The sequence below is a fragment of the Echeneis naucrates genome, chromosome 18 (assembly GCF_900963305.1).
Source record: "Echeneis naucrates chromosome 18, fEcheNa1.1, whole genome shotgun sequence".
Lineage (NCBI taxonomy): Eukaryota > Metazoa > Chordata > Actinopteri > Carangiformes > Echeneidae > Echeneis > Echeneis naucrates.
The window spans coordinates 11,992,662-12,569,377 of record NC_042528.1 but is presented as its reverse complement, the minus strand read 5'-3'; the positions used below and the strand labels follow the sequence as shown (position 1 = coordinate 12,569,377).

General features: G+C 40.1%; 9 protein-coding genes and 1 long non-coding RNA gene across 36 annotated transcripts in view; 6 read left to right on the top strand and 4 right to left on the bottom strand.

Moving 5' to 3' along the window:
* Positions 1–65,603, bottom strand: part of pde5ab (phosphodiesterase 5A, cGMP-specific, b) — a 75,861-nt gene extending 10,258 nt beyond the window's left edge. For 2 of the 7 annotated variants that reach the window (XM_029526136.1, XM_029526137.1), the window contains exons 1-16: positions 38,884–39,117; positions 33,824–34,355; positions 32,429–32,602; positions 26,201–26,290; positions 25,966–26,037; positions 25,495–25,584; positions 25,273–25,410; positions 17,906–17,973; positions 10,737–10,857; positions 10,550–10,634; positions 9,932–10,107; positions 7,062–7,121; positions 3,440–3,586; positions 1,299–1,424; positions 533–627; positions 323–410 (exon numbers count right to left, since the gene is read on the bottom strand). In XM_029526136.1, the coding sequence (XP_029381996.1) occupies positions 323–410; positions 533–627; positions 1,299–1,424; positions 3,440–3,586; positions 7,062–7,121; positions 9,932–10,107; positions 10,550–10,634; positions 10,737–10,857; positions 17,906–17,973; positions 25,273–25,410; positions 25,495–25,584; positions 25,966–26,037; positions 26,201–26,290; positions 32,429–32,602; positions 33,824–34,355; positions 38,884–38,981 (2,160 nt within the window). In that variant the 5' untranslated portion in view covers positions 38,982–39,117. Of the gene's footprint in view, positions 1–322; positions 411–532; positions 628–1,298; positions 1,425–3,439; positions 3,587–7,061; positions 7,122–9,931; positions 10,108–10,549; positions 10,635–10,736; positions 10,858–17,905; positions 17,974–25,272; positions 25,411–25,494; positions 25,585–25,965; positions 26,038–26,200; positions 26,291–32,428; positions 32,603–33,823; positions 34,356–38,883; positions 39,118–65,444 lie in introns of those variants that run through there. The other 5 variants (XM_029526142.1, XM_029526140.1, XM_029526139.1 and 2 more) reach the window with 5 other exon arrangements.
* Positions 65,604–72,447: 6,844 nt separating this feature from the next.
* zcchc4 (zinc finger, CCHC domain containing 4) lies at positions 72,448–86,858 on the bottom strand. Of its 2 annotated transcripts, none has more exons than XM_029526457.1 (13): positions 86,679–86,858; positions 85,563–85,681; positions 85,388–85,470; positions 82,608–82,880; positions 82,003–82,083; positions 77,570–77,642; positions 77,323–77,494; positions 75,958–76,058; positions 75,498–75,619; positions 75,026–75,101; positions 74,882–74,933; positions 74,614–74,761; positions 72,448–74,451 (listed from the first exon to the last, which is right to left on the bottom strand). In XM_029526457.1, the coding sequence occupies exons 1-13, from the start codon at positions 86,758–86,760 to the stop codon at positions 74,328–74,330; spliced, it is 1,506 nt and encodes a 501-aa protein (XP_029382317.1). In that variant the 5' UTR covers positions 86,761–86,858; the 3' UTR covers positions 72,448–74,327. The 2 variants fall into 2 exon arrangements, with proteins under 2 accessions (XP_029382317.1, XP_029382318.1); XM_029526458.1 differs by having other exon boundaries at positions 77,344–77,494.
* Positions 77,823–82,366, top strand: LOC115058906 (E3 ubiquitin-protein ligase TRIM62). Of its 2 annotated transcripts, none has more exons than XM_029526460.1 (7): positions 77,823–77,915; positions 78,285–78,512; positions 79,598–79,693; positions 79,827–80,060; positions 80,154–80,173; positions 80,278–80,408; positions 81,240–82,366. In XM_029526460.1, exons 2-7 carry the CDS (start codon positions 78,294–78,296, stop codon positions 81,836–81,838), a joined length of 1,299 nt encoding a protein of 432 aa, XP_029382320.1. In that variant the 5' UTR covers positions 77,823–77,915; positions 78,285–78,293; the 3' UTR covers positions 81,839–82,366. The 2 variants fall into 2 exon arrangements, with proteins under 2 accessions (XP_029382320.1, XP_029382319.1); XM_029526459.1 differs by lacking the exon at positions 77,823–77,915 and adding an exon at positions 77,979–78,193.
* A 1,428-nt stretch (positions 86,859–88,286) lies between the features above and the next one.
* Positions 88,287–169,411, top strand: ablim2 (actin binding LIM protein family, member 2). Of its 15 annotated transcripts, none has more exons than XR_003842157.1 (24): positions 88,287–88,575; positions 118,200–118,370; positions 133,389–133,572; positions 138,864–138,976; positions 139,267–139,393; positions 140,335–140,428; positions 145,915–146,002; positions 146,821–146,879; positions 147,584–147,625; positions 149,212–149,289; positions 149,431–149,574; positions 150,514–150,546; positions 151,645–151,762; positions 152,669–152,947; positions 156,236–156,343; positions 158,303–158,356; positions 161,101–161,138; positions 161,341–161,449; positions 161,557–161,615; positions 162,789–162,849; positions 163,961–163,968; positions 164,090–164,170; positions 166,668–167,024; positions 168,690–168,813. XR_003842157.1 is itself a non-coding variant. In XM_029526768.1 (23 exons), the coding sequence occupies exons 1-23, from the start codon at positions 110,351–110,353 to the stop codon at positions 168,801–168,803; spliced, it is 2,178 nt and encodes a 725-aa protein (XP_029382628.1). In that variant the 5' UTR covers positions 110,233–110,350; the 3' UTR covers positions 168,804–169,411. The 15 variants fall into 15 exon arrangements, 2 of the variants coding, with proteins under 2 accessions (XP_029382628.1, XP_029382629.1); XR_003842159.1 differs by lacking the exon at positions 88,287–88,575 and adding an exon at positions 110,233–110,366 and having other exon boundaries at positions 147,590–147,625; XR_003842158.1 differs by lacking the exon at positions 88,287–88,575 and adding an exon at positions 110,233–110,366 and having other exon boundaries at positions 147,587–147,625.
* A 6,428-nt stretch (positions 169,412–175,839) lies between these two features.
* LOC115059155 (uncharacterized) lies at positions 175,840–176,578 on the top strand. The gene is made up of 2 exons (XR_003842169.1): positions 175,840–176,258; positions 176,365–176,578. It is a non-coding gene; the product is annotated as an uncharacterized LOC115059155 (long non-coding RNA).
* A 21,814-nt stretch (positions 176,579–198,392) lies between these two features.
* On the top strand, positions 198,393–252,868 carry afap1 (actin filament associated protein 1). The gene is made up of 17 exons (XM_029526666.1): positions 198,393–198,622; positions 214,015–214,143; positions 214,824–214,906; positions 231,656–231,764; positions 231,881–232,092; positions 232,178–232,357; positions 239,720–239,806; positions 240,712–240,787; positions 245,241–245,393; positions 245,800–246,011; positions 246,439–246,584; positions 247,446–247,560; positions 250,361–250,490; positions 251,671–251,835; positions 251,919–252,109; positions 252,230–252,397; positions 252,558–252,868. The coding sequence occupies exons 1-17, from the start codon at positions 198,586–198,588 to the stop codon at positions 252,582–252,584; spliced, it is 2,220 nt and encodes a 739-aa protein (XP_029382526.1). The 5' UTR covers positions 198,393–198,585; the 3' UTR covers positions 252,585–252,868.
* Positions 252,869–256,639: 3,771 nt separating this feature from the next.
* On the bottom strand, positions 256,640–548,680 carry sorcs2 (sortilin-related VPS10 domain containing receptor 2). Of its 4 annotated transcripts, none has more exons than XM_029526352.1 (28): positions 548,278–548,680; positions 457,381–457,448; positions 403,104–403,203; positions 316,749–316,913; positions 312,581–312,654; positions 304,302–304,366; positions 300,844–300,962; positions 294,351–294,440; positions 289,304–289,483; positions 285,287–285,433; positions 281,115–281,217; positions 279,438–279,514; positions 279,258–279,349; positions 271,780–271,887; positions 267,144–267,264; positions 266,928–267,061; positions 265,791–265,910; positions 265,155–265,326; positions 264,867–265,053; positions 263,785–263,918; positions 262,363–262,486; positions 261,697–261,809; positions 261,429–261,551; positions 261,232–261,328; positions 261,078–261,119; positions 260,233–260,335; positions 259,671–259,864; positions 256,640–258,661 (listed from the first exon to the last, which is right to left on the bottom strand). In XM_029526352.1, the coding sequence occupies exons 1-28, from the start codon at positions 548,641–548,643 to the stop codon at positions 258,597–258,599; spliced, it is 3,483 nt and encodes a 1,160-aa protein (XP_029382212.1). In that variant the 5' UTR covers positions 548,644–548,680; the 3' UTR covers positions 256,640–258,596. The 4 variants fall into 4 exon arrangements, with proteins under 4 accessions (XP_029382212.1, XP_029382214.1, XP_029382213.1 ...); XM_029526354.1 differs by having other exon boundaries at positions 259,659–259,819; XM_029526353.1 differs by lacking the exon at positions 261,078–261,119 and having other exon boundaries at positions 259,659–259,864.
* A 12,942-nt stretch (positions 548,681–561,622) lies between these two features.
* Positions 561,623–565,965, top strand: grpel1 (GrpE-like 1, mitochondrial). The gene is made up of 4 exons (XM_029526691.1): positions 561,623–561,742; positions 563,280–563,427; positions 563,889–563,970; positions 564,164–565,965. Exons 1-4 carry the CDS (start codon positions 561,675–561,677, stop codon positions 564,508–564,510), a joined length of 645 nt encoding a protein of 214 aa, XP_029382551.1. The 5' UTR covers positions 561,623–561,674; the 3' UTR covers positions 564,511–565,965.
* A 3,215-nt stretch (positions 565,966–569,180) lies between these two features.
* On the bottom strand, positions 569,181–572,588 carry tada2b (transcriptional adaptor 2B). Of its 2 annotated transcripts, XM_029526690.1 has the most exons (4): positions 572,283–572,588; positions 570,763–571,219; positions 570,376–570,642; positions 569,181–570,276 (listed from the first exon to the last, which is right to left on the bottom strand). In XM_029526690.1, the coding sequence occupies exons 1-4, from the start codon at positions 572,550–572,552 to the stop codon at positions 570,008–570,010; spliced, it is 1,263 nt and encodes a 420-aa protein (XP_029382550.1). In that variant the 5' UTR covers positions 572,553–572,588; the 3' UTR covers positions 569,181–570,007. The 2 variants fall into 2 exon arrangements, with proteins under 2 accessions (XP_029382550.1, XP_029382549.1); XM_029526689.1 differs by having other exon boundaries at positions 569,181–571,219.
* A 173-nt stretch (positions 572,589–572,761) lies between these two features.
* Positions 572,762–576,501, top strand: cfap184 (cilia and flagella associated protein 184). Its single transcript, XM_029526743.1, has 3 exons — positions 572,762–573,581; positions 575,638–575,985; positions 576,081–576,501. The coding sequence occupies exons 1-3, from the start codon at positions 572,832–572,834 to the stop codon at positions 576,381–576,383; spliced, it is 1,401 nt and encodes a 466-aa protein (XP_029382603.1). The 5' UTR covers positions 572,762–572,831; the 3' UTR covers positions 576,384–576,501.
* Positions 576,502–576,716: the final 215 nt, after the last annotated feature.

The window sequence follows — 576,716 nt, the reverse complement described above, 5'->3', positions numbered from 1 at the left end:
TTGGAACGATAACATTTTGGCCAAAAACAAACAATTTCCTACAGTTTACAAGTAGAAACCTGCTAAATTAATTAAATTGTGATGTACAGGTAAGATTGGTGAAAAGTAATGTGGGACAAGTGTAAATCAGGAGTTTTTTAACTGTCTGATAATGCCGATAAACCTCATTGACCCTGAGCTCATCTATAGGGGCAAATAGGAGCATTTTATGTAAACATAGGGCAGCATGGTGGCAGAGTGGTTAGCGCTGTTGCCCCACAATAAGAAGGTCAAGGGTTTGGTTTCCAGGAATGTGTATGATTTAGTGGGTGGATCCACTTACAGAGCTGTTGAGGATCATGAGACACTGGTCGAAATGGTGGTGTTCCATGGTGGAGTGGCAGTAGAGCTGGGCCAGTGGATGGTCACTCCTGAACACCACACACAGTAAGTAAGAAACATACAGTGCAGATAGAGTTTGCTCCCACACGCACATATATAATGTAAAATACATACTTGGGACATATATATGACTCATACTCTGCTGCTCTACCTCTGTATGTAGGAGTTGTTGACTCCTCTGTGGTCTAGATCATGGCATAGAGTTGCAATCATCAGAGCCAGGACTTCCACATCACTCAAGTAATTCTGCCAGGAGATGGATGTGTGGATGAAGAGAGGGGAGAACAAGACGAGGATAGAACAAATGCGAAAAAAATACACACAGCAGCTGGTTTTCATATGACAATCTGTTGCGATGATAAAACTAGACAAAGGCCTCATGGCCATGTACACACAGTGCTGTTGTAGCTCATTGGCAGTGTGGGCGCTCGGTTAGGCATGCCTCTTGGAGTGGACCACGAAGCCATATGTGCATATTGTAAAGCAGCTTTTACACCATATCTGCTAATGTTTTATCTTCGCTGTGCTGAAAGTGTCTTCCCTTCACTTTCTTGCTCTCTTTCCCGACTGTGAATGGAAATGAATTGAAGTGTACTGCTAACTATCTGCTCCAGTAGCCAGCCTCTCGCTGTCTCTCTCACTATACACATAACCTGTGTATTCTGAGCTTTGCTACGTGTGTGACACTATCTAACTTCCAAATAATGCTGTTCTCCTGTCTGCTCAACAAGCCCCTGCCATCTTCAACAGGACAGTCATGTCCACAATAGACAGAATGATTTGCAAAGAGTTGCCCGAATCCTTCTAAAACCAAACCTGAAAAGATGCTGACCAAAAACATCTCTTTTAAAATTTGAGCCAAAATCATAAAAGTCAGTTGTCAGCTCATCAGCCTAACTGAAGATGGCTGCACTAACCTGTAAGCGTCCTGACTTGAGCAGAGCAAACATGCATTGAGCTGTGTTGAAGGCATGTCTCCAATTGTGATAGGCCACATTCTTCCTGTAGTTCTTCTTCACACTGAGAATCCACTGGCACAAACTCTGGAGGCAAAGTGCAGAAGGAGATTTATTCAGCTTTCTTTCAGTTTTCTTTTTCTTTTCCAGTTTCCTATCTGCACATCCAAAAAAATAAATACATAAATAAATAAAATAATAATCCACCAATTCCTGAGAAAACATTTTTAATATGTTATTGAGAGTACTCCTTGTGGTTCACCAGCTAGTCTATAACAACCTATACCTGTTGCTGAAGTCAGTTTCATTTTGGGCTGTAATTTCAAACAACAATGTACAAAAGGCTAAAAGGCTCCATCAAAGTGATAATATGTTAAACCACTAATTAACATAGATCTGAGTCCCAATATAAGACAAGTCTTGTACAGTACTGACAAGGAAATGTGCAGTTAATTGAATAACCACAAACTGACCTGGAGCCAATCAGTTCTTTCAGGCTCTGGTTCAGCCCAATTACATTACTGATCTACATTTTTTACAAGTGATTGGCTATTATTGCCCAATTTTCTACAGGTCCATTTTTGCCACAAAAACAGCCCTGACCCTGGAAGCCCAGACCTTCAAAGCTGAGCTGGAGTATGTGGACCAAGACGTTAGCAGTAGGTCTTTAAGTTCTAAAACTTGTGGAGCCTTCATGGATTAGACTTGTTTAGGTTGGTGTTACATGTCAGAGGAACATCCACATAATTTAAAGAACCTAGGTTTCCCAGCAGGACATTTTCCAGAGCATCACAGTGCCTCCCCCAGTCTTCTTCTTCTTCTTCATGTATTGAGGTAAGTGAGACTTTTCATTAGACCAGGCAAACTTCCTCCATTGCTCTGTAGTCCAAGTCTACCCCTTGCAGACACTTGAGACAATGGACAGAGGTCAGCATGGACACCCTGTAATTAGGAAACAAGTTGCTGCACAGTTAAACCCTCGGAGCCATGAAACTCCAAGGTAGTCAGTGTGTCTGTACTCTTTGTGAATGTCAAACTGACAAGCGCCACTGCTTGAGGGCACTAATCGCCTCTAATCAAAGCTTCTCTTCATGAGGCCTCCCTCCGCAGGCACTCCCAAGGTCAGCCACCAGCATACAAGGACCTCTTCACATGAAGAGTGCTGAGGATGTGAGCCAAACCCACCAGTAAACCAGGCTTTTATCATTTTCCATGACAGAAAGAAAGATAGTATTGAGGTCTAATGAGACCCCTGATAAGGAGATGACTTTACAGTATACAGTCATCAGCCTCTGACAGTTGAGGTGAATAACATGGATTATCTGTTACCATGGTAACTGTTATCATGGTAACCTGAAGTTGATGGTTAGATAGGAAAAATGGTCAAGTGAGAGCACAAGAGACACTTTGACGACCAAACTGTGATGACTGAGCAATAGCAACTGCAACACTGCAGCTCTGGGGGACGTTCCTGGAAACCCACAGTGGCAACTGGCAACAATACACATTGATGTTTGTGGAAAGTAAAGACTGGTTCATATCTGATCCAACAGAAAAGATCTCGTAACTCAAACTGCTAAAAAAGCTATTGCTGCTTCTGTGAGAAGACATGGGACTAGGATGCATCATAGAAGACAACAAGTCGGTGGATACGCTGTGATGCTTTGGAAAAAAATCTGCTGGAAAACCTTGTATTCCTTGTACAGAATCACACTTTAATTGCATAACAATGCTGGGTCGAGTAATGTTGGATGTGTTCTGATAAAAGGGAAAGTGAGAGAGATGATGAAGTTAAAACGTGGGCTTGAGGATAGAAAACAAAAGGAGTCCAATTCTGATGGATTAGAGGAACCGCTTGTGAGTGGACTGAACTTCGCCACATTGTCCAGGACATATTTACAAAAGTTATTACAGTCAGTATTCAGAGAAGATTGGCAAATAAGGGTGCTAGGAAAGGACTACAAAAAACAGATTTTTACCAAAAATAAGGTCTCGTCTGTTATCTTAAGAGTTAGTGGCGTCTGCCCAGGGTTTGTCACAAAATCACACTGTGGGCCAATGTGTTGGATGGTCAGATGAACCTGAGAAAGGTCTGCTCCTACCGTGTGCTTCATCTGGAAGTTCTGGACCAGGTTGAGGTCTACAAACATGCGGATGGTAGCCAATGTGGTTTGGGTGTCTGACAAGTCAAAGTCACTGAAGCTGAAGTCCAAGAGATGCAGCGACTGGGCTGATGGAACTGTGGCTATCTTCAGGACACACAAAACCAACAAATATAAAGAGAGGTCGCAGACTCAGTAACACATGAATGTTAAAGAATAACATCCACTTTATTTAGTAGGAGTAATTGCTGGTAATCACATAGTAAAGATACAAATGTTTCACTTTTTCTGACTTAATAACTCATGTGACATACCTCAATTGTATATAATTAAATCAGTTTTGTTCTAAAATGTGACAAATAAAATGCTTTGTGGTTTGCTGAAATATGTGATATTATTATATTATAGTATATTATTATGGGGGGCAACATGGTGGTAGTGGATGATCAGTGCCTCTGTGGATTTCCTCTTGGTATTCCGGTTTCCTCCCACAGTCCAAAGACATGCATGTTTGAGTTAACTGGTGATTCTAAATCGTCTGTAGGTCTGAGTGTGAGTGGGAGTGGTTGTTTGTCTCTGTATGTTGTCCTTGCAATGGACTGGCTAGCTGTCCAGGGTGTACCCCACCCTCACTCAGTTTAAGCTGGGATTGGCTCCAGCACCCTAAAGCTGGCAGGAGTGGCAGGAGATGAGTAAATGAATGAAGATTATTATGGCCTTTTTTTACAAATATCACAGCGAAGTAGATCCTCTCAACTCTTTCCTCCCCAATTACTGATTACCAACAAGAAATTCAATGAGTTGCAGGTACTAAAAAGTGGCTCACGAGTACTATAAGCACCTCCTTCATGAATAGACAGTTTGAGTCACACAGCATCTCACTGGGACTTTGGTTATACTGGTTAGTTAAACACTGATTTCATTTAGGTATGTGATATTGCATTGATTAAATGTAAGGGAGGCATAAGCCTTGGAGGTTTTATTTTATTATTTAGGTTGTACCTGCAAAAAAAAATTCTAACAAATTGTTTCTCAGTTTTCATCTGTCTCAGCAGTCAGGTAAACTTGTCACTGTGAACTACACAGCATTTTGTTTGATAATATTGGTTTTGAGATAATATTGTTGGGCCAGATTGATTGCGCTCTGTGCTGAATGTATGTAAGTGACTGAATTTCTGGGTAAAAAGCAATGTCCCAGTCATGGCACATTCCCTGCAAGATTTACCTAAATCACTTTAATCTGTTATACAATCATTGTTGTGTTTTTTTCTTTTTTTTCACACTGTTCTCGCAGCTGGTAAAATATACCATACTATAATGAATTTCTTGTGTATTTGCTGAAATTTTTTTTTTTTCTTCTATTGCAAATACCTTAAACTATGACTTGGGCAATCATGCTATGAGGCTGAAGATATGCTTCATTTGGGCAATATTATTCAGAAGCACAGTATCAATTTTCACTGGCATGCAGCTCAGAAGCTATATCTGTTTATGTAGCCAAATTAAACTAATCAGCTAATCAGACTTTAGGCATGTCTTAAAAACATAAAGACCTGGATGATCTGCAACTTTTTACTTTACTGAACTCAGACAAAACTGAAGTAATTGTACTTGGCCCTAAGCAACTTACAGAGAAGTATTATTTGATTATTATTTGGCATTAGTTTGGCCTCCAGCTTCACTTTTAGTAATCTTGAAATCATTTTTGATCAGGGCATTTCCAGTGTCCCTCATATAAAACAAGTCTCTAGAACAGCCTTCTTTCACCTAAGATCAGAAACATCCCATCTCAAAAAGATGCAGAAAAACTAGTCCATGTATTTGTCTAGACTAGACTACGGCAACTCATTACTCATCAGGATGTCCCAACAAATCTCTGAAAAGCCTTCTTTTCTCCCAGTAAAATTCTGAATAAAATATAAAACCCTTCTCCTAACATACAAAGCTCTTAATGGTCAAGCTCCATCATATCTCAGAGTGCTCATAGTTCCTTACTGTCCCAGGAAGTCACTTTACTCTCTGGATGTAGGTTCATTTATGATTGGTAGAGTGTGACGGCCCTGCCTATTTTATTATGGGTTTTCCTCTTTGGTGACGTAATTGTTTGTTTTTTCTCAAGGTAATCAGCTGATGTAATAAACTTGATCAGGGGCACCTGGGCCCGGTGCGCCAGAGAATAAAAGTGCCAGTTGCTGACAGCCAGTTCTTTTCCTCCTCGCCAGTGCCACTGCTTCAGGGTCCTGCTCAATGCCTGCTGTTGCAATAGTTATCATTACACACTACTTATCATTTCCTATTGTCACTTCTTCTACTAAATACCCAATTTCCCCTACTGCTAACATTTATAAGTGTGGATTTAGTTTTACCAGGCTTCGGTCATTATTTACATCTGTATGTTATGCTTGCATTTCCTATTTCTCTCTCACTGTCTGTCTCTCTCAGCCCAACCAGTCAAGGCAGATGGCTGCCCTCCCCGAGCCCGGTTCTGCCCGAAATGTCTGCCTCTTAGAGGAAGTTTTTCCTTGCCACTGTTGCAAAGTGCTTGCTCTTGGAGGAAAAAAGTGCTTTTGAATTAATTTATATAAATTAATAAGATAAATGTATTTCATTTTATTTGTGATTATTGTTATGGTTTGGACAATGACTAATGACCTGAGAGAGGGAAGTGATCCTGAAGCAGATTTTATCTAGATGAGAACAGTAAAAAAAAATAAATAAATAAAGATGGCATGGCAGCAATATGCTTCTGTAGACCCGGCACAAACACTCGAGGTTTAACTTTTTCTGTTTTAATTCGCAAATACATATACTAAATATGCAGTGAATGAAGTGACAACACTTTAAACCAAAACTGATTACTTCACTGTGATATAACACTGTTATGTAAACGCTTACTCAGATAGCAGGAAGAATACATTGTGACCATATTTTATACAGGTATACAAAAATCAACACCAAAATACACCCAGGCCTCTATGTCTACTTTGCATCAGGAACAATATTTTCTGAAACTTCAATTTTTTTTTTAAATTTGTTTTCTTCACACGCTGTCTAAAATTTTTGCTTTCTGAAATGTCTTCTGTTTTGCTGTTTAATATTTTTTTCTGAAGTATTGCACACAGTTTCTCAATATATCATTCATCAATTCATCCATGCCATTTAACCTTTAGTTAAGGTTTCATGTAGACAATATCAAATAGACACTGTTAGCCAATCCCAGCTGATAACGGGTGAAGTTGGGGTTCACAGGGTTGACATTCAGAGACAAATAAGGGTTAGGGCTTTAAATTCTGTAAATATGGATGCCCTATGTGAATCCAAGTCTAGTGTTGAAGGTGGTTATGTTAATTCAGTATAATAAGTGCTGACGCACTGAAATTGTGTGCATGAATGTGGAGGCATTCTGAGGAAACATCTAGAATTGCAATATTGGCACTTGCTGATTTGGCTGAGTGGTGTTGTGTTGCATGGCACTCTGCTTCCTCTGACCTTCAAGTACATCTGGCTGTTTGTGTTTGTACCTTTGTACCATTGGATGTTGTGCATATTATATAATTAATGTGTTGTTGGACATTAATGTGCATTTGTGTATTGTTGAATGAAAAAAAAAAAAGGAATTTACCACGGTTACCTGGAGTTCCCGGGATTCTTCTTCTGCAGCGGAAGCATGATATGACAGGACCTGGAACACACACCAGCAGATGAGATGATAGAAAGCCCGTGGGCCATATCAGGTTTTTTTTTTTTTTTTTTTTCGGTTAAATGGGGGCCTAAATTGAAGTACAATGAAACTGAGGTCAGGGGAATGTGTGAAGTAACGTTTAATTGATCAAACAAAGTAGTCTTTGATCAATCAAACAAATGACAAAGATCAAAGTGACAAATTACATTATTAATGCTATGAAACTGATTATATTTAGAAAATACACAAGATAGTGAATGTATGAAATGGACCATTTACTCTAGTTAAGGACTACAGGTCCTAAAATTTGCACTGCATATTTTCTAATGCAGAGAAAATAATGGTATATGGCTACAACTTTTCCTCACTATCGCGCCCTCCTACTAATGCTGTGTCAGAAAGAGTTATGCATAAATTTGCTAAGTACTCCCTGCACTTCAGGGTCTAACTTCACTGTTTTATGATCAAAGACTCAGAGATTCTGTTTCCCAACTTCAGTCTAAAAAGCAAATCTTGTCCCAGTTTCTTCAGAACTACTTTTTTGATTTTTTGATGTCTAGTGACAGGTGACAGCATCATTTGAGCAAAAACTGTATTTTCCAAGGATAGTGGCCCTCTACCACTTTACTGTGGAGGAGTGATGACAGCATAGTTAAGAACTGAAGAAAAGCTTTTTACAGTCTGTTTCTAAACATTCTAGCATGGTGTAAACTTTTCCTTTTCAGAAACGTTTCAACCTGCTCATCAGTCCTGCTCTGTACTGTGTAGGATCATTTTCATTCGTCCATTCATTCATTCATCTTCTACTGCTTATTCATTTCCAGGTCATGGGGGATGCTGGAGCCAAACCCAGCTCACGCAGGATGAGGGCAGGGTACACCCTGGAAAGGTCACCAGTCCATCACTGGGCCGACACACAGAAATGGACAGAGACGAACAACCACTTACACTCACACTCAGAACTATGGACAAATTAAAATCACCAATCAACCTAAACATGCAACATCTGGACACTGGGAGGAAACTGGAGTACCTGGAGGAAACCCATGCAAGCACAGGGAGAACATACAAACTCCACAAAGAAAAACCCCAGAGCTGGGAATGGAATCCACAAACTTCTTGCTCTAACCACTGTGTCACCATGGTGCCAGGCTCTGACCAATTAGAGGAGAACCTGCTTTTGCTGGGTGAGGTTGGTGTCAGTTGTAGCTGAAAGGAGGAATCACCTCTGACAACCTCATGCTGACAGCTTCTGCATGGACAAATCACAGTGTGCCGGTTTGTGTGTCAGGATTAAACCCATGCCACAAAATAGAGGACATTAAAAAAGATTGAGTGTGTGTGGGCTCACTTATAATGAATTTGTGCTGTCGAAAGTATCAAGAAGCAGCTTGAAAAGTCCGCCTGCCTTGCTTGATTGTCACTCGCACACCCACAAACAACATTATCAGAGATGCTCTCACACACATTGCAATTCTCTATACCACACACTCTCCCACGAAACTCAACAACCACATTTAAACACTTAATCCCACACTTCACTCTGACATTAATGTGAAAAACAATGCAACATTATCCCTGAAACCAAGTCAAGTGCCAGGATAAAATCTGGTTCACCCATATTATATATTTTACCTAATTTTATATACTTAACTATTGACCCGAATATAGCGTTTTATTAATTATCACTATAAATTCTGTCGGGTATAGATTCCATTATATTAATTAAAATCTTTTCATTTGGAAGATGCTCTAATCCAAAGAAATTTTTTTATGGAGGGCAATCAGTGCAGCTTCAGTGTAGAAGCCTTGTTGGTAGTACGAACTGCTGAACTGTGAACACACAGTTCCAGAATCGCCTCTGGTAAGTCCCTTTAGACCTGATGGCCAACTGGAGTCCAAATGAGGCTGGAAGTTTGGTTGACCATTTGTTTCGATGAGATGGTGATAATGATGGTTATTGTGGTAATTTACAGAAACCTTCAACTAGTTCTGAGGAGACATATGTGTGTTTAGGTAGAAATTATCAAATGAATGATATCATCTACCAAACACAGGCAGGAAACGTGTGTTATTGTTGAAGGAAGTGCATGAAGTCTGACTGCATGCAACTACATGCTTGACATTTCAAGGAGAAAACAAATATTCCCAACCAAGATACCATTTGGATGCAGTTAACAGCTAACAAATACAAGGCTTTCAGACCTCTCAGTTTGGGGTTTTAATATACAGAATCTAAAGAGACTTTTATTTAAAATTTAAAAATTTTAAAACATAGACTATAAAAATTAATTCTTTCATTATTACATTTATGAAGTTGAAGACTTAATTTTACCCTTGGGGCAAAGATGTGAGTTTCAGCAATGCAGTTATACATTTTTCCACCCAGCACACATATTGTCTAAATGGAAAATGTACTTATTGTTCCTGGAACAAGCTCTTGGATTGATTGATGTAAAACACATTTGTTTTAAACTGGTAAGTAAACAGCTGTGAATGCTAATGTTATCAATAGTTAAACAAATGTTGCATTGTACATATAGCAAAGTATAATATTAGCATTGTAAATAAATGTGGCGTCCTTATCTTCCATCATTCTTCAAAAATATTATTACCCAGAATTTTAACATTTTGGTTAAGGCTGATTTCATAACTTTTGCTAGTTTAAGCCTGCAATTATCAAAGCTAGCACAGGGCAGTTTGACCTTGCTTTGAAGTGAACTCAACAGTGTTTATTACCACAGACTGACCTGAAAGCACAAGGTAAAACACCCTTTTTCCAAAGTGTGTATGTGTGTGTGTTAGCATACCTCCAGAGTTACCTCCTGCTTTGCCATGGCTCTCTCCACAGTTTCGTACATCTGTGTATTTTGGATTCCGAGACCACAGAAGATGGCAAACGCCTCCAGGAACTGCTCATCATTCCTATTGAATGCCTTGACGCTGCCTGACTCTTCATCAATCTTGTTCACCAACTGACAAACCCCTACATGGACACAGAAAACACACGTTGCCAAGCCAATCATGGTCCCCTTTTCACGGGTGCCACAGAATCCATGCTAGAATTCACGTTATATAAATATTGGGCTATGTAGTACTTTAGCTGTACAAATCTGTACTGTCAAAAGTCAGTAAAAAGACTTGTACAGTGCTGATGGAAATCAAGTAATATCACACAATTCCTTAAACCTCATGAATCTCCTTCAAAAACATTGAGGAGCTTGAGGAGAAGAAGCGAAATAATATACAACACAGACAGTCCACTGCTGGGATGTTTACAGCTATGGCACATAAGAGACATTGCACTGTTTATCTTGACAACCCATGCTGGGTTTTTGCTTTTGAACAACAGATGTTTAGACGATCATGGAGGGATGAAAGAGGTTATATAAAACTCTTCAAAAGAGAGTGAGAGAGAGATATCCTACCTATGACTTTGTCCTTTTTGCCATTTCTGATGGGAGTGCAGAGCAAACTCTTTATCTGGTTGCTGACATGATCTGGGTTTTCACTCTGTGAAACAACAAATGAGTGGTAAGTGAATGCTAAGCAGTTACTGATGGAAAATAACAAATAAACCTGAGTTGGGAAAAGGAGAAACAGAAGAGTACTGACTATCCAAGGGAAGTGTTGGTCCTTGGTAACGTCTGCAATGTTGAGAGGCTGCATGGTGTTTTTAACATACTGAGCATACATGTAGTTAATCTGAGTGACATCATGAGGAGACCCTGAACACCTGAGGAGACACAAAAAACAGAAATTCTCAACCTAACTGTGCAGAATGACTCCGAACATTGCCCTGATCAACCCTTAAAACCCTGCAGAACGAGTGATGATTTGCCTTTTTAACATTTCAATGCGATGAAACAACAGTTTGAAGAGATTGAGTAAGTTTTTCATTCAGACATAGGGACTCACACTTGATATAAGACTTCTCCCCAAAAGACTTGACAGTTGAATTGGATTTTATTTTATTGGTAGCTAATTCTTCACCAAGGTCTGTTTTGTACAATTATGCAAAAAGTGTGGAAGTGATCTGCGCTAATTTTTGTAGAGGCACTGGTCATGGCTTGGGGGAAGAGCCTGTTAAATTTTAGGGCAGATCTGGATCAATTACTTCGACTTTTTTTAATGTGTTGGGCAAGAAGTGACAAATTAAGAGACAGGAAAATTCCTGGTGGACCAGCCTGGTTGTTGCATAGCATTTAGTAACTAAAGAGACACAGGTAAAAGACAATAAGGCCAAGGTGATTTTCCCGGTCTGCAGTGGACAGACATGCCAAAAGTGGTCCAAGGAAGGAAAACTGCTGGGAGACCCTCGGCCCTGCCATCAATCTCGATGTTGCTTTGACATGCATTATCAGCCTAAACCTGGTTCAGACAAAGTCCAGCCCTTCATGGTTACAGTATTTGCTAATGTCAGTGGCCTCTTTCAGCAGGATAATGTTCCCTATCACACTGCAAAAACAGTTCAGGAGGTTTGAGGAACAACAAGCAGTTCAAGTTGACTGGATCCAAATTCCCCTGATGTCATACCAATCCAGCATCTGTTGCATGAGCTGGATCAACAAGTCCCACCATGGAGGCCACCTCACAATTTCCAGGACTTAAAGGACCAGCTGGTAAAGTCAGTCCAGACAGCACAGTTTACCTTCAGAGGTCCAGAGGAGTCCAGGACTCGATTGGTAAAGGCTGTTTTGTTGGCTAAAGGCTGATACAAATGGGTTGGTGCTCATAATGTTATGGCTAATTGGTATAGAAGTGGAAAATATGACAGTCTCTGCTCTTTCTCGCACACATATACAAACCATCCCACCCCAGCCAAAGTAATTTTTGTCTTAACCTCAAATTATGTTTATATATCATTTTGCCTCATTCATCATGCACTATTACAGCTGACTTTGGTTGGAGTAAAGAAAACAAACAGGGTTATTAAGTACTGACAGATGTGAGCGATGGCCTCAGCTTTTAGACCTTAGACTGCAAGGTGGACTCTAACTGCCAGACTGCAGCTCTATCATTACCTATCAGGTGCTTTACTGCTTAGCGCTATTGGCGTGGAGGTTGTGGCAATAAGTAAAACAAAACACATGGAGAATTGGACTCCACTAGACATTTCAAGGTGGGGACACTAGGACCAAGGTTTCCCACTTTTGGTAAGTCCTGACCCCTAGAAACATCTTCCAGAAATGCAGATGTGGGAGATGTTCTGACTGATTTGCCTAGACCTATGGGACTTTTATCCTTTCCAAAGTCACATCCTCACACTTGATAGTACAGTACATACAGTATTGTACATACAGTATAAAAAGTGTTTCTTTATAATGAATTTTGACTGTTTTACATCTACTTTTCTGGTGTGGATCTAAGTGTGTGTGTGTGCATGCTTGGAGGTTTCAGTCTATCCAATTATAACAATGTGTTCTTTCTAGTCTGGCCTCAATTTACACACACACACATTCAAGGCAATGCTATGTGGTACTTACATTACCTCAAGTTTAATCAACCAAACCCACAATTCCTATGCCTCTCTCTATGATTGACTGAAATGTGGCCACAAAGAAGAAACAGCATCAATAAAGAACCATGACAGCGCATCACTGGCTTTCAATTCAGGATCACAATGAATCTCTAAATCTGGATTACTTATAGCACTATGTTAACTCCCCAAAATGCTCTGTCTGTGGTTCAGCAGTTGCTCAGCTCAACTGAATGTCCTGCTTTAGTAGAATAGAACCTTTGTCATTGCGAAGCCACAGCCTGGCGATAATGTCGCTATAAAAAGCTTCCTGTGGTTCCAGCTGGTCAAAGCTAACATCCTGCTGGGGCTCTTCGCCTCTTGCCCAGTTGGAGCTGCCCAGTTTTCCTGCATCGCAACCACACCGGAGGAAATCCAGCACATACACACAGTTTTATTTAAAGTGAATTATTAGGTCTAAATAGGGAAGAAAGCCATGAGAGAAGGCTGTAAAAAATGAGACGCAGCAGAAAATGAGACAAGATAAGACATCTGGTCTGTGTCTTCCTTGACAGTTGTGATCTTCACAACTGTTCGCTTTCCTCTTCTTTGCACAAGCTATAATTGCACACACAGATATAAGAAATTGAAAAAAAAAAAGGTCTCAGTTGTGTGTTGTTATGTTTGCAGAGATTTACACATCATAGCTGGTGATTAGCTGTTAATGACTACATATCCATTAGCTGTAGATATCTGGCTGCCATGCTGACAGCTTCCTTGTTTGAGACACAGGCCTTAGCTAGAACAAAAAGCATTCAGAACAGAACCATTAATCACTTCCACACAAAAAAACAAAACAAAACACAAAATACTACTGTAAGAAACCTTGGAGTAATTTTTGACCAGGACATGTCCTTTGTCCCTCACATAAAACAAGTTAGTCGGGCAGCTTTGTTCCACCTGAGAAACATTAGGAAAATCAGAAACATCCTTTCTCAGGATGATGCAGAAAAACTAGTCCTAGATGCAGAAAAACTAGGCTGGACTACTGTAACTCATTACTATCTGGATGTCCAAACAAATCTCTAAAAGGCCTTCAATTAATTCAGAACGCTGCTGCACGAATATTAACAGGAACAGGAAGAGATCATATCTCTCCCGTGTTAGCTGCTCTTCATTGGCTGCCAGTAAAATATAGAATAGAATTCAAAATCCTTCTTTTAATGTATAAAGCTCTTAATGGCCAAGCTCCATCATATCTCAGAGAGCTCATAGTTCCTTACTGTCCTAGCAGGCCACTCCGCTCTCTAGATGGAGGTTTACTTGTGGTTCCTAGAGTCTCCAAGAGTAAATCTGGAGGCAGATCGTTCAGTTATCAGGCTCCTCTTTAATGGAACCAACTTCCAGTATCGCTCCGGGGGGCAGACTCTTTAGTAATTTTCAAGACCAGGCTTAAAACGTTCCTGTATGACAGAGCTTATAGTTAAAAAGTTAAAGTCCTCTACTCTTTAGCTATGCTGCTATAGGCCTAGGCTGCTGGGGGAAGGACTGAGCTTCTCTCTCTCTCTCCCCCTCTCCCTCTTTCTCTCTCCCTCCCTCCTTGCATGCGCTGATAAGAACCATCCTTCTTAAAAAACACCCAGTTCTAAGCAATTATACTGCATTTACTAACCATGCTTTGCCAAAGTCTCTGTCTCTCCCAGTTCCTCTCCTCTCTCTCCTCCTCATCCTGCAGGTGGTGACTCATCGCCATCCCATGTTCCTGCAAAACCTGCTGGTCCCATATTTCATGAATTCTGCACTACAGCTCAACTCCATGAACTCCATGCAGCAACATGTTCCTGCCTCCCCCCCCCCCCCCTCCAATGTCTCTCTCTCTCTCTCTCTCTCCTCTCTCTCTCTCCCACTCTCAACCCAACCGGTCGAGGCAGATGGCCGCCCCCCCTGAGCCTGGTTCTGCTCGAGGTTTCTGCCTCTTAAAGGAAGTTTTTCCTTGCCACTGTTGGCAAGTGTTTGCTCATCGGGGGATCTGTTGTGTCTCTTTAAATAAATTTATAAAGAGTTTGGTCTAGACCTGCTCTATATGTAAAGTGCCTTGATGTAACTTTGTTATGATTTGGCGCTATACCAATAAATCTGATTTGATTTGATTTGCTTTGAAAATAGAGCAAGTTTTGAAAAGACTTTCCATTGTAAGTATTCATATATTTCGATTCTGTGATAATTTATTAACTTCATGTGAAGTGTTTTGTTTTAGCTGTATACATTTTTGGCCCACTCATCTAGAATGTATTTTTTTTAATCTGTTTGGATTTATTGACTGCAAAAACTTTGAAGCTGAACAGTAACTGCTCAGAATTCCATGGGCACCAAAGGTTTTCTTCTCTTTATCTATGAAAATCTACATCTGAATTTGATGCGGTTGTGTCCAATTGATGTGTTTTGAATGGGGACAAACTGTTTAGACTTTGGAAAATTGTTTAACATCTCCTTTTGAAAACAGGAACCTCAAATGTCAGACAGCTACATCTGCTTCACTAATAAAAGGAGGGTCACAATCTGTGTTCTCTATCAGGTATCAGGTTTCAGTGACTTTTTCTGCCAGGGTAAAGTGCAAAAGCAGAGCCGATAAAAGCTTACAGACAAAGCAATAGTCCAAATACTATACTATATAGATATCAGCATTAGCTGCATGCTTTAAGCTTTCTTAGCTTTTGAGCTGAAGGATAATGCAGTTCATACTTCATTACTGTCAACAAAAAGGACAGCTAGTGTGTCAGCACTTTTTTTTTTTTTTTAATTTCCACTGATGCTGGTGGCTCTCAGATAGATGTAGATGGCGTTACTTTCATCTGTGGATTTATACATATGTGGTGTATTCATGATTCATTCAGTTCATTCAGTTCTTCTAGATGCGCGGATGCAATTCTAAGTGTATGCTGACTATACACAGTGACCATCACTCAAGTAGTTGAAAAAGGTGAAAATATTTTAGCCTTTACAAGTACTGACACATACACAGAGTTTCGCCGGCTGAGATTTGGATTGAATTTTAGATGCTGTGTACAGTGAAGGCCAGGCCACCACAGAAAACAGGGGTGTTTCTATCTCATTGCATCTTAAATCTGATTACTATTCACATCTTCACTCTTCCAGGCTGGGGTTTATGCCAGGGAACTCTGCAGCTGTTGTCTCCTCCACTCCTTTGACACCTTCTGACACCATGACCCTCATGCTGCCATTGTACAGTATATTCTATTTTGCACGTTATACCCTTTAATACACTTCATGGTTTGTTTACCCCTTTGAGACTCCACCCCTGCACCCTGAGACAGATTTTTATACTCCTCTATTTGTATAATGCAGTATATTTGTGTCAAAATTTATTTCACCGATTCCCAAGAACACCTTTGATTGAACTGGACAGTTGGAATATCGTAGTCACTAGTTTTCCAGGGAGGAAAAACTGTTTAAAAGAAAGACGAAGCTCAAAGTGACAGACAGCCCTCCTTTGACCACAAAGTTCCCCCAAAAGGAGCACACATTGGAAACTGTGCATTGGTTGGAGAAGTTGTAAATTTGTCGTTCAGGTACTTTTTTGTGTTTTACATTTTGTTGATGAAGTTGACAAAAACACAAATACAATGCATGTCGAACTCTGCAGTGTTACTGGAGCCAATTCCAGCTGGTGTAGGGTGAGGATGAGGTCCACATACGGGCACTTTGGGGTCACCACTTAACCTAACATGCATGTATTTGGACTGGGGGATCAAGAGGGAGCCCACACAGGCACAGGACTCTACACAGAAAGGGGTTCAAATACAGTTCATCACACTGCTACCCACCTTTACACCAGTGTGCTGCCTTTAGAATGGTTCAGTGTAAATATTACGATTGCCAAGAACTTGTTTTACTGAGCAATAAACATGGGACCATTTCTTGAAGCAAAAAAGAATGGTCAGTAAAGGTTGATTACAATGAGCCAATGAAAGATGGTCAATGTTCATGCAGTGGTTGGTCTCCACAAATAAATCAGTTCACCTTCTGCTCCAAATATGGTTGCAAAAAAACAAGATGGTTATGGAAAAAAACAAACTGGAGGCTCTCACAAACTTGTGGGTGACTTTACGGTGGGTTTACATTTTAACTGTTCAACACAAATATTCAAATAAAGCCAAAGGAAACAGTACAGCGCTTTGCCCAGTCATGTTGGTGCTACCAGATTCTTTTACAAGTAGTTGTGGAAACTCACTGTGAATACCTCATCCATGCCCTCTTTTCCTCAAGCTTTTAGGATGAAACTCCTCAAACTCTTGAATAAAATTATAGAAGAACTGCAGTTAAGTAGTAAAAAAGTTATAGCAGGTTGACATTCTCTGTCATTTCCCAGAAGTGAGAAAAATGTTTAATGTTGTTCATGTTGTTCATAAGAATGAGATTTCAACATGTCATGACTTTCATTAGCGCATAGATTTTCTTACTATAAAGTGTTCATAAAAATTGTTTTATTACCCTTCTATAGATGGGAATACGTTTCACAGACAGCATAATTATGAATTTAAGAAGAGAAACCAGTTAGGGAAGAGGGAAGCAAAAGCAAAACAGAAGTGAAAATAAAGTTGCAAAACCACTCACACCCACACACAGGTAATAGGAAAATAAACAACTGTTCCACTAAACCACCATATCAGAAAAATAGCTTCCATATGCATTAAGAATGCATGTTCTCCTCAAAAAAACTTTGTCTGTGCATGAATGATAGTTAGCTTTTCATTGAAATGTCTCGGATCGGCTTCAAAAATGCAGGAAAGCCCATTTCATCGTGATAAAAAGGTTGTGATTGAAAGCTGTCAAATCGACCCCAATCACAGTGTATGAAGCCAAGGGAGACCAGCTAATGAGAAAAAGATCAGACATCTGGGAATATGGCGTGTGGAGGAGGTGGATTACCTCAAAAAGATCCTGGAGGGTTGCATTTCAGCTCAGCAGACTTACAGGCAGTGTATTGAGCCACTTTGCCTTGCCTATTCTCTTTAAGTTCAAAGTCGCTGACTAGGCACAATAAGGGCCTTCATTGATGGCAACAATTGCTTTATATCGCCCTATTTTTCTGTTTCTTCCTGCATGTGATGACAATGTATCCTTGTGTAACTGCCCATTACACCAACATCATCTAAAGGGCTGGGTCGGAGAGGAAAGGACTTGGTTGCAAATGCCATGAAACATTAGCGCTAATAACTGGTGGAAATAGCTGGAATACGCCCCAAGTTCAATCTGCAGGATTTTTTATTTAATAACAGGTTTCAGCTGAGGGTGAACGCCTTACCTTTTGGGAGTGTCTTGGACTTCACCCAACTCCCTGTATTCCATGTGAAAGACACTGGAGAAGGAGTTCTGCAAAAAGAATAAAGAGGGGTTTATTTGTTTGGGATATTAAGACAGACTTACGGTAGGACAGGAGGGGGGTTGCATGTGCTCAGTAATTGCCATTAGGAACATAAATACATTAATGGTATTGCTTCTGTCAAGCTCAATCACAGAAAAAAAGAGGACTTCCATGTTTTTTTTTTTTTTTTTTTTTGCAGTCCACAGTGTTTTTTGTTTTGTTTTGTTTTTTTTGGCCATATCAATTTCTTCATTCCCTTCAATTAGGGCCATTATGACTAAACCCAGTTAAGCGGTAAGACGCTGCATACTGTCCAAAAATGTGTCTCCCAGCATGAGGAAAGGAGTGTTGATCTATTACCTATCCAGTGTTGCCAGAAGGAGAGTTTATTTCAACATTCCAGTGCTCTTTTCTTCTTCCCTCCTTATATGGACTTGTTTTCTCTTAACCTGCACTCCCAAACCCTCGCAAAGGATCCTTTTTCCATTTTTAAGAGGTGGGGACAGGATGTTAGAAATAGACAAGGCTTCTTCGTTTTTAGACCCCCCCTCACCCCACCACCTTTGCTTGGTGGCTTCAGTCTACCATGATCTATCTAGATGAGGGCAATGAATCTTATATAAACAGAAAAAAAGGGGGCGGAAAGTTTTACATTTATTGGCATCTCTGGCAAAGGACGAGGTTTATAAGTGGATGACACACAAAAAATTGACTTTTCCATTACCTTTCGAGAAGGAGGCCTGAAGCTTAGTGACATTTAATATTCAGCTTAATATTCTGGACAGTTCACCAATCTATCGTAGGGCCAACATATGGAGAAAGATACCCATTCAGGCTTACACTCATACCTACAGGCAGATATGAGTCAATCAACCAACTTAAAGCTTGTGTCTTTGGACTATGGAATAAAGGCACAGTACCCAGACAGAACCCATGCCGGCATTGATAGGACACGCAGCACCGAACAGAAAGGTGACAGGTCTACCGCTTTCTCCAAAGAGTGAACAGGATGAGGCTGTGGACAGGTTTTTATTACATATTTTATGCTGTAGAATAAAATGTCTTGAGCTTTCTTAACCACATAATTTGTTACAGTAAGACAGGAAGACATAAAGACAGAACTTAAAGTGCAGATATGGGTATGACATGAACACTGTGTATACTCAAACACTGTGTTCACCAGACTCACAGCTTAATCCAGAATTACAGTCAGGGTTAAACATCACAGGAGAATAACTCTGTCTTTCTAGATGTAAGATCCTATAACATTTCTTTTACACACATATCCACATCCAAGCATGAACATTCACATACAACACCATGTCCAAATAGATACCACAATGTGCAGTAAAGTGTGTGAACCAACACAGGCCACCATCTTAAAAACTCTTGTGTTATTGTTGGTCCAGTAAGTAAAGACCATCAAAGCCATTTACTAGACTTCCTCCTTTCCAAGATAAAGGGTTACGCTCAAATCCACAGAGCGATGGGTCCAGCTTGAGAAGGTACAGACATTTAACACTGACAGGCCTATCACAAAGACAAGGCCAGTTAAAAAGAAACAATCTTCAAGTAAATGTTTAGCAAGGAAAGACAAAGCAGAGAAAGAAAAGCTGTGGGTTGAGGGTGGAGAGGTCAGGAGCTCCGCCTCTGAATGGCTTTCCTACCTGAACTCTGTGTTGTTTTTTTTTTTGCCTTAGTTGGAATCTCCCCACTCTCTGATTCCTTGGTCTATGCTAACATGTTTTAAGTGCGTGTCATGACCTCCCTCTTTGTGTGCATTCAGTCTGTGCTCATTCAAAAGTCTGTGGTTCTCCCCTTTCTGTATGCTGCTATGTAGCTTTTTTACCTGTTGTTGCTGTGCTGCCTGTGCTTTGGTCTTTTCAGGCCGGCAACAAGTATGCAGGGCTGCTTTTGCTCATTAAATTACCTTCACTGCTTGTCAGTGCATTTAGATACTGAGCAGGAAGGGGTATAAAATCAAAAGCAAGTCACTGTTACATTTTTTAATTTGTTGTTGCCTCAAAGCAAGATGTTACTGATTCAAAGTGGAGCATTATCATATGAAATTTACACATAATAAATTGAGTGTCATTGGTCATTTGTCTCAGTTGCCCAAACCCTAGAAAGACCAGTGGTGTGGAAATTGGTCTGGAAACCATAGGTGGGATAACACCAACACAGAGACAGACAGACAGACAGACAGACAGACAGACAGACAGACAGACAGACAGATAGATAGATAGATAGATAGATAGATAGATAGATAGATAGATAGATAGATAGATAGATAGATATCTTGTATGTATCTTGTATGCCATTCCCCTTCCAATTAAACCAGCCGTGCCAATGAAGACCTTGTTTTATCCTATTTATAGGGCATCCCATTGGATCCCAGACATAAGACACATGACAATGCCTTAATTTAGCCAATTCTTAAAATCAACTACTAAAAATAAAACTTAAAATCTGACTTCTCCTCTTCTCTTACAACCAGATTTTGTTACCAATGGCTGCAGAAAGTACTACAGCAGCTGCTGACTTCTCCAAACTACCTCAAAATGATATTCACTAATTTTTGAGGTGACAAGAAAAGAGACATTTTTATTTTATTTTGTTTTAGTTATCATGGCTTATTTTAATAAAGTAATAAAGTTCTCAGTGACAAAAACATTTTCATGTTGAAAGTAACACTGGTGAGCGGTTTAGAAAAGTATTGCGTGAAATAAAACTTTAAAATAACTGTGTACAATAAAACCTTTTAGAACATGAGCTCTGTTGTGTCTGACCTGACAATGAATATATTCTGAAAATAACAGTTGTTCAAAGTTGTTATGTAACTTTTATGAAAGCTGCTCTCAGAGCCTGTACAGAGTTTATAACAAGTCATCTTATAATAAATAAAGGTTGCATTAAACACCCTTGTTTTGTAACCTAATACAAACTACTTCAACAACTTTGCACTTCCCATCTAATTGACTCTGACCTTAACATGAGGATCGAGTGTGGATCAGCTATGTAGTTGATACTTTGTGGAACCGATATTTACAGTAACTTGACATTCAGTAGAGGCAGCCATCAACCCGGTGGAATGAATTCTTGGTTGGGTTAACTGCTGTGTTGTGAGCCAAGTTCAATCATGTGGGTAAATCAAGATTAAATGAAAATGAAATTAAATTAAATTAAATGAAAATTTTTGCTCCTTCCTGTGAAAAATAAATCCTCTATGTTTGCTTCTCTCCAAAAAAAAAGAATAAATAAATAAAATAAAATAAATAAATAAATCACTAAGTCTAGCAGAAGCCTGTCCCTGATCATGAAGAATAAAACTACATATTCTGCCCACCCAGAACAGACATCTGCTTCTAAATAGTGGCCATTTTAACCTTCACAGATGGTCCAAAATAAAGCAGTCTGGTCTGCACGTCACTCGGCTACCCAATGAGCTATACTGGCTACCAATGGTTGCTGCAACTATGTTCACTAGTGCTTTCATTTCATTCAGCCCGATGCTGCTGCTCAGCCTCTGAATGTCCTCTGGAATGAAAAATCTAAAATTCTTTTGTGTCATCATGCTTGCATATAACAAAATGTTTGTGGCCGTGTACAATCAACACAAGGTCAATGTCAAGACATTGGAGACAATGTCAGGACACAGAAAGCAATTTGAGTAACTGTAAATGTACAAACCTTGGAAATTAAAAGATACACTCATAATAAATTAGTTCCAAACTCTTTCCACCTTTACTATGACCTACAATGTTTGCAATTCAATTAATGTGACTCTGTCAAACCCCAAATTGGGTTCAGCTGTCACCTGACATTAAGTTAGTTGCATCTTACTGCCAGAGCCATGTTCCAGCAGAGAGTTTCAAAGGCGATTTTGCTGAATGGTATCAGTCAGGAGAAGGGGAACATTAAAGGCGCTGCAGGAATTTCTCACAAGTACTGGTTGTGTACTACATGTGACAACAATCCACAACATGGATTCCTCACATGTCTTGACCATTGGGCAAGGTGGTAAGACAGGAGCCTTTCTTCTAAAGGAACACATCCAAACCTTGTTAAATATGGTGAAATGTGTTCTGGTCTGATGAGCCAAATGTTGAACTTTTGGACCATGATTTTGAAAGATATGTATCCTGGCAATTTAACTGGCTGTGTAGACTTTTGATATCCATTCTGAAAGATATATTATGAAAAACATAATTTTTTGAGGAAATTTTCATAGTTATGGGTAGAATATGTGTCAAACTGTTCATATGTGTGTTCAAAAATGTGTCTGTGATTGTGTGTGCACATGTGATTTGACATGTGCTACTGTGTGCATGTGCAAGTTACATTTTCTCAGATAGCGCTGCACCAGGCCTGAAGTAAGCACATGGAGGAGGGGAACAGGGTTAGGGTTGGCTTTCAAACTGCAAAACCCTAAAATGCGACATATGTGAGCTCCTGTGAGAACAGAAGCCTCAGTAGTTCACTCTCTCTGTTCGCTGTTTGATTTCAGCTCAGCTTGTATTCATTTCAAAATGACAGTCAGAGGAAAAGTTTGAAGAAACAGACTACCTTAAACTTATTTTTTTCAGTTATGTCTTTCAACTCAAGAACATATACTTTTACTGGAGGGAGTTCTTTCTCCCTTTGTTTGATTTGCACACTTGCCATTACAATTATTTCAAAGCCTCATTATCACTTACTCCTCCCTCCCTCCTTTTCCCTCTCAGCTATTATTCCTTTACCTTCTTTAACAATGCAATATAAGTAGGTTAGTTGCTGTAATTAAGGTGAGTTTCAGTGCTCCTCATCTTCCCTGCAGCCAGAAAACCAGAGCTATTCAGTTGGACCTCTGTAAAAAAAAAAAATAAAAAATCAACAATTTCTTGTGTGCCGTGCACAAAGAGCAGTGGACATGTGTATGATTTATTCCACTGTTGTTAGCTATTATTGTACCATAGCATTTACACTCCCCATTATGTGCGTTTTCTGCTGATTTAGTTTTTGTTCTTTGTTTCAGTGGTATTGCCCTGTGTTTTATTTTTACGGGTTAGATGTCAACTGTGAATTATCACACAATAAGCTCCAACATGAAGGTGTACAGCAAAAGGCCCCTCCCACTAAAGCAGTCCCAAATTAAAAATATTTTCTCAGGGCCCTGCTCTGAGGCTGAAGCCACCATGAGCCACCGTGTCCACCATGAGCACAAAACACCCACAGACTTGGAAAACAAAGCAACCACAGTTGAGCCAACTCCCAGGGTCAGTATGAAGTGGTATGCACCTAAATCTGACAGACAAGGGAGGCTCCAACTTTCACATTTAGTGTAGACCACAACACTTATATCATTTATCTTTTGACATGTGCAGTCCATATAGAGGCTAACATCAATAAATCCAATCTCCTTTTGCCTGCATGTAACAAAACTCATGTCATGTTCTTTTTGGATTTGTGGTGTGAAATGATGTACTCCCACCCCACATACCGCTCAACGGCATGAGCATAGGGAAGGCAAACAGGATTTTTTTTTATATATACTGACCCAAAGGCTGTATGTAACAAGAGGCATATTTAGTTTTACAGTCAGGTTTGTTTGGACAGTGACACATTTTGCTTTTGACATCACCACAGCAGATTTGGAATGAAGCAGCAAAATAGCACAATAACTGTTCAGGAATAAAAAGTACTTATGTAGACTGCCCATTAACAGAGGATAAAAGTGACTGGAGAAAGAAATACAATTTTGAAGACAAGAATAATAACTAATATATGGAAGATTTTGTTCTTGCTCTCAGAGTTTGATTCTTTGAGGTGCTGCCAAAGTTGTACTGTAGTCTACTCCTGCCCTTAGGTTTGTTTTGAGCATATGCAGGTGACTTGCTTGGCTATTGAAAGATTCTTGTTCCAAACCTGGGAAGGGTTTGTGAAGGGTTTCCTGGCAGTCTAAAGTGGCCTTCCTGGTGGTTTGTACTTGATCCTCTTGGTTGTAGACTTTGACAGTAAATCCAGAGTATTCTTGATTGTGGTCAATTCTATCCCAATCTTTGATCATCCACTTTGTATGTCTCTCTTTGGGGTCTTTCAGGCTTTTGGTATTGATGTTGCTTGCAAATGCATTTTAGTGCATTTATACATCCTCAGTCCACTTGCTGAAAGGCAGTCCAGATGGCTTATCGGTCCATCACTTTATAACAGGGTAAGAGGACAAACTCCATTATAAACTGCTTGCCAGTCAATTGTCTAATGACTTCTTGCCTCAAGAAATTACGTTAAAGAGGAGGGTTGTTATGCTGTTACACCTGAAAGAAACTTAAATCACATAAATAAGATTTTGACTCTTGATTTCAAATCTGCTGTGGTGGTAAGATTTATAAGTGTGCAAGTGTGTTTTGACACATTAAGGTATTTGATCCAGTATGTGTTTAACTTTATGACTACAGTATATATTAAACCAGAACCATCAGAATCCAGGCCATATCAGGGGCAGAAGAAGCCACAGTCCTTCTGATATTTGGAATGAATGTTTGGAAGGAAATGCTGAAATGAGTTGGAGCACACCTACAGAGATATGGGAATACTACAACCGTACTCATTTATCAATCTCCCTCAGTGTATGACAGTTAATTTTCTTCCTTTTCCTTTTTGCTTGCTGTCTGTGCATCTGAAGTGTGAAGTGTGCTAGTATGTACTTTCCAGACATTGCAACGCCTGGAGGGCAACAAGCCAAAAAAAAATCCTACAGGGTTAACACAGTGCTGAGTGTATGTGTGTATGTGTGTGTGACAAACTGTACTTCCTTACTGTACAGAGAATGTATTTCTTCTCGCTGTCTTAAGTCTGCCTGACATGAAACATTTTGTTGAAAGCAGCTTTTTATTTCCCCCTGTTAAAATGTTTCACTTTTCAACCAGTGAAATAAAACAGCCCTCTATTATTTTCAGTTAATTGGGTTTTTTTTTAAACTATCAAAAATGTCCAAATGTGTTATTGTTGGCCCATTAGCTGAAGACTAGGGTCTGAGCGTGAACTATTAATGCTGTTGTTATTTTAATTGTGCATTTGACTTGCCCTCTCTGTCATGATCTGAGACGTTCTCCTGCTGAAAGAGCTTTCCTTCCTTGCCTGCGATCATCTTACTTAAGGAAGTTAAGGAGTTATTAATATTACTATAATACTTGAATATGATACCTAAAAACTGTTCTTGTTATTATCGTATCCAAGTATGGATGATGGCTGACCTGAATGCTTGTATGTTTCGTTCATGTTCCTTTCCATTCTCAAATACGTCTGTGTATATGCATGTGTGTACTAACCATTGAGTCTTCATCAGCAATGAAGACAGTACAGGCCTGAGCTTGCATGAAGGACAGAATGGTTCCTGCAATCTTCCTCAGTAAAACCTCCAGACACTGCTGTTCCTCAAAGATCAGACTGGCCAGATCCAACAGCACCTGCAGACACACAGAAGTGGACATTGTGTGCAGATTCGTGTCTCCATATACACAAGCCTTCAAAGCACAAACAATCACACCCACTTGATTGCGTCTATTTTCCAATTGGGACGTCTCATAGAGTTGAGCGTTGTGTAGGACAATGCCTGAAAAGGCCAAATAGGCCGAAAAGTCCTGTCAGGAAAGAATAGAACAACATCTGAGCACCAAGTGAGAACAGAGAGCAAGGGAAGACAAGAAATACAACTGGACTACTACATGGAAAAAAAGATAAATCAATTAAAAGGAGAGCAAACAGAGAAAGGAAGTGAGGACAGAAATATGATAAATTACATGAGGAAGGAAACAAAAGGTGGAGACGGACTGAGGTACAGGGGTGTGCAGTTTGACACAGGACAGGACAACTAAAGTTACGATTTGTACTAATATAGAACATGCCAGTAAGTCTGTCCAAAACTTGAAACAAGCACAACATACTCAATCTTGCCAAGACGTTTCTGAAATTGAAACATTAACAAAACAAGGTTCCTGTAAGTGACACTGAACTTTACTCACCTTTTCATCCTGTTCAGTGAAGGCACCATCCTCCCCACATTTCTTGTTGATAGCCTGAGCCACTCCAACGACCTGTGATGGTCAAAAGTGACGAAATGTACGCAGAGATTCTGAGTTCTGAGAAACTAAAAGGCCATCCTTCCTTGTGGGCCATCCTTCAATACCACTCAAGACCCATTCCTGAACCCTGTAGATCTTTTGGTCTTTTATGGTTTGAGAAGTGATGCTGTCTTACCTCGTCTCTGTGGTTTTTGATGGGCAGACAAAGGATGCTCTGAGTTTTGTAACCTGTGATCAAGTCAACTTCGGCATTGAACCTCGGGTCCTGCAGAAACAAAGCCCACACTCTAAGTCCCATCTCTTCAGCATTAAGAACAAATAGTATGACTATGCTGACAAACGTTTTAACATCTGATGTTTTCAGTGCTGTTCACTATTGGTGTGGTTTGCTGTTTCAGTTCAGAAGTAGGGGCCCGGACTTGGGTATATTGTAGGAACAGTTATTAATTCACACTCAGTGGCACCGTGATACATATGTGAGCAGTAATATGCACAAACGAACAAAAAGTTAACTCCACAGAATTGTAAATGCTTCTAAATATCACACTCTAAATATCACACTGTGTTTATTGCTCCATGATGGTTTGTGTTGTTTTTTTTCTCCTTAAATATGAGAATCAGCTTAGATTTGGATCAATCTGACCCTTTAACTGGAGCATTACTGCTTTTCCTATTTGTATCGATCCATTAATTCTCTTCCTCAGTCATTAAAAGTGGCGTCTCGACTCATGTCTCCAGATCTAAGACTCCTATTTGCTCCTGTAGGTGATGTCACAACCAGAGTGTTTCATTTAGAGGCCTCTCAGCTGCTTCCATATCCAAAGTCTCTGGGATATGTCTTGTATTTTTCTGATCTAAGAGAGTGGAGTTAGAGCATTTCAAGGCTTTGGAGCTGATTTTTCATGATTACTCAAAAGAATGAGCTGAACTCCTTATCAGATAAAGATAGAACCGTTTTAATCAGCCCAACAACAAACCAAGCACAGGGAAATTTCTGTGTTAAAGTTTTATTTGGTTAAAAGTGTTTTTCCATAGAAAATAAGGCAAAATACAGTGAACAGTCCTCACTGGGTGACAAATGTCACACACACAAAGCTGAGGCTCAGCTGATCATATGTAGACTTGCTAACATTTTTCAGGAAAAACACAGAAGACAGAAATAATTTATTTTAAATTGACATCATGTTCAGACAGCTACACTATGACATTATATAAGATTATATTCCATTTCTGCCAACAGAACTGTCAATCCTCCACACTGGTCCTTTAAGGACTGTTGGATGTACAGAGGTTTTGTTTATAGGGTTAATCTGCTGTTGCCAACTCTCCCACCCACCAGTTGACCTTTAAAACACTTAAACATGTTTCTCTCTGTCCATTACCATTCAACTCCAGCATAGACTGGGTCTATGTTCTTGTACAACCCTGGCTGGAGGAAGAACATGGCCACAACTTAAAAATTACACTCTAACAAAACATGTTTGATGAAGCAAAATGGTTCCATCACAGGGGTTTCAGTGCATCTTCCAGGGTTCTGTTTTATTTACCTCAATCACTATGACAAAACCTTGCCAGTTTGTCAGAATATGTATATCATAGTTTAACAAAAAGCCTCCCCAATTCTTTTCGATGCAGATTAACAACTTCAAAGTCATTCACTTTGATAGAATGATGATCTGATTAAATATCTGTTTACACCCCTTTTCAAAAGGTGAAGGACTGATTGCCAGGGGTTGTTGTCCTCAGCTCATAAAGATTCCTGAAACAGTAAACAGTCCTGAACAAATCTTAGATCAGATTACTCAGACTCCCAGACCACAAAATTGTGCCAGTTTAAGCTAGGTCAAAATTACGCATACCAGAACAAAAACACCATAATCAATTGGCTCAATGGGCAGAGACTGAGACATGCCTGTAGAAACAGAGTCTGGAAAATGCTTGGCCAAGTTCGGGTTGAGACCAGCATTGCCCAACTGGTGGCCACAACCAAGTGTCTACCCACCGTTAAGTACCCACTGTTTCCTGTACTGTAAATTTGAAGCCTCCATTTTGTCAATTGGACATCACAAGCTTGATTTTTTGAAACCATATTTGGTGGAGAAGGTGGATCTTGACTTGATGCATGACAGGTGGATCTGTACTCTATCTGGTCGGTTGTTGGCTAGAATGGCTTGTTTTGTGTATTCTCTGCCCCTAACATGTAGAAATGACTTATCTTTTACCAAATCTCACATAATTTTCTCAAAAGATGAGTCCTCTTGTTATTCTCACACATAGGAAAGCAATCATGAAGTCCAAAACCAGAAGTCTGCCTGATGTTACACATGCATTAGATTTACACAACATTCATAATTTTCACTTCATTTTAATCAAGTGAAAGCAATTTGGATTTAGTGAAAGACTAAAATATGGCACATGCTCTTCCTGGGACAGCAGTTGATCAGGAATAGACAAATAAATTATTAAAGCACAATGGTAGGTTGGACTGTTTTTAATTTTGGTTGGGAAGTACTTTATATCTATCTTAACAATTATCAACATATCTGATAAAGATTTGGAATTTTAAAGAGTAAACACTAAGGGAAGTGTTTTGGATTTTGAATGGTTTCTTGGTGCATTTGCATTGTAATAGTGGTGATGTGAAATTTATCAGAGGGTAGAATTTAAAAGGCTTTGGTCTGTGAGTGCTTGATGTTAGCTAATCATCCACAGCATGCTGTTGTCATGGCTCAAACTTAGGATCATTTAGATGTTGTCCTCCAAATGTACAGACTGTGTTTGGCTTTGTTTTTTTGTATGCCTTTGCTGATCTTCTGTAAAGTAAATCTCAATTTGACACAGTGGGGTAACCAGAATCCAGCCACACTAACCCTAACTCTAGTGGAAAATTCTGCAGTTTGTTATCTTTTAAAAAGTTAAGGAGTTGTAAAGTCCGATGACAGTGGCAATTCAGTTTTCTGTATCTTTCCATCCTGCATCGTTGATGGATTAACCATCCACTGCTGTGGTTTAACTGATCTCATAGGATGTTATGAAGTGGATGGTGCTATGACAAATAATTTAAGAATAACAACATAATCTAAAATAAATAACAACCAAAAATAATATAAAATGAAAGCCAAGTTTTTATGTGAATGTGCAATATAAAAATAAATTGCCCCAGTCTTTGAGAGACAAAATATGTTCCTTGCTCACTCTCAGACTGTACCTTAACATGTCAAAACATCACTGATCCACTATGAGTATCACCTAACATACATCAATTAAAGTAACACCTCTGGTGTTTCATGCCATTTAGTAATTTCTTGAAACAATGGACCCTTGACTTCAGACAGGAAAGACTGTTTCAAACTTTTCTTTATCCTGTAGCGAGCACAATCGTCTCACAGCAAGAAAGCTCTGGGTTCAAATTCAGGGCTGGGGGCTTCACTTTAGATGGTATGTCGTCCCTGTGCCTATATTGATTCCCCACACAGCCAATTCCTTCCTGAAACCACTATTCCTTCTAATCACCATCAGGGGCAACTCCACTAGTTGGAAAAAGAGGTCACATTGCTTTGAAGTATATGGGAAAATAGCTTTTCAAAATCTCAACTGTCACCTACTCCACAATCACAAAGTATCCTTTCATGACAGCAACTCTCAATTCACACCAAACAGACTGTACAAACACAATTGTATTGTTTTCTTATTTTAATTCAACACAGATTTGATGGCTTCTCCTGAAATCGAACAAATCTCAGCAAGATTTCTTTCCCTCATCATTGCATTTCTGACACAGCACAGAGGAGTCACTGATAAGGACTAAATGAGTCCAGCTCACAGTGGGCTGTACCAATGTAAACAAGCAGATGGGGGTTTGTTTGTAACTGCATTGCTGAAATCAGTGTGAGTCTGAGTGGACTAATGGACAGTTAAAGATCCAATCAGAGAGCTGGGGAGTCCCTTAGATGACGCAGATGGATTTCCTGGAAGCAGTATCAGGTTCTGCAGCAGCACACACGCACACGCACACACACACACACACACACACCCCCTGCAACATGCACAGTCAATTGTGCATTAAGAGCCAACGAGTGCACAGCATGGCATATGCTTTAACATGCACTAATATTGATTTCACACATATTTTAATGTGCATCTTATTTCTGCTGGTGTGCACACAAATATGTGCATAACTAGAACACACACAGACAAACTAGGTGAGCCATTAACACACTTGCAAAGAAAACAATGTGAGTTACCTGTAAACAAAAAATATATATTAACACACAGATATAAACAGACATATTCCTATGTTTCTTCATTCATTACACATGCATATGTGCTCACACACTCTAAAATAGACTTGAATCCTCAAGTGCAATCACTTAGGAGAATCTGGCGCACACACATGCACAAACAAAGCAAGCTTTTGCAGGTGGATTACCCTTTTTTCACTATCGGCCCCTCACATCCCCTCTCTCTCTCTCTCTCTCTCACACACACACACACACACACACACACACACACACACACACACACACACACACACACACACACACACACACACACACACACACACACACACACACACACACACAGCGTCACCATCATCTTGTGGTAGCAGGCAACCAGATGACAAAGCTATCAAAGGAGGAAGGTGCACAGCAGGAAATCACAGACACACAACTAAATGAAGCCAGGCGCTGGTGATGCTGGTTTCAAGAAAACAGGCCATTTCATAATCAGCCTTCAATTTTTTTGAAAGATAGAGAGAAGCAGAAGCAGGACCTAACCCTAATCTCTTTAATTAAAAACAAATGCTCTATTTTCTGTAAGCAAGGCACAGTCAAGAACTGCTCACCAGTGATTCCAAGCCTAGAAACATGCTGTCTATTAACTCACTACATTCAGATTAAAGCCCCTGTGCTCACTGTGAGTTTGACAAATTTGACTACTATGACAGAAAAGTGCCGTTAATCCAAACAAGGGTTATATTGTACAATGAGACACATTCAAGTGTCAAACCACTCTTGGAGGAGAAAATGAAGCTGCTCTGTAATCAATTGTAGTTGCAGGTCATCATTTCTGGAGTTGCACCCTAAGTTAATCTTCATGGCCTATTTTACTCCAAATGGGACCATCATTACAAAAACTAGTGTTGTTTTGTTTTGAAAAAGGACTTGGAATTAGAGGCTGAGAGTATAACCAAATTATAAAATGTTTACTAAGCTAATAAATCAAATAAGAAGTAGGATCTTTTTCCAATACACTTCAACACAATCTGACTCTTTTTTCCAACCAGTGGAGTTAGCCCTTGATGATAATTAGATAGAATGCGGGTTTAAGGGTCTTCAGTATTGACTTCACTTTTCAGAACCAGTCTACAGCCACTTAAAGTCTATGGACATATTTCACACATACACACAACTTAAACTAAGGACTGTCGGTCAAGGCACATGGATACCCTCACCCCCACCATCCCAGGTAGGTCATTGCTTGAGGGTTTTGTCTCTTAGAAGCAAGTTTTTCCATGCCATTGAGCTGCTCTTGTTGAGAATTTTTTGTTTCCTTTATCTAATTTCTATGGAAAATTCTATGGAATTTAAAATGCCTTGAGCTAACGTCTGTTGTGAATAAAAACAATTTTATTAACACTAGGCACTAATTTGATAGTGTCAGACATTTAAAGCCTAATAAAAGTGTAACTATTACTAGTTCTACATCTACTATATATAACACATTAACTGATAAATATTGTTTCTTCTATTTTCCTAACCTTAAATAACTTGATATAACTGATAACTGATGCAAACGATAAGATTGCTTGACTTCCTAGATTCAATTTCCAGTTTGACAAAGGCCTTTATATGTTCCCTTGTGATTCTTTTGGCAGAAACAAGTGGGAATGCAGACATCATTGTCAATGCTAACTTTTTCCTTTGTCTTGGTCCGTCAAGCCAGTACGCTTACCACCTGGTACATGGAGTACCTTTTTTTTTAACCTCTTATTTTGTTCAAACACCAAGACTGAAGCGCTCGGCCAAGACTTATAAATATCATTATTTAAATAAGTATTTATAAGTATTCATTTGAATTACAAACTTGCTTATTAGATATTGCAAAAGATAAATCTTATTATTACTGACAGATCGTGAAGTCAGGTTGGTTTGATCATTGATTAAATTGGGAGAGTGCTATTATGTTGAAACCTGGTCAATACACAGTCAATGCACTGGAACTGTCAGGACTCAAAGTGCCATCAGTGACTGCAGCTGTAGTGTGTGTGTACATACATATGTATGCATGCATACTGAAACTGGACAGTCCAGTCCTGTAAACAGCAAACCACTTTGTTAGTGGCTTCACCAGCATTTATACTGTTACTGGTGATATAAAGAACGGGGGGGGGGGGACTCACCTCGTATGCATTTTTGATATTAAGGACCTGGCCCGTAGCAGCTACATGGCCCACAATGCCCTTGTTCCACTCCAACCGGATGCAGCTATTGGAGGATTCTTCTAATGTGGATCCCTCCGCCACATCAAACAACCGACTAACTAAGAACTTTCTGTTGGAGCTGTCTTCACCTACCTGAGAGCATACACACACATGCACACAAACAGACACAAACACACACACACACACACACACACACACACACACATAAGTGATTGTGATTAGAGGGTTGAACTAACACAGGAAAATTATTAAACAGGTGCAGAGGAGAGGAGTAGGAAGAAAAATAATAGCAATAATAATTTTTTTGAAAGTAAATTAAAACTGCATTATCCAACATGTCATGATCAAATAACTGTGTGATGTAAACATGCTACTCATAATGACGAGACATGTTACTCAATTAAAAAATTTCTTGGAGCACTATTCGGCTTTTTAGCTTCTCCAGACTTTTTTAAGTTTGAAAGTCATACATCGTAAATGGATCCTACTATGCAGCACAGTGCTTAGTGCTGTTGCACCACAATAAGAAGGTTACGGGTTCGATTCTGTGCAGAGTTTGCATGTTGTCCCTATGTCTGTGTGGGTTTCCTCCGGGTACTCTAGTTTCCTCCCACCATCCAAAGACATCATGTTTAGGTGAACTGGTTATTCTAAATTGTCCGTAGGCCTGAGTGTGAGTGTGAGTGGATGTTGTCTGTCTGTTGGCTCTGTGATAGACTGGTGACCTGTCCAGGATGTACACTGCCCTCATCCAATGTAAGCTGGGATTGGCTCCAGCGTCCCCCACGACCCAGAAACAGTTAAGTGACAGAAGATGAATGAATGTATGGATGAATATATTAATTATACCACTTGTAATATTTACACTTACTGCAATAATTCATCAAATTTAACAATAAATCCAGTGACTTCTGCACTGTGGAGGTCATCACATAAGAATGATTAAGTCATAGAGAATTGCACTTTTAGCCTCTTTCAGCTCACTCTTTTGCTCTTGAAATTTTGGTTACTACAGCAGCTGGCTGACTATGAAACCAGAGAAATAAGCTTGTAAGTCATATGTATCCCCATTTGGGCTTAAATGCACGTTATGTATAAAACATTCAATCAAAAAAATAAAGCTAGAGACCAAAGGGTGTGGAGGTGAAAGAGAAATGCTCTCAATTATAAGCAGAAAACATCTGACGACACAGTTTCATTCTCTCTGCTACACTGGACATTAGCAATATATATAATAATATATATATACTGGAGAAACAATCTCACTTCCTCCTCCCCCTCTGACTCATTGTGACTCCAATTCATCACAATGTAACAGAATTGACCCCACAGCCCCTTCCCCTGCATTCCTACCAGGAACAGTGAGTAGCGGTCAGCAGCGATCAGCTCATTGATATGGAGGAAGATCTTGTGGCAGAGTGCTGTCACATCCAAATGACTTGACACATCCTTCACCAGCTCCAGCAGCCTGGTACAGCGGTCGGCCCCACTGCCACCACCTGCCTTGCTGCATTCCCCTCCATTGCCTCCACCCACAACGACACTTCCCTCACCCATCACTGGACCCCAGATAGGGACAGTTTCACGGTCAGCGTCACTCAGAAATGTCAAAGAGCCCTCAGAGTCTTTAACCACAATGGGTCTGAGTGGGCGGTCAAACTCAGAGGCAGAGATTTTACGAGTTGGGGTGCCGGGGGCTGGGCTAGAGACTGTGGCGGGAGAAGGGCTGCGGTTATCCAGGAGGCTGAGGGTGGCTGGGAGGATAGTGGAGGAAGGGCTGGGGTCCATATAGGACTGGTGAGACCGCTGTTGTGGAGGATTTTCTTTTGAGGCAGATGGCTGGATGGTGTGGACACGCTCAGCAAACCAGGCATTAACCATCTCCCTGTTCAAATGATAGAGAAACTATATCAGGCATATTGGAAGATACTCGATTGGAAAATCATATAATAACTGTAAGAAATGATGAGATCTGAGACAGACCATATTATTGACCCCTGTTAAACACTGACTTTCTATATTGTCTTATTTTGAGACATTAGATTCAATAGTATTGGAAAGTTTCATTTAATTCATTACAATCATTATATGCCGTATTTCAGTCCATTACTGATACAGTTGGAATTTACTGAATTGTATTTGGTCCTCCTAGGGGCAGGGGCTCACTATGTTAGAGGAATGCATGAACACTTACATCCAAAACTTACAAACATTAGCTAACAAAAGCCAACATAAGATAAACCAAGAGAGGTTTTTCCAGCAAAATCACTGAGGGAGTGTTTTTATTGCTTATGACTGTGTCATTCAATTTCACTTTGAGTTAAACCAGGATCAGGGAAATAAAATAACTAGTAATGAGATAAGGAAAAGTTCTTTGTGACAGTTTCAGAAAGGCAAATGAAAGAACTTCTTGGGAGATTGTTTTTGTAGTACTAATTTCAGCCACAAGAGGCTAAAGAGCACAATGATACCAATTTAAGTAGGACTATTAGAATTTGTGTTTTCCTCCACATGATATCCCTCTGACAGAGGTTTTCAGAAATAACGTGAGATAGTATAGAGCTACAAAGCCAAAAGAATGAGTGGGTCACAGTAGATTTATGGGCTAATCGTAGGACCCTCACACAGGTGAATGGTTTTTAAATTCTAACTTCATGATATCATGTACACCATGAATCACAGGCACACAAAATCAGCCTGGAGCTCAGCAAGTGTGTTGTCACCCATTGTGGCTGTTGCCATCTTGCTTTTTTTTTTATATCAGAAGAAACAAGATTTGGAGAAGGAGGTGGACTTGAAGAGGCACGAGGGTTGGATCTGACTTGAGCTGGCTAACTGCACAGGAATCCTGGACGTACTGGGCACAGTTGCTGCAGACATTGTTAGCCTCCATATTTTGAGATGAAGTTTATACCCAGGTGTTAAATATATTGCAGTCGTTAATTCCATAGTGTTTTTTTGTAACCTTAACAACATTAGAAAAGGTGATGCTCCTGGGCTATGAGCTAATTGTGTTGTGTAGCAACGTGTCTTTAAATAATTGACCGAGGGGGGCGACGTTCTGTAATTCTGCAGATTTAAGGCTATGTGACAACCAAATGAGCTTTAACAGCAACAACAGTCAATGTCGCTTGACTAACTATAACGTAATTAAGCAACCAAGTTAATATAGGAAAGGTATGCAAGTCCTGCATGATCATTTATGTTTACAGGTCGAATTAATTTCATTGTTGACAGCGGACATGTACACATAAACAAAACCACTTTACGCTTTATGATTTCTATATATTACAAAGCAGTGTGGAAAACAGTGTTTTCGCATGTGAACATCTAATCAGTGTTGTGTCTTTTTCAGTTCATTCTATGATGCCAGTTCATTTCACTAGCATGAGAGTTTCTGTTTCTGAGTCCATTAATGTCAAAATTCAGCAACAGTGAAATGTTCATGTGACAGTTAATTCACTGTTGAAGCTCATTGGGAAATTTTCATGGATTGTGTTAGCCTGACACATTGCCCCTGGAGTCTTTGTTATTACAGCATTTTGTGGCTATAACGTTAATTATTCGTATCACCTCTGTCCTTCCTGGCTCCCTACTCCTGCACCCTCACCTATTTGCTGTGTGTTAATTCATTTACCACCTTGTACTCAGCCTCAATGATGGACATAAAGTCTGACAGCTTTAAGACACCACAAGAACAAATAGTAAATACTTTAAAACATTGGATACTTCTCAGTCACGATGGTTAATATCACAGTAGTGTTCCAAAAGAATTACTGATATAGACACAGCTAATAAATGTTAACTATATCGCACACAATTACCTAACTGAGAACACAAGTTAGAAAGGGCACACCCTGCTTTATGGGGTATTTTCCTTTAAATGGGACCATCGTTTAAACATAACATAAACTCACTAGGAAAACATTTACTCATCTTATAAATCAAGTGAGAAGTAAAGACATTTTCCAAAAGGCTTCAATACAATCTCCTTTTTACAATCAATGGAGTTGGTTCCTGATGGACAAAATACAGATTTAGTGCTCTTCAGCACTGCATACATTAATAAATAATACATACATGCTAAAATTCCTTGTACACTACCTCTTGTACATCAATCAATGTGTGAGACTGATCACTTCACACATCCTTTTGACCATGTGTACAGTACAAGTTTTTTAGAGCGAGTCATGTTAGATGCAGTGAAGTGAAATTACTAAACAAAGAGGATACGGTGGATTTATGGAACACAAAACACAACTTCACATAGGTTGAATTCATTATCATTATAGGTTACAACCATTATCATTACAAACTTTGCTGTATACATAGCAGAAACTGCATGACAATGCCCAGACAAAATAATTGTGTTTGTGTGTTCAGTGTTTTGTTTAGCATAGTTAGTACTGTATGTGACACACTCAGATCCAATTCAAAATATTTGTTTTCATAGTTTTTGGTCACTGTGTAGCCCAATTCAAACATCTCTTTTCTTAACAATTGAAGGTCAAAATTGAAGGTCACGTTTGGATTCATTGTACTAATGTCTGCCAATGACCTAAGTCTGTAGTCCCTCCAACTCTCTGTGAAGTTACGTTTCACTTTTGTCATTCCTTTTCCAGCCGTGCCTCTTGAATGGCGGCACAAGCAGTGATTTTGTCAGCAAAATGTTGGTTAAACTGAGTGTCTTTATCCATTTATGGATCATTATAGGAATGGAAAAGAGGCTCAGTGTGTGAGATTTATCAAACAGGGTCAATCCTTTGCAGCTTTTATAGCTGATAAAAAGAATGTCTGCATATTTCAAATTTTGGGCATTCGCAAAGTCTCCCTCAAAAATCTATTCTGTGTTTTATGCCTCAGGCCCCTGATGTCTTCATGCTTCTCAGGGCTCTAAAAAAAAAATCCCTTAATTTCTTTTCCCCCACTTGCCCTACAGACCTCCTACAGAACATATTTGCTACATATTTGCACTGGAGATGATTAAAAGGAAAGGTATAGTCCTTGCTATAGTCCTTTCACGCTAGAGCAAATCTAATGTTTGTTTGTGTGTGTGTGTCAGACATGTGAACCATGCATACATACATCATCTTCTAAATTGGAGATTACAGAGTGGGTCTCTAATCAGCCAACACATTGTCTAATTAACCCCTACCTCCTAGTCACACACACATGCACCATTTCAAGCCTAGTCCTTATTGCTCTGGCTCCAGTCATGTGACTCATGGTGTTTTCACGCCAGTCAAAGGCTCTGTTCACCTGAGAGGAGGGCACAAACCTGAAGAACATGGTTGAAGGCTACAGGCCATGAAATTAATGGTGGTAACTTAGGCCAGGAGCCAGGCAAATAAAACTATCTGAGCCACAGAGAACGGGCTGTTATCTGACAGCATCGGAGCCAGTCAGGCAAAAGCTTCCTTCACTCCAGCTCCCATCGAGGGGGCTGCCTCCCTTCAGAGCTGACCATAATGTATCCATTTTTTTTTTTTTTGGCTTTGGCAGTAAGGTCAAAAACAGCAGGAGTGGAAAAAAGCACATCACTTTTTATATAGCTTTTAAGGAAAATATTCCAAGATGTACATTTTTGTTTGTTTTGTCACAGCCTGAAAAAACATCACAAAGTGAAGTTGCTAAGTGGTTAAGTGGTTAAATGGGTGGTTTGTCACTAAAACAAACAGACCTTGAGTGTCCTGATGAAGTGCCACCAGGCTGATGAAATGCCCAGATATGCCCGCTGCAAGAAGAAGAAGGGGAAAAAATTCCTCTGCGGCTGCTGCTGCTGGTGGTCGAGATAAACTGACTTACAATTAGTGTTTGCTTAACAAATGAAATGGCTAATTTGACTAGAAATGCTCTCAGAGCGCTAAAGTGAGGGGAGCTGCAGAAGACAGAGTAGTCTCATTTATGGCACTGGCACATATAACAGAGGCTTGTATAATTATCACCAGGGACCTTTTCAACAGAACGCTGAGAATTAAACAGCAGTAAAAGTTAATGTTTGAAGGGGCCCTCTGTGACTCTCAGAGCTGTTACTGATTGTCAATTGAATAAAACGGATCTGGTCTGTTGGGGTAAGTGAGAGCGCCACGAATGAACACAGATTGTCCACCTGAGCCTGGACCTTATACCTGACCCCTAACCCTTACCCACAATCCCCTGGGTTGCAGGGGATGTTTGTTGTCAGACAGGATGGGATCAGTGCAAGGTTCTGTGGACTTCCCGGGTTTAATGGAGAGATGAAGTGATAGGTGCAGGGGAAAAAAAGGAAGTGTCCGAGCTCACAGAGGCTAAGCTCCGGGTTTGGCTGGGGGCTGATTTGCTGAGGATCTCCCTGGAAACTACAGTCACTTCCAGCAGCAGGCAACACATAAACAGTCCCTCAATGCCCCCCTCCTCCTCCTTTCTGTCTTTACCTTGACGCCTTCCTGATAAAGTAGGAGTGGGTGAACTCTAGGTGGTCGTCCAGCCACGCTTCCATCCTCTCGCTTTCCGGGGAGCAGCGGTCCTCCATGGTGAGGAAGGGGGGATGAGAAAGAAGACGACGCGCTCAACCACCGTCTACATGGAGCCTGCACGAGGACAGTCCGGTACCGAGTAACGTGGAGAGAGAGAAAGAGATACGCTCGCGGACCCGGACGTTGCGCGCGGACCTTAAGCGCCGACTGTGCTCTTCCTACTTGGTGAAGCGACTAATGGCAGAGAGAGAGAGAGAGAGAGAGAGAGAGAGAGAGAGAGAGAGAGTACCCGCTCTCTCATAGGCCTACGATGAAAGACGCCACAAATATATTGAGTGTATACTTATAATTAAGTAAGTCTTAAATACATTTTAGACTCCTTAGACTCATGTAAAATGAAATCAACCCACTGATGAGATGAGGAAATAAATGCTGATAATGATTCTCAGTGTGGCTGAGCAAGGTTCGGACTAGATTGTGTTAATTTTTGCATGAAATGTGTTGAATAGTTTTGTGTTGCCAACGTTTACAAAGAAAAATCATGTGGAAGAAATTAAGTGTCGTGAATCTATTCCAGTCCCCAAAACGGAGAGACTAACATGACAGATAAATGTGTTCCCATGTGTTTGTTTCATTTAAGATTTATTTATTTATTTGTTTGTTTGTTTGTTTATTTATGAGTAGTAAGTTTTCACCATCAGAGTCAGCATTTGATTGTAGCTTTGAGTCCTCAAGCAACATCACCTTAGTTGGTGTAAGTGGCCCTTTTGACAACAACTAAATCTAATGTATCAGTACTGATACTGATTTGGATCTTTAAGATAGAGTTCATCACTGTTGTATAGAGATGAAAGATATAAAAATGCATTCCATTGAATTGAAAAAATGCAAGATATTATATAAGTAAAATAACCATGCTGAGTCTCCCAGTTGTTGGGAAGATGAGGAGGATGCTGCTTAAAAAGCAACATTTATTTAACGATAGATTAGTTTTGATCAAATATATACAGAAAATTCTTCAAACATTAGTATGAACTTGAAATAATGATCTGTGGGAGTTCATGAGAAAGTTGCCATAGGCTATAGAATTCAAATAAAAATGACCACAACCTGGACCAAACAGGTACTGACACTATCCATTTTGTGTTACAGAAAATTATAGTCATATCCAAGTTACACCAAAGTCTCAATATAAATATTCAAGAATGTAATGCAAACAACATATGTAGCAATGTAGTGAACATCCCTGGCCTGGTATCAGTCTCACACTATTAAAGAGTTCATGGTAAGGGCATTTAGAGTTTATGGCCTAAAGTGGCCTCACTCTTCCTGCCTTCCCACCGTCAGATTACCACATGGACAGGACAGAGGCAGACTGATAGACTCCTTTTTCTTGGCTTCTACATTATAGTCTCCGGGGATTAAACAATAACATTTTTTTTGCACATTTCCTTTTAGATATTTAGTTTTTACAATGTTGATTTGTTGTAGCTGCAGTAATGACTTCAACAGAAATGTCCAGATGACAAGGCAGCCTGTGAGAAATGGGTCAGAATCTTGCATCAAAGACCCTGAATATGTTGTAGACATCCAACATATAGATTTAATTCAATTCATTCAAAAGTACAAATTATGATTGGCATCTTGCAATGAAATTAAATGACAAAATTCAAAGAATTCCAATGTCAAGGCAAATTTTTCACAACTCAACCCAAAGCATACATTTATTCATCCTATTGACCTCAGCCCGTTTACTGTAATTAAGCTGCTCGAGCCAAATGCTACAATTCACAATGAACCTGTGAATCACATAGCTGAGAGACCAATATTGATGAGGTCTAATGGCTTCCAGCCTCTGTGTCTGCACTTGCTCTGCTGGTCTCCAGTGTCCTCCCATCTGGACACGTAGCCCGACCAGTGGTGTTACCTTACCAGCAGATGGTGGCTTTTCATCCCAGGGGTAACCCACTGGCAGCATCCCAACCCCCTCTAGAGCTTCAGTCCCTCCCATGGCACAGATAGCCAATCAGAAACAAGAGCTAATCCAGTCAGTCTCACAGTAGGACTGAGAAGGAGGGGGACATGAAAACATGCATTTTTTGCTCTTCTTATGGTCTGTCACCATTGTCTCTTCATGGTATACATTTCCTTGCTACTTACTCCGTTCATTCTGCTATACTTTTCCCAAATGAATGCTACTTCCACCCCTCACCTTAATATTATCATATTAAAATGCACAAAAAGAGGTGCACAACAAAATAACAACCTTTAAAAATGATACAAAACAATATGATAACAGAGTTGAGTTGTTTTGTTTTGTTTTGTTTTTTGTTTATGTTGGATTTGAAGAAAAGGCGGGTAAATTAGACATTTTTTGTGCAAAAGTTCATCAGAGCAAAGAGTCACAAAAATCCAACAACCAAAATTATGAAATAATTTGGCAGCCCAAGCAATTTTGGAGAAAACTGCAAAAACTTAAATACTATTGCCATACAGCCACCTGTACCTGCTGAGACAACAAAACCCAGACATAATGATGACTTAATCCCATTCTCTACGAAAAAGAGTTTGTCTTTTTTTTTTCTCTCTCTCTCTCTCTCTGTTTTACAATAAAAACCGCGATTTCACTGCTGCTGGATGAATTTATCTTCAATTTCTGTTCAGACTAATGCACACAACCCGCAGGAGAGGTATCTGCAGAGGCCACAGAGAGAGTACACAGCAAGGTAAACTGCTAGCCCTTTGCTCACAGTTGCTCAAAGTTGGTAGAGACTCCATGTTAGACACCTTGATCAATGACTGTGTCTTTTAAATTATAGTTACATTAAGTGAAAATCAGAGGTGTTTCATTTACATCAGTTCCAGTTGGAGTGGGGGCTGACAAATATCTGTGCCTACTGCAGGTCCCGTGTCCTGGGTCTGGGCTGGATGTTAGCAGGTTTTAGGCCAGTGGAAAGGCCTAAAACCTTTATCCACACGACAATGTTTTGTTATGCTTATACTGGGTAGCCACAGTAAAGAGACTTTTGGAAAGTCAAGGGTCTCATTGTAGTGTTGGCGAATTGATGAAGAATTATGAGCATTACTGACCTTGTTGCTTTTGCAAGCAGCTGTTTGCTCAGTTCAGTTATGCCTTTGCTGTTCCTCATCCATTGTATATTCTCTGTAACTGCACAATTGCAGAGTAGATAATTTGCTTGTTGTGCACTCTGGCACGTGCATGCCTAATATAATGTGAATGGTCAGGTGGTTTGTGTTTTCAGGTGTTGGTGTGCAAGGAGATTATCTCTGATATGAGATAGATACTTCCATTAAAAAAGAGTCCAGTCGGGGCCACTCAGGTGTTTCCTCATTACACTCTGGTAACATGCACAGTCCAAATGAAGTTCCTTAGGATATTTGACACCTAAAGCTCTTTTTGATCTATTTCAGTGCCATGCTGGTCACAACTTGTCTGAATTGCTAACTTTATCCCTTCACATCTATCTAAACAAAGAGAACAGCACTAATCTACAGCACAGTAGATCTATAAAAGTGCTACTGAGGTTGAATTCCAGCAGACACTATTGTCTGCTCTTATCTGCTCATCACTGTGGTCAATCAGAGCTGACGTAATTGAAAGGCTTTTTCTGACAGACTGACTGATGACAGTATTTCCATGGCGTGTGTATGTTTTTGAGTGGAAAGACACAGCATTTAGATACAAATTTATGTTCTGGAATTCAAATGTTATATTGTTTAAGGGTTCATGAAAACCTACAATGATTAAAACTTGAGTACTTGTGCCACTGTTCCATATTTAAAATCAAAATCCTGGCCTTTACAACTATATGGAAGACATAAAAATCATTACACATTCTGGCCTCAGTCTTACCAGAATTTACGACAATTTCATTTTCATTTTAATGGAAGCAGTATGACTGATTAAATCATGCATGATATGACGCAGGACATCTGCGTGATACACTCTCATAAAGTTCAACTTTGGTGAACTTTGACCATTAAGTCCAGACAGCCTCCCACCACAGTAAAATATTGTGCTAATGTGTTTTCTGATTTGACACAGGAAATAAAGTCATTTTCCTCTGCTCAAAAACCCAGCAAAACTGGCTAACATCCAGCTTTGAAAAATATAAAAGATACATTTGGCTACTGGCCTGGGTCAAGTTAAGTATAGAGAAGCATATCCAATAGCTCTGACTGACATTGACAAAGACACAAAACCTGTGTGAACAGAATTTTGCCACTTTTCCTGGTTTTACACCTTTCAGCACAAAGACCAGGTTGTTTGTTTAGCTGGTTGACATTACAGAAACATCAGTCACTACACAGACTATTTAAAAATTGACTTGGACTCTGAAAGGTTGAAAGGTTAAGCCAGTGTTGCAGAACCTTAGACTTGTATTCTATCTAATGGCCATCAGGGGGCAACTCCACTGTTTGTAAAAAGAAGTCAGTTTATATTTTAGTCTATGTGAAATTGATCATACTTATCATTTGATTAGCTAGCTCAGTAAACAATGAGGTTTTGGTCTCAGTCTCTCGTTTCAAGCCGACTTCAATACCACATGATGTTCATTTTTTAAATGATGTTCCAATTTAGAGGAAAATAGACCAGCATCGACAAAGTAACAGATTAGACAATAGACAAAGCAGAGAGCAGAATGAAGGCGGTGCTACTGTGTGATTGACAGACTGCCAAAAATACTGTTTGACAATCAGGTTAGAGGTAGAGAGCAGAGCAGGTCAGCGCAAAGAGGCAACATTATACAGTAAAACATTTTTAAAAGAGTTGCTAACTTGGGTGGAAATGGGGAATAACTATTGCTTTTGATTAAGCAGGATCATATTTTCTGTCGCCACAAGGTTGTTTTTGTGGAAATTTGCTGTTTTGGAGGACAGACTCAATTTTAAGGGGAATTAAAGGAGTAGAAATGCAATTTATGGCTTCCTTTTTCAATTTCTATTCCACCACAAATAAAACATGCCACAACTATCAATAGATACTGTATCTGCAAGCTTAAGAAATGGGCTGCTCTTATATAGTTTAATACAAACACAACTGAGAGCTTTACGCTGCAGTTCACATTCACCCATTCTCACACACATTTATACAGTTTGAGCTATACATAGCATTTCTCTAACACACATGCACACAAGTGTATAACCTGCTTTACCTCCTGAGCCACAGCTGTGTCCTGTTTCACACGGACCAGAAAGCTCAGCTGAGGCTATGTCCTGAAAACAACAATGCAGTGCATAGTTCCTACATTCTGCATGACGTTTATAGACTCTTGAAAATACCTAGTGTATTTACAGTGTTTTAACAGAGCCTCATGGTTTTGTGTGTCAGGTGGATCCTTGGTTGGGTCATTTGTTAGAAGTGTAAAAAGCATTTATTGCCCAGATTGCTGTGGATACATGATCTCCTTTCCCTGACCAACACTTAGCTGCATGAGACTGTATCACAAAAAAGTAAATGCTGATAAAACCATTGTAGCCAGACTGTGTCTGTCACTTCTTCATCACACAACACTTGTGTGTCTTTGCGTGGATGACAAAAGCATCAAGGTCCCTGCCATAAACCAGTCTGAAGAGACAATCAGACAATCAGACAGCACTCAAATACCACAACCAGTCAACACAATATACTGAAACGCATATAGTCAAACAAACAATTACTACACACACAAACTCATGTCCTCTAACAAAGGCTTGGAAGTTTGAATATTCTGTGTTTTATCCTGGACTGAGACTTCAGATATTGACTCTTGAATCTTCAAGATGTGTCTCTCCCAGTTTGGGGGTCACAGCCTGTAACGCTCCTATTACCACATGGACCACTTGGACTTTTACCTTCCACATCTGTTCCAGCTTCACTTTAATCCCCTGGTACATCCTATGCTCCATCTTTCCAGTGTTACTGTCAGCTAGGATTGCCTCATCTGCTGGGATGTCCCTGATGTAGTTGAACTATTCCTGTCTCTGACTTGTTAGCCAGCAGCCATTTTCAGTCTGGTACAGTGGCCCTGAGAGCTCAGCGCACTGAGCACTGCTCTGCTCGAAAAGGCCTCATTAGCCGTGATATAGGAAGGGGAGTTTTAAACAGGCTCAGAATTAAGTCCTGTCTTCTGGTTAGTCCATGTCAGCGCAATAATCTGCCTGGCTTCTATCAGCCCAAAAGGGCACATGTCATTCTGCTTCTCATTAAGCTACACTATCTACCCATTGCCATCCAAATCAAATTTAAGCCATTAACACACTTTAGAGTGACTTCTGGGTCTGTACCATCTACCCCCTGAATGTAATCTTGCAGCCTTTTGATCCCTCTCGGCCAACCTGTATGGAATCCAGTTCAGGTTGTTCTATTGTGGGGTTCACTGACGGCAGAACAAGCTCCTGAATTCTACCAGAGCATCCTTTTCAGGAGCACCTCAAATCCTATCACCTTTAAATACATGCACTAGACCATTCTTCAACAACATATTCCTGGATCTTTTTGTTTTGCTGATGCTGGAGGAGAAGCCTGTGAAGCACATTGCTCAAAACTCTCTCTTAGGGTTTAAACACATGCCTGTAAAGGCCACAGCATATGAGTCAAAGCATTTTAACACTCTTGTGACCCCTTAGTTCTCATGGATAATATTGCAATCCGGCTCTCCACTAATTTTTTAGGTTTTACCCTCCTTTTTTTCATTTGTAGGTACAAACATGATTTACATCCAATAAATCACTTTCCCATTACTTGAATGGACAAATGTTTGTCTTAGATTTTGGACTGAACAGTGTAGAACACAAACATTCACACATCCATTATAGTAGGTGTCATGTGTGCATGTCATTCAAACCACAAGATACTGCAAATCAAATGCATATACACATGTATTGTGCACGTTTGTGCATAAAGTGAAACAATAATGAGTCAAGGGTACTGCCTCCACACAAACAGGCGTGCACACACACATGAATCAGAGCACACACTTGCGCGCTCTCTCTTTCTCTGAAGTACGCATACACATAGCAGGTAGAAATGGGAGGTCAGGATTCATCTTTTTGGTCTTTACTGTGTCAGTGAACTTCGCCTTGAGGCCTTTCTGTCTGGTGCCGCTCAGTAAACAAGTCAAACAGGAAGGAAGTAAAAACCTGACCAGGACATCTGCCGTACTCGAACATGACTCAGTGCACTGCCAAAGGAATCTCTAAAAAAAATATTTATACTAATGTTGATAATGGTTGCTAATGAAATCAAAAGCTAAATAAATAAATAAAATCCAGACATCTTTCTTGGAATTCTTGGATTCAAGTTTTAGCCAAACGGAAAAAACTCTGATTACACTGTAACACAATACATAAGTTGGCCTTGGAAAAACAATATTGAGTTATGCAGATAAAAGTCCTTCAGTTTCAGCAACACCCTGGATCCTGACAACAGTGGTGTTTGTGAACAGACATGTTTAATGGCTTCCCTTCATCCAGCAAACGTTTGAGGAAACACAGACGTGTCTGCACAGTGTCAGAACGGAAAGGGGACAACAGGAATAAATCATGTAAGAGGAGAACAGGAGTCGTTCCCCTCCACCTCAAATCGAGGAGTTTTCAGTAAATTAATTTGGATGTCTCCGTAAACGCAAGCACGGCGTCGGGGGGAACACATTACATCATGTGTCCTTCAGACTTTGTTCTGTGCAAGTACAAACAAATTGTTTGCACCAGTCTACTCAGAAAACCCAACAAAAAGGCACTTTCCAGCTTGGCTGGAGGAAGACAATAAATAAATGTGTTCATGCAGAAACATTAATCATTGTCCCACTTCAGAATTATAGCTTGAGATCTTACAACCATGTTAGCTGTAGTGCCATATTTTCTATAGAACAGCATAGAGGATGTTCAGAGAGCAGACAATCTAGCAACTTTCACCCATAAATAATACTATTAATATTAATAAATACTTTTTTTTTGTGTATCTTCTGGTTTTCTGCCGTGTGGAAGCTCTGAGGTAAAAAGCAATCAGGCCAATGTTAAAAGCTGCTCTGAGCTTTTCTCTGTGTTAACTGCAAACAAAACATTAAAACTCAATGGTAGCAGACTATATTAGTTTATAAAAGATGAATTAGATCAATGAGACTTTAACAGAGTAAGGTCTCCAATGGCAGGAGAGCATTGAATAAAAACATTCAGCCTTGTGTCAAGCTAGTCTAAATAAAGTTTAACACAGTTTTTCAGTGATGCTACCATTGGTTGCCTCTCCACTGACTCAGAATAAATAGTGCATGATGACACAGCTGGCTGAGACATTATCCATTCACACAGCCTCTTAGCTGGTTAATGAACTTTATGCAGATGAGAGAGACTGAAAGACGTTTGCAAGAGAAAATATTCAACAGCATTAAGTACACCCCCCCCCCAATTACAGGTGCATGTCAACAAATTAGAATATCATCAAAAAGGAATGAGCTGCTATTGGACCTGATTATAGTTTGCAAATTACCTGATCAAAATATTGGCAAGCTTGACTTTTTTATCAAAGTCATTTCACACTTTATGGCAATAATGAGAACAGGAAAATGCTACACCCCAGTTTCAGGAACCTTGTTTGGGAAAAACAATTCCAAACTATTTCTTCAATGCATTATCAGAGTCATTTAACATTTTTTACAGAAATAAGACAAAATGAAGTAAAAAGCAAGAAAACAGATTAGAGATCATGAAACATAATATGCACAAAATGCACTTTATATGAATAAGGTTTGTCCATCTTGGGTGGTACTGTAGTATTGCTTAGTTCATTAGATTTGGCATACTTTTTTTTTATTTTTTTTTAAGCCTTGGTGCTGGCTAGAAATATGATGTGAAGAGTTTGTGAAAAAAAACAAAAAAAAACAAAAACAGTTTAAGTCATAAATAATACCTGTCTGAGTTCATGCCATAAATGTGGCACAAAATATGAGAATAACCAGTTGTGGGGGGGAAGGAAAAAAAAAAAAAAAAAAAAAAAAAAGGAGGAGGCAGGGACTCTGGAGTCCAAGATCAAGAATCAGGTAGTCAAGCACAACAGGAGGAGGGGGAGAGGAGAAGAAGGAGGGAAAAAAAAAAAAAAAAAAAAGCAGGCTCTCATTGACAGGTTTGATCTTCCAGACATGAAAGGTGGGATGAATCCTCATGGAGGGGGGCAGTCGAAGATGGACGGTGGCAGGATTGATGACCTTGGAGATGGAAAATGGGCCTACAAAGCGGGGAGCCAACTTCCTGGATTCCACTCTAAGAGGAAGGTCCCTTGTGGATAACCAGACACGTTGCCCTGGGGTGAAATGGGGTGCAGGACTGCGATGCCTGTTGGCAGACTGCTGATAACGGTCAGAGGAGCGGAGGAGGTTGGAGCGGGCCAGGTCCCAAGTGCGGTGACAGCGCTGGACAAATGCCTGAACTGAGGGAACGCTGGCTTCGTGTTGTAGGGTGTTGTGATCATATTCCACCCATAGGAGCTGCTTGGACCAGGAGGAGGGGTTACAGGGAGAGAGGCAGTGCAGGGCCGTCTCCTGATTCATGCGCTCAGCCTGGCAATTGGATTGGGGTGGAAGCCAGATGACAGAGTGACTGTGGCTCCCAGCAGCCTGCAAAACTCCAACCAAAAGAGGGAAGTAAATTGTGGCCCCCGGTCAGAAATCACATCACTGGGGAGTGCATGCAATCAAAACACATGATGCAACAAAACTTCAGCAGTCTCTTTGGCTGTGGGTAGTTTGGGCAATCAAATGAGTCGAACTGTCTTGGAAAAGCGATCAATGACAGTGAGTATGACTGTATTACCATCAAGGCCTGTGACAAAGTCTAGTGATATGTGAGACCAGGGGCGATGAGGAACTGGCAGAGGATGAAGAAGGCCTGAGGGGGCTTGGTGAGTGTTTTTATTCTAGGAGCAGACCTGGCAAGCAGCAACAAATTCCTTGGCATCCTTATCCATCGATGGCCACCAGAATCACTGTCGGAGAAGTGCCAGGGTGCGCCTAACCCCAGGGTGACAGGCCAGCCGAGAAGAGTGGCCCCTGGAGAACAGAAACTGGCAGGGACAAATAATCGATTATCTGGACAAGCACTGGGAGCAGGGGGTTCAGCATGGAAGCATTTTACCTTTTCTTCCACCTCCCAGGTTACTGCCCCAATGACATGTAGATGGGAGGATACCTTCAGAGTCAGATGGAGCATCCTCTGGCTGATATTTCCTAGACAGAGCGTTGGGCTTGGGGTTTTCAGAGCCTGGTCTGTATGAGGGGGAGAAATCAAAATGTTAAAGAGGGCCCACCTAGCTTGACGAAAATACAGCCGCTTGGCTGAGCAAATGTATTCCAGATTCTTGTGATCTGTCCAAACCACAAACAGCTGCTCTGCCCCCTCCAATCAGTGTCTCCATTCTTTTACAGCAAACTTCACAGCCAACAGCTCCCGGTTCCCAATGTCATAATTCTTCTCTGCTGGGGACAGCTTCCAGGAGAAAAAGGCACATGGGTGAACCTTCTGATCTTTAGCGGACCGCCCCAACACCAGTGTCTGACACAGCCACCTCTGGCGAGCAGGATCAGGGAATATGAGAATGGGAGCAGAGATGAAACGTGACTTCAACTCACCAAAGGCCTCTTCAGCTGTGGAGGACCAGAGGAAGGGCACTTTCAGGGAGGTGAGAGTGGTGAGGTGGGCTGCCACTGAACTGTAGTTTCTAATGACCCTTCTGTAGAAGTTTGCAAAACCCAGAAGGCATTGAAGTTCCTTACGTGTAGAAGGAGTGGGCCAGCAACTGCCTTGGTCTTGTCTGGATCCATTTGGGTCTTACCAGTGTTGATGATAAAAACCCAGAATGGAAACCTCTGAGACATGAAATTCACATTTCAACATTGAGCAGGTCCCGGAGAACATCATTGACCAATGCCTGGAAGACTTCAGGAGATGGCATGGCTAAATACTCATGGTGTCCACGAGGAGTATTGAATGCCGTCTTCCACTCAGTCCCTTCTCTTATTCTCACCAAATGGTAACCATTGTGGAAGTCAAATTTGGGAAGAAAAAAAAAAAAGGCACCTTGCAGCAGTTCAAAAGCCGAAGAGATTAAGGGGAGAGAGTGCCTGTTTTTCACAGTGACATTGTTAAGTCCCCTGTAGTCGATACAAGGTCGCAGAGTTTTGTCCTTACTCACAAAGAAGAACCCTGCTCCCGCAGGAGAAGATGACGGCCGAATGATTCTGGCAGCCAAGGAGTCATTGATGTATTTCTCCATAGCCTTGGTCTCTGGAGCAGATAGAGAGAAAAGTTGGCCTCTAGGAGGAGAAGCACCTGGCAGAAGACCGATTGCACAGTCGTATGGGTGATGGGGTGGCAAAGAGGTGGCTCTGGTCTTATTACAAACCTCCTTCAGTTCCAAATACTCCTTAGGAACTCCGGAAAGATCTGGAGACTCAGTGATAACAGGCAGACCAGGAGCAGGTGGGACCGCAGATCTCAAACACACAGCATGACAGTGACCATTGAAGTATGTTTCCCGAAACCCAGTCTATGTGTGGATTATGTCTTCTTAGCCATGGGTAACCCAGAATGACAGGTTGTTGGGGTGCGTGAAACAGGTGAAATGTGAGTGTTTCGCTGTGATTACCTGACATGGTTATTTGAAGAGGCACTGATTGATGAGTGACCCTGCAGAGGAGGCGGCCGTCTAGCGCAGTAGCAGAGATAGGCTCCCGGAGAGTCTCCCGACCAATACCCAGCTGAGAGGCAGGAGTCAAGTCCAAAAGGTTGGTGTCAGTGCCAGAGTCAATGATGACCGAGACCGTGTGATTACTCCCAGGACAAAACAGCTGAGCTTGAGTAAGAGGCTGAGAGGGCATTTCAAAGATCATAGTCCGACTCACCAGCACCCTCTGGATGACTGGTGAGCCCTGTCTTTTACTGGACAGGATGAGACAAAATGGCCATCCTGGCCACAATACACATATCTGTTCTCCTGCAGACGGCGCTGTCATTCAGCTGTGGAAAGCCGAGTCCGTCCCAGCTGCATAGGCTCCGAGGTGTCACACGGGATGCCAGAGACTGGCTCAGATGAGGGCCCTGGTGGATAGGCTGATGGTACCTGAGGTATGGCAGATAGAACCCTCTCTTCTCCGTTCCCGCAGATGGCTGTCAATGTGGATTGAGAGGGCAACCAATGCATCAAGATCAGCAGGAAGATCTCAGGCTGCCGATTCATCTTTGATGTTGTCTGAGATCCATTGTAGAAGGCATCAAAGAGCGATGCAGCGTTCCAATTACTCAGCTGCCTTGGTGCGGAATTCGATAGAATAATCAGACACGGACCTCCCTCTTTGCCTCAGGAGGAACAAACCTCGAGCAACCTCTCCGCCGGGCGTGACATGGTCAAAAATCTTTTGTAGCTCATCAGAGAACAACTTGACTGATGAGCAGATGAAGGATTGCTTCTCCCATTCTGCAGTTCCCCAGTCCTTTGCCCTGCCTGTGAGCAAGGAGACAATGTACGCCACCCGGGACCTCTCTGTGGGAAAAGCAGAAGGCTGTAGCTCGAATGATAGGGAGCACTGCACCAGAAATGTCCAACGGGAGCCAGGGGCACCAGAATAATGTTCTGGAAGTTGCAACCGTGCATCAGATGCTGGAGGGGTCTGGGAGCATGGTGGCAGTGCTGGTTCACGATCAGACAGGGAGAGCCTCTGGAGATGTTCCTGAATGGAACCCATATTCCTCTCGTGGTGTGTAGCCAGCTCCCGCAGACCACTTGACATGGAAGTAAGTTGCTCCTCATGGCACTTAAGGGCATTGGCTTGGGCCAACAACTTCTCTCGGAGTGTACCAGAGTTGGACAGGCAGACAGGGTCAAGAATCAGGTAGTCAGGCAGAACAGGAGAAAAAAAACCCCCCGCTGGATAGCTTGGCAGGAACACAAGACAATCTGGCAGAGGGCTCGGGAAAAGGGACTAGTATATATACTGAAGGCCAAATGGGAGGATGAGCCACAGGTGTGGAGATGGGCGGGGAAAACCAGGTGCAGTTAATGGGCAGATTGCCTGGGTAGAGAAGGGGGCAGGATCTGAAATCACAGGAGAGTTAGTGACATGAAAACAAAACCAAATGTAAACAAACTAAGAGTTGGAATTCCTGACACAAAAACATTCCTTCCTAACTGTTTCATGATCTAAATTGCATTAAGATTTATAGTGGTTTCGATAGTCGTAATGGAGCCCATAAGCCAGCAACGACAGGCTTTCAGTTGATACTTTCATCTGCATCTTTCAGGCAATAAAATGTACATAAGTCAAAAGAAATAGTGATGGAAAGTGTTTCAGTATGATTTGAAAATCTACCCCATTAAATATTTTATTGAAGCATTTTTTTCCCCCACTCTTTATCCGCAAAGAAAAATGTAGAAGATATTTTGGAAGGTGCTTTTTTTTTCCAGTTTTATCGTGCACTGAGGACTGCTGTCACTTATTAAAATCAAACATTTAGCTTAATCTTGCCTGGATGAGTCTCAGTCAGAGATCCCTCAGTAGTTACTCAGAGGTTATATTGGAGTCTACTCACTTGACTTAGTAGCTCAGCACATGTTTTCCTAGTCATTTTATGTTGTCAGTCAGTAGCTGGACATGATATTTATTTTAATGATGTCCCATTTTGCCAGAGCCGATGAGAGTGAACCCAGGTGCAAAAAGGGGAAGTGAGGCAGAGGTAGTGAGTCCAGTAGGGCAAGAGCTTTTTAATCCAAATGGAGGCAGGGGTCATACACAAAAGACTGGCAGGATCAGGCAGACAAAACAGGCAAGGAGTAGGCAAACAATTTCAAAATAAAAAAAAAAACAAAAAAACAGTCTGGTCATACACTGGGAGCAAGCAAACAACTGGGAATCAATTAGGGGACATGCTTACTGTGTGATTTAATCAGAAACAATCCAATCAGAATAGATGGCAGAGCATGTCAGATCCATCCCTCCCTCATCCTCAGATCCACTTTCTTCTCCAAATATGGTTTCTTCTGAGCTCAAAAAATCTAGATGTCGATGGCAAATTTACAAACTGGAAGCTTAAAACCACAGCTTGCAATCTGATGGGTGACTTCATGGTACTTATATGTATCTAGTAATACCAGGCAAACGAGTTATATTTGACATCATGAAATTCCTACATAAAAAAAGGATAATTTCACCCTAAGGGGAATAAAAAGGTGTGAACTGCATTGCACCACAGAGCATTCAATACGTTCATCAAAAATAGATAAAATAAATAAAAATGTCAAGCTCATGACAGCAACAGGAGAAGTCATGTGATCACAGAAGTCTGTAGGATTCAAACATTTTGGAGCTTTGCTTTGCCCCCCCCCCAAACACACACACACACACACACACACACACAAATTTCCAATATGGGTTTAATATTATAATATGAAATCAAACTTCTTGTCTCCTGGCTTCCTGTGGGCAAAGAATAAATGATTTCCAGAGAAACCATGTATGTGTGTGTGTGTCTGGCCAAAAAAGTTCAAAATAATCTACAGATAAAAGAAATGCTTTGTTATAAATGTACTATTTTGCTTCCACCTGCTTTTTGTGTTTGTCTATGTGTGAGAAATTGCCCTGTGGAAACACTGTACGGAGAAAAAAAAACTGCAAGTGGAAACACGCTCATTAAGACTGGTTGTGCGGGGGTGCGCATGAGTTGTGTGATGCCCCAGGGTTGTTCTAAAATGGTGTTTGGTTACTAAACTTCACACAAACACACACAGCATCCCATGATGCACTAGTGTCCACACAGGTCTGATCAGTACAAACTGTTCATCAACATGTTAAGTGGTCAATAATTACAATCCATAAATCGTGTTGAAAGAGAAACATTGTCAGAGGTGGTCCAAAGACAGTGAAATAACTACAACAACAATAATAATAATAATAATAATAATAATAATAATAATGATAAACACTATGTATGCAATTCGAGGATTCCTGTCTTTACACACCACAGCTGTATCGTCAGATGACAGTGCCAATTTAAAACATGCCATAATCTCCCCCACTTGATTATGAACTCCTGATTGGAAGCCTCGAGTTTTAACTGAAAACATGACTCCTGTCACAATTGCAGAATTTGCCAAACCTGCAGCTGCCAATGCTCTCTCTGTGTCTAATTGTGTTTGCACACAACCACCAGACTGAATTATTCCTGAAAATAGTTACACTGCTCCTTCTCTGCCTCAAGCCTACTGCAGATCTTCAACAGAGATTATAAATGACTGTTATATGCTGGTTTACTTGTTACTGCTGCCTCTTACAGGACTACATACTGTGCAACTTTAATTTCCACACGTTTGCCCCATAACTTTTCTCGCTAAAGCTCAGTGAAGCTTAGTCAAGGACCAGTTGCCTATCACACTTTGACTGATGGCAAGAGACAACCAAAGATACAGGACAATATGCTGCTGGTGCAACAAGTCCTATTAAATTGTACTAAAAGACATCCATTTTTAATTTTACATCGATAAAACAGTACTTGCCATAGAAGTGTCAACCCACTGTGACAGAGATTTTGAACTTTGTGGATTTGTGAGTTGCTGTTTTAAAGCAACCTGCTCATACGTTTTCCATCGCCATATTTCAAACCATAAGAAACTCTATGTGAGAAGTGTGGCCACTTTCTTATAGGCTGAAATACAATCTGACTTTTTTTTTTAAGTCAATGGATTCGCTAAAATGCTAAAATTAAAAAAGTTTTTTTTTTTTTTTTAAGTTATTTTTTCACATTTCCATTTCTAAGTCATTTTTTCAGCAATCCCTTTCCTGGCAGGGTCTTAATTTAAAGGCACTATATACTTAGCTAAACTCTGTCAGTGGAGGTAAAATGATATGTGCCTAACAGAAATGTGTCTCATAAACCACTGCAAATACATAGACCAGACAAAGAGCTGTCTTCATCAACTGCATTTGAAACATTTCATTTGAACAGGACCTCTTCACCCACAGGATGTTGCAGTAATAAAACACGAGGCTCACTCAATCACCGATGTACTTTATTCTACTTAAAGCAGGGCTGGACTGACATCACAGAGGCCTGTTCCTCTTTTATTGGAAAAAAAATGCTCTAAGGTGGCTTTGATTTTAACTCTGAGTTGTTGAGAAAGTCCACCCTTCTAAGAATTGTTTTGCAGATTATGGGGTGCTGACATGGGAGTTAACATGGTATGACCACTTACTGTTCGACTCAGCTGGTCAAGTAATCCTGTTTTAGGCCTTCAGGCCTTCTGTCCCTCTAAAAACCCCTGTGGGGCTGTCAGCACGACCTTCAGTGACACAGTCCTCGTTCCACATCATGAAGATGATGATCCATAAACTAATAAAGTTATTTTACTGTCCCATACTGTAAATGTTGTTTTAGAGGGTTTTCCATTCCCTTAAGTGTGAAATCTGTTTCCCACTTTAAAAGCTGTTAAGCTAAAATTATGTATTTAACTTGCAAAACTGCAAACACAGTGTTTTGTAACATTATATGTTACGCATACAACAAAAGCACACAGACAGTACAAACACACTCCACTAAATGGAGAGAAATGGTAAGAAAACAAGTGTTAAAGGAAGGGTCATATCTGAGATGGCTTGACTTTTAGTCACAAGTTACAGCCAAGCTGTATAAAACACATTGATCCTTTGAATCACAGGCTCTCAACAGAAGAAAAGACAGTAAGAGCCTGAAACCTCTAAACTGATTATCAATAATTCGATAGTCAGACTGGCACCAATATTTTACGGTAATTTCACTCCACCCTGAATAGGGGGAATGGAGGGAAAACATGGCAACCATCAACTGGCAGCATTGGCAGTCACACAATTGACAAATTATTTGGTAATAAAAGGAAATGGAGCACAGCTTGATTTACACTAATTTCTCTGTCTTTAACAATCCCTCATGGTAGTAAGTAAGAGTAGGCTCAAGTCCTAGCCCTATTATTGCATGGCAATAAGACATTTCCTGTTCACATTCCTCTGAACCCCCTCACTTAACAAAATTATGGGAAGTAGGGGTGTTTGCTAAATATACAAATGTTTTTTTCTTAGAAATACCATCCTCAATGTACACATACAGCATAATCATGCATCAAACTGTTGAGTTAGGATGTGTTCCAACTGAAGTCAGTGTGCTTTTGATTTGAGGTTTTCCCCATCCAGAGCAGAATCCAGACGTTCCATCTATGCACAGATTGTTAACTAACGTGAGGCTACACTATATGTGCTTATAGATCAAAGTTAATGCAAACAGCAGTTGGGAATCATTGGATAACAAAGTCAGCAGCATTGTGGGGAGTCTTATCTCCACACAAAATGGAATATCGCCACACCGTATCACATCACATCATTTCATTAACCATTAACACACTACTGTGTTGAGTGTGTTTACGTGTTTGAGTCTGTCAGTCTAGTTCCTAATGATAGTCTCAATGTCAAGGCAAGGTTTAAAATGACCCATCCAATCTGCCTTCAGTAAACATGAATTGTATCTATTAATAAGTGCTAAAACAAGCAGATAATCTATCGGGTCCCTCTGAGAGGAACTGGACTTCAGTCAGTACACAGAGAACAAGAACACACATCTAACAAGTCCGCCAGTAATGCTGCTCTTTCTTACTGCTGAAGAAGGTATTCATAATCATGTTGACTAGCATATTAGCACTATTATGTGCGAATGAAGCTTTTAAATCTGCATTTTACTGTGTTCAGATCCCATCAAGATTTTAGCTTTTCACTCATTAAATTAAATACTTTTTCCTCACCAATCTGACCTTTTCCAAATTCAGGGCCTTGACATTCTTAAAAATGTCCACCCCCAAGTGATGTGAAAGCCAAATCATATCACATGTCAATTCATCATCTGCCACCTTCCTTTGCTCTTCCTGTTGCTAAAAGGATTTTGACTCTCCAGTTTTTGCCATGGATGTGATCCATTAGCAGACAATCTGATTCTTAAGGCAAAAAAGTGCAAAACAGTGTGGTCCAGGAAAAAAAAGAGAAAGATATTTTTAAAGATAATTTTTCTTAAAAACACTCAAAAACAGAGAGAAGGTAAAAAAAAAAAAAGTTAGGATATCTCTTTATTGATCAACTTAGAAGGAATTTAGACTTGACATGGGCAGCACAAGGTGAGGGTGGAACAGGAAACAAAATAAGATTAAAAAGTGAATATAATAAATAACAGAAATGTACTGAAATGAAATGTTGGCGTCCTCTGCAATATAAAAAAAATTCTAATGTTTGGATAAGATGTGTAAATTCTTGAGATTTGTGGATTTTAGATATGCACATTTATTATATTTTACCAAAGTTTTACTGTTTCACAAATTATTTGTGACTCAATACAGGTGGAACCAACTGCTGGACCCCATGCTAAGGTGAAAGCTAATTTTGGAATATGTGCAAAAGCCAGACCAGGGCTGGTGTTCAAATTGCTGGCATGATATGCAGCTCTGACCTGAATATTGTTCAGGTAAGAAGCAATTGATCTGAGGAAAGCCATTCTGCTGCACTGAAGGAAACTGGACTGAGGTGGCAGCACAGTTAATGTGAAACCTGCTTATTCTATTGCATCCAAGTGGCGGAAGAGTATACTCCTGCAGCTAAATTAGTTAGATGACTTATTTTCTTTTGGGTACGTGCATTTGATAATATTTTAGGAAATGTAAACAATTTACAACAGCAGTTTAATGTTGGTAAAGTTATTACATTAAGGTTCTATTAACTCACAGAGCACTTTTAAGCCTCAATGGACACCTGAAAATTGAAGATCGACAGTAAATAACAGAAAAGTCTCCTGGAAATAAATTGCCGCAACCACATTTCAGTGGCATTTTATTAGGTGAAAATATACACCCATACACTCTTTTCCCTGGCCTGCTGTGCTCCATGCCTGTTCTGTTAACTGCATTAGCCTTTGTGTGGCAGCCAGCTGATGAATAGCCCACGGTAGGTGTTAAGTAACATGTTGGGGGAGACCAGGTCTTGGGCATCCATCATAATCATCATCACCTGGGGAGGTCTGTTCTGGTTGATGTTGAGTCGGTCATCTTTGCACTGTGGAGGCATAAGCAAGCAAGCAGAAACGAACCTGTTGGAGGTTTTATTCCAAAAGAATAGATGGCTTTGACTGACAAACTTATCAACCTCCTCAATAGCAATGCTTGAAATTAATGTTTTTCAAGGAGAAGGGAGGAAGACCCGTACCCAAACTGGTACCCAATTTAAAGGAATAAAATATTTTAAGACAGACATTTTCTGACATTTTCTTCAGTTCAACATGGGGATACATGTGTAGGATCCCAAAGTGAAGCAGTTATAGGAGCTAGCAGGAGGTTTGGAAACTTTCCCAAGACATTGTGCGATTGGATTTGATTGACTGGCACATCAGTAGTAGGCCAATTGACTGATTTTAAAATTGAAGATTCAACCTGGGACTTAAAAATTATTGCAATGGTGAAAAGTCTTAAACCTGCATTCTACTGAATGACCATCAGTAGATTTTAAAACCCTATAGAGATTGTAAAAAAAAAAAAAAAAAACACCTCAGCAAACATTTTCCTAATGAGTCCTAAAGAGTTTCCAGTCATCAATATAGCATGATACTATTTTTTATAATGGTCCTATTCAGGGGAAAATAGACAATAAAGCAGGGTATAAAAAAAACCCTAGAAAAAACAATGATGGCCATATTACAACCTGAAGGCTTCAAACAGCAGTTCACAGACACCAGACAGGTGACGTCATGGTGGGTGGGTGGAGGCCCTACTGTTCTTTCTTCCATAAAAACATTTCTACTGAAAAACTCTGCAAAACCTGAATGATGTGTTTTTCAAAACTTGCTTTCTGCAAAGTTTTAAATTTAGGGAGTAAAGTGTTTCTGTATAAGAAAATTAAAATGACAGTGATGGGATGCAGACTGGGGTCAGTTTGTCTTCCATCCACCCACCTTAACCTGCACCTGCTCAGGCTTACTGCACAGTTACCATGGCAGATTTTGAATCTAGACCACAGAGCCATCCTGTCTGAAAGCAGTTAAATCAGGGTCTTTGCTTGCACCAGCTGCATGTTTATGTATTTACACATATCTGCACCCTGAGCCATCAGATCATATGCTAACTTCAAAGCCAATCAGCAATTTCATAAAACAACAAAATTAGGATAGAAGGAAATACATTCTGCACTGAGTGGCTTAAAGTCTTGTGTAAGTTTCTTTTTTTCTTTTTGTGCTGTCTATGAATATTCTCATTCATCCAGGTCATTGTTCGCTCTCTCTCGTGAATGCTGGTTGGGGACATACCACATCACATCCAAAACTCGCTGGACTTTGTGAACAAAATCAAAGGCTTAAAAATAGATGAAACCGTGGTTTCATACGATGCAACCTCCTTATTCACCTGCATGCCGACCTTGGAGGCACTGTGAGGCATCACTTAGAACAAGACAACACTCCTCAAAACAGAACCAATCTCATACCAGACCAGGTCTGTCAGTTATTGGACCAATAATGCCTCAACACCACATATTTCCAGTTTAACAGCAGATTCTGCAGACAAAAGTACGGCTGTGCTATGGGCCCGCCGGTATCCCCCATTATGGCCAATTTATACATGGAAATGGTAGAGCACAAGGCCCTAAACTCATATATAGGAACACCTCTAAGCCATTGGTTTAGGTATGTGGATGACACTTGGGTGAAGATCAAAACCCAAGATTTATAACCCTTCACTGAACACATGAACTCAGTGGACAAAAACATCAAGTTCACTTGAGAAGATGTCAAAGACAACCACTTTTTGGATTGTGATGCTCACTTTGATGAGGGCAGAAGCCTCCACATTGGGGTATACAGGAAACCCACACACACACACACCAATACCTACTTTTTGACTCACACCATGCACTGGAACACAAACTAGGAGTTATCAGAACCTTGCAACACAGGGCTGATAATGTACCAACCTCTACTCAGGCCCAAGCAGAGGAACATAAACATCTGAAGGGAGCTCTGAAAATTTGTGGCTATCCGAGTTGAACATTTGGCAAGACAGCAGCATGCTCCAGAAAGAATAACAACATGGATGACGCTCTGAAAATGAAAGACAAACGCAAAAACATTGTCATTCCATACGTGTCTGGAGTCTCAGAGAAACTCAGGAGGATTTTCAACAAACATCAAATCCCTGTAAGTTTCAAACCCATTAACACTCAGGAAAAAATTAGTACATCTTAAGGACTAAGTACCACACAACCAAAAAGGCAACCTAGTATATGCTGTCCAATGCAGTGAAGAATGCAAGGACATATATGTTGGAGAGACTAAACCACCTTTACACAAACACAGGGCCCAACACAGAAGGGCAACCTTCTCAGGTCCAGTCTCAGCTGTCTATTCCCATCTAAAGGAAAAGGCACACTCCTTTGAAGACAGCAATGTCAAGATCCTAGACAGAAAGGACAGATGGTTTGAAAGAGAAGTAAAAGAAGCCATCTATGTGAAAGTGGAAAAACCATTCCTTAACAGGGAAGGGGGTCTACGACACCACCTATCTCCCATTTACAATGTTGCCCTTTCATCTGCACCCAGGAGAATTAACAACTTAACCTCAGACAACTCTCAAGTCCAGTTGCCCATGAATTTTGTGCTGACTTCTAAATTGCCTTGTTCTTTTTTACTTGCATGCACAGATAATTGATGGTAACACAGCCGAGGCTGATAGAGCAGTCAGTGCTGATGGTGACCAGTTGGGGTCAGTCACTTCACTGTCTGAGTTATAAAAGCTCTATGGTAGGACCTATTGCCATATAAGCAGATCTGGACTATCTACTTCACAGAACCAAACATTTATCACTTTTGATAAGCAACTGGCACCCATCATGACACGTGCACATCTTCATGTGTTTGTGCACAAAATGAAACTCTATATGGGGACAAATCCAAACAGGCTCACATAGCTTAGAATCCACAAATGGCCAACAATCAACAAGTTCCCTGAAAATAGTTTAAATTTAAATAAAAGGATAACGTATATTAGACTTATATTTGTCAGATGGACACAGACATGACAGACAGGAGTTTGTGGATTTGTAAGACACACTAATCAGGAGGGGTAATCAGGGGAGTAATCCCATTGGGATAGCATGTTAGGATGTATTTATTTATATTTTATTGGTATTTTGTAAGGCAGCGTAGCATTGCAATTAGGGCTGTTGCCTCAAAGCAAGAGGATTGTGGGTTCGATTCCCATGCCTGGGGCCTTTCTGTGTGGCGTTTGCATGTATCCCCCACACCAGTCTGGGTTTCCTCCCACTGTCCAAAGATGTGCACATCTAGGTTGACTGGTTACTGTAAATTCCCTGTAGGCGTGAAGAGTGTGAATAGTTGTTTGTCTCTGTGTATCTCTATAGGCTATGTTGGCCCTGCGAGATACTGGTGACCTGCCTGGGGTGTATCATGCCCTTGCTTGAAATGCCGGCTGGGTTCGGCTCCAGCACCTCCCATGACCCCAGTGGATAAGTGCTGTTTTATACACATTTATTCTGTAATTTTCTATATTATATTTCTGTGCTCCTTTTTCTTGGCTTTTACTTTATTTAAGGCCCTAGTTTAATTTTTTTTAAATGATTTAATCTTTATCAGTTTCTGCTGAAAATTTGAATTCATAATATTCACATTTCTTTAATTCCTGGTATTATTCTATTTGATTAATCACTATGTTTTAATATAGAGACTTTATTAGTCCACTCTGTAGAAATGGGGGTGAATTTGTGTGTAAGTGAGGGGGGAGAGAGAAAAAGTGAGTTGTATTGCTTTTACCTTGTAAAACATTCTATGTTATTGTGTTGGAGGAAAAGTGCTATATAAATAAAGGCTGATTGTAAAGCTCTCAACAAGATACACACACAGTCCTTTGGATTTCCTGATTACATTGACTATCCCACTCTGCAACTGACACAGGCAGCAAAGAGTGTATGATTTCCAGATTGTTATACCATTGTGGTCATAGAAATCTAATTTTATGATTTTAACAGTTTCACTTGAGGTTAATTTTAGTAAAATAGTCTTTGACATCACTATGATGTCAACACAAAATCATTGAGGTTTAGCTCATCCAGGAAGCACATCATTTTATTTTACTTTGCAGATGAAACGTTGCCGAGTGTTTAAAGTAGTCTGGATTGATTGAAATTTAAGTGGTGAAAGAGAGAACACAAGATGGCTTTTGTAGCACCAGTTCTGGCGATCAGTGACATACAGAGTCTAAATCATAAATCGTTTCCTCCAGATAACTCTGGTCATGGCTGCAATAAGTTAGAAAATCATTCACCTTCTTCCTGAAGCTCTAATTCTGCCTTTTCTCACCTGTTCACAGATTTATTGAATTAATTTCCCAGCTCACATAAACACAAGGAGGTGTCAGCTACCTGACGTCTCACCCCTGCAGCAGAAACGAGTCCTGGACTCTGCACATTAGCCAGATCTGTCCCACTGTATTATCTCCCGATAGGTGCCATATTCAACAGGGTCTGTTTCATGTCAGTCATATTTTAGACACTATGCTCTGTGCACTCTGCTTTAAATATCCCAGAGGTGTTAAAGTGCAAAACAGAACCAAGAAGATTGTATCTTTAAAAATGTATACTTTTTGAGAAGTTGCTAGTGAAGTCAGCCACATTTAGCAGAAATATACACAAACTTAAATGACGCATAGAAGAGCTTTTCAACATCTGGTCACCTCATTACATTCTCTCCTCTTTCTCTTTCCCTCGATCACTGCTTTTCTGTGTCAATTATCCCCTTTTTTATTTATTTATTTTTAACCAAATGCTGGAATCGTTTGCATCCTGAAATGGAAAGTGGGGGTGAACACAAGTGGAACTTGCCTGCATCACTGTGATGACCATAGGGAATAACTGACTCATGTAGCTTTAACAGAAAGGACTGCCGTCACACCAAAAGAAGTAAGGAAGTAGGTGGGTGTGGTTTGGGGCATTGGTGTGTGTGTGTGAGTGTATACTGATCCAAGCCCCTTACACATCTCCTTTCTTTTTTCATAACGCAACTGTCATTCTGAGGGTGATGAAAAGCACATGACATTTGCTTACATGTTCCAATTATAAAGTAATAACTTCCAAGCAGGTTTTGTAGGCGTAATCTAAATCTAGCCAAAGAGCGGTACCATTAATCAAATCGTTACACCCAAAAGTGTTTTTTTTTTATACAGCAACAGAAACAGAGAATATAACCCTGTATAAACACACAGGTCTGTCCACTGTGCTTATATCCAGTAAGGGGTAAAAAATTTAGCGCTGACTCAGTCGAAGCAGAAACAGAGAGACACATGTGGCCTAATGCCAGAGGGGACCTTTTATCAGCAACTAAGAATAAAATGTATTCAATTTTGGCCACAATGAAATTGGGAAAATAACATTTGTGATAAGTCCTTATCAAATGTTGTGTTAAAGCCACCTTTGATAACACTGAAATCATCTCTGAGTATTTTACTAAAATGTCCACGTGAACGCTGACTCAAGGCTAGGTAAAGTTTAAGGCCAAGATAAACTCTGTGACATTAATAAATAAGCATTAACATATTTCTGCCCCCGGTGTTATCCTGGCAGTGTGGAGAACTGTGAGAGTGCAGTTAAAGCTACACTTTCAGTTTTTATCACATTAAACATGAATGAAACAATTGTCACAACCTGACTGTCACCCAACCTAAGCCTAACCTAAGCTCTTCAGCCTGTGGTGTCATTGTCATTGTGTAATGAGAACAACAAGATAGGTTTTGAAATGTTGAAAGAAAAAATTCTGTTGCAAGATTAATTTGATAGACTTTATCTCAAAGGAATTACACTGAGGGTGGTTGAATTAATAACATTATTTCTTGACGCACACATTTGTTTCTGAGCATCAGTATCTGGCTGTTTATCTGCTGTTTGTTTCACTTGCAGCCCCAGATATTTCCAGGCTAGAAAACCCAAAAGCAATGAGCTGCAAGAAGCTACATATTAGATTAGATTAGATTTTCCTTTATTGTCCCACAATGGAGAAATGCATGTTGTTAAAGCAGCGAGAAACCAACAAACAGAGACACACAATAGCAAGTGGCGCTACCCATAGCAGCAGCACTTTTTTAAGTGACAAAGATGTGCAGAGACGGACATTTTAGTCATTGTTCATGAAAAAATATTGTTTTGTGCAAATTGAAGCTCTCATTCAACCTAAATTTAAGCAAAACTGTTCAAAAAATACCTGATTCAGCATCAGCTGCAAAGGCAGTTTCTACTTCACATCCTTCCAAACCCTTTAATCCTCCATCACGAGGACATCAAAGCTCAGAGCTAAAGCAGCCTGACATTCTACGTCCCATCCACCTCCCACATCATTTGAGAGGAATGCAACAGACATATGTGGTGGAAAAAAGCAAATGGGTCCCTCTAGATATTTCCACTGTTAAGGAGGTCAGAGGAGCAGAACCAGAGAAGACAGAGACCTTATATAGTCAGAACAAATTCTTGGTCAGGCTCAGGTACAACAACTGGAGATGCGGAGCTCCCCAGAGATCGCTGAAAAGCTACAGAACAGACTTCATGTTATTGAAAATTTGGAAAGACAGAGAGCACGAAAAAGGTCTTAAGAAGGTAAAACAGAAACCATCAGCATGGGCAAGGGGGGGGGGGGGACACCAATACAGAAAGAAAGAAAAACTAACCAGTCTACAATCCCGAATCTCCTCAGCTGACCCAACCAATTGTGGTCCACTCACGAAAAGCGGGGTCAAAGGTTAGGATTTCCTGGCTTTGGCTTCAAGCTACATCCCCCCAAATTCCTGGATGTGGTTCATATTCAGCCCACAAGTCCCACGACCTTGTTGGGACTAGTGCTGTGTAACGCTGGACTGTGGGATCTGCACTGCCTTTTCTTTTTTTTTTTTTTTTTTTAGTGATGGCATGTGTTTGTTTATGTTAGACTCAGTGGGCGGCAACATTGACACAAGAAAAATCACCCGAGAGGAGGGATTAGAGTCAAAGCGTGAGAGTTGACATTACTGTGTCTGAGACCCATTTAATGAAGCTATGCTACTGGAAGAAGACAAATAGTTTGGACACAAGTGGAGGAAGAACCAGACTGACATGGAACTTTGTGCCAAGACTTAAAATTTTCCTTTGAAACAGCAGTCTTTTTTTTTTTTTTACCCCTTACCCCTTCTCTTCACGTCTTACTGGAGGAATTATATTCAGATTTTTCCATTGTGTAGATAATTATAGCAATAAGTCAGATCAAATATAACATTGTCTGCTGAATCAAACATAACCTCTACCTCCTTCCTTTGGAAAAGTGCAAACTCTTGCCACTACATCACAGGAAGCACACACAGACACACACACACTCCAACACATTGGGAAACTGACAAAAAATGTTAGTTGTGGTCTGTCAGCAACAGTAACCCCCATCCTTGCACAACCACTCACCCCATGGCAGTGGAAAGAAGTCCCTCCGGCTCTCCTGCGACCTCAGCAGCTTCAGTACACACACTCGTGCACATTCAGTGATGGAGTCAGCCACGGGGGTTTCCTCCTTTGGTTTCGCTCTCCTGTTTTGCCCCCCGCCCTCCTTCTCCTGGCTTCAATACTATCCTTTTTTGGAACTGGAAAGGAAGGAGAAAAAAAAAGGGATTGTTATAAAGTGAGCAAAGGAAAATGAGAGGTAATCATAGTAATTGCTCCGTGTCCTTCACCAGGGACATTAACAGCCTCCAATGATCCACCCCCCCGACCCAACAATCCATCTTTCCCCTCCCTCTTTTCTCTCAGCCATGACAAGACGTTGACTTCTGGGTATCATTTTACTCTCATGGATTTGTCAAGGCTAATCATGACGTGGCAGTATATTGGTCAGACCTTAGGGATAGGTAGTCACTGCCCTAGCATCCCAGGTGACACTCTCAAATTGGATGACTAACCTGTAAATGAGTAGGACTCTGGTGGCTAAGTGCAAGAGCCAGGAAAACAAAACAGCTCAAATGGGAATAGTTATCTGACAGTTTCCCCAAGGTTTCCAGATAAATCAGATCTTTTAAACCACAGCCGTCCCAGTTCTGCTATTGTTCTGGCCCAGGCTATGTTTTGCATGTGCTGGCTATTTTTGAATTGTTCTTGCTTCCTTAGTTTACCTGTAGGGTTGCAGAGTGCTAGAGGTGGGACTGACCTACTTTCCTTTGAGGTGCAGAAAGCACACCTGGCTTCAATCAACTCATCATACTCACCTCAAAAGCCACCTCATACTTCACTTGAGTGCCAGATGTTTCTGTTTCATTAAGTAGAGCCACGGCACACTCTTTCTCAGAACCTTTTGCCATTGTTTCCTGTTTTTTTTAAGTGTTCCCTAACATCCATTTCGTTTTGTTTTTTTTTTTGTTTTTTTTTCCAGCTCTGAGTCTCCAAGCCTCCAGTTACTGTCTGCTGTGACTCCTCACCTGCAAAACCAAGTTGGCTCTTCTTTGTTTGTACTGTTTTTTTGTCAAAATAAATCTTTTGTGGAAACTTCCAACGGGGTCTCCTGCTTTTTGGGTTCACTAGCTCACCAGAAACAGAAACTTCTTGCCAACAATGGATCCAGCAGAAACCGAACACATGAGGCAAGTGCTCTCAAAACAAGGAGCTCTGGTTGGTCAGCATGAAACTGTCTTGAAGCAGGTCATAGATTGCTATGATAGCTGAGCTACTCAGCTGGCCCACCTCCCAGCCCCGGGAACCCTACATCCCCATTCCAGCCAGGTATGCTGGTGATTTACAATGTGCACAACTTCTACACCAGTGCTCTTAAGTATTTGACCAGCAACCAGTTATATATGCTACTGAAAAGGCTAAGATAGCATTCATTATGAGTCTGTTGTCTGGCCATGCTGCAGCTTGGGCCTTGGCAATCGCCAGCGAAAACCCTGATCTCTTTTGCAATTCTGGTAGTAGAAGGTAGGGAAGCAGAAAACCAGTTGCTCAACCTATATCAGGGCAGCCAGCCAGTTTCCCAGTATGTGTTGACTTTCCATATCCTAGCTGCAGAAAGTGGCTGGAATAGCTCTGTGCTCAAAGCCATTTCTTTTTTTTAAAGGAATATAAGGAGAAATAAAAGGTGAATTGGCAGAGTGGGATCAGCTTTCCTCCTTAAATGAACTTATTCAGCCAGCTATCTGACTGGATAATAGAATAATGGAGAGACGCAGGGAGAGACAGAGGCCCTGGTCATGCTGGGGCCACTCCCCTGGCATCTGCTTCTCCACCAACAGCGCTCGACTCCCCCTCCACTGACTTGGTTCCTCAATCCCAAGAAGAGACCATGCAGTTGGGAAGAGCCTGCCTAGCCCCCGCTGAGAGACAGCGGTGTCTTCATCACCAGCTCTGCATTTACTGTGCTCACACAGGACATTTCCTTATCATTGCCTGGAGGTGCAAAAAGGAAGGGCTCCACACCCACTTCTCTCCCAAGTGAAAGGTTTGTTGCACTGGTCACACCCAACTATTCCAGTTGGAGTGCTGGTGGATTCTGGTGCCGATGGTAATTTCCTTGCTCCATGGCTTTCCCCTAGTTGAACTCTCGGGCTCTAAATAGATATTGTCCACAGACGGCAGCCTACTAGAGACAGTCACACACAAGACCGAAGCCATTAAATTGACAGTTTTGGGGAATCACCATGAATTCATGTCATTTCATCCCCATTATCCTCCATTGCTCTCAGCCTCCTCTGATTAAAAACACACAGCCTTCACAAAGACTGGTCCACTACTTCCATTCGCAGTTGGAGTAACTACTGCCACGCACACTGCCTGCTCCACACATTTCCTGAAAAAAGACCTGCCACCCCAAATCCACCTGAAGAAATATACTTAAAAATGTTCCCAATGAATAATATGACCTATGGGAAGTTTTTAGTACTAACCTCCTCAACATCAACTGTATGACTGTGCCATAAACTTACTTCCAGGAGCTTCTCTCTTAAGACTTAAACACCAGACTGCATTTAGCATACACCTAGGTCTATTGGAGTATTTGGTTATGCCTTTTGGAATAACAAATGCACTAGCTGTATTCCAAACTCTCATAAATAAAATTCTGAGAACAGTTGTTGAATAGTTTTATTGTACTTGGATGATATTTAGATTTTTCTCAGGGACATACGAGGAACATGTCAAAAGTGCTCAAAATGTTGATGGAAAACTGACTCCTAGGGTACGTGGTGCAGAAGGGGCAGCTCAGACCAGGTAGGCAAAGGTGAATGCCGTGGAGGACCAGCTGGTCCCTTCCACTCGGAAGCAGCTGCTGAGGTTCCTAGAACTTCTATAGAATATTCATTAGGAACTACAGCCACATTGCTGCCCTTCTCACACAGTTAACCAGAGTCAAAAAACCTTTTGAGTAGGCACAAGCAGCTCAGGTGGCTGCCGTAAACTGAAAACCATGTTCATGAATGCTCCTGTCTTGATCCACCTAGATGCCAACCTCCAGTTTGTGGTGGCAGTGGATGCCTCAGAATCAGGGGTGGGGGGCTGTCCTCTCCCAGCACTCGCCTACGGACCAAAAGTTACACCCATGTGAAATTTTTCTCCAGAAATTATGATGGGGGAAATTGAGAGTTGCAGTAGTCATGGTCCTTCAAGAGTGGCGGAACTGGCTGGAGGGATCAGTTTACCCCTTTGGGCAAACCATCAAAATCTGTCGTACCTGCATTCAGCCTGCCATGCTTGGTGGGCTTTCTTCCATGGGAGAGTCAGCACAAGCCTGGGTCAGGAAACCGAAAACCTGACGCCCTCTCATGGCAATTTGCCCCTGCAGAGGAAGAAGGACCTATGGAGACTATGCTCTCCCCCTCCTGTGTGGTGGAAGCAGTTACACAGCAGGTGGAACAAAAGGTCCAAGAGGCCCTCCACAAACACCCGGCCCCAGAATGGATGTCCTCCTGATCGACTGTTCGTCCCTCCTGCTGTGAAATCTCCTGTTTTGCAGGCCGTCCATGGTTGTCAATACCAGGGAATTCATCACAGCTTGCTCTTTCTGTGCCTGGAACAAATCCTCTCACCTCTGTTGCTGTCTCCTGCCACTCTCCACCTACACCTCCAACTGAGCCATCTCTTCTTTGTCTGCCCTTTGTTTTTGTTTTTTTGCCAAGGGTAAATCTTGTGTGGAAACTCTCATTGGGGTCTCCTGCTTTTTGGGTAGTTCATCAGGTCATAACAGCATGGCCCGCTCATGAGCTCTTTCCCCTCACATCCACTGCTCCAGTCAAGTATCGACTCATACAAGTACCTTGGAGTCTACATCATCAGCGAACTAGACTTGACTCATAACACAGATGCCCTCTACAAAAAAGGACAGAGCAGGATGTTCTTCCTGAGGGGACTGAGGTCATTTGGTGTCTGTAGTAGGCTCTTCAAGGCTTTCTACTGGTTGCCAGCATGCTCTTCTTTGCTGTAGTGTGTTGGTGGGGCAGTGCTAAGACTGGTGAGGTCAACAGGCTGGAAAGCCAGCTTGGTGTTGGGTTTGAACTTGGACTCTTTAGAAACAGTGGTGGAAAGGAGGGTGAAGGACAGACTCTGTGCAATCCTGGACAATCCCTCTCACACTACAGCTGATGGGCAGCGCGTTTAGCCGACGGCTCATCCTATCATCGGTGCAGAACTGAACACTTCAGATGCTCCTTTATGCCCACCGCCATCAGACTGTACAAAAGCAGTTTGGACAACACAATGTTCTGACTTGAGTGACTGATCTCTATTTATTTTCTGGTCACTTTATCTGCAACTTCTATCACTTTGTTCTTGTAGCAGCTTTTATCTTATTGTTGTCTGTTTTATTTAATGTCTCTTGTCGCATGCCATGTCCTATTTAATTTCTTTGTTTGTCACTTGTTTGCATGCTTGTGCTACTTTGGCATTTGAATTTCCCCATGGCCATCAATAAAGTATTACACTTTAATACTTTGACTTTGTGGTATCACATGAGGAAAATCATACCAGTTGATCTTAACTTCACATGACTTAAAAGACAAACATCAGCCATAACATTGTTTATCTGTTACGATGGTGTCTTCCAGTGGGTGAATATATGAAGAAACAGGTGAACATTTAGTCCTGAAGCTGGTGGTAAAGTAGGAAAAATGGAGTGTGAGCATGAGACTTTGAGGACCAAACTGTTACATAACGACTGAGTCAGAGCATCTCTAACACTGCAGCTCTGTGGGATGGTCCTGGTCTGCAGTGGACACCTATTAGAAGTAGTCCAAGGAAGGAAAACCACTGGCCTACACGGTGAGAGATCAAGGCTTATTGATGGTTATGAGGACTCAAGAATGTGTGTTCTGATCTAACAGATCACGAGCTACTTCCGAAAGGCTACTGCTGAAAAAGTTCATGTGGTTCTAATAGAAAGCTATCAAAACACAGAGCATCATGGTTCATTAGACAAAGAGATGTGTACCTTCAAATCAATCAGGTTGTCCATGCTGTCCCCCATCCACCACCAAAAGACCCTACAGTGGACACTGTTGAGGCAGATGGCCGCCCCCCCGAGCCTGGTGCTACCCAAGGTTTCTGCCTCTTAAAGCAAGTTTTTCCTTGCCACTGAGTGGGTGCTTGCTCATCGGGGGATCTGTTGGCTCTCTTTAAATCTTTTTATAAAGAGCTTGGTCTAGACCTGCTCTATATGTAAAGTGCCTTGATGTAACTCTGTTATGATTTGGCACTATACAAATAAATCTGATTTGATTTGATTTGGCATGACACATGAGCATCAGAGCTGCATCATGGAACAACAGAAGAAGGTGGTCAGGTCTGATGGATCAAGTTTTCTTTATTTCATGTGAATGGATGTTTGTGTGTGTGTGTGTGTGTGTGTGTGTGTGCGTGTTATCTGGGGAGGACATTGGATCAGGATGCATTTTGGGAAGAGGAAAAGCTGGTGGAGACTGTGTAATGCTTTTGAGGTTTTGCCAGGAAAGTTTCAGTCCTTCACTCATGTTGATGTTAGTTTTTACACATAGCACAGACCTAAACCTGAGTCTGATCCATGGAGGCTCTACCCACAATCTGCAGCTACATCTGAGCTGATGGTCACAATGTCAAGACACTGTTTTGGTTTTGTATTTGCCACACGAATAAAAATACACAACTACTTCTGTACTGACACATACATAATCTTAATCACCCACTTTCTTTCATTCACCTTCATTTTGTATAATTTGGGTGGACCAGATTGAGCCTGGGAGGACCACAAGAGGTTTAACGTGATTGGTGGAGCTGTCATTTTTGGTAAGGGCAGAAACATTCAGGGTGATGTTTATCATCTTCATTGTCAGATGTATATTAATTTGATCTTGTCTTTCCTTTCTTTGAGAAGCTCTAATTTGTTTTGAAATGTGGACCTCAGTCCAGATTCAATGTTCGAACCAGAGTGAACATCTGGTTGTCTCGAACAAGCTTTCCTTTGCTCTCAATGTGGGGCAGAGGGAGACATTTCATCCGCCTCCTGAGCTGATGCCCTTGATGGATTTGTGAATATACGTCATTTTGCATGTGAGTATGTGACCAGATGGTTATGTCCTGCCAACAAATTGAATTGTACGCAGTTGGACTTTGATTTGTCTAAGAAGAGGTTTTGCCTCTTATCCAACGGGCTTCATCAGTTCATCAGTTCTCAACACATTGGTCTGACTAGTCCTTACTAGTTTGTTTCTGAGTTCTGCATCATGACCTGGATGAATGAGAATATACACAGACAGAGCAGATGGTCCTACAACCAGAAAAGAACATGAGGGTCTCTTGCTTTTGCAGAGTGCAGTCAGTGAAGAGAACCTCTTGCCGTCTTCTTCCAAGCTGTTCCACTCTTACAGGGTGCTCCATCTTCCTGCTCTGGGAGCTGTGTTGTGCTTTGCAGCCTGCTGTCCTGTGTCCTTGGCAACATCTTGTTTACCTCAAGTGGAGCTTTGCTAACTATGTACTTTGTTGGCGTTTCTATCTCACACACAATGACCCACAGAAGCTGACTCCGTTCTGCCCCCACCCACCTCTCTCTCTCACTACCTGTCCTTCATAACCCCAAAAAAAAATAAACCAACAATATTTCAACATCACCATGTCTTTGTTGATAAACTCCTGTCTTGGTAAATTCATTGCTTCTGAGTTCTGTAATTTAATTCCCAGACTTTACACTAACAAAAAAACCTGATGGTGGTCCTCATCCCACTCTTATTTATACAGAGGCCAAAGCACTTTGTGTTTTCCTGATAATGATTCACCATCAGCTTTTTGGATTCCTTTCCTTTGAACTCGTTCTATAGCTGATTAGGTATTCATTTTGAATTAACTTTTTCCTGACACAAACATAATGCGTGAATAGACTTGATTTATTTTTTTTGAAGCAAGAAGGTGCTGATGATCATTGTGTATGTCGTGCTCAAGACAAACAAAGACAGCAAAATACCAGTAACCACATAATTATTTTAATAAAAGTGCAAAATCAGTCAATATATACATCCACAGAGGGGTAAGTGGTCCTGTCTGGTTGTCGTCACCATTCAGACTAGGGAATCCACCACTGGAAGAAGCTGTGTGTTGACCTCTCTTTTTGTGACCACAATAACATATACATTGCATGATTCTAACAGGATGTACTGTATACCAATCCATCTACTTTATAAGACACTCACAGATTCACTGGAATTTATCAGACCCTCTGTGGGTGTGTACTGGACCTGTTACGCTAAGAGGAAGTTAATGTCTGGTTCACTGTAGACACAATTATTGTGAAATATCAACACAATCTTTCCTGACATGTTATCTCCAAGGGTAACAATAACCATTAAAAACTGGTCTTTTGGCACTGTCAGCTTCAAATAGTAGAAGACATCAGGAGTTTAACTTTAACAATACTGCCATCACATGGCCAAAACTGAAGTCACTTTGCAACACCATGAAAAAACGCTGCTTGCTGTTTTTAGCTCATATCTTTCAGTCAAGTCAGGATTTTGTATGTTAAAACCAAGAATCTGAACTGGAGAAGAACCAGCTTTGACACTGTTGAGACTCATGTTTGCCTGGGTTAAACCACACCCATATTCCAGCTTGGCCTTTAATTCATTTTAACTACACATCAGATTTATCTTGGCGGTTGTGGTACTGGAACAGTGACAACAATCTGACAGGCACATAAACAACACAAACACCTGCAAAGTAGTCAAAACTGTTCCTGCTACACACAAAAACACACATCCAGTGAAAACAATGCCAGCTGGTAAAACACCATAACTTAACCATGTTTCAGGAAGAAGTTGTCAAAGCAGCCAACACATCAATAGAACACTATGATCACTGAAACTGTATGGAAAAAGTTTTAGTTTTTCATTTAATTTAGGCAACATCCAACAGGCCCAGAGCAGAATGAGCATTCATTTAGAGCTTTGTTTATTGTTTGGAAGGATCGTTGTTTGCTCTTCTAAGCGATTCTCCAGCCCCTAAAGGATCGATTATGGTCACCGACTGTCTTCTTACTGCTTTTCTTCTTCTGAAGAACAATGAGTTTAAAGTCTATGTGTATGTTGGCTTCAACAACTTCATTAATCCATTATGTCTCACATGTGTTTTCAGCTTCTTTTACTGCTCTCAAGTGGCCAGAAATGTATTATTGCAGCTTTTATTGTAATTTTTTTTCTTGCAAGAGAATATAGAAAATACCAAAATTAGTAGGTACATCTGGGTTTTTAATAGCAAGTTAACTTGCTAATAAAACATATTGCCTCATTTTTCAGTGTCAGTTGAATTTGTCTGTTTGTTCAGACTGGGAGCTGTCATCATATATGTATTTACAGAGGAAAGGGAAAATAACTTTCTAGCTGTCCTGACAACATATAAAAATGGATCAGTCACATCTCATCTCTGGTTGATGCTCTAAAAAAGAGCTGGGGTTTGTATGTGATGCTTCAAATCAGCGCATTTAAGATATTTCTCATTCAGAGGAGGATGTCGCTGTGTTTCTGCTTTAACAGCAGAAATAGTGTACACAGGTGCACACAGGTGACAGCAGAGTGTACACAAGAGAAAACTAGCGTGTTCACCCAGGTGTTTTGTTAACCTCAATGCCCATTAGAGTTGGAGCCGATGAATATGGGTATTCACTTGACACTGAATCTGCATTGTGATTGTAGCCTTTTCCTCTGCAGACAGAAGCCAGTTATTAGTCAGTCTGAGCTTAGCTTTTTTGGTTTGGACAAGGGGGTTAGAGTATTGTTATATCCATTGTAGAGACAAGCCCAGTACAGATGAAAAAACAAAAAAGCAAATAGCTTCTGATTTCACAGCTGACAGCTGTCATGTTGACTGACCCCCTGCCTTCTTTGCTCTGCGTGCTGCTCCAGACTTCCTATTAGCTTTGGGCATGCAGGGCAGGTCATAGGATACATGTTTAACTCCACTCTTGGCTTTTGATCCACAACTAGGGGGGCAAAACACAAACACAGACACACACACACAGACACAGACACACACACAGACACAGAGACACACACACACAAAGCAGGTTACGACATGCAAATATTGCATGTTTAAATGAGTTATTGGCAGAAGTGGTTTAAATTTTAACTATTTTAAAACTCACCCTCTCATCCTACGTGAGTCTTTGAGATGGCAGCTTTTCTGTTTGTGCTGCAGGTTGCCACAGTTGTAACAGCCCTCACTTCTTTGTCCCTGGCCACATGGATGGTCTGGGAGGGCACAGTGACCACAGATTTGGCAGTGTTTCCATGCTTAGGAGGAAAAAAAAACAACAACAAAACATTCCACATTAAATAACATGTTAATACAAAAAAAATAAAAGTCTTGCCACACAGCTGTGGAATTTGCATCATATCTTTAAATTTACATACATGGTTTGACACATTTCTCACATGCTAAGCAGTGTTTCCATTCACGACCATCCTGGAGACACAAAGAAGAGTTGAATATATGGAAATTTAGAGCAGCAATTCAGAGAAGAGTAACAGAAAAAAGACAAATATTTGGTTTTATACCTTTGAAGGACAAGCATTGCATTTGCTACAGTGCTTGTTGGCAGACGAGACGTATCTCTGACACACAGCGCAGAACCTAATGAAGGAATCAAATTTTATTGAACATGTTTTGAGAAACAAAGTCAAACATAATAAATCATATGGCATAAAACAAGAAAAATAAAAATTATAATTATATGAAAAAAAGAAATCAAAACAAGCAAAACAGAATCAAGTAAAAAAAAAAATATTATTAGAGAACATAAATAGCATTTGTCATGTTCAAAAGGGTTGAGAAGAAGCAGAAAGGAAGATCATTGCAGTGTGAGGTCTTGTTTAATGGATAAAAAGTAAGAAAATCCCTCAAGGTGTGACTGAGATATGAAGTTAATAAAGGTAATACAATTTTTTTTGAGCTTACTTTGTCTTTGCACAAATTGCATCATGTCGCTCAGGATCCAGCTGAGCACTGCTGTAAGATGTGTGTTGGTACCTGTAGCCCTCCTCCTTGGGCAGGACAATGTCTCTGGGGCAGATGTTAGTGAACAGTCTGACAGGAGACTGCTTCCTGCCGGTCTTGCCATGTTTATACAGAGGATGGTTGTCATAGTCCACCTGGTTAGAAACAAAACCAAATATCGACTTTATTGTTTACAGTTCAAAATCCAAACCTGGCTTCTGGATTTCGTAGCCTCCAAATAAAGTGCAGTCTGGAGGCACTTATGACCGTCAATTTGTTTTTTAGATCCATGGTATGAGGTTTTAACATATTATGTATTAAGAATTACAACTTGAATCTCCTTATACAAAAGAGGACCTTCAGCCCAGTCCAGGAGGCTTCAGTAGTGAATGTGGATTGCACTCCCCTTCCCGTCCTCCATGATAAGCCATACTGCTAATGTGTATCAAAATAAACCAGCGAGTGTGACTGGATACTTCCTGAGATAGTATACCTGGTAGTCCAGCATAATGAGTGAGGGCAAGCACTCCAGGATCCGAGCCTCAAAGAAATAAGGGAAGATCCATATCATTGGCATGTCAGATGTACTGCTGCCTGCACACAAAAACATGTAGTAGAAGATTATATGGAGCACCATGGGATTTGAATTCAAATTCAAATCAACGAAAAGTTATAGGAATCACTTTTGTAGAGTAAAATAAGATTAGCCAATATGTTAGGGAGGGCTCTGAAAAGGCCATTAGGATCTGTCATAGAAACAACCCTGTCAGCTTGCTGAAATGGTCTGGCCTCAGTGCTAAGCTGACTCTCTTAGGAACAGGAGGCGTGTTTGCTAAGAAATTGTCCCTTCAGTAAGACTCTTCGATACTGTTGCCATGTCTATGTTTAATAGACAGATTGATTCTGCATTAGTGATTCGCAACCTTTTTCACCTTCATGATCCACTTGAAAATCTCTAAGATGTTAGTTTACATCCAACCCTGGAAGACAAAGGTAAATATTTATAGCAGTATTTAGCACAATAGCAGTCTTGCCTCACAGTGAGAAGGTTCTGGATTCTAACTGTGGGAACTTGGTGAAGTTTTCATGTTCTACTTGTGCACGTTCATTCCAGGTTTTCCACAATCAAAAGATATGCAGGTTTGGTTAGCTGGTGACTGTAGTGGGGTGTAGCCTGCCCCAAGAAAACCAGCACAGATAACGGATGGACGGTGATCAAATGTTTAAACTTGTTTGATAGTCAGGCTGGAGTGCACCATTTCTCATATTTCACAGAGGATGCATCAGGATGTGACTTGTATAGCCTTTGGACAGCTAAGCACCCCAGACATGCGAAGAACTTTAATAGATTTGCCCCAGGACCTTTATTATATCACTTCATTATGTTTTGATGTTTTTTAAACAAAACAGTCACAATCTGGATTATTAATATGTCTCACTGTCTAAACAGTGTCTGTTTGGAATTTGTTCTGGAATTTTCTGAGAGGAGAGCAGATATTATGTTCTTAGTGCACATTTTGTTTGAATGATAAACATTAAATTGAAAGCAGCAGGAAACTATCCATTTTGATTCTTCACTTTCTGTCATGGATGTGATCTTTTACTTTTGATGTTCCAGATAATTTCATCATAAAACATGAACTTTGTAAAACAGTTATATTTTCATTTTTTTAATTCCAACTTCATCAAAACTTTAGTGTTTTGGCCAAAAGTTAGGAACACCTGGTCTGCAGCATTTGTACTTTCAATGCTTTCCTTTTATTGCTTTTTTTTTTTTTAAGTGATTCTTATGTTCCCCCTGTTATGTCCCCTTCTTACTGAAAAGAATATGACAGCTATAGAAGGAATTAATCCTCACCATCACCACAGTGACACTGACCAGAGTTCTGCAGCTTCCCCCATGTCTGCGAGATGAGAGAGAAACTGTTGGCCAGAGGTTTCACCAGACCACCAAATGGAGGGTCTGCCACCATCACCACTTTCTCCCCGTCACTCTCACTGAGGAAGGACTGCAGGACAGCACTGGATGCCTGATAAGAGACGGAGCTTCATCATACAGGACTAGAAATTGACAAACATGGGAATGAGGTGCTTTGACATCCTACCTCTCCAACAAAGAAGTGATGGTTAAACATGTTGTAGTGGCAGAACTCATCCTGGCTGTAGAACTGTGCATATCTGAAACAGAGCATGATGAGAGTTTATGTTTTTCAGCATTTAATACTCATCTCTGCTGCACAACATGGTCTTATTTTCTGTTTCCTGAAAAAGAAGAGCAAGTCTGAACTTATCTGCATGTGCTTAAAGACGTCAAGTGTCTACTGGCAACGATAGCATGCCTGAATGAGAGCTGCAGGCTGAAGCTTGTCACACTGAACACACCCTTCTCTGCAGTCCCAGCTGAAACTTTCATACAGAAAGAACCAGGAGAGACGGACTACCAGAACTTGGGTAAGAACAGCTAAATAACAATGTTTACTCCAGTTTAAAAAGTATAATTTAGTGGGTATTTGACGTTATACAGTTATACAGACTGTAAATGTGGAAAATTTGAATACTAAACACAGGTGCATGTGTTTGTGCAAATAATTTTGCAGCATGGTGGTTTTAGTAAATATGTAAAGGAAGGGAGGTCATATCCTCCTCAGGTTTTGGACTGTCATGGACTCTCAATGAACAGGCATTCACTTCTTAGTAACCCAAGGAACTGGTTTCCTTTGCAAACCAAGGTAAAGAAAAAAAGGTAGAGAATGTGCTTCGGAGAGAGAATTTGGAAAACAATCAGCTGGATGTCGAACAACATCTGTTTGTTTCTCTCAGTCACCAGAAATGGCAGAAAGAGAGTCACAATCTGTTCATTATGGACGGTCAACAATAGCTCACTCAGTGCAGCGTGGTCTTGAGGCACCCTCTGCAGACGCCCCATGTACATTGCAGGAAGGACAGAGCTTCACGCTATTGGTTTCTAAGAGTGATGCGGTTGTTCAGCCATTCGCACGTTCTCCAAAACTACAGAAGAAGAAAGTTAAAGGTGGAGCACTCTCTCAGGTAAACAGGACCGTGCTGAAGCAACACAACATAGCAATGTGAATTATCTCATCTGCATAGGCTTCCCTGGAAATTTCATGGAAGGAAGGCATGAAGGAAGGCTAAATCAAAAAATATTATGTACTGACAGGGTAATGAATTGCAAAATTTGCTTTAAAGTAAACTTGATACTAAGCTTCTGCTGTGTTCTCTGTGGCTTGTAGTGATTCTTTGTTTTCTTCCCTTATGTCTATTAGTGTTTTTGGCTTAAGAAGGTTCTCAACTCAGTAAAATGACATGTGAGAGCCACGATAAAAGCTGGTCCCCATGATTAGGAAAAGAGCTTCACTGCTTCCTTCCTTATCTTCTTTATCGTGGGTAATAGTAGAACTTTTTTAATGAAAGGAAAGGAGAAAATCCAGTCCCACAATTCATTGCCAAAGCCGCATTTAAAGTGATGCACCATTTTAGTTTCACCACAGTAGAAACAGGGCTCCTGCATTATTTTATGACACAATTCCAAACTTAAGGAAATCACTCCTCCTCAGCTCCACCTTTTCCTCTCCTCACATTGCCTCTGGTTTCAATAACCCACGATGCCCACTGACAAATTACTAACTAGAGGCTTCCAAAAAGCTTATCATGTCAAAGTGTACTGACACTTGGTGGTTTCACCACACTGAGGAATGAATGAGAGCAGCTGAGGGAAGGTGGGCTGTGTCCATAATTGTTGCCTCTCGCTGTGTTTACAGTCTACACCTATTTGACACTTTTTGGAGTTGCCTTGCACTAGAGGGTTCAATTCAATACAAAAAACTTTATTTGTCCCCACAGGGCAATTTAAAATGGAAAAGCAGTAGCTTGAAACATACAAAACAATTTGCAGACATACAAAATAAGTTGCATTCCACAGGTTAAAAGTAAACCACATGAATGTCGGGAAAAAAAAAAAAAAAACAAAAACATCTTTGCTATTTAAAAAGGTCAAAGGGTTACTGCAGTTCAAACTATGACAAATGGTGTTGGAAGTTGCACTAGCACCTGGTTGCTTCTATAAGGTGAAACTCAAATTCGTGCTCAGTTAACTGTAGATCTGCTCTCTGCAGGAGCAGCTGTCCAAACATTTGGAGGAGCTACAGGCAGAGCGGTCTAGGACTGAAGCCCACATTCAGTCCCTGAAAAAACGCAATACAGATCTCTCTGTAAGTATTGATCCAGACCCACTTAGTAACTCAATATTTCATGAGACATCAGACCACACAAACAAGGTCCTCAAATATGCTCAAATAAGTCATAGTGCATGTAAACCTTTTCTCTCCATGGTCCTTTGGGAAGAGGAGCACAGAGAGGATGAAGCACCGCGTTTGTGAGCACTTTGAGAACATGCGAGCTATTCTGAAACAGGATGAACAGACCATACTGGATTCTCTGGAGCTGGACCTGAGACTGACTAGAACTAGACTAGACCAGGTTCTGAAGGACTGGAAACAGCATGAAGACCAGGTCACTAAGAACATTAGCAGCATTGAGAGAGCCCTGAGCAAGAACTCTGCAGCAGAAGATGGGAAGGTCTGATTCACATCTGGTAATTCCTCAGTTAAAAGACAACTTAAGTCTTTATCTCCCATTTTAATCAGCACTTCTGTTTGTGTCCCCTCTCAGAGTCAGTCTGAGAATCTCAGGTAAACTACTGCACTATTACATCATTGGGTTCCACATATAGAACTCCCTTGTGCAGCTCTGTCCGTTTCTCTCACTTTCTGCCTTCCTTTTATTCACATCACAGTCCAAAGAAGCCAGGTGCCTCTGAAAAGGAAATACGACTAAATGAAGAGAGATTTGAGAGACTACTTAAAACATTATACTCCATCTGCAAAAACCTGAGAGCCCAGCTGCAGAGGAAGACTCTACTATTAGGTACTGACACAATTATTTGTCCATCAGCTCAATTCTGACAGCAGAGTGTTGTGGTGTGTCAGGTGTGGTTCATTGGGGAACATGAGAATATAGTGTCCATGATCTCTGCAGAAGTGACGTTATAACAACCAGCTCTAATACTATGACCACCTGCCTTATTGTGTGGATCTCCTTTTTGCCACCAAAACAGCAAATGCTAGCAGCAGATAATTTAAGTTCTGCAAGTTGTGAGGTGGAGCATTTACACATCATGGTTTGGTTCTTAAAGTCGCTCTCATCCTCACACTTGACCGTTTTTCCTGCTTCAAGTCACTTCTGGACTAAATGTCCTGAGGTATCCACCCACTTAACGGTGCCATGATAACCTGATGAACATATGACCTGTCAGCGTTCATAATGCTATGGCTGATAGGTGTAGAAAGAATCAGAGTGAATATTTTGCCACATTTTACCAACTGCTATGAAGCCCTGAAAGGTTCTATTTTAGATAAGGATCTATCCTTGTAGTAGCTGGAGGCATCATGTATAAAATCTAATGGGATGGCACATGTGATGCTATAGAAATGTATTTTGTACATTTATTTTAACATTGGGTGCTAGTTATATTTCAAAAAGGTGGTGCAAAGTGATCTGTATTTTGGGTAGAAGTTCTATCTTATTGTATTGGATAGCGTTACCTTTCCTCTGGTCCCCTCAGACTATAATCTTTGAGTTATACTTGTTGACACCGTTATACTTGTGGCAACAAGCTTGATTGCAGATGTCAAGGTGTTTAAAATATCACTTGTCCATGGCAACGTTAAAATGTCATAGAGGACTCTCTAATTTCAGATTCCTTCCATGTGGTGATTGACAAACAGACATGCCATAGCCAGATCATTGTGACATCAGAAGGACGAGGCATGTCCTTCTCAGGCTCTGGCCACTCAGCTCCAGAGCACCCACTTCAGTTTGATAAAGTCTGCTGTGCTCTGGCTTCGTGCCCACTCACAGCGCCTCAGAGCTACTGGGAAGTTGATGTGCGATGCTGCTCTGCCTGGGCAGTGGGAGTGGCCTACGCCAGCCTGCAGAGGAAGGGGCGGGACAAGGGTGCCAAACTGGGCAGAAACAGGAACTCATGGTGCGTGGAGCTTCGAGATGGTAATCTGTCTGCCTGGCACAACGACCGACACGTGGTATGTCAGGGCGTTGGGCAAACTATGCTTGGAAAGGTGGGAGTCCTGGTCATGTTCAACAAAGGTCAGATAATATTTTATGATGCAGATAACATGGTTGTCCTGCAGAGGTTTTCAGCAGCCGTGATGCCGGTGTTTGACAGAGCTTATCATCAGTTAACTGAGCCCCTGTACCCCGCAATACGCTTCCTGAGACCCCCACAGAGCCAGCTTTGGCCGAACCACCTGGAGATTGGTTACCTCGACGTATTGTGATGGGCTTGGGTTGTTTCAGAACGCTAGAGTCATCAGAACATGCTCAACACTGATGTGGAGTCTGATGTCTTCTTTATGATAATGTGTGCAGTCTTTTCTTTCTCTATCTAACGTGAAGTCAGAGCAACTGTACAGTTCGGTATAGAAAGATGGCACAAACTAACCTAAAGTCAATGTCCAGCAGCAAACTTTTCACTGGTTCATGTTTCTTCTCCAGGTTTCGCAGCTTGATCAGCTCCTGGAGTCTAGAACAAAACACCGGGAGTCTTGAATAAAACTTGCTTTAAAACCTTTGGCTAATCGTGAACCTGTTCTGAGTAAGCATGTGACAACATGAAAATTATCCTGAGCAAAAATAATTTAGGTTCACAATATTATTCAGATTAAACTAAAATATGCTTTTAACTGCTAAGTTTGCAGTTGCTGGTCTGCTGGTTCCAGCTCTACCTGTTTGTATGATTTTCCTGGATATCTGAATACTTTTCATTTTAAAATTATTTGCTTCTGAAATAAATTTTTCTAAATTGTCACTGTCTCCACATGCAGCTACAAAGATGATTTAAAAAATGTATATTTTTTTCCCTCACATATCTCAGATTTAGCCAAAATATAGAGCCTAGAGAGGAAGGTCTCAATTCATGTCATATTGCTGGTAAGATGTTAATGACATTATAGGCAAACAGGTCTTTTCTCCTTGTGATCAGTCTCAATCATTGCTTAAACTGGCACTATAACATAACCATATTTTCAGCCTCAATAATCCCCTTACCTGGGTGTACCCACACACAGGACTTTCCTGTAACCCAAAGCAGCTAAGGTGTCCAGCAAAAAATGTGAGCTGCGTTCGGTGAAAAGGTACTGGGCATTCTTCTTCTTGTTGTCTAGTGGACACAGCAGCATGCTGGGCCTCCTCAGCTGGGCTGCGGTGATAGCTATGCATCTGTGAGGGTAGTGGGCCTCATTCTCTCCTGGCAGAAGCAAAATCTGACAGTCCTGACAGAACTTCTTCTCATCTAGTGGGAGGGAGGCAAATGTTCTGTACCTGAAGAACAAGTTAGGGGAAAGTTGGGGAAAAAATATATTAGGTTTCCCCATTTTATTTTGGAATAATTGATTTTGCCAAGTCATCTAAATCATGTTATTCATTATTCTTAAAAAATGTAATGCTTAAATTTTAAACTCTGGTAAATATTTAAGGTAAAACGAGCTTTAATCACAGACTAGTAGATCTCACCCATGGCATCTTCAGAATTTTTCACTGTAGCACCGCATGAGGCAGTAGTCATCTGTAGAAGTAGTGCCTAGTGATACTCATCTTTACAACCCAAAACCATTCAAGTCGAAAACAAGGTTTCTCAATAATTAATACTATGCATGTGGTAAAACGTCATAAAATTGAGACATAGTAGCTCATGGATGGTGGAACTTGAGTAAAACCTGGTTTGGTGACTCTGCTGTGGCCCTGGCAACAATATAGGCAAAAAAATAAAAATTTCTACAACTGAATCAAGCTAAAGGCAAAGGTAAAGATATTCAAGTAATTCATCATGCACAAATATGGCATTTAGAGAAAACACAAGAAACTTGTGCCACAAAAAATGGACCAGACTCAGTGATTACCTTCCTAGCAACAAACTTTGGCCCTGCTCTATGTGTCCTACAGATAATATCCAACTAGGCCAGTGAGCGGTGATAGATAGCTATCATGTCTTTGGGGTCATCAGGTGGGAACCTCCTTTTGTCTGTGTTTCGTCTAGTTAGGCCCACAACACCTCCAGGAGGCTAGACCGTGAACACTGGCGTCCCAGAGTCACCCCCTAATGCCAGCCATCACCACTCCTCACACAAAGACAACTATCTCAAACAGCACCACTGTCAACTACTCTAACCTCTCACCAACTGCACCAATGAAAGCGGGGTGGGGATACAGACCCTGGTTCGGGTAGGGGGCATGAAAGTATAGAGGGTGCAGGAGGTGGAGTGGAGGTGGTGTCAAAGAGGCTCAAACAGGCCACACCCTCCACTTAAATACACTTCCCCTTCCTGGATTTCTTCCTCTGCTTCTCCTTAAAGTCGGTCTATCTTAAGAACGCCCCCTGCTGGGCCCCCAGATACTATTGCTTCTTCTAACCCAAATCCACTGACTGGATCTTACTGCCTCATGTGACATTTCCTTCACTATTTTCCTCACCCTCTGTCCCCTTCCTCCTAACACCTTCAACAAAACAACAGCAGATCTTGTTACAAACCCTCTACATCCTACTTCCACAGGACAAATCCTAACCTTCCATTCTCGCTGCTCAGCATCCTTACCTAGACCTGCATACCTGAGCTTTTTCCTTTCATATGCTTCTTCAACTGAATCCTCCCACGGCATAGTCAGCTCTATGAAATATAATTTCTTTCTACTCCTAGACCACAAAATTATATCAGGCCTTAGCTTTGTGCAAGCTATTTCCTGGGGAACAACAAGCTTTCCTCCTAAATCTGCCTGCATCTCCCAGTCACTAGCATCCTCTAAGCTGCCTTGCTTCCTTATTATCTTTCCCTCCTTCCTGAACAAACTGTATTGCAACTCTCTTTGTCTTAGACCCTCCTAAAATTGCCTGCCTCCGTATATCCTCAATGCCTGCAGCTAAGCTTTTTAAAACCTGGTTATGTCGCCACATATATCGGCCTTGTGAGAGACTAACCTTAGAACCGGACAAGATGTGCTTTAGAGTTGCAGCACCTGAACACAACGAACATAACGGGTCTCCATTTACCGAGAGTCTTAGGTTCTGGGGAGTTGGCAATACATCATATGTTGACCCTCTCAAAAATCTAATACTACTTTCCTCCATACTCCACAGCTCTTTCCAACTAAGCTTTTTCTTCTCTACACCTTCCCAGTTCAACCACTGTCCCTGCTTAGCCTGAGCCACTGCCCTCGCACCCCTTAATATTTCCTCCTGTCTATGAACCTGCTCTACAACTAGCTTCCTCTTCTCTTTGGGACCTGCTCTACTCCACACCGGTTTGCCTGGGCCAAGCCCCAAGCCTCCCCGGCCTATCCGTACATTACCCACACTCTCTGTATGTCTAAGAGTTGCTTTTGCTTCCTGCACTGCTATTCTTGGATTCCATTTTCTCCCCTTGGTTTTCGTATGGGGTTGGGTTGGTTGGCATAGTATATTATTATTACTATATCAAGTCCAATATATCCAAAACTGACACTGCCAATTATATGTTAGTATCTCATTTGAATAGAAAACACGTGTGGAAAAACAAGAAGAACCTTTTCTATATAAACGATAGGCCTGAAGGTGGCTTTAACATTAAATGATTTACAGGTTTACGTATTATTCGATTCTATGTCTTTCATTTTGGACAATAGTACATGTTATAGCTTACATTCCAAAAGAGCAGTCTAACCCAGTTAGTAATGAGATCTACCTTGGAGCCCTCGGCTTATATGTACTACTTTGCAGCTCATGTACAGCTACATCCTGGACCAGGGCTGCCATAAACAAGCCACCTCCTCAGAAGAGTCCATGACAAACTTCTCACCTGGCACAGTACTCCTCCTGGGTAAATGCAGGTCTCTTTGACTGGTTCTTTGCTTCTCGTGCCAAAAGCCTGGCCTCTGACACCTGCAAAGCCAATAAGTTCAGACAAATAAGAGCTCATTTCAGTGAACAAGTATCAGACATAACCATACATAAGTGACATCCAGAGAGCCTACCTTGTCGTCTTCCCACTGGAAAAAACTGCAGTCTTTTCTGTCTCTACAGGCTGAGCAAGCATAAAACCTCTGGCCTTTCCCTCCTCCTTTGCTGACTTTTTCAAACAGTAAGGTTGGACCTGTCGAAACAGATGTGTCAGTATTTGGCTGTCTAGTGCAAAAACAGTAGGAAAACATTATTATTTCTTTAAATTCTAAAAGTAACAAACACATTTGTTGGCATTTTACAGCCAAGGTGCATTGTGCATTTAGAAAAGATTTAGCTTGAAGATGAGACACAAAACTGTCACAACAGTCTTGAAAATCAATACGATATTAACATTTTTTTTAATAGATGTAAGCCTTTTTTTGTCTAGTTTGGCCACACCGGAATGTTTAAAACACAATATTTAACTGCCTGACTCCGGGCCTTGGTGATGTTCTCACTTATATTTAGGGAATGCCCACATGCATGTGTGGTATCACTTGCCAGCTCATGTTGGGTCATACCATGAAGAATTAGGGAATCCTGCTAAATTGGGCCAAGCTGTTCTTTCATTCCATGACTACATATCCTATCTTGACTCAACTCCTCTGTTGGGACACCTTCACCCTGGACTCCCATCTCTCCAGAGATCCACACAGAAACCCTCTGGACTCTTTTAATCCTGAGTGAGGTGACGAGGAAAAGCACAGGATCCTTCACTCCACCAGTTCCTACCAGCACCACCTGCTTCCCTTCCATTCCTTCTCTGTCCTTTATTCCCCCGATATATTCACTGTGGTGTAGCACTGCCCTCCCTGCCACACAAAAGTCATTCCACTCAATAAAGATCGACTAGCCTCCAGGGAGGGCTGGTGATAGTCACACATAAACACTGATATAATAAATTATTTACCTACTAAAAGTGCATCAATCTCATATAATGTTGGCACTCTGTGGTGTTAAACTATCTGCACAAATGCAGAGCAAAAAAACAAACAAACAAGATTTGTTCATAATATTCATCCATCTTCATCCGCTTATTCGGGATCGGGTGACAGTGGGCATTAATCACAAACACAAATTTAAAGATATATAGGCGTTCTTTCCTGAGTCTGTTTTACCATGTCCCTGTCTGGACCATCTACACTCACCATGAGGGCAACACGGTGCCGTTTTACCGCCTTCTGGAAGAATGACGCGTATCCCTAAACTTTCTTGGTTAGCTCCGGCCATAACTATGTCTTTACTATCCCACAGTTAGTGAATGCTAATTTAAACTTTAAACTGGACACACGACAGTCCAGTCAGTCAATTCAACACACGACGCCATAGGGCTGTGAGTCGCACAGATGTGACGTCATTCATGTTTTGTCGCAGTAAAAACTCATCTTGGCACACAAACCATTACAAAGCCAGTGCTCCCCCATCAGTCGGTGATATATTTGGGAGTTACTTGCAACATGAATGTTATTTTTTAGTATTTTGGGAGCAACACATTATAATTAAAATGAATATTTTGTAAGTCAAATAAATCATGTTTATTACGTTTTTTTGTTTAGTAAATTTTTGACTTTGAGCGGCTTATTACTTAATTTATTTTATAACCTTATAATTTAACTTATTTTGTCATTTTTAACAGCCAAAGTTCATTATTACACTTGTGAATTGATCACAACAATACATTAATTTGAGTTGAACTTAAGTAAAAGTCTCTAGTGTTAAATAATAATACCGTGGGTATTGGCCGTCTGTTTTGGCTGCCTCTTTCTCATGGCAGTTTGCACTTAAGAGTCCTGTAGCCCCAAATCAGCAGCGCGTTTCTCATTAGGGTGGTAAGTTCATTCTTCATGACTACATTTCCCATGTATCACGCGCCAACAGCGGCCCGCGGATTCCGTTCAAGGGCGGCTTGTTGGATGCTGGAGCAAAGCAGAGATAAGAAGCCCTCTGATAGATGACATAAGACCAGAGCTTGGGGACATTTGCCTTCAAAATAAAAGCACATAGTTTATTTCCAAGCGTTTGGCATTAGTGTGTGGGCGTGCCTAATAAAATTCCAGTCAAAATGACTATGTTTTGTTCTTAAATACCTATTTCACTGCATTGATTTATTTAATATTTTTGTAATATTTATCAAACTCGGAGTCAGAGTTTGCAGGATAATAAATTATATAAATTAGCTGTTGCCAATGGACCGATGTTGTTTTGCCTAAAAAGTATTCCACTAAAATACAAAATAAAGACAGGCTTTGTATTTCGTGATGAATGCTCAGTAGCCTAACAGCTCCAGTCGGCCAGCAATGATGTTTCCATGTGCATTTGCCAATATGAAATATATTTTATTACAACTCCTTCGACTTTGATTATCAATCGCTAACTCCTAATCAACTACATTGTTTAAATTAACAATGCGTCGTTTATTCATATTATAAATTGTATCTTAACTGTTGGGAGGAAACTGATTCCTGTAGTGTATTTTTAAGATCTCAAATATAATTCCATATGAATGCCTATCCCATATGCTTTTAAACATGTTTAAACAGTCAATATTTTCTTAATCATGATTTTTTTTTTTTTTTTTTAATCTAAGTTGCCAGCCCAATGTAAAGCTTTTAATGAAACGACCCTGAGATGTTTCTGCTCCTTTTACAATGAACACGCCTTTAGGAAGACTCTTATTTTGAAACGTCTCATCGGAACCTCTCTAACTCTTCAGTGTAGCTTGTTTTGGCGTCTCCTCATAGTGTTCCCACACCCAATCTGCACTGTCTGCTGTGTGGAGAGGCAGCGCAGCCCTGCAGTGTATGCGGGACATTGTCTTGACAGTGCGGCTGTTTTCAGAACCTCTCTGCGGCCTCAGCAGCCAGGGACAGCCCGGATCTCTGCAACACTCCCCCTGCAGAGAAGCTCATTCACCCTGCTGGCTGCCACTGTGGTCTGTCCTGCGGCTGCTGGCATCATCTATGTACCTTCAATGTGGATAGTGGCTTATTTACTGTGTGTCATCTGTCAGGAGAAGACGTCTGACTGGTACCATGAGCAGCACTGGTAAGAGCGTTTCTTTTATAGTGGAAGCTTTATGTGCACATTCATGTTAATAGCATAAGGAGCAATCCCAATAATATCAATAAAATCCCCGTAGGGCTCCAATTTAACTGCAATGATCAGTAATGAGTCTGTGGTTGCTTTGTCCTAATATATACATTTTTTTTTCACCTGCTGTGGCGTCACTATAATATTCTGCTATGTGGAAACTATATACTAAACTCATCATCTTGAAAGTACCACCATATCAGCTGTCTTTGCATCCTTTAATTGAAACGAATTAGATAAGCCGTAGAGACCCCCACAGTGGGTTTGGTTGTTATTTTCATCATGTTGCTTTGCAGTCACTCCTGGTGTAAAGAGGCATGTGTGTTGTCTGCAGCAGGCCTGACTCGTGGCGGGCTGCTGTCACAACTAGCTTTGTCCCAGAGGAAAACTCAACATATGTAACAAGAGCCTATGTCCTGTCAAGTCCTGTGGCAACACTGAGCTGTTTGTTTTACATGTCAATAAATATATGTACTTAGTGCTACAGAGAATAAGTTCTGCAGCTCAGGCTGTCAGAGAATGGGGTGTGGTTGTAAATAAAACGTCATGGAGAGACTGATGCATAAGGATCTGATGAGAAATCGTAGTCAGTGAAATTCAAAGGTTTCAAAGTTGTGTTATTGCTAAAAAAAAAATCACTCGAAGCTGTGGTCATTCTTATCTATGACTCAACTTAACACTGATGTTACATGAGTTGACATTTAGCTAGGTAGCCCACAGGGACCTGCTGAAGGACCTTAGGGACATCCAAATCACAGCTTCTCACCATGGACTGCTGACCAGAAATGGCCCCAAGTCAGAAATTTATATTTTGTACAAGGTTATATAAAAAGATTGTTACTTCAACACACAATTTCAGCTTCAGCTGAGATATCTCAAAGCCTGAATACAAATCAAAATGGCAGCAAAGGCCCTTTCATCTTAATTTAATTTAATTTTCCAGTTAATAATAAGAAATACTTTCATACTATATTATAGACAATACATACTATACTTACTATTTCAATTATTAATTCATCTCTAAATTTGTGTATCATTTATGCAATTGCAAAGCCAACACGGTTAAGTTAGGTTTGTTGCGAACTAGCACAACGTTTTCTTGTATCACAGCCCATTCTGGGACACCAATGAGCTTTGGGCAAAAACACTGCTTCCAGTCTCAGTTTTGTGGTTTTGTGAGTCGTAACAGCTGCATTATTGTTTATCAATTTTTCAAAGTGGTACAAGTGGGCTAATGGAATTAAGCCACCATAAAAACTCAGCATTTTAAGTTCTTTAAAAATATCACTTAATATCAATATAAGACTAAGTTTTCATTTAGTTCGCTCAGATCAATAAACCAAACAAAATAGTGTTTGTGCTACAGTGTTTCTGTAATTTGCTAATTTGAAATTTTTTTAAATAGCTTTTGGTGGCGTTTTATGTTTCCTGACAGAACAACAAGCGGTTTTATAATAACCCCTAACATTGTGTGCATATAGCAACTGTGCAACAACACAGGAATATATCAGCACTAAAAAAATAAAGTAAATTGTACTGATGGCATGGCAATGGTACTGAGCCAAATTATAAATAAAGCTCATCAGTAGATGATCCATATGAGAGTACTGCAGTTTGTCAGAGAGTAAAGACACAGGAGAAATTCATCAGCAGACAACTGTGAACTGAGAGAGGAAACGAATAAAATTGCTTCGACGGAACTTAGTCTCCTTTTTTTGTGCCTTTAGCAGCCTTAGCTTCTCATCGTCACCATATCTCCAGTGTGAGCTGTCACCACTTCATGTTATTTCAGTCAGTAATTTGTAAATTGCATGTTGGACTTGGCTGTTCTCAGTTTGTGCATCCTCTGTATGTCATGTTAACACTTGTTAAAGGCAGTTTGGGAGGGAACTAGCTCCACTGTATGATACCACTGGACAGCCACAAGTGAGCTGGCTGTCTCTTTAGTTCATATGAACAGCCATTCAGTTAACATTATGCTGACAAAATCACACCATAGACATCTTGAGACTGTTAGTCCTGATCTTGGTATTTTCTTTGTCACCCAATGGGACTCAGATCAAATCAAATCAAATCAGATTTATTTGTATAGCGCCAAATCATAACAAAGTTACATCAAGGCACTTTACATATAGAGCAGGTCTAGACCAAACTCTTTTTTAACTCTTTTTCAAATTATTTAAAGAGACCCAACAGACCCAACAGATCCCCCGATGAACAAGCACTTGGCGACAGTGCCAAGGAAAAACTTCCTTTAACAGGCAGAAACCTTGAGCAGAACCAGGCTCAGGGAGGGCGGCGATCTGCCTCAATCGGTTGGGTTGAAAGTGGGAGAGAGAGAAAGAGAGAGAGAGTGAGATAGGCATTTGGGGGGGGGGTGTATCGGCAGGAACATGTTGCTGCATGAAGTTCATGGAGTTGTAGTACAGAATTCATGAAGATATGGGACCAGCAGGGGTTGCAGGAACATGGGATGGGTCATCACCTGCAGGATGAGGACCGGGAGAGAGAGGAGAGGAACTGGGAGAGACAGAGACTTTGGCAGAACATGCTTAGTAAATGCAGTATAAATGCGTAGAACTGGGTGAAACTGTGTTTTTTAAAAAGGATGGTTCTAATAAGCGCATGCAAGAGGGGAGGAAGGGAGAGCGAGTGAGAGGGAGGGAGAGAGGGTGACAGGGAGAGACAGACAGAGAGAGAGAGAGAGAAGCTCAGTCCTTCCCCAAGTAGCCTAGGCCTACAGCAGCATAGCTAAAGAGTAGAGGACTTTAACTTTTTAACTATAAGCTCTGTCATACAGGAAAGTTTTAAGCCTGGTCTTGAAAATTGCTAAAGAGTCCGCCCCACGGACTGATACTGGAAGTTGGTTCCATAGAAGAGGAGCCTGATAACTGAAAGAACTGCCTCCAGATTTAGTCTTGGAGACTCTAGGAACCACAGGTAAACCTCCATCTAGAGAGCGCAGTGGCCTACTAGGACAGTAAGGAACTATGAGCTCTCTGAGATACGATGGAGCTTGGCCATTAAGAGGTTTATATGTTAAAAGAAGGATTTTGAATTCTACTCTATATTTTACTGGCAGCCAATGAAGAGCAGCTAACACAGGAGAGCTATGATCTCTTCCTGTTCCTGTTAATATTCGTGCAGCAGCGTTCTGAATCAGCTGAAAGCCTTTTAGAGATTTGTTTGGACATCCAGATAGTAATGAGTTACAGTAGTCCAGCCTAGAAGTTACAAATGCATGGACTAGTTTTTCTGCATCATCCTGAGAAAGGATGTTTCTGATTTTCCTAATGTTTCTCAGGTGGAAGAAAGCTGCCCAACTAACTTGTTTTATGTGAGGAACAAAGGACATGTCCTGGTCAAAAATGACTCCAAGGTTTCTTACAGTGGAGCTGGAAGCCAAAGTGATGCTGTCCAGACTGATGAGATGATTAGATAGTATTTTTCTGAGGTGCTTAGGGCCGAGTACAGTAACGTCTGTTTTGTCAGAGTTGAGAAGTAAAAAATTTCCAGTCATCCAGACTTTTATGTCTTCAAGACATGTCTGCAGTCTGACTATCTGAGTGACTTCATTTGGCTTCATTGATAGGTACAGCTAAGTGTCGTCTGCATAGCAGTGGAAGTTGATGCTGTGTTTCCTGATAATGTTGCAAAGAGGAAGCAGATAAAGCGTAAAGGGGATTGGTCCAAGTACCGAACCCTGCGGGACTCCATGACTGACTACAGTACATGAGGAGGAGCTGTTGTTAACATGAACAAACTGACGTCTATCTGATAAGTAGGATTTGAACCACCTTAGTGCAGTTCCTTTAATTCCAATTTCATGTTCCAGTTTCTGTAGTAAAATATTATGATCTATGGTGTCGAATGCAGCACTAAGATCTAGAAGGAGAAGTATGGAGGCTGATCCATTGTCTGAAGCCATTAGAATGTCATTGGAGACTTTAACCAGCGCTTGTTCTGTGTCATAATGGGCTCTAAATCCTGACTGAAACTGTTCAAACAAACTGTTCCCATCCAGATGGTCGTGTAGTTGTTTTGCTACTGCTTTCTCGATGATTTTAGAAATAAATGGGAGGTTTGATATGGGTCTATAGTTTGCCAAAACATCTCGATCAAGATGAGGCATTTTAAGCTGGGGTTTGATGACCGCGGTCTTAAGTGCCTGAGGTACATGACCCAGAAATAAAGTCAGATTAATCAAATCTAGAATGAACGGCTCAGTTAAATAAAAGATCTCTTTAAAGAGGCTAGTTGGTACTGGGTCTAATAGACAGGTTGACGGTCTGGATGATGAAACTATAGAAGCTAGCTCTGAGAGATTCAGAGGTGAGAATGATCCCAGATGTTAAAGAGGCGTTGCAGCTGACTCAGGAGTTGCTGTATTCAGTAGGAGATTTTTATCTAATGTAGGCAAGAGCTGATAAATTGTTTCTCTGATCGTGAAAATTTTATCTGTATCTGTCACAGTTAAAACTGAAGCACCTCAGTTCTGATCATGCTATCTCAAAAAAAGGACCAAAACAATCTTTGAAGAGAAAACTGATATCTGTATTTTCAGGTGTGTTGTTCAGTGCCACATGAGTTTGACAGAGTATACATGGTTGCAGGTTTTTTGGAGCTGTGCTTAAATAAACTTCACAGAACAGGCTTGGCATGGTGGACACACCCTCTGAGACATAAAGTTGATCTGCAGGCCAGTCTGCATTCCTTCAATTACATAAAAAATATATCAATGCTCGCTGAATTGCTGAATGTGCATCCAAAGGCTTTGTGTTTCATAGGTATCTCCTCAGCAGATAAACATTGATTGACTCAGATGAGTCTAACATTGAGACAATGAGGGAAAACTTGATTAATGGTAAGGCAGAAAAAGCTTGAGTTGACCTCAGGATCCAAACCGAGCTTCTACTTGCACATGACACATATATTGTAGATATAAAGGACCATTTCTCAATAAATGTTATTTGAAAAACTGTCTTGATACTCACCCAATTCTAAATTTTAAATAACTGTTCAAGATTGGGAGCTTCTTCACATTCTTTCCAAGAATTTAATGAACAGATCCACTCCACTGTCATGTCTGTCTGTTCAAAGCTGAAATGGCATCAGGGTGTGGTTATTTAACATTTAACTCTATTGAAGGACATTTTTGGGGTTCATGAAGAGTATTTATACTCCAAAGCTAGCTGTTTCCATTGGCCTTCAGTCTTTATGCTCTGCTAGACTACCCATCTATTAACTCAATTTTTCTCTTGTCAACACATTCTATGAAATTATACCACAGTACATACCACAACACTACAACTAATGCTGTTTCTTTCTTGCTCTCTGCTGTCATAAGTTAGGAGTGTTGCACTGAAAGCCACGTACCTCCAGGGTGGTTATGTGCTGTCCTGCATGTCAAAGATGGCGATTTATATGTTTCCACCAGTGTTTGACAATGTGTTTGTACTGGAGACAATAGGGTGAGAAGAGAAAGGCCATACTGATGCCAACCAATCACGGGCTACATTAGTATATATAATGGGTCAGCAGTTAACTACTGGACAGGATGCAGGATCAGCAATGCATTATAAGTAATAGTTTCTTTTTAAAACCATAGCTGAAGATCATTTTAATTAGTCATTGCCCATCATTCCTATAATTTTGTAAACTCAATTGGCTGTTGCAAATATTTAATGTGAAATGATTAAAAAAATTCAAGTCATATTCATGTTCAGTGTGTTTCTGTGTTTGATAAAGATGTGAAAGGAAAGGTCAACTGATCTTTAAAGACTTATATGAGTAATTTCCAAGCTAGTTTTGATGGCCTCCAGTCTTTATGTAAGATAGGCTTACTCAGCACTGTCTTCACTCTGTACTTAACACACAAACATAATTACATCAGTAATGATAGCAATATTAGTAAATCTTCAAAATACAAACTATACAAGTCTTTATATTCTATTCAAAAGAGGGAGTGATGTATCTTGGTTACCATCACTCTATTTATAGAGAAACTTTCCCCAGTCGTTCTCAGTCATTTGTAACGCTATACAATCTTTGATGCCTTTTTTCCAGTGTGGATGTCATGAATGTAGAGATATACATCTTGTAATTGGCTGTATTGAACCAGTCCAGAACTCAGTCCATTATTAAAAGTCGATAATGATTGCTCACAGTGGATGGGTCTTAAAAAAAAAAAATAATATCATAATAATAATTGTATGTTATTATTGCATCCCAGTAAGCTGTCAGGGCAAGTTCGAGATCTTTACAAATGCTCACAGAAAGTAAACAGCAGGTATTTTGTTTCGTCAAGGTAGGAAATAAGGCAAGTGGTTTATTTGGAACATTAAATGTGTGTCCCAGTAAAGTAGGACTGAGTGACGGTAAACCAGCAAGACCAAGGATTGAACTGGCTTCAGGGCTACTTTTCTACTTTTAAGCTTGTTGTGCTGTGTATTTCACTTTATGTTGTGTTTTGCTGTCACTCCATCAGTATCAGCCTTCCTCGTTTTGCTGCTGCAGTCGTGCCTCAGCAGATCTGAATGAAATAACAGAGGACACAACTGTTGGACTGATCCAGACTGGAATTAGGCTGACACCACAGCTCTTCTTACTGGGATAAATGCTGGCTGACCTCACTGGTGCTAAGCCTCTGCATTGGGGTGTGCTTGCACAGACCCACACACACATACACACAGTGGTAATTAAAGCTGCTACATGGCGTGGCCTTGTGACATTTCCCAGCAGCCTGTTGCAATTTTACGTGGGTCTTTGATAAAGGCTGGGCTGGCATGCTGTTTATCCTATGTGACTCCATAGAGTTCACATCCTCATCGCTGGTATTTGTGGATTGAAAACAATAATATTCAACAGTCATGCAAACTTGCCATTACAGTGTGTAGAATATATAAGATTCTTATCCCTTTTCGCAAATGAAATCAGCATAAACTGCATAAACTCTATCATCAGTATTGTGCAAATTCATGTCTCACAACAGATGGAAGGTCAAAAGATGAATATGAATTATGTCATAACAGTAGTTTGCTGTCTGGGCAAACAGGGCAGCTAAATTAAAGAAAAGCAAGACTCAATTGGATGTGATATTTGTCCATGGATTCAATCTCATCATGCCCTTTCGTAGCCACATAGCAGGGTATTGTCTCTGGAAGCTTGCTTGGCTACCAGCCACTGTACCTATTGTTTCTGTCATTTTTGTGGGTGTGATTTTCCTGTTAGATTATTGAGGCTAATCTTTTACCAATGGTTAGTTATGGTTAGCTTGTCACGCTGACTAACCTTTTGCTTTTCTTAGGTCTGTTAGAAAAGACACGTGGAGCCTAAACCTGTGCATTAAGTACTGCTGCAAGAGGCAGCAGTAGCAAGTAAACATACAACGCACACAGATTTGTCAAGATCCACAGTAAGTTTAAGAGCGTTGAGACAAAATATTGAGACAGGAGTACAGCAGCTCCTTCCAGAAACAGCACAGCATTATATCTGTATTGTGTGTGCGCACACTTGAAGCTGTTTTCTATAACTCCCTAAGACTGAAGTTCTGTCCTGTCTCCTATGCTTCAGATACAATCCAGACAATCAGTCAGGAGAGGAAAACTACAGGATTCTGCATTGTCACTATGTCATTGTCAGTTTGTTGGTATGGTGGTATGATGGTGCATTTAGGACTGTTCCCTCGCAGCACAAAGCCTCTGGGTTTGAACTCTTGGCCCAGGTTCAGCCTGTCGGCCTAGGCTTCTCTCGAGGACTTGCGTGGTCTCCCTGTGCTGCGTGGGTTCCATCCAGCGTCCTCCCACATTCTACATGTGCGCATTAATTTTTACTGTTTTTAGATATAAGCCCTGATGATAGACTAGCAACATTTGCAGCTTGTGCCCCACCCTTACCCTATGTCAGTTGGGACTGGCTCCACCCCACCATTAAGCTGCATAACAAAGCAATGTAGATGATTGGACTGAGGGATACATTGAGATCACTGCTCACAAAAATATGACAATAACAATATGCTGACTCAGTCAGATGAGCTGTTGTGCAGTTAATATAGTGTCATGTATTTTACCAGGATAGTTATTTGCTATGACTTGTGGAAAAAATGATTCTGTTTCACTCAAAAGCAACAACAACAAAATAATTTATTAGCAGTCTAAAACTGCAACAAAAGATGTGATTTTTTTCCATAAGAAATTATAACCCCTTCCAGTTGCTTTCTTCTTATCATCCTGGGGATCATATTTTATTAATTCTTCCTGTCGTACTTCAGAGCTTCAGCTTTCAGCATGGAGCCCCTATTAAGTGAGTCATCTTAAGACTTTGGGCACTGTCCTCACCTGGCACTTAGAATATAAACTGATTAGCTAGCTGACAGGCAAGTGGTGTGAAAACAATTATTAAATCAGAGGAGTATTCTTTTTTTCCAGTTTGTGGGCAACAACTTGCTCTTAGAGTTAGGGTAAGAAATCTTCAGAATCTTGGGATGTAAAAGATTTGTTAGGGTTATCGGAGCAGAGCTTTGTTAGCACTGATGCCTCGTCAATTCTATGTTCAAACTCCAGCCTACTCAGTGAGTGTTTGCCACTCCCTTCCAGAGTCCAAAGACTTTGCACATTTGATTACCTGATGTCTTCAATTAGCCCCCTCCATGTGTTTAATGATGCTTATAGGGTTATTTTACTGTCATTGTTATTATAATATAATATATATTATGTATATAATATACATCACAACTAAGACTAAAAACTGTAGAAAAATCCCATTTTCAGAGTTCTATGAGGAACATGGTCTTCTCAGATGTTGACATTCCTGGTTAAAAGCTGTGTTTATGCAGCTGGGGTATGTTGACTGCATAACTGCAGGTGAGCTGACAACGCAGGAAAACCGTCCATGTGATTCTTTTTGGGATCAGATTGCAAGCATCTGTTGTGGTTTTCTTTCTGTCTATTGTCATGATTAACTTCATTATTTGCTGTAAGTCATGCATAATTGTCTGTAGGTTATTGTGTTCAGTTACTGTCAGTGTGAACGATGAAATAATATTATTTAATAATAATAATAATTCTTAAACCAATTTAACAAATGTTTGCAGATTTTATGGATTGACAATTTATTTCATTGTTATTTGTTTATTGCTTTCTTATAAATTGTATTTAGTTTAATTTGACAGATTTACCAATTCCAGATTCAAGTGTCCCATTGACACCAGGGACAAACTGAAATTAGAAATAGAAATATAAACGTTCGGAGGAGACAAATAAATATGTTGTGTCCTTGCTCCCATCTTTCATTATTTGGGAGTCTTGATTAGGACTTTTGTTTTATTTCATGTTTTATTTTGAAACTACTTCCCTTTTGAGCCTTATTAATTGACTTGCTTTCTTTCTCTTCAGTCTGTTTGTTCTTATCCTGTAGTTCTCCAGTTTCTCCAGTTTCTCTTTGTGTTTCCTGTTTGTCATGCTCTAGTGCTCCCAATTTTACTTTATTTTTTTACATTTTCCTTTTTTCCATCTAATTTTTTGTAAGCTTTTTTGGAAGTAATTTTTTTTGTTTCGTATCACTTTTTCCCCCTATCATTTGCCTTACCCATCCAATCATATGGCTGTAAGCATCTTGGCTACCTTTGCTGTTCCGTTGTAGAAAAGTGTGAGGATTCACATCTGTATATTGGCCTTGAATCAGCCCAAAAAGGCATACATCACTTGGTTATTCATTGGCCATTTTCCTATAGACTTTAGTACAAACCAATTTATTTTATTTATTTATTTTTTTTTTTACATCCGGTGGAGTTGCATCCTGATGGTCATTACATGGAATTCAGGTTTGAGACACCTGAGCATTGGCTTCCCTTTACAGACCCAGAGTCCCCCCTCATAAACATAAACAGCAGCCCCCCCAACAATGACAACTAACTATGGGTTGTGTTAATGTGCTCATACAAATGACCTCTAAGATTATGTTATGGAAGGAACTTATAATATATGAACAATAGCTTTAATGCCTCAAAAATATGTTGCTAGCTATTTTTGGTGACAGGAGGAAGCAGGATTTGTCGTCCTTTGTTGTTGAAATACATCATGGGAGTGTGTGCTGCTACCTTGAGATAACTGAACTTTAAACTGAGATCAAATTACTGCTGAGCAGTGAAAGGGAGAGAGACACAGATCAACAGGCATCTTTGAATTATTTATCACATCACTTTCTCTTTGGTGTGCGTATGCATGTGTGCAGAGGTGGGATTGCTGTTATTATAATGTGCCTCCAATTTATTTGTGGCCACTGTTGCCAATTTTTTTCCTTTCCTATGCTGCAGCTCTCTTCCTTTTCTACACTCAGTCCCCCAAAGTTTCACCTGCTCTCCAGTGAACAAACCTATTACCCAGATGAACACTCCAAACTCACGTTGCGTGTCATGTTTTCATCAAGGAGTTTCAAACTAGGAACCTGAATGTGGGTCAGACTAATGGTTTTCACTGCTGTTAATTCTCTGGAAAATACTGCAGGGAAACTGTTTTGAACAGTGATTTGCATCGTGTTGTGCTTCCTTGGGGATCACTAATCATAAACCCCAGCATCAGTGTAAGTGTGCAAACATTAAACATGTTTTGTCACTTAGTTAATGCTGTCAGAGTATGCAGAGGTTATTATTTGTTTTGTTTGGGTTTTCTTTAATATCTTTTGTGTTTTATTTTTCTAAATGGACTATAAAATAAATTATGCTTAAGATCTGGGCCAAATCATGATAAAATCACTCAGTGGCTTGATGTACAGGAGGATCACAGAATTGGATCACATTGGATATACTTGTGCCTACAGGTCTGCAGACTGAAATGGAAATATTTTCATAAGGGATGTAATAAACAGCAAACATTATTGTAGCCACCATAATTAGAAAATACTTAACTGTTACAAATGGAATATAAGATTAGCACAGATGTAGTCAAACCACAAATGTGTCATAAAAAGGGAGCACTTACTTGCTCTTTATCAAAAACAGGCAATATCAAATAGAAGGTTTAGTATCTAATAAAAATAAACAACATTTTAACCCACTCACAGAAACTACTTAACTGCTACAAATACAATCAACAGATGTAAACATGACATTAAGTGCAGCATCAATTCAAAATAATTAAACAAACCTTATTACAACCTGCAAAGCAATGCTTACACACTGTGATTTTTGTTTTTTGCTTTGTCATTTTTCCGTTGTCATCGTAAGTCCAAAATCATCCCGTACCGTGGACTTGTAAGAGGACGATGCCTCCCCAAACCTTGAGCAAACACTTGTTATGTTTGCTCAAGGTTTACTCTTGACTCTCTTTTCCAACATTCGCAGTGGTTGGCTCCTGGGAAATTCAGGAACTTCTGATTGGCTCTGAAGGCAGCACGAACGGAGCAGTGCTACTCTCCCTACTGTGTCTGCTCCAAGTGCATCTAATCGCACATCATATGCTGTACCAAGTTTTGAAAAAGTTTTGTGATGGGCTGAAACGTACCGAAATACTGTTGTTTGCCTTTGTGTATTGAAAGGTTCAATGAAGTATTGAATGTTGTTGCATCCCTAATTTTCATGCATCTCTAAAAATAGGTGTTTATAGTACACACATGGGGCCACGCATGAACCAGTCTATGTTTTCAACCTTTTTTTTACCAAGCCTGTTTTCAAATAATGCTCATTGTCTGTTGTATGTTATCATGGTTTTGGTTATTATTTTGGACTTGGCTAATATTTGAATACGGCCTCATGTGACAGCTACAAAACCCATATCTGAGAGTTCAAATGATAAATTGCAATCAGAGATGGGAAAAAGTGGAGGATGACAGTGATAAAGAAAAAAAAAAACGTCATAAAGTCATAAAGCCAGTTTATAATGATGTCTCAGTTGCATGATTTCAGTGACTCCCACTCTCTTCAAACAGCTGGCAGTGTGTGGATATGTGTGGCCTGTCTCTAATGTGTCTCAGTATGTCCAATCTGTAATCTGGAAGTGGTTGCATTTATAGTATCAATATTTCACATCCACCCTCACATTGAGACTCTAGTGAGCCTTCTAGGATGTGTGATTGATAATATTGAAAACAGTAGCAACAAATGTCCTGAGCCCTTACCGATCAACTCAGTCTACACATTTAGGTTACAAATGCACAAATAAAATTGTTTTGTTAATGCAAGGAAATCTGTCCTGACAGGACATGGCTGTGTAGCTCACTGTTTCCATTATAGAAAAAATATGCTAGACAAGGCAAGTTTATTATATAAACCATTTTATACAGCAATACACATGACACACATCTCTGCAAAGTGGCCATGCAAAAATAGCTTCAAGAAAATAATTGTTCACTGAAGCTATTCAATCGAACTCATAAATATTTTTTTAATATATGTATTGCCCCCTACCCGAACCAGGGTCTGTATCCCATCCCTACTTTTATCTCCACCTCTTCTATTTCTAAGCTAAGGCCTGAAATAATTTTGTGGTCTAAGAGTAGAAAGAAAGTATATTTCATAGAGCTGACTGTGCTGTGGCAGGATTCAGTTGAAGAAGCATATGAAAGGAAAAAGCTCAGGTATGCAGATCTAGGTAAGAATGCTGAGCAGCGAGGATGGAAGGTTAGGATTTGTTCAGTGGAAGTAGGATGTAGAGGGTTTGTAACAAGATCTGCTGTTGCTTTGTTGAAGGAGTTAGGAGAAAGTGAAGGAAATGTCACACTCTAGTGAGAAGCAGAGGAAGAAATCCAGGAAGGGGAAGTGTATTTAAGTGGAGGTTGTGGCCTGTTTGAGCCTCTTTGACACCATGCAGTTAGTCCAGGTGAGTTGGCCTGGGCTGGTGTGTTGGTTTTGTTTGCGTATAGGACTGTTCAGGTGAGTTTAGTTGCTGAATCTGCTAGTGTAGCTTGTATTGCCTCCACCTCTTGCACCCTCTATACTTTCATCCCCCCTACCCGAACCAGGGTCTGTATCCCATCGCTACTTTTATCTCCACCTCTTCTATTTCTCCCCCCTACCCGAACCAGGGTCTGTATCCCCACCCCACTTTCACTGGTGCAGTTGGTGAGAGGTTAGAGCAGTTGACAGTGGTGCTGATTGAGATAGTTGTCTTTGTGTGAGGAGTGGTGATGGCTGACATTAGGGGGTGACTCTGGGACACCAGTGTTCACGGTCTAGCCTCCTGGAGGGGTTGTGGGCCTAACTAGATGAAACACAGACGAAAGGAGGTTCCCACCTGATGACCCCAAAGACATGATAGTTATCACCACTCACTGGCCTAGTTGGATATTGTCTGTAGGACACATAGACCAGGGCGAAAGTCTGTTGCTAGGAAGGTAATCACTGAGTCTGGTCCATTTTTTGTCACACATGTTTCTTGTGTTTTCTTTAAATTCTCTCCCCTACCCGAACCAGGGTCTGTATCCCAGGTTGATGTGGTCACTGTCGGTATATGAGATTCCAATATGTGCTGCAGAGGAAATGGAAAGACTAGTAAGCTTTTACATTACGAAGTGGCTCAGTGTTCCGAGATGTTCCGAGATGTTTAAGCACAGCATACTTCAGCTCCCAGTATCTAGTCTAGTGGAGGAGTTTAAATGTACTAAGTTTAGGACAGAGCTCCTGTTATCTGGGAGTAAAGGTGTGGTAGTTAGTAAGGTGGTTCCAAACCCAACGTAGGGGAGAAAATGGAAGCAAAATGCCTAAGATTGGCTATCTTAGGCATACAGAGATTGTGGGCAATGTACAGATAGGCCGGGGAGGCTTGGGGATTGGCCCAGGCAAACTGGTGTGGCGTAGAGCAAGTCCCAAAGAAAAGAGGAAGCTAGTTGTGGAGCAGGTTCGTAGACAGGAGGAAATATTAAGGAAGGCAAGGGCAGTGGCTCAGACTAAGCAGGGACAGTGGTAGAACCGGGAAGGTGGAGAGAAGAAAAAGCTTAGTTGGAAAGAGCTGTGGAGTATGGAGGAAAGTAGTATTAGATTTTTGATAGGGGCAACATATGATGTATTGCCAACTCCCCAGAGCCTAAAACTCTGGGTAAATGGAGACCCGCTATGTTTGTTGTGTTCAGGTACAGCAACTCTAAAGCACATCTTGTCCGGTTTTAAAGTTAGTCTCTCACAAGGCCGATATATGTGGCGACATAACCAGGTTTTAAAAAGCTTAGCTGAGAGTTGCAATTCAGTTTGTTCAAGAAGGAGGGAAAGTTAATAAGATAACAAGGAGGCAAGGCAGCTTAGTGGATGCCAGTGACTGGGAGATGGAGGTAGATTTAGGAGGAAAGCTTGTTGTTCCCCAAGAAATAGTTTGTACAAAGCTAAGGCCTGATATAATTTTGTGGCCTAGGAGTAGAAAGAGAGTATATTTCATTGAGCTGACTGTGCCAAAGCTCAGGTATGCAGCTCTATGAAGGTTAGGATTTGTCCAGTGAATGTAGGATGTAGAGGGTTTGTAGCAAGATCTGCTGTTGCTTTGTTGAGGGAGTTAGGAGGAAGGGGACAGAGTGTGAGGAAAATAGACAAGGAATGTCAGATTAGGCAGTAAGATCCAGTCAGTGGATTTGGATTAGAAGAAGTAATAGTAGCTGGGGGCCCAGCAGGAGGTGCTCTTAAGATAGACAGACTCTAGGGAGAAGCAGAGGAAGAAATCCAGGAAGAGGAAGTGTATTTAAGTGGAGGGTGTGGTCTGTTTGAGCCTCTTTGAGACCAAGCGATTAGTCCAGGTGAGTTGGCCTGTATTGGTTTGATTATAGGACTGTCTAGGTACAGGTCTAGTGTAGCTTGTCCTCCACCTCCTGCACCCTCTATACTTTCATGCCCCCTACCCGAACCAGGGTCTGTATCCCCACCCCGCTTTCACTGGTGCAGTTGGTGAGAGGCCAGAGTAAATGACAGTAGTGCTGCTTGAGTTATGTCCGCTAATGAGGGTCCAAAATAAAATTAAATAAAATAAATAAATATTAGTCATGCAAGGCTTCAGATTAGAAAAAGCTCCAAGGTCATCACAGTATACTCCGTTTTTTTTTTTTTTTTTACATGTTTTTCACAGCCAGGTTAAGCCCAATCACACAAGTCCGTAAAATACCTCATACAAAACTAGTTGCCTTACAAAAAAGAGAAAGGAATTGTGTGTCCGAAAATGCGATCAGACTTGATTGTTTGATGTCAGCAAATAACAGCAGGCTAACATTAAGGGGATAGCTTGCAGCGCACCTCTCTTGCTTACCTGCTAGTTTAAACGGCTTCTCTGTGATTGTGATCCTGAGAAAAGTAGGAGTGAAATATGATGTTTCATAAGCACATATGCATCAAATCAAGCATGTAGAGGAGCAGCCTTCCTCAGGGACCAGGCCACTGTGCACATGAATTTATACAAGGCAAAGTTGATATGGCCTTTCAGTCAAGATTTAGTTAAATTTCTTGGCCAATTAAGATTAGAATTCTTTTGTTGTAATTGCACAACAGAACGCAACAAAATTACCTTACACTCTACAGTGGAACACAAATAATAAAGATCTTAATTGGCTAGGCAATATGAATATATCTCACTGTAGTTAGCATCCATTGTGTAGCAGCCACCATCTATTATCTCTAATTTTACTAAATTATAATAATTTTAAATTTGAATATAAAAAAAAAAGAAATAAATAGGAAAGAGGTTATGAATGGGAAGCTGCTAAAATAATACTGAAGATTTGGTCTGTGGTCTATAGGCTGCATTTTATGTTTAGATTGTATGTATAGCAAATAGCTACAGTATGTTGGCCTACTTGTTTCACACAGAAAATAATGAAAGATAAACAAAAGAAAAAAGAATAAAACAGCATTAGGACCAGCAAGTGGTGACATCATCAGTTGAAATGCCAATCATCAGTACTGTACTTCACTTTTTTTTTTTCCATTTCCATTTAAAAGGTCTCTTTTATATTTAATTGTAATTTAAATTTGCACATACTTTCCCACACCAACTCACCTACAGCCTGATCCTAAACTCAGAGAGAGCGAGAGGGAAGGAGTATGACCCACATCACAAGCTTCTGTGATCTCTCTTTGGGGGCTTTATGGGCTCGCTCTCATCCATTATCCACCTCTTCAGACCATGTCATCTGTACCTTTTGAAATAAAGCTTTTTATGATAGTCTGCCTCACTGTAATGCTGCAGGCCTGTCATGTTCCCCATCGTCTACCCATGAACTGACCTAGCGGTTACCGATTGGAGTCAGATCAGAGCAAGGTGTGATTGTTTTCAAGACTTGTGCATATTTGACATTACTGACAGTGACTATAGAGAATTGCTTTCTAAGATTATGGTGAAAAGGGCTTGAGGAAGTCAAGGACCTGGCCTTTAAGTGTCAACCATAGCAATTAAAGTCACCAATTAAACTAACGTGCATGTGTTTGGAATGTGGGAGGAAGCTGGAGAACGTGGACAGAACCCACACCGGGAGAACATGCAAACTTCGGAGCGAGAGGTCTGGGTTTAGAACCATGAACCATCTTCCTGCAAGTGCTACCCACTGCCTACCTTACCACCTCCATGTGTAAAATAAATTACAAAGAGTTTTGCTAGGCTAAGACCCACTGTTACTGTGTAACGTTAGTCAGGATACATCCCGGGGCGGCTAGTTCTAGCAGGTAATATAAGTGGCATTTGCTGGCAGCTTACTAGCAGGCTGGCTATTTGAGAGAACTAGAGACTTCCTTGATGATCTGATAAACAAACCATAGCATTCTAGCATTTCAGCAGAGTGAGATTCTCTGTAATTTAAAAAAAATCTGTGCCGCCAGGTCTGTTTTATGTACTGTGTATCACAGAAAACCCAAACATGCATTTCTTTGGACAGTGGGAGGAAACAAGAGTAGCCAGAGGAAATCCATGCAGGCACGGGGGAGAACATGCAAACTCCACGCAGAAAGGCCCCATGCCGGGTACCGAAACTGTGACCTCCTTGTTGTGGGGCGACAACATGCTGCCCAAGTTGTTTGTTTTGATAAACTTTTATCATGAACTGAAACATTTGGTGATTCACAATCGCTGATATAAAGCTTTAATTTTACAGTCTTACTTTTAAACATGTTATTAAAATTAACCACCCTTGTCTGAGTTCATGCCCCAGCATTGGTGCCCCTCAAATAGGAGCCCGACACGGGTTCCTATTGGTCGGCACTCCGGCGGCTGGGTTCTTATCGTATCCTCTGAAGTTAATTGATCCGTTGTGATTTTAATTAGCGACCCCGAGCTAAACCTGAAGATACCTGAACAACCTCCTATCCTACTTCATGGTACAAGCCAGCAGAAGACTGCCTGTGTTCTGGCATTCTCACAGCACCCCATGAATATATAATATTCTCACCTGGTTATCTCACTGTTTCATCAACTATCCATGTAATGTGCCCATGTTCTGACATTTCTCTCCTCCCATATGTCATGTCTACAGTCATTATTTGGTTTTTCATTCTTCTGCATCAATTCCCACAGAAACAAAAAACCTTGAAACCACCGGAGGTGGGATTTTATTATATTTGTCATTATAATTCTCATAAATTTCAGCATACGGCTGTAATATGTGTTGTGGTGTCATTATTGTGGTTCAGATGGAAACTGCAGCACTCTCTTTTGGTCCTGTTTTTGTTTAGTTTTCTTTTTATAGTTGGCAGCTCTGGTGCTGGATGATTTGCAATGCAGATACTGTGTATTTTTCTCTCACGGACAAACGCGCGCACACCAACACAGACTGCGCCTGTTGCTGAATCACATGGCCAAGCCCACCATGTGGGCTGTTCACTGAAAGCTTCCTGCTTTTTTCTGAGCGGTTCCTTCCTGGTTTATGTTCAAGTGAGGATCCCTCACAGCTTCACATGACAGGGCAAGAAACGAGAGATGAATAAAGGTTGTGTGAGGAAAAAAGATGTGGCATCAGAGATGAAATGAGGCCATACTCTGTGTTCAGTAGCACTGGGATGTGTCTCCACTCACTGGCAATCAGTTCAGCTTATACACACCCCTCTGGTACACCCTGCCAGTTATTTTTGGTATTTTTTTAATAACCTTCTCTTTGGGCTCCTGCTGAGCTGAGGGTGACACTGCATTTCAGTGAATAAGTTATACCACTGACCTTCAGTTGGAACTGAGATGGCAGAAATAGTCACCAAAGTCGGTAGTTCAGACATTTCATTCCAAATCTCCAGAAAACATCACAATGATGTTGGAGGAATACTCCTTAGATAATTTATGTAATTGAGATAGATCCTCTGAGAACTGTGAATGTCTTTATTCAAATTTGTGCCCGACTTCGTTCCTCTAGACCAGGGGTCGGCAACCTGTGGCTCTTCACCCTCATTGTAAAAAAAACACAAACATAAATAAATGGTATTTCTTAATTCATTTTTATTCATATTATTAGTTCATTTTGTTAGGCAGTTATCTTGGAGTTTCAGTTGATGCCATCTAATTTTAAAAGAACAATTTTTTTATTTCTAATTTGGCTTTTGTAGTGTGCGAACCCTGCATTCACTGGAGTAAGTAAGCCTGATCTAGAAATTGAACTGGCTGACATAGCGGATAAAGATATGTGGGTAAATAAGTTCAAATCACTGATGGCGGAGCTTGAAGAAATCGCCCGTCAGAAGGCTGTCCACACTAAAGAGCACAAATGGAGTGATATGGAAAAAAACTCCCACACCCTGACCCTGACAACTTGTTTTTGAAACATGGAGTGCCATTCCTGACACGTTCCTGACATGTATCTTAACATGAAAAATTATGCCTTTGGAGTCCTGTCCATCTTTGGCTCAACATACTTATGCGAGCAAGTTTTCTAAAACATGAACTTCATAAAGTCCAAATACCGCTCCCGCCTCACATGAGAGCCTCCAGTTCTGTATAAAGATTAAAGTCACATCTTACAGCCCCAACATAGGGAAGATCTGCAGCGAACTTCAGACACAGAAGTCACATTAAACAGGCAAGAACAATAGCATTTAAAAAGCTTTTTTTTTTTCCCAAAAAACGCAAACATTTCAGACTGATCAGATGATGTAGTTTTTTTGTATGTTCAGATGCTTAGTTGATTGCAGGCTGAGCAAAAAACCCAAAGAGGACCAGAAAACACTGACATGGGCTTGTCAAAGATGCTCCTAATTTTGTATTTATTTTTAAAGCTGCTAAGCTGCAGCTAAATGTTTTATTTATATTAAAGTGGGGTAGTTTTTATTTTACTTTTACACAAATATAGGAAGGACTTAAATAGGCCTACAGTTCACAGTTTAATTTATTTCAATGTCCGCCTGCAAAGGCACACTGCACTTTTGTTGTTATATTCAGTGGTTGTAACAGGTAAAATAAATAAAAGAAGAAAACTTTTAAAAGTTTACAAGCTCTGTTATTTTTTGGTTCCCGACAATTTTTTTTTTTTTTTGGTAGAAGAGGGGGCAAAATGGCTCTTTTGATAATAAAGGTTGCAGACCCCTGCTCTAGACGAGTGAAAACCTTCACTTGGTATGAATGAATGGTTACAGGGAGACCAAAGTCTTTGAAATTCACCCTCCATTCATTCTTTCATTATTTTGAAGATATATCATTCCAGATCAAAACTGTTAGGGTAACCCATGGATGAAACATCAATAGATCGCCATCATTATTTGAGAACTTAATTAGGGTTCATCCTCTTACTGGATAAAATATCCAGAATGTCCATTATTTCTCTACCAATTGTTTTGGTATTTCACTTTTACCTCCAAAGGGTAAGGACAGAGATGAAAAAGTTAAAGGTGAAAAGACCTTTGTTATTATATAGCAAGGTAGCCATATGTCGGCTGATCCACCAAGAGTGCTCCCTCATTACCAGTAGCATCATCTGGTTCAGTCATGTTCAGCAGGTTGGTGCTAAGCCTAATGAATCTGTCCAGTTACGTCACTGTAATGGAAGTATGCATTGTTTTATTGGGCCCTGATCATGGAGAGGGTCCAACACTATTAAAGTTACCCTACACCAGATGAATGAAGAATGATCTCATTGTTTCTCTGCACTGTACATACTTTGTTCATATCACACAACTATCTACTGTCCGCCTCCGTCAGAGAAATTTGTATGAGGGTTGCGCTTTTAATAAAAACGCACACCTATTCATTAGTGAATCATCCCGTACTACAAATAATTATCAAAGATGTTTCAGGTATCATAATGGGCATTTCTAAATTCTTAACAGAAAATCAAAGACAGGTACACCCTTAACAGGTTGCCAGTCCATCGCAGGGCCAACACACAAAGACTAACAGTAACTCACGCTCACACTCAGACCTACAGACAATTTTGAGTCACCAATTAACCCAAACATGAAGTCTTTGGATGTTGGGAGGAAACCTTCTTGTGGTGGGACAACAGTGCTAACCACTATGCTGCCATAATACTCATCATCATTCATCTTTCTTTAAAAAAAAACGTAATAGGTTCCGTGTTTTCCTCTCTACTGGAAAGTTGCACAACTCGTCTCTCTTATAGCTAAGTAAACATTTTATGAATGAGTTTTAGGTCTCAGTGTCCAGTTTGAAGTCCTCAATATACAGTGATTTTCATTTTTAAACGATGGCAGATGAAAATAACAATAAATCAAAGTGAGCAGTAGGAAGTGGCTATTGTGTGACCGACCAACTGCACCACCAAATCACGATAGAGTACAGATGAGGTCAGAGTCACTCATCACTTCTCCTCAGCTCTACCTTCTCCTCCAAATATGGTTTCTTCGGATGTGAAACAAACAATATGACAGTTAACCCCCTAATAGGTGACATCAGTCTGGGTTGCCATTTGATGTAAACTTTGGTTTGCTAGGCAGGGCCTTTTTGAAGATACATTTTGAGCCTTGGTTGCAGCACCACCATCAGGTCAACTCTCAGCTATCCTGGATGTGCATGCATTTCATTTCCAGTTTGTGGGCCAAGTTTCACATTTCTACTTAATCACAGACACATAATAAATAGCTGCAAACAGTAATCCTCAAGCTCTGATCCTTGTGGACTCAAAATCATGATGCAGCTGAATTGCAAAATATTAAATCGCTCATGAGCAGCTGAGCAAGGTTAAATTAATTCTCACATAGACTTGAATAAAATCTGACTCAGTTTTTATTACCAGAGGAGCCGTCCCCTAATGGTCATTGGTTAGAATGCAGGTTATGGTTTTTCACTGTTGGCTAAGTGTGTTGGTCTGTGGTTCTAAGTGTATGGAAATTTGGCATCTAACTTCAATTCAATTTGCTCATAAAAACAAAAAAAAAAACAAAACACCTAACTAGCAATTTCAATATAAATACATTTTTGGATTCTTACTTGATCATCATTAAATTAGAAGAGAATACTAAATCCTTCTGTTTGTTTATGACTGAGCTGTCAAAGTTGGGTTTCGTATGGCCCGGGAGGAGTATGACATGCTCACAGACAGATTTCAGCTGCACATGCTTCTATGTAAAACAGCGCTGCAATAAGTCAGAGAGATAGGGGAGAGAGCTGGAGTGGGAGAGAGCCACAGGGAGTCATATGACCTACAGCTCATTCCAAAGATAGTGAGGGACAGAGCACTCACTCTCTGCGCCAGTCTAATATTACACCAGAGTTGCACAGTGTACAGAGGATGTGTCACAACACCAGCGGACTCTGAAGAGATTTGTTTGGGATATCACCTGCACATATTAAAACTAAAGGACTAAACTGTATATAGCATCTGGGAAAACAGCATTGTGACAATGCCAGAGGAAAAAGGTAATAACAACCTTTAATGATATAATATGCTGTTTTCACTGCTGGTAATGATTTGCTAACCTTCAGCCAGTTTACTCCTATGTTAGGTTCACATGATTCTTTGAACATAGATATTTTTAATGATTTTGCAATTTTGAAATATGAAAATAATTTATAAGATCCAGATCATATGAGAGTGTTTGTGTTAACAGCATTGCCATGTTTGTATGTAAGTTCCACTTTACCTGCAGCTAAAACGTCCACCATTATATAACCATACTCAGTGTGTAACACCTTCTGCACTGCTGTACAAATGATAAAATGATAACGTTAACCCTCTGATAGCAGCCTTAATGCTTGTACTGCAGGTTGAAATGCAGACACGCCTGCAACATCCTTGGCAACAATACTGTTGTCTTGGTCCCTTGCCTGCATCTCTCGCAGTGGGAGCTGAGCCATTTGGGCTGCTTACAAAATGGGGTTTGGGCAGTTACAAAGAGGAAATCACTATGGCATTCCTATGGTGATTTACAGTGTGACTTAAGACTTAATGTTCTTTTAATTTTCAAGTCAATTCTTGGCCTGTAGGATATTGATGTGTTGATAGTTTAGAGTTAAACTGACTTGGGGTGAAAGGATGTCGTATATGATGAATGATACAGCATTTATAATTTAAATTTGATTTAATTCTATTTGTGAAATTACCTAAGAATTCCTGTAATTAGCAGCATTCCAGCTTCTATATACAGTTTAAATTGAATTGATGATTGTAATTAATATAAGATAATTAGTAATCATGGAATTAGCTGGAAATCTAGGAAAAGCATGAATAAATGAATGAATGAGTGAATAGAATCAAATTTGTTAAAAAGGGAATTAAGGCAAACAGTGTAATTTCTAAAATGTATAGTTTTTAATTATATTTATGTTTCCATTATTTTGTAATAAATAAAGAAAAGTGTGGACAGGAAAAAGAAAAAAACATTTGGACCTTGACAGGCTTCCCAAGTCTTTTAAGGGTGAGGGGGCAGCAAAGGGAGTCTGGCAAAGGGGGTCTTCCCATGTTAACAATCCCCACCCCCCTTCGTGAAGCTCCAGTGACCGCCTAGGACCAGGGCCTGCATTACTGTGGCTGCCAAAAAACTGGAGCTTTGGTGTAATATGAAAGATTATGAATTCATATGTCTGAGTTATTTATAACAATTTCAGCTGCCTTTAAAAAACACAATTTCCGAACATCCCTAAGCCATAGCAGGTTAAATGTAAAGAGTTTGACATTAAGAGGCTTTTGCATTAGCATGGCGTGACTGAGTCTTGTTTTCACCGAGGCTGAGCTGGTTGTGCTTAAATACGGTGGTTTAATTATGGCAATATGTAAGTGGAGATAATAAGTACGTAACTAATAGTAGAGTAAGAGTACTAAGAGTAAATGCACTTTCCAGAACTGAGACCTCCCAGTTGGTTGTAATAAAATGCCTTGTCATTGGTCCCTAAATATTTCCCCTTTTGTCAGTGTGTTGTCCTTGTTAAAGCCTGTGTTTGTGCAGTCGATGACCAAAAAGGTTTAGTTGGAGGATGTGCAGGTGGCATGCCCACTTGCAGGCCACGTGCTTCATACACTAACACACGAGCAGCATGCTGGCATTTTTGCAGCAACTCTGACTCTCAAACAGCTGACACAATATATGCAAACCCAGACACATGGACTCATTGTGGATAGCTGTGCTGTGGTTTTCTGCTGTATCATCCTGCCTGTTCTCCAGACAATTGATCCCTGCTTTCACCTTTACCTTGACTGGCAAATGTGAAGAGTATCATATGGACTTTCTTTAATGTTGCTACATAAACATGGAGCAGTGGTGTGAAGGTGCTTCTATTAGATTTGTCCACAACTCTCATATGGTATCCCCATACACTACATCCAAAATCCCCAAAGAAGGCATTGTCATACTCAAATGATATTTCTCAGACTTTCTCAATAGAAACACACCTTAACACATAAAGTGGCTTTACTTAGTTGCAATTCGACCATTTGGGCCAAAACCACACTAAGTATGTTATATACTGCAAGTTAGTCAGTGTAGAGTCCATTTGGTCTCATAATGCAGCAGATAGGAATAATTTGATATTTATGCTGATTGAACTTTACTGTGTTTTGAGGGAATGATGTGTTCCTGTAGCGACAATGTGAGATTTTATCTGTTGGCGGTGTTTCTCATCCACGTGGAGGAAATATTCCCTGACTCATCTGCCACAGTAATGGGACAAAGACTGTATTCATTCAAGACAACACACCAGTTGTCCTTTCCTTACTTCCTGACTCACTTTAGACCACTGATTTCATAATATGCCGGGAAGGTTACTTTCATTATGAACTCTAAGTATAGTAATTGTAGTTTTGGTCAGCAATATTTGACACAGGTTCCAGTGTCAGATTATGACCAGACGTGTCCTTGTCTTCATTTCTGTCAGGGCAGAGAGCACATGCTGTTCAGGTCAGGTTGCAGTTGCGATTGCATAGGTGGATATCAGGCATTTGAGGAGCACAGGAGAAAAATTTAAGTCACAGCTCATCTGTGTGTATATATGGTCATGTAGGTAAGGTCATCCATTGTGGCTGCCAGCTATTTCTCAGTTTTTAGCAGAGATTTGGGCCTATATGTTCAGTCTTTTTATTGCTGTATAACAACAGTGGGATAATGGGCTGAGTTTTCCGTAGTAATGCTGGACAGGAAACTCCCGGGCACTGAAGTAATGGGACTGTAAAGCTAAGATTAGGTGTCAACAAGCCTTTAAAATGCTTCACAACTGAAGGCTTGTAACTATTACAGGCTGAATGCAGGTAGTAATAGTGGCCTTACATTGTCTTTGATCAGCGTTTGAAATGTCTGATTGTGTTTTTACTATGCTTAACTATGCCAAATTGATATTTATTTTGTTGCCACTTCGGTTATATTTTTCAAACTATCTAGAGTGAATTGAAAGATTCTTATTTCTTGATTTAAGTTGTGAAAGGGAAAGTATTTTAAGTTTCTTCTGTGTCGAAACAATACTGGATTATAGAGCGACACAATGTGTGTTGCATAATATAATTCACCTGCTAAAAGAACCAACATAAAATTAATTCAACAAATTCAAATGGAATTTGTTGAATTAATTTTTATGTTTTAGATTTTCCTGTCATAGTATAGGATTTCTTTTTGTGGGATGTTGCTGGGTTTCTGTGTTTTAACTCCTATTGATTCGTAGCATTATTAACAATGCTTTACCATACTTTACCAGATTCTTTGCATTTACAACATCATAAACACCATTTATATTGAACCCTTATTTCAATACCCCAAACTCATGCAGTAGCCTGCTCACTTTTGTGTTCATGTGTTTACTCATCAGACAGCGAAAGTCCCTAAGGTCAACAACCTGGTTGCCGCAAAGAACTCCGGCTCTGGTAATGTGACCATTTTGATCTCCTGCCCACCCCTGCCACTTCTGCAGATGGTTCACACCAGGAATGTTGCAGAGCACCATGGGATCCCCTGGAGTTGATGGTGCACTCTATTTTTAGGAGGTGCTGGAGCATGGCTCCTTGAAAAGTCATTTGAGATAAAGTTGCTTGTGAGCGCCGCTGTGCACTGTAGTAGCCTGTTGTTTCTCCTACATGTAAATGTCCTTTAAAAGCCTTTACAGTCTGCAGCGGTATATGGAGGGAGAATGTTCTTCTCCACTGTTGATGTGAACTCGGCATTTGAGCGGGGGCGGCTTTGAAATGTCAGTCCCGCTTGAAATGTGCGCCTTCTAATTTATTGTTTGAAGTGTAAGTGGCAGCCAGACAACAGACACCAGAAAGACTGATTGATGATATGAACAGCTGGGCCCTGCAGAGGACAGGGCACTGGGGGAGAGGGCTCTACATACAGCTACACACTGAGCTGCCACTCTCTAGCTTGCATTGCAGAAGGAAAATACACAACTTGCTCATATCCAGATGAATTATTTTGGCTCCCTTTGCTTTTTTTTCTCTGAAACTGTTTACTTTTATGAGTGCATACTGAATGTGTAAAAGCACTGAGGTCCTCGACCTCTGACTTCATTACAAATAGTCGCTTGCAGCAGAAATTCATTGATGCAAATTATGCCTCTGACAAGAAGCAGTGCCCTTTAGTATCAACTCATGGTGTTAATGTTGATTTGCACTGGAAGCATTGGAATCTCATCACTGTTCACTGGCACCCTGAATGTCTGAACAACTTGGCCGGAAAGATCACCTTCTGTCTTCCCCTTCATCCCCACCCTCCCCTTTTATTTGCTGTTTAAAGAGGAAGTAAAGACACAAGATTCTTCTCAACAGGTGCAAGGGTGCAGCATTGGACCCTGGGTCAGATCAGAAATCAGAACGCCCTCAAGGGTCCCCCCGTGCCTACCAATCCTTCCTCCAGACACTCTCCGTTTTTTACTGTTGTTCTCTCCAGATGGTTGCAATGAAACATTTTTTTTTTTTTTTAATGAGGATTTAAGATTTTCCGGCTGTAAATTTTTCTCTTTATTGGTGCCCACATGTACACACAACATGGGTAACATCAATAAAACGCCACCTCTGACAGACAATAGAATATAAGTGACATTGGACAAAATCCTTGTTGCTGTTTCATTTCTGTTTGGGAGTTAGCACATTTCAATCAAGTCATTATCAGGACATATGGAAAAGGACAGCTCTGTGGATTCTACCATCTTCTTTTGTCATGTTTTCTTACATCAAGCATGTTCAGTGTCATCAAAATAAATTTTTTTTTATGAATAAAAGTCAGATTTCTCTGGAATAATGCGTAGATACATATAGTATAGTTTTCAGGAGATTTAGGAGGCTGTGTTTGTGTTGTACACACAGCCACTGACATACACAATATGCTTTGTCCCCCACTGTGCGTGAGAGATCCTTGTAAAAGTGGCTGAGGAATGTTTTGCTCCTGAAGGTGTCGAAGGTTTGGTAGCTGATTCTAGACTCCTGTTACGGATCTACAGCCGAGACGGGCAGACGTGGACATGTGTTGTTGTATCTTGTGGTGAAAAAAGAAAGGGAAACCTGTACATTGAGGTGTAACTGACTTTTGTGAAATTGCAGTTTGGTTTGAGGTAAAATGTTGGACCTCCACGGTCCAGAATGATCCCTCTGGGTTTTGTTTGTTTTTGTTAGAGCACAGGTTGTAAAGACTCGACAGAGGGACTTCTTGAAAATTCTTAGTATTACAGGTTGCTACATTGGTAAATTAGACAGAAATGGCATCTACTTTGGAATCTGTGGGGACATTTGTCAAGGTGTGGGGGTGAGGACAGAGGCGCAGAGTGGGGTCAGGGTAAAAAAATTAAATGTTTTTAATGAAAAACCTAGAAAACATCACTTTGGCTGTGGACATGGAACAAGGTGACGCAGACAACAACATCAACAAACGACGAACTGACAAGGACTAGAAAGAAAACAAGACCTAAATACACAGTGACTAGACAAGACACAGGCGAACCACATTAGGGCAGGGAAAGCAATCAACATGAGGGAAACAGAAGAAGAACAAAACTTTCAAAATAAAACAGAATGTGAACACAAACTGAAAACTCAATCCCTGACAACATTTTGTTTTTCTTTTTTAAATCTCCATACTTGGAGAAGCAAGTGGAGCTCAGGAAGAGGGAGGGTTCGATCTGACCTGCTCTGTCCTCTATCCGGCCACACTCCCAATGCATCCCTTTGCTTTATGGTCTATAAGGCCCTAAATGGGACCATAAGTTTAAAAAATTATATTATGTTGAAGCAGATTTTAAACTAGAAAATAAGTACTGAGTGAATAAATCAAGTAAGAAATAGTGCCATTTCCCCATAGAAAAAAAAAATCTTAACTTCACCCCGATGTTCATTCTATCTAATGACCATCAGGGGTGTCTTCACTTTCACAGATAGTTTATGCTTCCCTCTGCCTCCTGTCTTCAAGCTTGCAGATTTGATAAAGTGCCAACAAAAAAACTTTATCATTGTTTTTACAGAAACGCTGGAGTGTCCAGACTGAGCTGGAGAGCAAATGACTTACTTTGATTAAATAGCTAGTAACCATCCCATGTCCCTTCAGATTAAATGTTTTCCTTTCACTTTAGACATAGAAAAGTGTTTGACATTTCCTTCTGCATTATTAAGTGAAAAAAATAAATAAGTAAAAATAACAATGAAACATTGTACCACAGTCATTGGACATTCAGTGAAGTGAGCAAAGGTGAAATAAGGAAGGAGAGATACGTTGTTGGTAATTTTCCAAGAAGCTGCTCTGGTTGGTTCAAAGATTTCATCCCTGTGCTTTCTCAATCAATTCATTTGATGATGAACTCCCCTTTCTAAGCCCAATTGCTAGTAACCATGGAGGCCTGATGAAACCGGTCTGATGACACAAATGTTTCCTGAGAGCACAAAGGGCCTTTCATTCAGCTGATGTCCCAGTCTGAGCAAAAGGCCAATCGGTGTGTGAGCACTTTCCTCCAGGGTTATGATGAAAGGGGATAAGGGTAAGGTGCACCGAGGACTTTCTCGCGTTGTCTCTTTTACTTTTTATGTTGTCACAAGCACCTCGGGGCTGTTATTGTGCTCTGTTTTGTTCTTTTTCGTGTGGTCAACATTTTTCTTGGCACACTCCCTCCATCCTTCCTGGAAAGTGACCAGGATCAGACAAAGTTATGACAAAATTGAGCAATGCGTCCATTGTAGTCTTTCTATGCTTTCTAGTTTGTGTGCACAATTGTTAGGACTTCCTGCCTTATGGGGACCAAAAGATGGTGCTCACAGCATAAATCAGTAAAAAAAAGGCTAAGGGCAAGGTTAACATTTAGGGTTAGGACTGACAAATCACTGGGTAGTTCTCCAGGGGCCGGTATTAAAGCCAAAGGGTTACTGTGGTTATTTGTGATTTTGGCTTTTTCAGATTTGATCTGACAGGAGGATATTTTTGGAATAATGTCAAATTTTAAGGCTATAATGACATGACACTACAAAACAAGACAAATACATATTTATTAAAGTAAAATTCTGGATCTTGAAGCTTGAAAAGGGGACAAATGTACATTGACTGTATAAAGGGGTGACTTGATGCAGTTATTTTTAACTGTTCAGCAATAACATTATAACCATTATAACCACTATTTAACAATGTTTACCATGGTACCTGCCAGTGGGTGGATAAGCAGTAGTTGAACATTTAGTCCTGAAGATGATGTTGAAGCAGAAAAAATTGTCAGGTTTGAGGATGAGAGAGACTTTTAGGCCCAAACTGTGGTGTGTAGACTACAAGTCAGGGTGATTTTGACCCATAGCACTGACCTGAACCTGGTTCAGAGCAAGTCCAGTACTTCATGGAAACAGTGTTCTCTGATAGCAGCAACAGAATAATGTTCCCTGCCTGACTGCAAATATACAACAGCCAGATCTTTATGGCTAACCCAATATAAGGCAGGGGATCATAATATTATGGCTAATAGTTATATTCATGTGCCAAGCATATTAGGATTCATACAAATCTTCCTAATTTTCTCATAATATACTCGTATACACTTTAAATCTCTCAGATCAAATTGCTTTTTTAGTGCTGGAAAGGTTTCCATATCCTTTTGTCTTTTAGCCTTCATAGTATGTGGTCATACAAACCGGACACATGATGAGGGGAACAGAGTAAGAGGCTAACAAATGGATTTCACTCATGTATTTATATGGACATCTGTCATTTCTGTTCGTTGTCAAAATTTCTCCATACCCTATCCATTGTTCCTAATGTACCAGTCTAGATCTAAATCTGAAGTTGTTTCCTGCTCTCTCTCTGCCTGTAGTGTTTCAGCAGCAGGCGGTCCACAGCCCCCTGGAGCAGCAAAAGCAGAGGCAAAAGCAGAAACAGGCCGGAGGGGGGCCAATCCCCTGTCAGAACTGTGGGTTTCCCTGTAAAGGAGAGGCACTCCGGGTTCAGAACAAGCACTTCCACATCAAGTGTTTCGTCTGTAAAGGTATGTAACGTCCAAACCAAACAGCTGCTGTGCACTGTCCTGCAACTCTCTGGGGAGCAGAGACACACACTTGAGGTTAGGTAAGGATGAGTTGAACAGCTGCATGCATTGTGAACAAAAATAAGAATGAGGCTGCTATCTATTAGAGGTAAATAGCATGGGCATAACACGTTGGGAAAAAGATAGAAATTACCAGTTTATCTAGCAGAATGGTGCCAATGTGGATGTTTTTTGATTGGACATAAATATTATAAATATTGATTTGAATTCTGATTTTGAATTTTAAACGAGAAGGTACTAATATGTAGTTGACAGAAAATCATTTAAGTACATTTTGTGAAACAGATGTAGCCTGTAATGTAATGTAAACTGATGTAGCCCTTTTGAAGAATGAAAAGAATAAAACACTGAAATGGTCATAGGCCATAGGCAGATCCTTGTGAGTAAAAATGCTGCTTTTAATTTGCCAGTTGAAATTGTTGACCAGTAGCAAATTACCAGTAGTGTTCAGTAAGGGGGGACAGACTGGAAAGTGGGTTACTCAGTTTACAGCTACCCATTGCTTTTGGGAAGCTGTCAGCTTTTTAGCTTTGTCCCAAAAGCAAAAAAAAAAAAAAAAAAAAAAAAACAGACATGGTTTGCAGATGGAAGCCAATGCTGCCTGTGTAAACATAATATACATTTTAGGATTATTTCTGCATGAGCTTATTCCCACTCACCATAATATGACAGCATAGAAAGCAGTGCTTTCATGAAATCATGTAAACTGAGTTTCACAGATCATCTGAATAGATGCACTTACATGCTTCACCCAACCCTCCTAGAGTGGAAACTTTGTACTTAATTATTCCAGTTTGGTGGAAGTAAACAACCGGCTAAAGAACCAAACTCGACCATCAGCAGGGTCCACCCACCTCCTGAGCTGCTCAGTATTGCCATTCACAATATAAAATAGGAACATTACTGGCAACGACTCCAGTCAGGTTAGATTTGCACAGAATTAAGTTTATGGCAAAGTAAATTCTGTAACAGTTTTATTTATTGGTCTCAGGTCTTCTTGAATACATGAACATATTTAAATGATGGTCCCATTTGGAGGAAAATAAACCAAAAGCAGTGGATGAATAGGGGGCATAGCTAAAGGGTGATTGACAGACTGACCAATCTGGATGGAGAACAGAGCAGGTCAGATCCTCCCCTCACTCCTGCTCACCTCCACATTGTCCTCCAGATATGGATTCTTCTGGATTCAAAACATGAACTCAAGTCTTCCAAATGACAGTTCACAAATGGGTGATGCCACTGAAGATGTAGCATAGTATTATTTATCGGTGTCATTGAACATAAAAAAATTGGTTGAGAGTTGCTCTTTGCTTAGCACAAGAAGAAACTGTGAATTCCATGCACTTGTGGAATCAGTACTAAATCTCCAATCTTTTATAATGGTAATGTGAAATGGATACAATATGTTGAAATGATCAACATATTCTCATTATTGAACATTATTGATTCGATTTACAATTTTCAATGTACAGTCATCAGTTTTGAAGTAAGTCTAAATTTACTTAATCTACTGGCCAGAAAATCTTGGTGGAAAGGAGCGATTTAAGTTTTCAGCTCGGCATCAACCCAAATCTTATTGCTCTCCAAGAGCTCTCCCTGGCTGCATGAAGCCCTGATAATAAATAGGAACTTTAGCCCAATGTCAAGCTCTGGAGGATCTGTTCTTCTTATGTAAAGCTAAGGGCAGACTAGATGCTACACTGACTCAGAGCAATGAGCATCACCAATTGTATTGTATGGGGTGGAGCTTGTTAGCATGCAAATGGGGATAGCTCTGAAAGGCATTAGATGTGACACCATCACTGTGGCTCCTTCACACACTGCTTTCTGCTGATCTCTGGCCAAATCTAACAATGCTTTACACATAGCACCTTTAAGATATTTATATCAATTGACAGTTGAGCAATAAGATAAAATGAACTGAGAAAGTCCAATTTAATGGTTTCTACTTTACTGATCCCATAGATGTGGTGGGATTGTGGGATATATGCTGTGTGGTAGGAAGGGAAGGATTTGGTGTGTTTTGTGTTTCTGGGTGGGTGGTTGGAAGTGTCAGATACTTGAAATGTGAGTGTGTTCTGTGCATGGTTGTGGTTGGATGTGAGTATTGGACTTTTATTGGATGTGACTGTGTGTTGTAAGATTGTGTATACGCCTCTCCCAGCCTCGTCTCTTAAACACAAACCTTTTGTTTTTGTCAACAGATGCTCCCGTTGCTAGGCTAGTGGTGGCGGCCCTTCAGTGGCAGCTTCCTGGAGTTTATCGCTTTTAATCTTACACTGACCAGCAGATACCCTGTCTGTACATTTTACACGCCCCCCCCGATCCTCCGTTTTAAATCCATAAAGAGGAGAGTAAATTGACCACCACAATAAGCCTTTCCCGTTCTTCATATTTGTTCGTTATAAGGTTGGCATTTTTTAAATGTCACTAAGTCTCCACATAATTAGAAGCAGCCAAACCTCAGCTAATAATATATGTCACTCAATATGAAGTTCACTGTAAAGGGAGCAAGTAGCTCATAAGACAAGAAGGCTTTCTTTATTTTATTAATAAAAACACGACTGTAGAAAAGAAAACTTTACATCAGTAATGCAATACATTCTACCTGTCCTCACTCTGAGATCAGTAAAATGCAAGAATGATCCCAGAGGCCTTGTTTATACAAGCAGGTGACAGCTAGGCCTTTGAATGATACACTCTGAGTGGCTGTGACATCACTCACTGGAACCAAGAGTGTCTGATGTAGGGACAAGACTCGAGACAGCACTAGCGAAAGTGGAGAGTGAAAATCAAAAAAATAAACATATAGGCTGAGTTTATTGTAGTGACTGAATTTAGACAGAATTGACGTAAAATATTTAATGCATTAGAGACTTTGGAGCAGATTTTTCATGATTGCTCAGAAGAATGAGCAGAACTCACTCACTCACTCACTCATCTTCATCCACTTCATCTGTATCTGGGTCGCGGGGCTGCTGGAGCCAATCCCAGCGCACATCGGGCAAGGGGCGGGGTACACCCTGGACAGGTTGCCAGTCCATCGCAGGGCCAACACTCAAGGACATACACAGACAAACAACCACTCACACTCGCATTCACACCTACGGTCAATTTAGAATCGCCAGTTAACCTATACACGCATGTCTTTGGACGGTGGGAGGAAACCCACGCAGACACCATGCAAACTCCGCACAGAAAGGTCCCAGGTCGGGAACCAAACCCAAAACCTTCTTATAGTGGGGTGACAGTGCTAACCACTACGCTGCTGTGCTTCTTATGAGCAGAACTATGATAAGTTAAAGACAGAAATGTATCTATTCCAGGGAGTCTTATTGACTGACGAGTATAATTAGCTGAGGTTGTGCTGGTTTTGAATGTGTGGAGACTTGTTGACATTTTAAAAAATGGCAACTTCACAAAGACATGGAAAGCCTTAATGTGGGTCTCATTCAGAAGCTCCATTAATGCCATGCAAACACAACAGAGCTGTTCACTACACTCAGTTCACACAGACCATTCCTCTTCTCCAAGCATCAATAGCAAGAACTCCTTAATTAAATTTTCATCTAATTTGTCTTTTAAAGGGTGCCTTGGAGTTGGGTGAGGTAGTTTGCTGTTAAAACCTCTAGATATGAACTGGCAGGAATCTGAAAGCCTGGGATTAAAATAAAATAAACCATAGCAGATTGAATGGCGATCACAGGGCTTCTGCCTTTCAAACCTGAACATCAAGTAGCAAAGAAGACATCCAAGTTCAGCAACATACATCATTTACTTAGCTGCAAGGTTATTCATTTAGGGAACGCTCAATACACAATAAAAGCAGGTGGAAGACCACAATCACACTGTGCTGAGGGCTACTCCGCCTCTGACTACAAGGCTGTCAAGGCTGTCAAGGCTCAGCTTGCTATGTGTGATTAACACCCAGCCATGAGGAGGACAAGATTAATATGAGGTAATATTAGCCTCCTTAGTGTTGGCGTCATGTCAAGGTATCAGTGCCAGGTAAGGGTGAAAAGAAAATGAAGGATGGACACAATGCAGGTGACTGCAAACTGAGAATTAGTTAATAGCGACACCCCGTTCTGCACACCACTGACATACTAACTTTTCAATTCCTTCATTTAGTTGGTGTGTTTGTCTTAAATATAATTATAAAATGTCTATATTATATTATATATCTATATACAATATTAATGAATGCTACCTCTAAATGTTGCGTTACTGTGCGCCCCCCACCATCTCTTGCTCTCTCTCTCTCTCTCTCTCTCTCAACCGGTCGAGGCAGATGGCCGCCCCCCCTGAGCCTGGTTCTGCCTGAGGTTTCTGCCTATTAAAGGAAGTTTTTCTTTGCCACTGTCGCCAAGTGCTTGCTCATGGGGGGATCTGTTGGGTCTCTTTAAATAATTTTATTAAGAATTTAGTCTAGACCTACTCTATATTTAATGTGCCTTGATGTAACTTTGTTAGAATTTGTTGCTATATAAATAAATCTAAATTTGATTTGATTTGATTGTAGTTAGGTTCAAAATGTAAAAAAGAATCACCGTTTAGTAGCTATGGGACTTTGCATAATATCATTTGACTTTCATCAGCATATGGAGTTTGCAGAGCTGTTTAACCTACAGTTAGCCTGCTACTAAATTTATACTGAAAATGCAGGATAGTTTAAAGCAGCTGATTGTCATCAGCACTAATTGCTGTTTTCATGGGAGCTGTCATCGACACCAAGTTGTGTGGCGAGGAAGTGTTTTATTTAGATACCAAACTGTGCCTGTGTCTATATTCTCACATGCTTTAAAGACACTAAGACTCCAACAATAACATAAAGCTGTGGACTAGACTACATGGCAGCTCTCACTGTTATCGCTCATATGTTGTTGCTTTCATGAAAAGCCATCACATCATCCGTAAAGCATTTGAATACAGAGGGGAGCAGTCAAATGTGAAAATATGTGGTCACACCCTGGTGTCGGCAGGCCTGCTTGGAAAATGATAAATGCAGAGAGCCAAAGCTGCGATGTTGAAAGGCTCTTTATGTCAGACACACTCTCCTTTTTCACTCACACCACTCTCAAACAGAGGAGTGGCATCTTTTATTGCACTGAAACCAGTTATGTTCGTGCATTTGGTGTAGTCTGTGACGCCAGAATGCATCTGAAAGTCACATTCACATTACTTGGGGAAAAACGGTGAATATATACCTTAAACCATCTGCTGCCAGATCCATTTAATCACTTCCTGTACAGATTTTCTCCAATGACTCAGACTTTTAGCGAAAGAGAACCATCATATCTATGTAGTGTTGACAGAAATTTGCTTGTCAATGTGTTGTCAATTTGATAAAGTAATGGTACACTAACCTCTATTTTTTTGGGAAAAAAAATGAGAAAAAGAGAAATTGAGAGCAAAACCACATTTCACTTTATGTAGCAATATTCACCAGCTTGTTTGGAAGGAGTCACTACCATAGACTGATTTTGTAATGATATAAATGTAACACATGTAATACGAAATGATGTACAACAGGACAGTAGTAGTAGTAGTAGTTCACCAGCAGTTTCTGCATCACTGACATCGTCCCACATCCCCTCCTCTGTCTGACCTGAACCTGAAACTGAACATCAGATTGACCCATAACTATCAGCTAGCTACTTTTCACCATTAACAGAGAGGAGAGATAACAGAGGAAATGTCCTTTGTATCGCTAGTGCATGACAACAGAATTGATAGTCATCAAAGATTATTGCTACTGTTGGTTGCTACTTTGTAATGCTAAGAATATGTAAGTACAGTTTCCACATGCATGTGTCAAATTTGCTTGCAACATCATGAGTGACCTTGAGTCAGATGAAGACAATGAAAACTGCTTGAAAGCTGTGGAAGAAATGAGTAGCTGGACCTTGAGTTTAATCAACTACAGTTCCCCAGATCAAGATCAATGCACAGAACTGAGCTTTTGCCGGCCTACAGAGGGCTTGAATGGCTGTATAAACAGTCAGTCAACCTAAAGAACAATGTTTATTGTGTTGTGTGAAATTGCTATTGTTTTGTCCCGTCTTCCTTTGAGGGGTTGACTGATTTATGGGTTGCATTGTTTTTGTACACCCACCCAGCATGTGTGTGAGTGTGTTTTTGTCCTGGAAGTCAGCTCGATAAATAGATGCTGCTCTGGCCTCATGTTGAGGTCCTGATGGTGTTACACCTTAACAGCATATGGTTGTGATATTCTCAGCTGGGTGTTGGCTATTGGATTGTCTCCTTCTTGGAAACAAACTGAGTGGAACGAAACATGGGGGGGGTGTGCGTTTGTCAGTGCGATGACCTCACCCACCCAAACCCACGTGTGTGCAGTTGAAAACGTGCAAAAACACTTGAAAGAAGTTTATAGACCATCTTTTTCTCCACTTGCTTTTATCTAACTTTTAATAAACAGACAATATCATATCTACATATTGGCCAACTCCATACACACACACACAAATATTTATATTTATTTCCAGGAACACAGCCTGTATCGAGGGGATTTATGCAGCCCCATTTTGATTTTGATTTTCTTTATTTTTTTGTTTCTTTCAAGTGCAGTCCTATAACCACTCAAAACAATACCAGCAGGCTCTGAAGTGTGAATTCAAGGTCACTGAATAGACTCGCCACCTCAGACACATACATGGTTGGTGAGTCATTATATAACAGGTGCAGTCAGGATTGCACATTCATAGCAGATGTATATTTAACTCTGCACATACACTGTAAAATGTCCACAAGGAGGAAAGGCAAACATATAGCTAATGGATTGGTCACATTTGAATATTTAGCCAATTCATTATGACCTACAATTAATGTCACTCATCACCATAGGCTTAATTATTTGTTTAATTACAGTGTTTGGAAATTTTGATGAGATAAATCATTTTCTTTATGTTAAAGCTCTATTAAAGCAATGTATACATAAACATAAAGACACGTGAACATTGGAGGGAACTGCAGACCACAATTTCATTCATTATTAATTACAAATATTGATCAGTGAATATCAGAGTCAGATCAGAGTTATAGAATAGGTTAACCTAATCAGAGTGCCTTTTAATGTTAGATTTCAGCGCTTCTAATATTTTACCATTTTTGACACATACATTGGGTTTGCTATCAATATTGTAAAGTTAAATGTGTGACCAAAGACTAATGCCATGATTGGACCGAACCCAAATACACGACTCAAGAAACAAAGTTTCAAAATTAACAATCTTTTAATGAAAAGTACGAACTGAAAATCACTCACAAGGAGGGAAAAATGTCTAAAAACAAAATAATCAATAATCACTCACTAGGAGGAAAATTTCAAACTTAAAAAGAACAGAAAATCACTCACTGTGATGGAACATAAAACACTCTTTCGAGGAAAAGCTACTTGACTAAGAAAAACCAAAAGCAAGACAAGTATCAAAATAGCAAGAAGGTAAGGTAAGGTCCTGAATTATACAATACGGTGGCCAAGAAGGGCAAACCAACATTACAAGATCTGAAACACTTTTACAAAGCTTGAGACAAATTTACATTTTGGAAAACAAATTAACAAAACACAAAATATTTTTACAAAGGCCGCGACAAATTTACAAGTCCCAAAAAAAAATGACATTTCAGAAAACAAATTAACAAAACGTGAAACATTGTTTCAAACGCAGATACAAATTTACAAGTACTGAAACACACCGGAAAGGGAATGTCCCAACTTCTTCTTTGAGGTTTTAAGGCATCTGGCATCATGTTAGTTACTTTACTTCCACCTACTGGAACTAATTATATCTATTACTTAGATTCTCCTTAACAATTCTCTTCCTAAGAGAAATTCAAATAAATATCTCCGGCCTTGTCCTCACTCACCACACTCAAGAATACTTGAGACCTGTCCCTATCAGACCACCTTTTCCCATCCCTGTTATCATGTTCCATCTTTCCTGAACATATCTCCTACAATTAATAAGTGCGCATTCTGACATGAAGACAAAACCAACTGGCACAGGACAAAGGGAGACACGGACTATATATACACACAAGGTAAGACGATCAGACCAGAGGGGAAACACATAAGGGGAAAGGCCAAGTTACCCGAAACGAGAGGAGAGTAAGGTTTTAAAATAAAACAGGAAGTCACGGGGACAACAAGACAAAAAAATGTAACATAACTTAACAGCCTTTCTTGGACATGGCATCTAGTTCACTAAAGTTCATCTAAATGCACAAAGACTCCACTAGCAAAAAAGATGTCAGATAGTATTGACGTTTATGAGAAAATGGTCTCACTTCTCTTTTGATTTCACTTATTATTTTCCTAATGTGTTTTTTGTCTTAGTTTGTAGTTTCAAGTCTTCTTGAAAACGTGATGTTCATTCTTTAAACTGCTCTGCTTCTTCTGCTCCACCTTCTTCTGGCAACCACCAAAGCATCAGCTCATAAACCAGTGGGATGTTCAAATCAATGTTACCTTTACTTTTTTGTCTCTAAACCTTTTTTTTTGGCCAGAGTTAAAAGAGATGCATCATTTTCTATTTACAAATGCTGACCAGGCACTTTTCTTGTTTATGCATCCATTCAGGCATGTAACGTCCACTCTCGTTCAACATACTGAATACAAGAAAAACCAGAACAGACTGAGCAAGCAGATTTTGACACTTCATTCCTCTATGGCTAAACTCATTTTATGTAAGAAGCTTCACGGTGCTGTGAGATAAGCGAGGGATGGAAGTGATCAGCTGCCTCTGAAACAATCTGCTGAGCAGCCTTGGAAAATGTTGTCATCCTGATTCAACAGCAATGTAAACAATACCAAACTTGCAAATGACTTGTGTTTCTGATGTAATTATACGTGAAAAAAAGAATTCCGTCCTTGAACATTCTGTTCTCCTTTGCTGAGTCTCAGGACAAAATGACTAATTAGCTGAGTCATGATCTCATCTGCAGAGGCCCCACCTCATGTTGTTCTTGCCAGATGACCAAATCACTGCTTCAATGGGTTCATATTTTAGCTATGGATCGGAGTAGAGCCCATAAACATTGATACAGACATGAGAAATTCAAGACATTAGTCTTTATGGTAATGTAAACATTCAAGTTTATTCTACAATAAGTCTGTTGTGGAACATGTTTGCCTAATTTACTCAGCCTCTCCCTCTCTTTTTAACCTGATAGAGGGAAAGACAGATAGGAAAGATGAGCGCTACAAGACAGGCAGGCAGAAGAATACTTTCCATTAGCGATGTAGGACAGAATGAAGAGCATCCTCTGTCTTTTTTGTAGAAGAGTGTAATGCACTCAGACACATTCTGATCATGAGTGACTAGTTTTCCATGAATATCAACTCTGCTACAATATATACAATATATTACTCATCCTGCTATACTACAGTTGAAAATAGCAATACAAGTAGTTTGGTATTCTGTGATACAAGAGTTTCTGCTAGTGTGAGCTCTGTAAGTGGTGAATGGGCTATATCTGCCAGGCTTTTGACTTGAGCGTCACATGAATTTCCAGAGAAAGTTTTGCAAAATCTTCTTTGTTACTGTCAAAGCTCAAGTCATTTGAGCCTGTTACAAGTTCTGGTCAAGTATTGTATCAAATCAAATCAGATTCATTTGTATAGCGCCAAATCATAACAAAGTTACATCAAGGCACTTTACATATAGAGCAGGTCTAGACCAAACTCTTTATAGAATTAACTTAAAGAGACCCAACAGATCCCCCGATGACCAAGCACTTGCTTGAACAGTTGCAAGGAAAAACTTCCTTTAAGAGGCAGAAACCTCGAGCAGAACCAGGCTCAGGGGGGGCGGCCATCTGCCTCGACCGGTTGGGTTAAGAGCGCAAGAGAGAGAGAGAGAGAGAGAGAGAGAGTGAGAAAGGCATTGGGGGGAGGGGTGTAGGCAGGAACATGTTGCTGCATGAAGTTCATGGAGTTGAGCTGTAGTACAGAATTCATGAAACATGGGACCAGCAGGTGTTGCAGGAACATGGGGTGGCGATGAGTCACCACCTGCAGGATGAGGACAGGGAGAGAGAGGAGAGGAACTGGGAGAGCGGAATGGCATATTAGGACAGTAATGAACTATGAGCTCTCTGAGATACGATGGAGCTTGGCCATGAATAGCTTTATATGTTAAAAGAAGGATTTTGAATTCTACTCTATATTTTACTGGCAGCCAATGAAGAGCAGCTAACACGGGAGAGATATGATCTCTTTTCCTAGTTCCTGTTAATATTCGTGCAGCAGCGTTCTGAATTAACTGAAGGCCTTTTAGAGATTTGTTTGGACATTTGGACATAATGAGTGACAGTAGCCCAGCCTAGAAGTTACAAATGCATGGACTAGTTTTTCTGCATCATCCTGAGAAAGGATGTTTCTGATTTTCCTAATGTTTCTCAGGTGGAAGATAGCTGCCTGACTAACTTGTTTTATGTGAGGGACAAAGGACATGTCTTGGTCAAAAATGACTCCAAGGTTTCTTACAGTGGAGCTGGAAGCCAAAGTGATGCCGTCTAGACTGATGAGATTATTAGATAGTGTTTTTCTGAGGTGCTTAGGACCGAGTACAATAACCTTTGTTTTGTCAGAGTTGAGAAGTAAAAAAATTTCAGTCATCCAGACTTTTATGTCTTCAAGACATGTCTGCAGTCTGACTATCTGAGTGACTTCATTTGGCTTCATTGATAGGTACAGTTGAGTGTTGTCTACATAGCAGTGGAAGTTGATGCTGTCTTTCCTGATAATGTTGCCTAGAGGAAGCAGATAAAGCGTAAAGAGGATTGGTCCAAATACCGAACCCTGCGGGACTCCATGACTGACTACAGTACATAAGGAGGAGCTATTGTTAACATGAACAAACTGATGTCTATCTGATAAGTAGGATTTGAACCACCTTAGTGCAGTTCCTTTAATTAATTCTTAAGTGCCTGAAGTACATAATCCAGAAATAAAGTCAGATTAATCAAATCTAGAATGAACGGCTCAATTAAATAAAAGATCTCTTTAAAGAGGCTAGTTGGTACTGGGTCTAATAGACAGGTTGACGGTCTGGATGATGAAACTATAGAAGCTAGCTCTGAGAGATTCAGAGGTCAGAATTATTCCAGATGTAAAAGAGGCATCGCAGCTGATTCAGGAGTTGCTGTATTCAGTAGGGGATTTCTATCTAACGTAGGCAAGCGCTGATAAATTCTGTCTCTGATTGTGAGAATTTTATCTGTAAAAAATCATCACTGCTTAGAGCTAATGGCTCTCTGTCAGCCTGGCTACAGTGCTGATAAGAAACCTGGGGTTGTTCTTGTTTTCTTCTGAGTGCTGAGTAATATGAACTTCTAGCACTGCGGAGAGCTTTTTTATATGTTTTTAGGCTGTCTTTCCAGGCTCTGTGAGACTCTTCTGACTTACTGGAACGCCAGTTTCTTTCTAATTACCTCGATGTCTGCTTTAAGACACAAGATTTGGTAATTATACCAAGGAGTCAGCCTCCTCAGATTGAATACTTTCTTTTTGAGTGGGGCGGCATTGTCGAGATTTGAACGCAGTGTGGCCATAGTGCTAGTCACAAGGTCATCAACCTGCGGATGGGAGAAATCCTCATTTGAATTTAGATATGGCATTGTTGGGAATGATGACCGAATGTTCTCTTTAAATTTAGCCACAGCAGCTTCAGATAAACATCTTCTATAGCTGAATTTATTCCTCAATGCTGTGGAGCCCATTAAAGTAAACTCAAATGTAATAAGGTAATGGTCAGTCAGGAGACAGTTTTGGGGAAGAATTGTTAGCTTGTCAATTTCAATGCCATATGTTAGAACAAGATCAAGGATATGATTGTAGAAGTGAGTGGGTTCATTCACATGCTGGGAAAAGCCAATTGAGTCTAGTAGGGAAAGAAACCCAGAACTAAGGCTGTCGCTTTCTACATCCACATGTAGATTGAAATCTCCCAGTATAATGATTTTATATGTACTGAGTACTACCTCTGATATAAACTCAGAAAACTCTGATAGGAATTCTGAGTACAGACCAGGTGGACGGTATACTGTGACTAACAGAACTGGTTTTTCACCTTTCCAGTCTGAGTGGGAAAGACGAAGAGTGAGGCTTTCAAAAGACCTGCAGCCAGATTTTGGTCTCGGGTTGATTAGTAGGCTTGACTGAAATATTACAGCCACCCCCCCTCCTCGACCTGTGGTACGAGGGATATGAAAGTTAACATGAGTTGGGGGTGTAGCTTCATTAATGCTAACATACTCATCCTGCTGCAGCCACGTTTCAGGGCTAGCTAAAGTGCGGAGCCGTGATTCTAACTCATTAATTAATTTTCGCCTCCATTCCTACCATCATCCTACATCTATGACAAGAGATGCTATCATAAAAGGAGGCAGACGAATAACTACACGAGGCACACAGAATAGGGTTAGGTTTAGAGGAGAGGAGGAGGAGAAGGAGGAACATAGAGTGGAGACACTCTACTAGAGGACATTGCTAATCGGGTGCAGAACCGGTTATAATCTTTGGAGAAAGGGGAGATGTGGACATTTACACCTCGTGTTGGTGTGAAAATAATTTGCTGTCGGATTAATCGAGTGAATTAGGAAATAATAGCAGAAGAACAGTGGAAACAACACACGAGATGACAGCACAACCGCCAGTGACCGGAAATGACACAAGTATGTTTCAGGTAATTCGAGGGAAGCACAAACCTGTCAGTGTAAAGTCAAGTCGTCACTCATTGAAGTTAAGTTATTTCACATTGAAGGCACTTCCTTAATTGCTAACTGTTTTATTAACCTGTTGTCATGTTGTCCAACATGTGGGCCAAAGTTTTCACAAATGGATCAAGGGTTAGGTGGAAAGTTGGGTTGTTATGTAATTAAAAGATCACAGTGACATTTGCAAGTTCCAATTTTGTGTATTTGGAATTTAGATATTGTAAACCTTTCTTTTAAAGTACCTCTAATCCCTGTAGCTTTATCCCACATGAATTCCCACAGCAGATTATTGACTTTTACACTAGTGGCAATTAAACACAATGGCAATCCACACAACCATCACACATGTATTGTTGCCTAATGAAACGGCTTCACCTAACGAACAATAAGAATTAATCGGTGCATAAAACGTCTTAGTATCTCACCGTGTGTGCTTAGTTAATTAGGGGCTGAATCTCTTATACATCTTGAGCTACTCATAAATCCACCAAAATGGTTAGGTGACATGACTGTTGGAACACAATCAGATAAGAGCTATGTGTAATATCTCAGAAATCTTGGATGTTTGTCACCCTAAATTTCAATAGAATAATAATTTTAGTGATGAAAATAGTCTGTGAAATGGAAATAGCTCAACGGGCTGCACTTGTAACTGTGGCAACAACTGGGAAATCAGTTTTGAAGATCAAGTCTGATGTCACAACCTTGTTCACATTTTTATGTTCTCAATTTCACCGCTCCTGCATTTATTTGTTTTCTGCCTGGACACTGTAGCGACCACACGTAGAATGTGATGTTTCTTCATTTCTTCTCATATTCTTGTGAGCATGCCATGTGACCTCACACATGTTGCGAATGAGCTCATCCCTTTACACGACCCTCAAAGTGTGAGATGAGTTTGAACATTTACTGAGAAGTCCCAAGGCACGAGACCAACAAGTGCAAACATCTCATTTATCTTTCCAGTTGCTTTTTACACAGAGAAAAAAAGGAAGGGAAAAGAAAGGAGGGGTATTGTTTTTGCTAAAGGAATGGAAAAATGGAGTGAAGTTTCCCCTTAGGGGATGTGATGTCATACAGTTTCCATGGTTACTTTGTGTAATCACTGTGTGTTCATGAGAGGATATGGTGATTTGGAGTTCCTGCCACACATTGTTAAAGCTAGACAAATAGATACATTGCGCACACACACACACACACACACACACAGTTCTTAGTGGAATGTTATTGGCTCTTAAAGCAGGTGAAGGGGAGCCTGGTTCTTCTCATCCCAATGTCTCCTCTTTCTAGTCAATCTTTCTATTCTGTGAGATTATTTAATATTATTTCAGTACCAGCAAGAAAATAATTTAGGTATAGTCTCAATATCCATGATTTTAGACCCACTTTATTATGTAATAGTTCAATATTTTGGAAAATACACTTCAGTTTTTTGCCAAAAAGTTAAAAGCAAGATGGATTCAACTCTTCAATATGTCTGTTAAATTATTTTTACCAGTCTATACTGAAGTTGATTTTGCATAAAAATTCAGAGCAATTTATTCGAAAGCAGGCATGTTTGCAGACTATTTGCCTATGTGGCTTCAGTTTTGGCATAACAAAACAAACAATATTTCCCTCATTCCATGCCACAAAGTAAATAAGTAAATTTAAAAAAGTTTGGGCTACACAAAGGAAATAAAAATAGGAAAAGGGAACAAGGGTATGATATGATATATGATATAAGTGATATGACAAACCAGTGGGTGATGTCACAGTGCATTGACACTTTGTTGAATTTAGCTTTTTTATTCTGTAATAAATTTACTGTCATTATTTGTTGTATCAAGTTAAAATATGTGAGTTGTTTCAACACAGTTTTAAGGATATACGTGAATGTAATAGATACTTGTAACACAGATGTGTACACACATACTCTAACCAGCTGACTTTTCATTGAACAGCTGCTGGTTGTGCGTTGGTGCTGCACCAGGTAGTTTGGTTTCTTCCTGTTGAACTTAATCTTCTAAATTGAAGGAAAACTCTTTTGACTGAATATTGTAAATGCTCTGATAAGCCAACTAGCTTTATTTGGAATGGCAATGCTCCTTTTAAGATGGCAATAAAATGTGCTTGTTGCTTTTTGCTTTCTCTTTCTTCTGAAAAGTTCTCAAAAACTTTGCTCTTTCTCGTTTATCTTTCATCTTTCTGTACCCTTATACCTGTCCTACCTTTTAGTGTGTGGTTGTGAACTGGCCCAGGGAGGCTTCTTCGTGCGGCAGGGCGAATACATCTGTACTTTGGACTACCAGCGCCTCTATGGGACCCGTTGCTTCAGCTGCCAGGACTTCATTGAAGGGGAGGTGGTGTCTGCCTTAGGCAAGACTTACCACCCTCGCTGCTTCGTCTGTGCCTCCTGCAAGTAAGAAAAACGGGATCTACAACCATGATGAATTTACACAGAGATGGGGAGAGAATGTAAACATGTACTTAAGTATACTTATGTGGCAAAACTTTGAAGTAGCAGCAATGTTGCTCGGGCAGTGAATTCAAGTCAGGCTCTCTGCAGCCAATTACAAAATCACAGCATCTGGTAAGCACAGTAGATTTTAGAACCCACACAACCCCAGATAAAATGCTTATGTTCTTCTTTTACGGCAAGTTAAAACAATTAGATACACTCGACTGAACATCACATCATCCAGCTTCTCATTCTGAATGCAAATGTATGGCCAGTTCACTCAGCCACCACGCTATCATTGCCTGCCTCTGAGTTTTCAAACATTGAGACTTACCAGCTCTGCAGTCGCAGCAAGGATTACCAAGAACATCACCAGACAGGTGGAACATACCTCACTAATGGTGAATGTAGAATTCATAGTTTGAAGAGCCACTGTAAGTGTTTCAGAATATCCTGACAGTACAGAGCTGTTAGTCATGCAACGTTGCAGGTGTAATTGATTTGCTGAGATGTGCACACAGTCGCCAAGTAGTGAATTAGACTGATAGATTTACTTTAATGATCCCAAACTGGGAAAATATTAAGTATTCTTGATTAAAGTTGACTCTCGATTAATTTAAATCCTCAAATAATTAATCATAACTTCATCATTTGACTATTCTCAATAATAATGCCAAATTGAAATGCACTATCAGCAGAACATCTTGAGAGTACAAACATACAGTAATGACACAAAATTTTTGCCATTAAATACACCTTACTGAAGTGAGGTCTGCCAACTGGAGATAAACAGAGACCTTGATGTTGGCTGTGTTATGAATGGGCTGTATATTGGCTGGTACAGACGACTCAGGGACAGACAGGATGTTGGCTGGGTTTGGAGGTTCTAAAAAGCAGCATAAGAAAATTCAGCTGAAAGATTGGTGGAGACTGCAGGACATTCAGACTGGAGCCAAAAGATGTGGCTGGAGATTTGCCTGGGCAGCAGCAAAGGCAGCCAACTGGTGATCAGGGTGGTCTGGCTTTGAGTTTCCAAGGGCTGTCAGACAGCGGCCGTGCTGGTTGTTGACTGGAAATCAGGGGCTCATGCACTGGACCACCTACTTAATAAGAGCAAGTCAGATCGGAATCAGTCCTGATCAGACTCATAATGTAGATGCATTTATACAAAGCAAATTATAGGGAGGCACATTAGTAGCCTGTGAGGACACCTTGTTATAAGCATTGAGCATAACATATATTCAATGGATGCAAAGAATTCAGGTAAAGCAGTGGCCTGAAAGTGCATAGTAAAAGAATGATAACAATAGAATAGTAGTTAAAGAAGTGCTGTCCATATTAAGCTGTCAGAACTATGAGGAGAGGAGGCACTCGCAGAGTAGACAAGTCTTCAAGAGTCTCTTGAAGAAAGAGAGGAACGTTGCATTTGGTGAATAGTTCCACCTATGGATGGGCTGAAGTGATAGGCTAGAGCATAAAAGCTAACTCCCTGGCAAACCAAGGCTGCTGTTTTCCAAGGAAATTTAGTAATTTTAGGAAGCTTAATTCAAAATAAGTGTCCCTGGAAAGTCCAGTCATCACTCCAAAGTAATTTTATAGCAGATAGCTACACACCTTGTGTCCAGTTTCTGCCTCTTATAATCAGTTCTTTCCTTGCAACTGAGAGAAGATAGAGAACAGATTTGAAAAGTGGTTGTTGTGATTTGGTGCCACATAATTAAAAATTGTCTTAACTTGACAAATAAAAGCTTTATTCCGGGTCTCTGTTTGAAATGTTTATGCCATTTCAATGAAGTCAGGGACGCCATAGCCAAAAGCAGACTCTCAGAGGCATTCTGATGCAACAAAGTAATGACTGTGAAAAAACAGACTTATCGGTACATAAGCGGCCAATCTGAAAAAAATCAGAAAAAAAAGAAAAGAAAAGCCAAAGTCTCTGGGACCAAACCAAACATTAACCACAATGTGGTTTCAGGCTCAAAAATAATGGCAAACAAATACAAGCACAAAGCAGAAAAGGTAAAACATATAAGGAAAATTTAATAAAAAAGAAAGGCAAGAGTAAATGACAGGTGACACTAATGGATGTGGGGTACTCAAGCACAAAAGTTGGGAGCACATTTGTTGAAGCCAAAACAACCAACAGGTGCACAATATCAGAACAACAGAAATAAACTGAACACCAAGAATAAAATCAGACTACGGGGAAGATCATCACTGATACTCTTTCACAATTGAATAGAGTTTCTGTAAGGTTGAACTCACTTAGCCCCCATCTCTACTTTTCCTACTAATAAAGGCGCTCAAACTTGAATTTTGAGATGCAGGTATTTCACCAGGACTTTTTTAGACACATTATGAACAGCATGGCAAAATGTAGGTCTCACTTACAAGTAGGCTACATAATATATTTCTAAATATAGGAATACCCATGATGACATGTGACTGAGATTGTGTATGTGTGTGTGAGAATTATGAGCGTTGTTCCATAGGCCTAGAAAGGTAATAGCTCCCGCCATCAGGCAGGAATTTTAAGCTTGTGGTCTGCAAGGGCATCCATTCCTGTAGCTAGTGTTAAATGTCATGTGTGTGTGTTAGAGTGACAGGCAACGGTACACATCATTTCAATGAGTCTCCACACATATAACCTCTGACAATGTTAGAGGCTTGTGTTTGATCCCAACACTGAACCTGAGATCAGAATGTTCCAGTGCGGCATTTGAGGTTTGTAATGTGATCATGAAACTCTTCTTATTACAAATAGCACTTCTGTGGTCCAAACAGATAGGCTTATTGTGAGGAATATAAAAATAGAGCTCATAGAGAGCAAATGCTGTTTGAGATTTGACATCAGCCTCATCTCTCTGTCTCATACTCACAGCATTGCATTGATTACTAGCGGCTCAAATTGGAGTTCAAAAGAGTTTCAGAATGTTAAATGAAAGAGAAGCCTGACGAAGATGAGCAGAATGGGACTGAAGCCTGCTAGGTTCTACCTAGGAGGAGTCCCATTGGGGAACATAAGTGGAGAGTAAATTCATAATGTAAAGGGAAAAGTTTGTCTTAGGGAGCAGTCTTGATGTGTTGAATGGTGAGGTTGGAGGATGTCAGATCTATAGAAACTGGTGGTGACTTAAGCAAAGGGTATATTATATAAGCCTTTTCCATTTGATAAAATCGTACCTCTTGTTAAATTTATGGAGAATGTTAAATATGACCATGAGGACTGGCTCTGAATCCAGTGAAAACTGCCTTTTGACATTGTGTCTGGAATTTCTTCCTTTGATTGAGCCCCTCTGGTTGTCTCTGATAATAGAAGGAAAACCCCTTTTTCATAGGGCCAATAGTTTAGATGGGAACTAATTTAATCAGAAGAGAAATAGGTTTACGTCTGACCTGTCCTTGGGGCATTTCCCTTTTTTTTATTATGATTGAAGTAATATTAGCTTTGACAAATGAGGGAAAGATACCAGATATGAAAAAAATATATATATATTTCCAGGAAGGGATGTATAAGGATCTCATCTCAGGCCCTCAGGTTCCCTGACTTCCAACTATTAAAATAGCTCCTCTGTTGAAATGGTAAGCTCCAAGCATATTTTGGACCTCAGAGATAGTTGGAAATATTAGGCCCCCCAGAAATTTTTGATGTTCTGTGACAAAGCTAATGACTGGTTTGCTTCGTATAATTGCATGTTAATCTGGTGGAGAACCGTTACTAATATATTTGGCATCAAAATTATGTTGACCATTTTCAGCTGAAAGTTGAAAGTATGATTTCGAGATTTGTGTTAACTTCTATTAAGTGAAGTTAGTACTTGTTAGGCTGATCACTGTATTTATATATAAACGAATAGCACTCTTGGCTTCTACATTAGCCAGACACCTGAGGTGAGCTGTGAGGCTGAAGTAAGCCCCTGTTGTCACCTTTGTTCCCGAATAGAGAGGGGATTTCAGAACATTTAGAAGTAATGACAAGAAATATATTCAGTTCACTTGCCAGATAAGAAGTAAATGTCTTGTCCTTCAAATGTCTTTCTTTCTCCTTTTTCGTGACTCTTAGAGAAACAAAAAACAACTACAGCAAGGTCATACGTGTAAAATAATCGATCTGAAAGTGACATTTTTGCAGTCCACCAATTAAGGGACTAAAGGATTGAGTATCCTCTTCACAGTTACAAGTAAAAAAAAAAAAAAAAATTAACCAGACTATGACAAGAAAGCTGAGACATAAAAATAAATTTGAGAAAGACTCAATATGTCAACCTTGAAAAATAAACTGGTTGATTTTGAATAGCCTATAATCTCCCTCTGTGTATGTGTTCGTCCCACATTATCTGGCTGTCAGAGTGTGACATTCATTCATTCACTTATCTGCTTCCGGGTCGCCAGGGGTGCTGGAGCGGGGCACACACTAGATAGCTTGCCAGTCCACTGCTTGGCCAACATACAGAGACAGACAGAGACAAACAACCACTCACACTCACACTCAGACATACAAACAATTTAGAGTCACCAGTTAACCTAAACATGATGTCTTTGGACAGTGGCAGGAAACCGGAGTACCCGGAGGAAACCCATGCAGGCACGGCACGGGGAGAACATGCAAAATCTGCAGAGAAAGGACCGAGGCTGGGAACCGAACCCATGACCTTCTTCAACAACACTAAACACTATGGCACCATGTTGCCGCAGTTGTGACAGCATTTCTAATATCACATTATCAAGCTGTAGGAAACAGCATGTGACTGTCAGTCATCTTACTCTGCAAAGGAGCTATCGGTCTTTACATGAGCAGCAGCTTTGTTGAGATATCATCATTGTTTCATTATGTTTGCAGTGTCTCCTAAATGTCACAGTGGCCCTTTTTTTTTGGTTCGTAATACATGGCAGTATAATGATTTGTTTATTTTGGAGCAGCAACAGAAAGGTCTGAAACTTGTATGCTAAATGAGATACTTTTTCTATATATACAAGGCACCAACCCAATCGATCACTTGAATGTTGTAGCTTATGAACACCAAGACTTATAGACTTTAAACTTGCATCATGTTGCAGTGACACTTCCCTCATTCTCCTTCAAACAGCAGTCAAGCCACCATAAACAGTTTCATACAAATTTCAATTAAGTAAATTATGTCCCATGATTTTGTTTCAGAGCCGTAGAATAAATGTTTAAGTTTTTGAGTAAAAACAAACCTTTAGCGTGGACCCGATTGACCAAAGTTCTACCTATTTCTGTTTGTTTTCAGACAGCCATTCCCAGCCGGTGACCGAGTCACATTTAACGGAAAGGAGTGTATCTGCCAAAAGTGTACCCAGCCTTTGCCTGCCAACAGTCCTGCGCCCATACAGGCTGTCCACAGTCAGTACTCAGTGTTTATGTTTACGTCTATGCCCTGTCTTTTTTGAAAGCATCAATCACCCCACAAATAAACTTTTTCTGCTTTTGTATGCTGTTTGTTGCTGTAATTTTCTATTCCATCCCTTAAATTGGCACTTTCTTAAATTGCTTAAAATCATCCCCCTCTAACTTGTATTCCTCTTTTACTCAATCAAGTGCTATTGAGATTAGAAATGAGAGTTGATAAACTTTAGTACAATTTCTCATTAAATCCTTTGTCATTCCCCTTCATCTGTCTATACTCTGTGCAGATTGCTGCGGCTGTGGGAAGGAGTTTAAGAATGAACAGTCTCTCGTAGCACTGGACAAGCACTGGCACTTGGGATGCTTCAAGTGTAAAGTCTGCAACAAGGTGCTCAATGCCGAGTACATCAGCAAGTACGTTAGTTTTTGTTTGGAAATGAACACTAAACACCACCGCATATTTAATGTTGTTGCCACTAAATCATGTTCTCCAAATTTCTTTGATTATTATTACTGGATTACTATATTAATATGCCTAATGTTGAGTGTCTGCTGACATTTCCATTAATTGTCATTTTCCAAGTATGCAAAGATGACTGCTTACCGAATGGATAGGTTACTGGTGCCAAAGATACAATACCATCTTGACTATTGATTTAAATCTCTCATAATATTATTTTGTTTAAGTATTAATTATTGCCATTATTTTTATTCAATCTCACCTGTAAAGAAAAATGCTAAAAAGCAGGAAAAGGGTGTAGTTCCAGCCTCCATACACTACCTGCCACCCATAAAGTTTGGAAGTACAGTAGCTGATGGAGATTTATCAGCTACAGTGACAGGGATTGGTCTTGAGAGTTGAAACAACTAAGTGATGATGCGAGACTCAGAATCAGAATCAGAAATATTTTATTAATCCCAGGAGGGAAATACTGCAGTGTCAGTTAGTACAATGTTGATTTTGCTGTGAGATTTTTCCTGTAGAGTTAACAATTAAAGTTAAATCTTGAAATCAGACATTTATCTTGCATTTAGTGGTACTGTGCCTAAATTCTGAAATGCAAAGTGAGTATAGATAGCCAAATGTAGTCCAAAGATAAAATATATTAAATAGAGCATAAATAATATAATGAAAATAGATGGTTAAAATCTTATGAATAATCTGCTATATTTTGTTAGAATATATTAAAATTGCTCCCCAAAATAGTAAATCATGGCCCCAATCAGCAGCTATAGATTTATACTTTTATACTTTGTTAATATTTTTATTTATAGATGCTGCTGAGTGCTTTCAGTCACTGAGTTGTATGATGTAAAGTGTATCTAATGGTCTGTGTCCTTTGTTGTTTTATCAGGGAGGGGATCCCCTACTGTGAGATGGACTACCATGCCATGTTCGGCATCCAGTGTGAGAGCTGCAAGAAATATATCACTGGAAAAGTCCTAGAGGTAATGTTACTGCCGTCATTGGCTTCAGTGAAAGTACATAATCTAGAGTAGCTATAAGCATGTCTCTCAAACACATTTAGAACAGCTCATCCAGAGAGATAAGCAAGTGAGAGTATAATGTAGGTGAAAGAATAGAACAGTGAAAGTGTCATGGATAATATCCTGAAATGGGTGGGACTGTAAAAGTCTTTGACAGTACTGACCCCATTTCCCCAAAGGCATCATTAAAATTTCATCAGATGTTATGCATAGCTAATGCAACTACATGAGCAATGCTTCTGCAAATTTCGCTGCTAGCCACGCAGCCTACTCCACCCCAGCATCACAGAGCTTTGTACTTGCATTAGCGCTAAGACGTGACGTTTCGAACAAACAACTTAGGAACAATTTTCGAACAGCCATTCGGAGTGTAACTCGTTCATAAGTTGGTGAGTGTCTTCATTCATTCATTCATCTTCTAGCGCTTATCTGTTTCCGGGTTCCACGGGGTGCAATTTAGAGTGACCAATTAACTTAAATATGCATGTCTTTGGATGGTGGGAGGGCCCAGAGTACCTAGAGGAAAGCCACGCAAGCACAGGAAGGACATGGCACACTCCACACAGAAAGATCCCAGACCTGGGAAACGAACCCAAGCGGTCACCAGGAAAAGGTGAAGCTGAGGAGAAGTGATAGTTAGATCTGACCTGCTCCGTCTATTCTGATTGGTTGGTACACTCTGTCAAACACACAGTAGCCTCGTCCTAATGCATCCCCTGTTTCATGTCAGCTTCAGTTTACAGAACTGGATTCTATCTTTGCTTCAGTGTCTTTTGTTATCACTCAGCTGCAGAAGCTCCACAGAGGCACTTGAGTTTCTGATTGAGACCAGGATCTGTCCTGGTCTTGGGCCTGCTTGGCTATTCAGCACATCTATTTTCCTCCTCTTTCTTCGCTCAGGGCTAATGGCTTTGACCTCACTCTCAACTGCACACACGTTATCTGTCCTTGTTCCCTTTCCTCCCTCCTACAGGGACAGGTCATCCTTTCATTGTCACTCACTCTCAGGTACCAGTCTGCCTCTACAGTTCTGTCTGTGCCATAAAACAAAGCTGTTCTCAAAAACACAACTAGCTAGAGGAGAGATTACACAGTTCACCCATTTGAAGCATTGCTGGTCTTCAATGCTGTATATTTATTTCAATGCTGGGGGGGCAGTTAGGAAGATAAGGTGGTGTTTGAAAAAGCAGATACATCATCCCCAGGTTGTTGTCATTTAGCAATGTGTGTGTTTGACCTCAGTCAGTTTGTGTTCCTCTGAGCTGTATAGATAGAGATGAAGAGAAAGACATGAGAGTCGTGCTGCTGGCTACATCTTACACCCAATTGAGAATTCATTTTTATAATAGCCCGTTTTTAGTCCAGAGTTGATGAGATGTAGAAGTATATCAACTGTATGCTTCATCAAGTTCAGTCCATTTAAGGGTGATCAAAGTTTGGTCTGTGGACTCCCAATGGCCCACAAGCAAACCCTGGCCATCACTCAGCATGCTCAGGGATTGAGCTAATTTTCTCCATTCATCAACATCCTAGTAACTATCAAACACTGACAGGGAGCGGAAACAGTTCAGTGGGTTAGTTAAAGAGAATCAACTGAAACCTCCAACACAGTAGGAATTGTCTTGTCTTATGTCAATATTGTCGCAATAACTGAGAGTTGTAATTCATTCTGGCGTGTGGTGAAACAGGCAAGTGTTGAGTTTGATGCCACATGAGTCTCACTTGTTATTTTGAAGATTATGAGGACCACGCTACACGTTATATTCTAAATAGTGAGACCCCAGTCCTATTTGAATTACGTCCACTTTATTAGAGATGCAATACTAAATTACTTTGATAAGCCTTCAAACTGAAGCAAATAATGAAATAATAAATTAAACAGCCATAGTAATTAAGAATAAGAATGCAATCCTGGACTAAATTTGCTGCCTTGAAAGGAGCCAAAAAGTGTACATATGAGAAAACTGGAAGCTCATTCTCAATAAGCGATAACAGTTTGTCTACATGGTAGAATATGAAAGAGGGAGAGAGATTGATAGAGTTAGATGAGACAGAGTCCATAGGAGAGGCAGTCTGAAATGAGCACAGCAGAAAGTGGCAGAATGAAGCAGCCTGTTGTTCATCTGAGGAAAGTGACATGGGATACTATCCCACGGTGGAGAGAGGGATGAGGGAAGGAGGAGAGAAAGAAAGCTTATACATGGGAGGACTACCTCAGTACTATAGAACAAAATACAACAACCTTTCTCATTTTGCTTCTTTAATCAAACGACAGACTCTCACAGTCACTGTTTAATAAACACAGCAGGTTCTGGAGTCTCGGGAGCAACAGGAACATAAGAAATGAAATGAGATCCTGTTCCTATTCCTATTCCTGTATTCCCGTCTTTGTGTGTCTGGAAATGACATGATCGACATCCTTTTTCATTTGTGTTGGACTGTCAGGTGTGGGCTTGGCTCCACGGCTGACATTGATTGGGCCCAAAGTCAGCCAAACAGGACTAAAAGCACCTGGGTTTTGGTGATGTGTGTGCTGGCTGAGTGCTCCCAGAGGCAGGTTGTCCCTCACTTATGTTCTATTTTATTCCTTTTGTCCTTTTAAAAAGTAAACTTCCAGAGATATAAACCCCACTGTCTCGTAACATCAACCTCAAAAACATAACAGACAGCGGCTTGGCTTTTTGAAAGAACAAATATTGTCATGAGATGTTTGGGACGTTGGACTTTTTGGCACGGAAAAAGAGACAAATTCAAGACCACTGAGATATCATTCCATTCCTGTAACAAGCTTCTTTTTCATCCAGTAATAAGTGATAAAGATAGGAAGCTGATTCATTCAACAATGCTGGTAACTCGCTGGCCATTATTGTTCCGGGGCTACCGAAATTATTTTGTGACTTGTGTTTGTTTTTTATTAGCAAATGTGTAAGAAGAATTTAAAAGCTGTATATTAGTTTGTGTGTCCATTGTGTTAAGGCAGAGAAACAAACAATCCTCCATTAGGATGGGGTATAAACTCCTTGGTTGGACATTGAAGGATGTTGACAAAAGTTGAAACTTACTGAAGTCAGTCTTGAAATGTTAAAATCATCATTCGTTCTAATCATCAGTAATTTGGAAGACAGCGGGGTTTGTTCATAATACTCCTCAGAAAGTGACAGAGAAGGTTTTTACATTTATCCTGAAACAACTTTTCTCCCTTTTTCCAATTTCTATAACCAGGCCTAAAAAATTAATGGCAAGACCACTGTGGCTGGAGCCAGACCTTTAAGCATCACTGACTCTGTGTGTTTGTGTGATTTTCTCTGTAGGGTTAGGTTTAGGGTTAGGGTTAGGGTTAGTCTCTTCCGATCATCTACTTAGATCAAGTGCCTTGTTTGACTGTTGTTTGTAGAGATGAAACCAGAGGACGGGCAGAACATTAAGATACAAAACCATTTTCAGAAATCAGATTGTATGCTGCCAAATGAAAAAAACTCACCAGGTCTGTACAACTCTGCCAGGTTAAAACTTGGCTGCCGTAATTTCACAGCGCTCTTTACCATGGCTGTCTTGAAATCCCCAGAAGTATGCAGGAGTGTCAGCTTTGAAAGTAAACCATGGCTGAACAGCCAAGACCTAGTTCCCAAAAACATTCAGTCATGTACTCTTAATTTCATCCTACCTTCATCCCATTCTTTTCCTTGACTTATCGGTCCTGCAGGACAATGGAAATGATCATGTTCCTTTCCTTCGTCCTTGGAATCTGTCAGAGGAAGTAACAAACTCCTTTTTATGTTTGAATCTCAATCCAGCTCTGTCCTTCTAATAGTGTTTCTAAATCAACTTCCTTTCCTTCTCCTGTATTTTTATTGGTGGTTCAGTTAAAGTATGAGCTTTTGGCATGGTGTCTGTGCTACCTTCTCTTGCTGTTATACAAGAACCTGAGATCTTCCTGCTCATTTTTTCAACTCCATGTATCTGGTTGCTTCCTCTCTCCATCTGTTGTCCGTTTGGTCAAGATAACCATTAAACAGGGTGTTATCCAAGAAATACAGGGCTGATGTCCTATTTTCTGGCATTGGTCTTAAAGGACATAACAAAGAGAATGGACATCAGAAGGATTGTTTGTATTCAGACTGCTATTAAAACAGGAAGGAATACCTTTGGGAGGTGGAGATTCCCAGACATTGGATTACTTTTGCAAAGAGAGAAAAAGAATGATCTCATTGCAGAATATCCATCTTGAGTAGTTTAAATTATTATTGAGTCACTAAATCACACATTCTTTTAAAACAGATAATTCTGCTTTTCTAATTGTGTTTTTGTTGTCATGGCACCAAACAAGAATGTTTTTTGAATTATCTAACAGACTTTTAGACTTATCAAAATCAAGATGTTCTAGAAGAACAGCACTTTTTTGAACTAATGTTTTGCTAGTTTGAGGTGTCCATCAGCAAGGCACTGGTGCCAACAACTGTTCAGATAGTTGCACCAGTAGAAGAGGGCCAAGGTGTGGCTTTAGGTCTAATATTTTGCACTTGATGAACCAGAAGAAAACCTACCTAGTAATAATAAGACTAAAGCACTGGAGTTCCCAGCAGAAGAAAGCCCCAGCACCCCAATTGAAGCAGGAAAATTCTGTACTAGGCTGGGTCCTGAGTTAGGGCTAAGCTGAAAACAACTAAGTGGATCCCTGAAGAGCCTTTGATTCCAGTGACCTGCACTGTGACTGAAGTCCAAAAGCAATCATACTATGACAGGCATATTAATCCATGACACAACATCCACCTCCCTTCACACAGACTTTTGGATTCATCATGAGAGATAACACAAACACTCATTATCCTCTAAATGTCAAGTGTTGAAATGACAACAGCTTAACACACAGGTCATAGTAAGACACTGCAGATTCATTGGAAAACTTGTTCAGAAGTTTTGTGTTGAGTGTTTTAGTGTCAGTACTGATAGTAAAGTCAAGATAAACAGCTGCTCTAAGCTTTGTCTTTGTCATTTTTGTCATTATTGTATTCTGGTAATTCATTGGTATATACTTCTTTAAAAAAGTGGAACTGCCCTGCTCTTTATGAAAGACAAGGGCTCCACCCTATGGTTAATCACGAAAGGCCATTTGTTGCTTATGTCGTAGCTGATAACACTTTAATACAGGAATGGAAATTGAAACCCAAATGACAAATATCTTTACATTTTTAATGGCCAGCTGACTTTCTTAATAGACAACTTTAGACATGCAGAAAATAAGATATAGATAAGATATAAAGTAATACAGTTGAGTGTTATGGTTATTTTGTTTTTAGGGGCTTGACATTACTAAAAGTCAATTCTACTCAATAGTCAATACAGTATATTTCTACTTTTGAATAGGAAAAAGCCGGAATAAATGGCTTGATTGCCTCTTCAAAGAGTGGTTAAACCAACAATGTATCCTGTTCTTTCTTGCTCAACAGGCTGGAGAGAAGCATTACCACCCCACATGTGCCCGCTGTGCCCGCTGTGAGCAGATGTTTGCAGAGGGAGAGGAAATGTATCTGCAAGGTAAATGCAGTTTTGAGAGCTTCAGCATTCACTACAGTTCCAACTCTCCATGTAGGTACAGTGACTAGTGTCCTAAAACACATCACTGTCGATTCTTAGATGATGTGAAGCAGTGGAACCAACAGTCGAGTGATGACAGAATTTTTTTGCTTACTCTTCTCCCTTTATCATTACTCATATTTCAATCTCTCTGAAGCCCCAAAACCTGTCTTCAGTCTCCATTTCATCTCACTTTCCATTATCAGCAGAAACCCCGTGCATTAGGGTCCCTTTTTCCAGTAGCCTGGGTTAGCAGCTTGATGAATGACTCAGGCTCAAATGTGCCTTAGTCATACCAACACAGTCATGGAGATGTTATTTACTGCTGCTGCAGCACTAGCACATAGCAGCAGCTGGCACTCTGCTGGGCTGGCATCAACTCTCATTGCGCCACCTGGTTCAGTAGGGGATGTAGCTTTCTGTTATTATAACTAGTCAAATATTATATATATATATTATATTCTAGATAAGGAAATGCATTTTAGAGTCTAGACATTTAGAGGAAAGTGAAAATATTCTATTGGATTTTTCCAATGTTGACATCCGAATATAACTTTAATCAGGACAACTGCAGATGAATTTTTGTAATGAAGTTTAAAATGCAGTTTAACGTTTTATACAATTATATGATGATTATTTGCCATAAAAAAATGGTAATATGTTTTACCATGTTTAGCATCTGATTAATTAATTATGTACAGATGCTAACATTTGCCAATATTCATGAGACAATATGAATGGATGTGACGGTTACTTTGTCTCTGTCTCTGTGTCTTCAGGATCTTCCATTTGGCATCCTCCATGTAGACAAGCTGCCAAGCAGGAGGAGAAGAGTAAGGTGGGTGGAAAAGATCAGGAACCTCAGCTTTTCAAAAGAGACATGATGCTGGCATGAAGTATTAGAGCCAAAGCAGATCAGAGCGTCAAAACACCAAACACAATAAATAACAAGTACAGATCAGCTTTCTTATCCTATCCTATCTGAACACTTCATATTTATAATCATGTAATTTTACATCAGGAGAATAAATCTTCATATATCTCACTACAGTCTACCAAGCTAGAGGTTTAGAATATAAGGCTTGCTTCCATCCACAATAAATTCTACATCTTATACTCTTTACTAATATGTTTACAATTTTACATTAATAACAATATCAAAAATAAAATAAATACTAAAATCACACATTAGCCTTAAATATTATTATTGACTACAGACAGATTTTTTGTATGTATGTCTGTAATATCTGTATAATTTCACAGGTATCATAATTAACACTTGAGTAAGTCATTTTGAATATGATAATTATGAGAGTGCGTGTCTATTGATTTTCGCTTAAGCATCTACCCACCAAAATGTGTGTGCATGTCCCTGCTTAGAGCCACATTCTCAAAAAGGTCTCAAGGCCTGTCAGTAACTGCACATGACACATGAGAAGGGGTTCCATTCAGTTCAGGACTATATCATTTATCATTCTCCACTATCTTCCCATCCTCCATCCCCTATCCTCATGCCTCATCGCAATCCCCTCTCCTTCCCAGAAGCAGGTCCGGATACAGCTCAATGACATCTCTGAGCAACAGGTTGGTGCTCCTGTATGTCCCTGCACCCACACGGACCCCAATCAACCCTCCCCACACATGACCATGCATGGGTTTATCATTATTGACACTTGCTGCTGTATTTGGTCCATGCTGAAGAGCAGCCACCCACTGTGAAGACACTGATTGTTTCAGTGTCCAATATGTGATGCCCAGTGTGTGCATGTACAGAGACAGTTTGATGAGCAAGCAGATGATCGATGTGGCATTAACTGGATCTGCAAGATACATCATCAGTATCAGTCAATCTCAAAACTCATACAATTTGGACAGCCAGAGTGGATGACATGACTTGTTTAAAAATGAAGATCACACCATGATTGTAACCTGTATTTATTGTATGTTTACATTTGTTGTGAAGGGGAAGGTTTGCTCGTTTTCAATTTGTGTGATTTAACGTAACTGATGTTTGCCGTTGTCCATGCCTGATGCAGCTTCACTAATGGAGCCACAGAACTAAGTTTGTGTGTGCATTTTGGTGTGTATGGATGCAAAGCAAGTGCTATTGAACTAAATCCTATTGCTTGTAGTGAACAAAATGATAATAACAAGCAAACAATCACATTCTTCTTCATCCTTGTCAAAACACTGGTGCTCTCCTGCCGTTAGCTGTTAGGTTGAAGTTAAGAACTTATGTTCAAGATGAAATTTAAAAGTTAAAAGCTATGCTTTTCTATGCTAAAGTCAAATAAATTACTATGATTAAGTAATTTTTTGGCAACGCCCCTTCATTATCTGATAAGACAAGTATAGCATGACAGGAAATGACATGCAAGAACAAATCTGACAAGCTGGGAATCACACATGTACTTATCCACCCCAATCACTTGGCTATTGAGTCATACATAACTCTGCTTATTTTTCTGCATTTTACAGTTATTTCTGCTCTAGTCAGTTTTCACAGGCTAATGTAAAACAAGCAATTTCTGCTAAAAGGTTTTTAGAATCAAAAATCAAAACCAAAAACCAAAGATTGGAAGATTTGCATTGTGTCTGTCCCTACATGTCATTTGATTAATTAGCTCTGTTAATGTTTTCCTAATGAGTTTATGGTCCCAGTATCTAGTTTCAAGTTTCTTCAACACAACATAATGTTTATCCTAATAGACAAATCTTGGTATGATTTAGGGTATTGCCAATGTGTAACTGACAGACTCAAACTTAAAATCAGCATGGAGAAGAGAGCAGGTCAGACCCCCCCCCGCCCCCCCCCTTCTGTTCATTGTTTCTTCTGGTTTCATAAACGATGGCAACAGACAAATTACAGCCCAAAGGCTTCAAAACTGATTCGTACAGACTGTGAGTTGCTGCTTGGTTGTTGCACATGTTTGTTTATTTTTTTGTTTTTGTTATTGTGTTGATTTTTTTTGGTTGTTGTTTTTTGTTTTTCTTTCATTGGGTTCCTTAAAAAAAGCACAAAGTCAGTTTTGCTGAATTCTGTACTAAATTTTAGTTTACTCTTTTCAAGCATGAGCTTGAGTGGATGGTCCAATGTTCCTCCATCACCCCTTCCATGGAACAGTATCAAGTATGTTTACACAATAGTTGTGCGTGTATGTGTGTTTCAGGTGACCCGGACTTCATCTGAGAGCATCACTTCAGTCCCAGCCTCCAGCGCCTCTGGCTCTCCCAGCAGAGTTATCTATGTAAGGCTACACTAGCAGGGGGCACCAGCTGCAAACACGTCAGCTTTGGAGCCTGTGTGACATGGACCGTTTGATGCATTGATATAAATTCACCAAGGTTGTGAAATATTAGGAAATGAGGTGTTTGATTCTTGCCATCAGGCCAAATTGGGAGAGGAGATGCTGGACTACAAGGACCTGGCAGCTCTTCCAAAGACCAAGGCCATCTATAACATAGACAGGCCTGACATGCTGTCCTACTCCCCATATGTCAGCTACCCATCTGAGGAGAGGCACTACGGAGAGGTAGACCAGCTCCTTAACCCTCTTAGCTTTGGGCTTCCTGTTTACTCTTCTCTATGTTCTAATGTTGAAAATGAACAAAGTAGTGATTCTTGCACCACTACTTTATCAGTACAATATTACTGTATTTCTTTGAAAGCGGTAAAATTTGTATCGCAAACACTTTAAACCTGATTATCATTTGAAATATTATGCATTAAATTATATGCAGAGAATTAATTATCTGCATAGAAAATACTTTATCTCTGCAGGTGAAGCAGGTGAATCCTGAGCCATTTCAGTTGCCAGTTATTAGAAAAAAAAAGGATGTTGTTTAATTCAGGATCCTTGAAAAGTTCCACAGAATCCCAATCAAAAGCCATGTATTATCCATTTATAGTTATTAAAGTTATTTCTGATGGTTTAGGCAATTAAAATGTAATCTATTAGAACCTGAAAAATCTATAAATGCACAATTTAATATTTATCTTCATGCAACTTTTCTCACCTGTATATTATTTACCCTACTAAAGACTGTTTTTACGAACCAAAGATTTGCTTTTAATTTTGTGTTTTGCCTTTAATGACAGCGTTGCAATCTAAAATGCATCATTTTACAGTTGAATTACCACATATAAGGCGATTTAGCCCAGAGCTAATTAATCTAAATCTAAGCGAGGATCAATGGTTTTATAATATGCATACAAATGCCTCACAGTTTGCTGTAGTTTCCTTTTGTTGCCTTTTTTCCCATTTTTCCCTCCATCATTCATTCAATTTCAAACGCACTGAGCATGCAAATTGAATGGTATACTTTGGCGCTAACTCATTCATCTCATCTATCCATTAGAATTGCCCTCCTTTGGCATTGAATGATCACTCACATGGTCCTATGGTTAGCACATATAACCTCACATAAGAGTTCATCCTAATCATTTGCTTTCTCCCCATCTTCATTTGCAGTCCCACCAGCTGCTTTCTCCTACTCCCACTGAGGTAATAGAATTCCCGAAGTCTCACTGTGCATGTCACTCATCACTTTAAGTCACTTTAAGTGTAGTATTATGTACATCTATAAGGGAAACTAAAACATTTTAAGCGGTTTGATATGTGTCAACAGTCCAAGCAGTTGATATGTTCTACTACTTAAAGGATTTTAGACCATATTCCTCTGTTATATGAACACTGTACTTCTGGTTTTGTAGATGAGGGTTAATGCCACTAGATGTCGCACTAGTCCACCAACATCTCAGACTGAAACAAATGCTTTGGCAGTCACACCACACGAGGATGGAGATTGTGTTCATCTGAACACTGCATTTTGTCAGCTTGCCTGTGAACTGTGTCTGTGTATTTAAATATGGGGAAGTCCTCTGCCTTAGGGACCCAAACTCAAAAACATTGCACTTTCCCAGGCTGGTCAACGAAACAGAGAACAGAAATTATAAGACAGCAACATGCACAGGAGAGGTGTGACTTCCTTTTATGGTCACTTACAAATTATCCTTTCATTGAAAATAGTCGATGTGTTATTTTATATTTTAAACAGAGCCTTATAAAACATTACAAAAATGCAGGATAGCAACACTGTTAAATGAATGCACACTGATTTGGAAACATGAGCACACATACATGCTGTAACAAGCTAACACGTTTGTCAATATCTAAAGTGACTGATTTGAAGGTGACACCTTGCTCTCTATGTGTTTTAAATGATGTAACCATGCAGCCAGCTTGGTTGAGGGGTTCTTCATACAACATATAAGTAATGAATGGAACAAATCTGCTGCTGTTATTATCAATAGCTACTTCTGTGAGTTAATACATCTGCAGGGACACTAGGAATAGGAATCAAGGCATAAACGTATCCATACATCAATGAAAAATGGCCCCAAAAGAATTTTGTATGTAATTTTTGCGGCTCTTCAGTTTGAAGAAAATATGACACTGTGGTTTCATTCATGCTTTGTGCCATACAATGAATCAATTTTAGTAAGAATGAAAAAGAGACACATTCCTCTCTGAAACTGTAATAGGAGTGAGTCAGTATGTGTTTTTATAGAATGCACTGATTTATTCTACTATGATTTGCAGGGCAACGGTGAGAAGTCGCCTCATCAGAGAAGGCCCTCCAGCCCCAGCTCTAACAGTTCCCTGGGGGGGCATGGACGCTATACCCCATCCCGATCCCCACAGAATTACAGTCAAGCAGGTATCACCCTCATATAAACAAGTGATATGCATGCCACAAGGTACACAATGCTGTTGTCATGATTAAATGTGTACTATTCTAAAACACTGAAGGATTATATAAACCTTCATTGCACTGTCAAAACCCATTAGATGATCTCAAAGTAACTAAGCTTGGCTTTGTATTTGCTGGTAAAATTGTCATCTGCAAAAGCTGTTATCCCCCAAATCATCTGTTCTGTTTATCATAAATCTTACCTATTATTAGAACAATATGAAACACTTACAAGTGATTTTTTTCTCTAAAGATTATTTGAGATCAATAATTGTGTACTTTTGAAATATGCTGTTTCAAGCCCCTCAAAATGATTCTTCCTCCAATCCTCTAATCCACAGCCCTTATTTGTGGTGTTATTGACAAGTTTACCTATTTGTTGTTTCGTGTTAATTTATTTTCCAATGGTTATGATCTAAATGCTGTTTAAAAGCCACTGTGGCAGAAATAAAAACCAATATCAAATACTCTGCAATACATTAATACTAGCATTTATTAATAAATTGTATATATATGTCCACTAATTATTTATTAGTGGCATTAAAACTGTAAATATCTTTTTATATATTTTACAGGTGATGTGATTCTTACTAAAAGGTCAGTAAGGTCAGTCAAGTATTGAATAGGCACAGATATAAATTTGTAGCCTAAGTTTTAAAGTGAGGTATTGTGTTGAACCAAAAGCAGTCAAATTTAAATTTAAGAAGATTATAATTAACCTGTAGAATTGTAGAGTTTAGAATCCATGTTAAAATTTCCAAAACAGGTTACGTATAAGTGTCTTTCCTTTTTCCCTGAAAAGCCCTGACTATGTATACACTGTATTCACTGTTTCTTTCAAATTTTGTTTCTGTGATCTGATTGGACATCCAGGGCCAGAGTTAAACCGTGGTGATAAATTTGGCAGCCTGAACCGTGACTCCAGTTCTCTTCCTTTGCCCCCAGCCCTCACGGGTGGCATTAAGTACCCTATGACCACTGCCAGGGACTCATCCTCCTTCCCTGTTTACTTGTCTGGTGGGAGTGAAGGGAGTGGAGGTGGTGATGGCAAGCACTCCCCCACACCAGGTGGTAGTACTGGCTTGACTTTACACCTAAATCCCACCACCTTGGCTATGTTGAAGCAGTACAACTACATCCCATACTTCAGAGGTATTAAAGCATGACCAAGACCAAGACCTGGTTCAAAGGGCCTGTTGCTGGGATCATTGTTGCTGTATGTAAATTGAGGCACATAAAACTTCCAAACCTTTGAAAAACTACCAAAAGGCTAATAATTGGGTTATTTAATTTTTAAATCGGCCTCTTTAACATGCTCCCCATCCACAATGGATTTAGGAACAGCAACAAGATTCTGGTCTTTTCTGTATTTGACTGAGATGTCTCAGTTCGCAAGAATGGACTGCTGTGATACAACCAATGATTTCAATTGAATTGGCATGAGTTGTGGTTAAGCACCAAATTAACCGTGTGCTGTAAACTCTGGGTCTCTAGCTTCACCACAGACCCATTTATTATAATGGAAACCAGAACAGCTGACCTGACGTGCCCTGAATTTGGGTTTGTAACCACTGTTTGATCATTCATGAGGGTTTGTTTTCTGTAATCTTTGAACTAAAGCCAGGAAAATGCTAACTTTATGCATGAAAGTGAACATCCCTGAAATCAGCATGGCAGACCAGTGTTGTGCAAATCTCCCGTTAGCAGTAGAAAGCTTATCCAACTACTTCCCTTTGCTTCATCTTCTCCCCATCCCCCAATCTCCCTCATGCCCAGGGTTCAAACAGGACCCCCTCCACGACCCTAAACCTAGGACATCCCTGAATCTCAGTTTACCTCCTCCTAACGGTAAAAATATCAGTAGTCTTCATCTTCTCTGTGTCTCCCCCTTCCTTAGTGGAATGGTTAGAAGGCCTTGTCATGGCGTTGTCCAATATCATGTTGTCCGGGTTCATGGGAAGCGTCGTGGGATACATTCATAGGACCGCTTAGTTTTCTCACTCTGCTTGCCATGTTTACTTGTGTGTGTGGACGTGGTTGTCGTCATGCGTGGTCAACTTGATGTCGACCTGAGTATGAAATTGATTGGTTCGGCAGTATCTTTTGGATGAAGGCCAAGAGTGATTCCATTTGTGCTTGTGTGTTGAGATTGTTGACCTGATTGTTTGCCTGCATTTAACCACTGCTCTACCTTTTAATTTCTCCTTGTTCACCACCATGTGATTTTACCCCCTTAATGTTACTTGTTTTTGTTGTTGTCAGTAATAAATAGACTACGAGTTATGGGTTTGATGATAAGATTGATATTTTTCAAAACACAGATTTCAGAAAACACAGTGCCAGCTTAGCTTACAGAGAGAACACCAAGTCAGAGAGTTAAGGTAGGTCGGTAACAACCTTTCCTCTAGTTCTTCAAGGAGGACGTTGCTGACACTTTGACACAATTGCAATAATAGCAGGATTTATATTGTCCAATGTGTTGATCAACGGTGACAGGCTCTTGATGTAGAAAGACGATGCTGTTGAACAACATTGGCAACAGACATTTTTTGTGAATGGGTGAACAGATGTTCAGAATTTGGTAATATCAATATATTACAATTACAATTTCCAGAAAATGGGTTGCAGTACACAGTGGAACGCAACAGTGTTACAAGGTGGTTGTTCCTGATCTGAGACTGTTCAGATGTGGTGTCTATTGATGGAGATTTAATGAAAGTTGTTTAGTCAGTTAGTTTTATCTGATTTTGTGTGAATGATCCTAAACCCATCATTTATATCTTATATTTATACTCTGACTAATGAATAACCTCCAATTCTTGTCTTCTCAATTTAATACGTCCTCAGTCTCTTCCCATAGGCCCAGATCTTTGTGTGGAGGATTTGCACAACAAAATACAATGAGCTTTTAGAAAACATAATGACATCCATAGCCTGGAAAGGCTAGGACATTGTGTGTCATTGTGTATGTAAAAGACATCACTAAATCATCAACATCCCTTACATCCAAATTGCTGCCTGTAGTTCCTCTTTGTGAGGCTAAATGTGTGTGTTTAAGCAGCTAACACTCTCACTCCCTGTCTCTCTCTCTCTCTCTCCCACACACACACACACAGACACACACACACACACACACACACACACACACACACACGCACACACTCTTACTTGCGTTTCTTTGTCAAAGCTCTGGGTGTACAGTGTTAATTAGTGTTGGCTTAAAGAGTGTCAGTGACTCCATAACGTAGACTGACTTAACACAATGTGGTTGTGATTAATAATACACAACACACATGATTGAAGTTGAATGGAAAAATTGTCTCATACTTCTTGATCCCGTTGTATATAGAAAATCTTTGAAGAAAAAAAAAAGAAAAATTCAGCTCAGATATTTTCTACATTTTCTATAATCACTAGTAAAAAGTCACTCAGTCACACCAAGAGGTTTTGTGCTGCAAAGCAAAAACCACTGTACTGTTTGCATCCAGCTTATGGTGCTATGAGCTGTTATATAATTAAACCAAAGAGCTGTAGACAGCAATGGGAGTTACTCTCTGACATGTTTGTGTAGTCTAAATCCACACCGACTGTAGTAACTGACTAGATGCACAAAGAGCTCTGCCTTTTCCAACTGAATCGCTTCAGCAGTTTTTATTTAATACCCGAATGGCTTCAACTAAACATAAAGCCAGGCAAAATACTGGAAATACTAAAAGAAACTCATACCAGGAAACCTTTTGCAGAGAGATGGTCTCACACACAAATCTTTAACTTGGTGCTTTTGTTGACGGATCCGTTTCTCATTTACTGCTATAGTAGTGTGGATTATGTTGCCCTCATCAGATCATAAGGTCTGGATCTGGCTGGTTGACTGGGGAGGTACACCTGCAACATGGGTGACCTAAGAAAAAAAGAGAAACTGCTGATTTTGTCTTTCATTTGTTATTGAAAATTTCATAGTAACATTGCATTTAGATTTTTCGCCAGTATTTTAGACAATTCACAGGCCGATATTTATTTTTCATTCCAACCTTGGAATTGGAGACTCAAACGGCTCTGTTAAGGATGGGTGCTATCAGTCCTTGTAACTGTCATAGCTTTTAAGGTGCCGCTGCTTCACAATGAGAGAGACCGCAGGAGGTCATTTAAGGATGGTCACCTAAGATGCCCTCCAGTGGATATTTTTCATGATGTTCCAGACCTTAAATTTCCAGACAATGGCTTTGACATTCAGTTAATTTGGAATAAACTGTGTAGGTAACTGGGTCATTGCATCACCTTACTAATTGTATTAATCAAAGCTACATATTTGAGCTTTATCAAGATGCTCACCATAATGCTGCCTTTTTTGCCTCCTCCCTTTTGCCCTTTGTTTTCTCCAAATCCTTTCCCTTTTGCTTCTCATATGCAATACGTAACTACCTCCATCCACAACTGGAGGTAGTGAAAGTGGTCGAAGTACCCCCAGCTTATCCACCTACTCTGATGGCAAATCCCCTTCATCTACCTCTACATACGTGGCCGCTCCCCGACATTTCCACATACCAGGTAAGCCATAACCCCAGCGCTTAGCTTGCAACCCCACTATGAACTTGTCCTGCACCTTCACACATTCTATAGAGCAGAATGCCAATGGTGATACAAAGGGAATACAAGGTAAGGCACGAGCTCATTACAGTTTACCAAAACTGAATATCATTCCCTCACTGACCTCCTGTACTTGAAAGATTTAAGTCTGTTGCACACTACATGCCATGGCACTGCATCAACATTAACTAACATTAAACTGAGAAAAATATAGTTATACTATCGGCTTACAGGCAGGGTACAGGTAACGTTAATGTTACAGGTTTATCAGGTTACTATTACACTGGATGATAGATGATACAATGCTCATTAACACCAGAAGAGTCTTGAGACTTTTATTTTTTAGAGACTCGTGGCTTGACCAAGTCTTTTACTTTTCAGCGAATTGGAACTCTGCCCCAACGGGTACATGCAGATGAGTCTTATTAAACTATAAATCTACTAATAAGTCTACTCCATGTGATGGCCGAGCCATAAAAGCAAAAGGTTTCATCTGATGACATTATTACTGTGAAGTGCCTGTAATAGTTTACTTCTCTCTCAGTTTGCATAGGGAATAATTTGTAAGTAAATATTATTTAGCATCATTTTGTCATATTAATTTTATAGTTAAGTTTAATAAAGCAGCAGGAAACTGACTTAATTCCAGAACCAAAGGTTTTTTTATTATTATTTAATTTTACTTTACTTTAAGAACAATAAACAAATGAAACCTGCTGGGAAAGTCAAAACATTTCAATCATAGGTAAGCTTTACCTGTTGGACGTTTTAGGTTAACAGTGATTCCTGGTGGCTCTAGCATTAAAATTAGATATTGATCCTTGATCCTATAATTCTAAGTCTAACTGGTATGTATGACATTTGGGAGAAAAGCAGTTCCATCACATCTAAGATTTGACCAGTTAGCTTCTTGCATGAGGTCCAGCATCTTTACTTCACAGTGTAACAGCTGACTTACCGCTTTTAGCTTTTGAATTGCACCATTGGACTCTTTCATTCCCTCTGTCTTTACTGTCTGTTTGTATTGGAACAATTGCCTTTTTGATGCAACAAACATTTGGCATGATATGCATTGTGCATCAGTTAAATTAAATTAATTTCAGTTCAATTTTTCAACACAGTAAGACAGGATTTTATATTAACCTGTGGAGCCGCTTAAAGTCATTTGATTCACCATATTGTTCCCATTGACAACTACACTGTCAGTCACACAGAGGGTTAAGTGACCATAAGTTAAGTGGAAACAGCCAAAGATTATCTGCTTATTGTTTCAGACGCTGGCAGGCACTGAAACAACAAGAGAAAGTACTCACATGTGTTGTTTTTTGTGAGTCATGTTTCTGCTGTGGATTAATATATGACAGTTGTTACTAAGCGTCTAGGAGACCTGTCTGGATCCACTGACATAGAAATGGACTCGTTCAACCTCAGGGGAAAAAAAGCATACGGTCTGCATTATCCTTAGGCGCACTTCATCTAACAGAGCAGTTAATGCAGGCTTCAATTGGTTTTCCCTATTGTCTTTATAATATTAATTATTTGGATCAATTTTTATTTAAGGGTAAAGTTTTTTTAACCACTAATACCTATAGGCTGTTTGATGCCTGGGGCTGGTGGGTGGTTTCTGATATTTTTCTTTGAATGTCATTGACTTGCATCAAATAACATCCTCCAGTAATTAATTTGTATATTTCGACCTTGAAGCATTAATAATATTGGAAGTGGTGGTGTTTCTGATGTTAATAAAAGTGACAAATGTGTTGAATCAAGCTCTACTCCGCCTCCTCCCTCTCCCTAATGCTTCTTCAAAAAACTCATCCCTCAATAACTGCTAACTCATACTTCTTTTTCTCCATTTTCTCTTTCTTTCTCTCCTTCCCTCTCATGTTGGCTTCTTCTGCATCTATTCCCATTTTACAGAGACTATGGTCAAAGATAATATCTATAGAAAACCCCCCATCTACAAGCAGCATGGTACAGTCCACTTACTCTTTAACACTTCCTTCTCTGGTCTGGTCTCTGCACGATGTGTTGCATGTCACCTGTCATTTCTTATTCAACCTATTCTGTATTAATAAACAAACTAAATAGACGAATCCAAAGTTGGCCCTACAGTTGGACGGCGATGTTATGACCAAATGACCCAAATAACCATTCAAATTTGCAACCCAGAGGTTCTGAAGCAAAACATATTTAGATTTGCTTCCTGGTTTTTGCCAGCCAACTGTGTAGGTTTCCTTTTTAACTTTGGTCAGGACACATGGACAAAATAATATGGTCATATATTCTCAATCGCTCTTTTATCATTCACATGAGTCGTAACTGTCATTTTATTGATTTGAGCAACACAACACATCATTCTGGAGCCACATGATCATTACATTAAATCAACCCCACCCCCCAACCCCACATACACCACCACCACCTTTCCTATGCTTCTCTCACTGTGGCTATCAAAATAAAATCACTTAATCACTTTCTATAATCACTTACAAAAAAAATTTAATGAAGAAAATCCAGGATTTTGATGAATGGGCAACCTGATGTGTGGTCCACTGACAGGAAGTAGTCTGCCATCCTCTTGCCAGATTGTCTCAGATGAAAGCCTCCAATTTGATTTGCTTTCAATGATCATTAATTTTTTGTGCCATCTAAAGTCACCATCCTGCACAGAGCCTTACTGTAGCTTTAAAAATGAAAATAACAATCTGTGCACACACATGCAAACGGAGTGCGACATTTAATATAGCAGGAACTTAAAGATACCCAGTGACAATAGAAAACTTGTTGATCTGGGTACAGAAGTTACGTCTGTTAGAAACAAACTGTCCATAATAATACTAACAATGCAACTTCATTGGTGTTGATAATCCAGCTCATTTGGGACTCATGATAATTGGGAGCAGGGACCTTCGGGTGTTAATTTGCTTACCCTGTTCATGCATGTCTGCACTCATCCCACCAACTCATCCATTGGTTTTACTGGTGATACTGTGAATGTGTGTGCCCTTTGACTGGTCATGCTCATGAATCACTTTGTGTGGTAGCATTGCTGTTTTTACCAATCATTGATTCACTGTCAGTGTCCCTCCCCTAACCATTGTTTGTGTTTTTATGATGGTGAAGGGTTTTCAATACACATGTAGAGTGGGTCACTTAAAACACACTGACACAGGAGTCCAATGAGCTGTTTTCCCCAGTTTTATATGAGAAAATATGAATAATTGTTTAATATAGCCAATAAATGAACCTTGGAGTTGTGTAATATGCTTTTCATAATTTATGGGAATTTGACCAATGGCTTGTTATATCTAATACAATGTGATAGAAGTGGCCAAATTTCTTTGGATACCTTTGTCTAGTGTCCATGCTAAGGTTTTTAGCATGCAAGATGTTAAGTGATCATATGTGTTTAACATTGTTACACACTCAGTACATTGTGGATACAAATGACTAATTCATGCTGTGCAGACATATTTGTCCTCTATAATTATTACTGATAGGACTGATGTTGTTTTAACCTTGTGAGTCTTTGTGTCTTTGTCTGTGTGAGGGTGTATGTTGTCATCGCAGAATGTGGTCCTGGAGACACCTACTTTGGTGTGACCACAGACCCAATTTTAAGTACTTGTATTCAAGTACAAGGGAAGTATTTTTTTTTTTTTCGATTAAAGTAAATTACTTCAGTTGTTTTCAGAAATTAAAAAAGCAGTTTCTGTTAGTTTTCTCTAAGAGGTTGGAAAAAGAAAATTCTAAAAATTAATAATGGCCCTGGCTTAAAAAGACAAAAATGGCTATGAGATGGTTGAAAAGATGCATTTTGCAGAACAAACATCATGTGCCACAGCACCACTGTCTTAAAAGGTTAGAGTGGTGGTGGAGCTAAAAGAGAGAGAGAAATTTACCCTGACAGTTGCTGAAGGAACACACCAAAATAATAGTCAGAGCCATGGTCATTCAGTTTTATGTTGTTGTTGTTGTTTTTTTTTTCAATCTTCTTTTGGCTTTTTCCCTATTCGCGGTTTCCTGCGACTTGCATGATTGGTTTGGCTAGAGTTTTACGCTGGATGCCCTTGCAGATGCAACCCTCCCATTTATCCAGGCTTGGCACTGGCACAAGACTACCACTAGTGGGCGCCCTGTGGCTCCTCGTCCGTGAATTAAATCCCGTTCTCCTGCATACCAAGCGGGTATACTCACCACTATACTAACAAGGAATTCAGTTAATTTTTATGTATGTTTTTGGAAATTTTGGTTTCTTGTAGCAAAACAGTAAAAAAATCAGAGGACACAAAAACATATGGATTCACCCTCTAGGGGCAAATTATATTCACAGAAAATATAATGGGCATCTATTGTTCACTGAAGAGCCAGGGATAAAGTGATTCTTGCGGTCATCATCATGGGACCTTAAGTTCATACATCATAACTGTTGAAATGTTTTGCTCTGATGACTATTATGTAACCGTGTAGCGTAACCAGCATTGACACAACTGTTAGTGGCTGGTTTCATGTCCTACTGCACACTCACAGTGTATGAAGAGCGCCCTGTATTTAGAGAAAACACAAGAAACTTGTGTAAACTGTAGATAATGTCTGCTGCTGATGATGTCACAGCCCAGTAGCGATTGACACTAGTGTAAATATGATGTGGAGCTGAGAGCCAGGTGATCCAGCTCATGAACTGTGACATCCTGTAACATGTAACTGTTTTACAGCTTCTAGAACATCCTGGCAGGATGGGGAGGATAGCAAGGTGGGTGTGTGTGTCTGTGCATGTCTTTATTTGTATCACCATATCTGTCTCTTTTCAAGTCATTTACTTAAACCTAACAAGAACTGTACATCCATTTACTAATCCAATAACTCCTACTTTACCGCCATCCTTCACTTCTTTCCATCTTTCTGTCGGTCTCGCTCTCTCCTTCTCTCTTTGTCTCTGTCTTTTTTTTATGTAGAGGACCAGTTGGATGATCCTGAAGAGTGAGATTGAAGGACACATGGGCGGAGAAGACCTGGATCCCCGCAAATCCACTTGCAGTCTGCCCACCGACACGTCCCAGCCAAGTAAGTAGCAAACTGCAACACATGGTCGACGGGTGCAAGAAGAATCAACTCAAATTAATCCTGATCAGTGCATCAGGTATGAAAAGAGATCCTACTTTCCTCTTCAGATTTCCCCTACAATAAATCTGCATCATTGCCCGGCTATGGAAGGAACGGCATATACAAGGTGAGCTACCATATTTATGTGGTAACATATTATATAGTATGTCATAAAGAGAGAAAATAACCAGTTATTTAGTTTGTTCACACATTTATATTGTTTAAAAAAGTGGACATAAACTCTGGCTGTAAAGCAGAGCTGACACTGGAGAACTGCTTGTGAATAGAAGCTAGATTGCATTGTAGTCTATGTGAAAATGGTCCTCTCACCTGATTTATTAGCTCAGTGAACATTTCCCGGATGAGATTATGGTCTCAGTCTCTAGTTTCAAGCACTCTTGGCCAGAGTGTGCTTGATTTGTACTGGCTGCTATTGAGAAAATTTTGCATCTGACACCTTGACAGTAACTCTTATGAAATGGGGTGTGCATGAATCATACCATGCACACCAACTGATCAGCAGCTACCTACATATACACAGAACTATGAGGTGTGTTGGAAGGAGCGAATAGCTGCTACCTTTGAAGCTAAAGGGGAGTCCTGTTTCTTAGCTGAGCTTTCTGCTCACAAAGTTTTGTCAAAAGAACACACAAATCACACACCAACCTCCTATCTCTGACACTCAACACCAGAAACCTCAGAATAGTATTAAAATGAACTTCCTGGAGCTTTTGTAGAGATTTGGTATTATTGCAGAGTTTAGTCAGTGCCAATGTGGAATGTTTGAAAGGCAATCAATACCTCAAATGGCAATATGCCAACCTTGACCATGTAATTTCTCCTCATTGTCTCATTTGCATGATTATTACATTTTAGATAAATGGTAAATGAGCTGGAGTTACACAGAACTTCTACAGCTTTACAGACCACTCAAAGTGCCTCACATAGAAGCCACATTCACCCATTTACACACACATTCATACAGTACTTGCTCCTGCTACTATTATAGTACTTCTACCAAATATACATGGCAACACATACACTGATTAAGAAACAATTTCGGTAATTTTGGCAATTTAGGTTATCTTGCTCAAGAACACTTCAGCATGCAGATTGGGGGATCGACCCATCCTCCTCTTGCTGTAACTGATGGGAGAAGCTTCTTATCGGAAGCAGTTGGTTTGGTTTTAACATACTTGGTATTAAACTAAATGAATGTCAGCCTTATCAGTATCAGAACAATTCCTCAAGCTGACTTCCTTTTGGTTACCAGTGTCTGTGTATGTTTGTGTTTCTGTAGGCTGCTGAGATGGTGGAGGATGAACCGGACCCAGACTCCCAGAGCTGGGGAGGAATGAGGGGTGAGGCTGAACTTAGAGTTACTCTGTTGCTCTACTGATGTGAAAGCTTTCCAACTGTTGATAAGTCAGTCAGCTCAATTCCTAAAATGAATCCATTCATAGCATTATTATTTTGCATCTATTCAACCATTTTGGATTTGAGAAGATTAAGTGACAGTTTGGTTTTTAAGCTTTGTGTTTTTCATTTTGCGCACTGGCTTGGATTAACTTGGCGTAACTTTCCAAAAATAATGCAGTGATCTTCAGTGACTCTAAGAGGTCCTGTGTTCAAACAATTGAGCCTTGGCCCCTAAACCGCTGGTTATCAGATTGAATATTTTCATAGTTTTAGATTTATAGAGGAAGCACATAACGAAACTTTAAAGTTATATTTGTGGTTATTTGTTATGGGCTTGTGGGCTTGTGTGCGTGATTTAACTGTAGTTCTGTGATTTGACTTACTGAAACTATGTCTATAGTAACACTATACTAAATACTATGCAGCCATGTTCCCATTTATCAGTTTTGGGTTTTTGTTGGGTTTTTTGTTTGTTTGTTTGTTTTTTGCCTTTTAAATCAAATGACTGTATACACTATTTTTTATCCCAGTTGCTTATTGTCCTGGTTCTGTGGCCAACAATTTCGGACTGACAATTTATCCAAAATGTGCTTTTGTACAACCAAGCTCAAGGACATCTTCCTCTAGACATTAACAGCAACTTAGCGCTTAATGTGAAAAGACCCAAATCATATTTCCTCCAGATAATGGACGATTTATAATCCATGGCCAAACATACAGCCCTAGCTCTCTCACAGTGGCTGGAGGTAGCAGTGTGGATAGGTGATGCCATTTTTCCAGCTGCAGTGTTATTTCTGTGTTTACAAATGTGCGTTTGTGCAGTTCTGGCTGAATCTTAAGCAAAGAATGGGTTGGAAAGATACCAGCCTCGTTAGATCTTTGTGTGTGTGTGTGTGTCTTTGTTTAGAGCAGCCACTTATAATGTTTTAATGCCTTTGGAACCTAATCTTGTTTAGACGATTTGGTTCCAGGATTAGGCTCTAATATTGTAGTTTACTCATTGTTCTACTCAATTAATTCCCTATTTCTCTCTCTCTTTTTTTCCACTCTCAGAGTATAAGGTAAGAGTGTTTTAATAATTCACAAAGATACTTTAATGGTCTTGGCAGCTTAGCTTGAACATTTGGATTATAGATATATTCCCCAATAAATCTCTCTCATTGCTTACTTTGTATGTGCCAGGTCTACCCTTATGAAATGCTGGCAGTGACGCATAGAGTGAAAGTGAAGCTACCCAGAGACGTAGATCGTACGAGACTGGAGGTGAGCTGTAATCTTCTTCTCCCAACTGTGTCATTTCCTCTTTTCTGTCCACAGGTCATTAAAAACCCTGAGAGAAATGTCAGCTCAGGGCCTACAAGGTCTCGACTAATTCAATAAGCCATGTAGGATAGAACTGTTACACAATACTTAAAGAAGTGCCATTTCCAATTTTTGGAAAGATGGATAAATTTTTGCTTCTGCATTTTGAGTGTATACACTGTGTGGCCAAATAATTTGGAAAGGGGGGTGTTTTATGGTCTCTTGTGTGGATAATTGCATTAGAACAGAAACAAATAAATGTAAGAAGGACGACCCGTTAGACTGTATTTAAAAGCAGGCATGGCCTCCAGAAATCAGACTGGGCTTGAAGTCTATGTAAAAATGGCTATACGTCCCACTTGATTTATCACCTCAGTAGACTTTTTCCTGGTGAGTTTACAATATTAGTCTCTAGTTTCAAGTAATTTTTTAAAGTATGGTTTTAAATGTTTTAAGGAAAATACACCAGCTACCTCTCCCGAATATGGTGTCTTCTGACGGTTGAATTACTAAAGGCTTCAAAGTTCACAAAACAATGACCTTAAAGGGACTGCTATCTGCCCCATCCCCAGTGCGACTGATCATTAGACTTCAAATGTTTGAAGATTTTAATTCCACTGAAGGCAGATACAGTACTAAATTGTACCTATTTTTTTTTCCTGTGTAACAGATCCCCAATCCAGCATACTATGTAAAAAACTATGTAAAAAGAAAAGCTTTTCTCTATTGCCGTAGAATGATATGACTGACTTCCACCCGATCTATGAGCTGGAACACGGGGACAGCTAAAAACCCTAAAGAGTTGTAATATTAGGAGATTAATGCACCTGGTTTTGGAATGAGGTAACCTACCCTAACCCTAACCCTAACCATCAGCCACATGCGGATCTAATGTTCAGGGTCTACACACCTTTAACCACATGGTTTATTTTCAGAGTCTTGAGGGAAAAACATTGAGATGCTATATAAATTTAGTTTATTAAGAAATGTGAGGATAATTGGCTATTGTGTTGCTTGCTTTTGCATTGGTTCACAGCAAGCTTAACCCACAAGCATGTCCTGAAATAAAAAAATTAAGTATAATTGGACTTAATTTCCCGTAATTACTGATTTCCTACAGCTGTTTCTCTTATACTAGTCTTCACACACTCACACTCACAGATTCTGAACTCTCATTAACTTTGTGTAGTTAAAAACAGCAAATGTTGTAGTCACAAGAGTTAAACTTCAGTTGCAATATATCTTTCGACAGAAGAGGTCTAATGAGCCTTTTTTCCCAAAAAGACCGCCTTAAAAATATTTAAAACCTCAGTAACCTGAATATAACAATGCCCTGTGAGCCTCTGGGTTATGGGAATTTGTACACAACAGGAATCAGATTGCCAGTGCATATGTCATATGTTACTCAGTCAACATGCCCCTTTGTGGTTAGAAACACTAGAATGGAGACAGTCATTAGTGTGAATGTGTGCGTGTGTGTGTCAGAGAAAAGTATTCCATCCTCTCCATTACTCAGCACTACTCCTGATCCTTGACCCCAAAGTGCTGCTGGTTTACCAAATCTAATCAGCAGCAAAAACCAAATTAAGACCCGACCTCAGACAGGTACATCCCCTTCCCTGTGAGCTGCCATAATCATATTTGATATTTTTGACCTAGGGCTGGTAGTGTGTATGTGAGGAGCTGCACAAAAGTTAGTGGCCCAGTTATGAACAAAACAATTATTTTTGGAGACATTTTGTGTATTGTGTATTTTATGCATTTTGCGAGTTCGCATGCTGTTGTTAGTGATGTGGTGTTATTATTTTGGGTATCATTTTTGAGCTTTAGAATATTGACAAAACATTATGGGTACTTAAAAATGTTATTGTTGTTATTAAAAAACTTATATTCCTCATCCTAATTTGTTTATGTTTATTGTCTTCCTGCAGTTTATATAGTGGAACGTGGCCACTTCATGCAGCATTGGCAGATTCAGTTGTCCTGCATTACAATAGAAACCAGAGTATGTGACAGAGTATTTTCACTTACTTACTACCATACTTCAGATGGACACCAATGAATAAATAATTGATGGCACTGAAGTGTTACGGTTTAAGTCCAGGCTTTGGATTAAGTGGCATCCCATTAGTTTTTGATCTCTGTGCTCTGAAAGCTCAAATTTGTAAATCAGCAGTCACCCAAAAAACTCTTGATTTTTGAAACCAGAAAAAAACTATATTAGAAGAACTGTCCAAAGCTGTTGGACAGAGTTGAGGTCAGGACTCTGTGTAGCCCAGTCAAGTTCTTCCACACAGAGAAAACATTTTTCTTTTTGGACATGCATTTGGGCTGGACTTGGGGAACTGTCAAACATGAAAGGGCAAAACAAACCTTAATATATACCTGCTCTTTTTCTGTTTTCCTCTAAATGCATTTATTCAGTCATTATCAACCACTTTCCATTTCTGGGTCACAGGAGGTTGCTGGAGCCAATCCCACCCCACACTGGGCAAGGGCGGGGTACACCCTGGACAGCGAGCCAGTCTATCAAAGGGCCAACACACAGAGACAGACAAAGACCAACAACCACTCACACATAGCTAGGGGCAATGTAGAGTCAGCAATTAACCTAGACATGCATGTCTTTGGACGGTGGAAGGAAACAGGAGTACCCGGAGGAAACCCACGCAAGCACGGGGAGAACATACAAAGTCCACACAGAAAGGCCCCAGGCCCAGGAACCAAACCTGCTGTCAGGCAACAGCGCTAACCACTATGCCACCGGGCTGTCCTCCTCTAGATACGACCATCATTTAAGAAAATGTTAAATCAGGTTGGCTTGAACACTTGAAACTAGAGACCGGTGTTTACTGAGCTAATAAATCAAATGAGAAGTAGAACCATTTTCACGTAGACTTCAGTACAATCTGACATCAACTCTGGTTTCATTTTACAGCCCTTAATGTCGATGTCCCAATTTAGATATAGTCTTAGCCATTCTCCAATCAGTGATGTCACAGCAGGTATTTGTGACCCTTTGTGACATTTGTGTGTTATGATACAGCCTCACATGGGGTACCATTTATTCTGTGACTGTCGAATGAGACTGAGACCCCAGGACTTTGCTCCACAAAGAGACTACAAACTTTATAACCAAAAGTAATCAGGATACTATAAATGGGTGCAGGTTTGATTTTGTGGTGATTTTGCATATGCAGCAATGTGTGACATTAATAATAATGATGTAGAATGATTTGCTGTGTGAATTGAAATTAACTGATAATCATAAAAATGTTGTTTGATTCACATATAAGTCTGTTCATGAAACAGTTTAGATCTTTTGTCCTCAGCTGAATGCTTATCAGGCTTTTGACATGGTTGTAGGCCTCCCTTTGTGATCAGCACATGGTTGCTGATTCGCTTGGGTCCACAAGGGTCACATCTCAGTGGCTTCGCTGAAATGTGATGAAACTAACACTAATCCTAATTATTTTATTTAGAAGGCCGTGTTATCTGTGCTTTGACCATCGTGTTGTTATTCCTTCAGCTCTGAGGGTGGGAAATGAAAGGGATCTGCCTCACAATCCCGCCTCTGTTAGCTGGTATGGAAACCAGGTGATTGGCTGTCAGTCAGCAACCACCTGCCTCTAATTTATCATCACTATCATCACAAAGATGCACAAAGGCTGAGTTCAGTGCAGCCAAAGTTTTACAATGAAACAGTGTCCTTTTGTTCTGGGTCTAAATCAATACCATACATGTTTTTGATCCATAGTGCATTTCTGACATTTACAGGGGAGTTAGTGAGCATTTGCAGTGACAGCCAAAGCTGGGTTTTGGATAGCACTTCAGTTTGGAGGAACTTCTGAGGTTTGTGTGTTGAACTTGACTATGGAAAGCAATGTAATGTCTGCTAATGTGGTGAACACTAACATGATTTTCGGATTGGGGCATTTGTAGATGTGTCTAGTCAAACAGTATAAAGATGCTACTGAGTTGTACAGCAGGGACTGAAATAATGTCATTGGTTCAGGTAACCAGTAGAACATGTGGGTCATTCAGTATGAACACTGGGACAACCAGGGGTCGTTGTAAACGACCATCGGGTAAGATGTGGCAAGGGGCTTTGTATAGGAACATTCTCAACAAGGTCACAAGGGGTAAGACATTACTTTTACTTGGTGCTGGGTATTACTACGATGATTTTTTTTTTTTTTTTTTTTTTTTTTCTCCCCCAATCTGGGTTTGTCTTGGCAATTGTTAACAACAGAGATTGTCAACAGAAATGTCTAGGCAAAAAGAACTAGGCTTGGTTCTTTTATCCCCTGGCTGTTCTAATGTTAGGCTCAGTGAAAATTCAATGTTGGGTCACTATGAACTGACAGGTATTTTTATGAGTTTTACTCTAGCTCTCCATCTAATCTCTCTAAATTATGTGCACTGTCAGTCTTTTATACAAGGTGAACCTATTTGTGTCTCCTGTGTTTTGTTTCTCCAGAGACACTTATCTCCTGAGGACTTCCAGATGGTTTTTGGCATGACCCTGGAGCAGTTTGACCGCTTGGCCCTTTGGAAGAGGAATGACCTAAAGAAGAGGGCACATCTTTTTTAGACAGACAAAAAAAGCAGCAAGCAACATCTCAACAACTAACCCGTCCTGTCTTGAATCAAGCAGAAAAAAACCCCAACCTGTTTGAAATGTCTATATATGCACCGCCATGATATCCCCCGTGACTTTCCACCTGTACAATGCCATGCCGTCTGCCTGTGTTGCCACAGAGAGGTACTCCATGTGGGAACGTCTGAAGTTGAGGCAGCATCTGTAGCTTTTTGTATGCAATGTGGTCCGAATGTTTGAATGGCAACCTTACATAAGAGGACGAGGAGCTGCGTTTGCATGGCCTGTGTTGATACTCCTCGTCTTCCGTGTGGTTTCCTCCACCCACCCCAACTCTTTCGTACTCAGACCCTGGCAAAAATAACTTTCACCTGCTGGATTTTTGTTTTCAGTTTGCAAGGCTTGAACATCCTCTCATATCTAGCTGGTTCTACATGCACTGACTGTTACATTATCAAGCTATTTCTTTCTTTTTTTTACAATTAGAGGAGGCTGCTGACTGTTCAAGCATTTCAAAGACAAAAAGCAGGAAGAAGAAACACCTTCAGCTTCTCTAAGCTTGTATTTAAAAAAAAAAAAAAAAAAAAAAAACCTGCCATAAAGCTCATTATCATCACCTTTGGTTTTCTTTCATATTTGCAGTTAGAGAAGTCATGAAAGACTGGCTGCTACTTTTGACATGTGCTATGTTTGAAAACAGTTGCATATCTTACACAACCCTCTTGTAAATCAGCACCGACAGGGAGAGCCAGAACAGGAAGGGGGTGGGGAATGGAAGAAAAAACACAATACCGTTTCAGGGTATGCAAAGATAACGGATACACAGGATTTCCACAGTGACATGCACTCAGATTAAAAAAGAAAACAAGGAATAATGAAGGAAATTATTTTTCTAAGCTATTTTTGACTTCTCGAAAAGTTCGTTCACCAGACATCAGACGCAGCTGAGCGAAATCATGATTTTGTTAGAAGAAAAAAAAGGCTGCACTGACTTTAAGCTTCACAGACCTGCAGCAGTACTTAAGCCTAACAAGTGAGGTCTTGCTTAATTTAAAACTCATTACTATGACTGTGTTATATCTTCTCAGATAGAGGTCTAACTCTTTATGTGTTTGGTGTTTGAAAGCATTGTGTTCAGTAAAAGCTACACATAAGCTGATCAGTTTTGCTTGGTTTTCTGGACCACACATCAATTGTTCAACTCACCAATTAGCATACTCTAAAATGTATATAAACATATACTGGACATATCCCAGATATATCAGTCTGTATACAGTCCATGGTGTATAACTCTTCAGGCATGCATGAAGATGGGAAAATGAGGATTCTCCCTTCACCACAGATTAGAAATGTATGAAAACACAATCATCACTGTGTTTGAGTAACATTTTACTTTTTGGTTCATGTATGTCAAATGAAATGCCTGGGTTAGCTGCTTCCATTTGCTTGCGTTAGGTATTTAATTAATTAATGGTGGGGTTTTATTTTGAAATCTTAAGGGTGTAGTGTCAGATGAATAGCATCAACAAGAAGAAACCTTTTGGAGAGAGACATTCAATTTTAAGTTTAATCTGAGTGTAAAATAACATTTTTGCTCCTGTACGTAACACACTAACTGTTGTCATAAAGCGCCATGTCATCTTTCCAATAATCATGTGCTATTAAAGTGCTTTATCCAAAACTCAGAGGCCATATGGATTTGAGTGTTTGAATCTGACAGATGAATGACAAGTGCAGTCAGCAATATATAGACAGATCAGCCATTACATTATGACTACTGACAAATCGCTGATGGGTTAAAACAGGAAAAATAGTCAGGTGTGAGGATGAGAGAGATTTTGAGGACCAAACTGTGATGTGACGACTGAGTCAGAGCATCGCCAACACTGCAGCTCTGTGGGATCTCCTGGTCTGCAGTGGACAGGAAGGAAAACCACTGAAACACAGACAAGTTCAGGGGTCAAGGTATCCTTGATGTTCTTAGGGCGTGATGGCCATGTGGTCTGATCCAACAAAAGGTCTGCTGTAGTAAGAACTGCTAACGAAGTTCATGCTGGTTCTGTTACAAAGCTGTCAGAACATACAGAGCATCACAGTTTGTTGTGTATAGCGCTGTATAACTGCACTGTCCATGCTGTCCCCTGTCCACCACCAAAAGACCCTACAGTGGACAAATGAATACCAGAACTGAACTATGGTGCAATGGACGTGGCATGGCATGACATCATGTAGCTTGTCGGGTGCATGTGGGTATCCTAGCTGGGGAGGAAATGGCAGGATGCCTTATGGGAAGCAGACCAGCTGGTGGAGACAGTGGGATGCTTTGGACATTTTTTCTGCTGGGAAACTGCTGGGACCACACATCAATTGTTCATCAATTGTTCATTCATCCTAAACCTGCTTTAGACCAAGTCCAGGTTGTCATCGAAACAGTGTTCTTTGATGGCAGTGGCCTCTTTCAGTATGATAATGCTCCCTGCCTCACCACAACAATGGTTCAGGAGGTTTGAGGAACAACAACATGCTGACTTGGATCCATGTTGGATTCATGTTTCCTGGATCTCATTCCAGTTCAGCATCTGTGGGGTAAGCTGGACAACAAGTCGGTTCCATGGAGGCTCCACCTCACAATTTACAGGGCTGAAAGGACTTGCTGTAGTCTTGTTACTGATAGCAGAGCTCACTGTCAGAAGTCCAGAGCCCAGACCTTTAGGGTCGAGGCTGTTTTATGGTTAAGAGGAACCTACACAACATAATACAAGTGACCATAATGTAATGGCTGATTTGTGTAAATACCTGGAGACTTTCTAGCTTAATTTTTCTCACATTTGTCCATTGTGGAAAGATGAGCGTCCTCCATTTCAAGCCACATCACACCAATTCCTATATGCTCCAAACATTTAGATGAACTATTAAGACTTTGGGATTAAAAGATCAAAGTTGCTGTGACCTCATAGTGGCCTCTTGCATGTGATAACACAGATCACCTTGAAGTAATCTCTTCTAGTTGAGTACCAACATTAGCTTTGGCTCAAGGATGAACTGATGAGAATTTTGTGTTCAAAGGTCAAAAGCCACCGTGACATCACCTTCATGTGTTTGGCCTCATGAAAGCACCATTTTAGGGATGCCTTGAGCAAAATTCAGTGAAAAACTTTTTTTACACAAAGTCTGAATGATGAAGTGTTGATTTTGGTTAACTTTATCACCATTACAGCAATTATTCAACTCCATAACTCAGGAACAGGATAGACTGTGAGCACTTGTTTCCACAACACTGTGAGTCTTGTTTAATTCAAAGTACTGAGGTAAAGTCAGGGAAAGACTTGTTTTGCTTAAATACTGATTAAATCAACAGAAGCACAGAACATCTTTGCTCTTTCCCTGACTTTAACTCTGAACTTCATACAGTCTCTATCAGCCCTCAACTGCATCATGAAAACATGATGATTTGACCCCCAAACAGTAAATGGAGGAGTGTGGATTCAGTGGGCTCCATTCTCAGACTCAAGGTCAGTGCTCTGATTTGTTCATGCATCTCTTCCATTTGGCTCATGAGATTTCAGGGACTGGGATTTCAGCCCATCAGGACAGATAACATCAGTAGGATCTTTCATCTGTTCAGGCAAACAGGCCTCTGACTAAGAGAAAACAACAATGAAATGAATGATGGAAAGGTTAGTCAAGTATAGTTTTTTTATTTTCCTTGCATGTACCTGTATCAGTATTTCCCTTACATTTCCTTAATTTTTTCATTCAGGCATTCAGGGTCAAAAAACCCAACCTCAGTGTGTCTAAAGAAACCAGGTGGTTATCTGATAGAGCTGGATTTGTTTCCTTGTTGGTTTTATTGGAAATCTGAAAAGAAATATTTGATATCCATCATGTAGCTAATAAATATTAAATTGACTCTTGTGTGTTATTTTATTACATGGCCTTGTTTGATAATTACTAAAATAGTTATTAAATGGATAAAAAAATGCATCTGCGTCTGACATTGTGTCTGTTGTGGTATTTCCATTTTGATCTCAGTGAGTCCCTGTTTGCTCATATCTGCCTCTATAATGCTTTAATTAGAAAAAGTAAACATTGATAATAAGCATGCTGTCTAATTAAATTCCACCTCAATGTGCTGTAGGGGAGGGTTCTGCCATCACCATGGAAAAATTATGAATGGTGACAATGTAAAAAGTTCATATTCATGTTCACAAAAACACTTTTGCCACAGTGTGCAGAGCAAGTGCGAGCAAAAAGATATTGAGGGGGACCCGGTGATGACATCATGCTGAGAGGATCGAGACCAGATAGCTACCGGCAAAAACACCCACAAACTTAAGTTTTCAGTTTTATAATTGTAGCCATAGATAACTTATTGCATCGTGAGTGGTTGGTGAACATCTTTAACCAAGAAATGTCGCCAACCAAGACTACAAAAACACTGCTCCAGATCATAGAGGGATAATATTAGAATATTTAGTGTCAAAGAGGGGATCAAAGGAAGTAATGTGCTGCTTTTTTTCGAAACCTGGCTGCCCAAACGTCTGAACATGTAATCCAAGAAAGGCAGGATCTGGCTGGACAGATGCACATAGTTGTTATGAAGCTTCACTACCCAGCTGACATAATAAAGATAGTAACACTTTGGTGCGAAGCAGAAGCTTGAATACGAAGGGGCAAGGATCACTATCTTACAAGACATTCCGAAAAATGTCCTGCAGCAGTGGAGCTTTGACGCGGTGTGCCAAAAACTGATTTCCAGGAACACAAGGTTCAGGATGCAATATCCAGCGACACGCCGCTTCACCTACAACAACAAGAATATCTCTTTCGACATGGCTGAGGAGGCAATGGATGTGATTCCATGAGTACTGCTAACGAGTTACAGTGCATGCTGATCAGGGTGGTTCAACTCACAAGTGAACTTGATGTTGCATGAACAAAGTGGTTAACTTAGATGTGCTCTGTTAAGTTGACTCTTTACACCACCCCGCACGTACTTTACAATTTGGGCTACATACAACAAGATTTTACGATGTACTGACTACACATACGGTGACTTTCTATTGTGGGAGTTTGAGTCAGGAGTAAATGAGTGGCATGACGGCTGCATTTCACGGAGAGCGACTATGGACTGTGTGCGCTCACAAGGCATTTTGTTTGCTATAGACCATTTTCATGTGACTTCAGACAACTTCTGTTTGGAAGCGAAGCAGGGTATCGCTACATCCAGTTTGAGACTATTAAACTGAAGATGCGGGGATGTAAGACAGCACTCAATGGAACTCAGCTTATTTCTGAAGGTAAGACCGAGACTATAGTATTTCTCTTGTAGTGTTTATCATCTTCATTTCCCTTGGTATCGTTAGTGATCATTGCCGTTAGGTAGGTGCCTTGATGTGGGAAAGTAACGTAAAGATATGCAGGCTAACAAGTGGCAACTTCAGCTATAGACTTGATAATGCACTGCAGCCAGGCAGTATTGTATGCATGTGTGTGGATTACACCACCCAATATTTTATCAATTTACTGTCCATCTGAAGTCTGATGTTGATGTAATTAATTAATGCTGTTGAGGGATGGACACAAGGAGAACAGGGAGAGAAAAAAAAATGAATTACCCAAGAATAGTAATATTCCAGTTTAGTAAGGGCAATACTTAAAGACAGAATATGTAAAGATCTGGGCCAGTTTCTACTGGGGCTGCCACCTTTACCTAGAGTCATGGATATGAAGAGATCAAAACTACTGAACAAACTTTTATTTCTGGCTAAAAAATGCATACTATTTAATTGGGTCAGTGAGAAACCTTCCACCATAACGCAGTGGTACAAAGAAATTTTTAGAATCCTGATACAGGCCAAGTAAAAAGGAAATAACAATTTTTGGACACATGGTGGCCCCGAATAGATTACCTGCCTAAGGAGCTAAGTGTAACTATCCAGAGGGGAAAGGGTACATTGGATTAGGTCCAGAAACCTCGGGCAGAACCATGCTCAGGGAGGGTAGCCATCGACCAGTTGAAAGCCAGCACAGATTCCTCCCCCTGGACTGATACTGGGAGTTGGTTCCATAGAAGAGGAGCCTGATAGCTTAACGATCTGGCTCTTGATTTACTCTTGAGACTGGAGTAACCACAATCATTAAGAGATTATTAAGAACTTTGTATGTTAGGAGAAGGATTTTAAATTCTATTTTGAATTTCTTTTACAATTCTCTTTCTCTAGTTCCTGTTAATATTAATTACTTTATGTAAGGCAACTATATCTACACAGTACCAGTGAAAGGTTTGGACACACTTTTAAACCATTCAAATGATTCATCACTGTCACAGTTGCTCACAAACACATCTAGTGTGAACTCAAAAAGAGAAAGAAGTAAATGATAAGTGGTGACTTTCCTACAGCTCTTTTTGTTTATTCATTTATTGTGAGCATCTTAGAAAAAATTGTCTGTGAAATAAATCTAATTGTAATAGCGAGGTTGATAAGTCTTGATTAGTCTCAAAGGTGTGAAGGTGTGCAGAGAATGCTCTTCCCATCACCCAGCCTAGGATTGGCCACAGACAATGTCAGTCAGTGCTGCGGGCGGGGCGTAAGGGGGTGGGGAGCTGGGGTGAAAGACGCCTCTGCCCTGCCTCTATTGTCACCAGGCTGATTGGAGTGTTTTTTCTGAGCATGGAGCAGGAGAAAAAGGACAAAGGTAAGAGCTGCCAGTTTTCTGCTGCTTCTCTCCCTGAGCTCAGGTAGGAGGGAGAGAAGCAGCTGTTGCTTCCTTCACTTTTAATCTGATTATTATTTCAGGGATTACAAATAGATTCATGTTGTAAATAGATTCATGTTGCTTTTCCTCACAGAACGACATTAAATCACAATGTCAACACAGGGAATAATAATTACAATGGTTTATATTTAACTTTGTGCACCTCTACTCTGGCTATTGTGTTACTTTCAACGGTCTCACAATAAGTATCTTTGTTCTTCTTGTTTTTTTGTTTTTTATAGTTAATATTCTAATAACAACTACCCAACTGCATAGTTTTTAATGTGATATTTTATTGTCTTTAGAGAATTATTTTGATCATGAATGATTGATCATTTACCCATTATTATATTATTCTGATGCACTGTCACATGAGGCCACAGGACTCTGCACAAATTATTGTAAAACACAGCCGCTCCAGTGTGGTGAATGGGACTGGAAGGGGTACAAAGGGCCATGTGGCAGTGAAGGAGAAGACATGAGGAAGAGGAGGGAGAGAGGGGGTGTGATTCATTGGCAGAATGACAGATTGCTCCCCGACAGCCTGGAGGCTGCAGCTTGCTCTGAGCATCAGCAACCCTCCTTGGGGAACAGGGGAGGGAGGACATGGGAGACCAGCTGGGAGCCTGAATTACTAGACAGCTCCAGGCAGTCCTCCAGACAAGAGATCCTGAGCTCTTTATTCAGACTGTAAGGACAAAGACTGGAGAAATCATACATCACATATCTAAATGTGTTTATCAGTGAATTTATTTTGAGAGGGTTGATTTTAAGGATTGCCACATATTTGTTGCAGATCTGGTGATCCAGCAAACCCCCCACCCCCAGCCGTTCAGAATTTCATGCAACAGACTGTGGGTAGAGGAGGTGGATGCTCCAGCAGCTCAATGATGTGTGGACAAATCCATTAAACAAATACAATAGAGCAACCAGAAAAACAGAGCAGATTAGGAATAATTTGCCCTGGCACATTGATGTGATTACAAAAAAAAAAAAAAAAAAAAAAAAAATCCCCTACTACCAGGAAACATTTCTAATTTAATTTTCTTCAACTCGAAATTTGTTGTTTTTAAGTGTTGCCAAAAGTTTGTTAATTACAAACTTCAAACAAAACAAAAACTTTTTTTTTTACCAAAGTTTCCTGTGCATGGATGTGATGTGCTAAATGTGCATTTGTTATATGGAGGTAGATTTGTTTTAATATTGCTTGTGTGGACAGATCAATAATGCATGTGTAATCTGAAAATACAACCAACTACTTTCACAAAGATAGCAAATAATATGTAAATGTAAAATATGTAACATTATATTAATATATATTTATATTAAAGGAATCCGAAATTGTAAAAATTAAAGTAAAAATATTTTTGGATACATTCTGTTGATTTGGTGAGCTCCTCTTAACATTTGAAACTTTTGACCAGACAAGTACTGATCATTTTTTTATATTTGAAGGAAAAAAATCAATTGTCAATCTTTTTTGTTGGATTTGTATTTCAAGATTTTCCATGAATCCCATATGTTTTTTGTGGAATTTGTTCAAATCCATCAATTTCAAAATGATTCCACATCAAGACACAAAGACTCAATCTGCTCGCACAAATAATATACGCCCATACGCTTCCATATTTTTCCAACATTAGATTGTCTGCTGCTTGCCTGGTGTGTGTGTGGCAGATGTTGCAACATGCGATTTCAGTTAGAATAAAAGATTTTGTTTTAACTGAAAAAGAAAATGCAAATGACGATGCTATGTTCGTTAGATCTTGTAGCAAGATTGTGATCTGCAGGCCGGGACATATGAGTATAAAGTGTACTTCCCTATTTTTCAGACCAGCAGTCTGTGTGTGTTTGCTGCCGTGTCATGGATATAATTAGTAATATAACAATAATCAACCATGGGTTATGAGCGGTCTTACAGCAGTCAGGTGATTTCTGTTTCGTTCTGTTCTGTGTTCTGAGCTATTCCAGCCTTTTACCCTGTGTCTATGTATGTGTATAGGTTTGTTCTCAGTTGCTTGGATGACCAGGTCACCACAGCCAGTTGTAATGGTACAATGGACAATAGCAGGCAAACATACTGTAAACATCCGTTGGGCTTGTAGAGAGGACGGAGCTGTGGAGACACAGAGGAGAGAGGAACAGAGAACATTAAACCCTGAGGGGAGCACTTCTTTCCTTGGCTCCCCCTCAATGTCCAAATGTCCAAGTGTCTTTGGAAAAGATTGGTGTGCTACAATGTCTGTGATTAAAAAAGCTTTAAATTTGTATGTAAATGTCACTGGCAGTGTAAAGCACTTAAAATGGTTGATTAGAACCCAAACATGTTGTGATGTAGTTGATATTTAAAGCCTTTAAAAGCAAACCCAATTAAAGTTGAATAAAAAAGGATTTTAGGACCAAACCCAGGAGTATCTTCAGATATACATCATACATATACATTTTATTTCATTTTATCAGTAAATATATAATGTTCTAGTGCACTGTCATCTTCATCTATCTCCTTTGGCCAGGAGCCACATCCATAGCTCCTCTTGTTCATAAATGGATCGCAAGTTGACATCATTTCACACCAGCTTTAAAAAAGCACATTGATCACAAGTGGTCAGTTCTGTTTGGCTCTTGCTCCATTAACATGTGCGTATGTTTTATGTCTTTTAGTCAGTTCAACTACGACAGATGGGCCCACTGTCAGTGATGATATATATAGAGAGAGGGGTGAGGGATGTGCATAGGTTTTATCCATCTGAATGTGTTTTATTTTCCTCTCCAGCATTAGAATACCTATTCTCGTGTACCACTTTTTCTCACAGCATGCTGCAACAGCTCCCTCTGACTAAATTCTGTGCAATGAGGAGGCCAGGACAGATGTATGCGTTGCTTTTTTATGCAGTATTGCATTGTATTTATTACACAGTTTCTTTCTGGATTCATTCCACAGCTATATTTAGTTCATTATTGAATATTCATTAAAATAGCTCTCTACACTGCAGATATTTATATTTAATTGTCTTTGTTTTGTGATGTGACAACATAAAAAGGATAAACAACAGAATGTCAAGGAAACACAAAGGAAACACACACACAGTCAGTTGATTAGGAAGGAAGACAATAATTAGTGCGGCACATTTAGGTGAGGCAGACACAACACAACACATCACAACAGAGGGAAACAGGACGGGGAGAAAAATATTACAAAGAAAGCTCTTGCAAATAAAACAGGAAATGAACCAAGAATGAAGACAAGAACAGAAATAGCCCTGTCAGTACAAACCATGACACCAGTACTATAGATGAAGATGGTGCGTGAGGTTGTTGGCAGGGAGATGTTAAAAGAGTGCAGTGCGGCAAAAAGATGATGTGTGAGCTGTTTCGGTCGACTCTAAACTTGGTCTTCCTGCCTGTCGGTGCTTGTGTGGAGACAAAGACAAATGGCAAGGCAGCAAGTCAAGTCGGAACATGGCTGGCATTTGCGCTGCACAGCTAATGTGTTTGAACAGTTCATTCTCTGTCAACACAAATTCTGCTCACAGTTTTTCCCTTCCTTCAACACCTTAGGCGACGTTAGAGACGTTCAGACAGTGCATGGAGGATCAGGGGGTGAGATTCCTGGATCCTGCGGTCTTCTTGTCAGTGTCCTTAGACCAGATGCTGAAGGCATGATGCGAGTGTGTTGTGGGGAAGTGCTTGTGAGAGTTTGTGCTGTAACACGCCACAGTCAACTGAGCTCTCTTATTATCTACCATGTACTCAAGGCCAGATTAACCATTAGGCCCCAAAACGCCTAAAGGACCCTGGGCAGTGAAGGTACAAGCACTGTATCTGGTTTGGATGTCAGATTCTTAATGTGACCATGTCCTGTGGTGTCTCAGTAACAAATGATGACATCTCTTTAACACAGGAAAACTAAATAGTGAGATGATGTTCAGTCTGAGTTTTCCTCACCAGCAATGGATATTATTAGCACAGAGAGAAGCTCAGAGCAGCCTGTAACATCTGCCCAATCCCTTTTGGCCTCAGAGACTCCAGGCAATAAAACCAAGAGGTAAATAACTAGCGAAACATCTCTCTTTATTCAGAAGTCAAAGTTGGTTTTTTAACTAAAATTAAAGTGGAACCTCCTGGAAGAGCTGCATCTTCGTCTCAACAAATTGAAAGAGACGTGTCCACTTGTGTCCAACAAAACCTGCTGTGGTCCTCTAACACTGAAATTGACTTTCTTTAGGTAATGAAAATAGTTTATCTAAGTGGACTGTGTGTAGATTTCTATCCAAGCCCAGATAGCAAGATCTGTCCGGCCTACAACTGGACCACAAATTTGTGTTTCCTCTGGCCCTAATCTGTTGCTAATGTCGTCTGGCTATCAGACAATACCAGAGGACACTCTGGCTGTGGAAGGAGTGTATACTGAGACTGAGGTTTTAAAGTTTTGTATCTTGGTGAGGACAAAGACAAGGATCTGTTGTTTCTCTGTTACATGTTACAAACTCTGAAAAGCCTTTCCCCGTTGATGGTGTTGGATTTATATCATGTGTTCCCATTTTTCTTGCTATGTTTCATGCACAGCTGTTACTTAGCTTGGGTTTTCACACAGACACACACACATGGAGACTATATACAAACTCATTTACACAAATTATTGCTAATTTTTTTTTCAACTTTTAAACCAAGATTACTTGTATCTGGCCTTAAGGAACCTTTCAATTCAGGAATTCAATTTTCTATCTATCTATACTATATTGGTAGTACAGACAAATACTGTATTATGGTGGTATGATGGGACAGCATAAGTACTGCTGCCACACAGTAAGAAGATTCTGGGTTTGAACCCACTGACTTTTTTTGGTTATTTCCCCCAGATGTGAGTGTGAATGGTTGTCCTTGTGACAGGCTGCTGACCCACCCGTGGTGAACCCTGCGGCTAGCCACCACATAGCACTACACAGATAATCAGTGTAGAAAATGGATGGAAGTCAGAGAGTGCAAGCTTGTTTCACTGATAACTTAGGATGTCTGACTGAAAGCCTTCATCTGGCTGACAGGTATAGTTACACAGTATTAAGGTTATAAAAGGTCATAATGATGTGGCCTTTCAAAAACTAAGAAAGAATTCAACAGCAACTCTGTATCAGTTGGGTTATTTCCTGCTGAAAGGAAATGGGACAGAATCTGCCGTGTTGTTGTAGTCTGATCACAGATAAAAGCAGTTTATTAAAGGCTACAGGGGGAAAATAAATGAAAAAACACAATCCACAGAGAGGGCTGTCTAAGCCTAATAACACTCAGAGCCTGAGCTACACCCTCACAGAGACAAGAAAAATGCACTATGACACACAAGTCCAGCCAGGACACCCTGTATGCATTTGCATTCCTTCACACAAGAATGCAAGAGCAACGAGACAAACTAAGAGTGTCTTAAGGCTAAGGCTACTGAGTTGATCAAGACAGACTCATGCTTTGGTCAAAAAACCTTTCAGCTCACTATTTTACAAGAATTAAATGACACATGTTCTCGTACAGACATGGATTTAATTTGTCAAAATGGCCCACGGGCAGCAGGACTGTCCAAACAGGTTGTCTGGATTTTAGTGTGTTTGTGTGTAAATATGTGGGAGAGACACAGGTGTGTATCCACAGGTATTCATCTCCTCAGATTTCCCTTTCCTCAGATGTGTCTCCTCTCTCTTCATCCTTCTATTCACTTTTGACCTTTCTGTACAGATACACTCATTGACAGTAATGCATTGTTCAGCTCTCCAAAAACCTGCATGTGTGTGTGTGTCATATCCAAAAACTGTATCATCTCCTGTGCAACTAGTAGTCGTCCATAGCATCTCTATGTCTCTCTCCTTAGTAGACTCATGCACTTTTTTTCTCATGCACATGTGATGGGACAACTTCCAATTAAATGTTAGATGGGACAGTGATGGAGAGAGAGTGAGTGCAGATTAAAGAGGGAAGGCTAGATTAGAAACATTCCCTCACACAGAAAATGAGAGTGTATTTCAGTTTAAAGAGTATGTCAGTCATTCAAGACAGTGGTGTTTAAACTGCTTTTCACTTATTTAGGAAGGCGTACCTGTTTATCTGTAATAACACCTCAAGGTATCTGACGAGTGCTTTTCCTGTTCAGAGTGGGCTGTTCCCCCGTCACCGTCTTGGCACTGACTAGTCAATAAAATGCAAAAAAGATGTGAGGCTATTGAGTAGGGGTGTAACGGTACATGTATTCTCACCGAACAGTTTAGTACAGGACGTTCGGTATGTAACCACGTGTGTACTGAATGTGCCTGAAAATAGCACCATGCCAAAGCAAAGCAGAACTACTTGCTACTCCTAGTTGGGTGTCGGGACACAATCACAAAGCCCCATATGAGCGTTGTCAAGCCATCCTAGCAGCCTCGTTTAGCATGTAGCACAGACCAGCCTCATTGTGCTTGAGCTACCTAAGCCAATTTAAGTTAATTAATCCAACGACCCAGTCTAACGTTAGTAAAGATGAAGGCAACTTTCTTGTTTAAAAAGATCAATCCTTTATTCAGGGAATTGTGTTGTTTAATATTTTCACAGTTTTTAATTTTACAAGAAATTTAATGGTTTTTTTGCTTTTTGTTTTTTTTTTTTTTAGCATTTTTCCGACAGAAAATGTACCGAATTGTGATTTAAAAAGTGAGGTACATACCAAACCGTGACTTAAGCGTACCTTTACACCCTTACTATCTGTAAGGACGTTTATTTCTGTTGTAAAGATGGCAATCTAAACCATAGACATAGACTCTTGGTCTGAAATATGAAGGTAATGTGAAAGAGTTGTAAGCCTGCTGTCTATCTCATAATCATTGTATTGAAGTTTATGTTAAAATGGCCCGGAAAATGATCACACTCCTCTATTGATTTATTAGTTCTACAAACATTTACCTAATTATTTTATGGTCTTAATCTCTCTTCTCCTCCAAATTCTTCTGGTTTCAAAAACCAAGATGGCTGACAGACAAATTACAAACTGGAGGTTTCAAAAGGGCAGCTCACAAACCAATGGGTGATGTCACAAGGTTTTTTTTTTTTTTTTTTACCGTTGGAACCAGTCTCCAGGGTTCATTAAAGGAATAGCGTGTCTTAGCATGATTGTGATGAGCCAAAGGTAGTAGCTCATATCACGGTCTAAATAGTCTGATGGCAGTGGGCACAAAGGCTCTCCTGATGTTCTGTTCTGCAGCACGGCGATACATTGCCAGAATGATATGAAGTATTTCCTGCATCTTTGAGTGCACAGTCTTGCCATAACAGTCCTGAGTGAGTCCAGACTTGTCTGGATGTCTTGCAGAATGTCAAATGTGAGATATTTTGCAGCCAAAAATATATCAGAAATGAATTGATATTGAAGAAAAATCCAACATTCACGTAGCCTGCAGACTTTTCTGTTGAAAGAATTGGCAGTAGCAGTGAGCAGACACCAGGCAAGATAGGCAAGTGTATTCCTAGTTTAATATCGGCTGCCTGTTTGGGGGGAATCCTGCTTGTGCACTTTCACTTTGTGCACAACAGGATCTGTTTGCTCTGCAGGGAAGTGTTTTTTCTTGGTACCTAGCAAATCCTCTGTTTTAGAGGCAAACTGCCAAAGTGCAGCTGCACCTGGCTTTTAAAGGGAATCACTTTGGTTTAGTGCATGTTATGCCTAAAACACAGCAATGATTGATTACAGAGTACAACAAATACAACCATTTTGAACTATATACCTGGTGTTGCAACCATTTTTTTTGTATACCATTAAACTGGAAAACATAGATTTTTATCCACTGTGAATGTGCTTGTTTCAAGGTCTAGATGAAGCCCAAAGTGTCCTTTCCTTTTCTTTTCCTTTCTCTGCTTGAAACTTCTCATTTACTTTCAACTCCCTCCAGCCTCTCACAGCAGCACAGAGTTGCCATGTGTGTCTTTTTGGCAAATTTTGATAACGTTAATAATTGGGATGTTGAAGTTCTTTCCAACTCACTGTGTGTATGTGTGTCTCTTAGTTACTGTAAGTGGATATGTGTTTTGTTGGCAGGTCTTCTCCAGTCATTATTTATTCAAGGTCCAACACTGGATGTCAATTTTACACAAAGTTTCCATTCTGTTATTTTTTTTTAACCCACTACAGCCTCTTTCTCTTTCTCTCACTGCAAATGTCAGCTATTCTGGGCTCTGATGCCCCAAAGTATTCCCCGAATAATAAGTGAAACACATGCTTAAAGAAATTAACACATGAAAAAATTAAGAGGAAAAAAAAAATTGATGGTAATACCACAGCTGTTGAGGGCAGATTTGGTTTTCCCAGTGTGCACTTGGTGGTGGTGTTTTTTATTTTATTTTATTTTTACATATGTTTGAGGTTGCATTTCTTTGCAATGTATTTGTTGGTAGATTCAAAATGTTTATATATAGCTGTATGATTGGACGTTTGGGCGGGTTTGTGTGTGTGTGGGTGTATTCTGCCACACAAAGCCATCTATGCAGTGGAATTCTTGTGTAAATAGTAGCTCCACGTCTCTAACAAGAGGGTGAATGGAAAGCAGGGTTTTAACAAGGCTTCAGTCTTCTCCATCACACAGGATGTAGTCACATCATCTGGTTCACTTTCCTTCTGCACATACACCCACACACACACCCACAAAATAATGTGTAATGCTCTTGTGTGGACACGTAGACAGTTCATCCAGGAGGCCAGTAATCCAGTATCTACAATATGACAAATGCTTGGCAAAAAAAAAAAAAAAAAGCTTTTATTTGTTGCTTTTTATTTTGATAACCAAATTGTGAGAAAGGAGCAATCACCTTATCGTGGTGGAGAGGTTTGTCTGCCCCAATGAACTTGGGAGCTGTGTTGTTGGGAGCCATGTGCTCCTGGTTGGGTCTCTCAAGGTAAATTGGTTTCTGGCGAAGGACCAGACAAAGCATAGTTCAAAAGACCCCATGAAATATAGAGGATGGAGGAAGGTTACCATACCTAGAGGAGGCACGGGGTGCACGTCTGGAGCCATGCCCGGACAGAGGGCCAGTCAGCTAACACTGGTGGCAGGGTGTGTTACGGGGCTCGGTCAATGGGTCTTGACCAAAAGAACAAGGTTGTGAAGATAGGATGAGAAGCTCAGTTATCTTGGAGAGAGTTGGAACCGTTGCTCCTTCTGTGGAAAGGAGACAGTTGAGGTGGTTAGGGCATCTGATAAGGATGCCAGCAGGGTGTCTCCCCAGGGAGGTTCTCATGGCACGTCCAACTGGGAGGAGACCTCAGGGCAGGCCCAGGGCCAGGTGGAGAGATTATATCTCCTCACTGGCCTGAGAATGCCTCAGGATTCCCCAGTTAGAGTCAGCTAAGGTTTCAGGGGAAAAGGAAGTCTGGGCTCCTCGCTGAACCTGTTACCCCCTGACCCAAATTCGGATAAGTGGTTGAAGATGGATGGATGGATGAAAGTGTGAGGAAGGCAGGAAAGATGGTGTTGACATTTAGCAAGGGGTAAAAGGTAGGATCCAAAACCAGGCCACTTCGACCAAAACCAATTACTTTATTGATCATCTGTAAAAGTTGATGCAGGTTCCAGGGTCTGTCGAATGCCCATTAAAGGGGAAAAAAACATTTAGATTGCATTGAAGTCAATGGGAAAATTGCCTTACTTCTCGCTTGATTTGTGAGCTCAGTAAATGCTTTCCTAATGGGTTTATGGTCTTTCTAGTTTCTAGTTTCAAGTTCTCTTGGCCAGGGTGCATTTGATTTGTATTGGCTGCTCTTGTGAACATTTGGGGGCAGCCCACAACAAGAAGGTCATGGGTTCGGTTCCCAACCTGGGTCCTTTCTGTGCAGAGTTTGCATGTTGTCCTTGTGTCCTCCTCCGGGCACTCCAGTTTTCTCCCACCATCCAAAGACATGCATGTTTAGGTTAACTGGTGACTAAATTGTCTATAGGTCTGAGTGTGAATGTGAGTGGTTGTTGGTCTCTATTTGTCGCTGTGTGTTGGTCCTTTGATGGACTGGCGACCTGTCCAGGGTGCAGCCCGCCCTCACCTGGAACGTAGGCTGGGTTTGGCTGCAGCACCCCCCACGACCCGGAAACGTAAAAGCAGGATGGGAAAGATGGATGGATGGTGAACATTTGGCATCTGACACCTTAGAAGATGTGTTGTTTTGTTCCACTGTTCCCATCAATCAGCATTCAGTAGAGAGCAGGTCACACCTTTTTCTTTCTTTCCTCAGGTTTAAAAAAACCCCCAAACTTCCAAAATTGAGGCTTAGAAACAGCAGCTCACAAATGAATGGATGACCCCACCAGTTGAGCCTCCTGCAAAAGACATTTTTGTTAAAAGTATTTACATTTTATTTTTACTAAAGTGTTGCAGTGAAAACCCACAAAGTTTCTTCTAAATGGTCCACATAACAGTGTTACAACTAAGTCAGAGTTACAATACTCTCCTGATTGTGTTTATCACCAGTGGAGTTTCAAATACGGTGTTAGTATGAAATATGAAATATGGTGTTAGTTAAGAAGGTTAAATGCTTCAGTCTTATCACCATATCAGTGTTAGTGTGTTAGTGTTTCTTAAAGTTGCACTAATATTATATATTTGTATACTAACAAACCATGAGACTACCATATGAACTGTTTATGTTGCTAAGTAATGATCCCACAGAAATAATTAAGCTGTTCTTGTGGTGTTTGGAATGACAAGCCATGATACATCCTTCTCATTATGTGGGCTTTGTTTTTTTTTTTTTTAAAGCTGCTGCCTAGTGTGCCCTTCTTCTTCTGTCTTCTGTGTACTGGCTGCGCTATTTAGGCAGACATGTGAAACTCATTACTATTTTCTCATTACCTCATCATCTTCTCTCTAATACTCCCTCTTTGCCTCTCGTTAGGCTGTAAATCTGGGCCTAGCACTCAGGATTTACTGCACAATTTGTGTCTACAAAAATATGTGTTTTCCTTGGCGGTGTGTGTCTTCACCTCAAATTCTTGCCTGAGAGGAAAATAACAAAATCTTTTCAATTTTGTGGCTTGTTTTTTCAGTGCCGGCTGTTCAAATGGGGTTACCACAGATGGGAGTCACCTACTGAAAGTAACTTGGCAGGCTGTCTGAACAGAGACCTCACTTGTCATCTAGTTGTCGGAGAGTCTTCCTATCCCACTGCTTGAACAAGGAATCTGGTTCTGTGTTAATCACTTCAGGATTCCCCAAGGCCAGCAGTTGGTAGCCAAGGAGAGAGTCTGAAAGGGTGTAGTTATCCCCATATTTACATGATACCACCTCCTCAATGTAAGAGTATGTGAGGGTTTGAATTAGCCAGTAGTAATATGGTTTTAAATAAACAATGTACTTTTGTCGCATCCCCCATTGTGGATGTGTGGACGGTTTGTGAAGTTGTATGCCCCTGAGTGCACTTCCATGGGATGCCCATTTCCTCCTATCTTTCCACCTCTCCATTTGTTGCTATGCTTCAGAGAATTGAGTGACAACATAATGATCTGACGTATCTGTATGTGTAAGCGTCTTGGTTTACGTTCAGTTCCTCTATCATCCACATGCAGTTTCATATACTTTGTGTGCAGATGAGTTTATTCATCCCTTTACTGGCCGGAGGGATTTGCTGTTCACCTTTTTTATCAGGCCTCCAAAGTGATCTGGGAGCCCTGAAATACAACTCTTAATGCTAACCAGTTATATGGAACAATTTGATACAACTCTACACCATTCTGATTTAACACATTTGACTGTTAAGTTAATTTTTCTAGCCAAATGCTAACACATCTTAGCAGCACAGCAATAGCTCCCATATGCAGACACACTATTAAGTTGTAGGTGACACATAATTTGGAAACACTTTAAGCCCACCACACAATTACAATAGTTCTGGGTTGCATCTATGGAGCGAAAGAGAAAATAAAACATGAGTGATTATGTGCCCTGTGGAAGCAGCTGCACAGTTTCATCAGACACTTAACTGATGGAAAACAGTTGAAATTCATTCTGTGGAGACCCACCATGACCTCACCAATTGGTTTGTGGGCTGAGATTTTTAAGCCTCAAGTTTGTAATTTGGTTATCAGACTGTTTTGTTTTGTTTCTTTTCTTTTAACTAAACCATCTTTTGAGGACAGGGGGGAGCTGGGAAGGAGTGAGGCCTGGATCTGACCTGCTCTGTACACTATCCTGATTAAGTGGGACAATCATCCAGGAGCCACTCTCCCTAATGCATCCCCTGCTTTATGGTTTATTTTCCTGTAAACCTGGAGACCAGTAAATACAAAGCCACACCGTAAAGAACCCTGAACAAGAGCAGCAAGACAAATTCTGTGTTGTGACAAATGGCATCATGGACCTCAGTGGGAAACATGGAAAGTTGAACAAATGTCTCTGTCAAAAAATGTTTGTTGTTATTTTTATTTCATTGCTGCTTTTGCCTTGTTATTATGTAATAAAAGGTGAGCATTTTTTACTTGTCCTGATGAAGACCTCAATGGCTGGAACATGTTGGCGTGTTTTTATATGACTAGGTAGCCATGAAGTATTAAATAGCTTTTAAATTTACTATCCTGTGCTTCAGATCTTTTCAGTAACTTTGAACTTTAAGTTCATCTTGAGTCATCATTGCCTTAGTGACCTTAAAAGAGGCTCAAGCAGTGAGAGTGAGATTGTAGGAAAAACAAGATTTGAAAATAATCAAAATTGTCTGGACTAAGATTTAGGATGTGGACATCGTAACCCATAACCCATGTGAGAGGGAGACATGGTTTGTGTTACTAGAGTACCTCTACAATCAGACTCTTTATATGGTCCAGTTTTTCCCTTAAATGCAGAGACTTGTGGAGGTTTCAGTAACAAGAAGAATCACAACAGTTTAATCCATTTATCAGCTTGCGTTTCTCAGCTGAGCATGCTTGGTTTTCCTATCACGAATCAGATGGTCTCATTTTCTAGCTCTCTTTTCATGTTTTCAGAGTGTGGTATCTGTGTAGTTATTTACATTACTCGTATTACAGTGCAAAGAAAAGTGTATGAGATTTGATTTCAGCTTCAAACTGGTGTTTGTTTTTTCAGTATTGCTTTGCGGAGAGACAAACGGAAGCAGTAGCATTGTACAGAAAGAGGAAGAAGCTAAATCCCTGGAAGAGGTTAGTGCAGTTCCACTGAGGGTTCAGGATTGAGTTGAAAATTGACTGTCTTGCTTGATGGTCTTTGAAAAGGTGAAGTTGTACAGAACGGCCAAGCAGCATGATGGGCAACTGAGATTCTTTACATCATACTCTAAACACACACAATGACAGATACAGTGTGCACTGTAAATACAATGTGACAATAATATGGAGCAAGATGATGAAACATCCTCTGCTCTGCAACCTCTTTCAGCCCCACCTGCTCCACCCTGTCCCTCACTTTTGGGTGCAGTGGAAAAAGATGAAGTCATCCACACGATCACACCACATTTCAGAGCATATGGCTTTTATATTGCACTGATGTGATTCCTTGTATATGGCAAATACCTTTGCCTCCTTCTCCTGTTGTAAAAATTATCCTCAATGGGGTGAAGGTTTTCAGAGGTGAAATTTTCCTTATAAGCCACTTTTGATTAGAAATGTTGATTAGACGAAAAAAAAAAAACAAGCAGACTTATATCCTCATTTTGGCAGTTTTTTCACTTAAGATCAGTATGTAAGGCTCAACAACAGTTGCTAAATTTGATATTTTGTTGCAGTGCGTGTTCCTATGGAGCTCAAAGCTGTGCTCAGTCACGCAATCACTAACTGAGGCTTCTCACACAGAGATTCACATAATTTGTAGAAGCTCTGACTTAGGGATGAGGCAAGACAGATCAATTTTGGGCATCTAGCTGCTTTTCATCTTGGTCACTGCTGACCACTTTAAAGCTGCAGCAAAACAATGCAGGAACACACAGGAAAATAAAAAATAAAAATGCCCATATATTACTTTCAGTTGTTGTCATGGTGTTTCCAAACACAAAAACTTGGCCTTGGGGGGGCATACTTCTTCACTGAACCATCTGGCCTTTCAAAATTTTGTTTGTCTGTGTTTGCAGGTGCAGCTGCGTTTGGGTGAACCACATTAAACATGTATCATCAAGTGCAAAAGCAGCCTCATCATCCTGTTATGTATCCCCCTACGTTAAACCATTGAGTACACTGTTGCTCAAAGGAAGAAGCTGATGAAAATTGATGATTTTTGAGCCTTAGATTCTGCATAGCTGAGTGACTACTCAAGGCCAGCATCACAGTTCATACAAGTAAAATATGAGCACATAGCTTAAAACACAAAAAGCCCCAATGACGTATCGGTAGTCGGTTATCTGTGGGTTCATTAATGTGTACATGGGCTCCGATTACACCTACACAAACAAATTTTTGTTACATGTCTGTGAACAAAGACTCAATCAGTGTGTTGGCTCTGTTTAAATTTCCTGTCCAGTGACTGATCACAGCTGTCTTTATATAAACTCAGAGATTGCACACAGACGGACACACACAAACACACAGACAGCTGACTAAACCTAACACACTCCAATCCTCTCATTTTACAGTCTGTTTCCACTATTAGCTCGGGTGAAGTGCAACCAGTAACAGAAGTACAGAAGAAAGTTCCTCTCAGTCAAGACCCAAAAGATAAATATTAAGGGAGTTGCAGAGGATCAAAGGTCACTTTAAGTTGGTAGGAAGGGGTCAAAGGAAGTTCTGATTACTGTTTTGTGGAGGGAAGGCAAGTTTCTGAGCTACTTTGATCTGTTTAAAGTGGAGTTTAGTGTAGCAACGGGAAGATTTATTCTTGCCTTTGCTAAGCAATGCAAGTGTTTCTGGTAATTAGCTATGGGGAATGGAAGAAAGTGTATGATTTACAACTGCTTTAAATGGGCTTAGTTATGGAAGGAGGACTTTTGATTGAGTCATAAACACAAAACAGATACAAACAATTTCCTCACAGTTTTTCAGTCCATCAGTTTTGTTGTTATACTCACTCATCTTCATAATTGACCATCTTCTCCATCTGCACAAATTATCATGACACAGCTCACTCATATCTAACCCCAGTCAGTGTTGAAATGTCTCTGATTTAGCTGATATTGAATTGAATTAATTCAATTTATGATAATTATGATGATAGTCATGGAGGATTGATGGGCCTCCGGACATTAAAGCTCAGTGGGACACACTGTGACTACAGATGAATAATATCTTGATGTCAGCACCCCTTATACATTTCCTGTTAAGAAAGGTGAGTCTGCAGTGTCACTGTGAGAGAGAGTATGTGTAATAGCACCCTTTACACTGCCATCCAGTGATTTGAAGCCCAGTTGAGATTGATTTCCCTGCATCTCTGTGTTCTGTGTTTGGTTTCCAAGCATTTCTAACTGTAGCCTTCGGGTTGTTATGGAACTCACTTAATGTGAAACATCTGGACAATGTACTAATACTAACATGCAAATACATATTAAACTATATATAAAGAAATACACATATGTATCTGTTGTATCTTGTGCAAAGAAAGCCAGCTGCATCTTTTTATCCTGAAAGAGGAGAATCAGAATGAAGTTGTATTTCTTCCTCAATATGATCAGTGTGACAGAACAGTGTGTTTTAAAACATGCTCTATAAAGGTTGTGTACATTTGTGAGGTTAATTCCATCTGTTCTTTCTGTTTGTCCTTAGCCGTGCTCCTGCAAGAAATCAAATCCCCAAAGATGACTCATTCACCTCCATTTGTTTGCAAATCAAAATCCAAAGACGGATCCACAGTGCAGGACGGCCCAGTGATGTTATTCGATTTATGACCAACAGCCTTACTCAGTCTCACTGCTCTCATCAACCTTGTTTGCAGAGGCAGCGGATCCATTGTAGCACCCCCACCCCAGCACCAAACAGCAGGCAGACAAAGTTAGTGACTACCTGGTGAATATTACCCACTGCAGTCTCTCTAAGGAATGTGTGGAGAACAAGTTGAAAGGAGAGCGAGCATTGGACTCATTAGAAAGCTAACTGACCACACAAATGGGAAACAAAGTTCACTTTATGTGGCTTTGGCTCTATTCAAATACATTTTCAATTCAATTTGCATGTGGCTCATTGCCATCCACATTTGTTTCTGAAGCCTTTTCTCTTTCATCTTTGATTCTTGTAACCTCTCAGTTAACAGTCAGCAAAATGTCAAGTCCTAAATCCAAACCTGATGGTTGCCAGGTTGGGTGACAATGATGGCATATGCTCCTTTTGTAAGAAGCTCCTACCGCAACAGTTACTCTTTCCAAATTTTCTTTTCTTTTTCTTTTCAAATTTCCCATGTTGACTAGGTACGGTTGCCAGGTTTGGTTAACCTCACAACCACCTTGGGGAGGGTGGTACCAGAGAGGGTTACATTGTATGTTGTGGTGATTGCCAGGTTTGGGAGTAGAGTAAAGCCTGTGTAAAGAAACAATTGCTTCAAAAGTAAGCAGTTTTTTTGTGGCAGAGGAATATGTGTTTGAGAAGTGCTCAGGTTGTTTGCTGTTTTGGTAGAAATGCTTTGAATTCCAGCCTATTTCTGGGAGAGGGGAAACACAGTAGATCAAAAAATACTGCCTGGGGTATGCACAAAGTCATGCCTTTTCATCTCCGGTGCTCTCCTTTTCCCTCTTTGGTTTTCTATTTTTTAGCTTTTTTGCTTTATCCACCTTTTCCCATGGACGTCAACTCACTATTAGTGCCTGCTCGCTCTTCTACTTCAAAATTCTATGATGGAATCTTATGAGATAGGACGCCCTTCTCTAGCTTGTTAGTCCTCAAAAATGTTACATAACCTTAAAGAAACTATTTAGAAACACACAACAGCAGAAACATAAAGAAAATATGTGGTGCCCCTATGCATTGCATATAGTGCATATTACCTTTTGTGCCACTGGGGAGCAGGCAAAGGATGAGCCGAAGACAGGCGAATGGGTCTTAGCTGACAGAGCAGACAGAAGCCATGGATGCTGAATTAGAACTTGTGGTCAGGGATGAAAGGCAGGCGGGTATACAAGGGAGCGGATGTGAAGAGCAGGTTGGGAACAGGCAGGGTCGGTAACAGGAGATCCGGCAGGACTAGAACGCTGGAAAGTCTCGAAAAACAATCTGGCAAAGGCAGATGGGTGAGGCTCTTATGCGGGATTGGTTAGGGGGAATGAGCTTCAGCTGTGCAGCCGGTGAGGATAGAATCACCGCAGCTACAGCCTTTGAAAGATATGGCTCCTGAATTGAGCAGGCGTGTGACCACCTCCACCTCTGACGGGAGAGGGACTGCACCGTCTTTAGTGACTCTGTGACTCAGAAAGTAAATTGTGGAGAGGCCAAACTTGCACTTGGCAGGGTTGACAATTAGCCCATGTTGGCTAAGTTGTTCAAAAAGTGTTCAGAGTAGTGCCAGGTGTTGAGACTTAGACATGCTTGCAACCAGGATGTTGTCCAGATAAACAAAAAGAAAAGGCAAGTCCTGTACCACATGTCCATGAGGCTATGTTTTTAAGGCCGAAAGGCATGCGCAGAAACTCAAACAGACCAACTGGTGTGATCACTGCTGTTTTGGGAATGTTTGGTGGATGTACAGTCACCTGATGATATCCCCGGACAAGGTCCACCTTGTCCAACAAAAAAAATCCCCTTACCAGCCAGGTGTACTGAAAAATCCTGCACGTGTCATTGAGCCGCTGGCAGTTGCCACATGGACACCAACTGCTGCCAGGTTTGGGGAGTCACTCCATACAATTGTCACTTGGCACTTGGCATGGTAGAAACAAAAGCCAGATGATTGCTGGGGGTCCAAAGACCGCTGCTGGCGAGACGCGGTTGCAACAATGAATTTGGAGTCGTCTGAAGTCCCAGGAACGATGTGAGTGGGAAGAAAAGCGGCCACACAGTGCTGCTGACTCACCACAAAAAATTTGTCAGCTATTTCAGCCAGTCTTCAACAATCCGTGATCATGGTGTTGGCCAATGCAGCTCTTTCCTGCGTCTGAAAGTTCAAAAGTTTTCAAGAGATGGGCTTTGAGTGCTGCATACTTGCCTGTTTCCGGAGGATTTTTGAGGCAGCTCACCATTCTGGATGCTGTTGAACTCCCAGGAGCCGACACAACGTAATAGCATTATGTCGCGTCTGTGGTGATCTCTTGCAGGGCGACTTGCGCTTCAGTCTGCCGACCATGCTGACGCCGACGATTCCCAGAATTCAATTTGAGGGAAACAGCATTTGTGGACATGGCTGTGTCTCTGGACACATCCAGCAGACTAACTTAAGAAGCAAGGTGAATCATGAATGTCACTATGTATGTTCGCTACAATATCATTGTGAGGTTTGAAACATAATGTGTCTTTGAACCACATACATATAGCCAATATAGCAAAAAACACCCCAAAAGGGAAGGATGTTATTAAACCAAATTAAAATCATTGGTGCTTCATGACCAGCTTTGGTTACAGTGTGTGTGTCTCCTCAGTGTGCTGTCTGCAAAACATGACAGGTTGATGGCTGACCAGGGCAGGGAAGGGTCCAAGTAATTACCGTATATCTCAGTTTCTATTAAATTTAATCTCAGTCAGGGGGCCAAACACTGATGTCAGTGTTGACTTTTGTTCGGCAGAGCCAACTTCTATCCAGTCTGAGATTTCACTGAGATCACACACACATTACAGCATTCAAAAGTATGTGTGACTCCAGACTTAAATGAGAAATGTAGAGAGTGTAATCCAGCCATCGTTTCATTACTCATCATTTTAACACACACATGCTCACCACACAATCTCTCTCCATCATCGCATCTCGCCCTGATAAGAGTCTCCGGGTCTGAACTTAAAATCCTCCCACTGGAATTCTTCACTGCAATTAAGCTGCTTTAAGGTCATCATCATAAAACACCTCAAATCAATATTAAACTCAGTGCTGTGTCTAGCAGTGTTTTAATGGATATAAAATCTGGAGAGTTTGGGATTCATATTGGCAGCTATCTCTGATGGTAATGTTTGTGTGTGTGGTCCATTGTTCCTTATTGTAACAAACTCAAGGCTCTCTTATTGATAAGGGAATGCCAGCTTGCCATCTGATCCAGAAACTTTAAATGATGTCTCTAACCCTTAATGTGGTCTGACACCTTTCTATCAGAACCAGCATGAGCTTTTTCATTAGATTGAGCTATGATATCTTTTCTGTTGGATCAGACTACACAGGCCCCCCAAATACTTCAGTGTGCCTTGATCCAGACCAGGACCATCCCTCAGACCTGCAGTGTAGGAGTCAAAGTCTCTCACATCTTGACATTTGATCATTTGTCCTGCCTCCAAGATGCCATGACAACTTGATAATCAATGTTCTTTACTTCACCTGTTAGTGTACATAATGTTGTGGGTGGTCTGTGTATAAAAGGTGCAGTGCAAATTAATGGAATTGTGGCACTGTATCTCCTGGATGTGGACATTGCCATGTATTTTTGATCTCCTGGATCATCAATCACTCAAAACAACTGCTTAATCAGAGGTCAACAGAGGGAAAAGTAGCTTTTGGTTGTGTCATAGATTCCATAATTCTGAAATGATATGTACGCTAATGTTCCATTATTCCCAGGTTTGGTCAATTTCAGAGAAAAGGAAAACTATATATTCTTGGCCAAGGTCAGGGAAACAACATGGCCACTGGTTAAATCAATCAATATTCCTCTTCAATCGTACATTTTCCACTCTTCACACATGACTTTTAATTGATTTTCTGTCTCCTCCCTGTGTTTTCAGGGTAAGAACCAAATCATTCTGCCACGAGAATGAAATAAGAAAAAATAGACTGATTAATAATTAATATTCTCTTGTGGGACATTTACATGAGGATACATCTAGCTTATCCCTGCAGGGTTGGGCGGGGTTCAGGTCAAACCCTGGACAGGTCATGAGTCTAGAGACAACCACACAGGCATGAGCCTGTGGACAATCTGTAATCACCAGTTTAATTTCATGTCTTTGGATTGTGTGAGGACATTGAAGCAGATAACCCACATGGAGACAGGGAGAACATACCACACAATAGATCTTAGCCTGAATTCAGACCCAGGATGAGGCTGAAATGCCGAAAACTAGCTGGTTTTCTCAAATCAGTGGCTTTACTCGCCTCCAGGTATTGTGGGTAATGGTGGCCCTTTATATACAACATAGGAATTTGGCCTCTAAATTGTCTTTTGCACTTATTTCTTAACAAATGAAGCGTCCAAATGGAATACATGGTCCTTTAAATCAGTATTTCCAACATCAGCTGTTAAACATGGATTATTAACTTATAACCAAACCATTATAAAAATAAACACAAGTTTAATCAAAATACAGTTACTGCACATTATGGCGATTATCTTATAGGGAAATAAAACCTCAGCTATTATGTGGTTCTCCTTGAATGGGTGGATCTAAAAGGTGAGCCAGGTCATTATTCTTTCTTTCCACGCTGTTCCCTCTCTTGGTCTCATGTTCCTCACTGAAAAAAGTGCAGTCCTGGAGAAAAATAAAAGTGCAGTCTCTCTCCCTTTCCCTTTACCCTCCTATGTGTCTCTCTCCCTCTGCAATTTTCCTTTCCTGGTAGCAGATGGGACACTGAGACTCCGACTGGTTCTTGCTTTCCCCCTGGGAGGGAGGGGTGGGGGTTAGTGGCTTATGCTAATGGAGTATAATTGGGGAAGCTAGCCTCTTTCTTACTTTCTTTACATCTGTTTTTACTTGTCACTTTAACTTCTAAGTGTAATTTAAGCTTAGTTATAACCAGGCTGAAGGTACTGAGATTGAATTAATTTTGATAGACCAAAGCTACAACATCGCATTAGCTTATTAAAACACTCAATGGGCAGACCAGCACGATTAAAAGAACTTAATGGTAAGAAGGTCATGCAGGCCTATATTCCTGTAGCTGCACCTCTATGAAAATCCCCACAAACCTCGAGTGTTCATTTTCCTGGGAGTAAACTACTTCACACATTTTTTACTGTCATGCACTTTATCATGGGGTTACACATAATTTGCGGAGCACTGTATTAAATTAATTTCCCTTTTACCACAGTAAGTTGTGCTCAGTAAAGTAAAATGTTGATGTAGTCTTCTGAAAAATTGAATATATACAGATAAATCATTGGCTTTGACTGTCTATGCAGACAGAGGAGGGAAGATGTGACGAAGGCTGGAAATGTTGCCTTCAATTGCACTCCAGTAAAACTCTTGTGTGTTCATGCGGTTTGGCTGAAAAATAAAATGGACGTTAAAATATTAGGTTTATTATCTATAGCAGTGTTTCTCAACCTTTTTTCAGTGAAGTACGACCTGTAATTTTTTTTTTTTCAGCTGAGTACCCTCTAACTGTTTTTAAGGGCTTTTGAATTGATTGCTATTTTTAACATATATTTAAAAAAAATCAATTGTTTTGCTCTAGTACTAGTTTTGTTTTTATGTTAAAGTAAATATCGCTACCATTAATGTAATTAAAATTGACATAAAAAAAACCTTAGAGGGTTCATGACGGCATAGTGGTTAGCACTGTTGCCCCACAATAAGCTCATGGGTTCGGTTCCGAGGCCTGGGCCCTTTCTGTGCAGAGTTTGCATGTTCCCCCCATGCCTGCGTGGGGTTCCTCTTGGTACTCTGGTTTCCTGCCACCATCCAAAGACATGCATGTTTGGGTTAATTGGTGACTCTAGATTTTCTGTTGATCCAAGTGTGAGTGGTTGTTGGTCTCTGCCTGTCTCTGTGTGTTGGCCCTGCGATGCACTGGCACACTGTCCAGGGTATACCCTGCCCTCGCCCAGTGTGAGGTGGTATTGACTGCAGCACCCTCCACAACCCAGATGGATAAGCAGTTGAAGATCAATGAATAAATGAAAAACCACATTAGTTTTCCTTCTTTTGAAAAGGAGCCAAGGACTTGATACATAAACAATGAAAATATAAGATCTGCTGCCAAGCAGATAAATCTGTTTTTATATGGCACTGCATTATCCAGCCACCAATTGAATCGAAAACAACTGGACTTAGGTTTGTCAAAGATGTTTCACCTCATCAGTGGTTGACACTTTGGTCTGAGTAGTCCTCACTAGTCTGACAAACAGTGTAGTTGGACCCAGGTATTTAACCTCTGTGGGAGTATTCACAAAACTCCTTGTGACAATAGCCTGTTCGTGGAGTTTCACTGACCATGTGAGGCCTCCAGTGAACGGCCGTCATTAGGAGTCATGTGAGGCCACTGGTACTGCATTATAGTCTTCATGAAACCAAATTCTAATTAATTCAGGTAAATATAAATTTCCATCATATATATTATTTTGTCAGATATATGACAGTCATATGCTTAATGTGATAATTATCCCAGATTTCTGACATGGTATCTTTTACAATCTCAGATTGTTGATATAATGATATCGTGTGATTTTTAGAATGGTTTAGTCACCAATCAACCTAAACATGCACGTCTTTGGACGGTGGGAGGAAACCCACACAAGCACGGGGAGAACATGCAAACTCCTCACAGAAAGGCCCCAGGCCCAGGAATAGAACTTCGACCGCCTTATGTGGGTCAACAGCGCCAACCACTATTTTGCTGTTCAAAAATCATATATCATTATTTAAGAAAAAAAAAAGACCAACAAACCGACTTTTAACTGAAAACATTCCACTTCCTGGAGGAGTCTCTTATTTCCGACATTCTTTAAAGACAGAATATCCATGCAGGCAATTCTAAGGAGAGAGAGCGGGAGGAATAGAGAGACATTTAAAGAGGACGGAGAGGAAGGAGGTGGGGCAGGAGGAGGAGGAAGAGGAAGAAAGATCGGCAGAAAAAGTTTGAAGGAGAGGGAGGGACGTTGCAGTGGTCAGCTCGGCAGGAGCGGAATTGTCGGAGGTGGAACGCGGACACACAGTGCGTTTGTGCGGGGATTTTAGAGAGCAGTTCTGGGGAGCCGCTGGGCGCGCGCCTGCTACTGTGTGCGTCCTCGGGTGGATTAGATGTGGATCAGCTCACCATGAGGAGCGACCCCGTTTTGTTCACGACCAGTAGGGGTGAGTGGCTAAAACCTGTGCTGTTTTTCTCACAAAAACAACAACAAAAGCAAACAATCAAACAAAAAACACGCAATGTTCTGATTTTATGACAATTTCTTAAAATCACTGCATCCCTTCATAGCTTCACCCATGGGAGTTTGGTTTGCCTTTAGCAGCTTGCATACTTACCGGTGGCCGTTTGTTGGCGACATTTCCCCCTTGTTAGCTTATGTCAGTGAGTTTTTTTGTTGTTACAGTTTTTTTTTTAATCTAAAATACCCCCCTTTCATTTCCACATATTATAGTTATAAACATACGTGGAGTTTTTTTTATGTACGTGCTTGTCCAAAAGGAAACAGCTAACCAACGGTTTAGCAGGAAAATTCAATTTTAAGTGGAATCACTCCCAGCACGAGTGCACGCCAGCGCTTCACGCACGCGCTTGGAAAAAGCCAGCGGGGGAAATCGAACTGAAAAAAAGGAAAAAGCTTGGAAAGGAGTGTTTGGAAAAGGTACGCTCGTTTTTTGGACAGTATGGGAGAGGGATTGGCTGGGGGGACACTGTGGCGAGACGATTGGCTCTTGACAATGTTGTAAAGGTTGTGGACAGTGAGTTAGTGTCCATGTTGTGTGGACTCAACTAGTCTGCCAGCTGAGTGCAGTCTTACTTGCTACAATAACAACAATGACAAAATACAAAAACGCCCAGGAGTTAAGACCTTGAACCTATTGTGAGCTTTACATTCCATCTAGCACAAAAAATAATTCAAAAGAAACGTTTAGGCATGTGGGCTGCTGCCTTTCACAGAGGAATTTGGTGGAATGATCACAGGTTTAATATGAGATCTACGTGAACTTGCAAGACACACTCGGCAGAGTGAATCGAACTAACAGTAGAGGAGAGGCCTCTTTGCTGTCCCCTTAATCTGAAAATGAATGTTTTCTTTTCTGGTATTAAAGTTGTCATCATCTGTCCTATTCCTTGCTATACTGTTTCTCATGACCTCATACACTAACAATGCCTATGTGTGTATGCTCAATGATTCAGTGAACATAAAATATAAGAGATTTAGATTGCTGTAAATTATAGGTCAGAAATGACCCTCTGCTAGCTGTGCTCCTTCCTGTACAGCTTCTGCTGACCTGAAGGGTATAAAGATAGGGGTTCAGCTCTTACCAGAATAGTAAAAATACCCCAGTCAGTTTGACCATTTTCTTGATCTTTTGTTAGATTAAATGTTAAATGGATAATCCAAACTGGTTAATATGTCAAAGCTATTGTATATGGCCCCAGTAGCAACCCACCACAGTGTCACCCATTAGTTTGTGAACTGCTGTTTGGAAGCCTCAAGTTTGTAATTTTGATGCTTCCATCTTGTTTTGCCCTTCAATCACAAGGTAGATGCACACTAATGTATACCCTGCTTTATGATTTATTTTCCTCTAAATGGGACCATCATAAAAAAACATTATGTTGTATTGAAGAAAGAACATGATGCAAAGAGACAAAAACAAACAAAAACAAACGAAAACATTTACTGAAGTATTAAATCTAATGAGAAGTAGGGCCATTTTCACATTGAATTCAATTCAATTTGACTTCTTATTACAATTTGTTGAGCCACCCCCTTATGGCCATTCTGTAGAATGCAGGTTTAAGGATCTGTTAACGACCTTTTGTTTTCCTTTGTGGGGTCCTATTCTCCTAAAAGTTATTGAAAACTTTGCTATTCATGCACTCAGCTTATTTTCTATCATTTTAAAATGCCAGTGCTCAGTCACAAATTACTGTGTTCAGGTCATCATTGGGGTAACAACACACTGCAACCAGAGGTCGCCTAACATGATCCGGGAATGACAGCACAAATGCTCCATATCTCCAATTTCCCTTGCTTGTAGCAGTCCTACAATAACAGGGCCCCTTCTAGCAGCTGCTGGGTATCAGGTAGCCCAGCGGTGCTTCCCTGCCCAGCACTTGGTGAAGTTCTGACAGACATCCATTGTTTAGAGAGGGTGTAAGCTTGACTTAGCAGGACATAAGAATGTAGGAGATCATGTTTTGGTTCTGGATTTAGAGGAGGGTTTAACTAGTGTGAGTTGAAGACATACAAATTTAGGGTATGGCTGAGATAGTAAATTCCAGTAAATTTGCTCTGTCTCCAAACTTATTTGTTTAACCAGTGTTCTTCAAGTAATGAGGATAGAGCAATGCAGGGGAAAAAACGTTTTTTTAGTATTTCTTTATTATTTTCTTTGTTCTATTAGTGATGGTAGATACTCTGCAATGTAATGTAAGGCAACAAACCCTCATCTTACTCACTGTAAATTACTGCTGAAGTAACCACCCCCAACCCTGTGCCACCCAATTTTGGTATTAATGGTTACCATGGTGTTTTAACAAGCAGATAATCACAACATGCATTGGAGTCTGAACGTCCCAATGAAAGAAAAGCAAGGTGTTAAATCATTTATTGTTTCTTAATTTATTTTTTCAAGCTATTTATGTAGTTAATCTAACAAAAACCTTATATTGATGGGCTGAGCCTCTACTTGACCTAATTTTGTGGCCCACTTGGTCCTGCTTTGGAGTTTTGAATTGATGTCCCTCTTCACCTCTCCACTTTGTACAAACCCCAGTTTTCTCCCATTGACAATTGAGGTTTAAATGCTTTCATCTGTCAGATGTGATCCCCTCCTTTTTGATGGCAGGGAGAAGACAGATCCCAGCAGTGGAGAAGAGAGATGGGGAGAAATTAGTTTGCAATCTCTCCCCCCAGAGCTGGCCTGTCAGTAAACTGCCATGCGCGAACAGAGACTTTAATTTCGAGCAGACTAATCATAGCCTGTCCAGCCTTCTCCCTGTGTCAATATCCATCTGGAAGAACACAGGGAGAAGGATGGGGATATCGGGCCAAACGAGAGCTCAGAAGGCCTTGAGTTGTGCCAAATAGCAAAGAATCATGAGGCAGAATCTGGCAACGGGCCTACTGATTTAACACCAACAACTTAAAATGAACCTTTGGGCTTCTGCCTATAAATAAAGCAAAGTAATGAAATGTTTGTTTTTATTTTTAGTTTTGGCATTGATGGTTGTCTTTGAAATTTGAGTCTATTAGGAGGGGATCATTTCTGATCAGCCTCACCTGGCCTGCAGCGGGCCTGTTAGCTTGTTATGTTGTTTTTCTTGGACAAAGCTCTTTTAGGATTGAAAGAGCAGAGAGGTGTTAACAGCATGGCTAGTTTAGCAGACATGATTAAAAGTTGATCTGCCTGAGTTTTCATGTGTGTCATGAGTGAATGGGTGCATGGTGGTCTGTTCCTGTGAGTTGGATGTAAATGGTGACAAACTGTACTGTATGTGAATCTAAACACAAGATCCTCATCCTTTGAAGATCCTTAAAAAGCTCATTCCCATGAGTGTTATATGCGAACACAGACAAGTTCTATATGGATTGGTTTGATACAGAAAGTAAGCCTGAAATGGACTAACCCTCCTCTAAATGCTCACTCACCAGAATCATATTTATCTTGTTTTTATTGACACCACACAGTGACTTCAAAAACTTACAAAAAAAAGAAGAAAGAAAGGAAGAAACACACATACACTAAAACCCATGCACAAAAGAAAAAAACACACACAAAAAACTGTTCTGCAATCTCTGAACTTTTTTGGTCATAAATTTACTACCTGCTCTGTGGTTTTCTGTGTTGACGTCATCAGAAATATTTCCATGTGTATGTTGCAAGCCCCTATTACTATGAATACAAATGAACACATTAATATCTAAATGAGATCTATTGACAATTTTACCTTACAAGAGACATTTAGTTTATGACTGTCTTATAAACTGTGAAGGTTTCACATGGAGAGTTTACACATTTGTTAGTATCTGGAATTTTACCCTCACCCTGTTTTTTGATTAAGTTTGGGAAAGCGTGTTTGTACGAAACATAAAAATACTTGGTTTCATATTCCTCTTATTGTAGGATCACACTAGTATCCATGTTTCTTTTCAGTGTGTCTTGGTTTATTCACATCTCAGCCACTGTGTGGATATGGTGTCTTGGTTTTCTTTTATGGGACTGTAGTACTAAAACACAACCAATATGCACTGAAAACCCTCTCACAACTATGTTTGTTAGTGCTGTTTGTGAAAACACATCTTTGTCTTTATATATAAACAAGAACTAATATAGTTCTACCAAAGGTGCGTCTAAAGCCTGTCCGTCATGGTAAATGCCCCCGCTCCTCCTCTTTTCTTATATCTTTAAATTGCTGTCAGCACTGTCCTATACTTCATCTTTTAACACCCCCCTCACATCCTTGGATCAGGGTTTTGCAGATGTCTATTTGTGGTTGGCGAAACATCTGCTTGTACAGTGAACCACCTGTACTGTTTGATAGCAATCAGTCCCGCTCTGTGATGTTCCCTTGGCATGTCCAATGGAACGAAGAAAACACACAGACCTCATAATTACAGACTTGCAAAAAGCAGAGAGAGCAAGGCAGCTTGTCTTTCATTATAAACTAATGCAGCTTTGCTTTTCCTCAGATCTGTACATAACTCTCCCTCTCTTTTGGTGTTCATCCAAGTTGAGGTTTTTACAAGCCCTTTTATGAAACATTTATGACTGGTGATATTGCAAGACTTTCACAGCTTTTCACTAGTAGTGCAGGACACGTACAAGCACATAATCTTGGCTTAAGAAGCAGTAATTGTCATTGTCACTACTACTTCTTCTTTAAAACAATTGACAATCAACATTTATCCTTATCATCACTTTCGTCGTCGTCACGTCTTTCCTCCATAGAGACAAAGTGCATTTAAGCCCCGCGCACACTGGAGGGGAACTCAATCAAGAGCTCTCCATTGACTTTGTATTGTGTAAATGTCTCTTGTCACTCTCCGTGTGCCAGCAAACACAAACAAATGCCCAAAAGTTGCTACGTGGTAGGGTGATCTACTAACAGGGTAAAGAACCCTGTTAGTGCCTTTTTATAAGCTGCTGAACAGAAAAAATTATACAGGCAGTAAGATGGGAGGCGCCGTCATCAGCTACACATCAGCCTTGAAGACCAGGCAATCTTCCCACTGCTAAAACCAAACACATCTGCCTCCTCTTTCTTCCTGTGCATATGTGACGTCAGCGTGTTTTGCTAAGTAAAAATTAAACGATTCCCAGAGGCAGGAAAAAATCCTTAATCATTTGTTGTAATCAGTGTTTATAGCCATCTAATCGGACTTCTGTTCTTGTCCCAGTATACTTGCACGGGAATGAAATTGATTTATTTGTTGAAATAATTTCACCGCCACTACGATACTCATAAGCGATATGCTTGTGGGTAATGGGCCACTACTGATTGACCTATGACATCGCAGACCAAAACAGAGGTGGAAAGAAAAAAAGACTTTTGCTGCAGATTTTTGTCTGACCTCCAACGTTTATGTTTGTGTTTTAAATACAGTTCGACTTCCGGGTCATAACTTGGGGCGAAACTTAAGCACATGCGCAAATCAACACCTCCAGCTCCAGTCCCACTGTCCATATACATGCAGCAGTAGATTGACTTTCAATTGCATTATCTGGATGTGTTAGTCCGACTATTATAAATTTGATTTCTGTTGAGCTAACATGTTTACATGTACTTTAAAAGTCCACTTTTTGTTGGACTAACGCAGTGATTCGGTTTTTTTAGGTGTCGTGAACGTGCTGAGTGTGTTGAAGTCATATCTTTACAACTGGAACAAACATTCACAAAAATGTAGAGCTTAATGGTCAAACGTCAAGATTATGGTGACCCCACATAATATAGTTTTGGCCCTATGAATGCATTTACCCAGTACTGGTACTGTGAATGCAGTACTTTTTTGAAATTTGAAACAATTGTTGACCTCTTAGTGTGACCTCACAAAACATCATTCTTCGCCATTATACAAGACTTCGCACTTAGCACAGCATATGATATTCACTCCACTTCCGAGGCTGTAATACTCATCAGTCATTGTGCAGTGCTGATTATTACACTTATGAAATGTCTTGTACTATAGAAAAAACACCACATGGACATGTTAACAAGGCCATCATTTGTGTTGGAAGGAAGCTTTAACATCCACCGTTTTACTGTAATACCTTCTCAATAGGAGAATATAATTGGCCGGTTACTGGTTGGCTCATCATGTGGTTCAGGTTTCTGCAGCATCTATTTGCTACATAATATTACCTCCATCAGTGAAGTACAGTGGGCGCCACGACTTGAAAATGGAATGTCTGCATGTCCTCTTATATCAATTTCTTCACTCAGTATAGCTCGGAGTAGCAGATGTTTGACCTGGCATAGCCTATGATGGAGAACAGAATGGTTGTGCTTTAGATGCACCTTTTTTAAAAACGCTCTGTAGATTTACTATGATATTGCTTCCCTCTAATTAAATGTCTAAATAACTGTCAAAACAGGTTATTGAGTAAAAGTTTGACCTTATTTGTCATGTGAATGTCAAACCAACCAGACTGGGCTGATTTTATTTTTTGGCTTTTAAACCCTCTAACTCCCAGTCCCCCCCACCTTTCTGCTTTTAGTTGGGATAGTTTGATATAACCTTTTATAAAATGGCCCCCAGGAAACTCAGCGGCAAATCCTGCTGGGACCCCATTATTCATATATTGGTGCACTGTCAAAGAAAGACATATTTCTGAGTCTTTTCAGCAGTGTTTTGTGGCAGATCCTGAACGCTTGTCAAAGGTCCAGACCAACCGCATTGTCAAAGTTTTTTTTTAAGACGCTGTTGCTAACAAGGCATGGGCACCTGAAACAAATGCATACGTACACAGAATGTGGCACTATCTGTCAGTGTGCTGTCATCTGTTACAGCTGAATTCTTGGAAGAGAGCATAAAGCTCCCCTCCTTCTAACCTAGCTAAGCATTTTTCTACAATTTAGCCACAGGGTCTCAAGTTCTCTGTTAGACCTAAACATGACCCTGTCCCTTTGTACAAACACACTTGCACACACACAGACAGACAAACACCGCACCCAGGAAAACCCCCTTTGTTCTGAGCTCCGGGAAGTGTGAATACCTCAAAGTAAAAACATCCCTCTGACATGTCTAGGTGTTTTTAGAAGGTTGTATTTGTCTGAAAGTGTCTATGTGTGGGGACAGGGGATTAATGGTTCTTTTGGAAACAACTACTATCATTCGTCATACAAACCAACTGTTGATACAGCAAATGGGGTTAGAGGTAAATACAATGATGAGAATAATTTTAATGGAGGCAGAATTTAAAGTATATACATTTGTTCATATTTAAAACCTGATCATAATGGGTTTACAGATATAAACACTTTAAACTACTTTGGTAAGCTCCTACTGGAATATGTTGAGTTTACATGTCCAAAATGTGTAATCAATGGTTTTACATATAAGTAAAAGAGAACTAGAATGAGGGATAAAGGGTGAAGAAAAAAGTTTGTTGAAGAAGGGGTGTGGGTGGTTTGTTTGCACAATGAAGTGTTTTTCTGCTCACCCTCAGGCCATGTTTAAGGGTGGTCCTTCTTGCTTTGGTGATCTGTAGAACTTGCTTTGGGTTTTTAATGGCACACACATACACACACGCATACACACACACAGGTTTAGCTTTGTGACCACCCTAGTGGAGATTAAATATTGCTCAGGTTGCACAAAGCTCCATGAAACAGTAAGTGGTGCGGTAAACGGCCCTCATTGTAATATAAAAACAGGCATGGTATGCATGACCCAGGAGAAGTGTGTGTGTTGTGCTGCAGTGAGGATGTCTGCGCTGCATTCACTGCAATATACATTTCTAGTTGTCTGGAGATTTCTTGTTTAATTTTCAATGAAGTTGTGGTTGCTTTAATATTTCTGGATGGATCAGCTGTTGCAGACAAAGATGTAAATCAACACTGTGGAGAGTTTTATGGCAATATAGAATTTTTATAGGATGTTTTTATTAATGTAGCCTATTTGATTTGCTAGATTAGCCAAGATTAGCCAGGAAAAAATAACAAATATATCCAATTTCCCAACTTACTTCATATCTATAACTATGTAAGTAACAAATGCATTTGATTATTTTTGTAACTAAATAATCTGACAATTGCTATCTCAAGTGATAAAGTAATCAAAAAAATCTGACTTACAAGATTGTGTACATATAATACAGTTTCAAATAGTTCCACTTGAGAAGCTAAAATTGGCAAACATTTTTAATTTTCTTGTGACAGATATTGCAATTAATTGTTTAAGCTTTCTTCTTACACTGATAGATTACTGCAGCTCATATTCCTTGCCTGTGTAATGTTGCTGGATTCTCATACTTCATTACCAAAAGTATGTGGACCCCTGGAAACAGGAATATGGACTCTCGTATCATGGGCATTAATCTGCTGCTGGATCTCTGCAGGGATTAGCTCCTATCCTGCCACAAGAGTATTTGGTGAGCTCCAACACTGATGTGGGATGATAAGACCTGGCACATATGAGAGTGAGGTCATCCAAAAAGTGTTGGATGCAGTTAAAGTCAGGGCTGTGTGCAAGCTATCACACACCAAACTAGGGAAAAGCAGTTGTCGATAGAGCGTGCAGAAAGGCACCATGTTGAAATTTGAGTTGAAGGTGTTGTGCTGGTTTCCTTGCCAAAACTGTAGTGAAGGATATGGTAATATGGCCATTAGCCTGAAAATAGACTGATAATTTACTTTCGTCACAAACTACCAAAGAAGGATGAAATTACACATAAAGAATGTGCTCTTTTGAGTAAATGTACCAATTTAATGTGATGTGTGGCTAGAAATTGTGTTCCAGCTTTTGCAGGCATCGGAGAAGCCATTAGAGCATTGTCATCATGTTGCAAGACATTAAAACACAAAGGAACAATGCTGCTGTTGCCTGATTCTTGACGCACAAACCTCTCTGACAGCAGAACGTTGCTGTAATTGGCTGGAAGCCTCGCTGACAAACATTAAATGCTGTTCTTTTTTATTAAGACCCTCAGATCTTATCTTTCCTATGGTTGCCTTTACCAAATGAGACACAATTTATTTGATCACTCTCGCAGCTTAATTTCTTTTATGTATGGAAACCATATGCTATAGTTTTCAATTTAGGAGCCCCCCCCATCTTCATCTTCCTCCTACCTGTATAAACAAGTATCAGAATTATTTCATTGAACTAACACAAAATACATCATGTTCAGTATACTGGGAAATATAAAGTTCAGCTCTTTGGCAATTTTCTAAAGATCCAGTAACATTGTTAAGTTTTTGAGTTCATTAGTAATGCTGTTGGGGCTAATTTGATCATGGTAGAGGATGACAGTTGAGTAGTTGGTCCTACAGTGTGCCACAGGATGCATTGTATTCACATTGCTGAAGGAATGTGGCCCAGACAATGTGGTCTGAGTTATCACACTCACCTTTGGTTCATACTCGGCTGATCTTAGAGCTGACCACATTCAATTTGATTACCTGAGCAAATGTTAATGCAGTCCTAAACAGGGTCTCTCTCCCTTTCTCACTTATCATAAACCCAGCTAGTCATGTGACGATCTGCACTAACTTGTGTAGCACCTTAATGCCTTGAAGCGTATGCATACTACTTCATTTTAGTTCGAGCTGAACTACTGACTATGCTACGCTGGTATGCCCTGATCAATTGTAACACTATGACCAAGTTCATAACAGTGATATTTGATAACCATGGCACCTGCCAGTGGGTGGGCTATATTAAGTTGAGGCAGATGGCCACAGCAGATTCGATTTGATTTGAAGTAGCAAGTGACCATTTAGTCCTGAAGTCCACAAATTGTCAAGTGTGAGGAGGTGAGAGACTTTGACAAAAAATAAACTGATCTGTAGGGAACTGAGTCAGCTAACCTCCAACACAGGAGCTCTTTTGGATGCTCCTGGTCTGCATTGGACAGCAAGGACTTGCCAAAAGTAATGGGCACATGAGCATTAGAGCTGGACCACAGAGCAGTGGAAGAAGCTGGCCTGGTCTGATGAATCATGTTTTCCTTTCCATCATGTGGATGGCTGGGTGCGTGTGCAACGCTTTGACCAGGAAGACATGGCATTGAACGTATGATGGGAAGAAGGCAAGCTGGTGGAGTTTGTGTGATGGTTTGGGTAGTGTTTGGATCCAACTTCCAGGACTTAAAGGATCTGCTGCTAACATTTTGGTGCCAGATATCACAGCACACCTTCAGAGCTTTAGTGAACTCCAGACCTTGACGCGTAAGGACTGTTTGGCAGCCAATATGGGCCTTAATGTCTATTAGACAGGTGGTCAAAATATTATGATCAGTGCATGTTTGTAGTTTTTGTATTAACTGTACAACCTGTGTTTGGATTTAGTCCATTTGAGTAACTTGGCTGTCAGATTCTGTAATACCTCTTCGACTGTAATGTTTGTATTCTGTCAGATCACAAATGGGGTGGTAGTAGCATTTTTGGACTAACTCTTTCTAGCTCTCCTGTAAGAAAATCATGTTATGTGAGGAATGCATGAAAGTGGTTGAGTATCCAGCCTCAGGGCTGTTGCCCAGTCTTCAAGCTAACTATGCAGCTATGAATTGTAGCTGTGCTGGAAAACATACATGAATGTTTCTGGGAGGATTCATTGTCAAAACACTGAGATACTCTGATCAAAAGCTTTCCTTCACCACTCACCTGCTGTTGATGCAGGAGTGAGTTAAGATCAAAGGTGCTGGTCGAACTATAAGATACAATGGGTCTGTTGCATCACTGCAAACATCTGGCAGTAAGTAGGGTGTAGTCAAGACTGAAAAATTAAATTGGTTTATTAAAGGGGTTTTCAAGTCTTGAATCTACTTTTAATAAGGAATAAGCCTCAACTCATGTTTGATTAGCTTTAACCATTTTTTAAATAAAGAACATTTGAGTGTTTTACTCACAAGTAAGATTAAAAGTGTTTATTTTGTCTCACAACTATTCAGCATAACTCAACATGCTACACACCCACTATAATGGCCCTGCTCATAAAGACAAAGCCTCGCAACTACTCAGTGCTGTGTCAACTGTCAAGCTCTATTTCCTGGGATGGAGAGAGGGAGCACTGCCACACATTGACACACAGCTTAGCTTAAACACACAATGTTCATCTGAAGGAGCTGCCAATGAGACTGAATGTACACGAAAACACCCACTCAGTTGGTATGTTTTCATCTGAATTATAGCTGGAGTGCTACTGTGGGAGGTCGATATGTATGGAAATGGGTCCAGTTTCAAGTGTATCCATTTAATGTACATGTACACTGTACGTACATGTCTCAGGAGTCAAGTCAGTCAGACAAAAAGAAGAAAAATATGGATTCCACTGGTTCAGTAATTTATGCTCAGTTGTTACCATAAAAATAACAAGTGTTCTAAAATGGCATTGTATAACCTCCATAGTATTGTGGTCAGTTGTTGGCCGCCAACGATGTCTGAGGTTTTCTCCTTGGCCATGAGTTGAAGAAGTTTGGGAAATGCTGTCTCCCAATAGAGTATTGCAGAATTGCTTTATGATGACACCATTTACTGGCCTCTCCCTACATCCTTTGTTTCCAAAAATGAAGAGGTAAAAATGGAAGAAATTAAGAAATGGGAGAGAGGAGGAAGAGGAGCAGCTTGGTTTAGAAGAAGAGCCAACATGAGGTCTAGACTAATGATCAGTGTACAGGTAGAGACAGGGTGAGACATATTGAACCAACAGAGAAGAAAAAGTACTACTTGAAAACAAAATGGTCAAAATTGCAACTTATTTGACCATGGCAGAGGATGCAGTTTGAGTAGTTGGGCCTTCAGTGTGACCCAGGATGCATTTGCATTCGCATTACTAAAAAACTTGGCCCACATTTGGCCCAGACGTTGTGGTCTGAGTGATCCAATTCTGTCTAAACTTGTTACCGGGCCAATACAGTTCATGCTTGAAAAGTTGCGCAACAGCAAGAAACACAAAACCAGCAGTGACCGAGGCATCACCCCAAACACCAAGCCCCTCCCTCTTTTTTTAAAGCAGAATTGTTGCACCACAGGAGAATGAAAGGTGTGGTCACAAACTATTTGCAAAAAAAAAAATAAAATAAAATTATATGAAAACTGAAAATTTAATTTCAGTCGTTTCAGCCAGTAATAGAAATTTGGGTTAAGAGTTCACATCTATGCATCATCTATAAAACTAAAGGATCAAAATGAGCAGTCAGTTAGCAACAGGAAGTTAGTACAGAGGAGGACTAGAGATAAGTTGTGAATAATTATTATTCAAAGACAAATGAGCTTGGAGGGTAATTTTTTTTTTTTTTTTTTTTTAGTCACTATTTCATTTGAGGTCAGATGTGGGACATCAACATTGTTTAGAAATCACCGGTATATTGTATAAAAAATTGTGTTAGATCATTAATTAATTTTCCAGAAATATTAAATTATTTATTCATATATCTTCCAGTGAATATTGCCCAATGTGATCACATGTTGAAACGCTTGAGTTACATCAAATCAGGTTGAGAGAGATGCTTGTTATTGGGTAGCTCTGAGTTATGCTTCTGAACTCAATCTGCTTTCCACATCACAACAAACTCTCAGATATGAACATGTGAAGGTGTATAAAGATTAAAAACAACACACACACACATACCTCAGCTTCTACCTCTATACTGTCTTTGGATTCTGTTTTATTTTGCTCTGTTGGAGTTGGCTGCGGTGTGTCTTTCCCCTCACACCTATAACTCTCCTCTGATATGTCTGTCAGATGGGTTGCCAGGTCTGTCCCAGCAGAACTCTTAGTCTCCTGAGTTTCTACCCTAAAATGAAGCATTGCTGAATACAGTGATTGACAGAAAGCTCTCATTCCACTGCCTGGCTGTCTGTTACCTGTTATGTAACTCTTTGGTATGTAATGCTTTGGATCATTTGATAACTATGTTGTTCAAAAGTATTTCTAACTGTAATAATGACATTGTAATCAAGTACAATAAGGATCATCCACCTTGCCAAACTAGTTTGATGAGGGACTTTTCTCTTCATGAAAAGAAATTCCCTTTTTTGCTTAGAAAATCAAATCAAATCGGATGTATTTATATAGCGCCAAATCATAACATAGTTACATAGTTACATCAAGGCACTTTACATATAGAGCAGGTCTAGACCAAACTCTTTATAAAATGATTTAAAGAGACCCAACAGATCCACCCCCCCACCCCCCCCCCATTAGCAAGTACTTGGAGACAGTGACAAGGAAAAACTACCTTTTAAGAGGCAGACAACTTGGGCAGAACCAGGCTCGGGGGGCGGTCATCTGCCTCGACCAGTTGGGTTGAGAGAGGAAGAGAGTGACACATACCGAGGGGCAAAGTTGGGTAGAGTAGGGAGAGATGAGAGCAGAAGGAGGAGATATTCAAAACAGGTGCAGACAGAAACATATGATGCAGCATGAAGTTCATAGAAATTATGTTGGATGGAGTTCATGAAGATATGGGAGCAGCAGGCATTGCAGGAACATGGGATAGTGATGATTCCAAAGTAAGCCATATTAATGCCATCAAGACTGATTAGATGATCAGATAGGGTTTCTCTGAGGTGCTTAGGGCCAAGTAGAATAACTAATGTTTTTCTGAATTAAGAAGTATAGAATAATGGAGGCTGGCTTTTATCTCTGCAGTCTGACTATCTGACTAACTTCATTGGCTTCCTTGATAAACACAGCTGAGTGTCATCTGTGTAGCAGTGAAAATTGATGCTGTGTTTCCTGTTAATGTTGCCTAAAGGAAGCAGATGTAGAGTGAAGAGGATTGGTCCAAGTACCGAGCCCTATGGAACTCTATATTTGGCTTTAGTGCGTGAGGAAGAGGTATTGTTAACATGAACAAACTGATGTCTTTCTGATAAATAGGATTTGAACCACCTTAGTGCACTTCCTTTAATCCCAATTTCATGTTCCAGTCTCTGTAATAAAATATTATGATCTATGCTGTCGAATGCAGCACTAAGATCTAACAGGAGAAGTATGGAGGCTGATCCGTTGTCTGCAGCCATTAGAATATCGTTGGAAACTTTAACCAGTGCTGTTTCTGTGCTGTGATGAACTCTAAATCCTGAATGAAACTCTCCGAGCAAGCCATTCCTATGCAGATGTTATTGGTTTGCTACTGCTTTTTCAGTGATTTTAGAAATGAAGGGTAGGTTTGATATGGGTCTATAATGGGCCAACACATCTGGATAAAGATTTGGTTTTTTAAGTTGAGTTTTGATGACTGCGGTCTTAAAAGTCTGAGGTGCATAACCCAAAGATAACATCAAATTAATCAAGTCTAGGATGAATGGCTCAATTAAGTTAAAAAGCTTGCAGTTGATTCAGGAGCAGCTGAATTCAGTTGAAGATTACTGTCTAATGTAGGTAAGATGATGAATTCTTTCTCTGATTGTTACAATTGTATCGGTAAAAAAGCCCATAAAATCATTGCTGTTGAGAGCTGAGGGTTCAATTGTGCTATGACCCTGTCAGTGCTGAAGAGAAACCTGGGGTTGTTCTTGATGAGCTTCTAGCACCACTGAGAGTTTTTTTTTTTTTAAGTTAAGTTTTTAAGCTTTCTTTCAAGGCTCAGTGAAACTTTGAGTTACTGGAACACCAATTTATTTCTAATTTCCGTGACTGCTTTTAGGTACGAATGAGAATTATACCACGGAGCCAGCCTCCTCTGTTTTATTACTTTCTTTTTGAGAGGGCAGCAACATTTGAACACAGTGTAGCTAATCACAAGGTCATCAACCTTTGTGTGGGGAAAAAGCATCACTTGAATTTAGACAAGACATTGCTGCAAATGATTGAATGTTCTCTTTAAATTTAGCCACAGCATCTTTAGATAAACACCTTCTATAGCTGAATTTATTCCTCAGTGCTGTGCAGTCAATTAAAGTAAACTCAAATGCAATGAGGTAATGGTTCGGTCAAAAGAGAGTTTTGAGGAAAGAATGTTAACTTGTCAATTTCAATGCCTTATGTTACAACAAGATCAAGGATATGATTGAAGCAGTGCGTTGGTTCATTCACATGCTGTGAAAAGCTAATTGAGTCTAGTAAGGAAAGAAACACAGAACTAAGGCACTTAAGATCACTTTCTACATCTACATGAATATTGAAGTCTCCCAGTATCGTGATTTCATCTGTACTAAGTACTAACTCTGATATAAACTCAGAAAAGTCTGATATAGTGTAACTAACAGAATTGGTAAAAATGGGTAAGAAGTAGTGACAGTTTTTCTGTACAATGCGTGATTGTTACCTGCATTTACCTATATGAGACAAAACCGTCTGACCTATTCACAACCTGTCTGATCATCTAGCTGCTCTTGCCCCTTGCATACTTGAATATTCATGACTGTGTTTGTTCTACAGCTATGGAGGAGCTGGTGTGTGAGCTTCGTCTATTCCTGGACCTGCTGGACAGGGAGTACCTGAGCGCCGGAGTCCGGGAGAAGAAGATGCACCTCTCCAACATCCTCCACAGAGTCCTCTCTGACAAAGGTGAGATTACAGTTTGAGCTGAAAAGCTGGAAGGAAAATGTAAGTAGAGGGAGGCCTCTGCCATTAGAGAGGAAAAGAAAAAAAAAATGAATTGGTTGTGACTGAACTCTTGAGGAAATCTGCCAAAAAAAGTAAATATCACATAGAGAGATCACACAGGAGAGAGCAGCAAGCCACAAGACAATCTATCAAAGTTAGATATTGATATTATCATCAAGACTGCCCCACAGAATTCTATTGAAAAATAAAAGCATCCTTTTTGTTTTTGTCCTTTTACTTGCAAAGGTCTGGAATTCATTCACGGGTGTCTGCAAAGGTTCTCAAATTCTTGGCGCTGTCTTACTGTAACAGTCCTACAAATCTTCTCAGACTACTTCCCTGATTAATTAGTACAATATAATGTCCACTAGCTAAATTACCTCACAAAGATAAAAACTAAAGTTTGATATGGAAACTATGGAAACTTAGGAAACTAATTTGGTTTACATTGGACACAAAAAATTCAAGAGATAAGTTTAAGAAAATTTAGTAGCAATGGAGTTGGAATTAGTCTTTTTGGGGTTAGAAGGATGCATTTGTTTATGAAATATAGCCCACAATGTATTTCAATGCAGAAAGGTAAATATGAATATGTATAGAAAACAAATTTCCCTGATTTTCTGTCACCTTCTCCTCCCCAGAACCTTCATTCAAGTCAGATATTCATAGTGGACTACCGGCTCCACCTCAGATGCCCCTCCCTGAGATTCCTCATCCCTGGCTGGTAAGACAATTGATCGATCATTTACCTTATTAGGAACTATCCTTATCTTCCATATGCAAATATATACTTTCCTTTAAAGGGCCAAAGCTAGAAAAGTGGTCTCAAACTTTTGGCAGTGAACGCTGACAAGACCTACAGCAAGAGACAGTTTAGAAAAAAATTGTGGTTGACAAACTTGTTGTTGTCACTTACAGGTGATATGGCTCTGGATGTGTTTTGTTTTGTTTTTTTTTTTTTTTTTTTGTATAATACATTCACATAGCTTTGCAGACTCTTAAGAGAATCTGTGTCACAACTCAGTATTGATTTCAATAAAAAAATCATCAAAGAATATGTTGAAATAACATTTTTTATGTGTGGGGGTCTGTTTTTGTGCACGTAAGCAAGTGATAAGGGGGGTTAAATGACGATTGTACATGTGTAAAGAGACCCAGCATGAAGAATAAAATGCAAGTGTTTGAGACGCTGGTGTGCACGCAGATGCTTTTGATGGAAAGCAGGTGGTTAAGATGGCTTGCAAAGCCCTCACAACATATCAATGCCACAATGCCTTGTTTTACATTTTTACACACACACACCCTCAGGCACAAGGCCTTACAGTGCAGTTTGTAATTAGAACCAGGTGACAGCCTCAGCTTCCTTCACTGACCCCAATGTGTCTAGAAATCACAACCCAAGTTTTCTCAGAAAACTAGATGGGAGGAAGACTGAGCAGGTCTCCAGCCTTTTCTTGCAGTCTAACCAGCTTTTGAGATGTTTAAAACCAAAATGCAACAGCTGTAAGCCCAGCCCTGTTAGTTAGCTGGAAACTATTTAACCCTTCTACACCAAAGAGTCCTACTGTCCACCTGGAGTTTTTGCTTATTTTAACCATAAACATGCCAGAAAATGTCACTAAGTGCTTTTGCTAATTTTTCCAAAACACTTAGAACCTTCGATATACGACATATACGATATATGCCGGAATAATCTATTAACATTTAACAACGAAGGAGCGGATCTGGCAATTTCCAGCAACAGTACGAGTGGAATTACTGTAATGAAGAACTGGGAGAAACAGGGATTTTGGAGAAGCATGGTTATCAATATCAGTTGTCAGTCAGTGCATGCATGGGGGAAGAAGAGCGAGAGAGGGAGGTGCTCAGTCATTCCCCCAGAAGTCTGGGCCTATAGCAGCATAGCTAAAGACTAAATGAACTTTAACATTTTAACTATAAGCTCTGTCATACAGAAAGGTTTTCAGCTTGGTCCTGAAAATTGCTAAAGAGTCTGCCCCCTGTACCAATACTTGAAGGTGGTTCCATAGAAGAGGAGCCTGATAACTGAAAGATCTGCCTGCTGATTTATTCTTGGAGACTCCAGGAACCACAAGTAAACTTCTATCTGGAGAGCGGAGTGGTCTACTAGGACAGTAAGGAACTATGAGCTCTCTGAGATATGATGGAGCTTGGCCATTAAGAGCTATATACGTTAACAGAAGGATTTTAAATTCTATTCTGAATTTTTCCAGCAGCCAATGAAGAGCAGCTAACACTAGTTCCTGTTAATACCCACACAGCAGCATTCTGAATCAACTGAAGGCCTTTCAGATATTTGTTTGGACATCCAGATAGTAATGAGTTACAGTAGTCAACCCTATAGGGAACAAATGTATGGACTAGTTTTTCTGCATCCTCTTGAGAGAGGATGTTTCTGATTTTCTTTTCTACCAGTTTGCTGTCTCTCTGCTCTGAAATTACCATTAATCACATTTCCACATTGACCGCTGAATAAGTTGACAATCTCCCTCCAGTTAACAGGCTAGAGAGTAGAAGAAATGAAAACATGGTCCAGTGCAGAGGAGACCCCCCATGTTGTGCCAAGTTTTAATGGATCAAATGCAGTTGCAGAATATTTTAGAAAGTGCCACTTGTGAGTTCATTTTGCTGAATATGTACAATAAATAGAAAGGAGAGAGGTCTGTGAAAGAATGGGAGAGTACAGAGGAGGAAGAGATGGTCTTGGCCACGGTCTGTCTGTGACTCGTCAAGGCTCAGAGCTGAGCCAAACCTGTGTGCTCTGTAAGACTGAGAGCCTGTGGCTTTAGAAGCTACATCAGTACTCTGTCAACCCCAAAGACTGTGGCAGCCATTTTGATTACTCACGTTTAAATAAGGAATAAACTTTAGAGAAGCTTAGCAGATTTACAGTTGGTTATAATTGTTTAATTTAAAGGCTTGTCTGTCAACTATAAAGGGGTACCTCTGTGATGAGTTTACTCACAATGTGCAGTTGTTCGTTGCATTCTGTCATGGGCACCCTGCACCCTGGAGTTGTAGTCTCACCAGCTGACATTGGTTGCGGGCTGACAGATCACCAGTCAAGCATACAGCTGACATTGAGAATAAAAAGCAGTAAACATAAAGAGGACATGCAAGGTCTGAAAAGCTGAAATCAGGCAACTCCCCTACACAGCTCTATCTTTATTTTACATAGTTTTAATAGGTCTATGTAACTTTGAGCTTTTGAGCTTTTACACACTGCTGTGTAAGCAAAGCACTATTAGAAGTTGTGCTATGACCACATGGTAAAAATACTAACTGGAGTAGTGGTTAAATCAACTTTTAGTATAATGGCTTCTTTGAGTAAGAAACAACCTGATAGGATAGAAAGGCACAATGGTTGTCCATATTTGATTGGGACTAGCCCTTCAGCCCAGAAGCACTAATCATTTACTGATATGTCATCTATATCTGCTGACTATATAACAGAAGATAACAGAATATTTGTTCATCAAGATACTATTGGGACGCAAATTGGATTATGATTCCTCACAAAAAGCACATTCCTGGTTTTGTTGCCTAGTTGTAATCCACCTCTATCATTTGGAAGTTACCTACAGCTTGCATGTCCCAAACCCTTTCCTTAACTTTAGCTTTACATGTCTTCAACTGAAAATTTGATGATTTATGTTATTACTTTGTTTTTGTCCACATAATGAAGACACATTCTTATGTATAGATGTAGGTCCTTAAAACACAAATAACACCTAGACCACACACACAGTGTCACCAGAGACCCACCAGGATATCCCCAATCAGATATGCAGCCATTGGGTTTCAATTGTTCATAAAGCTGAAACCAGTCTGCTTTGAGCTACCCTATTGCTTTTACATTAATTGTGTGTGTGTGTGTGTGTGTGAGAGATAAAGATTTTTCTAAAAACTAAAAGAACTAAGCATAACTATTTTAAAACACACCTAGTATAACCACAGTTTTTCATACAGTTATAATATATAGGAATCTGTCTTTGAAGTTCACTGTAAAGAGTTCAACATAAAAAAGGTTTCAGTTTAAACTTGATTTTTAGGCTGAGATATACCTTTAAAACCAGGCTTAAGCACAAGGTATAGCCCTTTTATCAACTAAATCACAGTTTCTGTGAATTGAATACCAGATTGACTGGATTTTGATCATATTTCAATTAATTACTGTAGTGTACTGTAGTGTACATTACTGTATGTAAATGCATGTATTTGCCACACAGACTTTAGAGCATGATAAATTATTGCCTTTGAATTACTAGTTTGACGATTTTAATGATACAAACCAGAAAAATTGAGCAAATCATAACATTTTAGGCTGGGATGAGGAAATATTTGGCAAATTGTTTCAGCGCTAATGCTAATGCTAATGCAACATAACAGTTTAATTCAGTATGTCAGTAACATCATCAGTTGCATCCTGAGGGCTGTGTGAGCTTGACTTTGAGCAGAATGTGGACCAGTCCTCTTATTGAGTCACAAATGATTTCCATCTGTGTTGATGTTGGAGAGCAATGCCAACCCCCTCACCTCCTCTGTTGCCCCTTTCCTCGTCTTCCCCCACTTTGTATTCCCCCAAAACAGGCATTCCCTCGTTCCAAAAGCTAACATCTAACACAACCATAGACTTGTGTTGCATCACTGAAAATTCACAGCATGGGTCACCTTTGTCTGCTTTCAGTTTTTCTCTTCCAGCTCAGAAGTGTATGGAAATGCTCATGTGGACATGCTGTGTACACACAAGCCATGTTGTGCTATTCTTCTCAGTCTGGCTCCCATTTGGAATTCATTTCCTCCCTTTCTCATTTTGAAAGGGAGGAAATACTTTGTAAGTACTTTGTACTTTAAAAAAATACACACGTTTTTGCAAAAATACAGCTAAAACTGTATACAGTTTTCAAATTTACTTATCTATTCCCTTATCTACTTTTAGGTTGGAAAGTATAGTTGATTCACCATTAAATCAGTGCCATCTGTATAGCTTTAGACCAACAGTTTTGTATCTGAAATATATCCAGGCCCATGGGATCTTTTCAAACGAAAAATTTCCAGCCTGAAGGGGAAACACATTGTTGTAAATAAATGTCTGTACTCTTGTTTCCAGTTATGAATTATATGTGTTGCAAGAAATCTATTGTGATCAAAGAATTTGAGCTGAATCAGTCCTGCTGTCGTGTGTCTTTAGAAATTATTTGCCGCTGGGGAATTTGTCATAGTGTGTGCTTTGGTCTCCATCTGAATAATTTTTTAGATTTGACTCAGCAGGGTTCCTGTACTTGGCAGTTTGGTCAACCACAGCATAGCAATAACATCAGCAGCATTGTGCCATTGACTTGGTTGATATGGTTTAACAGATAATATTGAAAGGCGTCACACTTAACCAAACAAGTAACAGTTGGACAGCTGAGACTTAATCAGTAGTTGCAGTAATGGGGACACATGGTTAATGCTGCAGGACAGAACTGGTGCTGCCCAATTTCACTGACACTCTTTGGAAAAGTCCCCGTTGAAAATCATGGAAAACCTATTTCACAACTTTTTTGGAAGGCTTTCTACCTTGCTAGGGCATTTTTCCTGACATGTGATGTGATCAAAGTGACTAATAACACACTTAAGGAAATTCTAAGCTATTTCTGTCATTGCCATATTCTGCCCACCACTGCATCATTTAATTAGAAATGTCCATTCATTCCTTCTGTTTATGAATCATCATTGACCATGCAATGACCATGATGTAACATGAATACTTAAGGTTTGGGGAAAAAAAAAAAAAAAAAAAAAAGTTATGAATAGAACTATGGTTCTATGAATCCCGAATGACCACCAGAGGCGGTGCTTTCAGCACTGGATATTCCCCTTCACGCATGCGCCGTTCGAGTATGTATACCAACAATGTCACCTGTGACCTCTAGGTGACTTGGAGGCGACCATATCTTCTGGTGTCACCTGAGGATCGTTTCCTACAGAATCTTCTCACGAGTACACAAGGAGATATGCCCGATATGCATGGGAGATGACGTCGACAATCCAGTGGGACAAGCGCTGTTTGGAGACAGCGCAACCCCTGTTAGGGCCAACATAATAGAGAAAAAGCTGGTCAGATCTCCTAATGCATGTGGTGGCTGCAATGTAAGCGCTCAGGGCCCACACTGGGCACAATAGTTCAGGTTTGTCCCCTCCATCTCCTGGAGGAGGGTTGTACTGCGCAAGCCGAATAGGCTGGTTGAGGTGAGTGCGGGACAGCACCTTTGAAAGGAATGTTGTGTTCACCCACAGAGTGACCCCTGAGCCATCTAAATTCCACCTTAAGCATGAGTCACTGACTGACAAGGCGTGCAGCTCACTGACACGCTTTGCAGAGGAAATGGCCAGGAGCTTGTGCCAAGGGCTCAATTGGTGGCCTGCGTAGTGCAGCCAGCTCTAGTGGATGATCCCATGGTGGAGTTTGTGACCCTTGGAGGATTCAATCTCGGAGCCCCCTTCAAGAAGAGGGACACCAGACTGTGGCTCCCTACTGTGCTGTTGTCAACCCTTACATGTCGACAGGATATTGCTTCCACGTACACTTAGCGTTGAAGGACACCGACCCTCATCCAGGAGGAACTGGAGGAAGTCAAGGACAGTTGGCACAGAGCAACACACAGGGTTCTCATCACGACTCGTACACCAGTGGGAAAACAGTCTCCAGCTATTCTCATACGAAGATTAGTGGACAGGGCTCTTTCGTTCATTATGGTGTGGTGTGACAAGCTTAATAGCGGCTCTGGCCCTCCAGAGACGTCATGGATCGGGGTGCCAGATTTGCCCTGCCAGTTGGGACAGGAGATCCCTTTGTCGGGAAGGCGTCACAGCGCATGCTTGCCCCTTAGGTGTGGAAGGAAGTGCTTGAGAATTAGGTGAACTGCCCGCAGCTCCAACACATTGATGTGTGCACCTCAGTCTCCCATGGGCTGCCCTGCTCTGCTACACTGCACCCCATCCTGAGGGGCAGGCATCTATGGTGAGAATCTCCCTGCAAGACAGAACGCAGCCCATAGGGACACCCCTGAGCATGTAGGCCCTGTCCCTCCACAGGGTCAAGGCGAGGACAGCCTGCCGTGATACCCTGAGCTTCCTGCACCTCAAGCCCGGGGGAACCACAGCTGAAATAGACGTTAGTTTGCCCAAGAGGCAAAGGAATGTAACATAGGTCCCCTGGTGGCCCGCCTGGAATAGGGTAAGAAGGGGCAGGATGTCCCCCCCACCAGGTCAACGGTCTGGCTGTCATTGTGACACTGTTCAGTGTCTCCCCCATTGAAAGATCTGGTCTGTAATGGCACCAGGCAACTCTTCCCCAAATTCACCCTGAGTACGAGGCGGGCCATGTGGGACAGGAGACGCGCTGCATCCTGGAATGCCTAGGCCGAGACGGCGCACAGATAAGCCAGTCGTCCAAGTACGGAAGGATTTTCATGCCCTGAGACTGGAGGGGCACAAGTGCTGTGGCCACACACCTCGGGAACAGCAGCAGCACCCTGAACTCCCAGTGGTGGCCTTGATAGGCAAAGCAAAGGAGCTGCCGATGTTGTTGAGCGATGGGGACATGGAAGTAAGCGTCCTTGAGGTCGATGGACGTGAACCATTCTCCATGTGCTACAGTTCGAAGGGCATCTGTTGTGTTCAGCATGTGGAAGGGTGTGACCTTCATAAATGTTGAGTTGTTTAGTTTAGAGGTCTCATATCGGGCGAAAGCCACCAGTCTTTTTTGTCACAAGGAAATAGGTTGAGTAGAACCCTTTGGGTTCCACAGCCTCGATGGCGCCTTTGGCCGGGAGGGCCATAACTCCTGGTCCAGTGCCAGAGCCTTCGCCGTGTCGCTGATGGAGGTCATTCTGACTCGGCCGGATGTGGGGAGCTGGCGGTGGAATTGAAGTTTGTACCCGTGGGTCAAGGTGGCAACCACCCACGGGTCTGAAGCATGAGCAGCCCACTGCGGGAGCTGCTGATGCGAGAAATACCTGACTGCCGGCCCCAAGGCCTCAGTGTCTGCCCCCCTGGCCCCTAGGAGCCCTAGAGGGGACAGAAGCAGAGTCTGGGGCACAAAGTTGTCTGGAGGGCAGGTGGGTGGACTCTCGAAACTCCCTGACCGGTCTGCCAGGCCAAATAGCTCCCCCGGTTCCACAGGGAGGCTGCGCAGGGTTCTTCCAGCTGCCTCTGTCAAGTTTGAACGCCAAACCTGGCGACAAGCTTGAACCAGAATGGACATCATTCATCCAATCTCTCTGGACATAAGGCAGAACACCTCCGGTGAGACATTACACAAGGTGTCGGAATCAGCAGTCACATTGCCCTCCAGCAGTGAAGCTGAGAGGGCCAACATGAGATGTGACATGGAGTTCCCCATTTGACCAGCACTTTCTCCAGCCTGCTCAGACCCTGATCAGATGCTCGGGAACCCCCCTCCCTTGTCTCTTCCCCGTAATCATGAAAGTGGGTAGCTGAAGCCGCTAGGGAGAGCGTATCCTCCTCAGGTATAAGCACTGGCATTGGAGGAGAGGGTGCTACCTTGACTTCCAAGGCAGCGTCAGGCTGGCGAGCTGCAAACATGGACCTCATATGGGCCAACTCAGCACACAGCTGCTCCACTTTACACGAAAGGCTCCGCCTTCTTCCTGGGGGGTGTGGCTGCCGCCGCCACTGCTCGACACTTGGAGCGTCTCAAACAGTCTGGAGGTGGCTGGCCTGATTGGGGAGGTCATGCCCATGTTCTGGATGTTCCACTTCTGCCAGTCTTGCAGCCCTCACCGCCTGAGGTCAGTAGCTGGAGTTCATGCAGGGATTGTTGGAAAGTGCATCCTGCAGGTGCTGAAGGGAGGAAGCGCATATGCTTCCTATACCAGCAGAAGCCCAAACACAAAAATTAATCAGCAGCACAAGCTGATACAAAAAGAAAAGAAGCCACTGTAGCCCCTACCCAATCAGGATTCTCAAGTTTAATTAACAGATTAACTTAACTAATCGGAGCGCTGATGCTACAATTAACATGCATGACAGGGAATATTCAGAGCTTAAAGCACCACCTCTGGCGGTCAGCAGGGATGAAACAGCACTTCAGTGCAAAATGTGACTGGGTTCTATGACTGTTCCACAAGGGAGGGCTTACATTACCAGGCCTATCCTAGCCTCTCTCCATTAGCCCTCAATCCTTTTTAGGATTAATCATTATCTAAAGACAAGCTTTATATATATATATATATATATATATATATATATATATATATATATATAATTGTATCCTTGGCTGTTTAAACCTTTGAATATTTTCCATGTTGAACCTGTTGCCAGTGGATGTCTATCAAAGGGCATTTGGGGCTGCCTGGATTTATATGGCCAATGTTCATTTCAAGCAACGGAAAGACTCTGGTGTAACTCTGGGTCATGAGGATCACAGAATCTGTGTGATTTTTCAAGCAACAAGTATTGTAAGCAAACATTATCCCAAACATGTCTTTGCTGTAGTGGCTTAGTTTGCTTGCTGGATTAACCCCCTCCACTAAAAGACCAGGATGAGGATTTACTCCTATTTGTACAGTTGTGGTCAAAAGTTTACATACACTTGTAAAGAACATAATATCATGGCTCTCTTGAGTTTCCTGTTATTTCTACAACTTTGATTTTTCTCTGATAGAGTGATTGGAACAGATACTTCTTTGTCACTGTATATGTGTACCTTCACTGTAAGGAGCATTTTCTATGGGTTACAATAGTGGAACATGTATTAATAACTAAAATGAAAGCTAATTGCTACCCTTTGGTTCATGATAAAATCAGCATGTTTCTACTTACAATTTTATGCTACTTTCAAATTCCTGCCTGTAACTGAACATGTTAAATGTAAGTGTGTGTGTGTGTGTGTGTTGTGTTTATGTTGTTGTACAGCATATGCTTAAACTAGTTACATTCCTGACATGGACCTCCTCTGTAGCTCAGGGAAAATAGGCCTACTCCACCCTTCTTTTCCAAAGCCGTGGACAACCAGCTCTTGCCGGCTTCCACCGGCCCACATTTGCACCTCATTGTGAGGTGAGAAGAGAAATGTAGGAAACACCCAACCAATTTCACTCTCCAGTTTGTTTTTTCACCTCAGCCAAATAGCTGGTATGTCTGCCAGTAACGGCACTCTGATGAATGCACCTGTTCAGCAAAATATATACTTATCGGCCAACGGGAGGAAAGGGAAGTCAAAAAGTTGTGAGAAAGGCTTTCTTTTGTCTGCAGTAACACTAGCCTGGGCGGTGCATGTATAAACAGAGGTGGAACACTAATATGTTTATTGCGGCGCTTGGCAGATCCTAAACTTGGCACAGTCCTTCGGCTCTGTAGAAGAGATTTAGTATCACACTCTAGTATGTTACTTTGTAGTCTTGTTTCTTCTCACAGTGGATTTCTGTATTTGAATGCAGAGAAATATTTCTGCGTGTGTTTAAATGGGGGGCACTTATGAAAAACGTGTTTGTTGGCTAATCAGCTGACACACAAGGAGGCTTTCAGCATTGGTGCAGAAGAGCTACCACTGTAACAACCACTTAAATGAATGCTTTGGTTTGTTATCACAACATTCCAACAGATTACACAGATTCATACTTACTAAATGTTGATGTTTATGAACAGATAATGTAAGAAACATACAGTTTACTTAGACTCTGTTCCAAATATAAAGCTTGTTTCCACCAAATTGAGCTGTTCTCAGCATATATAGTGTAAAAATGGATAAGCCCTTTTCATAAAAGCCTTTTGACAAATTTTCCACTGCCAACAACTCTCTGTTCAGACTAACTCACAGCTGTGTCATGCATAAAGACCCAGGCAAGCCACGTGTAATTGGCCTATGGTCCAACTTTACAATGAGACAAATTTGACAAAGAATTTATAATTGGTTCAAAAATAGGTTATGACACAGTTGTTGTACATTGATACAGGCCCATTTTTGCAAGACCAGATTAATGCCCATTGATCAGAAATTTTACCAACGAGTTACTAAAATTTAGAACTGATAGAAGGAGCTTTATCACAAAATATTGAACATTTGTTATGATGTTAAATGATAAGTGATTAATGAATGGAAAGCTCAGTATACAACAGGCCAGAGATGCCAGAACAATGAAGTGGAGTTCAGTGAGTATGGGAAGGTTAACAACTGCGTTCTAGCTGGAGTACCAACCAGAAAAAACATGGCTGGTGACAATATGTCACAATCAACAGTTATTACCAAGGCAAGGGTAAATCTGGTCATCTGATGTGATAATTTGATACCAAATAAACTTTGACCATTAACATATTGAGTGTGGTTAATTGTCAAGCTACCAGGCTCAGTCAAACTGAGTACTCACCGTCACTTGGAGATATTATAGGCCCATTGTTTCAGGCAAAACCAAGACCTGTAGCTATTTAACTGTCCTCTCTCAACTTGTTGTCTCAGGGTTATCCTGGGACAAAGGCAGGATATACTGGGTCGACCTATATTATGGGTTAATGGCCCTCCTGCCTTTTGCTCTTGGTGCTTTCATCTTTGCCTGCAGTCTGGCTTCAATTTATAACTCATTGCTTTAGCTTGACTTCATGCTTAAGCTTCGAAGAATGCATGGGGGGGAAGGAGTTTGTGTGTGGATATCTGTCCACATTTTGTCCCATCTGTCCTTGCTGTATAGCTACAGTTTTGACAAGGCTCACACTCCCTCATCCTGCTTGATGAATTGGCATTTTTGGAGGTATTCTAATATAACAGCAACTGATTTAAAATATTTTGTCCGTCCTCGATATATCTGACAGAAAACTAGACTGAAAACACATGTGCTTGAATAAACATAAGTGGCAGTAGCTTGGAAATGTGATGAGCAGCTGGGACTAGCTGCAAAACTTTGTTAAAGAAAAGGGAAAAAGTTCACAGCCGTCCACCCTCCCCTAAATAACTACCGTTCATGTGACCTTAAACGAAACATTTAACTTGCAGTTGTACAAGGATGCGACCAGAGGCCTACAGTAGAAGATTGTGGTTTCACTGTGCGGCTCCCAGATGTGAATGTGTATAAATGTGAAACAGGGTGGTGCTGGACAAGAGCAGAGGCTTCAGCAAAACCCTCCTCAGGATAAATTCAGTTTAAGTACCCTTCGGCAATAATCCTTGCCTTTGGGGAATTGAAGGTCTGGACAATATTAGATTTTGAATAGCTGCATGTCCTTGTAACAGAAGTAGTTGCTGTGCAGTTACAGTCTGAATCAACATTTCACTGCATATACACAACATTTCTGTAAAGGTACCACATCTATGATGTGGTATGCCCAGGACATGTTTTATATTGAATTAGCCTGCTAACTGGCTAACTCTGCTCCATCCAGTCTGTGGTACTAAATGCTGTGTTAATCAACGTAGCATCTAGTTTGGCCGTCCAGAGTTTGAAGGTGGGCTGCAACTCCTGACTAGCACTGGAGCTTTCTGCCCCTGACTGTTTTTAGCCCTTGATGCAGAGCTTGCACCTTTTCTGAAATACCTCTTGCCAACCAGAATCAGTGGGTATATATCCTGCCTCCTGTGGCTTACACATTATACCTTAAAACAAAGAACTGAAAATATACTGGTACAATAAACAATTGAATACAAACACTAAAAGCTTGTATTCCAGAAAATAGATTGAGCAATTTTTACTGTAATGCCCAGGTCCCATGAGCTTTTGTCTTTGTTTGTAATGGAGACAAAACCAGTCATAAATTCAAGCTGTAGCTAATTAAGAACTCTGCTGCAAATAAAAAAAAAAAATAAATTTCCCAATATTGACCCAGGATTAAAAGTAAACTGATTTTAAATAGTATGAAATATAAGCATTAGTTGAATTTTACCAATAGTCCATTTATTCACATAGATACTGTTTAACTTCTCTTCAAAATACCAGATATTTGTCTGTGTTCGTGATTGAATTGGGTTAGGGTTCGGGTTAGGGTTAGGGTTTCATATTCTTTCAAGCCACAGGAGTTTTCCACCTGCCAGTCATCAACCAATGTCTATAATGGAAATGAACAAGCCGTTTTTTTTTTTTTTTTCCCCCAGGACCTTGTATTCCCAAAATAACATTTCTGACTTCTCTGACAAAGTCATTGGTTACAAGTCAAACAGGTTTCATTTTATAATATTCTCTGTAAAATATAATTGAAAAACCCATTGCAATTGGCATCAGATGGAAACATGTTATTCTTATACATTAGATTATTTGCTAAAAATGATGGTAAGTACAGTTTTCCCTTCCAAAATCCCAAGTTAAGGGAGAGTCTTTCCCGCGTCCACTCACTTTATCCATTCTGCACTGTAGCAGAAACATTTATTCAGGTCCAGTCCTCCTACGCAGGACAAAAATGGATGCTTGGCATGAAAGTTTGGATCTGAGTTTCAGGGCAGCCAGAGAAGCAGACAACCCTCTCGTTCCAAATATCCAAACCAAGGTCAAGACATTTAACATTTACCACCACGTAATTACACATTATGACTGTGGAATTCTGACATGTCTGATCTGCATCCAAGCACATGACTGTTTGTACTGCTCTGCTCATGGTTGCTGCAGGGTTTTCTCTAGAAATGTACTGAGCATTTGGACCATGACAGCACAGGAAAATTACCTTGAAACTCTTATAGTACTTTGAGTGTATGAGTTTTAATTTGAGGGTGAATTTTTCTTAACTTCCAAACATGATAAGACCTTTCCTTTCAAGGGACCAACAGTAGATGAAACGCATAGTAAAGGGCCAATTAAAGAATAAGCCAAACAGAATTTTAGGTCCTGGGCTGCTGGTCTATTTCTGAAAACACCATATTTTCAACAAAAAAAAATCTCAAATCATCTTTAAAACTTTATGGCTTGAGTTGACTAGCCTTAGAAGTGGTTTAGAAAACACATTCATACAGGAGTATGCTTGTTAGAATCATGATCATGATGACAAAAATAAACCCAGGATGAAGCTGAGTCTTTTGTGTCAGCACAAGATATAAAAGTCTGTGAGTTAGTGCCTACAGTTACAAAGCTTAAATTAAATTAAAACAAAAACTGAAAATCTTACCTCACAGCTTTTGACTGTGGCTTTTTTCTTCCTGTATTTTCAGAGTAGACTCAATCTGACTCGTGTGCTACAGCCAGCCTGTTATTTGATAAATGGAAATAAAGGGAACATTAGAATAATATTTGTAAGCATTGCTATATGCATTAAGCTATAACATTAGAGTTACGAGTAGATCCTAAGTCAACAGCTTGAATGTGTGATACTGTCCATGGTAACCCGATTATCATTGCTATTTGCTCTACCTGTCAATGGTCATAATTTTATAGCAGGTTGGTATACAAGGTCACTTCATAGCAAACCGAACCAGGGTCTGTATCCCCACCCCGCTTTCACTGGTGCAATTGGTGAGAGGTTAGAGTAGTTGATAGTGGTGCTGCTTGAGATAGTTGTCTTTGTGTTTGTGCCTCTTTGACACCATGCGGTTAGCCCAGGTGAGTTGGCCTGTGTTGGTGTGTTGGGTTTGTTTGAGTATAGGGCTGTTCAGGTGAGTTTAGTTGCTGAATCTGCTAGTGTAGCTTGTATTGTCTCCACCTCCTGCACCCTCTATACTTTCATGCCCCCTACCCAAACCAGGGTCTGTATCCCATCCCTACTTTTATCTCCACCTCTTCTATTTCTCCCACCTACTCGAACCATGGTCTGTATCCCCACCCCGCTTTCACTGGTGCAGTTGGTGAGAGGTTAGCGTAGTTGACAGTGGTGCTGTTCGAGATAGTTGTCTTTGTGTGAGGAGTGGTAATGGCTGGCATTAGGGGGTGACTCTAGTCTCCTGGAGGTGTTGTGGGCCTAACTAGACAAAACACAGACGAGAGGAGGTTCCCACCTGATGACCCCAAAGACATGATAGTTATCACCACTCACTGGCCTAGTTGGATATTATCTGTAGGGCGCACAGAGCAGGGTGAAAGTTTGTTGCTAGGAAGGTAATCACTGAGTCTGGTCTATTTTTTTGTCGCACAAGTTTCTTGTGTTTTCTCTAAAAAATCTCAATGTTCTTAAAAGGTTTTCTATTGAAAATGATTTGGATGCAAGATATGAAACTTCAGACTTCAGACTCAAGTCCAGTTTCACTTCCGTTCTTCAAACCTGATAGCTTTGTCGTGGCCAAGAGCATTTGTTCTTTTCAGTTCCCTGCCTTTCATTCCTTCTGTGTTTGTCTCCTGGGGATGTTTTTTCTTTTAGGGCTGGTTTAGGGAGGAGAGCGCTAGCAGTGCTGGATCTCAGTGGGCGCATATCCCTGCCAAGAAATGAGTCAATCGACCTGCTGTTTCCTCCAAAGGAGATGTGATAAGGTTTTTGCTTGAGGCTTGGCCCAGCACTTGATTTCCAGATGAAAGAGAGAAACAGAGAGGATGAAGGGGAAGGGGAGGAGAGGCAATGTATTGGCTAAGAGAACAGACAAAAGAGGGAAAAACAAGTAAACAAAGACAAAGAACAGTTTCAATGAGACTCAATTTTAAATAAAGTTCTCTCTCTTTATTGCAAGAAACATAAGAACAGGGAGAATAAATTACTACAGTCTTCAAATTCATTAGTTTGGGCAACAGCATATGGAAAATAAATATGTTGCAGTTATTTGATTTGGAAAAACAGCAGAAAAATACATATAAATTCATCAGACTGGTTCAGAAAATCCTTTGTCTCCACAGCCATCAGACTGTATAGCTGCTCAGTTAAAAGCAGTGGCTCATGGACTAGACTATATCCATACCCATACCTCTATCTCCGTCCATATGACTATCAATATATCATATCAATATCAATCCCTGTGTATCTATCTATTCAGGGTGCTTAAAAATGGCTTGTTAGTTTGTTTATTATTTTTTTTGCAGTATTCTTTTGTGTCCATTGACTGGTAATAAATAGTATCATAAGTAAGGTATCACATGTTGGGGTTGTAAATGGGGGGACAATGAACACTTGTTTTGTACATCAGTGAGGTCTGGTTTTGAGCTGAGCAAAAACGGTAATAAAAAAAGTTATTGCAGCCCATCTTCATAAAAATGTGTAACAAGTGTGCTAAGTTTAAATTCGGCAGTCTTGTGATTCTCCAATGAGCTTGTTTTGATAAAATTCAATAGCATCCTTTTATCAAAGCTGTCATAATTATGAAAAACTATTATTGACTGTTGCACTGTCGACTGTCATGGCACAGTGACACTTATTTTCTCCACTTTGAAGTTAGCCATTGAGGCTGTGTGTCAGGGAACACCCTTTTATAAATGTTCCACGTTGCTACAACAATGGACACTAACATCACTGCAGTGCCAGTGTCCGATGAGCTTCTTCTCTTTAAATCTGACCCATCAGTGGAAAATGTGTCTTCCTACAAGTGAATGAATCACAAACAAAACAACAGCAAGGTTTTCCAACTGTAAATAGAAGTATGTAGTCATCTTTCATGTCTGTTCTTATAATGTCTTTAAAAAAAATTATAAATTTTTAGGTTTTCTGGCATTGGACTGTAGTCTATGTAGGCCACAAAGTAAAAGAAATATTCATTCTATTAGTGCATGGTCTACTCCACTGATCACTTTTAAGCAATTATTTAAAAAGATCATTTTTGTCAATTATTATTTCTAACCATTATAGAACAGCTATTTGGATTCCCAGTGACATCAGGTGACGCAATGTCTCCCTGCAAACAAACCATATGAAAAACACAAACTACCCTCACCGCAATCCTGTTTCACAGCACACATTTTGCAATGTTACAATAGGAAAACGGGAAACATAAATAATAAAATGAATGTCTGAATGGTTTTCAGCTGCTTTAGTTTAAAGATGCAGCTTTGGTTCACGTTGCCAGTGCCTTGGGACATATGGACAGATTAAGTTAAATTGATCGTGTGGGTCAATTACCATGAGGTTGAGACCACAGCTTGAGGGCCTGAAAAAAAATACTGGTGTTATTTAAAATAACTTTTTTTTGTTGTTAAGAAAACTGCCTCAATGATAGATCCCCAAACTCACACATACCAATCATATAAATGGAAGATGCTATGATGGTTGAAAAACTAATTTGTGTATATTTTTAGATGCTACTGCCCTTTGATATTTGTTTGTCCTTTAACTAATATAACACATATGACAACTTGCTATTTGTAACCTTAATCAAACCTATTGGCTTTAGGATTTGTTCTTTTAAAAAAAAGTAAAAGTAGTTGCGTGACAGTCAGTGACAGCAATTGGTGTGTCTGCTAAAGTGATAATAATCATGGTTGTTCAGATTGCAGTTGACTTATAAGCGCTGAAATGAGTGAAGGTTATGTCTTCATTGAAAGCTGCTAAAATATCCTGTAATGATTCAGTAATTGTTAATCAACTTAACACTAATCAATGAAAATTTGTGTTCTCTTTATAGCCTCCAAACAATGTCCCCCCTCCACTGCCGAGTTCCTCTTTACCGGAGGGCTACTATGAGGAAGCTGTTCCTTTAAGCCCTGGAAAAGCTCCTGAATACATCACCTCTAGTGAGTGATAGGTTATTTACACAAAATTCAGCTTTTTTCTGCTTAAATCTCCCTGTTCATTTGCTTTGAATTGATAAGCATACAAACTGTATTTTGTATATGCACCCCACTTTTAGACTATGACTCGGATGCCATGAGCAGCTCGTATGAGTCATACGATGAGGAAGAGGAGGATGGTAAAGGCCAGAAAATGCATCATCAGTGGCCATCTGAAGAGGCATCAATGGATCTGGTGAAGGATGCCCGGATCTGTGCATTCCTGTTGCGCAAGAAACGCTTTGGCCAGTGGACCAAACTCCTCTGTGTCATAAAAGATAACAAACTTTTGGTAAGGGAGACATATTAACACGTGATGTGAAATCGCACAGAATCACATTTCTCAGGCGTAACCTTCCCATTCTCTCTTCTTTCAGTGTTACAAGTCCTCCAAAGATCACACCCCCCAAATGGAGCTCACCCTGTCTGGCTGTAGCATTACTCACATCCCCAAAGATGGCAAGAAGAAGAAGCATGAACTGAAGATCGCCCACCAGGGGGCAGATGCTTTGGTATTGGCTGTGCAGAGCAAAGAACAAGCTGAGGAATGGTTGAAGGTAAAAAAAATGACCTGCAGAAACACTGGTTTGCTGTATATTTCTATGTTTTTATCAATTTTATTGCTCTGAACTAAATATAACAGTGCTCAAATATTTCATCAAGACAATTCACTCCTTGGTCTTTTGTGGGCCTTTCTGCCTTACCACTTCATCTTCATCTGCAAATAGTTGTTTCAGTTGCTCAACGGATGCTGGCGAAGACCATGCAATTGCCAAAAGCTACCAAAAGTTACCAAAAGCTCTGGAGAAAATAGTTGGCTTTGTCAAGTGGTCAATGAAAAATCAATTCAACCCATGAAAGACAAAGTGTGTTGTCACTTTAAATTGTTTCACACAGGTAATATTGCAATGATTAGATAATAATAATACATATATAAGTATAACATCCATCCATCGACTATCTACAATATAGTGCCTGTCCGTTCAGGGTCACAGGTGAGCTACAACCAATTGCAGCACACATAGGACTAGAGTGTTGTGTGCCCTGTATGCCAGGGCTGACATATACATGAAAACAATGAGCTGGTTATTACTGAGAAATATAGTGACAGTAATGTATGTGATGATGTGATGTTATAGAGTAAATTAGGTCAGGCTATTCATATATATATATATATATATATATATATATATATATATATATAGTAATGTAGTATGAGGGAAGATACTGATGTCTGCCTGTCCTGCACTTTCTCCTCATCTTCTTTATGCTCTCAGAGCTTTCCCTCTGACAAAACAAATCCATCCTCTCAAGAGACAAACAGGCCACTTTTGTTAGCCTTGTGCTAGCACCTCAGGCCTCTTTCTATTTCAATTGCAGAAGGAAGGATAGGCCTCATCTGGTCTTTGGAAAATGGCATTATAGGACACCCCCTTCCTTGCCTTTTTCCTCACCTCTGCTCTCCTCTCTCTTAAGAAAATCCTGGAATGTTTGTCCTGAACTAGGTATTGTGTGCTGTTTTTAAAATTCCTCCTGGCTCATTTGTGCAGTGGTATTTTTGTAATGATTCATACCTCCAGCTCTTGCCAACTTTTTTTCTCCTAGCTCCAGTTTTACCAACATGCTTTTGGAGATGGTGCCATGTGTTTTTTTATTTTTTATTTATTTATTTATTTATTTATTTATTTATTTATTTATTTTCAATTTCATTCTCACCAAAGGTCTTGTTTAAGGATGAAGTGCAGGGCGATTTTTGTGTTGAAGACCACTGATTGAAAATACAGACTTAGTATGTGCAGCCTTTACTGTTGTTTCTTAGAGATTTCATCTATTTAGTGCCTACAGCTGTCAGGAAACAAACATCAAAACAATTTGTATTTTTCTTCACAATCTAATTTCTCTTTCCGAACTGTAATTAGCCATTGTTTATTGATTGGCCGGAGCAGGTACGGTCGTCTGTGATGTGTGGGTCTGAGTTGAGGTATCTGTATGCATTTGCAACCAGACCCCTGAAAATACACAAACCTCTGTAACACCCAAACAATGGTAATGATTGCAGTTTTGCTTTGAGTGTAATATGAGTCATATGTTTGCAAATTGAAAACATATTGAACTGATAATGTTACAGCAATGTGGTTTTTTTCACCCTCCCAATCAATCATGTTTTTGTTTGCTCAATCAATGCTGATGTAGTTCGTCACTCTGCCACACTCCACAGTCCTCTGCAAAACACTTCTGGTCTTTAAGTCAATGTGCTTTGTTTGTGTCATTAGCAGCAAAGAGACACAGGATGCCTCCAACCTCAGGGTTTGATGTTCGTGTTAAACAAGAAAGATGACCATGGCTTTGTGTGTTTGTTTCAATGTATCGCTAGGAGCACTGGGTGTTCATTTTTTGTTTCCTGACTGCTTTTCCTCCAGCAGCCATTCTTGAATTTCATTTGCCAGATCTAGATAATGGAAATATGATTTTTACAGTGTTTCCCACCCTTGTTAAATCAGCTGGAAAAATGAAAGGAAAAGAATAAAATGAAGTAGAACGGAGGCTGAAGAGAAATCTAGGAGAGTACCTGAGAGGTTCCAAAGCCCACTAGTTACAGTAATGATTCCCCCAGACATTGTCTGCTAACGACCTGTTTATGGAGGACATGTCCATATTCTGCTCCGACCTCCTTGTGAAATACCTTTCTTCTTGTTGTTTTTCTTTATTATTATTATTATTATTATATGCTTTTTTGTATTATTTCCCTCGTCCTCATTTTACTACTGTTTTCTTTCAACACCTCTCTTATAGACCAGTGTCAAATGTTTTTAGACCAAGGACTTTGCCACTAAAATAAAACTAATGGACTGCCTAACTCTTAGACATCCGCTAAAACATCAGGCCTACATCCTCAATAATGTTGAAGTCAAGTTGAAAGTAAGCGTGAACAGAAACAGGATTTGTAGCTGTGAAATCCAGGGAGGGGGCAACACGGTGGCATAGTCGTTAGCGCTTTTGCCTCACGCCAAGAAGGTAGTGGGATTGATTCCCAGGCCTGGGGCTTTTCTCTGTGGAGCTTTCATGTTCTCCCCGTGCTTGCGGGCATTTCCTCCAGAAACTCAGCTTTCCTTCCACTTTCTATGCCTGTCTAGGTTAATTGGTGACTCTAAATTGTCCATAGATCTGAGTGTGAGTGTGACTGTTAGTAGTTATTTGCCTCTGTCTGTCTCTTTGCGTTGGCACTGGGATGGACCTGTCCAGGGTGTACCCCACCCTTGCCCACTGTGAGCTGGGATTGGCTTCAGCACCCCCTGCAACCCAAAACAGATAAGCAGTAGATGATAAATGAATGCATGAATAAATGAAATCCATGGCTTGTCTCAGTCATCAAATCAAAATCAAATCAGATTTATCAAATCAAATCAGATTTATTTGTATAGCACCAAATCATAACAAAGTTACATCAAGGCACTTTACATTTTGAGCAGGTCTAGACCAAACTCTTTATAAATTTATTTAAAGAGACCCAACAGATCCCCCGATGAACAAGCACTTGGCAACAGTGGCAAGGAAAAACTTCCTTTAAGAGGCAGAAACCTCGAGCAGAACCAGGCTCAGGGGGGGCGGCCATCTGCCTCGACCGGTTGGGTTGAGAGAGAGGTTGAGAGAGAGGTTGAGAGAGAGGTTGAGAGAGAGAGAGAGAGAGAGAGAGAGAGAGAGAGAGAGAGAGAGAGAGAGAGAGAGAGAGAGAGAAGCTCAGTCCTTCCCCCAGCAGCCTAGGCCTATAGCAGCATACCTAAAGAGTAGAGGACTTTTTAACTGTACGCTCTGTCATACAGGAAAGTTTTAAGCCTGGTCTTGAAAGTTACTAAAGAGTCCGCCCCCCGGACCGATGCTGGGAGTTGGTTCCATAGAAGAGGAGCCTGATAACTGAAAGATCTGCCTCCAGATTTACTCTTGGAGACTCTAGGAACCACAGGTAAACCTCCATCTAGAGAGCGGAGTGGCCTGCTAGGACAGTAAGGAACTATGAGCTCTCTGAGATACGATGGAGCTTGGCCATTAAGAGCTTTATACGTTAAAAGAAGGATTTTGAATTCTGCTCTATATTTTACTGGCAGCCAATGAAGAGTAGCTAACACGGGAGAGATATGATCTCTTTTCCTAGTTCCTGTTAATATTCGTGCAGCAGCGTTCTGAATTAACTGAAGGCCTTTTAGAGATTTGTTTGGACATCCAGATAGTAATGAGTTACAGTCCAGCCTAGAAGTTACAAATGCATGGACTAGTTTTTCTGCATCATCCTGAGAAAGGATGTTTCTGATTTTCCTAATGTTTCTAAGGTGGAAGAAAGCTGCCCGACTAACTTGTTTTATGTGAGGGACAAAGGACATGTCTTGGTCAAAAATTACTCCAAGGTTTCTTACAGTGGAGCTGGAAGCCAAAGTAATGCCGTCCAAACTGATGAGATGATTATATAGTATTTTTCTGAGGTGCTTAGGACCGAGTACAATAACTTCTGTTTTGTCAGAGTTGAGAAGTAAAAAATTTCCGGTCATCGAGACTTTTATGTCTTCAAGACATGCCTGCAGTCTGACTATCTGACTGACTTCATTTGGCTTCATTGATAGGTACAGCTGAGTATCGTCTGCGTAGCAGTGGAAATTGATGCTGTGTTTCCTGATAATGTTGCCTAGAGGAAGCAGATAAAGCGTAAAGAGAATTGGTCCAAGTACCGAACCCTGCGGGACTCCATGACTCACTACAGTACATGAGGAGGAGCTGTTGTTTACATGAACAAACTGATGTCTATCTGATAAGTAGGATTTGAACCACTTTAGTGCAGTTCCTTTAATTCCAATTTCATGTTCCAGTCTCTGTAGTAAAATATTATGATCTATGGTGTTGAATGCAGCACTAAGATCTAGAAGGAGAAGTATGGAGGCTGATCCATTGTCTGAAGCCATAAGAATGTCATTGGAGACTTTAACCAGCGTTGTTTCTGTGCTATGATGGGCTCTAAATCCTGACTGAAACTCTTCAAACAAACTGTTCCCATCCAGATGCTCGTGTAGTTGTTTTGCTACAGCTTTCTCAATGATTTTAGAAATAAATGGAAGGTTCGATATGGGTCTATAGTTTGCCAAAACATCTGGATCAAGATTAGGCTTTTTAAGCTGGGGTTTGATGACCGCAGTCTTAAGTGCCTGAGGTACATAACCCAGAAATAAAGTCAGATTAACCAAATCTAGAATGAACGGCTCATGGTGGTGAAATTGGACTATTACTTCCTGTTGCATCTTCTCTGATCTGAGTGTTTGATAGTCAACAGGTTCTTGATAACTGGAGACAGTTGATAACAATACGTTATCACCTGGTCACACAAAGTCCAGCAACACTGGAAAACACTCAATTATGTCAGCTTATTTGAATGTATGTATGAGTTGTTTCAACATTGAAAACAACATGTATCCCTAGACTAGAAACACTACATTAAACATTTTAACAAATTTACTTACAGACCACCTGGGGTGGTTTGTGGACCGCTGGCAGACCACGGACCACACTTTGAGAAATGCTTCAGTAGACCAACATATAAGTACCAGCATGCCACTCGTTATTCAGGGCAGACTTGTGGGCTCACTGTAAAATTCCAGTAACTGGTGGTGGCCTTGTGGTGAAGGTGCTGACCAAGAACCGCAATGTTCTTGGTTTATGTGCGGCCAGGAAACTTTGTCAAGAACTCCCCTTAGTTGATTGCACAAATTGCACAAAAGCAACACAAAAAATATTTACAGCATTTAAAAAAATCCAGAAAGGCAGTGACTAAAAATACATTTCCTGACTCTTTAGTTTTCCTTTGAAAAAGATTCTAAATAATGTGGCTATTCTGCACTCAGCAGCATGAACCACATAAATGAAAGGAACAAATAAAAATAAAGCTTATACAGTTTTAAAAGATAATGCCACAGCTTTTGTGCTTCACAGGCTTACTGTATATTAAGGGCAGTAAAGGGAAAATGGGTTAAGGCTGTGTTGGATGGAGGATGAATTTGATCATTTTCATGGAAATGTGTAAAATTGCCTCAAAATCCTCTCTAATGAGGACTATGATGATTGAATTTTAATGAATATTATTATCCTTTCTTACTTTTTTCATTATTGTCCCAGATTGTCATTATGGGATAAAAAGGGGGCCACACAGCGGCTCACCTGATAGAGCGCCTACTGACTGTGGCTGCCAAGATTCACATCCAGCCCATTTCTCTCTTTGCAACTGTAATAACAAAACCATAAAAAGCAATCCATTGTCAATACAGCTTATGCATTAGCAGCTGAGGTGTACTTGAGCCAATCCCAGTTGATATACAGGGATTGTAATACTCCAGTGATATGTCATCGGTCCATTGCAGGGCCAACGCAGCATTCATTCTTGTGCCTACAAGATTTACCCTAAAGTTCTTTAGAGCCATCCATCAACCTAACATGCATGTGTTTGGAGTGTGGGAGGTAGTAACAGGAAACGGAACCAAAAGCAAAGGTTAGGGTTTAACCTAGAACCTGCTTGCTGTGAGGTAACAGTGCCAACCATTGTTACACCATGCTGCCCAGTCCTTTGGCAATTTCGTTTGAGAATTCTAAGTTACCACACGCTCCGCACATCTCTACCAATTTGGACCATATCATCAGACTTAGTTCTCCTGTCGGGTAATGCAGTGGACAGTGATACACGTCATATTGCTGTCTGTCCCACTCTCTGGCCTCTAAGCTGTTCTCTGAGCCAAACCCATGGAGCCACAGTCTGTCATTTTTCCTGTGAAACCGAATTATGTCCTTTCCAAGCCAAAACCAATGAGCTGAAGAGCTCTACACTACCAGAGATGGTTCAGAATGCTTGCAGAGGAATAAGTTGTGCATGTGAGTGTGTACGTGTGCCATACTGCATTAGCTGGCTTGCGTACACAGTGGTTTGCCTGAAAACTCATTTCCCTCTGCTGCTGCTCATCTGCACACACCCCTGTCACCGCCACATGCTTAGGACTGCCAGATCTGATGGTGCGTTGCCAGTTCTGAAGTCCAACAAGGTCATGGCAATACACACTGGCGGTCTGTCCAGAGCCCTGCATTTCTCATTGATCCCTGCTGGACCTTATTGCATAAGGATTCCTTGGATGTAGTAAATCTCTGTGGTGTCTAATGTGTGTAGCAGATGCCCCAACCCTCAACCATCTCCTACCACACGTGCATGTATGTGCTCTACCTCCTGGAGTTACTTTGAGTTACTTCACCACATGGGCTGTATTTCCTTATGATCCCTTGGCTGCCATTCAGTAATGTGATGGAATATGAGGGAGGAGGCTGTGCAGCATACATGTGGCCTACATTACCCCAGGCATGCTGTCTAGGCTGAAGGAATGAGCTGCTTAATTATGTGGCAATGGTGTGAGGAAATATTTCAGAATTTTTAAATGAGGGATCCACCCGTCTGTTAAGATCATAGTGGAGACATAAGACTCTGCTCACCCAGTTGGTAACAGTGAGGGCTGGGTGATTGATCAACATTTTCAGCAAATTTCACTCACCAACTAAAATCATCTATGCATGATTTTATACAAGTTCATCTATGCGTGAAGGGCAGAGCCCAAGTCAACCCCCTGTGGCATCACCCATTGGTCTGTGAGCTTCCCTTAAGAAGCCTCCAGTTTTTAATTTAACTGTCACCATCTTGGTCTTTTGAAACCAGAAAAAGCCATGTTTGAAGGAGACTTTGAGGTGGAGCTAAGGGTTGAATATGTTCATTCAGTAATGTGAATTGCAGTATGTTATGTTAAATAAGGTAAATTTCAAATTTACACACACACACAGAGGATTGTTGAGTGTCAGCAATCTACTGAACAGCAACTTTGCTGACCGCTGCATGTTCTTTTATCTTACAGGTGATGAGAGAGGTTTGTGTCAATGGGAGTGTGGACCTGGATGGAGCAGTATCTGGATCGCCTGTGCATAAACCTGAACTGGAAAAGGTAAACCCTCCCCAGCATTACTGTACTCATCTGTCCTCATCTTTGGAAATTATGGTAAGAAGGAAAATTATATCCAGAAATGATGTCACTCTGATTCTGCTTTACCACACTACTTTGTCAGTTTAAGTTAATAATCATTCCAGTTGTTTTAAATTGGCACATGATTTTTGTCAAATTAGCCTAATCTCAGTGTGTTGGTATGCACCCCAGATAATATATGGTATGCACTATGCTTTGCACATTAAAAAAAACTTTTTTACTTAATGTTTCCAGATTCTGTCCTCATGTGCAAAAGAGCACACATTTGAATGTGGTTTTGTAACTGTCACTAAGTGTGTGTGTGTGTGTGTGTGTTATAGTGTACTTGTGTGTATGCATGTGTGCTGAAAAGTGCTCCTGCATGTACAAAACTGCTGCCATCAGACCTTATCGAGAATGCACTCTTAAAAAATTTTGCCCCAGGGCCTGTTTAATACTGGGTTTCAGTCCTCATCCCTATAAATGGCCCAACCGAAGAAAGTAAAATAGAACTTAACACTGGAAGAATACTGTACCCAGTACTTATGTGTGTTTGCCTGTATGCATGTGCATTTAGCGGTGGAAAATGAGCTACATCAGAAGCTCTTTAATGACAAACTGTTCCCAACTTGGCACATCAAACACACGCCTGGCCTAATTATTCATCTGAAACTTGATGCAGATGCTCATTTACAATGTAGCAATATGATTAGACAGCTGGGTTTGTGTGTGTGTGTATGTGGAGGGTGGGGGGTTGTTCTTCTTTGTTTGTTTTATTTATCTATTTTTTGTTTGTTTGTTTGATTGTTTTTCAAAAAAAGTACAGTTTTAAAGAATTTGTACCTTCTTGTGCATCTTTTTCTTTTGCATGATCTTCCTGCTCGCAGAAAGCATCATGTGACAGGCCAAGCTCCGACGGTGAGGCAACTCACGAGAACGGACACAGTGACTACAAAGAACAAGGTGAGGCTCCACAGAAATGTTTTTTTTTTTTTTTTTTTTTTGTGGAAATAAACATTGGGTTCTAACAGAAGTGATTCATTCACTTAATGAGAAACTTTCCTTTTCTGGTTCATTTGGAATAAACAGAAGATGAACTAGGTAGTTAAAATGAACAATAACCACCACATTGCCTCATTCCTATTGACTGATTTACCAAAATTAAATGGGCTCAATCCTTTATTTTTGTATTCTGTGAAAAGTTGGTCTGAGTTTATTCTAGTGACAGAATAGTCACTATAGACAGCAAGATGTGGACAATAAGATATTTAGAACATTAGAGGCGTTGGAGCTTATTTTAATAATTTCTGTTCAAAAGAATGAGCAGTAATATTAAGAATAATTTTTTTTTCTGCTTTTATGAGCTATTATCTTCTATTACAGTGAACCAATGTCATGTTAAGCATTGATAAAATAAAAAATATATTTCATGTACAGTATTTATAACAGGGTTAGGGTTAGGGTTAGGGTTAGCCATCGATAAATCCATGGCTGAATTTCTTTGTTGGCTTCATCATAGTGTTTGTCTCTCAATGTTCCTGTTTCATTCTCACTGTTGCTATTAAAAGTATACTTAATTGATAGTAAAAATACTGACATACAACTCTTAAAAATTTATTTTTTCTCTGTCGATTTATTTCTGGAAGAACAATATCGCTTACAATTTTTCTCTAATTACAAATTGATAAAATTAAATTTAATTGCTCTGCCCTTCTTTGATGTTTTCGCGGTTCTTCTCTCCCTTTTCCCGCTCCCCCTCAGGATTGTTTAATCAGCTTTTTGTGATGTTTCAACATCTGTGAATGGTTAGCTTTTAGAGATTGAAATCCCCATCAACACTGCTCTCATGAAGGACCAGTGTTGTATTGCTAAAGCAAGTTACATTAAATTAGGGGTACATTATCAATACTGTTGTTTCTTGGATACAGTTGAAAAGAGACATTATAACTGCCTTTCTTTAATCTGTCTCAAAATTCAGAGCACTATCTGTACAAGCGCGGAACAGACCAGTCACCGTAACAAAGAAATATGGGTGAAATAGTCTCTGATTATTTACCATGTGTTTACTCAGCAGGCAAAAATCCTCAGGGAGAGACATTTCATTTTAATCATCAGCCCATTTATTTGGATTATCAACTAAAATGTAAAAGGTTTTTCTTTTCTCCAGCATTTAGTTTAAAACAGATTTCCCACCAGCAGTTAATTTAAAATCTCTAAGCAAGTTTGGTTTTTATGGAGTCAGCACACAGCTATGATTCAGAGCTGTGGTTGAGTAAGTTAAGTTTATGTGTCATTGCTGTGAAACTATGGGGAGTTGAGGAATAAAAACCTGCACTGACCTCCTGTATGAGGTTAATGTAGCCATATAAAATGCTGCACAGTCACCCATTGGTCACATGAGCGAAAAAAATACAGGCATGGCGACGAGCGACAAGTGGAAGCGAGTGGGCCACATATCGCCTGGTGGGTGGGGAGAAAATGGAAAAAATTGAGAAAAAGCTTTCTATTTTATGCAAATCTTGGGCGACAAAACCATGAGATTGTTTTTAAGAATAGTAATCTGAGTGAAGAAGGTGTGGAGATCGTGCAGCTTCAGAAAAGAGTTCAACATGGTGGACAATGTTGACTCGACACAGGACTTATGGTTATATCTAACGACTTTAGTTTTTTGCTGATATTTCCTTCAAAATCTAGCGAGAAATAAATATGTCTAAACCATAAAACCTCATTGTTATGGCAGGATGTTTTTTGTAACATCAATTTTTTCGAGTTAACACCGTGGGTGAACACAGGCTCGTATGAGCGTCACCATGCAACATGTTCACCAAAAACAAATCAGTCTTTACTTTCATTTCACTTTTTCAACAGCAAATGGGATTGATGAACAGGTTTTTTTTATTATTATTATTATTATTATTATTCATAATTTTTGAGATCCTCCAAGTGGTGGGATACATTAGATCGTGGCACTTTCTAAAATAAAAAAAAAAATAATAAAAAAAAAAACAATACGCACAGTCACACCACTGTAATGTCCACCTGGCGAAAATCGCCCAGTGATCAAATTGCCTTGTCACCATGCATGTGAGCATAAATTCACCTTTCTGGTCCTTGGTATCTCAGATGTGCAAGGTGGTTGACCTTCTGACCTTCACAATGTACATGCAGTAAGGTGAGGAAACAAAATCAAAAGCTCCTTTAAGTAAGAAGACAGCATTTATAGCTGATGCTGTTTTGGGCCTTATTTGAAGACATGTTTACGGATGCTTGCCTGTTTTCATCTACTTGAAAACAGGCAATACCCGTTATATTACACCAAAATCCCCAAAGCTACACTCAGAAAAAGAGTTACAAAAACACAAAAACACAGGTTTACAAATGCTGAAACTTGTAGCAGAACAACAACCAGGGGGAGAGCTGGAAAAAGTTTATCAATTTGTGTACCAGTCAACACCTTTTTTTTTTTTCCTACAATCTTTGTGTGTGTGTGTGTGTGTGTATCTTTCTGTGTCGACTTCATTCCATGCAATTGTGTTTCCAGCATCTGAACATGAAGGTTAACTTGCCTGGTGGTCGAACAAGCATCAATTAGCTTTTCTTAGAAAGTTTAAAACCCTGGGTAGGCGGCACAGTGGTAATAGTAGCAAGCACTGTCGTTCCACAGTAAGTTTGCATGCCTTCCCTGGTTCTGTATGTTTCCTCCGGGTACTCCAATTCTTTGCACTTAGACATGCATGTCTTAAGACTGCATGTCTACATTGAATGGCGACTCTAAAGTGCCCATAGTGTGAGTTTGAATGTATCTCTGTATGTCTACATATGTCGGCCATGCCTGCACCCGCTGCATTTCTGACGGATAAATGATTGAAAATGAAATTAAATTAATGAAAATCCTGGGCATACACACAAGTTTTTCTGGAAAAAGGGTATCAGATGCTCAGCTACTTATCCTTGCTCATCATATCTTAGCTGGGCAGCTGTTAATAGGATGACAACACTAATGTCACTTGCATCATGTCATTAACTTTCCCAGAGGTCTTGATTTTACTTCACCCATCGCTCAGTCCTGGAATTCTCTTTTTTGGCTTAACTGACCACATTCTTTCCACGGCTGGTAACAAAAAGAGCTGATTTACTGGAATCAAATTCACCTGATCAGATTTTTCCCCTGAAGGGAACATAATAAGGGTTCCTTCTTTTTAAGAATTGTTTTTACATCTGTTTGTCTGCTTTCCACCTCAGACCTGCATTGCATGTGGCACGTGTTTGTATACTTTTTGTATTACAAGAGAAACCGCTTGACTGAAGCCAAGCATAGACAGATTCCTATTTAATTAAGGCAGTCGCCATGGTTGTTGTCACATCATATCTGTGAGGAAAACAGTAGCTCTTGACCGCCAAAAAGAATGCAACGCAAACAGTTTCTGTCATTAATGTATCAGTTTTGGTGACCATTGTTTTCTTCAGCTCGGCTTAGACAATATCTGTGTGAAAGCCAACTGTGGTGATTATAAGCAGTGTTTTATTACATGTGCATGTGTGTGTCTTGAATTGTTCCAGACGCTCAGTGCTAGCCATCTCGGCATGATGACATTACTGAAGGGGAATGCTTTATATTTTCCTCCCCCAGTGTTTCTCCACTGTCTCTTCAGTGTTTGTATTGTGCAGTTTTTGTGACTTTTTCACATATTTTATTTCCTACTTCCTCCTTCATTATAGGTTTATTCATTTTCTTTCTTTCCTTTAATTCAAAGTACCCTACAAACCACAAAGTCTAAACAAGTTAGCAAAGCAGAAGTGGTATTTTCTCATTTAAACAAATGGACATATGCTCTTCTTCTAGCAGAACCACAATCCCTCTCTTTAGGATAGGGGAATAGAAGAGCAATAAATCAACATTCCATCTGCAATAGCCATTGCAGATGGAATGTTGATTTTTTATTTTTTATTTTTTATTTTTTTTCAAAATGTTTTCAATTTAATTTTCAAAAATTATGTTTTTTGTTGTTTTGTATCAAACAAACATTGCCCTTTTATCTCTGGAGGTTATGGTATTTAGGCCAGGGTACCTCTGTAGCACCGCAACACCAATGGAGCAAACACTGCTAACAAAACAAATTCCAGCACTTGGCCATATTGCCCTTTCATTATTGATTAATAGTGCAGCCCTCAATATCTATCAATGTAGGCCAGCTGAAATTGGTCCAGTCAGAGCAATGAAGATACTGGGATTGGAGCCAGTCGTAATTTCCTGACTGAAAGCTTCTGAATTGACAACGGACTGATTAAACAAAGTTCTTGCTCTTAGTCATTTACTGTCGAAACTAGACTTTTTTCAAGGTCCCTCTAAAAGGGAACACATTTTCCCTTCATTTAAGCCTGAATTGAATTTGAGTTCTGTTTCTTTCTGGCACAGGAAAAGGGAAAAAGAGCTCAAAGTCGGACCACAAGACAGGGACAGTGGGGAAAGGTGCTGGGAAGAAGATCACAAAGATCATCGGGCTTGGTAAGAAGAAGCCATCCACAGATGAGCAGACCTCGTCAGCAGAAGAAGACGTACCCACATGTGGTAAGAAAGACGTCAAAGTTAATAGTGAGCTGGATTATATTCATTGTCATCATGAAAAAACAGAATCAGCTCTACATCATACAGTTTACTTCAAAGGCTATTTTTGTAATAATTACCTTGAACCTTGCAGTCTGTGCTGCAGTGTGCTTCACTGCTATGGTTTGCAAAAATAAATGATAGCTGATGAATCTTGTCAGATACGCATGAAATAAGAATCTACAAGAACAACACATTTGAATTCTAAGTTATGTATTAACGCAACATAATTCCAATCAGATGATTGAAGGCATATTTAATGAAAAATAAATGGTAATTATCAGCAGCTGATTGTTGAATCACTAATATAATGATAACAGTTTGAAAGTCAGTCAGTTTTTTTGGTGACTGTTTATGCTTTCATTGACAGGTTACTTGAATGTGCTATCCAATAACCGCTGGCGGGAGCGCTGGTGTCGCCTGAAAGACAACCAACTGCTCCTTCATAAAGACCGGGATGACCTGAAGAGTCACATTGCCTCTCTGCCTCTTCGGGGCTGTGAGGTGAGCCCCGGCCTTGACCACAAACACCCCTTTGCCTTCCGTCTGCTTCGCAACAGCCAAGAGGTGGCTGTACTGGAGGTAAGATTTTCATCAGGAATGCAGAGAGTGTTCAATGTTAAGAGGAAACATGTATCCCAGTGTCCGAAACTATATTAAAGTGCAGTTAAACTACTACTAGCAAACCCTTCTTGTCATGTTTTCTGTCTTACTCCTCTTAATCTCTTGATTCTAAAGCATGTGTACAAGCAACCTCCATTTACCATTTGTTTTGAATCTTTCCACTCATGTTGTCATCACACATATTACATACATTTTCTTCCATTTCCCCTGTAAAACCAGATCATAAGTGAACTTTTGGATTATGAAATGCAAGATGTAGCCTTTTCATACAATAATTCAGAGGAGCCACAAATTAAAATTAATTTGCACTTTTTAAAAATAATTAAAGTTATTGCTTGAAAATGGTTTCATATTGCTGTACATTCTTTTAATCCTTGTCCTATAGGCCTCCTCATCTGAGGCAATGGGTCGCTGGTTGGGTGTTTTATTGGCTGAGACTGGCTACACCACGGACCCAGCGACCCTTCACTATGACTACATTGATGTCGAGACCACTGCCAACGTCATCCAGCTGGCCAAGCAATCTTTCTGGTGAGGGACTCTCATTTTGTGTGTTTTTTTTATTTTTTTATTTACTTATGTTTATCGTTTCTTTCAGACTGTAAGATGGTCAGATCAAGCCATGAAGCATTTAACTAAAAGAAGTATTTTTTTTTAAGCACGGTTTAGTTTATCAAAAACAGAATTCATTCAACTGTGTCCACTAGTGTATAACCAGGCTGATTATAGATAAGCTTGCTGCCAACCAAATCAAAAATGTAAGGAAAATAATTGGACAGTTCTGCTATTGCTAAGTGTTCAGAACTTTCTACATTTACATCAGAACAAATGTGTTCTTGATCAGTAATGAAAATCTTTGACAACACATTAATACACACACACCTAATGTTCTCCTGCATGCTTGTAAAGAGGGGTGAGAAATATTTTGTTGTTTGCAATCTACAACCTCACCACTAGAGGCCACCAAATTCAACACACTTCCATTATAGTTTTTTATGTTCTAATTTGCTTACCGACAGTCAGGCCTTATGTCCTTTGTGACATAACAACATTATCAATGCAATGTTGTTTTATTTCCGGTTGAAGTTGAAGAAATAATTAGTAAGCAGATTCAGTGAAAGGAAAATTAATATTTTGTATCAAAACACAGAACTGCAACAGGAAACGGAGAGCGAGCCACTCCAGAAAACATCATAGCATAAGAAAGTCAACTTCAATTCTGAAATCAAATGAAAGTCTCAGTGCTTGAGTTGAGTAAAACACTGGAGCTCTACACTAAGAGAGCTGTAAAGTGGCCCACTGTGGCACCAGTGTGCCCTCCCTGCTCCACCAGCAGGTGATTAAGATCCTGTTGATTCTTATTTCATGGGTGTTTGTGTGTTTTTCTCACAGTTTCACCAGTAAGCGTGCTGTCTCCCCTAACCCATACCTGGACAACCCAGTCAACGGCTATGCCTGTCCCACTGGAATGGCACTTCACTACGACGATGTGCCCATAAATGGAACAGTAAGAACATGCCTGTTAAGTGGGGATGGATGTACAAAGACTGAGCTAAAGGAGTTTAACAAACAGTTTTTAGTTTTTTGTTGAATTCCATTTTGACTTGGTTGCTAACTGCTTTTTACTAACCAGACTTAATGAATGAGGTGTATTTAGCCACTTTTTTAAAGCTTTAATTATATCCCGAGCATCATCAGTAGATCAAGGTTGTGCAGTGTGTTTTAAATTAAGCTTTTTTTCGCAGAATTTAAAGCAGTAGTTTTCAAATGTTTCAGTTCAAGGCTATTAAAATTAAACTCACAGAACTCCCAAAAATCCAAAAAAGCACAAGGGCTTATTATTCACTATTGTTTTGGTAAAAAATGCATCAAAACATACTGTGAATTTTTTTTTCCTTGTTGGATAGATCAGTGATTAAGCAGAGAATGCAGGACTAGAAAAGCAACGCAGTCCACCAAAGAAACTGGGAATCAAACCAGGGTCTGAATATAATAAGAGGTTTAACTGATTCATTCAGCTGTCTACTCATTCTTGTGGGATGCACGGTCTATGCCTCTGCAGGATAGGTAGTCACGCTTTTAATGTGCTATCATACTTGACACAAATGCAGTATTTAACATGATATTTTAACTAATTTAGTCACTTGTGCAACCATTGGTTGTCCACAGACCGCACTTAAAAAATTTTTATTTAAAGGAATGTGAAAGTTCCAGAAACTTCACCACCAACTGATGTTTTTAAAGTGATCACTCCCTTTCTTTCCTTTCACTTTATTTTTCTAGAGTATGTGACCTACAGAGAGTAATAACTTCAGTTCTTGTTGAAAGCTGTAAAACCTATAGCTTTATATGTCATGGTATATTCAGTAATGCTGAACTGCCTCAACAAACTTAAGTTACAGGACCTGGAGTATAATACTGCATTAGTTGTAGTAGCGGGAATAGTAGTGTTGAGCACTCAGTAAATCAATCTGCAATGGGGTCAAACATTTGGATCCCACTGTGTATGGCCATGGAAATCAAGTACATCTTTAATCTATATATGTGTCTAAGCTGTGTAGTGTTTCTTTCCTGTTGTTTGTTGCTTTCCTTCTCTTTTCGCCTCACTTGCATGCTTTCTTGGTCTAACACAAGGACCTGCAGGCTCTGTACTCCAGTCCCACGGGAGGTGGTCAACTGAAAGACGAGTGGCCTTATGAGAATGCTGAACTCTATGAGAACATGCCATCAGCAAAGCTGGCCACAGCTCGCAACTGCCCCAAGCCTTCTTCTGTTTCCTTTTCCTCCACCTCTAGGAGCAACTACAAAACCCCTGTTTCTAAAATCTCTTCTAAATTCCTCTCTGCTGATACTAAAACTAAAGACACCACTCAGGTGACTAACAAACTGCTTCTTTACTCTTTAACTCTGTAACCTTTTTCTATTGGACTGTAGGATATTCACAGTGTATTCTCAACTCTCAATAATTAACAAAATCGGTTTCTTGTTTCTTTTTGATTTAACCTAAAAAAAAATTGTTAAAAAAAGTTGAAAGCTTACCTTTTCAGTGGAAATAAACTTCTCTAAATCACTCCAGAAGCTAATGTAGCTGTGTGTACAGGACATTATTTACATGGGTGTCCACCGTAGCAACTTTCTATTTATTTGTTCTACTATTGCAAATATGCCAAAAAATGATTGAATGCAGATTTAAAATAGTAAAATTTTGCATGTGTGTTTGTTTTCTTCAGGTATTCGATGCTAACCCTTCTCCAAAATTATAAGTCAAACAAAAGATGTCTTTTAACAATGCAAATTGTATTTCCTCAGCTGGTCTGAATAGCTGTAGGATTAACAACTGAACTCTGTTAAGCCAGAAAAAGGCTGTTCCGTGTGTAGTTTCCGCTATTATTCTAGAGACAGTATTTATTTTACTACTTAAATATGAATGTCTTTGTTTTATTTTCAACATGAAAGAAATTGTGATATGATGAAGGTCTCGAAAATCTGCAATTCACCTAAAAAGCTTAAAAAACTGCACATCACTCACATATAATGTCATGTGTAGTCTAGTTTGTGAACAGCTGTTTTGAAGCCTCCAATTTGTATTTTGGCCATATCCAGATTTTATTATATTTGGAAAAGCTGGATCTGAGAAGGAGTGAGGGGTGGCTCTGATCTGCTATGACAGTTGACAGTTGTCAAACCCAACAGTTCCCACCACGAGTAAGCTTTTTGCAGCAGTGGTTAGGAAACCTCTGACAGAATTGAGATTTGCCTAGATGGCTTGGTTGCTAAGAGGAGAATAATGTGGGAGTGAGATGAAAGTGGGTGCATAAGAGACGGGATAGAGACCAAGCAGCTGTTAAAAATCATACTTTCGAAGCTTCTTCAACTCTGACTGACTGACCTACGTTTCAATCTCTGTGAAATTGTTGTCAAATCCAGTGATTTGAATGGCCACCTTGACATCTGGTTCGACTACATCCAAGGTTACTTGGAGTTAATGCAATATAATTACTATTACATTTTAAATCTAAAGAAGCTAATCTATTCATATATTGTCTCTTTAAGTTTCACTTTATTTTATATAGATATGTCATCTTTTTGCCTTTTTATTTCTATTGGTTTTATTATGAGAGGAACAGTAACAGACAGGAAATGGCAAAAGATTTATTTCATGGGTGCACAAATATGGCTAAATTGTCTATCCAATTTTTGGCATTATTAGAGTATGTAATGTATGTTGTTTATATGCAACAATAATTTATCTGATTTGTTGAAAAGTTAATATGAAGTGTCCCTTCTTCTTGTTGAATTCGAAGCAGCTGAAGGGAAAGAAGGGCACTGTCATCAATGGGATGTCATCAAAACAAAAAGCAGAGCAAAAGAACCAGTCCAAAAAGAATGGCGTCAATGGGACAAATGGAACAGCTTCCCTGAAACGCAACAACTCCAGTAAGTAAGAAAAAAAAGAATAGATGCAACTCCAAATGATGGTACTACAGTACTGATATCAGCGTCCATCAGTATAAACTAGGACAAGCAGCAGGCTTTTCTGTAATAACCTAAGACTGTCTCACAGTAGCAAACCTTTTTCAGTTGTTGTGCTGAGCAGCAGACAGTGTGTCTGGCTCCCAGGTCCCAGCTTTGCCACCACTGATTGCTTTCTATCAAAGCTCCACTCCACAGCAATTTGGAAAATGCAGGCTGTCCAAAGTACAGCTGGTTTAAGTAGGGGGGAGTAAATAAATTTAAAACCCAAACCTATCCTCCCCTAGAGACGACGTTTGACGTATGTGGGCCAGACTCGAGCCTCCTGCCAGGATTGGGGTAGCACTCAAACAGATGCAATAGGAGCAGGGCCCATCTCATGGTTGTGTTAATCCTTGTGGTGCAGAATAGTACTTTTTTGTCCAATGAGTGAATTAGCACAGTTGTAACCGACTATGTAGTTTGTCTTTCCTCCAAATGTCGGAATGGAAATACCAAATATGTGTCATGTTGGATTTGGATTATGCCACACAATTCTCATATTTCCAATGTCAAATGAGGGTATAGAATTTGAAAACGTCAGCGGTGGTTTGATTGAAGCAAAAATCACAGGAATACAAAAATACACACTATGTTGGATCGTTTTCCTCAGTGTATTTTCCAGTAAGGGAAGGCATGGTGTACTTTTGTGGGTTCAGTTTAAGTGTCTGTGCAGTTCATGCCTCTACGGTTTCCTAATGGGAAATAATCCATAATCATGCAAATATTTTTTAAAGCTATTCTACAATAGTTTTAAGCACAGCCTAAATTTTGCCTACTGTCCATACATGGCCCAGCCATATCCTCAGATTTTCAACCTAGTCTTGATGTGATGAAATTGTTTCCTTAGGTTCCCTATGTATCTATTTATGCATGTTTTTCCATCTTTCTCTCATGGACGGATATCTACAGAAGGACGCCTTCATGGACATATTTCAAATGAATTGGTTATCCTTTTGGGCTCAGACATACTGGTTAAATAATTTGCTATTGATTTGGATTATCAATCAATTTAGGTTTATGATTATCTCATAAACAACATTGATTTTACTTTTTTTTTTTTTTTTTTTTTTTTTTTTTGCCAATTGCCATTTTTGTTATGCAGATGTAGAGCAGTGCAAGTATGGGAAGAACCGTGTGGAGGCAGATGCTAAACGTCTGCAGGCCAAGGAGGAAGAACTGATGAAGAAGAAGCAGGAAATCAGGAACCACTTGACCCAGCTGAAAAAGGAAAGGACAGACCTGCGCACTGCTGTGGAGGCTGCAACAGGTAAAAGAAAGAGTCTTCAATTTAGATATATGCGAGTCATTGAGCAGATTTCTGAAGATAAATTCCCTGCTCTTTGTCTGTAGGCAAACGCTCTCACGGCTCCCTGTCAGAGCGATTGAAGAAGGTGGAGGAGGACTGCCGGCAGAAGGAGCAGGAGAGAGTAAATCTGGAGCTCGAGCTGACAGAGGTGAAGGAGAGCCTGAAGAAGGCCCTGAGTGGAGGGGTCACCCTGGGCCTGACCATTGAACCAAAATCTGGCTGCTCTGCCCTCCAGGTCAGAACTCCTGATCGTGCTTCATTTGTGGCTCATTAGATATTTCAACAGCAGCTCAAAATCCAAATCTTGCTTCTTAATTTGTTCTCATTATTTCCTTTTGTGTATGTGTGTGTGCAGTCGCCGTCAATGTTGAGACGGACACAGGAGTCTTCTCCCTTCTCCAGCTGCGACACCAGTGACACAGAGTCCTGCTCACTGCCAGTCAACAGTGCCTCGCTGCTCCGCCGACAGCAGGGTGGTCAGAAGGCCTCACCTGTTCGTGGTCATGTCCTCAGAAAGGCCAAGGTCAAAGCGCTAGGGTTTTCTTTACATTTTTTTACAATTGCCCCTTGCAGCTCATTAAAAATGTCAAATCCGGTGTTGAAAAATACTAGATATTTCTTAGCCTGAAAATCAAATAGATGGAGAGGAGGACACAAACTAATTGTTTCACTTTGTTTTGCAGGAATGGGAGCAGAAGAATGGCACATAAACCGCTCAACCCCTCACATCAATTTCACTTTTAATACCTTTTTTTGTTCTTTTTAAGAAATTGTCTATATATTTATTTATAGCTGTTCACACCGACAAAGAGCTCGGAGGACAACACAATCATATTCACATGAACCAAAACACGTGGCTGGTTTTAGTGCGCTGTAAGTACCACAGTGTACAGACATAGCAACCGGTTTTAACTCTTAAAGGCTACATGGACAGGATTGTGCGTCAAGTGTTGTCCACTGTGCCTTCTTTTTTTTTTTTTTTTTTTAAAGCAAACAGCTTTTTTTTTCACTCAAGATCATCCAGTAGTTTGTGTCTAAAAAAAAAAAAAAAAAAAAAAAAATCAAAGTCAAGACCAAGTATTTATTTGTAAATGTTTAAAGGAAATACTAGCTTCCCTTTGTTTATTTATGTTGATATATTTAAAGGCTTTTTGTAGAATTTGGTAAATTAATGGTTTCTTCATGATGTCAGCATTGGAACACAAAGTGCACAAAATTCATTACAACACACACTAGCTGAGGAACAATGCAGCTCTTGGGTAAGGGTTATTTCAACAAGCAGTTATTTTATTTAAAACACACTAAAATAACAGAAGGTTGATCTGAATGGTTTGGACACATGTTCAAACAAATACCGTATCTTTCATTAAATCACAGTTAAGATGCCATAATAGAGGAGACAGCATAAAAGGCATTAAAAGCAGTGTAAGTTTATACAAGGTAACAAAGGACTAAAATACAATTATCATTGCTCACAGCAACAACAGCTGTAGCTTTTGATACAGACTTTCTGTGACATTTGAGATGTCAATGTTTGTTAGAAGCTGCCTAAATAGAGAATGGCTAACATGACACCAAGGTGAGATGAATGAAACGAAAACCATTTCTGACAGTAATGTATCAAGCATCATTAGCAAAATAAAATAAAATACAGGATGCCCAGTTAAAGTCCTTTTGCCTCCAACAGAATAAAACAGCTCAGTCTTTTGAAATTAGATCAGACAGCAACATTCTTGTTTAGCAAAGTTGCTTCAACCTGTGTTGAATTCTGTTTAAAGCCCCGAGGCCAAATACACACTAAATATTCCACCATTTTTTTTAATGGATTTGACCTGAACTTGGTTGATATGTTCCTGAAGTTGAACAAGATGTCCTCAGTGAGGATCTCGTCGCTGAGTTTGAGGGGCGTGTCTCTGGTATTTGCGATGCCTCCTGTGAGTCAAGCTCGAAAAGCTTTTCGCTTGGGCTCTTTGCCCAAACATACACAGACATAAGATATCTGATTGGACTACCAGTTAATGAATTATAGCCAATTTGCTGCTAATACAGGTTGCGCATTAATATGTTTATAGTAATAACAGTAGACTCGATGCATAAATCAGAAGAATTTTCCAGCTTAAGTGTTTTCCCTTACCTGGTCATCATAATCAGAAATTCCTGGCTGACCATGTGTTGGTGCCACTTTAACCAGCCTGAATAAACCTTCGGCAGGATTATGGATCTCTATCACTGTGGAGTCTGTAGCTGGACCCTGACTCTGTGTGTATTAGCAGGTCAGGCTCACCCTTAGATTTGGAAAGACCTTCAACAAACATGACTGACAGTCCTTCATCTAAGAGCCACAGTCCTGTTTCTGTAATCGCACCACTGCTCTACTGTAGCGCTGTGTCTGACTGTCTGTGTGCTTTTATATATGTGTGTGTGTGTGTGTGTGTGTGTGTGTGTGTGTGTGTGTGTGTGTGTACATCTTTGTGAGGAGGAGCCTGGATTTTGTGCCAGGGTCACAGTGGATGTGCGTCGTGGCTGTTGTTTCTGATCTGCTGTGGGAAAACACACTGGTTGCATGTCTGCTGCTGCAACTCTGTCTCTTTACAGAGTTCAGTTTTAGCTAAATGTTCCACTTTAGTTTCAAGCCATTACTGACAGGAAAGGTTTCTGTCTCACATGCAACTGTCAGAATGCTTCTTTTCTTCATTGGCATCAATAGGTACTTTAGTCTATTTTGCTGTTACATGAGCACCATGTATTAAAGAGACAGGTGAGATCCCAAATCTCGAGCTCATCCCTATCAAACAGCTGTTCCACCCAAGCTGACATGGCACAGCTATGCATCTGCCACACACACGGCACACAAATCACGTCTCTGCTTGTAAAGTGAAGCCAACGTTTAAGTGCCTTAATACTTTCTTAATATATTCTGTCTCACAGCCATCGGGGGGCAGCTCCACTGGTTGTGGAAAGAAGTCAGATTGTGTTGAAGTCTATGGGAAAAGTGTGCTATTTCTCTCTTGATTTATTAGCTCAGTGAATGTTTTCCCAATGAGTTCTTGCTCTGTCTCTAGTTTCAAGTTACAACGAACCTATTTAGAGGAAAATAGGCCACAAAGCACAAGAAGTGTCAGGGGGCGTGGCTACCTTGTGATTGACCGACTGTAGCAAAAACTGTGACCTGCTGTGTAGATCAGATCAGATCCTTTGCCTCCAAATATAATTTCTGGTTTCAAATGACGAATTAGAGGCTTCAAAGGGCAGCTCCCAAACCAGTGGGTGACGTCAATGTGGGTCAACACGAACCCGCTAACACTGAGATGAAAACAATTATGTTCCACAGCACATGCAACACATCCATTGAGCCTCAGGCCTGAAAGTGAGGACAATTAATCTGGTCCTGACAGTTAAGACTTTGGTTTGGGTTTGTCATTTAAATGTGATGATTGAAGTTTGGGTAAACGGCTGGAAAGCAGACTATTTATTATCATCCACTGAGCATCCTTATAAAGATTGAAGTACACGTGCTTGTATGTGTGTGCGCGTGTGTGCGCGTGTGCGCTCTCAATGTCTGCAAGGCACATCCAAAACCATCAACAATACACTGACTAAAACAGGGACAGTTGCTGTAAAACTTGTATTGCTGTTCTTCTAAATCAACCAGACTGTGACATCCATTTTTCAGACTGATTCAAACACATACACATCACTTGCCACATTTTAATGGTGCTTTTTTGATCAGTACTTAGATTCCACTGCTTTGCAGCCATGTAGATGGACAGAATTAGCGTTTGCATGCTTTGGAAATCAGCTACAAACAGTTCCAACTGCTTGTATATATGTTCTGTCCCATTCCTGCTCTCAGAAGAATGCCCCACTGGTCTGCAGACTGCATGTTAGCATGAGGACAGGGGAGTTATATCTACAAGTATTTAGTTCCTTATGATTCCCTGTCAGATCAGCAAGGCATGTAAACTGAGCAGGAGGTCTGACATCAGTAAATGTGAACCTACTGCACATTTAGTAGCTTGGCTTTGTGGTGGGGGGGCTTACAGAGTCATGCATCAGTGTTTGTTTTTGCACCTTATACATTTTATATACATATGTATATCTCTGACAGTCTCCAACTTGGTGACAGACAACCTTGTATATAAATGAATAAACTCCCCTGACAAACATCTCTCTGTCTTTATTTCTGGGCCTGTTTTAAATTCTGCTGAGTTACGTTAAAAAGCTAATTAACATTTCAGTCTGGTAGGTCGTTCTTAATTGTGTTTTTTTTTTTTCTCATATAGACAGTTATATGTTTTCTACCAGTGAACTAGTGATGAGATGAGGCATGGGTGCATGCAGCTGTTAAGCACATTTATTTTTAAAGTGTAATTCAATGAAAGAAAAAGCTGCTCAGTCCCTTTTTTGGATACTCCTCTCAACTAAAGTGGGGAGAAGCTGGTCTGAAATTGCTGCGTTGACAGAATAATCAGAAAGTCAGACATGCACAATAACATTAGCAGAATATTTTGAGGCTTGCTGATTAAGGCTAGCTGATTTTTCATTATTACTGCTCAGAAGAAGCAAAACTGATCAGCTCTAAAAAAACAGACACTTGGAACTTTATGTTGAAGTTGTTTTAGTTATTCTATTACAGTAACAGTCATTACTGAGTAACATAAATTTGATGATCACTAATATGTGGCAAATTGAAGAAAAAAAAAGTGGCTACATTTGTTGCCACCTGAAAGTATGAAAATCAATCAAAAAAAAACAACAACACACGTACAAGTTAGGAGTGATTTATTCCAGGATGCAGGTTGAGTGTGCTGCGTTCCTGATAAGGACACACAATTATTTTGATCCCCAAATCAATAGAATCAATAGATAAAAAAAACTGCAGAAAGAGGAAACAAATCAAACAAAAACCCTGTGTGGTCAAAATTACATAGTCGGTCCCATCATCTGTGAAACGCCCTTACTAATATATTGTAGTATAATTCCCAATCTCCCCTTTCCTAAAGAGGACATGAATACAATAACAATACACCACTAGAAAATTAAGAACAAGTTGAACATGAGCAGAATATGTACAAAAGGTGAATTAAAGTGTAAATCAGAACAAGTGGACGTGATCCACTGCATCAGATACATGACAAACCAATGAAAGGTGAAGTATGTGTGGACTTCAGGTTAGAAGTGGACGTGTGTAAAGGCCTTGGAGTCTACGGACTTGTTCAGTACATGTTGAGAGCACTGCTTCCAATGCAATCCAACAAAGCAACAGACACTCACCAGTGTTTCTACGTACTAGGGAAAAAAGGTGTATCAAAAATATCCATATACATAGTTGTCACTTAGCTTGTGAGCATGAAACTATTTCAGTTATTGAAGAGCATAAAATTAGCAGGAAATGTTGCAGAGGAAACATGAAACAAATTAAACTCAGTGAAAACTCAGTGTATATCAGTAGCTATGATAAAGCACTCACACACATGTCAAAGGGAGCATGTCCAAAGTGGAGACTGTTCATATTTACACATTTACATACAACAAACCAAACCTTTAAAGGAGACATGATTCCACCATGGACTATGCCTAATATAGGCTGATACAGTAAAATATATCAACTACACCTTCCCTCCATGACAGCGACCTTTTGTCTCCAGGGGAACGAAGTCTGACCCAGTGTGTGGGAAGGAGGATGCAGAAGGGGTGGACTGTTATTAGAAATAAATAAAGTCATGTCACTGAGCAGATTAACTCCTGCTGCTTGAGGCACCACGGGACAGACAATGTGCTCCTACCAGAGGTGGCGTTGATTCTCAAACATCACACACCCAACTTGTGTGAGTGAGAAGATGTGTAGAGATGGGTTTTGCCATGTGTGTTTGCTGATGAAAGCTTTGTGAATATACAGTATAGTGAACTCTCCAGTACCCGCGTACCTGGATTTTGAAGAAAGTGCAACATCGCCCTCTCTTCATATGCAAAATATCAAGGGTTTATCTTTTTTCTACATTCCATCGGGGAAAGATTATTATTGCCTTTGAAGAGAGTGTGTTGAGTAAATATGGGAAGCACAGAGCGAATACAATAAAATGGGGGAGGGGGGGTAAACATTAAATTTAATCATCTTAGCCCACCAGTCTTTGACAACTAACTACTTTCGGTAACTGTGGCCTCTTGGTTCAACCCTCTTTGAGTGTGAAAATTACTGTAAACCAGTGCGGTGCGTCATGCTTGCTGATTTTAAGTGTTTACAAGTGTTCAAGACATAGTACATAAAGATTTTATTAATTGTTTTTTCCTCGAAACACAAATGAGTGTCCTTAGTGTAATCTCCATCCTCACCAGGAGTCAGTGCAGGCCAAAGAGGGTTGTGGCGTCTTGAGGTGGGGGAGGGTGGTTCGCATAGAAGTAAAACACATTAGGTAAAGTGGAGCGCCTCCCCATCCCGTAGCAGCTGAGTGGGAGCGACGTAAAAAAAAAAAAAAAAGTACAGATGAGGGAGGCATCCATCCATCAGCCTCAGCCCCTCCAAGGGAAAAAGATAAAGCCCCCACAAAAATCTCATCAAAGCTGGAGCTGAAGGGAAGCTGAGGAGCAGAGGTGAAGTATCCGAGAAGAAGGAAAAGTAAAGGAAGAGAGGAGCAAGAAGGAGGAAGGCAAAGTGGAGTCCCTGTGCTCGTTAGCCAGCTCGGCTAGGCCAGGCTAGTTGGTTAGCGTGGCCATGGCAGCCATCAGCTGGTTAGATAACTGTGTAGGTCTCTGGAGTTGATGCTCAGGACCACACCTGAATGGTTGCCTGGTGACAAGAGGGAAGAAGACAGAGGGCAGAGGCAAATGAATGAAATGGTTGGTTGAAAATGTACCATTTAATTAAAAAAAAAAAAGATAGTAATTGTTTGCCCCCACAAAAGGTGTTCTGTCCTCAAAGTGACTTTTCCAAAGTGCAGTCAAAAACTCCACAGGGTAACTTCATTGCAAAAGAAAATAAATCCATGCAAACAATAGTCTTTCTATGTTGGTCACTTCCACTTATGTTGTAGCTAATTGTCAAAAATAAAATCATTCTCTAAAGCTGGTATCGTTTTATCTTGGCTTTCCCATCTTTTTTTCCATTGAAATTAACTGCACATTGCATTTTGGAGTCACTGGTCAGTTTATGCATATCATTAAATCATGATGTATTTGAGACCCATTAAACAATCAGCTATAGCTAATCTGCATGTACAAATCAGTAATTGGATTGATCAACTTAAAATAAAGCAGATTTCCAGTCAACACTCAGGGAAAACAAATCCTGCCAGGGTCCAATAATGCTGGAGGGGTTGGTGACTAATACGTCATGACATCACAAAGTAATAGAAGTCCTGATGGCTGGTTTTAAGGCTCAGTTTCCAAATGCAGGCAGTCAGCAATGTTCTGTGGCCCTTTGATTCATCCATAAAATTCATTTGGAAACATGACCTGAGCTGTTATCAAACACCACATGGACCGCACACTTTCGATTCTATGGGACCTTTAACGTTAACATAAGACGACCTGAAAACTACATACTGTATATATAATAACAGTACAACACATTATTAATGTGAAATGGTTTGTAATAACTTTTTATTTAAAGACCAAAATTCAAAATGAATGTCAAAGCTACTATTCTCTTTAAGCACCACTGAGAAGGATGAAAAAGGGGAAGTCCTCCAGTACCTTGGTGTGTGTTAGCTGCTGGTGTTAGTGGCTTGGTTTTTAGTAGCAGTGGTTAGTGGTAGTCCTTATAAGGGAACAGAAGGTGGGACTACCTCCTGCGTTACCTAGGGTCTGCGAGTCCAAGTCATCGTCAATGAACTCCTCGCCTTGGATGATGTGTTGGGTGTCCTCGCTGTGATTGACAGGGCTGGTCATCTCCTGCTCCTTCTCATTGTGCATCTGGGCGTAGACATTGCGATTGCCTGGAAGCTTCCTAAAAAAGAGCGGGGGATAGGCATCCTCAGTCCTCATCCAAGGACTGTGGGATTTGTTGTTCTCATAAGATGGGCCTGAAATTTTGCACTGCACATTTCAATTCAAGTGACTTTTGGTGAATGTTTGTGTTTGGGACATGATTCTGGTTATTGTGCTGGTTATTGTTGTGAAAAGAACGAATGCAGTTACCAAAGATGTCTCAAACTATAAATCAATAAGCAATTTTCATACATGGTGTTATAGGTGTCCAATACGTTATACCTGATTAAATGTAGAAGACATACTGTATGTAACCTATGAGAGTTTGTGTGTTTAAACATCCTTAGATATGGTTGCTGTAGACTGCAATGTTTGACCCAGTCTTACCTGCCTGTCAGGACTGACATGCAGCAGCTCTGTAATGTGTCTCACCTTTTAAACTTGAAGAGGATGAAGGAGCCAGTGGCGATGATGCTGATTAGGAAAATGATGCCTAAAGCCCAAACACCAGGACCTTCAGCTGCTCTGTGGTAACCTAGAGGATTCCCACATAGACATATACCATTTTATACAACCAAAAAGCATTATCTGACCAGCCATTTTTGAAATGTAAGAAATCAAGACAAACTCTTCAGGAACTAATATAGAATGGAAGTAGAAAGAAGAGCGCAAACCGATCAAAGTCAACTCAGTTAAATGGAAATTATTTATATATAATTTGAATTATGAATATTTGGAATGAAAGATAGAATACATTGAATTAAAGTCTGAATATATGGAGCGAAGTTTGAGCATCGTTTTGCCTCTAATAGTGGCCGAGGTCTTTCCTTTTCTCAACTTCAGAGATTAGAAGGAGGCCCTTATTTACCATTTTTCTCTTTACACCAGATATTATAGTAAAAGTAGCTACTGTCCATGGCCATTAATGGCACTACTTCTTTTTTTTTTTGTTTGTTTGTTTGTTTTTTTCCAGGGAGGAAAAAAGGAGGCGCTTATTGGAGAGAGGTTTTTGTATGTGCAAATTGCCGATGCAACTGGCTATTAAAGAGACTCTCTATTAGAATGAAGGCCTCTATTAAAGGAAATACTGTACTCTAACTTCATTCCATACATTCATGCTTGCAGTCAATATATTCAGGCTTCTTTCCATCAGGACAGGCTGACACCGGATCAGTGGTTGAGTTGTTAGGGTACCAGGAAAAGGAAACAGCAAAGAAACCAAAGAGGCTTGTGTTTCTTCAAACAGAAAGCTGCAGGTGTATGATTCATGAACGCACCGGTCTCTGCTGCTGCAGCTGTTGAGTCATTAGCAATTTGACCTAGTCGTTGAAAATAAATCAATAACATGCAATTATAATTAAAAAAAAACAAACAAACAAACAACAATTTTAGTTTTAAAAGCAGACTGGGTGGGTGGTATGCTGACTTTACCTCCATTTGGGTCAGCCAGCATCACCAGCACCTGTAGGCCTCGCACCATGAAGGTGACGTTGTTGTCGTTGAAGGCCTGCATGATGCTTTGGATATGCTGAGGAGGAGAAGATATGAAAATACCTTTGATAAGTAAAACATAAGTAGAAGATGAGATCACATCTGGTGAATGTCATTTACCGGTTATGGTTTTGTACCTTGTCTACAAACTGGCTTTTCTTGTCTGGTTTGCTGTCCATTGGGAGAATGTACAGGTCTGCAGTTGTGGGGAGGCCCGGCTTCACCACCGTAACCAGGGACTCCTGAGGGACACCTGTGACCTGAGGTCAGATGGATATAGTTCAGTTAAAGCTTAAAGCTGCCCAATATATATATATATATATTTGTAAAAAAAAAAAAAAAAACTACCTTAAATCTGCATCCTATCAATGACCATCAGGGGGTGACTCTGTGAAAGTGTGTTACCTTAGCAAGTATGTTGGTGACAACATGGCCAATGTCCTCTCTCCAGTCTGGGATGTTGGGGTTGAAGTGGTCCAGGTTCCCGCTGAAGCTCAGAGGAATGACCTTAAAGTTATCTGGATTTGATAAAACAACTATCAGACTTATTCTCTAAAAAAGAAATAGAATGAAAATAAGGTAATAATAAATAAGGTAACTATTACACACGGTGTTTAAGATTGAACAGCCTGACAAAAGAGGACTTATATATATGTTCATTTACAAATTTAAGTTAGAATTGACAGCATTCATTTAGTTGAAGAATAAGCTGTAAATTAACATTGCTGCTTCACAGCAAAAAGGTTGGGGGTCTTTCTGTGTGCATGTTCTCCCTGTGCGTGCATGGGTTTCCTCCCACTGTCCAAAGACATCCATGTTCAGGTTAATTGGTGACTAAATTGTCAGCAGGTCTGAGTGTGACTGTGAGTGGTTGTCTGTCTCCGTGTGTTGGCCCTGCAATGGACTGGTGACCTGTCCAGGGTGTACACCGCCCTCACCCAGTGTGAGCTGGGATTGGCTCCAGCAACCCCTCGCGAAACAGATAAGCGGTAGAAGATGAGTGAGTGAGTGAAGCTGTGAATTTAGATGCACCTCCACCATGGCATCAATAAAAAAATGTCATTGTGTTACCGTAGACCCGGACTGTGCTGGTATCCTGCACCATGGATCGGCCATTGGAAGCCTGGACAGTCACTGTAATCTCCCCTGTCTCAGGGAACCGAGTGAGGAGGCTGTTGTGCAGAGTCAGTGTGGGCTGCGTGACAGATAGTGGGTAAAGTTGATTCAAATAACTTTCAAAGATCACTTAGTGCTTCACATCACAAAAAGCACAACACAGCAACAACCTTCTCAGAATTGCCACCTTAACATGGTGGAAGGGTTTGTTTGTCCTGCGGAAGGGACAGGTGAGCCATTAGTCATTGGGGGTTTTAGAGCCATTCTAAAACCCTGATTGATTGAGGCAACATGAAAGCTGAGGAGCTGGACCTTGAATAAGGTCTAGATGAAGGCACCACTATCTACAGACAGATAAGCAGAGGCAATACAATTAAAAGCAGCAAGTATTCAAAATACCCCAAATCCTGTCGAAGTGATAAATTGTGCAAGAACACCTCAGGCTTTGTAAAAGGTTCAAGGGACAGCCTGCAGTTTTTGCAGCAGATATAAGAGCCTAATAAGGGAAAAAAAGCCAGCAGTATTTGGGCTGTTTGGCCATACAAAGCTCTAAAGTGTTTGCTTCAAATACTTCAGATTTTCATTTTTGCGATGTTACTCAAAAAGGAACGTGTACAATGGCTAACAAGATTATCCAGTGACAGGTACCAGTGGAGGATCACGCCTGAATCTTTAAGATTATGTTGAACACAACTGCTCCAGGGCTGTATTCCCTGCCTGATGCTTAAGGTTCCACTTTCAGGAGCAATAAGAGCTCCTGTCTTCTTCACATTCAGCTGGAGGCAGTTGTCAAGAGTTGTAGTCATCGTCCAAACCTTAGTGATGTCCACACATTCATGGATTGCGCTACATGGCCCTGCCCACCACAGTTAACTTAGAGGAGATTGTAGAACCCTGTTTTCTTCTATTTATTCTGTTGGTTTGTACATGGAGGTCCTTGTCATCTTGTTGTCAATTTCTTTATGTTTGAATTTAGATTAGTCTTTTTCTTTGGATAAGTTTAAGGAAGATGCTTTTGGTGTCAACAGCTAATGGCACACCAGGCTCTGCTCTAAATATTTGCTGTGGTATTAACAGGACCATCATAAGTACAGCTGCATCATCAGCATAGAAAAGATAAGCGATGCTGCTATGACAGGTAATTATCTTCCGTATGAACAAATCTTTTTAAACTGCCATCTTCATTTGAAGAATATTTCTACACTAAGATGAAAAGCAAAGCTGCGCAGTGCCAAGTTACCGGGCTTCACCGGGCTATTTGATTGGATCAAATAATACAGCTAATACAGGTATGAATACAGGTATAATAATACAGGTATGAATATGGTCCTAAATTTTGAATCTACTTGGAGGATTTGAAGTTGTTGTTTCCTTTACCCGGAGGTTGTTTCCTATCCACCAGTAGAGGACAGTCAGGTTGGCCTCTTGGGGAAGAACAACGGCCGTCAGATTGACCTCATTGTTTCTGCCAGCAATGGGAACAACCTCCAGGTGCACTTCCTGCAGAGGAGCTACAAAAGAAAAAAAGGTGATTAGAGCAAGTGGAAGTGATTAATGGATTATTAGTAACTCTAAATGAACTTGAAATTAAAAGAAAAATGTTATCTATGAACTTCGCAACCCAGAAACAGAAAAACTGCAGAAGATGGATGGACTTCATCTATGAAATCATACAAATGTGATGTGCAAGGGCAAAGAGGGATTTCTTACAAGAGTGTTTCTTCTAAGTTGAAACTTCTACAGTGAAACAAGTGCAGCCAACTTTAACGTTGCACAGATAGTTTTATCGAACTGACAATATAAAATCATACCTCCAGTGATTTAGAATTCACAGACTTGCTTTGTGTGACAAAATTTCAAGTGGCATGATATGTGGGAGGAAATTATTTGTGCCTGGGAAGTGAAAAGTTCTCTTACCAACAGGGTGAGTTGAAAGAAATGCCACCTGCCATTATTTTTTTGGTCATGCTAATGAAAGAGGTGTAGGTCATGCTGGAAGGTTGTCGTTTGTTAAGAATCTTTTTGGGAATAAAAGTTTCACTTCCCCCAAAAATAGAAAGATTCCAGATCACAGTCTGTATATATTAGTGGACATAAACTCTTTTGATATGTAAAGTATCTAATGACCATCAGAGGGAAGTTCAGGTTGTATTCAAGTCTATGGGAAAACTGTCCTACTTTTCACTTGATACATCAGCTAAGTAAACGTTTTCCCACTGAGTTTATAGTCTCAGTCTCTAGTCTTCTTATTGTATTTTTAAAATGATGGTACCATTTAGGGAAAAATAAACCATATAGGAGGGGTTAGGTTTAGATGAATTAGAGGGTGTGGCTACTGTGGAATTGACAGACTGTACAACCCAATCAGGTTAGAGTACAGAGCAAGTCAGATCAAGCCCTCACTCCTCCTCCTTAGCTCCCTTTTCTCCTCCAAATATGGTTTCACATCTGAATCTGACCTGTGACTTGGATGTACATGGTGGCTTCGTCATGGCCCGCCATGTTCTCTGCCTTCACTGTGACCTTGTAAACTCCTGGGTTTTCATAACGATGTTGGATGGGTTCATCTGTCACTGTTAGGTTCTGATAAATAGCCCGGACTCCGTCACCCAGATCCACCTGGTACTTGGTGCTGCTGGTGTCCCCCTGGTGAAAAAAAAAAAAAAAAGAAAAGAAAAGAAAAATGAAATGAACAATGACATCAAACTAAGCAAAGAAGTAAGAACCCAAAGGAAAAGAGCTCTCACCTGTTCCTGATGAACAATGAATGTGATGTCATCACCCGGCGCTACAGCCAACATCTGCCCTTTAATGCTGACCTGTAGTCCTCTAGGGGGAAGCAGGGGACAGTTGTGCTGCTTGGAACTCTGCTGCTTGTTTAATCCTCCTTCACATGAATTAGATATCACCTTCCTGTAGCTGAAAAACAGAAGGACAGTGATATTGAGTGTTGGTGTATTTGTCTTTACCAGAGTGGATCAATTTAGGAATTTTTTCTGAATAGGTTTAGGGCAAAATAGTGTCATGGCGGTTAGCGCTGTTGTCCCACAACAAGAAGGTCAAGGGTTTGGTTCCTGAGCCTGGGTCCTTTCTGTGTGGAATTTGCATGTTCTCCCTGTGCTTGCATGGGTTTCTTCCCAGTACTCCGGTTTCCTTCCACCGTCCAAAGACATCATGTTTAGATTAGTTGGTGATTCTAAATTGTCTGTAGGTCTGACTGTGAGTGGGATTGGTTTTGGTCTCTGTCTGTCTCTGTGTGTTGGCCCTGTCATGGACTGGTGACCTGTCCAGGGTGTACTCCACCCTCACGCAATGTGAGCTGGGAGTGTGTGTATGCGTGTCAGCAAGTTTGCGTGTGTGTGTGTGCGTTGACTGGTGCAGACCCAGTTGAGGACTCGTAGGTCTGTCTCAGATGACAGTCCTCAGGTGGTGAGTCTGGATCGTGCCAGAAGTCGGCGAAGCAGTGATCAACCTCTGTTTTGGACCGCTCAAATCCATAGTCACTGTACATAGACACACAACACACACACACCAGAGCCAAACATACAATATGACAATGATTAAAACAGACACAACAGACTTTTTTTGTCAAGAGAGACTATTATTATGGTACACCTCATGTCGTTAATTAGACCTGTTCATATAAGGTTTCAAAATGGTTTGAACAGATCCTCACTTCAATTCACTAGCGCCCTCACTGCTTTAGAGCTGATTTAAAAGATTCTAGTGATCACTCTAAGTATTTCAGTACCTGGCTCCAAAATATTTTTGCCCTGTGCAAGCCAGCACGCAGCTTGGTATCCACAGGTAGAGTATTGTGGTCCTTCTTAAATCAAGGCTAAAATCAATAAGGTCATTAGGGCTGCTCGACCTATGGAATGCCTGAGGAGTGTAGGCTAACTCATCCACTTCTTTTGAATCCCTCCTTAAAACTCATCTTCATAGTGTACAAATTATATGCTTTTAAATGATTTTACCCTTTTACCTTCCGTACTACCCTTTAATGGCCTTTACTCTACTTGCATGTGTGTGTCTGCTCACTGTAATTACAGTACAGGCCAAAAGTTTGGACACACTTTCCTATTCATTTGAATGAGAAGGTGTTTCCAAACTTTTGGTCTGTACTGTATATTGCAGTATACTGTTTGTCTTCCTTCTGTAACACCATCTTATTTCTGTTCTGCTCTGATTCCGTTTGTCAAATCACTTTGTAAACTGCTTCTTTAAAATGTGCATACATAAATGCAGTTATCAAAACTCAATAATCTACAGAGATTCAAAACTAATGCATTACTAATAGCCAATCTGATTGGATATCAATGTGTATTTGATCTATTTTAATCAAATTTCGTATAATTGTTTACTGCATATTTCCTTCAGGTTCCAAATACATAACTGTTTCACGTATGATTGCATGTTTACTCTTCTAAATCATCTTTTATTTTCTGCTTCTGATTCTGGGCCAGGAAAATGAAAACAGATTATTGTTTCAAGATTTTCCAGAATTCTTTTGAGCTCACCAAGTGAAGTCTTTCTCTGCGCAATGACAGGGTTTGGTGTTGAGGGAAGACGTGTAGCTCTTTCCTTTGATGCAGAACGCTGTGTCCTTTCTCTTCCTGAAACTCCGCTCCTGGCCCATAATGCACTTCTCTCCCTGAGAGTAGACAGTAAGATGTTAGAATTCATTCTCAAATATAAGCAGGAAAGCAGCGTGTGCGTGTGTGTTTATACATTACCCTGAGGTCTGTGAACTGCCAGGAATCATAATCAGACTCAGTGCACTGATGGGGGAATGACTGCCTGAAGTCCACTTTGACCAGCTCCCAGTCTGACCTGTAGCTGATGTGGCCAAACACTCTAGAAAGACAAACAAAAAGGGACACAATTTAATATCATAATCCTTCACATGCAGCTGGTTCATTTTAAAGGTATATTTGGACAAAAAATGAATTAAAATTGGCGGCTGTGTTTATTTTCTACCTGGCAGTCAATGCCAGGTGTAAATAACATCACATGTACATATTTTCTATTTCCAAATTTTTATCTTTAATATGGTAGAATGCTTAGTAATAGTCATTAAAATCATTCATAACTCCATTCAATTGGTTTCCCCATGTCCCCACAGAAAATAGCATAAAAGCAGTAAAGCTTTAATCCAGTTTTTCCTCAATGATCAGTGCAATTTTAATCCACACCTTTGAGTTATTAAAAATGCAGACAACAATAATTTTACACAGTAAGTAAATACCCTATTCTAAATTCCAAATCAAAGTCCATAATTTTGTTTGTCATATTCTTTTAATCCACCAACTGCTTTAGCATATAGCTGGTTTACGCTGACATCCAAATCATGATGGCTTGTATATTATGTAGTCATGCCAACCTCTGCCATGCAGAAAATCTTTACCAGACTGTCTGGCTGCATTAGATATGGACTGCAACGCCTCTGGGAGCACAGATAAACCCTTCATAAGGTAATGAAACCTGAACAAATCTCCCTGAGAGCTTTGGTTAACGCTCCTCTCCACTAGATGGTGATATTTTACAGTGCATTGTGGGTAATGCACACCATCCCCAGTCAGAACTGTGTTTTCTTTGTCCTGTGTTAGTCACAGAATTATTGGAGCAGACTGACAACTCTGATATGCTGCTTTTCCGGCGGTGGCCTGTGTTAAGCTTGTTGACCTACACATGGTGGAAAAGTCTGACTGTTGTTTCACTTTCTCACCCTCACTGATGTTCATCTGCAGCTCTGTGTTCATTACAGTTGTATTTATTCCGATTAGTTGCTGCTCATTAAAAGCTGCTTTCACACATGTTGCATATGCAATATTTTCCTCTTGGTCTTTGTTCCATAATGAACTGTAGCTCCTTTGTGTTTTTTAGCGGCATATTACCAGATTATTTTCAATTAAAGGTCTGCTTTTTTGTGATGTAACAAAGTTAAGGGCATCCTGATTGCAGCTCTTCAATATGGGCTGTGTGGCCTTTATTGTGGAAGATCTGTTTTGTAAAAAAAGAAAAGAAAATGGAAAATGGCTGTCTCACTTCATACAATGTGGGAACAATGTGGGAATCAAATAACCAGCTATCCCTCTGACCTTACGTTATCTACATAGATACAGATATTTTTGGCTTTGTGTGCAAATAAAATAGTGAATAAAATTTTCTTGTTTGAATTTTCTCTTGGGTACAAACAAAATTAATGCAGGATCCAGTTTGCCTATTTTACTCCACAGGTTGAAAGTTCTTGTTTGAATATTCCCTTAATCCGGTAAGATTTCAAAATCAGCTAATTTACTGTAAATAAAATAGATTTTATGGCACACATATAGGGCATAAGAAAAAATAACAAGATCTAACAGGCCATAGTTTATGTGAAATTAGGAAACAACATGAAATATATTTTCTTCATTCAGCAGTATATAAACACAGTTATACTGCAGAGACCATAAGATACATCTTATTATTGTGTAAATAGAAACCGGCTGTAATTTAATACGATCCAAGAAAACTCTTGTTTAGACAGTATAACACTAACCTCTTTGAATATAATGGTATATTCAAACAGGACTCTTTATATTATTAGACAAGACAATTGTGTTTACAAGGTCATAGTCCAATGGAGGAAAAAAATATGACGTCACATCAAGATTAAAACATGCTCCAGTTAGAGGCTATTCCGATTATGCTGTATAAAATACAATAACAATTCTGTGATAGCATCATTATACAATCACAAACTGTACTTAGAGGAAGGTAAAGCCATATTTTATCGGTTAAATGTCATTTGGCCTTTATTTTACATAGTCTGACTATCTTTCTGGTTATTTGTTGCTTATTAGATTTAAAAATCCTAAAGTCAAAGTAGATCTGGTCACATCTGGGAGTTTCTCTTTAAGCTATGGAAAAGCCTGGCACAGGGCAATCTTTCCATTGTTGACGCTTATTAAACTCTGTTAAGTCTCATTAAGTCTTATCAGATACTATTAAAATCTTTATAGACATTCTTAGAAGGCAATTGCAAAACATTACAAATGAAATGAACTATAAACCAAATCCAAAACCAACTTTATTTCCCGCTGTTGGACAACATTAGACTCATTAGATTCATATTAGACTGTTATCACTTATTAGAAATTTAGAGGTACACAAAATGTACCCCAGATACAATTATTGCCTTCTTTTGCTAGTATTTATCTTGCAGAACTTTGGCAGCAAATGCACCCTATGAACACTCCCTCTTGCCAACTAGAAGCTTGTTGCACCTGCTGGCAGTTTATACCACTCTTCCACTGCTCCACTGCTGTTTTCAAGACCTGAATTTGAAAGGCTTTTCTTAATAGAAATGGTAGATTTCAACTCTCTCAAAAGGTTTAACGAGAGGCCTGGAACCTTCCCCCTTGACTCAAATGGATTTTTGGCATGGGTTCTGACATGGGGCAAAACGTTTAGCTTTAAAAATTTTTTGAATGTCATTATCTTTTTCATACATTCAATGACTAGAATCAGCCTAAGAGTGGTCTTTCATGACCTCCAGCCTTGGAGCCTGCAGTGTGCAGAGCACAGTATGGGCTGAGACCACTATTCCAGATCGTTCCTGAGCAGACTTCATTCACTCAGTTTTATTTGGCTATAAAATACTCTTCAATAAATTCAATACGTCCAATATCAGGGGCAGCAAAGAAGCCTCAGAGTATCACAAAAACTCTCCTTCTTAATGTAGGAAGGATATTCTTTCATTACAACCATAGCGGAAGTTTTTGCTTGTATGTATTGTTGTTTGTACAGTGTCAGGAACTTGTAAACAGATATGATTATTGTCTATTTTTGCTGGGAACCCTGCGTATCATATGTATAACAATAATAACAGATGTCGATTCCTCAGATCATACGGCGCCACTGCTTTGGCTTGAATTGTGTCTTTGATACTGAAGGTGACATGAAAAGCAATATGTTCCACAGTCATTGGGCACTGACAGGTTTGTTTGTTTTTTTTTTTTACTCACTGTTTTCTTTAAGTCCTGCCAAGTCCTGGCAGCATCTTAAGAGTTTATTACAAGAGTTTGTAACTGTTTGCAACGTTACAAACTGTCGCAATGAAGAGTTCCGGATCTTTGGTGATTGTTTTGTAGATTTTGTTTTTAGATGTCCTCGTGTAGCTTTCTTGACTTTATAAAAACTCAAAACAGGAACAATCAGACTCATTGGTTAATTGAGATTAAGTGAACAGTGCAAAGTAGCCAACTATATTTGTTTGAGATTACTTTTTTAACATTATTTTTCAGGCCAGCTCTTATGACAGGGAAAATGGAGAAGAAATGCATGAGATGACGTGCAGTAAGTGGTTTGACTGGTCAGGAGTTGCGCCATGGACTTTCTGCTCAAAGCGCCCATATAATAAATGTTCCGACCAAGTATATCACAACCTTGCTTGTGATTTTTTATTCAAATTTCAATATCAATTTCATGCTATTATTTGTAACTATCAATCATATTATGTTTAATTTTTTGTTTCAATATATACAAACTTTTTGCCTTTCAATAACTTTGGCTATTTGATTAAATATGATGGTTACATCAAATTGTAGACCTGTGTGTTTGTCTCACTCAGTGTGTCTGAAGGCAGATAACGGTGAGTTGTCAAGTGTGCACTATGTGTTTATTAGCAAGACTATCTCTTTGCCCTTCTCAGAGGATTACGCCAGGAAACTCTCTTTACCGCTGGGCTGAGATCTGATAACTCAGACATTGGGAAGACAGAGGCAGAACCCTTAAAAGATATGAACTCCTAAACTCCTAAAGCTGACCTCAAATTTGGGTCTGAAGCTGATGATAGCGGAGATTTTGATCTGGGCAGAGGTCTGTGCTTATAGCCGAGCTGACAGTCCTCGAAAGCTCCTCATCGCACACCAGAACAACTCATCTCTTAGCAGTCAAGGTAATAACTACTTTTGGTCTAGTCTGCTATTACATAATTAAAATAAATCTTGATGCTGAGTTCTAATAAAGGAACCTACATTGGACGACCGTGCTGAGCCCGTAAAGAGCCTCAGACTGAAACAGCAGCAGAAAGGATAACAGAGAAGCTCCTCTTCCATCAACTTCTGCTGATATCACAATAAAATCCCCAGGTGTCGAACAGAGAGGAATTGGCTTTCCAGAAAATTTGGAATAAGTCAGGCTGACTTTAATGCCTTGAAATTGTGCCTCGGTCGAGATGAAAGGGGCTTGCTATGACGGGAGCTTCTTTAATGAAGTGTACATGACTGCTGGTCTGCTGAAGTTCTGATATTTTGGGGGGATAATCACAGTTTTCAGACCATTGAAAAAAATATTTCTCATTTCTCCTTAAATTAAAATTTTGCTCACGTCATGACCAGGGTCTCATCTCCTGGTTCACTCAGGAGTCCATCCACAAAGACAGATGTGCTGGTAAAGTTGTGAACTGTCCACGTCCGTCCTTCATCGATGCTAAACCTGCAAACAAAGAAGAGGTAGAATGAACAATACCCAAGTCGAATTTTAAAATTTTAAAATTAAAAATTTTAAATGGCTGTTACAAATAATACACTCATGGGACTTTTAACATTTACTGGATGAAATCTGAATATTCGTTATTATTTTCTTGTCTGTCACTATCTGGGATATTTAGCATGTGCCACTTACTTGTTAATTACTTGCAGTGTCACTGCATTTACCAGTTATGCTAATGTCTTTCATCTTCAGCGGCCTCAAGCGTCTTTCATAAAGATGATTCAAATACCATCACAAAACAGTGGTTAGCAACATTTTAGCACAGTTTGAGCCCTGAGCCTGTTGCTTTTGGTCTAGTTTGCATGTTCGCCCTGTGTCTGTGTGGGTCCCCTCGAGGTTCCCTAACACATTAACATTCAGTCAAAAGGTGAAACTGCCAAGAGGCTTGCATGTGACAATAAATGAGTGTCTACTTCAACATTCTAGGGTGCATCCTAGGCCAGCAGCTGGGATATGTTGTGTTCCCACTGCGCATTTGCGAAGGACATATATGTTCGGGGTGAGGAAGTGCTGTGTCAGTCATTGTTATAGCAATGTTGAAGTTGAAGTAAAGCCTTGAAAACATACAGTTGTCATCGAGGTTATTGACCTAAGATGGTAGCAGAGGATGGCCACTGGTAATTATAAAGTTCCGCCAGCGTTTGACGAGAAGAAATCTCACGGAAGCTGAGGTTGAAATCTGGAGACCGGTTACTGACTTGGATAAGAAGAAGCAGGCCTTGGCAGTTGCCTTGTCGCTAATGGGAAGAGCGAGGGACAGCGTGCTAGAGATAGTCGCAGGTTCGGATTTGAACAAAGATGATGGAATGACTACACTTCTGATAAAACTGGACTGTGTGTTTTTGAAATAAGAAAAAGACCGGCAATATGAGGCGTACACGGAGTTTGACCGGATAACGAAAGACAGTGGCATTTCGATGGGGGACTACATTGTCGAGTTTGAACGGAGTTACAACAGAATTTGCCAGTTTAAAATTCTTATTATTCTTCTGGATGTGGTGTTAGCGTTCAAACTGCTGGACACTGCGGGACATAATGTCAAAGACAAACAGTTGGCGCTTACCGCTTGTCCAAGCCTCACGTTTGACAACATGAAGGCCGCCTTGAAGAGGATACTTCGCCACAGAGGGGTGCTGAATCTGATACACTGCAGGTGAGCAGAGATGCTGCTGACGCAAAGTTTACCGGCAGGAGAGAAAGCAGGTCAAATCTGCATGAAACAACTGTTTAAGGTACCAATCTACTTGACAGATACGGTAGGAGAACGAGATGTGCAATCTGCCAAAGGTAGATAGGTATCACTGAGCAAAAGACTGCCCCCACAAAAATGAACATGCTAAACTAACAGAAGATGAAAGACAAATAGAGGTTGAAGAATGCAACATTACGTTATTGTCTAAAGACACATTGTCTGACTCAGAGATTTTCATGGTAGAGTCTTTTGGATCTGCTGTGATTGACACAGCTTGCACCAGAACAGTGTGTGGCGAAGGGTCGCTTGATCATTATGTCAGTCAGCTGACACTGGATGAATTACTGAAAAAGAAGGATATAAGGAGTCCAAGACCGTTCAAGTTTGGCAATGGGAAAATTGTCCATTCCACATAGAAAGTGAAAATCCCAGCTGTGATAGCACAGACTAGATGTCAAATTGAGACAGAGGTGGTCCCAGCCGATATCCCTTTGCTTTTAAGCAAAACTTTACTGAAAAGAGTGGGTGCAGTTCTGGACATTGAGAATGAAAAAGCCATAATGTTCATGCAACCTGTGAAACTTGACTTGACATTGTCAGGACATTATTGTGTGAACTTGAGGAATGACAGTACACCAGATAGAAGAGGCATCCAAAATGAAGAAGACATCCTCATTGTGACAGCAAATATGAAAAAACAAGAAAAACCAAAAATCCATGTCCAAGCATGTCCAAACTGCCTGTGCAGTTTGGACATGCTTCAGTTGACAGACTGCAAAAACTACTGACTTGCTCAGGTAATGAGTGCACCACAATACTGAAGGATATTGTAAAGAACTGTGAGATATGCATCAGTTACAGTAAACCAAAGCAAAAGTCAGCAGTAAGTTTGCCCATGGCCTCAACCTACAATGAAACTGTAGCTATGGACTTACATGAGCTAGAGCCAGGAGTGTGGTATCTACATGCCATTGACCATTTCACAAGATTCAGTGCAGTGCGCATTATCACCACCAAGAAACCCTAAGGAGATAGTGAAGCACTTTATCCACTGCTGGATAAGTGTTCATGGTCCTCCCTGCAGACTGTTCACTGACAATGGGGGTGAAGCCAACAATGAGGATATGAGGGACTTAGCTGAAAACTTTAATATTGAAGTGGAAACGACTGGAGCTTATAGTGCATGGAGCAACGGTGTCTTAGAAAAGCATAATCTCTCTTTATTTAAACTCTCATGGAAATCCTGTTGAAAGTGAAGAGAGAAAACGGATGTGACTGAAAGTCAGACCTAGACTGGGCCCTGATGTCAAAAAACTCTATGCACAATGTGCATGGCTACAGTCCCTACCAGCTGGTGTTCGGGAAGAACCCAAATCTGCCATCAGCTCTCACTGATAAGCTGCCAGCTCTAGAAGGGACTAGCATGGCTACTTGGATAGCCCAGCACATCTCAGCATTGCATGCTACAAGGAGAGCATTCACAGAAGCAGAATGCTCTGAGAGGATCCGTAGAGCCCTTCGTAAACAACTGCGACCCACTGATGACCGATATGAAACGGGGTAAGAACGGGTGGATTCTACAGAGTGGAAAGGTCCAGGTTTCGTCATCGGCCAAGATGGTTGGTGATATTTGTTCGCCACGGGGGCACTTATGTTCGTGCACATCAATCCAGACTTCGAAAGTGTCATGATTTGTCCTCCAGACGTACCTGCCTCCAGTAGTTTTCCACTCACCACTCTCCTGCTCACCCAATCTGCCAGCCACAGCCACCTCATCAGTCATTCCATTCACCTGTTCACTCAGCTGCAGCTCCTCAGCAATCAAGCCAGGTTAAAAGCTCCACTCTCCTCCATACACGCTGCCAGATTGTTCTTTGTACCCTTGCAAGACTTTCCAGCGTTCTTCCTTCGTCTGCTCTCCTGGTTCCGACCCTGCCTGCTCCTGACCTACCCGCCTTGTCTCTGTCCTGGTAAACAGTCCTTCTGTTTGTGACGACAAATCTGCCTTGCCCCTTTCCTGGTTTTTTGTCTGCCTGCTCACGGGGCTGCTCTAAGTCCTCCACCGCCAGTGCTGCAGTGTGTGCTTTCTCCTGGTCTCTCCACTGATCATCGCTGGGACAGTATCCTCGTGAGTGTTTCCTGTGTCAACTTACCTGCTGGTTCTTCGGTCCTCTGCCTGGTTCCGACCTGCCTCCGCCGGGTACTGCTGTCTCATCAACAGCTTCATTCTGGGTCCTCAGACCCCCCCCCCACCCCAAGCCCCTCAAGGACTGCCATTTCCCTTTTTGAACTGAACTGTGCTTATTTACCTGCTTCTACTGACAAGTCATTACCAATCTACCTGGTCTTGTTGGTACTGCTTTTGGGTCCAAACCTCACCCACTACAGAAAGGTTTATTGCATGCAAGGTATGCTGAGAAAAACAGATAATCAGTTGATGGGAACTGTAAATGTCACATTACTAGAAACTGGACTCTGAACACTGAAAATGAAAGTGAGGAAGAGGCACCCTCAAATGATGAAGAGGCTGAGGATAACAATGAACGTCAACACACTCAAATACTGCTTGTGAAGGACTTAAGCTGAAAACTGGACAGGTAGTTACATACAGACTGTGGAAGTGGCCAAGCACACACTGGAAAATCTTCAGCTGGGCAGGAAAGCCACTGGAACATACAAAAACTGGTACAATATACAGTACACAGAACCTGAGGAAACTGCTTGCACAACAGGACCAGTGGACTTAGGGCAAGCAGACAATCTCCAAATGGGTCCATCTAAGCGTGCTGAGTTATGTGCAGATTGCCATAAAGAGGACGTACTGATTGTCAATGATGCTTTCGTGCATGCCAAACATGCTGAACTCAACAACTGGCAACAGAACTGTGTGTTTTGAAGAGGTTAAAGATGAAGGTCAGAAATACAGTATATCTTTACAAGGTGGGTGTGCACACTCAAGGAGACACCAGATGGTGTCGTACCTAAAGCCAGACTAGTCGCAAGAGGCTTTGAGGAAATGAATACTGAGGCGCTCTCAAAAGACTCAACTGCGTGTGCCTCAGAGGCTCTGAAAATGATCATGGCTGTCATATGTCAAAAGAAATGGCAGCTGAACTCATGGACATTAAAGCAGCCTTTTTGCAAGGGAGAGAGTCAACGCGAAATGTCTATATTTGACCTTCCCAAGAAGCTCAGAGCAAAGGAACTGTGTCACTTTGAGGTTTTAGTACTTGGGAAAAGACAGCTCCCTAAAGCTGGTGGTGCTCAGTGACTCATCCACGGGAAATCTTTCTGATGGAGGGACTCAAGGTGGGCATCTAATCATGCTTATGGGAGAAGATGGAAGAATCTCACCTATATGCTGGCAGTCAAAGAGGATCTAGAGAGTGGTTCGAAGCACTTAAGCAGAAAGAGACTTTGGCACTTGGAGATGGCCTTGGCAGTGCAGTCTTCTTAGCTACACTCTACTCAGAGCTCACCGTGAGAGTGTGAGTGAACTCTTTTTGATGCTGTCAAATCCACTAAATCAGTCACAGAGAAAAGACTCACACTCGAAATCAACAGTATCAAGGAGCTCATCAGATCTGGGACTATTCAGCAGATCATGTGGTCAGCAACTAAGGAGCAGCTCGCTGACGGCTTGACCAAAAAGGGGACGTCTGGACTCTTTCTGCTGAAAGCTCTCAGTGATGGTGTCTAGCAGCTTAAAAGCTAAATGGACTAAACAAAGACTTTTTGTTTACTGTTCCACTCTAGTTATTAAAGCCTAAACTGTAATACTGGCTATGTGTTAAGGCAAGTAAAGGGTGGGGGGGAAATGCCATGCATTTTCAGCCTACTAAGTGGTTGGCGACTTGTTTGAGAGATGATATGAAACAATTTGAGTGTTTGTCCATTCATGAGCTGTTACAACCCTTTAAATTTTAGACGCTTTGTTGTCAAGAGCCTGTGAAAACAAAGTACAATTTGCAGATAATCCTATCCCTCCAAGGGAATATGGTGTAATTATTTTGAAAAAGGTAAGAAGTCTCTTACAGTTTTGGAGATTTTTTTTTTTTTTTTGACTATGACGATGGTCTAAATGTGGAGAATTTAACTTCAAGAAACACTCAAGATCTCGAGAGACCTTTCCTAACAGAGACTAGCAGTGCCTGTCCTCTGAAGCTCCAGCCCTGTCCTTCATCTATCTGTTTACTGCTGGGATTTCTGTCCTTTTTTTTTTTTTTCTTCATCATCACTGCTTCTCTTTGTGGGAGATTATTCAGATCACAAAGACTCATTAAAAAACTTTCATTGCAACCAGCATTACAGGGACTTCTTATGATCAGCACTGATGTCTGGATTTAATTTGATTGTGAGGCACAAAGTTCAGATTACATTTTATTTGACTCAAATTGACTCTTAATAATGGAAGATGTCTACAAACATTTCTTTACAGAGAAAGATAAACATGACGTGTTGCATTAAGAGACACTCAGTAACTTCTGTGTCCAAAGACCTTATTTTTCTGATCTGTTAACAAATCAGATCTTAACTTTTTTTTTTTTTTCCCAGTTAAAAACACCAGAAAAATATCAGTTATTGGTCCTTAAAGGCCCTGATTATCAATGATGTGTTTTATTAATACACATTTCTTTATTCCGACACAAGAAATATAATCAATTTATCATGAAGAGGGCAGTAAGCCGGCATAGTTTTCAGCTCAGCTGACCCAAGAAGGGTGTGGGTTTGGTTCCTGGGCCTGGGGCCCTTCCATGCCCTTGCATGTTCTCCCCATGCCTGTGTGGGTTTCCGCCGGGTACTCCGGTTTCCTCCCACCATCCAAAGACATCATATTTGGGTTAATTGGCTGTAGGTCTGAGTGTGAGTGTGAATGGTTGTTTGTCTCTGTGTGTTGGCCCTGTGATGGACTGGCAACCTGGTCAGGGTGCACCCCACCCTCGCCCAGTGTGACCTGGGATTGGCTCCACCACTCCCCACAGCTCCGAAATGGATAAGTGGTAGAAGATGAATAGATGAATGAATTCATCATGACGAGCCATACCAGGTTTTAGGGACATGCCACAAAGTGCAGGGTCTAGGACTACAGTTTCCACCACCCCAGTTACAGTAGTGTTACAACTCAAAAAGAAAAGAAAAAAAAACCTAAACACTAGATGATTTTTTTTTATGGATCTGTTGGAAAACAGTTTGACTTGCAACCCATAATTTATCCCTTTCTAAAACAGTGTGCGGTGTAACACAATGTCAATGTAATGATTAAGTTGCAGTTTTCAATAGAGTGGAAGCCAGAGAATTTGAGCAGCATTTCAACGCGTAATGAACACAATAAATTGATGGGCAAAACACTGCAATGACGTTGCTGTTTCATTATTAGTTTTGTGGCTTCACAACACATTTTTGTTCTTCACAGCTGAAATGTTTTGCTCTAGCACACAACACTGTTGACAGATTTTTGGAGGCCAGATTTCTCAGAACCTGATGATGTGATACATTGCAGTGATTTTGTGTAATGAAGTGGTAGAAATCTGACTTTATGAAAATCATCTTTTCTTACACTTCTGAATGTTTTACCAGCTCTCTCTGGCTCATTGCAAGATGTTTTCCACAGACCTGCTGGAGCCTTTGGCATTATTGATTCAGCTGAGGCATGAGGGAGGGAAAATGTGAAGGACTGAAAGGTCAAGTTTTGATTTAGGTCTCTGATAAATGTTTTTGTGAGTCCTTCCTTATCTGTGAATTCTCATTATTTCATCGTCATTTATTAAGGTCGATGAGATAGTATCTTGCTGAGCTTGAAAATGTCAGCATGAGGGTTCTGGAGCAGGGGGAGGGGGCCGATCTTAAATGATTTTGACGGGTACAGGGGACAGGGGTGCACTAACTCATCTTTTCTGTGAAAATGGATCAGTTTACCTAATGGGTCAGTTCCTTATTTTAGTGAATCAACACATTAACTTGTAGCTTTTTCATTTATTTGTCCTCTTTAGCATTATTTGAATCCTATAAATGGTCATTCCAGAATAATCTTATTAACCTGAATGATAATCAACTGGTTGAATTAACAATTTTTGTGAAAAATGCTTTCTCTGTATTCAAGGCAACATAAAACTTGTCTTACTTGAGGATCTTGAGAGGAATAGATGTGTCCTTGATGGCAACAATGACCCCACCGTGGTCCAGGTACAGGATGTGATGCTCTTCTTCAAAAACCTTCAGAGAAGATATAAACAGATTGGAGGTGACAAGGAAATTATGTTTTTAATTTAAAAAAAAAGGACACAAGAAGGACATGGTGTACCTGTCTCCATGTCTTCCCACAGTCAGAAGTGATGTACATCTCTTCTTTATACTCTACTAGCTTAGAGCCAAGGTTACCTGAAAGACAGATGGACATTTTATCAGGTGGATCACATGATATGTGTGTGAATAGGAGACTCAAAGAGAAAGTAGAGTACAGTTGTTTCTTTCCAGCTTCCAGGTATTGTATCTCGGAGTAAGAAATTAACAGCTTAGTTTGAACAAGTTAGATTCCAAGGTGTCTGGCCTTATCTTTCATGCAGGATCTCAGATGGAGCGGCCAGACACCCCACTGTAAATGCTCGTCAGTGGAGGGATTCTTTTTTACACCAATATTTTCCAGCTCCTTCAAGGGGATCCTGAGGTTATCCCAGGCCAGAATCACAATCTCTCCAGAGTGTTCTGGGTCTTTCCCAAGGCCCCCTCTTAGTTGCCATGCCTGGAAGATTGAAGGCAGATTGAGGCATCCAAACCAGATCTGAACTTGTATTGGATGTCTGAACTACTTACGTCCTTACCTCAGGCTCTGAAAAGCTGAGTGAAGACCAGAGGTTGCGCTAGAACATTGTCATTTTGATGGACAAGTTAAAAAATAATTTTTCTGTCATTTTAATTTTCGTTTTTTAATTATAATAGTATTATTATAATATTAATTATAATAATATAAATTATTATAATAAAAAAAAGACCCCACAGTGACATCAGTGGCCACTAAAAACACCAAGTGTGGCCATATGCATAAATGAATGCATATGAACAAACTTGGCAAGAAAGATGATGATTTTAACTCAATTCACCTGCCTCCTGTTGCACATGGAGTGAAACAGGGTGCCCGCGTGTGCGTAATCCAATTCGTCAAGTGAGGTTGCTGCAGAGGCGATTGTCATTCAATTTTGTACCTTTGATATTGTTATTAAGTAATTGCAACACGTTAAAATGACAGATGACCTTCAGATTTGTCTGTCAAATTTTTTTTTTTTTTTAATTCTGTCAATGACGGAGAATTCTTTTAACGCAACCCTGGATTGTGTAAATCTTTCAGTCACTTTCCAAAACTCATAACTACAGATGAGGGTGAATCGAAGATTGAATGACAAATAAAGAGTTTTGCCATCTGATGCAACTACTTCTCACCACAAAAGACAAGTACAATGCTGCTTTACTACTCATGTTACTTTGGCTAGTGGAGAAAAGATACCTAGACTCCTTTACATGGGGCAGAAATTTCATTCCAGCTTCTTCACACTCCACTGCAAGCTGGAGATCCAGCACACTCCTTCCTTCCAAGCTGTGCCTTCTAATCCTGTGCATAAAAATCTTGGCAGAGGCTGACACCCACCAGGAGCATTTTTGACTTTCTGCCAAAAATGCTACACTCAATGCTTGTTAGCCTCTTAGCTTGTTAGTCAGTGAATACAACTCAGACTGTGAAGATATGAATATTAAGAAAATGTACAACTCTAATTCTTCTTAGTGTTAATTGTTTCGCATTTTAATTTGAATACTTAAATCATCTACAGTATCTTCCCTATTTCCTGCTGCTGTCATGATACAGCTTTGCGTATATTGTGCAGAAATACACAGATACACTCAAAAAGTCAATTAGAAATACTTGTACTTAGAAGTTTGCACCTGTTATATGGTCCAAAAAAGTAAGAAATTTACAGTCTGTACACACCTGCACCCATGATGAGACCTGGAGCAGAGTCTTTGGTGTGGACAGTCCCAGAGACATAGGGGTTGTCCGCCCATCGCAGGTGCAAGTGAAGGTGACAGTTTGGCTGCAGAAGGGAGGCATGCTTGGTTAAATGAGAATACTAACATATATTTGAAGATTTTCTCATACAGATACTTCCCAATCCTGAAATGATACATCTCAGCATGGAGGTCTGTGCTTTTGATCACATTCAGTGCAGTGAAACAAACTGAAGAAAGCGCAGTCATCTCCATCTGGTAGCTGTCAGTCAGTGCAGGTAAGAACACTGACCTTTTGAAATTTATAATTTCATTCCATTTTCACCCTTGCCTGATTTTTCCAGTTTTAAAATAGATGTCTCATCTTATGATTTTGGTTGCATTGACATGTTTGGATCACACTTTATTTTACAGTAGACTAGTAAGATATTAAATGCTGGACTTGGCATCAAATTATACACATGCATAAATAAATAACATAATTATGCTCTATTTAGACTTCATTTGCTATGCTGTAATGAAAAACCAACTATAATGACATAATACCTATTAAAGCACTTTAATGCCATATCACATCAGGCATATGATCTACATATTTTCACTTTAATACAGCAGGTAAAATATGTACCTCACAATTTTTTCAGTAAATATATTTCCAAAAGTGCCACTGATATGAAATTTTCACCAAATGTCGGTACCAAACCATGCATCCCCCACATGCAAGGAAAGCAAAAAAGTATTGAACACATCAACAAATGGGGGTGCAAAAAGGCACCGCTATTTCTTCCAAGACACCAGCTGAAATCTATCAGTAATAAAAAAGCAATCCTGTGCCTTGTCAGTGCAAATTGATATCAGCTGGTTCAGTCCCAGCTGATGGCCTATAAAAAAGGTGTCTCATTGCCAAGGTGTCACAAGAAACATCTCATGATGGGTAAAAGCAAAGAACTCTCTCAAGATGCTCACGATGTTATTGTTGCAAAACATACTGATGGCATCAGTTGCAAAAGAATTTATAAACTTCTGATTGTTCCAGTGAGCACTGTTGGGGCCATAATCCGTGGAAACATTTCACCATAAACTGGCCGCGACCAGGTGCTCTTTGCAAGATTTCTGACAGAGGAGAGTTGTCAAAGAGCCACTTGTGGAGTGCTCCAGAAAGACCTGGAATTAGCATGTGCAATTGTTTCAAAGAAAACAATAAGTAATGCACTCAGCCATGGCCTTTATGCTGTGAAAAAGTATTTGTCCCCTTACCAATAATTTTACCCTTATCTTTGCACCTTTGTCACTCTTAGGCATTTTAGATCAAGCTAACTTAAATACAAGTTTAAGAAAATTCAAGTAAATACAAAACGTAGTTTTAAGTGCCGATTTTATTTATTAAGGGAAAAAAAAGCCATCTGAACCTACATGGCCCATGTGAAAAAGTAACGGCCCCCAAAACCTAATAATTGGTTGAACCATCCTTAGCAGCAACAACTGCAGTGAAGCGTTTGCAATAACTGGCAATGAGTCTATCACATCACTTTGGAGGAATTTTGGCCCAATCTTCTTTGCAGAATTGTTTTAAATTAGCCACATTGAAGGGTTTCTGAGCATGAACCGCCTTTTTAAGGTCATGCCACAGCATCTCAATTGGGTTCAGGTCTGGACTAGGCCACTCCAAAACCCTCATTTTGTCAGCAGTGGCTTTCGCCTCGGAACTCTGCCATGCATGCCATTTTTGCCTAGTCTCTTTCTTATGGTTGAGTCATGGATCAGGCCTGCAGTTGTTTAAATGTTGTTCTGGGTTCCTTTGTGACCTTTTGGATCAGTCGTTGCTGTGCTCTTGGGGTAATTTTTGTAGGCTGGCCACTCCTGGGAAGGTTCACCATTGTGCTATGCTTTCTCCATTTGTGGATAATGGCTCTCACTGTGGTTCACTAGAGTCCCAAAGATTTAGAAATGACTCTGCTCCTGAGTTTCTTTGGATCACAGCATGATGTCTTAGGTTCAATATGGCCTACTTCACCTTGTCAGACAGGTGGAAGGTGATCTCTTGATGTGAGAGATCTGGCAGCAATCAGGTGTCGGTGTGGCTATGAAATTGAACTCAGCTTTCCACAATAATGATTAATCACAGTTATCTCATCATATAACAAGGGGGGCAATTACGTTTTCACACATGATCATGTAGGTTTGGATAGAATTTTTCTCTTAACAAATAAAATCATCACAGAAAAATTTGGGTTATCTTTGTTTAATATTTAAATTAGTTTGATGATCTGAAACAGTTGAGTGTGACACACATGCAAAAAAGTAAGAAATCAGGAAGGGGGCAAATACTTTTTCACAGCACTGTCAGCAAGACAATTATCCCAAACACACAGCCAAGAAAACTCTCATTTGGTTTCAAAGAAAGAAAATAAAGCTGCTAGAATGGCCCAGCCAATCACCTGACTTGAATCCAATAGAAAATATATGTTTATATAAGATATAAGATTTAAAGATTTTTATTTGTAGAAGAAAATCACACCTGAGCAATGCATGCAACTAATTTCTCTATCCAGCAGGTGTCTTGAATTATTATTACCAACAAAGGCTTTTGTATGAAGTATTAAATAAATTTAAGTAAGTGGGGTTAAATACTTTTTCCCTGTGTCATTACATTTTATTACAGAATTTAATTTATCGAAGGTATGATTTCTTCTTCTCTCGTGTGGGTTGCATGAGTTGTTACAGACAATCAATGGACAGGTAAAATTGATTATTTTACCTGCTGTATATATGCACCGTACATATGCACTTCCCATTGCAAGGCTTCGTGTTAAACTCTGAAAATTTGAGGATTGCAATCTGAAAATTTGAGTCGTCCATAGTGACCCTTCGCACACGAGCTTGGGTGGATGTACTGCATTTATAATACATCTGTCGTGGTTTTAGCTTCACTGTTCAAGGTTTGAGTTTCACAGTTTTGAGTTCTGTCTAGTGTGTTCAGTCTGTGTCACTTTCTGTTTTATTTTGAAGTCTGGGTTCTGTTGAGTTGCCCATTGCTTTACTTCCTGGTTGTTCTCTCCTGTTGATTGCGTTCCCTGCCCTAATGTGGTTCACCTCTGTCTTGTATAGTCATTGTATTTAAGTCCTGTCTTCTGGTTAGTCCATGTCAGATCCTTGTGTCATGCCACTGGTGATGTTGTCTCTCTGTCTCGCTGCCTGTCTGCCTGTCCCTTGGCCAGCGTCTTTCTGTGCCCCATGTTCACTTTTTGTCTCTTGGTTATGTTCACGGTCCCTCAGCGTATGTCGTTATGTTTGGTCTGCCTGCCTGCCTCTTATTTTGCAGTTTTTGGTTCTTTTTCTATTTCTATTTCTAAAGTACTATCTTCACCTCTACACCCAGTCTGGCTTGGGTCCTCTTTTTATGACCACCCTCAACAACACCTTGACAGAAGGATCTGACCTGTATGGACCCAGCAGAGCAATGCTTTTTGAACAGAAGGTCTCAGACTTTGAAACTGCAGTAAATGGCCTCATTTCCTCTCCCCCTCACCAGCAACCACAATATATGGACCAGATCACAAACCAACAGCAATATTTCAAGGAAACGCCATGGCTGAGCCATTTTGTCCCACACTTGGATGTCATATACAAAAGACTCAATAATTTTCTCCAGCACACTTTCCACCAACCTGTTTTCAAGCATGCCAAATCTGGCCCTGAAAGAAACCCGTCTTCTCCCCGACCCCTGAGACTCGGGTTTGTGGGTCTCCAGCCCCTCTACCCGGAGCCCACCCCAGCCCACAACCCTTTTTGGGAAACCCGTTTGGCCGGGGGGGGTCCGCTGTCCCTTGGCCAGTGTCTCTCTGCCTGTGTCTCTCTGTGCCACTTGTTCATGGTCCCTCAGCGTATGTAGTTATTTTTGTTCGGCCTGCCTGCCTCTCCATTATTTTGTAGTTTTTGGTTGTTTTTCTATTTCTATTTCTAAAGTCCTATCTTCACCTCTACACCCAGTTTGGCTCCTGCATTTGGGTCCTCTTTTTACCACCACCCTCAACAACACCGTGACAACATCATTCTCTGTTGGTGGTATTACATTAATAACATATTTTGTAATCTACTGTGACGAAACACAATTAGCACGAATAAAATAAACTGCTTCAGTGGGTCAGCACTTACTGCTTTGCAGCTAATCGGTTTGCCATTCATGTCGGTGGTAGGCGGATTCAAGGGGTCCCAGTCTCGACCTTTGTTATAGGTGATGAGTGTCGTCACTTTGCCATCAATCTTCTGATTGGCCAGGAAGACACCTTTGATTCCACGTACCTGTGGAAGGAAGTGGATTAACAACTGCCAGAGTTAACCGTACAAAACATTATCTCACTAGCTTTTGTCAAGAAGAGAAGAACAGTTACCACATAACATGTAATGGCTGTGTGTATGTGGGGAGGCAAATACAACTGGCAAAGGTTATTTGCCTTGCTTCTTGAGGTAACCTATTGCTTACTGCTCATACAACACAAGTGTGATCCAGTGTGTAAGATTAAACAAATCAGACCAACTTTTTTACTCCTCTTCTGTCAGTATCAGAGAATTGATTGATATTTCCTGTTGCAAATGTAATGTAATACAAATAATTATGATGATTCAATAAATTGGATAAAAAGTTTGTCTAATCAAAACTCTCATGTTGTTAAATCCATCAATGGTCTGAGCATAAAAACAGTTCAAGGCAGGACTCCAGGCAGTTAACAGATATTTCCGAAGGTTGGGGCATAGCTGATGGCTGTTTGTATAACTGTGGCATCACAAAGGCTCAGCTTGTGAATATAGGTTGATTGTAGTTCTCTATGGACTGACATCTAATAATAATAATTATGATGATGATGATAATAATAACAACAAAAACATGAATTATAATATTATATTATTATAATAATAATATTGATAATGACATCAACATTTCTCCCCAGGGATTAATACAGTATCTCTGATTCTGATACCGATTATAATAATGTAGCGCCGAGACCTGCTTTAATCAAAATAAAATGACCCCTTCTTGATTTCTTTGCCTTTCACTCTGTCACATTAAAGGACATATGGTCACAACTTGTCCCTGCTGAGTTACAGTTTTAAATAACAGCCGGAGGTGTTTTGTTGAACATGAAGATGCGCATGAAACATGAAAATAGTGCAGATTTTCTGCAAAGTGATGCTTTCAAACAAAGTATTTTCTGTCTCAAAGAAACCTTTTTCATATTGGAGCTGCTATTATCCTTAGCCTCCCCACCCAAGCAGGAGCTGTGTCTTCAAATCTAGATTTAGCTAAGAATCGATGTGGAGAAGCTGGGTCTTCACTGAATCCAAACATAAAACTGACAGTCACCAGACAGTCATCAGAACAGAAGAAAACGCACCCTTTTCATTTTCAGCAGTGGTTGAAACCTGATTACCCATGGAGCATTACATTACAGAAAGGTGTTGACACCAAGTGTGTGGGGTTGCAAAAGTTGCATTCACTGAAATGCATACTGGAACATGAAACATGAAAACATGAAACATTAAACAGAGAGATGGTATTGAAGTCAACACAGACAGCCATTTAAACAGAGCCAGGCAGCATGTCAGACATGTCTCCATCCTCAGACTCCCCAAGCTCCATTTGCTATCTATTATACAGCACTGGTGTTTATGGATAGCTATTTAAATCAAAGTCTGCGTGTACTCTCTCTGGATTTATAACTCCTCTCCTTTCTGTCTCTACTTTGTGTTCAGTGGTTTATCTTTTCTCTTCACTCCCTGCTCACTTTGGCCCAAGCCTTTATCCTTCCCCGACATGCTGGTTGTTTTTCTATCTTCATCCACAGCATGCAGTCAGAGTGCAGCCCCGAGTGATGTAAGAGGAAGAGGAAATGTGCTCTGTGGTCAGGGCCTGTTCTGTAAGGTCCGTCCCCTTTCCTCTTCTTCTACTCGTTTGATCTTCCCTGTGGCAGCTTATCTAGAGCCAGTGTGTTTGTTCAGGAATCTGATTAGGATGGTTCCCAGAGGTAGAGGTAAGCATGACATTTCCGAATATGAGGAGAGAGGGACTTGCTGCAGGGTATTACATACATAATGCTATCTAGTTTGGATATGCCCCTGGATTTTCCATACAGGATCAAGGACCCCCTTATGTAACCCTGATACAAATTACACATACTATCAACCAACTATGTAGTGCCATTATTACGACAATGTTTGGATGGCCAAAGATAAAGTAGCCTGTCCGCTGATCAGTATAAAACATTCCATTCATATCAGTAAGCACACTAGCAAGAAACATTTTCAAACGTAAACAAAAAAAAAAAGAAACCAAAACCATGACCTAATGAACTTTTTTTTCAACATATATTACTTTATACCTAGTTATGATATTATTATTATTACAGTGTCTCACAACTTCCTTAATTTTGATGCAGTTTCACAAAAAAAATTATCCTTAACATCTTCATCCTTTTTGCTCCTCATGGTGCTGCATTCTCTGGTGTGCAGACAACAATGAAGGAGAGAATTCTTTGTGTGTGTATATGTATATGTATGAGGTCATTATTCAAGTTCATTCATTCAAAGCAAAAAAGAAGCATGAAGATCCTCCCCTGTTTGCGTTGTGGTGTCTATGCTGTCAGTGGAAGGGTGGGGGACAAGCACATTTGTTCTAATTTTGAGAGATCTCCTGTGAGCCCTCCTCAAAAGCAAGCATATTAAAAAATCCAGAAGGTTCCACAGAAGGAGCTCACATTTAACCAATTAATTACACTGGCAGAAGATGAATGTAATTGAGAACTAAGTTCATTCACTGTACAGTGTATATACATAGTAGTTTGATACACTGTGTGTATGGAGGACCAAAAGGACAAAGGACACTTAAATGTGTCATTCATTACAATAGGAAATAAATCCATTTCATTTAATGTAAATATATATAATTATTTCGCTATTTAATTAATTATTTCATGGTCCTGTTGCAGTGTTTCATGAATTAATTTTATCTCATCCATCTCACTTATCTCACCCAAACTCACCCATCAAAGTCAGTGGGTGGTGTTAACGCAAATCGAGTCTAATCGATTGCTTTAGAATGAAGCCTTTCCCTTGAAGCCCTTGAAGTCTTTCAATGCATTGCAGCTACACCTAGTCTAACATTTTTAAGAATATGACCACGATGTATAATGTTCGTCCTACCTGGGATTATTTCTCTATAACAATTGGCTCATTCTATATTATACACTGTGGCCGTATTATTACCTGGAACACGCACACCTCTTGCATTCAGATGACCACGCATTAGCTTGTAGCCAGTGTTAGAATGTCATTTGTGGACATCAGCTTACAACACGAACCAACTCCTCATCACTGACAGCTGAATACAGGTCTGTCTTTCTGCACAAAAAAAAAACCTCAAACATTAACGAGTAATGTTATACTAGGCGTAATATCTGGACAAGACCAGCAATTCATAAGCTGAAAACTCATAAATTTTGTGAAAATACCTCAGACCGCTTTATTGCATGCGCCTCCTGACAGTCGTCATTGACACTCCGAACAAGCTGGTTTACCAGGAAGAAGTCGGCGCTCCAAAACTGCAGTTGGTATGTTAAATGCCAAACATCCTGGTCCTTCTGTGTGTTGTTGTGTCTGAGCCCTGGTGCCAGCGAATCGGTGGAGTACTTTCTTTAAATTTGTGGTCAATATCTTGGTCGGAAAGTGCAGAAATAATGCCAACAACGTCAATAAATTCCTCTGCTTTACACACTACATGCTCTGGATCAGCAGGTCCCACTTCCACATACTCTGCAAGATCTAAAATGTCTCTCACCAACTCCACAGAAAGTTGAAGCACATCCTCTGTAGCTGCCAAATTTTGAAAGATTCAAGGCTTTGCTTCAATCCAAAGCAATTGACTAGACTCGATTTGCGTTAGCCCCACCCATTGACTTTGACGGGTGAGTTTGACAGATAAAATTAATTCATGACGCACTGAAACAAGACCATGAAATAATATCATAAATAGTGAAATAATTAGATATATTTTTACATTAAATGCACTGGTAATGAATTAATGAAACATTTGTAAAATGTATTTATGTATTTCATTCTGTCCTTTTTGGTCCTCCATATATGTAAGGTTGATAGTTCAACGTCTCAATCCTATCTCACCTCCAGGATGTCAATGAGGACATTCTCCTCGGGCTGCTTGGTGCTGCGAACATTTTCCAGGACAATGGAGTAGTAGACCCCCTGGGGGTCTGACTGGTAAAGGTTGTATGTATCTGATTGGTACCACTCCTGAAGGGCAAGGAAGACCTGGTTCTCATCTGTACTCACTATCTGAACATCCTGTGGGCACAGATGGAGGGAGAAACAGAGTTAGACAGGAAAAATCTAAAATTAACAAGACATTATTATTAAAAGTATTAATACATATCTCTAAAATTAATAAAAGTTCTTATCTGGGGCACGAACAGAAAAAGGCAATGTGGTCTCTTGGAACCACAGACTGCCATTATAAGTCAAGGTCAAGGTTTGTTAATTAAACTAATGCTGAAGAGCCTTCAGCTTTCATTCTGTCTTTTTACCATCGGGGGCGACTTCACTGGTTTCAAAAAGTAGTCAGATTGTATTTATGCAATGTATTTATGCATTGGGGTGTGGCTAGTGTGTGATTGACATGGCAGAGTAGAGAGCAGCTCTCAGTTGAATTATATTCATGCAGGATTATTTTGAAGATCAGTTATGACAAATGCCATAATACATCAACATTGTCAGATTTTATTTCAACATATGGACATATGGAAAGTCTGGCTCAAAGACAAAAAAAAGAAAAACTTCTGGTTGTCAGTTAATATTGAACAGATGAGCCAGGCTTGGGCATACGTTGGGGCTGAAGTTTCATTTAGCTATCTGGGTCACTTTTGTCATTTCTCATATTCCTGATGGAAGCTTATACAGCTACAGAGCCCACTTCCCAAGCTTGTCACAAATAGATCTTACTCCATCTTTACCCAGACTTGGCCAGAATGGTGTGAGGAACACCTTCTCCTTTAATTAAAAAAGATGGACAACATGTGATGCCAGATTTCCCCTGGCAGTCATCTGTGCTATAACAGCCTCTTCAGTGTGCTTGCCCTCTCTCAGCAGTATTGAGCTCATTTCCTTTCACACTCAACAGATCCCATTAATCATATTAAAATCCTCAACATGCCCCTTGGACATTTTTCACAGTGAATTCTATGATACTGTGATACAGTTGGCCCACACATTTGACTTTTCAGAAGTTGACTGGCTTGTGGTTACATTGAGCTTCCTAAAGATTAATCCTCTTCGTAATTACTGTATAACCTTAAAATCAAAATGTCCTTATTTTCTAAAATGGCATTGCAAAGTGCTAATAATTCAGGTGTCAAGAGCCTTAAACTGATTGGGAACATTTTTATGAACTGATGAAGCTAAACATCTTTGATGCCAATTATAATTTTTTCGAGTTTGGTAGATTCTGCAAACACAGAGCTCAAACTGACCCTCTCAACCTTACAGTGATGCAGCTTGACAGCTGAAAACTTCTGAATTACATTGGGCAGGAAAGGTGTGTTAACCTTTTGGAAAAATGTGGACCTGTGCACAGAGGCTTATAAAATGTGTTAAAGCTAATTTCTCAAATGAGTAGAATTGTTTGTGTTTTTAATGAACACCCCAACGGAAGTGATATCTTGACTGTCCTTTGGCACCAATAACCTGTAACCTCCTCCTCACCTCGCTGATCTGGCCTGCACAACATTCTGGGGGAAGATAGGAAGTTTCCTACTAAACTCCCTGTGGTCACAAATATGCTTTCAGTGTCTGTTATGATTAGGGCTCTGCTGGATTAAGTTCTGAGGCTCTTCAGGTTTTCTGTATTTGAAGACAATGTGTAACAGATTAATTTTAATCCTTCAGTTAAGGGTGTTTTAGATTAGTCACCTACCTTCTACTGAATGACAATATCCTAAAAAGACATTGATGAAAGCAAAGCTAAGTCCCAAATCATGGTGCTGGACAATTCAACTTCAGTTTAAAATCTTCAAAATTCAGCAAGGCATTGTTTGGAGCACAGCGGCTCCCTCTGTGGCATCCATGACAAGACACCCTGTTACTCTTGCTATATTACTCTTGCTCTGCTATATTACTCTTACTCTTGCTATACAAAAGCAAACTTGCTTTTGTTATAGCTGCAGCGATACAAAACCACATCACATCAGATGACCAGATTAATTCTATATAAGCACACTATCATACCTTGGTGGTAGAAGTCCTCCATATAATCACATGTTGAGTTGATATGTGCTGTCAGATTGTTACAAACAGATGAGCATTAACTTGGAAACGCTTTTTTGCTAGTTGGTATCTTCTTAGGGACAGCACTCCAGCTAGAAGGCAAGGGGGTTCCTTTATTTTGTGAACTCCTCACTACATTATTATGACATCCCTTCGTGTTTCTGATTTCAGGAGGAGATTTGACTGGTAGGAAGTGTGATTGAAAAGAAGTCACAAGAACTGTTGACTGGCGGCATTGTTAATTCTAATACACTTTTGATTTATTATTTATGATTTATAAAGTGTGAACATTCAAATTAATTATCTGATTCTAAACCATATATTAAACCTTTGTAAGGATATCCTTATGTAAAGTGACACCAAAGTTTCTCTTTCTTTCAAGAACCACTGCTGCATTGCCCTTGAGCATCCTATCTGACCAAATGTTGGTTTAACAGAAAGGTGATTGCATCCTGAGAAACAATATGAAAGGATAGAAACAAAGCAAAAAGGGATAGTTATTACATGTGATTTCACAGCCCAGTAAACTGTACCCATGTTTGTACCTGTAAGTGTGCATGTGGTTAATCCATAACTTAGGTTGGGTCTTTCAGGACTGAGCCAAGCTGCTTTCTCTGATGGTTTCTGCATTTTTCATCCCTCAACCTTTCAATTATTCACAGTGGAAAAAACATGGAAACCCTCCCCTCTCTCTCTCATCCTCACACTTTCTCTTCAACACCCTGCTTTCTGTTTCTAACCCCATCTCTTAGATTCCTCCTCCCCTCCTCCCCCTAAAAGCTGAAAAGTGTGACCTATCTGCTCACCCATGTAAGAGGACACATGTAGACAGAGAAGGAGACCAGAGAGAGAGCAAGTAGGGCATCCTTTTAATAAGCACCCACACCTTCATAAACAAGCTGATTTATCCAGCACTTTACTGCCACACATAATCAATTGATCCCCATCAACTGTAATTGTTCAAAGCAGAACGTGTGTGTGTGAGCATTTATCGGTGTGTTTGTGTGCGAATTCAGTCCCTTTCACCTTCACTGAATACTGAGCTGAGGCAGCCAAACAATCGAGGCAGAAGATCTAAGTGGTGGTCTGGAGTCAAGATACAATTCCCATCAGCGTGTGCGTATGTGTGTGTGAAGATCCTATACACTTGGTACACTCCTTTGACTGCTGTGTCAGTGGCAGTGATTGTCTTAAAAGTTTTCTTTATTTAGTTTAAAGCAGAAAAATACACTAGACATCTCTGTGGACTCAGCACCGTTCAATCTCTCTCAGTGACAAACAGCCCAGTGCCAGACACTGACAGGAGACGTTGCCAGCGTGTAGCTGAGCCTGTCAGTGACACCGGATACCACTGAATCAATGTGCAGTTGTGAATATTTAATGCACATCAACATGTAGCAGGCCAGGCATTAATTGGAGCACAGATGCTGTATGGACATCTAACATGAAATGGAAAATGATACAATCAATATTTTGGCAGTGTTCATCAGCTTCAAGTCAAGATCTTATCAGCTTTCATCTTAACACAACACCCAGGTGAAAGTTTTACCTATTCTCTTGCTGTTCTCCTGTTAAATTGGAAACATCACAGCAACACCTTCTTCTGAGAGCAAAGTAAAGCTTGAGGATAACTTTAAAAACACACAATGACTGTATCCCTCTGTCTGTGCGTGTGCTCTGATGATGCTGTGCCTTACAGCTGTGTGTCTACTAAGATTGAACGGAAAGAAAAACTAAAGACGGGGTCAACCAGCTTTTAGAAGCTCTCAAAACTAACTAGCCATTTTGTATGAATCCTCACACTGAGCAGAAATGTCTAAATATGAATAAATAAATAAATAAAACAATAATAATAACAATAAAAAAAAAAATCAAATGTCCGCGAACATTATCTGCATTACCTGAAGTATTTGAAGGGTGTTTATAAAAGCCGGGCAGAAAAGGCCTACAGATTATAACTAGATTATTTAAATTTTTCTGTTATTTTGTTTTTTATTTTCTTGCTACAAATAGGTTTGACTTGCTATCCTAAATCCTTTACTCTCAACTCAGAAAACTTGAATCCTTGTATCGGCAACTGCACACATTTTGCCACTTCCAAAACTATAAGACGGAGAGTGGATGAACACTGGAAATGTTCTGATCCCTTTCAGAGAAAATAGACAGCTTAAACAGACTGGCCACCTGCTGTTAGACTAACTGCCACACGGAGCTTCAGCACAAGGGAGTTGGCTGCAGCCACGAAACAGGTTTATCAAAACACAATCACCATTTGAAGCGTCTCACATGAAGGCTTTGACAATTATTGGAGCACCAGACACAACAGATCCATTACAGTATATCCAGTCAGAATGGCGACCCTTCCTTCCCTGGTTGTATATGTGTGTGCCCTGCTTGGGATGCTCGGGATAAAGCAGCATGCAGCAACAAAACCAAAATAGGGTCTGGGCTTTGCATCCTTTTAGCTGAGTTTAGAAGATTAGAAGATTATTTGTTCACTGAATCCTCTTTTTACAGCCAGTATGAATAAAAGGAACTCTGACAGTGCACAGTAACTCTTCTCTCAGTTTTGATATCCAATACAAATTATAGGTTCAAGTTTTTAAATGATTCTTTTAATACAACAACAACCCGTTTTTTTGTTTTTTTTCTAGTAACACCTGTTTGTGTGCTTTTGGATGTCAAATGAGGAACTGAACTAGGTGGTGTTTTCTTCTTGAAACAAGAAACACATTCATGTTTTCAATGTTTTGGGGAATACACCTATCATTGTTTTAAAACCCCAAACAGTTTAGTTTGTCAACCAAGTGTGTCGCTTTTAGCTTAATGTATTTTACATGTTCTTTATTTGGAAGAAGTAGAGTGATTTGCAAAAACAAGAGTCAAACTTTACCTTTGGGAGGGCATATTTGGGAAACTTCATTTGGACAAACTCGTTGCGTCGATAGGACACGTAGTGCTTGGTACGATTCCCTGTGGTGACCTGGCATAAAGACAGAAAATAAACCTCAGATCATATCTGCATAAATCTGCATGAAGACCCCAAACGTCCCTAAGTCGCAAAACGGAGCTTTTAGAGTATCAACCAAGGCCAAAATAAAAAAACAAAACACCTTTTACACTTGGAGTCTATTTCAAGCTTTATATATAGTGTGAAGGTAAGAGAGATAAGCTATGAGAGATCTGTTTTCATCAGTTCACATGTGGTCAGCTATTAACGCACAGTGGTTAATAGCTGACTCTTCCTTCTCTACTTCTATGTGTATGTGCTGTTAAATGCAGGTGATGACAGTCGACTTACAGTTGTGAGTCCTCAGTCTGAACAGAAAATAAAAAAAAATCTGAAAATTTTATAAGCCAGTTTATCAGCACTAATACAACAGGGTATACCTGCTAATGATGGTGAAAGGAGGATATAAAATGTATTTGTGGTTTTAAGAAGAATGGAGTCATACAGATATTTAGTAGCGAGACCATCTCAGCTGCATGAATCTGCATAAATCTGCATGAGGACCCCAAATGTCCCCAAGTCCCAATAAGTCTTTGTCTTTTAGTAGTTTGGTTGGTGTTCTGTGTTCTGGGGACTCTTCAAAATCACAACTTGAAAATTTCAGTTATGAAAATAAAGGTAGAATTCACAGATGGGTGTGGTCAAACTCGAGACCTTAGCGCAGGATGGAACATGTTGACAGGTGTGGACGTGCCACAAGACAGTCTTAAGTTTTTCTTAGTTTGCAGACAGAGGAGAAAATTCTTGTGACAGGATGAGCCAGTCAACACATCAATCACTGTGCAATCATTGGAGGAAGGAGCAGAGTTCACCATCTGTTTTTGGTGCCTCACATTGTGCTGGAAGTTAAATGCAATGAAACCTCCCCCCTGCACAGACCTTGGCATGCGGCGCACATAACTGTGGCCTGTGGCTAAAGGGCTGAATAATGCTGGGCCCCCTGCTGAGGTAGCTGATCAGCGTGCTTAAGAGATGTTCAGCCGGAATACCTAAACAGCTCAGGCTACATTTTAGTAGAGGAGGTTGGGAGGAAGAAGATGACAATGACTGACAGAGACTTAAATGGGAGCTGATTGAATCACATCCTGAGTGAATACTTTGTATTCAGTGCTTGCTTTTTATTATGTGACTACTGTGGATTGCACATCACTGCACAGTGATGAAAAAGTGATTTATTGTATTTATTTATTCATTTTTTGAGTCGTAAAAACTTTTGGCTTGTCTGAGCTAAATGCAACCCCCTTTCCCTCCCTCCTGATGCCTCACCTTCTTTCTATCAGGTTTGGCCCTTCTTGGTTTCAGGCTCATGTGTAATGATATTCGATGGATCTAATTTATCAATGAAAATTGATTTAAGTCTGATTTAAGTTTGGCACCCTGTATATTAGATTGGGCTGTAACTGAATGCATTCTGAGATAAAACTAGAAAAAGGTTTATTGTGTTCTCATTAAAATCACATCTCTGCCTCCCCTCAGTCACTTATTCATAACCTCATAAACAGAACACTGAAGCTGCACAGCTCTGTCCACAGCTTTGTGATTGTTTTCTATATATATATATATATATATATATATATATATATATATATACTGTATATATATATATTTTTTTTTTTTAAACAATCCTGCTCTTGCTCCTTGGACTTCTCACTGCACTTAAACTACCTCTTTTGAGGTCATGAAGTCGATACTAGCAGCGAGTGTCAGTAGAAAAGCCCATCCACATTATGGGCATGAACATCTGGTCAGTCTGATCTGGTCAGAGTCTGGAGGGAAGCTGACTCTTTGTTAATCATTTCATTCATTGATGGTCCATGTAATGAATATTGACAAAATATGACCACAATAAGAACATATGATTTGGTTGTTATGTTTGTCACGTCTAGAGCTCTTTGTGTCATGAGCAGGAAATAATCAAATTCTTCAGATTTCTGATAAAACAACCTTAATCATACCTAAATCATAAAAAACAGGCATCACCACCACTTCCTTCACTATTCAGATATGATCAACTACAGCACAGATGAAACAGTACACATTTTCTTTTTTATGCAATAAGAGGAAATTGCTGAGAAATTCCCACAAGAAGCAAGAAACTGTCCAGCTGGTTGGGGGGTTATGGGTAGGGGTGGAGGATGAGGTAGGGGGAAGGGTTAGGCATTAGAAAGGAGAGAGGATGTGTGAGAGAAGAGAGAGAGGAGGGAGAGAGATGTTTTTATGTGGTGCAAAATCCTCTAGTGAAGACCAGGACTGTGCAGGAGAGAGGCCCACATACAGCCCAGCAGTCTGAGGTCAGTAGAAAAGCAGCCTTCAGGCTTGTCTGTGCTCATATCAACCCGCCCCCACCTGATTTTTCATTTGCTTGGATTTTCAGACCATTTCAGAATGAGGCCTTCCGTTTTGGCATCTCCTCCCAGGCTTCTTCTTTGGTCTTGAATGGGTCTATTCTGAGCGGATCTTTTAATTGAGCTTCTTGCAGAGTGATGGTCTTTCTCTGAAGTTCTACCTTCATATCACAGGCCTCTCCTCTTAGCTCTGGCTGTTGCAGGTCTTTCTGCTGGGCTTGGCCCCTGTGAGTTCTGTACCAGTGGTATTTTGATGGGTCCTTCTTCTCCTTGGCAGGAGTTATCAGGCTCCTGGGCTGCTGCAGCAGCTGTGCTTGCAGCTTCTGCAGATAGAGGCTGATCTTTTCCACTTCCTCAGTCTGAGCAGATGGGGTCTTGTCACTAGTGCAGGGGTCAAGCTGGATGGCATTTTTCCACAGAGAAATTTGTTCCTGTTGTAGTTTCCCACTGAGGTCCAAGTTGTGGTTTCTGTTTGTAGAGGCAGTGAAACTACTGACTGAAGAAAATGCTCACCTCTCTTAGAACTACAAAGTTCCATAGCTTTGATTTTAGAATACCAGGTCACATTGTGTTGTCACAACATTCTCTTCTGATTTTCTCCCTAACTTGTTTTCAGAGTTGTACATTGAAGATTACGATGCTACATTCACCACACTGAAATGGTTTCTGGTAGTCAAGGTCACACATATAACGTGTAAGTGTACAGTGTCAAATGTAAAATATGGACTAAAGACAAAAAAAAAAACTAAAGGTGAAAAAAAATGTTCTTTGATTTTCTGCTTTCAAGTTTTTCTTAGATCTGAGATATGTCTGTATCTCAATGTAGTAACTTTATACTCTCAGTTCAGAGTATAAAGAGTAAAATTCATTCTTCGCATTGTCCTGAACAATAATTATTTTCCTCTTGTGTGTTATCTGAGCAGCGGGGTTTATCAGTGTAACAGGCAAAAAGCTGCAGTCCCAGTTATGCCTGTAAACACACCACTTCAAATAGATGCACTGACGGATGCAACACAATATGTGAAATTGCTGAATGAAAGTAAATAATATGAGAGCTGGGGGTGTTGCCTTAAGAAACCTACAGAAAATTTTATGGTTTAGCTCAATAGTATTAATTTAAATTAAAGTATAATACAACTTTTTGAAGACATAACTAAAATTGATTCTGACCTATCTGTCATATGTTCAATTCCTCACAAAGCTTTATTTTTTTTATGTTGTGCTGAGAACCTGCAAAAATGTTTAGTCCTGCAGATTTTCACTGCGAAAGTGAAGGCTTTATCAGCTATTTTGAGATTTCATCTTCCTTTGTGTGTTGTAAAACCCTCAATTTCAAGGAGCAGGCTGGCTTTTTGAAAAGCAGAAATAAATGTGTGAACTGGCACAAATTTATCTCCATAAGCAACAAAATGCACCCTCAAGCCTTCTCTCTCTGAATACGTAAACAACAAACTGAACTGAGCTTTCATATTTTGTGTTTAAAGTTATATTCAACTTTTTCACATTTATATTGTCTTGCCAAATGTTTCAACAACTCAGATCTATTAATGGTCCATTTCATTTGCTCACATGTCAATGAAATCACATCCCATATGCCCAAAATTCACTTCTGCCCACTTGATCAATTTCAACCACATACTCACATACATACTAAGTGAGACATTTTACTCATCAGATGTCTGGATCTTAAGTTATCAGAGTAAAAAGCTAAAAATCCATGACAATCACTGGTTTTCAAGGCATTTTTACTGCTCTTAATCCACCAATCCTTTGGATCATAAATTGTCTGAGAAACAATTCAAACAGAGTTTAGCAGCAGTCCCAGGTCATAACCCATCCTTGATGTTGTATGTTCATTAAATTAGATAGCATTACATATGGCAGGTGCTTTTCCCAGTGACTTAGAGACGTCACTAAGCTTCAGTGATAATGTCAAGGGTGAGAAGAGGTAAGGGAGTACACAGAAAATGAGGCTGAGTCTCAAGACATTATTAAAGATAGGTAGCGATTATCCACTCTGTTAGCCTTTGGGAGCTTGCTTGAGCACAGTCAAGGCCAGAAAAGGGGCTGGAGAGAGTAAAAGTGTAAGACTTCATGGTCGATTTCAAGTAAACAGGTGCAGAGCCAGAAAATCTGGATAGATGTGGCAGAATTCAGCTCGAAGACTGAATGAGGGAGGTGGTACCGACCAGGTGACAAAGAAGAAAGAGATGTAAAGAGAGGTGTACTGTTAACCAGAAGATGCTACTTACAGCTGAGAGGTTCAGCTCATGGTCACTACCTTTTCAATGAAGGGGCATAGATACCTCCTGGGATGGTTTGTGGGGGCAGTTGAGGAATGACTAAGGTGTTGATGGTGGAAAATAACTGCAGAGTCTCCCTGCTAGTGCAAATCCTACCTTTGTAAAAAAAAAAAAAGAAAGGTGGATGGGATGAAAAGAAGGGTTGGAGTGACTGACAGCGGGTTAGGGTTAGGTCAACAGTGTAACCAGCACCGCACCATTTTTGAAATTGGTACACAACTTTATGGCCATTGTTGGCACAAGATGGAGGATGGAGTTATGAGGTCAGAGTTGTGCAAATAGTCTGTGAGATCACTGGGGGAATGAAGAGAAAGTGCTAATAGAAGGTGCAGCTGAGGAGAGCAGTGAGGAAATGTGGGTGGGAGAAATGTTGAAACCAGAGCATGGAGTTCAGATCAGCTGCGCGGATGAAAAAGTGGTCTGAGTATGACTAAGTATGACTGTGGCCACATTTGGGTGAGAACGAGGTCAAGTACTCCACCATCTTTCTGCATGGTGGTGGGCTACAGATACGTTTCAAGTCAAAGAAGTGCATCCGGGATGGAAAAGTTGCATAACAGTGTGTCTCGTACCACATAGTCAACAACCAGATGATCTTGTGGATGAGATGGATATTTTTGGAATAATTTGGCTCCAGGTAAAAAAAAAAGGCTGACACTGAAGGAATCCAAACTGACAGAAGACAGCAACTCCCCGATCCCACAAACTCATACTGACAAGAAAATATCACACATGAAGTTTCTAAATTTAGAAGTTGTGGATTATAAAACTGCCAAAGAGGAGGAGATTATGCGTCCGACCTCTGGAGTCTGTGAGAGATGTCCAGCTTTCTGAAGTATGTGGCTCATATGGGTTTACTTTTGACACATGCATAATTGCACTATGCGATCAGATAAGTGCTGTAGAAGTCAACTGTTGCCCTTGGGGGTCCTCTATGACTGTTTTAACTTCACTGCAGTAGAGAGCTGAGAGGCTTCTGCAGCTGCTGCAATAAAGATGCGGCATCAGCAGAAACATTTTGAAATAAACACATTTTCCAGAATGAAATGTCCAAATGCTGCGAGGCACAAAGTACTACGATGGCACATGCACGAAATTGTCACACAGTATATTGGGTTGTCAACTTAAGTGGAATTGTTACATATATTTATGGTTTACAGTTTGAGATGAATTCATTGAATCCTGGGAGGCACAGTATAGTGGTTTGAAACCTGTGCAGAGCCTGCATGCATGTTCGGACTGGCCCTGACCCCCAGATTGACCAGCTCCCTCCCACAGCAAAAAGATATGCACTTTATTAAAATGTCCCCCCCAGAACCCTCCATGGGTCAGTAATTATGCCCATAAAATAAGGTGAAGTAACTCACTATTGTAAATTTACATTCTGGCTCTAAAAATTCAGTTGTTTGCTTGGCAGACCTCGGAAAGAGTGAACATACAATCATTTTAGTCCTTCAAACTGAAGTGCGACTGTCAGCCTCAGCTCTCACACAACATTAACAAACCAAAGTCCTGCAGCAATCAGTTCTTTAAATTGGCCTTTGGATGTCCTCTGCCATGAAATCTAATGGCTTGGAAAAGAAAACATCTAAATTTACTTAGGCATATTACAGACCCTTAAAATAGTGCAATTACAGTAGTTGAATTTATTCACAATTCATCTTACAAGATGTGAGGACATTAATTAGTGCCTTTTCAACAAGTTACCACTTAATTTTCCACGTTTACCTTGACAAAAATGTAGTCATCTTGCACCAACAATGAGTTGTAGTCAATTTTGCCAAGGAATTGAGCTGTCACCATTTTGTCTGAACAGTTTTGGATGAGACAGGTGACATACAGGTAACCTAGAGAGACAAAAACAGCACATAAGGGGTTAAAAATGTTGATAAAGGTGAAAGAATAAATGCATGAAAAAAAAATGCATTTGCATAGGTTTATATAGTGAAAACTGTAATAAATATGGTATAGAATATCATCAAATGTACCATGAAGACTTTAGGGAATATATATATATAATTTACATACATTTTGTCATATAAATATGAAATTTTACTTATTTCACTTTTTTCATGAGTCCGAATAGGAATCGTATAATATAGTTGCTTTTATCTTGGAAAATAGACTAAAGGCTGTTGTGAAGCTCTGCCCAGCAACTCTCTGGGCACCAGTGACTTCCACCCTCCTTCTCTTCTCACCCAGAACTGACAGCAGAAGAAATGGTCTCCCTAAACAAACTCACCAATGCACACAATTTTACCTTACCTTACCTGCATACACTCAATCCTGAATTTGACTGTTAACGTATATTAACATATGCAACATAAAAAATTTCTAAGCTCATTTATATTCAATATACAAAACTGACAGTTATAAATCTTTCTATTAATCTAATTATATGCAGATATAACAAAGCCTGTCTCTGAGGCTTTTAATAATTTATGCTTTTGTCTGAGTGAGCCAAAGGATTTGGGGTTTGGCTCCTACTTATTAGACTCGATTGAGCACAACATTAGGGAGATAACTGTTTACTAAAGGGGCTCACTTCAGGGAACCTTCCTACTGTTTTTAAAAAGAATCTGTTTGACAACATAGTTTCTCTTTGGAATAATAGCACCAGAGAACACAATGGCATGACATGACATCACTTCTTTTTCTCATCTTGGTATTTGTTCAAGAGGCATCTGATCTAACAAATGGCCTGGCTGATTAATTTAAAAGCCTAAACGCTCAATCAAAGCTGCATACAGAGGGGAACCCATTAAAGCACTATTAGATTGAACTAAGTGTTCTTGCCTATGGCACAGGCACATCTTTGTGAGATTCTCTTGTTTTCAGACACCTGCAAACATACACATTTCATGCAGCCATGCAGCAACAGGTCAAGGAAAACTGTGATTAACTGTGTTTTGTTAATAAAGAACAGCAAATAATATATTTTGACTGCAGGGCAACCATCACTTAACTTGATAGTGCTAAGAAATCTGGAAAGTGTTTACTTTGTGTGTTTGTTTTCACAGGTATGTCCATTTACGTCTCTCCCTCGCCAGTAAAAAGTGACAATGTTTGCATGCTTGTGTGTTTCCTGCTCATCAACCTCCCTAATGACACAGACACACAAACACACTCCGTGCCAGCCTCTCCGTATAAATGATTCATCGACCACCTCCATTTCTCTGGAGCCCTGTCTCTCTAATCAGCTGGTGATCCTGGGTGCAAAGCCCTCCCGTCGCCCAAAACACAGCATTATCATGGCTCATCTCCTCTGCAGAGTCTTCTTCATCTTTATGTCCTTTGCAAAATGCCACCATTTAACCTTGGTCATGCCCTGTGATGGCAGGGCACAAGGTGAACAGATTGCTTTGGCATGCCTGATTGCTCCAGCCCCTCCTGAGTAACTATCTATCTGGGCAAAGAAGCAAGGAGAAGACAAGGGAGGTGATTTGGAGAGAAGAGGCAATGTGGGGGGCATGTGGCCCTGTCTAGCCCCAGGAAGAGGTCTCAAGCTTGGGCAACTAGCCCAGGCAGACAGTTTCTCTGATTGACCCTCCACAAACACAGACAGCCTTGTTTGGGCTGACTACTTTCACACTGCAGGCAGTATGTTTCTGTGTGAGAGTCTCCTTAAGACAGGGGCCAGAAAATAAGTTTGGCCTCTGGTCAGTTTTTTAAAATACACCATCATCAAAAGCTTATTTGTACTGATTGTATTTATACAAATGCTAAAAGAATTGACTTTGATGAGTTGCAAATTTTGGCCCATAGTCACGTATAGGTGGGGGTGATCTCGCAAAAAATTATATGAAAACATATTCTCATCAAAGCCCCGACTGGAGCATGATTTGTATATTTGAATCACCTTGACATTTCTTTGGTTTCTCTGTTTGTTGCTACTTGTCACCCACAATGCTGCCTTCAGACTTTTGATTTAAATGTAAGTAACTGTTACCAAATTGGCTTCCACTTTCTGTGCCTGCAGGTGGGTCTCACTGCAATGTGACTAGTGGGCCATTGTGGTCCACAGCTGGCACCAGTGGTACTTGTTTCACTCAAATGGAGAAATCATACATGGGAGCAGCACCCAAACCTCTTAAGTGAGGTATTTTAGTGTGGTACAGTTGTTTGCCTGTCTGATACATGATACTATCTTCCCATCCTACATGTTCACGGAAATACTGAAACAAGCCAAAGTTAGACGATAAACAGAAAAGTCTTCTTGTATTAGCTCCTCTACTTCAGTTTGTTTCTAATGATAAGTTCAAGAATCTCAAAAAAATAAGGAGATTCACTAAAGGTTTACTCTGTCCCTCAAGGTCATAACACAGAGTGACACCAATTTCTGATGGTTAAGTAAAGACTACCATAAACCTGTAGCGAGTCCATAAACCACCCACAATGTACCTGTTTCCACCCTGTGGATGTTTACATGGCCCCTCACACGCCTCAACACCCCCGCCTGCCAGGGCATCTGCTCGAGTGAGTCACAGCCAGCTGTGCTGTCCATTAATAGGACTGCTACTAATGGACCACTGCACGTTCTCAATCTTTTAGGTTATGGACATTTCAAGTTAATGAACTCATTTAGATGATCAAGTTATTAAGCTCTGGACAAACAGCAGATGGGTTACTGTTCTATGTGTTTTGCTACTACATACTGTTAAAAAGGAGTTGAAATGCTATATTTTGAAGCTAATTGCAATTAATAATTCAGTCATAGTGACATATTATGGGTTTGAATGCAGCATAATCATTTGATATCGCACGTGGTCATCAGGCTGGTATTTCTGTTTGTCGACCAAGCATGGGAACTCAGGTTTGTTAAGAGTGGAAGATGGCGGTTGAGTTAAAGTCCAGAACATACATGCATTACAACGACAAATTGACAAACAAACACAATCCAAAATACACTCACAATTTTTATTTTTTACTATGCCTGCTTGCCGGTCAGCTGTTGCTGCCCCTGTGACCACTCACTCCCCTAATAAATCTCCAATGACTCCACACACACAAACATCACTTCCCAATCCTTTTCTGGTACCTCTATTGGTTACTAAAAAGGGTTATTATTGTCTGAAAATCTGGTCTATCTTTAATAAGTCTTTACTAAGTCACACTAATGTACTTTATAAAATGTGTGACTGAGCCGGACAGCATCATGAGATAAATCAGCAGAAACATTGCAGTACCTCCACTCGTATCTTGCATTTCCATATGCACCAGGTCGGGGTCCACATCTACACCAGATACAGACCTGGAAGATAGAAGATGAACGCGTTAATCAATCATGTTTACAACTCACATAAAATGAAATCTAACTTTTAAAGAAGAATCTAACAAGAAATGTAGATCTTGATGCAAGAATATCATTAGCCTTTGTGGTTAAAAAGGTATGGAGTTCAGCATTACAGACAGGTAATAAGTGATTTGCTAATGCTAACCACACTTATCAAAAGGTCTGATGATTATTCGTTGCAACACTCATCTGTTGGTGTGTGAAAGCGAGAAAAATCGAAAAAGCTCTACTCAGAAATTTTATTTACTGTTGATGGGGGTTATTGATAGTCAGAGATCCCAAAAGTAGCTCAAAAGTATTGTAATAATATTTGAGTGATTCAAAAGTAACTTTTGAGACTGGATCAATATTGACGATTCCTTCACCTTAGGCTGGTGCTGTGTTAAAATTTAACTTCATGATTGCCATTAAAATTTTAGTTAATAATACATATTTAATATTGATATATGTTTTAAATATGTTGTACATTTCCAAAAATAAACTGGTTATGACACACAGAAGAATTATTTAATTATTGACATTAACCCTTCAGAGATGCATAGCCTCGCAACTTCTGACTCTTTTGCCTAGGACTGGGCATTTGGGCATCATGTACAACTTGACAGGAAGTACATGGATTAAAATAATATCATTACAGTCACATGAAAAATTTTCATCCCAATATATGAGAAATGCCATATTTAAAACTGAATCATTTCTTAAATGCACAGTGAATGAATCATAGATCACAACATCCAGGTTTTGTTCCATACCCTTTGGTTCTTTCTGGAGGGTGCACTCAGACATACTCAACTCCAATTACTTAAGAGACGCCAAACTGGTTAACTGAGCTGTACACTCCAATCTCTGCTCTTTGAATTGTAAACTAACTAGTTCATCTGATTAGGATTGTCTACTGCAGTCTGTGAAATTTCCTCAGCTCAATAAAGACAGAATGGAGATTTAAAAACACATTACTCCGCCTATAAAGAAACTTTACAAGCAATTAGCAACCCCTGGAGGGATGGCGGCAAAGGAAGGAAAGCTGGGTTGTAGGAAATGCAGAAGGATTTAGTACTGAAGCTGCAGGACACTTCAGTTTACTTCACTCCCTCTGTGTGATTTTTTTCAACTAACCCATGACAATAAACAACTTTTCAAAATTGATTATTTAGAAATACCTTATGTTATAAATTACATGATGTTGCCTTATATTTAAATTTCGCAACTTATCCTTTCATAGCAGGCAGTGCAGCGGCATGGAAGTTTGGGCTGTTGCCTCACAGCAAGAAGGTTGTGTGTTCCCCTCACACTCACAATTTAAAGTCATGGACAATTTAGTGTCACCAAGCAACCTAAACATGCATGCTTTTGGACAGTAGGAGGAAACTGAAGTACCTGGAGGATGCCCACGCAAGCACACCTAACAGTCTCAGAAAATGATCTTGCAGGAAGATGCAGCCACTGCTTTAAGGTTTTGCTAGCACTGTGCTTGACAGGTGTGTGTCTTTGCTCTGACAGAAGGAATAAGGGTGAAACTTAGCAGGTGAATGCCGATCAGAGTTTTTATCGATAAATATCTGCTTTGAGACATTTGACCCAGGGTTTGAAGGGTCTTGGTTTTTTTTAAATTACAGACAATGGTCCAATGTTAGAGGGCCTTTTCAGGTTTTTTGACCAGTGGGAAAGGGAGTATTTTGACATGCCAAATGTTTAAGTGGCTTCTACTCACTGCTGTTAGTATAGCGACACAGTGGCTCTGAAACTCTTGAATTTAGATTATCCTGTTTGTGACATGATGATTAATAGCAAAACACAAGAAAAGATTATTTTTATGTAAATTGTTCAGATATGCAAGCTCTGTATTCATGAAAAACTTGCACCTTTTGAATGGGCTCAAGTGTTTGTACATAAACAAAGAGTTGGCAGTTAAGTAAGGGGAAAGAAAGAAAGGACTGGGAAAGTATCCTGATAACTAAAACGCCCTGTGCTTCCTGTTGAAGTGTCCTTGACTAAGGCTTTGGACCTCAGCCGTTTCATTAAGTGCAGGATTTCTCCATATAAAAGTATTGCCTGCACACTGGAAATGCAAATGTCTGAGAAGAAACCACATCCGCACCCACAACATGTCGTTCAACTCACATTTTGGTCAATTAGAGCCTCATCAAAGCCTGACTGTGTGGAATTTTCTTTTACTGTGGCCAGCGCAGTAAAAGAAGTCAGAAAGACATGGGAAATTAAAAGAACGACAGACTGTTAAAGGGAGATAGTGGTTTTGATAGATAAAAATGTGAAAATGGCTTTTGAGGAATTAAGAGAGAAAGTGCAATGTGTTCCAAAACATCCTTTCTGGAATTCAGTTTCATCCCAGAACTGGTTTTGCCATTCAGATATGCTTTTATCTAAGGCATTTCATTTTTAATCACCAACTCACAAAACAGCTGCTTCTGTTGTCAGTCGTTGGCCAGTTCAATTTCAAAACTGCTCAGGCTTTATTCACAAAAAAAAAACAAAAAACTTACAAGCAAAAAACAACAGCTCAGGATCAAAGAAACAAGGTCCACTAGAACAGATTTGGCCAGTGTTTTGAAGTGATTTATATGCTATGGCCTCCAGACCCTTGCTCTCTTGTTGCTTTTATGGCTGGTAGGCCACATAGACGACTAAGACCAGTGCCAGCGACCAGATTCCTTCTTTCCTCTAACCACACACCTTTAAAGCCCATGTATGCACATAAACACACTTTTATGTTTTATTTTTTAACTGACAGCTTTTTCAGAGCTGGTTGTAACTTAATACTGACTACCTTAGTGTTTGCTTCAGGGAGTTCTACCTGAGCCAAATAAAACAAAACAGTGTGTGGTTCAGCTCAAGAGAAGCAAGGATCACATGTACCTTAGAAAATAATCATGCAATGACCCACTTTGGTTGATACAGATCTAGCCAGAAAACTCAGGCAAAACAGCTGACCTGATGATCCAATGGGCTGCTAGATGCGTGTTCAACTCCTGACAACCTGGAAAAGTTACAATTGGCTTTCTCACTGATGATTCTTGCCTCAAATATGGGTATGAAGAGATAACCTTCACCCTTTTAGAAAATAAAGAAAAAATATCTTTCATAGTTTTTTCATGCCTTGGTGTTTTTCCTCAAGTTACCATTATCTCCACATATTCAGAATCCTCACAACCTAAGCTAATTATACATGTCACTCAATACAGACCATTCGCTGTAACAAACAAGAAAAAGAAAAAAAAAATAAATAAATAAAAAAATACACATTTAAACGCTCTAAAATAGGGGTCTCCAAACTACTGTAGTGGCCCACTTAACGATCCCACACAATCCCTTTAAACGTGACCTATTTTTTAACAGGCACAGCGCCAGATTTTTCTTTTTCTCCCAGTGCTAAGGGCGAGCTTGACCAATAACTGGGGATGCTAAGAAAATAATAAATTTTCGTGATTTCAGTTATTTTATAAAGAGCTCTAATTTTTTCAATAAAAGTAACGGATTCAATGTCACATCAAATGTATCACAACCAGCCTATGAGCGCAACGTCAGGAAAAAACTCACCCCTTATTTTATAGGAGGACGATGCGTCTGTTGTTATACTTAAGTGCACGAGTCTATAATCTTTTTTTTTTCTTGATCACAAAACAATCCATTGCAAAGGACTGTAGGCTAGCTAGCCTTAGTCTAATGCGTGAGTATGAACAAAAAGACCCACTCCCAGACACACTCACACAGGTTATAGGGTAGGCTACACCGTGGGTTTACAAGTGTAGCAAAAACATGCAAGCAGGGTTTGTATTGGAGGTACCGTGGTAAACACGTGAAGACTTTCTATTTTTATTTTTTTTTGGCAAACCAACAGGTGGTGCCAAGGCCAAGCAAAGGGCAGCTGCAACAAATGATCATTATAATCTCCACAATAATCTTGGCTGTTGGCCCATATCGTTTCCTGTTGTAGACTCACCCTGACCCCCACCACAGACAGGAAAGTTGATGTGGCCTCCACCGAAAAAAGTTTGGGGACCCCTGCTCTAAAACATCACACAAAACTAACCCAACACAAAAGTTCCACATGTGTTTTGGTTGTTTTAGAGGTGATTAGAAGTTTCTAATTTTATCTGATTAGGAGTGCTGCTCAATCTTTTTGAGCAGTAATGATGAAAAATCAGCTCAAAAGGCTCTGAGGCTCCATGAAAAAATATAGGATTGATACCAGAGACTTTGGATATTCAAGTGTAACACATCTGGTGTATGTTTTATCAATGCCAGTTACATAAAGGCAATTTTGTCCGTGGAAAGCATATCTGTTACCGAGTTCCATGTTTGTTTGTTTTTTTTTTTTTGTCTGCTCAATACCTTAAGCTATGTTTAGCAATGTCTTAGTCAGCGTTGGTGTTGGACTACAATATCCACTAGATATGCAAGAATATTCAATATTTTATTGAACCGTTCAATATATCCTGTTCAGTTAAATACACAAAGGTAAATAACAACATTTTGGTACGTTTCAACCCATCACAAAACTTTATCAAAACTGAAAAAGAGAGTGGAGAGTAAACGTGCAAACATGGTGAGTGAACGGGAAATTTGAAGGGCGCCATCCTATTTCAACACTGCGGTGTGGGATAATTTTGGATTTAGTGTTAACTACGATGACAACGGAAAAATGACAGTCAACATACAAAGCACGGTGTGCAAGCATTCCTTTGCTTTGTACTTCTTGTACTTCTTTTGTCTGACCTCCTATGTTTGTTTACATTTGGAATCACCATATTACCCTCCCTTAATAACTCACACCAACAACGGATATCTTGAATTTAACCGATTAGGTTTTGTTCACTTTCCTATTTTTGTTGACCCTCAGTTATAACAATAAGCTTCCCAGTGTTTTTTTCATTTATAGTAGTACAATTTGCATTTTGTTAAAGGACATTTGACCTCATTCTGTCATGGTTTTGGTTCTATGTTGGGGTTTGAGTTTTTTGTCATGTTTTGAGTTCTGTGTGGTGTCTAGTGTTTGGTCTGTGTCACTTCCTGTTTTATTTTGAAGTCCTGGTTCTGTCGTGTTCCCCGCTACTTTACTTCCTGGTTGTTATCCACTGTTAATTGCGTTCCCTGCCCTAATGTGCCCTGTGTCTTGACTAGTCACCGTGTATTTAAGTCTTGTTTTCTGTTTAGTCTGCGTGAGATCCTTGTCTTTTGTCACTTGGTCGCTTGTTCCTTTTATTCTTGGTGGTGTTTTCGCCTGCCTTCCCTCCTTCCTGACTTCTGCCTGTGTCTCTGCCCGTGTCTCTGCCCGTGTCTTTGCCCATGTCTCTCTGCCTGTTGTTCCTGTCTGCTGTCTAAGCCTTTTGTCTGTGCTTGTCTACCTGTTGTCCCTCCGTCTCGGTTATTTTGTAGTTTTGGTTTTGTTAATTAAAGTCCTATCTTCACGCCTACTTGGTTCTCTGGCTCCTGCGTTTGGGTCTTCATCCACAAAACAACACCATCCCTGACACATTCACCGTTTGGGCACAAACAAAACTACAAACAAACAAAAAGTGAGATCTCATATAGAGATAGCAAGGTGAGTATGAATCACTCTCAACCTGAGTTTGTGAACTGTTGGTGTTTGAGTACACTCTGATGGGATGAATAGGGAAGATGAGTATGGAAGATGATGGGGGGCAGTGATGATCATTGAGCAATGATGGAAGGGGACACGGAGATTGGGAACCAGAAGGCAGCGGGATGGAGGACATTTTAGCAGCTCAATCCAGTCTGTAGATCAAGCTCAACACATTTTGTGCAGCCTGGTTGTCACTAATAGTCCACTTTGTGTGTCTCTTTTTTTTAACCCTCCTCAATGATGCACAACCACACAATATCCCCACATATGTAATAACATTTTGACACACACATTTATGCGTCAACTCAACATAATTTACACAGCTTAATGAAATTAGCTTACTAAAAACAGAGCCGAAACAGAGCAACTTTATAAAACAGCGATTGTTTCTGCTCCAGCAAATAAACTAGCCAACCATTAGCTTAACATCTCATCTCTCCATTACACAGTATTCAAACATTTCAAATAAACATACATTTTGTAATATAATCAGGTTATGAGTTTACCCCGTTTTTTTTTGTTTGTTTGTTTGTTTGTTTTTTACATAATAAAGCCACAATTCTCCACGTTTCCTTTTGCTTTTGTGACATGGTAAGTAATTAAGGTCTTCAATTCTTCAATTCCATTTACGTGACTGGTAAATGTGACTGGTCGGCAGCAGCATGGCAGTCGAGCAACTTCTCTTCCAACTGTCAACAAAACTCTTCTGACAAAGCTTTTCTGCTTTACTCAAAGTTGAACGCTTGCTTTACTTTTCTAAACACGAGCTTCGTACTGATGCCGCTAATATTATGATTGAGAAAAAATTCACCAGTAAGAAATTACCAGCAATCGGTATCAGTAATCAGAATTGAATATTTTGTGAAAGCAATTGGTATAATATTGAATCTTAAAAGTGTGGTGTCGCCCATCACAACTGGTTACACAAGCAGCTGAGAGCTAGGCCTCTGGATGAGACACTCTGATTGGCTGCACATCATTCACTGGAGCCAATTGGAGTGTCCAATGTAGCAACATGGGTCTATATGCCGATTTAAAAGCACCGTAGAGCTCTCATATTGGGTTTCCTTTTGCTTTTGTGACATGGTAAGTAATTAAGGTCTTCAATTCTTCCTAAACCCTCTTCATTTCTTCAGCTCTTTTTAACAGCACATTGTGTGATTTGTGTTACTGTTGGTATAAATCACAGGTGTCTCAGTGTGTGCACCAGCTCATTTACTACCACCAATGAATGGAAACAGAAAGGAGCTTGCAATGTGAACCTCACAAAAAAAACTGTGGGAACTTAATTGTCATAAAATGTAGCATGTTGGGCATTATGTTACAACAGATACAAACTAAGTCGAGAGGGAAAGAAGATGTTGAAAAACAGGAGATTAAGAGCAGGCTGGAACATGACACAAGATGAAAAAGAGAGTGAAGAGAAGGAGTATTGGAGAAGATGGTTTTCAAGCTGTGAAATATTGCATTTGTGCGGTAAAGTCATATACTTCCAGCTGCTGTCGGAACTTTTGTGCCTCTGCAACAACAAAACTATGATGAGACTAGACTATAAAAAGGTCTGCTACATAAATTCCAGTGCTTACATTCAGAATTCAATTCAAAGTCCTAGATTAAGAAAAAACTTTTTTATTATGGCAAACATAAAATTGCTTTATTTGCATTTTCGCTATCATCATTGACATCATTTTATTCTAGCTTTTAACGCAACAAGAGCAAATGTCTGACAAAGCTTAATAAGTAGTTTTGTCATGGTTTTCTGCATTCTACATTCTATAGACGAAAATGTACATAAATGTAAAAATCATCGCACTAATCTAGGAACAGAATTTAAACTATTACAGTACTATATACAGTAAATGTTTGAAATAGGGTTTATTTATTTGCTTTCAAATGACCAGATACATTTTTCAATTGTATTAAAATGGTTAAGCGTTAAATGGGATTTTAGCCAGATATGACTGTCTGTCTGTCTGTTTCTCTGCTTCTCTAAAAACACCTCTACACTGTCCAGACAGTCCACCAGTGCGCAACTCCACTGGTTGTAAAATAAGTCAAATTGTACTGAAGTCTATTTGATAATGTTCCTACTAAGATTTGATTCATTAGTTCAGAAAATGTTTTCTTAATGAGTTCATGGTCTCAGTGTGTAATTTCATGTCTTGAATACAACATGATGGCCTAATGATGATCCCATTTAGAGGAAAACTGACCATAAAGCAGGGGATAAATTAGTGCTTGGATACTGTCTGATTGACAGATTGACACTCTTTTTTCACATACATAATAGCATGAAAGCTGGCAATTTTACTGTAACAGTATTAAGATTCCTACAGTTAATGTGGGTCTTTTGTTTACAATCAAATGCAGCATATAACATTACAGTTATATATATACAGTTATACATCAAACTGCATTAAACTGTAATAAACTGTAATGTCCAACCGAATCATCTTTATAAGATGAAGGATAAATCCTCTTCCTTATAACATTACAAAGAGAGACTCCAAACATTGAACTAAAGTCCAGAAGTTTTGCTGTTTAATAATGAGAAATAAAGTTTAACTGACCAGAAGATTCTGTCCTTGGTCACACGCTCCTGAAGCAAAGTCCACTTGCGGCCCAGGTCTGTAGAGGCAAAGAGCTGGATACAAGAAGTGCACAATTAGAGATTCAGATAAAGTCTAAATAATTATATTCTGAACAATGGAAGAAAACTTAGTCTATTAGACAAAACACCTGGTGAGGCCATTTTCTTGCAATATCTTTGTAATGAGAAGTTGTTATTTCATTTTTCAGCTATTCCTCAAAAAACATGTTTCTGATATCATTCCATTAAAATTTTTTGGTACCTTTTATACCTAAAGAAATTGGAATTGTTTTATTGTTATCACAAGCTTCCATAAGTGGGTCAAAAGTGAGCTGCAAGCATTTCCTTTCGAGTCTGATGGGAACCTGTGATTCTTATTAATTGTGTGGACCATGTCAGAAGTGTCAACCATTTTACACAGCACGAATCTGAAATATCTGCCAATCTCTGAAATTCTTGGTCCTCAGATGATGAGGAACAAGAATTTCATCCAGTTGGAATTGTCTGTCATCCTCTGAAGAGGACATCCAACAGAATGAAAGCTCGCAAGGGCCCTTATTGGAGCGAGTTACCTCCCACCCAGAGCACAAAACCAAGCCATACTGAGAAGTTAAGCACCACAACAAACTGTGGATGAAAACAGCAGAGAGAAAACCATGAACCAGATGGTTGGCGCCTACGCCTTCAAACCATACTTGACCTCACCACCCTGAATGCCTACATCTTTTTTTTTTTACCACCCTGAATTCAACATACAGCTCTTCTTTAAACAGCTCTCAAAGGAGCTTGTCACACCACAAATGAGCTATGGACTAAAAGTTGCCCACAAATCCAAGCCCTGATCATTGACACAATGGAAAGGTGTGGGGTGACACAAGCCACAACCCAGACACAGGAAAGAAGCACAGAAGAGCAACTGGCAGCAATAGGTGTGTGAAGTGCAATCCAATCCAGTGCAATGATCAAAGCCAAAAACAAGTAGTTTGTCGCAACGGCATACAGTGTGAAGACAAGAAAACAAAACATGGACATTCACCCAAAGAACACAAAAGAAAAAACAACTGTCAATGACTGTTACACACAAGCACGCATGTACATGTACAAAATGGATGTTGAGATTTTTCTATTGCCTTTCTATGTAATATTTGTTTTTTCAATTCAAAATCTTCTAAATCTGTTACTAAGTGAAAAATTAACATGTTTCAAATAATTATTGTGTGGACCAAAATATAATACAATTGATTATTCTTAAACAAAATGAAATAAAAACATATTGATCCTTTTACAGGTTATTTTTGACCCAATTATTGGAAGAGTGTATTGTCCAATCACGCCTGCATCTAAGGGTTAATAACATCTGTTTGTGTGTGTTTGTTTGTAGTGCATTTGCTGTTGTAATGCATTTATTGATTCCCTCACATGAAGGTAGGTTTACATCTACTGTACGACATAAACTCGTTTTACGAAAACATGGCAGTATAGTATAGTATAGCAAGAGTTTGCATTAGAAGAATCATTAACACTGTCAGCCTCTGCCAGTTACCAGCTAACAAAAAGCGTAAAAAAGAGAGAGTGGCTGCCTACACTATCTATTGATTTTGGTCACAGGATCCATATTTGAGTTTGGGTCTGACACAGGATTAAATTTGTGGCTGAGTCTCTCCTATCTTGATTTCCACTGCTTGCTAAGCTAGAGTTTGAATTAACATGATTAACTAACACTGTGTCAGCCACAGCCAGTTACAGGCTACCAACCAAGACTCCTGAGTCTGAGCCACACTAAAGCTCAGAAATGTGGCCAAGCATTGATACACTCAGTTTGTTTTGGGTTTCTTTTTTTACATTATTGTAAATGAAAACAATTCAATTCAATTTGCTCTATTAAAACTATCCAAAGTGTAAGGTCTGGGGTGGGGCACAAATGGATTTAGAGCATGGCTTTATTACTGTTGGCATTTTAAAAAATGGTCACTTACACTTCATGCAGTGAGTAAGCAAGAACAAAGTGTTGCTTATTCATTTGAGTATTTTCAGGTAAACATACAATAAACCAAAGTGCCATCTCCTATTCACTTTAAAAGGCTGGTGTGCTTGTTCTTTGGCAGATTCCTGTCATGCAGTCATGTTGGATTGACTAAATTAGTCATTTTGCATCAAGTTAGTCAGATATTGTGACTGATCAATGAGCCTGGACCAGACACATGTACACATCTGCTCTGAGGATCCAGAGTGAAAGGAAGGACTGAGACAGTCTGAGTTTTGCACAGTTCTACAGAGAGGTAACTTCATAAATCACAGCATTAGGTAACTGATAAGAAGGGTGAATAAAGCTTTGGTTTATTATGAGAGTGGACACATTTTGTTGATGAATGGGAAAGACTGTGCAGTTTTACCAGGTAGTAAGAAAGAAAGCTTCCCTGTAGCACATCAAGAGAATGTACAAGAGACATCTAAGATCCATGGTAACACTGTGCCCCTGACAGCAGCTCCACCAGCACTCCGTCACTTCGGCTGTAGGTTTTTCTCACATATAGAAACAGCCAGTGGACTATCAGAGCACCTCTACCACTTATCAAGGTGAGATATTCCAATAAATATGTCCCACCGAGTAGTTTGATAGCCAGTGGCTAATAACCTTTAACATCAAAGACACTTTTACTGGAAAAATTTGTATATTTGGACCTTTTGAAACAAAAGCATTTATTCAATAGTGAAGTATAAGCTGCAACTGAGGAGCTTAGTAATCAGTTGGCAACTTTATTGAAAAATAAAAGCAGCTTCGGACAGTCTTTATGTTAGCTATTAATTTGCAATAGCATTTGTACTTCTGGTTGTTGCTGTTGACTTCCATAGAACAAGCGACAACATGTTGGTGTAAGGAAGAATGCTCCCTCCTCTATGACACCCCCGACCTCAAAAGTCAGGGCTGTACTCTTAGGTACAGGTCAGGTACAAACTCTCTCACTGACTTCAGAGCAGGTTAGTCAAAGTTCATTCGGTGTTTAAACAAGGAGGTCGGTTTGATGCTAGCAAAGACACATCTTGCATTTAAAGTTGAATGTCTTTATATGTTGCGTATATTTAATATATATAATATGATATAATATAACATATACATATGTTATATTGGTATCCTTGGTACTGGCAGTGGCGTCCTTGTTCCTTGAGACTGACTGCGCGGGTTTCTCGGTGCGGCACCAGGTGGTCAACTCAATTGGTAAACATTGGGGCCTATAAGTTCTCTGTGTTTATGTGAAGAAACTCTTTCTTCCTTCTGCAGGTAATAGCTGAGAGGTCGCTGGGTTGCAAGATGCTGACTGTCATGGATCTGGAAACGTGTTGAGGTGAACACGGTGGGGTCTCGCCTCATCCAACAAGGGTGAAACTCCAAAGGGGAATAAACATGTGTATAGGTCACTTTCATCGGTGATCTGGCTGGTTGTAAAGGCAAAACTTCTCCTGAGCAAGAATACCAGAAAGCGGAAAAAATAAGTTCCCGGCTGTATTTAAAGTTGGAGTAACGTCACGGCCCTGTTATCTCGACTCCCTGTGTTGTAGATACGTCTTTGCCAATCAGAGACGAGAGCCTGCCACCTTCAGGTGAGTTCACATCCAGGTGTGAACTGCAAGGGATGAAGGGAAATGTTGTCTGCGGATGGATTCTTTTGTTCCCAGAGAACAAAGGGACAGCGGTGACGTCATGGTCAGTCCTCACTGTTTGCACGTAGGCCTTTCTTTGTCTGACCTCGTCGTGGAGGCCCAACAGTGCTATTGAAATAAACCGTCCATAAGACTATGACAGTTTATAGACTTTTATCGCTTGACATAATGCACATAAGGCAGTTGAGAGCAAGTTGACAGTTTTCCATTGTAATGAGGACACATTGTTAACAATTAATTGTAGTGTTTCATTTTAGTGTCCTGAGAAGGTGGGGTAAGAGTGTTTGGGTGAACTGTTCTGTTCACTTGTTTAATGATGAATCAGACATTAAGTTTTCTCAGAGGTTCTTTTTCTGTTGCTGTGTGTGAAAATTTAAATTTAATGCACTGCCTGTGGAGACATCTTAGCCTGTGCTGCTTCTTGTTCATTATTTCAGCTCCAGACTGAGTGTTTTATTGTGATGTCACTTCAGTGCTTTGATACCTACCATGCCCTCTTTGCAGTAGGCGAGGAGCTTGTCTTCTTCCTTGGGGTGGAAGATGAGCATGTGTGGCGTGAATTTGATGGGCTGTCGCTGGAAGGACGAACCTTCGTCTGTGCTGATAAATAGCATTTGATCTCGTTCATTTATGGACGAACCCACCAGGATCACCTGTGAGAAAGACAGGCAGCACAGAGAGAACAGGAAAATAAGGTCAGGGCATAGCAAGGTTGTCAGTCAGCAGTCTGTGAAACACACATATACCCAGCATTCTCCTCATATCAATACTTGTGTGCTTTGCATTCAGACCAATTCACTCTTTCAAAATTTCTAGTCTTCCTAAAAGCATTTAAATAAATTTTCATAAAAATTCATAAACCTATCCTCCATAATGTGCAAACGTAAAAAACAAACGCAAATATATTACAAAAGAGAAGCTATAATATCTCATTTACAAAAGTGTCATATCAAGGTCCTCCAATTCCTCTCGATCTCATTTGAGATTCAAGATTCTCCTTGATCAGAGTCAACCTAACATAAATTCAAACAATTCAAACATAATTTGGAAAGACAGATCTTTCTCTATAAGGTTTCACAGAGGACAATTAATATCAGAGACTTGGCCTGCAGATCTCAGAGTCACAACTGTGTGAAAACAGATCTGTCAGAGGGTACCAGCAAATGTCCTACTGCATTTAAAGGTTCCCAAGAGCCAGGATGCCAAGGACAGTAGAACAGAGGACCCAAATGCAAGAAACAAACCAGTTGGTAAGGGTTTTGACCAAAAATGTATTAATAAGATGCAGAAATTAATAACATCTAGTCAGATGTTTAAACAAATAAAGTCCAAAACAACAAACAGAATTCTGCATTGGAAGATGCGTTGAACAACCAGGCACAGATGCATAAACTGTGGAGATTCATGATAGTGTGGACGTACAAAACCAGAAACATGGACACACATTATTTCTATCAGTTACAAAAGTTTCCAAATGACTTATTGATATATGTCATTCACAGAGCCTCTTTTCCACTCCTGTAATTAACCAAAAATGTATGAGGATGAGTCATCCCACATATACGCATGTTATCACACACAAAAATAAGTACAATGACTGTTGGTCAGATTACAAACTGAGATCATCTGTAAACTTTAGTTCATTAACTCAACTCAAAGTTCACTTTTAGTCTGAACTTCATTTGCCAGGACCAGAGACACCTTCATATGGTACAGATGCTCCAAGGGGTATAAATACTTGCTGTTTGATATGCCATATGTTTGTTTTTAATGTTTTGATACATTTGTAAAAATTCTGCCCTCTTTTGATGAGGGGATGAATGAATTTCAGCACAAGGCTACATCAAAATGTGAAACAGTGAAGGTGATACTTCTGAATGTGTTGTATTATGATTGCCCTGCTGGTTGTGAAAACGCATGCACGTTTATTCACAGTCATTTTACTGGCCTTAAAAACTTGGCAATGCTGTATTTATTGATTATCCATTCAGATTAATATAACTCATAAAGTACAGGTATTAAACACTGAGCACACGAGAGGCTGCCAGCCCACCAATCACTATCACACCACAGCCTTGCCGGAGTATTGATTAGAACATCATGATAGGTGGGAATTGGCTGAATTATTGTTTCTAGCTGTTGTTTATCTCGCCATGGCATTGTCTGCTGCTGGTCAAGACAGGAAGTTAGTTTAATAACTGTAGAAAACTGTTTTTCCTGTCAGTTATCAAGGTTTTAGGTGAATTGATGGAGAAAAGCAAAGAAATGACAAGTGTATAAAAGGGCAGTGCTGCTTTTGATAATCATTTAAAACATTACTAATAAGAAATGGTTTCTTTTTGATAATTTATTGCCTCATTTTGAATATGCTTCCTCTCTTACTCCGAAAGGAACCACAAATATTCACTTATCTGGAAAACACAAAAGTACTTACATCTTAATACCAATAAATAAATACCAATACATTTTTAAGATAACTGGTCATCTGTTTCGTGCTTTATCTTTGACTCCTCAAGTATAAGCCACTGATTGGCCTTAAGACATCAGACAGACAAAAGTTGTTGTTTCTTTTTGTCTCACAGGTGATATATTATTGCTATACCAATATTTTTTGTTAATGTAATTTTTCACTTAAACTTTATGTACTTTAGTGTTTGGGATGCATGACCAGGAGATGCAAACCAGGGAAATAGTTGGGTCCCTAAATAGGGAATAGAGCCTGATAGCTCCTGACAGTGATGCATTTAGAATGAGAAACCCCTTATGATGACTCTCTCTCAGTCAAACTCAACCCTGACCACACAGGAAGTAAACATCTGCACACAGTTTTCTGATCATGACTCGTATTAGGCAGCGCGAGTGGAGTTTCTCACATCTTGTCAGCTGGACTATGTGAGGTGTGTTTGTGTTTATTTCCGAACACACTTTCCCAAGCAACAGAGTGAATTAAAGGTCCAATGTTTGTTTGGCTCACAGAGCAAAGCCAACAATGACCGAGGAGGGAAATGTTTGTACTGCTGTAGTATTGTGTACTTTTATTTATTTTATGAATCTGGATTAACCGTTACTGTGTTTGTACAGGGCGCTTTTATACTCTTTTCAAATTCATCTTCTACTGCTTTATCTGTTTCCGGGTCGTAGGGGATCCTGGAGCCAATCCCAGCTCACATTGGGGGTACACCCTGGACAGGTCACCAGTCCATCACAGGGCCAACACACAGAGATAGACAGAGACCAATAACCACTCACACTTAGACCTAAAGACAAAAAAACAGAGTCACCAATCAACCCAACATGATGTCTTTGAATGGTGCCCACAAAGGCACAGGGAGAACATGCAAGCTCCACACAGAAAGGCCCCAGGCTGGGAACCAAACGTATTGTGACGCTCACCACTATGCCGCCGTGCCACCCAAATTAAATTTATTCACATAGCCCCAGATCATAACAAAATTGCATCAAGGCATTCTACACATAGAACAGGTCTAGACCAAACTCTTTATGCACTCACAGACACACACACAGGAGGATAGTCTCTTAAACACAGTTGTTCACCACCCCCACAGACCCTAAAACAGTCACAATGAGGCCATGGAGGTTAAATTCAGTCAAACTACTGTAAAAGTATTACCAAGTATACAGGATTTTCCTTTTAATGGAACACTTTGGTCAAGTTGCATTATGGGGAAGTGAGGACCTCTCTACTTGTGTTGTCTCACCTTTGGCTATTCTCTTTTTGATTGGTCTCCCTTTAATCTCCAGTTTCCCAACACACTGCAACGATTTCTCTAGCAGTGCTTTTAGCTATTTCATTTATTAGTTTTAGTTATATAATATTAGAAGTGCAGTTTCTATTGATTTAAAAGTTAAAACTTTTTGATGGTTTTAATGGACAGATTCTCCAACTTTTGGGGGTTTTGGGACCCTTCAGGCAAGACAATGACTATTTCAAACTCCATGTTGCAGGTTGTGCCTTTGAGCAGTGACATTTCAATCACGGTAATGTTCTCATTTTATTGGTTTTAGCATGAAGAAGTAAAACAGCAGCAATTACCAAGAAAAGAACAAAGACAAGGGAAAACAATTAGAAATCATTTCTATTTTATTTTTTTCAGCAGAAATTATTCTCTCAATTATTTGAGCCTGATTTACATTTTGCAGCCTTCAAGTTTATGGTGCCCATTTCCAGGAATGCCCTGACTCACATACTGATGCACTTGGAGCTTCTTTGGAACTACTATGACTGACCAACAGGTGGCACCCTTATCAAACTGTAAGTATGCCATCATAGAGATGCGGAGACTGAGCTTGAGTCACACACAGAAAAGTCTGAAAACTTTTTATTTAAGCAACTAGATTTGGGGGAGGACAGACACACTAGAATTCCTCTACTGCAGTGGGAGATATGGTCCACCACAATCAAAAGACTTTTCATGCATTCTGCCCCATAACGATTTCCTCCTCCATGTAATAAGTCAAGCTTTGGGAAAGCACATCGCTACTATTATGTGCTAGATAAAAGCAGGCTCCAAACTTCCTGTGTCTCCTCTGGAGACTTATAATGTAATCTGCAAAAGGCTTAAACATCAGTTTCCAGGATCTGTGTGTCGTTTTTGTTAATCTTTTGATCACAGTTAGTCTGACAAAGACAACCGATTGAAGATATATAAAGCACAATATGTCGATAAACATCACACAGTATCATCTCTATAATCTATTATAAAACCACAGAGTCTGCTTAGCATCTCAGAGCAGCATGTGGTGGGGTGCTGCTACTGGAGCATGAATATCATCACGGTCTAGAGGATGGGAAGACATCATAGACGTGATCTCTGTGTTGCATGTCACAAGTTTGAATGGTTTGACAGAGGATGCATATTCGCCATCAACTTGCTTCTCTGAACTCACCCAAAGTTGTCCCAGGTCAGAAACTTCCCTTCTTATATAGGCAGTATTCCAAAATTCATCATTAGAGATCCTTCACACACTGTTCATTCTAAATTACAACAATGACTAAAACTGATGTTATGCTCTTTTAAAAGCTGAACTCAAAGCAAACATGGATGACATGTCCTGTGAGGTATTAGATACAGGTAGGTAAGAGGTCTGAGTGCTTTTTCTCACACCTTGGCCATGGTTCAAATACATTAGCTGGAGGTGTCCTCATGCATTATACATATTAGCCTCCACTCCAGCTGCAGCATTTGTACGACAGCTGAAGCGACCGTCAAACATGCTCAGACTCAGACAAATTCCTACATGCTGGCTCGACTTCAGAGAAAAACACACACACTCAGCAGGGGAGCAACTTTTACATCTGTCCCAAAATGCAAAAGATGTTTAAAAATGTTGCATGCCAATATGACCAAAGACAAGACATTTTTTTTTTTTTTAAGTCTTAAATTTTATTTAAAAAATGTTTCTGGCACCGCTGCTGATGAAAGTTTTGGGGCTTTTTAGGCTAGGTGTTTTGTGTGGTATGCTCACTAAATTAGATAAAATAGAGGGGAAAAACTGAGACAGAGGCAGAGAATGTTCATACATTCATTCATTCAACTTCTACCGTTTATTAATTTCTGGGTCATGGGGTGGTGCTCGAGCCAATCCCAGCTCACACTGGCCAAGGGCAGGGTATACCCTGGATAGGTTGCCATTCCATTGCAGGGCAGGCTGAGAATGTCTGTGTGGCAATGTGAGTAGATACAGTGATTTGTGTGTGTGTGTGTGTGTGTGTGTGTGTGTAGTATTGTCTGTTCCACTTTCAGCCTCCCAAACCTCCCAAAGCACAGAGATTGTGGCTGCTGACAAATACTTGCATCCACTCTCCTCTCTTTTTGCTTTTATCCACATCTCTAAAGTAACTCCTCTTTGTCACTGTCAAATATATCATTTTTAGTATTTATTTTTTCACTGTCTAAAACCAAGTCGTAACCCACCATGGTGCCCCCTGCTGCGTGCAAGCTATTTTATTAAAACCACAAGGTTGAGAAGGTGTAGCTGAGGAGGAGGGAGGGTTGCATCTGCCCTCCTCTGTACTCTATCTTGATTGTGCAGTCCAGTCTGTCAATCAAACAGGAGCCACATGCCAATGCATCATCTGCTTTATGGTCCATTTAATGGAACCATTATTTAAAAAAGTAACATCATGGTGTATTAAAGAACAACTGTAACTATAGACTAAGACCATAAACTCATTAGGGAAACCTCTTTTGATGTAACTAATCACTAATCACATTGACTTCAAAACAATTTAACTTCCTTTTACAACCGGTTGAGTTGCCCTCCGATTGTAATTCAACAGAATGTAGGTTTGGCTTCATTGGCCTGGAGGAGTCAGTATTACCTTTTACAGACAATCAGATGTTTTCCAGGTAACATGACCATAAACAGAGAAGAATACAGAGTGGGAATATAAGAAACAGTCCTGCAAGTCTTGGGAATGGACTTTTTAGACTTAGACAATTCCACAATATTTATATTTAACCTCTGAAACAAAAGAGTTTTTGTTTCAGAGGTTCAGCTATTAATAGCTTATGGCCGATGTATAAACCATTTACAAATGATTAATTAATCAGAGAATAAGTGATACCATATGTGGCCGTAACGGTTAATATTTGTTCTACTAAAATTGAAACAAGAACCCTTTTCCAGTTGATTAAAGCCCCATTAATGTCTGACTTTTGCTCTCCTTCACGTTCTCTTCCTTGATCTATTTCCCACTACATGTTTTCTTTTTTCCGACCAATGTTCTTAATTGCTTCAGCTGTTTTTTCTCTCTCTGTCACTCTTTTGTTGATGGCTCTCTTCATCTTCATTGCTCCTCCAATATCTGTTCCAATTCTCTCTGGTTCTCCCTCTAGCTGTGGATGATAGACAGCAGCTCTGAGTTCTCCATTAGAGGACGCAGAGAATGATCAAAGCTTCAGGAAGTGCTCTCCCTTTTTAATTACATTTCTTTTAAGTAAAAAAAAGGAAGAGAGTGAGAGGGAGGAGAGGAGGAGAAGAACCTCTGAGCAATTATTCTAGACTTAATTATATAAAGGAAATATATATATATATATATATATACATACATACATACATACATACATACATACACACACACACAGCTGAGGGTGTGTGTGAGAGAGAAGGAGCTACACCTGAAAGATTGCCATTCAGTTGTCAACTGCCCACCCACACGTGTAGATACACATACAAATACACACGAATGCACAGTGTCACACTTTCTCTGGCACAGGCAACATTCATCTCCATGACAACTCCATGTTCTGGCAAGAGGAAACTATATTATGATGCCAGAGTAACACCAAGTTGCATGAATTGAAACTGAGTCCCTGCATCATATGAAGTATCTATGTCAATCTGTAACTTCATAAATTGCCACTGACTGGAATTAACACAGTTGGTAAGTTCATTGCAATATAAGTTCTGGTACAGTCATTTCAACAAGCATCCCATATTCAAATGCCTTTTCTGCACAAGCAATGTCAACAACTGACTACAAACATCTTAAATACGCCTCCACATGGAAATGGAGATCATCATGAAGCCACCACATTCTTTATGAGGGACATTTAAAAAAATAGTCACAAGCTCAATGTTTCATATGTAGTCGAATCTGGTCATGTGTGGTCCTTTTGTGCTGCAGTAAGACTCCAGTCTGTGTTAGGATTACTCAAGTGGATCCAAGCAGACTGTGTTACTTCTGATCACATGGTCTTAAGCATCACAGGAGATTGACAGCAAAAAAGGAAATCACAAGAAGTGCAATGTGTGAGTTTTTGTTTTCAGTCAACAAACAATGTTGTTGTCTGTGTGTGTGTGTGTGTGTGTGTGTGTGTGTGTGCATGTGTGGGCAAATCATTCTGCACAGCTTTGTAATTAACCTTTTAGTCATTTGAAGTTTTAAGTTGCAGTTTCAACTGGCCATTTGTGGCCCAGACCACCTCAAAAGTGTCTTCCTTGAATCTTGGGTGCCTTCACACCTGTCCTTACGGCTGTCCACTTCCCCTGAGAGGGATATATATAACAGATCTGAAACTGAAGTTGGAGAGGTTAATTCACACTTTTGGAGCCAGACCGGGACCAGGATTGTACTTGTAAACCTTTTGCTATCAGGCTTTCACCTCAAGTGGAATGAGCAGGTCAATGAAATTGGCTGTGAACCTCCACTTGTATGTGAAATGAATTTATTATATCTGATGAAACAGCTTCTTGATGGAGTGAAAACACAGTCGGAAACACAGCGGAATGAATCCTAAGCTCGAATAAAACCAGATGCACAAAAACACTGCACACAAAAGTAGTATCATTTTAAATGCGGTGGTTTGACAGCCTCACCATAACGTGCATTTTTGGAGACTTTTATTTATTTTTCAATTTGCAATTTCTTGTCTTACAAGAACCAAGTAAAGAAAAACCCCTGACTCTTTGGCATCATAGTGAACATGAGCATGAGAAAGAATCCTGCTCATTCTTCTGGTCTATTGTTAATGGTTGATGAAGCATGGATTCATCATTGTGCTTATTTCTTTAATTGGTGGGGCCGTGTTGAATTCAATTTTTTACTACTTTGTTCTACATTTCCTCTCATTCAGACTGTTTTCATCATAGATATCTAAATTAATTCTAGGATAACACCTACACAGAGATTTTTGAGTAACCTTTGACAGCTGTCTTGCTCTTCATATTCATAATATCCACACTGACTAAACTGAACTACATTTTCTTGCCATGGGAGTTGACAATCTTGCTTCACGGTGACCCTGCTTAACCACTGAGATCATTCACTGTTTTTTTATTTAACTGACAAGAACTTCACAAAGTCAACAGCAGATTTAACACTACAGCAGAAATAATTCCACTCCCTATCTTCAATAGCTGTAATCACCCGGGAATACTGCAAGTGCGGAGATAAGATTGAATTAGGGGATCTTATTTCCAAATTGTGCCTCTGTTTCAACTCCAATATTAAAATTTCTTTCTGATCATCTTTTTAGAGGGCATGTTAAGTCAATCATGGCTGACGGACAACTTCAGAGCTGGACATTTCAGGCAGGTTTAGTTAGTAAAACTGTACATCACTCCAGCTCACTGGTGCATGCCACACTGAATATAGGAAAGGGCCTCGTACAAATAAGTCCATCTATCACTTCGAATTCAATACAACAACCAATGCAAATTTGGGAGAGGTAGAAGAAGGGTGTATGATGCCGATTCAGCCTTTGACTGCCAATATCCAAGTCAATTTGTCAGTATCTGCACTGCTAAAGTTAAACAGTTAACCATGGTAAACCACAGAGTGCATCAAAATGGAGAGTAAAACATCTGCACACACAAATTATAATTTACTCTAAATTCATAAAATCTCTTTTCATTGTTTAACACAGGACTGATCCTCTCAGCCCTGCCTCACTGTCACACTTTCCCTCACTATCTCAAACAGATTGAACAACAGACCCATCAGTCATAGACTGACTGGTCATTGGCAGCACCAGGAGAAATTTTGCCGCACTGGTGAGCCTGCCGACTCTTAAAAATCCATACAGCCTTTACCACCCCCTGTCAATCTCTTTTACATCGCTCATTTGGGGTGTGTACTGTATGTGAATTGTCATCAACTAAATAATATGCAATCTACCCCACAAAGTTGGTGAGGTGTTGTGAGTTTGACACAAAAAGAAGCAATAGAGCTATTCATATGGCTAGCTATATGACAATAATATTCCACATGGAGGGGCTCTGAACTAGCCCTATTTGTGTTGTATTTCCATTGTCATTTACCATATATCAGAGATATTCACAAGTGTTGTGTTGGAAGTCCAAGTCCAAGAGACTTGGTCAAGTCAAAGTAAAAGTCTCATGTCTCTTCTGGTTGTGCTATCATCTATCATCCATAGTAATGGTAACCTGATGAACCTGTAACATTAACGTTACTTGGTCAACAATAAACCTGTACCCTGCCTGTAAGCTGATAGTAGAACTGTATTTTTCTCTATTTAACGTAGCCAGTAGATGATATCAGCCAAATGTAAATTTACCCGTCCATTTTCTAAGACATGTCAATGCCACACAATGCAAAGAAGTGTGACAACCAAACTAATACTCACTCATCTTTTCAAATATTCAGTTACAAAGCTAGTAGCAAACTAAGTTAGTGTTCCATAGCCGATGCTAAGCTAAACATGTTTACTAACCGTTCTTATGCGCTAATGTGAGTTACTGTAAGTTACCGATCCAGGTGAGTTTTCAGGTGCCTGATAAAATTTGAAGTAGTTGATCCAGTGTCCTTAATTTGCAGTCTGCGCTTGATGTCATCTTTTTTGAAGTTTTTATGACCAAACGTAATTACAACGGGTAACATTATAGTAGCAGCTGCAGGTGTACCAGTCACCATAGTTACCGTCATCTGAGGTACGAGTGCTTAAGGTGTTCATGAGTCCCAAAACACGAGTCCGAGTCAAGTCTGAAGTCTCTGAATTGTGCGACTTCAGTGTGAACCGAATCCGAGTCGCACTTAAGTTTGTGAGGGCAGGGGAAGGCATCCAAAAAACAAGCAACTTAAAGTAACTGGTGCTGGGCGTGGATAGAAGGGAGGGCGGAGACGGAAAGCCTTTTGGTTTTTTATTTCCCATTTTGTATTTAGAATAAGAATTAAATAGTTAACTATTAAAAAATTCAGGAACATTCATGGAAAAATTCAGGCCTTGCTTTTGACAAGTTTGAAAGTACACAACATACATCCTAGCTTCAAATTCAATCACAGCTGAACCTGCTAGTTAGCAAAATAGATCTGAAATGGGCTCAAACAAAAACACAGGGTGGATAACGATCTTAATTGCTATGAAGAGGTTTGATACAGTCTGCGTGGGAACAAAAACACATTAGCTCAATCATTTCACAACAGTGTTGTGGGGAACTTGCGTGGTGGAGATAATTGATTCAAACAGATATGGAGTATTTAATTGCCTGGGTAACAGTGTTTTGGGTAATTTGACAAGAAGTGGGTTTTTTAATAAGGAAAAAAGAAGATTTCTCAGCAGTGTGAAGGGTTTTTATTTTTTTTATTTTTTTTTTCTTGGGGATATATTAGAAGCGCTGTGGATTATGCTAGTTGATAGGTCATATACTGACTTTTCATGGCCTCATGCCTCAGTTATTTTACTGCCATTTTCTAAAAAGGTATTTCCTTTTAATCTTTTTTTCTCTCCCCTTACTACCACAACTTTTTCCACTGTTTTATGGTTAGGAAATACAATAATAATAATAATTAAAAAAAATTCCTTTCATATATTGAAATACATGACCACTAAAACTTTAAGATTACCCCCACTATCTAAGAATTTTGACAAAATACTAAACGTGCATTTGCCCAAATGTGCATACACTGTGCATACATTTTATTTATTAACTACAACATTTATCATTTTTATGTACAAATATGGACAATGTAAATACAACAGACATATTACACTGTTAAAATATTTAGTCTAACATGACTTTCCCACATAAAGAGTTGGGAAATTTACCAAAAACTAAGGGTTCTGATCAACTTTTCCACTATTGCTTATAGCAGATTGACAACTGCAGTGTCCTATCAAGACGGTTATTAGAATAAACACCAAAGAGACTCAGCCAGACGTTTCAGTCTCGGTCAGACTCGAACTTGGAAGTTCTTCACATTTATTTTGTACTAAATTCAGCGATTCAGACTTATCAGAGAGTGCAGTTGTTTTGTTTATGTTGTTTTTAGCTTGCAACTTGCAGTGACAGTAATACTCAATGTGCTAATGATAACTTTATAATATAATAAGTTACATAACTTGTACAAATCACTGGCTCAATGTGGAATGAATGGAGTACTGACAGCCCATCAGCCTTTAGGCATATATGTTTCTTATTCTCTTTTCAAGTAAGGTAAGGTCTGTAACTGGTGGTGCTCAATCTGTTTAAGAGCGCAATTATTATTATTTTTTTCTCAACTTCCAACTTCTGAAAATACGTTCCACTTGCTCTCTACCTCATCCTATTGGACAATTTTTTCTAATATCTTGAACAGGCTGAAACATGGAATGGGATTTGTGAAAGGGTCAGAGGAAAAAAATTGTTTGACATACCATAGTTGAACTCTAACAAGCTGAGAAGAACAACATATTTAAGTCAGGTTATTCCAACTCCTTTAAAAGGTTGGATATGGAAACCTGCTCAACTTTCAAAACATGCCTGTTTTTTGTTTGATTTTGACTTTGGGTCTCAATGAGGGCCAAAAACCAAACTTTTACGCTCTCTCCAGAGTGAATAAATCTGAAACTGGACTTATTTCTTTTTTTTGTGTGTGTGTATGAGAAGATTAAATATTTTGAGAACAGATCCAACACTGGATGACTACAATCTTTTACCCTATGGGTAAAAGGACAGGAATGTAATAAATCTATTATAACATGTTATCTAAAAATCCAGATGTCGATTAAGACAGATTGCAGACAGAAACCGGACTGCACAAACAGCCTGGGGGAGTTAAGAGAGGCATTGTTGTTCTGCCTTGATTCTGGCAATGGAAATTGCCATAACTGGAAATGAAATTGAAGGCTGCTAAATAATGTGGTAAGTGAGCTTTATGGGTGTCTTCATGGCAGTATTTTTTGTTTCTTTGTTTTATGCTAGACTGCAGTGTGTAGTATTTGGCAAATGACAATACATTACTTCGCCAGAAAAGGAGCTGTCTGGACTTGTGCAACTTTATGACGTCACAACAAAAAAATCTTTCTCTGAGTGTTTACCTGTTATGTTTTTATTTGAACTTCTCAGATAATTTAATCCTATCATCATTTTTAATTGGATCTGAGAGGAGCTTTAAAACTGAATTGAGGTCGTTCTTGGTATTTAAAAAGTAAAATATGGGATACTTTTAGTGCTTTTAGTGAACTTGTGTTTTGTTGGCATTATATTTCTGTTATCAGTAAAGATAAAATTAAATATACTACACTAAAGCTGCAGTAACACCAGCAGATCAGCTAAGTCTGACCTGCTATAAGCTACCCTGATAAAGTGTCTGCTGCTGTTGTTGTGGCTCTGATACAAACTGCTGCCGTTTGCAAGAAATGTGCATTTGTATTCATGCTCCTTGCAATAATGAGTCAGACCGCTGTTTGCATGCTGAAGTGATAACCTGTGAAATACATAGTTCCACATTCCCAGGCTGTAACTCATAAATAAAGCAAATAGGAGGAATCAGGGCACTCTGAAATTTTCTCACAATCCTTGGTTGGTTAACAAACAAAAAAGAAACTTTTGAGCTGCAATAATGTTTTATTTATCATTACACGAGTCTGTTTCGGAGGCTGTAGTTAGATTTGTGTACTTGCTTTGTCAACATTAGATTTACATATACTCACCTGTTGGCTTTTATCAAAACTGAGTTACAATGAGGGACATGAGTACCAATTGAGTGCAGAAGAAAGACTTGGTGTGACAACATCTATTAAATAAGTGCAAAACGCAAAAAAAAAATCCTGCTTAGACATGTTTGGGTTTTAGAATAGGAGGTTCTCTCCAAAAAGATGAGTTTAAGAGCTTTTTGAAGACCAAACAGGGCATTCCTGCTCTGATAGGAATTAGGAGCTGGTTCCACCACAGATCAGTAGACCCAGAAGTCACACTGAAGGTAAACACACATGACTTGAACTTGATTTGGGGGATCAATGGTAGCCACTGGTGGTAAATGAATAACTGAGCAACTGCAGCATACTAGACAATCTGTAAAGTTTCACTGAGCACAAAGGCAGTCCAAGCAGAAGAGCATTGCAGTTGTTAAGGTGAGAAATAACCAAAGCCTGGTCGGAGCACAAGGTAGTCTGATTTTCCGAATGCTGCATAGAGCAAAGGAACATGACTGAGACACATACAGAACATGATCAGACAAATAATTGGTCATCAAAAGCACGATTGTGAAATCCGTCCATCCATGCATCTTCTACCTCTTTCTCGTTTGTCGCAGGGGTTGCTGGAGCCAATCCCCGCTCACTGTGGGTGAGAGCGTGGTACACCCCGGACAGGTAACCAGTCCATCAAAGGGCCAACACTCAGAGATAGACGGAGACCAACAACCACTCACACAAAGATACAGAAAATTTAGAGTCACCAGTAACCCCAACATGGTGTCTTTGGGTGGTGGGAGGAAACCAGAGTAGGCCCCAGGCCGGGAGCCAGACCTGCAAACTTCTTACTGTGGGGCAAGCGATTGTGAAATGAATAACATAAATCTCAGAAGGTGAGGGGAATGTTAAAAATGCTGGTAAACACATGGGAGGAGAGAAAGGAAAGTGACAGGGGACAGGATGGGAGGTAGAAGTGACCTTTCTGCTCTCTAAAACACTCCCTGAAATGGATCTCACATTTTCTCAGTGCATCAGTTCAGGTTTTTTGAAGTGGCTTTTCAGTGCCATCTGTTTTTATTGACCCTTCATCCTTGAGTTAGAGATCACCCCCCCCCCCCCCCCCACACACACACACACACACACACACACACACACACCCACACTTCTATTTCTCTGTCTTTGACAGGAGGAATAATGCAATGGCTGTAGCTACAGAGGAGACATTGAGACATTTGACCAAGACCCCCACTGAGAGAAAAAGGTGGAAACTCTCTGTGCGACATCCATTGTATTCACCTACAATTTCCCCAGTGGGGCTGTTTCTACATCTTACTTAAGCTCCTCTATTGGGAATTTGTTTGTGTCTCATGCTCGCAGTCTCATTAAAACTCAGTTGGTTAATGGCTATACAGAGACTAATTTAAGCTCCCACTACACTGTCCAGTCCAGCACTGCAGTTCACGGTTTTTAAACAAAAAAACATTTTTATCCTCAGAGGGCATTGTCAAGTCCGCACACAATGAGTGAACTGAAGGGACTGGCTACACCCACCAATTTAGAAATATGTACAGTAAGACTACATATCAAGAAGTATTCTTTTAGATATTCTATTCTATTCTATATTCTATTCTAGATAGCTTCTACTTTTTTTTTGATTGAGGTCATAAACTGTAATGAACACAAACTCTGGTTCTGTGAAGCCAATGTTGAAGAGTCTTTAATCTGCACTCTATCAGGAGCTGACTTGACTGGTTTTAAAAAGGTCAGGTTAGTATTGGATTCTATGGGAAGATGCACCTACTACTCACTAATTTTTATTATTGACTTTAACACACAGTATATATGTTTCTTTTCTTATACATACCTAGTTTATTAGTTTGATTGACCATTTCAGCATTTTTTTAATCATTATTTGTGATAGCAATACCATAACTGGTGGAGGCAAGACAAAATCTACCCTTGTGTGACTGTTGATCAACCATGATGGTCCAATTCATCTGTAAAAGTGAACCAAATGTATTAATATACATCTAATAGCATTATAAAATATCTCTAGAAAAGAGTTTTGTGCCATCGTTTCATCCTACAGCTGTAGCGTTAGTTTGTTCTTTTCCTCCCTCACTCACACAAGGCAACAGATCTCTATGCCAGCACTGCACATCTGAAGTGAAGCCATTGCTGAAGTAACTTCAACTTCCATTTTACTTATCTATCAGGTTAAGAATCAGGGTGTTGCTACTGTGTGATTGACAGACTATTATTGACAAATATAAATGCTACATGATACTGTAATAATTTCTAAAATAGTGTTCTTGCAGCTTTGTCAAGAGTTTGTTTCCCTGTGCTGTTTCAGCATCATGATGTCTCCTTGAAAAAAATCAGCATCATATATATTGGAGGAATTTGACAAACCTGCACAGAGCACTGGCCTCTAGTCCACCCAATACTTTTGGGAAGAAATCTTGCACCTTGCACCAGACCTTATCATTAAATGCTCTGGGTTTGAATGAAGGCTCAGCAGATGGGTTGAGAAAAAAACAAAAAAAAAAACAAAATGAAAAACAAAACTGCAAAATGAGTGGTCATATCTATCCATGGACCTGTCATATGTATATGTTTGACTCCTCTCAAATTAATGCAAACCAGGCTTAATCTATGTTGATATTTCAGCATAGACATTTAAGCACTTTCCCAATATTTTTTTTTTTCTTTCACTCTCATTCAGAGAGAAATAGTCTCTTTGAACAGGAAGACATCCCGAGGCAGGATAAGAGACAGAGAACTGCACCAACAAAAGCCTAAATGAACCAGAATGCAAATTGCCCACCAGCCATGTCACACCAGTAAAAGGAGAATAACAAGTTCAGCCAAGAAAGGTCTTGGCAATTTGAAACCTATGTCATAAAATTTAAAAGCTCCATATGGTGTTAAGGTAGATGTCCATGTCTTCTGTGGTTATAAAACCGGCTTAATTTATACCGTGAAAGTATAAGTGAGGCAAAGTGTGGAGTCACTGAGTCAACAGAGAAACTGTGGGAGTCTTAAAACCAGCTGATGTCACAACGAAGCATTGCATTAACATTGGCTCATTTGGCAGACCCTTTTATCCTAATGAACTTATGATGGGGATATCAGTTAGGAGAGTGAGAGAGAGTGTTCAGTGCAGGAGAGGCCTTACTATAAGTATTAAGAACAGCATCTATTAGATACATGCAGGAAATCACATAAAAAAGGGCATCAAAACCTCTCGTCAGACATGTTAGGCTTTTAGGAGAGGAGGCTCCTTCTGAGGAGAAGAGTTTTTTGCAATATCTTGAAGATAGAGGGACGATCCTGCTCTGATATGATTCGGGTGCTGGTTCAACCATCAGGGAACCATGGACCAGTACAGTCTGGATTGATAGCTTTGTTTGTAGAGATGGAACAACGCACACAGTTGCTGAGAAGTCCCCCTTAAGGCAAACATTGGTGAACGTGACTGAGATGACTATGAGTTGCCATTGTACAGTAAGTCATTGAACGTACATAACACTCTGGTTTCCTAAAAACTTGGCTTAGTTAAGGGACAAAAAGGTTTGATATTAATATTTTGTTGAAACAGTCACATTCCTCACTTCAGTACTGCATACCCTGACCCCCTCCAAAATTACAGGATTTGAGCATTCATCTAAAATCTATTATATTTAATCATTTGCTCACTCAGCCTATTAGACGAAAGGTAGAGAGCCTAAGGGCTAACTTTATATATATATATATACATATTGTTTTGGTCCAAAGTATTTTTTCTCATGTTCTGAGCACATGGCTATTGCATTAACATGTTTTTTTTTGTCTGCCTGCAGGAACATAAAGACAGAAGAAGCCTGACCCAGGGCCCTCAAAGGGACAGGGAATGGGGAGACGTTATCACACCTACACATTCACAGACAGACACACACATAGAGTCACATAACCCATTTAAACACCCACAAGTCTAAAAGCCTCACTATAATAAATTGTACAACATGAAAAAAAAAAACAAAGCTGCTGTTTTAGCTGACTTCCTGAATAAAAGAGACAATAGATGGTCCTTTGTGTAACGCCGCATATCCAGGCGTGGGCTGTTGCACAGCTCAAATATAGGGGGGGATAAATTCTTAGCTTGTGCATGGGCAGGAAACATGCAGTGGTGCATCCAGTTTTAACCACTGATATTGGTGTGCAACTGATGTTTCCCACACCCTCAAATGTGACTAATACGGTATGGCTCACATGGAAAGACTGTGAGGCTGTCATTGGAATATATTTAAGTATGTCAGGAAATCCATGAATAAACACATTCCTCACAAATAACCAGTTTAATTAAATTATTAAATTTGATATAAATTATAATTTATAATATATATATAAATTTATATATATATAAATTTGATTCTTCATTAAATGACATTATACATATATTAAAAAAATCATACATACTCATAATCACATACAGGGAGGTGTAAGGAATCTCAGGTATACACTTATTTTGCAGGGAAAAAAATTGGGATTACACAGGTGAATTTTTTTCTGCCAGTAATTCGATTTAGGATTTGGCAAATGGAAAATAGAACAGGAAAAACCATTATCATCTCTAAGTTTTATGCTAAAATTCTAAAGAATTGTGAGTATTATGAAATCACTACTTCTGTAAATTTGAGGGTTAAAAGATTCATCAGTAAAGGCTCTTACTTTTATTCCCATGGAGACATCATTTTTCAATTTTTTTTCCCTTGATGGTAAGTCAGGTCTAGGTTCTAAATCAATATAGTAAAGGTGTCAAAGGTCTCAGCCCACAGAGAAATTTTTACAGTTTGTATCCAGAAACTGAAACTTAAAACTAGCTATCAGGATTCCAGGAAATTTGTGATGTCACAACAAAGTAGCCACTCCATATGCACATACCCAGCCCACCTGGACTCACCATCCAACCTTGCAGGATTTGGTTTTCCTTAGAGAATATATCTCAAATCACATATTTTTATTGGATTGTTCAAAAAACAGTCAGCCAATCAAAACTGGAGCTCAGGTTCCCTCATCTGCTTCATTCACCAACTATCGCTCCAGAAAGACCTTGAATATTTTACTTTTACATATAAAAAATTAAAATAAAATAGCGGATAAATGTTGCAAACTCTTAATCCTCAAAGGTTTAACGTCAACTAAGGGGAAAATTGGCAGCACCAACTGTTTATCTAAGCAGACCAAGGGATATTTGCATAATACAAGCAGATGCAGCGGAATTGACATTAATTTGCTTTTTTATTTTTTTCATATTTTTGGATTAGTTTGAGTCTTAAAGCAAAGACAATGGGAGCTATCTTGGAGGCTGATGTTAAATATGACCTATTGAAAAACTAGATTTCTCCTTTCATTACCCAGAATTCTTCATATGTACTGAATGTGATTGCAGATATCAGATATACTGTGTATTGCAATGGGGACTTATTGAACTGTTAACATGGCCAATAGCCACCGTAGTGTCATTCTAAACAGAAAGAATTCATTTGTGAATGGTTTTATCTACTCTGTTTGAAAAGAGTTCATGACGCATGAGCCAGTGGTGATGAATAGATTGTTAAACTCTGTACAAGCCCAGCAACTGTTGTGAGTGCATGTTGTCTCAGTAAGGTCTTAAGGATGGTGTGTGTACTGTGTGTACTGTACTGGTAAAACTTGACTGTAACAGAAAGAGACTGCGGCAGCTTGTCCCAGGGAATGTTTGTGACAAGCTGCCAGCTCTTGGACTTTTGGCAAGCGCTTTTTTTATTCTTCTACTTGCACCTGCTCACACGGATTTGCATTAGTATGTCTTAAAACCTGTTGGACTGATACTGCTCCAGTTACCAGGGAGTCACAAAATGAAATGCAACCCAATATTCTTTAATTTATTTCGAAGCCAATGCGAACCCTACAATAGCAGTCAGTTAATAAGAGAAAGTGCTTTTTACAGCGTTGGGTTGGAGGTGAATCCACTCTCAATCGCTCCCATTTTTTATGTCAAACCCAATAAAGGTGTTGTAAGTTTCTCAGAGATTATACCGTTTATAAAATACAACCCTCTCAGAATTTTGACAATTCATTCTCCATTTTAAATCATTTACAACTGTCCTTAGAAATACTCGCAAGCTTGATTAGTGTTACTCCATAAGCTGAAATGTTGTAAACAGTCATTAAATTAAGCACAACTTCATCCTAGATCTACTTTAGGCTTGATTTGGAACATTCCAATAGAATCGTGGCAAGTATACCCTTTTTATCATTCAAACAAGTCCTATAGATACCAAGCTCAGCATACGATTTGAAGCATTTTCTTTTCCTTGTGATGCATTTTTCACGATTAGCTGACAGGTTAGTTAAATATTACTTACTTAAATGTTGTGCACTATACAAAGCGTGAATTCCATGACTTTGATCAGGCATCAGGTCTATATTCAATATTAATAAAGTGAAAGTATTAAAGGTGTCCTTCCAGAGATAAATGCTCACAGACTCAACTGAGCTGGCAGAACTTCTGCACCTTTGTGATGCCATAACAAAGTAGCCCCCGCCCCCACCTACCCTAACCCTAACCAGCGAATATGGACAAAACATCCAAAGTAGCAGGATATGGTGTCTCTGTGTGAACCCTAACTACGTTCAGACTACAATTTGGCTTTTGATTATTAAAGCTATGAGTGAGCCCTGCGATGGACTGGCGACCTGTCCAGGGTGTACAACGCCCCTCGCCCAATGTGAGCTGGGATTGGCTCCAGCAGCCCCGCAACCCGAATATGGATAAAGCGGATGAAGATGAGTGAGTGAGTGAGTGAGCCATGAGTAACTCTTTCATATATGAAGTTGTATTTCATTAGCTTTGCATTGGCATCAGACATCTGCAAACTATTAGCAATCTTTCTAGATTGTGCCATACAGCCACAAGATGCTGAAGACTTAGCTTCAGGTGACATCTGACTACCTACATAAGTCACCAAGATTAAATGAGAGTTATTCACTTGTGGGATATACCTTGTGACTTGTGTCTCTTTAGCACAGTGTATGTGTTGCTGGGTTCCTGTTTGTGGGAGTCTCTTTTGTTTATCCTTCCAGGCATTTCTTAAGTCAGAGCAAAGCAGAATAAATTAGTTGTGGGATGTGGGAGAAGGGTTGCAGTCAATCAATGTAATTGTCAAAAACTTGTTTTTCTTGTTGTTTGTTCCTTGTGCAGCCTCTTCATTCTGCCCTTTTCTGTCATTTCCACCTGACTTCTCTTCATTTCTTTTCTCCTCTATTATTTTCTTTTCCTTCTCTAATTTCCCCATATAAGCCTAGCTTCAAACCATCTTCTTTTCTTTTGAACTGTCTCTTTTTTCCTGTCCCATCTCCTCTTCTCTCCAACTGTCCACCCCCTCTATGTCTCTGTCTTTATCTTGCTCATTCTTATATGTTCCTCATTCTTTCTCCTCTTTTTAATTTCTTCCCTTTCTCCCTAACCTCTCTCTTCATTAATTTTCCCTCTTTTATCCTTTGGCACGCTTCTCTCCTTTTCGCTCTTCTGTTCAGATTTCTTCCTTTCCCTTTCTTTCCAATCTTTTCTTTACACATTTTCCTCTTCTATCATATTCCCCTTTTCTTTTGTCCTCACCACCTTGTCTTTCCTTCTTTCCGATCTCATCTCTGCTCTCTCTCCCAGCACTCACTCTTCCCAACGTTTCTAAGGGAAGCCTTTCAAATTACCTTAGTGGGATCCATAAAGGGACTGGGGATATGTGATCGGGCTAATTATAATTAAATGAACTCATCATTAAACAGTCATTATGGCAGATTGGCCTTCCTGCCCTCACTTAAAGTGGCATCTGACAGCCCGGCATCAACAGTCTGTTGCTGATTTAAACAGGGCGCAGACACAGAAGGCAACTTGCTCATCAACATTTTCACAAATTTTTACCCTGTATAGGCCAAACAGAGTCACAGACGAGGCAGTTTCCTTGGCGACACATGTTGCAATTACCTACCTGGAAGAGTGCAATAAATTTAGAAGAATTCTCTTCATTGATTATAGCTCAACACTAACATATACAGAGTGTTAGTCTAAGCACTATCTCCAGCTGCAGATAGTTCTTATGTAGACATGTTCTCAATCATCAATATCCACACTCCCTGCACTCCCTGCAGAACTTCACCAAAGGTTTGTCACAGGTTTTTATGCTTGGCCTCGTCCTCTACTCTTTGTTTACTCCACCAAGCTCATCATTAAGCTTGCCAATCCATGCCAGTGCTGGGACATCTCATCCACATGGATGATGCTGAAGTTGAAAGGGTGGACCTTTTTCTCTTTGCCTATCACATATCTGGTCAAGGAAGTTTGCCTGCAACTCTATTTTCTGAGGACTTTAGCCATCAAGAGTTTGTTCATGGGCACACCCTGCAGTGAAAATCTAATAATAGAACTGATCTGTCCACTGCCACAAATCACTACAATGAACTGTGGAAAGTGTGCAGCCCATCATTGCCAGCACACTACAGGCCATTCAGTATATGACCCAGCAGCAGAGCCTGTAGACTACAGCTACCCATCATGCATTCTGTTTTTCTTAGTTCCTGTCTGCCAGATTTTTCCCATCAGGGCATCAATCTTCTCAACACACCTTTCTTACCTGCTAAGAAAGGCTGCTACATATTACATGTCCAATACAGTTGTATGAACTTTTATTAATAAATCCTCAAAAGTTATAATAAGTTGGCATAGGAAATCTGTGGCTTTAGGAAATATTTTATTTAGAGTAAACACAAGAAACGTGACAAAAAATGGACCAGACTGTCTTAAGGGTCATCAGGTGGGAACCTCCTTTCACCGGTTTTTCGTCTAGTTAGGCTCAAGACACCTCCAGGACGCTAGACAGTGAACACTGGCTACCCAGAGTCACCCCCCTAATGCCAGCCATTGCCGCTCCTCACACAAGACAACTCTCTTAGACAACACTACCGTCAGCTACTCTGATCTCTCACCAACTGCACCAGTGAAAGCAGGGTGGGGATATAGACCCTCGTTCGGGTAGGGGAGAGAAATAGAAGAGGTGGAAGACAAGCTACACTAGTAGATTCAGCAACCAAACTCACCTGAACAGTCCTATAATCAAACCAAATCAAACTAAAACAGGCCAACTCACCTGGCCTAAACGCATGGTCTCAAAGAGGCTCAAACAGGCCACACCCTCCACTTAAATACACTTCCTCTTCTTGGATTTCTTCCTCTGCTCCTCCCTATAGCCTGTCTATCTTAACAGTAGAATAAAAACATCATAGCGAGAAACAAAGTGGTAATTGTGCTGATGAGTTATCACTATAAAATTTTACGTTGTAATGAGCGTGTCGGCAAATTCAGGGTTTGTATTGATAGCAAAATGCACCAAGAAAAACTACAAACAGCATACATATATATAAAAACAACAAAAATAATAATAACAGTAAAATGCTCCTGAAGTTCAGTAATAAAATTAATTCGATTCTATGATTACGGATGCCAAATATAAAAACATTGTAAAGGTGACCAATAGGCCAACAGTATGAAAAAAGATGGATTTTTTTTTTTTTTTTTACCATTGCCGTCCGTGTTTGCGATCCAACCAATGAGGACAGTCTTTCCCAGTTCGACCACGGAACCAGTGCCCCTCTTCATTTGCTGACATGGAGAATCCTATAAGCTGCTAATAGACACCGAGGAGGATTTCACAGAAATGGTAACAGGGTAATGATCGTGATTATACTGTTTTTTGTTTTTTTGTTTATTTCCTATGTCCAGAGTCTATCTCTACTCAGTTGTGCATCTTGCATGTTTAATAAATAGGTATAATAATAATATATATAATAATAATAATAGGGAAAATTAATTATGAGTTCATTATGAATTATATCAACAGCTTATTGTGAGCACAACCACACATATTATATTAACCTACAAAGCCCAAAAGCCTCTTTCATGTACTGTAATCGGCAAACAAATGATTTCAAATAGGCTCACTAGCTCATTCACTCATCTCATTTCCTTCTCATATAAATATTCTTCTGCAACCACATAAAGTTTAGTAAACCAAATAAATCTGTGTAATCAAGTAAATTCAATTTGCTAAGAAGCCGAGGGAAGTAAAATGGAGCAATGTTGTTGTTATATCTATTTTTTTTGGTTTCTTATACATTTTTGTTTAAATTATACAATTTTGAGTAAAGCGGTGTAAGTGTGTAAATTAATTTGCTTACATGAATGAAGAAACCGTGCACACAGTAATGAATACGAGGGTGGTGGAATGGAAAAAGGAAAAGGATTTGCTTGCATGCATCAAAGTGAATGCACAGATTAAGTTGCATTTGTATACAGCTGCATCCAATCACCTCAGTGAACTAAATCGTGGCCTAAATATATATTCTTTCTCTTTCTCTCTCCCCTCTGTCACCTTTCTTTGTCCCACTCTGCCTCCTCCACTTCCTCTCTCAGTGAGATCTTGATTGCAGATTAATAGATGTTTGAATAAAGTCACCAGTGCCCTTAGCCCCCACATTTGAAAGTATGCAGGTATGAAATTATATCTGTATCAGGGTCGCAGAGCTTGCCAAATCCTGACTGCATGAGTACATCAAGGAAGGAACTCACAGTCAGGCACAATAATGAAATCAGATGAGAATCACAGAAGTAGCAATGGGTAACTTTGTGGGTGTGGCCGAAGGGGTGCCTGGGTGTGGTATGGGTGACTGTAATCTCATTGGCCACCCTAAGCAACTCCCCACCATGGGGAATATGACAGATTGCTGTGCTTGTCAATATTAATTATGTAGAAGTAAATAGTTTTCTTCACAAAATCTAACATATAACAGCTTTAATGTTGGCCACTGTAATTATATTTATTGTTACACACATAACAATTTAGGGATTTCTACAGAATTTGACAAGTTCCAAATTGTAGTTATGGGACATTTAATGTCATCACTTGACCAAGAATCCACGTGTTATAACTCTTTTATATCTCTCTCAAACACAAGTTCTTCTGTCCTGAAGGAGGTGGACACTAAGACTTCTTTTCTCTCTTGATACATAATAGCTTCTCTTTTGAATTGGTATTCTACAAATAAAAATGGACTCAAATTGAAATTCTGTTTCGTAACAATACAATTGGATCTTCACGTCGCTGTGTCACATGTTGAATTTCTAACAGAATTTCTTTTTATCTATATTAAGTGTTAAGTCTTTTGACTTAGCTGTCTTAATTTCTCCTCTCATCTGCCTATATCAACCACCTCCTCCTGTTCTTCTCCTGTTCTCGCTCCTTCAGCTCAACTATTCAGCACATCTGTTCTGATCCCACAGTCAAGACCATGCGGGGTTATCATTAAGCCAGACATGATAGTCAGTCCCACAACACACCTACTCTGGCCTCCTAATCTACTGTTACTGATGTTTTGGGGTTATAAATAAACAGCAAACAGTAGGAGGCAGTTGTAGAGGCGTCTGCCTGGGCTCAAACAAACACTCCGCCATTCCTATGTGCTGATAGACAAGTCAAGACCTTGTTGGATACTTAAAAGCTCTGGGGACTAAAGAACATTTGCATAAACACACATGCTGACTAACCATTGCCTACCATTGCTGAGTAAAAACCACACATGCATGCACAAAATACACATGTACAAAAGAAATGATAGTGATCACAGCAGGCATCCCACAGAGATTTTCCAACATGTGCATCAAAAATAGCAGTGGGCTCCTCCCTCCTTTGATTGCTGGGATTGCTCTAATGACAGCCTTTCTCTCCATAATTCCCTCCACTATTTTAAAACCCCAATCACCAAACCCCATTACCCCTTGTGTTGGGCAAAATGATTATCATAACTAGTTCATTAGCTCAAAATAGCCTGAATGCGGGCACCGAGGGGCTTTCAGGTTGTGTCAGGGCATCTGCTAGGTGAATCCCTTTGGGTTATATTAGGGGCCTGCTGCTGAGTGAGAAGGGAAGGAACACATCTCCAGCAGCTGAAAAATCCAAAGGCATACAGGACTTGGGGGAGTGCTTAAATGAGTGCTCACTGAATCCATAAAATTCTGATAAAGATAAAGAGACTTTGTTTAGGCTGCAAAAGTCTTTATGGGCATAGTAATGTATTAATTATGAATGAAGAAATATAATAATTATGCATTTGAGTAAACAAAGAAAGTAAAGTCAGTGCCTTAAATGAGCCTCAGTATATGGAAGTCCAAGGATACCATTATTAAAAAAAAGTTATTATAATGAAATCAGTCAACAAATTGAAATGTAATTTTCCTTTAAAGACTGGAACAACTTGTATTCAGAAGTTGAAGTGGTTAAATGGGGCCCCCTCAAATTTTACGTTAAATTATCAAACAACTTTAATAATATCCAAGATCAAAAATGTAAGTAAAAACAATATTCTCTTTGCATTATACTGTTCAGCAAACAGTAGCTACGCTCCAATTCACACACACATTCATGGTCTATTTTTGTATAAATGAGACCATCCACTTTTATTTACAGCCTATGATTGAGATGATAGGAAAGCCAAGTGGGGACATAATATTAAACTTTGATTCGTTATTCAATTTTTATAATCCCAGAGAGACAATTAATGCGCAGCCAGTATGCCACATAAAGCTATTCTTTGCCATAACAACATACAGATTAATACATAAAAAAAATTAAATCTAAGTAAATTAAAAAGTGCAATTGCAGCAGGGATAAAATAATTCTGAAGTCTGTTAGTTTTTTATCACATTGACATAAAAATAGCATTATGTCGCTCTGTTTGTTTAATATATTAATTAATATGCCATCCTTGTGTGCTATACTTTAAGTTTGATATAGATAGTGAACATGCAAATTGATTACAAAAGACACCTCTGTTTCGTTTTAATATTGGTATTTTAATCAAATGTAATAAAATAGAAGATAAAAGACAGGATGGAAATAACAGAGAATATGTGACATAAAATGAAATAAGGAGCTAAGCTAAATAAAAATAAACATCACCGAACTGTAACATTCAATTGAGGCCACCTGAAATCTTTGGTGTTTCAAGTATTTAGTTCTGACACACAGCAGGCACACACTGAATACTGCACAACAGCCATTAGAAAGCCAGACTGGATGTTAAGATTTGAATTTACTTTACAACCATTGTATTGTCACTCTTTTATCACGAGCAGCGAGGGTTGGAGTGGGTGACAGCTCTGTCACAGAGCCAGAAACAGGGAAATTAAACTAGTGATGTGATGACAAGAGGAAATACAGCTGATAACAGCGTCTGCAGCAGGGGTCTGCCCTGAGTCTGCACATGTACATCTTTTTATTGATCGCACTCCCTCCAGGTTCTACAGCTTCTTCCCACCTTGTCTCTCAGACAAGGTGAGCGGTGATTTTTTGACTCTAAAAAGCCTCAGTGGGATCATGAATGGGTGTTTATCGCCCACTGATAGGTTGGTGGCCTGTCTATGGCAATAGAAAAAGGATCAATATAGTAATTTTGACCAGGAGCAGGGTGAGAGAAGACATTACACCTGCTTTAGAGTCCCAACATCGATGACCTATCAGTTAATGCATTGGCTGACATTCCTTTTTTTGTTTCTGCATTTGTCCTCATAGTTTAACAATACAGCTCCTGTTACTCGCTATTAAAGCCCCCTCATTGTCTTCCACATGGTCCCAAATACACCGTATATGAACCAGCCCTATTTAGGCCCTTAGATGCAAGTTTTATTTTCCATCTTCTACTGCTTTTCTCTTTCCATGTCACAGACTGGAGCCAATCCCAGCCAACGTTCCAGGTGAGGGGCGGGGTACACCCTGGACAGGTCGCCAGTCCATCACAGTGCCAAACACACAAAGACAGACAGAGATCAACAACCACTGACACTCACATTCAGACAATTTAGAGTCACCAGTTAACCTGAACATGCATGCCTTTGGACGGTGGGAGGAAACATGCAAACACACAGAAAGGCCCCAGGCCGGGAACCTAACCTGCGACCTTCTTATGATAGCGGGTTGGGGTTACAGTTACCGTGCTAACCGTGCTGCCAAGTTTTATTTTATTGTATTTTATATATACATATATATATATATTTAATATATATTTTATATATTATATTGCGTCTGTGAGGCAAATTGAACTGTACTAACTGGTGTGAAAAGTGCATGCACACAACACACGAATAAAACTTTGATTGATTGATTGATTTTATTTGATGGATAACTTCAATTTATACAAATATTGAAATTAGGGCTAGGTATATTTGGTAAGAGAAATAACAGGATGTGGATTCACACAGGTACCTCAGAAAGAGAATCAGCAGTTGCAGCTGATTCCATGCTTGTGCATTAGTTGTTGAGTGTGCATCTGTGAAGGTGTAATTCATTCACACATGTGTTCACTAAGATTGTATTCCTCACACACTATATAATTTAGTGTACATCTGCATCTAAAATATATTAACACATCTATCATCTTCTCTGGATAGAAAAAAAAGTGTTACACATAATTCTTTACAATAATTAATAGTTACTAACAGTACTAACAATAATCTATAGTTAGCACGTATATATGCTTGGTTGTAATAAAGTGGAGAAAATCTAGTTTTACCATTCAAGTCACTCACTGCCATTATCAGGTTTGTTCTTTTGTTTTGTGTTTTTATAAACAAAAACGTGCAAAACTAATAACAATCTGCCTCTAACTTAAATCTGCCTGGTGGACACATAAATAAATTATTTGACTTATTGGATAGTGGTAAACACTGAAGAAAAGTTATCTGATCCGCCAACCCTGCATCCTACAGTAGAACTACCACTAAACATAACTAATGAAACACAGGTAAGGAAATGGGCCAATAAAAAGGAATAAAATAAAATGTAGCAGCCATTCAGAGCAAGAGCCTGTTTGAATAAAAAGGTTTGCAGCTGCTTCACAGAGATTTCAAGGGAGTCCAGGGATTGCAATGATGACCAAGGTACATTCCATAAATTGGGTGCCACAGCTTACTGTAGAAAACACAATCATCTCAGGCTAGCGGATAGTAAAAAAAAAAAAAAAAAAAAAAAAATCTAGGAAACCAGTGCAAAGAGGATTGAAACTTGTTATTTCTAATAAAAATGTCCATCTTGAATATTTCAAAGAAGTTTGTTTGACCCTGGCAGGAGATGGATCAGCTTGGAAAGTGATCAATAGTTAAATGGCAGAAGGTCAATTACAGACCCAGAGTTTAGATACTAGTAGCTGGTGGTAACGAAGAATGGATCTTCAGAATGAAAACATATTGATGAGAGGCGAAATTGTGAACGGCTTCCACAGTGGAGGTGGTGAATTTTAATAGTGTTGATAGCAGAGAGAAAACATCTAGAAAAGTTGGCAGCTTACAAGTTCCAGTGTTTATATCCAGGTTGTGATTGAATGTAGACATGAAAGAGCTGGTAGATATTACAAATAGAAAGAAACAGTGCTTGTGATTTAGAACGTCTGCGCCGTTGTTGCAGGGATCATTATCCTCCTGAAAGAGGCCACTGCCAATTTCAAATCAAATCAAATCAGATTTATTTGTATAGCGCCAAATCATAGCAAATTTACATCAAGGCACTTTACATATAGAGCAAGTCTAGACCAAACTATTAGAATATACTGTTTCCATGAAGACCTGGATTTGGTTTGAACCAGGCTTAGATCAGTGCTGCTTGTCAAAGTAACATCCACATAAACGAAAAGCCCAGCAGCAAGTGGATGGACAGACAGGTGCAGGTGCAAACTGCTCTGTTCACAAACTTAAACTGTTCCCAGCAAATCATTGTCCAAAGCATCACACTATCTCCACTAGTTGGTCTTCTTCCCATTATGCTTCCTGGCGCTATTTTTTCCGCATGTAAGAGAACCACATGGACCCAGCCACCTGTGTTCTGACAGCTTTGTATCAGAACCAGCATGAACTACAGCAGATCTTCTGTTGCATCAGACCACGTCTTCACTCCTCACGACCATCAACAAGTTTTGACCCCTGACCCTGCCTGTGTTTCGATGGTTTCCCTTCGTTGGACCACTTCTGGTAGGTCCTTCCTGTCCACTGCACACCAGGACCATCCCACAGATTTGCAATGTTGGAGATGCTCTGATTCAGTGCTCACATCACAGTTTGGTCCTCAAAGTCTCTTTGATCCTAACTCTTGACCATTTTTCCTGTTTAAGCATCAATTTCAGGACTAAATGCCCAAAGTCTCCACCCACTGACATGTACCATGATAGCACGATAACAGAACATAACCCTAACCCTAACCCTAACCTCTCAATGGGCATAATGTTATGGCTGATCCATGTATGCCAGCCAACTGAAATATAAAATATTCGTATTGTAAAATTGTCTGCTTTTTGCTAACATTACCAGAAAGACCCTTCAAAAGTCAAGTAATGGTACATACAGTGAAGCAACTGCTGTGGTGAGCATTAGTATTCTCTCAAACATGCACCAGGCAAAATGCATAACTAAGGTGTTGATTGTGGGGGCTATAAATAAACATCCCAACAATCTCCATAGGGATTAGCCTCATGTGCAGCGATGTAGCACCAGTGATATGTTTCCTTAATTGTCCCCTTAAATTAAACATGCATCAATTTATCTTCAAATCTCATTAATCTCATAATCCTACCTCTCTGTTGCTCTCTGTTGCATTTTATCAATGATGAAACGCAGTCCCCCACAAAAGAAAACAAACAAAAAAACAAAACAGCAAGTTTCCATCTTTCCACTGAACCTTGTTTCAACTTGTATTCATTCCAAATCGTAGCTGATCACAAGTTTGCACACATTTTTGCCATTAGGGGAGGTAATTTATTAGTCAATTAGGAATGATGAAAACACACAGGTCCGGAGTCAGTGAGTATTACCTCTGTGCAATTATGAAATTCATCACTCTTACTGTGCAGATGAGAGGACATGTTTCCTCACATAAGCTATAGATACGATGATGGAGGCTCATGGAGGGCAATCAAAACGACAACTACAGCCATTAATTCCTTTTCTCTTAGCTCCTAGATGTGATAAATATTCAGTTTTCATCACCCCAAGGACTTCTTGCTGTTACTGGGGCTATGTGGGAAGATGGAGGACTGGGGAAATAAAAAACTTTTTGTGCTCCATTTTCTGTAAAATCATTTTGATAGGTTTCTGTCAAAGGACAAGGTCCTGGGCCAGTACCTGCATAATGACCATGGGCTGTGCTTTGAAGATGTGTGGGAACTCAGTCCGAATCTTTAAAGACTCTTCAAAATTTGAGGTCAGGTCCTGGGAAGGATGATCAACAGCAAACCTAAAGGCCATACTGAACCTGCGCCTCTGCAACAAATGAAACCCAAGACAAGCATTTTGAAAGGACCTGCCCTTGAACTGCAAAAAAATGTTAATAATCTCTTTTAAAATACCAGCATGTGGGCAACTGCCAAATGGTCCCCTTTATCAGCTTCTATTTTTCTATAATGTGAAATGCAAAGTTAGCTTACCGGTGCTCAAAACAACAAAGGATTTTAAGCCTGACAAATTACACAGTTAAATAGTAGCTTGTTGGCATTGCTCATTGGCAGCGATCTACTGCTTTCGACTGAATCTCAACAGTTTGGCTATTTCTAATGGGGATGTGACGCCTGAGTAATTTTCCAGAGAAGTGACAAGGACTTGCATCAGTGTCATTCCTTATACTGATATGGTATAATGTCACCAATCCACACAAAACACAAACAAACTAACAAACAAACAAAAAACCCTCACATGCTTCTGTATCTCTGCCTGTACCTAGCACAAGGGCAGTACTAATTGGAATCAAAAAGAAAAGGTCAGCAGATTGATGCTTTCAAACTCTATCTGGTGATATTGAAGTCAAACATCAGGAACAACCTTTTACTCCTAATGCAGAAAGCAGTGAGCCAATTGCTTGTGTCCTCCAAAGCGCCTAAGACCTAAAACCCAAGCCCTCACAGACAACAATGGCATCTTCTGATAACTGATTGAGAGAGAGAAGTTTACAAGGATTCAAAATGCTAAACAATACATCAAAGTATTTAGGCGATGCAAACTTGTTGCGTACTATGATGAGATTAGGTGTTGATTCTGGATTTTTCATTTACTTCATTCAGTGTGGTTGTAAGAGAAATATGGCATTGGCTTGATATGATGAAAGCAGATTTTAAATTTGGTCCACATTGGACTAACAACTATGCACAGTTATCCCTCTGAATAACCAGTGAACTCTGGGTTTATGATACAAATAATTCAAACTATATTTTGGTTGTAACATTGTGTTTAGTTTTGTTGGTTTTGTGAAGATTTTCTTAATTTGTTCTTTTTGTTTGCCTAAATCTCACCTTTGTTTCGGGGGCAACAGTAATCTTAGCCAAGAAAGTTTTAATGTTTGGATGCCTCTTCTATCATGACTGGGTTTGTTCGAGGTCTTTTTCCATAAGGAAGGAAAATTAACACACTAATTTAGGAAGACATGATTCAAGATCTTGACATAGTGATTTGATATTTCAATCCCCATAAATGAATGGGAATGTGCCCCAAAATCTGTTGGGGAAGAACTCTGGGATCGGACTAGTATCCCTGCTGTAGTCAGGATGACCTCATTCTTTGTCAGTATCAACTTGGAAAAGTTACATTTTGTGACACTGGAATCCTAAATTGCAAGAAGAAACCCATTCACACCTTCAAAACTGCCATGATCCAAAATGCCAACAATTCTGGACTCTGTATTTGGAACCCTAACCCTAGCATCAGATGCTGAAAAGATACAAAATACAATATTTCTTGTGAGTTCGTACCTAAAGAGCATGGAGTCTGGGGAGAGGACATGTGAAAAAGGCACAGAGAAAACAGTCATTACTTGAAGGTCAACCTGTGTGGAATCACACTATAAAACAAATCTGTCAGTTTAACACCACAAGTGTCACGACAGTTCACAGAAATGAAAAGCAGCAAGTGGATGGACAGAGAGGTGCTGAAGGGCCCCACTTGAGCGCAATGAGCCCTGCGTTTCCAGTCCCTTGTCTCAATCATTAGCCATCACTCCCATTTCTGAAAAGTTGATGAAGCAGCAATCTCGGGTCCATCACACCCGCTGCATTAAACCACATGTCCTTCACAGGCAGCAATAGCCCATGATTTCACTGTGTATTTAGACTAATAGCTTAACTGATGAGAGTGCAGAGGCCTGAGATATGAGCAAGGATATCCTCTTAATTTTTGTGATTTTTCATCTTCACACAGCTCATAGTTCGAAGCATCCAGGAGCCATAGGGGAAGAATCACTACTTTTCATCACAGTAAGTGCCTCAGCTCATGATATGAGATGAAATGAGATGAGATGCAAAAGTGAGAAGTGAAAGAATGACTGAATGATTGACTCTATGAATGCTTTAGCTTCCCCATTTATTTGGTGACAGCTTCTTTGTCACAGAGGGATAATGTGACAAGTCAGACTTCAGGGATAAATTCCTAAAGAGGTGAGACTCAAACGAAGAGAAGTGGGAAAGGGAGAGTCACTGACAGAGGGATATTTTTCAATAAAAAAGGAAGGGGGTGGATTGTCTGGCATCTTTTATCTAGAAAGAATGAGAGTTATTACTGTGAGCTCAGACGAGCAGAACCAACAATGTTTCATCCACATGCAAAATGAAGTGGAAACATCATGTCTCATTTAGAAATCTGTAAATAGCTTTACAGCAAAGGCTCCCAGGAAAAGGTGACTTTAAATCAAACATGAAGATTATGTCACATAATAAACAGCATGAAATATGGCTTGAGATCCATAGAAGGAGACTGTGGTGGATATTTGGATAGTTGTACCTTCGAAGTGTCAGTCACATCTAACAGTCGGATCTCTTACTTTGTGGTTTCAAGGGCAATTAAAAGTTACCTCTTTTATCATTCGTATCCCCTCTGGGCGAAAGCAAACGCAGGCAACACTTTTCTACGCACAGGCACAGTTCCATGTAGACTGACTGGCAGCAGAATCGCCCCTTTTACTCTTCATCATTTACATACCCAGCAGATGATTGAATGGTCTCAGTTGGTATTCCCTTATTCCTTCTTTTCTTCCATCCCTCCCTCCATGAACCGGAGGCGAATGAACCTACTAAGACACTAACACCTACACACCTACACACACACATGCTACTCTGTGAATGCTTGCACGCACTATATGCTGAAATGATGTACAGGTAATGTTCCAGTGGGATAAGTATTGCCCTAAAATCCCAACATTCACTTGTTTTTCTTTTTTTCACAATTTCTGACGGATGCGGAATTTCATGGTGTTAACCGTCCAAATTTGTCCATAAAATTAAGAGCAGGGAAAGCAACATCAGCAGTCAGAGGATCAGCAACTCAGTCAGGAAAAAAAAAACAACAGTCAAACTGTCAATTTGTTAACAACCTTTAGGATTATCCAGACATCAAATCAGTGAAACTCAAGAGGTCCTGGTGTTGATGTGTGCTCATACACTGTTTCACTGGCTGGAGCTCCATTAACCAATCAGTGCTTAGCAAGCCGGAGGAATATTGTAGACACAAGCGTGTAAAGGTTAAATATTTATATAAATACAGAATATGAAATTGTCATTTTGACTACTACACAACACAGTTCACTGCTTCTAAAATAAGTCAAATTAGGTAATTTGTCAGAAAGAGGCAGTGACAAAAAAAAAATGTTAAACACTTTGTTTTTACAAGATATTAGTAAAAATGTCAACTGATGTGAGAAGATAGAGTTCATATGCAGTCTATTGCATGTATTCTCTGTTCACCGTGGCTTTCATGTACTGGAAGTTGTCAGCCGTCTGGATATAAACACTGCGAAGCAGCAGTATGAGTAACAGAGTACTGATTTCACATGTTTTATTTGAGCTATTGCTGTTTGTGGGATATGAAAAACAGTTATAGTGTTTCACTTCGATTCTGAACTTTGGCTTTCCTCTCATCTCCAAACAAACATCAGCCTTTCACATTGTATTCTCTTAATTGTGTACTGCCACACTGGTGCCCGCAGGATCTTTCAGTCCTCTTTCTTGCCTTTCTTCAGTAGTGTCACCTGGTTGGCCCATCTTCCAAGAAGCCCAGTTTTGAGACAGATCAGATCAGTCAAGGGGAAAGCCACCACTTCCATACCCACCTTTTTTCCTTCAGCTCCTTTATAACAGAACTCTCCGTCCTTGCTGCATCACAACCAGAGCAGAACACGAAGGTGAACTACCATCATTGTCCTTAAACAGTCTGCTACACTCCAAAAGAGATATCAAATCCTCGTTGAGGTAAGTGGTCATCACTATTCCCTTAAGTGCCAATTTGTTTCAGACATAGAGTGGTGCTTTACTGCAGTTTGCCCACACAAGGAGGAGATATCCCTTTCTCGGCTCCAATCCTCAATTGTTGCTTTCTCAAACGCTTTAAAGAAACAAAGTAAGATTGCTCTGAGTGGTCAAGGTTTTTGTGGGTGAACTCTTTGCATATGCTCTCACTTCTGAGTTCAAGCACCATACACTGTGACACTTTGTCTCGAAGAAATAGCAGGTGGGCTCAATTCAATAGCAGCCTTTTATAAAGCCACGTCTACCCCTTGTTGGGGTAAGTATTCATCAATAGCAGGATGCTAACAACCTAGCATGACTGGGTACAAAGCTTTGAAGCATGTAGGACTGTGGGATGGCATTAGGAAAAAATGGAAGGACTTTGTTAGTTGCACTGGTCTGCATGTTGAATGGTCTTTAATAATGAAACTGTCCTCATCAGCACTGTACGTAGTCTGCTATAGCACTTTAAAAACTCAATAGTTTCCTGACTAAAACTAAGAGCTGGGCAACACACTGAAAGTCAAAACCTGGTATCTCAGTAGTGCATACTATAAAGCTGAGCTCATAATAAAGCTGGTCTCATTTACACATTTTCGAACTTTAGCTATCAGGCAACATAGCCAGTTTGTATGGTTTGTAGGGTATTTAACAATTTTTCTTCGACCTTTAGCAACAATGCCATGTAATGAATATAATGCATTTGTTATAAAGGAGGTAAGGGTCCAAAAAGTGGAAGAGCCATCGCACTTTCTGCACCTTCAATGCAACCATGACACCAAAGATTCTAAAGCTGCGGCCTACTCCCACTCTGTACATGATCCAGTAATAATCAAAATAATTTTATTTATAGAGCACTGTTCGAGACAAGCAAGAAAGTGCTTTCTAGATGAAAACAAACAAACAAGCAGCATACAATAACAAAGAAAAATAATCCCATGTAAGCCCTCCATCCCCTTTAAACAAACAATATTAAATCAAACATTCCATAATGTAGTTACATATAAAACACAATTAAGAGCAAACCATACACGATAGACACTAAAACCATAAAACTTAACTGTAGGCCGTTTTGTAAAAGCGTGTTTTAAGAAAGCTCTTAAAAGTTGTGATGGAGTCTGTGGACCTCATGCAGAGAGGGAGGCTGTTCCATTATTGGGGATCTATCACTGAAAAAGCAAAGTTGCCCTTTGTTTTCTGTCTGGTGTAAGTGACTGTTAAAAGGTTTTGCTCCACTGATCTCAAGGGTCTAGCTGGAGAGTACCTAGTTAAAAGTTGCTAAATCTAAAATTTTTTGATCTAAAATCTAAAATCTCCTTGGCTATAACTGCAAGACCTAATCTCTCTTTTTACTGTGAGTTCAGGAAGACTGAGTCTAAAATGGACAAAAGCTGAAGGGTAATTTAATGGTTAACTACACCAGCTTTCTCTTTGAATATCTAAAAACTTTGTATTAAACTGAGCAGCAGCTAAACAGCAAACCAGGCAGTAGTTAGCATTTTATTTTGGTACTGTTACCTGAAAACAACCATAAAATATGAAACACTATCTAAATTGAAGACTGAGGGTGTCTTGCTGGTATGTGTGCCCAGGAGAGTTAGTTCAGTTCAGTGATTGCATTGTGCATTGCAATGTGAAAAATCAGCTCTATTATATGGAGAAGTTTTAAATTGAACCCTGCAATATCAGTTTTTGATATAAGATAATAATATTTGACGACCTTTGGGACTGAACACTCAAAGTTGAGAATAAACTGTTGGAATAAACAAGATTTCTATCAGTTGACTCATAAAATGGTTGTTTTAGCTGATGTAACACATGAACCATGTTTGGCCCAGACAAGGTTCATCTAAAGTTCACCATCAGTTGACGTCACCTCCTTCCACCTCGCTTCACTTTCATCATTCCCACTATCACTCCACTTCCCTGCTCCAAAAAAGCTCTCTCAAGGTGCCTCATTGGTGATACAATATTAAACAGAACACAGTCACCACTTGTCCTCAAAAGCCATAAAGAAAAAGTTGAACACTTGCCCTTTTGATATGTTCTGTATGCCACTCAACTGAGTTGTTCTATGAGGCAGAGAAAGAAAGAAAATATATTTTCCTCCAAGCCTATGGCTTATCTAGCAGCTCAAATATCATCTGAAAAACATTGTTTCCTTCAAATAACTGAATCAAAATGCCATAAATTGAAAATTTTTTTTGACTGGGCTAGTCTCACAACATAAAAAGTCAGTCATACAACAGAATTGCCAAGCTTTGGTCATCTCTCTTTTTGTTTTTTGAATTTTTTTTTTTTTTTTCATTGTGTACCTGAGCAAGATTTTTCAGTAGTTATTAGTTTGTTATTGCCCTCTTCTACGCACATACACTAAATTGTGTAACCATCCAGAAAATGAAAGGTCCCAACTGCATGATCGCATTCTCCTCAAGATGAAGCAGAGGAAAATTGAGAAAGCGAAAGTACAATATTTCACCTGAGCACACCAGCAAAACGTGTTCTATGTAGTCAGAAAGCGAGAAAACGCAGTAACATGGGTTGGAGAGGCGTTTGGCTCATGCGCAGGCATGAAGAATGTGTATGACCAAAAAACATCTCATTAATTTCTGGCCTGCCAGGTCGGAGGTCCAATAATTTTCCTTTGTATGAGGTATACTAGAGCTTTGTAAATGGGGTCCTGCTGGTGAGTGAGGTGTTTGTCGTGTTTGTTGTTATTTGCTGAATTTAAATAGAAAGATTTATATTATCTTTGGAAATTACTATTTATGATGCTTCAAACCATGTATTTATCATGTATTTATCATGGAAGGAAGTAAGAAAACAGAGCACAGTCTGTTTCCGTGTAAAATCTGTGACCAAAGATCCTGAGTCTTCCATATATATCAGGAAAACATATTTACATATTTTTTTTAAATCAGATTTCCAAAAATTTTTTTTTTGAAGATCAGAGTTTTTATCTACCAGGTAGATGAAGACTGAGAGCCAGACCTTCTTATTCAAAATTGGCGTGTGACCTCTTGAAAATTCCCTCTCAAAAATTCCCATAAACACACTCCTTGTGGAAAGCCTTCCCAGAGGAGTTGAAGCTGTTGTAGCTGCAAAGGGTGGACCGACATCATAATAAACCCTATGGATTAAGAATGGGATGCGAGTCAAGGCAGGTGAGTGAATACTTTTGGCAATACAGTGTAGATTGTAAATAATTGTATGAACCTTCAAAATATTAGTTAATAGTCTCCTTCAATACTAATCATCTGTATCATCTCTGAAAAATCAGTTGGTGAACTCCCTGTAATAAAAGCCATGCCCTGTGAAACCACTGGTTGCATTGAGAGGAAATGTATCTCTCATTGCTAAAAGATGTTGATGAAACATAACAACAGCATGCCCAGGGGTCCAATGTGAAATTGATCAAATAAACATTATTATTGTATGCTGAGATATCACCATTCAATTTTCTTCTTTGCCCCACAGTCTGGCACCCACAGCGAAACCAAGGCGCTTTGTAGGTTTAAAAACAAAACCGAGCTTGCCATCAACTGAAAGCTTATGTGCCTTTATTTGAAAGAGAAAACAAAAAGAAAAGAGCTGCATGTACAACCAAATTAGGCTCAGCAGTTTGTCCTTTCAAAGGGAGATTGAATAAATTGGCAAGACCAATAGAGGAATGCCATCATTGTATTTCCCTGAGAAGTCCAACTTCATGTAGTAAGAACTTCAAGAAACTAAGTTCCGTCACTCATCTTTGACCCTTAATTAAATCCTGGCTGGTTTCATCTTCTTTCAGAGGACCTTCATAAATATTATATTGCTCTTTAAAGTACCACACCTCAATCAATTCACAGGGAAAATACCTGTTTCAGATGAAATGTAGAAGAAGAAGAAGAGAGAAAAGCTTAAGCTTAATTTGCTGATGAGACCATAGTTTCATCGCCACTAATAAAACACTTCAAAAAGAGAGCATCCCATTGTGCGAGTCAGATTGTGCAGAGTGAAGTGGAGGGAGACATGATGAGTGTAATCAGTATTCCACAGCAGCAGGCACCAATATGTTACACATCCACTAAATGAAACCAAGCATAGAACAGTAAAATATATATGTGCTGCTTTGTTGATAGCTCTGTGATGCTTTGACCTGTTTCTCTTGAAGGACACCAAAGAGAGTTGCCTCAAGGCACTGAGGCCAGATTGGAAAGAAGGCAAATCTGAAGATAACAAGAAGAAACTGTTTTTAAAAAAAGAATGAAACTAATAACACGTCACAGATCTGATGAAAATTACAATATTTTATGGTTGTGCCAAAATTACCCATCGAAAGGCCAAAATGCATGATTACGAGTCCTGACAGCTTGTTTTTAAAGCAAGTGTAATTTTATAAGAGCCTTCCAGTCAAACCCAATTACCCTCAGACTGTCCATCCGTCAATCAGTCCCAGTGATAGTGGCCAACTGGGGGTGGAGTTAATTTTCACAAACAACTTATCAGTCAATCAGAAAGTTGGTCCATCAATCAGCTGCCCAGTCGCTCAGTCTGTCAGTCAGGAAATCACAGGCACATGAGACAGGGCTATCTAACATATGATGTCCTTAGCGTGGGATGATAATATAACGTCTGAAGCTTTTTTCACCTCTGAATGTAATTGAGTAGAAATGGCACACAACCTTATGTGAACGAAAAAGATTGTTTTCATTTTCAGGTTGATATAAGAAAGTAGATTTCCCTTAGAACTGTCCCAGAGTATATTTTCTGAGTATCTGTTGTTTTCCTTTTGACATTACATTACGTAGTTATGCTTTGTTACATTTTGCTGTTATGCTATGCTATGTTAAGGTGTAGCCTATTATCTTATGTTACGCCATGCTATGACACGTTTTATTATGTAATGCAATACTATTTTATTCTATTGAACATTATGCTAATTTATGCTGGTGACAATGTCAGCAAGTGGAATCAGGAGACAGTAAGTTTTATTCCAGGATATGACTGAATAAGACAGGTGACCCCAGTTTACGTCCATCCTCCAAAGAGAAATACACTCCCACCAGGCATTTCTAGATGAATGGCTGATTTTTGACTTCTGCTTAACCCACTGTTATAAGCATTTACAGCTGCAATTGCTACATAGTGACACAACATTTTTTGAATGGCACTTAACTGCTCCTCTGTTTAGGGTAATGGCTCAGTGGGCATGGAAAACACTTTAAAGAAAGTGTGACATAGTTTATTTATGTGGCCATATTTTCACGAAATGGGTCAAACCCACAACTTCAGCTTCATGTGTATTTGGCCTTGACTTGTTAAAGACTTCTCTTGACTTAATGTTCTCTAAAGTTTTCAGTCTAATTTAAACACTGCTGCAGAAAAAGTCTTTTCTGTTCATAAATCAAAACTTTCCCTGACAAATGCGCAATGAATCTATTGAGGCAACAAGCAGTTCATTAAAGGAAAGCATCACTCCTTGGTTTATGTCGCTTTGAAGCCTTTAGTCTGCAAATTGGCTGCCACCATCTGTGTTTTTTTTTTTTTTATGACAAGAAGCCGTATTTGGAGGAAAGGGGGCTGGGGGCTGAGCATTAAGAGGTGGCTCTCTTCGATTGCGTGTCACAGTCTGCCAATCACACAATAGAAACTCTGTTGCATACCCTGCTCTGTGTTCCCTGAATGACTGAATGATCATTTACATCATGTTGTACTGAACAAGATTTGAATTTATAGACTGAGATCATAAACCCATGAGGAAAATACTGAGTTAAAGAAGTAGGGACATTTTCCCATTGACTTCAATCCAATCTAGCCCCCCAGCCCCTTAACCTCATTAGGTAGAACACAGGCTTAAGGTTCTTCAGCACTGGCTTCCCTTTACAGACCTAATACCCATGTCCACATTTACAGTCTATGGATCATTGGTGCTGAAAACATTAAATATATGTTCTTATGGATGAAAGAAAACTTGATGCTTCCAATTTTTTGATTTGCTTTTGAAACCTGTGTGAAATGAATTTGCATGTCTCAGTGAAATATTTATTTTAAGTGACAACTCAAAGGGTTAGTTGGCAAAACGCTGCCCGTGAGGAGCCAACTGTGTTAGAAGCAGTCAGTGATAAAAGCACCCAGAGCGCTTCACCATTTTCTCTCTGCTCTTTTTTTAAGGGGTCCGTACAGTTTTCTCAAAAGGCATATTTGTTCCACCAAGTCATGCTTCATAACTGTTTTCGAATTGCTGCCCTCCTGTAGAGCAGTTAAGACTCAGTGAGTGGATGACCGATGAAAAACAGACTGCTCTCATCTTGTATTTTAAAGGTTCCATGTTTTAGACTTTCCCAGTCTTTTAGCCATAGTTTTGATGTGAATAGACACACACACATATACACAAATTGAGAATGTTCTTCTTGGCTGACTGTAATCTCAAATAAAAATAGGGCAGATTTCAAGCAAACTCGGATAGGGGGACATTTACACTGGCTGAAAGAGGAGACTACTTTGTAGTGATAATACAAAGTGACAAAAGTGCAGACAGCTTGATTAAGGTGAAGGAATACAGTCTGAGCATTTCTCTTAGCTCTTTGATAATTTCACAGTATTAATATAGAACCGCACCTGCTTCCTTAGGGAAAAAGCCTCTCTTTATGGGACCTTTAAAAGTGATGTTCTATCCAATGCCTGACCAGCACACAAAAACACCTGATGCTTTCTAATAGCAATATGGAACCTTGGCGGCAAAAGTACTCATATTCTGTACTTAAGTAGAGATACATGTGTAAGAAAATACTCTAGTAAAAGTAGAAGTACTGATTCAACTCAATGAATCAAGAAAGTACAGGCTCTGCAATGTACTTTCAAAGTAAAAATGATTTTTTGCAATTAATGAAACACAATACATCTTTTGATAATTTCTGCTCCAGTACAAGTTCTCAGTTCTCCCTCTACTGTCCCCTCACTCACTCGACCTGCGGTTACCTGTCACATTCTCTTCTCCCTCTTTCCCTCTCTAGTTCATCACGTCTTTTACATCTGCTTTTACGTCATGTCGTCTGTGGAGTTTTAAAAAAAAAAAAGTAACGAGCCTGTTTTTACAATGTAAGGAGTAGAAAGTATATTACATTTACATATTTTTGTAAAGAAATATAGGGAGTAAAAGTAAAAAGTTGTCATAAAAATACATACTCAAGTAAAGTACAGATACCTAAAAAATCTACTGAAGTACAGTAACGAAGTATTTGTACTTCGTTACTTGTCGCCTCTGTATTCAGCCAATATAGCAGCAGCATTTTTCTTGAGACATGGGCATTGCAAGCTTCAGTTACTCTGATCAAGTACGTCATGTCAAAAAATCCAATCCATGAAAAGCTAAAAAGCTCTGCTGAGAAACACTGTAGAGTCAGGTGACATTTCTGCAGCTAAAAATCACATCCAATTATTTCATTCAATTTTAATACGGAAATATTGATGAGTGCAGCTGTAAATTCAATTTTAAAATGCTCCACCTTGACTTATAAAGGAGTAAATTACATCATAAAATCGGTCGTTCCACTTCAGCGAGGGAGCACTTCCTCCACTGGTGTACTCATTCACACTGCTGACATCTCTTCTCATTCCTTTCCTTGTTGTTATTGCAGCATGAGCTCATTAGATTATTAAGAAGAGGTACAAATTCGCATGAACACAGAGAAGCAGCGGTGACGACACAGTTCCACACTGCTCAGAATAAGCGGTTATATTTTGGTTTGTAAACTGCTGCATGCCTTCAGGCAGGAGGCAGTGTGCCTGGAGATTGGGTATAATTGGGAAGCGGTGACCTTTTCCACCAGAGGAAACACGCACATACAAGCTGTAAAAGGCACATGAAGGGTCAGAGTCAGGTTCCGTTGAGCAGGGGCAAACACTGACTACTGCAGTATTGTGATTCAACAAAGAATATTAATTAAGAGGACAGTTACTGCTGTGTGGTTAATTTACGATTCATGCTAAGAAGCACAAAGGCCAAATATCCCCACTATCACTCTCTAACTGCAACAGCTCCTACGATTATGTCTTTACATCTGACAGCACTTCTCCTTGTGTCATTGAATGTAATGAACAAAGAAGGCAGTGGCTAGTTAAATTGCTGGAATAAATAAGTAAAGTGGGTCATATTGCAGTTATTTTTGCAGCTATTGTGATCGCAACATGACATGCATGGTTTTCAACTGAAATAATCATTCTCTGCATTTAATTTTCACAGGAAAAAATAAGATGTGGAAACCTGTACAATCTGTACCTAAGATGTGTTTCTGTATGCTCATACAGGATTTATAGACTGCAGCACCTATGTATTAACAATGTATTAACAATTATCCTTCCAATACTTGCAATTGATTATTTACTCCTAGTTTGGAACCAATTCATTAGGTTGACATGGTACATTAATTTTCACTGGACAACCCTTGTGAAGACGGGTGTCACAGAATTTGAAAGATGTGGACATGGGGACAGTATAACATCAAAGTATTCCATCTTAAACGTTAGTGTAGTTGGCATCCCAATTTTGAGGTCACTGTGTATATTTAGCATATCATTATCGTATCAGATGTAAATTTATTCACACTGTTAGCAAAAATATTTGTGTTAAAAATGAATGGAAAACTTGTTTATTCTAAAAAGAACTGAAGAAAATACACAACACATACAACTAGTCTTCTTTGTTTATGGTAAGTATATAGTCCTATCTTTCATTTTGACAGTTATATAATGTGCTACTTTATATAAACTGCAGTAACATGACAATTGTAATAGCCTCTTTCCCATTTGGCCTTTAGTTTTTGCCTTAGTCATTGGGAAGAGGAAGTATTCAAAACTCATTTATACTCTTTCTGTCTCTCTCTCTCTCTCACACATACACACACACACACACACACACACACACATAACGTTTACATATTCATAATCGGAAAGCAAAGCATTGTAATCATGCATTGTTTGCCAATGATGTTTACAACACTGCAGACATCAGACATCATTATGGTCTAAATACTGTGAATTAAATTAAGCAAATGTGGTCGTGGCACAAAATGTATTTACAAATGAATGGTAGAGGAAGCAAAAGAACTGCATGTCTTTAGTTAGTGGGGGACTGAGCCCGTACCAGAAGTAAACATCTGCTCATGGACATTTGTTGAGTCATTGGCACAAATGCTGGATTTAAAAAAATATACAAATAATAATGAACACGAAGGTGGATCTGCATATTCATTTTGAAAGTTTTGCTTTGTACTAATACATTCTCATGTTATTACGGGCCAGATATTTTATTATTTCCTGTATGGAAATGCCTAGTGTTTTCCCTTTTTCCCCAGGGTCCTCTCTGGAGCTCAAGTTACAATAGATCAGTGAGCCAGTCAGAATACAGTCTCAGAGCTTCTCCTCTGATTTACTGACAGCTCCTGAACACTCAAGAGAAAGTTTGGATGGTGGGTTGGTCCTGACCTAACTGAGAACAGGGCTATGTTGTGACATCACAAAATCTTTGAAGTCCTAATGGTTGGTTTTTTGGGGCTCAGTCTCTGAACACTGTGGACTGAGGAAGTGGCCTGATAGCTGAATGGGTGGGATGCTTAATACATGTGTGAAAATGATTCACGCCAGTTTTAACAATCTGAACTGACTCTACTGTATGTTTCTTTTACCCCTTTCCTGCCAAGGCATGAATCAGCAAACTAAAGAAAGCATGGAAATCCCACTTATTCTAATATGGGACCTTTAATGCCAGTGTGTGTAACCATCTCATTATGAATGCAAAAACATTGTTTATTAGCAGTAAGTTGGAAAGCAGTCATATAGTTGGGGAAGTTTGTCATCATTTGGTGTTATACATGGCTGAAGCAAAAGTCCTAGAAGTATCAATTAAAGCAGGGCTTTAGCAGAGTAGACGATGGTATGGCACACAGTAAAAAGCATTTTATTCCTGATATTTCTATGGCTTGGCAGCTATTTATTGGTCTCCCAAACCATCTATCAAATTATTCAGCTGTGCTGATTGGCCTGCCAGCCAGCAAAAGAGACCAAAAATCAATTTGAAGCTAGGATCTTCAGTTGCATTTGATTAAGTGTTTCCCTCTCCTGGAAGTAAAAAGCCTCGCTGTCATTATAATGCAAACTTAAACCTCTCTCGTCCTCACCAAACACACTCCTCTCACCCATCCCCTCTTCGTCCCTCCATCCTTTTGCAGTAGCTGCTTCTTTTTCTTTATAACTGCCTTTTTCTTCAACTCACCTACCTTCACCTTTCTCAGTTTCTGACATTGACTTGGTGAAAAAAAGCCAGCTTGACTGGTGCCTGTCAAGTCAGCGGAGGCTGGGTTCTACTTTTTATATGTCAGTAAATAAAAGAAAGGTGAGGATGAACATTAGAGGACAGAAGAGCTACTCTGCCCTGCTTCCCATGAGTCTCCCTGCTGGCAAAGAGAAACATTATGACAGCAACAGCCAGAGGTTAAAGCACCAATTAGCTACAGTTAATGAAGCCTCATTAGCCTTTACCCCTCTTTTTTCTCTCTCAGTCTTTAGATTTCACTTCCTTCCTTTACACTATCCTGCTGTTGATAATCAGAAATAACCCTTTCTGACCTCAAAGTAATAGATCAGTATTCAGGCATTTAAAATTGATTGGTCATGAGTGGCAATAATAGAAAATGACTAATATATAGTGTGTAAATAAAAGACGTAATTTATCTGACAACCTAGACAAGCCTGATTCTAGACTTCTTTGAAGCATTGAAAATGGCCTACATGGAAATCCCACTTCTTCTAATATAGGACCTTTAATACCAGTGTGTCTAGTCATAACTTCTTCCCACTGCCCAACCTCAAATAACCTAGTGAAGACTTACCTAAAGTGAAGTTGGTCACTTACAATTAGGCTTCAATACTTATTCCAGGGATACTTTTTACTTTAAGCTGTCGACTGTAGCTAAGTTAAAATAATTTGCTTTCATCCAATATATTTTCTCTGTGAGTGAGATCCTTCAGTGTAATTACTGTTGGTCCATTTTGAATGTGACAATTGGGAGAGCACTTTCTGTTCATCTGTGTCAGTAATTGGAAGTCAAAAACATTTTTTGCAGTGACAATTATGCGACTTCTCTGTCCTGAAAACGTGAAGGTGTGAACATTGTGTGATACCACCTAGACTCCCGTTTGTTTTTTGGCCCCTGTCATAATTTATTGATTTCTTTTTTTTTTTTTTTCAAAACCTGAAGAAACCATTTTCGGAGGAGAAGGAGGATCCGACCTACTCTGTTCTCTGATTGTGTGGTACAGTCTGTAAATCACATAGTAGCCACAACCCCTTATGCAGACCCTGCTTTATGGTCTATTTTCCTCTAAAGGTGATCATAATCAAAAATCATTAACATCATGTTGTATTGATTCATTCCACAGTCCAAAGACATGCACGTCTAGGTTGATTGGTGACTCTAAACTGTAAGTGTGACTGCAAATGGTCATTTGCCCCTGAATGTCGGCCCTGTAAAAGACTGGCGACCTTACTAGAGTGAACCCCACCCTCACCCAGAATGTTAGCTGGGATTGATTGCAGCACCTCCTGTGACCCAGACAAATAACAGTTGAAAATAAATACATGAATGAATGTTGTATTGAAGACTATAAACGGAGACAATCAACTCATAAGGAAAACACTTACTGAGCTAATAAATCATGTGACAAGCAGGGCCTTTTACACATTTACTTCAATACTATCTGACTTTTATTTTTTTACAATCGGGGTCATTAGATAGACTTCTGGTTTAATGCTCATTAGCTTTGACCTCGCTTTACAGCCCCAGACACTATGTCAAGTTTTATAGAGTCACTGATATAGGAATCCATCATATTAAACATTATGATGATACAAAATTATGCAATATGAACTTCTTTTAATGTCTTGTGACTGAATCCAGACCGAGGACATTCTCTACATCGCCCACTGCTCAGGCTATTCGCAACCTTTTAAGAGTTTCTTTAAAATATTGGCAGGAGTGTTTTACTATGGAAGTAACTTTTCAAACATTTATCATGTTCAGAAAAGCCAATAGGATAATGAATCAAGATCCTCTTTAGGGCAAGGAGTAATGGGAAATACCCGAGGCACAAGGCTACAGATTGGCTCAACAATGGTCTCATTTATTTGAGTTAATTGTACTAATTCATCAGAGTTAACTTACCCATTATGTGTTTATGTGTGTAAATGATTGCCCCCTCATGGAATGTGGGCAACACTGGAAGAAATTAAGCATTCTTGATACCTACAGTAATTACTTCCTATTTGATTTGTATTGCTCTCCAGTTACCGCAGTTCTTGTTCTATCTCTTGGTTTGGCAGTGTATCAAATTCGGTGAAGCACTGACTGAAAGTGACACAGACAGTAAGGAAAGAAAAATGCTCAACAGTAAAGATAAGGTGGATTAGACAGAAGAATATTGGCTTATAACATTACAGGTCAAGCTTGCTGAAAAGTTAAGTACATTTCCTCTAATGTGAGCTCATTAAAGGTAAAGTGAGTTTAACTCCAGGTAGTTGAATCTGCCCTATAGCTTCGACGGGGGCTCTGCAGGGACATGGGGGGCAAGATGAGCCACAGGGGCCCAAAACGAGATAATAGATTGAACTATTATGTCCAGGCTCATCTTCGTACATACTTGCAACTTACACTCACACTATCCTGCATACACATAAATCAACATCATTAATGGACCCCCTACTAGGCCTTCCCAAGCAAGGGAAGCCCAAGAGCAGCAAGCAGTAAAGAGCACACATCAATTAATATGCACTGAGAAATGTAAGATGATGTGAGGACCAGAACTGTATTATTCATATAAAAGCAAAGAAGATTCATGATCTGTAACATGAACATGATTCAAAGAACTCCTGCTAGAAAACATATCCTATGTGCGTATGGTACATCGCAACTGAATGGATTGAAGGCTTTGCATCGCTCAAAGTGGGCTGCATACATAACAGTGTGTTATTAGTCTGTGTCTGTGTGGGTTTCCTCCAGCTACTCCGGTTTCCTACCACTGTCCAAAGATATGCATCTAACTGGTAGGTCTGAATGTGAGCGTGAGTGGCTGTTGAGTCTCTGTTTGTCTTTATGTGTTGGACTGGTGACCTGTCCAGGAGTACTCTGCCTCTTGGCTGGAACGTTGGCTGGGATTGGCTCCACGACCCAGAAACGGAAAAGGGGTAGAAGATGAATGGATGGACAGATGGAGACGAACCCATGATGGTCATTAGGCTTCACTTTGCAGAACCAGAGTCTATGTCCATGGCATGACAGTCCACAGTTCACTGTTGTTAAAAGCCTCATGGGTGAATAAGGACAAAGATGGTTTAAAAAAACAAATAAAAACGCAGTTGATGCGTTATCTTGTCTACAAGGTCCATTTGTGAGGTGTAAGAAGCAGTGAATTGGGTAATGCACTAGAGATGAGTACAGAAGGAGTGCTCCCTGTCTCATCAATCACAGCAGAATGATTGATCAGACAAAAAAATAAAAAAGACACATTTTAACTTGCAGACATTCTGTCTCTGTTCTCTGGTGTAGTAATTGAAAAAGGGGGCATCTGGGATCTGTTGTAGTAGTTGATGTGCTGTTCGCTCTGATTACATGCCATGCTGTTGGGTTTCCCCACTTTACTGCCTTTAGTGATCAGACAACAAAAGCAGTAATTAAGTGACTGAAAACATGAATACTGCTTGTTGTTTGAAAAGGTTTGCCAACCATGAAATGAGCCCCAAAGAAGCTATCAGCACTTCCATGTCTTTTTGGTGCTGCTGATAAAATATTGATTGAGTTGATTCTGTATATGCTTTTTGTGTCTATGAGCTGGTGCAGAAGGAGCGCCTTGTGTCATGTGTGCCAATCCTGTCATATAAATGATGTTATCATAGTGGGATAAACAAAGGTTAAAGATGCACAGATGCAACTTCTTTTCCAGCAAAGCAAATAAATTCCCAGACACATATAGAAGGGGAAATTTACACACCCAAGGTGTGCATTGGTGGGAGATGTTGCAATGTTACATGGGGCAGGGATTGATTCTGGACAGACATAACACATTTATTTTTTAGTAAGAGGTCCTGTACAGCTCTTAGCTTAAAACTGTGCATTAAAGCTGCACTATTTCCTTCAAAGAAGTGTGTGTGAATCACAACACTCACGAATCCCTGTCCAGTTCTTTTGAATCTTAGATTTGGCACAAATGTTGACTTTTGTGGTCACTGTGACCTCACAAAACAAGCTTTTGGCCATAACACTTATTTTCATGCACTCATTCTTAGATGAATGATGAAATTAAGATGACATGATAACAACAAAGTAACATAATATTATGTGAAAGCACTCATCACCATGTTATTCATCACCATGATTCAGGAAGGACAGATTGAGACCATATTTACTGCAGGTTGGCTGGTTGGCAAAAAAGAGCAGGGTGGTCATTTTAGTTTTCTTAAGGTAAAGTTGGCCAATTATTTTGATTGTCAAAGGTCAAAGTTGACGGGGGCATAATAATTTTCTGCAAAAACATTTCAGGCCACAGTTTTACACTCTAAGTCAGGAAAAAGAGATTTTGATCAACATATCCTGCAACTTGGCTGGTTGGAAAAAGCAAACAACCGCAAGGTCATTTTTATGATTTAAAGTACAAGATGCAGGTCATCAAAGACCAGAACATGTTTTTGCCTCCTCAGTGTGAATTTTTAAGACAGCCTCAAGGGCATTTCTTTCTGTTATTGTCGGAGACATGCTCACAAGTAATTTCATTAAAGCTGGCAAAAAACATTCACTTAGACTGAAAAATTAAATGATCAATATTTGCTAGTCGCAGTATTGGGTTTGTCAAAACTAATGTATGACACAATCTATCTCAAATATCTATAAGTACAAAATGATATCATATCCAACTGGGCAAATTTTATGTGACATCATAATATTATATAACTCAGGAAGGCGAGACTGTGATCATATGTTTTGTAACTTGGCTGCTTGGAGGAGGGAAAATTCCGATTTTAGACACTCTCAGAGGTAACAAAGAGACAGTCACAGTGATTGAAAACAATTATTGTTTAAAAGCTCTCTATTTTGAAAACGCATTAGCAAAGAATTTACACTATGAAATAATTTAAATTACACAAAAGTGCAGTTGAGTTGTGATGCTTTGACCAGTGAAAAAGTGATTAGCAAAGGGAATCTGCATTCTGCGTGCCAATGCCTGAATATATATAATTTGAAGTTAAAGCACTGCAACATGTTAGTCTGGGTTAGTAAAAACGAACCAACTTGTAGATAATCAATACTGACAAGTAATGACCCATCACATTCTGACTGAGCGGGGCGGTATAAAACCTACTTCTCCAACCCTGCTGATCGACACTTGACATTAATAAACTGAATTTTGTAGAAAATCCACTTACTGATTGGTTGTATTCTCCATTTTGTATCGAACTGTCATGTAAAGACTCACATTTTCTCACAAATATATTTGACTTCAGAGTTAAATTATTCATGTTCGTAGTTAGAATATTTGGCTTTTCACTCCTGTGCTGATAAAATTCTGTACAAATGATTCACAGTACGCAGTTCTAACTAGGAGTAATAATAATAATAAAATAATAAAAATAATAATGTAAAACAAACTAGTGCTTCAAAAGGAATTAACGCATTTAAAGTCAGTTCTAAAATAATTAATGATGATTAAAAAAAGTAAAGTTTTCTCAGATCTGGTCTGTAGCAGCAAGCAGGGCATTGTTGTGTTTAATCAGTTATTTTGGGGGGGATTTTTAAAATCAAGAAGGTGAGGCAATTAAAAGCAATATAAAATCTCTGAGCGGTGATTGCTCCGAAATATAGATTTGTGTGGCTGCCAGGGAGCAGCAGTGTCTGAGTTGTGAGGTGGAGAGGATCAGAGGGCTGTCTTGCTTTGCTCTGTTGTTAGGCTGCCAGTCATCCTCATGGTGCTCATTCATCTCCATTCAATATGCTGTCACCGTTCTATCCTTGTTCACACAGCATATCTCTGAGCTCATTACGCCTCCAACACACACACACGCAGGAACCACAAGGCCCAGACGCACCGATGCATTAAAAAAAAGTGTACTTTTGTTTCATTATTCATTTTTTTTTATTAATTCATAGCATCAATAAAACATGGCGATAGGTCTGGAGACTGATGGAGCGATACGGAATCAAATGAGGATCATCCAACTGGGTTTGAAGGAGATCACACCTCACACAAATTGCCTGGTGTTTTGTTCACACCACCTGGGTTAGCATAGCACAAGATCATGATAAGCAAAGCGAATCAGAGAATATCTTTCATATGGTGATTTTACACATTGGTAGCAAAGTCTCATTCTAATTGGCAAGTCTGCAGATATCGATTATTCAAAAATTCACAGTAAATGGTATAGTACAACTATACTACAGTATAGTTGAAATAATTCTACATGGTTTCTCCATGAAAGTAATCAACGAGACATTCTTTGTCAGACTGAGAGAGTGAACCAAGCCAAAAAGAGGCATTCAATCTATTAAATGATAAATCCAAAAAAGTAACATGTCATCCCTGATTAGTTTTCCAATATAAAATTATGTTCAACTGCCTCATATTGTTTAGTAGCCTTTTGCTGCCAAATCAGTTTTGACCTGTTGAAGCCTGGATTCTATGAGATGTCTCAATGGGAGCTGCGGCATCTGAACTAGATTTTAGCAGGAGATCCTCCTGGAAATTGTGACGTGAATCCTTCTTTGATCAGCTGTATTGGTCCAGATCACACCACACAAGCCAACCTTCAATGAACCATGACTTCTGGCCCTGTCTCTGGTTAAGTGGTTTTCCTTCCTGGGACCACTTCTGGTAGCTCCTTCCTGTCCACTGCAGACCAGGAACATCCTGCAGAGCTTCAGTGCTCAAGGTGCTCTGACTCAGTCGTATAAACGTCATAGTTTGGTCTTCAAATTCTCTCTCATCCTCACACTTGACCATTTTTTCTGCTTCAACATCAGCTTCAGGACTAAATGTTCACCAGTTGCCTGATATATCCAGCCACTGACAGCTACCATGGTAACCATATAATAAATGTTATACATTTTTCCTGTTAGAGCTCATAAAAATCATAAAAATTATTCCATATGTAGATGGTTGGATGATTTAAGGCAAGCGTGCAAAGACATTATCCTGTTTACAAATGTCTCTCCTGCTAGGAGGAAGGTGTCAAATCCACATTGCTACTGCAGCATGCCATCAAATTTGCAAAATGACAGTTCTCATTTTGCACTTTGTGCCATCTCAACTGATGCTTGACATATATATACGTATATTGGAATATATTATTGTATAATTGATATTACACATTTATAAAAAATAATTATAAGCTTTTATGGGATTTTGATGATACAAAAAAAAAGCTGTCAGGTAACAGATGCTGACTATAATACTTTAAAGTGAGACTGTAACATCCAACTGAAAAAATGATAAAAGACACAGTTGCTCAGATCTGTAGATTTCAACAAATGGTCTGGTTTGATTAAAAGTGTAGTTCAAATAATGGCCTGCTTGTACAACTGACATTAAAAGTAAATTTTGACTGATTGTACTAAGGTTATATTACATTCTAGCAGGTCACAAATTTTAAATGGATTCATCATAAGCCAACCTTTTAAAGATCTCCTATTTAAAAAAAATTGTCTTTGATTAAGTACACTGGGCAGTCACCTATTTTTGCCATGCCCCAAACCCTGACCTGTGGTTCCTAAAGCTTGAGAGAAAAGCCTGAAAGAGAAGATGTCAAACTACACTGAGATGACTACATTCCCTACATTCCCTCTGCCATCCATACCTTCTCTACTTGCCCCTCACTGTAACAGTTGTGAGGGACAAACCTGAGACTGGTCCTGAGAAAGCACCTGGCCCATATGGTGTGCGTCCCAAGCAGGCATCAGGACCTTGTTGCCCCACTATGTGAACCTCTCCGGAGGATCATCAATCTGAGTCTATGGAAGGGAAACATATTTTACTGTATCAGCATCAAAAATAGAATGCCTAGCTGAACTAAAAAACTACAGAACACTGCAGAGGCTCTCGCTTTACACATCATGAAAATTCCGGAGCTACACCTACTGAGAGTCAAGGTCAAAGACACACTCTGCAGTTTGCATACAAAGAACACATTGGAGTGGATGTTGCTGTCTTCTACATGCTCCACTGTGCCCTTTCTTGTCTGGAAGAGCGTGGCACTTATGTGAGGATTTTGTTCTTTGATTTTTCAAGTGCATTCAACACTATCCGACCAATTATCACCAGAGACAAGCTCATAGGGATGAGAGAAGACCCCTCACTTGTTTCCTGGGTCACAGACTACCTAACAGAAAGGCCACAGTTTGTCTGGTAGGGAAACTATGTCTCTGGGACAGTAATGTGCAGCATTGGGGCTAAAAAAAGGACTGTTCTGTCTCCATTTCAGTTCACACTGTAGAGAGCAAACTTCAATTACAACTTGTCCCATCCAGGAACACTTGGAATGATATTGCTATTGTGGTGTGTATCAGGCATGGACAGGAATCTAAATATGGGGATCTGATGGATGAAAAGATACAGAAAATCATTAATTCCCACTGCCTGCCAGACTACTACTCATTTAACTATTAGAAGATCAAATCAAATTTATTTATAACCCTAACCCACCAAATCATAACAGAGCTACAGCTAGACCAAAGTCTTTATGGAGTTGCTAAGACAGACCCACCAAATTTCTACTTGAGCAAACACTTTTCAACAAAAGTAAGGGAAAAGTTCCTTTAAGAGGCAGAAACCTCAGGCAGAAGCAGGCTCAGGGTCAGGCTCAGGCTCAGTTATCGGCCTCGACTGGTTGGGTAGAGAGAGAAACAGTGAATAAGACAAAAACATCAGAATTTCCCTGTGGGGATTACTAAAGTATTTCTGATTCTGATTCTGATAATCTAATAAATTGTTATAAAACTGAAAATGAAGCATCCAACTGGATATGATTTTGCTAAAGTGAGCACATCATAGAATAGAACTAAAGGACATATGACTTGTGACAAAATACTAAAATTGTGAAGAAACAGTAGTGTCTTAATTGAGCAGATTGAGTGGGAAATACTCTAATTGCCATTGTGTTGTGTGTCCAAAGTCTCAAACTGTAACCCTACAGCTGGTTATACAATGTGCATTTAGTCATCAGGCAGTGAGACAGTCATGGCCTCCACAAAATAACATCCAGTCTCAGCTCCACTGTGTATTAAAACTGTGGTAGGCAGTATTTGAAAATGTGGCCGCCTGCCTACAGCTCTCCCCTTACAGGAATACATACACTTCAAATACACAATTGCAGCCGTGAGCCTTTGGCTACAGTTCCCAGATTGCTGAGGCATTAGCGACAGTCAACACAGCTGTAGCTTCAGTGTAGTGTGGAGTTACTGAATAACTAGTAGGTTAGCACTATACACTTTCCAAGTTGCTTGCATAACAGCTGTAACGCAAACTATTACCCTGTTAAAACAAACCACAATCATACAAAAGACGCATGAACACACTTGCAGAGATACAGTATATCATCTTTATCTTTCTCTGTCAACCCCACACTCTCAAATTGAGACTGTCCCACTGTTTATCATCTGATTCAATTAAAGAATCTCCAGGACGGCATTTTAAATAGCCACAAAACAAATGAGGTGAGGTTCAGACAGTGACATTTAAATGAGAGTAATGAGCCTGCTTGTCATCACCGCTGCTCTGCTAGCCACAGACTACCAGCCACTACTCTTTCTCTTCCACGCTCTGCATTTATTCTATCAGTTGTCTTCTTTTTCTGCCATTTTCTCTCCTCCCATCGCTTCCCAGAACAAATACATTTGTGCAGGCAAAATGCACTCGCCACACCTTCCCTCCTCAGCCATGATGCTCATTCTTCTTTCATCACATTGTTTTGTCACCTCTCAAGCCTGGCAAAGGAAATTGATTGTGTTCTGTCTGGTTTGTAGCTGGTTGTAGCCTCTGAGACTCAGGATCCTAAACAGTTCCTCAAACATAAGGTATGGATCACTGGCTCATATAAGAATAAAATAAGAAATTGGACTTTTAATCTTTATCAGAAAAGGCATGTAGCTGTCAAAAACAAAAATTAGCAACAGTGAAAAGTGATAAAAGACACTTCTGCTTTAGTTGTTGTTTGTTATTTGTGCTGAAAAGAGACAAAACTTAAGCCAACCACAGAAATTTGGCCATCCAATCCCAGATGGTTAATTAAACCAAATAATTCTTGGACATGACCACATTCTTATTTACATCCACTTCACAATTATGTTATCAAAAGGTTATACCATGCAGTGTTCTTCACTAATGATCACTTTTAAAACCTGATTTGATCCTTACAACCTCAAAGGTCTCATTGAGTGACCAAGAAGGGTAGAGAAATTCAGACGTATTTTTTTCAATAGCCAATCAGCTCTCACCTTAAGCCTATGTGCTGGCAGAGCACCATGGGATCTCATTAGCTGCCGTTGGGCGGCCATAGCCGCTGTACACACCCTTAAAATACCGTAAAATTCACCAGTCAGATATGAAATGTGATGAAACAATGAAACACACTCCAGCAGAAGTAAACACTGATGAAGAGGGGTGGCGGTTATGCTGATGGTCTCTTCCGAAGACGCGCCGTGTGCATGAGGAGGCGTTCATCAGTCAACTGATTCTGGTTAATTGGACTGTCTGGCTCTGCCTCACTTCACTTCTACACCCTCATTCACCTTTAACCAGGATCAGAAATCCCTTGTGTTCAGCAATACAACTACTTTCATTTATAGAAATATTAAATGCTCCTCATATCTGACTTTGTCATGTGCGCCCATTTATACTAGGATTTAAAATATATTGTATATATGACATATTAAATCCAGCACCCCCGCGACCTGGAAAAGGAGAAACGGTAGAGGATGACCTGTATTGACATTATATTACATATCAATTTTCTTAGTTTCATATTCTCTTTGCTTACTTTGTTTGACTGTTTTAGGAATTTGTTCTCTTTAATTCCTCTGCAGAAAGTTGTTCTTAATGATATGAGTAGTTGACAGTAGCGCTGTTTGAGAGAGTTGTGTGAGGAGTGGCGATGGCTGGCATTAGGGGGGTGACTCTGGGACGCCAGTGTTCCCTGTCTAGCCTGAAAGGAGGTTCCTACCTGATGACCCCAAAGACATGCTAGCTATCACTGCTCACTGGCCTAGTTAAATATTATCTGTAGGGTACATAGGGAAGGGTGAAAGTTTGTTGTTAGGGAGTTAGACACTGAGTCTGGTCCATCTTTGTCGCACAAGTTTTCTGTGTTTACTCTAAATTCTAAACTAGCATAGCTAGTATCTGCTGTGAATAGGGCAGCTGGCAACAAGGGAAAGACCATGTGACAGCTTGGATAGACAGCTGACAGGAGGCAAAAACCCCAAAGGTGCTGCTGTGGGCTAGCAATCCATAGTAGCAGTGGCAAGGTTTAGCAGCCTTGTCACAACCAGCACGAGCTTCAAGTCAGATAAGGAAAATACCCCAAGGGTCAGCGAGAGCAGGGGTGGAAGATGACTCACAGGCAGACTACATGGTAACACTGGACACTGGAACGGATAAGACTACAAGTTGGATATGAAGGATAGGGGTAAATGGTAGATTAGTGGGAAAGAAGCTCCAGGTTTGCCCTTGTGGTTGGCAGAAAATTAAAAAAGTAAAAAATTAGAGGCCTTAGAGTGTATCAGGGAAGAAATAGATGTGAAGGGCAGTGTAGCTGCATTGATCAGGACTTTTTAAGAAGTCAATTGAGTAAGTCGGATGAAATCCAGCGACAGGTAGAAAACCATAGTTCAAAGGATATCAACAACACAGCCACAGAGGTAGAGGAGGAGGTTATAAGAAGGGATGCAGCTGATACTGAGGTGAAGAGACCAGTCAGAGAGAGAAATATGGAGCAGAAAGCTAGAGTTAAATGGCCTAGGGCAAATAGTAGAAAAGAATGGGAGACAGTCAACAGGGTCAATAATTCTGAGCAGATTAGGAGGAAAAGCAAGTGATAGATTAGAGAAGATGGGAGATATAATTTACTCCTATGGCATAGAAAGATTTGGGGTGCAAGATAGAAAGAGGGTTGAAAGAGTACAGGTAGCTAAGTCTAGAAAGAGAAAAGAGAAATGGAAAAATTAGTTAAAGAAAGAAGACAATTGAGAAAGCAGTGGAAAAGAGCTAGAGGGACAGAGTGGAAAAGAGGGAGGGAATTAATGTGTTGCAAGAGCTGTTGAGAAGTAGGCTAGCAGTACTCAGAAGGGCCGAATATCTTAGGAAAAAGAGTAAAAAGAAAGAATATGTAAGGACAGTTCTTTACAGGGACCCATTCAAGTTTGTTAAATGATTGTTTAACCAGGAAAAGGGAGGGCAGCTTAAAGCAACAAGATAGAAGCAGAAGAGTATCTGAGGAATACATATTCAGATTCTGACCAGAATAGAGTAATAGGGCTTCCATCTGACATGCCACCATTAGGGGAGACAGATCAGGAAATAGATGCTAGACCACCTAGGTGAAAGGAGGTTGAGGAGGTAGTCAAATCAAATCAAATCAAATCAGATTTATTTGTATAGCGCCAAATCATAACAAAGTTACATCAAGGCACTTTACATATAGAGCAGGTCTAAACCAATCTCTTTATAAATTTATTTAAAGAGACCCAACAGATCCCCCGATGAGCAAGCACTTGACAACAGTGGCAAGGAAAAACTTCCTTTAAGAGGCAGAAACCTCGAGCAGAACCAGGCTCAGGGGGGGCGGCCATCTGCCTCGACCGGTTGGGTTGAGAGTGGGAGAGAGAGAGAGAGAGAGAGATAGAGAGAATGACATAGGCATTGGAGGGGGGTGTAGGCAGGAACATGTTGCTGCATGAAGTTCATGGAGTTGAGCTGTAGTACAGAATTCATGAAATATGGGACCAGCAGGTGCTGCAGGAACATGGGATGGCGATGAGTCACCACCTGCAGGATGTGGACAGGGAGAGAGAGGAGAGGAACTGGGAGAGACAGAGACTTTGGCAGAACATGGTCATAGTCAGGCGTGGGAAGGCTTCTTTGGCCCCAGGGCCAAATGGAGTCCCCTACCGAATTTATAAAAGCACAAAATTTTTGTGGAGGCAATTAAGAATAGTTTGGAAGAAACAGTCTCAGGTATGCAGATCTAGGTAAGGATGGAAGGTTAGGATTTGTCCAGTGGAAGTAGGATGTAGAGGGTTTGTAGCCAGATTTGTTGTTGCTTTGTTGAGGGAGTTAGGAGGAAGGGGACAGAGTGTGAGGAAAATAGTCAAGGAAAGGTCGGATGAGGCAGTAAGATCCAGTCTGTGGATTTGGATTAGAAGAACTAATAGTAGCTGGGAGCCCAGCGCGGGGAGCTCTTAAGATAGACAGACTCTAGGGAGAAGCAGAGGAAGAAATCCAGGAAGAGGAAGTGTATTTAAGTGGAGGATGTGGCCTGTTTGAGCCTCTATGAGACCATGCGGTTAGTCCAGGTGAGCTGGCCTGTAGCCATTTGATTTGGTTTGATTATAGGACTGTTCAGGTGACTTTGTTTGCTGAATCTGCTAGTGGAGCTTGTCCTCCAACTCCTACACCCTCTATACTTTCATGCCCACTACCCGAACCAGGGTCTGTATCCCCACCCCACTTTCACTGGTGCAGTTGGTGAGAGGTCAGAGTAGTTGACGGCAGTGCTGTTTGAGATAGTTGTCTTTGTGTGAGGAGCGGCGATGGCTGGCAATAGGGGGGTGACTCTGAGATGCCAGTCTTCAATGTCTAGCCTCCTGGAGGTGTCGTGGGCCTAACTAGACGAAACACCAGTGAAAGGAGGTTCCTACCTGATGACCCCAATCACATGTTAGCTATCACTGCTCACTGGCCTAGTTAGATATTGTCTGTAGGGCACATAGGCAGGGCAAAGTTTGTTGTAGGGGAGTTAATCACTGAGTGTGGTCCATTTTTATTTATTTATTTATTTTTTGGTCATTCAAGTTTCTTTTGTTTACTCTAAATATAAAACTCTTGTTTTTTGTTTTTTTTGTTTTTTTTTTCCCTTTCCCACATATGAAGTAAAAAAAACATGTCTTTGTTTATGTTGTTTTTTACCTTGTAACTGACAGCAGACAAAGTTTTAGTGGTGATGCAAGGTTATTTCATGACCATGAACAGATTCAGGCGGCCGGTTGGTTTAGGGTGATGACTTATCTCAGTCTTAAAATGTCTTGTATGATATAAAAAAATCATATGGACATTAACAAGGTTAAAAACCTGAGTTTCATTGGATGCACCTTTAAATCAAATAGGCTATTTTCAACCCCTGTGAAAAATTTGAATATGAAGACATTTATTACACTGTCAGAAAGCCAGAACACTTGGGAGGGAGCCAACATGCAAAGTTTTATTTCTGCCTCAAGCTCAAGTAACATTGGAATATAAAACACAATTTTTTTATTAAACTAACACATTAGCTTTTTGCCTTCAGTTAGTTATTCATTAATAATCAATTAATTACAATCCCAGCTCACATTGGGCAAAGTTAGGGTACACCCTGGACAAGTCATCAGTCCAAGCATGCCTTTCCCCTCACCTTGGACACTCAGACCATCTTTTCCTGTTCCTTACAGCCTACAAGCTCCTCATCTGCAGGTCTAAGCCACAGTACAATGCCATGCAGCGCTGGACTGAGGAGGCCATACTCTCCCTGCAGGACTGCTTTGAGGACACCACATGGGGACTCTTTGAGGAACTAGACATTGAGCTCCACACCTCCTACGTATGTCAATTTCTGCATGGACAATGTCATGACAAAGAAACAGCTCAAAGCATTTCCCAATCAAAAACCCTGGTTCAACACCCACATCAGAGCACTACTCCAGGTCAAAAGACAGGGAGGCCTACAGGGGGGCCAGAGTGGACCTGAACAGAGGCATCAAAACAAAATACAAAGAGCAGATAGAGGCCAAATTCAGGAAAAACACCCCCCCTCCACGTGGAAAGGCATCCAGAACATCACAGACTATGCCACCCCCCCCCCAGCAGACAGCAGGACAGCAGACAGGTATAGGACACATAGCTGACACCTTCAGAGCACAACCAGCCCCCCACCATCCAACAACACAGCTGTAGTCATGTGCCCATCAACTTGCTGCTGTATTCACTACCATCTTCAACCGCTCACTGCAGCAAGCCACAGTCCCCACCTGCTTGAAAACCGCCCAAATAATCCCTGTGCCCAAATCCTCTGCCATCACAGGGCTGAATGATTACCAGCCTGTGGGCATGACACTGGTAATCATGAAATGTATGGAAAGACTGGTGTTGCAACATGTCAAGGCCCACATCCCACCTGGCTTTGACCAACATCTGTTTGCCTACAGGTCCAACAGCTCCACATCTCCATTGCCCTCTACCCTGTCCTCAGCCACATTGAGAGCCCAAAGACATACATCAGGATGCTGTTAGTTGACTTCAGCTCAGCATTTAATTCCACCAGCCCCCACTGACTGATCAACAAACTGTAGACACTGCAACTTGGAACCTCCCTTTGTCTGTGGATCAAGGACTTCCTGACTAACAGACCCCAGCATGTCAGGATGGGCACCTCCACATCCTCCACCAGCATCCTCAACGCTGGTGTTCCCCAGGGCTGTGTCCTTAGTCCAGTTCTGTACACACTGTACAGCCATGACTGCGTCGCCACCCAAGGATCCAACACCCTCATCAAATTTGCTGAGGACACAACCATTGTTGGACTGATCAGCAATGATGATAAGGCACCATACATGAATGAGGTCCAAGCACTGGTGGCCTGGTGCAGCAACAACCACCTCAACACCAAGAAGATGAACAAAATTATCGACTTCAGGAAAACAAGGACCACACTGCATTCAGTCCTGAGTATCAATGGGGAAGAAATTGAACAGGTCAGAAACTTCAAGTTTCTCAGCCTGCAGATCTCAGAGAACCTGGGCTGGACTGTGAACACCACACACATTATTAAAAAGGCCCAGCAGCGTCTCCTCTTCCTGAGAATGCAAAGGAGGAACAAACTCATTCCAACTCTGCTCAAAAACTTCTACCGCTGCACAATAGTGTCCTGACCTAAGGGTGCACTGTGTAGTATGCCAGTTGCACTGCATTTGAGAAGAAACAACTGCAGTGGATCATTGGCTTCCCTCTTCCACGCCTGGAGAAGATCCACTCCAACCGTCTCCTCCGAAGAGCCAAAAAGATGACCCCCGCTCACCCAGGACACTCATCATTCTCCAGCCTCCCCTCTGGCAGGCTCAGAGTTCTGAGAACCCACACCAACTGGCTGAAGAACAGCTTCTTCCCCATGACTGTGAAGAGACTGCTACAGGACTCATGACACCAGTCCGACACACACACACACACACCACCTCCACCTCCACTTCCCAGCCTAACGGACAACTGCAATAAACATATTTGCACAGACTAGGCACATAACCTTATGTAAAACACTTAATTTAATTGCACTTTTTGTTGCCGTTTTAAATTACTCTGATTGCATTTTGAATGTGACATGTAGCTGCTATCCAAGGGATGCTGCCAAGCGAAATTTCGTTGTGTTCTGTACAATGACAATAAAGCTTCTTAATATTAATCATCACAGGGCCAACAAACAGAGACAGAAAGAGACCAACAACCACTGACACAGACAATTTAGAGTCCTAACCTGAACATGCATGTCTTTGGATGGTGGGAGGAAACCCACACAGACACGGGGAGCAAATTCAAACTCCACACAGAAAGGCCCCAGACGAGGAACAGAACCCGCAACCCTTTTATTGTGGGGTGACAGCGCTAAGTACTATGCTGCTGTACTGCCCTCACAAGGTGTCAGACTCTGTTTTCGTTGTCTTGTACACTTCCTGCTTTATTTTGAAAATCTTGTGTTCCATGTTGTTGTTTGCCATTTACTTCCCCTCTTTGATCTTTTTCCCGCCATGAGTTGATTCCTAATTTGTTTCACCTGTGTTGGTTCCTGTGTATTTAAACCCCGCCCCATTCCCCATGTCTCTGCCAGATTGTCTTTGTTACATCCTGTGTGCTAAACACTCTCGCATACCCAGTTGTTTGCTCCCAGTGTATGACTGGACTGTTTTTTGATGTTTGATTTTCCTGCCTACTCCTTGCCTGTTTTGTCTGCCTGATCCTGCCAGCCTTTTTGTGTATGACCCCTGCCTCCATTTCGATTAAAAGCTCTTGCCCTACTGGACTCACTACCTCTGCCTCGCTTCCCCTTTTTGCACCTGGGTTCACTCTCATCAGCTCTGACACAAGGGTCACTATTCCTTACGATTAACAATTGATCATCAGTGATTATAACTTAGAATGTTTTCATTCCCTCTTGCTCCTCCTCTTGCTCCCCTCTTCTTTAGGAACACTTCCAGAACATCTTTCAGAAGATTGGAGGAAAAGCTAAGGACCTTCTTCTGAATCTGAGTCAATTTAAATTGTTCAGTCTAATTAGTGTGTGTGTTGATTTCATCCAAGGAATCTTAGATTTTCAGAATCAAATGCTATTAACTTTTTGGCAGCCTGCCCCATAAGCTTTTACCGAAGGACTTGAACTGTCTTATATTCTGATTCATTGGAGTCAAGGCCATCCAGAACAGAAATGAAACCCAAGTTTTGGTCCTTATCAATCATAGCAAATCTGCATTTGTCACCTTAGATTTCTACACTGCTTACTTGCCTGTTCTGGCATCATTTCAAACACTTTTGGCTCTTTTCTTATGTGATGAATTTGATTTCTGCCTGCATAGCTGTTTGTGTAACGTCTCCAAAAAGCGAGAAAACCAAGAACTAACCTTGATGACTGATTTTGTGGAACTGGATGTATTGCCTGATTTTTATTTATTTATTTTTTGTTTTAAGACAGCTAATATTCTGTTCCTCACTTTGGTGCAGCTTTCAATCACATGCCAGATGAGCTCAGGTATCACATTTTAAGTGTCCCATATTGCATTTATATTTACAATCCTTTATAACTCTTTAGTGTATAGAGAGTAGATGTCCTGTTTTTAAATTAGCAATGTGGAAATGTCAGCATTCTCAATCCACAGAAAAATGCATCGTATGTATTAAAAAACTGGGCCATAAAACAAGCTGTCATTCTTCTGTAACACTGTGACGCTTACTCAAGATCTTTTATATTTTTATGCAGTCAATAAGAAAATCCATGTTGTTCCAAGAGGTCCAGCAACAGTGTAAAACTACACAGAGATGGTTTTTGCTATTTAAAACTACAAATCTTCTACTGGATAGACACTTTCTTTGAAACACAGGAATTATTGAAAATATTGGGCCATTAAATGTCACAGAATGACATAATAGGTCAGTGTGAAGAAAGCCAACTAAATGCAATCAAAGTAGGAGAACAAAAAAGGTAAAATCAGATAAATCACACTCAGAAAAAGTCCAGTCATTGAGCACAGCCCATGGTGTTAAATATGGATCCCACAGAATGAGCAGAGCAAGATGGACAGAGTAGTGCATATCGAGAACGGCAGAGTGGGTTATGGAGGGAGCACACGGGGTGCAGCAGGTGTGAGAGAAGCTTAGCAGAGCCAGGCGACTTGGTTTGTCCCATTGATTTCAGCTCAATGTTAAATTGGGCCATTTTTCACACCATCCCTCAGCAGCACTTGCCTTTTAATTCCCATTCAGCTGAGCTGCTCACACCACATTTTTCCAATCACATATACACACACATTGATTTAATATGAATGTGTAGGGAGCATGACACAAATACACGAGTGACTGTTGAGAGAGGCTCAGCCCTAAACACAGACCGGATGCTAATTTAAGAGGATCCTCTACCCAACAGCAATAGGATTGTACAATTTATATCTGACCTTCGTCAGTACTGGCTGTGGTTTTAAAGGTTGTACCATGGGCTGTTACAATGAACTGAGACCTAATTTGAAAGTGTATTCCCCTAGCTGCTTGCTTTCATAAGTGGAGCCATGGGTAGGCCTTTGTTGTCTCGATGACAGCTGTGCTGCTCTGACACAATTAGTCATTAAATGCAGCCACTAGTTCATCCATCCATCCAGCTTCTACCATTTTTCCATTTCCAGGTCATGGGGGGTGCTGGAGCCAATCCCAGCTCACATTGGGTGAGAGCAGGATACACCATGGACAGGTCACCAGTCCATCACAGCACCAACACACAAAGACAGAAACAACCACTCACACTCACACTCAGACCTACGGACAGTTAACCCAGACATGCATGTTTTTGGATGGTGGGAGGAAACCCATGCAGCTATGAGGATGACATGCAAACTCCACGCTCGTGAACCGAACCCGCAACCTTCTTATTGTGGGGGGGACATCACTAACCTCTACACTGCCATGCTACCACTAGTCCTTTTTTAAAAATGTTTTAAATAAATTATTGGGATTCTTTACACAGATTTTTTTTTTCTTTCACGACAGTTGGATAAGTCCAGCCCAGTGTAGCTTTGATTGCTATGACTCTGTCTTTGCTGGTTATTGAAGGGGTTCAGTAAACATCGCCTCAGCTGCAGTCCTGCTAGTAACTCTTCAAAGCAGATTGAAAACTGCTTCAAGTTTGTTCAAGTAGTGGTGGCCTCAAAACAAACTGTCTCCCTGTTCAAACAGGCTATTTTAACATTTGGTTAAAGCATTTTTCTTTCCTCTGAAATGAATTCAATAAAAAGGTGGATATCAAGCATCGCCTTGCTGACGTTATTTACCTTCAATCAGCATAAAAAAGAAAGTGAAATGAAACCGGCAGTTTGGCAATCTGATGTATGAGATAAGAATGTGAAAAATAATGAAATAACGGCTATTTGAGTTTAAACCAAAGGAAGAACCTTGAGACACACAGAGATATGACTGTCATACAGATGATTTGACGGGAACTGTTAATATTCACTGCTGCGCTGAGATTGTTAATCATTTCACATGCGAGGTGAAAACTTTTGGCCAGTAGGTCTGAAGAGTGTCTGATGAAACAAAACTGACTTAATAAGACCATTTTAGTGAAGTGAGGCAGTGAGTGCATTTGAACTTTGAATTTGAAATTCCCCGAGATGTTTTCTTTGCTCAATAGTTTAGCATCGTGAGATCTTCTTGTAAAGCTTTGTTTATGCCATCATATAGGATTAGAGCTGAGGCATATTTTCAAGAGGGTGTATATGCTAAAACCTTCATCAGTAGAGGAGCATAAATCTCCAGAATCCAATTATTCCATTCTGTTTGTGCAATTTAGTAAGATCATGCAGACCACTAATTAACTATACATTCTTTGGATTATTTTTATTTCTTAAGCCCGTTTCTTTTCTTGCTGCTGTGTATCAAACTAAAGTAAGCCTTCTGGCCTCAAAATGTAGCGATCCATTCAAATCAATGATTCTTTCAGTTGGAGAAAGTGTTGTTACTGGAGCCTTCCTTTCATTCTCTCTGTCTCTGAGTGAGACTAAACAAACGGGGAAAGGACATTCTGACACAGCATAAATGTGTTTTGAGACGCGTGAAAACAGTTGAAAAGCTGAAGGACAGTTTTGAATGGTTTTGTTTAGTTTATTTCATATAAGAAATTTAAGTACATTTTTCCACATGGTTGCTTTGAAATTATGTCTTCTTTGATGAAGTTTTTCGTTTCCTTTTACAAATGCATTTGGCATGTGACGAAACTTAGACTTGATGAGTTTTCACATCTTAATTTGAGTCTACTAAGACTTTGACAATACTGACTTTTATGTGAATTGGGAGAATTATGGAGTCCAAAATGGGGCCAGAATATCTGCCAAATTAAGAGTAAGACCAATTGAGATTTCCCTTTCATATTAATTCCAGCAGCCCTATACCTTTGCACCCATTCAATGTGTCACCAAGAATACAACACCATCTATTTTGTAGGGAAAAGCAAATGTAACTTGTTGGATTTGTTTGACCAACCATTAGAAAATCAGGGCAGCAATGGTTTGCCCTCACTTCATTTGTTTGTTCTAGCAGACTGGGCAGGCCTTATGCACTGCTGGTTCCTATAAAACCTTGTTTGTTTCTTGAGGTGTGTGCAGGCGTCTATCAATAGAATTGCATTGTTTTGAGCCTTTAAAGTCTGGGTATTTAGTGTCACCCAGGGGTAAATTACATCATTAGGAAAAAGCTCTCAAGTTTAGTCAAGTCTAACAAATTTAGCTAAAGTGAAGACCTCCCAGAGAAAATCACAGAAAAAGCAGTGTCTCAGCTCTTCAAGTCCAAAAGCGTCTGTGCAATTTAACCTTTATCTGGCCTTTCTCACAACTTAATTCTTACAGACACAACAATTCTTAGTGAAATCAAACTTGAGAATTTATACAGTGTTGACTGATCTGTCCTTCTCCCTGCTTCAGAGTCACTCCCTCTGTCAGCCTGTCATCTGCATCAAGTGTCTCTTTACACTTAGACTGACCCGAGCTGTCAGTGGAGGTGACTTTACATCATCACCTCTGCATCACTCTACTTGCCTCCTTCCACTCTTGAGCCCTCTCCCTGTAATTCTGATTTTAAAGGCCCAGGAGTGGCACTAAGACTTAACAGCAGTCCAAGGCAAAGTGACAGTTTGGTGTCACTGCCAGGCATAAAGTTTGTTTGAGAAACTGTTGTATGTGAAGGTGGTTACCGGTGGGTTGAGTGTGAACATAATGGATGACTGGCTTCAGGTGCAGCCCGCAAGCTGTCGAGCTGTTCAGCTCAAACCCTGCCTTGTGTGTTGTCCTGGATTAGATTCAAAAGTTAAGGCATTTTTGTGTCTGTGTGGTTTAAAGCTACCATTTCAAGTTTTTCCTCTTGCTTCCTTTGCCCATCACATTACACTATTGCTCTTACTTACTGTTCACAAAATGTGCAACAACAAGTGATGGCAGGGCTAATTTCTTTCAGGCAGCTACAAAATTGAAACCCAAAACAGAAGAAAATTGGACATGACAAGGGGTACAGATCTTAATAAAGGTCAGGATATAACTTCAGCTACAGGATAATTTTTTTTTTATCAGCAAATGCATCTAATCTGAGACATCTGTAGATTGAAGATATTTAATTGCACAAAAATATGAGATCAACAAAGCATGGACATTTTATCTGAGTTTGGGGTTTCAGACTCTCAGGAAGATTTTCAGTGTTAGATTGATTGAACACAATATGAAATTTGGACTCCTCAGATTCCAAAATTAATGAGCTTGAAGGTTGCAAAGTTTTGCCCTGGGAACTGGCATACGTTTTGAGGAGTCAGGATGTCCTCATCTATTGGAATTTAACAGCACTTCCCAGGTGACGCTGGCCCATTCTGCTGTTTCTCTCTTTTGCATCAACAAATGAGGACATGACCTCACATGGACATGGACTTGTTATAGTATGTTGACTGGCCGAGCATAAGGTATCAAGCCCCTAAGGCAGGGGATGGTTTCTACTGGAAAAAAACAAAATAAAAACAAAACAAGATGGTGACAGTGAAATTATAATATCAAAACAGTGGTTCTTAAACCAATGGGTGACAGTGGGCTGCCCTCCCCTTGTTCCCAGTGGATGTGTTGATGTACATTAGGAATATGTTTGCAATCACAGCTCATAGTTGCTAAAAAAGGGCTGACTTGGTATCAAAGAAGAATTATTTACTTCTCTAATTTGTTGTAAAGAGGAGAGTTTGATACAGCATCACCAGTTTTGTATGTATAAAAGGAGTTATTGTGGAATTGGGGGTCATTTTTGCTCCACCTTGAAACTGATGGTAGAGTTCGGCATCAGAGGCGCCAAAACCATGGTTACTGGAGCTTGAAACCTACACCTACATGCTGTTGGAAGTGCAGTTAGATACAAATTTACATTGATTTGGTAACAAACTGAAAAAGTTACAGTGGTTATTTCACTGTCGGGCCCCTCCCTCAACATGTGAAAAACATTCAAAGCATGATGCATGGCCCATTTATTTAGAAATGCATAAAGAAAGCAACTGCTATGATGCATGCATTTGACTTTTCCAAATCTGTACAGCAACAAGTCATGTTGGCTGTGGTCTTTACACAAGGTTTTTGTTGGTTGTGGGGACGTGAGAAACAAATGTTTAGAGCATCCACCTGCAGAAGCATAAATCAGCACCGATCGCGGGAGCAGGACAGACGTCTATGGTGTTGTTACACATCACAGCTCTTATTGTTGATGCTGCATCAAAACAATTTTGGGTGCAGAATGCCAGCTTGTTTGGTTCAGTGAAGACAAGCAAAGGCAAAACAGAAGAGGCGTTTTCTTAACCATGAAATAGCCGGATTGCTGCAGAGGGGCTTCAGGGTGTTCGCTTGCGTGTCTGGTCCTAATTATATCTAGTTTTGCTGTTTCACCCCGAAAAAAAAACATAACTTGACTCAGAATGTGATAAAATGAAAAGGGTTCCTTTTTCTTTCTTGGACACAGATAGCTGAGGACTAACAAGGGACATGCAGAGAGGAGGACCGCAACACAAACACAAACACAAAAAGAGGAAAACAAGATTGAAGGGAGAAAGGGAGCAGGTGACAGACAGAATGGAGGAAAGAGATAAAAAAAAGGGAGTACAGTAAACAGAGAGCATATCGGGACAATGAAAGTAGACAAGAGAGATAAGGACAGAAATTAAAGAATTGTGCTTTCGGCATTAATGCAAATTTCTGTCCTTACATTTATTCATAGTGAACAACAATGCAGCTCTTTTGCAGGAGGCCACAGGGCCTGTTGTGATTGTGCCCCCTCGCTGCGATCAAAGTGAACACATAAAAAATCTAACTTTTTGTGTACTGTTTTTGCTGTTAATGCTGTTTTGAATCCAGAACCTTGGAACATCTCATCCTATTCATACTGGTGATTCATTGTTGTACTGTCCCCGGTGCTAAAACAGGAATACCAGCATGGATGCTACAGCTGGTACATCGTGCATTTTACATTCAGAGGGAGAAAAGGACTTGAAAAACAGGATAGTCTTTGCTAAGCAGATGGCACCAAATGTAGCAGAGTTTGTAGATACAGTCTGCTCCATGGTTTGGAAAGCGACAGACCTGTTTGGTCTGCAGGGATACACATGCACATGGCGATAGTCATAGGCAGGCAAGGCTTAAGTATGTGTGTGTTTCAACTTCACAATATCTGGCAGTGCAGTGCCTATCGGAATTGGGGCTGAATAGTCATGTTTCCTGTGAAAAACAAGCCTGTAGTTTCTTTGTGCAGCAGGTAACTTTGACTCATGGTTAGGTTTGGTTGCTAGGCAACATCTAACGGTGGTTGTAAGAAAGATTTCTTGTTTCTACAGTGGTGGCCAAAAGTTTTGGGAATGACACAAATATTGATTTTCCCAAAGTTAGCTGCTTCAGCTTTTCTAATGGCAATTTGCACATACTCCAGAATGTTATGAGGAGTGATCAGCTCAACTGCAATTAATTGCAAAGTCCCTCTTTGCCTTGAAAATGAACTTTATCCCCAAAAAAAGCCATTTCCACTGCATTTCAGCCCTACCACGAAAGGACCACCTAACATCCTTTCGATGATTCCTCCATTAACACAGGTGTGGGTGTTGATGAGGACAAGGCTGGAGATCAATCTGCCATGACTGAGTTAGAATAACAGACTGAACACCTGAAAAGGAGGATGGTGCTTGACATCATTGTTCCTCTTCTGTTAACCATGGTTACCTGCGAGGAAACACGTGCAGTCATCATTGCATTGCATTGCATTTCACTGCACAAAAAGGGCCTAACAGGAAAATTTATAGCAGCTAGTAAGATAGTCAATCATCTATCGGATTATCAAGAGCTTCAGGGAGAGAGGCTAAATTGTTGCCAAACAGGCTCCAGGATGCCCAAGAAAGTCCAGCAAGCGCCAGGACCATCTCTTAAAGTTGTTTCAGCTGCGGGATCAGGCCACCACCAGTGCAGAGCTTGCTCAGGAATGCAGCAGGCAGGTGTGAGTGCATCTGCACGAACAGTGAGACTTTTGGAGGAAGGCCTGGTGTCAAGAAGGGCATTAAAGAAGCCACTTCTCTCCAGAAAAAACATCAGGGACAGACTGATATTCTGCAAAAGGTACAGGGATTGGACTGCTGAGGACTGGGGTAAAGTAATTTTCTGTGATGAATCCCCTTTCCGATTGTTTGGGGCATCTGGAAAAAAGCTTGTCCGGAGAAAACGAGGTGAGCGCTACCATCAGTCCTTTCTCATGCCAACAGTAAAACATCCTGAGACCATTCATGTGTGGGGTTGCTTCTTATTTAAGGGAGTGGGCTCTCTCACAATCTTGCCTAAAAACACAGCCATGAATAAAGAATGGCACCAGAACGTCCTCCAAGAGCCGTTTGGTGATGAACAATGTCTTTTCTAGCATGAAGGAGCACCTTGCCATAAAGCAAAAGTAATAACTAAATGGCTTGGAGAATAAAACATAAAGATTTTGGGTCCATGGCCAGGAAACTCCCCAGATCTTAATTCCATTGAGAACTTGTGGTCAATCCTCAAGAGGCGGGTGGACCAACAAAACACCACAAATTCTGACAAACTCCAAGCATTGAAGAATGGACCGTCATCAGTCAGGATTTGGTCCAGATGTTGATTGACAGTATGCCAGGGAGAATTGCAGAGGTCTTGAAAAAGAAGGGTCAATTCAGTGTAATTGCCAATAATAGCTTTTGATACTTATGAAATGCTTGTAATTATATGTCAGTATACCATAGAACTATCTGACAAAAACACCTAAAAACCGTGAAGCAGCAGACCCTGTGAAAATGGAATATTGTGTCATTCTCAAACTTTTGGCCACAACTGTATTATCTATGACCCTTTGACACCTGCTGTTGTTACTTTCTACGCCTGATAACAAAACCATGACAACACAAATCATCATCTTTGCTGAAACCATTATTAGAGTAACCTTGATATTTAAAGTAAGTACTTTATTGTCAGTAATTTATGTGCGTTTATTGTCGTATAACTCACCCATTAAAGTTCATTAAGACATGAAGTTCTGTAAAGTGATTCTAAACAGCATGGGACAGAAGTCTTGGCTTCACACACCAATCTTGCAACTGCTCACTCTGAGAGCAGATTTTTGAGACCACATGAATACTGAATGGATGTTGAACAATATCCGCAACTACTGTGTCAAAATCCCATAAAAAATGTTTACATATTCTCATGCATTTCTTATATTTGAATTACAGTGACTATAGCCTGCCTTGTCTGGTCTCTTTATTCAACTATAATATTGCAGTTTTATGAATGTGATTGTAAACAACACTGCTTTAAGGATTGTTTCCACCAAATTAGAAAATAATGTATCATGTTATTCAGTAGTGCAGGAAGTTTTGGCGTTTGGTTTGCAGTTACAACCATCACTCCACTATTGAGAGTGAATATCATTTAGTTCCTTCCTGCATTAACCCAATTTCACAGGTGTAATGGAAAAAAAAAAGATCCCGTAAGTCATTACAGAGACAATTTCTTAAAAACAATGACTTAACTTCTCATTAAAGATGAAAGTGTCACATAGGCCTATGAAAACGTTGACGTTTCCTATTATTTTCTGATGGTAAGTCACATAATGAGATGATTATAATGCACTAATTTTAAAGTCTCATCAACTTGAGAAAGTTTATCATATGTTTTTCCGTCATATTGGCAGAAATTTACAGGCACTAGAAATTCGCAGACATCACAGAGATTTAGTGCAAGAATGTATGTCCGATGAAGTCTGATAAGTGGCCTCAGGTCTCTTGTAATGAGAGAACACAGTTTCAGAATCTTTCTTTTACTTCTATTTCCTTTTTAAAGTTAAATAAAATTTCCCATGCTAAGTGAAAACTCCTCTTCTATAGTGGATGCCATAATTGAACCATAATGCACTTTGTCATTCCCCTCATCCTCTCCCATCCTGCGAGAACATTTTAGACATAGCCACAAAGGAAGTAACTGACAAAACTGCAGTGAATATGAAACATGCTATGAATCAATGCAGTGGGAAAATTTGGTACTTGCAAAGCTCTGATTCTGCAGTAAAAGTGTTTTGAGAGGGTGTGTTTATTTTTATTTATATTTTTTTGTTGTTTTTTTTAAAAATCAAGCTCAGGATGGATGGAAAAAAATATACTGGGAAATCTATTCCAAGAATTCTTCAGCTGTACATGACAAGCTTTAATGACAATCTTTGTTTGTGCCAACATTACAAACACAACTTTTCCCACTTTTGACATTGAAATGCTGCTGGAAAATAAAGTAACATTTGTTTGGCACTCTGCAACGTAGCGAGGCAGGTTTTCAGTCATCCGTCACCTCTTTGACTGAAAACAGACTGACAGATTGGCTTGGAAGGTGACTGCTCGTATTTTGGGCTGTCAGTGTTACATTTTCATCTAATGTCTCCTGCTGAAAAAACCACTTGGGACAGATGAGAAGGAAACTTGACTTTGAACCCTGTATCCAATGTGTGCTTTGTCGATTTTATTTTCTTAGACAAAACCTCTCACAAACAAAAAGAGGGGAATTAACAAAACAAACCAAATTAAAAAACAAATAAAAAAAAAAAAAACCAACAAAAAACAAGTTGGAGCAGGATTTATTTTCTTAATGAGTTTATGGTCTGGGTCTCTACCTTCAGGTTTCCTGCAATACAAAAGTTTTAAATTATCTAAAATCACAACAAAAAAACAACAACAGTCAAACACCATTCTAATTTGACAACAGATATCCAAACAACTAAGGCACCTGGTCCTTATTTACAATGCCTTTAACAGTTAATCAAGCATTCCAACCTTCTCTTACAGATGGAAGTTTGATCAGTGGAAGGAAATGGGACTGTGTAGGCGGGGGATCTTTACTTTCATAGACAGATTTCTTTAGGTTTGTCCAGGTCAGATATTTCGTTAAAACACATCTCCACAACTTTGAAAAACGCTGAGCCAGGTCAATTAGATCATTGTTTCAGTAATAGTACATCAAATAAACATGCAATTTCTTTCTTATATGATGTATCGCAAGCTCAAAAATAAGTACAGAGCCAATTGAAAAAAATTGGGAAGGAGCTGGTGTTGGAGATATTGGGAAACATCTGGGAGTGGGCTTTACAATTTGTTAGTGTGCTCTTAATGCAAGACAGCATTTAATACGTGAAACAGAGCAAAATTTACAAAGCTTTGTCACCTATTGATGATAAATGCAACAATGCAGAGGCCAACTTGCTGCATAGCTTTGTATTGTGTGCAAAATTACAACACTTCTTGTTGGAGATTTTTATTTTTTTCCCCAAGATTTTGAAAGTCTGAATAGAGTCTGCTACAATAAGTAGAGTCTGTTTTTGGCTGACTGTACCAGAAACAACCACCTGCCAGAGAAAACACAGAGCAGGTCAGATCAATACCTCATTCCTTTTCGTTGTTGTTTTTTTTTTTTTTTTTTTGTCTGGTTAAAAGAAATGGTGATGAGGATATTACAAACTGGCACAATTTTGTTTGCAATATTTCTATTGCTATAATAAAAACAATAGCTATAAAATAAAATTTATTTAAATGTAAATTATTGTTATGAAATTATTGTTGTTATTATTATTATTATTATTATTTGAGGAAATAAGTGGACGCATCAAAAATTAACATAATAAAAAAAATTTTGAATTTCATTTATATGACTCTGAAGAATGAGGATCAATTGCCAGCTGTCTGTATGAGTCACATATGAAACTAGATACCAGATGTTTCCTTTTCTTCTGAGATCTCCTGTACTACCAGGGAGCCATATCTTATTCCTTGCTTGCTTGGGTGTCATAGCAAGTACAGCTGGCAAATTTATCAATTTATATTCAGCACCGTTTGCAGTCAAAAGAAGAGGGGTCGTGAAGAAAAAGATCAATTTTCCACTTTTAGATCTTGACTTTAATCACTTTTTATCTCCCCCTCTCCGTCACTCTTGCTCCTTCTTTCACCCTCAGTTTCTTTGCTCCTTTTCCTTTCGTCCCTTGCTTTCGAACTGGGAAAAGTGAAAAACTGAGAAAGAGCAGCTGCAAAATGGCAAGAGGGGGCAGGAACGAGAGCTTATGAATTACAAAATTGCCTTGAAAGAGCATGAATGAGAGAGTGTGTTGGAATGAGAGAAAGATAACAGAATAATCATTGTGTGTGCGACAATTCTTCTAACAATACCCAATTTTCAGAGCATGACGCATTTCTGGATTTTTTAAAGTTCGGTGTGGAGTCCAATATACAAAGATGACAACCCTTTGTGAGAAAATGTACAGTATATGCTGTGCATGATTACACTATCCAAGACCTGCCTCATGTTCAATGAACTCATATTGTGCTGAGTTAGTTCACGTTCATTGCTGACAGTTTTTGACTGGGTTCACAGTCCCAAAAGATGAACTAAATCATTTCATTTCAATTCTTGGAGCGATGCTTCAAGTTACTTATTTCAGTAGAAGCTGCTCCTGCCCATCCACCCCAGCTTCAAATCATTGCCACTTCCCAAACTAACTGACTATATAAAACAAAAACACTTAACTGTAACTTCTGATGATTGTATGCAGAATTCATCTTCATTAGTTGCAGAGCAATAAATGTGCTCAGTTAATAGCACTAAAGTTGTGTGTCTTTTTTGTTTCTCTAATGTAGCCGAACACTATAATGTTCCACAATGGTATGTATTTGCTTAATAATCAGTCTCATGACACCAGATTAAAATTATAACATTATGTATGCTTTGACATCTGCTGGTTTCAGAAGGCTCACTTTGTGTTGTCTCGTCATTAGTATAACGTTTCCTTGGTGGCTATACATTTATTTTGCACAATATCCTGAATATCCTGGTACAAAGCTATTGGGACAGCGCTTGCCACAGTTGCTGCTAAGAAGCTGACATGAACACAGGATGAGTCCGTTCCTCATAGCGAGCACACCAGCTGCAGAGCGGGACATCCTGCTATACAAAGAATCTTCCCGATGTGATGTTAGCTATAACAAGCATTGAGAGAATTTTTTTCTATTTTTGATAGAAACTAAGCTAAATGGGACAATTTCACATTGTCAGACATGCAAATGTAACACTTGTGGAATGTGTCCACCAACCAATTTGCATTAGCTATCCCAAACATCTTTCCCATTCAAAGCTACACACACTTTGAAATGAATTTAAAGGCAGGCTTCCTCTTCCTTTGCCTTTTAATCCTTACATTGCTGTCCACATGTTTCTTATTTACCATCCCAGCCTCCAACTGTTCGTTGTCCCTCATCTCCCATGCTCTCTTCCTCTTTCAAATGGTTTTGAAACCCAATTTTGTCTTTACAGCACAGACTAAACAAGAAGCAAGCTGTGTGTTTGAGGTGTATTGGACTAAAATCACCGACAGCATCTTTAAATTTCAGCATGTTATTTGACTTCAAACTTCCCCAGTTCTCAATCCTGAAATGAACAGACAATGTGTCTCCAACGCTATTTCCAGGAAGTAGATGCGACCAGCCAAAAATACACATTTGCTTCCTCTCTCAGAATATATAAAAGATATGTCAGTCTTGCTCTGAAATATATATGTATATATGTATAAATTACATAAAAAATCTAACAAATGTAGTTAAGAGGTAATGCACCTGCCTCGGGACAAGGGACTCATTAACTGCTGCACAGTATATGTACAGCATTTCTGAACTTTACCTCAACACATTTCCCTTTGAAGTTTGTGGATTTATTCAATGTTCCCTATGAAGTACTGTTTGAACTGAAGTGCCAAGAATAATCCCCGGAGACAGCTACGAGTTGGACTGTGAGTAGTCACGCACACACACACACACACACACAAAATACTCGCTAACCATGGTAGATATTTAATCAAATTTATACTTATAACACAAATGCACATACTATCATTAAGAACATTATCTGCAGTTAATGCATTATGTGACACACACACACGCAAACACACAATTGAATTAGTTAATGCAAGTCAGTTTTTTAGATTTTATCTACTCATTTATCACTTCTTCACTCTCACTCACTGTGAGCACACACACATATTCATACTTGTGAGGACACTTGTTACAATAGTAAGCTCTTTACCAGAACTCTTACCTCATAATGGCATTTAAAGGTGTAGGGGAAAAAAGGCTGACCAAAAGTGGTACGTGGCAGAGTAATCACAGGATTATAACATTGTTTCCTTCTCTACCTCCATCAGAACTCATCCCTTCATACTTTCTGAACACTCATTGTTCATTAATACACAGTCAAAGCTGAAGGTCTATCAATTTCCAAACAGTGAAAGAAAGAGAAGGAAGAAGAGTTGTGGGGGCGTGGCAGCGCATAAATAACATTTATTATGGGGCTAATATTTATGATGGAGAGGGAGTACAGGACAGATGTCTCTGTATGGGAGATGGAGATGGAGAATATGAAATGGCTCAAAAGCAAAGAAAGTGGTAGCAAGAAAAAATTTAAATAAAGACTAACACGGCCTCCAGTTTCAACTTAAAGAGACTAGGAAAAAGAAGAGATAAATAATGCAATAATAATTTCTATAATCTCCAATATACCTAATCTCTAATTTGTTTAATATTGTATAAATTAGGTTTAGGAAAAAAAAGAGAGAAAGTTGAGTGGACAATCCCAGGCGGCATAGTGATTAGCGCTGTTGCCCCACAGTAAGAAGGTCGCAGGTTTGCTTCCCAGGGCCTTTCTGTATGGAGTTTGCATGTTGCTTGTGCGGGTATCCTCCAACTGTCCAAAGATGTCACGTTTGGATTCATTGGTGACTCTAAATTGTCCATAGGTCTGAGTGTGAGTGGTTGCTGGTCTCTGTCTGTCTTTGTGTGTTGGCCCTGTGATGGACTGGGGACCTGTCCAGGGTGTACCCCGCCCTCGCCCAGAACATTGGCTGGGATTGACTCCAGCACCCCCACGACCCAGAACTGGATAAGCGGTTGAAGCTGAATAGACCTTCTCAGCCCTGGTTCTCCACTGATGGGGGGGGCATTAAGAGTTATAAATGTTCATTAAACTGACAGACTTCAGGAATTGTGATCTCTCCCATGCCTTGTTATTTGGAACAAAACTCGTGGAGTCTAATGCAATCTAATAACTAAACCTACAATATGTTTGATTTAAACCCACCTCCACCCCCCTCACAGCAGGATGACTTCATTTAATTGTCTATTCTTAGGTGGATGGGCATATTAGAAATAATCCATCTGCCCAATGCAGTTGATTTTTGTACTATTTGTGCTACTAATCTATTTTCTGTTTAAATGTCAGTTGTGAAATTTAAAACTAGGGATTTACTTTTACTTATTACTTGAAAATGAAATTGGAGTCTTGAGACATTTCTGCTGTTTCTGAATAGTTTGGACTTTGCCTTAATATTACATGTTTATACAATGTTTACCATGAAAAGGTTTGGTAACTTTTCTCCTCCAGCACAGGACCTAACACATATTAACACATTAGATTCAAAAACATACAAAATACCATATTTTATATGGTAAAATATGTATTATAGGTATAGATATTATAAAGCGAAGCACAGTATTTACAAAAAGTGGCGGAGGTAAGCATACTGCGTACTGTTCTCTGATTGGTTTATCGTTGCCAGCGATAGCAAATGCCTGAAGTTAGTGCGACGTTGGAACAACATTGTAAAACATTTGATTATAATTGGATTATGACATGGATTTGAAAATTGGGTTTACGTTGAAAACGTTGGCTTGACGTCTAATTATAGTAAGGTAACACTAACTAAATGTTGAATGGTGGTTGGTTGCCGAGCACTACATAATTAGTTATCTAATGTTGTCGTTGCAACCCATATCCAATCAAGGACCAACGTTAATAAAACGTCCCTGTGTCAGTTGGGAATGCTCAGACAATCTATCAAGCAGAGTGGCTTTGTCACTTACCAAAGTCGCACTAAAACATTTTGACAGATTTTTGAGCGCAGTGTACCACGTAAAATTGGTTCAAGGTCAGTAAGCACAACAAGAAATACATAAGGTGCACTGGATTATAAGGCAAATTGCCAATTTTTTAGAAAATTTAAGGATTTTAAGTGCACCTTAGAGTGCGAAAAATACGGTACATGAAAATCACATTTGGAAAATTTGTTTTCAGTTTTATAGTTTTTTATATTAATAAACATGCTCATTTAAGCTACTTTTTTCTCCTCTCCAAACAATTAAAGCACACAGTAAGACAAAGAGCTACATGGCCTTGCATTTGAGTAACAAAAAAAGGTTGCATTTCCATTTGTCTTTTTGTCGCGCTCACCAGCTTAAGCACTTTGCAGCTCTACCAAAAGATATTTAACCTGCAGTGCACAGTCAGACTATTTTTCATAATTAATAAAAGGACAACAAGTGATGAAGAAATGCATGAGTTGTTATATATATCCTGCGACCCAAAAACTGATAAGTGGTTTAGGATGAATGAATGAATGAATATACATACACAGGGCCGTGAGGGATCTGCTCTTCAGCTGTTTATAAATGGGAAGTGCATCTGTTATTTAAGATCAGTAATCTCATTTTTTGGGTTCTGCTTTGAAACTGCAATGTGTAAATGTGTAAATCTTCAATCATAAATCACAGACAACGTTGAAATATGTATTCCTAGAAGAACATGCGCCAGATGTGTTGAGGATTTTGCAGCTGGTTTTCATGTCTAGACCCTGTCACTCCATATGTGTTTAGTGCAAAAAATAAATAAATAAAATAACTGTGTTTGTAATTATTGTATTATTGTAATTATATTTAGGGGCATATATGTAATTACTGATGCAAATGAACGGAAGATGGGTAATTGTGGTCTGGATTAATCGAATCTGAATTTGAACTAAACCATTCATTGTGTCAAATCACTGCAGGCGTGGATGTGTGTCCACACTAATTTGTTAACCCGGGATTAGAGACAGCAACAGCAACTGTGCTTTGTTAGTGTTTGATATGATTTGACATATGATATAGTGATGATATGATATTTTTGCATTTGTCCTCATAGTTTAAGATAAATATTTTATTATTTCAGGGAAGGTTGGTGACCATCACCAACTTTCCCTGGAAGCTTGTTTGTTGGTCTTTACTGAGTGGAATGACCTCTGTGTGGCAGGGAGGGCAGTGCTACACCTCAGTGAATATCAGGGGGTAATAAAGGACAGAGAAGGTGTGGAGGGGACGCAGGGGGTGCTGGTAGGAACTGGTGCAGTGAAGCATCCTGTGCTTTTCTTGCCACCTCACTCAGGATTAAGAGAGTCCCGAGGGTTTCTGTGTAGATCTTTGGAGAGATCCAGGTAGGTGAAGGTGTCCCAAGAGAGTCAAAGATAGGGCACATCGTGATGGAATAAGAGAGCAGCTCAGCCCATTTTAGGCAGGATTCATCAATTCTTCATGATGTGACCCAACACAAGCTGACAAGTGAAACCACACATGCATGTGGGCATTCCCTAAATATGAGTGAGCCCACCACCAGGGCCCAGAGTCAGGTCAGTGGCCCCGGCTCCCCATGCCCACCACCCCATATGCAGGAGTGCATGACATACAGACATACTGAAATAACCATCTCATTCACACCAATGTTGAACTTTGGAGAGTGGCAGGAAGCTGGAGTAGCTGGGAGGAACCCACATAGGTAGAGCTGCTCACAGCGTGAACCCATGCACCACCACTATCAATATCAATATCAAAGCAATATTATAATAATATAAAAAAAAAAAAAAAAAAAATATATATATATATATATATATATATATATAAATAATATTAAATCAGAGTATTTAGTTTGAGTACTTATGTTCTACCAGCTCAGGATCTAAAATCAGATCATTTCTATCTGTTATTTACTCATGCTCACCTCCCCTCTCGATCTTTATCTTTTTCCATTTTATTGCTGACCTTTAAAGCATTAAATGGCTGTGCCAACAGTTACAGCTCAGAACTCCTGACTTGTTAAGTGCCAAACCAAGAACTTGCATCTGGCGGAGGAGGCCTGTAGGTCATGCCGAGATCAAGGCTTGTAACTAAGGATGACAGGATCTTTGCTTTTAGAGCCCCAACACTCTGGATCTCCTTCACAACGCAAATCAGACGCTCTCTCTTTTTATCCTCCTTCAAATCTCTGGTGAAAATGCATTTCTACATTTTAGCCCTTGGTAAAATCTACGTTTTAATGATATTGTTTTATCCCTAATTATAGTCATACATATTTATTGTCTCTTTTACCCGCTGTTAGACTTTTATCTGGTTTTCCTTTTTCTTGTACAACACTTTGTAACTTTGTAAAGTTAAGTGCTATATAAATAACATGATCGTTATTATTATTATCAAGAAGTGACCCTATAATGGGCCAAGTGATCATCACATTCATTTATAGAAAATATGTTTAACTGAATTGTATACAATCTAACATGTTTCTTTAGCTATTAGTTGATCTGTTGTGACAAGTTAAGTGGCAGATTTCATGACACACTATTCGACATTAACAACTGAAAAACACAAATTTTCATCCTGCTTTTGCTTCACACTTTCTTCAAACAAATTAAGTGCCAAAGCACAACATTTACATCCTTTTAAAAGCAGAAGGGTGACAGACTGTTTGGAGCAACGTTTCCCTCCATTGTGAGCAAATAGACAGCAATGTGAGTTGGTACCTCTAGCTCAATGCTTATTGATCTGAATTGTTGAATCCAAGTCAGGTCAATCATTTAAACCAGGCATGTGAAGAGCCGAGAGCAGCAGAGTTGATCCCTGTGAGGCCTCTATCATGGCACAGGAGAGCAAAAACAAGAATCCAGCTGGACAGATCACATGGGTCAACAGCTGTGACCAATTCTAGGTCAATGGTGACCACAGCTAGAATCTGGATTGGCTTGTAATATGATTTACTGCGCTCTGCAGGGACCTGTAGCAGTAGCAGTGCAGAGATAACATGCTTTGTTAGAGTCTGCCGTGACAACGTAGCTATAGCTTCTGTTTATAAAGGCTGGTTGATGTTGAATAAACAATAAATATCTATGGATAGATTAACCTAATCAATACGCTGTTCCATCTACCATATTTGGCAAGTGGTGAACTTAGCCGATCTTCCGCCTGATCCAAAAATTGGAAAACAGGAGGGGTGCATGCAGAGCTGAGACTTTTGCCACATACCAGTTTGTGACAAGGCAATCACTCTTATAGACATGCCCTCAATGAAGCCTTCATTGACTTTAGATGGATGATTTGCATAAAAATTCATCAGTCTCCACAGGGAGAAATCAGCTATGGAGACCAAAATGCTTTTAGTTCCACCTTACACAAGTTGGATGTTTAATTATAGGATCTGTTGGGATCAACTCACTTTTGGATGACCATGCAAAGAACTGCGGTTCCTGGCATTCTATGCTGGTTTCATTTTCCAGTTGGATGTGGCTGCTTCGAGCATGGCAGCGTAGTGGTTAGCGTAGTTGCCCCACAACAAGAAGGTTGCCTCTTTGGTTCCTGGCCTGGGGCCTTTCTGTGCAGAGTTTGCATGTTGTCCCTGTGTCTGCATGGGTTTCTTCCGGGTACTCCGATTTCCTCCCACCATCCGAAAACATGCATGTTTAGGTCAACTGGTGACTCTAAATTGTCCGTAGGTCTGAATGCGAGTGTGTGGTTGTTCATCTCTGTTTGTCTTTGTGTGTCGGCCCTGTGATGAACTGGCGACCTGCCCAGGGTGAACCCCGTCCTCACCCAGAACATTGGCTGGGATTGGCTTGGCCACAGCACCCCCCACGACACAGGAACAGAAATGTGGTAGAAGATGGATGGATGGATGTTGCCAACAGTTCCTGCACCAGAGTGAAGAGAAGTTGCAGCAGTTCACTTCTGGCGGCAGTCCAAGCAGTGACCAATTATAGCTGGAAACAGGGCGCGCAGGTGAGTTTCACACCTAGGTAGGAAAGGGTGAAGGATTCTGGGAAATTGAGATTAATGGCCCTATTTTCTCAATGGAATCAGTGGTGTCTTCCACCATCTTGAATAGGCTGATGCCCTGGATATTATCATCGGGCTGCTTTTAACATTAACTCCATTCATAATTACTTTCAAGGCTCACTCTTTGGTGATAGCACTGGACAAAGAAAGCGCATCTGTCTTAAAGAAAATTATTCAGTTACCATTACAGTATTTTATCTTTGAATGGAAAGCAGGGATACAGTTGATAGCCATTAAGACATCATAGACAGACAAGCAGAGAGATATTTCACTGTCAGTCATACAGAAGAATAGGATGGTCTTTCTGAAATTTCAAAAATTGTTTCTCATCACAGGGATATCATAATGTGACCATATTTGAATATCTTGCCTTTCTCTTTGAATCTCCTTTGAAATGTCAATCACAGAGGCACTGAAAGTGCATCTGTAGCATCTATTCTCTCCATGGTTCCTCTTCCTTAATTGATTTCACTCATGTCTGTTTACTCATCTTGCGTCTTTTTCTTTTCACTGTGTCCTTTTTTTCATTCATTTTCTACTTTGCTTTAATCTTTACCTTTCCTAGAGGCATTTTCGTAACTATTATTTGATTTAAGGAGACATTGGCCTGTAGCATTTGATTTATTTACATTTCCTTCCACATTTGTATGTAATCAACAGGCTGTATTGGAAACCTTCTTGTCAGGGAAACTGACATTTTACAGCAGTTAAGCTCAAGTCTAAGCAAATGTGAAAGCCATACATGGTGGTGACAGATGGCTCTACGTCAAGTCTTGTCTTGGACCACTTTCCATGTACAGGATGGTTCGCCCCTCTTTTGCTGATATGGACTTAGTTGAGCTATTAAAACCATGATCTCTGGGATGTGATAAAATTTTCACCTTACTATCACCTTACTATTGCAACCTATTCCTTTGCTGATATTCCCACCTTCAGCTAGATTCATGTCTAGACTGATAAAGATTTGAAATGTTTGCAAGAGCCCTAAAAGACCAGTTAAGAAGAAGGCAGATGCCTGAAAGTGGTTTATGAAGTCTTTATCTCTAATTTTGGCTCCTCTACTAAATGAATATTGGTGGTTGGTATCGCTTTGCCTGCAGTAGTATGTAAATATATAAACAACCATCCATCTTCTACTACTTTTTCTGTTTATTGGTTGTGGGGTGCTGGAGCCAATCCCAGCCAACGTTCTGTGCGAGTGGACAGGTCGCCAGTTCACCACGGGGCCAATAAACAGAGACAAACAGAGACAAAAAACCACTCACACTCACACTCAGACCTATAGACAATTTTGAGTCACCAGTTAACCAAAACATGCATGTCTTTAGATGGTGGGAGGAAAACGGAGTACCTGGAGGAAACCCAAGCAGACATGGGGAGAACATGCAAACTCCACACAGAAAGGACCCAGGCCAGGAACTGAACCCAAATATATAAATATATATTGGCCCTGTCAGAACTGTGCTCACTTATTAAGTGAATATTGTGATATATAATTTTTTCAGCTTCAAAATCCCCCCTGGCTGGGGCTTGTACTCCAATGAAAGTTTGATAATTTTTTCCAATGCTTTCTCTCTTCTCAGTTTTGTCTTACATTATCTTATGAAGTGAGATTTATTTTTAATTCATGAAAGCGCTTTAAGTGCTACTTTAATGTTGTAAAAGGTCCCAGTCCACAGAGAAATAAGAATTTGTACTAACGCTATAACAAGTCTGTATATGAACTAAAGGAATTATAAATAAAGAACTGCTTCCATGAAGACCTGTTACCTTCTGCTGTTGAGGGAAATAAAGGCTCTATCCAATTTTTGAGGCAGAGGCTGTGCACAGTGGGGAAGATATATTCTGTTGTTTCAAACTTTATTTTTGATAGCTAAAGTAAATATAGAGGAAATCACAATGCAGTCGTCTTTAATTCATGTGCTCAGTGATTTTGTCAGGTTCTAGATCAGGAGGGCCTGAATAACATGCAGCTTGAGATGACTTTGTCAACTGTGAATAAATGAGAGCTGCTCCAGAGGGGTCCCCGAGTAAAAATATAGGACTGAAAATGAGTATAGGTCTCATTTAACACTCCACTCCAAGAAAGCAGACTTGTGCAAACACTTTCCCCACTGACAGCCCTCTGGAGACAACTGCTGAAGGAGAGCATGTCGAAACCTCTACTTTCAAAGTTTACTTGTTACTTTATCGGTGTTGAAGTGTGTCAAGCGTCCTTGAGAGTCCTCTGCTACTAAGGGTCTCGAGTGGATCTTTAATGGAGCTCTCAATGAAACAATGGAGGGAGACAAAGAGAGGATGACATTGTCTCCATCTGAAGACTCCCCTCTCTCTAATTGTCTCTAGTGCTATTGATTACCCGAGGCCCCCTCGCACCTGTTCTGTGTGATCTCTTCACACTGCGTGTAATCCCCTCACAGAGCTCGCACACCCACTTGTCTCCCGCTTTTAGATGTGATTTACACTATTGATCAAAGTGTGCTTACACGTGCCTGTGTTTGTATACGTGCAGAAGCGTGATCACTCGTGATTTGAAAAGAAGGAAACAAACACAGCAACATGCTGATATGCAGTTGGATCAAAGCGTTGACATGGCCTCATTGTTTCTATCACACCAATTCCACCAGGCCAAGGGGTATCATAACACACAGTTTCAACCTGCTGCCCTCCCTTTCTGTCTGTCTTTCTGTCATTAGAAATTAGAATGACTCCATTTCCTGCACTCATGCTGTCTGGCCCTCTACTGTTCTATGTGGGTTTGTGCACTGAAGCAGAGAAAGAGAAAAGCGATATTATCCAATCTCCCTCTATTGCTTGATCGATTTAAAGAAGCCTAAACCCTGGTGATATTGGCTGCCAATTAGACAGGTCGCCACAGTTCGCAACTCACCTTTACCTCAGCTTAAGTCAGCCATGATACCTTCAGGCTCTCACCTCAGCTTACCTGCACGGGCTGACAGCTCTGTGGGAGGGTCAGGGCTGGGTCAAGCAGGAAAGTTGGCTAGTGCCAGTAAAGGAATGAGCTGAAGGATCTCAGGTGCCTGACGTCATGGATGATACTCCTCATGTACATATGCCAAATCAATTAGGCTTCATTTGCTGGTTTGTGAACCACCATTTTGAAGCCTTGAGTTTGTAATTTGTCACCAGCTTGGTTTTTTAAAATAAAAGTAAGGGAAGGATCTGACCTGCTGTGCACTCTATCGTGATTTGTGTGGTATAGTCTGTCAATCACACAGTAGCCACACACTAATTGATATCCTGCATTATGATGTATTTTGCTCTAAATGGGACCATTATTTTAAACATTAACGTCATGTTGAATTGAAGAAAACATTGAAGCTATAAACTAATTTGCAAAACATTTCCTGAGACAATAAATCAATTAGGGACATTTTCTCATAGAATTCAATACAATCTGACTTCCTTTTACAACCAGTGGAGTTGTCTCAGTCCGCTGCCTAGTCCCTAAGTTGCCTGTGAAGAACAGGAACTTGGTGGAACTGGCCAAAGATTGTTATATACCAAATTTTTAATTTTTTTTTTTTTTTTTTTGCAAAGCTGAAGTCTTATGTTGAGTTATGTTGAGTTCACAAGCCCAAGTGAGACGAGTGTCTCGAATGGATGTGCAGTGTGTCCTATCATTTGTTGCAGGCCACCTGATCTGAGTCATTGATATGACACATTCAGAAACATAGCCTGCTGTATGGATATGCATAATAATAGGAGAGGGATGACATTCAGCTCATCACACTTCCTTAATGTTAATGCTAGGGATGTCACAAGAGCCGATACTTCAGCCAAACGTCAGTGCAGAAATTCTGTAAAATTGGATGGCACTTGTATTTCTCCCATGGATTCTGTAGATACTGGAGAGATGAGACAGGCTGGGGCAAATTTAATGGCCCTACTAATGTCCTTGTCTAACAAAAGACCATGACTTGTGTATTGCCATAAACTGGCTCACTGAGTGGAACAAGTCCATGCAAAGCTGCGCAAAAGACAATCATCATTTAAAAGTAAGACAAATGAGGGGCAATGGGGTGTGCAAGTTTATACATGAAGGAAGTCGATGGGTGACTGACATGTATGCTGCAGAGCTTTCACTGTGTTAAAAGTTACACTGATTGCTGTTCAGTCAGTACAAGTTTAAAGCTAACTTTTAAAATTAATATTTTCACCCCATGCATCTGTCAGAGTGGCCGTCAGTTTAAAGTATCACTGTTGACTCAGTATAGGGAGATGTGTGTGCGTGTAGGTGCGTAGATCAACACAAGCTCCTGCTTTAATGAATTTTGTTTGAGCAGCCTCTGTTGCTGCTACAAACAACCTCAGTTTTGTTTAAAAAAGGAAGAAAGAGCATAAAAATCAGTCAAGCACGAAGGTGAGAGGTTAAAATAAAAGTTTTCCACAGACATTTGATTTAGACTCGCCCACCAAAACCCATCTGAAGACAAACCTGCAGGCAAGAGTCTTTTACAGTGCAGAAGGATCAACATAGTAAACAGAAGATACATAATCATGATGGTTTGTGTATGAATGTACAGTAAATGACACATGCCGTAAACCTGTGTACAACCAGTAATATTAATCCTGCACTGTCTTTTGATACATCAATGTAATAGACTTGCTGTCAGTTTAAAATGTTGTTAGAACAGACCTGTGCTGTGTGTGGACGCCACAATAAGCAACTGTTCACTCAAAATGAGGCCGTCTCCCCTGCACCACGCTCCAGTTGCCAGGCACAGATGTTGTCACAAGCAATAATTCGACAAACAGCAGGTAGTCCTCAGTTTAAGCAGATCGCATTCACAAATCACACATCTTTAAAACGATATCTCATAATTTCAACCCAGCCGGTCTGTGTAAATATTCATTTAGACCTCCAGCTCACACTCTCAACACACTTAGGTCGAGCTTTTCAGTTTCTACTGATATTGCAGTTTCAGGCGAGAAAGAAAATCACCTGCAGTCTTTATAGCGGATTTACAGACAGCACTATTATTTCAATAATCTGTTCATCCTCATACCTTTTTCTTGTTAGTTGGGCAGATATAGAAACTGGTCACTACAATGGTCGTCCCTGGCATCAGATTGAGCTTGGTGTAGGTGGTGCCATAGTCAGTAGATCTGAAAGACAGACAGAAACAACCCCAAGTGGCATTCAGTCAGGACACTTTGAAAGCAGGAAGATTCTCTGAGCCAATTAAAAAAAAAAAATGGTTTTATCAATCACAACATCAACAGGGAGAGACAAGACTGCCTAGAAAAAAGCAAGTTGATCCAAAGATGTCAGATCACTAATTTGTTGTTTTTTTAATTGTTTTGTTTTGTTTTTTATAAACTAAAGGCATTTACAAATGGATGATTAAATGGATGCCTGTAAAGATTTAACTTTTGGCTGTCTCCCGGCTAAAACTGAAGCCGAGGCTGAAGCTGTCCAGTAAAAAACACAGGACATTAATATAATCCATGGTCAGGTTTAGTTGCTAGGCGACATCTTTGGTAGTAGTAGTTAAGGCAAGAGTAAAAGTGTGGTGTTGTGCTTTATGAAGCAGCAAAATCCAGGAGGAGGTTACAGTGGATGGATGGGACAACAAGACACTGGGATTAAATACATAAGAGCAGTGTTTGATTCAACATTCTGCGCTGTTTTCATGACAGTTTGACAGTTAACCATGTTATTACAACAAAGATCACACAACCTAGCTATTTCAACCCAAATCAGCATCTATTCCTGAACTTACATATGTCATGACTGTTATGAGGGAGAATGACATATGTTTACTATTGTAACTATGACAAGCAAGACCAGCATATCTGCTGCTGTCAGGAAACCATTTTAGGAGACAATTCTTGTTTTATAATTGTTTTTAAACTATATTTATCTTTATTGCAGCTTCAATTAGAGAGAGAAACATGAACGAAGAGAGAGATGGGCTGTCATACAGCAAAGGGCATCAGGTCGGTTCAGTTCTACCAGGTGAGAGTCTGGAACGGCTTTGTAAGAGGCAATTCTATAAATGAGGCCAAATAATTTTTTTATATACATTTCAGCACACTCTGTGTATCCTGAAAGAAGAGCATTTCCACAGAGAACCTTAACACTGGCAAAGGGAGGTGAAACGTCCCAAAAGCCCAGGAAGGGGCAACCTGAAAGTATTATACCATACCTTATTAACTTTCTTCATCATATTACCGCTTTGTGTTCTAAGCTCAGTGACAAATCAGAAATGTCTGGACAACCTTGATTGCCACACTGCAGCAAAAAGAGCCCTGGGCCAGCAATTAAGTGATGGCCAGTCCTGAAAGCTGGCAGGTTTAAGAGTAGGACTGGAGTGCTGTGTGTGTTTCAGATTGATAGCGAGCTGCTGGATTGTTTCCCCAGTCCGATTTAGTCACAGCAGCTGAGCAGAGTGAAGGTGATTGTTTATGACAGGTTTTGAAAAACAGCGCAAGTTTCCTCTCACTGAAGGCTGGAGTAAGATGATCGCTTATGTATAGTTAATTTCTCGAAATTCCTGTCAGGAGCACCTGGCCGAAAGATGACTCCAGGTAACACTCCCCTCAGAAAAACAATGCAAGTGAGGGTGATTAAAATAGCAAATACTGATATGACACATTAAGAAACAAAATTTTCCGGAGACATATGCAGAGGTTAAAGAATGCAAATGTAATACACTGCATGTTTGCATTTTTTAAAATGTTTTTCACTCACTGTTTTCAATGTGGTGCCTAGCAGCTTTCTGGGGATAAATTTAGAGTGATTCAAAGCACACAGGAAAAGAAATGCTGCAGCATTTAGCAGAGGGCTGAAGGTTCAACAGGAGGGAGCCAGGAAGGAGAGGTCTTGATGAAATATAATGATGAGCTAGCACGTCAGCCTGGTTAAGGATGAGAGGATTTACTCCTTCGCACAGTGGGAGATCTACTACTAATGGACACACACCCAAAGAGACACATACACACGCCTGAAGCCCTGCCAAGCCATTCAGCAATCAGCTCTCCCAGAGTGCTCCGATGCAGCTGGAGAAAATGGAGTGGCATAGCAGGGGTGAGCTATTTCTCCACAGTGAGCTGGCAAGTGTTTTCATCTTCCTCACTGGCCCCTGTGCAACGTTTAACCCAGGATCACTTGGAGGACATGTACAGATCTCGCACTGATGGTCGCGTTAGCGGGCAGAGCTCAGCGCTTATCTCAAAAAAACTGACTTGCGGATAAAGTGAAGGTCTGCTAGGCCTGCTGGGTAGAGGCCCACTGAGAGCCTGGATCATCAGGATGTTAGCCCAAAACACACACAGAGCTGTTCCATATCTGGAACTGGGAATCTGAAATGTTGAATTGGAAAGCATTTTATATATATATATATATATATATATATATATATATATATAATGCTTAATATCCTCTTACTAATTGTCTTAATATATTTATACAAAAGTGTCATGTATCATTGACATTGGAGTTTATATAATAAATGTATGTCAATTATACATCTATGCTATATCTCATTATACTGTACAGTACAGTGACTTTCCAAGCTGTATTTTAGGTGTTTGTGTTATGACTCCCTACCTTTTAGCCAGCAGTGGGAGCCAGTGCTTTCAGTATATGAAAGATTCAAAACTGTGGTTATGTCAAGTTATAACATGTAGCATGAGACCCGTATTAAAATTATAAATGCATGGTGTCGTGGCCAATTCCAAAGATCTCTCTGTGTGGAGTTTGCATGTTATTGTCATCACTGTGCGAATTCTCTCCAGATACACCAGCTTGCAAAAGACATGCATGTCAAGTTAAATGGTGACTGTCTGTGATAGACTGGTGACCCAGCTGACATTGGGCAAGACTGAACCCTGCCCTTGCTCAGTATCAGCTGGGATTGGCTCCAGCCTCCCTGCATTCTGCTTGAATAAGGAGTATGGACAGTGGGCAGATGGATATATGCAATGATGCGCCACACCGTGTTCTTTTTTCTTAAATTGCATGAAATTAATTCATTAGTGCTGCTGCAGACAGGCCGGAGGCATTATGCTTTCAGATCTGCATACTCACAAACACAATATTACAGAAATTGCTTGTGGAAATTTCTTCAAATTTGGCATAAGCATTGTGCTTAATCAGGCAAAATTTTGTGCTGACATTTTATATCCTAATCGTCAAAGGTCGACTTCAGTGTGATATCACAAAGTTCACCAAAAACACCAAACATCGTCACGTATACCAATATTCATGTTCATTTAGACCTGATGAGGAGGGGACTGATGAAGATCAGTCCAATATTCGCTCTGGTTTCAGCTGTACACCAGGGAAATATCTGGCTTGTTAGCAGCTAAATGCTTGAGTCATTAAAGCTGCCAACTTTTTCTGTCTGTTTCCTTGGTGCTTAGCAGGACAGTGTGCAGCTGGTTTATCAGAGCCTTTAAGATAAAAACAGCTGCCTACCTGATGGTGGCATCAAGGTTAATCAGAGTAGGATACTAAGGACTAGATTAAAAAAAACGAACTTACAGTTTGTGGAAATTTTCTCCAGTTAGCCACGAGTTTGCACTTTCTTTTATTTATTTATTTATTTATTTTGTTCCTTCTGTTAATGCAGCTTCTACTTCCAGAGGTGCAACAAGTGAAATGGTAAAATTCAGTAGTTGATGTTGAAATGATTTTAGTTCTGCTAAAACAAATATCACTTGGGCTTTTTTTCTATTAGATAGTCATAGTTTCTCATTTCCAGAACGATCGGGATTGGATGAGGTAGGAGTGGGCATTTTGCCCAAGAGCACATCTCAACATATAGACGCTGATTATACTCATCTCATGCCCCTATCGCTCTATCATCTGGCTTCCTCTGTTACCATTAAGGCTCCTTCTTTTTGCCCATCTGGTGTTTAACGACCCAAGGTGTCCACCGATGTAATGATTAAAAAGACATTTGCAAGCTTTTGTGAATTATTCAAACGAACAAATTATATCAGAGAGATGACATTTTCTCTTCCTGTGGGTGATGGGACTTCAAACAAAAATTCTCTTCTGAAATTTCCATGAAGGGGCTGTGTCCTGTTATTTGTGCAAACCTAACGGTTGAAATTTTACAAAATGCCATGTGACTAGCAGAGTATCAGCATCTATGAGACAGGATTTTGTGAGTTCCTCATGTGAAAATCATTATAAAAGGGCAGCTGAATAATGTAGCGCAAGGGAAAGGAGTCAGGGAGGCAAGGGAAAATTGTTATGCCACTAATAAGGCTAATTTGGGGTTTGGGTGGGAGGGGTTATCGAAAGTCAGTTGCCCCAGAGCCTTATATGGCAAGAACAATAATGTTGAGTTAATAGAAGGGTTCCATCCAGACCTTTGCATTAATAGACTTGTACGCTGATATTGAGGATTAATGAGGAATAATTACTTTGAAACAGAGAAGCATATTAGATGGAAGATGGCAGAACACAAGGAGGAAGAGTCCGTTTGCAATGGTAGTAAAGGGACATATGAGCAAAAATTGGGAGGATAGATTCTACCGATCTTGGAGATGGAGATGTATTTGTACCTTATATCTCCCACTGATGTCCAATTCCAAGAACAGTACAGTCCATCATTAAAAAAGACATATTTGAGGAGGGATGGGACAAGGTACAATACTACCATGCATTTCATTTGAAGATACTCTAAATAAGTCAATTGCAATGAATTTCCATCTTTGAGATAGTCATGAATTTGGATAATCAATGTTATCCAACCATCTGTGAAATGAAATTCTTGCATAGCACAGTTAGAGAAAATGAAAACAAAAAGATGGTTTGGTTCATGCCACTCACTAGTTAATTTGAACTCTTTAGTGGATAGACCTTTTTCCAATTAGGCTTTATTTCTCACCCACAGGAATTCTCCTTTAACAATATAAAGATGAAATTTTTTATATCGTATTTAAGATTGTTTGATGTCCAGCCATTGCTCTGTGACACTGTAGTTTGGCCATATCCTTTTCAGTTTATTTTTTAAAACCAGAAGAATCGAAATGTAGATGAGATGGTGCAACTGATGAGGGGTAAGGTGAAGATCTAATCCCTCTCTGCTGTGCGGTTTATCAATCACACAGTGGCCATGCCTTAATCCCTAAACTTTCAACAACACATTGTTGTGTTGAAGAAGGATTGAAACTAGAGACTGACACCATAAACTCTTTGGGAAAAGGCAGAGTGAGATAGAAAATCAAGTGAGAACTAGGCACATTTTTACATAGACTTCAATACAATCTGACTTTTTTTTAACACTAGAAAACCCAGGGTTTTCTTACCTCTGCTGCAATGCCCTGAGGACAGCTAAAAGGCTGCTGTCTTAAATTTTACAACTCAACAGCCTACAATTAGCCACCTTTCTTTTGCAAATTACATCGGAATGTGGTGGACCACCATTAGCACCAGAATGGTCAGATCAGAGGGAAGGGTATGCTTGAATACAGCCTGGAAGCTTCAAACATCTACTGAGAGTTTCTGGTGTTGGGCTGTAGGACTGTAGGGCAATTATAGCTGTAAATATCTGTGATATGATCAGAAATACTATTTCTTATATAGTCCATATTCAAGTGGCCTTGTGCAAAACTGCCATTGAGTTTTTAGTTTAAGTTTTTATTTGATAGTATTTTTATTTTTGAATATGGTTTTATTTTATTTATTTTGAAGTGTTTTATTGCCATACTCTTTTTATATGCTTGATAGAACTATGTTTATGTATATATGAATGGTATGTGTATGTTGTATGTTGTTGTGTTAAATATACATACTTTTTTATAACCATGCAGCACTTTGTGCAACTTACCTGCTTCCATAAATTTAGGTTCACACATGACAAGTGCATACATCTACATTCCTGGTGCCAACAAAAGACCTAACTTTGAAGGTATGTGTCTTCAAAACAAAAATCCAGTATTATTACAAAGTCTGACCCTATGAAAATCTGAATGCAAGAGTGTTGTGCAGCGCCTTTCAAGCATGCAAAGTTGACACGGGATGCTTTGAGCAGCCTAAATAAAGTTTAATTTGTTGACCTTTATTGCTGACAAACAGAAATCCTGGTGAAAACAACAAAATGAGAAAATAGATAACTAAAAAGTACAGACTGATGGAAAATGTACACTCGAGGACAGAATTATTAGCCCCACAATGAATTTTTTTTTTTTTTTTAAAGTACCTTCCAAATACTGTTAAAGAGAACAATGAATTTTTTAATACAGCTTTCCCAAAGATACTGCTTTTATTTTGGTGCTTCCATTATTTTACTTTGCACACACAAACAAAATTATTTCACCAAAACCAAAAACTACCAGGATCAACATTATTAGCCCCTCTGATGGTAATAGGCAATCATGTATCCTTTTAGCTGGATAACAGCCTACAATTTTTTGTTATAGTTTTCCACAAGTCTCAAAAACATCTCCTGAACAATCCCAGCCCATTCTTCTTGAGGTTTTCTTCCAAATTTTTCATATATCCATCTTTCTTCAGTATTCCTTCTACCTTGACAAGATTCCGAGTTCCAACGCACTGAAGCATCCCCACAGCATAATACTCCCTCCACCATGTTTCACTGTAGGGTACCATATTGTTTGGGTTGTATGCCTCTCCCTTCTTTTTCCAAACATAAGCAGTGTCTTGATGGCCAAAGAGCTCCAGTTATGTTAAAAATGCATTGCTCTCTTTAACAGCACTTGGGAAATATTTAATAAAAAAATAACATTTTCATGGTGGGCCTACTACTTTTGTCCTCAAGTGTAAAAGCAGGCCTACTGGGTCTATGTGGTGGAACGGTGGGCGTGGTTGTGAACGATGACTATACTAGGGACCTCATTTACAGAACAATGGTAACAAGCTGGGTTGTTCACACTTGAGTTAGGATATTAGTTCCAGACTAATCCTGCCATTTGGCTGCCCTTTGCTGGGCTGTGGTAGTTCTAGTGTTAAAACCTCCTGGTGGTTTAGTTTAGTTATATAGTTTATGGCTTTGTACTAACCACAGCGGCACAGGTTTGAAATCAAGCGCTAATCCCCTCAGCCTAATTATACTAATTTCTAATATATTTTTGAGCCATTTTAAACATTCAAAGAACATTTTCATTACTTTATTATTGTTATTATCTATATCGCTATTCAATAATAATTAAGATTGTAATTATTGTCACTCAGGATACATGAAGGTTTCACCTCATTCGATGCTCAGTACAGACATTATGGAATGAATCTTTCAATTCAGAGGGTAGAACCCAGGCGCTTGGCCTCAAGCATCACAATCATGATATCATGAATACAAAAGACTATATTGCGAGTAAAGTCAAGCAGTTTTCAGTTTTGGTTGGTGTGTATTTTGCAGGTGATCTATTAACAATGACTTGAGGCTCAACAACAGGTGCAAATACAGTGAAGGTAGTGCAACTTAAACAAGGCTTTTGCATGTGTTAACGGCTTCTGCCCCGGAGACTTTGGAGCACTACCAGCACAGACACTAAAGGAAATTCAATTCAGTGGTATTAGAAGTCTTGGTGGAAGAGTGAAATAAACATGTGGATCAGACATGTGGATCAAAAGTGTGACCTATTCTTGGGACTGGCTCCAAATCAGCCTTTAACCAATCCAAGAGCTCAAAAATTGCATCACTGGATTGGTGATTTGTTTTTATTGCAATTTTTCTTCTGTTCACATTTACAACAGCCATTTGGGAGATATTTTCTTTGCAGGCTCAATAACAGTCGCCTTAATTGCCTTCATATTTGATAAATCGCAATGAATGTGCTACTTAATGTTTTTGCATTTTCACCCACTGGGTGAGATATTTCAGAAATAAGGTATTGATTTCCATGGCTACGCTGACGATACACAAATGTACATACCCATAAAACCAAATGACACCTCTCAAATCACAAATTTAGAAACACTGTGAGAAATTCAAAAAAAGAGATTAACCTAAGTTTCCTGCTGCTGAATGCAGATAAAACAGAGCTGTCGGTTGTAGGACCAGCAAATCGTAGTCACCAGTGGGAGAGCATCAATTAACATTGATGGGTGTACTATTTCAGGAAGTCAAACTCTGAAAAGCCAAGGAGTAATTTTTGATCCCCATCTTCAGTTATCAGTTATCAGGCTTCTCTTCTATTGAACCACCTTCCAGTATCGGTCTCTCTCTCCCCCCAAGCCTGGTTCTGCCCAAGGTTTCTGCCTCTTAAAGGTAGTTTTTCCTTGTCACTGTCTCCAAGTGCTCATGGGGGGATCTGCTGGGTCTCTTTTTTCTAATTTTATAGAGTATGGCCTAGACCTGCTTTATATGTAAAGTGCCTTGATGTAATTTTGTTATGATTTGGCGCTATATAAATAAATCTGATTTGATTTGATTTGATCTTACTTTTCACTCACATATTAAGGCCATCACCAAGTCAGCATTTTTTTTCCTCCGGAATATTGCCAAGATCTGTCCCATTTTATCAGAATGTGATGCTGAAACTCTTATCCATTCTTTCATATCTGTCAGTATTGTCATATTCTGTCATATTCTATCAGTCTGGATTACTGTCCTTTTTACTGGTCTAACTAAATCTGCTGCTAGAGGTCTCCAGCTCGCTCAGAATGCTGCAGCTAGAGTACTGACTAAAAATGTACAAATATAACACCCATTCTGGCCTCTCTCCACTTGCTACCCATACAAACTAGAGCTGATTTCAAGGTACTCCTTTTAACTTTCAAAGCCCCGCACGGACTTGCTCCATGTGATGCAGCGGCCCCATCACTGACTCCCCTACCTTTCTCATGAAATGATTTGCGCAGCTCTCCATTCCCCCACTTTCCCCGCTGTTTAGTAGCGCAGTCAAGGGTGCACACTTGATTCTCTACTTTTCTTTTATGCATACATGAACACTGACTTACCGGACACAGGTGTGTGGAGGTTCGCCTTGTGTCTCCCGGTTCATCATCTAAACCGGAGCGCACTTCTTTCCGGTATAAATGTTTGAGCGGTGCTCGTTTCTTTGGTCATGTGACTCACGTAGCTGTGATTTTTTTTCTCCAACCTGTTACTTTTCTACACGTGTCTGCTTTTGGGTTTAAAGTAAATATTTATGAGTATGTAATTAATTCCTGTTTATTATTTTTATGCATTCTAGGAGGTTTAATGCTTTATTTTAAGAAAGGCTATATGTATTGAATTTTTCTCTGTATTATTATGCCTGGGGGGAGTGGTTTTAGGTTTACAAGGAGCATATTATTTAATTTAATACTATTTAATATTTAATTTGTGTTTACTGTATTTTTTACTCTCTGTATGTTTGTCCCATGCCCCTATTTTAATCGTACAGTGTTTTGAGACAATCTTACACGGTGATTCTATGCTTTAAATGAAGTTTGATTGTTTGAGTGTTCCTCCTCCCTGTATTTTATGAATTCAGGTAAAAATCCCCCTTGTTGCAAATTTATTAAGGCAGGGGTGCTAATTCGACAGCATGCACTATTTAGCTCATTTGAATGATGCAATCCTTAGCGTGCACCTTTAGCAGAGCAGTCTCAAAGTTTGTGTGACAATGTCAATTTCATTTCTTTCTTTTCACCAACAAGCAGTTAATACCTTGGACCCAGAGTCTTCAGCAAGTTGCAACAGATGCAAGTGACTAGTTAAATGCCACACAGTTGAAATAAAAAAGGAAGAACATAAAGCACTAGAGCATTTGAGAAGAGTGGATCACCCAAGGACAGAAAAATGAAACAAGGACACAAGAGTGGATGTGTTGAGACAGACACAGCGGTTGAAATTGTATTTTCCTTGATGCGCTTGAGAAAACAGAGAAATGTGGAAACACCTTAAGGCAGCGACAGGTGCTGATTCAGATTTAATGTCCTAATAAGTCTGGGTTGCTTGCAGTGCCAGACATCTCAGGGAAGACAAATCGAGAGCGTCAGCCAATGTGTGATGAGACAGAATACAAACTATAGAGAAGAGGGAAATAAGAGGGGATGTGACGAGACTAATTTCAAATGAATTTAGGAAAAAAAGAGCTGAGGAGTATGGACATGTTAGTGGGTGATATGTTATGACTAACAGATTGTGCAGAGACCTTTGGAGAGGCAAGTGCTTGTAGTCAAAAAGGTGCACATGAAACAAGATAAATCACCAAAATAATTAACACCATAACCTGCACAATTATAGCAACCTATTTAATCAAACTGAACTTGAAAAACAAATAGCATCACATCACGTCATTGATTATCCCTTTAAAAAGCGTAGCACCAGTTTTACTAATACATGTACAAAACTGGAATTAACTGTTCTCTAAACTTTTCTCAGAAATGTTCAAGGCCCACACATTTGAGATTCTCTTCTGTTAATTATTTGCACTGCATTAATTCATTGCAGAGCCAAGACATAGAGACAGACAATCAATTTAGAGTCGCCCATTAACCCAAACATAATGTCTTTTGATGGGCAGAGGAAACTCACACAAGCACAAGAACATACAAACTCCACCCAGAAAGGCCCCACGCTAGGAACTGAACCCACAACATTCTTCTTGTGAGGCAAAAGCACTAACCACTATGCCGCCATGATTTGTACTGCAGTATTTGAAAAATTTCGGTTGTCAGTATGACAAGGTTAATGTTCAGCTTGTGGGCAATGTATCCATATTGAGCAAGGCAGAAAACATTACTTACTTAAACGTTTAATTTGCACAGCCTACAAAAGTGAAACCACATAGTTACCTGAGGGTAAAGTATTGAAAGCAGATGCCCATTTTACATTAATTTTACATTATTACTGCAGAGACAAATGTTGTCATTCTTCAGAAACTGAGCCTTAAAACCAGCTGTCAGGACCTCTGTCACTTCTGCCCCTTAGTCACACCCCCACCTCAATCCACCAGACAACTACTCAATCTCTCACTAAACATTACTTGGCTCCTTTAATTAAAACTCCAGGGAGAGAAACGCCACTGAGATGTATTTGTAATGTAAAACCACAACTAGATCTTACAGACATGACAAATAAACAGAAAAGTTTAAAACACAGGATTCCTGCAAACACCAAGGCAGACAGATGCTGACAGACAGACAGACAGACAGCTAGACTCTTGGATTTGATGAGGCTCATCAGTGACTGGCTGACATACAGATGCCCTCGGCAGTCCAACTAGCAATTGGGAAGCAGGAAGGAAGAGCAAAAGTGTCCTCCCACAAGACAGATGATTGAGCCATATCCGCCTGCAGAGAATGTGTCAAGAGTTTTCAATCATCTGTGCAACATGCAGCAATGCTGTAGCGACAAAGTTGGGGAAATCTGCAATTTATTACAACACCACCTCTCTGCTGACAAGAGTGATGAAGCGGGAGGCAAACTTGTCTTTTTGCCAGAGTATCACTCACTGTGGTTATTAGCTGCATCTAGAGGAATGTGTGCCAAATTTTATCCAGAGTGGGTTAAGGATCATGTCGTATGCGATCATAACAATCTGAGCATTCCCATCTTTCTTGATGAAAGTGCAGGGAATTGGCAGAGAGATGGAAGCTTTTGATTTATCCTAGAAAAGGTAATTGCTGTGACTAATGTTAAAATTACTGCAGGAAGAGGGCCACCATTAACGTTAAAGCTAATTTATAGTAGTTAAAAGCAAGGTGTTATAAATACCACCTGACAGATTGCGCTTCCAACAAGTGCAATAAAATTTTATGCTTTAAAACGGTAAATGTGAGAAATAAAGTTTCAGGGCACAGCTCTTTGATGCTGAGACAGTGAACCTATGACGATCCATGATCCAGGAAAAGGAAGGTATACTCTCCAGTCTGCTCTACACATGGACAAGTCTTCAATTCTGACCTCTCTAACTCGTATCATTCTTGAAAAATGACCATTCTTCACTGCAGCTGCTTTGCACAGCACAGACCCAACAGCTCTATATCATCAATCTGTGCATTTTTCCTGCCTTTTTTTTTTTTTTTTTTTTAACAGTGCAATAGTTATGGAAGATAGAGCCCAGGGAGTCTCAGCTGCTCCCTGTGAAAAGGCTTTATGACCATCTGCTATGGTCTGATTGTATCAAAGCCTGCCTGTATTGACTTCAGAATGCACCACAGAGTAATATAGCAGGCCTTCCACTGATTGACCACAACAGGAGACTCTCAAGGCAACTTCATCAAAATATTGTTTTGATCGGAAATCCCTGTGGAAATGTTTACTTACTACTACAATCCCTGTGCCATCTTTTCGAGACACTTGTGTGCTCTAAAGTGGTCCGGGTCTGACTGTGTCTAAGGCAGGAAAAGAGAATTTAACACCAAGCCCCGTAGTGAGAGTGCTCCTAGGCTGGAGTCCCTCCAGAAAGTGACAACTAAAAGGATAACTGCTGAAGTTCCCTTGGACTAGGGATGACAGTAGCAGAAGTGTCAACTGCACTGGGCACAACTCTTGAAAGCACAAACGCTGTCAAAGTCTCTGAGAGAAATGTGTCATGGCTGACAGGCTCAACACAACTACAGACCAAAGAGAGAAAACCTGTGGACACTTTCCATTTTCAACCATCATCTAATCTTTGGATCTGACAGATCTGAAGCTTGTCCACAGGTGCACAAAGGGACATAGCTGTTTTTGTACCAGCTCCATGTATTTCTGGTCTCCTTCCGGAAACCTCTGCGGGAAGGTGTCCAGATCACGTCCCACTGGCTCTTTAGAAGGAAACTGAATCCAGCCATTTATACACTAAAACTTCTTTCACTGGTTTTTATTTTTCAAACAGTGAGATACCAGCTGATGTAAAGAAAACAGAGCTTTGTCTATAATTTGTGTGAATTGATATTTAAAAAGTACTACGTGTAACTTCTGCCGCTATGGACCTCTCTACAAAAGACAGCACTGGCTAGCACGATGATGAACCATTGAAGTTGATGTTTTTACTGTCAGATTCTCCCGGTTTGTTGTCCTTCAGTGTTGGTCATTCAGTGACCCAGTGATAATGGCTATCAATAGCACATTTAAAGTCAGTTTTAGCTAGACACAGAATGTCAGGGCAGGGCTGGGAGCTGAGACAGACAGACACTGCTGATACCGTGATTCTGATATTGAGATTTTTCAGAGATTTTTACCTGCAGCCAAATTAGCCACAGGGGCCTCTTCGTAACATATGGACCAGGGTGATTAAAGCCAGTAGAAATACAGAATAAAACAGTATCCCATTAATAATCAGTAACTCGCCGACACAATGTATCTGTGGGAATGTGTTGCCAAACATGCATTTGCTTAATTTTTTTTTCTCTGATAACATCTCTCAGGTGGATACTCCCACATTTAGATATCAGATTAGAATGTCATCCTGAAAGAAAGAAAATGGCGACCTGATCCTGCTAAGCATCCCAATTTATTTTTCATCAGAATGTTTTTGTCTCTTTACACCTTGATAATAATAACTTCTTATGATGGTCTGTAGATACAGACAACTTATAACTCGTGATGCTGGGCAAGAGGAGTGATAAGGTTTTTCTCTGATAACTTCTAGATGTCAGAATAAGTGAATCATGTATGTGACGCATGCTCTGAGAGGATAGGATGTTATTGACAGGGGACCAATATCTATTAACAACTGAGTCTACTAATTTTTAGACATTTTAATGCAGGAAAATTACCACTTTACCATGAGCATTACCCCTCCTCTCCCTCTCTCATTCCTCACTTCCTGCACCACAATAAAGCACAATCTGGATTTTTAGTCCTACCTCGGCACTTTGCACCACTTTATCAAAGTGCCAAGGGCCCTTGACAGCATCAACAAGTGCAATGCAGTAGGGGGGACTGTGAAGATAATGGGCTGCACTGTCCGGGATTTTAAAGAAACTGTTCTACGGAGAATCCGTTTGGAGACAGATTTGCTCGTCTTGCACTCCCTCATACTGTATGATGGGGGCAAATTACGTAATTTGCATGTGAATAATAATACCAGAAAGCAGAGGGTGGAGAATGTAGGCTACATTCTGTTCATCTTAGTCACTGATGCCTCAGCAGCAATTGGTAAATTACAGGCAAGCAAGCACCTTCTGCACTTCTGCAAGTAGTCTGAGCAGGCAGTTAGCCAGGATACAGTGATTCATGCTCGGTGAGGGGACTTCACAACAGTGGATAGTCTCTTAAAGTGCACCAAACTGCTGGAGCATGCTTATCAGGAGTGAAACTGCCATTTGAGAAGCTGTTTATGGAAGTCTCCTGATAGTCCACTGTTGCATTTATTTTTCCTCTTTGTACCAGTAAATGACATCTTTTTATACGTCCACAGAAAGGAAGAAAAAGTGTGTCTAAAGGTATTGAATTTCATCTCTTTCAGACCTTCAGAAAGTATTCAAAAGGGAAGCTTTTACAGGGCCAATTGCTGTATTTTACTGCTGACCTCTTCTGTCTGTTGAGTCACTGGCCGCATCTTGTCTAATTAATTTTTATTTGTTGTTTTTTAATGAGATCAAGTGGATGTAAAAAAAAAAAAAAAAAAAAAAAAAAAAGATGATTTCTTTCTTTGCCAGTGTTTACCATCAGTCTGCTCCCGTCAGCACAGGCTGCACTCATACATGGTCAAAGTTTTTCTCCCCTTGAATGTCCTCAACTTCCCACCAATAAATTATTCCATTTAGAGCAGGGGTGAAGCTCTGGGCATTTGCAGTTTTTTCCAATTAGAGCTCAGTGCTTCAAAATACAAGTCTCACATGCTTGTATTCAGCATTCTTTTAGCATTTCTCTTCAGAAAGATGAATGTTTTGTTGATATAACACTCACAAAAAGGGAGAATGTGCTCTTATGAAAACATACCAGGAGAATTAATTTCATTCCATCAACAAATTCCCTGTGAGCATAATTACCAAAACAACTACAATCCTTGAGGAGAATTCAATCTTCCTGCACATGTCAGAGATTACTGCCTCCGCTACTGCCAGCCAGAGCAGCTGCAGTTCACACACGTTTGTCCGGACTGTAACATATGTCACTGGCCTCCCCCTGGCTCCTGCCCCACACCGCTGTTAATGGTCTACATACCCCATAACGATAAGAACACCAATACTAACAGCAATCAATCAGCCAATCAATATGTAAACTGTCCAACTATCAAGTTTCAAAGTTATCTCTCTCTGCTGTCATTGTAGCATTGTAATAACCCCCCTCCAGGTTTTCATTCCCTCAAGTATGGATGACAGACTATCTCCTATCAAACTGTCCAAACAGAAATGTCCCTCTCATGAAGACAGTCCTCAAGCAGCACTGGAGTCCAGTTTCCCAGGGAGAGGGACCAATAGCTATACTTCCTGCAGGCACAGTGTGCGGTACGCTGGCTGCTGCTTAGTGATCTTGCAGTTTATTGGTTGGTGACCAGTATTTCAAAAGGAAAGGGCTACTGTGGTAAAAATTTTAACATACACTTTTGAGTTACTGGTAAAGGCTTCGCAATCCATCTTATCCCAAGATTCATTGCAAGCCAGCATTGAAATTAATATGGCAATAAAAACAGATGGAGAGCTTGAGGATTACACTGTTAAAACAGCAAAAACAGCTGGTGCTGCAAAACAAAAATCCTCTACAGACCAGACCACCTTATTTCATTTTGTACTCTGTGGTCTATGACGGCTATAAATGATATCCTCCAAAGAATGCAGCCCCTGAACTGCAACAAAGCTCTAGTTTTGTTTTTCACTGTATTGGTTTAACACAGTGAAAAGAAAGGGTAATCTTTACTTTATCCCTCTGTAGCGCGGTAGACCTACTTCTCCCTTTTGATGTTTACTCCGACTAAACTTACTAAACTCCTAACACAATTGCAGCGAAGGGTATGTGGACAGAATAATCTCACTTGCAAAAATCCATCAGTGTGTCTCATAATTCCCGACTCCTGTCATTGAACCATGGTTTCAAATTTAGATTATGATGAAAAATCAGGTTACTCTCGCAGCTTATCGTTAAATGTATTTTGAATCCACTGACTGAAATGTGAGCTGAGTAAAGAAGTGGCAATAATAGCAATCAATTTCATGACAAGTCCACTTAGCGGCGCCACTTATCTTTCTCCCTCTGTCCTCCTCTTTCTCCTGAGATTAAACACTTCTTACAAGCTTCTCATAGGTTATTCCTCCTCTAATGTAGTTAAGCTATGACTCACCCACTTCTGGTGGCTAGATTTGGCTCAGCGGACACAACCACATCCTTATGCATCCACTTATTTTCTGTAGCACCCACTTCTTGCACCCATGTCCCAGCTGAATAGAAGGAGGAAGGAGAGTAAATGGGGTTATTTATCTAGATGACATGCCCATCAGTGCCCATGGGGAGATGGTGCCTGAACATACTATCTTCAAGCTGCCGTATTTGCGTTCTGTTGTATCTGTGGGGTTTGATTTCTGGTGTTTTACACGTGAAGTCAGCGAGTGGAGCTAATCTTCCTACTGAAGTTGGCTGTGAATCCCTAAACAGTAGACGGTGTTGGCAGTCAGAGCGGCAGATCCTCTCCACTCTCCTCTCTGTTTCACTCAGTCCATTCAACAAATGATCCCATCATCACCCTCCACGGCATTGTTTTGTTTCTCCATAACCATGCTGGAGAGTGGCGGCACAACAGAGGAGGTACAAAGACAAAAGAATGCTCGAACGCTTAATTGCTTTTACTGGAAAAGATGCTTCTCTCTTTTTTTCCTTAGGCATTTGGAAAATGCTCATCACTTTTATTCCAAAAAGCTAATTACTGATCATGCATGGATGATTAAAAGGGAGAAAAACATTCATATATTAAAAGGTATAACCCCCAAATTCAGGCAATTAGATGAATATAGAGAAAGACTGGTGTTTCACCGTTCTCCCTTTTAGCCTCTCTCCACCATTAAGTGTAATCTGAGACCATCTTACCAACATCAAAGTCATATGACTTCTTTATAACTATAAGCTACATTTGGTTGCTGGGCAACATTAGCAAAAATAACAAAAGCAAAGGGTAACGTGTGGTGACGTAGTATACAAGTACACAAAGAAATAAAGTCCTCATCAAGGTGAGGTTGTGATGGAAGAATGTGACATAGATGAGCACAGTTTGATTCCCTCTGTACTTGATAAGTACAATTTGGCTACTGATAGTCATCCATCAATTGTCACGGGATTGTCTTTAAAAGAGAATGTGATATGGACACAACCATTCAGAAAAAATGTAAATGATAAGTACAACAGCTGCAAATTATGCTTTCGCTCATCACAAAACAAAGTAAATCACAAGATGTGTACAAACAGGCCTCAAATCCTTATCAAAACATATATCACTGACATGTCACTGTCTTTCTTATGCGTATATCTAGCTTTAACTTGGGAAACACTGCTTCTCTGGCTTGACCGCATCTGCATGAGAAATAAATAAGTGTTATGTCTTTCCAACTTGAATAAGAAATAGTCTTAGTATATTGTGGAAGACAGCCTTTCAGATTTCTCCCAGGATAACAGATTTCAATTAGAACTACCTGGTGTGAACCTGACGTCCCCTTCGGGGTCCTGACTTCAAAGGCCAACAGGCTAGTCCCAGTTGCTAATCATGGCCACATGCTGGGAGCGTTCTCTCTGAATGCCAACGGGCATCTCACAGCAGTCAACAGGATGACAAACGCTGGCGATGCCGTGCTGGCAATGATCAAGAGCACATTTCAAGTCAATAACATGAAGGACATGCAAAAGTTGCCTTTGATGTGCTGAATGCTTGTGCTGAGCGTAGAACTTATTACCATGACCCTTCACTGATTAGCTGAATGAGCAGCCACACTTTGCAGGCTGAATTCACCAATGAGAAGATCAGTGAGATTTTATTTTGCATGAATGCAGAGAGCAGCTAACACGTGTAGGTATTTTTACTATGCGTGTTTACAGAAAATTTGGTTTGGAAGAGAATTAGTTTAATTTAACCACTGAGCAGTCTTTGGATATTTTCTGAATACATTTGATTGTTTCTTGGTGTACTATGTTAAAAAAGCTCAGTTTAATCAAATGCCAAAACTAAATAGGAGCAGACAAACAAACAAACATACAGAAGACACGAAATCAGATTTTCAAATGTTTGCATTCATCCATCCTCAATCTAGCATTAAACAAGTTCTCATTGTTGTGTTTTAGTTGAGCGTTCCAGTTACAACACTAAGCAGACTATATCAGGGTAAAAGGGGAAATAAACCGGAAGAGGCTTAAAATCCTTTTTTCCACCTTCTGTCTATATACAATATATAAACCCAACCAGACAGCAATTCATATCATTACAGTGTGATAGGTTTCTAAAGAGAACAAAAAGTTGACACTGAGAAAAAAAATATATAAATATCTTATAATTAGTTTTTCAAATATTTTAAAAAATAGGTCTCTTTGTCTCTGACTGTCTCCCCATCCCTAGTTGGCCCCTCCCCCATCTCCCCAGGGGTAATCAGCCTGTAGCGTGGAGGCTGCAGATTCTGCAGGTTATTGTCTCACTCTTTATATGACAAGATAAAGTTTGAAGTGCTACTCTGAGGCATCCCATTTTTTGCATTTTTGACTTGGTCCATCAACATCAGACAAAAGCAGAAAAAAACTGATTTTTTCAAATGAAATCTTTTGATGGAATTTAACAGCAATATAATCAAACGTGAAACAGCCATTTGACTTGCCACATCTGATTGGAGTTATTATTAAATGTAGTTCTGTTACCGTCCACGATGTGGAATCAGGGGACAGGGGAAAGTAAGAAAACCTTTCCCTGAGAAATAGAGAGATCAGAAGGAAGAACAACGTGCAAAAGAAAAAGAGAAAAAATTGTGAACTAACTAAACTAACTAAAGGAACTAGGTTCAAAAGAAATTGACAGCCAGGTTTTTAATAGTAACAAACACACCGTGCTGTGTACTGAATGCCCCCTCTCTACATTTATACCACCCCAATTGGTGAGTAGGAGTGGCTGGATGCACCTAAACTGCTGGTGTGGGGAGGGCACCCAATGCACATGGGCGAGAGAGCAATGACGCAATCTAGCAGCAGGGCTGCACCACCTCTATGCCTATACCCCTCTCACTCTTTGTCTCCTTTGACCTTTTTTTTTTAATCTAGGCATTTTGACCTTTGACCCCAAAAAAGGAGATGTCTGACAGGATCATCAGCCCCAACATGCTGCACATTTTCAAAGGTGAAACCTCATGGGAGGCAGCCCCATGTCAATGTCAGGAAACCTGAAGACAAACCAATTTGTCAGAGTAACTGACTCTGACAAGAGCCAGGAACTAATCAGCCACAACTGATTGCTGTTGGTTTGACCATCGATACGTCTGAAGTTAGAGACGTTGGGTAAATTCAGTCAAACAGTTAAAATCTCAAATTTGATCATGCTCTGCAGAAAACTGTAATTTCTAAAAAGTTGGATTTTTTTCAATTGCTGGAAATACAGTGGCCCTGTGAGCTCAGCACACTCCAACTTTGCTTTCTCATCAAAATTTGAAGCAACAAAATACACAGCAAATACTTCCAACACAAGAGGAGGGTTCCTAGGCAACGCAGAAAAATTGATGCTCATAGCTGGGAGACACTTTCATGTCTGGCTCAATTCTCTTAACCCTGCTGATATGCATGCATTCTATCTAATGACCATTAGGGGGCAAGTTCACGGGTTGTAAAAAGAAGTCATAATTCGATTGAGGTCTATGTGAAAATGGACCCTACTTCTCATGGAATTTATTAGTTCAGGAAACATTCTCTTTGTTTATGGTTTATGATCTCAATATTTAGTTTCAAGTGTTCAATACATTTCTAATTTTTGAATGATGGCCTGACAGGGAAAAAGAGAAAGATGCAATTTGGGTGTGGCTACATGGCTACCTTCCTGGCAATCAGCTTAGAGCACAAAGCAGGACAGATTCACCCCTCAGTCCTCCTCGACTCCACATTCTCCTCCAAATCTGGTTAATTCTATTTTTAAAAATCCAAAATGGCTGACAGCCAAAATACAAACTCACATAAACTGTGGGTATAAGAAGGGGCAGAGCAGAATGTTATTTCTGAGGAGCCTTGCTTCTTTAAATATCTGCTCCAACCTCATCTACATGTTCTACCAGTCCTTTTGCATCCAGTGTGCTGTATTATGCTATAGTGTTTGGGGAGGCAGCGCCAAAAGGAGAGATACACAGAGGCTGAACAAGCTGATCCAGAGAGCAGGCTCTCTTGTCGGTCTGAGCTTGGACTCTGTGGACACAGTGGTTGAGCAGAAGACCATGTCAAGGCTCAGGGCGATCCTGGTGAACACCAGCCACCCTGTATACAATGTCTTCTCACAAGCAGAGGAGCTCCTGCAGTGACAGACTACTGTCACAGAGCTCCTCCACAGAAAGACTAAGGTCATTGTTTATACCTCATGCAATTAGACTATACAATGTCTTTATTGGGATGGGAGGGTGGTCATGATGTTGGAGGGGAATGATCTATCTATCTATCTATCTGGAGGCTTTGAAGTGCAGTGGTGCTCCCTGGAAAAACTCGTACACCTGTGTTTGTCAACACATGCACTGTCAAATTGATGAACACATTTTCCAGATTTGTTTGTTTTGTGAGACTTTTCCTAAGTTGCACATCTTTTAGCTTTTAGGGTAACTGTAGAAGTTAAACAATTAAACAACAACAGTTAAACTGGAGACTGGAACCCTTCATACTACAGTCATAAGGGTGCAAAATGGAAAATGGAAAATGCAAAATGCATGCAAAATGGAACCTTTTCTCCTAGACGCTTGCTGGTGTTGTTTTAACACAAAGCTATTGGTATTGTCTTTCCATGAGATCAAATATGTTGGTTTCCAAATAGGAAGAACTCTACTAAATGAGCAACTCTACATGTTAAAAAAAGGAAGAAAAATTAAGACAACAAGCCTCCAGTTGCGGGAGCAGAGCAGAGCAGAGAATTAGACAATTACATAAAGAGCCCAACTCACCGTGCAGCCTTCACTGACAGATAGAGAGCAAGGCAGACACTGGGTTCAGTAAGTGGGCTGATAACACAGTGAGAGGTAGGCACTGTCCCAGGGGGCTGAGTGAGCACACTGCAGTGCTTCACATCTCCTAATCATCTGTCACCCCCGACGACACACACACATATGGTGTGTACAGTGCATTGGCTCAGTGAGATTTAGCTGTTGAAAATCACTTTGTGATTGTTGCGATTTTATCAGGTTCATCTGAAGCCAACTTCCATCTACAACCTGTAAATAGACTTTGCTGCAAAACTGAGGCAATAAAAGCTAACATGGATATGAGGGACATCCAACATTTAAAGGAGTAAAGTGCAACTCATCTCTGAGATGTCTAAATGCCACACTGCAATGAAAGTGTTTACAGGCCTATATAAAGCAGCCTTAACTCATAGGCTAATCTTTATTGCAGCCATTGCCTTCAGTAACAGATTGTGAGGTAGAGAGAGTGCTATCCACTAACCCGACTATTAATATCACCAGCAAGCTGAACGAGGAAGGAGGTGCCATTAAAACATTGCTTGAAGGATTTGACCCAAAGCTTGAAGGAGCACTGAAATTGATATTTTATACATGTGTGGAAAAGCAGTGCAGCAGAAAGTCCTTGCAGTGGAGTGAGGCTGTTGTGGTATGTCAACATGTCACACACCGTGTGGGAAGCAAAGGGAAAGTGTTATACCATTGACTTTATTTTGACATACACCTGATATAAGGGCAGCACGGTGGCATAGTGGTTAGCGCTGTCACCCCACAACAGGAAGGTTCAGGACTCAGTTCCTGGCCTGGGGCCTTTCTGTGTGGAGTTTGCATGTTCTCCCGTGGTTAAATGGGTTTCCTCCCACTGTGCAAAGACATGCATGTTTGGGTTAATTGGTGACTATAAATTGTCCATAGGGCTGAGTGCGAGTGGTTGTTGATCTCTGTCTGTCTCTGTGTGTTGTCCCTGTGATGGACTGGTAACCTGTCCAGGATGTACCCCACGCTCACCCAGTGCTGTTTAAGACTTTTTAAGATTTTCTCTCCCAACACTTAATATCCTAGCCTATATTTAGCTAGATGAAGCATAAATCTGGTATATAGTCAGGCTCTTTGCAGGTCCATGATCGTTGTTTGACTGTTCCACAGTCAGAGAAATCCTGGTAGGTTGCCAGTCGGTGTGTCAAAAATTCAAAAGAAATTTTATTTGCTCTCTTGTTCGTGGCCCTTAGAGTATGCTTTGTGGACATTTTTTTTTTTTTCTGGGTGCACCTGAAGGCAATTATCTCTGGTCAGATAACAAAGTTTACTATGTCCTATTGTATTGAAGCTCCAGCAAAAGATCAGTGAGCCAATCAGAAGAAGGCTTGAGGCTCTGCATCTCTCTTCTGATTGGACTGTTCTGATGATGATTCAATAAAATTCCCTCCAAATAAGGAAATAGAAAATTTCAGGAAAACAGTCACAAAAGCAAAAACCTGCAAAATTACATGGTGATACCTTGTGGGTGTAGCTTGTGTTGTTTCATGCGACAACAAGGCTCAGTTTCTGAATACAGGCTGTGGGCATTTCTCTGACGGAGACCTTTGAGATCTATTAATTAATATTCATTAAAGGAATGTAGACCTGATTTATAATCAGAGAATGCAAGGAGCTCAACCTTTCATGCTTTACCCACAGGTGACAATGTTGTACAACTTTAACTTGTGCAATTTAATCTGTGCAGTTGCAAACATTCATACTTTGTACATTCAATTGATTGACAAACCATCACACAACCGGAATTTAACTGCAGTTGCTGCTATAGAAATAAACACACACAAGGACACACAAGTTGAACTTAATTGGCTGACTGACAGTATAGTGTGTGTATGTATGTCACACATACACAGTGGTGCTGTAATACCCGACTGAACTTTGCAAGAGATTCTACCTCAGACCAAAAGCACTGATGGAATTCACTTAACCTTCCTTCTCACTTTTACCTCCTCAGTCCCTCTACACTACTTTCTCTGCTTCACTGACGCTCTGTGGGACCTGTTTTCCACCCTGCTCAGTGAAGATCCTCTCACCTTGATTATACTTTTATCTTGTGTCTTGAAGTTTTCAATCTCATCTTCTGCTTGCCAATATAGTTTGACATGCAGCAGCTCTACTTAACCTCTTCATGTAGCTGTCTGATTTTTTTTTTTTTTTTTTTTTTTTTAAACCGCTCTCAAGATGCATGAATCTTCTCCTATCAACTGATGCCACTTTTGATTTTGTGCCAACAACTCTCTTATCTTATTACTTCACACAGCAAAAAGCTTCCTGTTGGCACATTTAGGCCTTATATTTCTACTCATCCAATAAGGCGGCAAGTATGTTTTTATATGCAATTATACAAATGAGATGGCCACATTCATTTGGATCTGTTCCGCCAAAGAGTGGCAAATACTGGCATGTTTGAATCCAAATGTCCTCTCTGCGAACATTTCTTGCAGATATAACTTTGCAAGGTGATAAAAGTGGGGACATTGACCCACCTTGAAAGGATTTGCATGTGATCAGAGTCAAGATGTTTGCTATTTGCAGAGTCAAAATGGTGGCAGCAGTGGTGCAGCTCAGCACCATGGACAGCTCCACAATGAGCTTTAACTGATCAAAGGGGAAAAAAGCCTGCTGTGACCAGCCTCCAGAGGGAAATCAGACAGAGGAGACCTGAAACTTTTTGCTGCTTTTCCGTGTCTCGGAGAGTGCTGGAGCCAATCCCAGCTCACACTGAGCAAGCACCCTGGACAGATCACCAGTCCATCACAGGGCCAACACACAGAGACAAACAGCCACTCACACTCAGACCTACTGACAATTTAGAGTCACCAGTTAACCTAGACATGCATATCTCTGGACGGTGAGAGGAAACCGGAGTGCCCAGAGGAAACCCACACAGGCATGGGGAGAACATGCAAACTCCACAGAGAAAGGCCCCAGGCCAGGAATCGAACCTGCGATCTCCTTATTGTGGGGTGACAGCGCTAACCATTGCACCGCCGACATGAAACTACACTGAAGTTATTTTTTCTTCTTAAAACCACAAGTGCATCCTCAAGCAAGCATCCAAGAGTGAAATACGGGAGCTTCAAATTAAACTAGCGCCATTTGATTTCAGCATTTAATTTCTTTAAATTCCTATAACCCTATTGTGCAAAAAAAATTTACTTTCATTCATCCAAGATATATAAAATGGACAACAGCTGTGCCTGAATCTTGCAACACAGAACAAATGTTTGCATATATGAGTCATCGTCAGTCATGAGTCATCCATCCATTACCTATTCTACGCATCCGCACAGGGTGACGGGGTGGAGTAGACACTGGGCAGGTTGCCAGTTAATCCAGCTGACAAATAGAATCAAATAGAATCATACAGTGATTTATGCAGACCCAGGGGTAGTTAGGGTCACCAATTAACCTCATGTGAGAATAAGCAGAGTCAACATGGAAAATGTTTTAGCACCTAGATCACGCTTGGTGTGATGCAACAGTGCAAACCACTATGTCACTGTGACACCCATCTGTATGTTCAGAATTTTCTAAATCAATTTTCACATGAAATAACCCTTTGACCTAAAATTACTAGGTATGTTTAAAAAGAATGAATTGAACTGTTGTGTATATGTGATAACACACTCAGGACTAATTTTCTAACTTTGATACATCCATATTTAAAGTTAATAACAGACTATGACAAGCAAATATGCACTGACACTAACAGGGCTAAGGGACTAGTCAGCAAATGGTGGCCTGTTTGCCAATTTTGGCAATTACGCCACCAGCAGTAACATTTGGCCTATGTGATTATGGTGATAAACAATTTTTAACAGAGTGACAATTCAACATGTAGCTTTTATGTCCAAATAGAGAATGTACTCTCACCGGAAGATAGATGCTTATTATACTTTTATCTGTGTTGGGAGTGAACAAGATTAACAGACCATCACAGATTCTTTCTTTTTTTTTTTTTCAATTCGTGAATTATTGAGAGGTTTATTCTGGAAAAAAAGAAGCTTCTTTTGTTGTCTTGGCAGGCCTCCAAAAATAGCAGACAGAATGCAGTTGAAAAAAAAAAATAAAGCAAATATATTCAGCAAACATCTAATAATCCACAACGCAGCAACGGTAACAAACCAAATTCTTGCAACATTTTTATCAATTAAATCGATATCTCCTGGCCGCTGAAAGGGCAAAAAAATGGAACTGAGACCAAACTTGTTGTTTTGTTATTGTGTTTGGCTCAAGGGCACTTAGAGTTAATGAATCCTTTTCTAGCCTGTTTTACCCAGACATGATCTGTCCATCGAACACATCAAACAAGGCTGTCGGGGCACTAAACACTTCAAATGCACTGAGTCACATTCCATCACTAAGCATTCTGAATTAGGGATTTTGGAGGAAATGTAAGCGTGTGATGTTGCTGTAAATGTGTCTTCACCACAGCACAAGTGAGATTTCAGCAATAGCTACTAATTGCCATTGTCAGATTATGGCATTCACTCCTTCCTGACAACCAGCAGATTTAATTGCTCCATTAGCTCCAACGAAAATATCTAAAAAAAATTTAAAGTAATTTGGCTCTACCCAAAGTGTGTTAGCATGAGGTTTCACACTCTTAAAGGTCATGTTTTTGTGATGAAGCTGCAGTTCAGTCTTTCATGTGTGCCTCTCATTCCACTCCAAAAAAATTGAAAAATATCAGATTTTCAAGCTACTACTCAACTATTTCAGGTCGTCGCCAGAGGTCAATATTTTGCATCCTCTAAAGCTTGTCAGCACTACTTTCTTTCAGAATCACCTCTAGGGTTTTTGACCAGCTTCCTCCTTCTACAGTTTTTGGCTTTGGAGGACTGGTCTGCAGAGACAAGATAAAAAATTCATGATCCCTGGGGAAGGAGTGGATTGAGCAACAGATACAAAAATGAAAATCACATACAGTGGAGGGAGAATTCACATCAGAGTCAACTCTTTGATGGGACTTTGATGATAAATTTGAACCAATAATACTCCTGCAATAAGAAATTGGCTTTAGTTCAATATGATTTACACAAATGCACACACATATAGAAGACACATTGAAAGAACGAAGATTGACGAAAGAAAGAGTAAGCAGTTATACTACGCCTTTTCATATCAATGGAGAGTGTAAGAAAATTTTCAAAGTTTTCTCAGTCTCTCAAAAAAAAAAAACAAAAAAAACAATGCATTTCCAGAAAATATTCAATGATGATGAAATGAAATATATACAGTGTCACATGGCCTGAGCTGTTTACTTCTGCTGCACCAAAACTCCCAAACCAAAAGATGGTGAAGCCTTGTTTTCCTTGGCTTTTGTCAGCAATCAGCTTTGATGCGAGCACAACACATGCGTGAACCTGTTAACTTTACATGCTTTAATGTGTAAAGACGCCTCAGCTACACAATCCTCTAAGAGTGAGGAGTGTTAAACTTTAGTAGCACCACCCAGAAATGAGACCTAGCAGATCTGTTAATGTGTTTGCACAGCAGCGAGTGACTGACCTGCATCTATGTATGTGCGTGTCTCTGTGCAAACATGTAATGACACTGCTCCTCACAGTTGTATGTCCTCAGTCTGACCAGAAAGACAAATGCAAATGAGAGTGAAAAGGAGTCAAAAGGCTTTAAATAGTAGGTTTATTCAGGTATATCTCCTAACTTTTGTTGTAAAAATGCTATAAAGCTGTAATGCTACAAGGCTCTTTGGTATACACCATGTTCATTGTCAGTTTTGCTTACAGAGCAAATGTTTTTAAGATGGGTTGTATCACCATAACATCAGCACACTATTTTCACCCTCGCTCCTTAAAGGAGCACTCATTTGTGGTTGCTTGTCAGGAAAACGATGAAAAGATTTGAACAAAAGATGACGGCAGTTTCTTCCCTTCCCTTCATCCATCGCATTTCAGCTAACCTTTCTGACAAATCGCACAAATAAACACAAGATCAAATGAATTTAGATCTCAGATAAACATCTGCACCAACTATTGGTACAGCTGAAACTGAGGAGCAGTTGCGAGAAGTGGATAATGCTCTGAATAATACCCATGTGTTCAACTAAGAGGTTTTGATAGGTATTTATCACTTAATGTCCTCCTGGGGAACCATCCTTCATCTCAAACATGCTCTTAAGTTGTTTCCACCTTTCCTGCAACAGTTCAGTGCATCAGAGGGCTCAGACCTATGTCTTATTTTCATGCCTCTGATGGAAGGATTTTAATTTCAGTATCTAAGCTGTGATGTACTAACAGTCTGACTCTGCCCCTGAACTTTGCTTTAGCTGCCTCGCACTGCTCCCTGCTGACTGTCTGCTGGATTTTAAAGATAACTCCTACAAAATCTGACCTCAGGTCACCCACAGGTACTCATGTATACACACGGAGTCCTGTCCAAACTTACACACAGACCCACACGCTCACATTGTACTGTATTTGCAGGGACATGACATTTAGTGAATGCTAGACCTAAACCTAACCTAAATATTGTTCTGGATGTAAACAGGAAAGACTTCACCCTCAAACTCGTATGGTCCAGCATTTCAGTTTGTCGGGCTCTAAAAGAATAGCCGGCTCCTTTCGGACCCCACTGACACAATAAAACAAGACCACAGACAGATTTAGACACTCTTTCTTTCTGTCTGAATGCCCTTTCCGTCGCTCTGCCTCTCTTGGTTAGTGCTGAAGAGGCTTTTTGTAGCCTTCAAATAAGAAGCCTTTCATATTGCCACTGACAGAGAGTACCCATGAGGGAGTCTGCCTGGTTCAGGCTCAGCACAAGGTGAGAAGACCCTGAGCCAACAGGCTCGGGGTGTCTGACTGGATTAGGCTCAGGCTGAAAGTGTTGCTCGAGGAGGTTTGTGAGACGTGAATGCACAGCAGGGAATGACAAAGCAACAACATGGGATGGGCAAGATGTCACAGCAGGGGCAGACTGGCATGATGGCACGAGTCTGATGGGAGAGCAGCAGTGAGGTGGAGTGTAATTGTAATTGGAGTGGACAGTAATTTTGGAAAGCGGTTTAAGGGAACTACAGGCACACGTATGGATACTTTTGTGGAAGAATATTTGCTTCTTTACTGTGATGGCAATGTCTGACAGTCATTTCACCTCTTTGCCCCATTATATTGCTGAAGAAATTATCTCTGCAACTAATTTTCACAGTGTTTGCTGTGTTTTCCTGGCATTCAGGAGCTTTGTAAATGTTTTTGGTGTCAACCTTACCCTTTTACTGGTCACCAGTAAAAGGTCAGATTTTTTAGGAAATATTTCAGGTTTCGACTTCCTTGATTTACTTGTTTGTTACTGTGTCTAAAAACCTCAAGTGGCTTGAAATGTTTTTGTTTGCTAGATCTTGCTGTGTGCTGTTCAATGTTTCCTGAGAAGCCACCTGCTGGTGGCCAAAACTCTATTTCAGGTAATGTTTTAGTTAATTCTACAACTTCGTGTTAAAATAAGGAAATTCATCCCTTCAGACAGTAAGCCATGGAGGCTTTCCGTTTGTTCTCATTCCTTTGTGTTTTTCTGCGCAAAGTTGTTTCCACATATTCAGAATCACCACAATCTAAACTAATTACATATCTCACCCAATGACAATGATTTTCATTGTATTAGGAGAAGGAAGTAAAAACAAACAAAAAAAAAAAGCTAATTAAATTTGTAAATATTTTACATGTAAAAAAGCTGTAAAGTATAATAACTGAATAATTAATCAACACAAAAAGGTTCCAACTGTGTTTGGGTTGTTCTAGAGCTGAGTTTCTATATTCTTCTGAGCAGTGATTAAAATAGCTTATCCTCCATGTATCTCTGTCTTTCTTCTGTCAATACAATAAACTCAGACCAACTTTGAAATAAAAATTCTTCAAAAAAAACCCAAAAAAGACAGGATTGATCCCAGAGACCAGCTACAAGCTGCTACAATCAGCTGACAGCTACGCCTGTGAATGAGACACACTGGTTGGATGTGACATCACTCACTGGAGCCAATTGGAGTGTCTGAGGTAGAGATGAGATGTGACTGTAGGCCAGGGGTCGGAGCTGCATGCAGCTCTTCCATCCCTCCATAAACAATGGTTAGTTACTTAAAAAAAAACGTTTTACATTACTTTTTTTTATTTTGGTGATCAAAATACAGAGAAACAATATCAATATCAAAATATGCATCCCACCTTGTTGCCTGTTGCCAACAAGCTGGTAACTTATTTTGAGTTCTCAAGTAAGATAACCATGGACATATCTGATATGTATCAGATCTGACACACATGATATTTTCTGAGGAAAATAGAACCTAGCTCTTTTATTTCATAAATGCAAAAAATAAAGTTCTTACATACATAGTGTAGCATACCTTAAATTAAATTATCTTCATTATAGCAGTCAAAAAGGCTTTGTAGCTCCAGGTGGGTTTTATTTGGTGGGAATTGCAATCAAACGGCTCTTTTAATGCTGAAGGTTGCCGACCTCGTGTTGTAGGCGTTACTGTCAAAGACTGAGGATGAGAATCAGTGGATAAAAACTTAAGAGGAAAGGCAACAACATTCCAGTTAAAACATCAGACTGATTAAAATCTGAAGTACCTTCCTTCACAAGTGTGAATGAACTTCAGAATTGAATATAAGTCAGCTAGGACAAATCATTTCAAGTGCAATAACACTGCAAAGATGAGGTGACTTTTGGAAGCAGAAACATTTAATGGGGTTAGAGAGTGGCATAATGAGCGTGACGCAGCATTTCCCTTTTGGAAATGAACTGGTTGGCATACAGACAAATTGATCAAAAGGTGGGCCAGCAGCTTCTCAATGGCAAAAAACAGCTCTGCTCAGCCTTGTGCCAGCACCTTTTCAAATCATCCAGTGGGGTTTGGCAACATTGTGATACCACATAGAAGTAGAGGTGGGCAAACACTTTCAATGAATCTTGGGCCTTTTCGTTAATTTCTCTCTGCTTTTCTGCTTACTTCCCACTAATAAACATTCCACTCACTCACTCACGCTCACTCATTTTCTACCACTTATCAGTTTCCGGGTCGACGACTTCCCAGCCAATGCTCTGTGCGAAGGCGGGGTACACCATGGATAGGTTGCCAGTTTAATGCAGGGCCACCACATAGAGGCAGACAAAGTGAACAATCACCGTCACTCACATTCAGACTTATGGGGAATTTAGAGTCACTACTTAAACATGCATGAACAGCTTGGCCTACTACTGGACAGCTGGGAAAATTCGCATGAAAGGGCTGATGCTTCGACTCTCAATATGTGCCCATGGATGGGGTGAAAATGGGTATCTATTGATATCGACATGGAGGAACACAACCTTCAACTAAACCTCTAAGACTGAACTCTTAGTCATCTCTGCCAGCTAAAGCGCAGCGCAGGTTGTATTAAGCCCATCTAAAACTCCCCAGGCATGTCTTGACCTGACGTGAGCTCACTGTGGGAATTGTAAGCTGAATTAGTGACTTTATTTTACCATCACACAGGTGTTGGCCATGGTCACAACCTTGCCTGTTTCCCATGATTACACATAAACAAAATCTAGATAACATCAAAAAACAGAACCTGCCCTGAATCCAAACATCATTTCTAAATAGTACTGTACCAAACTTGGCCTGAACCCAAATCCCACAGTCTCTCCATCGCAACGTGGAAATAAAGAGATCCTTTTAACATGCATCCAACCAAGGAATGTTGTCTTGTATTTCAAAATGGGGATCCAGCTATTCCTCTCTCAACTCAAATTTATTTGTGTAGCACCAAATCATAACAAAGTTACATCAAAGCACTTTCCACATAGAGCGGGTCGAGACCAAACTCTTTGTGGAGTTGTTAAAGAGTCCCAACATATCTCTCCAAGAGCAAGCACTTGGCGACGGTGGGAAGGAAAAACGTTTAACTTCCTCAGGTAGAACCAGGCTCAGGGCGCGGCCATCTGCCTCGACTGGTTGGGTTGAGAGAGGGAAAGATAGGGGCACACAGAGGCAGTGGCAAAGAGATTAGGGGGTGACAGAGAACAAGAAAAGGAGGAGAGAAGCTGCCATGGAAAATACAAACAAAACATACAGTGATTGCATCCCAGTAGTTCTAAATGTGCACTAGTAAATATTAGCAGTAGGGGAGAAGAAGAGGTTACAATGAGAAGTGAGTAGTAGTGTGTAATGATAACTAAAGGTAACTCTAGCAGCAGCAGGTACTGAGCAGGAACATGGAGCAGAGATGATTCAGTGCCTGTAGGATGGGGGACAGGAAGAGAGAGGACAGGAGGGACAAAACACAGACTACAGGAAGAAACAAAGTCACAGACATGTAAAGTTGTGATTTATATGCGTGGGGGAGAGACTCCCAGGAGTCTAGGCTTATAGCTGCAAAACTAAAGGAAAAAGAGCTATTCATTCATTCATTCATCTTCCACTGCTTATCCATTTCTGGGATAAGCAGGGGTGCTGGAGCCAATCCCAGCTCATACTGGGCGAGGGCGGGGTACTCAGTGGACAGGTCGCTAGTCCATCACAGGGCCAACACACAAATCAAATCTAATCAAATCCGATTTATTTGTATAGTGCCAAATCATAACAAAGTTACATCAAGGCACTTTATGTATAGCGCCAGTCTAGACCAAACTCTTTAGAAAATGACTTAAAGAGACCCAACAGATCCCCTCATGAGCACACACTTGGTGACAGTGGCAAAGAAAAACTTCCTTTATGGTAGGGACAGTAGGGAACTGTCAAAACATATAAAGCACAAAGAGACAGACAGAGACAAACAACCACTTGCACTCGCTCTCAGGCCTACGGACAATTTGGAGTCACCAGTTAACCTTAACATGATGTCTTTGGACAGTGGAAGGAAACCGGAGTACCCAGAGGAAACAAACACATGCATGGGGAAAACATGCAAACTCCACACAGAAGGGCCCCAGGCTGTGTACTGAACCCACATGATTTTGTTGTGGGGCAACAGCACTACTATGCTGCCATACTGCCCAGAAAAAGAGTAATTGAACAGTAATTAAACCTAAACCGATTTACACTTGGAGACTCAAGGAACCACAAGTAAACCTCCATCGAGAGAGCGGAGTGGTCTACTAGGACAGTAAGGAACTACGAGCAGTCTGAGATATGATGGAGCTTGGCCATTAAGAGCTTTATATGTTAACAGAAGGATTTTAAATTCTATTCTGAATTTAAGTGAATTAAAGTGATTGCTTTCTCTAGTTCCTGTTAATATTCATGCTGCAGCATTCTGAATCAACTGAAGGCTTTTGAGAGAATTGTTGGGAGATCCTGATAGTAATGAGTTACTATCTTCTTCTACTACTTCTATTAATCAAACATGATTTGTACGTAACAGGTAATAGGTAACATCACAGAGGGTTGACACTCGACTGTAAATCATTCTTGGTAAAAGTAAAAAAATCTTCCAAATTAGTAGAAATAAATGTAAATGGCATAATATTCACAATCATCTTTTTAGTCCTAGATGAGATTTAGGCTAGTAATAAAACTAATGGATTTCTGTAACACCCATGCCAATAGGGATTTAATATTAACACCTGATTTTGTGAACATGGATTTCACATGAATCACAACTAGATGAATTTGAGCAGTATGTCGTCGCCTGCATTTACATCTTGGATCTTCCATATCTTTAGCACCAGCGTGTCTGTGTCTCACTATCTTCCAACACGACTCACTATGCTCCCACTCCTCTCTCTGCTTGTTAGTTAGTTAGTCAGTTTCATTTAATGTCTGCAATGTGGAAATTTGTCTTTGATCTCACATCACAACAGGTAACAGTAAACAACAAACAGCAGCAACAACAGCACCTACACACGGCTATCTTCGTGGAAAAAATGCAGGACAACAGTTGCAAGTACATTAAAATAACAGACCTAACAAGACAAGGTATCATTTAATGCATTAATGGCAGTGGGAATGAAGGAATTTTTAAAGATGTTACGGCTAGCTTTTGGTACTTTGTACCGTCCACCAGAGGGAAGTAGTTCGAACTCCCTGCTAAGTTGATGAGAGGGGTCATTTGCAATTTTGACAGCTTTTTTCTGAATTACTTCATTGTAGATACAACTCAATTGTTTCTGTCTCTTCCCAATGATTTTTGAGGCAAGGTTCACTATTCGCTGCAGCTTTTGTTTTTCCTTTTACATTCAGATCATCATACCACATTGCCATGTTAAAGGTCAATAGTCCCTCTATCAGGTTCTTATAGACTGTTTCCATGATATGCTTGCTCACTCCAAAGGAATTGAGCTTGCATAGTAAGCGGAGGTGTTGATTACTGGTTTTAAATATCTGGTCAGTATTTTCACTGAAATTAAGTTTATTGGATGTGTATTCCTTTATTTCTTGTCACTTAATGCTTCTCCCCGACCTCTTCTCCTCACCTGCACTCACATGTATCCATGTTTAAAAGTAATCTGAGGGACTGTGTCTTGGTCAGATGCCAAACAAAGTGGAGAATATTGAGAAGGATTTGCAGGCCAAGGTGTAGCCCTGAAGGATTAATGGACTACAGATGCGACCAAGACAACACACAAACCTGAACTCTTGCAATGACATGGAGGTGGGATACTGACGGTTAATGCCCTCTAATAATGAGATTGTGCCATTTTGGATTTCAAGCTAAGGTCCCAAATTACCTTTTAACCCCTTCAAGCAGCTATAATGACAAGAAACGCTTCCAAATTAAAAAGTGTTGATGTTGTCTTTTAATTTGGGCATGTGAATAACAATATAGACAAAGACTGCAATTGTCTTGCATGATACATTAGATTAAAAAAAAGTGGAGGCTGACAGAAAAAAAAAAACACCCCAGAAATTGGTCTGTTAGGTCACATGGGACCAAATTTAAAAGGATTTCAAGCATGTTAAAGAGCAGACAAGAGGTTGCTGCTGACTGTGGAGAGGTTCATTATTGCAGAGGAAAATGCCAGGGGCAGCAATAGAAAACACAGAGAGGCAACATTTGTCATAGTTTGTCATAGTCAGCTCAGCTGACAATTTTTTGGGAAACATTCTTCAAAGACATATGACATTTTGATCAGAAAGAAGTATTCATATTAGCAACAAAAACACCCAACCCAACACTGGTTATAGTTTTCATGCCTGTTTTCTTTACAGCACCTAACAGTCATGTCACACTGCACAGCTGTAAATCAGTACAGCAAGGTCGGGAGTTAAACCATTGAAGGTTACTGAAGCAAAAACCTGATTTCCAGTGGGGTTTAAATTACCCTTACATTAAGTTCAGCTTTCTATTTCCAATTCTCTTCCTTACTCTCTCTATCCATCTGTCACTCTATGCATGGCGCTTCTCTCTCATTTCTTTATGGCGAGTGGGAGTTATTGTAAAAGCAGCTACATTCAAAATCTGACATCTTTCAACTATGATGTGAATTGGCTTGTGCTGACAAATGGAAAGAGCGAAGAGATGAAGAGGTTTCAAATAAAGAGGAAGCCGCGACAACGGAGTATCCTTGGTCTCAATACCATTTCATTGAATGAGTCTATAAAAGTGGGCACAGGTTTTGAGTTTGTGAAGTGAAGCCACTGCTGAAGTGTCCATAACACCCCCCACCCACCCCTATTTTCGTCAACGACCATCAGGGGGTGAATCCACTCACTGAAAAACAAACAAAACAACACACACACAATGTATTGTTATATTGAAGTTTCTTGTCCTAGTATAATTTTGTTATTCCTACTATGTGCAATAATTCAATAGTTTACTGGTTAATAATACTCCCTGAGTGTTTACTACTACTGTTATGTCTAATATATATATAGATTTCTGTCAGTGTATATCTATAGAGTATTGCATTTTGATATGAATTTCTTATATGGTCCAAAAGACAGTGAAGTTCACCTTAGTTCAGAAGTTTCTTTTCTTAAAAAAAAAAAAAAAAAAAAAAGTTTCAAAAAGAAAAACCCCATTAAAATATTAAACTGCAATTTGACACAAAATTTTTGTGATGATTGGACAAACTCAATGATTTACAGTCTAATTTGCACCAAGCACATGTTGGGAACTAGTGTATTACATTTTGCAAAGACTCAAACATTAAAATGAAAATCATCCTGTGAATTCTGTAATTATTCTAGTAAAAATTCTGGCCTAATCATGATTCATCATTTCAGGTTTCTAGCTCGTTCCAGATCACTGCAGAAAAGATTTTCTAATAATAAAACATTACAAAAACAATAAAGCCCTGATACTTTAAAGCTAAGGATTGGCTGAAGGGTCACAACAAGAGTAGTCACGCTGTCTCTATCTGGCTGTCTTAGCTCAGACCTCGGTCTGGATCTCCAATCCTGCAGGATAATATCGAAAGACCCACAGCTAACAAGTCACCAGGAAACCACGACTATCTATTTCATAATTAAAATATGCTGAGGATGAGCTAAGCTTGACTCAGTCAGGGGGTCCGAATGCATGAGCTCACACTGGTCTTCCAGTTGGCAGGGGGAGAGAAAGCATTGGGCTAAGAGGATTAGCCTGAATCCTTGCTGATTTTTCTTTTTCTGTGGGTTAAAGTGAAGCCAAATCGAAGCCAAATATCCCAGCCGGCCGCCAAATGAGACTTATGCAATCACTCCCTGATTGTCTTGGGTTTTGGGGTTTTTTGTCTTCCTGAAAGGCTTGTTCGGAGATGAAATTTAAATGATTCGGGGGACTGGAATAATGCACTTCAGATCACCTCAGCCATGCAGATTAGTACTTTCAATGAAAAGCTTGAGTTTTGTTCAAGAAAAATATCTGTAACAGATAACAGTAGCTACACTGGTTGTTAAAAGAAATCATATTGTATGGGAGTTTCCTAATGAGTTTATGTTCTCAATCTCCAGTTTCAAGTATTCTTTATGTTCCCTTTTGGAGGGAGATAGACCATAAAGCAGGGTAATCAGGGCGTGGCTACTGTGTGACTGACAGATAGCCACCAGCTGGAGAAAATGCAGAGCAGGCAAGAGTCAACTCTGGATTCTACTGTAAAAAAAAACAATAAATACATAAAAATAAGGTGATTCACAAGCCATTTACATTTACATTCTAATCTGCATGAGTACGAATGAGTGAGTCTCAGCTAAATAAGTGCAGTCACCCTTGAGGTTCATTTGTAGCACAGAATGATCAAAAGCACTAAAAACTGTAACTGTGCATGACTAAAATAGCACATCCATCTACTTTGTAGTGACACAAAAGTTAGTTAGTTATTTTTTTTACAGTGCTTGAGGAACCAGTGTAAAAGCAGACAGTGAAATCACAAAGGGAGGATGAAGAGACCATCTCTTGCTATAAGTCGAACCAAAAGCCACTTTAATTAAAACACCATTAAAAACTCTTTCCCCCTCTTGTGTGCAAATGAAAAAAACGCTGCTAAGAAGCTCCAGCTAGATTAAATGGGGCCAAAGCCTCACTCCCTTCAGCCCAAAATTGTGTTAAGTCATCTTAGCCTTTTTCTCCCTCCCTGCTACTCTACCTCTGAGTTGTGTGGTTTAATTTGATGGGTGAACTAAATGAGCATATACAGCAATTATAATCTAAGACTGTCTGCAGAGTCAAAGAAAAAAAAAAAAAAATAGGATGGCCCAGCAGTCAAACATAATCACATCTCCTGTCAGATGTGATGCTGATTTCCTTCTCAGCGTTTACACAGCTGATGGTGTTGGAATAAATGCATCGCCCTGCAGGCAGAGAGCTCCTGCTGTCATTGTTGTGGTGGGTAAGTAGCCATGGTGACAGCGATGACCAGAATCAAGGCCTGTTTGGTAAAGGCAATGGCAATGTGAGGCAGCCACAGCCACTGAGCCACCTGGGAAACAGAGCAAGCGTGTGATCAGACTATGACTTCTCACAATCTCTGGCCCAGTCAGCCAACCTCTCAAGGCTGTCTGCCCAGACCTCACAGGCAGTGTGTGTTAGTGGGGGGGGGGGGGGGGGTATATAGGGTCTGAGGAACCGTCTGGACTAGAGGACATGTATGTATTTCATGTTTTATTGAGATAACCATGCACCTTTATGCCTTGGGCAAAAGTGAAATCCAGCTATAACGGTGGTATGTGTGTGTGTGTGTCACACCAAGTGACAACTTTGCCCCGAGGGGGATGGCAAGTGGAGGCGGGGGAGGGGGTGGGGGTGTCTCTGACCCTTCTCCTTCTACTATCAAAGCCCCTATACACCGGGCAAGTCTCCCCTCCCCTCTTCCACTCTCACACCTCACTGAACCTTTTTTTTTCTCCATTTCTTCACTCAATAATTCTTTCTCTCCTTGTGCCAAGGCTGACAATTTTCAACTTCTCACTCCATTATTCAATGTCCTTGCCATCCGTCTCCAGAACCCCAAATTTCATAAGAAGTAACAAGCTGCAGCTTTAATACAGTGGTTTTCTGGGTATATATACAGCCAGTATGCATCATAAAATTTGATTAAATCATTATGGTCATAATTCTTTTTTATAGTTTTTTTTATGTCATAAATATGATGACAATGTGTGTACATTCCAAACTATGACTTCCAGACTTTCCTGTCTGAATTAAAATAAAAGGAATTACATAAGAAAGACTAATTTAATAACTTGTTGAATGCTTTTCAAAACAAGTTACAAACACAGTCCTCTCCTTACAAAGAAAAATTACATTCACACTTAACAAAGCTCACATGCTCAAGAGTTTTGCTGTTGCAACCATATTTCTTCTGGTATGACTTGTAGCTCACGTTAGCAAATATATACACAAATTGCTTTTAGATCCACATGAAGTCTTTTCCTTTTGACACTCAGTAAAGCACATAAAACAAGAAAAATGTAATTTCTCCACAAAGAAAAACAGAAAGTTACTCACACATGTTTGAGTTGTTTCGGGGGCTGATTTGAAGTTTCTATCCATATCTGATCGGTAACAATGAAAAATCAGCTCCTCTAAATATGTTATTGGACATGTCTATTTTGTCACTACAATAAACTGGAGCCAATAGAGTCTAATCTAGAGTTGTGATTCCAGACTTCACTAACAGAGCTGAAGGATGACAGTCAATGGATCGATACAGAAGTAAAGCAGGAAGCCAAAGCATCAGGCCAGTCCACATTTGACAGAAATAAGAGAAAATGGCTTGTTCAGAAGTGCAGATTCAGTTTATGAGAAAAAAACTGCTCCAGCATTAACCATTGTAGAGAAACAATGCTCTGAAGCCAACCTAATTTTTGGAAATATAAACAGCTTCTATGGCTAATATAATGACTTAATGACTCCTGTATTCTTGTGCTTCAGCTAACTGTATTTCATTTCAAGTGAAATAGAGTTATGACTTTAGGGATGGGTGGAGAGTCTGAGCACATAATTGCTGTTTTTCTGTGAGCGTGTACCTCACAGTCAGTTATCTTGTCCTTTTTGCTGCAATCATCATTTCATATCAACCTCACATCTTTATCACAAAGAAAATGAAATAATATAAACAGAGTTACTGTGGGGAATGTAAATCTGCTGCTAGTGTCTTTCCAAACATCACCTCACTGGCACTGTCAAGTGTTAGTTAGTGATAAAGTTTTTCCCCTTGACGCAGTTTTATGCCCGCCAGGCCAACTGTCCGTTGGAACAGGAACTTGAGCAGAACAGGATCCTGGTTCCTTGCCTGCCTTCAACTCTAACAATAAAATTTAAAAGTTTTTTTTTTTTTTTTTTATGGACATTTTTAATCCTTGTGTGTAACAGGTGGTGCAAACCTGGCACAGGAATGACTTATCCTGTAGATTTAAAATAGTCTATGATTACCAGCAGTTGAGGATATGGCAAACAGCAAACATTTGTATGCTTTAAAAATCAAACTGAGCGATAATGATGGGACTACTTTTTTTTCGTAATATGGGAAAAGAATACTTTAGAGGAAAAAGAATACTTAGAAATAAGCACACCACACACTTGCAAGATAAGTATGAAGATATCACCAAGAAGTTGATTAGCTTAAGTCAGTTCAAAGACTGGAGAAAGAGAGAAATAACTATGACTGCCAACTTCTTGCAGTCGTGCAGTCATTGTAGTTTAACGACTTACAGAAACAAGACAATTCTCGCAGCTATAGTGACACAGTGCTGTGTCATTGGTCTATGAGACGCTCATTCCCGACCAGCGTCGCCAGGTCTGTTTGTTATAAGTGACTTTGGGCTTGTTGTTCTGTAAAGTCACTTGCAAATATCGTCAGTCACGGCTTTCTCTGCTCCCTGTATGAACTCCTCCTGATTCTCTCATAGCTCTGCACAACAATAAAATTAAAGGCAGCAGTTTGTCCCTTTTCCTTAAAGAATCTCTCCATAAACTGTGCTCGGGGACCGCGCTGGCACCAAAAAGCGCAAAACAACAACAATAACAAAAACAACTCCTCAGCTTTTTCATCTGTGAGGTTTACAGATATCGGTTTGACTGCCTTAAATGATTCAAAATGATTCAGGCAAACAATTGAGCTGACAATAGCCACTTACAGCCTGTCACACATCAGTCAGAGCTGTCGATCGTCTCGGTGAACTAATTCGATCTACCTTGACTAACAAAGAAGTCAAAATGCTAAAACCAGTAACCAGAGTAATGGTGCAACTGACCCATGCATGTTCACAGGCCTGATGAGTTTCTGGGGAGGTGCCCAGTATTCCCTTGTAATAGATGACAGATATTTACTGTTTTCTAGCAAAAAAAAAACAAAAAACAACTATATATATATATATATATATATATATATATACAGTACAGGCAAAAAGTTTAGACACACCTTCTCATTCAAATGAATAGGGAAGTGTGTCCAATCATTTGGCCTGTACTGTATATAGTTTTATTTATTTTATATATATATTTATATATTGTTATGAAATTGTCTCACTCTTACACAGTGTTGTAGGTTTAGGTCACTGGTTGGACTCTTGTTTTTTTTTTCACTTATTTGTTTTAACCCTATTAACCCTTTGTTTCATTGGAGCTGGTTGCTTGTTTCTCAAGCAGACAGAGATCGCAATTGGCGGTCAGACGCAGTTTCATTATAATAAAAATCAAACAACAATGATTTTTACAAACAAATACGGAACAAAGTACGTCTCTTATCTCTCTCTCTCTCAGTCTCTCTCAGTTCAATAAAGAACACATCTTTTTGTTTCCAAATAGGGGATGATTCCGTATTTTAAGGTTCAATTGGAAACCATAGAAATAGCTAACGTCATTCTGAGGACAAAGTCCACCTACAACCCTTCTGTAGCTGTTTTGGTTGGACAAAGTAAATTCCTGAAGTCTTGCCAAGTTGTTTTTGCACATATAAAACTATCAAGGTATTCCATATGTTTCCCTTTCTTTCCAGGCTTTATGCTAAGCTAGATGGCTCTTGTGGAGCCATGATGGCAGCAACAATCTTCCCACAAAGTCAATCCAAGCTTCTAGTGCTTCAGTGAGGTCATAGCTAAGTCACATTGCCAAATCGAAGTCCAAACATAAGTTTTTATTTTCTATCTGAACTCAGCAATCTTCCATTAAGTGACACCCCCACCACCCCGATCCCCTCCCTGCACAAACAACTAATAAAAAGTCATCGAGCAAGACAAACAGAAAACTGTTCTCTGACTCCCATCAGTCCCACAACACCCCCAACCTCATCAGTTCATCTGACAGCCCCAGCACACATATCTTAATGACATCATTAATGCATTAACAGCTATTGTTTTATGGCAATTAACTGTGCTGTGTTTTAAAAGGCTCATTGTTCTGCTGATGGTGGGCTCATAAATAAAACAGCATAAAGACTTTGTGAAGAGCACTCTCTGTGACCACTAAAGTGTTACTGATGATGGCACAGTTGAGATTGCCAAGTCTATTCAGTCTACTGGCACAATTTGATGTGACTGTGTGTGTCTTTGTGTCCATGTGTGTGCATGTGTATGCAAGTATGTCTGTTGGAAAAGAGCAACAAAGAATGACCCCCTGCCTGGTTCCAAACTCTATCAGAAGGGCAGAGGATGCACACACAATACCTAGTTTCTCTATTCCTGAGGTGAAAATTAAAGGCCCGATAGTTCTTTATTTGAAGTGTTGATATCCATGTGAATATATTTTGTGGTTCTTTCTACCAAAAACCATCCAGTGTATCATTTTGCTTGTGACTGAATGAAACTATAGCAGATTTCAGGAAACCATTTGGATAAACAAAGTCCTGATTGGATGATGGGTCCACCCTGGAGGCATAGCTTAGGGTGGCGACTGTTTTGTTGTGACATCACACAGTTACTGAAGTCCTGAAGGCACATTTTCAGACACAGATATAGGCTGTGTGCATTTTGTCTATCAATTGATCACTTTAATATTTTTGCAGTATTTTCATGACATTTAAACCTGCTTAATAATAATAATAATAATAATAAAAGACTCACTCACTCGCATCTCACTTTACATGCATGGCACCTTTAAGAGAATAGTATAATATTATAATAATCAATAATATTGATTTGCATAAAGCAGCTGCTTACAGTGTCTAACTTTGCCTTGAAGCATGATGCTTTCAGTTTTGATCAAGAAATTAATGAAAACTCATTCATCAGCAGCTCATCAACAGCTGTGCAATATCTTAGCTACAAAAGGTGCTTAATCACCATTTAACTATCCATGACTCAGATCGGTATCAAGGTAAACTTGATAATGACAATTACAACAGACAAAGCGAGAGAGAAAAATGATCTTATTTGTCAGGTTATCTAAAAATCATTTCCAGGAACCTGTTACGTGAAGTCAACTCCAATTTCACTGGAACAGATGCCAAGACTTCTGTTTAAAAACCCGATAAAAAGTCAGTAGTTTAATCCACTTTATAATTCAAGGTCAGCTTTTGATTAACTCAGCAGCTATGGTTTTGTGTTGGTTTATTCATTTATTTATTTTCAATTTCAGGGACAAAGCAGTCAATATACTACAGCAACTGTGGCTGAAAGAACAGCAGCAGAGCTGAATTAATTAAAACTCAGGACCAAATAATAACTTTAATAAGAAGATATGAGAATACTTTTACTAGCCTTTGTCAAAAACAATGTTGTCTGGTAAAGGGATGACAAAAACATCATACAGCAAAATTACTACACAGGCTCCTGTTGTGGTGCATGCAAATGATTTTCCTGTGCAATGTGGAATCCAATCAGTCATCAAATAAATGTTTTTTGTTGCCTGCAAAACAAACGAGGGATAGTCAGAGGTATGCCATCATGTGGAAAGGGGGAGAGACTTTTATAATCCAAAAGTCCAAAAGCTACAACATGAGAGACACTAGAAGTCAGCTGATTACAAGAAGTAGGTTGAGAAAAAATTAGAAAATTTTGAATGGTGGTGAAACAAGTCATCCTTTTGACTTTATGCTTAGGCTTGTTCAGGGAACCACTTGGGGTTTTGCCACCAGACTGCAAGATAATATTTCGAAAGTCTGGATAAACTGTTATTTTTGCAACAACTAGTTTTCCCTTGTTATAATAAAGGAATATTATTTATTGGTCCCATTCAGTCTAAAGCTAGACTTCTATGTCTTCTTTGATGATGAATCAGATCTAGTTTTATATTATTACAGTCCAAAGTCCCTTTTAAAAAGGGCCCTCACATTGTCTGCTCCAACCTGTATTAATAGGACATTGAGGTGTTCATCAAGCAACAGAGATGAGTGAGATAGACTTTTCAGTTATGTTGGTGTACTGTGTTCATCATTCACTTATGCATTCTTGGTAAGGATTACTTAAAAAAAGCAGACATAGGACTGCTAGAAATGATAAAACCCTTACCCCTTGTTTTTTGTGGGCCTAGAGGTGGAGGCCACAGGCTGAAGGGAGGGTTGCACAATGTCCTCTCACTGTGGCATTAATGAGCAAGATACTTAATTATTTCTAATTTAAAAAGATGAATTTAAATTTTAAATCAAATTCCTATTTAGATTATTTAGATATTTAGCCCAAAAGGTTACCTCTGAATATACTAAAAGTGTCATCATTGATCTCCACCTGTGGAATAATTTAAGAGAATTGAATAAAGTTGATTCAACACAGCAAACCGAGATAAGAGTACATGACAGCTTTGAAAGTCACCTCTGTGTTGGGGTCAGCAAGGGTGTGTGCTGGCAGCTTGAGCAGCACTACAATGTTCAACTGTAAATTTGATTAAAACTTTTTTCATCTTAGAAACAATAAATATGCATTTAGTATTTTACCACCAAAGCACTTATACATATCCTGGACAAAGGAGCTGCAGGGTCTGATTGAATAGCCCCTTGTATCCCCTCCATAATCGGCTGCCCTTCATTGTTTGCAAGGGCCAGCTCCTCTGAGACTGTATAATCTGCTGGAGCGGGGCCCCCTCCAGTCTTTCTCCTCAAATTTTTCTTCTTGTTTGCTTAAGATAATATTAACACTTCATATGTTGCGCAGTGTATCATCCACATTACACTAAAAGACTAATGAATACATACCACTTTTGAAAATATTTTTGTGCTTGGTCTGAATTTGCTGTCAAAACCGTTTTGTACTGCTGGTACTACAACTAATAGAACACCAATTAGAAAATTGCTTAGAATTTATCACAGATAAGAGAAATCAAATTAATTTCACTTTGATTTGGCCCTAATCTAAATGATTTCCATGTATCCTTCATTGCGACACAATGTCAGGGGGGAATTAAAGTTATATAATGATATATAATATATATTATATCAGCTATATTAACTTACACATTTACATGATCTGCAATTTTTTGCCAGGCTTCTTCTCTTGCCTTGTTTGCAGCAACAGTGTTGCTTTTAACTCTTATTATTGGTTTGAAGACTTCATAGTTCTCCATTATCATAATCTGCTCCTCTTGAAATATGCGGCACACAATCGGACCATTTTCTGTGGAAATAGCACCAAATGACACCTAAACACCCCTTTTTATGTGAACGCGCACAGAGCCCGATGCGGCAAGACTGGGTCAACAAATCAAGCTGATAACCGCTGTCATAATACTTATTATCTGTGGTTGGCGCTTTTGGTTTTGTCAAGCCAGCTCACCCAAAGAAAGCCTGCCTCTGTTGAGCTTCCTTCGTAGTACACCCCTCTGTTCATGTTTTCACATGTTGTAATTCGGCTATTTAAAAAAAAGGATTCTGTGGAAGGTCCAACAGTCAAAACTGTTTAGTTATGACATCAAGAAGGCTGGCTGAGTCAGGCCAGTTCTGAGTACATGATCAAAGCCTGTTCAAACACATCAGCTGCTTTTATTAGACTCAAACAAGCAGCAATCCACTATCTTAGATAAACACAAAGACACACACACCCACACACACACCCACACACACCCAGATACACACATTATTTCATTATTGCTGTTTTGGCAAGAGAAAAACACCAAACTGGTTATGAACCTGTAAGGGTGTGTGTTTTTCTTCATAAGTTTAGATGATAAAGAGTGGATGTGCTGCAAATAACAGCCAGAGAATAAGCTGCAGTTTACTGTTGTTTCTATACACACCAAGGATACTGCAGATTTGCCTTGTTGTTGTATGTAAGCCTGTGGGTGTGTGTGATGAAGCTGAGCATGTAGCCATTGATCATTGAAAACAAGTTGTTTCACTGATGAGGCCAGGAAACTTTGACTTCGCTTTGACACACCATGTTCACATCTACTTACTTATCACTGGATTTCCTCTTTAATTGAGCATGACTATTGTTGTTGTCATTTAGTTGGACAGGCCTTAAAAAAATTGTTGACATGAGGTTAGTAGCCTACATACTAAAGAACTGTAATTCTTCTTGAGCTCCCAAATTTTATGACTTGGCTGCCACTAATTCCATCCTAGTCTTCTTTTTCATTTAGTGTTTTGCCAAGGCCCTTCATATATAAGCTTGTGTATACATGCGGTTGCAGTGTTAGATGAAAACTAATGGATTCATTAGGACTCATGCTTTACTAGTTTTACAGTGTGCATGACTTGTATATTAAGTTATTAGACCCGAGGCCTTATCTTCAACTTTTTTTTGCTGATTTCAGACTAACCAAGTTGTTGTCCATCCAGCACCAACAACGTGAACACACTTGACCACCTGTGTGTTGGTCCTATTGTAATGGTGTATTTGCTATGCTTAGGCAGTGAAACAACACTGAGCAACTGGCCTACAAAAACCCCATCATGTAAGTGGTGAACTATTTAGTTATTTTAAGGAGTCATTATCAAGAGAGTAATTTGTGGCCATGCAAGCGGCTGCACAAAATGAATCCGCTCAACATATCACACACCTACTTTCCACTGGTAGAGTTAATTCACTTCTTATTCCTTCAGGATGCACAGAGCTGCTGCCTGCATGTGTATCAGGACTGGACTCATTGGCCGGTGATGAACTCACGTCAAATCAGTTTTTAATCCATGTGAAACACTGACGATCTTGTTTTCTTTCTTAATTCGTTAACAATTGTGAATGAAGTTAGCTAAGATTTGGATCAGAATCTGCTTTATCTATTAAATAACATCCATCATCTTTGTTAGTCTTGTTTTTTTCTGAGCTACTATGAGAGTGACCAGTCTTTGCTGAGTGACACATAAGATTAGCTGAGGTTGTGCGGATTCTGAGTATAAGTCTTAAGCTAACAAGACAATATGATGCCTGTGAAATCCTGTGGACTGACTTCTCGATGTTGTCACTGTTGTCTAGAAATATATTAAATTGTTTATTTCTCTGGGTTTGTGGCTCATGAGTAACAAATACTGATATACCAAGCCCAAATCCAGTATGGAGCTGCTAGTCTAAACTACAAAACTAACAACAAAACTACAAATAACATAAGCAAAGGATATTTGTTCTTTACTATTACCGCACGTAGTCCGCTGTATAAAACATGAAGATTTGGTTGTGCCCAACTCAACCTTTCCCAGTGTCCCTTAAAGACACACACACACAGGCAATGAAAACATCTTTATCTGTTCATTTGCATGTAAATCAGAGGAAGTGAGATATGTGGTGTTTGATGGTTTAAATTTGGGGGCTTTTTTCACATTGGGAGCATCTTATAGTGATGCCATGACATTGAGATGGGAAAAAATTTTACTCTAAAATGGAAGCATTACAGTCAATATGTGTGTGTGTGTGTCTGTGTGTGTCTGACAACTACAGTATTGTTTAAGTTTAAGATCACAATCTAGGCTGAAGCAAACCCAGAAGGAGTTCTCTCTGTCCTCCAGCTGTATGGAGATGTGCTCTCATGTTCTGCCTCACAGGAAGAATGTGGAAATGGGAAACATCTTCCAGATGTGCAGGGGAAGCTGGCCTGTTCAGTGTTTGAAAATATATGCACATGCCAAAAATACACCTAGATGGGCTCAACATACAGTGGATCTACCCTGTAGGGCCACAAGGATACACACTGGCATTATGAGCTGTACACAGCCAGATGTAGTTTGCAGCACCTCTTCATCCTCCACTTATTTACAGATTAATATTGGCAGCAATTGTGTTATTGACACAATAAGCAATAAGCACAAACTACTTCCAATCTGTAAAATAATATTTGAGCAGCTAAAACAGTGATGTCTTTCATATACATTTGTGATTTGTTCTGACTGACTGTAGACTATTTTCATGCCTACTTCAACCATTTCCTCTTTTGTTTTGCAACCCAAATCATGATCTTAAAGTCAGGGTCCATCATTTGCCTTATTTTGTTAACCTCCTTTGTGTAAACTTTCAGTTTCCTAACCCTAACCCTAACCCTATTTTGATAAGTCTCTGTGTTTACTTCCTGCCCGGTGTAATCACCAGTCCCCACCCTGATGTGTTTCACCTGTGTCTCATTAACCCTTCCCTCCTGTGTATATAACCCATGCTCCCAGGTGTGTCATTGTATTCTGTGTTTGATTCCGAGTCTCTGCCTGTCAAGTTTGTACCTTTGGCTGTTTTTGGACTGCTTGCCTGGTATTTGATCTCACGCCCTTTGCCTGCCTGACTGCTGTACTGGCTCTGAGAACTGAATCCTGCCTGCCAGTTTCATTGTTCTGGCACTTAATCTTAGAATCTGAGCATTTCTTTCTAATAAAATTCAACAGATTTACAAATTGAAAAACACAAAAGGGGAATAAAAAAATTATAATCAGGAGGAAAAAGAAATCTGAAAAAAAAAAAAAAAAATCAACTTTAATTTAGGAGCTAGCCCAATTAACAGCCCAGTGAGAGGACTGCCGCTTCAAAGTGGCAGCTCACATAACAGTGGATGACGTCACGGTGGGTTGACAAGAAGTTCATCACTAAGACTGGACCCTTTGCCATTACAGCCACTTGACCTATCGATTCAACAGGAGTTTTTTGCTTCAGATGTCTCTGGCTGATATATTTCTTGAAATATTTCCTTGACACACAGGGAGAAAAAAAAAAGATGTGCAAGTGTCAGCTGGCAGCATGTGAAACAGAGTCATGCCGCACCACATCCTGAAGGTGTCCGGTTTAATTGGGCATCTGCAGCCCAGACATCACATGGCAACATCATATCTCACACACTGCATCTAAATGAAGCCGACCTACAATCTTCATTTACACATGTGAAGACTCCACTGGTCACTCAGCACAGTGACGCATCTTACCTAACCCCTGTTGTGCACGTCTTGCTTTTCGTCTCTGATCTTGAGAACTGGATTTAGGCACTCACTCCGGCAGTGATGCTTTCCCCTACATTCTAATCTATGAGACCTTGGTTGTCATGGTTACTGAGGATAGGAATGGGGCCATTTGGACACTATCAGTCACTACAGAAGTTTAACAGTGGGCTGTTGTGTAACAGAGCAATGTATGACATACATCCTGTCTTGTAAAACAAGAAAATTCCTGAACAGTGAGCACACCAGATATCAGTTATTTTAATTCCCTTGTGTTTTCCCTCATAAAGATCTCATTTTTAAAAATGTCACCAAGTCCCTTCATATTCAGAATCTGCAACTTGGGTAAGACTGTCCACTGTAAAAGGCAATAGCTCAGAAAATGAGAGAAAACAAAAAACTAATAGAATTTGTCTTATTTTATTGATAGAACACTGTAAATCATAACCAAAGAAAATTTGTACACAGAAAATTCACTACGTGAGTTGGTTGTTCTAGAGCATATATGACATTTCTGTCTTTATCTGATCAGGAGTTTGGCTCTTTACTTTGAGTAGTAATGATGAAATATCAGCTGGAAAGCTGGTCCAAAGATTAAGACTTTTTTTGTTTGTTGTTCAAATTTTCAGAAATGTTTCTTAAAATACCTTTAGTATTTTAAGTATTTAGTAATATTTAATTTTCTGTATGGATCAGCATCGCCTCAGAGGGCAATAAAGGTCCTTACAATGCGTTCTAAATTGGTTCTACAAAGCACCATGGCATGACCTCTGGGACCAGTTTTGTGGTTCTATATCAAACCACTTGTATTTCAAGAGTTGACTCTCAGGCTGCAAAATTAAGTAGCAAGCAAGATACTCTTGGGTGCTGCCTCTCTCTCTCTCTCTCATTATCAATGGTTGTCTCTCCCTCCAGGTTGTGAAATATGCATGAATGAGGGAAGCGAGGTCACAGAGTTGGAGTGGGTAGGGATGATGGGAGGGTGATGCTCTAGCCTCAATTAAATATTTACAGCACCCTGGACCATCTGGACTGAGGGAGGAACCCAGTGAAAGTGAAGAGTGAAAGAAACAAAACAGACAGATTCAGCCTGAGAGGGAAATAAATTACTGGAAATGAAGAGAATGAGGTGAAAAGGAAAAGCAGAGGGGAAATTAAACATTCTGTCTTGATTAAGCCTAAAAGCACATCTTTCTACTTCATGGCCCTCTCCTAGTTTGAGTTTGGGGGAAACATGATCTGGACTGAAGAGAGCACTAATCATCAATGCATTTGTAATAGCGAAGCATTTGTGAGTATTTACGAACTTACCCATGTCTGAAATGTACCAATCCAGGATGTATGGAAATTTGAACTGAGATGTCGCCATGGTAATAAGGCTGGAAGCAGCAGTTGAGGCAAATCGACACCATCAACAGTAGCTTGGGCCCTGCAATGGACTAGCGACCTGTCCAGGGTGTACCCCGCCCTCACGCAATGTGAACTAGGATTGGGTGCAGCACACCCGCAACCCAGAAAAGGATTAGTAGTAGAAGACGAATGAATAAATGAGTAGTGGATTGGAGTTTTTTGTTTTTGTTGTTGTTGTTGTTTTTTAACTCATTCCTAAATTTTAATTAATTTCAGTTTTCTCTTAAGGGAGAATGTCATGGCTCCCTTGATCAGAAATCAAATAATCAATAATTTCCCTGAAATATGTTGAGGTCTTTTGTTTGTCTTTTTTGATCACTCTGTAAACAGCCACCCAGTCAGAAGTGAAATTCATCTGATCGACTCACTGGCCTATTGTCAATAGAGCTCCAGAGAGAAGCCTGAGATGGGAGACCTTTCAGGACAAAGACAGGAGACATATATATAGGAGCTGGATAAAATTACATTTATGCAGGAAGCCATAAACACCAAGACATAGAATTTATTCAATAACGCAGAAATCAGTCAAGCAATTGTAAAAGACTCTTTCACCATTTTCTTCATCTTCTTAAATGCACAATTTTCATCTTCTCTCCTCTACCAAATTAGTGTTTTTGCTGCTATCATAACCTACAATTACTGCAAGAATCATCAAACCTTCAACTACCTGTATCAACTCTTTTCATTTCCCTTATTGTGCTGCATCTTGAACCCAGCTTTAAATAGCAGCCTTGTGGAAAATGCAACACATTGAGCTTGACTTGGAGAGAAAGTAGGGAGGAAGAAGAGAAAACGGGCAAGACATGGTGGAGGCACTTTTGTTTTACTTTGCTGTCATCCTTCTTTGATTCAGCTGATATTTTGCTGATACCCCAAAATGATCGCATGTGAGTACAATGCGGACACACCTGCACACATACACATTTTGGCAAAGTGTTTCTCTCCCCAGCCACTCCGGTAGTGGGGCAAGCTGATGAATGAGTGATAAATAAAATCCAGCGCAAAGCATTGGCACTTTGAGTATCATTGCAAATAGGTCTGTGGTTATGGATGACAAGGCAATTCAACACATCTCAATCCTAAATAAGTAGAATTATTGCATTTAAATTCAGATAGCAATGTTCAGCAGCATATCTTACTATACGAGCTGTTTGATTTAGTTGTTGTTGTTGAATTTATTGTTGTGGATGCAATTTTGTGCAAATTTATCCCTTTTAAAACATAAAAATGATTAATCAGAATGTATTGAAATCAATGGGAAAATGACACCTGACAATGAGGACAGAGTACAGCAAACAGTAGTTCACAAAACAAATGGGCGGAGGGTTGGCACTTGACACATTAGTAATTTCATTTTACCAAAATGAAATGAAAGAATTTATAAAACCGCAGCGAACGGTGCAGCAGGGCTGTGTAGTGGTTAGTGCTGTTGCCCCACAATAAGAAGGTTGCGGGTCTGGTTCTCAGCCTGGGTCCTTTCTGTGCATATTTTGCATGTTCTCCCTGTGTCTACGTGGGTTTCCTCCCACCATCCAAAGACATGCATGTTTGGGTTGATTGTTGACTCTAAATTGTCCGTAGGTGTGAATGCGAGCGTGAGTGGTTGTTCGTCTCTGTTTGTCTTTGTGTGTCGGCCCTTTGATGAACTGGCGACCTGCCCAGGGTGGCCCCGCCCCTTGCCTGGAACGTTGGCTGGGATTGGCTCCAGCAACCCCCACGACCCGGAAATGGAAAAGCGGTAGAAGATGGATGGGTGGATTTAAGAAATGCATTTTTCAAAGCTACTGAAACAGGAATTCGCCCTTTCTAAGACAGTGAAATCAGGATGTTATCCTATCCATCCAACCGTATACAGTCACTGACTGATGTAAGAAGCCCTCTGTAACATCTAAAAATAAGAGACATTTAAACTGAGGAATGAGAAACAACAACAACAAAAAACTTCACACATCTGTTCCTTTCAGTTTAAGGTTTGAAAGGTTTACGGAGTCCTTTGTGGTTTGACTTGGAGCAACAAATTCTTAAGATTAGTTCCGTCACCCTTGAGTTACCAGAGTGTTTGATAATGCAGTGGCAAATCCTCACATCTTTGTGTAATCTACAAGCAACTTTGTCCTCTGTGTACTCTGATGAGATCTAAAGGATGTGTTTAAAACACGTGTCAGGACAAAGTGACTAAGTGATAATATCAGGTTAGAATAATTCCTTATTTAAGTTTCCTCAACACAACAAGACAGGGTGGGAACTCATTGTGTTTCATATTCAGCTTGACAATTGTCACCATCTTATATTTTCAGTCTATTAAATGTTTACTGTTTAGAACTGAAAACTAAAGGGGCCAAGTCAAAGAATAGTTTCTTTTCTGGTCTTCAAAGACTTGTGGAATGTTAAAGGTCCTATATTTGAAGCGTCAATATCTATAGGAATGTATGTTTGTACTTTTACAAACTAAAAACCGTCAGTGTTTTCCAACTCCTCTCTCAGGCTTCTCAGAGGAGATGTTCTTTGTTACTTTGTTGTGACATCACAAAAACAAAAGTCCTGACAGCATGTTTTAAGGCCCTGATTATAAGTGAAGGCAGTGATTGAGTATTTTGGCACTTCCGCAGTTTGAAAAAAAAAAAAAAAAATGCCTCCCTTGACACAAAGCAGGCCCACAGTGTTTAACCAATAGTAGCAATTAATCATTAAATAACCCATTACAATCCATAATGAAAACATTTGGAAAACTCCCCTAAATCTTCTCATAACACCAAGTGAATACCCACCATCATGTCACACATCGATTTTTGAATTGCCATTATGAAGCTTCAAAGTTTTAACTTGTTTGTTGGCCTGTCTTGTTTTGCTTTTTGTTTGTTTTTTTTTACTCAGTAGAAATCATAGTTGGAAGAAAAGGTGGGGCTGTGGAGCAGTGAGGGCTGGACCTGCCTTGAATTCTGTCCTGATTGGGTGGTACGGTCTGTAAATCACACTGTAGCCACACCCCCAGTGCTTCCTTTTGCTTTATCGTCTTTTATCTCTAAATCAGCTATAAAATCGATAACAAGCTGTATTGAAGAAAAACTGAAATGACAGACTGACACCATAAATCCATGAGGAAAACATTTACGAAGGTAATAAACTTCAGTAGCGTCTGGCTTCTTTTCAGAAGCAGTGGAGTCGCCCTCCCTGTTGGTCATTAGATAGAATGAAGGTTTAAGGCTCTTCAGCCTTGGCTTCACTTCTCTGACCAAGTCTAAGTTCACTTTTGCTGCCTGTCTTGTATCCAATTTTTTTTTATTTCAGTTTGCTGTATTCACTTGAGAAAAACTTGAGTACTCAAGCATTAGTTGGCCAGTGACTGAACGTAGACTTCTCTAATATACTAACGGTTGGATGCATTTGAATTATCTCGCCACACGTACAATTTCTCAATTTGACTTTAATATTTAAAGGACAAGCAAAAACTGTGTAGAACGCTTCAGGTGGTTTCTGAGTAGGTTCTGATCTCTTATTTCTTGTCCTTGACAAAGAAAGCCTTTCTTGTGAAGTGAATGAGAGGAGCTGTTTGGAGCTCCTTGTATCAGCCATGTTATAACATAGGACCTTGTGCCAGCCATAATAGACTGGACAGACATGTTCGAGCAACAGGCTGTGATAATTAAAGACCCAGCACCAAAGCCAAAGCCTGAGAACTGATATGACTCTCCATAGCACATGAGAAAATACGGACATGGCACAAAGCTTGGTTGTAGTTAAGATTCCACTGCATGAGCTGGCAACTTCACATGTGATAATGCAACTGAAAACCAAGAAGTCTGCTCTGAACTCGGCTTTGGTTAAACAAAAACTTGACACAGAAGGGAATGACACTGGCTAATATCTAGAGTTTACCTGCCCCTCAGTTACAGGTGCTCAACTGTGAAAACACTGACTGTGTCATTTGCTTACTGACACAAGACAATGCTCAACAGACCACTGATGATCCAAAAGGTTCTCAGTTCAATTGCCCTGAAAAAACTTCTCTGAGTTGTTAACTTAACTTTCCCCTCGGTGTGCAATCTGGCGTCTTCACCTGACAGGGAAAGGCGCCAAACCCATCTCCTCTTCTCCCATTGTCCTAATTTTTTTATCTTGCAGCCTGAGGTCTTCAAAGCCTGAATAAGCCAGTGAATCTTGTCTGTCCACAACACATCACATTGAGCTGACAGCTATACAGAACCTACACCCCCACTGCAATCTACCATACCTACCAAGATGTGGTCCGAGAGCCGTATGGACCGCTTGAAAACATGCTAATTTAATGCAAATTTGTGTCTTTCGGACAATGATGCTAACAGGCAGCCTGACAGCTTCTTCTGCCTCTGCCAATTTAGATTAAATTCAGATTAAATCTGACCATTTACTGTGTTGCCCCCCCCCCCCCCCCTCCTTTTCTCAAGCAGGCTGTCCAGTGCAAATCTAGAGCATTATTCATAGACCGCAACAATTAAAACATCAACAGGAGCAGGATAAAAATATGTACATTATTCATATCCGTCCTCCAGGGAGGCAGGCAGTCAGCTTGTGGGCTAATGAGAGGCTGAAGCTTTGAAGTCATGAAGCCCTCAGTGAGGTAAATGGCATGAATTAAGCACCACCATCAGAAACCTATTATTTTCTAAAATGTCTTCTAGACAGCTAATCTTAGCCAGTGTTATGAGCCCTGTCTTTACTAGTTTCTGAGGTTTTATTGGGAAATTGTAATCTAATTAAGTCTCTACCAACCTCTTGCCTATGAGAAGGTCAGCCTCAGTTACGTAGCAGCACCTAGCTGGAAGTGGAGATGGAAAATGAGAATATACGCGCAGATACAGTTGTCCTGGACTACAGAGTGATGCTTTTTGTGCCACTCAAAAGCAAGCGCAGTGTGAAGTTTATTTGGTGAGTGTTAGCTTTGCCAAATAGAGGTAGCACTGCCAGGCAGACTTGACCCCTCTCCCTGGCACTGCTGGTGCCCGCTGTCCTACCCTGTGCCATGCTGATATCCTATCTGCCCAAACAGATGCCCACACTGGCCTCCCAGTGCTGGTCTCCGCTCTGCACCCCCCACTGCACTCGCTGATGATTTGTCCGTCCTCGCACTCCAGGCTCTGTATCACCCTTGTATCCTTGAGAGGACACAGCTGAGAGATAACAGAGCACGCCCCTTGACCTCCCTTGAAAAAAGAGAAGCCGAGGCCTAGACATGCCATATAGATATCCAGGCAGAGTTAAAGCATTGGGAACATTTGGCCTACCTCCACAGCGAGCTCTCCAGCACCTTCGTGGAGTCAGCGTGATAGTACTTGGTCAGGATAAGGATGACCTGCAACAGAAGATGAAGCAGAGAGATACAGTTAGACATAGGACCTGAGGGGTGTACTATGAAGCGAGATTAGTGTGTTAGCGAGGTACGTTGAGCATAAAGCCAGACTTTTGTCACAAAGGTTGTTCTATTTCAAGATGGCTATATCACCATGGTAACTTATGCTGCAACGGAACATATCCTGGTCTGGACCAGTTTATGATCCGAGTTTCATCTTAAAGTCGGCTATAAAAAGCACCGCACTTTCACTGATCATCTTTCTTGAACATTGTCTCACCGTTTCTTCACAGTGGATTTAGGTGCCCAAATTGTTAGAGGTGCTCTGCAGAGGGAAAGAGTTATTTTAGACCAGAGTGATCAATTGGCGTTTTCTGACGATATTCTCTATGAGCGATAGGCTACAGATTCTCAGGTGAGGGAATACGTTACATATGCAATCTTGTTGAACCATATTGAAGCAATGCAACCAAATGAAGCTATGCACTTACAGTAACAGGGCCATCATGCACGCAGCATCGCAAATCTGCACGCAGCAATAAAAAAAAGTCACAGTCACATCACAGCATGTGTTTTATTATTTATTAAAGGGTACCTTTTTTCATACTCCAGTTTTTCGATCTCAAGTTTTAGTTTCTTGATTTCCAGCTCTGTTTTCTTATTATCCAGCTCTAGATTTCTTTTATACAGGGGAGGGTTGCACAATGTCCTCTCACTGTGGCATTAATGGGCAAGAAACCTAATTGTTTCTCATTTAAAAAGATGAATTTAAATTTTAAATTAAATTCCTATTTAGATTAGGAAGACTTCTATCCCCTCTGAATAAACTGAAAGTATAGTATATAGTATATAGTATAGTAAACAATAGCCCCTTGCATCCCCTCCATGATTGGTCGCCCTTCATTGTTTGCAAGGGCCAGTTCCTCTGAGACTGTATTATCTGCCTCCTGCCTCTTTCTCCTCTAATTTTTCTGCTTGTTTGCTTAAGATAACATTAACACTCAATATGTTACGCAGTGTATCATCCACATTACACGAAAAGAGTAAAACCACTTTGGATTATATTTTTGTGCTTGGTCCGAATTTGCTGTCAAAACCATTTTGTACTGCTTGCTCTACAATTAATAGAATTGTAATTAGAAAATTGCTCAGACTTTGTCACAAATAAAACAAATCAAATGAAGTTCACTTTGATTTGGCTCTAATCTAAATGAATTCCATGTATCTTCATTGTGAGACAATGTCACCTTCGTAGTATACCCCTCTTAAGAGAAGGTCTGGACTGTCAACAAAATGAGGGCTGTCATCAGGATTTTCAATTTTCATTTCTGACTTACAAAAGCATTATTCATGTTAAAACAGTAGTGTAGTCTGAGCTATCTTAGTGGAGCCTTGGGTGGGGAACTTCTGGTTCAGGCTGAAAGCTCGATGTGACTGTACTTTTGCTGTCAGGGCTTTTTGGCCCAGGAACAAGCTGCATGAGGAGCTGACTTATTAACTTATTTTAAATCACTTCTTAAAGCTCATTTTCATTCACACGTTTTTATCAGATGTTTTCTTTTTATTTCTCTAGTTGTCTCTGTAACACCCTGTTATCGCTTCTGCTTTGTTTGTGCAGGTGTATGCATGTAGAGCCCCTGATCCACGTATTGTTCCCTCTTAAGCTAATTTTTATTTCTGTTCTGGCCTGATTCAAATCAAATCAAATCAAATCAAACTCAAAGCACATTGAGAAAGGGGCGAGGAAAAATTTCCTTTCAGAGGCTGAAACCTCGGGCAGAACCAGGCTGAGGGGGCAGCCATCTGCCTTGACTGGTTGGGTTGAGAGAGGAGGAAAGAGAGAGAGAGAGAGAAAGTGAGAGAAAAAAAAACTTACAGTGATTGCAACCTGGTAGTTCTAAATGTGCACTAATAAATATTAGCAGTAGTAGAGAAGAAGAGGTTACAATGAGAAGTGACTAGTAGTGTGTAATGATAACTAAAGGTAACTCTGGCAGCAGCAGGTACTGAGCAGGAACATGGAGCAGAGATGTTTCAGCACCTGTAGGGCGGGACAGGAAGAGGGAGGACGGGAGGGACAAAACACAAACTACAGGAAGAAACAAAGTTACAGAAATATAAATAATAAATAAATAAAATGAAGTCGTAATGTACATGCATGAGGGAGAGAGTGAGAGAGAGCCACAGAGAGACAGACAGAGGGAGAGAAAGAGAACGAGAGGGGGGAGCTAAAGGGATCGATGTTTCCACTGAGCTCTGACTCTGTCAACCTGGCTGAAGTACTGAAGGGAAACCTTGAACTGTACTTGTTTCCTTCTATCAATGCGGAATAGTAGGAGCTTCTAATAATCCGAACAGCTTTCTTATTTTCTTTACATTTTTTCCACGCTAAGTAGAATTCATCTGCATTACTGGACGCCCACTTCCTTTTCAATATTCATGACGTTCTCTTTAAGGCACGAATTTGAGGGCTATACCAAGGTGCCAGCCTCCTCTCAGTCATTACTTTCTTTGTCAGAGAAGCCACAGAATCAAGATTTGAACACAGTGAGGCCATAGTGCTACTCACAAAGTCATCAGTCGGTGTAGGGGAGAAGCCCTCTATTGACTTTAGCAAATGATCTCTGAATATTCTCCTTAAATTTGGCCACGGCATTTTCAGATAAGCATCTGAGATAGCTGAATTTATTCCCAGATGCCATTTATTGTAAGCTCTAATTTTGTTCTCAGAGAGAATACATTATTATTAATTTGTAAACGTCCTGTAAACTGTTTTTAAAGATGCTATATAAAAGTTATTATGGTAATTATTTTTATTATTACATACCATGTACCCACTAAAACAAAGGGAATTGTATAAATGATGTAGTCTGCAGTTTCTGTAAATGTATTATTTTCTTTGTGAAAACTTCCACCATAATCCATTTAATATAAGGATGTATTATTCATATCAATGAGACATCTTGGTCCAGGGCTCAAACCCCATAAGTGTGCAGTGGATCGGAGGCACTTGTCTTTCATATTTCTGAGAACTCCTGATCTTGACAGGAAGGTCTGCTGGGATTTGCGTTGTCATGGCAAGATTGCCAGTGGGTCAGGCAGCACAGAGGGGCCTAGAGGTGTGATTGACAGGCTGGTTTGCAGCTCTAGGTAACAGAGCGAGTGAAAAAACAGGCTGCCTTTAGGCAGAGGGAGCTTGATGGGCCAAGGGGTGCTGCCTGGAGGCAGCTGCCAACACACTGTCTTGAAGGTAGTTGCTCTCGGTCAGTAAGGCTGCAAACTCTGTGCAATGTGGACACTCCTGATACATCTTAATGTAGAAAGCAAGCACATGCCTGTATCATTTGTTTCTCTCTGGCGATAACAGAAATAGTAATAGTATAATAGTGCAACTACATGCTGGAGCAAATCCCAGCTTGCATTGGGCAAGGGCGAGGTACAACCTGGACAGGTCTCCGTCCATTGCAGGGCCAACACACAGTGACAGACAAAAACAAACAACCACTCACGCTTACAGTCAGACCAATGGGCAATTTAGAGTCACCAGTTAACCCAAACATGATGTCTTTGGACGGTGGGAGGAAAGTAAGGCCTTAGGCTGAACTGAACCCACGACCTTCAAGTTGTAGGTCACAGCTACGAGCAGAACTCCTGATCAGATAAAGATAGAAATTTGAAAGTAGTTCTAGAACAACACCAACGCATTTATAAGTTGAAGCATTCTCTAGTTCTTAAAGTATTTTCTCGATAAAATAAGCAATAATTGAACACTTTTAGCTCCTTCGTTTTTCTTGTTTTGTGAGCTCCTCTTATAGTGAACAGTGTTTGTTGACATATAATTTGCTGAGGCTGTGCTGCTCCTGAATATATTGACACTCTGTGATATTTTTAAAAATTACAACTTTGTAAGATAACTTTACTTCATTTAATATGTACTCTGCATACATACAAAATGAAATTTTATTTCTCCAAATATCCACACCATGTAAACAGAGCCTGAGGTAACACACGGGCAGATGAAAATAATTAACTAGCAAAAAAAAATGCATCGTTTAAAGAGGAAGAAAACTATTTAAAAGTAGTCCGCTCACTCTAAAGGGCATATTTGTAATGTGGCACTAAAAGGGTTAATAAGATTCAGACCTCACTTTGATCAAAAAGCCCAAAAGGTTCAAATTGTCCTCTAATCTGAAAACAAGGCCACACAGCATGTAGCATTTAGACACAGTTACAATTCAAAAACCTTCCAATGAGGTGGGACCGGCCTTCAACTGCACACTTTTTGTTTTTTTGGATCTATTTTTTTCCCCTCACACTTAACTAAACCTTGGTAAAAGCAGAGCACTACAGCTGGGGACAAAGTGAATGAGTTTTGAGAGCTCTAGACTAATTTCCACCACACAGACTGCTATTAAAGCCACTCAGTGTAGTCTCAGGGCCGTTTGGCTCAAAGCAACCTCAACTTAGGAGTCTGGTGGAAGGTGGCTTGCAAAGATATTTGTGGAGTCCAGAAAAACAGAACAGAGGACATTTCCCTGGGTAAAGGCTTGCTCGCCAAGGCTGATAACAGCTCTAACAGATGCCGTGACAGCGTACAACCCGCTTTTTTGCAACACTTCTGTCATAAAAACTTTCTTTGCTGAAGAAAAAGTTGATAGTCTTCCCATGTGAATATGTGAACAAGTCACTGTGTGAGGCCGTCTGATTCATGCAGACTGCAGCAAGTATTCCCTTATTGGTCTTTGGCTGATTGGACTGAACTGGTGCTTCTGCACAGCTGTCTCTCTCCTAATGAGACACTGCAAAGTTGGACTATCAACACACTGACAGAAAGTTACACCACTGCATTTCTGATTCAAGGATAAGATTTTCCACACTTGGGCTTCACTGAACAGTTAACAGTAAGTAAACCGTGTCCATTTTTGTTGTATTTTATTTATCCACCTACATGAACACACTTGTTGGTCTTTTGATATCAAGCCACATTCCCTCCATGATGAAAATTGTGCAAATTCATTCTTCTCAACATGATTAATATGTTGGTTTATTGGATCCAAAAAGATGTTTTTTTTTTTGAGAAATTGACAGAGACATTGAGTAAGCCACCAGCACAACACAGATGATCTCAACTGGTCCAGAACCAGCTCTCACCCAGAAAACCCAGCGATGAATCCACTTCTGGTGAGGACAAACATTTCTCAAAGGAACCCCAAGAGCTTCAGAAAACAACAACAGGCAACAGCACTAACCACTGTACCATTGGCTGCCCTGCCACGCCATGACCAAAATACAGTATATGCAGTACAGTGTGTTAGAAAAATCCACAAACATATTGACTGGCCCCTCCCACCTCTGCACTCTTTGAAGTTTCGCCTTGTGGAGGGAGGCTACTTGTGAACTTAACACTCACATGCTGCCCACTCTTTTCCCTGTGAGGCTGCAGAGGGACCATTTAGACAACTGAAGAAGAATATCTCCCTCCCTGCAAGTGCAAAGAGAACAACAATCTGATTCTAAATATCTTGCCTATGCTTTATCTTTCCATCAAGTTGGTTCAGTCTGTTTTTTAAGCAGTCCTGAATTATTCTGCTCCTCTCTCCCCACATTTAGTCAGTCCTCAAGGCTTAAGTTCTGCTCAATTGGAAAATAATTTGTCTTTGGGGATGAAGTGGACAGGGCAAAGGATGTATTCCGCCATAAATCACTCCTGGCAGAAGGCAGAGAGAGCGTTTATTTGGCAGCAGCATACCAACCCACACTGACAAAACTGCTGAACAGCACAGAAGCCAGATTCCTCTATTGCCTCTAGTGCACAGGGCAGTGCATTAAGACTGGAACTTGGCAGAGTCGTCCTACAGCTTGTTGGACTCAAGGGCAAAATTGGCATAGACAGATATTCCAACCAGAGTGGTATGAAAAAGTCCTCTTTTTTTTTTTTTTTTGTTTAGAAATGCTGCGCCATGCCAGTGAGTTTGAATTCAACAGAAATGAATCACGTTCCTACACATAAAGTCATCGAGTATTGGAAACACTGTGAGCTGAAATCACCAAAGTTTTAGATGATGTCTTTATTTTATGATAAACAACAGAAAAGCATTCTTTGTGTTGATTTATTAATTTTGATTTTTATTTTAGTTTATGATGAACTGAATGACCTGATCAGACTTATAGGAATTACTGCTCTCTTGTAACCATTTTGTACTACCATGACCACATAATCCGTCACTGTGGGTTCCTTGTTTGTAAGCTAGGAGACAATGAGGCTCATGGCTTTTATTGGGGGAAAGTCAACAGGGTGGTCAGGACCCCTAGATGACTCCACACAAGAGCTACAAGAGACCCCATTGAGACTCAAGCTCATGGTCAAGTTGATCATGAACTCCGGCTTGACAACCACTGTTTGTCCTCCAGACATTTCTCCCAACTGAGTGTCAATAGAGCACTATCAATCAGCTACTGAGGAGGAGCCAGAGAAAGAAAGAGGCTGGGGGGGAGAATAGAGACAGACAGACAGACAGACAGACGCTGAAGCTCCAGAGAAAGAATGCTCTCATTCATTGTCAAAGCAGAAACAGTGAAATACAAATACTCTATCAAAGCATGTAACACCCCCCCCCCCCCTCATCCTCTACAGGGTACTTCGCTTTCTACAGAAACAGACCACGCGCATAAACAACTCATCACAAGCTGGAGAGAAAAGGAGGAACTCATTTTGTCTGTTTACAAAAAAAAAAAAAAAAAGAGATAAGGCCCACTTTATATTCATTTGACACAAACGAAAATTACACATTGATTAAATTTGGGAATTGACTGACTGTTTGACAACATCGCTGTCTTGCTCACTGATTTGCGACTGGAGCATCTTGCTGTTCTGTCTCTCCCATAAGTTGAAATTTTGTGTTGTTGTCATCACATCGGGGTAGTGGTTAGTGCTGCAGCCCCAAAATAAGAAGGTTGCAGAGGTCGCAACAGTGTATGTTGCGACCTCTGCATGTTCCTGTGTGTTGGCCCTGCAATGGAATGGCGACCTGTGTGAACTGGGATTGGCTCCAGCACCCCCTGCGACCCGGAAATGGAAAAGTGGTAGAAGATGAGTTAATAAAATTGGCTCTAGGTTCAATATTACTGCTGTGAAAGTATAACAGTGCTTCAGTCCACAGAGAGATGAATACAGTCTGTATTCAATTGTCAGGATGTCTTTGACTTTGCGATGACACTACCACCCTGAGCCACACCCCAACCTTCTGACTGGCTGACTGACCTTCTCCATAGTGAAGGCTGAGACGAGATCTAAAACTTCACTAAGATGGTTTATATGTCATATATGTTCTTATAAATAGCAGGACGGAGCTGTGTTTTTGGTGATATTCTAGACCATGGCCATGCACAGCCATTTTGCAGAGGTCGGGGTGGGTAAAAAAAAAACACAACATATCAGATTTCTCTTTGGTTTGGGCTACATCAATACTCAAAAACACTGAATTAGCTCAACCATGATAAACAGCTACACAGCTAGGGCTTCACCCAAAAGACACAAACACAGAGCCACACAGGGAACAGCTGTCATCGGAGTAACAGCTGCTCTCTTAAAGCAGTGTAAATGTGCATCTAGCTGCTGTCAAAGCTGTGCCATCGAGACAAAGGGGAGATGCAGCTGTTCTGGACAGGTGGGCTCTGATCAGCACCAGGTCACAATCATAGTCTGGATATATAAGTTGACACAGATGCTGGGTCTGTAGGGTGAGGTTTACAGTTGATGTACATTATTCTATCTAATGACTATCAGGAAGTAAGGTCATTGAAGTCTATGTGAAACGGTTCTACTTCTCAACAGAGTTATCAGCTCAGTAAACGTTTTCTTAATGAGTTCATGGTCCTATACTTTAGTTTCGAGTCTTCAATATGAAATCATCATTTTCTAAATGATGGTCCCATTTAGAGGAAAATAGACTATGGATCGGGGCATGCATAAAGGAGTGGTGAGCATGCGAGGAGGCTTCAAAATGGCAGTTCACAAACCAATGGGTGGCATCTACCACAAACCCTGATTTGCAGTGTCTTCAAAAGAGTTCAGGTAGGGAGGTTTTAATTACAAAGTGACATGTACCGGCTCTTTAAATAACCTGAAAATAAACACTCAAAATTTAAGAAAGCACAATATCTCTTTCCTGGAGTACTGGTCCATGTCACCCTGGTAGATCTATAGACATAGCTTTCTCAGTTAAAATGCTTTGTACCAAATAAAAATCCCCTAAAAGAGGGTCATCCTAATTGTACCTGGGTAGCTGAAGTGATCTGAGGGTCTCTGACCTTTTAACTAAGTGACTATTAGTCAATATGTCTCTCAAATTCTAACCAGCTATCTAAAGGACATTTTAGTGCCTGTAACTTCTCTATGACCCTCGCTTGCTCATTCAGACACATACACATGCCCACATAAAATAAAGTGCTTCATTCATCCAATAGTTCCCCATTATCCCCATACAATGACCACACTAATGGCTCAGGACACCAGCCACCACTGAGTAGTCACATCTGGTTGAAGTCGTTTTTGCATTGGACCTCCACCACGTTCTTTATCATGGGCCCAGCCGGTGACCCGCGCAATAGTTAGCATTTTGACAGTAGTCTGAGATTGCCACCATTCATTAAACCGCTCAGGCAGAGAAGAGAGGAGGGCAATTACATGGACCTCTGCTTCTGCTCGGCCCGTGCTCTGTCCACACAAAAGGTTTGTGCTGACCCCTCTCCCAAGACTCTTTCTAGTCAGAAGGAATGGGAGCAGCTCTGTATTACTGATGGTGGGTGCTATTTCTGTTAAACATAAACATAAACATAACTAAGTATAAATTCAAAATGGAAAGTGGTAGGAGAAATCCAAAATTTTGTTTAATCCTTTTATAGACCCACTTTAAGGCTCTTTTGTTATTTCATATGTTTGAGTTTTTTCTTATAAAGTTGTCTCTCAGAAATTTCACATATGGTTCTGTGCTCTGCATATGGATGACTCTGGCTGTGACAAGAAAAGACGGGGGAGGAGAATGGCTTTATAGAAGGAATGCCCAAATGTAAAGTAGCTCAGCTCCAGTCAACGGGTCAGACTACTCCAAACATGACCTGATTTCATTCAACCTAGTTTATCAACCAAACTGAGTTTCACAAAGGGTTGATTAGCTAGTGTCATAATCATACTAAGATATTTATAAATTTTCTGGATTGGTCAGCTGTAAAGCTCTGTAAAACTTGCAGACACAGGGTTAGAGTGAGTGTTACTACACTTATTACACTTACAGTATATGTAAAAACAATGTTTCAGTATCTCAATAGCTAGAGTGGAGACAGCAATTGAGATTAATTATGCTTAATTTAGTCAAATGAGACAAACAGGAAGCCTGTGCTAGCGTCATTATTTCTCGACTAATGGCTCTTTTGCTGCCTGCATCTTTTCATTCTCTAACCTTCTTTACGTCTATTTGGTCTTCCTCCCCTCTTCAAGCTTACTCTGTCCTCCCCTGGATTTTTCAGGAAGAACTGTAATTTGGCTCCGATCAAGTCGGTGCTGATAATGTTCCCACAAACACATGTGCATCCACCCTGATTCTCTTAAATTATGGGATGCATTCACAGCAAGTGACTAAGCACACAGTGCTGTAAGTGCACTGCAAAATCAATATAGCATCAGAACAATTCAGTCAAGTTAATATGATTTACTAAATAGATTTCCACTCAACAATGTTCTAACAGAAATTATACAGTATATGTGTCTCTTGCAGTGCCTGTTGGCCCCGGACTACAGTCTGAAGTTACTTAATCTGTTTTTAATTTCAGCATCTACTTCACTGGCTTTATTGGCAACAGACCCTGACATCATTCCAGAGCTCTCTTTGGACTGAGACACCCAAGCCAGGCAGCAAAGAGACGGCATTAAGCAACCCACACAAGTCAGTAGGTATAACATCAACTACCGGAAAGTCAGTATTCACCAATATCTGTCAGAAACATAGCTATTTGATATGAACATCATCAACGCAATGATAGACGGATAAATACTTTATGAATCTGCTCAGAGAAATTCAGAATTCATTCATGTGACATCATTTCCCCCTATCTAAGAGGTGATTTGCTATCCTGATGTTCAAATGCAGCCCAAAATATCTGACTTTAATGAATTGTACTGATGTACCAACTACACTTGCTCCAGACAACAAAATTAATTCCTGTTTAGAGCAAAGAGATAATTTGTTTCCCACATTTGTAATTCTTCTTCAAAAAGCCAAATGATTTGAACTCCCACATTGTTAATAAGTGGGAGCACAATGTGTTTTCTCTTTGTTGTCCTTTGCTACTTCTGGGTTTCTACAGTGGTTGCTCTAACTTCACTTGCTGGATGCTTTGCATGCCGGACATATATGGACAATGAACTTTCAGGAATGGACAAGTTTGCAGCTGTCTGACAAGGATGCAGGAACTATTTGGTGCCTTGACATGTAAGATAGTCCATTGCTGTGAGAATGAGAAAAGAGGTGATAAAAAGGATATGGGAGATAATGAGATAAAGGGAAGATGGCGAGGAAAAGAAAATAGCTAAAACAGCAAAAAAAAATAAAAAATAAAAAATAAAAAAACTTCAGAATGCATCTGGTGGTGTAAGACATCGAATGAAGCCAAGAGAGAGAGATAAATTATAGTTGGAGAATAACTGCAAAAGGTAAGAAAAGGGGGAAAGAGATGGATAGAGGAGGAAAGTAACAGTGAGGCATTCAAAATAAAATAAGACAGGGAGGTTGGGAGCGTGAGGATTGTAATGGGGATGGCAATCAATGAAGCTGAGGGATTAAGACAAGACTTCTGGCTCTCAAATCTATCCATCGATCTAAGTGGGTTACTGGGGACCAGGCAATGGGGTTTGATGGGGCTGCTGGGACAAGGAATCCAACTTCACTATGATCGAACTAATCAGTGGTGGTCTTTAAGGGGGCAACTGATGAGGTTCATGACATTACCCTAGACATGTATTGTAATCCCTAAAGCAGTCAGAGCAGAGCACACAGGCTTTTACTCAGGTATCTAACGGAAAGGTTTTTTGTTGAATTTTGTATTTGGATTCAAAATGGCACTTAAGAAGAAAAGAACTGGTAGTTTTTATACATTCAAAAGTTGTGTGAGATGCTGAAACCTTAAGATCAAACCTCTTTTTATTCTCAGTAGCATTTGCTGAGAATTATTGGCTTGTCTGTCACGTTAAAATTAAAAATTAATACATTTACTTTTTACTAAAGGTAATAGAAGCATTCAGATTTCCGAATTAAAAGTACTATTTTAATTTCTTGATCTTGACCTTGGTTTTCAACAAAGACCAAAATAAAAGTCAGAAGTGCACAGACGATCAAGGAAAATTTGGAAAGGCGCCCAAAATTTTTGAGTCCGCATTTACTTAACACCTACATTGACTGAATAGTGATTTTGGAATTGGTGAAATATAAACGCAACACTAACATTGATATAGTTGAAGAACGATGTTTTACAACAGATAGGGAGAAACATTCTCCCTTTAGGTCTGTTTTGTATTTTTGTTCTACTTGTTATAATATACTTTTCCCTCTCACTGTGGTTATCGGAATAAAGGTGGAAAATTCACTCACAAATGAACTTAAAAAATGTAACATTGAAGTTTTAAAATCCACAGTATTTATAAAAGCACATAGTTTGGAGATAATTATACAGAAATGCTGACTAGTGAGTATATGAAGGACCAGGGACTCAAATTGCAGAGCCATTTGAACCAAGAGAGCCAATTGTATCCTCCATGGCCATCATGTTAGCTGATCTTAGCTGGTTTTTGAAAAAATTGAAAATGAGCTTCAGTATCAATTTGAAAACAAATTGAAAACAACAAAAAAAAAGTGTTAAGTTGAATTTATTGCATTTCCAAATTGTTTCATTTTGTGTTGCTTCCATCACCAGGATGTCTCAATGCGCGATATGTGCATTGGTTTTTGCCCAAATTTAGATTTGGTTTTGGAAGAACCCAAGGGTTCAATACACCATAAAAAGGGCGGACAATGAGAAATAACATTTTTCTAGGCAGTTGCTGTTTCATATTGAAACACTCTTTGGGCAACATCCTAAGAAAGTAACTCCTGACGGGCTGCAAAAAGTCAGAAACATCAGGAAGCATATGCCTCTGGATGCAGAAACAGCTGCAATCTGCGATCTTCATTGTCTTAAAGTCAGAGTTAAATTAATACACTTTTTTTAAATTAGCAGCAAAATTAAATTTTTGTTGCTAAAACCCCAACTGGCAGAACAAAATCTTCATAGATAGAAGGCCATCAGTGGCTCTACAGAGTGACCACCTGTGAGAGAAAGACTAAGCACCTTTTAGTACATTGTATGGACCTTTCTGGCTCTTTGTAATTAAATCATAGCATATCAATGCTCTCGGTTTGCATAGACACTCAAGTTAGTGGTCTCTTGCTGGTCAGGCGGGGGTCTATATCCCTGCCAAACCACGTGGATACATTCCTTTCTGAAAGAACTCTCGCACCTAGCCTAAAACTTTCTGAATGGCCCTCAAGGCAGCAAAATCACTATAAAGATGCGGTGTGTTTTACCATTTACTCAGACTGAAGGCCATTAATATATTCAGCAATCATCCACTTATGTCCACTGCACATTTATTTGCATGCAGTGTTTGATTCTGTGTGTGTTTGTCCTGGCTACCTTTACTGTCAAGGTGGCATAGACAGAGGCCCCTGTCCTAGACTCAGGCTTCATCCCCTTCAGTGGCTACAGCTGCTCGCCACAGCTTAACAGCTGCCGTCTCTGCATTATCATAATCCCTGTCCCTCTCCCTCTGTCTCTGTCTCTCTTCCAATCATGCTTGTTTTTTTTCTTTGCTTTTTATTTTTGGATATCCACTGCCAACTTCTTTCATAACACCAGAAGCTAGACTTTGCCAAACTTTGTATCCCACACTCAACTCAACATAGCAAAGTCTTAAACCTTGCATCATTAACAAATACAGCTATTATTGTCTGGGGTTCTTTTCTTAATGGGAGTTAAAGATGACTTGGCTAAGTGGTACAGAGTGTAAGGATTGAACACAACATTAAACATACTGGAATATCCGCTCAAGGTTTAATTTGGGCAAATGTGTTCAGGGTGCTCCTCTAATTACACAAAAGAGAGACATTATTTATCCATATACATTATGATACATGGTGTTATCCCAGGTCTCAATGATCGGGGTTCAAAAACACACCAGCACAGAACAAGCAGACCGGAGATAAAAATGCATGAAGTGAAGCCAATGCTGAAGCGCCTTAAACTTTCATTCAATCTAATGACCATCAGTGGACAACCCCACACGTTGTAAAAAGAAGTCAGACTGTATTGAATTCTACCCGATAGTGACCTTACTCTCACTTCATTCATTGCTCAGTAAACATTATGAGTTTATGGTCTCAGTCTCGAGTTTCAGGTCTTCTCCAATACAAGATGATCTTCAAATTTTAAGTGATGCTTCCCTTAGACCATAAAGTACATACATTAGGGCATGGCTAAAACAATAGTGAGGCGGTACAAGTAGTAGCAGTAACTATAACAGCTTCTGGCAGCAACAAGGCCCTTATTTATATTGAAGATTAATCTGTGGATTTTTTTTTTGTTTGTTTGTTTTTTAATTACTTATTACTAACCACGAGGAGCTCAATTAAAAAAAAATATTCCACAGAATCCTGAAAGCCCTCTTTCATGTCCCATCCATGTCCAAGCCAACTAGCCTGTGGCTAAGAGCAAAGGGCTATGTAAATACATTAGGACTAACATGGCTGCTGCAACCACGCAGAGCATTAATACGGATAATTGAGTTTGGTGCGTTTTGGCTGTGATGCTTCATTACATGTCAGCTGAGGCAGGACATGATGTCTCAGTGCTGGTCCCATAGCTCCTCATGAGATCATTCCATCACTGCTTGTCTCCCCAACGCCCCCCTTAATGGGAGAAACATTAATTGGGGTTAACAGAGTTGTAACAACATAATAATAAACGCTTTCTTTGTATGCCTAAATTGCCTAAACTTGGATCTATACCCCACACATGCTTCCAAGTTCATCTGAGCTGCCATTTTTTTTTATATATATATATATATATATTATTATCTTGAAGTGAATTCAGGGAAAAGATCCAGTTTGACCTGGAGGTGCTGACTTCGAGGGAAACCCCAAGGCTTGCTCATTACTACAAAACAGAATTGAAGCAGTTTAAAGGGTCACACATTGCAGAGACAAGATTCCAACCACTGTGTGTTTTGAACGTGCCACAGAATGTGAAGCAATAATTCATTTCAACAATCGAGTGGAGGAGGAGACTGGTGTTTGAACAGTGAAACTCAGGGAGTATAAAGCAGATCTTGCTGGAGCAGCTTTCTCTGATGGGAACACACTGGCTATGTTGGCAGAGTTTGGAAGATGGAGCTTAGTACTGTTTGCTGATAGTGGCAGCTCCCGCTGTAAGTCATTATGGAAACAAACCCACTTTTCATTATCAGTGCAAAATGCAGTTGAGGCAGCACTTTCTGTAGAAAGAAAAAGAAAAAAAAAAGAAGAGAAAATGTAAATATGTCTCCACTTTTGTTTTGCATACACAATCACACCGCATAAAGCCTTACTTTCTCCTTAAGCTTTGTTTCAGCTCACCTTATCCACAGCAAGGCTACATCTCACCTCAAACCCAATTTTAATCAGTGATGTTGCCACAAGTGCATTTTATTTTATTATTTTAAAGGCCATTAAATGTAAATACGAAACTGTCTATATGTGCACATAATAAAAATAATGACATGGATAACACCTTTTGATCATATATGTTAGTGATATATTTCACATGCAGGTATATCAAAACAAAGTTCAAAAGGCCTATTCACTTCCCAACTGGAGTTTGTGTGAGCTCAGCAGGTGCATTTAGACTGAGTGGGTGTAGCCCTTTATGGAAAAAGCATGTAATACCTTGAGTGAAGTGAATTTTAATGCTAAGGAGCGGAGGGGGCACGAGGGCTGCATCTGACAGGCTCTGTGCTCTATCCTGAGTGTGTGCTACAGTATGTTAATCACACAGTAGCCACAACCTAATACGTCCTCTGCTTTATGATCTATTTTCCTTGAAATCAAACATCATTAAAAAAATAAACAGTTCAGGACTTGAAAGTAGATACTGAAAACATAAAATCATTTAAAATATTTACTGAGCTAATAACAAGGAATTTTCACATTGACTTAAGTACAATCTGACCTTTTCAGTATTGGCTTTCCTTTACTGAATCAGAGTCAACACGCACTTTTCTAGACAGGTCATGGCTTCACCTTGTGTGTCAGAATTGAGGTAAGAGGTCTGCAGTTTGTTTTAAGCCTTAGGCTTGGTTTATGGTCTTTAAAAATGGTGGGCATTGTGCAATCTGGAAATACGAAACCGGAATGCGTTGCTACCAAGCACACCAATCACAGCCCTCTCGGGCTGCGCTGGGTCTGTGTGCCTCGACGTGTAGTTTTTGGGAGGTGCACATCAGGCTATGGCGAGGGCTATGGCGAGCCTCCCTACGTTGATTTAATGCAGGACCATAAAGAAAGCTTTAATGTTTCTAATCCCTCGATCTCCAGCCAGGTCTTGAACAAGGTCATGCTTGCCACAGACGAACACCCTGTTATCACCACCTTCTTCCCATTAATCTAATGCTCACACATCCACAGACACACACATTTTTCATGCAACCTCTCGCCCCTTTCATCTCCATCTCCCGCAAGCAAAAACACAGAGTTCTGGTCCTACTTAAACGCACCGTCACACTTAATTTAGCCCCTGTGAAAGAAGAGGAATGGATTTTGAAGTGTGTGCACTCTAACACATACACCAGCCTGAAAACATAGCTGTCCAGGCTGTGGATGGACACAAATAAAAATTCTGTTAGAGTTGGCCCTCTTAAAAACTCTGCAGATAGCCAGAATTCATTCAGATTTTCAATGGTCTGTCCTCCTCTTACATACAGCCCTGTTTCTATGTTCCACCTCTTTGTGTGGTCCCATTCAGGCCAAGGCCTCACAGCTATAGAATGAGGTCAGTGCAAGTGTTAAAAGTCTAAACAAGTAGAAACACCCAGGCTCCTTCAGCCATTGTGGGATGCAAATGTGCTTTGACACATGGCCAAGCCTTGCTGCCTGTCAAAGCACAGTAAAAACCAGACACCTCAGCTGTGACTGAAAAGGGCTTTCAGACCTTGCAACCTTTTCCCCCCAACCAAGCCCCTGAAGTAAGTAAGGTGGTGCATCATTAAGCGAACTGTATGAGGTATATTGTAAACAAAGCCTTGGCTGGGAGCTGAAGTGAGTTGTTGAATGCTCTACACCCTCAATAGGATCCAGGTTTTTGTTGGCAGGGATAAAGGGCCATATTAGGTTTAGTAAAAGTGGATTTCTTATTTAAAACATTCGAATTGGCTGAAGGTGCCCTTTTACAGATAGGTAGATAGATAACCCGCTGTGCTCACTGCCGTATGCAAACCCACCAATCCTCTAGAAAAAACAGCTGTAAAAGCAAATCTATCCTAAAATCAGGGGCTTTGCTCTGTAGAATTGTTTCCTACAACTCCCTGCTCTCTTCCTGGACATCTTCATCTTTCTATTCCTTTCTGGGAGAAGTTGAAACATATCAAATGTGCAGGATGGAAGGAAAATATCGAAAAGTCACTTCTCTTGCAATCTTGAAACAATTTACTTGGGTTTAGCCGGATACTCTGCTAAAATGAGTATCTGGTAAGGATATAGCAATTTTGACAAGTGCGAGTATCATATGGGTAATACGAGTCAATATCCGTGCTGGGTCTGAAGGAAAATCCTCCTCAGGGCGTCCTGTGATAGAGACAGAGCGCGACGCGTCATACTTGGAAAGCCACGCCCACCGGCGTGAAAACCGGCCACCGGCCAAAACTCGACATTTATATGTCTTTCTCATTGTCCCTTCTATTTACCTTCATTTTCATGGGAAATGAACCCACTGAACGGCAGGAGGTGACATCGATATTTACAACTACCTGATGGCGTCCCTTGGCAGTAACGGCGCCAGAAATTCTTAATTTGAGGAGCTGGCGGGGGGGCTGGATTTTTCATTGGGGGGGCTTACGAATTTTAACTTTAGCCTTTTGTAACCCAAATGTTTCAAATCTGTCACAGTCTATGGGGTTACGACTTGATTGGTAACAAACAACTTGGTGTGACGGGATAGGGCTTGCATGCAGCCCGAGTCGCGTTTCTCATTCTAAATCAAATCAAATCAAATCAGATGTATTTATATAGCGCAAATTGATAACAAAGTTACACCAAGGCACTTTATTTATAGAGCAGGTCTAGACCAAACTCTTTATAAAATTATACATTTTATTTTATTTTATTTAAAGAGACCCAACAGATCCACCCATGGACAAGCACTTGGCGACAATGGCAAGGAAAAACTTACTTTTAGAGGCAGAAACCTCGGGCAGAACCAGGCTCAGGGCTCAATGTTTCTTCACTAGGTCAGGTTAATTTTTTCCAGTCGGCACGCTCTTCTTACCTTGGTGGATAGCATAGACCACACCCACTTCTGGTTCAAGTCCCGCCCATTACGAATACGAATACGGATACAGATAATGTAGATAGTTGAACAGATAGTGGTGTATTCCCTCATTCCTACTATTTACAATGACACAATGCAGTTATAATGCACAACTCTGCATTTATCTTCCTCATTATTTTCGCTGGAGTGTTGGATGCCTTAAATCTGCATTATATCTAATGAGCATCATTGATGACTCCATGGCTTTGAAAAGATGCCAGATTTTGCTTAAGTCTATGTGAAAATGGGAAAAAATGTGTTTATGGTCTCAGTCTGTCTTCTTCTTCTTCAATACAACACCTTAAATTTTTAAATGATGGTCCCATTTAGAGGAAAATTGACCATGAAGCAAATGCCTAGGGGGTGTGGCTACCGTGTGATTGACCAACTGAACCACGTAGTCATGACAGAACAGAGCAGGTGAGAGCCACTTTTTTCCCCAAATATGGCTGATGAACAGAAACTCCACTTTAAGGCCACCGGAAGACATGCTCTGCCACACTCGAACCCTTTAAAATCCCCGTTGGCATCTGCTCCAAAAATAATGACAATCAACATAAAATGAAACTATTTCATGACTTGAGTTTTAATCATTTCAGATCCATATGTGCGCATAAACCACCATCTGCAAATACTGCCATGAAGAAAACACTGCCAGTGACCTTGAATATGGCTCTCTGATTCCTTTTTAAAAGCAAATTTCCTGCTGGTGATGGTCTGATTTTAGATAATTATATTGACTGCATGCTTTCAACTGATAACAAAAAAAGAAAAAAAACTGACACAAGTAAACACAGATGGACCGGTTGAAGTGTCCTCATCAAACTCCAAATTCTCCTTGACCTCAAGGAGAGACTTTTAAAAAGTGATAGCACGACAACCATCCACTCACTTTACATTTGATCATTATTCACCTTTTGACCCTTTTTGCCCAAGCAATGTGCATCATTTATCTTGGATTTTTTAGAAAGACTTTTATTATTCACCACAGCTTCAACAGGATTATTTCAGGTGATGTTATCTTTCAAATTGACACTATTGTTGCAGTAACTATTGTTAAATTCACTGACAGAATTATCCCAGAACAAAAAGTAATAAAACTGACTTTTACTGATCTTTAAATGTTGGCTCGACAGACTTTCTTCAAGTGATTCGAAAACTAAACTCAATATAACGAAAGTCTGCTCCATTAAAAAATGAAAAGCTGTATCATTCTAATAATGTTTGTCAGCCAAGGGACTTTGGATTTCTTTTCATTAAATTGTGATAGAAACTAGCACGTTCAAAATTTTCCATTTTCCATCAGTTTTCCTTTTTCCGACACAGCTGCAAATTATTTCATGTGTGCTGTTTTTGCGTAATGTTGTTGGTATGATGTCAACATGACTGGAGTGGCAAAAACAGACAAAATGTCAAATCTCTATGCATTTCTCTCGCTCTCTCAATTGGCAGCACCTCATTAACTTTCTAATCTTCTCTCTCCTACAGTTTATGCTTCTCCTCTTGGTCTCTGTCTTTCTCCTCATTCAGTATATCCGACTCTAGATCTGCCACTACTACTCCACTTTCAATAATAAATCTCAATATTATTATTGAATAGTGCTGTCATTAATGCTTCTGTTATCGATAACACAATCAGTCCAGCAATACCATACCAATACTGTTCCCATTTGATGATGGTAACTGGTTCTTTTACTAGTATTAACTGTCTCAGTGCTAATTATCAGTTTCTAGCATGTTAAACTAAGGTAATACGTTCATTAGCTGCTGAACATCAGCTTGTTAAGTCTGCCACTGTGTGTGTTACAGCGGTGACAGTGGCATTTAGCCAAAGTGCCACTGATCCTTACCCCGCCTCGCAGACCCACTAGCATGTAGGGGAACATTGTACACTAATAATTTTTGTATGAGTGTAATATTTGATTATTTACAAGAAGGATGACAGTTTTCATTATGGGGCTGTACACATTTGAGCTTTGTGTGTCAGAATAAAAAGCAAATCACCTCAACTGTTCTTAGTTATCAGTAAAATGTGACAAATACTGAAAGAGGAATTCATGCCAAACAAACATTATGCCTATACCTGACATGAGGTATTTGGTCTGAAGAGGAAGGTGAAAATACATGTTGAACTAAATGAAAACCTTTTCTTTTGATGAGCATTAGCGGCAACAAAACCGCATCAGGCTTTTGTGTACAAAAGAAAAGGCTACAGTGAAACTCAGATCAACTGATTCAGTAGACATGGTTGTAAAAGGAAGCAGATGCTGAAGCTGCATTCTATCTTATCACCCTCAGGGGCCACTCCACTGGTTGTCAAAAGATCGTTTGAGGTCTGTGTCTAAATGGTCTTCCATCTCATTTGATTTATTAGCTCAGTAAACACTTTCATAATGAGTGTAAGATCTCAGTCTGTAGTTTCAAGTCTTCCAATACAAAATTTAGTTTGTTTTTTAAATTTAGAGGAAAATAATCCGTAAAGCAGGGGCATGGCTACATCGTGATTGACAAACTGTAGCACGCACAGCAGAAGGATGACGGCACAGAGGGGTTGCTATTAATGCAAACACAACACCCGGGTGAACACTCTTATTTTTGCCTCTTCTCCTCTAGCAACATCTCAGAGCACAGGCGTGGATTTGACAGCTGTCCAGTACAGTGCTGTTGAACCACAGACACTGACACATTACTTTGAGAGGCAACAAAAGCTCAAACACAATCGCTGATCAAAGCATCAGACCCAACTTTGAGATGACATATTACCTTTTTATCATTTTGCATGGTGACTATGTGAAATCTTCCTCCTCGTCTGCGTGTGTGTGATCTCATGCATGAGATGACACCTCACCTCACAACTATTTGTCAGCTGGCTTTTATCTGGATTTCCTGCAAATTTTGTGGGAAAATGAAATAGGTGTAACAGACATTGTTTACAAATGAAAAGATCAAATAGCAAGTTAAGATGCATGACATTTACTTAAATTTAGTCAGAGAAACTCAGGAATAAATAATCCAATCTGTTCAAGTCAGACTAAATTTTAAGTCTTGAAATTTAAAATTTTGTAGTTCGCAGTACTTTCAGACCTTCAGACCTGGCTAATGCATTTTGTCATTCAGTCCACAAACAAAGGCACACTTGCACACTCAAAAACAAGTTAGCCTAACTGCAAATCCAAACGTCATGTGGCTTCTACTGGTTCTTGCACATTAACCACATGGTGGCATGACATTACAACAACTTCAAATCCTGCGCAAGTCGAGAGGTGAGCACCAGATGCTCGCATTCGCTCACTAGTGTGGGAAATGTCAGCGGTGCAGATGGCAGCGGGATTTTTATTTGGTGGGGTCCGGTTGCGAACCTGTCCCTGTGGTACAGCTCACGACATCTCATCCATAAACATGGCCGTAGGCTGTGGATGTTGTGGTTGGCCTGCCAGATGGCAGGAGAGCTGCACAGCTACTGTACAGGCCTTTCATTATTCATTGCAGGGTTGCTCTTTGTTTTTGAAGCAACACAGATGTGGAACATACAAAAATAAAATTAAATAAACCAACCTGATACAAAAAAAAATGCCCTTCATCAGGCAGCAGAACCTCTAAAAATATTCTTTATCAGCTGAAATGATCCATCACTTTTGTGAGACATACCTTTAGTAAAGCTATTCAAGGGCACTCAACCATTGTGCCCTTTCTTTGTTCTGACCAGACTGGGAATCGGAGACACCATAAAGCATAGGAATACACACAGGGAACGATGCTTTAAAGCCAGTGTGGCAAGTGTGTGTGTGTGTGTGTGTGTTAATAAATGTGAACAGATAACAAATTATTCAAAATAAGAGGGGATTTTTTTTTGTTTAATTACACTTACAATAAAAAATATGATCGGGAGGAAGGGAGGATCCTTCAGACTTCCTCACTGTGTGACAGTCACTTTCTGTCCGATCTTTTTTTTTTCTTCAGTGAAACAATGTTGAAATCAGTTATGCAATGTCTGTTACTCACACTCAAATCCGGTCTTGCTATGCTGAATGCTCTCCAGCTTCAGTAATAGCCTTAGGGCTGCTCAATGGCTAATGCTGACAGTAGAAATTAATTAAAAATGAACTAAAATAACATACAGAATTGGGGAAAAAAAACAAATATATGTTATAAGGAACATTTAAATATAAATAAAAAACTTGATTGACAGTGGCCCACATTATAAAACCAGTAATCATCAATACATTAAGCCCCTTTCGGGAAGTTTCCCTCTAAAGGGAATCGTGGTTTTTTTGAAGTCACAAGAAACCATACTTAGAAAGGTAGAACTGAAGAGGACTGAGAAAACCGAACCTAAAACTAATTAGGAAAACATTTTGGCAGCAAATCGAATTAGAACTTGGACCATTTTCACATAGACGTCAATACAATCAGACTTCTTTTTTGCAACCTGTAGGATCACCCCCTGATGGAAGAAAGAAAGAATTAGAAAGAATTCCTTTCTTCACTTGAGCAGTGGCTACATCCAGAGTTATATACAGCACACAGTGCATATGTTTCCTGGCCAGCATACACTCAACTTAAACTGTCGTTTAAAGTGGCTTTGCCCTCAATGATGCAGAACTGTCAGCTTTAATAAAAAATGTAATAGAATAAATGTAATTAAATAAAGTGGCTGTGAAAAATTGGTTTATTAGTCAACTGTAGTGTTTCAAGAGTTGTGCAGCCAGCTTTGCCACCATCCTGACTACATTAACACTCATGTCTTGGTTAGGTTTGGTAAAAGATGTTGACTGGAGTAAGTTCTTCTTCAACATTAAAAATGTTGTCATGCTGAGAATAACAACAACAACAACTTAGTCAAACACTCATGGAAACAGCTTAAATTAATAAGAATTGAACATCACTCTCCTGTCTCATTTTTGTAACATCTTGCCTGAGGGGCCTGGGTCTAGTTTTTTGTCGTCACCATCCATATAGAGAAATACTAAGCAGCTGGACAGTGTCAGTGCGTGAGTCGTGTCACAGGTAACGACTGGACTGACTTATCTTTGGCACATTGCGCAGATTCATAATTTCGTTGTCTTTTGTTTCAGTTTATTTTTAAGCTTCATTTATTTTAAAGAACATGGCCTCTCATGCGGAGGAACAGTCACATTGTCTAGTATTTCTACAACAGAAGGTACAAACTTTTGTGACAACCTATTTGGGTATTCAGCACACATCTTTATATGCATAAGACCAAATCAAGGACAGAGGAGGAGATTACATGCTGAATGTAAACATCTAGGCTGCTAAAAACAGTGTCCCTGTAGCATGTCAGTTAAATATGATTGCTCAATACATGAAAAAGTAAAGTAGAGGCTCCTGTAAGGTATCAGCAATAAAGACAAGAGGAGGATGATGGGAAAGAGTACAAAAGGAGGAAGCAGGAATGTATAAAGAGAGTAAGAGGGTGAAATCAATTGCCAAACAGGAAAAGGTAAAAAGCTTGTGGGATTTATGACTTCATTTTCCACCTTTGTGACACATAAAGCCCATAAATTGCTTTCCACTTTGCACTTTGTAATCAGCAGCAATGTCCAAAAGCCCAGTCACACGGACCAACAAACAACAAACAAAAGTGTGCCCCAAGATGCAATTTCATGTCAAAATGGCTTGTATTTTTTTATCTCAATGCTTCTGCAAAATTTTTCTTTAGTTTCATGCCAATAAGGTATCGCGGACTGAGGTGAAATGGAATTGACAGAAGCAGAAAACTGTGATGTATAAAGAAAGTAAAGTAGAGGGCAGCAAATGAAAAGTGACTGGTGAAACTCAAAAAGATGGAGGGAGACACCAACGAGACTTGGCACAAGTAACCGTGGCCAAATTTCTACAGTAACTTCTCACACCTGTCATGTCAGCTTCTCAGTGACAAACTGCATGAAGGATGGAGCGAGAAAGCAAGGGCATGAGTTCTGACTTAAGCTGAGAAATGCACGTGTGCATTTGTGTTTGTGTGTGTGGCCTTTGCTATCTTGGCAGAATAACAGAGCGGTATCCCCCTGACACTGCCCAAAAGCATGCGTTTTGTAACCCAGTGCCCCCTCATCAGCCAGACTCCGGCCTGGTGGTTACCTCCCATGTCATGCCCTGGTCCTGGTCCAGGTGCAGGAGATGTCCTCTGCATTCAGAAAGCTGCTCCAGCTGCTTAGTTCTCTAAATAACACACACGTACACCCACAGCTTCTGCTACTTCTGAACCATAGACTAAATAAAGACGGGTGTCACCTACAGGTTTCTGAAGAAGGGTTTGAAGCTCAGAGTCAGAGCTGCTCTGACTCTGAACTTCTGGACAATCCCACAGTGATTCAGGTTTAGGGAGCAACAATTTAATAATAATAAAAATAAATAAAACATAGCCCATGTTGCCTAATCCCGAAGTACATTAAAAAAGGTGTTCTACCATTCTTTGGCAGCGTCCCTACAATCTCATGTGACAGCAGCCTGACTGTTTCATTGCACATCAAGACTCAACCCACAACCCACAGCTTCTTGCATTTACCTTAAAATGCAAATTGCTTCATTTCCTGTGCACCTGTGGCTGATTCTCAGAAAGGATAGCTGACATAAAGACCTCATGAACAGGGACATTGTTTTGGTGTTATGTCAGTCTACCACAGACAGCAGCATAATGGACTTGATTTAAATGAAAATGTCACAGGTGATTTCTTTCAAACTGAGCATTACAGGGGGAGCTATTTGAGAAAAGAAGAAATAATTCCTTCAATTCAGCCATCAAGGAAAAAGCCCAGAGTTTGATGGCCAAAACTGTCAGTATAATATATGCAAATATCCTCTCTCTCCCTGTCCTCATCCTGCAGGTGGTGACTCATCGCCATCCCGTGTTCCTGCAACACCTGCTGGTCCCATATAGCATGAATTCTGTATTACAGCTCAACTCCATGAACTTCATGCAACAACATGTTCCTGCCTACACCCCCCCCCCCCCCCTCCAATGCCTGTCTCTCTCTCTCTCCCACTCTCAACCCAACCGGTCGAGGCAGATGGCCGCCCCCCCTGAGCCTGGTTCTGCTCGAGGTTTCTGCCTCTTAAAGGAAGTTTTTCCTTGCCACTGTTGCCAACTGCTTGCTCATCAGGGGATCTGTTGGGTCTCTTTAAATAAATTTATAAAGAGCTTGGTCAAGACCTGCTCTATATGTAAAGTGCCTTGATGTAACTTTGCTATGATTTGGCGCTATACAAATAAATCTGATTTGATTTGATTTGATTTGAAATAAAAAAAAAAAATAAAATGATAATAAGCCCCTGCAAATAGCAAAAATCTCTATGCCTGCACAGAGAGGCATCATCCTATACACTGCTAAAATGAAGCATGTGTGAGGAAAATTTACATATGGGACACAAACACACACACACACACAAACTGATGTGTCATGTGATTTTTGCCAGGTTTCATCTCTGCTACGGCATCTGCCAACTTGGAATTATGTCGTTTCTTACACAGTCTCATGGAATTACGTAAGTGATGGCTTGTGTGTGCAGACTGTTAGATGAGATGACACTTGCAACTGACTTGTGTGATTTCTGCACATCATTATTACCTACGTGACATAAATGAAGTTGGCAGAAACCAAGGCAGCAATGTGAAGAAAACTATTCAAAGCCAAAATGCACAATACATAAAAAGATATAAATGTATGTACACACGTGTGTGTGTGTGTGTAAAGTGTAATAGAATATTCAGACTCTCAAAGTTTATTTTATACAATAAAGCATTTTAGTGTGTTTTCTCTCCGCCTCTGAAGCTTCTCTTTGCTTTTAGCTGTAGGAGCAGTCAGACAGGCAATCAGAAGGGAGGTTTGTGATTGACTAACTGTTTTCTAAGCAGTCAAATAAAAATGTTGCAGGCCTCATATAAACCCTCCAAGCCAACCAAATCTGGAGTTATACAGTAGTTGTCAGTAGGTAGTAGTCAGTTGTGTGCTGGCTGAGGCTGGCAGTCTCTGAAAAAAGCATTTGATAAATTAAGATTATGAATATATAAAAAATAGATGACTTAATTAATTTCCAAAGGGAATTTAAATGTAGCAGCTGCTTGGAATAGAAAATACAAATACATAAAATTTTAAATTCACAGTAAACAAATATAGATACAACCCCAGTCGCCTTGCCCATGCCAGTTCACAGTATGAATGAAAACGTGTCACAATTTCAATAATACTTACTATCAAGAACTTAAACCTGAATGATAATCTCATGGAAGTCTTACTTTCTATATTATGGGACTTTAAGAAAAGGGTTCAGTAATTTCCTTAATATGCTGTGCACTGTAGTTTTTAAAAAATGGTGCTCAAACAGGAGGAGTGTATTTTTAGCCACAGATTAACACGTTGGGCTAAGTGAGTAATATCAGGAAGAGTAACTCGGGCAGAAATGTGCTTGACAGCAGTTAAACAAAAAAGTGGGCAGGCGGGGGGGGGGGGGGGGGGGGCAATAGATGTTTTCATGCATTTCAGTTTTTACACTTACTCTGCCTCAGGCCTTTGACATCCACATGGGTAGGACACATATTGACAGATGGACCTAATACCCATGGCAATACTGCAGGACCCCAGCAGTCTTACAAAGCAGCCTACCACTCTAGTTTATTCATGTATAGCCCAACATAAGTTTTGCAGTTAAATATTCTAAAACAGCTTTTTCCACGACACAAACAATGGCTGTTGGGATTCATCTGTTTTTGGTTCTGTTACTTTTACTGAATTTGTTGGCAATGGGATAGATTTACAATATCATCTACACAAAACACTGAATTAGAAAGTATAGCACCAGCTGGGCTACCCATCCATTGCTCAAAAATCTTCTGTCTTTGTATTTGATTTCTGTTACGTGCTCTGTTTCAAAGATGGTGAACTTTTTTTAGGTAAAAATCTAAGAAGAGGATAAGCTGCTTGGGGACTGTTTCTGCAGTACATTATATACATTTCCTTGTTTGCTGTGTGTCCATATCCCTTCCTTTGGATTATAGTCCATTCATCCACATAAAAATCCTTGATCCTTCGTTTAACAAATGTTATAAAAGAAAATAAAAAGTTTTTTTAACAATGTTTTAAATTCTGCTCATTCATTGGCACACTGTCTTCTTCTATTTCTTTGTTAACACTGTATTTCCATACAATCATCAAGTAACAATTAGTTAAATAGCATGAACCCAAGGACAGGATGTGAATGGTGCAACCAACGTGTTGGCATGTGTTGATGATAAACAAAGGTCCCTGCTCATTACAGTCGCTTCCACTGGAAGTCCTATTCTTGTTATTTTGAATCATAATTAGTTAAATGTGTACAAATTTTTTAAGAAATACTCATGTAACGACTGTTCAAAGGCAAAGCCAAAGTCTCTTACAAGACCAAATTCTCTGCGGTGTTAAGCTTTCAGCACACTCACTGAATGCTGAAATTCCCAGATGTGTTCTCACTCAGAGCTAAAAGCTATGGTTTCACTTCAACGTGACATTCCCATATAAGCTGAGGAGTTTCTGTCTGGAGGGCAGAGTCATGGTCTCTCTCTCATTGCTTCCTCACCACAATATTATGTGGGAGAATGCAAAACTGATTCCAAGGCTCCTGCATCTGAGAGTAACTGTTTGATTCCGACTTACTGAGGTCTGCTTGCAATTACTAATCATTGGCCAGAGGTAGAGAGTGAGAGATGGCTGCATTGGCTTATTATGGGCTGTCCGACAGCAGTGACTGGGCTCTGGCGTCGCCACGGCTGCAGCTTGGCCAAACCTCAGCCGATTATTCTTTCTCTCGCCGTCTTTCTGGTCTGCAGCCATCCTGCTTTGTGCTTTTTTTGGGTGAGGAAGAGCGAGTGGGAGGGATATAGACTGAGAGAAGAGAAGAGAAGAGAAGAGAAGGTGAAGGAGTAGCAACAAATAACAGGCGATGAGGAGGAGGAAGAGGGCAAATATGATGATATAATGAAAAAAAGGTTGGATTGGAGATAAACAAATCTCAAAAAAAGGGGGAAAATATGAACACAAAACAGTCCCTGTAGGAATCTATGGGTTTCAGCAGGGCAGTCAGCTGGCAGGGAGAGAAAAGAGGAAGAAATTTGACAGGGAGGGTTTAAAGCGGATTGGGGGAGGCCAGTTACTGTGAAAGAAGCGTGCACTAATGGGACCACTTCAGCCCCCCCCACCCCTTTTGCCTCCATGTGTCCCCTGATGGAAGCCTTCTCCCCTCTAATCCGTTAATATGACACTTCCAGAGGCCGAGCACGCACACATTAGACTCTCATATTGACGTGTGCGTCTTTGTGTGAGCTCACACATGCATGCAGCAGACATACACACGAGACTGAATGCCAACATTAATCAAGTAGACTGAAGGGGCACACATAATTACATATATAAACAAACACACACTCACAGACACACCACATGAACATCGGCACCCACACAAAAAAAACATGTAAATTATTGTGTGTACAGTCAGATGTGTGTGTTCGTGTGCATATACATAGATGTATCTACAGAAATTACAGGTGCCAGTGGTAGTGAATCTGGGTCTACGTGGAACCATTATTGCCAAACTGTCAATCCAGTTCAAGAATTCAGCTGGGTTCACTTGAAACTGAGCACAGCCGGGGCCGAGTGTTTCGCAGTGAAATGTGAGGGTGCGATGAATTTATGGGAAGGCTGCATCCAGAAGGAGCACCATTGAATCTTTTTACACCGTTAGCTTAGCATGGGTCACTGGAACCAGTGATCAGCAAATATTATTATTCAGCAGGATACTATTTTAGTCTGAGCAGATGGATGTGAACTGGGCATGCTTGATTTACACCTCATAAATTTCAAATGGAAAACATCACAGCCAAAGGAGCTAGAAAGAATTGACATTGAGATAGTTCTTTTGTTAACAAAGTTATTTATTTGAAATCGATAAACTCACTCAGAAGCTGAAAGATGCAAATATAGTTGTTCTTTCTCTGCCTACAAGGTTATTTAAATTACAAATCTTTAAAACGCCACCTTCAGACGGCAAAATGCTGTAAAACTGTGGCGAATAAGGTTGCAAATCTGACAGCAAGCTATAATGAAGGCAGATAGAGTAGAAAGTAAAAAGTTTCCCAATATAGTTATGCCAAATAATTCTTTTCCAGGCTAAAACTAATGACTATTTTGATTATCAATTAAGCTACCAATTAATATATGAGCTAACTGGCAGTTATTTCAGCATCACATTTGAGATGATGTAACATCAATTGTTTTTGCCTTCTTGCTTAAGAGGCAGCTCAAATAGCTTTCTAAAGTTGCATATTAATTTGTCATCAAGATGTCAAAATGTGTGGGAAGAAAATTGAAGTGACAAATTCATTAAACACGAAGGCGTACATTGAGTTTTTTTGTTGCATTAGCTTTGCTTGAAAACAAACCAAGAGATGAGTCATCAAGACAAATATCTATCACCATTTAATCTGTCAAGCCTTCATGGCCATCTTCAATCAGTCTATTTACAAGTCTTGCTGCTTTTCAACAAATTTTTAGGTTGGTGTCAATCCTCAATGTTGTCCCCCACCCGTCTGTGAGCTGCTTTCAGAAGGGCCTGGTTGGTAATATATCGGCCTGCCATCTTGTTGGTCCTTTTTGAATCAGGAGATTAAGAGAACAAGGCCGGCGAGGACTATTCCACTTTTTGTTGAAAGCATAGACATAGGTAAAAGTGGACTTAGACTCTGTGGCTGAAGAGTGAAGCCGATGCTGAGGAGCCATAAAACTGTCTATCTAATGAGCACCAGGGGCGACTTCTTTGTAACAGAAGTCTAATCGTATTGAAGTCTATGGGAAAGCATTTCTGTTTCTCACTTGATTTATTAGCTCAGTAGACGTTTTCCTAATGAGTTTCAGGTCTGAGTCTCTAGGGGACGTGCTGAGTTCTAAAATTTTTTAAGACGCTTCTGAATTAGGCATACACAGAGATGCCCAGAGAGGTGAATGTGTCCATTTATGTGTGGGTGAACGTCTCATATGCATCCACGCATGTCTAAAAAGGTCATCTTTAACCATGCTATTGTTGTGATGGCCAAACGTAACCTTAGAATAGCTTGCCACACTTCCTACCTACATTAGCATAACAATAAAGAAACAATAACAATAAAGAAACCCATACATTCATCTCCTGCTGCCATTACAATAATCACTTATTTACCTCCACCGCAGGAATCTTTCATGACCTTGAACGCAGCTTTACGCCAGCGTGTGTGCAAGAGTGTGTTAATAAAAAGGCAGGAGTGTTTCTGTTATCCTCCATGTTGTCTATGTGCAAGTGTGTCTGTACCAGCGTGTGTTAACATCAAAACCTGCCCCACTAAAGCTGCCATTATGTCTTTAACAGTGCCCCACCCGCCTGCTCACACACACATACACACACGCTGGGGGAAGAAAAACAAGTGAAGGGGAAAAGAAAAACAAAAAACATGCCAGAATAGATGCAGTCTGCACGTCCGGCCTGTTCCGATTGGCTGGGCAGCGGTTGAAGGTTATCCCGTCTAACAAACATATCACGCCAACCAAGGTAGCACACACTCACACAAACACACTCATAGACAAAGGTATGCACACCCATACAGTCTTTTGTGGCCGAATAATAGGCTGTAACCTTCAATTCGCTGACAGTGAAACAGTCCCTCACATCGCTTGTATTGTCAGGGCAGCTAGGGCTAGCAGAGGTGGAACAAATGTGAAAAATGGAACAAAAGTAAACATAACAAAGTAAAATGTAGCAATAACAGATGAGTGTTACTTAAACAAACATGTTCGGAAGACAGAAATAATTCTCTTCACACTTTACAAGTGTGTACAATTCTTACAGTTTCTTCATTACAGCAAAGGCTTTTCATTTCCTCACCGACTTTGTTGCTATAGCTGTGCTACATTAATGCCTCTGTAGTTAAGGAAGCAATCAGAGACACAAATTGATGATGTAACTATCCACAGTTCAGCCCAATGGATTCAGGAGCCAATCACACTTAGCTTTTTCAGCTGTAGGTCGTGATTGAAATCGCTCACTCATTCAGTCACTCCCCTCTTCTCACAATCCAGGAAGATCTATTAAAAAGATTTATGGACGGTGTGTAAAATTTGATTTACAGTCTAAATTCTAAAGTCCAAAATTGATTTAGACTCCACTGGTAGTAAAATGATGTCAGATTCTATTGAAGTCTATGTGAAAATGGTCTCATTTGATTTATTATCCCAGTAAACATTTTCCTACTGAGTTTATGGTCTCAGTCTCTCGTTTCAAGTTCTCTTCAATACAATATGTACAATATCATTTTTTAAATGATGGTCCCATTTAGAGGAAAATATGCCATGAAATTAGATATTTATTAGGGGGTGTGGCTATTGTGTGATTGACAGTTTGTACCACACAGTCAGGATAGACAACAGAGCAGATTAAATCCAGCCCTCATTCTTCCTCAGCTCCTACTTCTCCTCCAAATAAGGTTAATCCATCTATCCATCATTTCCGGGTCGTGGGTAAGATTTATTCTGGTGAAAAAAAAAAAAAAAAAAAAAGCAAGATGGCTCACACACAAATGAACAACTGCAGGCTTCAAAACATCATCAGTTTGAGTTCAATATATGTGCATAATAATTCTCACGGCAGCACGGTAACATAGAGGTTAGCACACAGGAAGAAGGTTGCAGGTTTGATTCCTTTCTATGCAGAGTCAGCATGTTCTCCCTGCGCCTGCGTGGGTTTCCTCCGGGTACTCCAGTTTCCTCCCACCGTCCAAAGACATCATGTTTGGGTTAACTTCTGACTCTAAATTGTCTGTAGGTCTGAGTGTGAGTGTGATATAGTTTGCCTTTTCTGTAATGCAGTGTTGGCAATGACAAGATTCCCAATTCCTACTGGTATTTGTTGTCCCTTTACTGTGACTATCAAAAGGTTTATGAAAGTGGCAACCAACCTACTCCAACTCATGGCCCGCGTGATAATCTCAAATGTGCCATAATTTTTCTATATAATTCACAAAATCTTTTTCCAATCAGTTCAAAAATTCTTATTGAAAATGAATTAAGCATTCAAACGTTCAGCAGAGACAAATCAAATGTTCAAAATGCTACATACAAACAGACTGTAACCAAATATTCTTTGTATAATACACATATTTGAAACAACAGAGTTACCAGCTCTGATCATTACATATTAATGAATCTCTTTCTCTGTCTCTGTATCTCTCACAGGTTGCCAGTTGCAACAAATTGGGGGAAGACGGGCAGGCTTTGGCATTTGCTGAGGGCAACTTTGCAGTAATGTCGACCTGACAGCATCAAAAACTGATCTACTGTTCTGCCAACAAGCCACAATAAATGATTCAGACAAGGTGAAAGCAAGAAAAAGCTTTTGTTTGGCTGTCCCACAGGATCCATCCTCCATTTCACCCACCCAGAAACAAAACACAGAGGCTAACTGACCATAAAAAGGGAGTGGTTCCCTTTATGCATCATTGCATTTTGTTTATCCAGTGCTTTTTTTCCTGCATAACAAACTTCTGCAATGCAACAAAACACCCTAGTCGGACAAAACAGCTGTGGTGATTAATTGTAATGCCTTTGACCATGATTTGTGATCAATAAGTGCTTTTTCCACACTAAAGCAGAACTCAAGGTGGGTATCAGTCCTTAAGGGTGAAAATAGATTGTACACAATAACAATTCAGTTCAATTTGCGAGAAAAAGAAAATATCTAAACAATTAGTCAATTAAAGTTGAGAGCAAACAAGATGGTATCACACCAGCCTGAGGCCAGTGATTGGATTTTAATCATTGGAGGGCATTCTGGGAAAAGCTCCAGGTTTGATGGTGGATGGCAAGTTCACGTATTTGTTTTATTAGCTAATTTGTCTTCCCATATGGGGGCAGAAATTAAAAGGGAATCCCACCAGTTTCATTTTGAATAAATTAAAATGTAAGTAAACTAGATGTTTTTATATTGTATTATTTTTGCAGACTAAAAGTAAGTCTCAAATCTTGGCATGAAGACATTTATCCAAATTGCTATCCTCAGCGAAAGTACAAGTACTGAATTTTAAGTCCTAAATATGTCATTATGGAAGCACCAATTTAAGTCTAATGCAAATTCTAGCCCTTGAACAAGTCCGTTGGACATCGTCAAATGTTTTTGGGTTGAACCAAATCTTGAATATCTATTTGTATCCATATATCCTCCTGAGAGCCAAAGAAAAAAGTGTCTCACAATTTCTTTTGTTGGGTGATTTTCTACCTATTTGGGCCTAAAAGAAACATCTTACAATTCCATTTTTTTATGTATATATTTTTTATTTAAATTTTACAGCATGTTCACTGTAGAGGACAATAGGACAATTCTCATTTGAAAACATAGCTGAATTTAGAAAATACAAAAATGAGCAGATTATGTCTTCAGAGCGATGTTAACCCAAAAAGACATTTAATTTCATCAAAAAATAAAATTCTGTATCACTCTTGTTGCGTGTGAAGTTCTACAGTGAATTTTAAGACATAGAATATAAACAGTTCTGCATTTCTTCTTCCTTTGGATATTTCAGCGGTGATAATCCTGGAAGCATGTTTTCTTTTTAGTGATGAAGAGGAACATTTTGCATTTGGTGCACCTCGTGTATATCTTGCCATTGCATCCCTTACTTCTGCATCTTTCTGCATGTTTGATGTCCATCATCTCTGGCATGTACCTGGCTCCTAGTCTACATACAGATGGCTTTGGTTGGCTTGGAAGGCTGAGACAACCTTGCCTCACACGGTCAAACAGTGGCCTCACTCTCCAAAGAATGTCTGACTCCTTTGTCGCTTCAGTTACTTCGAGGTCATTCACAATCTTGAGTGAGCTTCTCAGCTTGTAGAACCTATCCCTTGTCATTTTCCTACAAATAACTGGCACTTTGGTTTTTTTAGCACAAAACATTTTGACTCTGGGATAACCAAGGCAGGCCACGTGTACTTATATGCCGAAGAAAATCTTGATTTCTTGGGAAGTAATATTCAGTGACACTCCTGTAGTTTGGGTTAGTGCCATCTGAGATTTGTAAAAGATGCCAGATCTTCAAAGATTTTGTAATCGATGTACTGTGAAAAGTACTGTATTGGATTCCAGTATTCACGGATTTTAGGGTCATCTTGATAGGCAGGAAGCCCAGGTAGCACAGGTGTGAATCTATTATGATGGATGGAAGAAAATACAAATTAATTCAAGTTAATAAAAGGAGTAACAGCTAAAATTTTACACATCAATTTGGATTAATGCATTAATTTCAGTGACAGGGATGGGATGTGTGACTCACTATAGACCAACCTTATAAGCTTATTTTTAGGCAACTCCATAACTACATAACACATTGTACTACTACAATATTAACAATAATAATGATAATGGGATTGAATACATTAACCTGAAACAAATTATAACATACAAGTTAGTCTTGGCCCACAGAGAACGACTTTCCTGCTCCCTCTCTAGCTCCGACTCTGTCTTCACTGTCTTCCCCTATCACAGGCTGATACTCATCCTCATCCTTTTCCTCATCTGACAGCTCCAAATCTGAATCGCCTTCTACTATCCGGTATAAAATCCTCTCTGTTTCACTTCATTCTCCTACAACAATGTGCAGTCATTGAATACATTAAAATTGTCCTGGTGTCCACTACAGTTGACATTCATTATATGAACAGATCATTATCAAAACAGAAATAATGAAATTGTTTTCATATTTAAAATGTTGTTCTTGACATGTTAATAAGCAAGAATATATATAACTGTCATGGTAAAAATAGCAATAGATAAAGAATATTTGACTTACCTTTCCTCTTTCCATAAAATGTGGATGTTGGTATGGCAGCCATCTTGATAGAGAAAAAAAGTAAAGTTCCCAGCATCCCATAACATGGCACAGAATGATATAGAATGATATAGGGCTTGATAGGGTACCTCCAAATACTTTAGCAATATACAAGTAAATATAATGTCCATTATAAAGGACACAAACGAATGGGCCGGGTCTCAGGACGATATAAATAAAAAGAAAAAAACAAAAAAACATAATGACTGTGTCATTGTCACTGACAGTTCAAAGTAAACTGCTTACCTCCAAAGTTGAACTGAAATTTCTAGGCACATTTTTTGGTTACCATCCATCCAGCCAGCCCACAAAACGCATTTATATCAAAAGGTTTTTTGTGCAAACTGGCAACAATTTTTTAAAAGAAATTTTAAAGACTTACTAGTTAGTGAAGACGTATGGAAGACGTATGGACACATTGTTTAATAGATTTTATGGATTACACGTCAGGGATTGAGTTTTGTTTGTGTTCACATCCTGTTTTATTTTGAAAATGTTCTTGTTCTGTTTCCCTCGTGTTGATTGCCTTCCCTGCCCTAATGTGGTTCAGCTGTGTTTTGTCTAGTCACTGTATTCAAGTCCCGTTTTCTGTTCAGTCCATCCTTGTCCCTTGACCACATGTTGTTGCTCTGCCCGTGTCTCTCTGTGTCTCTTGTTCACTTGTTGATGTTGTTTCACTTTTGTCGTCGTTTGGTCTGCCTGCCTGGGTTCCTGACTCCTACCTGTCTCTGCCTGTCTCTCTGCTTGTGTCTCAGCTTGTCTCCCTGTCGTCCCTACATCTCAGTTATTTTGTAGTTTTTGGTTTTGTTCATCGTCACAGTGTCTCTGTTATTTTGTAGTTTTTTTGGTTTCTTTGCTATTAAAGTATTTATTTTCACACCTACCTGGTTCTCGTGGCTCTTGCATTTGGGTCCTCATTCCACTACCACCCGCAAAAACTGTGACATTACAGGTTATAATACTTTGGCCTCTGCTGCGACGATAGGAATACCGTTTCAATCAGTCTTTTGTATATGTATATCACTGCAAATCCCTTGAATACACCTGATGGCTGTTTGCATCCAACCATCATATATTCCAAGTCATCATTTATATCAGTTGAACATGAGAAATGTTTCCTTTAGGAAGTAAAGAATAATATTCAACTTAAATAGGCAGCTGAATTTAAGACATCTGCAGGTACTGTAGATTTTCTGCTAATATCCCCTTGTGAGCAACTGCCCTTTTATTATTCTCACTCTGATTTCCACCAACTCACAACTGTCTTCCTCCCTGGTGTCCACCTCCTCCTACTCCTCCGCCTCTGTTTTCTATCCTCTCATCCCTCCATAATTTACCTGCCAACTTCACTCTGTCTCTCCAGAAACAGGTAAGGAAATCAATCACTGATTTGTTGATTCTCACTGCAGCACCCAAATGGAAGGGTTTCCTAACATCGAGTGGCGCCTTGCTGTCAAGTTGGTTAGGCAGACTGCGCATTGCTAGTTTGTGTGTCTTGTGTGTGCTGCTGATTGTTGAAATTACATGCGCACATGTAATTTCAAATAGGAATTTGAACAAAGGAGGACGACAAGCATCTTCCTTCCTCTTTCCCTGAGGATCAACACATCTCTCATGGTTATTCTTTTTTTCTCTCCCTCTTTGTTTCCTCAGTATCTTTCTCTCTCACTCTCACACACACACATAGATATACACACTTGCACACAGTCGTTGTTGCCCATGTTATTATTTTGTGCACCCTTGTGACTATGGAGATTTCTAAAGATACGGCAGGGTTAGCTGTGCTACTGTTATTAAGATTTCGCAGGATGCAAACACAGTCATACACTCATGCCATCACACACACACACACACACACACACACACACACACACACACACACATACACATAGCCCCGTCATTGTCCTGTCAAAGCTACAGGCTATTTCTGGAAATATTGCCCACAGCCCTCAGTGTAAATGCCTACCCTTCCTTTCCTCCCACAGCACCCATCAACCCCCTTGTCGCTCTCTGTCACCATGCCAGCCAATCAGAACCTCCTCCGAGTGGCTTTGACAGGAAGCAAAGCTGACAGCCCACCAATCAGCTAATAACTGCTCTCTGCAGCAAAACGTTGACGAGACTCATTGTGGATATGGATTCAGTATCTATGGTTATTTATGGTATACTTACAACTTGATTCCATGAAAACACTAGCTGTGATACATGGCAGTTGGTGAGGTACCGACGCCCCAGGATGAGAGAAAAATTCTGATTCTGAACTTTTTAATGAGGAAGCACTGCACAGTTAATTTTGCCTAACAAATAAAAAAAAATATTTCTTTAACATTGTTTCGAAGAACCGGACTGTGAAATTTAAAAAGTACACTGAGATGACAAGTGCTTGATGTGTAACTATGAAAACACAAATCAGCTACCAAGAAGGCAAAGACTGAACTAGATTTTGGTGTAGGAAATAAGTTTAATATAAAGTTTATTTTCTTTTTACATGAAATGATTCAGTATGAAATTGAAACAGTGATGCTGCTAGGACAGATCCTGGGTACTCTATCCGTGGGGCAGAGCTCCTGTGACTGTCTGAGTCTCCAAAGTAAGATGCTCTAATTTGTGAATGCATGCTTTTAAAATGAATTTCCAGCCAGCATCCCTGAGCACAGTGTAGCCGGTATGTTTTTGGTTTCACAGCTCCTTAGTGGGCAGGTGTCACAGCATGGAGAAGAGGTGAAAATTAGCATGTTCACCAGGGTGTTGTGTTTGCATCTATGGTAATCAGAGCCACTTAATGATAGTGTCTACTGCAGTCATCTGACCTGAGTCAAATGACAGTTAGTAACATGTTTCTCTGTTGTTGATACCAGATAAACACTGTGTAAACAATAGTCAAATCCGCCACATATTTGGAAAATAAGATATAACACCCTGAGTTTATTATAAATTAAAAGATCTGCATGCACAATCAGGCATCTTTGAGTGGTCTGCTGTTTCAGATCCTGGTTTTTTGGTTTGTCTTTGGTTGATTAAGATACAGTTGGCAATTAAACATGAACAAAAAAGAAATTGCTGGGCTGTAGCAAAGCAGAAACTGTGGTGCTGATTATTTGGAGGATTTTTCAGCATGGAATATTAATGAGTTTGCTACAGTTAACACAAGGAACATCCTTTCATATTATACTGTGAAGGGTTGGACATCACATCAAAATGTCAAACAAAAATGATCTGGATCAACTTAACTTACTTTGTGGAAATAAAACAATGGTTTTTAAGACCTGTAAATGTATAACTAAACATGAAAACCAAAAGCAGGGAGAATTTCACAGATAATGAAGAAAGTCAAACTCTTTCCTCTTGTTTTGGTCCATGTTGGATTTGAGAGACACAGATACTGTGACATAACACTACTATGGCGCACTTCACAATCCTGGAAACTCTGTTGAAGCACACTGAGAATAATTCTAGGTAATTGAAACACAGATTTAATTCTTAAGAGTCACTGATGAACACAGCCACTTCCTGCTGCTAGCTAATTGCCTATGCTCCTGCAGTAAGGACACTTGCAATCATTGCAGAGGTCTCACAGTTACGAACAACAACAAAAATAATTCCTAAATAGATTAAATGAAAGAGGTGGTCGCAGAAAAAAAATGAGGGGAAATTGAGGTTAGTGTGGAAGGTGACAGAGATAGAGCCAAATTAAAATGTGGATGCATAGAAATAGATGAGTTAAGAAATACAATCCAAGATGAAAATGATGATAAATAAACTAACACCTTGTATACATTTTCTTTGCTTTAGAGACGTCTACACCCTTCAAAGGGGCCCTCCTGCTTCCTGCTCTAAATCCCGACAAGCATCCACTCTTCTTCTGCTGTTTCAACAAACGATCACAGGCAAAGCAGTCTGGAGAAATGGCTTTGTTACTGATGTGATTATTCCCATTTAAATCATTAAGTGGCTTTTGAATCAAAAAAACTCCTGGGACAGCGTCTGCTGAATCCGGCTGTCAAGCGGATTGTTGCATGCTGCCGCACATTTCTGCAATGATCACCTGGCTGAGGAAACTGACTTTAAACCAGTATGGAGAAAGAGGGAGCTACTTTAGATTGAACTATGGTTTTCTACTAATTGGCTATAATTCCCAAGGCATCCGCATAGTCTGCTGTCTTTAATGAAAGGCCCTGGTTCAATACTGCCCTCAGTTTCGAAGAGAGAGAGTGCTTAACCCTAACCTGCAAAACTAGAACAAAGGTGCCTGAGCCTCCACATACAGATTAGGTGGTGTGAAAACAAATTCACAAAAACCTCAATCCATCTCCACATATTCAAAATCAATTACTTCCATTTATATTTTTCAGTCTAATAAGTAAGAGTGCTGGTTTATACTTTATTTCCTGGTTTGCAGTTTGTAAGAGGAGCTTACACTGTGTTCCAGACAACTCGGAACTCTGAAATTTCCAGGCAAGTTCCGATTTATATTATAAGATTTATACTTAATCATTTCAATTGCCAAAAGTGCCTGCAACTTGCTCATTTGGGTGAAATGGAGGAGGGGAAACGATGCACAAGTTAACAGAAGCTTATACTTTATATTTTATGTTATTTGTCGTTATTTTGAAACATATTTTGTATTGACTGACGATACATGATTGATTTTATTGATTAATTAACATTGTACGCCTAATTTTGCCATGCTGAGTAATTGTACATTGGTTGTTTTAATGTTGATCGACTTTTTAACGTTAGCTAGCACTAGCTAGTTCGTGTCAGCTACATATTTGGGCACCATTTCGGACACATAACAGAGTGTAGTACACAATGTGTGGAATATTTTGATTGCAACGTGTGAATTTACCTTACATTGTTCTGAAGTCTGTGTGCCACGCGCAGTGCCACCGCATCCATGGAAGCTGCCATATTGTTTAGGAAGCAATCTGACGTCACAAGTCGTAACTTGTAGTACATCGGTTAGGTACAAGTTCACAAGTGGGAAGATACGAGTTTGACTGCCGATCCAGTGCACTTTCACGAGTTACAGGTGGGAGAAACACAAGTTACAGGTTGCCGGGAACGCAGCATTAGTGTGAGCAATGGAAAACCTGTTTGGGCAAATTTCAGATTTTAGAAGAAGCTCATGCAGATCAGAGGCTTTTTATAAATGTGGACATTGACTCTGGGTCTGTAAACAATGCTGATGGCCTTAAACCTTGACTCCACCTAATGACCACCAGGGGGCAACTACACTGGTTGCAAAAAAGAAGGCAGATTCCATTGAAGTGTATGGAAAAATGGCCCTATTTCTCACTTGATTTATGAGCCCAGATGTTTGTTTTTTATTATTTAAATAATATATGTAATGGGCTCAGTTCCTAGTTACAAATCATCAATACAACCTGCCAATGGACAAATCATTAGCTGGAGGCTTCAAATCAGCAGCTCACACATTGATGGCTGACATCACAATGAGTTGACACCAGGATTAGACATTAGCTTTTTCGATTCAATCGTCACAAAAGCATGTTATGAAAACAAATTGAATGGCCAAACTTGGATTCATTAATAAAATGTGTCACATTCATTATCATGTTTTGAGCCTCGCCACTGCTTAGTGATTTACATTATTAGTTAGTAAAGATGAAAAGGCAGAGAGCATCCTTTCATTCATCAGTTACTCTTCTGACAGTTTCTTTATTTGTCATGCATTTGCACTGAAACATAAAATGTAAGCCTGCAACATTTCTGCTGTTTTTTGAAATAAAAGCTGTCTTATATTCCTTCTCCTCCAAAATTATTTTGGCATGAGCCGTGATAAAAGCTGACTGACTCTTTTATCACTGCTGACAAATTTGTCTTTCTGTTGGACTGAGGACACATGCAACTGCGAGGAGATGTGCCTTCAGAGCAGAAGCCCCTAAAATAGAGTTTGATACTCAGTGGATTACTGATGGTGTGTGTTTAGGATTTATTCTGGAGCCTTAATTCATGGTTTAACGGCACTGTGCTGGACAGGTGACAGGTGTGTGTCTGTGCTCTCAGACATTACAGCAGGGAAGAATTTGTAAGTTCACTTGGATATTGTCTTTACTTCAATGACAGTCGGAGCTGGAGCTGCTAAATACCAGTGTTATGGAGTCATCTGATCCAAGTCAGTACTTGCAGCTGATTGTAGCCTTTTCTGTTGTCAACAAAAGCCAGATGGGTTTTTTGATGAGTGGAAAAGGGTCTTTCGGGTCTTTAGGTCTGTTGGGTTAGCCTGTTTAATGAGCTTGACCTCTGCCTGCATTGCAGCTTATTCCCTGAATAGATGTTTCTACCTGCTGCACAATGCCACCAGGATTACAACCATCATGACTCATCAAGGCATCATCTCATATTGATATACACAATCTATGTTTTTCTGTTGCTGTGTCATATTCCCAACATAATTAAAATGTTCATTGATCATGTGTTTGTAGTCGACTGATGCATGAAAACAAGATGGGTCCCCTCCGTAGTCCAAAGATATGTGTTAGGTAAATTGGCGAGTGCGAATATTTGTTTGTCCTGACATGTCAGTCCTGTAATGCACTGGTGATCTGTCCAGGGTGTACGCCACACTCGCCAAATGTTAGCTGGGATCAGATCCAATATAGATCGAGGATAGATGCATAATCTATCTGAGATGTTATCATAATTTTTCATACTATACTGCATTTTACACGTCTCAAGCGGTGACATTATTAAAGGAAAGTAATTTTTTCAACTGTCAGTCCAACTGGTATCTGAACATTCGTACCACACGTGAAAATTTTTCATCTTCTCCTGTGATTCAAATCACAAGGAAGTTTCAGTTGGTATTAAAAAGAAGAGATTAGACATTACTGCACACTGGGACACCCCCATTTCCTCCACAGCGATGTGGTCCATAGTTTGGAGCTGATGAGGACAGGTTGGCTTTAAGGTAAGGAAGCCAGATGCAAATAGGAATGAATAGAACAAAGGGGGGAAGAGGAAGAAGAGAAAGATAAGGTGAAAATTAAGGTAAAGAAATGAGGCAGGGAAGAAGGAAGAGTGAATCGAAAATATCTGTGACAGGCTCCATGTAATTACAGCACTGTTCCATTATTAATCATTCCCGGTCCAGATAGGACTTGCATGAGAGTTGTATACATAATTAATGATGGGGACTGGAGCATCCGATGCTTTTTTCTTCAGTGGTGGATGGGTGGAAGACAGAGACTGTGTCTGATGGCTGAAGAAAAAATTATGAACCCAAATAAGAATTTCAGTAACCTTTGGATGCTCTTTGTTTTTCATTAAGTTCTAATAGTCCAGGCTTTGAATCAGAATGTGAATAAAATCAATTCTATATGAAAATGACGGGGGCAAAAATTCTCCTGATTTATACTGTCCATCGCAATGTTGTTGCCTAAATAGCTCCCTGTGTCCTCATGAATAATCCAATTGCGAAGTCTGATGAATTGAATCCCATTTATTTTTCAAGTTTTAATAATGTAAAAGGGTCCCCCAATGGCCGCTGTTGTTGTGTACACACTGTTCAATAGATTATAATTGACTGCAGTGATAACATCACAGTACAACTGGAAGAGAGGAGACGGTTACTCACAGGTTTCGAACTTCTCAAACTCCTTCACAGACTTCATTAACAAATACAAGGGAGTTCATTCGTTACCAACAAACAACTAGAGAGAAGAATTAAGGCCACGGAACAGAACATGAATGTGAATTTCTTCTACAATGTGTGCGCCACTCCAGACGAACAACAATGACATTGCATTTGTATTCACACGAGCGAAACTCATCCTTTGTTTGTTATCTATTTAATGATATATGCCGTTCTGCTAGATGTGCAGCCTGCCTATGCTCAAAACTTGCACTTTTATTTATCTGGATTTGTGGTTTGAATTTTCCAAAAGGGCTTCATGCCCAAAAAGCAGTTTTATTCTTCTTCTGCGGTGTCTGAAGACATTTTTATCCATGATGGATTTCCTTGGGATTGGTTTTCCCTCTGCATGACATAATTTGCTCTGACTCTTTACAACAAGAGCATATTTTCTGTCTCCACCTTGCGTACCCTCTGTATCTGCTTCAGCGTCTGAATGTTTCCTCCTCCTTGTGGTACCTGTGGTCTGTTGGTTTCTGTTTTGGGAAATGGTCCGCCAGTGGGGACTACCCTGTTGACACAGCTAAGGATTCAACAGGAGCACATAAGGAGGCCGCTGGGCAGCCCTGTGGTAGGATGGTTGCTGCAGTGCCTGAAAATGTGTTGTCACTAACCCTTTAGTTTCCAATATCATACAATCTTATTACATTTGTACACTTTTTCTGCACTTTATTGGTCCAGATTGGTGGGGCTAGGAGCAGTGACTGCTTTGCTGTGGCATCACAAAGTTGCGGTCTTGACGGCTACCTTAAGGTCTCAGTTTCTGAAGACAGACTGTGAGGATTTTTCTGCGGACTGAGACCTTTGATAGTTTGGTATTATTAATATAGAACCTTGATCTGATGTAGAAAGATGTAGATGAAGATGTAGAAATCTGGCTTTATACATTATGAGACATTTAAATATTTCATTAAAAGTAAAAGCACATGGTTATTAAGACATTTAAAATTTCCTGGTGTGTGAAATGCATCAGGCGTGTACAAGGTGCATTGTGCCTCTAATGGTGCAAACAACACAAATTGACATTCATCAGTATTCCTCAGTAATCAGGTTTTTTATTTTTAGCTTAGTTAGCGAACATTAATGTGTATTTACTAAGCGTGTGGTCTTGGTGAGCTAGCTGTGTTCTCACTGCTCACTCTTGGTATCTCACCATATAAATTTCTGCAATGGAAAATACTGTTAGAATATGCAGTAGTCACCAACTCATCACTAAAGAAATGCACTCATATTTTGTCTTACTCATTTCATCTGGTTTGCAGTTTAAGAATACACACACACGTGCACACACCCCTACTCACTCTGTCTCTACTCTCTATCTAGGTGAATCATGTGATAGCATTAGCCTGGTGTCCCCTGACCTTTTCTTGTTTGTGCCATCCAGATAGAGCAGCACAGAGTATTTCAGCATGGGGGAAGGCGGGAGGGGAGCCACAGTTTGCATTTATAGTATGCTAGCACAACGCTGCCTTTTACACAGGCTTTCAAAACTACTGAGTTATTCAGCCTCCCACTGCTCAGGTTGGGTTTATTAGGTAGGAAGCTATAGCCGGAGTAGGAAGAAATAATCTTCCAGTAACTACTTCCTTTTTAATTCTAGATTTTATTGAATCACCTTCAGGAAATTCACCTCTCACCACAACAGCTACCGCAGGGAGGTCTTCAAGATGTTTCCCTAATCCACTGTGTCCATTTTCTTGACACTTTCCTCATATACCAAATGGCAATCCCAATGTATTCCTTAGTTCATCCCTCAACTTCAGATGGAATTCATCCTTAAGACACCACCAACCACCAACACTCTACTCAGTGTGTCAACCCTGAGTGGGTTTTCCTTTGTCTTCGTGCCACGATGGTTTTCTCTCAAAGCCTGAGAGCTCCAGAAGTGAAGAAAATCCTCCAATAAATGATTCCCTAATTCAATCAGACCCTAATGACAGTGTGGTCCTTGCTAATGAAACTGCACTTCATAACCTCACATTTCTTTGGAAGTTAATGAAGCGAGACAATAACTGAGATGGACTCTTACCCTCCTGGTGATCACCTGAGCTGCTGTCAATGTCAAAGATAGCTCTACAACATCTACAACAGCTTGTCCAACCCTGATAAAACTGCATATAGTCTCTGGTGGAAGCAGAAAAAGCTAAAAGCTAACGAGGATAAGTAATAAGTAATTACAAAGCGCTGGCGGAATTAAAGCAGAGGTGAAGAGGCCCTCTTTGAAGCTACAATGTTGCAGGCTTGACTATGTACACAGCAGACAGGACTGCTGAGTTGCTGGATTTCATAAAGAGGGTTATACGACCCTCAGGGAGTACAACTCGGTATCTTGGTTGATAAGGCTCCACTTTCGCCTCCAGCCAACAAAGCGGACATTCTCATAGTGAATAGTTAGGGAAAGTGAGATAGGGAGTGGGTGGGAACCGGCTGCCGTTTATGAACACAGAGGCACGAACATGCATGCGCATACCCACATAAGCACATTTCATATCACATAACCAAAATGGAAACATCAAAAAGAAGCAATGGGTTTGACAACAGGAGCATACAAAATTATATTTGGACTTTACAGAAGAAGAAGGAGTTTAAGCGTGAAGATATTCTTTCATTTGTCACATTGGCAACCTTCGTCAAAAAAATATCCCATATTTCATTCCAGGATGAGACAGTCATCACATGATATGCGTCAGAAACGTGCACTCATAATCAATCTCCATCTCTTTTAATCATACGCATACTGTACACCTCATCCCCCACCACCACTGTTCTCCTTTCATGTGGAGCTAATTAAGCAACACTATTGCAGTTAATTAATTACTTGCCCATGCTAAAGGCCCCCTGCTCATTTGGGCAAATTAACACCGTCCTTATTATTATTGCTGTCTTAGGAGCACTGGGTTTAGGTAAGGTGTGTGTGCGTGTGTAGGTTTCATCCTTGTGTGCTGATGGGATTGGTTGCATGAAGGTGGAATGGAAACAAAGATAAAGCAGAAGGTTGGAGGCTTTTTCGACTTTCGTACCAAAAGGGAAACACTCATTGTTCGACCCAACTCGTTCACGTAAGCGTATGTGTTTGTTCAGTTTTTGTGGCTGACCATTCACATACACATATCCCCAGCTACTCCCCTCCTCCCTTTTCACAACCAGTCTTTCTTTAATACATCCAACAAAAGTGTCCAAAAAAAAAATAAATCTGAAAAAAACACATTAGTGCCCCCCCTCTGCGACAAGACGTGTAGCTGTGTTTTGGTGAAAGCTTTTTTAAACTCGCCCAGCCAGTGGAGTTTGAAAGTGCCAAATGGGGCGAAATGAAGGAGTTTACAATCAACCCAAACATTCTACTGGCCTGAAAAGTCTGGACACTGACCCTTGTCCTACTGTTTGGGAACATTTGGGAATTTGGGAACATTCCTGACTGGAGTAACTGACTGCACTGGAAGTTAACGTGATTTTTCTTTTTTCCTGAGAGACAGCATTTACATCCATGCAAACATATTGGAATATACTATCAAGTAATGAGTTTCAGCAGTGAGGGGTTTGGCCCGAAACTTTGTAGACAGATATGTCTTTCTATTTAAAAATATGTGTAAACTACAATAAGTATGTGCTTGGTGTGCTTTAGTCATACTTGAATTACTTACAATCTAACATGTTAAGCTGTCAGGGTAACTTTATATTTCTCATATTTCACACTCTTGTTCAAACACTAACAAGCCCTGTGATTTACATCTTTTATTTCCTTTATTGCAGCACCAAGACCGAGTGAACAGATTAATGCAGACATGACTAATCTCCCCATGAACATCCATCACTCCCCTGCAGTTGCCTGCGATGCCTTAACGAGCATGATGTTCTTGTCACCCTGCCACTTCCTTTCCCTTATTCGCTGTCACTTGCATGCATAAATCACACAGTATTTCCATATGTTAAAATATCAGCATCATTTGGTGATTTTGTCGCCACTTTGGCAGTGAAAACAACAATGAGTTTTAGCTAAAACATGGATACACACCTGACTGAATGGAGCCACAGAAGTCTTACAAGTGACCTTATATAATTTATTCTCACCCCTTTCATGTACGGTCAAAGTCCCATACTTTACAAAATGAGACATCTAAATCAAATCAAATCAAAATCAGATTTATTTGTATAGCGCCAAATCATAACAAAGTTACATCAAGGCACTTTACATATAGAGCAGGTCTAGACCAAACTCTTTATAAATTTATTTAAAGAGACCCAACAGATCCCCCGATGAGCAAGCACTTGGCAACAGTGGCAAGGAAAAACTTCCTTTAAGAGGCAGAAACCTCGAGCAGAACCAGGCTCAGGGGGTGCGGCCATCTGCCTCGACCGGTTGGGTTGAGAGTGGGAGAGAGAGAGAGAGAGAGAGAGAGAGACAGGCATTGGAGGGGGGGGTGTAGGCAGGAACATGTTGTTGCATGAAGTTCATGGATCTAATATGTCACATCTAATATGACTGAATGCCAAGTTGTGTTATTTATCACTTTATTTGGCATCTGATGCCCTCTTATAATTGATGCCAGTCACCTAAAATGTCTCTTTATAGTCAAGACCCATATGCTACTACATTTACTGTAAGATTTTAAAGGTCTCATATTGTATAAACTGAAATTTCACTTCTGTAGTTCTGTAGTATTAACATGCCCAGTCTGCAGAGATATTGGTCATAAACTGAGCTTTAAGGTGAGCTTCCAGGACTTCTATTGCTTCAGTTCCAGTCTTAAAGGATTTGTATTGTTTTTCCTGAATTCAAATTTTTCATTCAGCCAATCAGAAAATAACCAGCCGATCAGAAGAGAGTATCAGAGGATGTCTTCTGATTGGCTCACTGACCTGTTACTGGAGTTTGATGGAGAACCCAAGCGAGAAGATGTAAATCTGAACTGAGGTGGTTTTCGAATCTTAACACCACAAATATATCACAGATATCGACACTTCAGATAACACACAGGAATGATGCAAATATCGGGACTTAAATACACCTCAAAGGTCTTCCACTATTATTTGACTATATTTTCTTCCTTCCCCTGAGTTTCCATGTCATATTGTTGACAATAGTGACCTGGCAGCTTAAATTTATTTCTAGGGGTCAGTACTTCTGTGCAGCAGACTTCTTACCTCCCGACATCAGCTATATTTTACAGTGGAAAGCATAATTGCCTGTAACATCCAGCTCGGATCAGCAAGAAGATCACTACTGGGATCATTCTTCCTTGCCAAAAATTAGTGGTGACCATCAGCAGCTGATACCGAGTCCAAGAAGAGATGAACCCATTAAATTGGTTTATTCTTGGATAGGACTGAATTACATAGCTGCATAGGTGTTGGTAAATAGATTAAACCAAATAAGTCCTTAACAGGGTTACTCCATGCATGTAACACAGCTGGCTGCATAAAGCCAGTGTCAGTACGGGGGCCGAAGTAGGAGAGATTTTCAAACAGCTGCACACTCAAACTGTGACTTTTTAAGGACTCGTTTTTTCTTTTTCTTTTGAGTGATGAGTCTTATTCAGACTAATGAGAGGGTCCATTTACCCCTCATTCGTATCTGACTGATTGCATTATGCTGTACTTCAGCAGTTTGAAAATGACTGCTGAAAGGGTGGAGGGGGTAAAAAAAAGCAGGGTGAAAATATTTAAGATAGCCAAAACCCTAATAAATGTCATCTGACTGTCAGTCATGGTGTTGCATTTAGAGGACTTAAAAGTATTATTTACACTCCAGGGAGTAGTGGTGTGGCAGCTGAGTGGCTAACTGAATAATAACAAAGGAAATGGGTTTTTACAGGGAACAGTGTTTTTCTATACAGAGCATTACATTGCTTTTTATGGTTTTTATTGCTCATAACAGTTTTATGTTCTCCGCTGAACTGACATTTTGAGTTTGCTCCCATGCATGCTGTGCCCCTTAAACTTCACATGCTTTAGTTGCGTGTGTGTGTGTGCGCGTGTGACAATGATAAAGTGTACTGTTTCGCTCGCCAGCAGGACAATGCATTTTAGACTTGGTCAGCCTGAGGTTTGGTTTGGTTTCCAGAGGCATGAGCCCGTTGCAGTATTCACAGGAGACGGCTCTCATCCCTGAGGAACAGCAAAGCATGTCCCTCAGACGGGGGAGGGGGTGGGGGCATTGGAATTGCGACATTGAGGATTGAAATAAGCTCCGACTGTTGATTGCAACTACTCCTTATTCGGACACAAATTAACCGCATCAACAGTAAGAGTGAGGGCAAAAAGGGGCAATACGGGGGCAGTGGGGTGGGTTCAACAGAGATGTAAATAAACACGACTACCCAGTTGAGCCCTGTAATTACACAGCCATCGTTTGTTTGTGCCTCTGTGTAGTAATGCTGGCTTAAGATATAAAGACTAAGGGGAAAAGAGGTAAATTTAGGGGCAGGGGCAGAGCAAGAGTTTATCTATCATGTTGTGTGTGTAGATATGCATTTTACTAAGCCTCAAGATGAGAAGCACCCCTGTGATTATTGACTTCTTACATGTGTGTATGTGTAAGTCTGTGTGTGCTCTGTAAAAGTCAGCCATGCAGACGCACACATCAGGACATCCGCATTTAGACTCACACAGCAAAGTGAATGAATCACGGCGGGATGTTAAAGTGTCCACATTTTGACTAGTTTATGAAGTTGGGGAGTTGATAAGATCAAACGTGCATGTGCAATTGTAGAGATACAACCACATAAATGTTTCTGAACCTGCATTGCTGTTTTCAGTTCATAGAGTTCTCTCTGTGTTTGTCCCAGAGTCTATCAGTGTGCTCATGCTCTTAACAGCAGAGAGGCCGCAAAGATAAATTCAAAGCCAGAGGAGTGATTCTGTCAACAACTTCCTAACTACAAGGTCAGAAAATTGTGTGTGACTGGGTCAGTGTGTGTACACTCTGCCATGATACCTGACTGGAAATATGAACAGGCACACTGTACATCCTTAAATGTAGGAGACAAAAAGTCATCCTCATGCATACGCATCAGCCAATCACCCTTTCTTTACATAACCATGGTGCCCCCTATCAAAAAAACTAATTTGTTTATTGACTGTCAGGTTTGTCTAACCCTGACCTTTCAGAGTTGGATACTTTATTCAGGGAAACATCACTCTTCCTCCCAACTATCCAGCTCACATCCTTGCTCATTTAGAGATGAGCTCTAACTGTCCAGTGCTGGCACTACAGCAGAGCTGCTTTTCATTAGCCCCCTATAGCCTGTCTGTCAAAGTCACTACCACACACCTGCACACAGTATATGCATGCATGCAACATCCATATTCTTTTAATATCTCAGTGTACATACACAAGAACCCTCTCGATGAACCCCCTCTACCCTCATCGCCTCCTTGGCATGTCCAACACCTCTGTTTGTTCAGTCAGCTGTACGTGATGCAGCCGAGGCACTAAAATGCTTCGCCTTGATGCACGCAGTCTTGGTACATTAGCATGTCGTGCATGAACGTGAGATGGTCTCCCCCATCAAAGCGTCCTTCTGGGCTTTTTAAAGCTGGTAAATGTCAGAATGTGTTGTAGAGTCCATTCCTGGATACTACACTTTCAACTCCTTCTCTGACATTCTGTTCGGTGCCATACTGTATTAGAGTATTATGGTTAGAGCAATGATTTTTAAATGAGTGTATAACTATGGTTATTATTGATTCGTGCTATAATATTTCATCCTTCAACCTCTGATCCTTTATCAGACGCCTGCTGGTTCTGCTCGGAATCTTTTCCTACCACTGCACTCTGTTGTACAAAGATCTCAGATTTTGTTCCTGAAATCTGCTGGAGCCATCCCCCCACTTAGCAGGTCACAGCACCTAACGTTTCCCCTGTTGCCTTGACTTTTCACATCTCTTCCAGCTCTTCTTTCAGCCCTTGGTATTTCTTTAGCATCTTACATTACTTCCAGGCTCTGTCTAGATGTATGATCATTTTTACTTCCTGTACCAACTGTATCTTATTTTGACCATATATAGACCCTGCTAATCTGTTAGCATCTTACACTCAGTGTTATGTTGTGGATCTTTATGCGGGTATACTTTATGTGGTGTGGTAGACCCCGGCCTCTTGTGCTCAGAGCCTGCATATATTTTCTATGAAAGAAATAAACATGCGAAGGCTCCCTGCTCTCGCAGAAGTGAAAATATTTCTTGCAGTTTCCCACCTGTAATAATCAATAAAGCTCTAATTCTAGGTGATGAAGGAAGTATCTGCACAGATCTGCATATTTCAGACATCTCAGCCACTTATGGTAATCTTTTGTGTGTATTTGTTAATCTCAGCAGATCAGGGCTTTCAGAAACCTTCTTTTCACACTCTAAACCGCCAAACAAACTGCAAAATCCTTCAAAAAACCGTCTGTGTACATGATTGTACTAATAGAATACAAAATATAGTACCACGGGTACAGTATAAGTGTGTGCTCAGCTGCTCTGGTTTACGTGCTTTGCATTCCTCATCAACAGCTACTCAAAGAAGCATGAACATGATATGATCATGCCCTGTCTGAACTCCATACTGGAGAGCATACATCATGCGCCATATATCTTATTGAAGTCTGTGGTCAGTGACACACATGGGTTGCAGAGATCTGTTAAAAATTAATGACATTTTTGCAGATGACCCTCTCTCCTCCTCAACAACAACAATAATTTTCATCCCAGTGAAGGATCTTTTACCGTCCGGCCCATCGCATGATGTAAAGGGAAATATAGGCTGTACATATATACAGGTCATAGTCAGGAATGTCCATCTGTGTGGACTGAGCAAACATTATGGGACAGGCCCTCTGACCACTCAGCACCACATACCCAGCATGCCGTCAGTTTTTAGGAATCCCCCCCTCGAACCAGTTGCCAGTAACCCAGCTGTTGATATGTGTGGTGTGGAGTCATCACAGCAATCCAAGGAAGTGAGGTAGTGGTAGAACCACAAAAAAATAGGATAAATGCTCACTTTCCTCCTCTCATGTCTCTGTAGCTGCTGTCCCAAACCCTTGCTGCTGAGCTGCAAGAACATCAGCATTTCAGTCACTGCTTGTTGGACTTGATCATCTTCAAACATAGGGAGAATGTGTCAAACACGGAAGCTATTAGACACAAGACACAAGCTTTATCACCCAAGACACACCACTATCAGCTCGCTTTTGTACTGTGCTGACATCAGACACCATATCACAATCCCTCCTAGAGTGTAGACATAATAGGCAAATGTCCCAAAGATACAGGAGCTGACAGATTAAGGATCAGACATATTTTTGCATTGGGCAGATTGCGCCAGTAGCAGACAACTGGGAGAAGACACAGTGGTCAAAGCCAAGTAGCCCTGAGCAGGAAGTGAGATAGTTGGCAGTCAAGTGTTCATTTTGGAAGATGAATGGCTCAGTGCTAAAATAGGTTTTGCCTGCATTGTGTTCCCATAGTTGGTGTTCATCAGCACTACTGCCAATTTCCTTCTGCCAAATTTGCATTAAGCACAACTACTTTGAAAATAGTGTATAATAGTTGTTCAATCTTTTCCAACAATCAAAAAGATGGATTTTGGCTCCAGCATTTGTTTCAATGTGTTTTATTCAAACAAAACAACATTGGTCTTTATAGAAGTGAGGAAAAACGAATCCAATTCCAGAGACCTTGTATTAACATTAGTTAATGGTTCCTGTTTATAATTTCCATTTCTGTCATTTATCAAATAAACATGCCAAAAACATTCAGTATGAATGTTTCAGCTTCTCCAAAATAATGATTTGCCGCTTTTGGCAGTTTTAATCCAACACAACACATGATCATACCCATACCCAGTTATCTATCATACCCAGCTGAGTTCTGGGAGATTGTGTTTTCTACTTTGCTGCATTATACAGACTCAGCATTTAATTAATGAATCATAAAAACCCCCAAACTCTATCAGAGTTTGTGTTTGGCTTAGGTAAATTGTGCTTTTTACTTGCTTACATTTTTTATGGCCTAATGAATTAATCAGATAGTCACTAATGCTAATAGAAACTCATAGATTCCTTGCTGATTAAAAACAAAAAAAAAAAAAAAAAACTTTTCCTTGTTAAGGCTGTAAAATAAAGGAAATAAAGCAACACAAAGGTGTTTGTAGTCACGATTAAATTTTCTTACTTTTGATTTAATTAAGCAATGATCACAAAAGTAAAATGTGCTCAGGTAATCACAGTTATCTATACAGGGTTTTGGAAGCTGATGCAACGAGCTGGCAACTACCTACATCCAGGATGTGCCGTTCCTCCAGGCTCCGTAGGATCGGACCAACGCCACTTGCCAAGACTTCCCCTGGGGGATGGATGTTTTCCACTACAAGGATGATTTTGGCAGCCTATGCTTTGCTGCACACCCAAGTATTATGATTTTGTATGGGTGGTAGGATTGTATTGTTTGACAGGCACGCCAAATAGACAAAGACAATTAGAGCACTTAATTATCCACAATGCTATGCTTTGGCCATATTATTCTACATGATTTTTCGCATGGAATAAATAACATGGAGGGAAATGGTTTTCTGGCTGGCTGCCCTGATGCAGCACAATGAAACACAACCACATCTTAGAGGCAGGAACACTATTGAAACCAGTACTTACCAAAGTAATGTTTGGCAAGTCTTACTATAGAAGGCCTATAGAAAGGCAGCTAATGAATGAAGCTGTAAATGTGATATGACATTTATTGTAGCAAAGCATATTTCAAAATGTTTTAGTACAACTGCGGAGAGATGCGTGCCACTGTGGATCTGAAAACACGGACTCATATTACTCTGTACACACAGGGCAGCAAGACAGCTCAAAAGTATTTTCATCCAGACTAAATGTATCTGGGGAAGAAGTTTAACTCTGAATGTTTAACAGACAGAAAAGTTAAAGGAGCCATTTGTAAGTTTTGTCAGTAATTTGTCATGTGTAAGCTTTGCCAGGAGCTTCAGCCATCTTTGACAAGAACTCAAAGAGGTCCTTAAAGAGGAGTGGCTTCTTATACAGTGGAGATAGTTTTGGAAAGTGATGGTTAGCATGCAAACTTCAGTTCACAAAAGGTATTCGGAGTAACAAGGGCAAAATAATAAATTGTGTTGCTCTCCATACTGATACTGAACTTTCTCTTCTTGACTCATAAAAACTAGTGAATTGCTACTAATCCCAAAATGACTTTGAAAAGCAACAGCAAAACTTGCGAATAAACACTTTACCACTGTACTTCTAAAACGTCTACTTAACTTCATGGAAAATCCTGAAATATTGTGTTTTTAGTCCTGTTTGGTCTCACACAGTCTTATTTTTCATTAAAACCTAGTGCCTGCAGTACCAACTGTGCAACTCAGCCAGCAATTTGAATGTGTCTCACTGGTAGCAGCTGTTGTAGTTATTGAACCACTGGCTTCAAGCAAAGATGAGCAGGTTATGGAGGTCTTTTAAGTTCTTTCTGACTCTGTACTTTTTCTCATTTCAAGCTCAACAGTCTCAACCGACGTAGACTCATCACTACTTATTAGCTTTTGTGCATGTCATTGTGACTCATACACAACTGATGAATGCCTGCATAGGTCTTTGTTATTATCAGCATAAAACTTGTTTTCTGAGATAAGAGAAAGGTCTATATGGAGTTGAAATGAGAACAATAAACGAAATGATTCAGGCACTGTGCATGCATTGAAGAGTTAAAGAACAGAGTCATGTCTCAAGGTGCTGTGAGGTTCAGTGAATTCATGATTTATTCCACCATATAGGCCTGATAACATTTTTCTCTCACTGACACTGAAGGCGATTTGTCAGAGCCGATTGATTTGGCTTGCTGCTTGAATATAATACCCAAAGTATAAACAAACTTTGATGGTGGTTGCGATTAAATAATTAGAGTACCTTGATTACAAAAAATGGTCTAGTAATCGTTTAATTTTTACAGAGCACAACGCATTGACATCATGCACGCAAAGGAAGAATAAGGAGGGGCGGACATGTTTGGTTTTAGCAGCGGGAAGATATGCTGCTTTCCAGACAACTCGGAACTCGGACATTTCCCAGTTGAAGTGTCCAAGTTCCGACCTCAAAGCGTTCCAGGCAAGTTATGACTTCCATTTCACCGCAAGGAATTCTGATATGTAAACAAACCAAAAAAGGTCGATGCAACTTACTCATTTGCGTGAAACGGCGCATAAGTTAAAGTATCTTGTATTGATTAACAATGCAAGATTAATTTTATTGATTAATTAACACTGTATGCCCAATTTCGCCATTTAGAGTAAGTGTACATTAGTTTTTTTAAGTAGCACGATCGACTTTTTAACGCTATTGCTAGCTAGAACTAGCTATTTCTTGCCAGCGACATATTTGGACACCGTTTCAGACACATAACAGATTGTAGTACACAATCATGTGTGTAATATTGTGATTGTAACGTGCAAATTTAATTTACATTGTTCTAAAGCAATCAAGCTCAATCAAAAACAATCAAGATCTTGCCATTGACTTTGTATTTTGTGAAAGTGTCTCTTGTCACACTCTGTGTGCCAGCAAACACAAATGAATGCCCAAAAGCTGCTGTGTGGTAGGGTGATCTACTAACAGGATAAAGAACCCTGATCTAAGTTTTTCGAAGCTTTCAAAGAGAAAAAATGGGCCTTTAAGACAATAGAATTGGATACAGGCAGTAAGACGAAAGGTGCCCTCCTTGGCTACAGATCAACCTTGAAGACTGGGCAGACAGAGTTGGCTGGTTTATGGTTCATCATTTAACTTAATGGTGATAAAAACCAAGTCTTATATAAGTTAGGCTAAGTCCACACTCTTACATCGTTTTAAAATAGCTTTTTATAACCTAAACGTTTCAATCTGCAACACTTTATGGGGTTTTTACGTAGTTGGTGGATGTACGTTTGCCTTGGTTAGCTTCAGATCCTACAGTTAGCCTGGCCAACTCAGTAAACTTGACTTACAGGGTTAAAAGAATGAATGCGCATAGCCTTTTTATCTTTTTCTTAGCTCTATAAAATTTAACATTACACCCCTTAGGCTACAAAATATTCTCATAAAAGCTTGGTATGAGAAGAGTATCCAGTGAGGGCTAATTGCTTGTTATTTATCTTCCTTTTTGTTAGCAATATACTCTCACACATCAATGAGAAATTAAAAATCTTTGGATGCCGATAACTTTTTGTAAGTGACTGGAACCCAGTTGTGGTCTATCATTACCGACAAAAAGAGAAGCAGATTCTTTTTTTGAGAAATGTTCTTTCTGTACAAAAGTTTATACTTATATCTCTGTCAGAGAAAGTCAGCGTTGTAAAGGTGCACAGTTATTTCATCATATTTATTATTTATTGTGTTGTGTTGATTTACATATCTGTCAGGATCATTTCATTGTTTTGAAAAAATTGCTGCTCAGCAAAAGTTCAAAGAAAGTTCAAATGTGTTTTGTTTTATTAAATTCATTTATATTAATTATTTATAAAAGTTTAATATTTTGACATGCACATTAAAGTTGTTACATTGCCAGTATTTGACATGAAGTGTTTTTAAGGGGTACTAATATTTTGATTGAGAAAAAATTTGCCAATAAGCAATCATTATTGGTAATTGGTATTGAATATTTTATGTAAAAAGTAATTGGCATCATAAAAGTGTGGTATTGCCCATCACTAATGGTGAGCTCCTAATTGCTTTCCCCTCCTGTGTGGGCAGAGCTTAAATGCTCTGTCTCTATGGAGTAAAGACGTGACAATGATGAAAGCAATGATAAAGATAAATGTTGATTGTCGAAAAAAGGAAACCAATTGTTCATTATTAAGTGAAATATCTTATTTTCTCATGTATATTTATAATTGCTCTTTAACTAAACAAAAATATCTTTTTATCCGATTACTCGATTAATCAATGGAATTTTCAGTCGAACACTCGATTACTAAAATATTCCATGGCAACAGCCCTACACGTGATCATTGTGACGAAAGTTGTATGACCCTCAGGTCTTTCTATGAGTTTCATTTATCTGTTGTCATCTTTTTTTCCAATCCTGGCGTGCTGGTCAGTGTTTTTAAAATAAAAATTTGGAATGTAAGGGCTATTTTTCTGTGTCTCTTGCTCTTAAGAGCCTTGGGAGTATACATGTGGCATCAAATGCAGAGGACTGCATTAAAAATTAATGTCAGCTCCAAGATAAATGCTCAGATGTGGATAAATTGAGGACCAGACATTTCTGTATTTAGCTATGTGCCAAAAATCTTTTAATTTTATGGGCAATTATTGTTCTATTACCACATAATTTAGTGGGGTTCATCATCATCATTATTGTGTTCCATAACTATGACTATAAATCTGCTTCATGGTCAGCTGTGTATACTTATAGCAGCAGTGCAGACACGCACAATCTGCTCAATTGGTACAAATTCTGCAGTGACCAGGTCTACAGGGACCTATTACACTGGTGCTATTGCATATAGACCTCTATGTGTGTTAGCTGAGTTGGCTATCAGTGGCGCTAATGTTGTGAACTCACTGTTGCCCCCTGTATCTTTCATATTCCTCTGCTTAAGACAACACTCTGGGCTCATCGCCATTCACCTCTTATCTAGCCACAGCAGACTGTGAGTGACTGTGACTTGGGCATGTGGGTTAGTCTAAATCTGTGTGCATGTGTGTGTCAGACAGAAGACTTTCAAGTACATAGAGAAGGAAAAGTGCAACTCATGAGGAAGAGCAAATAAGAAGTAATGGTAGATGGTGAGATCAGCAAGGGGATGAAGAGACTCTTAGCTAAAGGGAAAGTAGAGTCATTGAGGAATGAAAAGAGGCACAAAAGAACAAGTGGATGGTGAAATAGAAAGGGTGGACAAAGAGATAGAAACAAAGAAGATGAACACCAGAGAGATACACGGTAGAATGAACAGGGACACCCAGTCTGTATGACTGCAGAAAGCCTCAGAAGGAGAGCTCAGATATAAGCAGCACTGTGAATTCATACTTCTTGATAATACTTGTATTCTATTGAAATGTTCCCTGTATTATCTGCTTAATTCCTCCCTTCACACATAGACAGATATCTGCCCGGCAGAGAGACATCGAGATAATTCTCTGAATAGTGGAATCACTTCTTTGGCTTCTCTGTCATCATGCACAAGAACGGACTCCGCCTTTTGACATTTCAACACACAAAGACATGGGCACAGTCATCAAGAGAAGCCATTGGATTGGCGATAACCTTTGACCCTTCAGCTCTTCTGCCTGTGTAAAGGTTGTTTTCGTGACCTGAAGATAAGCAGGCCCAAGTTATTTAGACTTAAAAAATAAAATGCTGCTTGTTTTGTACAAAAAGATTCAAGAGCGGGCAAGATAATTTCACGCTTCGAGTGACTGAAATAAGGCGTAATTCTCTACAAGTATCATGATGTCACCTAATTTAACAAAATGCTTTAAACCAGTTACATTGTATCAAAGACTTACTGTAATTTGAGGCTCAACAAAATAACTTTTCGGCACGTAGCATTTCTCACCACAGACTCTGATATTAAATTCAGTCAGAGGCTCTTCAAGGGCTGGCTGAACACATTTGGAAAACTTGTTTCAAATTAATTTCACCTCAGACGGGGAATGCAAAGCAGCAGCAGGGAAGTCTTACAGAAATGAGACAGAGGGTTGGAAATACTGCAAGTGATGTTGAGGTTTGAAGCAGTCTTTCCCGACCTTTTCCATCCAACCTTGTAGCAGAGGCCAAATCCATTGCAGAGCATTTTTTTATTCATGATGACAATTGATCTACAGGATTGAACTGAAATCTTTTTTTTTTTAAGCATCTCTGCCTGGCAAAACTTCTTTGTATCGTTGACTTGACAGAGGAGAGATCATTATCTGCCTCTCAACTCTCTTTTCTTTTAATTCTCCCAGTTACTAACCATCTATGAATCCTCTGTACCACCAATCCAGTTTGTGAAGCCAGCTGAGGTTGTGAGAGGGCGGGGTCCACTCTGAATGCATCGCAAGTCTATCACAGCACCCACAAGTAGAGACAAACAATAAACATTTATGCCCAATGTACACTTACCCTATAAGCTAACAGGCATTTCTTTGCATGGTGAGAGGAAGTTGGAGTAGCTACAAGACACAGAACTCCACACAGAAATCCCTCAGGCATGGCGTTCAAACTCAGAACATTCTTGCTGTGTGTACGACAGCTCTAACCACTGCCCCACTGTGCTGCCCTGATGTTAACCAACTATCCAGATATTCCAGTTTTTCGTGTGATGTCCTATTAGCAAACATCTGCATTTCTATTTTTACCTCATCACAGTGATAGACCTTAAAATTAGCTTTTTTGACTTCTTTAATGTTTTCATTGCAGGGCTGCTGGAGCCATTCCCAGCTCACATTGGGCAAGGGGCGGGGTACATCCTGGACAGGTCGCCATTCCATCGCAGGGCCAACACACAGGACAAGGACAAACAATTCACACCTACGGTCAATTTAGAGTCTCCCTGTTAATCTAGACATGCACGTCTTTGGACGGTGGGAGGAAACTCACCCAGACACAGGGAGAACATGCAAACTTCGCACAGAAAGGACCCAAGCCGGAAACCGAACCCGCGACCTTCTTATTGTGGGGCGACAGCGGTAACCACTATACCGCTGTGCTGCCCTCTTTAATGTTTTAAAGATCATTTAAATGTGATATTAAATTCAATAATGCCATATTGACATTGCCAATTCAGCAAAATTTGTCAACCAACTCTTGTATCGTTGTGGTACACCCATGGGCCCATATTCACAAGTTTGAAACCACTGCTTTAAAGGGATCAACCTGCCTGAATTTCATCACACTCCTTTTCTACAGACTTGCAAGCAAAGACTGGATGCAATGGATCTCATTTCACCTCCAGTAACAAGTGTGCTTTTTTAACCTCTGGGGCACCCTCACCCTCTCCCAGCTCCCCACTAAATTAATTAGCATGTGTTAATTACAGCCAGTACACCTGAGCCCCCAGGCTAACAGGGCAGGGACTTACTCAAACACTAGTGACAGTCATTAGCTTCGTTACTAAGCCTTGAAGATCTACATAGAGTCCATGGGAAATGTCAGCATCTGGAGAAACCAACACCCCTACATATGTCCCTCATGGAACATTTTATGAGAGGTTGGACATTTTGGGATATCATTAAACTATGCAACTCCTGTGCTTCCACACAACATGGGTGTAAGTCTGAGTGGACTTTGGAAGACAATTGCTCATTTTTCCTTCTTTTACTAATAAATCATCTCTGTATACCTCCATGTTTGTGTTGTGACAGCTTTTATATCTGTTTCAGATGACTGCGGGGCGAGTGAGAGAGTCTTCATTCGCCGAAGTCTGACACAGTTTCACTGTTAGCACATTCTATTGTTTTGCACAACATGATGTATTTAACATCCGCACACAAACAGCAACTGCACAGACTAATTCCTATTAGCATATTCATACTGTTGGAGCATCACCAGGACTGTCTCGGCAGGTAGTGTTGCCTCTTTTGAAACGCATGTCAGATATTTCTCCCCTTTTTCCACATTCGCCTTTCACTCGCTCGCGTATTTTTCAATTTCTTCAATTGCCACAGTTCACTGCTGCTATATCCCACTTTTCCCCTTCAGGTGAACAGACTGAACAACGAAACCATTTCTCCATTTACATGCACGGGAAGTATACAGTATCATTCAAATTCGTTTAGTCTCTTTCACAGCGGCACACACACACCCAGCACGCAACGCAAACATCTCACGGTTCGATTCACGGGTCCGGGCCCACAACAACTTGAAATCACTGTTGGATAAAGCAGGGGGTTGCTCAAATGCTCTTTTTTGTTGGTGTTTTCACATAACAAGCACAGAGAACACTGTCTCAAACTTCTCAATGTTTTGCTAGTTTCCCATACCACTACTTGCAATAAAGATGATTTTAGCAACCTTGAGGAATCAATAAAAAAAATGCTCTGCTGCCTTTTTTCAGGTCACTCCACCGCTCAGCTAACTGCAGTTATAATTACCAATGGCCCCAAAGGTCACTCACACTAATTAAAGGTGCTACCGGACAGGTGGACCTATTTCAGCCTCTACAAAGAGCCATTGTCTGAAGGGTTAGACTGAATCACGGGATTGAAGCTGCCTCATTTTGGTTGATGGCAGCTGCCACCACCCCCTTCTCCTCTCCACCAACCCTTGTGTTTGTATGTATGTTTGTCTAGGCCTTTTTTCAGATCAGTCGAGTGGTTGGCTCTGCCAATACTGCGACATCACAGCAGCCCACTGAGAGATTCAAAACTGCAGCTTATGGGTGATGTCACAAAAGCTAAATCCACCTTAATGCACACAATAGATTGAATATCAATTTGTGTTGTGATAAGCTTGTGAAACTACATTTACTCTCAACCAAGCAGCCCCCTAATTTGAACATATAATTGGTTCACTCCATAAATAAACAGCAACACCGATGATGAGATTTCAATAATGGATGGGACTGTTCTGCATGCAGTATTATGAGACTTTTACTGTACTGGATTGTTCACTTGCCAAGTATAAAATTAAGTTGAACACTTGCAGTAATTTGTAAACTATGAGGTCCAGCTGTCATAATGAAATTGGAAACCTCTGATATTATGTGATACTACAAGGTCTACTAGAGAAGAAAAGATGAATTGATTTAGCAAATACTAACAGGTGGGTGTTATGGCTCTGCAGTCAACTATACCACTGGCCCCCTGGATCTGCTTCTGTAATGTGATTCACAGCTCTCAGGATTCATACACCAATACGAATACAATGGGATCACCAGCTATGAAAATGTGACACATGGCAAACTTCCACAAATAAAGAAAAAAGACTGCGCCACTCAATCACAACATGGTGGCAAAGAAAAGAAAGACAGCCTGAAGAGAAAGTTGACTAGCAAGAGATGGACTGTGAGATAGAAAGACCCAGCTGTGGCTTTGTTTCAACCTTGATTAGCTTGTAGGCCATCTGAAATTTTGGTGTGTTCAACTGATCACTCATTCCCCTCAGTTTTAGTTTGAAGTGTGTAAAATTGAGACACTTGGCTGAGGTCATGAAGGAGCAGAAGATAGATGAGAAAAAATTTAATAAGCCATCTACATTAAGGGTCCATTTTCTACACTTTTCCAGTATTTTATCTGAAGTGCTGACATCCATAAGATAATGTATTTGTGGTTTTGATAAGCAAAAACCTCTGGCTTTTCTCTGGAGCTCTGGTCGCAACAAGTCATTCAGCCAATCAGAAGAGAGTCAGAGAGTGATTAAACCAACAAATATAGCCTTTTGATATAACAAAATCAGAGTTCTGTGAACTGAGCACAATATCAATATATAACCTAGAGTCACTTAAATGTCAAAGAAGATACTGCAATTCATAGAATCCATTTAAAAGTGATCCCAACATACACAAGTGGTTGGAGAGTCAATCATCACTGAAGTCAATAGCATTTGGAGGCATCTACAGATAAGAAGAACCTTTTCCAATTGTTCACAGCGTTTGCATGACCTTTGAAATGAGTTGTGTGTGAGAAGTGCACTCTGGTACTTCAGAAAATAATACACCTCACAGACAATCCACACAACAGCTTTTTCAAGAGGTTGATTAAAAAGAATTGGATTTTTTCCATCATTTTTTTTTACAACAGAGCCGATTAAACCAGCAAACCTGGATGAGACGAGGACTTTCAGCCTTTGCAGATTTCCATTCAGGAAAAAAAAAAATTTGCTTCAATCTATCCTGCATGACTCATCAAATTATTTTACTCAACATCACACAACTTCGACAGCCGCACAACAATGTTTGTTTTTGTTTTTTTTTTTTTTGTTTTTTTTTTGTCTCTCCACAAATATTATTTTAATTTCAGGACAAAGCACTCGGAATACAAATTTCTTGTGCATGTAGAAAATTAAAGGGGAAGTGGGAAAATAAACAGTCCTTATCTTTGTTGTTTTCATACAAAGTTGACAAATTGAATGTGATGCCAGTTTCAGGAGGCTTTGTCAGAAAGGTATGCTTCCAGACCTTGTGATTGGTATTCCAGGCAGTCCATCACCTCTGTCCCCCTGGGGTGACTCTCCTTTTCTAAGGTGAATAGGTTTCTGCAGCCTGGGCTAAATGACCCCACTGGATGACTTTACAAAGTAGATTCAGTGTTCTTTGGGATGTTGAGCCATTTAAGGGTCAACATACAAAGTGTTTCACAACAGCTCATGCTGGGAAAAGGCCATGGCTTTAATGGAGAGCTGGAGAGTGGGACAGCACAACTGGATTGAGAGGGTTCACATGGAAGGCAGAGGGGCAGCAGAGAAGTCCAGAGCATACGGGGGTCACAGCAACTGGGGAAAATTTGATTAGTGGACTTTCTCCCTGCCCGGCTTGGAATTCAGCATGACGTGAGAGAGCATACATAGCTTCTGTGTGCATGTACAGGACAGTGCAGCCAATGAATAGAGTCAGATCCTTCCCTGGGAATCTGACCCTTTAGGCCAACACACAGCAGCCTAGTGTGTATCATGTCCTTTAGCCTGTCTTACACATACTGGAAGAGCCACAAAGACAAACACAGTCAAAGTAACATTAGGAAATAACCACCGTACAACTGGACTGTTGTGCAAGTAACAGCTAATTTAGTGAGTTTAGTCTAGTTTGCAGCTGAGATGAGGACTGGCAATAGCTACAGTAACAGACAAACGAGTGAAAGTAAAATGAGATGAAAACCTTGGATGTAAATGGAAATGAAGGACATATGAAAAAGGGACTGCATGCAGCTCAACAACAAAAGGAAAAGGTCATCTGAAAGCCACCTTTGACATCCTGTCCTGTCTTATCGCAGTACAAATGCTGAACCCAAGTACCTAACTCACCCTCTCTGTATCACACTGTCTGTCCTCCCTCTCTTTTATCTAAATGTCTACAAAAGAATAACAGCTTCTCTTTTTTTATTCTTAGTTTCCAATCCAGGACACCTCAATGCACTCTCGCATGTACCCATTCTTCTCAGTTTTATCCACATGAAGAATATGTAATTACAGCAGAGTCCAGGCCTGACAGATGACTGTGTGTAAAGCCACAATGCAGCCCAGGAAGAGTTATTCTTCCCAGGAACCATTATCAGATTAACAGCCCCTCTATTCTTCTGTGTTTGGGCATCGCTGAAATCTCCTACGGCTCCATAACGGCCTCTTTCAGTATATACTTTTCTGCCTCTTTTTCTCATTTTGTCTTTCCCACTGGTCTCTCAGACGTACCAGGTTACATGCCATTGTCTGGCAGGCCACAAAGTAAAACAAAACAAAACAAAACAACAAAAACAGGAAAGAGACAGAGTTAGAAAGAAAGAGGTGACAAGTCAGGGTTTTACTAAAGCGTAAATTTGCAGATTCGTGATCAGGATTTTGCCAAATTCAAAATGATACACATTGTTCTGTTGGAAGTTTCGATCCTGCTATTTTTTTTTTAAATACCTGTGGAATGATAATGATAGGACTTAATTGTATGCATTTTCAGCACATTATTGGTCTTTGGTAGTTGAATCCAAACAGTGATTCCAAAGCTCTACCAGTTTACTCCGACTGTCCACTAAGCCAATCAAGCCCAATTACCACTGAGCAATGAACAGACCAACACATTGATACTGAGATTTTGAAATATCTTTAATTGGCCCTCCTATGGAAAGACTGTATAATCAGGTTCACCCTGAGATTCACCTCATATGATAGAAACGAGGGGAGGTAGGGCAATTTGTATTGTGGCCTGAAATGGTAAAAAGCTGTTGTTTTTTTTCTTTTTTCGTGACAGTGACAAAAACACAAAGAGGGAAAAGGTTCAAAATCCAAATGGGTGGGCACCACAAAAGGACACTTTGAATTACTTATCTATGAAAAGCACAAAGACAAGACCATATCAGTTATTCCAACATGAAAAATGACTTGCGGGTGGTCACCTGACATACTTTCACTCCTACATGTTGAACCAAATGGGAATCGTCATCCTTGAGATTGCAAATATTGTGAATCTATCATCTACTTGGTAAACAGCTGCACCGTGGGCAAACGGTCACTTTACCACTCTCGCATGAAGTCAGGCATTTGAAGCTGCTGTGCGGCGATGTGAAACACAGGCAGCGTGGAGAGCTTCATACATATTAAATCTGGCAAGAACTGGATGTCTAACTGGATTTTAACCCCTGAGGAAGACACTTCAAAGACTTTCTTAGCTGGGAAAAGCGAGACAGAGATTACAGTAGAGGGAATGTGATTCATGCGCACTGAGGAGGGACGCGCCAAAGCACCTGCATCAAGGAGAAAACACTAAGGATCCTTTTAGGCAGCCACCCTCGCTACATACAGACCTGCCAGCATATGCTACACTGTTGATATCCGTTATCATGTAACTCCATTAAGCAGATTGCCGTATCATTTAGAATGAATGCTTAGAATATGACATGTTTGATATAGTTTAAAATCTAATGCTTGAGGCTTTATTCGAGCGTTTAGTGTCTGATGAGATACACGTATGACAGTTGAGCAGTGGAAAAATGAACTGTTGCAGGACATGGTTCAAAAGGGTTATACCTAGCCTCTTAATTAATCGTTAGTTGATGTTTGGGTGTAACATGCAATAAATCAGCCAGAACACTTTATAATAGTACATATTTGTGTTTGTCATGTAGCTCATTGCCCTTGGAGTTACAATTTGCCATTCTGATGTTGTGGTGTTAAAATAACAGGTTTGTGGTGTGTTGGTGTGTGTTTGTTGTGATGGTCAGTTATTTACAGGTGCCCCAAGACAGAAATCAATCATTTAAAGATCAAAATGGCCAATGTCTGCTCATGTGGGTGCTTGCTATTTAAACAAGATGGGCTCAAATGACAACTGTGTTGGTCAGAAACTAACAGACATTCGTGTTTTTCTTGGCACCATATTGCACCAGTTGCAGGATAGTTAATAAGCGCTTTGGTCAGGCAGAAAATCCCAACTCTTGGATGTCTATGATGTAATGTCTTCCAGATGAATGCAGTCAGATCCAGGAAAAAATTAATAATGTCATATGGAGTCAAACCAGTGAAATGAAACTGCAAGATTAACTCATTGACGTGATTGTATTTAACTTTGTGGACATTATTAGGATAAAAAAAGCCACGATGTGTGCATGTAGGATGTGTAAGTATGTTTTTCTGTTCAAGGCACAGCAGCCTTGCAGCAAATACACAAAACTATTTCAATCTTGATGTCCGGTGCATATTGGTGGATTGGCGGTAGTTTTATTATCATTCTTTTGTTCTGATAAAGTTTCTATGTATTTCTGGCTGGACTGGACAGCAAAAGTAGAGCCGACCATATAATCTGGTGTGTCCCCGACTGACTGACTGAAGGCTCATATTTCCACTATTGGTCATCTGACTGCCACTTCACTGACTTGGAGTTTTTACTTCAATGTTGCCAACAAGTTCCTTATTTTCCTTTCTTTTCCTGCTCCTTTTTTCACCTACTTTCCTTCTTTTCCTTTCCTTTGTTTCACCTTTACCTGCTCCCAGGTTATTTAAGGAGCTCACCCACATTCATCCTTTCTAGTCACATATTACACCAGTGTGAGTCTAAGAACTTTCTTTATCATTATTCTCCTTGTTATAGGACATGACATTAATACACTACTGCTACCATGTTTATATGCAAATTATATGCAAATGTTTTCAAGCTTGCAGAATATTTGGAATAAATCCTTCAAGTTTTCATGTTTAGTTTTTTTTTTTTTTTTTCTTTCCATCTGTCCTGAACTGATGCCCATGGTAATAGTTCCCCTTTGATCACAACCTCCTTTACAAACAGAAACAATGTTTTCAAAGAAGACCAGGTATATACCTGGTATATGACTGAAATTTCAATAGATGTTGGACAGGGTTTTAGAACTACGGGCAGTCTATCAAGCTGCTCTGGGAAGAACAGGAACACTTCTTATACACAAAAGAAACTTGCATGTAAACAGCAGAAATGGCAGCAAACCAGAAAGGAGACAAATGCTAGAGGGTTTTTATTTAAAAGCAGTGATGAGTTTATATAGTAACAAGCTCGAGCAACTGAAATTAAATACAACTGCAGCTAATTCTATATATCAAACAGAGGAAGTTAGAAATAGAGACCTGCCTTTGATGAATGTCTTTTTTCTTCTGCAGCTAGAAGTGAATAAATGCAGAATTATTGGATCACTGAGGGAGGCTGTGCTCCGTAAGGGGGGGAGATTACCTAGTGGAACGCATGTGACAAGGATGAGTCCTACCCTCTCTTTCACTCTCTCTCACCCCAAACCCTGTCTCCTCTAACTTTTGCTCTGAATAATCATTTTATAAATGAACTAGTCAATATCAATGCCAAACCTCTGTCTATAATTTACATATTTGGTAATTTTGTCAAAGGATGTTTCTGAATTTAAATTCAGACTTGACCAAAGGCGGTCCAGCCATATGCAAGGGTTTTTATATGGCACCTACATCTGCGCCTGCTACACTTTCCTGGCCACCATTGATTAGTGCATCCTAATCAATCATGATCAGCTCAGGTGGCGATGATACATAACTCTGCATGTTCATGTGAGTGAATAAAATGAGCGCGTCAGTAAAGTCTTGCTGTTTGAAAGCATCTCAGTGTTTGTGTTGAACACGGACACACTCACTGCTGCTTCTCTGAAAAGCGATACTCACAGCCTGACTGCACAGCTGTATTACAAATGGATGAACTGCTGTATTTCTGCGTCTGTGTCTTTGTTTGTATGCTCAAGTAGGTGGGTGATCTGACAGGAGTGTGCGTGTATGTGCAATCATATGCACATTCACCAGCCATTGTCCGACATGGTAGACAAGCCTGTAGGCATTAGCTCATCTGGATAGAGACACTCATTACTGTTTCCTGAAATACATGGAAAATAATATCAGCTCTCTGCAGTGGAGCATGGATAACCAAGGAAATGATGGAGTCCTTTGTGTAAAGGACAGAAGGTGCTGAATTCAAGAGGCTCTTAGCATGAGAGCTGATGACAAGCATGATACTAGAGTTTTGTGGTGTGGCACACAAGTGGTCTGAAAATGCGACTGCAGAGAGAGGGCAATGGCATACAGTACAAATTCAACCAGAGAGGAAAACTCATTAACTCAACGCACACACACGCACAGCAGGTTGTAATTACGCTAACATGTGCGCGCAGCATGTTCCCAAGTCCCACAAAAACGGTCTGCGGGTATGCCACTGCGGCTCTCCAGGGCTCTATTTCTCATAAGCATGCCATCACATGGGTATGCCTTGCCTGCGTGACTTCAACGAGCATGGCGGAATGGCGGGGGAACGCATCACAACCAATCACATATTCGGGGAAATTGAATGTCTCCAACACACTAGGGTGATTTGTACCCTGACATGGGGCTCTATCTTGTCCAGTGAAATGTGGAGCAAATTGAAAAAGCAAGCAGAGGACGTATTTGACAATGGGTCTGAGCAGAGCGGAGTATGCAGGGTGGTGTCGGGAAAAAAATATTTTTTGTTAATGTATCTCAAGTCCACAGCGGAGCAAAGTGGCCCTGGTTTATTTGAAGCATGACGGGGATTCATCTGCATATCAATGCGTTTTTAAAAGTATTTCACTGTAGCTGATGAGAACAAGGAAGCAATCTGCATTTTCACCCTTCTCTCCGTCTCTACTCCACTTGCCTTTCCTGTCCTTTCACACTCATATTTTCCCTACTCTCACTATCCTCCCATAATATGGATCTAAGGTATGTGTTCACCCACTTTCAGCATCATCATCATCATGGATCCCATCCCTTTATCTATCACTGTATGAGGCCATGTGCCTGAGGAATCATCATGCCAGTAATGGAAGCGGTACCATGTTGCAGAGTTTCCAATGAACTGATTGAAGCAAATCACCAATACACACATAATAAGGTTGTTCCCACCAAAAATCCCTAGAGCGTTTTGCTGATTCTCTTAATTTTTCCAGCAATTTCACTTCTGGCCTTTGTTCGAGCAATGTACGTGTGGTCAAAGGGTCAAATGTCAGGAGGAAGCAGGAGACCAGGGTCTGCTTCTTCTTGCTGTCAAACTGGATCCCATATATAATACATATAATGAAGTATAAAATCAAATAGAGACCGATGGGAAACACAAAGACTCCGCCGCCCCCCAAAGCCCCACTTCCCTCTGTCCCACCCACACAAGAAACAGAGATATAGATAGAAACTGAGGAGCCTTGAAGATTGAGATATTTCCTGAGAGATAATCTCCTCTTCGGGTGGAAGATTTTCAAGAAGGGAACCTTTTCATCAGGGTTCATTTTGCTCTTTTATCTCCTCTCTATCGGGCAGCAGTCCTGACAAATTTCTTTTTTATCCTGAGCGTCTCCTAAGGTTAAAAGCATGTACACTATTTCAGCCTAAATGTTGTCATTCTAAGATGCATTGAGAAAAACATTGGATAGAACAGGTAGAACACCATCAGCGCTCACTGTGCATGAAGCAGAATCTCTCACAAGGTAGCAGGTCTTATCACTTTGCAGTTAATGTCTGAAATGAAATGCGTGATAGAGCAACATAGAAATCATAGTATTCAACAGATTTATCTGCCTATTAAGTTGTTTGTTTTTTGATCTTCACTCAAATTGCCTGCTGTCAGCCTCAAACTACATCTGTGCTAACGCCATTTCAAATAGCTGCATTTCCCTAATTTACATTACTTATTGAATCAGGTTAGTGTCCACTCTATTAATTTTTAGCTCACGCTAACTTGACAGACTCACTCACAAAATTATCTGCCATGTTTACACACGAGCAGACCTTGTGAAAGCTTTCTGCAGCGACAAACAAATCTACCGGCCCTCTTTAAAAATTCATTCAGAACCGGCACTACTCACCCGATGAGCCCCCGGCCTGGCTCTTTGTAGTTGAAGCAGCGCTAATGAGAATGAGGTCATGGGGATTTTGGCAGCCATTTCGATGGATGGAGAGAGACAGGCCAGAACCGTAACACCCCTTTTCTGCAGCACACGCACTCCCCAACCAAAACTTACTGGCTGGAGGAACAGTGGCAGCTGACTGAGAATTAAGTGAAGCTTCTTGGTAACTGGCAGCCATGTTGGAGGCCAGTTCCAAGTAAAAAGATTTATGAGGAACAAAGAGAAAACAGGAAAAACTTTTATCTTTCCTGTTTGACAGTGAAAGCCCTAGCTGAGCAATGCAACTGATGCAGAGATGAGAGTACACAAAAACACTCTTTTAGTTTACACCAATTGGCCTGTGTGCTCTTTTGCTTCTGGCAGGTGGCTGTCTGTGTTTCTTTCACTGCATAGAGAATTAGAGGAGGAGGAATGGTTGAAAAAAGGGGGCTGTGAGAAAAAATCAGTTTAACAAGGGAGGCAGGAAGGGGGGAATGGCTTTAACAAGGCTGTAATGTTGCAGAAAAGAATCTCTTCTTTCCATGTGCCAGCGAAATGGGACTAACAGGGACCAACACTGAGAGAGCAACGCACATACATGCACACATTGTTACTGAATGAGTGCTTCATCCTCAATGTTGTCATTTTCATCAGTTGTGTACTAAAGAACATGACATTCTGATGGCCTGACACTGGGCCATATTTACTTCACCGTGAGCAGGAACAAGGTCAGCCTTGATGTTGATCAAATATGCAGAAAATGTTATTGAAAATGTGACTTTGCAGAAAAAAAGAGTAAGAAGAGTAACTGTACTTTTAGCATTGGTCTCTTTGTTTCTGTGATGAAACAGATCCTGCCTCACCTACTATGGTCTGGTTAAAAGTATCAGTGTGCAGCATGGTAGATACAGCTGGCATATTTTGTCTTTCACTGACACAACATTAGCAAACAGAACATCAACAACAACCATATAAACTGATGATTGTTTCCTCTAGGTCTATTGATGCCATGATTTCCAATGCAACTAGAAAACTGGTGTAAATCTGGTCTTAATGATAATTAAAATTTTAGATGCTTACTTGTGACACTTTAAAGGTCCCAGCCACTCAAAAAGTAAATAGCCGGGTGGTTTCTGATTAGAAATTAGGTTTAGATTCTATATTAATTCTGTGAAAGTATCAAAGGGCTCCCAGTTTGCTACCAAATCCTCCCCTTGAGAAATATTTGTCACTCTATTCATTTATTTTAATTTCTATTATTTTGATCTATTTGATCTATTATTTGATCTAGACAATGATTTTGAGTTGTCTGTCCAGCTGATATGCTATCATTTTAAGTGTCAGTGACTTGGTCAAAGGTCAAGTTCAATGTGACCTCACAAACACATTCATATGATGATTATGAGTATCTGTATCTTGGCTGATTAAAGAAACATACCATGTGAGCCAATGTATTGTTCTCTACAATAATAAGACCTTGCTATCATTTAAAAGTTCCAAAAAAAGAAAGAAAATCCTCTCATCATGGACCCTCCCTTCTGACATTTAAACTATTTTCATGCTCTCATTAGATTACAGGGTGGGTGATTTGTCTGCTCAAGACAACTTTGTCTGAACCGACTTGTTGGTAACTTGTCCCTCTTGGTCATTTTGTGCAGACTACAAAGAAAAATGAAACTTTCAAGTGGAACTCTTGTATGATCCATTTTCTCTTGCCTGCAGCCTTGAAGGGTCTCCAGACAGCCACATCTGAAGCTGTCACATCATCACCTCCATTATGGTGGCATCATTTGACATTTCCAGGCTTCCACCTGATCTGTTGACCTAATATTAGCAGAAGTGTCTTATGACTGAAAAGTGAAATTGTACAGCTTTGACTTTCCCACATTACACCACATAGACTGCAATGTACAGACACATTCAACAGTGACCTACAATCCCACAAAAACAAAACAAACAAAGAAAAAAAAAAAAAACAACAGCTGACTTCTTAGCAAAAGCAGTTTCACATATCCCAGAGAAAGAAATGGCACACTCTGGAAATCCATCTGTGGTTTTTTGCAACCTTTGGTGCTAAGCTGTGTTTCAGAGGCAAATGAAAAGAAAAGGATGATAATGAAAGAGGGGATTAACCACTAAAAGCAAGAACCAGTTGTGCCTGGTGCTGAATAAGCACAATAAAATTAAAAGAAAATGCAAACAAGCATTCTCTACTGGTCTCTCTTGCCCTGTTTGAGTGTTGCTCACCTCAGTGCACCAGCTCTGAACTTATACAAGGTTTTCAGTGTGTGTGTGTGTGTGTGTGTGTCTGCATTGGGAATGAGAATCGTCCAAATGACATATTTGCATGCAAACAGCCTGTCCAAATTCACAGAGTGGGGAAGAGGAGAAGAAAGAATGAAAGATTGCAAGCAATAGAGCAATATGGAAAGTGTGAAAGGATATGAGTTCATGTGCATGAAGGAGGGTGGGGTGGGGCATGTGTCCTCCTCAGGTGCTGAGGGGTTTTCGATTTAAGCAGACTCGAGAATCTCATTACCTGAGTGATACACTCCCTTATGTTTACACACATTATTCCAAAGAGGCTTCCAAAGAGCCACAGTGAAAGCTGAGGGATCAAATACTTCTTTCTCCCAGAGTAGGGAGGCTGCAAGGATGGTTTGGGAGAATAACTTTCCTGAAGTTTGTCCCCCAATGACAGCACTTGAGAAGTTGCACAGGCATGAAAAATGAGGTGTGACAGGAGGGAGAATGTAGAGTATGTCTGAGCATAGGGTTTGTTTGTTCATTCTGAGGAAAAACAGCTACTTAAAAGTTAAGGTAATGGCCAGGTGTGTTCACTCAAAGTCCGCCAGGGTTATGACATCACAAAGACAGCACAAAGAGGATCAGCAAGAGTCACAATGTCAGTTAGTGACTCAGAGACCTAACCCTAACCCTAACCTTCCTCAGTGCGAAACACATGAAAGCACACACTGAGTTTGCCAGAAAACGAATGAAGGACTTGAGAAAATTAATTTTCTGGTCTGATGAGACTCAAGATTTAACTTTTTGGCTTCAGTTCGAGAGAAAACCAGCTTGTGACCTCAGACTGGCCAAAGGTTCACCTTCTAACAAGACGACAATAACAAGATGACCAGCCTCTGAAAAGGCTTAAAAAGCCCAACCTTTTCTTTCTTCCATAAAGATCAGTGAAGATTTTCCCAAAAGTTGCAAGATTCTTTCCCTTTTTTTCCCTAACAACCACTGCTTGTTCGCAATCACTTAACTCTGTGAGGCAGCAATATTTAACTTATGGGCTATCATATTACATTGCAGCTAAACTGATGATTTAGATGCCATTTAGTCTGCCAGCACCAGATCTACCTACAACAGACACCAGCTGACAGTTTCTCTCAGGCTGCCTGTCTGTGGCAGATTTTTTCCTTACATTGTTTGACGTAGTCACCAAACTTTACAGGAATTTGAATAGTTTTTGCAAATATGAAAATCCATCATATGCAACGAGAGCTTTTTCATTTGTTTTTGCTGATGAATAAGTGACATGTAACAGTGAGTGGGCTCCTGACTTTGTTTACAGCCAAATAAGCTGAAGAGGGGACCTTGATATCAACATTAGCTTGAAAACTCCATTTCCTCTATCATTTAATGTATCTTTTCCTTATACGTTTTCTATTTCTGACATTTTCACTCAAGTAGAACTACTTTAACTGTTATCAGCAAAAGTGTGGTCTCTACTTATCTTGTTTCATTATTCTGTTCATTTTTGGTCTTGACTGCAAAAGTTGGATTAGCTTTATAATCTGGAGTATCTCTGACTGAAGGACTGACTGACTGACTGACGAATTCATTGCCTGACTGACCAGTTAACTCACTGACTGAATAACTGACTTAGTGAAGAAGTGACTGACTTGCCAACTGATTAGCTTACTTACTGGCTGATTTTCTGACTGACTGATTGATTCATTAACTGACTTATAGGCTAATTGTCTTACTGACTGATTTACTGACTGATTGACAAACTGATTTACTGACTCAGTGACTGCCAGCAACTCTACGGTCTCTCACCAAAATCTGTTTGTACCTGAAAATACAACCGATTGATGAGGCTTTCAGTCTGTCAGTTAATCAAATTTATTTATATAGCGTCTAATAATAACAAAGTTACTTCAAGGCACTTAACACATACAGCAGGTCTAGACCAAACTGTGGATTTGAGACCCAACAAATCCCTTCAAGGGCAAGCACTTGGAGACAGGCAGGGAAAAGCTTCTTTTTCGAGGCAGAATCCTCGGCTAGAACTGGGCTCAGAGAGGGCAGTCATCTGCCTCGACTGGTTGGGTTGAGCGATGGAGAGAAAGGGGGTGGGGGCAGAGAAAGAAGAAGAGGCAGTGAGAGAGACAAAGTGAGCGCAAACATGAAGGAGAGGAGGGGAGGACTAGGTGGAGGGATGCAGTGAGAACAAGTACAGGAGGAGAGAAGCTGCCATGGAAAACACAAACAAAACATACAGTGATTGCAACCCAGTAGTTCTAAATGTGCACTAATAAATATTAGCAGTAAGGGAGAAGAAGAGGTTACAATGGGATAACTAAAGGTAACTCTAGCAGCAGCAGGTACTGAGCAGGAACATGGAGCAGAGATGATTCAGCCCCTGTAGGACGGGACAGGAAGAGAGAAGACAGGAGGAACAAAACATAGACTACAGGAAGAAACAAAGTTATAAACGTGTAAAGTCGTAATGTACGTGGAGGAAAGAAGGGGGGGGGGGGCGTCTAGGCAGTCTAGGCTGCTATAGGCCTAAACTCCTGCAACCCCCAGCAGTCTAGGCCTGTAGCAATAAATCCTTAGCCCCTACTTCTCTAAGGTGCTTAGGGCCAAGAACAATGATGAGTTGCAGGTCATCCAGGTCTTTATGTCTTTAAGACATTAAGTCTGAAGTCTGATTAGCTAGTTTCATTTGGCTTTATTGACAACTATGACTAACTATCAGCAGTGAAAATTGATTCTGTGCTTCCGGGTAATACAGCAAACTGTTTCTAGATTTAAACTTAGCCCATGTGTTGCTCATACATGGACGCTGACCTGGGTTAGGGCGACATTATGAGTCACATTCAGGCCACCAAGCTCTTCTGGTTTCTCAGCTGCTCATTAACATCAGGGCAGCAGAGAGTTGCTTTCTATACACTGAGACTCTGCACTATAAAGGCACATGCTTCAGTACAATAAATGAAAAATTAAACACTTCTGATTAATCATTTTATAAGTCAATAACACAGTGTGATCTTAATCTTTCATTTCAGTTTTTGGTAATTTTCCCTGAAGTCATAAAGTCAGTATTTGACCAAGTAGAGTTTTATTGTTCCCCAGAGAATTTTAATCTGACCTTGTCTTTCTAACCAGTGTAAGCTGTAAGAGACTTATTCAAATAAAATGTTCATACATTAATCTATACCTGAACAGCTCCCATTAAAATGGGTGGCCTGCTTATTAAAAACACATAATCAGCCATTCTTGCAGTCTATTTTTAGTATAAGAGGGACCGACTATCACCTTGTCTTTGTGAGATGCTCCATCTCTCCCTTTCTGAGCCACAGAAGGCTGAAAATCACCTGATGTCACTGTTGTGACGAGCAGCGCTCCAAACAATAATTCAATTTGTCACTGCTCCGCATCTTTATTTTCGCTCACAGGCTTGCTTCACCTTTCAATTAAGCCAAAGTAAACGAAATACAGGGCAAGTGACAGATGGAGAGGAGACAAAGAGAGCGAGTTGGAGGAAACAAACTCACAGAATATGATAGATCATTGTTGGTGTCAGATCATAGTGCATGGCTCCACCGTTATTGTGAAAAAGTAAAGTTTTTGACAGCATGTTTGTTTAAAAGCACCCAGAGAACATGCAAAGTTTAGATGAAAGAGGCCTTTGTTTCCTTTTATATCCTTTTCACTTCTTTTCCTTTTCTTTCCTCCCACACACTCACCACCACCACCACCACCACCACTCCCCTGATGCACCGGTGCTCTAATTGCTATCAACATGAGTCATAAATGTTCAGCCCGTTTTGTCTTTTTTCTTTTTGTATTTCCAGTGAAAGAAATTATTACTGGGATGCATCACGTCAATCAACACATGCTAATTCCGGTTTTACTGCTTTGGGATGCCTTGTGTATGTGTGTGTGTGTGTGTGGCTGGCACAGTGAGCCAGCAAGTCATTCCCAGGAGAACTTGAGTGGTGGCGTTGCCTTTGAACTGCTGCAGACAGGGCTGAGTTAAAGTCTGCACTTGAGCTCCCAGGCATGCATCCGCCAGATGGGGACAACTAGAGGTTGTAAAAAAATGTTGAAAATCCAGTTTTAAAAGAATATTGACCTGCTGTTTTCTTTGAGTAAATGTGAAATCACCATCTTTACCAAAGAACATTTAATGAACGCTGTTTCTTCTTGACTCTTCAGCAAAGCATCACTTCCGAGCCAAATTAATTAACTCATATTTAACTCATTTCACACAAAGTCCAACCACTAAAAGCATCAAAGGGCTGTGGTAAGAGAGGTTGTTGAGATTTAAGGGGAGGGGGAAAAAATCTAATGAATTAATCAATATTAAATTATACGTCTGGGTTGTAAAACCGAACACATCAGGGTCTCTTGATGGAACAGTAATTTAAGTGCACAAGAGGACACATTGTCCAAAACCTATGACTCTGTACAGAACTAACTCATCACTATTTGCTACATGGCAGGTTCATTATTATTGCCATCACATACACAAACACAAGAATGACTTTATCACGTGAGGAAAATACATTCACGTATATATGCGCGCTGTTCAGGTTTTACACATCATGTATTGTTTTTATTATCTTTGTTTTACATTTTGTTTTCTCTATTATTCCTGCCTCTTCTTACTAGTTTGTCAATTTGTCTTGGTCAAGATGGACTGTAATGCATGGATGGTCTAGCCTGATGTAAAGTTTGTGCATCTACACAACATGTGCGCCTCGGAATTTTTACAAATACAAATTTACAAATTCTGAGGCGTACATTAAAATGGATGATACACAGTATAGTGGGCCATACTGTACAGTAAGCGGACAAAACAATGTATTAAACAACTGAGCTTTTACAGAGACTGCATTTTCCTAAGTACAATGAGTGTCAAGATTAATGTAGTTTGGGATTTAAAGTTTAGTTTGGTTTTCATTAATTTTTAATCTTTTTCTTATGTTATTTTCTAAGTTTTATTAGTTACAGTATGTTATTAGGTATATGTAATTGACTTTACTGGACAGAACAAGTGAATTTGTGTTCCTTCCGAAACAATTGTTCTTATTCCATGGTTGTTTTCTGATCTAGCAAGAGCTGGGCGAGTCCTTTAGTTACAGAAGCTTATCCCATTGGTCATTGGTCATGGTTAACAGAAGCCAGCACTGGTAGTCAGTCAAAAATCAGAAATATACTGAAGTCTCTTGTGTCTCCAAGTCGTCCAGAAGCCACAGGAAAGTCTGAGTGGATGACTTATCCTCATCTGACCACACTGCATCTGCATTTGAGTCATGCTGCTTTACTTCATACATTAGAAAAATTTGGTCTTACCTTATTCAGTGCTCCACACAGATTGCGGTTCATGCTTTGGTTACCTCGTACCTTGACTACTGTCTTACTTTTTGCTCAGTAAAACCTTTATTTCCTGATGCCCCTCACTATAGACCGCCCTTGGTTCAGGGCCATCGGTTTCAAGATGTGCTGCTTCATTGCACTGGTTCTGTCTTTCCTCCAAACATAATAACAGGTATTTGAGCAGACCATTGCAAGGACAGTGCTTATGTGCCTTTCCACTTACAAAGCACGCATAGATGTGTATGTGGCCTCTCAGTTGATTTAAATGAACAGCTGCTATCTGTGTTTACTGTATTCTTTACTGCCAATCAAGCCCAAGGACATGGACTATTCAAATTCATATTCATCTTCTCTCATCATCTCTGTCTTTGGTTAATGAGGTCCCTGCACTATATGAAAAGTGCTCCATAATTGACTTGACTATATGTGTACCATTTTCAGTTGACCTCTGATTTGTGTAAAAGGTGTCAAGCTGCTGTTGTGCATAAGGCATCAGACAGGTTTTGAGAATAACCAGCATCCCTGGTGAAAGATGGGGTTCACATTGGTGGGTTAGAAAGAAAATGGGAAACGGAAACAAATCTCTAAATGTGTTAGTGTGAAGGTGAAATACCTAAGAAACCCTGCTGTGCTATATTCCACAGCTCTCTGAGAATCTCTGTAAAGTTTTTCCCCTCTTCCTATTGTAGACACAGACACATACATCTCACATCATCCTGTCACACACACGACAGTTAAGAAAGACCTTTCTAAGGCCTGTGTATATATGTAGTAAGTGTTTTTTTGTAAGGGTTACAGCCAAGAAAAAATATTTACACCCAAAAAGAATGGAATTGCATCATTAACAATGAAAGGTTAATCTCCCTGAGAGCATGAATGTAATTGCAAGTTTTATGGCAATTTGCTTCATAGATAATGAGAGTTCACAAGGGAAACGTATTATCCCGCAGAACGTGAATCTGCTCTCCTTGTTTTATGGTAATTAAGTGGATATTTTGGCCTGGAGATGACAACAGAACAGTGATTCCCAAACTGTGGGCATACAACTTTGGCAGGAAGATGTATATATATATATATGTTATCATGTTATCATATATCATGTTTTTGAGTGCTTTAAAAATCAAAATGAGCTTTAAAGTGTTTTTTCTGGAAGTGATGGGAACTTATTTTGTCACTTCATTAACCACATTGTAGATTTTTTTGTTTGTTTGTTTTTTGTCTGATCAGGTGATGAAAAAATTAAGCTATAATTAGTATGAAAATTGAAAATAAGAGTTAAAAACAAGACAAAAAAAAAGAAGTATAGAGTGAATCAACAAGTGAGAAGATTTGGCCTCTGTGACTTTTCAGGTACAGACTTTTTTGAGTATTTCAAGTGGGCCATAGTTTGAGGAAGTTAGGAAAAGTGCTGCACAATTATTCAATTCATATTCTCCAAACAAAGGAATATGTCAGCTTTCCATAAGATCCAAAAATGACAAGATAATTTCATAAATGCATGATGGTCATTGGTTCCTGAAAAGTTGAGAAAGAGGAATTTTATATGACAACTGGTATGTAAGTTTTTAGGTGCAATTCATGGCATGTCCAGGAACCTGGGAGGGAAGTGGGACGAGGGGCCGCTCGGAATTCAGAACAGGAACCAAACCACCAGAAGACCCCAACAGGATTCCAGTGTGGGGTTGCTGGGGCAACGTACGCAGGAACTTTCAACCATGACAGCCAAACTGCAAGACGGCGAGGAGAGCATAAAACAACAGTGAACATGGGAGACCAAAAAAATAAAAAATACAAAATCCTGTTGTTTCCAGGGACAAAACTAGAAGAACAATGAACACACGCTGGGTGTATTTTAGTCCTGTAAGAAAGGAAAGAAAGTTGAAGGAATTTCTGGGATGTTCAAGCAGATGAGGGGCTGTCTTGTCTGTCAGAGTCTGCCCACCAGTTGTTTTGGCTGTCACTTAGTAACCAGTGCCCCCCTCCCCACTCTAACACACAGAGAGACATGCAGACTGATACCCAAACACTAATATTAAGGAACTCTGCTGCCTTCAAAACCAAGAAGAAAGGACAAGTTAGGGAGCAGAGAAGAAAAGAACACACACAAACACACTTTCCTACCATAGAAATAGTGACGCAGTAACAAAAGGACAACATTCTCTCAGTCCAACTGTGCCAGCAGCCCCAGAACAACCTGTACGACAAGCACATCCACACTTTTATGTAACTGCTGGGGGGCCAGCAATACTAAACACTTAATTAGACAGTAACAGTAACAGCAGGCTGCCTCATACACTTTCCCAAGGTCTTGTTAGCGAGGCATCCACGGCGCTACCAACCACCTAGTGGCAAAGAGGGAGGCTGTGCCAACAGTTAGGACACACTTTAGATGGATCTGCCACCGAGGAGCTTGTTTATCCGTGGCACTTTCATGTGTCAGGCAATTAAGCCGCTGCTGTTGTTTGTGTCAACTCGTGCCAACAAAGGTCGCAGATACATGCATGTGTTGCTTCACAGTCAGGATGACCAACACCTGCAGCGTCTCGTCACCTGATCAAATCTGGCTGTGTTTTAGAAGCCCACTCCCTTTTAGGGCTGATATATGATGCGTCATGTCCTATTTGTTTTGAATTGCATGGATATAAAATATAGAAAGTGGTTTCACTGCAATGACTCTCAAAGCTTCAGTCATAGTAGTTAGACCAACATGAAAAAACTAAACATAGCAAAGACACTAAAAGTATAACTTTGGTTAGCAGAGAATTTAAGGTATTAAAGCTGAGGGAACTACCATTACGAATGTGTATTAGTATGTGTGTTTGTGCCTGCCTTCCTGCATGTGTGTGTCTCTGTCTCTGTTAACTGTCTGTCTGGCTCTCTCTCCCTCTCTTTGTATGTCTTTCTTCCTCTCCCTTTGTCTGTCTGTCTGTCTGCTTTCTTCTATGTCAGTCTTCCTCTCTCCCTCTTTCTGGCTTTTTCTCTCATACCCTGAGCAGTACAACACCATTTCTGGTCATTATCAAGAACAACTCTAGTCCCCAGAGTTAACGCCACTAGCAACAAAAATGTTTTGCCATTTTCCCACATTTGAATAAAAAAGTGCATCAAAAACTGTGTTATTCAGCACAAATAGACTCATCTTTGGTTATGACACTGGCGACAAAGTATTCCTTTAACTGGAAAATGTGTATTCTTTTGGGTGCTCTTCATCATCACATTAATACTTAAAACCCTGTCAAAGCCTCATGGAGGCATGATGGATAGCAAGTATCAATCATCCATTAGACAGAAACCAGGAGCCAGCTGACGTGGAGGAAAGAATCACTGCTGGGCTTGAATGTGTTCTGACATTGGTCGGTTGGTTAGTTGGTTGGAAAGCCTGCCGAAGTGGTGCTGTACTTTGTAATTTGGTAGCAGTGAATGAGTCACATTCAAGAACAGATGCAAAGGGCCAAGCAAACAAAATGTGATGATTTACAGTCTAGGTTTTCTGAGTGTCTCTTGAAGCAGGATGAACAAGGACAGACAAGATAAATGATGTGAGAGGCTCGCCTCACATGTGCAAACAATTTTCTACCACAGGACAACCAGGGGCCTGAACTGTCTGCTCAGTATGTGAAGCGTGAACAAATGCCTTTCACATCAAGGACACTGGAGACCTAGATCATATGTGCACATGTGCACATGGTGTATATGTGCACACCAGCATAAACCACGAGTTTCCATTTAAACAGTCAAACACCTTATTATAAAACATTTAAATAGCCATTTAAATTCAACCAATGCCATGTTTAGATTAGATGTTTACTGCAGGCAGCTAATCCTTTGACCTGATTGGACAAAATTATGCTTACAATATGCCGTTGGCAAGGTAACAGCAGAGGGTTGGACAATAGAGGTAAAAGGTGGTCAAGCTTAATATTCTTTCCATAAAGAAAGTGAAATTAACCGATGGTAACTTGTAATACAACAACGTGAAGCAAAGCAGAGGTAGAAATAAGTTAGAGTAAAGAATACAGTGGTTACAAATAAAAATATGGATATTGGTGATGTGACAGTGACGCCTTGGGAATCCTACATGCTCTTCAGCCATAAAATTAGGACCGCCTACCTAATATTGTGTAAGGCCCTCTTTTGCCCCGATCCATGCAAGCCTGGACTCCAGTGGACCATTGAAGGTGTGCTGGCTCCCAGAGAATTTGTCCCAGAGACATCACCTCTCTCATAGCTTTTCATGGTAGAGCCAACACAAATTTCTCAGCAGCTATTCTATGTATTTACACTCGGTGCAGACATCTCCTCACAAGATAAATTATAGATTAACATTTTATCTAAATCATTATCTAAAATGGCAAACCTCGCTCGCTCAAACCAACCCTACGAAATGCAACAATGTCCTGATCGCCAGCATCAGCACTCTACGCAGTTTTATCGCAAGTACTTGCCTATTATTACATGTTTGCTACCCTGATTATACCTGTACATGTTCACCATGGGTGCTCTGTGATTTGCCCTTCAAATGGCACAAAATGGTCCTTGACCTTGATTTTATTTAATATGACTCATAACGTCCAATCAGATCCTAAGAAATAATAGGTGATTATATTGTAATTCCTTATTTTAGTCTTATTTTTATGAACCCAGGAGACATTTTAAACCAAGTAGTGGCAGAAATTACCCAGAATACCCCTGTGGGTCTGCAGGGGTGGGTCTAAAGTCTGGACTGTCAGCCCCCCTTTTGCCACTCATTAATCATGTAGTCTAGTGCAGGGCAGGCCACTAGGGATCAGCAACACACACAAGGACACACACACACAAATTTAAAAAATGTAATAAAATAAAAAAAGGTGTGAGCAAAAATCTAATGTGTAATCTGTCTCTCCATGAAACAATCAATACACACAAAGCTGTATTAAATGTTGGGCTGTTTCCTTGCCCATACAGATCCACATATTAGAGACACACACAGATAGTGACACCCAAAGAGGAGCTAGAAATAGAAGGAAGACAAGCACGACCAAGAGTGCCCTGGGGCTGGTCAACAACTTAGAAAGCGGAGAGACAGAGGCACAGAGAGTCCTTTCAATAGAGGAAGCTCTTCATTCTGACGACTGGTATCATGTTATACAGCTTCATATCTCTTCCCAGGACGCACAAACTCTATATGCATGTATGCTGACATCTGTCAGTGAACAGAATCTTTCTTTCTATTACATTTTTCTTTTAGTAACAAAATATGAAATGCATGTACTCTTAACATTAATGTCATTTGTACACACTCAGAGTCAAAGCGGTTATGGTTATGATTTTGATGATGATAATGATAATGGATAATGATAATGTAATTGTTTGGAATTATTCATATAGTTGATTTATAAACAAAGGTCAAGTTCTAATCAGTTCTACTTTTTTCATTTTTCATCAATAGCACACTCATATTAATATATACAATAACATTCAACGTGCAAATGCTACATTCAAATGTAAAAGTAATTTCAATAATTTCTGTAAAATCCATCACAGGCCATCCAAATGTAAGGCAAAATCGAAATGCTGTTGAAAGTAAAGAACTAAGAATGAACCTTTGTATGGGGCCCCAGATGAAGAAAACCATAGGGAGGAAACAGAAAAAGCAAAATAAAGGCATATTTTGGTCATCAGCTCTTTTTGAAATGGAAAAATAGCCAATCACTCACAGACAGACAAGTTTAACAACTGAAAATGAGACAACATTTTCTTCACTGTTGCACTGGCATGTATCTTGGTTTTCTGCAGCCTTGAGGCTCTGAGTCTAAATGCTATTAGGCAAACTTAACAAGCTGCAGTGAGCTTCTCTCTGTGCAAACCACTAATGTTAGCTGTCGTTACGACAGGTAAGGAATGGTCACAGACTCAGACAAGCTCCGTGTTACCTGAGCTTGTCTCAACATTTGATTTTCACACATTACAAAAATGCCATCATTTGTTCCTGAGGCACCACAGGACAAGTAAAGAGACTGAGATCCAAACCAGCTATGGTTCTTGAGGCCCCGCTGTCTTGGGCCCCTGGATACTGTCCAGCTTCCCTAAAGGTTAATCCACCTCGGTAATGTTATCAGAGGTCAATAGAGCTGGGTATAGGTTTGGAAACATTACTTTTCACTACCAATGTGCATAATAAAAAGTGTAGCACCTGCATTTTTGGTGCTTGATCCACACTAATGACAGTTTACCTGAGGGACCAATCAATGAACAACTGGCTTTTGTCAGACTGTCTATCATAAATTAAATTCAATGGGCAGCTCTTGAAAGCTTTCGTATTTACAGTTGTAAACACAAAGTGGCTGATGGCACTTTGAAAATGTTTCTATATCTTAGATTTATTAGTGGAATTAAATGAGCACAGAGGGGAAAAGAAATGTGACAATTTCCCTTTGTGTATTTGGGCAAATACAGCCTCATCTCATGGGTTGATACAGACAGAGGACAGTACACAAGATGAAGTTGTTTTAAGTATCATTGCTTTTCCTATGCCTTACCAATCCATCCACTTGTCAAAACACTTCACAGCAATATAGTCCGCCAGAGCACAAACATGCACATACTCAAGAATGATTAGCCTTACTCATTATAAGAAACTATGCCATACTGAGATGGCCTCGACTACATCTGACAACCCATCATACAGACAGATATGACAGTTAAAGTCATCTGCACTGTTGACCCTTTCTTCAGTGACTTACATTGAGAACTGCTAAGACTCAAAAATGAAAGGATGAAACAAGGGAGGTGGCAGCGATTCATTTTTCCCTCCCATTACTCTACACTCATCTCATAAATGTCAGCCTTAGGGAAATTGAATGGCACCATTTGTCTGTGTTTATTAGGCTGGGATGAACTCGGTCTCTTCGACCTTTTGGAGTACATATGCAGCCCAAACTTGACTGAGACTTGCAGATCTTGTGGCCTTGCAGAGCCTGAGCACAAGACTCTCTTACTGCAACTATAAAAAAAAAAGAAGAAGAAAAGCTGAGCTCAAGACAGGAAAGTTCATCACAAGAAAGATCAGAGAGCATTTAGAAAAGTCAGTTTTTTTAATTACTTATATGTCCTGTCTTAAATGCCAGAGTACTAAAATCCCTGAAGACTTTGAATTGTGGTGCCTTGACCTCAAAAGTGACTTTGTGGAGATTAAGTTTTAGAAGACGCTTGAGGTCTAATCAAAATCCATTCTGACAAGACAGGTACATTTATCCTCTGCGTTTCATTTGTAATTAAACTTGTGATTATCGCATCATATTTTACATTTAAAGGCTGTCAAAATTACACATTCACTGATACAATCTCACATTTGCTTTATGCTAAGACATTTCTAACAAATTGTTCACAAAAAGATGACAAAATCAAGCTCTAGAGGAACACAAAGAAAATGGATTGCTTGACCCTAAAATGCAAACTACAAATAAATCTGAATGTATTTGTAAATATAAAAAAACACATATTAATCTTGGTAGATGTTGCAAATTGTTATGGTTCGTTTTGGGTTACATTTTCAAAAAAGAAAATATGATGTGATGTTTGCACAAAACAAACATGATCCTTTACATCTGGAGAATATAATATTTATCATATGTAGTATATGTATACAAACAGCATCCGTGGTAATATTTGACAGTGATTAAAAGAAAGTGATGTACACCTAACCGCCAATAAGTCAACGGTAGGACTTGCTAAATGGATATCTACAGGATGCAGGCTGATTAACAAAGTGGTAGATAAAGGTCTGAACAACATCATCCGGATCACTTCCAGTGACTCGATTTATTTGCTCACGGTGGTGACCAGAATACACGAGTTGTATGAAACAGAAGGCCAAATTAGCTGAGAGCTCACAGCCACAGTCACACTTACCTCTAAGGTCGGCCACATACAATTATCACTAATGTCAGCTCTCCCAGAGGAATGGTGAGGTCTGATACCAAGTGGCACAGGGCCAGAGTCATCTGTACTGATTCTTTATGATTAGAAACAGCTTCTTTTCATAAAGGAGGGAGTAGTTTCATGATTTATAAGGTGTGCACAACCAATAGACTAAATTTGAATATATTTTAATGACCAGACATGGATTATCAGTCGATCTGAAGAAGTCAGAATTCATACTGAGACTTTGGTTTGATTCACACTCGAAGCAAAAGAAAAACTGGCTTCATTTATTCATTTTTATTGCTATAAGAACAGTGAGAGTGAGAGGGAAGAGCTGGGGACAGCTAAATACAGAAGGTGCTGACACTCACCAGGTGAATCAACCAGGCGCTTTGTTAACGTGTTGGTTTCGTGTTTGGCTCTACATGACATAAACATGAAATGACCATGACATAGAAAAGAGGAAATCTGGATGTGAAATCACTAGTAATATAATTTTGGGGTTGATCCTCCCTCATCATAAACAACAGTAAGACTAGCAGCTAAATATATACTGGTACTGTTTATATCTAATATTCTTTCGTCTTGAAATCATATTTCAGTGTTCCATACTACAAATCCAGATATGTGTTCCATAGACAATGGCATGGTAGAACTGAAGAAGGTAGCTCATTTATCTGCAAAATACAAATACATAGTAAATTACAAACATCCTTGTGCAGGTGGGTACATTGATCCAACACACTCATTAAAACAAACTGTTCACCCAGAGGAGCCAGTTAGCTATAGCTGAACAGCTCTGTGCCCCCCTGCAGGAGGACTCTGGGTTTCTTCTTCTACTCTTTGTACCGCTGGTGTTAGGATGATATTAATGTGACATATGAGAAAGCATAATAAAATACTCTGTTGCAGCGACTGCAACTGTCAGTTATAAACAGTTTTATAACATTATACTATAATAACACACAGCATCAATTTTCAATGCTGCGCAGATGACACTCAGCTGTAGAAGACAATGAAGTAAGTCAGCTAGTCAGACTGCAGACATGTTTTGAAGACATAAAAGTCTGGATGACCCATTATTCTCCACTTCTAAAGAAGACAAAACTGAAGTTATTGTACTTGGCCCTAAGCACTTCAGAGAAACCCTATCTGATCGTCTAATCAGTCTGAATGGCATTACTTTGGCTTCCAGCTCCACTGTAAGAAAGCTTGGAATAACTTTTGACCAGGACATGTTTTTTGTCCCTCACTTAAAACAAGTCAGTAGGGCAGCTTTCTTCCACCTGTGAAAAATCAGGAAAACCAGAAACATCCTCTCTCAAGAAGATGCAGAAAAACTAGTCCATGAATTTGTTACTTATAGGCTGGACTACTGTAGCTCATTCCTACCTGGATGTCCAACAAATCTCTAAAAGGCCTTCAGTTGATTCAAAATGCTGCTGCATGAATATTAACAGGAACTAGGAAAAGAGATCGCATCTCTCTTGTTTTAGCTTCTCTTCATTGGCTGCCGGCAAAATTCAGAATAGAATTTAAAATCCTTCTGTTAACATATATGGTCAAGCTCCATCATATCTCAGAGAGCTCACAGTTCCTTACTGTCTCAGTAGACCACTCTGCTCTCTAGATGGAAGTTTATTTGTGGTTCCTGGAGTCTCAAAGTAAATCAGGAGGCAGATCTTTCAGTTATCAGGCTCTTCTTCTATGGAACCACCTTCCAGTAACGGTCTTATGGGCAGACTCTTTAGCAATTTTCAATAGCTGGCTTAAAACCTTTCTGTATGACAGAGCTTATAGTTAAAAAGTTAAAGTTCATTTAGTCTTTAGCTATGCTGCTATAAGCCTAAGCTGCTGCGGGAAGGACTGAGCACCTCTCTCTCTCTCTCTCTGCTTCCCCCCTGCATACACCAACATATCAATCAATAACCATGCTTCTCCGAAATCCCTGTTTCTCCCAGTTCTAAGCATGTGTACTGTATTTACTAACCATGTTCTGCCAAAGTCTCTGTCTCAACCAGTTCCTCTCCTCTCCCTCCCTGTCCTCATCCTGCAGGTGGTGAATCATCACTACCCCATGTTCCTGCAATGCCTACTGCTCCCATATCTTCATGAACTCCATCCACCCTCTGTGAGTGTGTCTTTCTCTCTCTCTCCATCTCACTAGATCTCTCTCTAGTCAACCGGTCGAGGCAGATGGTTGCCTCTTCACCTCTTCGCCTCTTAAAGGAAGTTTTTCCTTGCTCATCGGGGGATCTGTTGGGTCTTTTTAAATAATAAGAGTTTGGTCTAGACCTGCTCTACATGTAGTGCCGTGATGTAACTTTGTTATAATTTGGCACTATGTAAATAAATCTGATTTGATAATATAACATAAAAGCTCCCAAATGTCAGAATATGAAAATGTGATCTAATTAAATGTCACTGCACTGCTGGATCTGGCTCAGCATCGAGGATATGTATTATTCCACCCGTCACAGTACCTACTGGACTGTACCAGGGAAAATTCAGACAAAGACAAAGCTCAGCCTGTTACAGTATATAGACAGCTGAAAATGCATTCAGATGCTTTGACTGACATAACAATGGAGAGGCATCATCAGCATCTTATGGCCATAGCACATAATTTTTGTTTATTACTGAGAATAAACAAAAAAAAGGAGCACACTCAACAATAAGTGGAACATTTGACAGTGCACTTTCTAGATCAGAGAAAAAGGGGTCAATGCACAAACCACCGAATTGCATGACCACAACAGCAAGTTGAAAAAAAAAAAAAAAAACAAATGTGCAAAAGGTGCCAACTAGATGGAACCTCACTCTGAAAAGGAATCCGAACGTTTAAAGACATACTGCTGTAGCCCCAGAGAAGGCTGCTGTCATCGTGCCAACAGCTGGAGACATTGCTGTAGCCCTCCAGGTAACCCTCACCCTCTCACTCACTCTTACTGTTAGCACAGACAAAGTGAGAGGGAGAAGCTCATTACTTTCAGAGTCATTGTCAATGCCGATAGGCTACGCACTGCTAATGTATGCTAATGTAGATTAACTTGTGCCAATGCCTTCAGCTGAGATAAAGGACAGTTACAGTTGTGACTGCCTCTATTTAATCCTCCTGTCCATCTAACTGCTGTTTGCTGTTGCTTATTGCACACAGGTGTATAAAAATGCAAATGTAAAGTCCCTCATAATTTTATTTCTGTTCATTTGTCTTAAAGGTCCCATGTTTTTACACTTTTGATGTTTTGTTTTAATATCTGTAAGCAGACATATTTGTGCTTTTATGAACCAAAAACAACTTCTTTGAGTGTCTTTTTCTAATGAGTGGAGGGGGCTTGGTGGGCTGTTCTCGGAGCCCTGGGCCATGGTTGAAGTCTGTGATTGCATGGTTGTCACATCACAAAGTTAAGGAATTTCTAAAAGCTAGTTTTGAGGTTTAGGTGGTGAAAAGAAGCTGTGTGAATTCATAATCACACATAATACAGTATGGACTGCATGGGGCTAAGGCACAGAATGGTATTAAGCAATGACTTGACATTCCGATATCTTCAGTTGTGCATTGTTGTGAAGAACTGTCCCACTCTGGATGTCTGACAAACGAAGAGCTCCACAGCACTTGAGTTGTAGGCTGAGGACCTAAATTACCTGCATGGAACTGGGGGCACTGAGACACAGACATCGATTGCCTGCATTTTCACAGAAAAGATGTTTGAACAGCAACGTCACACCCTCCACACACACAAAAAATTTTGTTGCTTCAGAGTCAGAAAAGGCAGAAGCTGTCATCAGCATGGAGGATTGCTCCCTTGAGTGTTTGTCTAAACTTACAGGGACACACAAAAAGCTAACCTGACTTGTACACAAGTACTTAGAAACACCTTGCTCGCACCTGATAGGTGCCGTATGTTATTTAGAGGATGTGAGCAGCCTTGTCGTATCTGGAAATGAGACCTGTGGTTCGAATCAGCAATTAGACACATGGTCTAATCCAAAATGCTGTGCTACTGGTCACTGGACCAACAGCTTCTTTTTGACGGTCCTTTGAAGGATCATTCATAAAATCCTTGTTTCAGAGTAGGAATTCCTAAAAATATCTAAAAATTCCTCTTAATGTAACCTGACTATATATCTCTCTTATTTCACTCTTTCATTGTGGCAAAATATCACCATAAATTATATTAAATACTAATAGCAATACTAACACTAATACTAATAAAAAAAAATAAGTTCGTGATTAATTCTGAATATCCACACAAAGTAGTGTGATTTAATATTACTTTAATTGTTTAAAAATGTATCTGTGTAATTGCACTACTGCTCACTAGACCGCCAGTCCCATTGGTTAATCTTATTAGCTGATGTAAATCGTAACATGCTTGCTATGAAGCAAAGCCTGAATTCAATCAGGGAAACTCTTTATGCCTCATTTATTTACTGTTCTCGCTCTTCTCCCTCTCGCTCTCTCTTTTTCTCATGCGTCCTATTAAAATAAGCTGACTTCAAATGTTTTCAGCCAGATTTTGCCACAATAACAGCAAACCACAACCGCATCCAGCCTTGAAAACCCAATGACAGGTCGAGCCCACTCTGCATCATGTCCAGATACCCAGCATTCCCCTCTGACCACCAGCAGTGTCCAGATACTTCATACATTATGACATCACAACTGGGTTTAAGACTCTCATGTCCCACTTTTTTCAGCAAATGCTGCTATTCACATTATTTACTAGGGTTGGGTTAAGTAACAAAAGTCTGCTGAGTTATTCATGGCCAGATGCTTTCATGTGATTGCATCCCACAAGGACATTAAGTCTTCACCCATATCTGTTTTATGATTTGTTTCTGAGCAAAAAAGTACTGAACCAATTTGCAGCCTGTCCTGGCTGTCGGGATGGATGTTGGGGCAAAGAACAACGCATTAAACCCAGATCCAGGAATTACCAACCACCTCTGGGTGTGTTTCATCCATTTCTCAGAAGATAATATTGATCTGAAAAATCTGTGAGTGTATACAGTTTGGGGCAGATCCAAAAAGGTATCTGGCTTTGGTAGAAGAAAATGTAGGACCTTTACTTTCTGATTTTTTTTTTTCCTATAAGCTGCCTGAAGCATCCAGTAAAACAGCAACACGTTAGACTGACAAAAAGGCTCTGATTGCAAGCGATGTCCCCGCCAGACACCACCACCGCTCAAATCCCCCAGGCATCTGTCAATATCCATCACAAAGACTGCTCTTGTTTACACAGAAGAAGCTGGACTGAAGGAAATCAGCACAATGCTTGTACAGTGACCTTAAAATCCCCCAAAATGTTCTTACATTGGGATGTATTATGTTACAGCTTTTATCTCCTCAGTTCACGGTTCAGGATTATTCAGCATGATATCTCTACATCTGACTGAAATCTGTTTTCGTGTCACTCTTCAGGCACAAAACTGACACTAAAAATAGGCAACAAAATCTATTTTCATAGGATCCAGATCCCATTTCAAACTGCAAATAAACAAGACACTGCAAAATTCATGGGTATAAAGCTCCATTAACTATTTAGTAATGTTTCATGTTACTAAGTCAAGCAGCGAGCTTAGCTGTGTAGGGCTCTGTGCACTCACATGGACTCCTCTTGTTATCCTGCATGACTTCATGTTTATTGTTGTGCTTCCCAAAGGGGTCGGTAATTGCACACATAATCGAGTTAGCTGTGGTTGATATAATATAATAAGATATTATCGGACAGTGTGCAGCTCAATGTAAACAGATAAGGTAGTGTGACCCTGAGCACTGTGTGATGTCTGAGTCGTAGGAGACACCGTGATCAAGTCTTTTCGTGCTGGATCCGATTAAGAAAACCCTCCAAAGCCCTGCCGTTTCAACAAACCCTAATAAAATCCACCGTGCGTCCAGAGCAGGTGAGCTACCTGGACGCGTAAAAGCCCCGCGATGCCTCCCGCTCAGCTCTCAGAGAGCCGCGTAGCTACGCGGCGCGTACGCGAGCCTTCTGCGAGAACAATAACTTGTAGTGATGTGTGCTGTGACTGGGGTGATGGATGGAGGAAGGTGACAAAGAGGGGGGGCGGGGGTGGACGGGATGGTGCACGAACCAGCAGATCGTGCCGGGACGAGAGGATGAGGGGGGAGAGGCTACTCACGCTGCTGTTCTCTCCTGTCCAGTGGACCATCGCCTGGTTGTGGGTCGCATCCCCTTTGAGCACGAACGAGTTGCTAAGCAAGGACATTTGTTTTTCCCCGGGCAGTGCTCTCCTCAAGCGGGTTGAGCTCTCGAAGGCGGCGGCGGCTGCGGCCGAGTCCTCGTCACCGCCCCTCTGCGAGCCCGGCGGGGAACCTCTGTCTCCGCCGTCACTGTCAAACATACGGTCCATCCCGCCGCGGCGGGTTAAAGCCACGCTGTCACAGTGCACGGGTCCCGGCAGTGCCATCCAGGCCGAGGCGATCAGCAGGAAAACGCAGAGGTGCCCGGCGGCGAACGCTGGTGCTTTGAGGCGCAGAGGTGCCATGCTTTGCGCTGTAGGAGCGCTCGTTTCGCGGAGACTGATTGTGAGACTGTTGATGCTTGTGGAAGATAGATAGGTGTACACTGTAAGAGAGAGAGAGAGAGAGAGAGAGAGAGGGAGGGAGAGAGGGAGGGAGGGAGGGAGGGAGGGGAACTGGAGTGAAGGCAGACAGTGGGAACAACGTGGACGCTTCTCCGTGCCAAGCGGGATCCACCGGGCGGCACAGCGGTGCCATCTGCTGTCCACCAGGTGCAACGCCGTGTCACCCAGGACGGCAGTTCACCTTTCACATGTGACGTGTTTGTGAACCTTTTCAAGTGAGTCTGAGCCTTAATATCTGTCCATGGGACGGTTGGACGGGACAGTCAAGCATGGACGGTAGAAAGAGCTGTTCAATGGCAGCGTCATTATCCCAGTCAGCTGCTTCACTCTGTCTTAAATAAATATATTTTAGAGCTTCATAAACAACAACCAGGGCCATGTTTGTCATTTTTTCACAATATTCTGATGGCTTTATTTTATTTGTTTATTGTCTATTCATTCACTCTATCCGGCACCCCTGGGGACATACATACCGTAACTGTGCAGGCTGTTCCAGGCCACTATGGTTTCATACTGTGCAAAAACCTTTAAATTTACATGATATATTTTTTGTCATAGTGTTTGTAACAGTGTGAGGTAAAGTTTGAAGTTGTTGTGTCTGGTGCTAGGTCAAAAGAGCTGCATTTAAGTCCAGTAAGCGCACAACTCTGGCAGTGATTAATTGACCGAAATGGAAAGCTACATCAGGTCTCAGGTCCTTGTGTTTCATCTGGCTGGCCTGTTGTCCAAATCTGGCCCACACAGAGTATGTCCGCTCATTTCCGTGAGCAGATGTAACCAGAGGCTGACGCTGAGGCATCCCATTATTTCTTACTCCGGTAGGTCATCAGTGAGTTGGTTAGGAGGCCTTGTTCTTTCATTCTTCTCCTGATTTGTTTTCACTTTAGTCATTTTAAACCATACGAACTTCAAAGGACCGTCAAACCACATTTGCGTTTTGTCAGTCTTCTCATCTTCTTCACAGCCTGTGGTTTGGAAGCCATCTGGCTGAGAGGTCGTAGTTCACAATTTGATCCCAAGTAATAGCTGTCTTCTGTGTATGTCCTCCAATCCAATTATAGGCAGAGGCTGGATTAACCCATGATTGCTTGGGTCAGGTGCATCTTCGGGTCATTCAGGAATGATCCTCTCCGAAGGTTCATGTTAAGCCATAGCCACAAAATCTTAACAACGATCTTTCTGTTCCGCTGCTGAAATTATTCTCTTGCTGATTTTCAGGAGAAGCACACAGAGGAAGTCTTGTTTGTTACTGACATGATCGACCTGCTTTGCAGGATGTCGTAAAATTTCCATCCCCTTTTTTTCCTTCCCTCATTCTCGATTCATCCATCTGACGGCCTGTCTCTTAATCACCAATTGACTCGTGTTTTCATGCTGACCACTCCCCATTTGTATCATTGCATTCACCTGGTTACCACAAGGTTATTCAGAGTTCCCTTAGATTCATTCTTTCTTTCACTGTTGACTATTATTCTTCTGGTAAGAGGTGTTAAACTTTAAAGTAAGCCTGTGTCAAGGATACAGTGTTTTCCTTCTCATCCATCATGACCTGATGCCCATGATAGTTTTGTTAATTTGAACCTCCTCCTTTACAGCCAGGGTTTTCAGTCGTGAGTAGCCGAGTATAATGTGCTGTGGGGAAGAATTAACATGAAATTTCAAGCCTACAAAAAGCTTTTACTAAAAAAATTCCCAATGATGTGCAACTAAACAATAACAACTCCTGCCCTCACCCAATGTCAGATGAGATTGGCCCCCACAAACTTATTCGGATAAGCAGTGTGGAGAATGGATGAATGTAAACTGAAATGAAACTATTTTTTAACCTTTTAGTTAACGTTAGATGCACCAACTGTGTTTCAAAATATCCCCGTTTTCTCAAATAAACATTTGAACAAATTTATATATGTAGCATGAAAGAAGTTGCTTAACCAACAAATGGGTATCACCAACACAACACAGCTCCTCTCAGCTTTGGAGCCTCCTTTGTTTCTCTTTGTTTTCAAAGCCTCTCCTCTGACTGGCCCTTGTTGGAGCATGAGAAACAATAAAAACTGCATTGAAGTAGTTTTTGGCACTTAAAAACTCCACATACATTTTCTTTTGGACATTAAAATACCACAATACTGTCATAAATTATGACAACTGAGCTGTTTCTATCTCGCCTGAACAACCATTACTGCTGACGCACACTGAGATGTTGGATTGAAAGCCAAGGTTGATTTTATTTATTTATTTATTTTTATTTCCATCACGTATAACGAATGCAAAAAGAGGCTGCCAGACCCAGGTATTGGAGACACAGGAACATGCACACATGATTATTTCAGCAGACACTGCCTTTAAAGACAGACTCCTGGCCTTTGTGACCCATGAGTAGTGTCAGTGTTGAAAAGGGGATTTTTGTAAATTATTTATTGCCCAAGTCCTTCTGCTGTTGCTGTTCATTTGGAATAAATGGACTGAGTGGTGTTGTTTGCTCAGCTAGTTTCAGATCAGCACTCTTGGGTGTCCAAAGAGGCAGAACAGGAGCAGAGTCAGTTTGAATATTTGATGGCTGTGAGGGCAGAAGGTGCATCAGTGTTCCAAAGAGGGAGAGAAGAAGAGGACGGTGGGGCATAAAAATACATTTTCTCTATATATTCACAATATCATACAGATTTTGTTTGCAACTTTTCATTTCTCATCATAGACCTTGAAAGTCCTCAAACCTGGTTTTGACTCAGTTTTATCCTAACACCACTCTTGAATTGTTTTGTCTTGTTGACAAAGTTCAGAAGAGTGAAAAATATTTATTTGCTCATGAATACTATAAATGAAGTAGTACAAATGTTGACTAATTCAGTCAATGATATGAACACTTCATCTACATGGATACAACTGATAGATTAATATACTGAGTAGTCACTTTGACACAAAGTTTAAATGTATTCAGAAGAGGTCAAATTTCAACCTGAAGCTCAGCTGTCATGTGGAAGGGAGGATGACGACAAGAGGCAACCTTCAGGCAAAACAGGAGAAAGCTTGAAAGAAATAGTTGAGTTGAAAAATATTACTTTCTACAGTCGCAACCATGAAATGAGAAACAATTTTTCTCTTAATGGGACCATCATTTAAAAAAATAAACTCAAACTCCAATCATGTTGCATTGCAGAAGACTCGAAATTAGAGAAATGGAGAGGCCATAAACTCATCAGGAAGAGATTGCTAATAAATTAAGTGAGAAATTTTCCCACTGGTTTCAATATAATATGAATTATTTTTACAACAACTTAAGTCTCCCTTGATGGTCCTCAGACAGAATGCAGGTTTAAGGATCTTCAGTACTCGCTTCACTTTACAGACTCTAGAGACTATATACACTATATCCACTTTTATAGACAATATAATTTATAGACTTATAGACAGTCTGCAAAATATAGCAAATGTTTGCAGATGTTCTATATATGCAGCTGATCTTAATGGCTTGTTTTCATATTATGTTTTTGTGACTGAAAGTACACAAGCAAGTATTTTCATAGGGAAAAAAACCTTGAAAGCAAGTGGAAAAGCTTTTGACAGAAAAAAAAGTTTTTCCAAAAGAGCATAAAACTTTTACACTGAGATGGGAAAACTTTGGGAAAGGAACAAATCTGTTGGGAGGAATCCTATATATTTTGAGGTGAGCAAAACAAGGTGAACATAAAACATTTTTGAGAAAACAGAGAAACAAACATCTGTGACATGACATTTGCAAAAGAATAAAAATATCTAGAGAAAACATCAGGTGCAAGAAGAAGAAAATGTTTTTCAGGGGAATGAACCTTTTGTGAGAAGAAAAATTTTTTGAACAATAACTGCTGAATAGAAAGAAAATCACTGCTTCTCTTTTCTGAACGTATTTGGTTGGCTATAAAACCCCCCAGAGAAACCATATCATGGAGGACTGGATGATGGGTACTGGTTGACTGTATTTTGGGGCGTGGCTGCTTTGTTGTGACATCACCAAGTTCCAGAAGTCTGTGGCATGAGAAGCTTGCACTGCATTAATAAACAACTATACCTAATTAATGACCAAAAGTGGAAAACTTGCACAATACAAGATGGGCCTTTTAAGCTGTTTTAATTAAATTTAACATGTAAGCGCATTTAGATGTTTTACTCATGGATCTTCACACTTGTTTGGGTAACCCCCCTATCATTCTTAGTGCTGCATGTTTGCTTGGTTCCTATGAGAACAGCAACCGGCAGCATCATTCGTGGTGTGTGGGACAAGATAAATGCTAGTTGTCCTGTCATGTATTGTTCCTCTAATCATCATAATTAAATCATCCTGATTCCTACATGATTTTGTAAAGAATGATACAGTGTCTATGTTGCACAACATGCTAGAGATACATGTTGCCCACAGCGCGCACAGGGAAATCCTTGTAATGACAGTGAAACATGTAATTAGAGTGAGAAAAATCTGTAGTAAATTATCATGAAGCCAGCAGCATCTAACAGTTTGCTACAGATGATACAGTTCTGTTAGTACACTGCAAGATGTGAATTAATAAATGAACCAGAATCAATCAGCTGAGCAATCAGGTGATCGATCAACATTAAGTCAATGCTGTTACAAATTTCCAGTACAGAGGCCGCACACAGCCCCTGGAAGCTGCTGAGAGTCGAGGTCTTCAGTGATTCTTCTTACAGCACTGGAAAACGAATGCACATTCATCTTCATCACATCCAATTAAATTTCATGAGCAACAAAGCTATGTTCAGCAGCCACCCAGCAGCATGCTAACAAGCTGGACTCCTGCAGTCCAAGGCTCACTTCCCCCAGAGCTGTCTCTACCCTCAGATGATCCAAGACCTGTTTTACACACGCACCAACTGAGCAATGTCAAAGGCACCCATCAGTGAGGGCCCTAAAATATTTACAGCATTTATTTTGCTAAGAGGCCATGCTGTGGAGTCTTACTCTCCAATTTGTTTCAGATTTGGCAGCGTTCCATACTGAAGTTAACAATATAATTCTCATATTGTATCACACATGAATAATGGTGGTTTTGAATACATAGGATGAAACTATTTTTGACTCCATTCACACATGCTACCATATGTTAAAAAACGCTACACCTCCGATACTTTTTTGAGATTGAAGGTGTTTCTGGGTCATTAAAGCTGAACTATCACAGCTTAAATTATGTTAATAACTTGTTAATAAATTGGCTCAAATAAAAATATATAAAGTAAAAGATGGTGATATAATATGTAAGTATTTATGTTTAAATATTCTAATAACACTGTAAACCTGGGGAATCTTTGGGCCTCTCTTCTGTTATAAAAGAAATATATATAAATTAAAACATAAAATAGATTTTAGGCAAATGCTCAGAGAAACCAAATCATGGAAGGAGGATGGATGACAAATCCAAGTGGGTTGTATTGAAGACTGATTGGTTGAGGGCTGTGGCTGCTTTCACAATTTTCCAGTTGTCTTGACAACTGGTTTTAAGGCTCAGTTTCTGAACATTTCTCTGTGGACTGAACCTTTGATACTTTTACAGTATTAATATAAAATCCAGACCTGATTGATAACCAAAGAAAACAACGACATCTACCTGAATGGGACCTTTTACATTTATCACTATGTTATATTGTTATGGTCAACATGGCAGCATTAGAACTCACTTGGACCATCAAATTGATCATCTTCATCAGCCTGTTCTGTCTCTGATTTAAGTGATAGTTCTTTCTGTCTTTGAGATTAAGCACATAATTGTTCATACTAGTAATTAAAGCTATTGCTAATGAAGTTTATGCTATGAATTATGAAAATTCGAAGTTTATGCTAAAGAGGAAATGAAATACATTCTAAATATATTTTTTTACAGTTTTTATTGGCTGTAATAATTTCCGGGCCCTGTTGTGAAGCACTAACTCCCACCTCCATACAGCATAAGGTGCACCACAACACAGTCTAACAGGCTGTTCCAAACCAATAATGAGGCAGCCAATGGCTGATCTTACTGAACTCACAAGGAGTAATTGCCTCGGTTCAGGAACTTTAACGCATTTGACACACATCTGCAAACGCATGCACAGACACCAAAGCTCGCCTTGCTTATCCCTTCTAGCGTGGTCTAAATGGTGTGACCATCTATTGAGGGCCATGCAGGCACTGTTCGCTCCTCTCACCCCCTTTATTTAGTGTCCTTGCACCCCTTTGGTCATGCTCTCTCATCACAGATTAAAAACTGCAAGGTTGATAACTCACCTTTGCTGCTTGAGAGATACCCCAACAGAGAGAAACAAGGCTCTCACACTTCTTTCATGTCCCCTGCTACTGTGAGTGCATGAACAAACAAGTTTGGAGCTAGAGGATTTCCTGTTTCTATCTCTGTGTAAAGTCTGCACCAAACTTGAATGCATCAGTTCAAGCATCTTTTTATTATAGTGTATGTTAATGAAAACACTTACTCATTCAGAACATGTTAAGATATATTTAACTTGTATCCAAGTTTATTAGCAGTGTAAATAATGGCTGGATTGATTAGGATTTATTATTATGAAAAAACTGGCTGGGGGCCAACTGGTCCCTGCAGGTGGGCTACAGCCTGGTGCCCTGGGGTCAACTCCCTGGAGATATCACCTGGTTTGATGCCATCATGCTGTGTCCGTGGAGTCGGGAATTCCTCCTTACTGGGTTTTGAACAATTTCCTGTGTCTCTGGCATAATTAGCCCGGGGGGGCTTGCAGTGGGTGGGGTCTCTGTGCATCTGATCTTTGACGCTGGTCTGTGTTGGTTTGTGGTGGACGTCACCCAGTGACTGCGCTGCGGTGGGGGGTTAAGTCTTGGGTGGGGTTCTGTTTGATTCCCTGGGGTCCCAGCCCCACTTGTGGCCCCTGGACCAGGTCCCCTCTGGCTGGGGATAGGGCCCTTACTTGCCTGGCCTCTTAAATTGCACCAATATCTGTCTTCAATCACCACAAACTTGATATGATTCCTCACAAACACATTTAGGTGCACAACATACATCAGTCATAAGATTTAAATGCACCACACCTTAGGGGACAGTCCGGGGCGGGTTCAGGGCTCACTATGTCAGGAAAGGCTGCAGGACAGCAGTGTGCTGTAGCCCTCTGACTTGCCCCCATCCTTCTCCCCTTTCCCCCAAAGTTAATGCACCACACCGCATCCAGGGTCACATTCACAGTGCAGGGTTATGCTTCCTCGACAGGGATTGAGGAAGCGCAGGAAAGGGGACACTCTCAATTACTGCAAGTCACAGCATTTTGACTATGACAGAAAAATGACAACAAAAACTCTGGTCATACTGTCATAAAAGCATTCTCCAACGTTTTAAAAGACTTCAGCTCATTAACTTTTAACATCCTTAAACCCTCTTTACTGCAGCAATAAACACATCGGACCAATTCTATTCTGCCAGTACTTGATGGAAATTTATGCTTTAAGAATTCTCCCAATACGCATTCATTTTCTAAATTTCCCCAGAGAGTGAGTTCACTTTCCAGCAGCTTCCCCGCCCATAACTCCCACTCAGTCAAACAAAGCCTCCCTTTGGGGTTTCGTTTTCAACACAGCTAAATATCTGGGCCTCCCAGTGCCTCCACCACCACTACCACCCTGGACTCGAGTTAGGCAACCGAAACACACCCTGCTGTAACCACACAAATTGTGACAGATTTGTTTATCATGCAAGGCATGTGTCTCAATTGTTTCCAAGGGAGGATGGGGGGATGGGATGGGTAGGTGTGGAGAGGGAAAAAGGTAATGCGTCAGCGGAGTGCAGAGGAAAGGGGGATGAAGGGAAAATGACAGCACACTTCAGTCATCTTTAGAAATGTAGCATGTAGATTAAAACTCCCACAGGTTATTCCAAGGTCTCCAGCTAGAGTCAGAAGAAATAGAAGTCAGAAGGAGACATGCCACCTATGTTATGCAGTGAGAAAATACAACTGAAGCTAGACAAAGTCCATATATGGAGGACAAGGTGGAGCTGAGGCGGAATGAGGGCTGGAGCTGACCTGCTCTTTCCTCAGTCCTAATCATGACGTACAATCTGTCAGTCACACAGTAGCCACACCCTAGCACATCCTCATACTTTATAAGACTTGAAACTGGAGACCACAAACCCAGTAGGAACGTGTTTACTGAGCAAATAAATCAAGTGAGAAGTAAGGCCATTTTCACATAGACTTCAAAATCTACACCGTCCATCTGGGACGTGGGAGATTTCAATATCCATGTAGATGTAGGAAGTGACAGCCTTATTTCTGTGTTTCTTTCCTTACTAGACTCAATTGGCTTTTCACAGCATGTGAATGAACCAACTCACTGCTTTAATCATATCCTTGATCTAACATAGTGCATGGAAATCTACAAGTTAAGCATTCTCCCTCAAAATTCTGTTCTGACTGACCATTGCCATCAGAGAAAGAATTTATCATCTTTCCTACATCAGACAGTAAACTTCTACTGAATTCAGCTGCCCCTGAATCAACTGCAATGCCTATTGCACATCTGGAGTCATTCTCATCTCCGAATCGCTCACAGCTAGCTTCTACAGTTTCATCATCTAAACCATCAACCTGTCTATTAGACCTAGTACCAACTAGCCTCTTTAAAGAGATTTTTAATTTAATTGAGTCATTCATCCTAGACCTGATTAATTTGATGTTATCTTTGGGTTATGTACCTCAAACTCTTAAGACCGCAGTCATCAAACCACAACTTAAAAAGCCAAATCTTGATCCAGATGTGTTGGCTATTATAGACCCATAACAAACATTCCCTTCATTTCTAAGAATCATTGAAAAAGCAGTAGCAAAACAACATCTGCATCTGATTTGAAAACAATCTTTCATCATTGCTTTCAAAACAAGGTTTGAAGTTCTTCAGCTTGGACCCAGAGAGTATATCCACTTTTACATAAAATCAGTGCTGATGAGCATGTATAGAATGTGAGTTGTTGCATGGGAGTATTGTTGAGTGTTCCTGCAATTGTGCTTCTTGTTTACTTGAATTCAAAATAAAATGTTTATATCTATTGCAGCGTACTTTATATCAAGTCAACAGAAACAACATTCAATAAAGATATACTGAGAGAAAATCATTTCATTGTCTATATCGCATTTCACCCCTCCCCTTACAAAAAGTGATGTGTTGTTGTGGTATTGGTGTTGACAGGGTCTCACTCTGCTATCTCTCTCTGTTTCAATCTGTTTGGATGTCTGTGTGTGATGCTGCAGGCCTCTCAGGGGGAAGACGAAAATGATGAATGAAAGTGCTTCTTGTTGCTTGCTGTCCTGTGGATGGCACTAACATTAGAAAGCCTCCCCTCAGGCTCCACACTATTGCGTGTATTCCTCCTGCCATGTATCAGCCAAATAGCTGAGGAAGAAAGAGGGGATATGGTGATGTCATCATATTTCAAGTGGCTGTGTACAGTGGACCCCGTTCCCCTTCTTCCCAGGGGTGATGATAGAGGTTCATGTCTTTTAATGCCCCCTGCTGGCAGTCTACACACCCTGCCTGTTGAAAACTACAGCAATCATGCAGCCCAAGCGAGCTCTACCCCTCTCCGAATCTGATCCATGTAAACAAACATCCTCTTGGTAATTCAGTGAGGGTCTTGTTAGTGTTGTCGGATGAGAAATGAAAGGGCTTAAAGAGCATCCCTGAACATGAATAATTGAATGACCTTGAATATGTTTTCTTGTAGATTGTGGAGAAAAAATTACTTTCAAACAATTTGTGTTCACCCTCCTGTTCTCAACCTTTCCTCTTTTACAAATGAGCTTTGATGGAAGGTTTACTTTCCTTTATGCCCTTTTGTGTGGCCCTCACTCATTTGTGTGTGCCGTCCACTCCCTTCCTCCCTGCTTTTATATAGCACAGGGTTAGAGGCACTGTCTTTGGTAAACAAACAGAGAGATCTGTCTGCTGCATCATCCCCAAGGCTGAATGCTCTCAATGACTACTCCGAAGGACGATAACCTTAACCTAGATAACCACCCAACAAACATCATGTTCCCAAGGCTTACATTAGAATTTGTGAGGAAAGGGAGCATTTTACAATGATATTGAGCAATATATTGATGGAGCTGGGGTGTATTTGTATCTCAAATTAAAATAGCCAGATACCATAAGGGAGGGGGGGGGGGGGCACACACAGCAAATACAAATAAATGTTAGAAAACTCAGTAATACTTATTCACATGTAAATGATGATTTAGCAATGATTCAGCATCAGCCCCACTTTCTCCTCCAAAGGTGGTTTCTGCTGATTTCATCCATTGGTTTGTGAACTGCCATATGTTTATACCTTATGGGATCATCATTTAAAAAATTTATTATTAAATCATGGTGTCTTAAAGAAGACTTGAAACTAAAGAGCTCAGGCATTAATTCATAAAGAAAAAGTTCACTGAACTAGTATACTGAATAAGAAGTAGGACAATTTTCACATAAACTTCCAAACAATTCGATTTTTTATTTCATTTTAATTTTTTTACTGTTGTCCTGTTTTACAGTACTGTTTTACTGTTGTATGGTTTCACTTTCTTTTCAGAAAGCATGGATTTCATGAAAGGTTTAGTCCAGGACTTCTTTAAACCATGAAGTTGGAATGGCTTCCAATAGCTGAATAAATAGAGAATTGAAGACTAAAGCAGCAATAACCTATTGTATGAAGCAGACTCCAGAAGCACTTGATCCTACAATTTCCATCATGAAATTTAAGAGGAAAATCAACAAACAGTTAAAGATTCTACCCAATGGGGCCAGAAGCTGCAGCTAAGCTGCAACCCGAGTCACTTTCACCATTAAGCAGAAATCAAAAGCCTTTTACGGCTTTGAGTAATGACAGATGTTAGATTTCTTCTCTGACGCCTCATCAAAGGAGAAACAAGAGAGTTTCATTCTTAAATTCGTAAAACAACCCTCCTGATAATGAGGAAGTGCCAAACTGTCCGCTATTGTTTCCGCAAAATAAAAGAGTAATTTGCCTCTTTCTTTTATTTTTCTTTTCCAACTGATGCAGCAACCGTGACATGTGAACAGGTGGAGCCACTGGCCTGAGAGGAAGCTGAGAAATGGCATTCCTATCAATTAGCTCCACTTTGTCAGATGCACACTAAAAGAGAGGTAGAGATAGAGACAGGAAATGAATGGTAGATTGGAGAGTGTGTGTGCGTAACAACAGCCAGACAGTGACAACAGAGTTTTGAATGCATTGTCTCTTACTGGGAGTGTCCCTGTTTAGAAGACAGCATCCTACTTAGATATAGAACTGTCAGCATTATTGGCTTCACTTTTATCCTCTGTCTGCTGCTAAACTCAAACTTCACTTGAATTAAGTTTGCTACAGGCATAAAGTAAAAGGCTGTATCCAAAAGGCCCTACAGTGCACTAAATTTCCTTTCCACCATTTTATGTGTCTGCCATATGAGCATAAGGATAAAGCTGAGCATTTGACCTGGCAGTTGTGCTGTGTTGAACCGGACCGCTGTGCATGTGGTCAATAGACAGCTGAGCCCTGTGAACCAAAGCAGTTGATTTACCAGTCAGTCTACATTTGAATCCTCACCAGTGATCATGAGCTTAAGTGGTGAGTGAATGAAAGATTCTGTGAATACGTTTCTGCTGGAAGGTGGCAGACCTCACACACAGTGATCCAGAGACTAAAACAACTGCTCCTCACACTGACTGAATCGGGCATTCCATTATGATCTATTTCCCCACTTTCCATTAGACTTTTAGTACATTCAGGAGTCCCTGGATTAGACAGAGAACACAGAGAAGCAATTAACGTCATCTGATCTATGATTGTGTGGGTCTCCGCCAGGTACTCCAGTTTCCTCCCATCTTCCAAAGACATGTATGTTTGGGTTGATTGGTGACTCTAAATTGTCCGTAGGTCTGTGTGCGAGTGTGGACTGGTGACCTGTCCAGGGTGAACACTCAATGTAAACCCCCGCAACCAAGAAATGGAGAGGTAGGAAAAGATGAATGAAAATAGGGTATCCTCTACTGCCACCGACTGCTGATTAGTGGAATAGCAGGAAAGGGACACATTTTTGTATCATTCTTGTACATCACTATTCACACGAAGAGCGGAATCCACTCTGAGAAACATACTGCTACCTCTAGTAATCAAGTACCTTTCATTTTGAAGTACTTAAGTGAAGTTTGAATTTTTCACGGCACTGTTGCAAGAACACTAGAAATATCTGAATTCCCTCACTGACACCCTCATCCCTGAAGATATTGTTGACTTACCCTATGTTTGAAGACATTACTTAGTCCCATTATAGTTTCAATTATCTCATTAACAAGATTTCCCAATTTATGAGTCTAGTTGCCTTATTGTGAAGTTAAGGATGATTTTATTTAATCAGCTCTTTTATAGCAAGCTCAAATCAATCTGCTCAAAGTGATGGTTTCATGAAAGCTCTTGAATCAGAAAGGATCCACTATGGCAGCGACAGTTTAGTATGGTACTATAATCATGTACATTGAGAAATGTTTGAGTCAGAATTAGTAGAATTAGTAGAAAGTAGAAGTAGAAATACCTTATTCTTCCCAGGGTGAAATTTGGTGATAGTAGGACTTTAAATTTAATAGTAATAGCTTTCATATCTACGCAACAAAGAGGCAGCAAAAGTACTTTGCATTAACTGTAGCCTTTTTTCATAACATTATTTGATTAATGTCAAAAACCGTCGTCCTTGGTCACAAGTGTATCTTTCACCTTTACCTTCTGTTCAACCAAACCAGTATTTGTCGTCAAACGCTTCTCTAAATCTGATTGATCAGCTGGAAGAGGTGTTCTCCTTACCGACTCCTGATTGGCCCAATGCGCTCGCGGTAGCTAACATGGTTGTGTGTCCGTCAGCGTGTCTCCCAAGGAGTTTTTACCCGCACAGTTATCTGCAAAATGGCGAGCCTGTGTTCTCGGGCACTGAGACAGAGCTACTCTCTGGTAGCTTCATCTGCGTTAAAACGGTAAATAGCGCTTATTAATGAAACGCGCTTTTCGTGGAGACGCGGCGCTGTCGGTGGGCTGCTGCTAAACTGCTGTTCTTACACAACTGTGGCCGGCTAGCAACTTTAGCTTTCCTTACTGAACATGGTGCTAAGTGTTTACCGTTTTTTGATGGAGGTAGAGAGTCAAACGTAGCACGGAGCACAGAGACATGTTTCTGTGTAAAGGACACGACCCACATTAAAGCAGGTCTACTTCTGTCATCGTTAGCATGTTTGGGTAACAATGGAGTCTGAAGCTATAACGTGACATAACCTGGATGATGACAGTGTCAAGTTATGCGACGTTAAAATGCTCTTTTTTTAATCAACTTTTACATTGTCGGTTCGTCTGTAAAGTAACGACAGGCCGGATTCCATCTAAAGTTCAGCTGATTCGTCTTTTCCCATATTGTTGATGAACATGTTAATTTCTGATTTGACTACAATTGAATAATCCATGAATGGAGTTTGCCGTCACGTTGTGACATTATTCAGTTACTAGATCTGGATGATGATAAAAGTGTGCACATGTTGAAATAGATGAGAGATAATTAGCCTGTATTCAGTCTGTGAGTGAGCACCTAACATGACTGCTATAGAGTGGAGTTGTATAACATTGGTAGTCCTACTGGCAGCTGGACAGTTTGCAGTGTTTTAAAATAAGCTGTCTGATGCCATCTAGAAGATGGTATCAGACAGATTAGAAAGACTGGACAACCAAAGTACCCTGATGACTACAGAAAGTAACACATGTAGGTCATGTGTGAAGTCGTTTTGGGTTGAAAGCCAGTGAGTATCTCCCCACATGTGTATTCAAGATTGTGTTGATAGTAAATTCAATCGTGTTAATGCCTACTCCAGTTTTTGTTTTTTGTGGTCAATATTTACTTTTAGTCTGCAAGTTAATGCAATTTCACGAGTTTCGCGAGTTTCAATAAAGTTCAACTAAGCAAATATCATATTTTAACTAATGGATTCAAGGGCTGAACAATATGCAAAAACAAAAAAGTGTCTTGGTGAAAATGATTTGAAGTTCAGTGCATCTCTGTAGTACCGCAATTCATACTATGTTGTCATAGGGCAATTAATCAAAATGTAATTGTGCAGTATTGAAATTGCAAGAGCTTTTGTAGTGTAGTGTTGATGGGGAAAATCATATACTACATTCTACAAACAGTTTATTACCATTCTTATTTATTTATTTTTCAATTAAATCTATTGCAGTGTCTGCTAAAATAATCACTACAGCGCTAGTTATGACACATTTGCCTTTCTATTATCACATTAAAGCTTCTGTGGTTTTTTGTTTTGTTGTTTGGCAGTTGTTTAGCACTAATTATTCCAGCTACTTATATATGTTGGAAAGTGACTACAATCCAGCTTAGATATCATGCAGTGGTAAAAACAAACAAGTCAAGAAAAGGGTTCCATTGTATCACACACTATGACAGTAATTTAGCTGAAATCCTTACTTGAATACTTGAAAAATTAATGTTTGTTTGATCCTCCCACACAGAACGTCTTCACGGTTGTTATGTACAGCCACCCAGCAGAAGAATGGCCCACGGTCAGAGGAGGAGGTCGAGAAGCCGGAGCAGAGTGCAGCAGAGAAAGGGCTAATTGAGGAGAAGACCCAGCTGGAGGAGCAGCTCAAGGACATGACAGTAAGTCTGAGGTGGCTGCACACAGACTGAGGAGGCCCCTCCACCTGTTCTGAATGCAGACGCTCTGATAATAACATTATGGCAACAACACTCTGAATAATGTCCGTATATAGGTACTAATTGAAGGTCAGTGGTTAATTTCCTCGATTGTTTAAGCTTTTTCACAAGATTTGCCCCGTTTTATTATTGATGTGTGTGAGGAGTGCTATATAAATGGGTGTGTGACTGGGTGAATATAACTTTAGTTAAATCCATTAATAACTTCAACAGTCTTGCTGAGTTTATTTGTGAATAGAATTACCAGTTGAAACATTTCAGGTCTAGTTTATTACCACCTTAACAAATCATTTTTATTGATTATATTGCTTTTATTTTTACATATAGTTTCTGTTGCTCATCTTCTTATGATAACAATTGTTGATCTTGTTTCTATAGTGCTGATCTTTCTTCTGTGTTTCCAGGACAAGTACAAGCGAGCCTTAGCTGACACAGAGAACCTCAGAACGCGGAGTCAGAAGATGATAGAAGATGCTAAACTATACGGTGAATACTAATTTCTGTTTGCTTGCTCACAGCTAATAGCTAACTTTTCCACAGATTGCACCAACACAAGCCTTCAGTTTTCTGCACAAATAATTGTGTAGTTGCATATACCAACAACTAGGTGTCATAAAATGGAAACTCTAGCCTCATTTCTACATTGACAATCCTGTTTTCTCTTACTTTGCATCACCAGGGATTCAGGGCTTCTGTAAGGACCTGTTGGAGGTAGCTGACATCTTGGAGAAGGCTACAGAGAGCGTACCCAAGGAGGAGGTAACAACACAAAACCCTCACCTGAAGAACCTGTACGACGGCCTGGTGATGACAGAAGTCCAGATCCAGAAGGTTTTCATCAAGCACGGCCTTGTCAAGCTCAATCCAGATGGGCAGAAGTTTGACCCCTACGAGCATGAGGCCCTCTTCCATGCCCCTGTGGAGGGCAAGGAGCCCGGTACTGTCGCTGTAGTAACCAAAGTGGGCTACAAGCTCCATGGTCGCACCCTCAGGCCAGCGCTGGTAGGTGTGGCCAAAGCCCCGTAGATATGATGATGAAACTGTGACAAAGTGGGATTTTTTTTTTTTTTTTTTGTTGCCTGTGTGATGGGTGACCTCAGGCACAGTAGACTGGTCACAGCACTACGCCCACCCTGTTCCCATGTGTCACAAACCCCACCCCCACCCCCCACCCTGAGACATGGGAACCCAGCTAAACAAACTTTGTATCTGGACAATATTTTATGTGGTACAGGACAGTCCATACAGTAAAACTTCAGTTTGTCATCACACAAGTCATTTCAGGAATTTACTGTCAGTGTTCCTTTCTCCTCTGCTGTAAATCCTAACTGGAAGATGAGTGGCTATAGTATTTTTCACTGACTAAAATAAAGGTTTTCAATAATAATAATCATAATGTTTATAGGGTGAGAGCAGCTGTGACATCCATCCACAGAGTGAACAGTGGCTCTCAACTGCTTGGCATCATTCCAGACTTTTATTTAAAGCTCTAATAATCTTGAACTCCTCAATTGTTTATTATTGAGTTTCATTGATTTTTACTGAGGTGGGCTTTCCAAAGACATCTTCCTCAGGTTCACCTGGATCTGGTCTGAGTCCTCCTTCAGAGTAAAGACCCAGAGTATGGCTCTGTGGGGCTGAGTGGTGTAAGAGTAAAAACTATTGTGTATGTAAAACTGTTGGACTATTGGACTCACACCATCAAGATAAGATGACCTTTGAACTCTGAAAGGTTTGCTGGGTTAAATGTTTGTTGGAAATAAAATACATAAAAAGCTGGTTTCAATTGTTGTGAAGCAGTTCAATTTTAAATGTATGTAAAGGAAGATCTCCACACACCTCATCAATGTTACTGTCTAGCAGGTTAGAGGAAGTATCAGCTAGCAGTAACCAGTTTTCACTAGTACTGTCTATATACATGGTTGTGTTCTTCACATTTTTGCTACTATGTGTTCTATGTCACATAATCAAGGCTCAGTTAATTATTTTTTTTCTTGTTTGTATCTATCAATAATTATATTGTTTTGTGGAAGCTTTTTTTGACAAGCTCAGATACAGCCTACTTTGCTTTGCACATAGTTCAACTGGACAGCACAGTTGTACTTGAAGTCTAAAAGGTCTCGCATTCTACAAAGGTAGACATCTTTGTGGTCAGAGACTTTGGCAGAACATGGTTAGTAAATGCAGTATAATTGCGTATTATGTCAAATAAAAACTTTTATGTGTTTAAAGAGCAATGAAGGGCAAGAACTAAATGTGTCATTCTGCAGCTAGTATGTACATAAAAATTATAATAAATTACAAAGTCAATTACAACATGTCAGTCAGCCAATAAAAGAAAGCTAGAAATCATCAATCCAGTAAAACTTTGTTGGCTTTGGTCATTGCGGGATATTAAAATATATCCTTTTAATATGTAATTATTAAATTACTTTGTATTAAATGATTGATGAATAATTGTATTAAACTGCTATAGCAGTTTCCAGTGTTATTAATTACCTAGAAGTGCTTGTCAAAGGGGCAAAATCACATTTCTGCAAAACAACCAGACTCAAACAGGGAATTTAGGATGCAATATCTTGCTAAGGACACTTCAGGTAGACCAGAGGTATCAGGTATGGAACAACTGAATTAAGGTGGAGTACTAGCTCTAGGTCTGACCTCTTCCCCTTAAGTGTTTCAATATGAAAGAGGACACGGGAGTAAGTAGAATCGTAAAGTATTTGCACTTTTAATACATCTCCATACATTGTCATATGCGACAACAAAGTAACGAAACAGCGAAACAGCTCAACAGTATCAGACTGGTAACAAGATTAAAGACGGCTCAAAAGCATGCCATCACTCCCCAACGCTTCAAAAAATGATTCTTTGAAATCCAAAATCAGCTTTTTCTTTTTTTTTTTTTTATAACAAAAACTATAAAAATTTCCATGACACAAAATACTGTACATTTCACAGGTCAGTAATTATACTTTCTTTTTCCAAGGTATCTTACAAAATTATTCACATTTGGTGACATAAGGTAAGCAAACCACCCAGCCAGCCCTTTACAAAAAAAAAAACCCTTCCCCATGGGAACACAACATAATGGAATTGTCATTTTCTCTCGAAACATTTAAGCCAAAGCATAATGCTTTGGAACATTTGGTTGCACATGCAGAGAGACATTGCTGTCAATTTCAACCAAAGTCAGAGAAGGAAGCCAAAAAGGCAACATTAACACAGGGGAGAGACATCAAATAGCTTCATCTGACAGTCATGTCATTGCTGTTTGGGTTATTGACTGGAAATTAGCTTTGTTGCTCGAAAGCATTCTGATTCACATGGGATTTTGGCCCTTTAAATTGACCTCTGACCTAAACAATTACATGTTTTTATCACCCTTTGACATAAAAGGCCTGGTCTGATGTTCAATCGATAACCCAACTGCACAATGACTAACGCATCTAACTACAAAGATCAAAAGATGTAGCTGAAAGATATTCTTATTGGATTGGTCAGAAAACAGGCAGCCAATGGGCAGTGAGCCAATCCAGAGAGGCCTGAGAGAGGAGGTATAAAACTACACTGAGATGGTTTTTGGTTTTTCTTATAGATAAATCAAAGAAAAATATGTATGTTAAATATGGGACTTTTGACATGCAATAGTCTATAAACAAATCCATGTATTTGAACCATACAATTTGTATTCCAAATATTCAGTGTTTTTCCATTCTTTAGATAAATGGTGCTCTAAAGCATGAAACCAAGACACAAGAAGAATGTAAAGGATTTTTTTCTTCAACAAACAATAGCCTACCCTTTTAACATTTAGACTACTCCACACTGTGTGACGCTCAACCACAGGCACTGCACCGCTGTGAAGATGAGTCGTGCATATATACTTGCCTTTTTTTGAAAAGGCTTCTTAAACGTGTAGTAAATTTTTGGAGGACTATTTCCTGTGGTGAATTTTTATAAATTATAAAAAGGTATTTGGTCAACAGTGGAACTTTGAGGCACTGAGGAATTATATATATCAAACGTTCGATACAGACCAAAGTTGTTGGTGGTTGTTTTGGACGTTTTCATGGGATTTGTTGACAATAAAATACACAAAAATAACCTGTTTGTAGCACCACTCTGATGAAATATCTGATTTATGACAATAACTTGTGCCACAGTTTCTCCATACTCTCTGAGCAGACCCTCAAGTTCTGAAGTTCAACAGAAAAGAAGAGAGCACTCCTCTTCACCAAGCAATAAAAAGCCAAAGTAGCATTCAAAGGATAATGCCAACCACTGCAGATCTAATGCTGCTCATGACTTAAAAAAAAAAAACTAATAATAATAATAATAATAATAAATCCAACTACCAGAGAACAGGACGATATGACTCAGGCATGTATGCCAGCTCAGGTAACATCAACACGTTTACAGACTTTCTTTGCTGAGGCTCGCTCTTGGAAATAATTTCATTTACATTTAAATAGCACAGTGAGTAGCACAGAAAAAAAAAATGGCACATAGCAAGAGAGTGAGTCACCAGTCCTTCTGTTATGGTTCTGGTGCTATTATGGAGACTGACGACCAGCTCCAAAGGAGGAGGGCAGGTAACATCTGTTTGACATAAGATCTGGGCAGCTGTGTGCACAAATAGAGGGCAACCAGGGGGCCACTGTTACGTTTGAGGAACATTATTATAAGTGTACAGAGTACACACTTGACAAACCATAACCATCCTGAAATAGTTTTTAATCATCTAACTGTCATTGGTTAATGCCCTTAGATATCTTTACTTATATGGAATCCAGTGAAGAGTAGAACAATAAAGCCACACTATATTTCTGGAAAAGTTGTGTTTTTTGGGTGAAAAGCACAGAGTGGAGCCCCAAAATTTCATGGGACAAACTACAAGGCTGAAATAAAACACAGGATTTGGGAGACTGATAGGCTTCTTATTGTGAGTAAGAAGTTTACTGCTAAACTCCCAGTTGTTGCCAAAGTTTTGGTTATTTCACACATTTCTGGATTTCTGCTTTTAATCAGAGAATGGCTTCACACAGAGAAATGTGATGTCGTAAATATCAGTGTACCAATCTGGATTTGGCAACATCTTGTTCTCAAATTGACTATGGAGCAGTGTTTACTGCTGGATACTCAGTGTGAAAGCTTAAATGTTATAGAGGAAGTGGCTAATGCTGCTGTTGTATTAAACACAACTTGAATTAATATTGCTAATCTAATCAAGTCTTAAAAAGGACCTTATTCAGAAACAGTGTATACTGTCATCTGTCATCTGAACTTTGAACTTATTTCATGCTAACACTGCTTTTACATCATCTTAGTAGATCTTTGGCATTCCTTGTTATTTATTGTACACAAGAGGCCATGCTAATATATCTGTGATTGAAATTGGCAGACTTATTGATCCAGCACCATCTGGCATATTCAGATACAGGTAGCTGCAAATGGTCACACCAGAGAGACCCAGCTGCCTTTTTTCAACTCCTCACACCAAAGTTGGAAGCGTTTTTTAAAAAACATGAGTGAAAGTAGTGTGTCTTTCTGTTCAGACCAAGGACACACAACTGCAAGGGCTGATGGTGTGACGTGACGAACACAGTGGAGAGAGACTGAGCTGCTAGCTCAATCTGTGTAATCTGGTAGAAACAATCTCAGAGTTGTTGCTCCAGTTAAGATGTCAGAGTGAGCCAGTTAGAGAAGGGATTTTTTTTTTTTTTTTTTTTTTTTAGAGCTCTTGCTCAGTGTATCCGCTGTGTTTCTGAACAGCTAGTGGACCTTTTTATAATGTGTGTGCTCTCAACGACATTACAGCAGGATAAGGAGTGAAAATTTGCAGGTTTTCTGAATATATGAGCCAACTGGAGCTGGAGTGGATAAACACATTTGACCTCGGTCTGAAAAAGGCTCTTGTTCTTGGTGCGTATTTTTTTTTTTGTTTGTTAGTTTTTTTGTTTGTTTTTTTTGACCAGTGGCAAGGGGAAAAGGAAAATAAATAAAGGCCTTTCAATATTAGAACTTTAAATATCAACTTCATTCTTGACTGGTAGCAACAAAGATAACAATGATGGGTAAGGTTTGAGAGAAAGCCATCTGCAACAGTGACTATTTGCATCTATCAGAGCCACAACTGTTAATATCCAGTATAATTTTTCCATAGACGTTTTCAGTGAACCTGTTGAAATATTGATACAGTATGTCTGAAACTTATATTCTATTATATCTTGGATTGCATTTCCATTGCTATTATGTAGCAATATAGACACAAAGTACTGGGAGTCCTTTTCCACCCATCCTTTTCCAGGTGCAAAAATATAGACTTGGTTTTGTTCCGAACCCCGGTATGAAAATATACTTTTTTTTTTTTCAGTGGGGCATCCTCTTTCTTTCTAATGTACATATTCACAAGGTCACCTCTGATGGTGAAAGCCAGTAATCTTCTGCTGCTTCCAGCTTGTAGCAAGATCCACTATCAGCTATCAGTACTTCCTGATGAGTTATCCTGGTCTTGGCATCGCTAAGAGGTGTCTCTGGATATCCAGCCACTTTCTGTAAGGAAGGTGAGAATGCGCTTCTTGAGGACCTTGTCCAGATAGCTGGGCAGTCGGCTCTTAGCTGGGATGCCTTGCCTTTTTTGGAGGTGATCTTTGATGATGATGGTTTTGACAGTCAGGTATCGAGCCGGGCTGAGGTTGAGAGAGTTGCACAGTACCTTCTCCCTGTCTGACAGAAGTTCAAACCCGGTCAGGTTCTCAATGGCAGCAAACTCACCATCTTTACCCTCTTCTTTGATCCCACCTCCTACCCCTAACCCTCCAGCGATGCCTCCTCCTCCTCCACCCCCACCCCCAAGTCCCAATCCAGAGCCAAGTCCACCCCCTCCGCTGCTGCCTCGCTTGGAGGTGACCACACTTTTGTTCTCTTTGCGTTTTTCCCGTTTATGGCGTGCTGCTTCATATTCAGCGGACTCTTCGAGGCGAGTGATGCCATTGCGTCGGTAACGCTGTAGCTCACGCACCTTGGCCCTGAGAACACGCTCTTTATGTATGTTCTCAAAGAAGTCTTCAAACTCTCGATGAGCCATGAACTGGCAGAGTACACGCAGCCGGACCCTCTGCTCCTTCTCCTCCTTGGTGATCTTTCTTTTGGGTGTACTTGGAACAGAACCAGATGCTGCTGCTGTCGTGGATCCTGATCCTATTGCGCCACCACCAGCTCCCACCCCGACCACGCCACCAACAGTGCCTATGACTCCCAGGGTTCCTGGTTTCTCCTTCTCCTTGTCCTTCTTGTCTCGTCCCAGAAACACAGGAACTAGGTTGTAGTCTCTGGCAATGTTTTTACGTCTCTGGCGTTCCCGGAGCTTGCGCACATACATGTCCACATGGGCACGCTTCATCTCTATCTCCACATCCTCATCATCGTAGTTCACAGATAGCCCACTAATAAGCTTCTCCGCATCCTGGTCATATTCAATCTCATAGTCATCGCGTAGCGGCATGTAGCCCAGCTGCTGCTGCTCAGCTAGGCTGATGTCCAGCGGTGGGAGAGGGGTGGTGAGGCTGGGGGACAGAGGCCCCCCACTTGGGCAGGTGTGGTCAGTTACCCGGTTGGGAATGCTGTCAGGAATGCAGGCCTTACCCAGGTTGCCATGGATGTACATGGTGACATAATGCTCCATGACTTCCTGAGGAGTACGAGATGCTCCAACGTGAGCAGCCATGTCCTCCTGAAAGACATAAACAGGAAGTTTTTGCTAATGAGGATCATGCAAGAAACTTAATAGTCCTCTACTCAAACTATATAGTATAATCACTATTCACCAGGTTGATTAGCTTATTAAATTATATGGAGTATAAACCAGAGTCCAGCTGAAATAAACTGACAAAGAAAAACATTTGGCAATACAGAAATGTAAATGACCTAATTTCTTCTATAAAAATACCAAACAGTCTGACTTCCTTTTATTAATTGTATTCCTTTGCATCCCCCGGGGCTCTGAGAAACTCAACAGTATCACTACTTTCATATGCTAACACAAAAACATATTGACCCATCAACCTATATGGAAGTTAAATAATACATATCCAGCTCTTCAATGGTATACCATTGGAACTAAAGGGTCTATTTCAGTTAAACTTAAAAACATTTTCTGTATTTTTAACATCCTTGTCTGTTTAAGGTACATTGCTTCAGCTTTAATACTTGACAGGCAAGTTAGCAAACATCAGATTTTTATATTAGCTGAGACTAAAACCACACTGAAGATGTGGAGCCGAGACGATGGAGGGATGGGGGGGCTCCATGACCCATCCCAGTACTTAGATGTAGCTTTAAAGTAATTCAACCAAATGATGAATAGGTTTAGCTGAGTTTTGAGGTGAATATGTTTTACAAGCTACATATATGTTTCCCCCTGGAGTAGCGTTGATCATTTACGAGACTCCTGCTGCTGTATATTTTTTATGATAAAGTAGGTATTATAATCGCAAAAGGTAACGTTGGAAATGACTTATAAGAACCCGTTGTTCCGTGACAGAGGAACATATTCCCTATGATATATCGATAAATAAAATCACACAAGTATTTCATGGCCAATCGTCCTACTTTAACGACGGTGCGAAAATAATTATCTGTATTTCCCCTCCCAACTGTCATTTAAGTTGTCGGAGCTTTCTGGCTATGCTTGCTGACTTTTACTCCTGACATCTTCAAAACATTTTGCTTGAACTCGCGTACAAATGATGTGTCATGTGCAGATTAAAGAATTGAAGGAAGTTACGCTGGTTTACCCAGTTTCCAAATCCATATTGCTCGATGGCATCGAGGAGCGACTGCTCTTCCCTGCTAGTCCATCCTCCCTCTGCCTCGGGACCCCAGAGAGAGAACCGACCGCCGTCGACTTGCTGGTAGCCGTGCCATCTCCGGTGATTACCGATTTCTGCGCCCGCGGAGAAGCATTCCGGGCACAGCTCAATATCGGGGCAGTCCGTGCAGCGAAGCCGCAGGTTCGTGACATCTGCGAGGCAGTTAACGCAGTACTTCTTCCCCAGCTCGGCCATGTTGCCTCGCTCCTGCTTCTTGTTGTTGGAGGCAGAAGTGCGCCTGCGCACAGCGAGCCCTCGCAGTGCGAGGCTACTGAGTGGCTCCTGTTTAATATTAATGAGCTTGGGGCAGAACGCTTCTGATTGGTTCCCCCTGTCCCAGTCTCCAAGACAACAGAAACAAAACGAATCGTTTCATCGACTCCAGACGCGCACGAGCTGTGTACCTACAGACAAACTGCTTTTGTTTTTGTTTTTTTATACATATATTATACATACATATATATATAAGACAAAATGGATGAAGAGGCAGAGTATGACGAAAATGAGGTGAGCAAGGAGACAGAAGATTCCTGCAATCATGGGATCAATTCTTTCATTCGTGTCAATGGAAGTGAGGTGGGTGCCTCAAACCACGAGGAAAAAAACTCAGTGAACGTGAAAGCTACTGAGGGGTGGCCTGTTGAAGCAGCCACTTCTGAGACAGAAGACAAAGGTGGACATGAGCTCCCTGGGGACATTACCACAAGCAAAGACCTGGATGTGGCAGCAAATGACCAGCCAATGTCCCATGAGGAGAGTGTTGTGTTTGAAATCGACAGCAATGATTATAATAATGGTGATGATGATGATGATGATGGTGGTGGTGCTGGAGCTCCCAGACTGTATCTTAAGACCCCAGACGGAGAGAGAACCTCCAGGCCCACACAGGATGAGGAAGAGGAGGTTGTCGGAGCGGAGTTGACTGCTGCTTCTGCAGGAAACATCACCTGCAAGGAGTGCACCCTGGTCCTTCGTGAGCTGTGTGAGCAGAGCAGTAAAACCAGTCAACATGGCCGCCTGCTGCAGGCAAGCCTGGCAGAGTACCTGAGAAAGAAGCCCGGGGATGATGCCCAGCTGGAGGAGGAGATGCAAAGGCTGCTGCACAAGTATGAGAAGTGCATGAACACCCTGACTGAGCTGAAGCAGCAGATCGCTGCTGACTCAGAGGCAGCACAGCAGCAGGAAGATGAGCTGAGGTTACTGTCCCAAGATAGTGTGGAAAAGGTTGGTCGTGTTCTGAAGATTTGCTGACCGATTTCCCAGTATTCAGGAACAGGAGAAGCCAGATGGTCTTCTTCTGTTTTTATCTGAGGATCAGTCACTGTTTATACAGCTGAATGATGCACAGGAGATCACACACTTTTCTCTTTTTTGCTTATTGAATAAAAAGCTAAACTGAATGGCCATTCTGTAGATGTTGAACTGATATAATTGGCAACAAAACTGGCAGCATTTTGAGGAAAGTCTGATAAATGCCCCTGAGGTGATGGCACTTGAGTTCAGTTGGGGCTGAAGGTGGAGATGAGATGTTGGGTTAGAAACCACTGAGTTGACCTGACTTTTATAGCCTGCTCTGTATCTGTACTTGAAGCTTAAGGCCCAGGGCTACATTAGTCACTACCAACACAACACGTCTTAATCTCTTGGCTCTTTTTTGTAAAGATCCTGCTGTTAAATAGGCCCTTCAATATGCCAGCTCTGCTTAATTAGACTAAACTAAACAACATCGGCAACAATGATGCTCCAGGGTGGGATTTTAAAGCATCTGGACTTATCCTACTGTGTTGCTCTCTCAGACATCAGTCAGTATTTCCACTGACCTCCTTATTGCCCCAATAATTTGCAACCAAATAAATCCAAAGTTATGCAAAATAGGAATAGTGGAACATGTATCACCATATTTGGAACTACCCAAAGTGACAGTTTTTTTTGTGGAATGTATCTGACATGTACTTGTATATGCCACCAGGGGGCAATGAAGCTGTCTTCTTGAGCAGGTTGTATAAAAAGGGTTTGCGATTTCACTCCCAACAGGAAGTTGCATTGTTCATGCAAGGTTTTCTCAAGGAAGCAGAACGTGCAATAAAGCAGATGATTTCTGTGGTTCTGCATAGGTTCTTTTTTTTAAGTGCTTTACACAATTAACACCGCCAGTAGGTGTGGCGTTAGATTGTAAGTATTGCAGCCCAGAACAAATGTTTTATGATAATATGTATTTTCAGCAAGATGTTATGGAGCAGCGAAATGCAAAAAACCAATCAGTCACAACAATTAGGCCATGCCTGCACAGCTGTGAAAAACTAAGACAATGCTGTCATTCAGGCAGCTAGCAACTGCAACATTTGCTCAAACAAATTCAAAATAACTTAACATTATCACGACAGCTCTCATGGCATGTCGTGTCATGTAGCCAGCCATTCATTTATTAATGAAGGTGAAGAAAAAGACAGTTCAGATTCAAGTTAGAGCAACATACAAGACTGCTTCAAAACTGTATCTGTTCCACAGTCAGAATGGAAAGAAATGCAGCCCTGAACGAAAGACAGAAACACACAGAAAGGGCCAATAAAAATGCTAAAAACTCTTCAGGATGTTTTTCTGATCCATTAATTGCCAACAGTGTGTATGATATAACATGGAGGGATTCACACGCACTAACATGCAGGCAGTGCCAGATCATCCACCACCAAAAAAGAGGAACAAAAAAGCACTAAGACACAAAAAAGAAGCTGTGACTTAAAAAATTTCACTGAATTACAGCCATTATTAACATTTCAAAATGAGATTTCCAGGGCTTTATATTGTGTCCTATCTGTGCAGGAAAAAGGAGTACAAAGGGTCTATACATGGTGCTATCCAGTGGGCTTGGTTAATGTGACATGCATACTGAAATGTTCAGACACAAGGAAAGGAACAAGAAAAAACATAGAAAATCAGCAAGGTGGAAGCTCAGTCCAGGAAAATCTAGTAACAAGGTTTACTGGGGATAAAGACTTCGACATCAGTGAAGCGCAGGTTTGGTCTAGACCTGCTCTATAGCTAAGTGCCTTGATGTAACTTTCTCGTGATTTGGCACTATTTAATTAAATCTGATTTGAATTGATTTTGATTTTGATTTGACATGGAATACTCTTCTAAATATGACTTTGGGGAGGTATTGTATGTGTATTGTATTAGCCAGCAGATAGTTACCATCCAAAACATGATGTCCAGTGTGTCCTGATTGTGTGTGCAGTGATTAGCTGATAAGTGGTCAACGCTCGCTTTTCTGGGCCCTCAGGTGGAGGATGAATGGCAGGAGCTGCTGGCACTGAAGCAGCACACGGCTGTGATGGCGCTGACCCAACGTCTGGGCAAACAAGCCGCTCAGGCCAAAGTGGAGTCGGCTCTAGTGGCTGAGCAGCTTCGGCAGGATGAGCTTGTCAAACTCCGCCTTCAGCACATCAAGTTGAAGATCAAGATTGAAGGGCTTGAAGCAGAGCTCAGGGAAAGGGAAGAGGACCGCAGGGACCCCCTCCAGCTGCAGTTCCAACAACTGCAGGCTATGAGGCTGGAGCAGAGGAAACTCTTCGAGAAGCAAAGTGAGGAATCATCAAAGCTGCAGACCAAGATAGTCAGCGGCTTGGAGGTAAGTGAAGGGAATCAACAGACAGTGTCACAGTCATTTCTTCAGTTGCTTTGTGAATTCCATTTCAAAATAATAGTGTTGTTCTGCTGTGTCAGCTCTTGTCAAACATCAAGGAGAAGCTCTTCTGGGACCAGATGGAGGTTCAATGCAAGCGAGAGCAGCTGGCTGAAGTGGAGGCCACAGTGGCAAGGAAGAGAGACCTCCTGACCAGGACCAAGCAGGCCTGGAACCGCCTGCAGAAGGACAACCTGAGGTTGAAGGAGTGTCGGGGGCTACTGGGGAACAGGGTTTTGCTGCAAGACTTTGAAAAAACTGTGGATGCCTCTGACCACTTGGAGGAAGAAATGGAGAATCTGAAGTCCTGGAAAGCTGAAATTACCCTGAAATTTTTACACTAACAAATACATCTGCCTTTTCCTGAGAAACAATGACTCCAACAGTTGGTTCCTTTGTGGCCCAACCTCTCCCAAGTTTCATTGCCGCCAGTGATGAAAGTGAAATGGCAGTAAAAGAGATAAATCTTCCAGATATTTTGTCATATAAAATAAAATACTGTATGATAATAATCAGGAAAGCTGAGTCCTAATTCATTGTCTGCTCCTTCAAGGTCAAAGGTAAAATAAGATGTTTTTTTTTTTTTTTTTTCCAACAGCCACAACATAAGATGTAATTCACATCGCAATTGCATAAATATAGGCTTTGATTGCAGAAGAAAATAATGACAAAACTCA

Coding starts and splice junctions, on each gene's coding strand:
- afap1 (XM_029526666.1), top strand. CDS start 198,586: ATGAGGAGCGACCCCGTTTTGTTCACGACCAGTAGGG. Junction 198,623..214,014: donor TTTGTTCACGACCAGTAGGG/GTGAGTGGCTAA, acceptor TTTGTTCTACAG/CTATGGAGGAGCTGGTGTGT. Junction 214,144..214,823: donor CAGAGTCCTCTCTGACAAAG/GTGAGATTACAG, acceptor TCTCCTCCCCAG/AACCTTCATTCAAGTCAGAT.
- zcchc4 (XM_029526457.1), bottom strand. CDS start 86,760: ATGGCCGGAGCTAACCAAGAAAGTTTAGGGATACGCGTCATTCTTCCA. Junction 77,495..77,569: donor ATCACTTCTTTGTTGGAGAG/GTAGGATGTCAA, acceptor GTCTCTTATCAG/GCATCCAGTGCTGTCCTGCA. Junction 75,102..75,497: donor CCCAAGGAGGAGGGCTACAG/GTACCAACACAC, acceptor TTCCTTCATTAG/GTTCTGCGCTGTGTGTCAGA.
- grpel1 (XM_029526691.1), top strand. CDS start 561,675: ATGGCGAGCCTGTGTTCTCGGGCACTGAGACAGAGCTACTCTCTGGTA. Junction 561,743..563,279: donor GCTTCATCTGCGTTAAAACG/GTAAATAGCGCT, acceptor CCTCCCACACAG/AACGTCTTCACGGTTGTTAT. Junction 563,428..563,888: donor AGCAGCTCAAGGACATGACA/GTAAGTCTGAGG, acceptor CTGTGTTTCCAG/GACAAGTACAAGCGAGCCTT.
- cfap184 (XM_029526743.1), top strand. CDS start 572,832: ATGGATGAAGAGGCAGAGTATGACGAAAATGAGGTGAGCAAGGAGACA. Junction 573,582..575,637: donor CCCAAGATAGTGTGGAAAAG/GTTGGTCGTGTT, acceptor CTGGGCCCTCAG/GTGGAGGATGAATGGCAGGA. Junction 575,986..576,080: donor AGATAGTCAGCGGCTTGGAG/GTAAGTGAAGGG, acceptor CTGCTGTGTCAG/CTCTTGTCAAACATCAAGGA.
- LOC115058906 (XM_029526459.1), top strand. CDS start 78,137: ATGAACAGGCATTCACTTCTTAGTAACCCAAGGAACTGGTTTCCTTTG. Junction 80,061..80,153: donor CTGCAGCAGAAGATGGGAAG/GTCTGATTCACA, acceptor GTCCCCTCTCAG/AGTCAGTCTGAGAATCTCAG. Junction 80,409..81,239: donor GAGGAAGACTCTACTATTAG/GTACTGACACAA, acceptor CTCTAATTTCAG/ATTCCTTCCATGTGGTGATT.
- sorcs2 (XM_029526352.1), bottom strand. CDS start 548,643: ATGGCACCTCTGCGCCTCAAAGCACCAGCGTTCGCCGCCGGGCACCTC. Junction 304,367..312,580: donor ACCAAGGACAGAATCTTCTG/GTCAGTTAAACT, acceptor TCTATCTTCCAG/GTCTGTATCTGGTGTAGATG. Junction 279,515..281,114: donor AGGTCTCATCATGGGTGCAG/GTGTGTACAGAC, acceptor TCTGTCTTTCAG/GTAACCTTGGCTCTAAGCTA.
- tada2b (XM_029526689.1), bottom strand. CDS start 572,552: ATGGCCGAGCTGGGGAAGAAGTACTGCGTTAACTGCCTCGCAGATGTC. Junction 571,220..572,282: donor AATATGGATTTGGAAACTGG/GTAAACCAGCGT, acceptor TATGTCTTTCAG/GAGGACATGGCTGCTCACGT.
- ablim2 (XM_029526768.1), top strand. Junction 118,371..133,388: donor CAAGTGTTTCGTCTGTAAAG/GTATGTAACGTC, acceptor CCTACCTTTTAG/TGTGTGGTTGTGAACTGGCC. Junction 150,547..151,644: donor TTTCTCCTACTCCCACTGAG/GTAATAGAATTC, acceptor TATGATTTGCAG/GGCAACGGTGAGAAGTCGCC.